We start from the raw sequence: 514,596 nt of genomic DNA on the forward strand, positions 1-514,596 counted from the left end.
CAGGTGGGAACAGCATGTGCTAAATAAGAGAAAAGCACTATACAGATGAAGGTCAGAAGATACAGTGGGAGATTAATAATATAATTCTTTAAAGTAGAGGAATGTTGATGGTATTGTACAAAAGACAAAGGAGGATGAAAATATATATACAATACTTATTACATGATTGAATGAGTCCTTCATATACGAGTCTAATTGGTAAAACACTGATATAGATTAATGTTATTATACATATTCTAACTAAGGTAGATGCAGTACAGTTGAAGTTAACTGGAATTGACAGGAATAGCACAGAGCAAGGATCAATGTAAAGTGAGCAACAAATAAAGTATGATGAAAGATCGTAGATAATATGATCTTTTCACTATTAAAAGACAGTTTGAGGTCAAATGTTGTAAAGAAAAGAAAAAAGTGTGGTTGCATAATCTTAGAAATGTAATGTCTAAGTTGATGCAAAGCTCAGTGTGTGTGATGTCGTTTTTTATAAATCAGTTTAGAAATACAAGTTCAGGCTTCAGGCCTAATCTTTTTCTTAACCAGGCTAAATGGTGCATGTTAAATTTGACATGAATTGTAAACATGCATATCAATTATTCAATATTATAAGCAAAGGTCAGTCAAGCAGATAAGGTCACATTAATAATAAACCGCCACTCATCCTGCCCAGTGAAGTTTTATCAATACACAGCACACAACAGCCCAACATAATTTCCCTGCGTGATTTCAAATGAATGTGTAATGTCATTTCTCAAAGCAAACATGATGTGTGAATGTGAATTACAGATCACTACCAGGATTTGTGCTTTACAGCTGCATTTCCCATCACATGCACGTGCAAGTAGGGTATGTCAATCACCAAGGTCACTTGTGATCTTGGGGATCCCAGGATACTTTGCCACAAGCCCATCTGCAAAAGACCTGAACACCCAGGTAATATTTCTATTGAAATCATGGAATCAGAGGGCAAACCGCACAGCACACAGCTCAAACAGATTTACAGTGTATTCCAATTTTACCATGGCTGTAGAGAAAATGAGACACTAAACCATAACCCTGTCTAGCCTGTAGGCCCTAACTAGTCAACCAAATCTCAAGAGGCAAAAGTGACAGAAGATCCAGCAGAACCACTGAGGATTCAGCCATAAATATGCTCAGTGGAATCAGCAAACTCGTCCTTCTATACCATAATTTAAAGAAATGTAAAAGAAAGTTGTCCTCCTGGGGAGGAGGGGACTGTCATTAGGTGAGAATCAAAAGACAAGCAGACGAACACGCTCCGCTAACTTGACGCTGACACAAAGCAGGGTACTATGGGAGACTGATGCTTTGTGTCCCTGATTGCCTTTGACTGAGAACATAAGAATCAGTCATCTATGTTATACGTGGAAGAATCTGCATTCCTCCTGCCTGCAGCAGGGCCAGTGCAGCTGCCATGCATCTTGTGGATATACTGGGGGGTGGCAAAATCCCAGGAGGGAGCACTCTTAACTGGTATGCCCTTCGACAAAAAGAACTTCCTGTGCAGGGGGGCTATGGTACACAAAAATAGACATTTTTTTTAGAGAAGAGCTAGACCAATCAGTCAAAAAGGCAGATACTGTATGGTAGCTAATAGTAGCTCATCATGGATACATTGCAGAAAATATAAGTCCAGAAATCCCATTGCATAGAGATGTATTTGCATTGGCAAGGATGACAGACCCTCGTAAACGAGGAGCCAGGACACTGCAGGAGCTCTCAAATCATATGAGGAGCTCTTGTGTCTGTGCCAAACACTGAAGCTAAGGTCACTGCAACCAAGGCCTCAGAGAGCAGTGCAGGAAATGGTTGCAAGTTAAAAAGTGTCCACTTTAGCGTTGGGAAGGTTAGTTGTTTGTTAGTTATTCCCAACACGATAAAACAATAATAAAACAATAATCTAATTCAATGGTCGAAGCAGCGCAGTGAGAACATCCCAGGGTGTCTGAATCTTATTACCTCCACCAAGGAGGTTATGTTTTTGGTTGGGTGTGTCTCTCATCATGACTGAGAAAAAACTACTTGCCTGATTTTTGTGAAACTTGGTGGTAGGATGCAGCATGGGCCAAGGAAGAATACATTAAGTTGTGGAGCGGATCCTTGGGGCCATGGGGCAGAAACACAAATTATTTTTCGCTTTCACTAACATTGTGAGATTTGGCCTTGGCTGAATGAATACCATACATCTTCAATGTTCAAACCAAGGTGTGGCTATGGAATCATAAATGCACACATCGCATGCAACTAATTATACTCCCACTCATATCCAAATATAAAATTTTTAATAGATTTGGAAATACATCCAGACCTACATACAGTGGTTCAGATTTGCATATCACAGATGAGTGGACTATTGGCCTTGGCAGAGGTCTGTGCTCTCCAAATGCCCTTCTAGTTAATAATTTCAATCTACAAAATCAGAGGCCATAGGATTTAATTTTCCTTAAACCAATAACACAGTGTGATCCCTCATTACTGTCACATCAGACAATGAATAATCCAATAATACTGCTAATCTGCCTATTGTTTTTAAATCCAATGTAAATACATGTGCAGTGATACATTTATTTCAATGCTGTTTTTATTTCTTATACTTTTTTTCAAATCAGTTGAAAGCACAGCCAAAGAAGAATCACCTCATCTGACCAAGGACCCATGGTGTCAGGGAATCATCTTAGAATAGATGGACACTATTGCTCAGGATTTGTAATACTTCCATATACTGTCCACAACCCCCACAGCCGCCAGTGAACACTGGTTAAAAATTTGGCCTGGCCACTGCTGTTGTGCAAAGCACTACCTCTGGCAGTCAAAATATATGGAACAAACCAATTATAGTAATTACAGTTACTCAAACTATTGTGCCAATTTACAATCAGTATACAATCAGTATTAATGCTTAGTTTCATTGCAAGAGGGAGTGGGATGTGTAGCACTGTGAAAAATACCTGTAGCTTGTTGATATTGATACTCAAAATCTGCATTCTGTCTCTTGTGTAAAGCACCACTTCTGGCAGTCGGAAAGAATGCAGAGAAAACTGACTTGAAAATGGGAAACACATATCACAGAGGCAGTGGGAAGAAAATGCAAGAGCCAGACAAAAAGCTGGATGGCACAGTTGAGACAAGAAATATTTAAGCACTCAGGCATGAACTAAACACTCTTGACAGTGTTAAATATGACTTTTTTACTGTTATGAGTTTCACTGAAGGCAACAATTATGGTCACCTCTGCATAAAGTGTTTTTAAACATTAAATCTCTCTCTGGGACATAATACAGCTTGGTGATACTGTGCTATGTATGTATGATAAACAGGTCATTTCAGAAACCATAATGCTTGGTTAATGTCTTAATTTAGCATGTGCCTTGATGAATATGGAGACAGTCCCCACCCCTGTCTCCACCCACCACTCCTTTGCTTGCCAGCAAGTCAAGCGTACCCGCTCACCTTTGACTCTTCTCATCAAAATTTCCAAACAACAATTACTGGCAAAAAGCCCTGATAGAAACCTCCCACAAGCTAAAGGCACTTAAATTACCTAACCTTGTCTTGCTAACGCTGTACTAGCAACTTATGAGGACAACATCTGTCATGACATACATTCTTCACAAACAACCTCAAAGTCATGTGAAGTTTTCGGTCAGAATTATCGTAATCCATTGTAGCAGAACTGGCTTGTAATTGACCCTCTTTCCCCCTCTCTGCATTCCTCAGGAGAAATGGATTTGTAAAACATCCCAACTTTTAAGAGCTATTGACCATTTGAACTGTTTGCAGGAAGGCATTAATTTGGAGAGAGACAAGATGTCTGGTTGCAGAACATCTTCTCATATTCCTTCAGGGGAGCAAGAGATACAGACACTTGTACTTCAAAGGTTACCTTTCACCCAGGATGTTTCTCATGGAGGTGCTAATTCTTTCTTCATAGCCCCATGGGAGATACGAACATTAAAACCCTCTGAATGACAACTACCAGGTCTCAGAGGAACCTACAAAATCAAATAATGCTGATGGGTTGTAAATTAGACATTCCTGAAGCAAACTGTATTTGTATGTCTGTGTTCCTCTTTTCTATCACACCAGGATAACGAAATCTATATGTTTGAGTTAATTATTGATGTTCTTACAGTACTAAGCCCATAATCTGTATGATATCAATGCTTTTCCGGAGTTTCTAGCTTGTAAAATGACAAAGCTGTGATTTTAAATTTCCCACAAAGTTTGTCTGAGTTTCTACCATGGAAACATACTGCCATCGAGAGGTTCGTAGTGGTTAGGTTGAATATGCTTGACGTGAGACAGTTATTATTAGTAACCATAATAGCAATAATCATTCCGGCAAATATAGTCTGCCTTTCTTTATTTCTTTGTTATGTTGTGTTAGTTATGCCCTGAGTCATCATATATATTAGGATGAGTATTAGAAATTATCATGATTATTGTTGAATGACGTCATCTACTCATAAGAATTGTCTTATGTTGTGAGCGATGTTGAAATGCCATTGAAAATTGATAATTCAAAATGTATCTGATTGACCATAGTGAGAAGTAGATGAGCCCCTCATATGAATCATCAGAATCAGAATCAGAAAAGCTTTATTGCCAAGTACGATTTTACACATACGAGCAATTTGCTTTGGTGAGGTTGGTGCATGACACATCTATTAAAAAGAAGCTATTGAGAAAGTAAAGAATAAGACTAATTAAAATTATAACAATTGTAGTGTGTACTACCTTAATTTGATGTTGCATTCGTTGATAAAATGTCGGGGCACCACCTTCCTCAGCTAAGAAGGACTGCAGAGATTAACTGCTATAACGCTGATAAATACTAACGAATGAACTAACCGTAAACCAGTCTGATAACCTGAAGTGTAAATTCTGGATACAGGGATCGTAAATATTCAGTTCAAAAGGACACCGTCTAACCAGGACTTAAATCAAAATATCATTTATTAAGCAGAATTGTGGATAATGGGTAATGTACCATGAACAATAAGACAGAAGATGGGAGGTGATATGACAGAACACACAAGAGACTTATGGCAACACAAGGGTAAATAAATTGGCGATAGTGAGAGGCAGTCTAAAAGGAATAATGGGGACGCGAACGCAGAGTTAAGGGAAAGAACGATTAATGGAGAGAATTTGGACGAATTGACCTAATCTTAACCTCACGGACCAACTCTTATTCAAACCCACTTAGCGTGCCTACTTGGTTGCTGGCGTCCCGTTGTGCTCTGCTCCGAACTGGCTCGAAGACGTTCCAGATGTTCGTCCGCGGCTCGATCTACTTGGTGGTCTAGTGGAAGGCCCAGACCTCCAAGATGACAAACTGGTGCGGAACGGGGCGTCTCTGGAACTGGTTTGGCGGTCGGTTACAGATGATGGACTGCTCCGGATGGTTGTGAACCGGACCAAGGATCAACAGCTGGCCGCAGGGTTTGGTTCGGTTGAGTCCGTGACGGATTATTTTAGACTGATAGTACAAACTAAGAGTCTCTTCGATGGCCGGTCGAAGAAGGCTACAAAATTAGTATTACTTGCCTAAATTCACTAATGAAAACAAAACAAAACGTTGGGCTAAAGAGAAAGTTAACTTTGAAGCTTACGGCAAATTATAAGAATACGTCTTCTGAAGATTATTTACGCTACTCGGAATGGCTTGGAGTAGCTCGAAGACGAAAACTTAAGGAGCAAAACGACTGTGCAAAACTTAAGACAAAAGCAAAGAAAATAAACTCAGCTGAGAGTAACTAGACGTGAAAAGAAAAACTTAACTAACAAAACTTAGACGGAACAAAAAAACAAAACTAAAACTCTACTAAAAGGCTACTAATCTACTAATCTACTAATCTACTACAAATCTACTAACGAAACGCGCACTACACGCAGTTTTTAAAGATCGCTCCGGGGCGTGTCGAAAGGCAGGCCATCGAATCACGGGAGACTCCTTGTGACGCGCGGTGTAATCTCGCCTCATGGAGCTGACTAATCAAAGAATCATACGAGGGGCTCATCTGCTTCTCACTATGGTCAATCACATATAATTTCAATGACCAATTTTCAATGGCATTTCGACATTGCTCACAGCATGCATTAGACACTTTCTATGGTTGGGTGAAAACATTAAATGATAATCATGGTACAGTTTTATCCCAACAGGTATAATAACTCAATGAATAACTAATACAAAAATAAAGGTAGGAATAAAGAGAGGCAAATTATATTGGTCAAAATGATTATCACGATTATGGTTACTTATTGATAAATGTGCCAAGTCAAGCATATTCAATCTGACGGTTAGGAAACTCTGGATGGCAGTATGGTTTTGTGGTGACAATTCATACAAACTTTTATAAAACCGTTAAAATCAAAACTTGGTCATACTTCAGGTCAGAGATACGGGAAAAACATCAATATTATGCGTACCCCGAGTCCTGCAAGTTGAAAACATGAAAAGTTAAGTTTAACATAAAAGTCTGGTTATCTTGGAGTGTTGAGGAAAATCACACAAGCATACACAAGTTGCCTCAATGGATGTCCGGTTTACGACCCATCAGCATTTGCTGATGTTTGTGGATGTTCCTCTGGAGCCTGGCGTTTGTCTCTCCAGATGGTTTTATTGTCTTGATCACTCTTGGGGCTATCAGGAGAGAATTAGCATTGCCATGAGAAACATAGTGAGGAGAAGGTGAGGAGAAGGCCACCTTTGATGTTGAGGTGTCTGTGTCCCTGGCTTCCCTGAAAAGAAAACATGGAGGAGATGTCTCTTGTCCAGACATCTTTTCTCTCTTCGAAATCAGTTTGCATTATAGGTAAACCAGATGGTCTACAATTCAATCAGTTGGCGGGTTTACACCTCCATTTCCCTTGAGTATCACCAAAAGGAGGGAAAGAAGGGGTCAGTTAAAGGCCGGTTCTGCTACACAATCTAATATATATATATATATTAGAGGTTAATCCTCTGCTGTGGTTTCTTGATGAGGGAGCTGATGTTCGGCTCCCACTTGAGGTCCTGGGAGATGATCGTTTCCAGGAAGCAGAAAGACTCCACAGTGTCAATAGTGGAGCCACAGAGGGTGATGGGGGCAAGTGAGGCTGAGTTCTTCCTGTAGTCCACAACCATCTCCACTGTCTTTAGAGTGTTGAGCTCTAGGTTGTTCTGGTTGCACCAGGTCACCAGATGGTCTGGTCCGGTGCTGATGGTCTTTGCTTCAGAGATGTGTTTCCCAGCTTCACGCACTGTTTCCTGTCAGACAGGAAGTCCGTGATCCACCTGCAGGTGGAGTCAGGCACGTTCAGCTGGGAGAGCTTCTCCTGAAGCAGACTTGGGATGATGGTGTTAAAGGCAAAGCTGAAATCCACAAACAGGATCCTGGCATAGGTTTTTGCGGAGTCCAAGTGCTGGAGGATGAAGTAGAGGGCCAAGTTGAGCGCATCGTCTACAGACCTGTTGGCTCTGTAGGCAAACTGCAGGGGGTCCAGGAGAGGGTCAGTGATGTCTTTGAGGTGTGAGAGCACAAGGCGCTCAAAGGACTTCATGACTACAGAGGTCAGGGCAACGGGTCTGAAGTCATTAAGTCCTGTGGTCCTTGGCTTCTTGGGAACTGGGATGATGTTTGAGGAGTTGAAGCAGACTGGCACGTGACATGTCTCCAGTGAGGTTTAAAAATGTCTGTGAACACTGGAGACAACTGATCAGCGCAGTGCTTCAAGGCAGATGGGGAGACAGAATCTGGTCCAGCTGCTTTCCGGGGTTGACAAGCTATTGATTAGACACGCCCTGGAGCGATTATACTGTCTGCAGCAGGCAGCGGACACTCAGTCTAGTTGCTGTTAGCCTTAGTTCTGTTCTGTTTTTGCGTTTTTTCTTGTCTCGTCTTTTCTTTTAGTAAGTTGAGTCTTATTTTTTCTTTTGCCTCTTGCGGTTGTTTTTCCACTGAGTCTCCATTTTTTCCTTAAAACTACTTCTCACTATCGCCAAACTCATTCTGCCATTGTCTGGCCATAAGTTTCTCTCTGCAATTGTTTGCATTCCCCATATCCTCTGTCGTGCTATCCATTACTCATTAGTCATTATTGTGTTAATAAATAAGACTTTTTTATTCAAGTCATGGTCAGACAGTGTCCTTTTGAGCTGGGTATAAACAATCCCTGTATCGAGAGTTCACGCTTCAGATTATCAGACTGGTCTACTGTTGGTTCATTCGTTAGCATTACATCAGCATTACAAGATTTAATCAATAAAATCCTTCTTAGCTGAGGAAGGTTGGTGCCCTTGGTATTTTATTAACAAATGCAGCATTAAATTAGAGGTTTAATAAGTTGATTCCCCTACAGCATGTAGCCATCATCATATTTAGCAGCTTAGTTATCTGAAAAACTGTTTTGAGCAGTGTCATAACTTTCTTCGTCAACATAATTTTGAAGGCTCACAAAATTATTATCATTATATATAAATGTGAAACAAATCAATGTATGTTTGTAAATGTATTTCTGATGCACACAAACTTTTCTTGTTTTAACTAAACTTAGTAGAAATCCACAAATATATGTAATTGAGTATCTGCAAATTTCCTCAAAAAGATATTGGATGTTGTTACATTTATATAGTGACCAGCAATTACAAATTGCTTCATTCACATGCAATTTCAACAGGGAATTATATGTAGCCAATGAGATGCTCTTTCTGTGTCAGCCAATCACATAAGCCTAGAACTTCTCAGCAGTGACAGCTTATTCCCCATTATATTATGCTGTTGCTTACACTGCATGAAAAGTAACATTCCTGTCAATTTCCGTCACTGTAAATTGCCGTGGAAGTTCTCTCTCAGCCCCTGTGACTGTGAGGTGTTAAAATGCAAATGTAAATGCTGCAAGCTATACAAATGCAAATTGAGAGTTTTCTTTTTTCATGAGGATTTAAAAGTGTGTTTAAATAATTTCATAGGTTACATACAGGATAAGTGTCCGTCTTTTTCCACTTAAATCCACTTAATCAAATTGTGAAAATTAAAGCATCTACAGTTCACATCACAATTTTTCGCTTTTGCCACCACAACACCAGATGAAAAATGGTTGCGTGATTAGCTTGCAAAATTCCAGCAGGGTCTGTCCACTGATGATTCTTTAAGTAGGAATAAAAAAGGGAACACACCAAAATCACTTTTCTTTTTCTAATTTTCGATGATGTCAAACAGTTTAAAGAAGTTTACATGTGCATATACATATTAAATATGCAGGTACAAAAATAGAAATTAAAAATACCTGGCAAAAATCACAGCATGTTTTTCTTTCTACACAACAAAAATTGTCATGTGAACAAATTGTTTTTTCTTTTTAAAATTCTTTTCTAGAAACTAAAAAAAAAATCTGACTTACATGAAGGAAAGCTTAAAGGGATAGCTTAGTAAAAAATTTAATTTCAATCTCGCTGTGCAGTCTTTAGACTATTGTCAACTCTGCATCCTTTAAAAGTAAAAATATATGAAAAAAGAGTTGCTGATTATAGTTTGTTTCCCGGGCCTGGCACAGAAGACCTCAAACTCAGTGTCCTAAGTTTCAGCCAGCGTGCAGAGTGGCATGACTACAGTTACCCTTTCTCTAGTGTGGCTTAACTGCACAGTGGATGTGTTGACCACACATCTTCCAACAATTCGTTCAACAGGGAGAAACGATACTGGATGTGAGGTGTCTGTTCCCTGCAAACTCCAAACTTCTACTGGCTTGCCATAAAAATGGCACTCTGGGTGGGGCTGAAGCCAAGAAACTTGTGCAACGACATGTTTGAATGCAGGACCTTTAGACAGGACATTAACAAGCAAGAACTGCTTAATAATAGCTGGTCTTGGTTCAGACAGAAGGTCAATGGTGGAGGATTGTCTCGGCAGTTCACGCAATTGGCGGTTGACGTAAACAGAGAAATGGCCACGATAAAAGCCAGACTGCTCGCTCTGGAGGAGCGGCCCCAACCGGACTGCAGCTGTGGAGAAGACCTGAAGAGGAAGAGACGGGTGCATAACCCAAAAATTGCAGTAAGTAACGTTAGCATTTAATACTACATTGTGCAGTTTTTGGCCGCCAAACTTTTATTATTCTTATTGCACAACGTTCCAAAAGTTTGGTTTGTTCACGCTGCATTTAACATTACATTATGTTTTTGTATTTTCAAGGAAAAGGTGCGCCGTCTGCACAACAGTGACGCAAACGACAGGCGATATGAACCTGAGCAGGGGTAAGTTAATTAAATACACAGGAAATATTCTGCAGAATATAAGTAAACGCAAACGTTGCATGACCTGTACTTTTTGTGTTTTACAGACTAAACTCGCCCCACAACGAAACGGTGATGTCATATTTGATGGCGACTTTAACTGGGAGTCCAGACATGGATGGTGTGGAGAGAGAAGTCCTTTTATGTAAGTTGTTTTTTTGTTTTTTTTATTTAACCCCTTTCTGTTGTTTCTAGTTGTTGTTGTGGTTGTTTTTACTTTACTGAAACCTGTCTTAATCATTTCAAACCAATATATATTTTCTTCCAGCGGCCTGTAAGAAATATTATGAGATGGTGTGGAGGAGCTTCAGGTATGCCCAGGCAGCTCTTTCAGTTCAGGCAGCAGCTGTGAAGATTTCAGCTGGCAGCAGACAAAGAAGGAAGCGGGTAAGAGTCCCATGAATGCCGCTTTATTTTCACAACAATGTAAAAATGGGCTGAATTTTATTTATTAGCTGCATTGTTTTTGACAAACATGCTCACATATGTTATCATGTGTTATTGTTTCTTAGCAGTACTAATATTATATTAACACCTGTATTTACAGCTTCTGGAAGCAAGAAGGAGTGTCCTAGCCACCCAGCAGGAAATAGATTTTTGGCAGGGGGTCACTGCGGACATGATGTCTGATGAGGAGGATGACACCGTGGAAGGGGAAGCTGGGTGGGTCATAAAGCCTCCATCTTTCCGCAGTCAGAGGCTCTCCCGACTCTGCCAGACACTTTAAGAGCGGCTGGAGAGCGACCCAAAATATGTGGCGACACACCGAAAGAGGCTTTGCATTGAGTCCCCATCAAAGCGACCGGCACCAACTGTGTATGACCCAGAGGCAGCAAAAAGGCATTTTCAGAGGCCTTAGGCATGCTCCATAGAACAGCGCCATGGCCCAACCCAGAGACTGTGTGAACCCCCACATTTCCTTTCTTTTTTTCCTTCCCTTGTTAATGTGTGTGGCACAATTTCATTAAAGACTTTTTTCAAAATGTTTCTGTCAACTGTGTTCTTTGTGTTCTACTGTGTGGTAGTGTAGAAGGTGGATCGCCAAATAAATCAATGAATCATCAATCAAATAAAATATATATATCATCTATATTTTATATATACATAAATATAACAATATAATAATTATTTAAATATATTAATTTCTTATATAGTATTTAATATGTATTTATTATTATTATTATTATTTGTGGCGCACAGATGACCAATAGCAGTAGAGTTGTCATCCAATCACATGATCGCTCACTCATGTGATTGCAGTTGCTATCCAATCACATGATGGTTTCCTTTTAAAATGTCTGTGGAATCATTCAATGGTTGTTTGTGAAGTCAGCAGGCCAGCCTGAGTAGATCAACATCGGTAGCATTCATGTGCTAATTAGAGCTATTTGCACCTTTGCGAAGGCGCGATTAACCCCGCCCCCCGCCGACAGATGGTTCGTTTCCGATGATATTCGGAGCCGGCGAAGTTCCCCGTAAACTTGCCGTAAATCGCCGAAATCAACGAACTTCGCGGGGATTTACGGGTCGAAAATGTGGTTTTGTCATGCAGTGTTAGTTATGGCAGTTACTTCATTGGAACATCCAATAATAGCACAAAAGTCTGACATTTTCTACTATTTGAAAGGGTCAGAACACCTCTGCATGACAGCAGTGACAGAGATGTATCTCACAAGCTTGAATATTAGTTATTTGTTCTAACTCTAGCCTTTGAGCGCCTTTTTGCATTTTTGAGTGCTGATTTAATGGATAACATCTTGAGAGACATTTGGGCCTCAGAGCGTGAAGCACCAGGTGTAATTCTCACCTGCAAGAGTGCTAGAGAGTGCTCGACAGGTTTCTGTCATTTCACTGGCTTTAAAAAGCCCTTTACCAAAGGATGCACACCAGCATCATCAGTGCTGAAAAGCATCTACTCTCGTAACACCCTGTAGGGTAGAAGGGGCTCTTGTACCCTGGATAGCACCCCCTCTAGAGACACACATTTCTATTATAAATGAGTAAGATAAAATTTCTGTTGGATTTGTGCCGTGTTGTTCTCCCGTCACTTCACATTACGTCTGGTTGTCAGTTGGCGGTTTGTTTGTGTGTTGCTCTGCTTGCTTTTTAACTGAACTAGCGTCACTTCTAACAGCTGTTTGTGATCATTTGACTGCTAAATTGATTTTATAGTCTGCCTGTACTATTTTATGGACTATTTATGAGCTACATTTGTCCAATCTTCGATCTGCATTGATTTTATGACAGAGGCCTCCAACTGCTCCTTCTGGGATGCTATAGCCATATCGTGGAGGCACGGACACTTTCAGTTCTATTTTTTATCAATGCCACTGCTCAGCTCTCCTCTGGACTGCTCTGGATACCTTTGGTTAAGTCAAATCCAAGTTTAGGAGCAACTCCTTGACTCGTTTGTTGCAGAATCCTCCCATATTCCCGACAACAACACTATACTTCCCTGGTCCCCCTGTAACCACAGGGCTGCAGCCACTGGCCGTATCACTCCACGAGAAGGGCCCCTGGCCCCACAGTTCAAGAAAGACACTGAATTTTTACATCTATTGGAAGGTCTGAGCTTCACACAACATGTTTGTAAACCAACCCATAGCTGTGGTCATCCCTCAGACCTTGTCATTACATGGGGACTTTCTGTTGACATTTCGTCAGTCCTGGATGTGGTTCTGTCTGATCACTACTTAATTGAATTCATAGTCTCTCTTCATATGCTTCATTGTAATTCTAGACACACTGTGAAACAGCAATATCTTACATCTGAATTGGCAGAAAATATTATCTTGCGTATAAATAATATGCCTGAGTCTTTGCCAACTCTCCAATCATCTGCTGATGATCTGGTGGATAATCTAAATGCATAACTACAATCTGATATTGACCATATTGCATCAGTCAGATGCAAAAAAATGAATCAAAAACAGACACCACCATAGAGAAAACATAACATCAACCAACTCAAAAGAAACTATTGCAAAGCTAAATGGAGATGGACAAAGACAAAATTTCAACAGCAGTCAGAAATGCCAGCCAATGTAATTTTTCTCAATTTATAAATAAAAATTGTAAAAATCCAGGAATTCTTTTTTCAACTGTTGGCAGTCTAATGAACCCTGCCCCAACTACTACTCAGATCCATACAATGAAATTTCTGCATATTTTAGAGGTAAGATTGCAGCAATCAGACCAAACATTACCAGAAAGAGATCCAGAGATCAAATGCATAATGCACTGCTTTTCACCAGTGGAGTTGGAAATGCTCAAGAAAATTGTATGTAAGTTAAAATCATGTGCTTGTGCTCTTAATCCCATTCCCACAACAAAAATAATAATTAATCACTCACTGTTCACAGACACCTTACCTACAGATTTTAATTACAATTACAATTGGTAATTTGGCAGACGCTTTATCCACATCTCTAACTAGAGACCAAGGTCCAACCTGCCAAAAACTGTTTTTAAACAGCTAAATGATTTCTTCTGTGCCAACAGTGTGTTTGAAAAATTCCAGTGTGGTTTTAGGGCCCAGAGCAGTGGAGGATCAGTCCTCTAATAGAATAGACTTGACATGGTATCCCGCAGGGCTCTATCTTAGGCCCAGTTCTTTTCAGTTTTTAATGTTACAATTTGGTAATATTATTAGAAATCATCACATCAATTTCCCTAAAAAGCTGAGAGAGAGAGAAACTGAACATCTAAATCTATGTACACTAAACATCAAGGAACAAATCAAAAACCTTTGTTTTATCATTTAATCTGGCAAAATTTTATGAGGAAACTGTCCTATCATTGAACTAGTATGATGCTCTTCTGTCTGATGAGTCAAAGAAAGGTATTGGTCAGTTACAGCTCGTTCAGAATGCAGCAGCACGTTTTCTGATGAAAACCAGGCGGACATTACTCCTATCTTAATATCTTTACACTGGTTGCTTGTCTGTCATAGAATTAATTTTCAAGTTCTTTTGTTGTTTTTTTTAAATCACTGAAGTTGCCCCGTCTTATCTGTCTGACATGGTTAAGAAATATGTGCCTGCTAGGTCTCTTAGATCCTCTGACTCAAACCTCTTGATTGTTCCTGAGGCCAGAATGAAAAGGCACAGACAGGCAGTCTTTGTTAATTATGCCCCAAACTTTTGTAACAGCCTGCCTGAAGGTCTTAGGGGTTCTAAATCTGTTGACACCTTCAAACGAAATCTTAAGACACATCTTTTTAACACTGCTTTCTCCTGAAGTGGCTTTTCTTTTTACCTGACAGGTGGTTCATTTTGTCTCACCCTGTTGTTTTAATTTTATGTTATTTTCCTTGTTTTCATTATTTTATCACACATAATCATTATTTGCTTTTATGTTAGGTGCTTTGTGTTGCATTTTGTGCATGAATTGTGCCATGTAAATAAGATTAAAAAGCATGGCCACCATCCACCGTAATTATCACAAGGGGCAGTGCAAAGCAGAAAAATGGCCATGACTCATTAGCAATTTGTTCAGTCATCTTAAATCTGGGTATGTCAGGTCATGTTCGGGTGTTAGGTCTACCAAAGCATTTTGAGCCTGGCAAACAAATGTGTAAATACACATCCAGTGGACAGAATTCCACCAATTCTATTTAATTAGTTAGCCTAATGGATGATCAGAGGTTGTCTATCAGCATTATTTGGCTAAATTGTTAGCTAAAGCTAGTGTTAAATGCCACATCACTGATTTGGTAAGCATTCATAACTCAAACATATTTAATCATACAAAACAAGAGAGTTGTGAGTTACCTGTAGAGAGCTGTCTGACCTTCATCCTCTCTTTTTGTTCTAATTCATAATTGCAGACTGTGCAGATGTAAGGCTGTGTGATCATAATAAACACTACCCTTGAATCTATGCCTAAGTGTCTGGCTGACATGAAATGAAAATGCATTTGTAAATCAAACTCCGTCAGGAGAGTCTCCAAAAGCCCACACGCACATACAGTTAAGTTCACACATGATGAGCAGACAATTGTGGATTTCTACTAAATTTATTTAAATCAAGAAATATTTGTATGTGCGTCAGAAATGTATTTGTGAATTTTATTTTTTTGTGGATTTATTTCACATTTATATACAATGATAGCAGTTTTTGGTGCATTGAAAAATATTTATGTGGCAAGAGCCCTTATATATAATTTCCTGCATTCATTAATACAGTGACCGATTTGACTCCATAAACTGCATATTTGTTTTGATATCGTTAATGGATAAAATAGGAGAAAAATAAACTCGTCAGCTGACCAATTGCTGGCTCATACTTGCTGTGTCCCCATAAGGATAAATGGGTGGAACAGCATTGGGCTTCAATATAAGTTCTGTTGGAAAATCCATCTGTTTTTATGTAAAATTTTCAAAACAGTGCTCTGGAAAATGACTACTGCAAACAAAAGTTTTCTCTGTCTCAAATTTTCAGATCCTTTGTTAAACAAGAAGTGCTAACCTGCTAAAATTAGAGATGCATAGCTACACACTGCTTCTCCTCTGATACGCCTTGTTTCACCGCAGCCCCACCCTGCAAATTGAGAATGTTCCTTAGGTATGTTACATATGTAACCCTGGCTGTCTGAATGTGTGTCTCTTACACATTAATCTTCTGCAGTGCTGGGGTGGAAATTGTCAGGCATGCCGTTGACTGCTTATTTCGCTCATGATGTGTTTTTTAGCATGCAAAAAACACCATATGGACATGACACAAGCTTGATGTCAATTAGTGGGGGGGGGGGTCTTTAGGAATATATTCATCAATGACATGTACATTCATAGCAATCATTAACAGATTGCTGAGGTGATTTTTCAGTATTTCTAACCTGTTGAGGATAAAGACTCAAGGACTTCCTTTTCAGCAAATTGATAAAAGGAGAACCTCACGCTTAGTGTACTTTAGTTGGAGCTGAAGATGAAGTTTCAGTTTTTCAATTTGTACCATTTCATACAAGTTAATCTTAATAGAATCTCGTGTGTGTGTGTGTGTGTGTGTGTGTGTGTGTGTGTGTGTGTGTGTGTGTGTGTGTGTGTGTGTGTGTGTGTGTGTGTGTGTGTGTGTGTGTGTGTGTGTGTGTTTGAGTGTGTACATGTGTGTGCGCGCATGTGCATCAGTGCGTGCATGCGCATGTGTGCGTGTTTGAGAGAGCTAGGACAGAGAAACACGGGGAAAGACAAAGAGAAAAGAAGCTGCTTCTCATCAATTTGGGAGACAGTCGTCAATGTTCATTTGTATGGCTCTCCTGTGGCTCTACAGTGTAGTTCAGCTATCACAAACACAGATGAATAAAATCGCTGCTTTCCTTGTTTGTACGAAGGTCAGCTAAATAGGATTTTATTTTGATGTGTATCAAAAAAAAACAAAAAAAAACAAGAAAAAAAAACCTCTCTGCACTTTGTATTGAGAAATGAGCAACTCTGAGCATGTCATTGGACTATTAAAAATAACGTTTGGAAAGTTAACAGGATACATGACAGCATTCACACTGACCGCTCCACATCACAGTACACACATGCAGAAGGATTCCAACGCAGGGCTGGTTCCCATTTAGCTCAGTTCAGTCGGCCTCTAAGTGGGTGTCCTACTCATGATGTAAAGGCATAAGCTGCAGATTTGGTTGCTAGGATGCAGTCATGAACGTGTACACTGCTACACATTGAAGAGTACCAGCAAGGGAGGAGCAGCAGCAGCAAAGACTCATTTAAGCAGTGTTGTTTTCCTCAGTCCACACAATGACACTGTGCACTGCGACGCTGCAGTAGAAAGGCCACATGGCTGCGCTTTATTTTTTTCTTCCTTTTTTTCTACTGTGCACTTTACCTTGAAAGTACAATTCTTAATGTTTGCAAGAGGAACTATGAAAGCGTGGTTAGCGAATGAAGCTAAGCTTTTATCTTAAGAATGTTTTTCAGATTTTGTTTTCACATGACATTTATTAGGTAGCTATACATTGTCAGACACCAGAAGACACATTGAACTTACATACTGTATCGCCTGAGTGGTTTTCACTGCACTAGTAAATTTGCCAAGGCGAGCCACACATTTATGTATATAACCTCTGCAATCAACAATCAGGTCCACAGGGCGTCTGCAGGCAGGAACCACACTGTTCCCCCATGCCAGCACCACACCTCAGCCCCCTACTGCATATCAGTGCCACAGCTTTGTCAGAGTTTGCAGAGCACCAGTTAAGGTCTAACTTTTACACAGTTCAAAGTGTGCCCCTTTTCTGAATAGGGTCTACTGTTGTCACAGGGGATGGGTTTTGGGCCCAAGTGCAGAACCCCCACAACATGGATAAAATTTATGTCAACTTTTAATCTTAAATTGGCAGGACCAGATTAGCAGCAACAAGGACAGTCTCTGGTATCATGCAGCAGTCACAGGCAGGCAAAGATTTGGGATGTGTTGAATACAAAGTCTTAGAGTCTCTTTAAGTGTTTGGTGTGGCAAACATACTCAGGCAAACAAAAATCCAGGAAGTGAAAAGCAAGACTCATGGTCAGGGACAAAAGGCTAAAGTATTGACTGGGGAGCAGGAGATCAGGCGTGGTCAGAAACAGGCAGGTTTGGCAACAGGAGATCAGGCCATGAGATAGCTTGCATGAGAACAATGACAGTCTGGCAAAGAATGAGTGTGGCAGAGCAGCTGATATACTGCACTGATTGCTATGAGTCTCAGGTGTGTGATCAGGTGAGCAGGCAGGTGGGCATGGCTGATAGTGGAAAAGTACTGAGGGCACTAGCAAGCAGATGAGGAAACAATGGCAGCAGGTAAGAACCAAATATACTGCGACAACCATTTAGCAATGGTCGTCATTTTAATGATTTTTAAAAGCGGGTAAAATTATCTAGCTAGAACACCCACAGTTATCTTAAAAGCAGTGCGGCCGGACTAAAAAACTGTCTGGGTACAAAGAAATTCCAACCTTGACAAAGCAGTTTTGTCCTTAAATTCTAGTTTCAAGTGTTAGACCACTCAGAACCAGCAATAAAATCTCTGCCACAAGTTAATTATACGATAATTAAGGACAAAAGAGCCTGTAACATAAAAACTGCATGATAGGAAGATATATCTGTCAGACAACAAATGAGCATGTGTTGCCTTGATTGAAGACATTTATATTTTAGAGTAGATTTTGGTCACTCACACACTTTAAAACAGCAGTCAGTAGCAGTGCAGCAGATGGAAAGGAGCTAGGAATGGGCATTGAAAGGTCATTTTAAAAAAAATAAAATGAAAACTCCCCAGGTGAATGGCCTCATACCCTCCTACTTTTTCTGGGTTTCTGCATGCACGGAACAGTTTGGTACTGAAAGAGGAACATCAGGAGAGATTGGCACCTTGGGTGTGTGAAGCACAGTTAATTATCCTTTAATTTTTTGTACATTTGAAATAGTTTTTTGCCGCCCCAGTGGGTCCAGAAGGAAAAGTTCTGGCTATGCCCCTGCTTATCTGGCCCATGAATACATTTTTATTTCTTAAAATGGGCCGTGCAGTGAATGAGTTTGACAGCCCTGAACTAATGAACTAATTATGATCTATACCTATGGAATAGGCGAGGTGTGGAAATAAATGTTTTCATCCTCCACATGTGTCCATGTGTGGAAGAAAGACATCAAATTTTTGGTTCTTGAGGTCCCATTTGGCAGCTGTAAAAGTCTCACATGAATAACTGCAAACCTGCATAATAACAGTTGTGTTTAAAGGGCAGCATTCAGTGCCAATGCAAGAATAAATACAATGTTTATATACTGTAATTTAGAGGAAATAAAAAAAAAAAAAAAACAGTCCTTGGGATAAAGATCCAGAGTGGGTTACTGTAAGATGACTGGTGAGGGGATATAATCGTCATCATATGTCTCTTCTAAGAATTCTGGGTCAGGGTACACTGACTTTTTTTTTGGTTTTTGATATGTGTTGCACATATCTGAGAAGTAATGGTGCACAAAAATTTTCTGCTGCAGAGCTGAGCAAGTCGCAAGTCTGCACTCATCCTATATGAGGAATTGCTGTGTTTCCACATATTATGTGGAAACATGAAATAGCCTGATGTTGTCAGTGCAACAAAAAGACCAGTGATTGAATGACTGATGGTAAATGAGTGAGGGGGCTTTTTCTTGCTGCTTTCTCTAGATTATTTCTGTGAAGAGATAAAAATAAGTAACGGCCTTCTTGATTATCATTACTGGCTGCTGCCATCACATGGCACTGGACTCAAGCTGCTGGGAACCATGAGAAATCAAGAAAAACAAGCAAGAGGCACCTGCAGGCAGCAGAGAGGTAGTCTTGTAAAAAGAACCCATTGTTTGTCTTTTAGCTTATGTTGTGAGTTGAGGCCTTTAGTGAATTAAAAATGCATCTTTTAATTTGTGTTTCTGTTTTGCTCTGTCTCTCTCACTCGTCCATTTCCATCCACAATTTCACTGAAAATATACAAAAGAAATGCCTTTCCATCCACTACTTTAATGTATTTGGTGCAGTTGGTGGCGCGACTTTCTTCAGGCTGGAGCCATGAAACCACTGCAGAGGGAGAGGGTGTTATTAAAAAGACGATGGTCAGGCCTCAAATGAATGAAAACCATGTGGAAAATGCAATGGAAATATGTTTACCATGTTTCTTTCAAGTATTCATTTGAGGAAGGTCACAGTTCCCTCACTGCTCCACACAAAGATGATGGTCAGGTCTATTTTTCATCCATCAGTAACTTCAGTGGACGTTTAAGTGACATGCTTGCTGCATATGCTGTACTGTGTTAATGCCATCTCTCTCAGTTCTATATCATAAACCCACTTTTGCACTACTGTTATCAATGCTAATATATGCTCTCAACTGTTCTCAACTATTGGCAACAGTATTTTTATAAACTGTATATATTGTGCATATGCAAAGTTGTGGTATTTCTCAAGCGCAATACAACATATGACATTAATAGTTTTCTCATAAGAATATTGGGAATAGCACTTTTTATGGCAGTAGGATTTTTATGGCATTTGCTATTTTTCTAATCTTTACAAACATCCTCATGCATAGTTGTTTTTCTATTCATTATCCTGTGCACTTTTTTTTATCTTGACCTTTTCATGCCACTGTGTTTGCTTTTTATAATACTTGCTGGCTGTAACGGCTGAATCTCCGTGGTGTGGGATCAATTAAGTCTTATCTTATCTTATCTTATCTTATCTTATCTTATCTTATCTTATCTTATCTTATCTTATCTTATCTTATCTTATCTTATAAAGCAGTGGCACTATTCACTGGCACAAAACCTCAGTCCAGCCAAATGCAGTTTGACTGTTTAGTCTTTCAGAGCGTAGACTCGAGATAGTATTCTTTGCTGGTACCACTCAAACCTGTTTTGTATCAACTCTTACAAAATATCTTGTTCTGATCGACTTTATTGTGATCAGACCTTTCTAAACCTTCATATCCCCTTTGCTGCCTTTGTAGTTATCATTGTCGTTACTTGATTTTTTATTTTTTTTTCCTCACCTGTATTTCCACTTTCCCCAGTTTACAGTTTAGTCTGCACATGCTCCACTGCCATGGAGTATTAATAAACAAAAAATAAATAAATAAATGAATGAAACAAAGCTGCAGTGAGTACATGCATATTTGTATGCTGTGCTGTTTCTGGCTGTGTTTCTATTACAGGCAGCTTTGAGTTCATCGCTGTTAGTGCTGTTGAAAGAGGAGATACTGCGGAGACCCCAAAGGATGTCACGATGCCTAAACATAGCATTCTTAGCATATCAACTAGAAACGGAAAGGATATGAGAATATGTTATAGATAGACCTCTTTATTATTCTTTGCAAGCAGGCCAGGAACTAGTGTGTGCAAATCTTTTTAAGAGCACTTTCCAAGCTGTGCTGATGATTGTTTCTCTTAATGCTGCTGGCTAAGTGGCTCTAGGTGAGAAGAAGTGGACACTGTTTGTCATGACCAACTTCGCTCCTTTTCTTCGCCGAATGAATTTGCATTATTTAATGTCGCTGTGGCTGCACTCATGACAGTTTTCTCTCCTGTCATTTTGTGACTTAAAAACACAATGCACTTAACCCCACCCTACGCTGGTGTCCATTAACACACTTTATTATTATGCTGCGAGTAGTGACCTTTGAAAAAGCACTCAGGATTTCCTTCTTTTTTTTTTGTGCTATTTCTGTAGACTCTCCAGACAAACATGGAAATCCACTCTAGAGGTGCAAATATATGACCTGTCCCTGCCTGTCTCTGTCTGTGACGACGGACTCCCTCCCTTCTTGCTTGCCCAACCAGCTATCTCACCTGGATTTACCTGAAACGTTTGCAGGCTCATGCTGGCTTTTTGCTCCAACTCATCATCCTATTAAATGTAAGTCAGTGTGTGAATGAGTAATTGTATAAATGAGCTGGGAAGTGAATGAATAATTAAGTAAATTGGTGAGTCCAAGAACTCGCCGTACAGAAACGCCAAAGATGCGTTCATTTAGAAACAGTGTCTCCATTCATAGTTTCTCCACCAGAGAGCGCTGACAAGTTTTTTTTAGTTACTACTTTTTTTTAATCCTGTTTTCATTTCATTTCGTAATGACTGACAATGATCAGTGGTCTTCTTCAGGTGTCCAGCATTTATGTATTGTCAATTTGTGATTAAATGTCAAATCATCAATCAAACATATACCACGACAACATTCCCAGTCTTCATCTCTGTAGTGTGGTCACAATATACTTTCTAGTGCTTTTTGTTTTGATTTTGCCACGGTTTTCGTTTACTTATTTACTATTTTATGTTGAATGAGTTTCTCCTAGTGTCGTGTTTTTGTTTTTTTTCCACCCTCCCTTCGTCTTTTTCATGCCCTTGTGATTGTGGATTAGTCCCTCGGTAGCCTTCCCTCTCGTCTATATTTAGTCAGTGTGTTTTCCCTCTTCATTGGTCAAGTCGTCTGCATATGTCCTGTGTTTGTTTCCTGCCTGACCCTTAATGGTTTGTTATTACCTTGGTAATTTATATTTCTGCTGGCGGTCTGCAAGCTTTTCCGCAAACGACCTCCCAGTCGGCACTCCAGGAGATTAGGCTCAGGTTTTTGAGCCTGTAGCCTTTCTGTCCTGAGCCAACCTCCCGGACCGCGAACTGCCAGCCAGCCTCTCTCTGGCCGGCTAACCTGCTGCCACCTCCAGCTCCTGAATCAACTAACCACCGGCCTGCTCGCCTGCTGCCAGCTCCAGCTACTGGGCCAGCTAGCTGCTAGCAGCTATTGGCTAGCTTCCTTCTTGATCCTGCGGTCCCCTGAGGGTGGCAAGGCTGACACCTGCTCATGGGCTCCAGCTGTCTCCAGTTTCTGAGCTGCTGCACTCCACTGCCCTGTTCCCGGCCTACAGCCTCGCTGACCGGTTGACGGCCTCCAGCCCGGCTGCCCTGCCTCCAGTCTTTGTTCCAGCGTTCCAGCCCCCAGACTCTGATCCTTCTCTCCAGACACATCTTCAGTCTCCAGAATGGTCCCACTACACTGTTGGACCTGCAGAGGGGTTCCACCTTTGCCACAGGCCTACTACCTCACTTCCAGCTGTCCCTTGAAGGGGTGGGGGTTACTGTCATGGTTTTTGCTTTTAGTTTAATGAATTCCTGTTTTATGTTGACTTTCTTCTCATGTGTTGTGTTTTGTTTTACTTCCTGGCTTTGTCTCTGTTCCGCCGTTGTGATTGTGGATTAGTTTCACCTGTCCTTTGTTACCATTCCCTCTCTGTATTTATTCCATTTAGGCACTGTGTTTTCCCTCTTTCAGTGGTCATGTCTTCTGCATATGTCCCCTTGTCCTGCATTTGTATTCTGCCTGAGCCTTACTGGTTTTCATTAGCTCAGTCATTTGTATGTCTTCCTTTTGTATTTTAAATTTCCCCTGTCTGCTCCTTCGGTTTGTGGCCTGCCTCTGTCTGGATTCAGCTATGAAATCTGGCTTTTTGTTCTTCAACCTGCCCTGGTGCTCAGCATTTGGGTCTTTTAAATTGTTGAAATCTTCCAGATTTGGCTGATAAATCAACCAATAAATAAATCAGGATGGTCCCTCTACTATGATGTCAAAAATTGAAAATATCAGCGTGTTACAATGTCCTTACGCTTTGAGATAATCATAAAACAGGGTCATACCATAAAGCAACAATCATATATGTATTACAGGGGGTTGACAATAGCAGAACTTGTCTTATGTATGTATGTACATAATTAATATTTAATGGCTCCTTTATAATTAAGAGATTATGATGTGAAATATCATCATTAACTGTCTGTTACACATATGTGTGTTCACCTCTTAACTCTGGTTGAAAGGTTGTCAGTGATAATCACATAAAATAATCTCCCTCTCTTTACATGAATGTCTAATGGCTCGTTACAGATGCACGTTGTGAGCCCTATAACTTGAATATTTACATCATGAGAGACAGCAGGAGTGCTTGTTGTTTTGATGCATGATAATGTATATGAAGTTAAACCTGGTGGGCATGAACACAGCATAAACAGAGAGACTTGCTGCCTTATGTCAGCTCAGTGTCACATCAGCACTCACAACTGGAGCCTGGAATGCAGCTTATTAGTATCCAAATGTAATACCTGAAACTACTCCCAAAATACAATTTGCTCAAAGCAGTGACTTAAGTACATGTGGGATAAATTTAATGCTCCATGTTTTAGTTTATTTGCCACAACCCTGTTCTGTCTTGAACAGCTTATGTGCTCATATGTACACTGAGGGTTATTGGTTGATGTAATCATTCCTTGTGTCCACACTGGCTGCAAAATGATCCCTCTCTAAGGTCTTTTCAATGTAAGTGATGGAGGACAAAATCCACAGTCCTGTATCTGTGCAAAAAATGAACTCCAGCATTTAGCCAAAGCTCTGAGGCTTTAACAGTCTGAATTAGGCAAATGAAATGGGTATCTTCCAAAGTCTTTTTAATACAAAATGTCCTCTTTGTGCTTCCCCAGACAGTGTTCCCTTGCTGAGCTGAAGTGGAGGGATAGTAACAAAAAGAGGAAAATCTCTATTAAAAAGACTCAAACTTTGGAAGATTCACACTTGAATTGTTCAACACAGAGTGCTGAAGCCTCATATTATCTTCAGCTGAACTTTGAGCTGAAGATTTGAGCTTATTTTTTAAACAGAATGAGGACTGTGGATTTTGTCCCCCATCTCTTACAGTGCCACTGAAAAAAAAAAAATAAAAAAATCGAAGTTCACAGCAGAGGGTGAACAGAGGGAGTCATCAAACCGACCTACAGGGCTTTTTAATACGCACAAGGCAATGTGAGGAATGTATAAATACACCCTTGAGAAAAGGTAAACATCCATTAATCATAACATAGTTGGCTTGTGCAGATATAAAGAGAAAAATCTTTGTAAATTTTGGCCTTCACTAATGTAATCTGGGGTTTTGCACAGACATCCAATGCTGATGTGATGCTATTAACTTTGTCATTTCAGGAAATGTTACACGTAAACATGTACAATATCATGTTACAAAATTCCACGTACTGCGGTAGAAGATTTTATCCCCATCACCCTCATCTAATTAATGGAAGTCATATAGCAGCACTCCCTGCTTGACCCCATCAACGCCACTGGACATCCACAATGCACTTAAGCCGGCATTGATTGCCTGAGACACGGCGGAGCTCCACCTCAGGGGGGAGCTGGATTCCTGCTGGCTCCATGTGATTGTTGCTCAGTGGAATCCTTCAGTGGTGGAACTGAGCAGGACCCCTGCAGACTCTATCAAGCACACTTCACTCTGCATCAACAGCCCGCTGACCAGGTTTTCATCACTTGTTGAATGGCCAAGACTCAAGCTACTGCACGGAAAAGGTGTGTAAATGAATAAAGAGCATTTTATTGACAGGGCCTACAAATGTGTCTCAAATATAGATGTTACAATTTTGAAAACAGAGAGCAAGCACTTTTGACTTTGCCAATTTACCTGTGGATGTTCTTGTCAAGTGAATCACTGAAAATTAAGCAAACGAGTAGCATGAGGTGAGCAGTGCTGTTAATGACATTTAAAAGGTGTTGCACGCAGACAAGAAGTCGCTCAAATCTTGCTTTTCAAATGTTAATCTCTGCAAAGTCCATGTTGCTGCTGAAATCTAAGAGAGATGAGATAAAATGCAAACAAGATCCTGCATGTCATTGGTCCTAAAGGGATGCTGTATTTTTCTACAGTTCGAATAATCTTTTCACTTTTTTTTAATGGTATGTCTTCACAGCTCGCAAAGAGAGACCTTGAATAAGAAACTTGAGTGTTTCTGCGCCATCCTGAAGCCTTCCATGTTATTCAGAAGCATTTTTTTTTTTTACCACTTTTGTATGAATTTTAATTGGCTGCCACTGTAGATGTCACTTCTTTGAACATGCTTTGGGAAAATACTCTTCATCTTTGTCTGCCTTGAAAACATCTCCTCAAATCATGGAGCAGTATAACCAAAAAACTGCTACTTCATACGGTAAAACACACAAAAAAATGTGATAAACAATGGCGTAAATGTGAGTTCTGCTTCACAGAGGTTGGACAGATGTTTTCCAGACACCATTGATGATAACTGTTTGTCTGGTCTGAAACACTGTGTGACTTGATACCGCGCTGAGATCACACTGTGTGTGGGAGGAAGCACGAGTGGGTTTCTGATTATAACCAGAGGAAAGACAGCTTGCATAGATGATGCTCATTATTCTAAATATCCCTGTTTTTGAGCGAGTGCCTGGTGGATGGCACACCAGCGAAACGGCAGTTAATTGTCAAGTTACGAACCCCCCGTAGGCACACTTCCACTCAACTGTGCCCACAACATTTCTGCTGTCACCCCAACCTGGACTGCCCTCACCACCCTCACCACCCTCACCACCCTCAGTGTGATTCATTCATGTTTGCCCGACAGCGGTGACTCCTCTTTTTCTGATTCTGAGAACAAGCAGGAATGACAGCATTGCCTGTGGCTCAAGAGTATAAACCATTAATAGCCTCATATTCTGCAGGGGTAAGTGAATCCATTGACCAGACACCCGGCAGCATAAAACTCCCAGCCTGCCCATGCATCAGTGTCTGTGTGGAAAAGCAGACTCCTAACTGCTGTTCCACTCATGTGACAGCAGACAAGATAAGCAGGCATTGATTTTTTGCCTCCCTTGACATTGGCTGAAAGGAGAACCCTGCCCTGATATAATTGTGTTGGGTCCTTGCTTTGCAGCTGTTGAATAGGACATGAGCCAGCGGATGGATGTAAGCAGTGAATGACTAAAATGACATACACTACACAGACTGAACCGACCCTTAAAACTGTCTTCATTCTTGCTTGCCAGCACTTCAATGCAAACTCATCTCCACACTGAAATTCCTTTCACAGAGGTGAGTTTCAGCATATAGACATCAGAATGCAGACTGAAGTGTGCAAAATGGGCCAGAGCTGCTATACATATACACAATTATCCTGGTGCTCCTTGTTCATTTTCCTCAAGATAGAGCCCTACTTTTCAGTCTGAAGCACGAATTTGAGGATTTATTCAGTATTGTTCCTCATGCATCATACATGCATGCACATACTGTGCCGAGAACAAGCTCACTGTAACGTGTGTTGTTAATCTGGATAAACATTTTTCTATAAACACCTTTGAGACGTACTTAGAGATAAATGAATTCAATGTTATTTTTGAGAGGATGAAATCCCTGCAGTGAAGCACATCAGACACATGGCAATTTCATGCAACACAATTAATTTATTCATAGATCTGCTATAGTGGTTTATGTTTTGTTTTTATGCGACGGCAAATGGATACAAATGCACATACAGTGTATGCGGTGATTTGTCTCAAAGAGACTGTAATATTTTCAGCACAACTGAAACACAGCCTGTGGCAGCGACTTTATAGCCAAGCTGATGGACCATAACTTAGTCCTTTAAGGACTTCACAGAGGTTCTCTACAGCAGCTTATGGCAAGAAGTATGGTGCAATTTAGACATTTAATTGGTCTTTTTCTTGTTTTGTTAGCAAACTACTGGGGATATTTGCGTAACCTTAGATTTTAGAACTTTTACAAGAGAAAAAATAAAGGGCGCTTATAAAAATGTACCTTTACAGAATGTCACATCAGCACATTAATAAGATTTCGCTATGTTCCCTGTCACGATGAGTGCTTCTTCATGTGTTAGGTAGACTTTGTGTATTGTTCATTGTATAAATTGCTTTGGCAAATCAGAGACCCATGAATAGAATTGAAAGTGCAGTAATTTAGGTTAATTCAGGAACATGCTGTGCTCTTTCCTCTGTATGACAGAATAAAACTCAGATATACAAGTAAAATTCCTTGCAGCCTAAATTATTCATCGTAACCCTTTAAAACCTTCATATTTTTATGTTTTTGCCAAGTTTTGTGTTGCTTGCTTTTGTGGAAATAGGAAAACATTGGCACTGACTCCACTCAGAGCTCACCCCATAATCAGAGAGTGATGTAACCTCTCAGCTCAGTCATGGCGCTGGATGCTGGACGTGATCAGGAGGATGGTGGTCATTTGTTGGCATTCCTTGAGTGCTTGAGGCAGTGAGCCACAGGAGCATCTGATTGGGTTAATAAAGAGCATGCTGATCAGTGGTTGGCCCCCATGTGTGTAAGCGGAAAAAAGTGGGAGTTTGAGGATTCACTGGACGATTTGAACCAAAATGAAGCTGGCAAGAAAATGGCAAGTTTTCATAAATTGAATGGGGACTAGGAGGATTTGCATTAATACGGGTCCTGCTGTGGCTGTTTGTCAGAAAAAGTCACATTGGAAGTTTGTACTTTTGTCTGATTTTGTTGGCCAATTACTTAAAGCATTAAAAATCTTTTGACTTTTTCTTGGATGGGCCTTCTTTTCTGGGCTGAATCCTCCTTCACCTCCATGTTAGCAATGGCAGTTAGAAAAGAGTGGGGCTCAGCTGGAAAAAGGTCATATCATTTGAGCAATGGGTGTCAGCCAGTATCTTTGTGAAGGGTGTGAGGGTGGGACCCACACAGGAAACCATTAGCTTTTGATTGTTTTAAGGAACTTACTGTATTTCAACTCAAACCATAATCTTTTCCTAAACCTAACCAAGTACTTATGGTGCCTGACCCACCAAAGTGCAACCATCACCTGAAATATGTCTTATTTTTGAAATTCTAACTCGACGTTTAGTATTGCAGACATGACGGTGGAGAGAGAATGATTGTGGTCATGGTGCAGGCACGAAAGATACTTCACTTTGAAAGAGGAAAGAGGAAAATCCATGTCCATGTGCACAAATCCAATCAATTAGATTTCGTGACTAATGCATGTGAGACTGTGTTGCAATGGGGCAATGAAATGCAATCCAAGAAGTTCAGCTGGAGAAAAGATCTGTGAGTTTAAAGGGTAAAGTTGGTGATTTTATTTTTTCCTGCGTTTACAATTCATGCACTCTTTTATTGAGGAAACAATGGAGGAATAATTTCTTATACCACATTCTAAGGTCATTTGAATCATTACATTATATATTACAGATGATATGATGCATACTATGAAGAACCAGAAAATGTTTAACGTCAAACTGCTTGTGCTATTGCTTATTATAAAAGCAGCGCTCTTATCAAATAATAGTCTATATAAATACTCAACAAGATAATTTACTTATGCAAGTTTCTTGTGTAAGTTCTTAAAACTGTCATCAGTGATCATGATGATGCCCTGAATATTATTGCTTGTAATGAGTAAACAGTGCATGTCATTTCTGATCCCTTGTGCTCTGAGCAGGTTAAGATGAAGACATGAATGCTGATGGTATTCAGATGATTGCCTTTGGACCTGAACACATCAGAAAATGAGTGCCCTGTCTTCTAATTAAATGTTTTAGTTGAGCAGCTTCCACTGCTGTAGCTCGGGATATATGGCTGACGTTTTTACCAGGCCACTTAGGAATATTTGTGCCCCCGGCAGCTTGGCTTTTCAGCAGTGATGCTGTTTAGACCCCGGCGTCTAACTGGGCGTACTGCTGCTTGGCAGTGTTCAAGTTGCTGCTGGGCTCTGACATGAAGTTTCACACTGGCTTTGTTAGTCTTGTTGTCATGTTTATAATGAAAAGAAAAAATATTACAAGACCCCAGGAGTGCACTAACCTGCCCGCAGCCATCATGGACTTATCTCATCAAGCAATATATTGGACCATAGACTTACACATGAGAAGGGAAAAGGGTTTTGGTCTGATCTCCTCTCATCATGAATTATAAAAACTGCATTTTGAACATGAACTACTTTTTGTACACAATAGAAGAAAAAACAGAGTAACAGAACATCATCACACACCCAGTTCTTGAAAAATCTTATCTCACTGTAAGTGCTGCCTTGCTCAGTGTTGATAAGAACAAGCTTACATGTCCTTTCTGTTTCTCAGTGCAGGACCCATGTGTGTCTGAGATGAGCACACAAATGGATTTTCATAATTTTGATATTTTGGCGATCGTTATCTTCTGTTCAGCATATTACACACTCTGAATAACAGCCTATAGCTGTTTTACAAAATTAGCTATTTAAATCACTTTTTCACATCAGAGATATTCTGTGGGCTTTGGCTGCCTCTAATTATGATTATACATGCTTTGTCGTGCTTCAAGTCCAGTGTTGGACAATTCTTATACATTTCAAAACAACACCGGCAAAACTATAAAAACACAGATTTTATTTATATCCTTAACATGAGTCGACCCTCACTGTTACAAAAAATTTAACTCTTCAGCTCTATTCCTGTGTAAAAGCTATGATATACTGATATCAGACAACATCCTTGCATGACATCCTTAGAAGTTAATAATTTGCTCTTTTCGGTGTTATGCAAATTTTCTTTCAACTGACGTGTGCAATTTAGCCAGAGTTATTGTAAAAGAGAGTAAATGCAGCAGCCTGTTCATGAACCAAGGCGACATACACGTCAGACCGCTTCTTCAGAGAGGAAGTGTGTGAACCCAGCTGTGACAAGGTTCATTAATAACTTTCATACTGCACCGCCATATATTTCCACTCTGGCATCATCTCAAAATCTCAAATTAAACAGAATGTATCAGACTCTGCATGTCAGAAACACCCACAGTCCAGTGCAGTTACTTCTTTGTCTCTCTGTTTTTCTCCTCTAACCGTTACCAGAAAAAGTACCAGTGTTCCTCTTACTGAGATAATGATTTTTTGTTTTTTTCCATACAGGATGACAGTATAAAATTCAGTATATATTATTTCAACCCTTTTAATAACAATTAATGCATTCTGGCCATTTAAAAAGAAAATAGACTGCCTGATCATAGAAATAATCGAGTACACTTCATGACAGTGTATGCGACTGAAACCTTAAAAATATGGCACCTCTGCACCTTTAAAGCAGTCCAACAGTGTCATAAATCTTTGAAAGCTTTAACTCAGATGGAAAATTGTACATGACAACTGAAACATAAGCAAGTAATTCAAGACCAGCATTCACCAACACGTTAGCCATACAATGCAGATAGACAACCAGGATCATCTATTAGCATGCTAACCTAGCAAGCATTGATAACTCAAGTATATTTAATGACGCTCGACAGAAAAGTTATCACTTAGCAGCTTCCAGACTCCATGTTGAGGTTGACCTGCAGGGAGACGTAATGCCACTCTACACCAGATGCCACATTTGGGCTTGTGAGATGTATAAATCCAGAAATACCTCTGTGAATCCTTCTGTGTGCATTCATTAATATTCAGACTGATCTGTCTCCGTAGCCCTAGTCTTCACGAAATCTATAAAAAAACACGCCTTGAACATAATTTAAAGATCCTGTATTGCCATGAAATGTGGGTGCTTCAAGTGAATGGAATGACACACAGTCAGCACTGGTCAGACATTTTTAATTAACCTGGTACAGAGGTCTATTTGCAGGCCAGTAGAGCTAAGCGCTCATTTGTTTTAAATAATGATTAATAGTATCGTCAATGCTTTATCAGAAATGTTTGTCACATTTTCAGGATTCTCAGGTAGCCTGACTACTGCTATCAATCACTGATGACATTTACTGTTGCATATTAATGTGCTGAAGTTTCATCACCGGGTTCCCCACAGTGATTGATGCAGCAGATTGTCCCCGTATCTCCCTCACCACAGCCCTGCAGAATACGAGATGAATAGAGGATCTTCTCCCAGACACGCTGTGAGTTGTATCAATGGATGATCTTCTCACTGTGCCTTAATGACAGGCAGTGATAAGCCTGTTTACACACTTAGTCTAAATGTACTTTTTCTCCTCCAATCCTCTCCAGCCCCTAGCTGCAGTAACAGTTTTTGTGCCTTTTGTGTTGCTCTGCTGCTGAGTCATTACATAGTTTGTTCTTCTTGAGAGCACACATCACACATTTTCTTTCCTTATATCAACACTTTTTTTTTTCCTATATCCATTTTCACAGTCTGCTTAATCTGTTGAAATTGTCTGCAGCATATGGTAACATAATCCCACAGTTATTCAGTAGATTGCTCTGAGTCCACATTCTTCATATTTTAGTTGTATATTTCGTTTATTTGTCATCTTCCCACCTCAGACATACTAACTTTGCCACTGGAAAGAGCAAATTTAACTAATCATTATTTTCATTATTGATTTTCCTTTGAAAATTTCCCATTGATCATGTCAAATACTCCTCTCTGAATCTTTCTTTTCTTCATTAAATTGTTGATTCACCTGTCCAGTGTGACTCCCACGGTTTCCGTCTTTGAGGTTGGTCATGCAGGTTTCCCGTTGTTTGGTTTTGTGAACACTGCCGTAAAGGATGCCCTGATGTTCAACTTGCTTTGTGAGACAGGTCCCTGGGCCTTTGCGCTGCTAAAAAATTCACTTTCAAAATCCAAACAGGAAATCTAAGTGAACAGCTGCGCAGACACAGGGCCGGCTTCCCGACAGTTGGTAGACAGAAGGTGGAGGAGGCTTTTTTTTCTCTCTTTTCCTTCTCTTCTTATAGACGGCAGTATACTAATGCACAGCACACTGATGCTGTAACTAGTAAGCAGATAACACACGCAGCTGCACATTAAATGAAAGTGCACTACTGTTACATGCAGAAAAAAACAAAACAACACTGGCGTTTGTTTACTTATGAAGCCTTCCTCCAAGAATTGCTTTCACACTTCGTGCTGCTATTTGAGTGTAAATAAAGAGCCTCTGATCACCACTGTGGCAGATAGTCTTTTTGCTGTTAGTAATTTTGCATCTCTGTGAACAAAAGACACTGCGTTGAAAGTGCTCCAAACTTTAAATGCTCATAACGGCACCAGCCTCATGTGGCAGTGCGTTCTCCACTGTGGCCTTGCTATCCTTGTGGTTATGTCCACTTTTCAGTCTGTAAACTCCTTAATCTTCCTCAATTATTCTTTGTGACTTGTTTTGTGTAGAACACAATCTGACAGAGCTGCTTTTTATTTACCAAATATTATATGACAGCTTATTGGGTATTAAGTTGGTCATGAGAACACAAACACCTCTGTGACTGAAGAAGCCAATGTGTAGTCCAAATGCCCAAACCCAATTATTGTAACAGTGTTATTATACTTGACAGTACTTTTGCAAAGCAAAACAAGTTATCAAAGTCCATTATTATATATTTTCATCAGATATTCCAGCGAGGAAATCCAATAAATAGTTTTTAGAGTTGTGTTTTCAACTTGTTTGAACTCTTGAAATTCTGAAATGGTGTTAAAACCGCAACACTTAGCAAGGATAGTCTCAAAACAATATTTTGTGTGTGCACATACGGTATTTGTGTTTATGCTTTCTTTGCCTCTCCCTCAGGATCTCCTTTCCTTGCCGAATGAGCGTTTATTCTCTGTCTGTGCCTGTGTGTCCTTTATGCACTTCACATCCTTCTGCAGTTGTGTCTCCAGGTAATAAGAAACGAGAAGAAGCACGGTGTGAGTAGGTTTGACAGTGGTAGAAGCTGTGGAATACATTATTGTGTATTCCTGCGCAGCATAGCTTGCTCACACTTTGTCTCCAGAAATTTTGCTGAAGACACGGAAAAGTTAATACTAAAGAAAAAAAGCTGACAGCGTCTGAGCAGTTGACATTGTTTGATGTGGATAAAAAGGAGGAGGAGGACGAGGAGGAGGAGGGGGAGGAGGAGGAGGACGTGTCACTTCTTGGCCTTGTTTAAGTCCGACTGACACTAAATTGCATTTCATTCTTGACAAACAAATGTATGTGGTGTGTAAACTACAGAGCATTTCTGTCATGAAATATTCCCAACTCAAGGTTATTTTTCTTGATTTTTCCTGGACTCTGTTTGTATCTTAGGACCTTGTCTTCACAAAACACATGACCTGAGCATGGAACTTTGGCCACATGATTCTAAGTGGTTGTATGTTGGGAGATTACAATCCTGTTTCTGCTCAGAGATGGTCTTTGGTGTCAGGTGTGACTTCTGGTCGATCACTTTGACCCCCTCCTAGTCGATGCTGTGACCGGTTTTGGTTTGATGTTCAGAGACAGCTGATCTCGGCTGATTCATTATCTGACCATCTGTTATCATGTGACCGAAGCTGTTGTTTTTCTGTCCGTCGATATAGACAGAGGACGTCTTCGCATATTAACATTTCATTTAAAACTGTATTTGCATAAAGCAGCAACAGTCAGCATCCTACCATCTGCGACACAGTTTGTGATCACAAACTGTGCAACAGATTGTGAACTGCAGCACACATTAGCTTTTTAAATTCTAGCTAATGTCTCAATCAAATCTCAATCAAAATAGAGGCAAAATCCAACACATAACAACAAAGACTTTGGTAAATAATGTGCAAACCAATATTGACTCATTTAGATCAGTCTATCCCAGCCAAGGGTTTGGGTTTGGGGTTGAAAGATAAATGTGATAAAGGTTGCTACATGAGATTTTTTTTTTTTTTTTTTTTTTTTTGGTGGGGGGGGGAGTCAAAATGGTTGGTAATCACTGATGTGGTCCTTTTTATCCATGGCTCTTTGGATGGTTAGTGTCGGTCTGTTGATTGGTTGATCCACCACTTTGTTCCAGACTGAAATATCTTAACAACTATTGGATGGATTGTCATGAAAGTTTGCACAGATTTGTGCTCCCCAGATGGTGAACCCTACTTTGGTAGGATCCACTGACTTTTCATTCAGCGCCTCCAACAAGATGCAGCTTTCACTTGAAAGTGAAATACTGTATATCAACAAACATGAAATGGGTTGGCGTGAAATTTGGTACGGAGCCTTATGTTCATGGATGCTCAGGATGAATTGTAATAATTTTGGTGATCCTCTGACTTTTCATCTAGAGCCATCATCAGGTCAAAGTTTTGTTTTGCCCAATTCTTCCATAAAAATGAAGGACATTCCCATCAGTCTCAGCTGTATTAGCCCTCTTGCTACATGGCTAGCTAACAATTTTTAGCCTGCTAACACACTTGACTAAGATAGTGAACATGGTAATCAATATGGCCTACCTGCTTAGCATTAGCATGTTAGCATTGTCTATGTGAGCATGGCTGTCGACTGTTAGTGCTGTCCATTAACACAACTATCTTTGGCTTGTAAGGCACATACATGCTATTTCAGTCCTCTGCTTTCTGGGAAATAATTGGTCATTGTTGTGTTAAAAGACAAATTTGCATTGTGATTTTATTTTGGGGCTGCACGGTGGTGCAGCAGGTAGTGCGCGTGCCTCACAGCAAGAAGGTTGCCGGTTCGATCCCCGGGTCAGGCGGGGCCTTTCTGTGTGAAGTTTGCATGTTCTTCCCGTGCATGCGTGGGTTCTCTCCGGGCACTCCGGCTTCCTCCCACAGACCAAAAACATGCTCATTAGGTTAATTGATGACTCTAAAATTGCCCGTAGGTGTGAGTGTGAGTGTGAATGTTTGTTTGTCCTTGCATGTGGCCCTGCAATCGGCTGGCGACCGGTTCAGGGTGTACCCCGCCTCCCGCCCATTGTAGCTGGGATTGGCTCCAGCCCCCCGCAACCCCAAAAGGGATAGGCGGTATAGATAATGGATGGATGGATTTTATTTTGTACAGTGACCCTCTGAATATTTTCTTTCCCTAAGATTTATTTCATTATTGACACAAGGTAATGCAGAAGGACTCTTCTCCTTGATAAGAGTTCTCCTTGAATCTTGGTAAATAGTAGAGAATTTTCTCCCTGTGCTAGTGTTTCTCCCTTTGTTTAAATCTTTCTCATCCTCTCTCAGGATCACTCTTATCCATATTTGGTGCTGTTGAATTGTACCTTCTGCCTTTAAAGTGGCTGATACCATATGTTTGATTTAAAACAGCATGGTTCTTACATTCTCTTTGATGTGTTTTTTTTTTTTTTTTACCAGAATGAATTTGGTAGCTTCCTTCATCTTTTTTCATTGCCTCACGTTCTGCAAAGAAATCAGGCCCCAAACGCTTGATAATGCACCAGCTGAAAAGTATAATATGTAACAATTCTGCATTCATATGTCTAAAAATAACTAGAACTATGTTATATTTTTTCTTGAGTTGTACACTCACATGATCCCTAAAGTTTCCAACATCAAACCCGGAGTAACTTTATTCAAGGTAACTGTGCGTGTCATTTAGTTGCTTGTCTCTGACGTCATATCCCCTTCACTCCCTTTAGTCGCTATAACTTCAAGACACAGGAAACACCAGATGATACATCGGAGAGTGAAGGACTGTCATTCTCATTAGAAATGGTGGTTATCGATGATTCCGCACTACCATACTATGTCAAACTCCATCTTTTGTTATTCTTTGGACTGAGACAACCCTTGCGGCATAAGAATTTGTTCTATGTTTTGTCTGTTTCCAGTGTATACTCTCATTAGTCAGTGAAAGAAATGGTCAAAACAGGTGGGAAGAGGTCTCCCAAGGTGGTTGACATGTAATCTCTACTTAAAAAGTTCTGTGCCCACGGACTTGAAAACTTCACAGATGCTTCAGAAGTGCACACATCAAAAGAAACAGGTGATAAAAATAAAAAATAAGATGTTGTGTGTGGATGTTAGATTTCAACCATCCTTAAGTTCATCTCCTGCTCTTCGTGCTCCTGTGAGGTATCAATGAAATTTTCACTGGTTGCTTCCAATCTTTCGGACTTGAAATTGTACACTGAGCAACAAAAACTTACACAGACTGCACAAAAAGAAAGTTCTCCAGTATTCACATCAGCTCCATTGTACAAACCTGATTCCAAGGAACATAAATAAAAAGCAATGTGGCGATTTTCTAATCACTCTTGTCATATATTCAATTGAAAACAATACACTTTCAGTTCTTAATCTGTTTTTTAGAGGTAAAACCAACATGCAGTCACACAGACTACACCCATTTTACCCCACCCTGGCAGTTCAGACCATAGCTTACATGTCATTTCTGATAAGTTCATGTGTTTCCACTCATTACAGTGTGATAATGATATGTCAGTGGTGTCCAACCTTTCATCCGGTGTCTAAAAATAGACTGTGCAGTGGGGCAGAGAGGAAATATGAAGGCTAGAGTGACAGAGATGTTTCTCTGATAGCAAGCTGTTCTCATACCACCTAATGTGACAGGAGATCAACGTGTCATTCTCAATGTAACCCTGCAATACTGATTCAGTCGCACACACCTCAGTCTTGTACATGTTGGCATTCATGCAAAGCAGAGCCGTGTCCATGAGATGTCAGATGTCTGCATTAAAATATATCAGAGTGATTTGATGGGAATTAACCCCAGTCTTCTAAATCCCATATATCTGGCCATTACTTTAACACAGTGTTTCTCAACTCCGGTCCCCGGGCCCCCCTGCCCTGCATGTTTTAGATATTTCCTGCTCCACCACAGCTGATTCAAATGATCAGCTCGTCATCAAGCTCTGCAGTGGCCTGATAACAAGCCACTCATTTGAATCAGGTGTGTTGGAGCAGGAAACATCTAAAACATGCAGGGCAGGGGGCCCGGGGACTGGAGTTGAGAAACACTGCTTTAGCACATACAGTAAAGATTAAGATTTGTTGCCTTTAAATTATTTTAATCATTTGAATGCCTTTTGAACCATTTGATGTTTTGGACTGCTGGTTAGACAAAAAAAGGATTTTGAAAGTGTCACTTTAGGCTCTGGTGGTTAAGTGGTTCATTGGTTAATTTCTCACTTTATTCAGACTTTTTACAAACCAAACAATCAGTTGATTAATGGAGAAAATAATCAGCAAATTAATCCATAATGAAAATAATCACTAGTTGCAGTCCTATACAAAATACCTCATAATGAGCTCCACCTCAACCAGCTACAACAGCAAAATCCTGCTTTCACATGAATGCACAAGTGATAATAATGAAATCCAATGGTACAATAAATAATAGTATGACAATTTTGTCCACTGAGTACTTTTATTTTTAATAATTTAAGTACATTTTCCTGATTATACTTAAATATCTTTTTATTTCAGTAACATTTTTAATGCAGGACTTTTTTGCAAGAGTATTTTTACAGTGGTATTAGCTGCGGTTAACAATCTGAATACTTTGCTCCACCGGTGAAGTCCTCTTGCAAAATCTTCAGTAATAGAAGGTGAAGAGAAATTGGGAACAAAAAAAAAAAAATACAGGTAACACACTAAGCTAATACTGGCATTTAACTCAAATCCTAAATATAACCTCACAGACTATGCTGCACATTTCACTTTTAAACATGATTTAAACTCAGCTTTTTTATTGTTATTGATCGTTTAAATCAGTTTTAGAAAATGGAACCAATTTTGATTTAATACATAAAAATATTGATAAAATTAATAATAAGGCAATAAACCCACAATAATGAACCATAAGGATATATTACAAGTTGAGCTAGTGGTGATCAGAACAACAGGTTAAATTCAGTACAAACACATTTTTAAAAACTAGATGACAATTGAAACAGGTCAGGTCAGTCAGGTCTCAGGGATACACACAGCGCTCCACAAAGTACCTTTAAAGGTCCAGTGTTTGGGACAGGGGCTGCATCCAGACTGAGCAGCAAGTCAATCTGGACCCAACCCACACCTCGTCGTTAACTGGCGATTGGTGAATTCAGAGAGTCAGTCCGTTCTGAGAGTGTTCATAGATTAGTTTGCCAATCCCAGGCAACGACCCAGAAACTCTGGAATTCACAGCTCAGCCACTCTCCAAAAACAGATTATTGTCCAACTCCATCCTCTGTACTTTGTGGACCCTCCATCAAAACACTGAGCTCCCAGGCTGACCATTCCCTGAAGCCAACAGCAGCACACTGGCAAGACTGTGCGGGTGACTTTGGAGCTGTAGGAGAATCACTAAGCTTGTCTATTAGATGCAAAAGGCATCGCTCAGGGTTTTTGCCTCCTGGGATTCTGAAGATGGATGGATGGATGGATGGATGGATGGATGGATGGATGGATGGATGGATGGATTTATGGATTTATTTATTGGTGTTGAGATAAGGAGTCACTCATTGGTAGCTGAACTTGGTGGATTTCTGTATCTGGTTATCATTACGCATGTTCCATGTTTTTTAGGAGTTTGCTCACACTGATATAGGCTCATAAAATAAAATTAATGTAAGATTAGTGTAAGAAAGTGAATATATTAAACTATGTATTATACAGAGTAGCTGGAGATCATTCACAGTGATCCTGTCCCCAGATTTAGGTGGTTTTAATGTGACCTGTTTACCTATCATTGACATCATTGTCATGGCAACATTATGCGCTGGGGAGAGTGTTGTGTGTCATAGCTGCTCACACATAATGATACAAGAGAGAATTTGCATTCAGCTTCTAAATTGCAAGAACAGAACATGTCTCTTTTCTCTAGGACACAATAACTAGAGTAAGTGCAGCTGTAAGAATATGTCTGAGTCAGAAATAAATATGGACTAAGTGTCTGAGCCTTGTCTTTTGTGCTGGCCCAATCAGAAGAGTTGTGATGTTAATTAATTGATTAAATATGATTTTTTTTATTGCCATTCCGGATATCTGACTTTGAATGAAAATCTGATGCGGACCATCGAGTAATAAGTGGTGTACGATTTAGTGGCATCTACCAGTCAGGCTGTAGATTGTAAGCAGCTTCATGCCAGTCGACTCACCCTTCCTTATGGTGGCCACAGAAAACGTGAAAGGCGCTCTGTGAAGCCAGTGTTTCATTTGTCCATTCTGGGATACCGTAGGCAGTGCAACAGGAGGACTCTGTGGAAGAGGAATCGTTCCCTCTATAGATATAAGAGCTCATTCCAAGGTACCAAACACACAATTTTTATCTCCAGATGATTCTAAACTGATGAAAACATAATGTAGCAGCATAGAAATGTTGTTCATTGTTCTATGCATTGCTGCATGCAATGAACGTTGCTGATGGCCAATCAGAGGAATGAGCCGGGTTTAGCCCTTGCCCTGGGCTCTCCGGCTCCACCTGACGTGTCACTTCCAGGTCAGAGGCTGTCTGCCCTCGACAGTGTGGTCACAGGTAGGAGCCTTGGTGACTGTCTGCAGCCCTCTCGCATCTTCCCTTGTGTGTGTGTGTGTGTGTGTGTGTGTGTGTGTGTGTGTGTGTGTGTGTGTGTGTGTGTGTGTGTGTGTGTGTGTGTGTGTGTGTGTGTGTGTGCGTGTGTGTGTGTGTGTCCACCTTTGTTAAAAGGTGAGACTGCGATCTGCGAGGTGTCTTGCCACGGTGGTTTGACTCCACGGATTGCACCGCAGAGTTGAATCAACTTTTACACAGAGATTTAGTCCCTTTCTTTTATGAATGAGTTGAAGTGGGGGCTTATCCCCCTCACCACCCTTGCGTTATTTGTTTAGAATCATTTAGCTATGTTATTTTGTTTATTTAGTTTAGTTTAGTTTAGTTTAGTTTAGTTTGATTTTGACTGTCTCCTTCGCTGACTGAGTTAATTTGAGGGGTCTGTTCTTTTGTATTGTTGTTATAATTTGTTCTAATGTAAAAGACTTATTGTGGTATTTTCGTTTGAGATTCTAACTTTGTTTGAGTTCTTCTTTGATTTTGAATGACTTTGTTCCTTCCTGGCTGGTGGTGGTGGTGGTGGCGGTGCCGGTGACTGGTGGTGGTGTCCTCCTGGTTTCATCACGTGTGTGTGTGTGTGTGGGTGATAAGGTTGGTTTCGTTTCTTTATATTTTGTTTGGCTCACTCCCCCTTCACTAGCACTCGTCCACCCAGAAGCCTCAGCTCCTGAATTAGGTCCCTTTCTCCCCCTCCCTGTGTGAATGGTTTGATGATTTTTAAAATTACAATTTAATAAAGTTGACTTTTTATTGGAACTTGGAACCACATCTCTGCCCATGAGTAAAACGGACCCGTGTGTCAATAATTTCCCTGGGTGAAATTCCCAGGGTGGCGTTATCATGCAACTGTTTAGATTATTAAAGGTGTACAGACATACATACAGTATTGTAATCAAATACCTTCTCCTACCCTACCCACAATAACTATGAATATTATATTACAATAGATCCCTCTAAATCCTCCACACTGAGGCTTTCATTTACTTTACAATGCACCCTGAAGTGTTCTGCTACAGGAAATGCTGAACTCTGTGCTCTATTCGGCTTCATTTTGTGCTGGTTTTGACTTACCTTGTCCATTTCTTTCTTTGATCAGAAACCCTCATTATTCAAGACCTAGAAATTGTTAAAGGACTGCTTTTGAATGCGCGTGTACAGTTTACTGAAGCAACCTTTGCAAGAAAATGGAAAATTTTCCCTTCTGCTTTGGGAACAGCAGCTTGCTTCACCTCTTTTCTTTTTTGTCTCCTGATATCTTCTTCCTTCACTTCTGTGCTCCCACTGACACAGTGAGTGATGGCAGCCCCCCTTTCTCTCACTTTCTCTGCACACGCACATGCACAGTCATAACTGTCATCACTGTCTCTCCCCTCAGCAGGCAGCTGATGACTGTTAGTGAACAGTATACTATATTCACCACAAACTCCACAATGGCACTTTCCATGAGGGGAGGGCACGTAGGAGGGGATGATTGTGTGTGTGTGGGTGTGTGTGTGTGTGCGCTTACATGCATTAATGTGCCTGTATTTGTGAGGATTGAGGACATCTCCTTGAATCCAAATCCATCCAGAAGAAAAAAAAAGAAATCCACATTCAGAAGCATAGCTGGTGAAAGCCACTGACAGACAGCATGTCAGTGCAGCATCTTCTTTGTTTTAGCAATGCTATATTTTGGGCTATTGCTGTGCAGCTGCCAACAGCTGCAGAATGCATCCATGTAAACTCTGTCAGAACCACATTTTCTCTGGCAGCTAAAAGGACATGCAGCCTTGAAGGCAATTTTTTTCTCATTTTGTAGAGTGGTTTGGAGGTTAGACAGAATACCTTGATAATGGCATAAGGAGCAGGCTATTGGCTTAAGTAAGGATCTCTGTGTGGGCATAAAGGAAAGACCTCATGCCTACAATTGGCACAGATGGATAAATGGATGGGTGTATGCATGAAATGGGCCTCGTGACAGGAAAAAAGATACATGTCAGATGCACTTGCAAAGTGCATCTACATCTGTTTAATCCCAGCATTTCTGTGTTGTCCTGTGGTATACAGTGTGTGAATAATTGCGTGTGTGCTAACCCTTTTGGTTAAACTGTTGCTTTGCATACTGTATGCCACTGAGCTGCTCTCAGCCGTCCCTCTGCACCCATGAATATCCTAATGAATACGGCTGTCTGTTCTCTGGAGAAAGCACCCACTGTTTCTCTCCATCTCTGGGGAGGAGGCAAGGTGCTGCTGCTGGCTCTCTAATAACCGCCATTGAATATAGAGCACTATAAAGCTATCTCTGAGGGATTATTGCACTTCAAGAACCAATTAATGGAAGGTACAAGTTTAAACTGAGGCAAGCAAATAGCCGAGAGGTAAACAAGACAAATTCCAGCTCATTCTTTGTACTGTGACTTTTTACTTTAATTAAATCATGTGTTTTAAGGGAAGGATTAATGTAGCACTTCAGGCTAGAACACGGTAAACAGAAGTAGGAAAAAAGTCATCATTTAAAAAACGTGGTTGAGTAAAAAATGTCAAGAGGGGTGCAAGTGATCAGAGCGTGCATAAAGTGAGCGTATAAAGGGAAATGTGTCTTAAGCCCTGCAGTTGGGTAATGTGGTGTTGGACCTTGGTGAAAATAAGATGGAGCATGAGATCGACCGGCAGTTTGGTGCTGCATCTCCAGTCATGCAGATGCAGGACTGTCATGTTGAACGAGAAGCTGAGGCTGAAGCTCTTAATTTACCAGTCCAACTGTGTTCCAACCCTCACTTACAGTGACAAGCTTTGGGTAGTGACCAGCAGAATGAAGCCGTAGATTTAGGTGGCTGACATGAGGTTCCTGTGCAACATGTTTGGGTTCAGATATCTTGAAGGAGCTCAGAATAGATTGGTGAAACCAGCATGCACGACCTTGGATTCCTCTCAGCTGTCAGGTTTTTGTTTGTGTCAATTGAAAAGCCCTCCATTGGAATTGATTTGGAGACCAAATAATCTTTTCTTGCCAAGGTATTTGAGAAAGTGTTTTATACACAGCACACAACTTTTTTGGAATGAAAGGTTCCACTCAGGCTTTTGAACCCATCACAGCAAAGAAATGACACTCTCAAAGGTTGCAAATGGTGTTCGGCTGATACTGAAGATTCTAGTTCTTGAACTGTTTTAATATTAGATCATTTGGCTGCCTTTGATACTGTCAATCAGTACATATTAATCGACAGACTAGGTACTGGTCTCGAGTGCTTTGAGTGTCATCTGAGTGACAGAACTTTCTCTGTGTCCACAGGGCATACTCATATGGTGAATTGAAAGTCAAAATATAGAGATGTCTGGGTTACAAGTGGACACATTTGGTTGGAAAGTGAATGCTTGTGAGACATCTAAGTTGCTTGTAAGTGATATGACATTACTTCTTGTAAAACAGGTCCTCATACACACTGAAATACTGTTGTTGAAATGGTGTTCAAACAATGGCTACAGTATAACCTTGATGTCTGAAAAACTCTTTTCAATTTAACCTAGATGTCTGACCTTCAAATCATCAAATAAAACCTGACACATTTTTCTTTATTATTATTCCGTGAAAAGAAGTCATCCAATGAAATGACATGCAGCCCTCAAGCAGTGACAATTTCCCCCATTTGTAAGAAGGAAAAAGCGTTTCACAAGCTGAGACTGGAGCGAGAGAATGTCTACAGAAGATCTACTGTGATGTCAGGAGCACAGTTTGATGCATCACCCATCATGGTGGAAGTTCACATCAAAAAGAACTGGACCAATTACTGCAATCCAGTTGATCCTGAACAGCAGCTGGCAGCATGATAGACACACACACATGGCTTCAGTGCTCTTTGCCTGAGGGAATTGTCTTCAAAAAAAGGTTCATGTCTCTTCTACAGCTAAATTCATTTGTAATAGATTGTATTCATTTTTTTTTTTTTTAACAGTTTTGGACCAAAATAGCAGAGTAGATTTGTAAGGTCTGTATTCCAGTCATGTCCACCTGGGAAGAGACCCCGAGGTAAACCCAGAAGACGCTGGAGGGGTTATATATCCAATCTGTCCTGGGAATTCCTCCTCCCAAGGAGCGGGAGAATGTGACTTGAAAATATAAAGCAGTGCCGTCATATATGTGTCACTGAGAAAGCGGAAGAATACATATGAAGAGGAAGATAGATGAATGTAGAGGTGAAAAGAGTAGAATGTTTATCAATAGACAGAATATAATTTAACAAGACTTTTGATAATCAATTCAGCAATTCATCAAGCAGAAAGGACAAACAGTTGTCCCTTTTTATTTCAAATGAGGATTTGATGCTTTTCTCTGTTTCACTGTAAATCAAATATCTTTGTATCTCTGCATGTCTTGGATGCCACCTTGGGCTCTCTGAATTTATGATGAGTATTGTTTTGTTTGATAATTTTGTATACTAAAATGATCATTACAGGCATCCTGTGGGGGTTTTGATCACTAGTAGCACTATGGGGCAGCATTTATATCAGTGGGTTCTTGTTTTGTGTCAGTCCTCATAATGGCAATACGAAGGACATTCCTATGCTTTCACACCATTCCACTGATCAACAGTTGGTGGTGGTGATGTGCAAAGAAAGGTAGCAATGAGCAAGCTAATGATGGGCTAGCTGGCAAACACTTGATTTTGCAAATGTTTTATGAGCAACAAAACACATTCAGCAAGTTTGTTAGACTTCAAGCATACACACATTGCTTTCTGATGAAGAACACAATATGCTTTAATCAAACATCTAATAGATAAATTAGAAATACATCAAATAAATTATAAATTTACTAAAAAGCATTCGTTTCATGGATGGATGGATACATTTTAATATTACAATTTGAGAGAAATGATGGGACAGTTTTACCATTGCAACAGCAAACTGGTTGAAGTCATCCTCTGTACAAAATGAATCCATAGATTCAGGGGACATACATATTTTCATAATGTGAGCTAAATTGGGTGCCTGCCAGATGCTTCAGGCAGTCTGAGAAGGAAGTCAGAGCAGGGGGCTAAAGGGTGCCAGTTGAGCAGAGGACACAGTGCAGAAACCCTAAAAGAGCCTCACCGCTCACTCAAGCAAAAGAGGTATCAGTGTTAACATCATCACTTGAACATCACAAGGTCTTAGGCTTGGTTACGAATGTGCATTTATATGAGTAAAAACGTAGTGCAGATTTCTTTAACCACTTTCTGTTAATTTCCACGACATTTTCAGTAGATGCTCTCATTCAAAGAAACTTTTGTAAATAAACACTTGAGCTATCTAACCAAAAGGCTGCTCTGATGCCAAGGGCAAATTGTTTATTGAAGGTTTTTATCTGACACAGAAGCATTAGAGGGATGTTTACTGGGTCGAAACTTACTTGGGGTTGAACTTTTTTTTGGTTGACTGGACCAGTCAGCTACACAATCTGTTTTCACTGGACTAATGTTTTTATGCAATGGCTTGGATATGTGCATGCGTGTGTGTTTTCTCGCTCCAAGCTGCCTGGGTGGGAGGTGTGGGGAAGTCTTATTAATCCTGACAGTCTGCGTCATTTTCTATGGGATTATTTGTGCTTGTTTGTTACATGAATGGGCTGATAGCATTATCTGGGAGCATGTTTTTTGGTGACATTAGGCGGTTATAGAAAATGACACTCTGGTCTAATTGGCTTTTATGGAATGAGCACAATGTAGAAGAGTTTCTTTGTGTAAGGAGTTCATAAAGATGTGCCTGGTCCTAAAACACAGCACGCAGCTGATTTTCGCTGATTTAATTCTCGGTAAAGTCAAAGCACTGAAATTACCAAGAATTGAACTAAATATTGATTGATTGAGGTTTTCTCAGCTCTATTACAAATATATGGTTAATGTGGGCAACCAAAGAGATGTTTATTAGACAGGATGGAAAGCACTTAAAGCACACTCTAAGAGGGTACAGCTGTAACTATTGTAGTCATTGGCCACCAGCAAACAATAGCAGCTGATGTCATTGAAGTGAGCATACATATAAAATATAAAGTACCTTGTGTATTCATTACAAGCTTGGATACATACAGGCACAGCAAAAACAGCTGGCAAGATTTGCATCATGTACTGTACTTGGAGGGGAGGAGACTGATTAAAATACAAGCAACACGTCTGTTTGCAGGAGGAATGCATTTTTAATATTGTTCCATGTTCTTACCCTCATTTAACATGAATAATTATAGCACAGGATGAAGTCACAAACAATTTGTCTATGAGATACTTCATCTTCAAATTCAATTAGCATTACGCAAAGCCTTTGAGCTTGTTTCCACACTTGCCTCGCTGCATTATGCATGACGATTAGCTGTTTGTATAAATTAAATTTGAAAGCATCACATGCTGCACTCTTACGCCAAACTTGCAGGGGAATTGAAATTTGGAATTATTAGAAAGAGTGTGCGATAATGAATCAGATGGAAGAAGGAAATCTCGGCAGATCACGCAGCTTAATTCAGGAACGAAGCGTGATATTGTTTAGCTACGTATGGCTGTCAGGACGAAAGAAAATAAACAAAACCGATATATAAGTGCACTAATAATAATGACAAATGTTGGGACACTGTGTGAAACTTGCCATCACAACTAAAACCGAAAGTATCTAGAACTCGGGCTGGTAGTAACCATCCCTCATTGAAGTATCGAGCACTTGTTTCCAAAAGGCCGGCGGTGCAGAGAGGGTGTGGCAAAAAAACAAAAAGGCTTAGCTGGCTGATGCTGCAAAGTGTGCTCAGATAACCAATTTATTTTTTTTAAAGCAGTCTGCCGGTGATGATTAGGACAGCTGGGAAGAGGCAGGAACATCAAAGCGAAGTGAACAGGGAGCTGGTGCTTTGTCATGCTTACATGCTTTGTGAGCTAACTTAGAACAAAATGTCAGAGTTGGTGCATAAACATTTAGAGAAGTTTATGCTAAACTTCTTGAAAGCATTTTAGAAAATGGTCAATAACTTTGACTGTAAATGACTAAGGCTGCACGGTGGCGCAGCAGGTAGTGCACGTGCCTTTCTGTGTGAAGTTTGCATGTTCTTCCTGTGCATGCGTGGGTTCTCCCCGGGTACTCCGGCTTCCTCCCACAGACCAAAAACATGCTCATTAGGTTAATTGATGACTCTAAATTGCCCCTAGGTGTGAGTGTGAGTGTGAATGGTTGTGTGTATGTGCCCTGCGATTGGCTGACGACCGGTCCAGGGTGTACCCCGCCTCCCGCCCGTTGACAGCCGAGATAGGCTCCGGCCCCCCCGCGACCCCGAAAGGGATAAGCGGCATAGAAAATGGATGGATGGATGGATGTAAATGACTAAAATAAACATGTAAATTGGATCATCCTGAAGATTACTGATCAATGCTTTTCTGCATTATAGCCTATATAATACTTGTTAACCAGCCCAGCTGTTCACTGTTACTCAACTTGTTAAATACTGACCAGGTTGCCATCTGTATTAGTCAGGACTTCCAATATATTGTATACATTATATAAACTGATTGTCCCATACAGGACCTCCATTGACCTCCTACATTGACTTCTTGCACTGACAAGTAGGATGCACTCTTACAGAGCTTTGGTCTGACGCACCAGCAATAGCAACAAAAACAAACACATGTGGGCTGATCAATCACACAAAGTGAGATTACCTGTCATCCAACCTCAGGCCCCCACATGTACTGCACATTAGTTGTACATGCGTGAAGTGGTGCAAAAAACAAAAAAGTTTCAGTAAAGTCTGGTGGGTTTGTCATGTGCAAATATGGCTAAACATGCAAGAAAGAACACTGTGCTTCTACAACAAACAATGGGAAGCAAGAAAGATGTGGGTTAAGCCCATCAGCTGTGACTTCTGACTTCTGTACTTTATGTCGCCAGGAATTCTCAATTGGCCATGACGGTGAGAATGGCCCAACTCAGCATGCTTCCACAGAAATGCACAAGAAGGCCTCACAAGCTGAAGGTGCAAGCAATATTAATGCATTCTTCATGACTTCTACTGTGGAAAATGGCAAAATCGGAGCAAGTGAACCCTCGTGCGTACCAAAAGATTAAACACAGACTCAGCTACAATAACACCAACTGTCTAGTTAAGCTCAACGGTGCTTTGTTTCATGACTTGTAAAGAATACAAACTTGGAAATAATGAAAGCTGACATGATTACAATAAATGTTTTAGGACCAAGACTGTGCGGGGTATTTTCTGCTAGCTGGGAGGAAGTACAGAAAGTTGGACAGGATACCACAAAATCCACCAGTAAGAAAGGGGTGGCAGTTTTTTTGAAACATAAGGAAAGCCAACTTGACCAGCATGTTCAGAATTTTCTCATTTATTCTCAGTGTGCCAGACTCCAATGCTTTTGTAGAAAGGATTTCTCTCTGATGACCATTAAATGGTCAGACTCAAGAAAAAGATGCAGCTCAGAGCTGATCAGAAATGAACTTCAAATATCAGTGAGCTGTGATTCATCATACAAGGACTTTTACTCTCTGGCTGTGCATAAGGACAAAGGACTCCTTGAATCTGTCAAGGGCAGCAAAAAATACCCATGAAAAAAGTAGACTTGGTGAGTCGTGCCCCTCTTTTCTTCTTTTGCGTTGTTTTTTGCTTTAATTGAGATTTCTTTGGTAATTCATTTTGTGGATTATTCACCTAAGCTTAAATAAATTTAGTAAAACTATAGACTAAATGAAATGGACAATTTTTTTGACACCAGTTCACACACACACACACACACACACACACACACACACACACACACACACACACACATACATACATACATACATATATGTATACTGTATATGTCTGATTCCACCTCAAAACTACAACAACAACTATTGTTACTTCAAGTTACTTCTTTTTTTTTTAACACTTTTATTTTTTTGTTTTTACCATAAGACAACACACAAACAAACAAAACAAAGGAGGTCTGGGACAATAGGTAATACAATCTATAGGTAAAATAAAGAGGGAGAACGGTCACAGGTACATATTATCAAATTCAAGAAGTGTCCAGGAAATACAGCAGTTACTCATTATCTATTTGGTAACAACAGTCCCACTTGTTCCATAATATATCTCCCTTCTCTTTTTGTAGTCGGAGGTTAAAAGTCAAAGGATAGAGTTGATTACACTGGTAAGGGCAGTTATAGTGGGGGGGTTCTTTTGAAGCCAGCATTTAGTTATTGTTTTCTTACTGGCCACAGTAAATATCTTCAGGAGATATCTGTCGCTTTTACAGAGGTTTTTGGGGGATGTGCCAAAGGCACAGCACATTGAAAGAGAGACCAATGTCCAGGTCCAGGATTTTTAATATTTTCAAGTTACTTCTACAGGATTAACAAGAAAAAGATTCCTTTTTCTAGTCTGCAGTGCAGAGTCATATGTGTTTTGACAGAGCAGGGGTTGCAAATTAAAAACTATATTAGGCTAATGGTTCCAAATAGGGGACTGAATTTAAGGTGCCTGTTGTAAAGTAACACAAACCACATTAAAACCTGTCTGGTCACAGCCTGACAGTTGAAAATTGATCTTTATTTTGACTGTAAGAGATTAGCTGTCATTATGATAAATGACTCAAAACAATACACTGTACATTCACACAACATCATACCCTACTCACTGTGACACACAGGTGAACATGGCTCTGAACATAAAAGGGAAATGATGGAGGGGGAAGGAGCAGGAACCAGCACAGATTCAATTAGAGGTGTGCTATCGAATGTCATACTGTGACTTTGAAATAAATTAGAGGACAATACATCATTCATATAATCAAATTTAGCCACTTTATTCAAGTTATTTATTGCTGCATTACAAGAAATATGATAAATGGCAATTATGTTTTCATAATACCCTACACATGTATTTGCCTATGTCAGGTTGAATTCTGTGAATCAAATTGGGGTCACTTGACATCACATTGGTGCTTTTGTTGCCAGTCTGCTCCTGTATTTTTAATCTGTAACATTGCTAATAATCAACACAATCTACTAATTTAAACCATGAATAATCAGTGAAGAGTATCTCATCCGTGACCCTGTGGGCTGACTGTTGATGATTCTCACCGCCTGTGGATAAAAAGCACTTCCTAAAGCAGGTGGTGTGAGACTTGATAATGTGCTAATAACCCTGAGATGGTAGCAAAGTAAATAGACGATGCCTTGGATGAGTCTTATTTTTCATATTAACACTGTATGGTATGTACGGCTGAAGGATGTGGTAGTTTGTCTCATACCTGTCACTGTCAAATCCAGGACTACGCTTTGTCATGTGACACTGTGAAGTCCTTGGTTACAGTGCTTTCATTGTGCAGTAATTGAAGCTAACCGCCGTTTTTATTTGCATACCATTTTTACAATTTTCTTCCAAGGAAGAAACGCCTCTGTTATTCATTATTATTGTTATCATGCCAAGTGCAATAATAGGAAATTAAAAAAAATAAATAAATAAAACTGTTGTTAGTCTCAGCAGAAGCCTCATGCACAGTGAAGTGAAAGTGAAATAAAGTCTCCTGAAATCAATGATAGTTTTGTTTTGAGAGACAAGCTATTTTCTTCATACCACAGGTACAGCTCCCACACCTCTATCCTATAGGCCTCCTTGTTGTGCTCATGGATCAAACAAATCACTGTGGGTTGCTAGGATGTTGGCCACACAGTCAGCGTCAGGCATTTTCTCCATGCTGTTTTATCCTACCTTCCTTTCCATGTCTTTCTGTCATGCTTTCCCACCTCCTTGTACCATTGTAGCAGCTTCACCTCATCACCCTGTATAGTGATCATTTTGTCCACCTCCACAACAGGGTGTGTGATGTATTACAGGGAAAAGCAAGAAGACACAACAAATGCTACTTAAACACTTTGCATTCACACTGTTTCAACACTGGTGTTATAGCACTCTCAGAAATCACACCGAGTACCATTATCCTTTTGAACCTCAGGCTGTCTTTCACTTCCTTTAACTGCAGGCTAATTGCATAGTCAATATGTTTCAGCCAGGCATGCTATATATTGCTTTTTCCTTGACAACCTAAGGAAATGGCATTCAGTGTTATTATCCCCGGGCGCCGGTCGGATGGCAGCCCACTGCTCTTGGTCTGCCGTGGAGGAAGGTGACCAGGATGGGTTAAAGGCGGACAAATTTCACCAAATCTGCATGGCGTGTGTGTGATGTAGTTGTTGTGTGAATAATAAAGGGGATTGTCCCTCAGATTCTTCTTCTTCTTATTCATGCTCCTGATCTATGTAGACTTGTGTAAAAAGCACAGGCCTTCATGTGTAAAAGTATACTTGACACACAGTTGCAGTCTGCAAGCACACGATAAAACTGCTACTTTTCCTGAGCATTGACAGGTGTCAAGGCTGGAAGATAGGGCAGTGGTATACCTTGACATGGTGCAATGCATCAACCAGGCCATGCAGCATGACGAGTGTGTGGGTCCCCTTGGTACGATTCATTTGGTCAGATGTAAACACATCAATCATACACATGGTATGGCACAAGACCGAAATACTGTGGTGGAACTGGTCATGGTCCAGTCACAAGTGAACTCTGGAGTGGTTTGATTAAGATGGGAATGTGATTCGACCTCGATCTGACCCAACTACATAGTGTAATCTGCGAGTTTGAGCAAAACAGCTCACGTAGCCAGGTGTGCTTTGCATACTGGGAAGAGGAAGAGTGAAATCAACAGTTGCTAGCAGCTAACCTGAGAATAAATTAAGGTCTGACCTGGAGTAGCAACGAAGTGTGTTGTCTTCTTCATGTTTTTGCAGATGGCTACATCTGCAAGCTTCTTCAAACAACGCAAAAAAACACTGACCTCCAGCAGCTGAACATGAGGGGATTTGACTGGTCCATTGTAAAATTTTTAATAAGAAAGAAAGAAAGAAAGAAAGAAAGAAAGAAAGAAAGAAAGAAAGAAAGAAAGAAAGAAAGATGCTCACAGATTCATGCACCCAGAACCTTCTTCCTGTGTTTACTTTCTCGCTGCTGCCCCAAACACATCTAAACAATAAGCAGAGTGAAGGTTCTCTCGCTTTATTGATGCATTTTATTTGGTTTGAGTTTTCCTCTGCGTAAATGAAACAAAAGGGAAAAACACAACAACTCATCCAGTTTTGGACCACAGAAGACAAACTAAAATGAAAATTTCCTTCATGTTTGAACCCCTGACTTGTTAGCCATGGACTTTACACTCACATAATTTTATGCACATAAAAATGGCTTTTCTGGACTCTAAAGTGCACAAATATTACATTTGCATGGTTTTAAATATTATTGAATAATAAATACCCTTGTTTGTAGTTCAAGGGTGTTTCATCAACAATTTTACAGACGTCTTTTATACTGAGGAAATGCTCTGTGGGTTGCCGTAAAAAGACTGAATCACCCTGACTCCCTTTCTTTGTAAGATTCTTTTTGTTTTGGCATTCTGTCTTTATTAGTTGGTTTACAGCAGAGACACAGACAGGAGCCATGGGGAGAGAAAAGGTGCAACAGAGGTCCATACCCAAAATCAAACCTGGGACATTATGATGGTATATGGTTTGCTTCTTAGATCAAGCCCCCATATTGAGCTCTCATCATACAGCCATGCTTTAGGGGAATACACACATTGAATTTACATGTGAGTCATTAGGACACATAACAGTCACACAAGAGTCACACAGATCAAGGTGTGAAATGGTGTGAACCTGCCTGGGAGGGGGTGTAAGTCTGACCTACTTCCACTGCCGTCCTCATATCTCTTCCCAAGCTTCTTGCTTTTGCAAAGCCTCCCAACTGCTGCCTCACCTGGGTGGCAGTGACAAGGAGGGCACAAGCTGGGGTGCAGATCTGAGAAAGCTGGAGATGGGACAGCGCTGTGGCTTTGACCCCTGGTGCGACGGACATGATGGACTTGTTAATCCGTCTGACTACAGGCACTGATTCTTTTCCTTTTCCTTTCTTTCAGTTTCCTGCTGCAGTGTGCTGTCACTCTCCTCTCACTAGGTGTTGTAACTTTGCTTCAACCTTTTCTTCAGTTATCTCTAGACAGGAGTCATCTTGTCGCTGTCTGCTGTCCTGAAAGCTCACTTTTTCTTTACATGTCCTTTGTGATCTTCACGTTGTGTTGCTTGGAATACGGTGAACTATTTTTGATGGAACACAATAACATATGTCTTAAATTCTACTGAAATTTACAATGACAGAGCTATATTTGCTTGCGAGTGGCATTTATAGATAATAGTGAGTGATACTGAGTGATACATACGAGAGTAAAGCAAATACCGGGACATTGTACTTCCTCAGAAATCATCTGCCATGTTATGTCTGACCAACAGTCCATTTTTTCATTTCATATTTCATTTCTAACAATAAAACAAGGCAGAAAGTCCTCATCTTTTAGGGCTAGAACCAGGAAATGAGTCACTCAGTCTGTTACCAAAATTGTTGGGTACTTTTTTGGTTAATCCATTCATGATTGAATAAGTGTTTTCAGACTAAAAGAACTGCTGTTTGCTGATTGCTAAGTGCTGATATACAGTAGATATATCAATCTAACAAAGCTGCCCCTGACATCATCAGCCTGATTGATGCTACTGAGCAATCAGCTGACACACTTGGTGTATGTCAGCTGTTGATTCCCAGCACCTCTGCCTCCTGATGACGATGGTGTTAAAACTGAAAGCTTGAAACTGCAAACATGCCTTCATCATTGATTGAACTTTCCTCTTGAACTACACTTTCGCAAATGACATATGCCTAATACCTTTTACAGCCTCCTCATCCTTCCACCTTGTGTGTTCAGTCACGTACACCAGTGATGTCCAATCAATATCCATAGAGGGCAAAGAGTGTGTAGGTTTTTCCTCCAACCAATCAGTAGAACACCTGCTGATGTCAGTGACTAAAGAACTTTCACTAATGAAGCTTTATGCACCCTTAACATTTCACCTTGCTCCAGCATTTCACATATCTGATGACTGTAGAGGAGATGGGGTACAATCAACAACTTGCTCTACTGATTGATCCTGTACAACAAGCATTTAAGCAATTCACAGCTCATGAAAGCTTTTACATTTGTGCCAATTTTCAAGTACGTCTTTCTCAGGAAAAGAAAATCTCAGCAGAGAAAGAGATGTGTTTTATAGATTATTACTTAAACAGCAAGAACCCCTCCTTTATTTTCACTGCTCTGATTCCCTGTGTCTGCTTGCATCAAACCCTTGAGTGTGATCATAGAGTCTGATGTATTCCCCTGTAGCAAAGACTCTGTGAAGCACATAACTCTGCATTCACAATATTCCCACTGGGTGCTGACCAAGGCAGGGAGCTCATCAATCTTTTTTGCCAGTGGTCTCACTTTCCCCATCTGGATAGATGGAGGATAGGGTTTAAATCTCCTTTAACCCCCCCTCCCCCCTCACAGCTCTCTTCTTTCTCTCCATCATGCAAGCAGCTCAGTCAGTAGATTCTTCGTCCCTGGGCTGACTGCCAGCATCAGTGTGATCAGGTGCTGCCAAGTGTAAGGCTAAGGACAGGCTGGAAAACTTGTGCTAAAGTGTCCATTGTTCAAGTCAGTCCCCAATTAGTCTGTTTATCAGTTGTTACTGCTGTTGTGTAAAACTGCTTGGGAGCTTACCTTATCTTTAGCTGGGAGATACTTTTGGTTGAATGTTGAAATATGGCTAAAACTAAAGATCCTAAAGATCCACAGCAAGGTTTGATGACACCTCTTCCACTATGTCAATGAATGTATGCATTTGTAGGTAGGTAAAAGTATGTTTCTGCAAATATAAGGCTCATGAAATGATATGAGATAAAGTCAATTTTAAATGAAAGTCTTAATTTCAGTCATAAAATCTAAATTTTGACCTTTCATCTAAACATATTTTCCTTCCCTTAACCAAGCCCCCAACACTAGATGTAACAAAATGCTTGTAGGAGTCATATTTGGAAATTGGTAGTAGTTTTTGGAAGGCACTTACACACCAACTTTTTTTTTTTTTTTAGCTACAGTATGGAGACTTTTGGACACACTCTTTCCATCTGCTCTTTGAAAAACTCCGTCTCTGCCAACGTGGAGGCAATCAGTGTATCTCAGCAGTAAACAGGGACAGTGACTGAATTATGAGGAGAAAAGATTGTGAAGTGTACTCGAAGCTCTTCCCATTTTTGGACAATGAACACCTGGCTAATTGCTGTTCAGAGTGTTACAGTTGTTGGGTTGTCAGTTTCAGAAAGTTGCAAAAACTGGCTCTTCAAAGCTTTCGGGCTGACTGAACAGCCTGTCTGAAAGAGCAGGTAGAGGCCACATGGGCCTGCAAGAGGGCCTGCATGAGGTCTGCAAACAGTCAGGGATTTCAGGAAGAAGATTGTAATCCCTTAGAAGATAGTGATCTCAAATGTTGGTGCAGTGGTCAGAGTCGCAGCACACTGTGTTTGTTATAGTGTTCACAGTGCCACCAGAGGATTCAGTAGAGGAAGCTTATGTTGCCTATGGTTACAGCTTAAAGGCAGGAAAAAAAGGGGCTGCAAAGCTAGGTTGTGTGCTGGGGTTGTAAGTGAGTAAGCAGGTACACTGAAATTCCCAGTTGAGACTTCTTGCGGTGCACAGTGTGGGCGTAATTCCATGTTATATCAGTGAAGGTATGTGCCCAGGTGATAACTGCACTGACATTCAATCAGCCAACCTTAATAAACCTGTAGAAGAAGAATTCTCAACCAGGCAAAGTATATCCCAGGGCGTTACTTTGCATTTGCCATGGGGTCTGTGGAAAGATTGTGGAGTTGCTCAACTTATGATTTTATCAGAGAAATATATCCATATATTCTTGTTTAGGGGCAATAACAATAAAAAAAAGTCAATGCCTCTGGCTACGATAAGCTGACTGCACAGTCATACTGTTCTCATTCACAGTTGTACAGTATACACCTTAAGATACCCTTAAGATAATAATTTATAGATTTTTTTGAAAAGATGCCTCCATAGAAATGTTGTCGACTTAAAGCAAATGAACAGCTGAACAGCCAGCCAGTTAAAAGTCACCTCATAGCAACTTCAGAGTTATGAGTAATAACCACTAGTAAACCAGTTGGTGGTGCAGTAACTCACTGCTCTCTGCCATCTTTTCATGATGTCATCTTTGTCAGGACCTATAAGAATCTGCTTCTCTGCTGCTATCAGAGGGAAAGCTTTAAGGTTCTCTCAAGCGGTTCTTCACAAATGTCATGGTGGAGAAGGTCCTCTCACAGGACACCTGAGTGATGGATAGGGTAAGGAGGAACTTGCAGCCCAAACCAATGATGTGATACACATTGGTGAGCAGCTTTTACTGAGACAGGAGAAGATAGCAGCATATCAGACAGTTTTACATGTGGAACAACTTCTGGTCACCAACTCCACACTTTCATCTGGATCCTCAAAGCCTTTCCCTGATTCATCAATGGCAATGGCAGCCTTGATACTGTACTAATCCAGTGGTGACTGTTTTAGTCTTTCCCACTGTTGTGCAATAACTCAACAGTGGCAAAGTATTTAGGGAGAGGGGACGTCTGCCCAAAAAAACCTGAGAAAAGCTCAGCTGTAAGTATGGTCTCATCCTTTAGACAAGCGTCCTTGTATCCTTGGACCTTGCTTTGGTAGACCTGTCAACCCTCCCGTTTTTCAAAGGATTGGCCCATATTTTACCCCTCTCTCCCGCTGTTCTCCCGTTCAAATATTTTCTTGTAAATCTCCCAGTATTTAAACCTTTCCAAAAATAAATAAATAAAGGTTGGCTGAGACATTGACAGGAAGCATAACAACCTATTTCATGTGTTTTTCCCTGTCAGGCACAGAAGGTGGCAGTATGTAGAACATTAGCCGTAACATCGCACTGATGTCAAGTCATTCATTGGAACTGCACCTGCCAATAGAAGAAGAACAAGGAGAACAAGAACAAGAAGAACAAGTATCTCACCAAATACGCTTGCTTACGCAAGTCATGCTTTTTTTAAAATATGCCAAATGGATTTTAGTGGATCACACAGAGGGAAAAGCAACAAATCTGCCTAACATAAGTGTGCCCAAGAGGCAGAGAAATATGGTCAAACAATGACTGCATTTATATTATCTCTCCCATCCATTTTTATAATCACCTTCTCTTAGCAGTTGTATCACTTGTCAGTTGCCTCTGTCAAAATCATAAGTGAAACATAATGTGTAAGTGATGTCTGCCTATCTGTCAAGTGACACATAAAAAAATATAATACAATACTATATATAATACAGGGATGTTCACAACATTTCACTTTCAGCCAGGTATCTGATTCTGACCACCTGACTGTAGTCAATTAATGTAGGAACTAGTTAACACAATCTCTGTGGTTGCCTTGTGGTGATTTTAGGATCCTCTGTATGTCCCCTTAAGGGGACATAAGGGCTATGTGGACAGTGGTATGGGTGGAGGGATGACCCAGTGCGGGGCACTGGAAAATTTCCCTCATTTTCAAATGAGCTTTGGCTTTGGATGGCAGGTTTTATGGTCACATCCTCTCAATTCTTGCCATAGTGATCTGTGTAAAATGCACGGTCAGGCTTTGCAGTGCTTCCAAACACTTTCCTCAAGGTCTTGTCTTTGACCCACCAGTGGGTTTCACCAATTACACCAAGCCATCGATGTCTCCTGTCCTTACTGCTGTCCTACAATAGCTTCATGCATTTGCAGCAATCTAGAACAGACACTGCAATGTCATTCAGCAGTGAGAGAAGAGATTCATTTGTCACAACAATCCCAGTGGCATCAGTTAGCACAAGGTTGAGGACATCATGTGTGTACTTGGTTAGGTGATTCTCCTGTGAGCAATGCAGAGAGACCCATGTGTTGTCCTTGCATATTAGCTGCTCCGTCTGTTGCATCACCAGTTTGATTTCTATGCCCACAATGAGTCTCTCATGGACAATATCAGTGACATATTATACAGCTACTGCGGCCTTTTGATGTTAGACCCTGTGTGCTGTTCATTTGTATTGAGAGCATCCCTGCCTTTCTCACCAGCAACTGTTTGAATCAACATTCTGATGACTGCTGCTTTATTTGCTGTTATTTCAGTTATTAAGGACCCTTTCTCTTCACTTACCATCTACTTCTCTCTCTTCTCAATGCAATCTCTAACATGCTCTTGTCTGCAGTCGTCATATTTGGCTAAGCTCACATTTACCAACAACTCAACCTACTGTACATCAGTCACATGTTCCATGACCTGCCTCTTATCACCTGTAAGGGTACAGATGTCTGCTTTGCTGGCTCTGAGGAAAAAGGGATTCTGCACTTTTTCTATTGGTCTTGCTTCTCTCATGTTCCTGTCCTGTCTGATGGGCATTTTTCCAGGCCTGCGTGCCTGCTTTGGCATTGGCTAAAGGTTTTGTGAATGCAAGACAAACTGAGCAGAACAAGGAGTGAGTTCCTTCATTGTTTGCCATGTTTACCATCGTTTACCATGTTTGGAGAGGAATATTGTACATCTGGAATTGTTTTGTGTGCTACTGAAAAAATCAGTTAAAATCCTGAAACTGAGGACAAAGTAATCAATGAAATTTCATTACTTGAGTTGTCTCTTTCATTTTCCCCTGTATTCCTCTCTCTCTCTCTCTCTCTCTCTCTCTCTCTCTCTCTCTCTCTGCATATCTGGTTACTCTGTAGAATGACATGAACACTGTAAATAACTAGCATGCCCTCTGATGACAGACCAACTGATAATCTCATAAGTAAAGCATATATTAATCTGTTTATCTTTGTGCACTTGTACAATATGTTATTATAGTATAGTAAAAAATAAGCTAAAACCTAAAACTTGGTGTTAAAAATTTTTGTAGTTTTGAAAAATGAAAACTAATGAAACTTTTAAAACTATGTTAACTCTGCGTGTACCTGAGGGCTGCTGCTCTGAGTCTGACTTTGAACTGTTTACCATCTCCAGGTCTGCAGGAGCACCTGCAGCACCACTGCTGCTGCTGCTTCCTTCTCCACCTTTACAAAGAAAAACCCAAGAGCAACACATATCTTTCAGTTTATTCCACAGTTTACATTTGACCAATGGCTATTTTTTATACATGAGACAATAACAGTGATATTGTAGCTTAGGAGACGCTGAGACCCAATGCACAGAGCTGGGCATCGATCTGAAAATCAGAATTTCTATCAACTTTGGAACTGGAAAAATATTCTGTCTCCTAGAAACAACAATGTTTTATATGTAAATGATGGTGTTAGTTTGCCATATTTTAATACAGTGCAATGCTTTCTTAAAACTTCAGTCATTTGTCAATCAGTAGGCTACAGTGATAAATTATCGTAGTAACTTGCGTATGGTGTGTGGCCCTCAGCTAATCAATTGCTCATTGAAAACCATGAATCCTGATGTAATCCTTCCTGGAATTCCAGCACGGAACGTAAAAGGGAGTTTCATTCACTCAAACAAACGTTGACTCTGAACATAATCCTGGCAGTGATTATGTTTGTCAGCACAATGTAATTATGAGTGCATCATGGTCGTATATTAATGTAATATCTAGGAGGCTGGTTCGCTTGTTGACAGAACTAAGCAAAGCGAATAATCTTCAATCTTTCCACTGCGCCAGCTCAACAATCTCTATTGACTCTCAATTTGAGAGCAGATTCGGTTAGTCTGAGTAATATGACAAGATGGATAAGTCAAAGGCTGTTGTAGTCAGAGGGAATGCTGCAGTCCCCAAACAGGAAGATGAAGATAAAGTGACAGGGTTTTTGGAAGGAGATTCCGATGCTGCTGTCACTGGCAGTTTATCAAACCTGGTTACCACTGTAGTCAAGTGAACTGAGCATGTTGTCTAATTCTGCAAACACAGCAGCTGTATCTGTTTAAAGCTGAAATGTTACAGTTTGTCATTATTAATAGCTGTCGAGATTGAGAACGCTTGACAGTTTTTGTCATAGCACCTGCACATTTTTGTGTTAGAGCTCTCAGATTTTGACACAAAGTACCTTTATTTGTCTTAAGCAAATAGCAATGTTTCAATGACTCCATCTCTATCACAGAATTTGTGAATTAATGTCAAATACAAGGAGTCCCACTGTTACAACCTGCCCCACTACCAGGGTAAGTTGTAACACAACCTGGAGTAGGTTGTAACAAAAAGAGTTAATAATTCAAAACTGAAGCCACATCACAAAATATAGATTTTTAAGGGACCAGTATACCCCTCCCCTCACCCCACCATTTCCAAACGTTTAGGAGAACCTACCGTGACCGTGAAACTCATGAAAGAGGCGAGAGCAGCTTTTGTTCGTCTGCTCTGGGCTACTATAGAAATATGGTGGTACAACATGGCAGATTCTGTGGAAGAGGACCCACTCCATCTGTGGATCATTCTAAGGTTATGGAAACACAACGCTTCTTATTTTCAGGTGATTATGCACTAATGAAAACATACTCATGACCATTATATTCAATTTCTGCCAGTTGATCCACCTAAATCCTACATACTGGTCCTTTAAGAGGTTTATTGCACCTGAGAACCAATCAGGGCCTGCCATGTTATTCTCTTCCCATGACTAGGGGTGTTTGATGTTGTACACCACTGTAAGTTGAAACTGACCAAAAAGATTGTAAAAATAATGCCTCACTACATATACATGAAAAAACGAATACATTACTCACGAATACAGTAACTAATTCATACTGAGGTCTACTTTTGTAGAGTCCAAAATACAAGAGTGCTGCCTCAGTCAAGTAACCAGTCTAGACATCCTCTTGATGCGCGTTGAAGGCTTTTTGACCACTGTGATAGTCCACAGGCAGCTGTCTGGATCCTTATTCTCTGAGGGGTTTGTAATTTCGTGCAGTATCTGCTCAGTGTCACATGGCAGAGTATTCTAGTTTCCCTGCCTCACCTCCTCTGATGCAGATTTTACAAAGTGAGCAGGCACAACCCTATTAGTTTCTGTCACCTACCAGCCTTGCATGCAGAGAGAAAGGACCAATGTCAGCCATTGTTAAGCTAGTCATCACATGGTGGTGTTTGCCTCATAACAGTATCAGCTCCTAAAAATTACTTTTTAACCTGAAAATGAGTGTTTTAAATGCAAAATCTGCATATCTCTTGACACAGCTATGAAATTTCACATGCAAGGCCAGGAAGAAAGTGGTCACAGATAAAATTGATCACACAGCTCACCATTCTTAGTCTGTCTTGTTAGATCAGGGACACACTCCCTTTATACATAGATTGATGCACAATGCAATCACGCTGGACTAATCTCTGCCATACACAATGAATTTCAGTTTCATTCATTAAAGACAGCAGTAATTCCAAAATCTGACAGTTTGTACATGGCCAGTGTAAATTAGGCTTTAATCAGTGGGTTTTCCTCTTCTTTGTCCTATTCCTCTCCAAACTAAAGATACAGTAATAAGTAGTGACACATTTTTTGTAGCTCCAGAAATCTCTGTTATCTCTGCAATTATTCTTGTGACTATGATGTTAACTTAATCATTAGAACTAATGGTCACAGATCCAAAAATAGAACCCAAGTTGTAATGAGCAACTTGTAATAAAAATGTTCATTAAAATAATCATAGGCATAAAAACTGCTGGATTCATTAACTCATAAATGACAGCCATATGCTGATAATAACATTAGCTATACAACTATTGCCCAACCATTTCATCAGTTTGCCATAATATCATGACCCAACACAAACAACTGGCTTTGTACTCTTTGAAAACTGCTTGAAAATTGCAGCTCCCACTTTTTTGCCCTTGTTTGCCGGCTCTGGCTTTAAATTGGGACAGACAGCCACATGGCCCATCTATGCTGTGGCTGTGTCACTGACCTTGACTCCCTCTTGACTGACTTGTACGTAACCTCCTTTTAGATAGTTTCGGCCTGTTCTTGGTCTATTTTCTCCGTGCAGATGTTTTAAAGGATAAGTAACCCTGAGGCTCAAACTTAAGCTTTTATCCACAAAGGATGGCATTTTTGTACGTGCTGAAGTCATAGTGTCAACACAAGAGAACGACTCTTAAGCAGAGACAAGTGCTTATTTTTGCTTTTGACATGACAAACACAGCAATACAGCAACAGCTGTCCGATCTGCTGCCGAGCCCTTTCTGCTCTGTAAATAAATTGATATATTCAAACCCATTTATTTTGTTTGTCTGGGTGAGACAACTGAAGACATTAAGCTGTCCAACCAAAACTTGAGCCCTGCTCCTTCAGGGGAGAGATGAAACAAAGCTGACTGACTGTTGACTTTTAGCTGCTCTGCTGATTGTTTACTCAGTTGTTCTACAGGGTACAGTCAGTCCATGAAGGCATTTAAAAAGGTGAATAAACCCTTTAAAGAACCTTCTTGGCTTCTTGGGGGAACAAAGCTTTGAAGGATGCACTGTGAGCTGTTTGCATAAGTACGGTTTCAGCTATACTGCAGCTTTACACTGCAGTGCTGGTCTGTCTGTCTGTCTGTCTGTCTGTCTGTCTGTCTGTCTGTCTGTCTGTCTGTCTGTCTGTCTGTCAGTCCACCACTTTGGTCCTGACAATTTTAGTTGTTGAAATATCTCAGCAACTATTGGATGATTGACATGAAATTTGGTACAGACATTCATGGTACTCACATATTAAGTTTGTATGACATGATCCCCTGACTAGCACCACCAGCAGGTCTCAAATTTTTATTTATCCTGTCAAGTATTTCAAAAGCTACTGATGGACTGGTACAATTCATGGGCCCAGGATGAGAAATCCGACTGACTTTTTCTCTAGCGCCACCATGAGGTTGCTTTTGTGGTTTTTAATGAGATGTCTCAACAGATGTCATCAAGATGAATTGTAATATGTTTGATGCTCAGTACTATCAGACGGTCAAGATGTATTCGTCCCTTGGTTTATGATCAAATATCTCCAAATATTGCAAACTAATCACATTTACACTCACCTGCTTAACAGCAGCATGTTAGCATTTAGCCGAAAGCACCACAATGCTAAAACACTACTGATGTGTTAAGAAAAAGTACAGTCTCACAGAGATGCTACAAATGGCCATTTTTAAATTAACATGGATATGAAAAGAGGACTTACTGAAAGTAGCCACTTTTTTTCTTTTGTTTTACTTTGCTTTTACTTTAGATTCATCCAAGAGAGGACCCTATTACTGTATACCCATGGTACATACACAAAGACACATAGTGTAATAGATCTGAGAACGCGAAATGAATTTGGAGAATATTGAACAAGCAGTCAAGCATGAAGCACGGCATGAAAATCTTGTCGAGACAAAGCCATAACACTGTGTCAATGATAGTGCAAGTGTCAATGAAATATTTAATACCATTTAATGTTGAATAGTATCCTCTGAGGGTTGGACAATGATGAGGCTTCAAATGTAGCTCTCTCAAGATGCTTGTGTGCGTGGAAAAATTCCCGGTGCAGGGCAGAAGAAGTGGATGAAAGGATGGAAACATAAACACTGCATGTTTCCAAGGATGGCTCAGTATATGAGAAAACAGCTCTAATCTCAGACGTCAGTGTTAGATGCTATCAAGACAGGAAAAAACTGGCACAGGGAGATGAGCCTTCCATCTGATGCTAGATATAGCACTGTCTACTGACTCAAAGTGTTCGGTGTTGTTATGGATGCCATCTAATTTTCAGCAAAATATGGCTAGAGAATTGGATTTTGTTTGCGACACAAATATTAAGTTAGAGCATGATTATCACAGTCATGGGGTTGAGTTGCTGTATGTAGAAAAGGTAAAGCTGATCTTGTGAAATCTATGGTGGCCCTGAGTGTCAAAATGTAATGCCATTTCAGAGACTAGACCATCTTGCAATGTGATCATACCAGCCGCAACACCCTTCAACGTGTTGACGTCCCCAACCTTGAGTACTCATCAGTCATTATGACATTATTAGATAACTTCACCCATCTTCAAACAAATGTTTTTGATCTCGACCACATCCTTCAAGGATCACACACATGCTCACAAGGTGAAAGTAATACCAGCTATGCTATCGCAGGTAAAAGCAACCACAGCACACAGCATATTCTACACTTTAATGCCACTTTAATGAAATTAATGTTTAGTTACTTGACTTTGGCCTCTGTTTTTACATACTTCATTACACTTATTCACAATGCATAAAGATCTCCATGCATTGGTACATATTTGTTGTGCCGCTCAGAGATACTGCTACGAATCTCCCAAAGTTTTTGTTTATTAAATTTGAAATTTCTTCACATCTTTTTTCTTGAATCCAACATGCTGCTTTGGAAGTTTAGTTGAGTTCTTGTGTTTGATAGCAAGTAATCTCATTTTCCAGCTCCTCTACCCCAAATTGCTCTCGATGCTGCGCTGCCCTCGGCATGCAAGTGTGTGTGAATGGTTAATGCTGGTATGCATCATGAGCAGGTGGCTTAGTCTCGAGGTGCAAAAGTGCTCTGAATGGTCGTCAGATTAGCAAAGTGCTATGTAAGTACAGTCCATTAACCATTTACAGGCACGCCCTCATACACAGGCACACACACACTAACTCTGCACAGCTATCCTTGTCAGGACATTGCATTGAGTGGCATATGGTGGACGGGAATGGCTGAAACTGGGATACAGTGATCCTCAATTTAAAAGGAATGGGGATCAGGTGTGTGTGTGTGGGCCTCAAAGTACTTAAAACTGCTTCGGTGGTAGATTCATGCTACAATAGCTGTCTTTAGGAGCACATTTTAGCCATGACACACCCATCCACCCACACACACACACACACACACACACACACACACACACACACACACACACACACATTCACAAGCTGAAAACAATACCAGCCACACTGTTGCCGTGCAACACAAGCTCAATTCAGAAAACATAACAACATGTCAGATTACAAAGAAGGTAAGACAACACTTCAGTGTCATTCATCATCAACTGCCTGACAGCGATACAACCAATCACAGCAGGGCAGAGTTTAGGTCATCCCTGTGGCTGATCCAATCTAGCAATCCACCTTAACACCTTAACACATCCATTGAATAAACTCTGAACTGACAGGACATATTGTTCCACCCTTCCTGTCTGAAATGTCATGTTGTATGAAACACTGTGTTATATGAAATGCTGTGTTTTGATACTCATTGCCAAGTTAACTGTGAATTCAAATTACCACCTAAAAGAAGCTTGCATATTTTAAATAAAAAAAATCCATCAATTAAAGGACATTTACTGTGCAGTTTGCAGCAGCAGGCAGCTGTTTTCACAAATCAAGCTGTGAAAAACTCACTGTACAGTAGCTAGCCCGAAGCTAGATACTATTTGCTGAAGAAAATCGAACGCTCTCAGCAGTTGGTGGCAACCAAAACCGAGCTAGAAAGAGAGGAAATTTCCCACTGACATCCTTCAGCTGACTAGCAACACACTTCAAAATGAATGAGAATGCAGTCTGGCTGCCATATGCAGTCAGGTAGAGCTGACTATTTATAGTACATAGTTTAGAGAGCATTACAGATCCAAGATGAAACTGATAGAAGGGCAAGACTGTGAGAAAAAAGGTACAATTACAAATCTGTCGGCTCCTTCAGCACCATGGACAGTGCCGTGGATTTATCGATACACAGCACAGACCCATGGTCATGACAAATTCTAACTTGCACAAGCCTCAGTCAGATAAAGGATCAATGAGTCAGGCAGACAAAACTAACATATTCAACTAAACAGCCCCTCTGCCCCTGCACCCTCTCTGCTACAAGGGATTGGAGAGGAGGGATGGCTGATTTTATTTATTTATTTATTTTTTTGCCTTAAAATCATCCATCCACACTCACATTTCCACATCATCCACCTCCTGACTCAGTAAGTTTTAAAAATGTTTATTATTATTATTATTATTATTATTATTATTATTATTATTATCCATCCATTATCTATACCGCCTATCCCTTTCGGGGTTGCGGGGGGCTGGAGCCTATCCCAGCTACAATGGGCGAGAGGCGGGGTACACCCTGAACCGGTCGCCAGCCGATTGCAGGGCCACATGCAAGGACAAACAACCATTCACACTCACACTCACACCTACGGACAATTTAGAGTCATCAATTAACCTAATGAGCATGTTTTTGGTCTGTGGGAGGAAGCCGGAGTACCCGGAGAGAACCCACGCATGCACGGGAAGAACATGCAAACTTCACACAGAAAGGCCCCGCCTGACCCGGGGATCGAACCGGCAACCTTCTTGCTGTGAGGCACGCGCACTACCTGCTGCACCACCGTGCAGCCCTATTATTATTATTATTATTATTATTATTATTATTATTATTATTATTATTATTATTATTATTATTGTTATTATTGTTATTATTATTATTATTATTATTATTATTATTGTCTCAGCTCACTACTAGGCCATTGACTCTGCACAGTAAAACATGCTGTTTTTTGCCTCGACCTGTTTAAATTACTGAAGTTTTCCGGCTTATCATTTTAGCCTTAGGGTGGGAAGATCACACCAAATTTTACAATTACATTTTAATGGAACTGCTTCAATCAGTGGATTGGTTTCCTTAGAGAGAGAGAACAGAGGGAGCTAGCTGTGTTGTAGGACCCAAGTCTTCCAGCACCACTTCTTTTTCAAGGATGCATGAATGACACTTTCACTGTGCCACTTTATGGTGTGTCTGGGCAATAAGTCACTTTCAGTCCTGTCCTACTACTAATACTAATACTAATACTTTTCAGTCTAGAGGCAATTTTGAAATTGAAGAATGAATGCAGTAAAACGTGACCAGTTGAACTCAATACTTCAAACAAACCAGACTGGACTCTGATGATCGAATCCAAAAACCAATGTTGTGCTCTTAGGTAGTGCTTTAAGTTGAAACAGAACTTTTGGCGAAGAAGTTACTACGTCTGCGGCACTTTCGCCCTGGATGAGCACAGGATCTCACAGCTGCTCAAAACGTAATGAAGCTTGAGTGCATTGTCTTGTTGTGCCTCTGGTAAATCGATGCTCTAAATCATTCATTTGGAATAAATTCAGTCCCTTGTTTGTTTCTCTCAAGCAGCATCAAAGACAACATTCACATGTTGACAGAATATACGTATCCGGGCTTATTACTTCATTGCATGTAATTTCCTGACACAGAATTATCATTCATCCTCCTCCTTCTCTCCCAATCCCACCAACACACTCGCTGCCTTTCCAATCAAACCCATTACCATAATCAAGCAGAGAATAGTAAATTACAGTTGAAGTTATTGTGTCGTTATAAGTTGGTCTTATATTGTACAGTGATGTCAATACTATAGAGAAAACCTTGACAACAAAATGCACTCAAGCTGTGATTGCCTCTTCATTAACATGCTTCTCAATCTTGATTAGAATTTCCTAAGCGGTGGATGGGCCTTCAGGATTCAGTAATTTAACGTGCACAACTTGAGCACAAACTGGAAAAGTCCGTCTGACGTGCATCCTGTGAGATTGATGTCTCTAATTAGGGAGGAAATGTGTTTCTCTACATAGCTCTTGAAGAAAACTTGAGCATTTCAATGTGTACAGGAACTATTTCTATTCAAGGAGAAATGAAACTAATTACACTTTCCATAATTCAATAACAGTAGTACAGCTTATATACTGTATAATCAACAGTAATTTCTTTTTTGTCATATCAAATTAGTAAAGTTAGCGGAGTTCTTAGGAAAACAAGACTGAATCATGTGTTCATGTTTCTGCAGCAGATATAATCAGCAGTATATGACTGTTGGAACTGCTTCAAACATCAATTAGTATTTCTGTCTTTCTTCTGTCCTTTTTTTTTTTTTTAAACGAGGATGGCCCATTCAATCACATTAATAAATCATTTTTCCTTTTCCTCTGTTGGACGTGGTCACTTCAAGGTTAGGAGACTGCCTGTACTGTCCTTTCAGGTATTTTCTCTTGCTTGCAGTCTTCCAGTTCACACAAGAAAGTAAGATGTCAAAACTCAGTCTTTACTGGCCCTGAAACCGAATGACTTACCCCATAAACTTCATGTGTTTAATGTCATTAACGTGGTTTTCATTTGGTTTTAGTCCATCAGTATGCGCATACACACATACGAACATACACACCCACAATAAAAAGCACAATTCCCCCAGCAAAAAATAGTGCTTTAGTTTGTTGGTAATAATGCATTATGAATTGGCTGCTGGCTGTCACCTCATCTGCCTTCTATTTTGGCCAGAAAGCAGGCAGCGATCCCCAGGGGTCCTTTGTTGGATGTTAGTCTGTACAAACATGGGGCTTGCTAACCTGCACTTCAGAGGGTGCCACCAGCTTTTAAGAGATAAAACAAAGGCAAGAGCTTGGCATGCAGGAATCATATCTATATGTAAATCACAAAATACAACCGCACACAAACAAGAAAGACAGAGGTACGCACGGATATTTGATGATACACAAGCAAATCGTTGCATCTGAATAAAGAGAACGCACATGCGCGTTTTTCTTTCTGACAGAATCGAACAAGGGACAGCAGAGGAACTCCTGGTAGCCTGGAGGGGATGGTGGGCACAGCTTAACACAGCGGATTTCTTGGCGGAGGAAGACTGCCTCCCGCCAAAATAACGATGCATTTCAAGGACCACCACAGGAAGCATTTCATGTTCTGATCTCTCTTTTGTTGTAATCTGCCTGTATGTAAAAAAAAGCTGAAGCTAACTCGTGTCATGATGAAGCTGTCAGTGTTGGCATGAATGTAAACTCCAGCACAATCTGATCTGTTAACTTACTAAGATTGCATGTTTTATGTGCGCATTTGGTTTTTGTCATGTTTCAAATGTCCTTGCGAGTTAGTCTTAGTCGTTTTTCTTTTCTTTTTTTGTTCAGGCTTTACTTGAGTTTAGTCATCACATTGTATTCAATATCTCAGTCAGTCTTGTCTCACCAACACCATTTTCATTTCATGTAAGATTTTATATTATCACCATCTGGTGAAAAACCAGGTTGAATGATAGAGAATGAAGCTTTGCAGAAAGTGTCTGGTCTAGAGATTTGTTGAGGAGATTTTTTATGGTTTATTTCCCACTTTTGTTACTTTTCAGATGAGTGGAGGAAGTTGGGGGAAGGCTGGAGCTACAGTTGCAAACTAGATGCATTTGCATTTATTTGCTATTTATTAAAAATGGTAATTGGGTAGACTTACCTACCAGGTTAGATTAAAGCAATATGCAAAGAGATTGTGTTTGTTTTGATTTTCGAAAAGTTCAAAGGCATTGAGAATCCATGCGAAGCAGCTTTTATGAAACACCCCACAGCAAGAGAGAGAAAATACACATTTTCATCATTTGTTTTGAATTTATTTAATGAACAGAGTCCTGCTCTGAATGGTGACCTGTCCAGAGTGTTTTTTCAGCCTTCTGAATTTTGCATGCTGGAATTAGCCACAGGCTTTTTTTTTTGGCAGATCCTTTACATTTCTAAGTGCAGTATTAGAAATACATTGCCTTGTTCAGCACTGGTGCAGTTAATAGTATTTCGATGGTGAGACTTTGATCTGATGGCGGGCCTCCCAGAACCTTGGTGCAGCATCAGCCTGCCGGCTATTTGGTGATTTTTATCAACAAGAGCAAACTAAATATTTGGAGTAAACCAGCAGCAATAATGGAATAATTGTTGATCTCAACCACACACCTGTAACGTTTCATCATTGTGATGCTATCACACTGGAGACAGACAGACAGACAGACAGACAGACAGACAGACAGACAGACAGACAGACAGACAGACAGACAGACAGACAGACAGACAGATAAACAGCTGGCAAAGGACTGAAAACTGCTTCGATGGTGGTTCCCACTTCAGTATGTGTCTTCAGGACCACGTATTCCCATTTGCATACTTGTTTAGACATTACTTAGACTTATATTCATTTCCTGGAGATTTCTCCTAACATAACAGTAAGCCTAACCACTATTACCCTCACCTAACTTTAAGCCTTCGCCCTAAAATGTAATGATTTTGCATTTTGTCCCCATAAGGAAGGTGAGCCCACATAATGCTACTTTGTAAACACATTTATATCCCCACAACATGAGTAAAACACGTCCACAAACACACACACACACACACACACACACACACAGATTCAGGCACAGACAAGGTGAAACCAATACCAGCCACACTGTCACAGCTAGTAAAAAATGAATATGGATACATCTGTTGCAGAGGGCAGTGCAATTATGCACGGCCATCTACATTGTTAACCTTCATTTAGTCACATGCAAATGATGCCAGGTCACTGCAAATTAACCACACACACATTTCTGGGCACACATCAGACTGGTCAATTATACTGTAGCTGGGTATACTTGCTGTTTATGTGGGACACAGAGATTACAAGTTGCTACAGTTTTGTAGCAAATGTTTAGTGCAAACTCTGTTTTGTCACATCGATTACAAAAAAATGTGAGCGTTTCCAATGTGTCAAGCAGTGTTGGCTTAATGCTACCATGCAGGCCTGAATGCCTTCACCAAACTCTGGGTGCTATGTGTTTATGTTGAACATCCAGACAACAAGAGCATTTTCAGAAGAAATTTCCATCCTTTCCTTGAGCCGTTGAGATAATTTAGAAGAAATGAGGGCAGAGAGAAATCAAGATTGCTTACCTCAAGTTTGTGTTTCACTCAGCTCATCACTCATCAGGTGTTGGGCAACAGCATTGAGAGATGTTGTGCCATTTGTTGTGGACAGCCTTGAATCCATGTTCTCAAGACAGCTCACACAAACCAAACAAACAAACAAAGAGCAATGTGCTTACTGTCACCTGTAACTGCAGCTATGGCAGTAAAGTTAGCATGTCTAAGTTGAAAATTGATCTTAACTTTAGCATTTAACTAATGAGCTATTGGGTCCTGATACAGGGCTGAAACTTTTGTGCATTGCCTCATGCTTTTACAACCTATATTTCATCATTTTATGCTGTGATTTGATGCTTTATCCTTATTTTTATATTCTACTCTAGGTGAATAAAGATTTGTGAACATAGTGGTCTCTGGGGCAACTCTGAGCAGATAAGACCCAGAGTGAGATTCCATCCATGAGAAGACATTCTGAGGCGGCTTTGAAATGGCTGTTTCAGTGTAATCAAGACCTGTGGTGAATCAGTATCTGTAGAGAAGGAAAAGACTCTGTCGAGTTCTTTTTGAGCTTCATCTGATAGACTTCTTCAGATTTTTATTCTTATTCTACACTATTTTTTACCTATTTTTTAATATTTCATTATGTGGTTTTATGCATTGTCTTTTTTAAAAAATCTGTTTTTCATGTGTCATCTGTTTCTATGTCCAGTTGGTGTGTGTGATCTCTGTCTTTTAGCACTTTGAGCTGAAATTATTATTATCATTAAGTCAGGTGCTGAACTTCTCCTGCAAACTCTCTTAAATGCCAAAAAATTCTGAACAAAACTTTTTAGTGCAGCCCTAACTATTGCAAAAGCAGAAACAACAGATTGTGGTTAAATCCAGTCATTTTATTTATTTATTTATTTATTTGTTTATTTATTTATTTATTTATTTATTTATTTATTTATTTATTTATTTATTTATTTTTCATAGTCAGATGTGGAAAAAAAAATCCCACAGTTAAACAGTTTGGCATCTGCCTTTCTCAGTCGACCAGTGTGTGGTAAATGAAACAACAGTAGCTTTTTCCTCTCTATCCTGTTACATGTCCACTGCCAATAGAGGGGGCGGCTAATAGATGTAATCAGTGGTCATTGTTGCGGATTGGAAATACCTGTCATGTTGTGTTTGTGAAAGCAGTGACATAAAAATAGCAGTGGAGGGAAAGCTGCCATGTGGTTGGTTCAGCGCACTGAACAGCTTCTGAGGGAAGGCAGATGCTAAAATGTCGAGCTGTGGATGGTTTTTTTTTTGGTTTTTTTAATGACACATTTATGACCAATATGGAAAAAAATAATGGAATATGCTATATGACAATTGAATTTAAAGTGAAAATCGGAGTTGAACGCACTGTTTTCACCTCAGCTTGACTTGGTCACCTTCAGCTTTGAGTTGTTTAGCAATAGTTCCAGTAGTGGCTATGGATTTTTCACAAACATCGAATTTTCTTGGTCAGTGGCATGACCTTGTCTCCTCTGTGTGAGCACAGACTGTCATATTTGAAAGGTGTTTTAATAGAAGAATTATCTCAACCATTTTCATTTAGTGACCCTTTGCACTTAAGCCATTCTTGGAGATGTCAACACTCTGACTGTCCAGAGCTGTCTGAAATCTTTATATCTTTGTCAAGCTCCTCCAGCAGAGCTATATGTTGAAAGCAGCAAATAAGCTATGAGCTACCAGGCAATGTTATTGAAATAGAAGTGCTGTTTGCTAGTTTTCTAACTAATCTTCATGTTGCCTGCTAGTGACTCATGGCATCGGCATCCCAGGTCATTTTGTAAGAGCTTTGTGTGTGTGCGTGTGCGTGTGTGTGTGTGTGTGTGCGTGTGTGTGTGTGTGTGTGTGTGTGTGTGTGTGTGCGTGCGTGTGTGTATGTGTGTGTGAGTAAGTGAAAGAAATCTTTCAATACTCCAATAAACTAATGTTGACATACATAACAGTTAACTGTTTTTCCAACTCTCATCATTAAATGTGCCATGATAGCAGTTGTAAAGTATTCTGTTTCTACTTAAGAGCTAATTAATACTTATTACTAACTACTAATAATAATTTTAAAATCCATCCATCCATCCATCCATTGTCTTCCACTTATCCGGGGCCGGGTTGCGGGGGGAGCAGTCTGAGCAGGGACGCCCAGACTTCCCTCTCCCCGGACACTTCCTCCAGCTCTTCCGGGGGGATCCCGAGGCGTTCCCAGGCCAGCCGAGTGACATAGTCACCCCAGCGTGTCCTGGGTCTTCCCCGGGGCCTCTTCCCGGTGGGACATGCCTGGAACACCTCCCTAGGGAGGCGTCCAGGGGGCATCCGATAGAGATGCCCGAGCCACCTCAGCTGACTCCTCTCGATGCGGAGGAGCAGCGACTCTACTCTGAGCTCCTCCCGGGTGACAGAGCTCCTCCACTTGAGGCAGGAACTCTCCCCCAACCTGAAGGGAGCAAGCCACCTTTTTCCGGTCGAGAACCATGGCCTCGGACTTGGAGGTGCTGACTCTCATCCCAGCTGCTTCACACTCGGCTGCGAACCGCCCCAGCGCATGCTGAAGGTCCTGGCTCGAGGTAGCCAACAAGACAACATCATCCGCGAAAAGCAGAGACGAAATCTGCCGGCCCCCGAACCGAACCCCCTCCGGCCCCTGGCTGCGCCTAGAAATCCTGTCCATAAAAATGATGAACAGAACTGGTGACAAAGGGCAGCCCTGCCGGAGTCCAACATGCACCGGGAACAGGTCCGACTTACTGCCGGCAATGCGGACCAAGCTCCTGCTCCGGTTGTACAGGGACTGTACAGCCCTAAACAGAGGGCCTCCAACCCCATACTCCTGGAGCACCTCCCACAGAATGACGTGAGGGACACGGTCGAATGCCTTCTCCAAGTCCACAAAGCACATGTGGACTGGTTGGGCAAACTCCCATGAACCCTCAAGCACCCTGTGGAGGGTATAGAGCTGGTCCAGTGTTCCACGGCCAGGACGAAAACCGCATTGTTCCTCTTGAATCCGGGGTTCGACTATCGGCCGGATTCTCCTCTCCAGTACCCTGGAATAGACTTTACCAGGGAGGCTGAGGAGTGTGATCCCCCGATAGTTGGAACACACCCTCTGGTCCCCCTTTTTAAAAAGAGGGACCACCACCCCAGTCTGCCAGTCCAGAGGCACTGTCCCTGTCTGCCACGCAATGCTGCAGAGGCGTGTCAACCAAGACAGTCCTACAACATCCAGAGACTTGAGGTACTCAGGGCGGATCTCATCCACCCCCGGCACTTTGCCACCGAGGAGCTTGCGAACTGCCTCAGTGACTTCAGCCCCGGTGATGAATGAATCAACCTCCAAGTCCCCAGTCTCCGCTTCCTCCACGGAAGACATGACAGAGGGATTGAGGAGATCCTCGAAGTATTCCTTCCACCGCCCCACAATATCCCCAGTCGAGGTCAACAGCTCCCCACCTCCACTGTAAACAGTGTTGACAGAAAGCTGCTTCCCCCTCCTGAGGCGCCGAACGGTTTGCCAGAATTTCCTCGAGGCCGACCGGTAGTCCTCCTCCATGACCTCCCCGAACTCCTCCCAGACCCGAGTTTTTGCTTCTACAACCGACCGAGCTGCCGCACGCTTGGCCTGCCGGTACCCATCAGCTGCCTCAGGAGTCCTATGAGCCAACCAGGCTGATAGGACTCCTTCTTCAGCTTGACGGCATCCCTTACTTCCGGTGTCCACCACCGGGTTCGGAGGTTGCCGCCACGACAGGCACCGCCGACTTTACGGCCACAGCTACGGACGGCCGCATCAACAATGGAAGTGGAGAACATGGTCCATTCGGACTCAATGTCTCCAACCTCCCTCGGGATCTGGTTGAAGCTCTCCCGGAGGTGGGAGCTGAAAACTTCTCTGACAGCGGGTTCCGCCAGACATTCCCAACAGACCCTCACGGTACGTTTGGGTCTGCCAAGTCTGTCCCGCTTCTTCCCCTGCCAGCGAATCCAACTCGCCACCAGGTGGTGATCAGTTGACAGCTCAGCCCCTCTCTTTACCCGAGTCCAAGACATACCGTCGAAGGTCAGATGATACGACTACAAAGTCGATCACTGACCTCCGGCCTAGGGTGTCCTGGTGCCACGTGCACTGATGGACACCCTTATGCTTGAACATGGTGTTCGTTATGGACAAACTGTGACTAGCACAGAAATCCAATAACAGAACACCACTCGGGTTCAGATCGGGGAGGCCGTTCCTCCCAATCACACCTCTCCAGGTGTCACTGTCGCTGCCCACGTGAGCATTGAAGTCTCCCAGCAGAACAATGGAGTCCCCGGTTGGAGCACTTTCCAGTACCCCTCCCAGGGACTCCAAGAAGGCCGGGTACTCTACGCTACTGTTCGGCCCGTAGGCCGAAACAATAGTGAGCGACCTATCCCCAACCCGAAGGCGCAGGGAAGCGACCCTCTCGCTCAGCGGGGAGAACTCCAACACATGGCGGCTGAGCTGGGGGGCTATAAGCAAGCCCACACCAGCTCGCCGCCTCTCACCACGGGCAACTCCAGAGTAGAAGAGAGTCCAGCCTCTCTCAAGGAGTTGGGTTCCAGAGCCCAGACTGTGCGTGGAGGTGAGCCCGACTATCTCTAGCCGGTACCGCTCAACCTCCCGCACTAGCTCAGGCTCTTTCCCCCACAGTGAGGTGACATTCCATGTCCCCATAGCCAGAGTCGTTGTCCAGGGTTTGGGTCGTCGGGGCCCCCGCCCACGACTGCTACCCATTCCACATAGCACCGGCCCCTTCTGATCCTTCCTGCGGGTGGTGGGCCTACGGGAAGGCGGGCCCACGTCGCCTCTTCGGGCTGTGCCCGGCCGGGTCCCGTGGGCAAAGACCCAGCCACCAGGCGCTCGCCTGCGAGCCCCAACCCCAGGCCTGGCTCCAGGGCGGGGCCCCGATGATGCCAATCCGGGCGACATACGCTTCCTTGATTTGATTTCTTTCATAGGGGCTTTTTGAACTGCTCTTAGTCTGACCCGTCACCTAGAACCTGTTTGCCTTGGGAGACCCTACCAGGGGCATTAAGCCCCGGACAACATAGCCTCTAGGATCATTCGGGTACTCAAACTCCTCCACCACGATAAGGTGGCAGTTCAAGGAGGAATTCAGAATTCTGAGGTACACATTACAAGTTTCTGGTGATTCAGCACTTTGAATGTAAATCAGAATGCATTTAAAGAGTGCATTTTGCTTATAAAAAACAAAATTGCTGGGGGTGACCCCCCCACAGAGGTCCAGGCTAAGTCCTGCATGTCCTCAAATCCTACAAATGCCCCTGGCTTACAGTGCCGGCAATTTGTTAACATAAAGCACTGATTCGCTGTAGGCTGCAGAATGAATTGCATTGAATGTCAGCATATACTAAAGCAGCAACATCACGCCACTGAGCCTTTATGGCCAAACCAACAATAAATTCCATTTTTATAGAAGATACTCTGCAGCCGGTGCATACCACTGATTATCAGTTGTAGATATACGACCACCTGGAGGAGAGAGACAAAAATGACCAGCAATACATGAAAAGAGCCTTTAAAGCCATTTCCTATAGAATGAACAGCAGACAGACAGCAGACTGCAGTTTTTACAAACCATGCATCGCACACACACACATACACAAACACACACACAAAAAAACATGTTGCCAGGCAACACAGTAGTTGTTGACATTCTCTTGAGAGAGATACAGTAAGTGAGTTTGTTATTGTTCCAACCTGTCTGAATGTCATCCTGTGATTCTTGTGCACCCCAAAGTCCTCCACAATCTGCTCAAGGTTCAACTTGTTCATTCTCAAAGTGTCCACTCAGCCTCACTGTCCCACAACACCAGTCTACTCAGCCTCTCTGTCCCATTATAACCAGTCCACTCAGCCTCTCTGTCCCATTATAACCAGTCTACTCAGCCTCTCTGTCCCACTGCGCTCCTCAAAGTTGAACACTTAGCGCTGAATGAGGCCCTGCAGGCACATCAGAGATAATTGTTACGAATGGCAGAAAGCCCATCTAACTGAGGGTAAAAGGTGCTAAATGAACTCAGAAGTCACTGTGAAGGGCCCACTGGGAGCATTTAGCATTTAGCATGTTAGTCAGACCCAACATGCAGCATTGTGGGCGTGTTTGATTTGGATCACTTGCTGCATGCTCACCGGGTGGTGCAGTGATTAATTAAAGTAGATGCAACCATTTCTGAGGTACAGTGATGTTAACCTTAACCCATAATAACATCATCCTCAATTATACTGCATTGTTGGGTATTGTACTGTTTGGGTATCGTACTGTTCACTAACTAACTAACTAACTAACTACTACTTACTGCATCCTCTGCTGTCTTCACCTGGTGAATGGAATTTGTGCTTTCCTCCTAACACAACTCCACCATAAACTGATGCCGAAAAAGTACAAATTAGTGCAGAATCATTCACTACAAATAGGGCAATTGTAGTGTTTAATCACCCACCCCAAAACGTATAGCCTTGTCCAAAAATAATACTTTATACTTTATACACTTTATTGATGCTGCTGTATATTGGAATTTCCCCTCGTGGGACTAATAAAGGAAAATTGAATTGAATTGAATTGAATTGAATTGAATTGAATTGAATTGAATTGAATTGAATTGAATTGAATTGAAGAACTTGAACCTGAAGGATGTTTTCGAATGGCAATGCTTCTGAATAAACGTGTAGACACTGGCCATTGGAGGACAAACTAATGCACAAGTCAGTGTGTAGCCTTCAGAGAGAATGAGAAAGCATCCAAGGCTGCAATGATTTCACACGTCTCTGACATATCTCTAAGGTGAAGCTATTCGAGGATATCATTTGTCCAGAAATCATTCTGAAGCATTTGACCTTTTAAGCTAGAAACAAATGTGTTTGTGAGATTATGCTTGACCACTCTGTCTTTGTCCTCTTGGCCCGATGCACTGCAGAAATATAACTGATATGAATGACTGTGACATACTGATAAATTGCCTCGACTGTCAGTTCAGTATCAAGAACGTGTCTTTATTCTCTTTTCCCCCGTTCCATTTTATAGGTGGAGTCCAATCTTGAACTTCATCTGTGGGGGCTTGGGAAACACCCCTGTGTCATCTTCCACATACATGCAGGAAAAAGAATTATCATTGCATTTCACAGGTACTACTGCCCTCTTGAGACTGACAAATAATCAGAAATGACAACTGACAACCTATGACTGTGACATTCTGCAAAAAGGAACTGAGAGACAGGGTCTTCAAGGACACACAGACACAAGTGAACACAGTCATTTGTTACTGCCCTTTAGAGTAACACATATAGTTGAAGCGTTTTCTGATCTAACCTTGCCATCAATGTGATGATCTCATTTCTGCCTCTAAACGTTTTACAACTTACTCTGAAACTGAAAAAATAAGTCTGACAATGCTACAGTTAAGGTCTGGTTAGGCTGAGGCACAAAAACGTTAAGATTAGGGGACTTTTATCATCATAGTTACAATAACAACCACGTGGGTTTGGTGAGGAAACCACTGCATGGCTAGAAGAAACAAACACTGACAGTAAGAAATGTGAGCTAAACTGTGATCTCCTGTGTTAAAGCTGGACATTTTCTTGCTCTATCATTACATCATGATTTGCAAATTCGCTGTCAGTAATCATCATCGCTTCTTGTTATTTGAAGGTCAAGAGGAAACTCAAGTCCCAAAGTAACCGAACCCTAAACCAAAAGAACAATATCCATTTAATATTCTTCATACTGTTGACCTATTGTTGTTGTTATAGTTCAGGGGTGGTGAACCTCCGTCCACAAGAACATTTGATCCGACCTGCCAGGCAATTCATAAATACAAAAAAAGCTGTTGCAGGCAGGTTTTGTGGTCAGTGAGCGAACAGCTAAGAAGCTGAAACCTCATTCAGAGGCAGAATTTGTGAAGGAGAACCGTCTTACTGCTGTGGACCTGCGAGCACCAGACAAAGAACAAAGTAAATTTGTGTGTTTGTTTTTCTTGAATTATTCATAGAGATGAAGGAAAACCTGATGTGGAAACTCACTGTTTGTGTGATCTGATCTTCATGGTGGACATTACCTAGAAGCTCTCAGAGCTGAAACTCAAGCTCCAGCAGCTTCTCAGCTCTCTGCTTTCAAATGTGAAATCATTTCAAGTGAAATTGGAAAGTGCAACTGGAAAGAGGAAACACTGCATTTTCCTACTCTGCTGTGACATCTGAAGGTGCTGCGGAGTTTGAAAACTTCTTCAGGCATTTGGTGAGAAGTTTCAGGACATGAAGAGTAAACAAAAGGAACTGAACATATTTGCTGCTGTTTCATGTAGAAGCAGCTGATGTGCCTGAACAACCTACAACATGACATCACTGAGTTACAAAGCAAGCGTCTGCTACTCTGAGCAGCTCTTTTGGAAACTCATTCTTGCAAAGACTCAATTCTGCTCAAGACTGACCAACCCAAACATGGAAAACCAGCTCGCTAAAGAGACGCACTTCGAGTCAACACTAAGGCGAATGTGATATATGTGTTCAATAATTTAGTATGGCCAAGGGCGCTGCCAAGGGGGGGCCAGGCGGGTCAAGACCACCTCATACAATTGCAGCCTTCTCCAGTGAGCCCCCTCCATGGCCCCATTGCATATGTATAAGCTTCTCATGTGCTGCACAATATTCAAATATTACTAAATGGCCCTTGATAGGAAAAAAGTTCCCTACCCCTTATATATTGTAGTTTTCCTGTTTCTTATGAACAAAAGAAAGCATTTTATATGTGCCAAAACCCTACAATACTTGCTAAAATCATGATTACGGGATGAAACATAATCAAATCAGAAAAGACATACTCTTGCACAATGCAAAAAGCTCAGTGTGGATGTACAGAATATCTTTAATGTATGTTGCAGGCTGCTGTGAAAGAGCAGCAGTTCTGGGCAGAAAAGACAAAAACGACAAAAAGACAGAGCCAGACTCTTATGGGGGAGACCACTGGTCCAGGACAATTATGCAAATACACAAATACATGCACAACATCTCATATCATTGCTTTGCAGAGGACACACAAAGCATCTTTTCCTTGCTTTAAGTATCCCATGTTATTTCAAGGTGTTTGAGGGCTTTGGATGATTAGAATATCTGTTAAACCACTGCCAATTAAAGACATGCAACAGTGATGACAAATGTGTTGCCTCTTAAAGTTAAATCCTGTACATGCAGACAGCGCAAGGTTAACAATGACACGTCTCCCTGAACTGCGTATTGTTAATTTTCTGCCGAGATTGAGAACGACAAACGTCTCTCCAGCCCTTTAGAAAAAAATAACCAAAACACATAAAGCCAAGTCAGCAGATCCTGAAGTGGGTGACAGCGAGATAAGCCCCGGGCTTTGCTTTCACTGTCATTAGCAAAAACATGTACACTCATTCGTGGACTAATGATATGCTGCAAGATCCATCTCTGCTCGTGCTTTCACCAGACCATGCTGAGCAGGAAATACTGAAATACATTCCGCACTTTTACCTAAATGCATGTTTTGACGTCCACGCAGGTGTCGTGACGATCAGTGAAAGCATCTCAAGTCACATGTAGAAACACTGTGATTAAATCTTTCCAGGGTAAAGAAAGGGACTCTAGAGGGCATTTCAAAGACATCAATCTATTTCCACCGTTAAAGGGCCGGGGCGGGATAGGAGTTGAGATCTGAATCCCCCTGAGAGAAGAGTGCAATCATCTCGAACAGTGATTTCACTCCTACCCTGGCAAACTTCACATTGTCGTATGCAAATGAAACAAGGATTACATAAATGTTTTGGAATTTGAGAGCATTTCCCTTAGAAAAACAATTTTACAGTATCACCCCACGACACGGTGCCTGAAAGCTCGCAATAATAAGAGGCAGGAGAAAAGGGGAGCTGTTGTTTTAACTCGTGCCTATCTGAGGCCATGCTAATCAAATTTTAATGCATCAGTCTTTGCATTAATGAAAAATAAGGATGTAAGCAATAAGGTGTGGACAATCGCAGACTTTATGATGGCCTGTTTATGGAAATGTGTTTCTCGAAATGTAAGAAATAGTATAAGTGAGTGCAAAACAAAAATACAATAAGGGGGCTTTGTATATCAAAATGTATAACCTGAGGTAGGAAAGAAACAAAACAAAAACAAAATGTTTTTTTCTTGACTCTAAAGGCAGCAATTAGGAGTCCTTGCTTTTCTATTCTATTTGATCCAGTCTGCAGGAAGTACTGTAGTTTGCCGAGTCCTACGCTGTTTTGACTGTTACAAATACAAAAATGGTTTCCTTTTAGCAGCAGACGTCATTTTAATGATAAACCTGTCAGCCCTGCTGCAATTTAAAAGCACAAACAAACAAGAAAGCACGAGAAAGGCCCAAGCATCGCTCCGGTTAGCTGGTAACTTTCTCAAGCAAAAACCGGGTTAGAAAAAGTACATTCAATCAACTAATCAATTAGTTATTTAAAGGTGTGGTGATGGTGGCACCAGCAGGGGAAGGTAATTTGATGGAATGTGAAAAAAATAAAATAAAATGTTATTCGCATTCAATTGTGTTGAGGTACAAATAGAGAAACTGTGAGCTATTCAGATATAGTGAATGTGAGAAATGTCAGGAAATCATGAAAGCATTAAAGAATAAAGCATGCTAGTCTGCTTTTCATATTTCAAACAAATTCTGTGAAGTGACCTAACCCACCATGGTTATAGTCTAAAACCTCACAATCAAAACCATATAAAAGAGCCATAAAGCCGGTCTGAGAGACAAGTTCCCTGATGGACATGGTCCATTGGCAAAAACACTCTATGTCCCTGAAAGGCTGACGGTTTGCAGAGTCTACATTTTCTTCTCTATTAACCAAGTTTACAATCTTTTCCCAACCTCACACAAGTACGTTTCATTCCTAAAGATAACCATGAAAAGCTTAATTATGCTGCACCTGCCACCACCGGCAAATAAATGAAAACATTTTGCAGGTATGTCTTTTGATGCCTTGATCAAAAATGTCCATGGCAACAGTTCCCCCACAATACACTCAACACATGCAAAATAGTTGTATAGAAATTTAATTTCCTCTGAGTTCCTCTGAGAATAATTGTGAGGATGAGACGGGAGTGTGCAGAGTGGCAGTGAAAGGGATGCCGATTTTCAAAAATGCATTGACAATGTCAAAGCACAGTGATGTGGACCACAGCATGTGGTGATTTGATTGACAGAGAATAATGAGAAACTCTATAGCGTTCCAATTTGACTCCTATCAAAAGACCTAATTTGGCAGGCTTTCACCCCAACAGTAACATTACAGGACAGATTTGATGTGTATTACCATTAATAGACAGGAGTGTTATTGTCAAAGGACCATAAACAAACAGGAGTGCATCTACCCATCATAGCTCAGATTTCCTAAATCAACTTCCTGCTCGCCAAGCAGCACTGTTGCCAACTTTTGCCACCAGATTTAGTGACTTTCAGGCTCCTTTTCGTGACAAAAAATCTCACAAGAGCCAAGAAACAAATCCAGTGACATTTTTGGTCGGCATCAGCTATTTTCTTGCCCTTGCTCACAGATATCCATGCAGCTCACATAACGCTGCTGGCTCACATAACATGTTGGTTATGTGAGTTGCGAAGAGCTGCCAGATTGGGTCAACCAATCAGCAGCGTGACTGAAACATGAATGAGCTGCTCCTGCAAAAGCAACAGGAGAGAAACAATGAGGTTATATATCTTGAGGAGGATGATGCTGAGTTCCCTTTGAGCTTTTTCGTGACTGATTCCAAAGAGAAATGTATAGTGCATTTAATATATGGTTCACTTTTAGCTGTGACACTACACTGCTATTTCCGGATGGCATGGTGCTGATGCTCGCTGACACAAATCCTGCATTTAGAATACACTTTCTTTTTCCCTCTCTGGTTCGTCATGATCTCAAAACCTTAATCTTTTAAATAAATGTATTTAGCATCTTTCTTATTGGTAGACAAATCTTCTAAATGCATAGATTATGATGGCAATAATATTGATAATGGTCATTTTTCATGTAAAAATGCCCTCAAACATTTTCTGGTTACAGTTTCTCAAATGTGAAGATTTCCTGTCACATAGAGGTATATATATATATATGTGTGTGTGTGTGTGTGTGTGTGTGTGTGTGTGTGTGTGTGTGTGTGTGTGTGTGTGTGTGTGTGTGTGAAATGATGTTGAAAGGACAATTATATATATCTTGGATGTATAAGACCTTTCAAGCAAATTTAGCTCAGTTTTGACCTCAGTGTCTCTACATCATGAGACGTGAAGTCTTATACATGACAGACATGAAGTCAGTGCTTGCTGTGAAATTATCTTATAATATGTCCTTAAAATGAAAATGAAAAACAGGTTAAATTCCTTCTGTCTTTCTCTCTGGCTGTCTTTTGCTCAGTTTCATTTCATTTCATTCAGTATATAAATTTCTCCCTTGTAAGATGTCCTTCCTTCCTTCACCGTGCACAGGCTGAAAATGGATTGCAAAACCAAAGTACTGCTTAAACTGTGCCTTAAAACAGCATCATTCTTACATGTTAACAATGAATATCACAGTACTACAGTATGTGCAACTGTACAGTGTACAGAAAGCTTTATGTTGTACACCTTTCTGCCTCAAATATCAATGTATTTGATGGTATTGTATAAGGTTTTGTATTAAAACTGCCCATTTCACACAGAAACCTCAGACCTACCAGAAAAAAAAAACAAAAACAATGCTCTCTCTTCAGTTTTCACCTGGCGAGTAAACCCTGATCCTCACTGTGTTGCATCAGTGCAATGACAGAGCTGCACTTGAGCATGAAACCTTATCAGAACTGTCTTAGGATGATGTGATCCTCTGTTGAGCTCTGGAAATCCTTTTATCGCTTGCCCCTCCACAGATGGGTCAGTGCTGCTGGAACCGGGGGGAATTCAGGGATTTGAAGGACAGTACAGCTTCCTGGTTGCCTGCTAATACAATACATGCATTAAATAATGCAAAACAACAACAAAAACAGATTCTCATTGAGTTTTTTATGAATGAACCTCTCCTTTTAGCTTTGTTTTGGTCTCTACAAGGTCCTGCAGAAAACACAAACCACAGTGTTCACCAGATAGCAGCAAACTACCTTGCTCATTAACCTTTACCATCTCCCCACAACCACATGCACACAGAGAAGTACATGTAATCCCATGCTATCAAAAAGCCAAGCCAATGACAATGTAATGTTGCAGGCACAGAGGTTTCTCTTACAATGAAAATACAGATTTACAAAAACACTACAGCTCGTGTGTGTTTCAAGGATAAGCCGCTGGTGGGTGGTAATGATGTTAACTCATATCTCCTCTCAGTAGAATGAATAACAATTATGCCATGTCAAAGATACGATGAGTGACTGTGCATAATGATTAATGATAATAATGCATAATGAAGGAATACAATTCATTAATATATTTTTAATGTACTATAATTTTGTATCTTTTTCAATAGCACCTCGACCCAAACTATGGTAAACCAGTCCAAATCCTGCCAGCCCATCGAAGTCATTTTACCATGCACCATGCACAGTGAAACCCAATACCACCAAATCTGGCAACACTGAATCCATACAGTTGGTATGGGCACAGAAAGCCTGTAATATCTTAATCAGGCTGTAGTTCATGTCTCTCCTATCGACAGTTACTGTTGGTTTCTTGGTTCAGTGAAGAACTCCTTTCTCTCACCTTAACCGCGTAGTTGTATTAGCTGCCTGAACACCTTAAAAATAGACATGGCAGATACAAAAAATAAATAAATGTATAAATCATTTTTGGATCAGTCACATGGGTTGTTTCTGGAGGATTTAGTGGAAAGACTGAAGCTTCTAATTCATGACCACATACTAAGGTATTGAGCATGTGATATACTCAACAAATATCAGTATGAATGCTGATTTTGCGTGATCATTGAGCATGATGTTGATGTACATACTTGTCCTTCGATACAGAGCACAAAGGAAATTTAGGAGGGACTAGTACCATCAAAATAATAAAACAAATGAAACTGTTTCAGTACAGTCTCAAAAAACAAAAATAACCACTGTCAAGTCATTCTGTTTCCTCTTTCTTAAGCTGAATTGGCAGAAACATTCCAAGGTTGCAGTTTGATTGACCTCCACTGGCACACATCTCACAGCATACCATGTCCTTTGGTACAAAACAGAAAAGAACACTGATTCTTTGTGTCTCAAATGCAAAAAGAGTGCACAGTTTCTCTGAGATGACATACCTGTAGCCAGAGGTAGCAGAGCTCTTATTAACAAATCGGGATTGAGTGTCTTGTTCCAGAACACTTAAACAATGACATACATACAGATTGGTTGTTGTGTGAATAAGACTTGTTACTTACCAGGAAACAACTCTTCTCCACCAACTGTTATGGATGCAAAATAGATTTAAGAACCAGGATTTAGCGGCGCCCAGCAGTGAGGTTGCAGATTGCAACCTCACTGCTGCAACCAGCTGAATACCCCTCGCCTCACCCCTCCCTATCAAAGCATGTTGCAGAATCTACGGCAGCCATGAAACTCACTGAAAATGCCGAAGGCACTATTGCATTTTCACCATATTCTGCCCATAGATCCCCCTAAAGCTTACACACTGTCTTAAAATAACACTCTAATTACTGCTTGTTTCCAACATAATTAACATTGCTGACCCCTAAGTGGAGCTCATTCACATTCATCCTTCACTGATTTGTTTTGATGAACACTTTCCCAAAGCAGCCTCCTGTGTAGACGATGTGAATATTTCACAACTTAGAGATTAGATGCAAATGAAATGCTTCATTGCCGGAACATGTTGGATGTCAGCTGTCAGAAACCAGCTTGCACTTCAAAGTTCGCCTTTTTCTCTGTAGATGGACATACAATACAGCAGCCATTCTCAGCCACAGAGCGCCATCTAGTGGTTGTTTTTTTATTTTGTTGGGTAATTTGCAGAGCTTTTTATGTATAAATTTGTTCAAGAATTCACAGAAAGCGTCAAATTCAAATGCATCATTTCAATGACTTGTTACGCTTCAACATGACCACGTCAATCACGACACATGATCAGGCAGAGTCAAGCGTGTTTCACCACTGTTAGCTAGCTAACGTTCCCTCAGATGCAATGACACAAAATGGATTTTTGAAACCAAACAAAAATACTGTGGGAAGCAACCCTGTGCCAATAAAAGCTCCAAAGCATGTGGTGAGGTAATATGACCCTGAATACATTCAAATATGGATTCATAATGGCAGTGATGCTGAGCTGAAAACACAGTGTGCTGAATATGATGCAATTCTGTCACAATTTTTTTCCCCTTTTGCTAGGTTTCTGTTTTCTCATTTATTTTGGAAGGTGGTCCCTGAATGGGCCTTAAGTCCCTGCGGTACAGTTTTGTCAAGTCAATGTATACAGTACATGTAGTGAAGGAAAATAACGTCAGGGACCAAGCCTGGAGAGCAAAAAATCACTTTCCCCAAAAGGAGACAAAATATCATTTTCTCTTTTTTGTTGTTGTGATCTTCCGTCTCCAGTGTATATACAGTATTAGCAGTATCGAGGAAGAAGAAAGTGGCAGACACAGACCCTAGTTATGTAACACATGAGTGCACTGTAGCAGCAGATTTGTATTGGAAAGTCACTTTGAGCTAAACTTCTCTTACAGTATCAGTTAAACCTAAAGCAAATAACCTATTTAAACTAGTCTGGCATAAAGTAATGTAGAAATGTAATTTTGCAACTGAACAGTATTTAAAATCACGTTTATTAAATAAAGCAGCAGCATTAAAGGATTCTATTCTTCTAATTTTATAGGACTCCCTCTAAAAGCATTTTTAAATTAAGACAAACCAGGATGTTTTATGGGTAATGCAAAGGCAAATATACCTACTGTTATCTTCCGCTGAAAGCTCTTCTCGCTAAGACTTCCTTGGACTGCAATGTGCTTGGTCTGCATTTTTCTTGATTTAGGCCCAGCTTATCTTAAGCTTATAGAGATGTCAGCAAAACCCCCTTTTAATAGCGCAAGGCTCTTAATTCATTACCAAATGTAAACTTTGCTGCAGAGGAGAGCAGGATGGGCTGGGGGTAAATTAGAGGGTGTATTCTACTCAACTAATTACTCTGTAAATTCAAGCCCCCCTTGGGAGGAGAAAAAAAAATCAAAACACTCAGATGTTTCCGCATTTATTAAATCTATCTACCCAAAGGGTGTAATTTCCCTTATTCTAAACGCCATTTAATACATCTTTTTTTCAGCACTGAAAGGCACATCTTTTGTTTTTGCTTGTATCAAAGTTTCTGTGGTTGACAAGAACGAGAAAAGAAAACAAGTTATGATAATAATCAGCTTGCAACACCATTGTCTCTGCCTTAAATCGCCTTGTCATAATCTATCCACATAAGACTGAAAAGGATCTCGGTGTGGTTAGCGTAGATGTGCAGCATTGTGAATATGCATCCAACCAAACTTCAGCTATCAAAAGATGTTGCCTGCTGACAGGTTAACAATGCTTAACAATGCTGCTACGGTCACAAAGGGGGAATATTCAGCTACCTGCCTGAGATAACTGTGATGATTAAACACTTTGATGCAGAGCTGCCACCCAGTCAGCGCCAGGCTGATGTAGGCGAGGACAAAAATCCGGGCAAATTGGTCATTTAACAGCAGACATTACAGAGCAGAGGATAAGCCAGACCAAGTGCTGCTTCCCGTCTGCTGCTCCCATCCACCCTCTTATCTTGTCTGAGGAGACGGATTTCAAGGTCAGCCAGTGACCCCTCAACTGTCCAAACTGTCACACTGCATGCTTTGCGCGCACACATACACACATGCACTTATACAACCACCTAGTACGGATATATTTTGTTCTCAGTGTCACAGTTTGTGTAATGGAAGGCTTTTGGGTGGCCCTTAAAGACCCCATGAAATGGAGACTGACTTCCTAAGACAGTGAATTTTATATTGACTACCTCGCTGAAAATCTAGATTTTTAGTCCTAAACACTCACCCCTTGAGGGTTTAAACAAATGTCTTTGGAAAGCCTGTATCTTACACCTTTATTGGACAGCTTGGATTCACAGTTGTTTCAGTAGATCCCAGCATTCGGTGACCAGGCACCTCAGCTCGTACTTGATTGTACCAGTTTCAAGCTGGGTCTCCCAAGAGCCAACAAATATCTATATGTCTCAATATGCAACATTCACTACCAAATTATCCCAGTTTTCACCACAATTGAAACAATAATTCAAATGTTTTCAGCGGTTTCCTAGAAGTTTAGCACTTTCAGTACGTCCCACTCATAATTACCTAAGCCAATGAACCATAAAAAATGCACCACACATCTGAATTCAGCAATGATTTGTCTGTATGCGTGTCAATCAATATGTCATTATCAAACCTGTTGCAAGTCACAGGCAAGCGTCATGGGCTGTGATGCTTGCAGCTCTTTCTGACAGAACCTGTCAGTATGCTCACAGTTAGCTGTCATGCCAAAAAGAAAGTTTTTTCTAAAGAGCTCCAGGAGGCTTACTCTTTCATTTGTAAAGTGCTGTGCTCATGCTGTGCTCAAGCAGTCCTTGGCGTTGAATGGTGCGCTCGGTAGGTGCTGAAATAATGGTTACCCATCATGATGAAAATGCCTATGGCACGTGCGTAAGTATACTTGTGCGTGTGGATGAACATGCAGTACACTAAAGTGATGGCAATCCAGAAAATATGTGAAAGCCTTCCAGCAGCAAAAGCCATTTCCCCACTGTTGATGCATGTTCAGCATGTTCCAAACACGCCAATTGCGTGTTTCGGGGGAAGTCACATACATCGCAGTTATCTGTGGAAGCAACAATTGTCTCCAATTTTTTTTTTTTTTTTTTCACAGTTTTTTACAGTTTACAGTTGAATATTTGTGGTGATGTCACGCTGCAAGAGAAGCCTTAACATAAATTCAAATTTTTCTAGCCAGGCAAGCTAGCAATACGGTTCTAGGGATGGTGATGTCAGTCGGTCAGTCAGTCAGTCAGATGGTACATTTTGGTCCACACCGAAATATCTCTGAATCTACAGGATGAATTGGGAACAAAATTGTACAGCCAATGATGGTTCATAGAAAATATATCTTGAGGGGTACTTTGGTTAACACTAACAAGTAAACGTTTGCACTAAAGATGATGAACATGGTAAACATCGACATGTTTCTGTTACCATTGTCAGGATGATAGCACACTGACTCTAGCAATTAGCACAAAGACTGACACAGTAGTAAGTATGATGTTCTGAAAAAAAAAGTCTTCGACTGCATAAGTTAGATTTCTAAGTAACCCCAATCCTCATAACTTCTTCAAAGGGTGAAACACAAGACACAGGAAAAGTTCATTTAAACAGGATGACTTTTAATTATCGCCACTGACTCCACAATGACATTTGTAGGAAGAGGAGGGTAAATATGAAAGCATGACTGCATGTTATCACCTCACTCTGCTCATCTTTAGGTTAGGCTCTGAACAGGGACCAAACTGCAGTGTATTTTTGGTCTGCTTGTCGTGGGCGGGATGAAGAGTTCACTGTATTTTGCCGTTAAATTTTTATTGCATTCTGGGAAGGCAGAAAGACAGACTATACTTGCACTCTAGATGGATTGATGGATGGATGCCTACATTAATAGACTGTATTCGGTTTAAGTCTGTTATAATTCTGTTTTTTATACAACCAGCGTCAAAAAATAAATTGATGTATAATAAAAAACAGCATAGTGGAGAGGTCCTGAGGGATTCATTGAAACTGGTGGTGTGTCTCCAACAGTCAGCAGCTACACGTGATGTGCTTATGATTCTACTCCTTCACTATCAGGAAAGATTGTTCTATTCTTTGAGTAAGTATTTCACTTGTTAATGAGGACAATCTGTTACTATGGATTCAGGTAACGGGTAATTATGAATTCCTCGTTCTGTCCAAGAACTGCATACATTATGCATTTTTCTTACTGTGTATCGTCTCACATTTTCCTGTGGAGGTTAATGAAAGTGTTAGCTTGTTAACTGTTTCCCAAACATAGATGCAAAGACACCAAGAACAGGCAGACAGTGTCAGTGCACCCAAAGTTACAAATACGGCTCCTCAGTGAATGAACACATGAGTTAGTCTGTGGCTCTTTTACAAAACAAAAAGAAACTGAAAACATAATTCTTTAGATGAATAACAAGCTCGTCATATGAATTTTGATCTTAATCAAACATCTGTGTTGATTGCAACAAAAACTCTCAATCATTAAAAAAACCTTTCTGATCACACTCCCGAGTTAAAGTAACCCTCTTGTGTTTACTTTACTACTACTAATTAAATTCACTGATTTAGAAATCCACAGCAGAATACGCAGTCAGTTTAAATGACATCCTGCTCTCATATCTCTGCTTGTAAAGACTGTATAGTTAGTTCATTGACTTTAATTTAAATATAAACAGTACAAAATATAGCTATTAAAGTAAACATTAGGTCCAAACAGTTTTCTATATTGTGAACCGGGTCTCTCACAACAGAAATAACTATACATCCTACCACATAATTCAAAGTACCATGATGATCATGTTATGAAATGCACACGTATGAAATGATGTGTTTATATACATAGAATGTATATAAATACCTTCATTTGCACTGTTGTGATGCATGCTCATCAGAGCAATGAGCGGATTACAATGACTGTTTGCATTGACGATCCACATTAAACAACACCAAGTGAGAGCTTAGTAATCCAATATGCAGTGGTACTAAAAGTAACCCATATACAATCAGCATGCACAGCCATTAGTATAGATTGGGTTGCTCCTCTTTGAATAACAAAGACTGCAGTGCTTCATCATAACAACCCAAGGAATCCATTTAATTGTCTTCCTTGAAGCAATATTTCTCAATGCATGCCTGGACTGATTACAAAGACGGATATACATACACATCGCTGAGGAAATACAGTTTACATCCCATGGGGTGGCACAGGAGATGTGAAATGAATCTGTCAATCAGACCTGGGCCCCGTGGGGCCAGGCCCACCCATCCATTTATTATTATTGTTTTTATTGTTGGTATTGGATATGTATGTGTTTTATCCAAATGCTTCTCTTGAGTTCAACTATCTTGCAACATTAATGTGTTGAATGTCATGTTTTCATTGTGGGATGAAATCTGGAAGAATTGGCTCTGTCTGTTAATGTATAATATAATATGTAATATCAGTACACTCCCTGTTAGACTGGTTATGAGAAACAACATAACAACGTGAGTGAGGTCAACCTCTCAAGAGCGTTTGCTTGTTTTGTTTTTGTTTTTTTTTTCTTAATATGATTCTTCACTTCAGCCAGTGTCTGGCTGGCTTGATTGAAGTTTTACCTATCATATTTCTCTGTGGAAATGGACATTAGACAGCTCAGATAATGAGGATGGTCACTCAGCAGGTGCAGCCACCAGACCTGTCAACCCTCTCATTTTTCCTGGGATTCACCCGTATTTGACCCTTCTCTCCCACTGTCCTCCTGTTTAAACATTTTCACATAAATCTCCCATATTTTAAAACCTTTCTAAAAACAAAAAAAGGTTGGCTAACTGCCAGGCCTGTGTCTGATAATTTCCCCTCCAGTAAAGCAGGTGGTAGTATGTAGAACATTAGCTGTAACCTCCAGTGACCGAAATTTATTCACTCAAACAGCACCTGCTAATGCAGAAGAAGAAGAAGGAGATGATGATGATGAGCCTGACAAAAAGTTTGTGTATCTCACCATATGAGGCTTAGCCATACTTAATGAAGAACAGTGTCAGTCAAAGTCATGTCTTTTTGTAAAATATGCCACATGGATTTGAATGTATCACATGGAGAGAAAAGCAATATGAGCCAGCATGACAAATTTGCCAAGCACCAGCACGCCCAAGAGGCACAGAAGCATGCTCCGCCAATGACTGCATTTATACAGTCTCTTCCATCCATTTTCGTAATCACCCTCTCATACCAATTGTCTCTCTTGCCAATAGCCTCTCTCAAAATCACAATTGAAGCATAATGTGTAAGTGATTCCTTCAAGCAATAGATAATTTTATCTTTTTCTGCCTTTTTATGTTTTGATTTATACAATGCAGGGATGTTCACATCATTTCAACCAGGCATCTGATTCTGATCACCTAATCGCAGTCGCTAATATAATGTAGAAACAAGCTAACCCAGAATTAGCACTGACATTACCACCACTCTAGCAACCACAGCAGGAAGAAATGCAGCCACCGCTGTGCCATCTGTCCCTCCGTCACCTCTCCCCTCTTCTCCACCACCACCACCACCACTACAGCGGCTGCCTCAGGTATGGATGGCAGTTGTGCATCTGTTAGCAGGCCATCTCCCAACCTCTTGTCTTGGAGAATTAAGCAGTGTAATTCCAGATTACCTTGGGGTACATACACCCAAACAGGTACTTCTGGATAGTTTTCCAGTTCAGCTTGTCTAAGAGATGAAACTCACTTTTGGCAGTGCATGGTCCCAAAACAGAACCTGCCATACTCTGTGAAAGGCAGCACTATAGTGTTTTCCTTGTAAACAGTTTAGAGTCCATACATCATTGGATTTAATATTTACAGTAAAAGTCTGAGAAGTGTTTTCTTTTTCTCCAAAAAATGTGTTCACTGAGCAGTGAAGAAGCATTTCACACTGCCAGAAAGCTAATTTAACTCAACTTGCTTTTGAGAAGGACATGACCAAGAAACGCTAGACAGTGGAAAGACAATGAGAGGATTCCATTTTCTGGGAAATGCTGGCCAGCCTGAGCCACCAAAGTATGGAGGACTGAAACTGCTGAAATCAAAAATAAAGAAATAAATATGACTCAGTAAATAAATTAATATGCTATTAAATGCACCAAAAATAATATTGAAAATAAATGTAGGTATTTATTATTTTATAAAATATTGCTGCTTTAAATGGCTTATGCATTCGTTTGCTGTTGTGTTAATTCTCCTATTTGTTCAGTATTTATTGAAGTAATTTATTTATTTTTATGTATTTTTATTTGTATTGTTATATGTATTTATTTATGTATTATTTTCCATTTAGAGTTTTTGTATTGTTGATCTACACACTATAAAGTCGGTCATTCAGTTGGTTGTTTGCAGATGACGTCACGTCATTCTTGTTGTGGCAGAATCTGTAGATGGAGGGCTAGCTATGTTTTGCGCTGTTTACTTACGGTTGCACAGAATGATCAAATGAAACTACAAGGGGCTTTTATTGAGTACCAAAAGTTGACCCCATGACGCACTTTTTTGGGAGTCCCCTCATTAGCATAATGAAGTAGAAATGCATAAAAGAAAAGAAAATACAGAAATAATTAAGCTTGGGGGAAAGGGGAAATAAATAATAATAAATAAATATATAAATACATTTACAAATGAATAAACTGTGTGTCCAGTGTGGTAGTTTGCGTCAGACTTCAGACACAGCAACGACACATTCTAGTGCTCCGATTATGCAGCCATCGTTGGACACGTATCACAGGGAAACAAACTGGAATACAGGAAGCTCATAACCAACTTTGTAGACTGGTGTGGACTGAACCACCTGCACACAACGCCAGCAAGATGAAGGAGTTGGTGATCCATTTCCGAAGGAAGGTACCACAGACTACACCGGTGAACATCCAGGGCTTGGACATTGAGATCTTGGGGGATTACAAATGTTTGTTCACCTTAACCATAAACTGGACTGGACAAACAACACAGATACAGGAGGGGACAAAGATGCTAATGCTAAAAAAAAAAAAAAAAAAAAATGCTAAAAAGATTGAGGTCCTTTGGAGTATGTAGAACACTGTTTTTATTCATTTTACAACTCTGTGGTGGTATCTACAGTTGTCTACACAGTGGTCTGCTGGGGTTGTGGAAGCTCAGAGAGGGACAGGAAAAAAGTGAACAAACTGGTCAGGAGAGCTGGCTCTGTCCTGGACTACCCTCTGGACACCATCGAGGAAGTGGGTGAGAGGAGGATGTTAGCCAAGCTGACATCAGTCCTGGACAGCCCATCCCACCCCCTGCATGCGACAGTAGGGGGCTTAAGCAGCTTCCTTCAGTAGCAGATTGCTGCATCCTATGTGTAAGAAAGAACGCTACTGAAGGTCCTTCATCCCAACAGCTGTCAGGCTTTTTAACGCCAGCATCAAGTCATGTAGCACTGAGTTTTTTGCACTACTGTTACAAATGCTAATGTATACTCACCTTGTCCATTTCACTTGGTGCAATCCATACTGTCAACAGTATTTTTCATAAACTGTGCATATTGTGCATCTACATAGACTTGTGAAATTCAATGCCCTTTCTATGCAACAGTATTTCTCAATATACAATACAACATATGACAATGGTAGTTTTTCTCATAAGAATACTGACAATAGTATTTTTATAATCTGTACATATGCGTAGTTGATTTTCTATTCTATAGCCCTGTATACCTTTTTTTATCTCCTGTATACTTTTTTATCTTGACCCTTCTGTGCCACAATTTTTGCTTTTGTGGAATGCTTTTGTTACTTTCCTCTGCCAACAGGACTGCTATGAATCATCTTTATTTAAGAAACAAGACATTCATGCATCTGTTTAAAGTTTAAGTTCAAGTTTAAAGTTGCTTTAATACACCTATTTACAGTCATGAGCATACAGACGTATTGTTTCATCTGCACGTGACTGTAATAATTTTGTGTCTTGGACAGGTGAAAATTCAACTTTCAAGAATTTATGATGGCACTGAAATGCCATTATGTACACATAAACATTTTCAGAGGAGGGAAAGTTATCTTTTTCAAACAAGTGTAAAATTTATGGTTATCAAAAACTGAGTACAGTACAAACCATAAGTGAAACACTGATTTTATTGGTTTGCCTCACATAAGCCGAATTCTTTGGATTTGACTAAATACTTGCAAAACCACATGATGACATGACTATCAGCCTCAGCTGTGGCCTATACTTTGTGTTTTGTGTTAACATTAATGTTAGCAAATTTACATGCTAATACGGTAAAAACTGTGGACAGGTTACTTTTTCCCAGGTTTACAAAGTAGAGCAGCTGTTCGACTGTGGCACAAGCTAATGCATGTGTGGAATCCCTGCTGTTTCCTCACATTAGTGTTACATTAGCATAAAAACTTCTGCTACATGACTGCAGTTTAAACAGACATACTCAATAAGTATTATTCATCAGCTACACAAGGTCAGTAAGAGGTCTCTGCACACCTGTATGACTTTTTTTCTCAAGAAAACCATAAGCGCACATGAAATTGATCAGTATTGATCAAAGAGCCTGATTTACACAATTCATTAAAGAGCTTAAAACATGCTACAACAGCATGAGCTGTCATACCTTAAAATGAACATTGCTAACATCAGCATGTCATTGTTCATACAGCTGTGTGCTGTGTGCTTATTTTTTGTGCTGCTGGTGTTGGACATCATTTAACATGTAAGAACTTCTGTTAAATAAAGAATTTTGAAGAAAAACACTCAAGTAATGTATCGAAAAGGATCATATTGAATCTGCAGTAGTGCTGAAATTTTCCAACTGCAGACTATTTCAACCTGCTTTTTAGAACATGTTGAGTTCTGTTGGAAACCTGCTACAATATTGTGAGTGCACTGCTGCATTTTTACTTGTTTGAAGAAAATGAGATTTTTAAGGAGTCAGTTAAAGAAAGGACTTGATAAGATCAGGATTTTTGCAGTGAAGTTTCAAAAGCAATTTGACACAAGGAAATCATGAAGGCGCGGGGGCTGAAGTGGAGACAGAGAGAGAATAGGAAGAAACTTAAAGTGCAGCAGAGTAAAAAGGGAGGCTATCTGCTGAAGCGTGTCAGCGTGACAGCACGTGTTCGTAGTCAGTGTTTGCCCTGTTGCTGCCAATTTCTAGCTTCCTTAATTCTGCTGCTTGCAACTGTTGCACTGGCATGAAACCAAACAGGGATTTCAGTCCTCATGGCTTTCTCTCTGTAGTGTTTAATATGTGTTCTGTCAGTGCAGCTGTATAGCGTTGTAGGGGGCCACAGTATGTTAACAAGCCAAAGCAAGAAACACACCATGCCTGATGTTGACTTTTAATTACAAGTTGTTCCCAAAGAGTAAAAGATCACATTCTGGAGGAGCAATATGTGGCTTTATTTGCTGCAGTATTATCACTGATAACACCTTGTGTGGTGAGTCACACTGCATGCAGAGCATGTAAAGCTGCTGTAGGGAAGGGAAAAAGAGGGACAGAAGAAGAGAAGGAGTGACCGGAAAGGAACAAAAAAGTGTTATCTCACCGATAGGAGCAGAGATTCCTTGTCTGGAGTAAATTACCAGCTGCTATGAGGGGAAGCAACCTGTGTAGATGGGGCTTGTGATGTGAAATCACTCCAGCGGTTTGTTGCTAGCAGGGAGCCGCGTGGGGACAGGAGCAGAGCAGTGAGCGATGAGTGGCAAACAAACAGTTCACTGAGTGACACACAGCGTACGCTGTATGGACAACCCAGGTTGGAGGTTAAAACAGCAAGAGCAGTGAACTCTCCAGGGTGGCAGGGGAATGAGTGAGACAGAGCAAGAGGGAGTATGTGTCAGACGCGTGTGTGTGTGTGTGTGTGTGTGTGTGTGTGTGTGTGTGTGTGTGTGTGTGTGTGTGTGTGTGTGTGTGTGTGTGTGTGTGTGTGTGTGTGTGTGTGTGTGTGTGTACTCCACAGAGAAAGATAAAGAGAGGTGGAGGCAAGACAAGTAGAAAAAGAAACATTCTATCATTGATTTATTTGCTAATAACGTGATACTTTTTTTGGTTTGGTTACATTATTTCTATTAGACTACTGGTGAATTAGCTGTCAATAATTATTACACATAATTGCACAAAATGACACACAAAAAGTCTATGAAAAATGAATACATCAAATTGAAACTGTATCAGGTACTGAGTGCATATTTAATGTTCAAAATATAACAAGAACTTGCACAGTCTTTTATTTTTCTGCAGTAAAAGTGTACAGGCATGCTAGGAGCTCTGTGAGGCTGGAAGAGGCCCAGTGGTGCTTTGAGCTAAAAGCTAATGTCGGTATGCTCACAATGTGTAACAGATATCATATTTACTATGTTCACCGTTTCAGTTTAGTGTGTTAACATGCCAACATTTGCTAATTAACAGTAAGTGCAAAGTAGACTACAAGTCAAATTACAATATTGACCCGAAGATGACCGAAAAGTGCTGTTACAGTAAATCCAAACACTAAGTGGAGCAATTTGTGAGCATTTTTGTGATACTGCTGCAAATAAGCTGCAAGCCAGATGAAATGATCTCATTCAGTTCAGTGAGCATTTCTGTTTGAAGGGTAGAGTAGATAAACGCAGACATTAAATGTGCATTTTGTGTGCACTTTTTAACAAAATGCCTGCCAAACTGCGCTCTTTATGGCTCTTTTGACATTCTGCTCTGAAACACTAGAGAGTGAAGAGTGAACTGAAGAGCTGAGGAATGGACTATTGGAGTGACTGATATTGAGTCCTGGATCAAAAAAATTAGGTAGTCAAGCTTTATTAGGGATCAAAAATTCATATCCCTTATTTTAATCATGTGTAGCCATTCGTAGCTCATAGGACTTGAAAAAGACTAGTAACAATCTCTCCTTGAGAGTATATCATCATTAAAATCAGATTCAAACCTCCCACCAATGTAATTTCACTTTGCATTTCAATTCACACTTTGCATACTCGTATTGCCACATCTATTATCCATGAACTGCGTTGTAAACATGACATACATGATGCCATATCCCTCTGTTTTGCCAGTGAATTTACTAGCACGTAAAAAAAAGAACAGCACTGAAGGCTTGAAGACGTTTTTGCGCTTCTCCCAAATGGATCTCCCACTCAGTCAAATGGTTTGTTGATCTGATTAGTTGAAGTTAGCCAGTGATGGACTGTGATAGACAGATGGTTCATCCAGTCACCTGCCAAGTTTATTTTGAAAGTGCCTGCCCATTCCTACACAGTTTCCAAGGATGACTTCTCACATAGTTCTGTGCCACAAACCATCTGGTGCATCAACAACAAAGAAAGACTCTCACCAAGTACGACTCAGCTCTCTTTCTTTGTACCGAAGAGATTGAATTTGATTACTCATGGAGGTTAACATCACTACACAGTAATTACAAAGCTGAATCAACATCTATCTGAGACCGCCACAAGAAAAAGTAAACATCATAGCCTTAGAAGAGCATAGCAGTATTTCTTACATGTCTATTCTTTACTGAATAAAATCACATTGTGCAGGGTTAGGGTTAGTCAGTGAATGTACAGCAAGCATGAAGAATTAAATCAGAACATATGCTACCTTTTCAGACAAGCGTGGGAATGAAACGTTTCTCATATATCAGAAAACCCCTGTCTGTGCAAGAGTAAGGACATGAGGACAGGCTGTAGCTTAAAATGGATTCCTCATTCACTGAAGTTCCCCCAGAGTCTAGAAAGTAGTGTTCAAACTAATCCCAACACTCTAACAATGTGTCTGTCCTCTGTCTCACTACAGGGTGGGTGATTCTTATGGTAAGCAGACAGAGAGGAATAAGTATCGTGAGTGTGCAGTGAATGCCATCTTCAGGCTCTAAATCATTTGATTTCTTGCCCCGTGTAGGCCTGTGTTTAGTTCAATGAGGTTTCCAAAGATCTGTATGAAGTAAATTAGTCTGGCCCGCCACAGCTTGTCATGGAGAAGGTCAAATAAATTCCTCTCCTCCCTTGCTGGGAGGGTCCTCATGTCCTCCCTCGGTACCTGCAGTGTGCCCATGACCTTCCTGCTGAATAACCACTTAAGCACACGGCAGAACAACAGGTGCTCATGCTCTACCTCCTATCCTCCTGCATCATTCTCACAGCTCCAAAAAATCCCATGGAAAGGTCCATTTTTATCAGATTCTCTACCGTTATAACTCATTTGCCTTTGGTTGCCAAGTAGTTGATGATCTGCATATCATGAATGACTCACTGCAATTACCATAGCTTATTATTAAGTTCCTCCTAAAAGAAGCAACCTGCTTGGAGCTTTATACTATTTCAAACCTTGCTTTTATTTGACAAATTTAACATCAATGACTCTTAAGTACTGCAGTTGGTCCAAGTTGTATATAGATGCATATATGGGGCCCTATTGTAGAGTAAATTACTGTGTCCCGCAGGATTTAATTTTTGGTATTTATCCTTTATAACATCGCTATGGGAAATACTAATTTGCCTGGCCAATTAGAAAATCATAAAACAGTGTATAATTGTTATATTTATAAGCTATTCATTTAAAATATACATTTTTGTGCAGATTAGCTGTAGTTTGTGTTACTATAATAATTATTTTATCATATTTTGTAGACTTCAAACGCAGCAAATACAATAGTCCAGGAAATTCCATCCAGCACCGGTGATGATGAGGACAGTGATGATGAGTGTAGTGACAACAGTGATGATGAGTGGCTGCCAGAGAAGAACAGAGACATAGGAGCTGAGGATGATGGAGATACAGACAGTCAGGATGCAGAAAGTGAGCATGATGAGGGGCAGGATGCAGAGGAAGGTCAGCATGATCAGGGAGCTGTGGAAGATGGGCACATGGCACCTGACCATACTCAAGCCCTTAAAATATCTGGAAAGTCCAAAAACCCTTTACAATCAACACATGGGTGGGGTTGATCTTGTTGACCAATGTCTGGCAATGTACCCCCACAGACGTCGAAACAAGAGGTGGTACATCCGAGTGTTTGTTTTTTTTTTCATTTTTTGCATGTGACCATTGTAAACATAGACATAATATACGTAGATGCCTCATTACGTGCTGGAGCGTAATCCAGCGTCGCCGCCATATTGGGTGGGTCTCCGCTAGCACCAGAGCCAACTGAAGTCAATGTAAAGAGCGCAACAATGCCCCTATTTTATTTATTTATTTTATTTTATTTCGCTTCCCAGCCCCACTTACAAGCTTAACAGGGTAGTGTAAGACGAATGACCTGGAATTTTAAAGCTAACTTTGCCAGGCCTTAAAAAAAAAGAAAGAAGGAAAAAATGTACTGAGCAGTTATATATAGGAGCTTTGTATGTATGTACAGTATGTGTTAAAATCAGTGTATATCACAAACATCAGCAGTTTCAGTCCAGGCTATTATGGAATCTTTGTCATCCTAAAGCTGTGAACAGTTGTTTAAAGTTAGACACGCCAGACGGTGTGTGTGTGTGTGTGTGTGTGTGTGTGTGTGTGTGTGTGTGTGTGTGTGTGTGTGTGTGTGTGTGTGTGTGTGTGTGTGTGTGTTTGAAAGCAGCAGTGCACTGTGGGCCGACACACATGATGAGTTGGCCAAAAAGAAAAAACCTTCCTCGTTTCAACAGTTTGTTTTGGTGAAGTTTTATTCCAACACAAATGAGTATAAAAACTTAAAGTTTAATACGCATGTCAACAGGTTATGCGAGATGTCTGGTTTTTGTGCGTGTGTTGCATGTGCCTTATTTAGAAAAAACGTTTTCTGAGATGCTGTGAGAAAACTGTAGTGTGTGTGTGTGTGTGTGTGTGTGTGTGTGTGTGTGTGTGTGTGTGTGTGTGTGTGTGAGAGAGAGAGAGAGAGAGAGAGAGAGAGAGAGAAATCAAATGAACAATCAAACTATCTTTATTAAAATCTAAAATTAATTCATTTATACATTTATTAATGTGCCATACCATATGTCTGTATTATGCTCTTTAACAAAGACAAAGTATTTCAGCATGAAAGCATTTGTTTTTAATGTGTGACACCGTCCTGTGTCATAACTACATCTCTGACGTTTGTAACAAACCAAACCGTGTGAAAATTGGGTAAAAATTAGAGGAGTTATGATGATAGTTGTAGCTGGACATACACCTTCCTCCGTAGAAATAAATGCACTGGGGACGCATGGGAGACCCATCCAAGATGGCGGCCACGCTGAACATCAGCTCCAATAGGAAGCGTCAGTCAATGAGGCGTCTACGTATATTATGTCTATGATTGTAAATGACTGGCGCCTCTACCTCATGTGTGGTTTGGAAAAGATGAGACTCCTCCCTTTCAAAGCTTTTGTGGCTTGTGCACTGATAAATAGTGGCACCCTCCAGCAAAGCAAAAGAAGAAGACCCAGTGGGACCCCACAACCCGTGAAGCGGAGAGCAGTCACCAAAGTAGCCTGTGAGGTCAGGTTTGGCACAGGATATCACTGGCCCCAACTCACCGAGGTGAAAAATGCAATCAGATGCCATGATGCTGCCTGCACACGGAAGACCAAATACATCTGCATGCAATGCTGTGTGCCACTGCGCCCTGGATGCTTTGCAAACTTTCATACAGCCTAGGTGTGATGAACATAGAAGTGTTCGGAGATGCAGAGACTAAAATGTCAGTTTTTCTTGTTTTCTTCCAACATGCTAATATAAGGGCTTGGTAATACTGTCCTGCATCCTTATAGAAGTGTGGAGACTCACAATAATGTTTCTCCTGTTGGAGATGGTTTGACACATTCAGGTGTAAGATTCACAGCTATGAGTGTCATTGGTTTTCTTATTCAGGCCTAAACATTGCGTCTATACAGTGTTGAAATTTCCAAAAAATTGTTGAAATGTTTTTCAAAGCATAAAAAGAAACAAGTGTTTGTATATTTACAATAGAACACAAGTTAATTCATTTTTCTCAGTGTTTTATGTTGAGTGCTCAGACGCATGTAGTCCACTGGATCGGACATGTCTGTAACTTTGTGAAAAAATCATATTTTTGGAAGAAAAAAAAGTTGAACATTTTTTTCATGTCCTGAGAAGAATAAAAACACTTCAGAAAAAAAATCTTGACCAAGGCTTTCATAATTCATGCATTCATTCAAATCATGCAAAATAATATGATCGTTAAAACCATCTAATAATCTAAGCCTTGAGACATCATCCTAAGATGTACACTGTTTCACACAAATGACAAAACTCAACATCTAAGCAAACAAAACAAATAATACAGCGTATTTTACATTAGACATTACAAATAAGTGGCTGTAGTGCATCAATTGAATCATTCCCATTTTCACATTGAGGCCTCCTGAGGACCCAAACTCAAACATTTTGACAAAGAAAGAAAATATTTCTGCAGTCTGATGGCAAAAGCTGATCTTTTTTCCTGATAATGTAACATAGCGGCAAATCCTTGTGCAGTGTTTGAAAACCTTTACCATTTGTATCCTCTATCTGGTTAATGACCAGGCTCTTCTGATCTCTGTCTGTTGGAAATTAAGTGGCAAGGAACCATTGGTGTAGTATGAGGTGGAGGGGATTGACAGTATTGACAGGAGGAATGATTACAGCATCCAATAATTCTGTTGATGCACATATTGTAACAGTATGTGTAGTGTATTATATTGTATCTTTTACAACAATGCATAAACTTAATTATTCATTCAGAGAACCCACGCATGCACGCAAAGAACATGCAAGCTTCGCACAGAAAGGCCCCACCCGGGGATCAAACCAACAACCCTCTTGCTGTGAGGCACGCGCACTACCTGCTGCGCCACCGTGCTGCCAGCTACATTCAGTGACTTAAATAACTTTTTGCATGTTTGTACTCTCAGAATATTGTACTATGTTCTATATTTTTGAAATAATCGAGCTAACTTTTTGAATGCATGATGAACACAGAATCTAATTACTGGCAATCCTGTGTTACAATAGCCTGGTGATGTGGTCTACGGTCGATTTCTGAGCTGCTGAAATGCTGCTGAAGTGTGTTAACAATGTGTCATACCTCGCGCTGAGATACGACTTCTGCGTTGGCGGACACACACTTTGCTTCTGTAAAAGCTCGTGCCACAGAATATGGCGGTGGTGGGTGAAATTGATTTCCTTGTGACACGACTAGCCAACTACTGTAAATTTACCACCCTCATTATCGTGGACTGACTGTCTTGTCCATGGCTGAAGCACTGTTGTGTGAACCTCTCTGGCGCTGCCTTGAAATAACTGTCTCACTCAGCACTCACGCTGCAGGTGTTCTGTAACAAGGTGTCTTTTTTAGTTAATTACACAGTGCAACTCTTATTGCTTAAAATATCTCCACAAATCACACAATGTAGCTGTTTTTGTGTTTAGCCCAACAAGAATGAATTTCATGATGTTTGCAAGCTACAATGATGAAATCACTGACGGTGTTGTCTTATAAGACATGGTGTTTAACCACAAACCTCTTTACTGATTGGCTGTGAGGATGAGAGAATCCCTTTCTTTTCCTATTGATTCAAAAGTTTGTTCTCTGGTCTACTCTTGTGTCCTGTTCTCTGATTGGTGTTAGTCGTCCCCTCTCCTTTCCCCACTGAATTTGTATGGGCTTTTATTCAGCTACAACAGTGCATGAAGATTTGTGATTGACTGAATCCAGAAGGCCATTTCCAGTCTCTGATGTCCTGTTATACTCTTATTATATGCTGTACATTAAAATCTAGTAATGCATTTGAGCTCACAGAAATATGCATTGCTTCTAACTCCAAAACCACACTGGCATGACTGATTGAGTCTCTGGGATGATGTAATTCTTGTAGATTGTCCAAGATTGAGTATTTCATTGCTTACTATCAATAATGACGACAACGTTTTGCATAAGTGAAGTTTCTTTAAAAAGCATTTACGCAGCCACAGACTCAGATTCTTCTCCATCACGTCATAATTGTGACTATGATTGCTCAAGGACATTCTTGAAAATAGCCTTGAGGAAGCCTTTTGCTCAATTTCATTAGCGGTTCCTGGTTTAATCCTGTAGCACTACACCATATGAATTATCTGCCAGTGGTGCCAAATGGCTTTTGTCCCGGTTTCAGCCAGCCAGCAGCAGTGCCAGCTATAGTGCAGACGAGGACAACTATGGAAAACTTTGACTAGTAGAGATTTTACAAACTTTTACTTGCACTAGTTGCAGCAACCTCCGTTCAGGATTTCCTCTTTGATGTTGCATTCGTTCCAAAAGAGTGATGATGTAATCTTGTTTAAGATTTTACAGCATATATCAGCAACTGGTCTTTGCATCTGGCTGACAGTCTTATCTGGGACATAATGCGGACAGAAAAGACCACAGATGCCAATCTGTGGTCTTTTCTGTTTGACATACAAGTGCAAATGCCCCAAGTGATGTGCAATCTGAAAGATAAAAGTGATAGATAAACGGAAGGAATGATGGATGAACTCAAATGACACAAGTGATGCGCAAACTCAGACAAACTGGAGGGATGAACAGCAGGAGACAACAAGTTGCAGTGAATCCAAATGACAACAGACGTCAGGCCTCAATAAACAGCATGTCAGACTGATGTGAACACCGGTGAAAGGTAACAGAGTACAGTCAACTGGTGGCAAATGTCAAACAACAAGTCAATGTACCAAAGCTGAGATATGTATAAACGTAGATTAAAATGAACTAATATATGGTATAAAATAAGAAAACAGTATACAACAACAACACTAAGCTGGCACAAATGAAACTTAATAAATCTCAGCAAACCAGACTGATTGCGTTCACTTTTATCTAATGTGTTGTTTGGCCAATGCGGTCGACCCCACTAACCCATTTGTAATCTATTTGCCTAATGGAATAATCTATTAGCCTGAAACAGTGAACATTCATTGTGTAAAATAGCCTATTGAAAGCTGTATTTGGAGGCGAAAACGGACAATTTACATTGTAATCATCGTAGTCTATACCTCATGCCTTGGGCTAGGCATCAAAAAACGGAAAGGAAATCATAGAAAATGTTAGATGGGGATGTATTTTCATCCCCAGACTAGCAATTATAAAGTATGAGGCAACAAGCAAGCTGTGCCTTTGTGCATCCCTACAGGACAATTTGCTTGTTGTTAGTGCCTTTATGACAGCTCCCACTGACAGCACCGTGCTCCTATTTTTCTGTCACATTTGGCATCGCTTAGTTTAAATCTGGCATTATTATCTTTGAAGTGTTTGTGGAAAGTATAGGTGTGCAGTTTTGTATGAAGCTGCAAGCGACCAACAAATTCCATTTCATTACACAGCATTGACATCACAGGCAAGGTCCAGTACGTGTCAAGGACAATCTCCTCACTCAAGGTCCTCATCCGCTGTCTGAGGCATTTTGAGGGATCTGGAAGACAGAGCAAATCAGCAGGTGTAATATGGAGATTGTGTGGACATGTGAGGTTGTGCAGCTGCTCTGAATGAGATGAACAGCTGCTGGCAGCATCCATCTCATCTGATTGAGGCCAAACTGGGAGTGACAAGTCACAAGGGATCGCAGTAAAACCTTAAGCTGGGAACACACCTGAGGATTATTGAAACCCGTAAATACCAAACACGCCCATATGACCACTGTTACAGATATTTGCTTGATATATCTTGGCCAAATATAAGCATACAGAAACAGACATTCATCAAAGCCTGGTTCATTTACACTGATGTTTTTGGATTGCATTAATGCATATGTTGCATTTAACTGCTGTAGTTGTTTCAGGTTGTACTTATTTTAATTACTTTATATACTGTTGGGGAGTTTAATCTGTAGAAATAAATAATATTCTGTAACATGATTATACATGCATGCATGCATAAGCAACTCTGGTCAAAATATCAGCTACTGTTAATAGTTAAGTGGGTAGAAGATGAACTGATCTCCAAAATGTATTAAGTTAATCATGTTTTGAGCATTGCTTTATTTTTGTTTTGCACAAAAGGAGTGTTCTGCAACACTTTGGGCACCACATGAGATCAGAGCTCTCATTTCATTCTTATCAAGGTCTCAGACCTTAATTAGCTGGATAGTGCTATGTCTTGTTCAGAGTCATCATTAGAAAAGGCCAAGTGATGCAGATTTCAAAGCTTTAGAAATACTGTGACTCCTCAAACCTTGTCCCAACAATCAGCAGCCATGGGCTCCTCTAAGCAGCTGCCTAGCACTCTGAAAATCAAAATAACTGATGCCCACAAAGGAGGAGAAGGCTATAGGAAGTTAGCAAAGGGTTTTCAGGTAGTTGTTTCCTCAGTTCATTATGTAATTAATAAATGGTAATTAACAGGAACAGTACAACAAGCTGAGGTCTGAACGAGTAAGAAAACTTTCTAAGAGAACTGCTATTAGGCTTGCAAAAAAGGCAAATCAAACTCCCTGTCTGACAGCAAAAGACTTTCAGAAAGATTCAGTAGACACTGGAGTCTGTCTAGTGGTGCACTGTTCTACTGTGCATCAGAAGTTTGAAAGGGAACATCTAAACAAGCCTAATGCATTTTTGAATTAAGACCTGTGGACTGGTTAAGTTAAAATTAGGAAAAAAGGGTGCAGAATTTCATGAAAAGAACGCCTCTCCAACTGTTAAGCATGGGGGTGGATCAATCATGCTTTGCACTTGTGTTGCAGCAACTGGCCCAGGGAACATTTCACTGGTAGAGGGAAGAATGGACTCAATTAAACGGCAGCAAGTTGTGGAAGTTAACATCCCACTGTCTGTAAAAAACAGGGAAACGGCCCATAACACACCTCAGAATCCACAATGGACAGCCTCTAGAGGCCCAAGATGAAGGTTTGCAAGGGACGAAAAACCAAATATTGTAAATAACCTGTCAGACTAATATAGTGGATGAGGAGGTGAGGTGCTTTACTTGAAATGGAGATACTCAAATAAAGCACAAGTACTGACTTTGTTCTTGATTAGATGTATTAAGTTACATTTCCCCACTGGCAGCCAAAGAGCCACATACCTCCATCAGGAGTTGGTGGAGACACAGAGCTGAAACAGAGTGAATATCAGACTTACATTCATCAGGTGGCCTGAAACATGACTCCAGTGTGGTGAACCTCTGCTGAGTTGAGACTCTGCACTGAAACCAGGATGACCTTTTTTATTTTTTTGAAGAGGTATTATTAATGATCCTATCAACATCTATCAATGACACTTCAATTCCAAACATGTTTCCATCAATCCTAAGATCCTTGAACAACAGACGCTGTGAGATTGCATCTCCTGAAGGCCGATGCCAGCTGGCCCAGACTGGATCGGTCCTGGTCACGACTGGTTCAACTGATCATGATGCCCTAATTATTCAGAATCTGTCCAGCTACTCCAGGCTTTTGTCCCTGTAGTCACATTGGAAATGCAATCCAAATCTTACAAATGTGATTCTGTCACTACCGTAAAGACAACTATTTACACAACATGACTAAATATTTTATGGTCATTATTAGGATTAGTTACCTTGACTTTCTTTTTGTGTAGGAGAAACAGCAGTCAGCTCTCCTTACTGTTCTGTTCCATTATTGTCTGACAGTGCTATAATTAAACAGACACATTTGCCTATTTGCCGGCTGTAATTATTGAGGAAGTGTGAAAAAGCCCACTCAACTCCACTGGGACTGTAGGTATTTATGAGCAATTCAATTTGTTCTTCATGTGTTTTTATTTTATTCACTGCATGTGGTTGTCTATTGGAAGGGGGTCCATGTTAGAAACTTAGAACTTTAAATTCATAACGTGAAAATTACAGGCTAAATAACCCCTTTCATAATTTGCCTTTTCAATTCTTGAATTACTTGATAGACTGTGAGAGCGTCACAGTGATTTTGATACCAACAAAGAGGTTTTGTCAGGCACCACATAAAGCACTGTAAGTGATGAGCGCAGTCTGGAGAGGCTTATTGTGCCTCGATCTAATGAAAAAAAAAATCAGTGATCATGCTTAAAGTACCAATGATAGTTATATTTCACTAATCCACAAAGCCTTTTTCGTTTTCCAAGCTATAGAGTTGTCATACAACATCCACGCTGTTAATATAAATGGTGCTTGTCACTTATTGCTATTTAAATGAAAAGTGGTCAGATGTGTGTTTCTCAATAGGCTCTGTATGTTTCATCCAGTAAGAGCTGAGTATTTTTTTTTAATATGCTGGTTTAAAGCCTTACCAGCTGACATATTTCAACTACTGTGAATTCAGCCCATCTCCAATAGTGATCCATGGTAATCACACCCAGTCATGATCGCAATCCAAATGAGGAGAAAGGCAGATGAAAAGGAGCTATGTCACCTGAAGCTGACAAAAATGAACAGCATCATCGTTAAAGCCATCAATTTCCTTTGCCTTTGGAAATATTTAGCAAACAGAGGGGACCTGCAAACTGAAGGCTCTGGTTTCTCACCCTGTACATCTATTTGTTATATAGTTTGAAAATAAACTTTGTTGATTAATTTCTATGCCAGTGAGCGCCTACGTTCTCCTAAAATAGCCCCATTTTTCAAAGGGTTTGGATTAACAAAGTTCCATTGATTTTGAAAGTATTTGCGTATGCAAAACACCCAAACTGAGCAAAGGGGAATACCAATCAGTCGGAGTACTCACATTACTTCTCTGGTGCAGGAGAGGCCGATTGATGTTTGTGAACCCCTTTTATCTCACTGTCTGATAAACAATGTAATGTACAGAAACTGTAAGTGGAAAAATGTGAGGCAGGGCAAGATAAAAATGGTTCAGGTTTATTTACTAGTACAAAAATTAATTACATACAGTGCTGCCCTGTTAGGCTTTAAACTATGATTTAGGTAGGAAAAATATATGATCAGTTTGAAGAGGCAGTGAAAGACAGAGGACCAATAAAGTTCACAAATACATCCTGCAAAGAAGCTTATTTCACTGTACATGAATTCTTCAAATGTTTGCATGTAAGTAACATTTATTCAACAACTCAAAGTCCCAATTTTATCCTTTTAGATGACATGCAAATAGACAAAATGTAAAAAAAAAACAAAAAAAAAACTTACCATCTACAGTCTAAATGTGACATTAAAAAAATAACAACATGAAAAGTAAGCCAATATTCCAAAACTACAATTTCTCACTCAAACATAAACAAAAGGAGCTCTGAAATTAAAAACTTGACAGATGAACTGAGTGAATCAAAACATATATTGACATATTTTTCTATCTTGATGAGCTCTTCCGTGTCTTTAAGTCGCCATTGTTGTAAACATTATTGCAACCTTGGCTGCAGGTCTGACAAAGCTCACATCGACTCATTAATCATAAATACAGAAGTGAGACCAAAGCAAATTTATAATTCATTTACAAAAGCAAACAGTCCACACGAACATAGTCTTGATTTTAATAATATTAATCTGTATAGTTTCTATTTTTCTTCATAATATATGTGTCTATACCATCATTTCCCTAAAGTAAAATAATTGTCTCAGAAGCTAAAAGGTTTTACCTACAATTACTTCAGTTAATGAAAAGAGCCATTTGAGTCAAATATACTGGTCAAAAAGCAAAGTGCATCACAATGTCGACAGGCGCTGTGATAAATTGGGCACAATTATCTTTTTTTTTTTTTTGAATGAGTGCATTCTCATGGACACACTAAACCCATCCACTATAATAAGGTCATCAATTCTGACTGAACCCGCTCTGTAATCAATGACAGAATAAGAAACACTGCAAGGTTACTGCCCTTGGGATAACAAGAACACAGATGTTTTTCAAAAAGTAGGATCTCTTGGGCAAACGCCTAATTAAAGTGAAATAGGAGTTAAGACAGATTCTGCTGTACTATAAAACCAATACAACAGAAGAAAAGTCATTCTCGCCCTGATGCTATTATTCCACACTCTGCTGGGAGGCATTCGCTGAGGTAATTAACTTCGCTGACATGTTGCGAATTCTCGCCTCTCAGACTGAATGCTGGATGTGCAGATAGACTGATTGAAAAACTCCCATTTAGGTTTCAATCTTTAAATTATCCACGTCCGACCATATTTCCACAGTAATATTGCTGATAATCACACTAATTTTACACTTGGCAGGAGATAATAGTCGCGGCTTTATCCTCAGCAACAAGCACTAATTGCCATCCTCATTCTTTCTGTCATGCAAAATAAAATACCTGCTGTAGTCCACTTGAAGATGGAAAAACACAAAAATAATTATGCCTGCAAGGTTAAATGAAACAAACACCCTGATTGCAGCGGAGCACAATATGAAAATGTCACCGCACCGCAGTTAGAAACAAATTGTGTACATTTCATGTACAATGTTACAGTGACCCGTCAATCTGATAAGCTCCATTTGTTTATTTACTCTATAGACAGTGTGGAAGCATCCCTGCAATACATTAAATTGCTTGTTTAGATCAACTAACAGCCCATAGCCAAACTGACAGTGATAGAAAACTGAAAAAAAAAAAAAAAGTAAACCTAATATCTAAGGCTCTAAGGTCGATGAACTCGTCATTTCATCATTACAGCACTGGTTGATATCATGGTGAAGCGAGCATGGGTTTCATGGTGACGGGCTGCTGTTGGCTGAATGAAAGGGAGTTGTAAACTCATCTAACTTGCAGGTCACACGAAAGTTTCCAATGAAGAGAAAAGCACTTTTAATTGAGCGCATGCTTTTGCCTCCAGGTACAGCGACAGAGGAACACTTTGAGTTTCTGTCAGTAATCGTGCTTTGAGGTGGGCATGAGCGAACGACTTAAGATAATGGAACAAATTTACATTCAAGGAGAGTTTGACTTAGAAATGACGTAAGACTTTTGACTTTCTGAACTTTTCTGAAAGTTGTAATCCTTCAGATTTTCATGAAATCGAACCCTGTTTTTGACACTATTTGTAGCCTTTTTTTTGTTTGTTTTTTTCAGTAACAGCCATTGAATTGAATTAATTGGTTTTCATTGTTAGTGGCAGAGTCGGCCATTCGAATTGCCTTCACACACATGAAGAATTGACAGGAAACAATGCATTTATGTAATCCACTATTAGTGTTTTTAATTGTATCTCATAGATATCAGCCTCACTGCTTGGCGTTTCTCCGACAGCTGTATTAGGTTAGCGCTAATGTAAAGCAAACATCTCCTACTGCTGCTGCTTCACATTAAAAGCTTAGAACTGATGGAACATGCACAAAACATGGGGTGGCTTTGATTATGAAGGAAATGCAGTGTATGTGTCAGTGAGTTTAGCACTGACTGTGATTGCTCATTAAAAATGCATCTATAAAAAAAAAAAGAGAGAGAGAGAGAGTGACAAGTGCCATTTTCAACATTTCTTGACAGCAAATCTTGCAGGGAGTATGGCATCCTGGAAAAAGGCCAGCTATTGACTGATTTCTTTGCAACCCAATGGCCAAAATAAATGCTGATATTGTGCTTTCTGCAAACCACAGATAACATAACCTGTTTTTTTTATTTGTTTTATTGGTTTTGTTTTGTTTTTTCTTTGCTGCACTGTAAACAACAACACCAGTTGCTCTGTTGTGTTCTGTAACAGTAGCTGCTTAAAGAGTGTTTGCTGCCCCCACAATTCTAGGACCTTAGCATCAAACTGCACTTGCCACCACGGGTGTCACTAAATTTCAATCATGACTGGAATCTTATGGATTCTAACTTCATGAAGTCAGACGTCATGGCTCATATTTAGCATTCTGAACTCTTAATGATCCACAACGCTAATTAATTAAGAAATAAAGCAATAATTGTGACTTCAAACCATCAGCCCTTGAAACATTTGAGCTAAGAGTCGCAGCAAACCATGTGTAGCATCAGCCCTCCAGTTTTACGCACCTTCTCTATATAAAGCTCATACCAAGCTGTCACTGTGTCACTTCTTCTACAGTTAGCGCCAAGAAAAGGAATCACAGGATCAAACAAACGCCTTCAATGAAAAATATCACTACACAATCAGTCACTGGTGGGTTGACAGCTAAGGATTGGGCGAAGAAAAAAGCCTAAATACCAGTGGATATACAGCTGATGGATTCACACCACTTAAATGTCTGACAAACAACAGAGAGAAAATGTACCTGTCAGCGTGAATGGCTGTTTCGTCATGTGAGAGCTACAAGTGTTGGTCTTGGAAATAAGCTGTTGAAGTACCCATGCCCAGGCTGCACTCGCACACACTCATTAGTGCCTTCTCTGTTTGCTCTCAGCGTCATGAAAACTCTACTCCACAGTCACAGAAAACAAATATGTGTTTGTCCCACCCCATAATCTCTGATGTCAAAGTGATATAAAAGTCTAAATAAATGGAATTACAGAGCATTAAAAAAGATGACTGTGACATTACCTCCGATCATTTTCTCGGGATGGGGGTTGTCTGGTGCTGCAGTACTAATACCATTACTTTAATTGGACGCTGGTTCAGATGTAAGACAAGTATTTTATCAGTCAATGAAGTCAGCTGCCCACTCAGTGTCAAAAGAGCAGAATCAAGCTGTATCCATCACAGACTGCTCTGGTTTACACTGTGTAAATGGAGCAGAGTGAGTAAAGAGTGGAGTGACTATTCCTGAGGCTCTGACAAGCTGAATCTGTGTTTTCAACTGCAAATATATTTTTAAAAACAGAATAAAGCTGTTAATTTAGATGTCATAAATCCAATAATACAGTTACTTTAATAACTACTATTTCCGATAATGTTTCAAGATCCCCTCCAGTCATGTTTCAAGATGTATACAAATACTCTTTGAATAAAAATTTGTGTCTGACACAGTTTTTCCCCCAAAAAATAGTTCAATTATCTTGTTAAAATCCTTAAAATCTACTTCTTCTCCCTCATTTACAAGAATCCAGAATCTACAAATATGTTTGTAGTTTATTAGAGTTATTAGAGTTCAGCTCTGAATAAATCACTTAAAATATGTAAGTATGGGTTTAAAAAAATTAAAAATAAAAAAAATTCATATCACCGTTTTTGTCCTGAATATTTAAAGTTGTCGAGAAATACTTAAGATTTGAAGTTTTGGGGGCTTTAATCTGGGAGTTTATCCATGTTTTATTTCTTCAAATTCTGGTTTTAAAAAAAGATAAGACAAAAATGTGGGTGAGTTTGGACTATTAAAAGTCCAATTTGCAGCTGAAACTTTCTGATCTTTAACAGCTGAGGGGTTTTTTTTTTATTCTTCTTATTCATGCACTTAGAGGGAATCTGGCTCATAATCAGCATCTTATTTGCATTTCCCTTCATTTTGTCTAACACCCTCTTCTCGCAGCAGAAAAGAGAAGTCAGTAACGTTGGGAGATAGAGTACAATCTGTACAGTCATTGTAAACTGGTCTGCTACAGTTAACATAAAACTGTTTTGTTTTTTTGATAAAAATATCTAAACATGATGAGCCTTAAAGTCACTTCATAAATAATCTCAATTCCCCCACAGTCATTTAAAAAGACCGTCTGTGTTTTTTAAAAAATACTAGAATCACATAATTCATTCAAATTCAAAGAATACAGCCAGGCAGGAGTTTTACAGTATGCTGACATTCACTCAGGAGACTCGACTTACTAATTATGCTGAGTTTAGAACTGTCCTGAGGTAACATGAGCGGCATTTGGTTACACTTCAATTTGTATATGACATTTCATTTCATAAGACCTTGATTGGTTTTGAGTTTCAAGAGTCACTTCCTGGCATTTGCAAATAATTCATTCACTGCTTAATGGACATAATAAAAGAGTGCTTGCTTTAAAGCTAATCCTCCTAAGTACACACAATAACTGAAAAAGGGTAGCAGTATAGCCATCCACTTTATGAGCCTTCGCTGTTGTTCACATTTCTTTGTAAACAGGTTCTCTTTGTGTTGGGTGTCCATTTTCTGCATGAAGCCTTTGTGACTGAATCCTCCATACTCAACATGCAATAAACAGTAGTGACCTGTATGATTCCGCTATTCAGCTTTTAGCCCAAATCTAAAAAACTGGAAGAATTATTTCTTTCAAAATATCATACACACTATACAGATGAATATTTTCACATATTTTTCCTTGTCTGATGTAGTGGAAGCACAACATTTGGATTCAATTTCAAAAACATAGGCAAAAAAGTAGTGCTGACTACAAATCCCCAGAGCAGCACATGGGGTTTGATCATTTATGGACTTGAGGTACATTATGTGTACACCAGAAAATGAAAATGTTCTACAGAAGTGAAACATTGATTTGCAGTAAATGTGGCCTCTATGAGTGAATTTCAATTATGGGATGGATACCCCACAATGCTCTGGTACATTGTGGAGCTCTGAGTTAATTATTTGGTTGACTAATATGAAGGCCTTGAGCAAGTGCAGCGAGCGAGGTCCAATTTTCCTTTTCCCTCCATTGTTCATGTAGAAAAGAAAGCATAAGAGGCATAAGCATGTTTCTCTCAGCAGGTTTGCGGCAGTGCTGGCAGGTTTGTGCCTGGAAAGTTGCTGTTTTAATCCCTGAGAACTAACAGGAACAATCTCCATTGGGAAGTAGTGTTTTGAGTGTTTCCAAGTTTCCAGTCAGTAATAAACACAATACGGGATACTGTATACCTCATCTAAAATAATCTAATTAATGTGAGATGTAATGAACTGTGTTTCGCTGTTAATGTCTCACAACAGCCAAAACTCTTCACACAAATGAGTACCCAGTCACACCAGAAAAAATCATTATGCTTCCTTGCCAAATAGGTCATGCTGCAATCAGTGGCGGAATGTAACTAAGTATATTTATTACACGTAGTGAGACTAGATATTTATTTTCCTTATAAATACTCAGAGTGAGACAGTGTGTGTGCTTTCCCTCTCAGGATCCTCTCTGTCTTTACAGTCCTTATAGTCTGTACAACAGTTTTTGAAAGAGGCACATTTAAGTTCATACTGAAGAGATGCAGCTTGAAAAATTAGAATAGCTGATGATGAAACTTGTTAGATAAGTTTAGCTTTAACTTTCTCAGGGACATTCAGTCGGATATACCGGAGGTTTCAGATCTTTTCCAGAGATACTGTAATTATGTGTTGAAAAAAAGCACTTTTTTAATGTTGGAAAGGCCCGGTGGCACGGTGGTAACACTGTCGCCTCACAGCTAGGAGGTCCCGGGTTTAATTCTGGCTGTGGGCACCGGGGGCGTGTCCTCCACCATGCCTTCGGTGCCTGCTGCTGTGTGGAGTTTGCATGTTCTCCCTGTGTTCACCAGGGGTTTCCTCCTTAAAAGAAACCCACTAAAAACATGCAAGAAGATCACCACCAATAGTGACGAAGAGAACTGGGTCCCCGGGCGCCGCTGTCAGCTGGCAGCCCACCGCTCCTGATCTGCCACGGAGGGAGGACGGACCAAGAATGGGTTAAACGCGGAGAAAATAATTTCACGGGAAGCATGGCGTGTGCATGTAGTGTGCAACTAACTGTGATGTGATAATAAAAGTACATTTCAACTCCCATAACAAGAGGACGTCATTAACTTCCACACACATTCACTTCCCATCTGCGAGTAGATCCTTTGAATATACGGTTAACTCTGAAATGACTGATCTTGGATCTGAAACTTTCTCGTGATAAACACTGAGGTGACTGAGCAAAAAACAAATTCTGACAATTTTCAATTACAATTTGGCTTGAACTTGTGATTTGAATAACAGCATTTTGTGAAACAACAGCATTACTATGCAATTTGATTGTAAGTATATAAACAATAATGAGGAATGACTGTCCAGCCCAATAAGGACGTGTTCAGTACCTGCTGTTGACGTGCCCTCAAACAAGGCATTTACCACTCAACTGGTTCCACTTATCAGCACCACTGCTGGCTGCCATGTGTCAATGTGAATGTGTGAGTGTAAAGCAGGTGTTGCTGGGAAAAAAAGCAGTCATCATTCAGTGAATTGGCCCTTGTTAAATCGAAGTCAAAATAAAAGCTAATGTCTCTTTTATGTCCACAAAAAATAAACAAGGACCAACCCTACAAGTTGACTTGACCCTCTTCAATTACCGAACATAATTACAGGTCTTGCTTCACTGAACATGGAGATGGTCTGGAGAGGAAGCTAAAGCTTTCAGCCAGAGTGAATTTTTGGAATCCAAAAATCTGCTCACAGTATTTTAAGGGCAAAAAAAAAGCAGCTAATGATCTCTGTTGGGAAATTCCACATTTAGAAACAGTGTTAAACTAAGCCGAGCAGCAACATTGTAGCAGAATAGCCTTTTATATTCTACTGATCTTCCTTCTTTAATGGCCTTTCAAAAATATGTGTTTTGTTAAACTCAAAGGTAATTGATGATATCTAAAAACGTATTCGTCCCCTGCCTAAATCAGTCACTTCACGATGACTGAGATTGTCCCTTGCGTGTCCACTGAGTCATCCCTGGATGATGAATGCTGATCAAACTACACAAAGAATGTGGTGCATCCACGAGCACAGTGAAACGCTTTGATATCGACAGAATGGCAGACTGTCTCAAAAGAAAATGTCAAGAGCGTGATGGTCACAAAGCAAAACAAACTTTTAATGCTCTGCATAAGGGTAAAGGTGATTTTGTCTCTGAGTTACTTTAACTGAGACCTGCACTGTTGAAAGCCATTATTTTTCAAGCGAGTTTAACCAAGCAGAACACACCCCCAAAAAAGATATTATGTATTTTGGCCTTTTTTCAGTTTGAAAAAGGGAACTGAATCGGTCAGACAATCGCTCACTCTCTGCCACATGCGCTTTTTGTCACCTTGTGATGCGAGTCAATAAGTGAAAGGACACACTAGGTGAGATGAGCCAAAGGCTGGCACTGTCAGAACAGCACGGTGTCTGGTTCTAGCTCAGCAGAGCAGCTGCTTTGATGCCCCTGGAGCAAAGAGAGCTGAGTGCAATTTTTCAGTGCCTTAGTGGAGCATTGCATGCTGGGAAGGTTACAGCGCTGAGCAGGCTTCAGCAGATTCAATGAAGGAAGCAGGCCTGTGGGTAAAAAGAGACTTGTGAAATTATCTTTGACTTTCCTGATATTTTACCACAGATGTTATTTCATTAAATCTCTGCGCCCTGTTAGTTCTCCAGAACTCTGACTGCAGGAAACACTCAGGGATTAAGGGTTGAATATTAAATATTAGTTTCTGAGCACAAACACAGGTTAGCTTGCGAGTTAATTCAAAGGAGCCAAAGAGTGAAAAGATGTCTGACCTTTCTCTTTATTTGTTTCTGAAAGAATACTAACAAATGTCACCTACATCAGACAAAAAATTGCTCCACTAATGGCCTGTTAAAGGCTGCTTTCCACCACGCACGCCACGGAGCCACTGCAAGCCACTGCATTTAAGTCCACAACTCTTGTCGGAAAAAATAAAGTAAAATAAAATGATGACAAGATGCTCAAGCCCACTGGATTGAATATGTGTTTGAGTCAGATGTGGTGGAAATGCAACCAGGAATGCACAAAATGTAGATTTAGTTCCTGTGGCCCCATAGTTTCTGGAGCTATTTGGTTCTAATTGATGGCAACTGTTAGTAACTTCAATGGCCCTGAAGAATGGAGGTCCTTACTGACTGGCTCCTTGCTAACCAATTATGCCAATTAGCTTCACGCTAATGCTGATATCAGAGTTGATGACTGACATTATTTCCCTCTCGAGTACTAAGGGGCAAATCTACTTCTACCAGCCTATTAGAAGTCTTTCTTATATGGTGATATTTCTCTTTGGAGTAGGCATAGTGAGCTTAAAGCAGGCATGCAGTAATCTGTTAATGACTATTGCTCTTCCATGCCACCCCCTTAAAAGATCTGGTGACCCCCTCCCCCCACCAAATTCCCACCTCTGTCCAGAGACAATGTGTCCATTTTTAGAAAGGACATTATCCTCATCAACTAGGGAGCATGACATCCCCACATCTTAAATAGTGAGGATTTGTCTACTGAACTGAAGATGCCATTAGGCTAAATAGTGATTAACTACATAACAATCGTGCAGCGTATCATTTTGTTTCGCTTCGGCATTGTACTGTATTGATTAATGATTCTAAACAGACAAATGCATCTAGTTTTTCACCGGTGTTTGTGCCAAACCGTGAACTGCATATTAATAAGAAAAGAAAAATCCTCACCGTCATGTTCTCCAGGCTGTGAGCAGAAATCAGCAGCATCCCACTCATAATTCTCATCAACTGAGGCCTTTCTCCTGGAGAGGTCACAAAACACCACTTAGTGTATGAACACAGTTAGGCTGTTTAACGCACACATATATACACTCATCAACGTCTATAAACAGCAAAGCACTCCCATTAAAGTATACATCAAGTCAGAGTTTGAGACTCTTCTCTCAAATAAGTTGCTTTTTTCTTCTAGCAAGGCATCTTCATGTTTGCTTCCTATGTTTGTTCCGATGTTTACTGAGCTATTCACAGTGATGCATTAATTATATTTCATTTTACATTGTGTTGGCATTGTTCACACTCTCTTTCAAATCATATACAAATGAGAATTTGACACCCACGCACTTCAATACGGTTTATACAAAAATATAGTACTTTGTAACAGTACATAGTAAAACATAATTTCCCTCATTCATTATGTGCTTAATACCTTTGGCTTGGTTCCACTTGGTGACTGTACTTGTCCTCTGTGCTCCCCTGGCTCTCCTCGACAGTCTCGGGTGAGCTGGTGAGGGTTGGGGAGAGGTGACACAGGGACAGGCGCCTGTTAGCAGGCTCCATGCTGCCTCGGCCGCTGCTGGCATAGCTGCTGTAGCTGCCCCCGGACTCTGGCACTCCATCGTAGCCTCCTGCCTCCACTTCTAGTGCGTCTTGATCATGGAAGTCGGGCGGTAAAAATCTGGAAGCTTCCTTCATGGCCTCCAAGTTAACTTCCGCCTCTGTCATGGCCTCCTGGTAGGCATTTGGCCATTTGGCAGCATTGGGAAAGATGGATGCCTCTCCTCTTGGATCGTAGTGGCAAGGCACGTCAGGGTTTAGTTTGGGCCTGTCTGGACTGGTCCTTGGAGATAAAGGATCCACTGTAGGAGGTGAAGCAGCTTGAGTAGCAGAAGGAGAATTTGAAGGTGATTTGGAGATCTTCCTCGTAGGTGAAGTCTGGCGTTCCCAAAATAAAGCATCTGGACGACAGGAAGATGCAACAGAGCAATTCTCTTGGCTGAGAGAGTCTATCCACGCATCAGGGGTCATGAAACTGGTTTCTTTCCGTCTCCTTGAGTCAAGGCTCTGACTTCGTTGCTTAGAGTTCCAAATTTTAGAGCTCTGGGTCACAGCTCTCCGGAACTGTGGTTGTCGAGGTTGCAGAGAGGCTGGGACCCTGATAATATCATCCAGAGAAGCAGGACTGAGGCAGTTTAAGCTTGTCCTCCTACTCATGTCTTCATATTGGCCTCTGCAATTCAGCGAGTGCCCTTGTTGCACAAGAGAGGCGATTCTGTGGTGTAGCATGGGCTTTGTAGGCTGCATTACACATACCTCCAACTCTGGCTCATCCACGCTCATCTCCACAAACACATCTTCATTATTGGTCTTGGGGAACACAACCTCCACTTTTGAAGAATCTGGCACTACATCGAGAGCCAAATGAGATCCTTCAGTATATTTATTACTATGGAAAGACAACGTTGAAAGGCTGCCATGACTAAGATTGTTCTGTCTCCATGCCTCAGAGCATGAATCCTTCGTTTGCATTTCTAAGAGTGTGGATTGTGGTATATTATCATAGCCCTCTGGTGCTGCCTCTACCCTTTCATGTCTCTGGTGCTTTGAGGAGAGATGTGGGAGAGTTAATCTGTCTTTGGAAAAACTGCCTGCCTCTTCAGATTGGAGGGGGGTCTGTTTGGTGAATGATGGAGCTGGATGATAGTCCTCAGACTCAAAACAAGAGTGACTGGCAGGTGAAGATGCGTTGACGCAGGGGTAGGCTGGGAACACAGTGGGAGGAGAGACAAGGGAATGGGCTTCCCAGTGCAGGTTAGATGAAGAGAAGGAGCTCGGTGACCGCTCCTTGCTGCCCTTGGGGTATTTGTGTGGCAAGGTGCTGCTCCCATATTTCCACAAATGCTGATGACCGCCGGTCTCTGTCCTCTCCAAGTCTGAGTGCTCCCTCTTCATTTCTCTCACGGAGCTTCTTTCCAGAGTGTACTTCCAGAGCTCCCTCTCCAGCTCCTCCCGCTCCTGAGCCAGTTTCAGGCAGTGACTCAGGTTTCCCCTCTCCCGCTCATGCTCCATTTGGAGAACCAGAGTGCTGGCGGTCGTTGATGGTTGACCCAGGCTGGATCGGATATGTGGGAGCACTGGAAATGTGAGTGTGAATTTTTTGTCTTGATGAGGAACAGTGGCCAAACTACTGTTTGAACACATGCTGCTGAGGTCAGGAAAGCCATCATAGCTTGTCTTCTGATCCAGGATATAAGGGTCATGGGGGGGCAGGCGCTGGGCTGGGCCACAAATTTGGTATGTGGAATTAGCCTCTGCTGGTTTGCAAGGTGGGAGATCAACAGAGAGCACACACGGTGGCTCTTTCCTGCCTCCCCTCTCTGAGTGCAGTGATACAGATCTTCGGACTCTCACTGGTCGGTCAGACTTTGTGCCGTTCTTGTGAACACTCATTGTGTCGCTGTCATACGGTGGGAGTGTGAAGCGCCCATCTGGACCTCTAGAGATCAACTCAATCGAAGGAGAAATCGGAGAAGAAGTTGATCTCGTAAGGCAGCCTCTGCTGTAGTTGGACAATAGATGCTTCCGCTGATGCTGATTCTCAGTGCTAAAGGAGGAACAGTCTGTCTGAGAGGAGGAGGTGGTGGTGGTAGAGGAAGTGGTGGGATAGAGGATGCTGGCTGGAAGAAGGCTTCTCTTCAACACACTGTCTGGACTGCCGGTGCCTGAAGTCTTTCTGTGAGAGAGAAAGAGGGGGAGGGAGGGGCGAAAAAAAGAAAATTGTAAGAAAAACCGGAGGTGTAAGAGGGAGAGAAAATAAGACAGAGAAAATAAGATTGAGTGAGAGTGAAAGAGGGGGCGGGAGAGATGTAGACAGAGAGAGCCCAATACAGCAGCAGCAGCAATAGGAGAAGAGGAGGAGGAGGTATGATATGAAATTGGAAATAACTTAATTGCAGGCGTTTTCAACATATTTTAGTTTGCAAGTGATGCAGAGGGAAAGGTCAATGGGAGGTATTATAACGAAATGATAAAGGGGTACTTACATCGATGGGGAGCATTTATAGATGGCAGGAGGGGGCTCTGAAAGGGAGGGAGAGGGGCAAGATGGTATCTGACTCATTAGGATACAACCACGCTGACCAAGAAGTAAAAACATAATCAACCCTAATAAGAGCCCATTAAAGGGCCCGAGGCACCCAGGCTTGTCCAAAAAGTTAATTACACTTACATTTATCAGCCACTAATGAGAAATTACCCTAATTAGCAAGTAATGTAAATGACATCAATAACTTTTACAACTGAATGGACGAGCTGGGGAAAAGAGGAGCGCCAAATCCATGCAGTGGGGTATGATTTATATAATGGACTGAAAGTGCCTTCAATATTTTATTGAATAAATGATGATATTCATGATGCAGTTCATCAAAGTGAGTGTCTGCTGAGTCTCTGGAGTGAGGGGCGTTTTACCATCCTTCTTTCTGCGACGCTGGTCTCTCTTGCGGCTGATGACACAGGCGGACCCCAGCAGCAAGACCAGTGCCAAGCACATGAAGGCGGCCCCGCCCAGCACGCCGGCCAGTAATGGCTCCGGGACGAACTCCAGGAGCCGAGATGTGGCAGGGTAGATCTCCATCCCTGTGACATCATTTCATCAGTGATATATATATGAGTAAATAAAATTAAAAGCAGGCTAGGTGGGACTATAGTGTCTGCAATAACCATAAAAACTACAAAACTATTCCATTAAAGAACCAGAAAAGACATCCTAACAACAAAAAACAAGATAACACTCAGACTAAGAAAAAAAGATAAGCTAAGTAATGCAGATACGATTCTTCCTCATTTTTCTTTATTACATGTTTCTAGATTTTTATAGTTTATTTTTATAGTTATTTAGTTAGTTAGTTTAGTTAGTTTTATAGTAGTTTTTATGTAGCACATTTTTAGAAATGTATATTTTAATCTATAGTATTAAAATAAATTTTCAATATATCTATTTATGAATTCTGAAATTAAATTCTCTTTTCTTGTTTGAAAGAATCATGTCGCACAATCATCTGATCACACACTATATTTCATGTTACTTGCATCTGTTACATGCTGTCTGTTACAACAGTATCAGTAAATACAGTTCATTTACATCACAAACAAAGAAAAATAACACAAGATTGCTACGAGGTTTAGTATTACCAGCTTTAAGTGGATCTAGTCTCCAATCCATGTCCCTGATGATCATTATCAGCAAATCGTCAACTTGATTGTTTTGCATAATTTACTCAGTCAGACTACAATTATCAGCAGAGCTATGTTAAAGAATATAAAATCCTTGGGTGATCCAAGTGGGTGTTGTAGATCCCTCTGTTTGATAGCTCTATACCATATCTAATGAAAAATTCATGTCACATTCACATAAGAATCAGAAGACCAGTACAACTTCTATTGCTAACTCTTTTGAGAAGTTATTAGTGGAGCTATTTCTATCATTCAGGCTTCTAATGGACAGCGTTCCCCAGGGCCCTGCTCTAATTTTGGTCCAATGCTGGGAACAGAGGAACGGGAGGAAATAAAGAAATACAGAAAAGAGTTAGAAAAGGAGACTGCAAGAGGAGGATGGGTTGAATCAGAGGGTGGGGAGAGAATGTGATGGGGGCAAGGTTGCTCTCGAACACCTACCCATGGTGGAGACATTGACTGATGGACTGGGCTCGCTCAGCAACTCCCCTCGACGAGATAGCAGCCGCAGCTCATACACAAAGTCCTGAGACCAGCATCCGCACACACATGCGCGCACACACACACATGCGCGCACGCACACACACACACACACACACACACAGTGGGGAGGACAGAGGATGAAACCACACTTTGTCAACACGGGACTGTGCCTGCAATGCTAATGAAGTTCATTTGAATTTGTGTAGGCCCGTATAGGAGAGAAAAAGACGAATGAAACGGGCAAAGAGAAGCACAGACAGGGCACACAGATTGAAAGATGACAGAGAAGTGATGGCTGCCATGTAGTGTGCATAAATGAGGGTCTACAACAGTAAAACCACAGAGGTATACCCCAGATAAAAACCTCCAAGGCATTCAACAAGCAGCGTGGACTGATTAGTCTCAGAGGGAGGAGCACAACTGGATTGTTACCTTGTGCAGACCCGGAACGACTATCTCACTGCTGTTGGCACTAATGTCCTCGTCCAAATTAAACCACTCCCCTTGCTCGGTGCGGGATTGGAGAACAAAGCCTGTGATGGGAGGGTGCTGAGCTTCAGGAAGGGACCACTGCAGAACAACACCTGCTGAGCCCTGATTAGCTGACAGCGACGCTGGGGGCAGTAGTTTACTTCTCCTCAGTGGAGGATCTGAAGCAGATGGAATAAGAAAGACCTTCAGTCGATCAGGCGCATACGTTCTGGCAGAAAAATTTAATTACGTGGCAGGAAACTGCTACGGCCACAGATGTTCAACCTTGAGAGTGTGAGGGGAGAAGGGTTGGCGTTGATGTTAGTTCTTTGCAGAGTATCAAATAAGATGCAACATACAGTTTATTGACCAGTTTGTTAGCTTTCATCACACCTAAGGCAAACCTGGTCTGAGGCATGATTACTAAATTTCAGGTATTTAATATTGTGACATTTGTGGCTACTGTAATCATATCATGAACATTTGAACATCCCTTTCGCCGATGATGACTGATTATGCGTAAACGTTTAATGAGGAGATTTTCCCCACTAAATTTGGCACGGTGAGGCAGAGAAGGCCCATCACTCTGTTCCCAACACAAACCCATGAGACCACAATCTAAATGTTATTTTTTACCTCTTATGCAGGAGCAGGATGCATCTTCAAAGGTATTATCGTGATCTCTTAGATGTCCCAAGGATGTCTACTCTCTGCCAGGAAAGATAAAATGTTTCCAGGGGCAATATCAACAGGTAACTCACAACATTTCCACAGACTACATCATCCACTGCCATAGGCTAGGGCAGATAACTAAACAGACCTAAATGTACTGGACGTCCAGCTAAGAGGAGAAGAACACTGTGTGGAGACATTGGATTTGAATGTTGAGTTTGCCCCTGGGCGAACATTTGATCACTCCATGACGACTGTGGACATCCACAAGATCATGAAAACACCTTTGAAGATACAACCCCCTGCTGGGTGACAGGTAACACAAAACTGTCTATGCCACATTCACTCTACAAGGCTGTGTTTAGGCACAGCAGTGCTTTGAAGCAAATGCTGACATTGTTAACATGCTGATCTTTAGCAGGTATAATTCACTGTTAGCCATGTTGCATGTAGCATGTTTGCATGCTAGCATTTATTCATTTAACACAAAGTACAGCTGACAGACATGTTGTTATGTCTGTCAAAGTGCAGACAATTTCATGTCAATCCGTCCAACGCTTGTTCAGAGATTTAAGTCTGAAGATTCTCTTTAGGTTTGTGTTGGGAATGCAGAGTAATGTACAAACTACTGAGGTCACTGATGAGGCGGCCACTGTGACGGCAGAGCGCTGTTGAAGAGTGGTGTTTCGTTCTGGAACAAACGATCTTTGGCTGAGTGCAGACACCGGCTTGTAGCTAGCTTATCAACCACACAATAGCCAAGTTTGATTTTGTCCTTTGGGTGAGTTACTCAGGGAATTCACTTTAATTAACTACACTTGATATAATCTGCTGCTGGCAGCGTTTGTTATTTCAACCGGTGAAAGTGACGGTCAGCGCTGGCTAACAATGAAAAGCCTGCTGGCTGAATCTTTTGTGCGTCGTTCATTTCTAATATCAAGAGTGGGGAGAAATACAAATCCAGCTGTTGGAAAGCAAACTGAGGAGTGGTACTGACCCAAAGTTCGGGCAGTGGCAATCTCACTGAAGGGTCCTGTGCCTATTTTATTGTGAGACAAGATGCTGAACTGATAGACGGTGGCAGGGGACAGGCCTGTCACCTGCAGCGTGGTGCCCGATGAGGGAGGCACAGGCACAGAGAACCAGTCCTGCTTCCCATCATTATCGCTCACTGAAATCTTCTTCACCCTGCAGAGGGAGAGAGACAGAGAGAGAGGAAGTGAGAACAAAAGGGCGATGGGGAATTGTGGGAGTCTGGTTTTATGAAACATGACAGAAAAGTAGGTTTCATTAATCATTCACACTCATCATCAGCTCCAGATTTTGTGTCAGAGACAGCAATGATGTATCCCTGCAATTGCACACAGAGCTCACAACTCCAATTATGATGATTTTCATGTTCCTACCGGAGCTGGGGTTGTGCACGCCCATTTTGTACAGAACAAATTACTTGACCCGGGGCTAAAAAAACCTATTCACCCATTCAAAACGGGACGAACTTAATTATTAATGTCACTCTGAAAATACAGCCTCTTTTTTTGTTTCTGAAGATGATAGCTTTGACTCAAGAGAAGTGTTAGTTTATGGGGAAAAGAGCAGAACATTACTCACTCCAACGTGGTGTGTGCAAGTGTGAAGTCTCTCTTTCACTTGAGTGAAATTCACATTTGTCATGTTATTGTGATATATAAAGCAGGTCATATTTGTAAAGCAAATTGCAAGAGCAGAGATTTGTTTTCTTTCTCAGAGGAAAGAGATTTTGTGGGTGCCTTTTCTGTCCTGTGGTAACCTTTTTGTTCTTTTGTTGTTTTTTTTTTATTGCATACGGTTTGAATATTTGCCCACAGAGCTTCCAGAACTGTAAAACAACTGCATGATCATTATAAGTTCATTTGTTGGCAGTCACAAAGTGCTTGCAAGACCTATCTGCTATTATTTTCTGCCTTCATAAGGGAAAAAAAAGAAGATTGCAGTTGAAATGTCCGGGGGGAAACACTGACATTATGTCCTGAAAAACTTCCTACGGTACAGAAAAAGTGTTGATCTTTTGCTTTTCTAATATTAGAGAATGTATCCATTTTGAGTATACCTCTTAATCTCTGGTCAGAACATGTTAGGCTGTCAGATCAAGGAGTAGCTGAGGTTGCTGATTCTATTTTTACAGTTTTGATGTAATTATATATACTTCTGCGCTGCTCTTTGCTGCAGTGACGACCCAGTTCCCTCTCAGGGATTAAGACAGCTCATCTGATCTTCATCTGATGTACCGTTCCCAGGTTACAATGTGATTAAGATGAGCATTAGGAGAAGTTTTGATTTGATTAGTGAATCGTATTAAAAAAGAAAAAGAAAAAACTTTCACTTTAATAAATAAAAGATCCTCTTTTTAAGACATCCCATACATTATGACTGTAACACAGGGATTTTTGGTGCACCTGTTCTTTGAAAGGAGATAACAAACAGTGTAATTCTGGTTCATTTGTGTCCACTTTAGTGTCGTTTAACATTTCTTTTATCCTATGCATCCCTGTCTTTCAACACATCACAAGCATATCTAAAACACAAAAGACAATCACTTTTGAACTGTAAGCCAATATTAAAGTGCTGATTCACAAGAAACAAATGTATTACGCTGTCTTTGGTCAGTAACCTCCAATTGTAGCTAGCATGGTCACCCCATTATGAAGCTATGCTCTGCAGCACCGTTTCTTATTGTAGCTGCCAAGAAGTCATAACAGATAAATGAATTCCTCATCGGGGAGATCAATAGAGTAATGCCAGCGCTGTCGATGGCTGCCATGGTTACAGCCCAAGAAGAAAGTGGGAGGCTTTACACCCACCAAACTGAAAATGTCTGTGCTGATCCTCCATCAAAGCCTGCCTCCCAGGATATGTTCGCCTGCTTCACCCCTGGAGAGACGGACAGAGAGGTAGCCACATGGGGACTGGTTCCTGTAATGGAGGGAGAGGAGAGGAGTTTCTGGAAATCGTCCAGCACTTCAACTACCTGATTCTGCTAAAGTTTAGAGGCCATCTCTAGATGTACCACATTTATCCGTTGGAGGCGGATTGGAGGCACAGGCATCCGGCCTGTTGCACAGGTATGAAGAAAAATTTGGAAAAAATGCATCTGAATGTGGACAGCTCACGTAACAGGAAAACTGACTTTTGCTATGGCATTCTCAGATAGGACACCTCCTGTTTGCGCTCACCCAGGACAAAGACTTTTGTGCCAGCTTTCGCCGAGGCGACACGGTTAGCAGCGGTGCACTCCCACGCCCCATGGTGGTCCTTAGTGAGAGGCTGCAAGAGCAGAGAGCCGTTGGGTTCTATGGAGTATGATGTGCGACGAGCCAAGTCAACCTACCAAGGACACAGAGATCTTTTACACGTGGAACAAAACTCTCTGCATCTGTCTAAAAATACAGTATGTACCGCTGAGATGGACAGAAGAAAAAAATCTGATTACCAACATAAAAGATCCTCTAGAGCTAAAGGTTTTCATTATATTTCTAAGTATCAAGGTAAAACTGAAAATATACTGTGATGTACATTTTAGCTCATACTGTCAATGACCATACAGCAGGTGTGTACAAGTCTACTCCATACAACAGCTATGGCAGCATGGGTTCATCTGGGCCAATCAAAGTCATTCTACAGGTTGGTATGCACTCAGCATTCTGAAAGTTTTTGGACAGCGATAGTTCAGCAACAGATTGAATTCAAAATAAAATGACTGTTGTGTTAGGTTAAAGAGTACCTTGACTCTTGACTCTTGTCTGTACAACTTAGAGTTATTAAGTCATACAGCACACAATCACTTTGTCATACTACCAGTTTATTCTGATCCCTGTGTCTGTGTGCCTGGATGCTATTGGATGTTTTAAATTTGAAGTGAGTTTAAGTTGCTCTGTAAAGTGCCAACTTCCCGAGCAACTGCTCAATAAATCTCTATGGAGGAAAAGCACAATGCACTGATCTCAGTGGGTTGCACTTCTGACCACATTCATCATCGCATTGTAAAGTAGCTGTACTGTACAGGTTGTGCACAGAGCATGTTGATGGCAGCACTAGCAGAACTTTCAGCACTCAGATTTCAGATGCAGGGAAATGGCAGTTAGAGTGAGTTTTACTTCTGTAAATGAGCTGTAGTTCAGAGTGAACTGGATATATGTGGACAGGGGGATAATTACAATTACAGGGACTGGATCAAATCCTTCCAATCTGATAAGATCACTAAGAAGTGGGCTGCCTTAACGAATACAGAGCAACGTAACGTAGAGCTGTAGAGGACAATCCATGCCTCCCTCACCCGTGGCATTAGATCAGGAGCAGGAATATGAGACAGAAATGAATAAATGAAATGGTCTTTTTGAAATCTAAACGATGTTTTTGCCAGCCGATACACCTACTACATGATACTAGCTATTATGATCCATGAGCTAACGGTCAAGTAGCATTTTAGATGAGTTGCTGTCTTAGTGCATCACCCAAAATCACACTTAATTATCCATCCATCCATTTTCTATACCGCCTATCCCTTTCGGGGTTGCGGGGGGGCTGGAGCCTATCTCAGCTTCAACGGGCGAGAGGCGGGGTACACCCTGGACTGGTCGCCAGCTGATTGCAGGGCAACATGCAAAGACAGACAACCATTCACGCTCACACTCACACCTAGGGGCAATTTAGAGTCACCAATCAACCTAATGAGCATGTTTTTGGTCTGTGGGAGAAAGCCGGAGTACCCGGAGAGAACCCATGCATGCACAGGAAAAACATGCAAACTTCACACAGAAAGACCCCGCCCAGGGATTGAACCAGCAACCTTCTTGCTGTGAGGCACGTGCACTACCTACCAAATGGAGACAGGATAAGAAACTGTGACATTGCATACATATTTTCTCCTTGGTTTGGAATAGTGCACTAAAAACACAAAAGTGTTGTGACATGCAACTGTTATAGCAAGAGCAAAGAAAAACAAGAAGAAAAAGGAATGTCCTTGTAAAAAAACAGAGCCATGAATAAGACTGCTTGTAGTACTAATTGAAAAACCTGTACTGGGTTATTTACCTTGCTCCAGGTCACTTTAATTGTTGGGTCCTCACTTCCTTGACATGGGATGAGCAGAGTTCTACCAGCATCCTGTTTGTACTGCTTCTCTGGAGTGATGCTGAATGATGGGGGGTCCTGTGAATTGCCAAAGCAATATAGCTGAATCAAGGAGATTGCCGCAATGCCAACAATGGATTTTAAGACTGGATTACTGCCGCTTTGGACAAGATTATCTTAATAACAAAAGGATTAGCCACACAATTAACTCCCCACTAGTGGAGCCATTGTAGTGAGTCTGAGTTGACTTCCATTAATGCCAGGGGACTCACACGTCGGAGCGAAAAGGTCAATAAAATGTCATTTCTGTTAAATTTTTAATTCGCTATGACAGATGCAGTTGTGGCTAATTAAAATGCATGCATGGTGGTGTAGATAAACAATTTAGCAGAAGTAGAGGGTCAGATTCAGTGGCAGTTTCTGAGCCTCCTTTGCATTACTGACCAACAATTTCATGTTTGTGGTGCAAGGAATGTAGTCTGACCTACTTAACATATCTTAAATGACTGAAATGAGTACATACTAACCTGTAGAATGACGTTCGTTGTCCCAGATGAACCCATGCTGCCGTAGCTGTTGTATGGAGTACAAGTGTACTCGCCTGCTGTATCGTCATTGACTGTGGCCATAAACAATGAGCCCTCTGGAGTCAAGGTCCATCCTGGATACTGGGAGAAATGCACAATGCACACAGAACTCTTACAGTTGGAAAGAAAAGAAACTACCACATGCAGTCTTGAATTATACGTAACTTGGATGGAAGAAAATATTCAGTTAAAAGAGCACAGAGAGCTTAAAGAGCTAAAAGGCAGGAAATCTGTAACCACTCCAAAGCCACATATGAGCTCCTCAGCTGTGTTTGAAGGATTTACAGAAATAATTTTTTTGATATCTGCCTGCCACAGTCCTGCAGTGGTTAAGTACTTAAGTCCCCACAGAGCAGATTATTTCCAAACTTCTCTAAAATTGTCCATTGTATATTCATCTTGTCAGAGCTTTTGCAAGATGATATCAAAACAACATGAAGCGGAAGTGGAGCGATCTTCTGTTCTTCTAATTAAAAAAAAACCTTTATTGGATATTCTCTTGAGCATTTCTGAGGTAAATCTAAACACAGGAAATAGAAATGGGCTTTCAGAGTCCCTTTTTCAAGCATTTGCATTAAAAGCGGCAACATTTTCAAGCCTTTTTTATTTCTATTAAGCTAAAGCGGAAGGCTCGTTTTTGACTGTGCAAAAGGTTCCCACTCCGTTTAATGAAGTCAAAACTGCTATTATCCTCTCCAGAATGAGTCTGTGAGGAAGTATTACTGTGGGTAGGAGAGCTTGTGATATCCAGAGTGGAATTGCAATAATTGGCAGAATAACAGCCTGACTCCAACGCCGGTGTCCCACACTACAGGAATCCATCACATTTCCTGCAGTGCCTCTCACCCACTGGCATGTCCGTCGCTCACACCAAAGTGTTGAAGGTGGGGTCAACTCAGCATGTGACGGCGGAGGAGGAGGAAGTAGGTGGATCTTTTGCACGCAAGACAAAGAAAATGGTTTTCAAAGCTGCCACCCTGGGCTTTTATTTTGAAAAAGGAAAAAAATGAAACTTCAGTTTTCCAATCAGAAAGGGAAAGTTTAAAAAAATGTTGTGCTAAACTGGGAAGTCACACCCCATGCCCCTCATCAACTGTGTCAGGTTTCCTACACTCATCCCACAGATGAAGCGAGATTGAGCTGGAATTGAAAAAAGAAAAAAAAAAGAGAGAGCTAGTTACTGTCTGTAAGCAGCTCCTCTGGGATTGCTTCAAAAGCTTTTAAGACTGAACACATCATCCCTGTCCATTAACATGTACTGTATGTAGTTGAACTACTTGAAAAAAGCCTATTTCTGTCAGTGGACACAGAAAATGTCCCATTAAAATGCCTCAAATGATATCATAACATCTATCTCACATGGTAAAAGCAAGTAATGATGCTCTTCTATAGGCGAGCTGGATGATTGTTAGAAAAGGGTTTTTTGTGATGGGCTGCAGGGCTTCGTAGATGCCTGCACTCAGCGGCCTCTGACTTTTCTCTGCTCAAAGAAAACGAATGGATTCAGCTGCCAGTTCTCTGTGATGTTTGCAGTATCAGACACCAATAAACAGGGTGCTGTTGACCGACACAAGGGGCAGAAATTTGAGTTCGGGCACACAGTAAAGGCTGGGCTTTATTATGATGACTGCACCTCCATCTGGAAATTATTATTTTTATTACCAAGGAGAGGTCAAGTGGTTCTCCATCTTTTGTCCAATCCACACGGAGCAGTGGAGGCCGAGCTGCCGCCGGGCAGGTGACCGTGCCGTTCATACCTGTGGGGAGGTACGTTTGCTGTGGCATTTGAAGAGCCTGGGCTGGGTCTGAACAGAGGGAGAAAACACTGTTTACATTGGAATAACTACTACAGTTTAGATACACTTTACAGTGAACAGAATGGTTTGTTGTAATCAATTTTCTATGAGCCTATGTTTTACTACAAGTGCTGTTCCGTGTATTTACAGCTGACTGGACGTGTCTGAAGGGTTTTACAGGTCTACAAACAACAACCAAATGTTCAGAGGAAACAAGATTTCTCACGGTTGATGATTTAATCTAGGACCACTTACAAAATGTGCCTTTCTTTAAAAGGAATAGGCCCACCGCCAAGATGCCTAAATGCATGATGGGAACTGCGTGCTGCTGTCACTCCCAAATATTTTGATTACTTGACAAATATAAAAAAATGTTTGTATTTGTGTTCTATGTCAATTAAATATGTGAACATACCTGTAATTCCTACAGTCAAGACAATTGTCGGTCAACAGAAAACAACATACTTATAGTTTTGTTGCCGTAATCTCAGGTCAAAGCCAATGCATCAGGGAAAATAGCGACTTTAGCATTTAAAATGTGATGCCACCCTTCCCATCTCTTCCTTTCATTTCTAAAGTTAAGTTTTATTTTAGCTCTGAAGTTCTGACATTTTACAGTGTCTTTGCTTAACACCCTCTCTGTTTATTTGCTCTGTTGTTGTTGTTGTTGCTGTTGTAAAGGCATTACAGTTAACTCAAGTTAAAGAGGAACTTAACATGAGCTCAACATCTTGTCATTGCTGATCTCCGGAGGTTTCATTTTTCACTTCCTGACAGTGATGCGGGGTGCACTTAACATGTGTGTTACTATGCACACACGACATCTATTACAAGTCTTTCTGTTCAAGGTGAGGGATCCTTTCTCTGTTGCGCTTCCTGAGGTTTCTTCGATTTTTTCTCCAGAGGGAGGGTCTGTATACTGAACACATTGTAAAACCCCTTCAAGCAAATTTATTATTTGTGATATTGGGCCATATAAATAAAATTGATTTAACTTCCAGAGAGGGCGGTGAAACACTGCTTTTAAACCTGTATTAATGGGAGAACCCCATCTTACTTAATCTAACCTCTCAGAAGTGTTTTATGCAATATTCAAGTTAACAGCAGTTAACTTTAACAACTTTTTCAATAATTCCATATGTCATTAGCGTATACAGTACTTAACTGTTTGAGTGCTAATGACCCACAAACATTTTAAAAATCCCTTTGGTTCCACAGTTAATTGTTGAACCATAACCACAAAAAACAAAGGTAGGATCTGATGTCTTATGATGACTCATGACTGCAGACTACACACACAAACGTACGCATCACTGTGAGGTTGGCAGAAGCTGTGGGCGGGGTCAGCAGGCCATTGGTCGGCATGCAGGTGTAGTTCCCAGAGTCCTCTGGGATGAGGCTGGAGATGAGTAGAGTCCCATCCACCATGATCTTCACTCGTGACTTCAGAGACCTTGAGAAACAACACACAGGAAGTGTTCAACGTCTGAAGAACAAACCAGTCCCTTCAGAATAACAGCGCGAGGTAATTCAGCTCTTTCAGTCAAACAGGCTCTCAGAGCATCAACAGTGTAGGAGGGAGGTTTTTTTTGTTTTTTTTCTGGGAGTTCTTCACCACTGTGTGCAGACGGAGGTTAAGGAAATTTCATTTCATTTCAGTTCAAGTAGGAAGAGGAGTGCCCACTCATTTTATACATTCTTCCATTTAACCAGAGAGAAAACCGGAGGACTGTACCAGGCTGCAACACCCTACAGACCGCTTACATATGCACACTGACGATAGCCGTTCGTGGGACGATTCACAGTCACACGTTTATGCTAATGACTCGACAGAGCAGATGACTCATGTACTGTAACCGGCCTGGGCATCTCTCACCACTACTCCGTTTTTCTCTTTTTGCAATGATATCAGCGTCGACCTGTGTCACTGAATGCTGCTTTTATTTGAGCTCCACTTATCAATATTTTTAGATTACCAACAGCTCAAATGACTAATGTGAAGGGGGTTGCTTCCAGTGACAAACCCACAAAGAGTCGTGCAGCTCGACAGAGCTTTTTAGGCTCTTTTAGCACAGTGATTTGGTTTTATGGCACACTGACTGTGTTGTTGTGTCCGAGCATTTCCAGCAGTGGCCGAAGCTGCCACTGTACACTACCTATCAGCACAAAAAAAGTAGAGCATATAGCAGCTAAAGAGTTAAACATTTTTTTTGTCTCAAGAATCAAAGAAGAGTGAATATTTCATCACTTGGACACAAACGTAGCTCTAAATGAATGTTGCTCCTCATGTGCTGACGCATTTAGGCTGCAACTGCCACTTGTTTTACATTATGGTTTAATACTGCAGTTGATTAATCATTTAGTCTATAAAATGAGCCCCAAAAGACATATCCAAATTGAATGGATTTATTAACCAACATATTCAATTTATATTAAATGACAATGATAAAGCAGAAAAGCAGTGATTCTTCACAGTCGCATGGCTCTCTGAATGGTGATCAGCTAGTCCACCACTTTGGCCCAGACTGAAATACACTACTCAACAACTATGACATGGATGGCCATGAAATTTGGTACACATATGAATGGTCCCCAGAGGATGAATCCTATTGTAATCAGATAATTTGGTGAGTTTTTGTCTAGCATCATCCTCAGGTCATGGTTTCTTGGTTTACAGTATTATCAAATACCTGCAAAACTAATGACTTTCACATAAGCCTCAGCTGTAGTATGTGTTTACTGCTAATTGGCAAATGCTAGCATGCTAACTCACTCAAGTAAGATGTCGATCATGATGAATACTACACTTGCATCAGCATGCTGACGTTAGCATTTTAGCCTCACAGTGCTGACTGGCAAGGCCGTAGCCTTGTTTAACCCTTGCCCTCCTCACTTTTTCTGGTTCTATAACCACATTTGCATGTTTCATGTCAAAATAAAAGCCCTGCCACCAGCTTTTCAGAGCAGTTCCTGTTTCACATGACAAACATTCACTCTCTTCCAGCAGCTAGCATGGGTGTAGGCTCTTAGTCTAGATGCTTATCAAATGACTTCAGTGCAAATGGAGAAAAACTAAACAGAAAGTTTTGACATTCTCACAACTATTTTTAACAAAGCGATTATGAAAGAGCTTATTTCCCAGAATTAGTAACAGATAATCAGAGTAATCCTTGTGTGCTCCGCTCAGCTGTTAACAGCATTATATATCAGCTCCAAAAAGCCTCTCTGAAACTTTTTCACTCAGGTTGAGTATTAACCTTAGTGTAACTGCAATGAATAATGATATATGTGATGTGTGATAAATGCTCAGGAGGAGAAGTAATGCAAATTAAACCCTTCACCTGCTCAACTGACCCTATCCCAGCCACCATTTTTTGAGAGTGTTCAATTGTCTGCTGGATGATGTGCTGGCAATCATGAACCATTCCCCGCTCACTCGGATCTTCTCCCTGCCACTGAACATTGCTATTGTGAAACCTCTCCTACAGAAAAGCTCATTAAGTGCTTCACAGTTTCAGGCCAATTTCTTTTTTTTTTTTTTTTCTTTTAAAGTGACATGCCTGAAGCTTCTTTCTGTCTGTATGTTGTCTTTTTGGCAAAGACTAGCCTATTATATATTGTTTTTATTAAGTATGCTTTAATTTATTTTTTGGCTGTTTGGGGGGATACGAAGTCACAAACAAGCTGTCAGACATGCCTGGTATATTATTACCATAAAGATATTCTGCCTAATGTATTGGGAAACAATTGCCTTACACGCCCAGCAGACATGGAGCAACATTAGCATTCATTTGGAGTTGTGCGTTTGTCTACCTGATGAATGTAAGGCCAATAGCTTTTGTTGAGTGCTGAGACTGAATTGTACAGTAAAGCATTAAAAAGCAACATAAAGGCATCCTGTTTTTGACCACAAGCAGTTTTGGAGCAATGTTTTTATGAGTGGGTCACCATTTTGTCAGCACAATGCACGTGCACGAGGTGGCACACAAGATTTAATGCACAATCTTGCCATTGGTTTCACAACATTTCACTGACGTGCAGAGAAATCTAGCAGTGTGGCAGCAAACGCCGTGCTGAAGACCACTAGCTGGCTATCATGAATGTAAGAGTTTTTTTTTTTTGTTCAACCTCAAAATTACCTACAATGCATTTTCCAATTTCATCCATGTAGTGATGTACCTTGACTTCATATTTAATCTGATTAATCAGTCAAAAACTGGTTACTTTTTCCATAAATTATACACTTTACAGTGACTTCGCAGCTACACTATATTAATTACTGTCCATTGATATTATATCTCAATACTGTAATGTAAAATTACATATACCATTTTATTCATATTGTCCGACCGAACATGAGTGGTAACCCAGGCTCTGCTCTGGCATCTGTGACATTAAGCCTGCACGTGTTGCCACTGGGACAACAAAGTACAGCTCTGCTCCTCTACGTGATATAATGTTCAAATCGTATCAGTTCATGGATGTTATATATTTCCTGTAATTGAGCAGCCAAAACACTGAAATGCAAAACATTGCGGCAAAAATTCTAAAGGAGAAGCTGTGAGAAGCTCTGACTTAAAATCCCTGGCACAGAATGTCAAGCCCTGAGCTACTAACCTTGGTGGTTTTTCTTTTTTATGTCTTTTTTTTTGGGGGGGGGGGTGCCAATTTGAATTTCACATCAGAAGTAGCAAAAAAAAAAAAGAAAAATCCACCTTTTATCATCTCAGGAATATTGCCGATGTACAGCCCTCCCTCTCTGCAGATACTGCAGGAATAAAGCATTCTTTCATCACTAGCAGGCTTGATTACTGCAAAGCTCTATTTTTCCTGGGCTGTCAAAGAAACCTGTCAGTTCTGAGTTCTCTAACATGTCCCTTAGATGTGTGCTGGCATGTAAAGACATTTCCTGCAGCCAAAGTTAACTCCAAATGAAAAGAAGAAGTTGGATTATCAGTCACTTATTGTTCATTTTGATTAATGCAGTGCTTCTGTGCCATTACACTTTTTCTGGTACCTACAGACTGGCAACAAAAGCAGGAACCTCCACAGACACTCCCAGGGGACAGACACACCACTCTGTCAATACAAAAAACATATGGAGAGGTGTGTCCTTTTACAACTAGCCATCTTTGGCATCGCTATAGCATTATCAAGATCTTACAGTTGAAAGCCAAGTGTAATTACGGATTCATGAGCTGATACCGGACTGGGTTCTGAGTGTACAATAAATAAATTAGTAATAATATTGTATTAATTTGATGGTTTTTGAGCAAATTTTTGTAAATTTCATCAGCACTTTTTTGTGTTTTAATGTGGTCCTCCGTTTCTATAGCGCAGGCTCTCCAAATTGGTCCTCAGTCACCAAAACTGTGAGAAGCTTTATTCAGAATACAGCAACACATGTGCAAGACCTGACGTAAAGCAGGTGTTACACCGGTTTTTAAAACCGCTCCACTAACTGTATCTCAGGTTTTTGAAGAAAATTCAACATTTGTCATCAAACCATTCAGTGAACCAGCATGTGAGTACATGTCAGACAGGCTTTTAAGAAATGTCACCTCCAGGTTTGTCTGGTCCACTGAGACTGGCTTTCATCTACTGTAGATCCATGGGTCAGAAATACCCCCTGTGAGGAGGCGGATTTTAGAATATATGGACATAGAGACGTCCATTTTAGTCTCTCTGTTTTGATCGTTCTGATTGTCCTGTGTTTATTTCACATTTCCACTTGTTGTGTTCCATCATCTCTTTTTCTGCTGATTGTTCTTGTCTTTTCTTTGTGAAACATTTTGTTTGACAATCTTCCATGAAAAGCGCAGTTCAATTTGAATTTAATGCAATGATCATACCTGTGCTCCATGAACACTGAGAATTAAAAAAAAAACTCCACAAAGGTAAAATTTCACTCCTCCTGCTCGAACACACTGCATAAAACATCAATGGGTGAAAAATGGACTGCTCAGGAACAAGGAGTAATGATTGCACTCACTCTATGTGATAGATGTTTTCTCCGCCTTTCTGCCACACGTAGGTCATGTTGGGGGGGTCAGCCACCGCCTGACACCGGAGATGTGCATTCTGGGACATGTTGAGAGAGATGCTCTTTGGAGGGATGACTATGACAGGTGGACCTAGTGGGAAGCAGGTTACAAAAGACATCATATAGTCACAAAAAGGGCTGCAAGCAGCGATTATTACAGAATTATTGAAATTTGCTTCAAAGTATCCATCACAGTTCCATCATGAGTGCAGTTTTTCTAAACTGCTTAAGGACATTTCCCTGTCACAGTCTTCTAAAGATGATATTTTTCCTGCAAAAGGCAGTTGCTCACTCTGAGCATTTAACTCATTCATTCATTCATTTATTCATTCATTCATTTTCTATAACGACTATCCTTTTCGGGGTTGTGGGGGGGGGCTGGAGCCTATCCCAGCTGTCAACGGGTGAGAGGCGGGGTACACCCTGAACCGGCCGCCAATCAATTGCAGGGCAACATACACAGACAGACAACCATTCACACTCACACTCACACCTAAGGACAATTTAGAGTCACCAATTAACCTAATGAGCACGTTTTTGGTCTGTGGGAGGAAGCCGGAGTACCCGGAGAGAACCCATGCATGCACGGGAAGAAAATGCAGGCTTCACACAGGCAGACCCTTCCCGACCCGGGGATCGAGCCGGTGACATTCTTGCTGTGAGGCACGCACATTTAACTCAGACAAAAGTAAATAATTTCATCTTCGAGTGCATCACTGCCTTCAAAATGACGTGCACCTTTGTCATCGCTTATGTCAAGACAATCAAAAGTTTGAGGAACCGTGTTGGTATGGTAACACAGTAGCCCAACAATAAAGTGAAATATCTTCGGCACCCTGTCTTGCTTACCTTACTTACTTACTTGCTTGATAGTGAATGGTGGATAATATTTATAAAAACGATTTAGGATAGACTTACTTGCTTGATACACATTTAATGATCAGAGTGAATGGTGGATAATATTTCTTGCAATAAAAACGATTTAGGAAATCTGTGGACTTTGATTCTTTGAAACAAAATGTCGCATCATCCTCTGGACGCGCACAAGCGGTAAGAGGTGCACTTGCCCTCTGAAATGATAATTTGTATCACGTAACATAACGTTAAGCAATCATCTCACTTCCCTCCACTGATTAAGCCTAATATAACAGCTGCCGCCAACCGAGCTGCAGGTTCTGTGGCCAGAGCCGGTTACCTTGGCAACGTGTCACAACGAGAGATATTAGTCCATTCAGCCACTTCTTGTGAAAAACAACATTAACGTATTAATAATTGATTTAATATTTATTTCTTTCGTAAGTGACCATGGTGTAAGCGGGATAATGTCCTTCAAGGTGTCCATTATCAGAAAAGAATGGACAGTCGGACAGTTCATGCCTCCGCGTCGTCCATTCATTTCTGATAACGGACACCTCGTCAGGCATTATCCCTTACTTGTACAAACAGTCTATTCAATGCCAGTATTCAAGTTTGCGGCCCTGTTCGCAATGAGCATCTGATATGCTGCTGTTGCACAATAAACAGATTGCATGTTCTTTATTGATGCAAACAAATCTGCTTACAAATCTGCTAACCCTAACCCTGACCCTTTGTCACAGCATTCGATTTATTGATTACTGTCTGGATGTACAGACAATTTCAACGCACACAACAAAAAATGCTTCTAAAATACACTACCTACCCTAGCTTTAAACTAAGTATAAGCAGTGTCAGATGAAGGCGGGAGTGTGAGTGTGGGTTACACAGGTTACAGGAATGGAAATTAATAGAGAAAGGGAGAAAAGGTATCAAATATCAAACAGAGCAAATGCATGCAAATTAGAAACCATATAAATGAAATGGTTTATAATGCCTGTCTGTCCAGTCACTCAAAGAAAAAACCTTTTGGCATGATGTAGTTGTTCCCTACATCCCTACTGGACCACACGCATCACAGACAGTGTATTTATACATATATACAAGATTGAGGCCAGCTGTCCCTCTCTGATGTATATCTGGTCCATATCCAGTGACTGTGGTACCAATAGAAAACTCAGCTCTGCCCTCCACAGCCTAAATGTAATAAGCTGCACTGAAGACAGAATGAACATGTTGCTACCTGACTCACATCATCAGCTCTTATAGCATTCAGATAACGTAAGACTATTGAAAATATGAAACATCTATGTTTGATAGGTTTTGATATGCTGGCTGGGTGCAATATTTTGCATGTGAGGTTGAGCATGTTGATGAATGGGCTTGAGAGTTATACCAACTGAGGAAAATTCAATGCATCACAGTGTTGGATTTGAGTGTTGCACAGTGTGTTGAGAATCATGATTTTCATTTGACGATTAAGCCAAAGCAAATAAGGAAAGCTGTCAATATGCCTGAAACCCTGTGCTGTCAGACATACATAATAATCTCATCCAGCTACTGCAGCATGTTGTTATAATGTCACATTTATCTCTTCCCTCAGCCGTGCCAAGTTTCAACACGTGTGCCATTTGCAAGGAGCTAATAGCGGAGGCTTGATATGAGGCATGTCTCATGTATAAATAACCACATGATCTCTCTGCTGTCATTACTGATCAGGTGTATACATGCATGAATGACAGTTTAGAGGTTACTAAGGGGTTTCAGACTGACTTCATCCAGATCAGCCATTAGTCAACTGTAATCCATCCATGTGGCAGCGCTGCCACAAAAACACAGCCAAAGCTCAGATAATGTGGCTTAGATCGAACAGTATTAGGCTCGTGATGATTATTATTCAATGGTGGCCACTGCGACTGTGAGATTCCAAAATGAAGAGAAACCTCAGTGAGACACCATGCCAAAACAAAATATTTCCCCATGCAGCACGCTTCAGACGAGCCTCGGTTCTCCGGAGAAAATCAGCAGTAGGAGTAGGAGTAGGAGTACAGGAAGAAGTCAGATATAAATTCCACAATGTATTATGCAGTGCTGTGTCGGTGTAATCCAATGATACACAGTGACATATCTGCATATTCTACATGTATTTGTCCTTAAAGTGGACGGTAAAAATCTGCAACCGGAAAGCGTCTGTGAATCAGGGTGTATTATGGCCTGGAAATATTGAAAACATTCAGTCAATCATTCATTTTTAGGGGAAAAAAGATATTAATAATGTGAATTTGATGGCCAAATAGAGGTATTCTTATTTGACTCAGCTAAAGCAGCCTAACAAGTTCAGCAAAGAGTCACATCTCCTTTAAATAGAGCAAAACACATGAGTTTTATCACGATAAAGCAACGCCCCCCAAATCCCAGATGATATCTTGTCTTATATCATGATATCAATGTTATCTTCACAGGGACTGAATAGGAACTGAATTCAGTTTGACTTTCTGCTACCACTCTGTCAAATGACGCAAGAGGGAGAAACAGAAATGTAAATTGCGGTGGCTCCCAGCCAGTCAGGCACGCAGACATCACAGAGGCTGAAGGAACTGGCAGGCAGATAGACCGACAGACAGACAGAAGACGGACAGACGGACAGACCGTCAGGAATCAACTGACCTTTGATCTTCACTTTCGTCACGCGAGTCACGTTTCCCTCAGAGTTGGAGGCGTGGCAGGTGTACTGTCCTGCTGACTGCATGCTCACTGCTTGCACAGATAAGGCTCCTTCCTGGTAAATATGGTATGGCAGATAAACTGAGATATGGACAGATGCAAATAGAATATATGGATACATACAACTGATATACAGACAGACAGACTGTAAGTGGATAAATGGATATAGTAGATGCCGACAGATACATACAAATGATATATGATAGACAGATGATGGATGTGGAATGTAACTAAGTATATTGACGCATGAACTGTATTTAAGTATAGAAGTATACATTTCATTTTGCTCTATTAAATTCATTTCACCTTTGCAGATGAAGGTTTTAAATGTTTAATGTTAAAGATTAAACCAGTGTTTTCCCACATCTTTGGCTTGATTTCTCCAAGCTGTTTTTGTAGCACTTCCAGATATTTCCAGGCTATTTTTTTTTTTAAATGCTGTCATTTAAATAACTGTTCAATTATTACTGAATTATAATCATCTGAAAAATCCAAAAAATAAATACAGAATTTTGTTTCTTCCTTCTTTCCTACCCCATTAATCATCTCAAGACCCCTCAGCGACCCTTTGGAGGTGGTCTGACCTTGAGGTTGGGAATCACTGGACGACACTACTTATGTGCATACAAAACAGTTCAACTTAGCTCCACCTCAACCCGCTGCAGCAGCAGATGCCGTACAGTACATTAGTATTAACCATCTAATAATGTTATGTATGATAATCATGCTTAACAAGCATTGAAACCTTAAGCACAGTTTGCAGTAACTACTTCTGGACTCTTTCAAGATTAATATTGCAGAAATTTTACTTGCAATAGAGCAATTTTAGTATGTTGTACAGGTACTTTTACTGTAAAACTAAATGTACAACACCCTAAAAAGTAGCTAGTTACTTTTTATTTGAGGTTTTAATGAATTTTGATACATTAGAGAGAGAGAGAGAGATGTCCATTATATACTGTGTATATTTTATAAACATACCTGATGATCTATTCCTTGGATCACACTGCCATCTTTTATCCAGGTGATGGTTGGAGGAGGGTTGCCATTGGCAACACATACAAGAGAGAGATGACTTCCTACCAGAGCCTCCACCACAGGAGGCGGGGCTTCTGTGAAGGTGGGTGGGGCTATGGAATAAAAGATTAGGGTGAAGATTTAAGTAAATGTATGTATTTGTCTACAATAAGAAAAGGACCCACTGTTTAAGCTCTTCAAGTAGACTCACCCCGTTTTGTGGGTGAAACTCTGTGGACACTTCACTGTCTGTAGCAAAAGAGGAATCTGAAGCAAATTTTACAGTCGTCTGAGCAGTAGCAACCAGGGAAAAAAAGAGAAAAGCTGGACTAGCAGACAGTAAATCTTCGGTCTCCCATGTCCCTTTTTTATCATTTTATATACAGCATGACAGCAGCTCGGCCTTGTTCCTTAAACAGCGGCAGCCTGCATGCAGTTTACTGACATCAAGTTACATTATTATTTCACATACTGAAGTAAAAATGTCAGTTACGCTGCCTTTTAGATCTGCGACGTGAACGTTTTGCTGCCACTTTAACTCTCAGATCTGATCAGTGAACAGAGGACACTCGCTTTTCTGCAAGCACTCCAAACATAAACAAACCACTTGCAACTTCAAGACCCTATTACAATTTCTCAGCACTCATACCCTTATTGTACCTTTATATAAACATTTTGTTTGTTTGACTTCAGTATTTTTCTTTTTGAAAGAATAGGACTGATTTTACTTTTCTTATCTGAGTTATAGGTTGAGATGTTCGCTACTGTGTATGTACATGTAATAGGCTTTTACATGTAAAGAGATTCAGTCACACACAAAGACCAGGTTCTTTTAGTTGTGCATTTCCTGCCTGTGAAGGCCACTGACAGTCTCCAATGTTGAGGCAGAGTGCAAACAATGAGATGTGATGAATGTATCTGCAGGGCATGTCAGTGAAGTTACATCCAAGGCCTCCAGTACACAGTCATAATCTATTATAATTCTCATCTTTAACCCGACCAACTCGGTGAAACTGCCTCACCTCGCTTTGATCTGCAGTGCGCACTGATGCTTTGTTCTGTAGGCCTGTGCGTAGAGTCATAGCAAAGGTTTTCTCAAATACAGATAAACTTCAAAGCACAAAAATAATGCTGCATATTTCATATTTAGATTTATTATTTAAACCCATCAATAAGTATGACGACAACTCTAGGTAGGGAGCATTCTTTCCCAATCCTGCAAGTCAAAAGTTATCCAGATTACCTGAACTCTCTAGAAAGGTTATAGAAAGGAGTTTTAGAAAAAGTTGTTGAATTGCTTTAAATTTAAATTTAAATTAAATTCAACATTATTATTTGCTACAGCTTTTACTTAAAGTAAATATATTTGCTCAATGATTTTAATCATTCTAAATGCTAAATTATTGTCTTTTACTGGCTTCTGTTTATATTTTTCCTTTCATTGTATTTTATTTTTATTTTTATATTCGCTTCTAATCTCTTTCTTTCTTGAAATGTATGCTTTTAATGTATTTTTTTTTAAGTATTTTTATGCTTCTGTAAAGCACTTTGAATTGCCTAGTGTATGAATTGTGCTATACAAATAAATTTGCCTTGCCTTGCCTTAAATGAAATAATTCATCTGACTGACTTCACACTTGGCAGGTGCGTTGCTGAGGACCCAAGGAAGTGCTTACTGCGAGCTCGTCAGATCACCACGACCTAATTATCAGTAGTGCCGTTCTATATCCAGAATGAGCCTGTTCAGTTAGACTTAACTATTTAATGAGGCTGAGAAACAGAATATTCAAATCTATTGAGATCCATTACATTATTTGGCCAAGATATGGACAGTCTCTGAAATCATGCCATTGTATAGGAAGTGACAAACTGAAATACACAAAATATGCTTCTATAGAGGAGAGAGCGGTTCCTGCAGAGAAACCTGCATTCAAAAAGAAAAAACGGCGCAAACAGCGATCTCTTCTCCACAGTCAGATAAATGATGATGATGCCAACAAAGTGCCAACCTGCAGCTTTAAAATTGAACTGAAATTAAAATTAATTTTGCTAAAAAATCAGAAATCAAAGACTAAATGTAAGTTTTATTTATTTTCCTGCTCTAACAACACCCCCTTACATTCGGGGTTTTTGTTTGTTTTTTTTCACAAATTTCTTGTTCAGACTGACTTCATGTACTGTAAGTGGAATCTTCTTGCATGTAGAGCAGCCTATTGTAGCTCCACATCAAATTCTCTCCACCGGAAGGGCAAGTGTTCAAATAACATGAATGAAATGAACTTTGTAAGTGGGAGTCTACGCTAATGCTAGCAGGCTAGGCTAAGTAGGTTCCACTAATGAAATAGAAACGAGCACGACTGGTCCTCCCAAATGTTGAATGTTGTAAATAAACAGATATTTAAATCATTTTGAAGGCTGCAGCGTTATGAAACAATTCAGTCAGCAGAGCATCATGGGAGCTGACAGTGTGTCTCCTAGCAACACCGGCCCTAAAATGTCATATACTGCCATAGAAAACACCCGCCCACAAGCTTGACGCTTAGACACTGTTTCCACAATATGCATTGAAAAGATTATTGTCCTCTTTTGAAAAATGGAAAATTCTGCACAATAGCTCATAATTTCTATTTGCTTCATTCAAAATGAGAAGAGAATTCAACTTTTTGATTCAAGTTAAATTATTTGCCCTAAAAAAATATGGAGTGCATTGGCATGTGCAACTTCATGAAAACAAACACTAGTTTTCTGCAAGCTGTTTTTTAACAAACAAGGCAAAACTCCCATTAAATGCTGTCTGAGCACAAGCAGCCATACAAGATCTTTGTTTAAATAAAATCCAGCCATCATGACTTCAGTCAAAGTTATCCATTCTTGGATGTGTTTTGACTGGCTCGCCAGGCGAGGACCATCTTATATATCAGGACCAAATGTTACTTGTTTATATTTTCCATTTGGATCACTGATTTTGCCTTGCAAAGCTATATATAACCCATTGTCAGCCATACAAGAATGAAAGCAAAAAAAAGAAAAAGAAAACAAACACACATTTCCATAAACCTCACCGGTTACAGAAAGCAGAGTCCAGGTGCCGTTCTGCTGCTCATCTGTGGGCTCATCCAGTAAGAGGATTCGACACTCATATGAGCCCTGGTCATCCAGCTGCAGGCCATCCAGCCTCAGGGCGGTCATTCGCATCAGAGACACCCGCCCTGCAGAAACAGAGCGCAGTTTAAAAGGTGAGAGGGCAGGCGTGAGGGGCATGAGACAGGCCAACTGCGCATGATGCTAATTTCACCTGTCATTTCTCAGGTCTGAGCTGTGTGCAACTGTTGGAGTGTGAAGCTCTGTTGCGTGAAAAAGAACACTGTCCTCAAACGTAGCCCGAAACAGCCGCACACACATGCACAAACACACACACAAACAGCAGCTACCACATGCGCAAGCAAACTTGGAAATGTGATCTCCTGGTTGCCAGGTGACGTCTCCCTTGGGCTGCAATCTATCTAGTTTTCAAAATTTACCAGACACATAATTGTCCAGCGGCCTAACAGCGAGCAACAGCATGTCTGAGGAGAAACTGTCAATGAAAGCATTATGAGAATGTACTCTCGACCATCTCAGAAAGAAAAACATGTTAACACCAAACACACTGCAGCGTGAAAGCCTCAGTGCCACTGGGACTACTGTGTTGTGATAGTAATTATTAACAGAGGCTCTGATTTCTGGGGACTGTGGCAGGGAGGGACAGCCCTGACAGTCAGAAAGAACCAGGAAGTTGGAGTTAGGTATGTTGGCAGCGATAACACGCCTTATTTACTTTTCCAAGCTGCCAAAGGGGACTAAATCCACAGGGGGAAAGAGGGGAGGGAGGGTTAAATAAGAGCAAAATACACATCAGCATACACTCGGGGGATTAGTGCATTTCAAAATCCTACCCTTTGACCCCTGGCAGTTTTTTTTTCCCCCTCTCTCATGTTTACTGGCTCAGTGTGATATAGGTCACTATAAAACCTTAGAGGAAAAGATGTGCTGAGGCAGGGATGTGTTGGGAACGTGACTGGGAGCCATCAGATAAAAGGGAAGGGGAAGGGTGGAGGTGAAGTAACAGCATGGCCGCACGCCGCACCCGCTGCCATTTGAAAAGGCGTGATTGCAAGAGATTTGAAATCGAAGTAAATTGAGTGTGAGGCCGGATGAGAGGGAGAGAAGGGAAAGAAAGAAACAGAGAAGGGAAGTGCAGAGTCTTAGTCTCTCAACAACACGAGTTTCAGTGGGCGAACAAATGAAGAGTTTTCTTCTTTCAATCCAAACCAAGAAAACTGAAGAAAGATCATCCACTGAAATAAATAGAATTCTTTATCATAGAAGCCACACAGAAATGGTTTTTAACACTTTCAAAATTAAGAAGTATATATCTTCCATGTATTTATCTGTCTTAATGCTACAGCATGCAATATTTTAGACAACTGACCCTGTCTTTAAAGACATGCTGGAAGCAATTTGCTTCAAAATAATGTGAATGAGAAACAACAGGTGCTGACATGGAGACTAAACAGATCATGATGCAGGTAACCAAATAAGAGCTACAGCAGGGACTGAAAATGATCCTCCCAACAGGTAGAGGCCCTTCCCCCACCAACAACACTCACTCCTCCTCATGTTCTCTGGCCTGCTCAGCCCCCTCTCTGCTCGCTGCATCCATTTAATGAGCCAAGGAGCAGCTTTTTGACTGGCCCGAGCTAAACTTGCTCCCCTATCAGTTCATTTCATGCACATACACACCAACATCGATATGCCACACTCACACACACACCACTGCCTAATGCATTTATTTACTAGCTCTTGCCAAACTGTTTCCATCTGAAGTCCCTGAAAAGACTTTGTCCTTCAGTATGCTCTCAGGTGACAGAGAAACACTAAACCATTCAGTGGTGTCATGAAATGCAATTTTTTACAAATGAAAAGGGAGAAGACTCTGCTGGTTTGAATGTAGAACTTCTTTCAAAGGAGAAATAAGAAATGATCTGAATTCAGCTGAAATATAAACTAAAAAGTAGAGTTGGATCAAAAAACATTTTGAAGTGACACTCTTTGCAAAGTCACTGATAAGCACGTCTTTACCCAACACACTGTTAAGTAAATGGCTTTTAAATCATTTCAGCAAAAATGTTATATTTGAGCTGCATCAGGTGCAGCAGGTAGTGCGCGTGCCTCACAGCAAGAAGGTCGCCGGTTCAATCCCCGGGTCGGGCGGGGCCTTTCTGTGCAAAGTTTGCATGTTCTTCCCGTGCATGCGTGGGTTCTCTCCGGGTACTACGGCTTCCTCCCACAGACCAAAAACATGCTCATTAGGTTAACTGGTGACTCTAAATTGCCCTTAGGTGTGACTGTGAGCGTGAATGGTTGTTTGTCTATATGTGTGGCCCTGGAATCGACTGGCAACCGGTCCAGGGTGTACCCCGCCTCTCGCCCGTTGACAGCTGGGATAGGCTCCAGCCCCCCAACAACCCCGAAAGGGATAGTCGGGTATAGACAATGGATGGATGGATGTTATATTTGATCTTTAACTTCGTTCTATAGTCTGTACAGCTTCAATTTTAATGTTGCTACTGTTGTTCAGGTGCTTTTGTTTGTTGTTTTATTATCCATTTTGGTAACGCACTGAGAATCCCGATCATGCTTTGAACTACGACACGAGTGAACTTCACAATGACACATTCCAAACAAAGTCTTTGTGAAACGACTTTAGGTTTGCGGCGTTTTATAAGGCTCATGACAAAGTAGGCCAGTTACTGACAAAAGGAACACTTTAAAGGCCACGGATAGTGTTTTTCTCTCTCTCAGTTTTATTCAGAGTGAAGGATGCCCCAGAGATATTGATTTTCTTTCTTCAAAATGGATATGTAACATTTTAGAAATGAAGTTTTTAAATTATATTAAAAAAAAGCCTTTTGGAGAATCATTGGGAAACTGTCTTGTTTGGTTGGACAGCGCTCTGTATGAAAAATTATTTAAATTCAATACCATTTTGCGCGACATGGACGTTTATGCCTCTGAGAATGTGATGTTCGCGGGCAGGAAGCCCACATCATCTCTGAGAGATGTCGTCAGCTTTTGGCAAAGCTGCACACAGTACAGCCATTCAGGTTTCGGTTGGAGAACGAAGCAGATAAGGTTTCACTCCACGCTACTAGTTGATCTATTAAGCTCCGCTTTGTGACCGTTTTGAAATTTGAATTGAGAGCTTTCTCACTTTCAGGAGCAGAGCTACTCACTGCTGTAACGAACACGAGTAATCCCAGAGCAAACTCTCATGTTTGTCCATGCAGGAAAGGAAGCTTATTAGCCATGTTAGCTGTGTGTAAAGTGTTATGCCTACACACAGTCTGCTCCTGCTGATTATGATGGGATTTACATGGGAAGAGCTTGTGAACAGCGTATTTAGACAGCTGTATTTTTATAGAGTCAGCAGCTGCATGGGTGCTGAGGGACTTTCTGTCCTCTTCACAGAGCAGACACTAATACTTTGATCTTTATTGCTCTATTATAACAAATACATTTAAACCCTTTTAGCTCTTAACACTCTCCAGGGAGCAATCTGAGGGAAATTTAATGTATCTCACACTTTGTGGAGCTACACACACGGTCAAGCACAAAGAATATTGATGAACGAGGTGACCCGCAATCAGAAAAGTTCAAATTTGATCCTTGCAAGGAGGCGAAGGGGGAGGAATGGTGTAAGAAATTGAGCATCTGCATAGTGTATTACTTGGATTAACCATAAGAATCACAACAGCTAAACAGCAGTTGGATTCCAGGTCCTGAAGCCAAACAGTTGAGACACCAGAGAACATTCACGGCCTGAGGAGGTGAAATCCACACCGGTCTTCCACCTCTAAAGTGCTTCTCATGCTGCACCTGTTATTCTCACACCAGCCAGTACCTGTGAGAAAGCCTGAAACTCAGCATCGGACTGGACAAAGCACCTTTTTCAAAGCTTTTGTGTCCGTTAAAAACAGCAGCTTTTTGTTTGTCACTGGAGAGCCATGTGATTAGCATACCTTCCCTTTAAAACAGATGCTTTTCAGTGCAGGATGCTTTATGATAGAGTGGACAAGATTCACGGGCCAAAGGGTTGGAAAACTTTGGGGTTTTAACTAACAGTATATTGCTCTGCTTCTCCTGAAACTAGCATCCAGAGTAATGAAGTGTGACATCACTATACGTTGAAGGATCGTCCTCAGAGTCAGCGACAAAAGGCTACTGTCTTTTATGAGCCCGGGCCCGAATTAAAGTCTACCCCGCTCCCACTTACGATAATTCATCAGCCAAGGTTCACCCTGACTTTATTGCTATGTAAATGTCTGTATCGTATTTCCTGCTAGGGTTGGGTGAGAGAGTGCCATTCAACTCAAATGAGAAAGCCTTTGGCTCAGCTCAATGCAGGTTCTGATCCTTTGACAAACACACACCTAAATCGAATGATTACTCTTTACTGTGTGTCAGTAAAAACAATGACTGTGTAATACCAAAGACTTTTCTTGACTGTACTAACATAGTGGCCTAAAGGATAAGGTTGGCAATATTCTATACTTTTCCTATTGTCAACAAATCCCAAACCAACAGCAAAATGATTCTACTAACAAGTACTTTCTGTTCAGCCAAAGCCTGATATCCTTTAAGAAGAACAATTAAATATAAGCTAATGAGCCACACTGTTGCACAGGATGACATGTTCCTCCATTACAATGAACATGGACACTGTGCTTTATTTTGAGGCAGTCCCACACATCATTCTGGTGTAAATACTCAGTAGAGCACCAAATGTGTATTAATCCACAGCTGAAAATAATCCCCAACAAATGCACAGTTGACATCTGTTTGAGTAACATTTGCTAAAAACTACAGAGCTCAGATGCTTTAGGAAATCAAACTACATATTTGTCAGACCATGTGATTTGAAACTCTTGAGAAAAAGCTGCTAAATGCTAATTGGGATGAGACCATTTTACATGTTTATATAATTTTTCATAGAACTTGCAGTGGAGCAGTGGATGGTCAGGCAGGCAGTCCAGAATAATATGAGATCAGAAAAGTTCCAAACATTCGCAATGGAGAGGCTCAAATCTCAAAATGTGGAGCATTTCTATTTCATAAGTTACCTAAAATTATTATCCAGTTATTTAAGATGTAGATTCTTTTGTGCTTTTAGGTTCCCCCCTCCATTATTTCCCCTTTTATATCTTTAAAAATGGGGAAATCCACTCATTCCACACAGGCTGAGATTACCACATATTATATCAGTTTGTTCCAGCCCTTGATTGTAGCTATATGTGTAAACTAAATATCTGAAACTCCATCCAATAGATGCCATGTCTTGTGCATTATTTCTTCCACATTTCTCCAGACATATTTGCTATCTTTGGAACGATGTTTCGCTGCACAGGCTGTGTTTGTAATAACTGCTTCATTAGTGTATTAGGGTTTAAGAGGTTACATCTGCAATTGTTTCATTGTTATATGAAATGATGACTACTATCTTCAGAAGTCAAGTTGCTGAAAATAAATGACCACTGCTAGTAAGTTGTCTGCTATCTGCACCCACCTGAATGCCAAACAGTAAGAATTAATTTCACTCTTTGAAGTGGTATCATCAGCCTGCTCGGCGAGTTTCTTTCTAAAACGGCATTTTAGTCAAAACTACACATGATGCTCCTACAAAAATGTAAAATCGTCTTTGGAAAGGTCAGTAGGTTGAAATTCTCTTCAGGCAGCTCTGTGGAAAAGAAAATGACTCAAAAGGACAAAAGGAAGATCTGAGCCACCCAGACATGCTTTCCTTTTGTCCACACTAGTCCCATTGTTTGTGACTTTAAAGGATAACAGGAGCTACATACAGGTATTCCTGGTCCATTGAGGATCCTTTTCCCCACAGACTCTCTTTGTTCTCAGAGCTGTGGGCAGAAAGTGAACAATAGATGATGATGCAATGTGAGAGTTTCAGCGCCTTTAAAAGCAGCTCCTACTAAGGCTGGTTTGAAAGGCCATCAAGGTGACTGATACTGAGAGCCAGATACTGGTTACATTCACTCAGATCTCACAGCATCTCATAATGATTGTCATTCCAGGTCATTTCAAGCTGCGCCTTGAGTTCCTCTTTGTTACTTACCAGCCAACATACATGCAGATTCAGATTCATAAAATTTGCTGATAACATTGGCCATGCCAATCACATGAACACTAACAGCAAGCTAAGTAAGAAAGTTATCATCATCATCATCATCATCATCATCATCATCATTTAAAACAAAGCACAGTTTAGAAACAACCAGATCTACTTTACATGCAGAGCAGGCACATATGACACCACAGTTATGGTCATTTCCATAGACGCTCACCCTCATATTGTGGATGGACGCGAGGTGCATGGGATCCAAATTTGATCAGCACGGGGATGTCGAGTCCCTGTCGAACCCATTCAACCACATGCAGGGACACAGCAGCTGGGACTGACGTAGGAAAGCTACACTCCAACTCCACCACACCTCCAACCTTTCCACGCACCTCCGGCCTCAGACCTTCAGTGGTCACTGTTGGGTTTATGAGAAGTAAAATGACAAATTACTGGAGGTTAGTTTCCAATCATATGTGATAAAATGATTAATACCTGTGCATATATCATGGAAAAGATTAGCTGTGTGGACAGAGGGATGCAAAATATCTTTCTTATCAAATGGTGGAGATACTTACAAAACAGGCAAAAAACGGCCACTGCAGTGAAAGTCTGCAAATACGATCTCGCTGACCCCATATCTGTCACTCATACAACCTGCAGCATGTTCAATCTGTTGGCAAAAGACACACAATTGTCACAATCACATTACTTCCTTGGCCACATGCAAGAAGACAGCCATCTGTGACAGATTTCCAAACTAAAAAGGCTACAGCAGAGCTGTCGCTTCTGTCATAATTTTACAGACAGGGAGAGAGAAGCGCTCAGATTTTTATACAGCTTTCCAATAACTGGAATTCATCCCATATCATTACACAAATGGGCAGAGCTGCCTCTGCTGCCAGAAAACTCCCTGGCCCTATATCCTTTTCTGAAAGTAAATGTCATAAATGTCACATAAATCTTTTGGGAGTCACGTGCGGAGCGACATCTAAGTGTTTTATTTAGAACACATCAATGAAGACGTTTGGCTGGAGCAGCCGGGAGACTCAGCACTCAAGGACAGAGATAAGCTGAGCCGATGGGAGCGTAGGTACAGCAAGGCATCAAGGAGCGCGAGTTAATGTCAAGACGCAGGGACCGATTCAATCTGCTCAAAACGACCCCTGCTTCCATTTTATCTCACCAACATGATAGGTCAGATTTAAGATACACACCCTCTATGAGGCATGTATCATTTTTACCGTCAATCACCTCCCATGGTAGAAGTTAGCAGGGACTGTATGAAATGGCTCGCTAAATAAGTTACCGGCACACACACTGATGCGATGTCATCTCCTCGACATATTTGTCCTGGTATCACACGGGCCTCTTACACAGCACCACAGCTGCTGCCGGGTGAGGTCAGATTTGACAGGAAATGGGCTGACATCAGCTCTGCATTCACACACCAGTCCAGCCTCGCTTGCTTTAGCTCACATCTATAACAACATCTCATTAGGCTAAGTTAATACACTGCAGAGCAATGGCTAATTTTTGGTGGCAACGCCACAGACAAATGCTGCACGCTCGAGTGGGCATGTCCACACACTCACAAAGGCAAACATCAAGAAGTGTGTCGGATAAGAGCCGCAAACTGGCTCTCTGTTCCATGCACACACAACACTGCTGCCGTGCTTTGTGTGTGGTACATGCACACCAGTGCAGTGAGGAAACAAGTATCCAGAATCTCTGATTGAGACTGAGTAGCTTGTGCTGAGCAATCATCACTGCAGCTACAAATGACAATTATTGATGATGCATGTCGTTAAAAAGGTGAGCTAATGCAACAGGAGAGTGAAGCTACATGGCTTCAATGTCCCCAACGGGCAAGTCGGCAGACAATAATGAATAGCACATACAACAATGAGAAAAATGGAAGTCCATACAATATATACACACCTGCAAAAACATTAAACAGTAGCACAATTGAAAGTCATGCAAACCGGCTCAGTTAATGTCTGGTACACGCCTTAAGATTACTGACATTAGTCACCATACGCTGCTAGTCAAATACCAGACCAAGTAAGGTTGGAGCAGCAGTGTATTTTATTTCTCATGAAATCATATTTTCCAATGGTGCAACTGCTTCTATCAAAACTTTAAGTCAAAATTGCAATGCACAAATACTCCATTACATTACAATTTTACAGCTGATCATACAGTAGGTTTTGTACACCTTTCTTAAAAGTAACTACTGACTTCAGTTTTAAATTTAACAAAGTAAAAGTAATGGCATTTCCCTCTGAAATGTAATGGACTGCAAGTGTGAAGAAGAGCGCTATTACTGTCAGTGTAGTGGTGGAAAATAACTCAGCGTGCTGACAAAGTAAAATATACTCATTGCCAATTGTTTAATTCTTCATTGTGGTGTCAAAGGACACTTTTGTTCCAGGCACAACACAAGTAAGGAGCAGCTCAGCAGGAGAGTAGTGAGAAATTGTTGGCAGAGGTGCATCAGCTCCGACGACAGCTCATAAAACTGGAAGCAACAAAAGAAAAGGCAGAAATTCCTGTGGTAAAAAAAGGGCTCGCTGTTGAGTTCTCTTATTGAATTTGGAAGTCGCAGTTTGATTGACAGCATGTGGCCTGTATCATTTCTGGCTGTTGCAACAGCTGCTGAAATGATGATTAATTCCTTGAATGCTACCTGCCATAAAGAGCAATGTCAACATTAGCACATAGCATACAACACGACTTTATTGTCCACTGTCATGGAAATCTGTCCTTGATGTCGCAGTAACATTAAAACATGATACATTACAGACAAACATGACATCAAATCTACACATACAGCCCAACAAGTGCTTGTTAACAGTGCCTATACTTCCAGTTCTGTACAGTATTGGTTTGAATTTGGGACACAGTGAGGGCTGTAAAAATTAATTTAGTAAAAAATTATGTGTGCAGCTTTTGGGGCATAGTTTCTGTCTCTCTATGGTTACATGTATGTGTTTTAAACCTTCTATATATACACGATAAAAGGTCCATTATAAATTATACGGTTGACTTGAATAGATTTGTATGGTCAAATGAATGTTGTCATTCTCATCTTCTGTGATCTCTACACTGGCTGTGTATGAACAGTGAACACACCCTCATCCCAGCAGCAGCACAGGCCATATCCATAAGGCTTTTATGGGCTTTTTCATTTCATGGCAGGGGCAAAGTCTGAACCGGTGAAAAACAATTACGCAGGCTGTCAACAGCTGCTGCGCTTGTTCCAACACACTCCCATGCTCCAGCAAACAGCACAGCATACACAGATTTTAGACAAAATCAAAGTGAAAGTCGAAAAGAAATCCTCAGTCTGCGACACGTCTGTTGATCGCTGTCTACTGGAACATCAGCACACTTCTGTCCCCTGCCCCTCACTCATGAGGCTTCATTTAAAGCACACAGTTTCAACTTATTACATTTGAATAGGTGTTGATTGTGTACTGACACTGAGCTGGACCAGCCAAGGTGAGCCTTCGTCATTATGACTATGTTGCTTCTCATCTTCACACAGTGGGCGAGTATGAAAGAGTAGCACACAGACTCACACACATGCACAAATTAAGACTGCCTGTTGCCATGACTAAGCAGCAGCGACTCTTCACTGCTTGCCACATAATGAACAGATGCTCAGCGTCTTCTCTTCATTCTGCAGCGACCGCCTCTTGTTAACACATGAGAATAGAGATGATAAGGATTGAATTCTCTATAATGACGTTCATCATGTCACTGATTAAAGAAATGCAACCAGACACTTCTGCCCCGCATTTGCTGCCCCAATACAGACAGCTACAGATGAATAAAAATGTTGTTTATAGTTTTATTGCTCTAACAAGGTAAGACTTATTTGTGTGTCTGGCAAAATAGCAAGGCAATAAAAGTGGAACAACAGTGATAAAAAAAGAGAAAAATCTGTTATGAGAGAAAGAGCAGGGGAAGTGTGGCAAACACAGCGAGAAGTAAGATGTGAGGCAAAAAAAAAAAAAAAAAAAAAAAAAATCCTGTTAAGCTGCAGGACATTTTCTGTCATTAAATCTGAACCAAAAACTCAGAGCTGCCAAACAAAGCGGCCTGCACAGGTGAAACGCTCAGCCATGGCAACACAGATGGTCTCTAGACATTTGCCTCAGACATATTTTCCCTTCCTCTGACGTTGAGGACATGCATAAACATTAGCACAGTGACAGCACAGCACTCTGGAAAATGTTTAAAGCTATAATAAATGAACCAGTGGCACACAAAAGCAAGTGCCCTGTCTCACACAGATTTATCAGCTGACAGAAATAGAAATGTCAGTGACAAGCATGCTGTTGAAATTCTGTGTTGTTGCCGTTTTAATCTACACATGGAGAGGAATGGGGACCAGCTGATTAATTGTGACCAAGCCATAGTAGCAGATTTATCAGCAGTTCTGCCTCCTCTTAATCCACCACTTGACACCAAAAGATAAAGGGGCTCCTGTGCATTTGTTTTCCAATCAAATTCCATTTCTTTCACATAAGTACCAATGTGGTCCATGATGTTTGTGCTTGTGTTCAAAGCGTGTCCTTTATAATGTCACAGCTACAGCAACAGCTCTTTGGGGAATGTGAAAACAGGATATTTGTTCAGTGGGTTGAGGTGGTTTCAAGGCTGTTTGTATCTGCCAGCCAGCTTAATTGGACATTAACCTCTGACCAGAGTTAAAGGGAAAAAAAAGTCAAATCCTTAATGTGCTGTGACCTAAAGAGGATAGAGAAGATAATGTGAAAGAGAAAAATGGTGCTTTTAACTTGAAACTAACAAAATCAGACTCAGATTAGCAATAACATTGTCACAGTGGACAGTTATAAAAAACAAAAGGGTAATAATCACTGCATCAGAGTCAGATGTGTCATCCCTATCCTCTCACATATTCCTTTTTCCTTCCAAAACCTGCCGCCACATTACCCACAGTGCAACTCCACTGACGACAGGTCTGTCACAGATTTGTGTCATGCTGGTAGCGGTTATTGCAGCCTGGAGCTGCTAGCCTCAGGCAGAAATGAGCAGCAGGCTACAGAGGTCTGGTGAACTCTCTTTTTTCTCCCTCCAAACTCCCAGATGTTTTTCATTTTCAAATCTATAGTCTACAGCTCCAACTAACACTGACTCGAGTGACATCACTTAAGGCAAATAATCAGATTTTACCCAGCTCCCTCTGGAGCCACAAAAGGTTTTATACAACTCTTTTCACATATGCAGTAGCCTAGAACTCACCGACACCTGTAAACATTAGAAAGTGTAAAATCAAGTTCCTCTTTAAGCTCTTAAGTTTCTAAAAATAAATGGTGAAGGTTGATGAGAGTATGATTCACAAGGTGTTCACTGTGTTAGAATGCCACACCTCCATACTGATTTTGCACAGTAGGGCTACGACAAACTATTACTGATTAATGTGCAGATGCTTTCTCATTTTTCTGTTAATCATTGATAGATCAAATGAATCATTTGGTCCATAGAATATCAGAAAATTGTGAAAAATGTCTGTCATGTTTTACTACAGCCCCGGGGGAACTCTTCAGATGGCTGGTTTTGTCCGACCAGCACTCCTGTACCCAAAGATATTCAGTTTACGTAAGGGATAATGCACTTTGAGGAGTCCATAATCAGGCAGCCACCCCGTCGTCCATTAATTCCCAATTGTGGACACCTCCAGGGGTTTTATCCGGCTTATACCATGATCGCCAAGTAAAAAAAAAACATTAACACCCTTAATTTATATTTTCATGCGTTTTGCAATCACCTCCTGCTGTGGTCTGAGGATGAGGCACTGAAGGACTACACACACTGTTGTAAATAAGATTTAATTCTCCTGGTGTTAACTCCTTGTGCTGCTTTTCCCTTTTCTTTTCATTTTCGCTTTCCTCGCCTGCGCCCAGTCATCAAAGCTGACATTTTCCTGACTGCGTCTGCGTTGATGCAGTTACTCGTTTATATACAGGTTGACACTGTGTGGCCACCACATTGGTTTAGAACGGTGAACAGTTTCACTGGAACTACTTAGTAGTTGTTCATTATCAAGAATAAATGGACACCCTGCAGCCAATCAGAATCAAGTATTCACCCAGACCACAAAGAAGCAAATCTTCCCATTTGAGGCCATTTGCCTGATCTATCAATTGACTAATGGTTTCAGCTACTGTAAAGTCTGAAGCAGATTGCAACCAAGAGTTTATCTGACAGCTATCATGTATTTGGGCATTAAGCAACAAAACTTAGGATCTGAGATTTGGATCTGACTGTGAGACAAGATTTACTTTGGACTTAGCTTCTTACAGGTTTGACTTGAGACTTGACCTTATAAGAATAAAAACCTGTAACACACAGTTTCTCTAATGTCTTGCCTCTGAGCCATATGCAGCCCGTGAGACAGCTTGAACCAGCCAGCAAGGCAATTCAAGATAACAAATATGTAAATAACAAATACAAAAACATCAAACAGCAACTATCTTTTTCTGTGACGAAAGGCAATAGCATAAAATTGTAAAGTAACTGAACACAACACGCACATAGTGGTTACAAGTCATCAATGACCTGCATCATCAGAGCTGTTAAGAGAACAGCAGTAGATGTGGAATGTCACACTTTCCAAAATCAATGGACAAACGATTATTTTGTTGTTGAAGTAAAAGGCAAGCCAGTGGGCCTAAGTCTGTGGGGACGAGCTCATGGTGATGAAGACTAACCTCGAGCATCATTACAGCTACAAACATGCTAAACTGGATGAGCTCCAAGAACAAATGCACTTGGGTAAAGTTAACACTGCCCAACAAGCAGCTCTCACAGACCACATCCTGACAGACAGTGCTACACAGGCAGGTTTGTGGTCAGTGAGCGAGCAGCGAAGAAGCTGAAACCTCATTCAGAAGGAGAGTTTGTGAAGGAGAACCTCGTTGCTGCTGTGGAGCTGCGAGCACAAAGTGAAATAGTTCCAGCATGTCTGTTTGTCTGGAATAATTCAGAGAGATGAATGAAAACCTGACATGCTGTCTGTGCGATCTGGTCTTCATGGTGGACATTACCAAGGACCTCTCAGAGCTGAACCTCAAGCTCCAGCAGCTTCTCGGCTCCCTGCTTTCAAATGTGAAATCATTTCAGGTGAGATTAAAGCTGTGACGAGTGCAGCTGAGAAGAGGAAACACTACATTTTCCTACTCTGCAAGAACAAAAGCCTGCTGTGACATCTGAATATGCTGGTGAGTGTGGAAACTCCTTCAGGCATTTGAAAAATAAACAAAAGGAACTGAACATATTTACTATGTCGTTTAATGTGGAACCAGCTGATGTGCCTGAACAACCAACAACATGAAGTCATTGAGCTGCAAAACAATGACAGGCTCAAAACTCGGCAAAACAACCTCCCTCTGCTCAGGTTCTATAGGCTGTTTGCACATCCTGAGGAGCTTCCCATTCTGAGGCAACATGCACTGAAGTTTGCATCTCTTTTTGGGGCAACTTACGGCTGAGAGCAGTTCTTTTCAAAAGTGACTCTCAAAGAGTCAGTTCCACTCAAGACAGAGTGACCCACGCCTGGAAAACTACCTGTGAGCAGCATCATTATCCTGACTGCCATCTGACATCAGTCCCCTCACCAAATAGAGGCAGTTTTGGCCATAACAGAGGTTAGTGTGATATATGTGTTCAATAATTTAGGATGGCCTCCAAAGGATGTTATCAAAATTGAAATGGCCCTTGGTGGGAAAAAGGTTCCCCTCTCCTGCTCTCTCCCAATCTTATTTCATCTGACTGTTCTTCCTGACACAGTAAACATATTTCTGTGGCTTTTTACAGCAGCTCTTTGGAGCTCTGAGAGCTGACGTGCTTTGAAAACTCACATCAGAGCACCGATTGCCAGTCCCCTCTTGCAGCTGAAAAATGCTGCTCATTGGCATTCAACCTGCTCTGCAGCAGTAATTGTTATTGTGATTTAGTTACTTCAGAGCTTAAGCTCTTCTCCACAAGGTGCTTACATTATTTTGTCTGCCCTCTGTAAGTGTACATTTGCTTTTTCGGAGCTTGCACGTGGCTTAGAAAAGCCCATTTTCAAATTCTAACACAAGCTTCCCATCACAATAGGAACCCTCTGTGTGGCTCAGTTTGATGTGCACTTAAGAGAAAATAGGACAGATTGAAAAGGGGGAAGAAAAAAGGGAAAATAAAGAGGTATCCACTGTGTGGGTATTGCATCTCTACGCTCCGAGTACAAACATTAGGCACCTTTTCTATGAATCACAGAGCAGGCAGGCAAAACCAGATGAAAGCCGCAATCTTTTTTCGATTTAATCAATGAAATATACTTCAGTCGCATACAGAGAAGAGAGGACGTCAGGGTTAAAAACATAGATGGGGCAAAGTCACTATGTTTCAAGTTTCAAATGCCACTTCAGTGTTTCGACCAAACCAACATTACATTACACTGCGCTTATTTAGCTTTTATCCAGTGAGCATAATGAAAAAAAAGTCTAGAAAAAAAGGTCATTTTAACATTTTTATTCATTCCTTTCCTTTAAATTATTTCTATGCAACTATCTGCCAGTCCTGAGCTGAATGTTTGCCATGTAGCCATCTGTTTTGTGTTGACAACAGCAGAGTCTTTACATGTCAATCTGATAATCTAAGGTATCATCTGCTGTCTGTCTGCTGGTCTTCGCTGCCAAGACGGACCTTTCCCGAAAGCTCCTGCAATGTGATTGGCCGCTGTCAGATTGATTCAAAGCATATCTGTAGTCAGGGAAATGAAGAGCTTTCACCACGTGCGTTCACCTTTTTGTGTTGTTTTTGGAGATGATGTCAAATCGTTCCGACTCAAAAGTGATTTTCTCGCATTGAGTCTGTGACTTGCATCCACACCTTGAGTTAAAAGTTACATTTCCCAGACAGGAGACAGTCTCGACTGTCCAAAACGGCTGAAACTCGATATTAGGAAGGCAGCAGACAAGCGGAAAAGCAGTCTTTTGGGCTGCTACCTTTAATTCTTTGCCTTAAAGTGAGCTGAAAACCTATTTTCTCAGTCGTCAGCGTCTCGCTGTGAGTGATGGGGTCGTCATGAACGCACTCCTCTCTGGCCAAGCTACAAAACTTCTGCTTATTTCACAAGAGGCATTTCTGTTTTCTGTCCTTTTTTCGCTAGGCTCTTCTCACTCATTTGAAGTGGGTGGAGTTCACTTGGAAAAGACTGATGTCACATAGTTGCACACCAATCAGCATGGAGCAACATTTGAACCCGAACCTGATGACAGTTGCAGACTCACACAGTCCTGATGAAGCAGATTGAGTTTTACTATAAAAGATGTTTTTTTTTACTTCTTTGCTTACTTAGTTTTTTAGGGGCTTGAAAGGACATTACCAGTGTGTTCAGTTGTTCCCATTCATGCCATTATAGTATTGTAGAGACTTTCGGGACATGGATAATTCATGACAGTGATCACAGTGTCTCCTTTAATGTTTGTCAAAGTTACATTATTGTCAAGTGGTGACTCAGTGAATAATTTCCGAATGAATGTCCTCTCCAACTTTATTCTAAATCAACATTACAGCAGTGAGCTGTGCTGAGCTAAAGCATGCAAAAACACTGGCATGGGCTCAGCGGTGTTTTGCATCTACTTCAGCCTGCTTGAAGTATCACATTTGAAGTGTTCACTGCTTCTATATATTCCAGGTGGTGTCAAACAAGTTCTTGTCCTTCACAAAAAAGTAGCTAAAATGAATTTCCATTCACCTCCCTCTGATGATGTAAACTTATGGGAAACTGCGCCCATCTGGCACCTTAACACGCTCAATCAAACCAGAAATAGAATGTGAAATGATTCCACGAGCCTGGTGTGGGGAAGTTATGAGAATATTTCTCCCATAATCGGTGAACTAAAGATAGATACTGGTCTTAGTACAAAATCAACAGCACGAAGAGATGAGATTTCAGATTCTGTCTCTGGCTCGATTCAGATCCTTTACGAAAATAGCAATGAGATATAGTGAAAATACTCCACTATGAGTTATAGCTCTGTGTTCAAAACCTTAATTAAGCAAAAGTATGTTCGGATTATAAGCAAAATGTACTTAAAGTCTCAAAAGTTAAAGTAAAGTTAAAGTGGTGCCTTTCAGTGCTTTATTATTAAATCTGATGTTTTTGGATTAATGTTGCTGCTGCATTCATGTGCATGTTGGGTTTTACTGCTGTAGATGCTTAAGGTTGAGCTCATTTGGACTACTTTACATAGTGCTGGGCAGTTTAATCTACTGCAGTGTTTTCTATAAGATGGTGTCTGTCCTGTGAACCGCTCAACTTTCCATGAGTCCAGAGACACAAGCTGTCACACTGTTTTCTGTTTTGTTACAGTCCTTTTTCCAGCTAATCTAAAAGGGCTTTTAAACAGTTGGCTTAAGAAGTGGGAGAAAGGCTGAAAGATGCTCTTCTTGGAATTCCTTCAAACTATTTATTTATTTATTTTAGGATTTAACCATCGCTATTACCGAGCTGCCATTGTTAGTGGCAGCTTTTTGAAACAAAGTTCCCAGTTTTCCACGCATGCACCATATTTTCCCTGTTTCCCAGAAGAACTCTGTTACAAAGGTTGTCACACCATAATAACACAATTAAAACAATAAATGCCCGAGGAAAAACCAGCGCAGAGAGGTCGCGTGAATGATTAACAGAGCTACTGGTCGTGAGCAGTGGCTGAAGAGTCCAAGCTCCACAAACCCCACGATCACTTTCACATTTCCCATTATAATGAAAAGCCCCCATAGAAACTTCATTACTGGCGTTTAAATGCATGACACAGTTCAGAGGATTGAGAGGAAATTTCGCACTCACCAGCACGAGCTCAGAGTATTAATTTCTCATCCTTTTAAAGCTGCTGGTAGTCAGAAACACTTTCAGAACCATTAAGGCCTGTTTTTTTTTTTTTACTTATCACTTACCTGGAGCTCGGTTAGTGGCAGCCGCTGCGGTGTTTCCTGTTAAAAATACATCCCCTCAGTCCAGTTTGAGCCTCAGTTCGCGCCGTGTGGAGAGCAGGCCACTGTTTGGCCAGCTGAACGCAGGCCTCGTTCCTTTGTGGCGCTGCAAACTACCTGAAATAAGAGCGTTTTCTGTTTAAAACCCGCCGGCAACAGGTGTTCATTTCACGTACAGGTGACAGTGAAGCATCGGCGCACCTTGCTGCGCCCTCGCTGCGCTCCTGAGAGTCCACCCCCACCTCCCAGCCCTCCTCCCCTGGCTGCTGTGCTCTTGTTATTGTCAAACAACTCAAACCACATTAAACAGAAGTTATTACCACAGTCCTTTAAGCCCTTTAATGTTTGAGCTAATGTAGATTTAACGAGTTTGTTTGTGCAGGCAGAGGATGAAAGGGTGATTTTTTTTTTTTTTTTTTTTTTTTTTAGCCCTTAATCCCCTGATGGCATCCAGTTTGGTGATAACCACAAGAGGGTGTCCTTTACCTGATGCTGGTGGCCACACCGGGACAAACTTAGACTAGTTGGACCTATGATTGTGCTTTTCTTTCTTTAATTTCTATTCTGGACAACGTAAATAGGAAAGAAGTTCTTCATCAGTTTATTTCTATGTACTTTTCCATAGAAAAAGTACATAAAAATGTGCGTCTGTGTGTTTTTATTCACCATTTGTCTCCACAGCCTACCTTCACATTCTCATCTCAAAAGGACTCGCAATCAGATCACAATAATGAAACCTCAGTTTCCAGATTTCTACTTTTATTTCTTAAATCAAGCAAATGTATGTAAAAAACAAACAAACAAACAAGCATCTTTCTTTGATATTCAAAACTAAATGAATATGCACAAATAGTAATACTTCATCCAGAAAGTAAGACATTCCATTCAAAAATATACTTCTTTGACAAAGTAATCGATCTTTGGATAGTACTTCGAATATGATCCTTCAGGAGAATTATAGCCCCCTGAGCTTTCCATGATATCATACAGTCACAATTAAATAATTGTTTAAGATACACTATGAAACAGCAGTGCAACTGTGCAAAGGACACTAATATTTCCAGTCATCCAGGTCATGGACCTTCAAGCAGTAGTTAAAGTTAAAGGCGTGTGTAGTCTGTAAAAAATGTTATTATACCACTCATTCAAGATTTGCTACCATGGCTTGAATGAGTGCTGAGTATTGTACATCAGCAACATGTTGCTGTCCTGTTGCAGGCAAGCAGCTGGTCTGGCACCCTCTACTCATTGTTCCTTGTTGTTGAACATATATTGTATAAAGCCTCTAAGTTTTGTCAAGCTTTTGTGTTGAGGATAAAACATCAGAGAGCAGCCAATAAACAGAATTCTAGAAACACATCTGCAGAACAGTTCAAATCCTGCACGGGCGAACAAACGCCAGTGTCCATGGCAGGAAGGTGATAAAAGATTTGCCTTAATTGTTACATACATTCAGAAACTCAAAGTAAACAGCAGGCAACAGTCTCAGGATACACAGCGTGGCCAAACGAGGGGATTCTCCAATCAGCAGCTGTCATTTGGCTCAGTCGCCAAAATCTGGGATATCGTCATAGGAATAGCCCCGGTAACCTTTGGCGGCATAGTAGGCGATTCTCAAATGATAAAATCCAGGAAGGAATACGAGCAGCCCTATGATGATGACAGGAATGGTGCGGTCTGGATGCTGAAAACAACAACAACAACATCATCTGGTGAACAGTTACAAGCAGACATTTCTTCGTATTAACAGGTCTAAAAGCCAAAAAGCTTGGGAACATCAAATTTACCTTTGGTGCGTGTCAGACCTGATATTTAATCACAAACATTATATACAAGAATACTGCAGTTGGCAAAGAGATGCTGGAAGAAGCATCACAGTGTGTTTAATGTGCTCAGCGGGCTCTAACATACTTATCTACACATCGTCTGCCAGCATGATGAATGAAAAGGGGGTGCGGGAGGCTCACAGACATGATGACTTCATCTGTCTGAGGTCTGGTTTCATGCAAATCATCAGTCACTCAATATACAGAGCAGCAAACCACCAGGAGGCTCAGGCCGCCTCTGTCAACACCAAGTGGTGTTTCATTTCACCACCAGATGGCAGTCTTGTGCACTGAGTGCCTGTAGCACACACACTTTTTTTTTTTTTTTTTTAAAGGTGCACTGCTGCACTGGCCAGCAGGTCTCATTTTAGCTGCAAGAGTCTGAAACATGATGCCTGAGTCCTGTACAGTGTGTGTTCAGCAGGTGAGTGACTGAATGAGGTGGTTTTTAAAGAGTCAATTTTACCTAAATGACAAAAAAGTTACAAAACAAACCGTGAAATATATGCTTCAAGAGTTAGACAAAAAGAATCTTAACAGAAGGCTTTTTTTTTACAAGCTTTAAACCACATCTCGTCATGATCTGATGGAGTTTTCTCAGATGTCTTCACTTGAATGCAGTTCCATGTGATGACAACTGAGCCATCTACACTGGAACTGAGCTCTATCCACTAGAGAGGACCAGGAGATGTAGATAAAAGCTTTGGAAAAAGCTAGTGAGCAGACATTGGTTAAGATTTTTTTTTTATAACCAGATTTCAGATTAAAATGTGACTTTTTAATTAGTTAATTGTTATTAGCACTATTAATAATAAGTTAAAATGAAGAGTTCACTTCATTTTCCTTTTACTCGCCACTGCAATGGTTGACTGTGCTCAAAGGGTATTTTCACAGTGTCAAAGGCCTTGACATAAGTCCAGTTCTCCAGAAACGCAGTTGTCTAATACACACATGCACCACACAAACACGCACTACAGCTGAAACCACAAAACTATTGAACCACATCCTCTGACTCCAAAAACTCATTACAACTTCTTGCAACAGAACCTGCCTGCCTGCCTGCCTGCCGGCATCACATTTTCCATTATCTATTGCTTGAACCTTGTGTAATTTGTAGTATTAGACATGCTATTCTAACTCGTGTGGGCTAATTGGCAAGCAGACATCTTAAATACTCTGATGCTGCCTTCATGTCAGATCAAATTTTCTGCAAACACAATCTGTAGCCTGAAAAAAACATCGACATTAACCTCCTACTGACAATTACAAACATAATATGTGCAGACTCTGTCATCTCCCACATGGAGTCATGAATTAAGGAAGCAGAAACCACAGCAGGGGATCGACCAAAATTGGCACTCAAAAAGGTAGAACATATCAAAACCATTAGTGATATTCAAACACACAAAATCCATCACGGCCAGGAAAAGCAAGCAGCAGAAAGAAACACTGGCAGCGAGGCAATAAAATGTCAAGACAACTGTTCAATTACGACTATTTGACGGTAAGATTAACAGCTGCGTGAGTGTTTTAATCACTGCTTGACTTGAGATTTTGGAGGCTGTGTTGGCTCCATCGATGCGTGGCAAATGTAGGGCTGGGTGTCACACCGCCATACTTTTTTTTGCTACTGACTGAAATGTTTACGAAGTGTAGCGTGGAATACTGTCAAGTACCGAAAGCTGTTGGAGGATGTCCTGTCAGATTAGCTGTCTTGTTTACTTATTCTATTTACTTACTTACTCTATTCTTTGATCACATAGTTCTTGATTTAAATCAAAGTGTTGCAGACTTTTGGCATATTTCATTGCTGCAATTTTCTCGTGTGGTTGTTTATGTTTAGACAACATTGAATTTTTCATCATTTAACACTGAAAAAAGAAAAAAAAAACTTCACACTTACTGTCCACAAATTTAGGTATCTAACCAAGTATGAGGACTAGATGAGAATACTGATCCCACTCTTAAGCCTGTTCAGCAGCTAGTTAGCTTAGCTTAGCAAAAAGACTGGAGACAGGGGGAAACAGCTAGTCTGGCCCTGTCCAAAGGGAACTAAGACTGCCCACTTAGTCTTAATTAGTGAGCTTTAGAGGGGCTGCAAAGTGGATTCTGTTACCACCAGCCAGGCTAGCTGTTTCTAGCATTGACATATGCTTAGCTAAGCTAACCAGCTGCTGGCCATAGCTTAAGAAGAAGAAGAGGAAGAAGAAGAAGAATTCCTTTATTTGTCACAATTTCCACACAACATGCAGAGTTGAGAGGAAAACTGCGCACGCCATGCATCTGTGAAATTCTTTCCCGCTTTTTGACCCATCCGTGGTCAGTCCTTCCTCCACGGCAGACCGGGAGCGGTGGGCTGCCAGTTGACTGGCGCCAAGGGGACCCAATTACAGTCCCCCTCCAATCAAAAATGTGTTCTTCTTCCAGATGAATGTTTGATGCATTTGCATTTGAGTTTAAAATGTGAGGCTAGTTTTCACATTCATCTGCTGACAGCGGAAAGTTTGTCTGTGCTCAATGAAAAGTCCGATTTGAAGGGACGGGCTCACAAGCATGATATGTGACATCACAACAAGCGTGGAAGCCAATTATGGTCCAATATTCAATTTACACTAGTGTAATGCCTCCCGCGCACATACACTGTGACTGGGCTTTTCAGTGAAGTAGAAGACATCTGGTGTTCAACAGTTAAGCTTTAGAAATGAAAAACAATTACATATTCATAGATTCTGGAGTTATAAATGAGGCAGAAAGAGTAGAATCATTTTCAGGATTTTAACAAGATAACTGAACTTTTTTGTGGAAAAACCATATCAAGCACAAATTACTATTTAAAGTGGAGTATTTTATATACATTTCAAAACATGTCTGGGGGGGCATGACAGACATGAGAGTGGTATCAATTTTCTCATCTAAGTCTCAGTAAAAAGGAAAGTAGCGTAATTCCCAAAATGTCAAACTATCCTTTGAACATCAACATGCATCCAAGGTGATCTGAAGACTTGATGAATCAAACTGCCTTCAGAGGCGTTTGGAGACACATTTCAGACACGTAAAATCCAAAATGTAAACCCAACTTGTTTTGAACATGTTGCTGCATCAAATTCGAGTAAGCACATTAGCAAATTCTAACATTCTGTTTTATTGAAGTTTTAGACAGCGTCCCAACTTTTTTGAGAGTCAAGGTTGTAGCATGAACAGAGATATACTGTATCTTCCAAACAGGAATTAGACTCAGAACAGACAGGAGGGAGGCAGCTCAGACAGAAACATTTTTGTCACAAATGGATTTTCAGGGGACTTGTATTGTGGGAACAAGCCTGACAGGGTATTTACTGACAGTTTTAAGGAACACAAACATTATGGGAGAATGTGACACGCTCAACAACACGCTTTTTGGCAATATATACTGGGAAAACACTTCAACTACAGTCCAACTATAGTGACACCAGACCCAATCTGGCGCACACAATCAATGTCATTTGTCATATGAACAGATTTTATTACATCAACTGACCAAACTCACCTCGACTTTTATGGTTCCTGACAGAAGAAGAGCCCCGAAGATTATCAGTAAGGAGCCAATCAAAAACAGGAATATTGCCAGTGCAATTGCCTTGTATGGGACCTTTGGCGGGCTTTTCTTGAACTGTGAAGTGTTCAATTGTTGGTCAATAAACACAAGAGAATAAACAGACACAAACAAACACAGGCTTGTTCTGTTGCAGGCTGCTACTAGTATCTCCTCTGGTATAATCACATAAGGCTTTGGCACATTTCCAGGAAGTCATTCAATCTATTATCTGTGGTATTTCAAGGTTTACAGATTACTAGGCTCCTGATCGAGCAGTATGAGGCATCAGAGACAATGTCAAGTCTGTAGATTTACCAAAGAAAAAGAAAATGACTCACCTGTAAGTCTATGTAACCATCGTCATCAGCTGCCAGCCGTGAATACTTGACTTTGTTGTTGGTTATTCCAGCTCCCAGCATATTGCTTCTAGCTGCCTTCATTGTGGCACGAGCTGTTTGGAAAGAAAAACACAGAGGTAATCATCCATAATATCTCTACAGTTATCTTTATGCACTCTAGAACAATATGCTGCTCACTGATTTACAACCAGAAATCTTAGGTTACTTAGGTTATTTATACCATGGTCTGGGTGAATACTCGATTCTGATTGGCTGGAGGGTGTCCGTTAAAAAGTGTTGTAGGACACCTATAAAAAAGTTCCTGTCAAATAGCCTGATTGTTCTAAATTACTGTGCTGGCTCAAACACTAGTTGGTAACCGTGGCAACAGAAACTCAAAACATACGTTAACATACGTTATTTCACAGTTTATTTATCACAACGGCAAGACAGTAGACAACATGAGAGATTTTATAGTTTCCTTTAGCCTATTTGGTGAATTTGATCATTTTGAAGACTGGGATGCAACAGAAGAGAAAGAAAGAAGAGAATATAAGAAGGAGATGCGACACAAGGAGGTGACACCGGAGGAGTTGAACAATTTGGAGGATGACAAGGACACGCACAGGTGGTAAGAGGTGCACTTGCCCTCTGAAATGATAATGTGTATCACGTAACATAACGATAAGCAATCATCTCACTTCCATCCACTGATTAGGCCTAATGTAACAGCTGCAGTCGACCGAGCTGCACTTTCTGTGGCCAGAGCCGGTTACCTTGGCAACGCGTCACAAAGAGAGATATTAAATAGTCCACTCAGCCGCTTCTTGTGAAAAACTTTATTTCTTTTGTAAGTGACCATGGTATAAGCGGGATAATGTCCTTCAAGGTGTCCATTATCAGAAATGAATGGACTTCCACGAAGTCCATATCCCTTACATATACTACAGTATAAACAGTACTCTAATGGTGGCCGAACTTATCTTTTAAGGATATATATTTCCATACAACCTTGCTTTAAGCCAATATCAGTATCTAAAACGTTACAGTACACCTCCTATAAGGCGACTCAAGTGAAAACCTTAGGCAGAGTGTGTGGTTCGTGAAGAGAAGATGCTCATCCTTTCTTTTCATTTCTTCTCCATGAAAACGTCAGACATTTTTAGTCAGCGTCTAACACAACTTGCCAGTTAACATTCACTTTCACTGTTTAAACAAAGGCATGGTCACTGAGTGTCTCTGTTTGCAGCACGCTGTCTGAGTGTTTTTGGGGAAAACCTGCCCAGAAAAGGGACATTTGGTTCTTACAACCTATAAGCACACAGCAGGGAAAGAAATCATTCGTCAGTGATTTTCCTGATGAGAAAACTGAGTATTAATCTCACACTTTTTCAGCCATGAGAGGTCCTGCTGTTCATACTAGTTACTATTTCTTGTATTTCATTCACACAAGCCAGTCAGCATTCATGAAAACAATTAGTTCATATATTGAACAGATTATCACTGGTGTCCACACACAAAGAGTGTGACTACGCATGTGATCTGATCCTCCTCAAGGCCAAACTTTGTTTATGTTGAAGATTTTGGCTCAGGGCGTCCGTGCACTTGAAATTCCCACAGGAGACTAAATCCACAGATAAAAACTGCTGTTCCTGCATGAACAAGAGTACCGAGGAGCTTTCAGAAACATTCTGTTATTGTGCTAGCAGCTGTCACATCAACTCGCCACAGAGCCTCTGTGATGAAGAAAGCTCCAGGTTATACTTGCTGTGAAGTTACTGCAACAAGGGAATACTGTGGATTTAGCAAAAATGGAGAAGAGTGTTTACGAGGCCATTTCTAGATGTCCCTATAAAAAAAACTACAGATACGTGTGAGGATTTATTAATATTAATCTGGATTGGTTTCAGAGGTTTTGCAAATACTTTTCCTCTAGATTGTTTAGATGAGGTTGCTTTTGTCGCATCTTTTCTTATATATTCAGGTTTTAACACATTCAACTAAAGCTACTGCGAGGAGATGTCTGACAAAGAACCATCATCGCGGTAGGGTGACCCTGCAGAGCAGCTTCACGGCGCCTTATCATAGGTCTGTTTCTTGACCTCCACAGTAGGGATGAACAGCATTCTTCCAAAAGATATTCCATTTTTTTTGTTGATGATGGTGGTGAAGAGCACCGTCTAATTGTCATCTGCATTTAATGTGTCTCTCCACTCATTCACGCTGGATTTTCCTTTAATTTTTCACCTCTCTGTACTTCGCAAAACCCTGCTTTGTATGTGAATATGTTAAAACAAAGCTATAAAGTAAACAGATCTACAATCGCATTTTCAACCCAAGGCTCACAGGCAAAATAACGAGGAAGAAAATCAGCTGCTCTACCGTTATCATTAACGTTATCACACGTGTTGGTATGTGTTCGGTGAATTTTCTCTACAAACACAGTGTGCAGGTTGTTAATTTAAAAAGAAATGTGTGCCGCGGACACGTTTTTTCTTTTTGCCATGGTATTGCAGTACTGTAGAGTACATTCTTTATGCTAGTACTGTGACATCAGAACATGTATGAAATATTTTGTTCCACTTGCTTAAGGTTCCCTTCAGCGCTGCAGCTGCCACTGTCATGTGCTCAGTGGAGTTTCAGGGAAATTTTGACAGCCTGAGGAGGAGGACGCTGGTCATTTACACACAAATCATATGGTGTGTTTTAAAAACTGATGCTGACTGACTTGTGTCTTCAAATGGAATATTTTTAAAATAATTCTTATACAGTACAGGGATCTAGTACTTTAATACTAGAGCTACAGTTTAAGGTAGGATTTGGAAGCTGCACAGCCTCTCAGGGTGGTGGGCTTGTACTCGGGGAATTTGTACTTATGACGCATGTATCTAAAATCCTGGCTCCCTTTAATATATGTACTTCTTCTTTATTAACTTTCTTGCCACTGTGCCACGTTTGACTGTGTCGTTCAATAAAGTTATGTATGATAAAACACTCAAAAGCGCCGAAAGTTAATGGAGTCCTGCAGCATCCCCACGAGTGCTCCACATATGTATCTAAATCACTACTACATATGGCTAACTACCGACAACAACAACAAATGCATGTTAGTAGCTTCTGTGCATTGATAACAGTATGTAGCCGAGGCTTTCGTCGACCAAACAAGTAATAATAAAGGTATTAAATGCTGAGTGAACTGCCGAGTTAACCTGCTTTGGTTAACTAACTCTAATTACCTCATTAGCTGCAGCTTTGACGTTAGCTTCTTGAAGCTAGCTAACGTGACATGACAGACACGAATAAGAGTTACAACGATGTAAAACTTGTTTCTTCTCCTCGTTCCTCTCTTACCTTCACTTGAGGTATAAAAAAACACCGTAAAATGTTGTTATCGAGGGCAGACTGCTGCTCTACGGTGCCACATCTACACTGCTCTCATGATGGAAACCACTTCCTTATTTTCTAGTATTGCGCATGCGCACAAAATGTCCAATTTGTTGCGTTTAAGTCCACCTCCTTTATGTCCAACTTGTCCACTGTTCATTGATTAGTTTGATTATTAATTATGCATTCTTCTGTTAGTAGTAATTTGATGTAGGAGGCTGAGATGAGGCTAATTTAAATGAATTTAATACGCTTGGTAGTTTAATTTATAACATAACTTATTCTTTATATAAGCATGTAAATTCTTCATCTGCAAAGTTTATAACAATAACTGAAATAAATATTAATAGTAGCCTAACACTTCCATTGATATAGCGCGTGTGTGTGTGTGTGCGTGTGTGTGTGTGTGTGTGTGTGTGTGTGTGTGTGTGTGTGTGTGTGTGTGTGTGTGTGTGTGTGTGTGTGGTAGAACTCTAATTGCATGGTATAATATGCATTTTGGCAAGTAAAAATATTTATATTTTATATTTTAGCAGTCTCCTTTGCCTGTGAGTCAAAAAGTTAACTGTGGCAACTATTTGTTGATTGGCTCTGCAGCTGTTTGGTTAAGTGGAAGGTAAATGGCACTGTAATTACAGAAAAAGAATCTTCAGTTTGAGCTTTCGATGAAGATGATTGCCTGTCATAACAGTTAGTCACATAATTAGTGTTAAACTGATCTGGATTTTTGATGGCTGATACTATTGCTGCTGCTACGCTGTAATTCTCCAAATAAATAAAAACACTTATTCAGTATTTCCCGCAGATTTATATTCTGGTGACACTTCAATTTGTGCAGTGAAAGGATGACTCGCTCTTCAAACCCACACAAACTCTTCTGTATTTTTAAGCTCTGTCGTGGAAAATAGATGCAGTGCAGCTTTAAAGAAACTGTTTAAACTTTGATACTTGCTACTTTCTGTCCTGATTTGTCAATGCACTGTGCACCAGCATGCAGGCAGTTCATCACTTTATGACTTTTACCACATTATCTGGTGTTCTGTGCTGTGAGGCCCTACTATCAACAACAGATATCCACAAAGCAACAATCTCCACTTGAAACTGCTTTCTTGTTAGTGTGTCAACCACTTGTACTAACTGAGAGTCAATCAGCCTTGTTAGATATTTAGATTTGAAGGTGCTATAAACATCAGTCTGATTTGGAGGAATGCAGTATGTTGCAATCAAATCACATCAACTGAGGAAAAATATTACTAATGACTGCTTCAGTGCTAAACTAATCTTAACAGCCTTGGCAGACTATCAACAGCATTAGTCACCCGCCTCCAGGCAGCATTTCCTCTATCAGTGGGAGTCAGAATCAGATAGAAAGAGGAAGAGAGTTCACACAATTGGGGAAATACTGATACAATTATAAATAATTTATCTTTCGAAGACACGCCATGAAGCTGCACAACTCCCAGCAATAAGAGCTCCAGGTACAGCTCAAGTAGCTTATTGTGTGCTTATATTAATGTTTCATTTTTAGGTATATAATTTACAAAGTTGAAATAAAATAACAAGATGAAAGATCACCTTTAGTCTATGAATGATGCTATGAGCTAAACGCTGACGTCAACATGCTAAAATGCTAACAATGACGATGCTGACATGCTGATGTTTAGCAGATACTGTTTATTGTTTACCATCAGCATCCAAGCACAAAACACAATGTAGTCGATGCTGTTGGCAATGTTGTTTATTTTGTACATATGCAGTCATCAAAGAAAGTGTTGGGCAAACTGAAATTTTGACCTGATGACAGAGTTCATGAAGATGATGGCATGAAAAGCTAATGGGTAAACGAAGTGAAGACAATTCACCATAAGGGGGGCATTGTACTAAATGTCATGGCAATCCATCCAACAGCTTGTGAGATATTAATTATTAATGTTAATATTGCTATTGGTGATATTTATGGACAGGATCTCAAGGTGCAGTCGTGGTGAGGAGAGTGTCTGGTTTGGAAACCTCAGAATTGCTTCTCTGCTTTTTGCAGATAATATGTTTCTGCTGACTTCATCAGACGGTGACCTTCATCATGCACTGGAGCAGTATTCAGCCAAGTGTGAAGCAGCAGAGATGAGAGTCAGCATCTCGAAGTCTGAGGCCATGGTTCACTGCTGACAACCATGGATTGTTCCCTGAGGGTTGGGAGGAACTTGCAGCCCCCAGCAAGGGAGTTTAAGTATCTTGGGACCTTGTTCATGATTGATGGTAAAAATGGACCATTGTAATGAAAGAGCTGAACCAGAAGGCAAAGCTTTACCAGTCAATCTATGTTTCAACCCTCAACCAGCTGTGCGTAGTGAACAAAAGAATGAGATTGCAATCACAAGCGCCGAAAATGAGCTTTTTCCATAGTCTGACGGGACTCAGCCTTAAGCTTCAACTTCTGCCGAGAGGTCAGAGTCAAGCCACTGCTCCTTCATGTCAAAAGGGTTTGGCGCCTTCATGTGGATTTTTTCCAGGATCTCCGGACTGGGATGAGGCCACAGAACTCACTGGAGGGATCATATATCTCACCTGGCCTGGGAATGCCTTGGGATCCGTCAGGAGAAGCTGGATAATGTTGCAAGGAAAAGGGACGTCTGGAATACCCTGCTTAGCCTGCTGCCACCACAGCCCAGCCCTGATAAGCAGAAGACACTGCTTATCATGGCTGGATGGATGGATGGATGGATGGATGGATGGATGGATGGATGGATGGATGGATGGATGGATGGATGGATGGATGGCTGGATGGATGGATGGGTGGATGGACGGACGGACGGACGGACGGACGGACGGACGGACGGACGGACGGACGGACGGACGGACGGACGGACGGATGGATGGATGGATATTCAAGTGCAAATAAATGCAACATAATCATTACTATAATCATTATTGATTTTCCATGATACATTCTCCTGTTTTTCCCCCCCTTTATGTACAGGTATGTGGAGGTGTAGATATTCATGTAGATTTGAATGTGTTCAAATTTTGATTGGTGGACAGGCAAAAATAAATAAATAAATAAAAATAACAAGACAGATGGAATCAGGTTTGTGAAAAATGAATGAGGGGTAACCAGATGGAGTGGGATTCTGCTGCAGTGTGTTTGACTGAGGTGGATACATTTTCCATAGAGATGTAATCCATAAGTAATTTTTTTCAATGTGCAATATGTGTTAAGTTGTTCTTTGATTTCCAGTTTATGCAGACAGTTTTTTAATTCAACAGAGACTGCACTGCTCCAGGCAGAACTGGGAAAGTCATGTAAAAAGTGAAAAGTGCTACTACAATCATTATCCAAGCCATTAATACGAGAATGAAATATCATGTACCCTCCCAGTGTCAGATCAGCAACATTTATTTATTTCCATGATAAATCAAAAGGCATATCATCAGACTGCTCCTCAACTTCATGAACAGTATTAAACTAACATGCGAGTAACTTCAGGAAAACACTTTTCTTAGAACTTGTGATTTCCCTGAATTTTACAGACATCTCTGGTCACCTGTATTGCCAGTATTTAAAAACTCTGACAGTCCAAAACTTTCTTCATTGTTTAATAGGCAGTCAGATGCGTTTAATAAAATATATAGGATCAAATGTATAGAAGTCTTGAGGTACATGGTACACATGCAGTGAACCATCCATCAAACACCTCATGGCACTTTAATAAGGCAAAAAAAACTGGTTCAGTCAGTGGCCATCAGAAAGGGCTGAAAATGAATGCCAGACTTGATGCCAGCGTATCTATCACGGAAAATATTACGACTTTATATTCACAAGATGTTCACTCTACTGCTACTGCTCCAGCACTTGTAAAGAAAAACTCCTGAGATGAACAGGGTGCCTCGCCTGTTGCAGCCGAGCTGGCAGGACATCGTGTTTACCTCGACAGGCCCATAATGTACCTACTGTTGTGTTGTGCAGTTTTGTACAGCACTGCTTTTCATAAACAGAAATGGTGTTTTGTCTTGTTACCAAAAAAATGAAGAAAATTAACCAATAATATGGGATTGACATTTTTTATGACCTTCTCCTTGTTGTACCAAGTCATTACATCAACATTTCCCCCATTTTTTGCCTTTTATGTTATCAATGCTTCACATACTCTTCATGAAGGTAGGATGCATTGCAGGGCTATCTATTAGACATTAGTATGAACTAGGCGTACCTAGCTTAACTGATAACAGTGCATTTGCTGTTGCTGCAGATTTGTGTATCTGTATCTGTGCATCTGTAGTGTGTAGAGTATGTGCACGTCATGTACGCACGGTGTATGTGTGTGCGCAAGTTGAGGGGTTTATTTGTGGCTGCATTTCTGCAGACACATGTAAATGTATGAAAATATGTTCATGCATGTACATTTAGATTGCAGTCGGTACATCCATGCTATCATGTCTGTGCATATTGGTTTATGTCCTGGCATGTACAGTTACTGCATATGGAGGATGCACATGCATTTATATTATCATTTAACTGCTTTCATTTCTTTTCATTTTGAATGGTGTTGGACTAAAATTTGATTGGTGCTTTTAATATGAAGCAGTTCTTTAAAATGCATTAAGTAACCTGCATCTATGTGTGAATCCTGTTAATATAAACATTGAATGATGGGTAAAAAAATAATTGCAAATAAAGAAATAATAAAATAATCCAGTGTTTTCTGTCAAACATTCTAAACTAGTAAGTGTTAAGGAACTTACAGTAGGGTCCTTAGAAAATGTTACTAATGAATCCTTCAATGTGAATATGTGAAAGAGAATAATGTTTAACCAGAGCAAACTGCCCTATTTGATGATTCATAGCAGGCATGTGCAGATTGAAAGAAGCAGTTGCCTATTTGCTTTTTCAAATAACTGTAGCAACCACAGTATTGGCAGCTATTAATGGAATATTCTTCAGCTTGGTTTAGCCAGGTCCAAGCCATTAATTTCACGCCATGAGCCGTCTTTCCATTTCGTTTCCATTTGAGTTTGTTCCTCTTCTCGTCTTGACTTCTGATGTGTCCATCCTGGTTTTCTGTCAACCCCAGAGGTTTTATAAGTTAATGAAAAAAGTGCTCATTTCCAATTCCATCTGCCGATCTCTAAGTGCATTCCATGATTAACTGAACTCACCATATTTTTTCCCTTGGTGTCACAGGCATCCACCAACATCTCTGCAGAGCCCTGCCCAGCACAGGAAATCAAATTAGGATTGACATCACTCCTTTGAAACCTCTACCTTGCTGTGTCTACACAGGGAGTGAAAACAGTGTGTCATACATTTGATGGATGTAAGTGCACCATCCGTCTCATATTAGAAATGAACTGTGCCATCAGAGGGCTGTGCAGACACGTGTGTCGCTTTCCTCACTCAGCTCAAGCTTCGGTGCCTGTGTGAGAGCAAGTTAGGATATAAAGCAGGTTGCTGGGCATGCTGGGAAATGATAATGCGTGCTTGTTAGACCCATAGTAACAGGGGGAGGATATTTCAATGAGAGCATTTTCAAAATTGTAGATCATAATGTGAAGCCTTATTTTCTGCCACTCAATACCCAGTAAAGATACTGAGGCATAATACCTGAGATTCATTAAGTTTTGGCATATAGTAAGCAACATTTTAGCAGTGTTTTTTTGGAGTCATGTTTATGACCACCTGATGAGTGAAAGTCCAATATTGAGTAATGTGATATCAATAATAATAATATTCACTCGGTTGCTGGCATGTCTTTCTGGTAGGCGAACAAGTCTTTTAGCAGGCGTATGGCAATAAGACAGACTATAATTAGCATAACATATTTAGAATTCATCAAACTTTTTGGATCGTTCTTGATCGACAAAAAAGCCTCAGAGCAGCTCATCAAGAGCTCCATATGTGCATGCTATGAATTACAGGCAGGATACCAGTTTTATGTTGAGGAGCTGGACCAAAAGTAATAGTAACTAATGGTTTATTTGAAGACCAAATGAACACAGCTGTGATAGTTCAGTAACATTTTTTTACATTACAGATATTTAAGGACAGCGGCATGCCCAAGGATTGAAGCACCATAATAGACAGCAGTGCATGGAATTTTTGCTCATGTTAAAATACATCAGGAAGGCAACAAATCTGCATATTGTGGGGGAGTATAATAGAACCATCACGTATCTGCTGGAGCTTGAAAACAGTCCAATACACACAGCAGTCAGACAGAACAAAGCAATAAGAGTTGGAACACATGATTGAGACATTAAGGCTTTCGAAAGGTGCATCAGCTACTGATTGAACATGCAGGAGATCATTAGAATAAAAGAGATGCAATGGCTATAAAATCGTTTTAAAAGCCTTTTTGGGCTCTGAGGTTTATTTTACATGCAAAATAAGATAACAGTTGTTTTCTTAAATGTCAATAAAATGTTACGAGGGTGAATATAAGCCTACTCTAGATTCTGGGTTTTATAGTAAAACATCAGCTACCTTCTCCCAACTTGATGTTTAATTTCCCTTTAATTTTCCCAACCAGCAAAGATGGCCATTATTGCTTAGCTAAGTATATTAAAAGTTTAAGGAGTTCTGTAAATAGTTTCTGAATGTCATGTCTCTTTTTCTCATTACAGAAATCATCCAGGATGCTGGTTTTCAGCCAGCCTCGCTCCTGCATTCAAGCGGCAAACTGGATGAACAATTAGGCGCACTAATCTCATGAGGGCAAGTCTTTACCTCCCTATGAATAATTTAGCATTTAACCAAGTGAAGCTGATAACAACAAAATGTATTCCCCGCTGCCAAGCGGAGGCTGAAGTCATGCGTGTTTGCATTTCCCTGGCAGTGAAAGGACAGAGTGGGATTTGCCTAAAATGTAATCAGTTTAATGTCTGAGGTCTGCGAATGTGAGAGAACATCAGTGATGTGAGGATGTCATGACCACTACGGCGCAGTAACAGCACTCTGAGATGCTTAACTCCCTGAGGCAAGGAACATGACCTTTAAAGTGAGAGAGGCTTTTTTTGTCTGTTTGTTTGTTTGACGAAGGTAAAACAGGTTAAACAAACTAAACTATAGAACCGTAAAAACATTCCTGCCCATGGGATAAAATCACTGACCAGAGTCAGATCATTTTACATCAAATTCAGGGCAAAGTCACGTTGTTCTTTTCCTACATGAGCACCAGCGTGAGCTTCCTTTTGCAAGCAGCAAATCACAGGTTAGCAAGCTGTCTCACCATCAATAATGACACAGATCAAGGACAGGCAGAGTAGGAAATAGCGAGAAGAAGAAGAACCCTCTCTCATTGAAGTCTAAAGTGCAGCTCGGATGCTTGAGTCATTCTCTAAACTTTGAACAAAGCTGTCAAGCTGTCATTTCAACACAACTCCTCCTCGTCTACATCTGATAGAACTTGGCATGACCTATGCAAATGGGCTGACAGCTTCAGAAAGAGGATTTAAGACAAACGCTTCCTTTAAAAAAACTGCCTTAGTCCTCTCAACGTTTAAACCTCTCAGATCCTCACACAACTTGACACACACCTTATAAGGTGTGTATCTTGAGACCAGGTTGTTTTCATGTTTAGTGGCACTTGTCATCAGTCAACATTTCTTAAACAGATACAGCAGATATTCAACACTTCATTTTATTTTTTTTGTTAAATCTAAAGCTTTCATATGTGTCTGGGAGATGAGAGCAGGGCCTGTGTGCTTATTGGTTCGTTTGATCTGTCAGTTACTATTTTTGAGATTGTGCAACCAGTCATGTGGAGATCAATGGCATCAAAATTCAACAAGCCACACAACTCTTCTCCAATATACCCTGATTTACTCCTCATACAATTTCAGCTATCCTGCCTTTATCAGGGTGTTATAAGAGATCACTTTCACATTCTTTATAGACATATCATTAAGTGGTCATGCAGGGCAGCTGTGGCTCAGGAGGTGGAGCGGTCATCCATTTTCAGTAGGTCAGTGGCTCGATCCCCGGCCTTGGCAGTCTACATGGCAAAGTATTCTAGGTTACTGAAAGAGCCAGCTAGCCACCATTGTATACTAAGAGAGGTGTTGATTCAAGTGTGTGGTCATTTTGGAGGTAGCTGTTTTGCCTTGTATTATACAGACAGGTCTCTCTAATACTGGGCCCACCTTTTATTAATTAGGGTAGACGAAATATTTACAAAATTCCCAAAATACATTTAAATTATATTTATTGTGGTGGCATTTATTTATAATTTAAAAAAAAACAAAAAAAAACAGTATGCTTAGGTTTGATCACCTGGGAACCATGAATGTCTGTAAAAAGAATCTTTGCCAGTAGATGCTGAAATATTTCACTGGAAAACTGAAAACTCTGACCTGCTTGTTATGCTGGATGAAAAGTCAGAGGATCACCAAAGTCTTTAGAGTTCTTCCGCTAGCGACCATGCACTTCTGAGACACCGCTCCATTTGAAACACTGAAATAATACAATGCACTTTTTAAGCCTCTGCAGAGCCCTGCTTGAGCAAAATAAAGCAACCATGCAGTCAGGTGGAAGTCACAAAAGCATTAGCTAGCTCTGTGCACGTGCAAAGCATCTTAGAATACCAAGTGCATCACCAAATATTCATAACTTATGTTCCTCACGACGCTCTGGGGTGGTGGGACCTGTGCAGCATGAGGTGAATCCAAATAGGCAGTTTCTGTTCAATGTTCTGAAAAACAGGAAAAAACATCAATCTACAGACCGAAGCCAACACTCAGCGTAATGATCAAAGTATTGATGAGCTCAACATTGTGTGCTACACCTGTCAAACCTCTCAGGTGTTCGTTTAATCAGAGGTGAAAGAACAAATCAAAGAGAGCACAATCATTTTTAGACTTACGTTATTTCCTGTTTTTATAATCAATGTAAAATTCCACAGATTCTAAACAAAAAGAGGTCAGCCTCAAATTAGCACTCAAAGTGGTAATATAATCTCATAGACTAGAATGATCCATACCTGAGATCAATACACTCGGCGGCCTGCAGACTTATGAGACAACTCTGCAGTGTGAAGATGAATGCACCAACCTGTTATTCGAGACAGATGTGAGGGAAAAAAATCTTAAAGTGAACACTGCTGCCAGGACCCTCAGCGGCATCTGAGACACCTGTGGTCAGGTCACAGAGCCGTTGCAGAAGCCATAAATAACTCAACCTGAAACAATAAACTGAGCGAAGAAATAGCCTATTTGTCATCCTTGAGGTATTTGTGATGTACTGGACCCCTCCCAGCCCTGTTCAGGCCCTGTCTCAGTATATCTGGTATTCCTTTATAAAGCAAGGCACGATCAAGACCGAGACATTCCCTTTGGCCCCTAGAGCAGCTGATATTGCTCTTCTTCTGACTAAAAGTCCTCCCAACAGTGTGCTTCCAACGTTGTAGTAACAGTTTGTGTTTTGGCCGTTTCCTGTTTCAACGTGACAGTGTCCGAGTGCACAAAGGCAGGTCCAAAAAAAAAGCAGTTTTCCCAGTTTGGTGTGAAGAACTTGATGCGCCTGCACAGAGGCCTGACCTCAAACCCAGCCAACACCTTTGGGATGAACTGGAACGAGCCAGACCTCATCAGCCAACACCAGTGCTGGATCTCACTAATGTTCTAATGGGACCAAATCCCTGCAGCCACGCTTCAAAATCTGTCGGAGAGCCTTAGACAAAGAGTGTAGGCTGTTATAGCAGCAGATTAATACCCATGGTTTTGGAACGACAACAATCACATATGTGTGTAAGGTTGAGGTTTTAGTCAAATCAAAAGGATTTACCCTTTTGGAAGAATGTGTTCAGCAGATTTCATTGCCATCATCCCGTTACATACTGAATACTCTCTGCAGAAAGATTTGGCATGATGTTGGTCCTAGATGAAAGTGTCTAAATTGCATGCAATTTGAAATTGTAACTTCATCAGACAATGATATTTCGTTGGTTTTAAAAGCTGTGGTGTTAAATTACCAAAATCGGGTGATCTACTGGATCACCTCAGGCCCTGAAGTTTCTGTTACTGTATAACCAACACAGGCAAATGCCAAGTGACACCAGTGTCAAACCTGTCTGGGTGCCATCATGGGCAACACAGAGACAGTTAAGATGATCCTGGAACACATGCCAGCAGCCCACCTGGTGGTCAACCTGTGGCTGCTGCGCGTGAGACTGATTCATGGTAGCTTTGCCAGCCTGCGCCTAGAACCAAAACAACACACTTAATGCCAGCTATAACTTTTGCCTGGCTACTTTGAGAGATGTTGGTTGTTGGTGATGAGCCAGCTGCCTCTGAGAGGGATGTGCCAGCGTGGGCAGTGTGGTAGAGGTAGCCACTGAGGCAATTAGAGCAGAGCGGGTAAGATCCTTCACCAGGCAGCCTGCAACTTAAACCTGTTTGTCTGATGTTGTTTCCTTGCCAGCAAGGTAAAGCAGCTATTGATATTTTTACTGCCTTTTGTGTTTGGGTCAAACTTGTTTTAAACATGGCATGCAATGGCCAGCCCACCTACTCTGGGCCACTTGGCTGTTGAGAGACAACTCCGAGACGGCATGCCAACCCATTAAGCTAATTTTCATTCATTCATTTCATTGCCATGATGTATACCTTCAAGGATTTTAGTCAATATTTGTATATATACATACATGCATGACACAATGCCTTTGTGCATTAGGACACAGACCATGTTACAGCATCATTTTTTTTTTTTTTTTTTTTTTTTTTTAACCAAAAATATAATATCACAATACTTTATCCTTTAAAATCAAAACTACTAGAACCAGTAATATAAATATATACTATAAACTTCACTATGAATTCCAAGCATATTTTTGTACTGTAAAATCACTTCCCTCCATATACTTGTAGAGATAATAACTTGATAATAGTGTTTCAGTGAGATAACAGCTTTGTCAGCTCTTTAGGGCTCACACACGGTTCCTAAATGAGCAGGGCGCGTGAGCACCCGTTAATTAAGAGGTTCGAGTGGCTCGGGCAGGGGGCGGGGCCTGGCAGGATCAGGTCGGGTGGTCCACTGTGACTTTGTTTCTCACCGGAGGAGGCAGGAGGATGGCAGGGAGGAGGGAGGCTCTCCGTGCGGTCTGTGCTGGACAGAGGAACGCATGGCTGCCCGCGCAGCAGCGTTACTGCTTTTTCCTTTTCAGAACTCGGTGCAGTGAGATGCGTGCGCTCTGAAGAAGGTAAGACCTCTTTTTTTTTTTCTCATCATCCCACACAGTGATTTCTAATTTTCATAATGGACCATTATGCTTATTTTGGATTATTTTGTGATTTTTTTCTAATGGGCCACTGATGAGCTGCTTTATTTGCACCATCAGTTGGTAATGCTAATGCAAGCAGCCTAATGTTCAGTGTTGTTTAATGCCTGCATATTTTAAAAGTATTCTAACATGATAAAAGTAAAGAGCATATGTTTCATATGTGTAATGAGCAAAACATAGGGTGTAACAGGTGCGCCACCTTAATCTGAAAACTGGGAATGGAAAGATGAATATTTTATGGAGTAAAAGATGAATGATTGTAGCTTGAAGCAAAGGCTGCAAAGGCTCGTGGTTTGAAGCTCAGGAAAATTAACCATTATCATCATCTGCCATACATCTGCCTTTTGGGAATACACACTAACAACACAACCTCTTCAGATGGATCAAAGTCAGTCAGTTATTGCATAACCTCACAAATTTGTCTCAAGGGGCTTTACAATCAGAGCATACTCCTCCTCTATGCATAGACGACTGAAGAAGGTAAGAAAGCTCAAGACAAAACACTTAGCTGTCCTTTCAGTAGAGCAGAGTGTATAGTCTTCAGGGTTGATAGAACGTAATGATTAATGTCATAAGGTTTTGAATTATGAACTTCAGGGAATGACTTCTCCCCTTGGAGAATACTGCTTTTTGGAAAATGGACTTTAAATGTACCATAATTCATCATGATTGTGCACTGCTCCAGAGACCTGACAGAAGCTGTTCAATTACACTGTTTGTAGAAACAAATGATACATGAACTCTTCAGTGGCCTACACTGACAGAAGAATACATTAGCATGCTGAGGAGATTCATATGTGCACTTGAGAAGGATGCTGGATTTCATTTGTTAGATGTCATGACCTCAAGGAAACTTTTCCAGTCATCATTTAAAATCCAGGAATTTGTCTTGGATGTGGTGTTGTGGAGAAATATTTGAATATGAATTGGGATTTGTTATTTTAAATTTGTTTGTTTGTTTGGTGGGGGGTTGAACTGTTGATCAGACAACACAAACGATGTGAAGATGTGTTCTAGGAACTGATGATTTTTCTATAATTATATGTTAACCCATGATAAACTGATTAATTACACATGTACTCAGATATGAAAATAAATGTTACATGCAGCCCTTGTGCACAAGAGCCAGTAAAAAATCAGATGTGTGAGAAGTGAGTGGGGTAGATAAAGTGCTCAAGCTTACTTTTTTCTACAATTGATGAAGATGTATCTCAGAATATAATGAAAGCGAAGGGATTTGTGTAACACAATGCAGAGAGTTTTCCAAACCTGAGTGCACATGCTTTGAAAAGAACACAATCTTCTGATCTGCTGCACAGGCAAAATGTTGTCAGGAGGACTTATGTTAATGTTGCGCACCCTTGTGATAATAATGCTGTCCTATGCCTATAAACGGCTCTTCTGATTGAATATGTTGTCAGGCTACATTAAGCCGTTTAATATGCTCGCTAAATATTCCCTCTCCTAAAACAAAATCCTAATTACGAGTCCAATCATAGATTTAATTGGCTGACTTGTTTCAGTTCTGTAATGGCCACTCAGACTGATAAAGGTTGATGGGGAGGTTTCTTCAAGGGCAAGGCACCATCGTTCCATGAGATCCACTGATGCAATAAGATGAGCAGTGCACCGTTGGATTTCAGATGTAAATTGGAAAGTAATGATGTTCGCTGATAGCTTTTGATCAAATATTATCTTGCAGAGAATAAGAGATGTGTGCACTCTCCCTGTTGGGATGAGTTGCTGGTCAGCTGAAGGAAAATGTACTAAGGGATGCAGCTAGTGATCATTTTCTGTTCATCTTATTTTCTTTTCATAGAGAAAAGCAGCAAACTGACACCTTTTAGAAGCCTGTTTGCATGATAAATTGCTTAAATTATTAATCAAGCATGAATGCTCTGAAAAAGCCAGTCGATCAAACACCTTGACACTTTGATGCCGTCTTTCCCAAAGGACGCAGGTCAGTGCATCAACAGGATCGGAGACATTTTTATTGACATTTGTCAGTCATCTTACACCACACACACATTTTCTCCCTTCAGTTCACATCTGGAGAAATGCACAGGCTTGATAATTCCTCCGTGTGTCTGGTTTTGCATTTCTGTCAGTATCTCAGGTCTTTCCACACCCTTTTTGTCAAAACACAAGCGGCCTAACAACATTTCCATTGTGTCTGATAATCCTCCTTTCCTGGAAGAAGAAAATCATGACTAAAATATGCCACAAACTCATAGGATGGAGGCTGGAAAGGGTGGGACAGCAGTCAATAACGGAGCAGACGGAAAAGGTCATTTAACACATCTTACACCGCTTCATCATGCTGCCACCACACTGCTATCATCCTGCCGCTTCCATACTAATACATGCATGAATGAAACATGAAGCAGAAAACATATAGGGGAGGTTTGCATTAGAGAGTAAGCTATGTTATCCACCTCAGGCAGGCGCCAACACATGCAAATAAAATGTAATGTGTTAGACAAGCAGCTTCAGGACATAAATGTGTCACCTGTCCCAGACTTGGTGCTCTTGTTTTTAACTTCAGGAAAGACTGATTTGTCTTTGAATACAGATTGCACTGCCTTGAGACATACAGCACAGTGCTGCACAACTTAGGAGTGCTGCATGACACCTTGCATTTCCCTGTTTAATGTTGTTTGATCTTTGTTGAATTGTTTCCACTGTTTCGCCCCAGGTCAATGTAAATCTATTTCCTGCCTGACACTTTTCACAGTAACAGCTGTCCTCAAACACAGGTGGGCTGAGGAAATCAACTTTTCAGATGCGGCTAATCTCTTTGCACAGGCACTTCACCACACTGAGAAATCTCATTACAACCGAAAATGTATTCCAAATATCACTGCGCTTAGCTCCTCTGCAGAAACAATCCGAGATATCCATTGACTGCCTATTTCATTTAGATTCCCCTCTGGCTACTGATCCCAGCATCAAGTGTTTATTTGGGTGAATTTCGTTCCACCTCGCGGTGGGATGTGCAGCGAGCGAAAGCCCTTGATCCTGCATGAACATGTGACAAGCGTGACTGCTCTCCGAAGGCTTTATCGCAGCAGCTTTTTCATTCTTTTTTTCCTTGCCGACGTTTATCTCACTCTGTGACATCCCAGATCTCCAACACGTACACCGAGAGTGGTACTGAGTGGGGCTATCAGCAGCCAAAGCCTTCGCCACGGAAATATAGTGCCCTCCTCAAGGTTCAATTCCTGGCCTGTCATCTGGCAGCTGAGTTAGAGTCCAGCCCCAGACACAAGACATTCAAGGAAGTCATCAGAGGCTCCTACTGAATGTCTGCTCTTAAAAAAAATTATCTCTGCCTTCATTTATCTTTGTATTCTCTGCATGGCTGGCTGGTTTTCTCATACCGCCACAGATGATTTTCTTCTTGCCCCAAGGATTATTATTGCCGCTGCGGTGTCCTTGTCTTTACCCCTGTTGTTTTTGATTATATCTCTCTCTCTTTGTCTTCCATTACAATCCCCACCATCCCTCCCTGCTGCTCAAGAGCTCTATTGCCTCCTAACAGTCTCTGTAAATACAGTAGACAGTTTCCTTTAATCGATCTGCCAGGTTAAATACATGTGAAAAAAAACAAAAAAAAAACAGATATTAATAGTGGGATATTTCAAGGTTGCCAGTTTCTTTGTTTGCAGAGGGACAAAGACAAGCAGGCTTTAATGTTTTTTGGATGAAAAGAAAATGTGAATGCCACTTAGTTCACTCAAACCTCTCTTTTCTTGAATACATTTGTAATGAAGGGTAAATAATTTGCAAATAGAGAGAGACTGTGTTCTTTGAAAAGAGGCTATTAAGTGATATTTTTACCCTATAATCATGACTAGGTGCTGTGTGATGATTTTTCTTTTAGCAATTTACCTTTAACGTGTTCTATTTTATGTGTGACGTTTTGATTTGCTCCTACGCTGCCAAAGAAAGAACAGCAAGAGGTAATGAGTCTGTTTTGGGTTTCTATAAAAACCGTGGATTATGAAGGTGTTGTTAAATATACTTTATCTCTTTTCTTGTTTTAACAGGTTTCCAGCAATAAAGCCTTTCAGCATGGCTGAACATGACATCCCAAATCCATCAGTGACTGCCAATTAAAACATGAAAATTTCTCATTTCTATTAAGCTGCTCTGGACAAAATACAACAAACTGTGTGGCAGTGTTTCGCTTCTCTGTTAATGTAACATTCTGCCAAGGAAGCCTGGCCAAGGCCACGTGATCAAGTGAATGTTGGCAAAAGCCTCTGCATCTACAAATTAACTTTACGGGCAGTTTATGCAGCAGGAACGGCTTCTACATCTGTATTAGGAGGAGCAGAGAAAGGATGAGATATAGAAACTGTAGTAATTGAGGAACAGATGTCGCATGTGTCAGTCTGTATAATCTATATAATCAGTATCAATCTGCAAGAACTTAATATACGCAACAGATTACAATGGTTCCTGCTGAAAACATGAGCGTTTCTGCTGCAGTGGATGACTGTCCCAACTGCAGCTCCTCCGCCTACCCAGAGGTGGATGTAGGCAAGGCAGTGGTTCTGGGGATAGTGCTGGTGGTGTTCGTAGTGTTCGGGGTCCTTGGCAACATCCTGGTCATCCTGTCGGTGTTGTTCCACCACCATTGGCGCTCTGTTACACACTACTTCATTGCCAACCTGGCAGCGGCAGACCTGCTGCTCAGCTCCGCCGTCCTGCCCTTCTCAGCCACTGCGGAGGCTCTCGGTAGATGGGTGTTTGGCCGGTCGTTCTGCAGCGTCTGGGCCGCCCTGGATGTCCTCTGCTGCACTGCCTCCATCCTCAGCCTGTGTGTGATCTCTATCGACCGATATTTGGCTGTCAGCTACCCTCTGCGCTACCCTGCCATAGCTACAGGGAGGCGAGGCCTGACTGCAGTGGCTGCTCTCTGGGGGCTCTCGGCAGCTATATCTGTGGGTCCACTGTTTGGCTGGAAGGAGCCCGACCCAGAAGATGAGACAGTGTGCCGAATTACAGAGGAGCCCGGCTATGCTTTGTTCTCAGCACTGGGATCTTTCTATATACCTCTGGCTATCATCCTGGCCATGTACTGCCGTGTGTATACTGTGGCAAAGAGAGAGACGAAAACACTCAGGAAGGGCAGGAAGGGAGATGGGGTTGAGACAGAGGGGGTGATGCTGCGGATACATAGAGGAAATGCTGATCAGACGGGGAAGCAGCAGGATGACGACATTACTGCGGGGCATAAACACACGACTTTTTCCCTGCCGAAGTTGCTGAAGTTGTCAAGAGAAGAGAAGGCAGCCAAAACTCTTGGCATTGTTGTCGGGTGCTTCATTCTGTGTTGGCTCCCTTTTTTCCTGGTTTTACCCATCGGTAGGTACCCGCTAACCTTGATTGTTTTTAACTTGACATAAGGCCAGTTTGTGCCTTTTCATGTTATTTTATCAGTATACTGAAGTTCCAAATCTACAGGTTTGTTTCTCTGAAAGATAAATCGCTGGCAATCTGCCAAAAACCGAGAAGGTTAACAGCCCTTACTTCTGTTTTTTGTTTCCAGAATCCTCAAGGACTCTTATTCTGTCTGCAGGACAGTAAAAAAGATTTTTACCTTGCTTCCTGAATTGAGACTCTTTTCTTCAACCTGTTGTACTACTGCTTAGTGCTCCACCATGTTCACCAGCTAGTTGCTAACTGTATTCAATAATGAGCTGAAATTCCCTATGAAGCTCTGTGAAGCTATTTTGTGTTTTACAGACAGTTTAAGTCGTTCAGTGATGCTGAAGTGTACTCCAGGGTGTGTCAGTACACTATTGCATCACTAGTGGGTGTGGTTACAGGTGCAACAGAGTTGAAACTTTAAACCAGTTCAAAACTGCTTTTCAATTTACATTATAATACAGTAGACATCTTTATTTTGTTGATGTTTCATACAAAAAGATCAAGGAGTTTTGGCGCTACCAGCCACCGTCTTTGTGTGGTTAACAACTAGTTGCAACAGGAGAGTCTGAGTCTTTCAAAATAGTAGTAAGTGGTGTTAAGCAAAGTTCAGGGCTTTTAAAATGTTTCCACTGATTTATCTTTCAGAAAAACAAGTCTGTGCAGTCACTCTGTGACTTGAATACAATGATAATGATGCAATGAATCTTGTGGGAAATCTTCAAAAAGAGAACCTTAGAATGATTGATCCGCTGTAGCATTTGAGGAAATAATGTGTTCTCTGAGTCTAAAAGGGGTTTCAATTATTTAGAAATTAATTTGTGTCATAATGAGAGCATTGATTTTTTTTTCTTTGATACTTATAGAATCCTGCTTTTTTTCTGAAAAATATAGAAAGTGTTGATTGATTTTTTTTTAATGGAAATAGAAAGGAACTAATTAAGGTTTATTCTGCTGCTGTAGTGAAACATCTCAGCAGATATGAGCTCCAGTTAACAATATCAGGAGCTCAGGAAAAGGTCTAGTAAGCCAGATATTTTCAAATTTATCTTCAATAAATTATATGTACTTTTTGTCACACTCTGTCAAAGGAGGTGATAACGGTGATGTTATCACGGATGAAATGGCAGAAGCCAACCATTGTAAAGCTTTATCTAAAATCTTAATTGCCTCTCAAATAACTCTTATGGCTTGACTGTGATAAGCAAATGCAAGTGCGGACTAGTGTGTATTCAAGTGTAGTAGCCTGTCAGCAGTTACCTCCCAGGTCACAGATGGTGAGATTATTGCTGAAACATGTATTCGGTTACATAAAGTGTAATCTTAGTGAAGGAGGGAACAATCTATTATACAGGCTGGAGAAGACATGGATGAAACACATCATGAGGACAGATAATATGCGTTATCTTTGTGTGTACATTCTTTTTCAATTTTATATTGTGACAAGGCTGTGGTTAAGGTCTGGTTAGGTTAGGGTTCGGAAAAGTTCATGTTTTGACTTAAAATATCCGGTTTTGTAGCCAAACACAGCTAGAACAGTAGCCCGATACACGTACCGGTAATCTAAACTACGTCACTTTGACACCTTTTGTGGAGACGCTGGTTTGATATGTATGAAATGTACTCATTTAACGTAAACCTGTGGTTCGCAGAAATGTTCAATGCCAAAATGATTTACTGGTGACTGGGCTGTGTCATGTCAGATGTCATGGGGATGGATCCGTGTCCATGCAAGCTTAGTTGCAGTTTTGATTTCCATATCAACTGTAGGACATTTTCTTTTGTGTCATTAGTGCTGAAATGTTTAGCCAATAGGCCTTTTTCACTGAAGAGAACTTGACATCTCACAGCATGAAAACCACATGTGAAAATAATAAAATGAATGATTGCTGAATTCCGTTCAGCTGCTGTGGTTTCAGGGTCCTGGTATTGTTCATGCTGGCTCATTGTCACGCTGTCACAACTGAACTGGGACACTGGAGTAGAAAAAAGTTATTAACAAGCAACTCATGCTTTTCCTACCATGGCAAGTCACATGTCTGCTGTGGAAAAGATCTATTAATCAATTATTCATTTGGCAGAAAGCCTCTCAAATGTGACAATTTTGTGCTTTGGACTGCTGCACTGTTATGTGTCATTGTAAAGTTGGATGGGGGTGTTAACACTGTAGCTATAACCATTGTGATACAAAAGCTGTTGAGGCCTGGACCATTTGTATAATGTTGCTTGACGATGTGTTTTGCTATATGAACACATCGGAAAGGACCTTCCTCCTCTGTTCCCTCAACTATACTGTTCGAGATTCTCAGAGGGAACATCAAAAAATTCAATTACAAGCAACTAAATAGACCAAATAAAACACCACATTGGAGCAGAATGGGCTTCTACTGTGAGATGAAATGGAATGAAGCAAACTATTGCTCCCTCCTATGAAAGCTATTATAGATAACAAGCGTGAGGCTTAATGGGCTGTAATGCTTGGAGGCATCCTCAGTCACCCTGTAGCCTCCTAAGGCAGCCAGTCATTGGAGAATAGTTCTGCATTTCAATTGAGACAGACCTTCACGGCTCACAGCGCAGTGCTCATTCAGGCTTTGAGGCTATGATAGTCTGAGATCCTCAGACTGAGGTTTTGAAAAACCACAGATTTTTTTTTCCTCATACATATATTTTTTTTATTATTTTGCATTTTTTCTGAGCACATCCAATAGAAAGCCTGTTTTGTGCCCAAACACTTTGAGGCTTCCTTCCTGTGCTCAGAGAATGAAGTGACTGCTGCTCATCAATGGCACCATACAGGATATAAAGCTGCTTTAAGAAACATCGGTTTTTGCACATGGATATCAGACCTGTGACTGGAATTTAACAGCTTTAATTTTCTCCACCAAGGAGGCAGATGCTTTAGTTCTTGTATGCTTGGTTGTTAGTTAGCATCTCAAAAACTGCTCCACAGATGTGAATGAAGTTTAATAAATTAGGTCACGAGCCAAGGAACAGTGGATTAGATTAGATTGTGGAGGAGAGCACCAATGAGTGGCCATTTATAAACCACCCACTCTTATCACTCATGAAGGATAATTGCAGGTCATTGTTGCACATCTTGTCTTGTCTTGAAATACTAGTGTTGTCTTAGTGTCTGTTTCCATTCATATTTTTGATTTGTTCCTGTTTGTGTATGTGTGTTCTCTAGGATCAATCTTCCCATCCTGTAAGCCTTCTGAAACCATCTTTAAGATAACCTTCTGGCTGGGTTACCTCAACAGCTGCATTAATCCCATTATCTACCCATGCTTCAGTCGGGAGTTCAAGAGCGCCTTCCACAATGTGCTCCGTGGTCGCTGCTTGAGAACTGGACACATAACCACCCATTCCTTCAGTCCAGCCCCCACATCTAATGCCTCTGTGCTATCAGCCCAGAGCTGTGGCACTGTTTCCTCGTGGTGTTGCTGCAGGCCGATTTCAACCTCCTCCTCGTCTATGAGTGATCCAGATCAGGCTCAAAGCGCACAAATCCAGAGTAAGAGTCTGCTGAAGGCGTGGTGTTTCTCAGCAAGTCAAACGGCGATACCTCAGAACCCCTCCAGTCATGGATCAGCCAAGGTTTTACACCTTTCTCTTGGTGTTACAGGAGAGCCTGTTTGATTGACATGTTGAGGCAGTGGAGGAATTCTGAGCATCAGATCTTGTACTTTGGTTATGCCTCGGGGGGGAAAGCTCGCAATTTTTACGTGTCCTATATTTATACTCCTCAGAGGCATCAGAGTGCAGGGCCAGCTGATAGCGACTTGCCTCCACAGCAGGCAGAAGATAACTCTGTTGCCTTTAGGCTTTATGCGTGGCAGCAGTGGCAAATAATTTGGAAAAGCGAATGAATAATATTTTGTCCTCAAAAGCCACTACTGACTTGAACAGAGCACTATATGTGCATGTAGAAGACTGTGGAGTATGAGCACACAGCAAGTTTGTTTGGAAAGTTTGGAAAAAACGCAAACCTCTTTGGTTCAGAAATGCCAAGCAAAAACCATGTTCGCATGGACACTAGGTTAGTAGAGATAAACATCACAGCTTGGCAAGGAATAAAAGAGAATCTTATTGATATGACACCATAAAAGAACTCCTGAGGCATAATTTCTTTAAACAGTGGTATTTCTGCAGATTGCACAAAAGCCCTTAAGGGCAAGATACTCATAAATCCCGGCACAATTAGCATTCACTGACAGCTCTGAGAAAGTGGAAGCTGGTGGAGTGCATGAATTATATGTGCAACCTCTGTCTTAAAGGGACTAGACACTTGCAAGCTTTGATTTTGAAATATCTGTCATTGAGAGAAAAAAGTTCGAAATTGTTGTGGAAGGAAAATATCAGTTGATATTTCAGTGTGGGATAGATGGGTAACCTTACAATGCAGTACAGTGTCAAACAAAAAGCCCTTCGTTCTATACCTCTAAAGCTTTTAAAGTTCAGTTTTTGTTTTTGTTGAGGCTGTATCAAAGATGTGTTGAATTTGCTTTTAATGTTTGACATCGTAGCTTCTGGTGCTCTTAAATAAATGAAAGGATGTTTTTCTCTCAGTCTGAGTGAAGGACTGTTTTTGACTACTGGTCCTTCTCCAGTACAGCTCTCCAGAGCTGTGTTTTCCCCATGCAAACACTGGAAAATGACATAATTTTGCTGTTGTTTGGAACTGATGCATGATGAATGTTCATCTGTAACTGGCATCTGTATGCTGAGTTTAAAGCTGCAGTCTTTCATTTTTGGCTTGCAGGAGGTAGAGGAGCTCCAAATCAAGCTGACAGTCACACAGCCGTGACATATTATCACCTTGTTATGCTGCTATGGCTCGTGTTTGTGTCCACCTGTGAGTCCAACATTCATTCCTTTTCGCTCGTGTTGGATCTCCACCAACTTGTGAGGGAACTGTTTAGCACTTTACATGCCAGATTTTCCACTTTCTTCACTTTTGGTCTGCTATTTGGTGCTGGGCAGGTAGTGTACAGTCAGGTTGTCAGTGCTGTAACACCAAAACAATGTGAGATAAAAGAGGCCAAAAACCTCTGTATTGTTGGAGAGTAAGTGGATTCAACACTGAGTAACCCCTTTTACATTATACATACTTATTTAAATCACTGTCGATTTAAAAAGTGTCCATCACTGGAGCTTTAAATCCTATCTTTTGATCACAAGGTTGTCATATGATAGAAGGAAACTACTGCGATGTTGCTGGTATGCAGTTCATAAAGTCCCACTATGACCGCCTTTGTGATGTATAGGATGTGGACAAAATAAAAAACTGTGACATTATGAAAGGGTGATTAACTTTGAATGCATTAAATCGCTGCTCTAATAGAGGCTACAGACTGTAACCTTGAACAAAAGGGTGTAAGATTATCATGACATATGCCAACACACGATTAGACCCTCATTAAGTCAGAGACTCTCAATGAATTAAAATCTCTCCGACCTGTCATAACAAACGCTGAAAACTTTACAAAGGGTGGGTTTTATTGCAGGGCGATTGCAATGGATTGCATTATGCTTTATGAAAGGATGTGCCAACCCACTCTGTCTTTACTGAAATTAAGTCATATCATTAATTAGTAAAACAAAGGCTGCCATATTACACAAATTAATAAACAAACATGACGTGGTCCATTGTCAAGATAAGGATGAATGTTCCATTAAAAAAACATGCCATGAACATTGACTAATAGCTTTAACAAACATGTTATGGCGGTCTTATCTTTTTTAAAGAAGTTTTTCTTCTTAGTTATTAATCCTTCGCTTCCTCCTGTTACAAACAGAGTTGTTTTTCTTTGCTGTTGGATTAAAGGCATTTTTCTACCCTGCAGACATCATAACAGTGATGAATACCTGAGAACGCTTATCTGAGAGACGCAGGATGTTGACAGAGTTTCCGGAAGACAAATGATTTGTCATTTTACAATCACCTAAGGTTAGGCAATAAGAGGAGTTTCCTGTACTCTGCACTGCTGTATGGCTTTTTTATTTAACAGCAGCATTATGTGTCCGTTCAAGAGGATAATGTCTGTGTTTAAATTCTTGTTAACTCTCTAAGCTTCTACACTTTACATTACAGCGGCCACTAAACTGTCTGGGATAACTAATAACATGCAGCTCTCGTTTTCTCAGATTATGCAGCCACGGGCTCAATGTTACACTGCATTAGGCAACAAGGTGCAGAAGGAGATGTGTTGACTTTTCATTCGAGAGGCATGACTAAAGGTGAAAAAATATATACATATCAGAAAATACAATGACATTTTTATAAACTCCTTCAAATCTTCATAATGACATTTTCACGCCGACAGTATAAACATAGAAAACTCATTTTCTACTACTACCACCAACATACACAATCCATCCTTGCATTTTCCTGTTTTGCCAGAAGTCACAGCTTTACACAACAGATGCTGCCTTGTTGTGGCTTCCAAGAAGAAAAGAAAAACAGAATCCTTGAAAACTAATGATTCATAACGCAGTAACGGTGCTAGAGGGACACTTGCAGAGGGATAATCATCAAACCGCTGCGTGCTTTCAGTGTGTGTGCACATCCATGCCCTGGTGAATTCATCTGTGTGTGTACACCTGTATTTGTTTATTTGTTTGAGTGCAGTTTGGGTTGTTTTTTAGCATGTGTGTGTTTGTGTGTTCTTCTTAATATTATTTATGGAAATAAATGCAACAGATTCATATTAAACATGCAGCTCTTATTTTCAAAAAGCAGCACAGGATGAGAACAGTGTCACAGCAGCTGTCATATGAAAGCAAACACTGCTGTGACAAATGAATGTGGAAAGACAAATGTGTGCTGTTTAACCTAATCAGTTGACTTAGCAAAGCGATGTGTCGGTACAGTAATGGCGATCATGATTAATAACAATGTTGAGCAGAAAGCAAAGCAAGTGACGAGGATTGCAACTGCATCAGGAAGACAAAGAGGCCTCAAATTTGCAATAAGAGGAATAGGGTTTTTGTTATGTGTCAGAGTTGTCTCTTGGGTTTCTTCCGTGTGACTGAGCATCAATTTGAACTGATACTGACTCTCTGAGAAGCTGTCCCATTCTATTGATAGCTTGTAAGAGTATGTGGGAAAGCAGTTTTTTAACTACACCATCTGCATGAGTACACGTGCAGAACATTTTCAGGTGTAGCATCATAATGCAGGTGTCTGCGCTAGCTGATGTTTGTGCTAAATGGAGTAGCCTACTTGCAAATGCAGCTCCAGCTGTAGCTGTTAATTTACAAGAATTCCCCACTGTGTTGTATTAATAATCAAATTTCTTCTGTCTCATTGAACATTAAGATGAAATGTTGTAACACATGAAGTGCCTGCCAGCAGGAATTTAATTGGACGAGGTAGTTTTATTTTATGGTTCCTGAATTATCCATTACAAGTGCTTGAAAAGTTTTGGACAACGGCCAATTGGTTTTTCAAATTTTCTTAGTATACAGCAGATTTAAATATTTGTTCAGTTTAATGGACGTCAGCTGCATACATAATTGTTAAATGACAAAAATGAATGAGAATAACTCTAATATTGTTCTATGTTAGGCCACTGCAGGGACTTTGCTAAGGTAAAAAGTGTACAGAATTGAAAAACAGCTATGTATATGTACATTTGCCCACAGAAAAAAGAGTAAATGCCATAAAAATCCTACATATAATTATCAGTAATTGCAGCTTTTAGTTCATTGTTTCAGTTCTACACAAACAGCAACCTCTGGGGCTGTAGCCAACACTGAAGTGCCAAAAAAAACTGCAGTTCTTGGAATGGCCACTTGGGTTTGGCTCCAAACTAAGTCAATTCCCATGGACCCCCATTTTAAAATGTCCAAATTTACAGCAGAAATAAACATGTTTAGAGACTAGTACAAAAAACAGTAGTGGTGTTTAAGCTAATTTCCCCATTCATGACAACTGTACTGTGGTGTTAGGGCAGGATTTAGACCCAATAGCAGACACACAAACAGGGAGCAAGGGGAAAATGGGAATTTATTGAGCTGATAATGAAGGAAAAGGGGAGAAGGGAGATATGGATTGAAGTCCAGAGAGCCTGGGGGTCAAGGCTCCTGGATAGGTCATCAACGGCTGTGGACGGAGGTAGGCTGGAGACTCCAGGCATGCAGGAAACACGTAGCTGGGAAATCCAGGAATAGCAGGTGAGGCACGAGGTACTGAGGTGAAGAGCAGCTCATGTATGAGTACAGTGTTGAAGGCACGTGACGGCTAGAGGCACAGATGAAACTATATGGTGATGGCTGTGGACTAGAGGGTTGAGGCAGGTGGAGGCAAGAGGCTGGAGCTGGAGATCAGTGCAGGAGAACCCACTGAACACAAAGAAAAAGACACAAGATCAAGCACTGGTAATCAACATGAGAGAAACAAAGACTAACTATAAACTTCTACTTGCAGGTAGCACTAGTAAAGCCACGAACTCCACCACGAGGCAGCAGAAACAATCTGGAAACGAGTCCTCTGCAGTCCACAGTCTTAATGCTGTGCTTGATTGTGATGAGTCCCAGCTGTGTTGGAACCAGCTCCCAAGCAACCTGGAGAACCACGCCCAGCCTCTGCCAAAAAAGGACACACAGGAACCAAGCCCCACCCCTCTCCACCGTACACAAGAAAATACCAGAATTTCCCACATCGCCACATATACAGGGGATGAATTTTTATCATGCAAACCACCATGCAAACTCACTTGTTTGCATGGTGGCCCATCTTATTCCTTATGGGTGCAACTTCTGACCCCCTGTGAGATAGAGGTCCCCTCCCTTTTCCCTGTCCCTCAGCCTTAAAGAGGAGGGAGGACAACCGAGAAAAGTGGTGTCACGTTGTAGTAGTAACAGAGCAAGTTAGCTTCATGTTAGCTGAAATGATACATGAATGAATTGTGGGGCAAGTAAAGCTCTTCATGACTGCACAATTTAGCAAGCTAAACTAATGCAATGACAAGAAAAAGAGTCGACTTAAGACAGTTCAGACTGACTTTAATGAGCACTTTACACCAAAGAGATGACAGGAGTGCCCTACAACTCTAAATCTCTCATGATGTTATTTCCACACTGGAAATTTGTCTGAGACGGTGAAATTGCTCGAAAGTCATTTGGTGTGAGGCCAGCATAAACTCTGGGCTTAAAAAACAGCGTGCCAGAAATGAACTTGAAACCAAAAAGGGATAGTTCCAAGAGAGAAGTGACAACTTCTCAAACTCCTTTCATAAACTACATGACTTTATTTTGTTGAAGTAGTTGATATGCACTTCAGCATGTGGCCAAATGTGCTAAATAATTAAATCTAAGTATGAAAGCGGGATTAACATAGATTGGCTGATTGTGATTATTGACATCAGGTTACATCTACACTGGCCCTTTCACTTTTCACACGTCTACAGATATTTTGCTGAACCAACAGTTTTCCTTTGCTTTTGGGCCTCTTGTTCACATGCAGATGGATTTTTAGATGCCTTCTCAAGTGCAGATTTTTCCAAACTGTGGTTTCTGTGTATCCTTATGCGCATGTAAAACAGAGCCTTTGGCAAACAATGATGACATCACCTTAATTCATGCATGCTTATTTCTTTGTGTAATGAGCCTGACAACAACAACAACAATGGTGGACTCCTCTTTAGTTTATGTTTGATTAGCACTACAAGCTGTGTACCAGAAAGGTGTAAATTATCTACAAATAATGAATAATTGGCTATTATTGTTTGTGTTTTTAAGTTACGGCTGCCAAAGGAAGATAAGCTCACCACACATACTCAGAATGTTCTTGTCTGCTATTTGATACTGTTGATGTAGACTTTAAAAATATTCGTATAACTGTGGTCAAATGCATCTTCGTTACTCTGGCTACGTTTACACTTAGGGAAAACGCATATGTTTTCATACGGTTTGGCCTCTCGTTTACACGCAAACAGAGATTTTTTTCACCGAAAACGATCATTTTTAAAAACTCCGGCCAAAGTGGAGATTTCTGAAAACGCCGGTTATGTGTTGGCATGTAAACAGGATTTAACAGCTTTTTAGGTTCCGAAATGTCACAACATCAAACTGCAAATTAAAGCACACAATAAAAATTCTCCAAAAAAACAACAAAAAAGAAGCATTTGAACGACTTTACACACCGACTCGATAAACGATTACAATAATTAACCTCTTGCTTTCAGTGTTGGCATGTGGAGTAATTAAAGCTCATTGTGTGTGTGTGTGTGTGTGTGTGTGTGTGTGTGTGTGTGTGTGTGTGTGTGTGTGTGTGTGTGTGTGTGTGTGTGCATGGACTCGAAATAACTCTAACATTTGAATGTTGACAGCCGTGAATGCAAATTAATTAGAAAAGACTTAAAGCCTCTGCGTGTAGGAAAGAAGTAATACCATGTAAGATGCATTTGATACTCATGCCACTGAACATTTGTTTTAAAAGCAGTCAGCTGCCATCTGGCACACTGAGTTCTCTTCCCTGGTTCATTCAAGTTGCCCTCGATCGTTCGTTAGAATAGCTTCTACATTTTGGATATTCATGTAGTGCCTGGGCACAAAATCCCTTTATTTTGCCTCAAATTCTGTCCCTGTCAAATTTGAAATGACATTTCACAGTAACTGAGCTGTGAGATGGACTCGTAGGTTTGGAGTTTCTTCAGCAGCGAAGCGATGGTCCTCTCATAAAAGCTTGTGGAGGTAAAGAATGATCCTGTGGTCTGTACTGTAGCCATGGTTTGACCTCAAGCACCAAATAAAGCGCAAGTCATTTTGGTGCTCATTTCTAAAAGCTAGCCTGAGCTTGAAAAGGTCAGTACACTTGTCCAAAGGTCTGTGCACTTGTCTGGTGGGTTGTCCTATTCTATTTTATTGTGTGCACAGAATCAGGACAGCTTAAGTGTTGCACTTAAATAAATATTGAAATAACGTAACCGTAGCAGATTTATATATAAAGCTCATGTCAACCTTGACATTGTGTCAAAAAGGTTTACACTTCAAGCAGACCTTTTCAGACCTTGGAAAATCAAAGGGAAAAAGAAGAAAACATTGGCAAACTAGCAAACTTTTACCAACAGTGGAAAATTTTATGTAAACAAAACAATGTTGAGGGCCCACGAAAGCTTAAAATAATGTGGGAGGCTTGGATTAAACTGTAGAAACTTTTCTCAAGAACACCGGTTATCAGGCCGGTAGGTATGTAAAGGCTTAACCTTGATTTTAATACATTAATATATTTAAAATCAGAATATCTCATTAATTTAGTGAACACTGTGGATCAGTTTGTTTTGATCCAATGTGCCCTAAAAAAAAAGTCAAAGACCAGTAACTGTCTTCACAGTTTATTTATCGCCCTCACAAGATTAGTGTTTGCACAGCAAAGGAGGCCATTTAATTTAGGCAAAAATCAGCGTAATCCCTACCGTCATGCCGTCATGACAGTGGAAACAAAACCAGTGTATTCAGCCAGATTTATATTGAACAGATGAAGTGGATTATGCTGCTTGAGTGGTTTAAGAACTTTCTTTTCTTTTAATCTACACTGAAAGCATGAACTGAATCTATTGTAACAACCGCAAATCTGATAGCATTCTCCCAAAATGACCAAACTGCTGACTCTTTATAACCACCCTTCATACTCAAACCAGAGTCAGGGTGACCATACCATAATTTCCACATGCATTAGCAGCTACATTTCCTCATAAATCCCTGCAGTTGCACTTGAATGTAATTCATAGCAGATGTGATCAGCCATGCAAGAGTCCTCTGCTATATCTTTTTTTAGACTGCAGTTCAAACCTGAGCTGGCAGGGGCCTTTCTGTGCAGAGGCTTCAGCCCCCCCATGAGCAGGGTAAGTGTGTATAGAAAATGGGAGGATGGATGGAAGCCTTTCAGATGATAGCCAGATGATAGAAACAGTGTGGAAAAAAGCTTTGACTTGCAACATGTGCACCTTATTATATCATGCAAATCCCTGACTAGACCTGGAGCAGCCACTAGAGGGCTCTATATGGCATTACTGTGAACAAGAAGGACTGAAATATGCTGTAGCTCCTGTGAAGCACAAACACAGGATCCTCTTTGTGAAAATCTACTTGTGGGCAGAGAACACACCTGATAAATGTGATAATAAACATCATATTTAGTAATTTCACGGATGACAAATAAGACTGATCTCTCTGGAGTTTGGCTTTTTTTCACCACTTTCCTTTTTAAAAGCAAGCAAGGATTAAACCCAAAGAGAAAATCCTTGGCAAATGAGAAAAAACAAATTAAACAATTCATTGAAATCTCAAACAGTTCATTCACTCAGTCTATACTTTATCATCTTTTCTCACAATTTTTCATGTGCCTCTGAGGAAGGAACATGAAAGTGCCTCTGAAGTCAAAGAACGCTTTTATGTTGGAAATAGTTTTGATTCATTACAGTGCAGGAAATTGTGGATTTCCACTTTAATGCTGTTGGGAACAGGCCTGGCAGGTAGATAGTTGATTACCACTTACAAATCCGACATTTTAATTCTGGCCAATTTCAGTGTCAGTCTAACATGAATATGACTGTAATTGATTAGTGTATCTTATTATTTAGTCAATTAATGCACTAACACGAGTCATAACAAAAGCAGCAGAAGATATGCCACAGACCATGTAACTAGTTAAATAATAAGGAAATCCCACAAGACAGGGGCAGAGGAAGTGGTGAGTGAACCAGATGACAGCACTGCCACCTAGTGTAGAAACATATAGTGCATCTTCTTAGGAGGGATTTACTGCATGCATTATGCAGTAACCAAGACGTTCATGATGTCTGATGTTACCACACTGCTGAACTATGCTTGTTAAACTAACCAGTCTTTTGTGACCTGGTTATTCTGTCAATCTGGAAACTATCCCAGCATGCATAAGGCAGGCTCTATTACAGACGTGGACACATTCACACCTACATGCAATTCAGCCTTTCCAGGTCAGCTAACCTCGATGTCTTAGGCTGTCAAAGGAAAAAACACTGGAGCACTAAGAGAACATAAAGCCTGCACGCAGAAAGTCTCAGTCATGAGATGGCAGTGTAACCACCCAGCTACCATGCTGCCAACTGCACCAGAGGTGGAACTTACCATTCAACAGTGTTGAAAGATTCATTGTTATTGAACTCTGTAGTTCATTTTTTTTTCTAATCTTAGCAATTGTGTTACCTTGCACAGTCATCCGTTCTCTAGTTAGTTGTTTGCTGCTAGTTCAAAGCACTTCCTTCAGTTCAGAGCAAAAATAAAGGCCTCAGCATGCTCCAAATGATGTGCCCTCTCTGGATGCTTCACACAGCAACTGGCCAGGTGTGTGTGCAGAGTTTCTACTAGCTTCTAGTCTTACTAGAGTTTGCCTTTACGTCCAGTTGGACAACCTAGTTCCTTTGAAGCATACTAAGGCCTTAAACCTTATAAGCAGTGTTCTTCAGGTTAGTTTTGCAACCACCTATTTGCTACAGAGATGCTGTTTCAACCATGAAGAAAAACACTAATATTTGAGCTGATATTTGTGTTGTCACTCACCAGAAAGTGGAAATCCAGCGCAAACACCTACAGATTCAGTCAGTGTAATAAATGATGAGTCAGTACACTCACTTCACATTGAGGACTTGGTGTTAAAACATTCATCTGTACATGTGCTGAACACCTCTAAACACTCCACTACACCACACTTCCTTGAACAAGTACATGGTCCAAACTGGTTGTGATAGAACTGGGACCTCTGGGTGTCCCAGTTATCTTGTCTGATGCATCATTGATACCATCTACAGGCAAAACTAAGGAAGAAGTCATTCTAAAAGGTGGTGGATTTTGTTTGAGGTAGTTTACTACAGATGTCCTCCAAGAGTTTGTCTGTTTTGTGCTTGTTTCATTTTCAGTCTATATTTAATGACTTGCAGACAGCTTCTAACATAAAACATGAAAGTCGGCAAACAAAAGAAACAGATTTCATTCCTTTTTCCCTCATTTTTTAATTCTTTGAAGTCCTTGGTTTTCTTTTTTTTTTCCTCTTTTTTTTTTTTTTTTTTACATTACCTTCCATGGGATTTGACACTTTTTCCATATTGAGTAAGCATCCCAGAAACCCCACAGCCACCAAGACAAATACCATCACACAGTTTCACTTTCACGAAGGGGAAAGGCTTACAGAGAGGGACGGAAGGGTGCAGGGGGCAATAAGGTGTTCAACAGCATCGACAACCTCAGAACAGAAGGAAGCTCCTCTCAGTCTGCAGCACGTTGCGTACATACATATCACTCATATATCATTAGCATAATATGGCATAGAAAAGCATCCAAGCTGACAGAGCATTGAAGGAGTATAAGTGTGTGTTTTAGTGTGTGTAAATCGAGGAGGCATGGGACACGGCGAGGATGCCAGCATTGACAGCTGGTATTTAATATCCAAGTCAATTCTTCAGGCATGGGTGCTGCATCACAGCAACGGCTGTCTGATGTGTGTGTTTCTGGCATGGGCTACTTCTGGGGACACATTTCAGACTAAAGACCAGTTAATTGGGGACGGCTTGTCCAAATGGGGACAAAAGCCGTGTCCCCAAGTGTGAAAAAGCTGATTTTTGGATCAGCACTTAACGTTAGGGTTAGGGTAAGTCTGCAGGACATGAATGTGAGTCTGTGTGTGTGTGTGTGTGTGTGTGTGTGTGTGTGTGTGTGTGTGTGTGTGTGTGTGTGTGTGTGTGTGTGTGTGTGTGTTCTACAGTATTCTGTGGTGTGCTTTGGACTCTAATAGATTCTTTTCAGCAGCAAAGGACTCTGGATTCCACACAACTCAGTACAGGATCATGTAGAAATGGTGCAGCACTGTCACAGAATAATTATAAAAACGTGTGTGTGTGTGTGTGTGTGTGTGTGTGTGTGTGTGCAGGCGCAAAGCTGTACTAAATAGCACCAGGTCAGGACAGGTTGCCAATGGCAACCTCCAATCTGACAAGCGTTGCCATGACAAACAAAAAGCAGAACCCTGTGAGAGCGGAGGGGTCTGTCTCCACGGCAACAGCCAGAAACAACAAATGAGCCATGGAGGGAGGGAGGGGGGAGAAGAATGAAAGACAGATAGAGACGAACTGAGAGGAAGGAGTGACACAGAAAACACAAGAATACAAGAAGCATACTATTCCTCTCACAAGAGCCACACTGTACTGAGGACTACACCTCCCTTCACCCACATGCTCTTTAGTGTGGTGGTGGTGAGTAAGAGTGAAGACTGTGTCAGTGAGAATGGAGGGAAGCTCAAATACGTATAAATACAATGTTTATGTCTCACCTTCGAATGCTTCAGAGACATGTTTTGGATTCTTTTAATGTATCCCATTGGTAATGCTGACAGCCTTTGCCTTCTATAGGCCTGCAGCTAGATCAGAGGGGAGGGGGCCTGAAAAACTGGGGTTGAAAGCACAAACACAGAGGTGGTGTAAGTTTCAATATCTACATTATGTATGTTTGCGAATATATTCATATGTGTGAGCAAGTAAGGGGCCATTTCTAGTTCAAATGACTTCATCAAATGACAAACCCAAGACTTGTGACACAGTTTAATGTGTCCAATTATTCACTAAAGCTAAAGCTATCTCTCAAGTGTTGCAGCAAGTAGGTCTATGAAGGAGTAGGTCTTCATCAGACTAGAAGAATTTAAGACCAGTCTAAAGCACAGGCTAGTCTTCATCTACATGTATGTAGCTGGACCCAAGACCTCGTTGACATAAGAACACAGGAAACAGTTGCTTGGCCTAATGGAAACCAGATCATGCAAAAAAAAAAAGAAGAAGAAGAAAAAAAGAAACATATGAGCGCTCAGCACGGCCCGGAGCGACGTCACGTTCACAACAGTAAGGTGTGCTGTACAGGAGCCTGCTGTGCGTGTCCCATCCCTCACACATCAACACTGCACACTAGTCAGAAGTACATTAGCTCATGTCTACTTTCAAGCGTAAATCAATAGTGCTCAGCCCTTAGGCACCTAGTTACAGAATGACACTAAAAAGCAGTTTGACAACAAGTTAAAAACTCTAAAACATTAGAACATTTCAAGATATCGAGCATTTTTCGTCTTTACAGGGGCTCTACCAACAGAATAGGCCCCGTGAAAGCACAAAATCTGGCACCTTTGAATCGGTTAATCCTGGCTATTTTACATCTTTTTATCTTACATCCTTCACTTACCTCAATAAGAATAACAAAACAAGAAAAATCAAACTATCAGTACAACTTCTGTGGGTTCAGGCACATAAAGAGTAGAACAGAAAGAGGGATTCTGATGAGTATAAAACAGTCACATCTGGAGGAGGAGGAGGAGGAGGAGGAGAAACATTCTGTATGTGAATGCACTGGTTGGTGATGGACGGTTGGACAGCTGTCAATCAAAAATTTGGACCTTTATGATTCACTGGAATGCAAACAAGCTGGGCAAATTGTAGCTGCATAGTGAATGGCACCTTCCGTGCACTACTTAAAGTTCTCTAAAAGGACGGCATTGAGAAACAATAAGGCAAGGAAAGGTTGAGGTTGAAGCGACAGCGAATACAACTTTCTCTCCCCTCTCTAAATCTTTCCTTCAATTCTCACACTCAACGACGCTCTAGTGCTCCGAGATGAGGCATAAAGCTCTACTTACTACCTGCCAAGGTTCCTCCTGCTTCACAAGAATCACAAGCTGTAAGGCAGCTGCCAAATGTGGAATACGTTTTTTCACTCATGCACCTGAGCCACAGGTGGGAAAACATGAGGCGAAAGCCAGTGCAGGAAGAGTTAATAACCCTAATACAAGATCAATTTTTCAAATCTTAAGGCCGTCCTCATTGTGAATAATCAGTTGGATATTGATAGTACTGGACAGTGAAGCAATTGAAATGCAACATAATATAAATCACAGATAATCAACAGCTTGAAGGACGCGTTAGATTCTTGTCTGCTAAATAAAGACTGTTCAATTTCAAGCAACCTACTATTTGGCCTATCTAAGAAAAGCAAGAAAAACAGTAATGGTTTGTACCATTCAAACTACTCCCAGAAATGAAAAGAGAGAATGAAAACACAACGGTCATCCTGCATGAAAATGATCCTCTTTTCTTAACTGCTTCAATTCAGTTTAGCCTCGCTTGATCCCTCTATGAAAACAATAGTAAAACAAATATCAAAAGGATACATGGCAGGGAGAAAGTACGGTATAAAAAAACTAAACAATGTCGTCAAAAGTGCTCAAATAAGGAGTGTTTTCATTTTTTTCATTTTTTTCTCTTTTTTCATCATATGAGGCAGACCTTTTTTTTATGGTTTTTGTTTCTGACTGTGTCCTCTAGGATCAGGGTTTGGGGAGGAGGAGAGTGGGAAACGCAGCGAAGGAGGAGGTGAAAGATCGAGGCTGACGGAGAGCCCAGTCAGGTGCTGTGGAGGGTTCTGCTCCCGATGTCATGACGTGGTTTCTTGACCCCTCAGCCCCTGTCGGCCGTCCCTCCTCGGATCTTCTTGTCCTCCTCGGCGGCCACGGCCGGAGCTCTAACCCAGGCTGGTGATGTTGGCCCTGCCACCTGGTGGCGCCACGATGCGCTGGGTGTTCCGGCGGGGAACGTTGTCGTCAATCTGAGCGCCTGTGAGATCAAGAGGAAAGCTGGCTATTCAAGGTTGTGTTTATTTTCTGCAAAAATACAAAGATAACAGTTTATTGGGGGTCATTTTATTATTTTTTCCGACTGGGGATTTTCCTGTTGTCAACTGTACCAGAAGAGAAAAAATATTTTGTTGTTGCAATCAAAGGCGGTAACAGATGCTCGTTAGCTTGCTTGTGACCCAAATTAGCCAGCTTGATAACTAAAAACAGAACACATATCAGAGCGCACGGTTGCACAACACATCATGATCTCACCACAAAACCAATTCACTGAAAGACAGTGTGTGAAACAGCCTTAGCTAAAACAATAGCTTCCTCCCTTGTGGACCACAGCAACCTGCAAGACAACAGTCATGTGAAACACGAAGGCTAACTTTCAGAATCCTTGTTCGCTTATCTACCGTACTGTAAGAAAATAATCTGCTAGTCTATTTTTTTTACGTCTATTTTCTACCATTCTTCTTTTTTCAATGGACTTTCAACGGACTTACGCAGTGGGCTGCACAAACCAAAAACTTTTTTGGAGTATGCGCCGTGCGAGCAGCTTTCATTGTAATGAACTGATGCCATCTTGGAGTCCAGCACGCACGTTGTCGCCGGCACAGTGGCATAAAAACTGTTTGTGTGGTCAACAATGTGAATTCAGTTGTCAAAGTTGGATGGATCTCACATTACTGTGCCATGAGAGAGTCTGTTTGTTTGCACTGACTCTGCTCAAATGAACTGAATTTGGTCCACACTTTCACTAACTATGCTGCCGTGACCAGGCCCTTTGACCAGTGTCATGAATGCTGCTCTTTATGGTGACCTGAGCATAGCTTAACTCAATTCATGGATGTTTAAGGCATCAAGCAGAAGCACTACTCAAGAGTAGAGAAATACACCTCCTCCAATACAGAAGATTTAATGCTTTGTACATATAAGCCTTATATTAAAGGTTTTTTACTAGCTATGTATCTATAGATGAGTGAAAATGTATTTCTCTACTTTTGAGAGGACCTGCAACTTGATTCCATAACTTATTTTATTAAACAGTGAAAAAAATGCTCACTGTTCAGAAGACATTCATACTGAAATGAACAGGCCTCAATGACTTTGCCTGATTTTGGGTATACGTAATAGAAAATGTGTTGTCAGAATTAAGTCATAAAGGAGTAGCAACAAGGAAACAATGACGTCTGCACTGACCCGATAGGCTGAATCCAGACTGATGCAGGTTACGGACGGGCTGGTTGGGCTGCTTGGCAGGTGAGGTCTTGGCAGAGGATGCAGGAGTCATGGCTTTAGGTGTGACCGACACCTCGCAGACCGGACCGTCGTACAGCCCTCTGGGTACACCCCTCAGCTCAGCCAGCTGCAGTTGAGGGAAACAGACAGAACAGTCACTCCAGTGAAAAGAAACCGGGAAATATTCCATCCTCTAAGAGGGCTGCAGGCACGTCCTGGGTCAGTCTGTAACAAGCTGCGCCACCCCTCCAGTTTCCACAAAACAATCATCAGTCATTATAAAAATTGCTAAAATGTATGTCTGTCTGACTCTGTGCCCGCCCCTCCCTCAAACAACAACCACAGCCTCGAGAAACAAGGTTTGAAAAGCAGCACCGTACCCTGCTGCGAGCTTTTATCCTCTTGTAGACGTAGTCAGGGAAAGGTTTTCGGGCAACATAGCGTCCCGAGCCCTCGGTGGTGTGAAGGTTCCCTTCCTCCAAGACGATCTTGCCCTGGCTGATCACCACCAGAGGCCCGCCACGCACCTCCGTGCCTTCAAAGATATTGTACTCCACAGTCTGTAGAGGAGGAGAGCAATGATGGGAAAGTACATGAAAGAAAGTACAACAGTCTGTAAATAATGTTTCAAGTCAAACATCCACAAATACATACAAAAACAAATGCACATAGCTAACTATAGATCTATAGTCATCATGGGTGGCTGTGCTGCTGGATAAGAGCAATGAGTTGGAAAAGGAGGGCAACACAGCACAGCAGTGTTCTGAATACTCTCACAGACTGCCTAAATTATGGATGTTACACAGGCCAAAATGCTCTCATTCTGCCTTTTCAGTCCCAGAGGGGTACTGCTTCATAGAGGCTTACTCCTGAACTCATTGGCGTACCTCAACATGTGAATAGCTCTGCTTCTTACCAGCTAAGTGAGCTGTCATTCTTGGTTGTAACCCCTCATTATGCGGTGTTATTATGAGGATCTAAAGACTTCCTCTGTTTTGTACTGTTAGGATGTTTTTGTAAACTATTAATATTCTACTATTACGAGTGCTTATCTACAAATAAGCTTGGTTATCCTGAAGCAGATAACGTGGAATACATCCATATTTGAAGCGAATAAGAGACTTTGATAATCAAACCGACAGCAGCACTTTTTGGATTCTTTGCGCATTTTGCAACGTTATCCATGACATGGTGCTACAGATGTGGCATGTGTTAAAGATAGAAGTGATTTTCAGGGTTTTTTTTAGATTTGAGGCAGGCTGGCGCCCTGACAGCCGACAGCTGAGCTGCTGTGGTGGTTTATTACAGCTGCTCGTTTCTCATAACACAAACGCAGATATAATAAATCATCCCAATAATACCTTCGAAGCAGTGTTGCAGTGATTCACCTTCTCCTGCCGTTATAAGGTTTATGTAACCTCCCTGCAGCAAATGTTGTATCTGGGAATGTTGCTGCTTCAGTTCAGCGATTTATGAAAATCCCACTCAGGCTTTATCTGAGTGACGCTGATGGACTTCCAGTTTGTGTTCACACATCATGCCACCATGTGAAATTGCCATAGTGTTTATGGATTAAAGCACACTTGTGAAAGGAGCTTAAGTGATTTAACTTGAGTTAAAGCGTTCGCTCTGGCTTCTAATGCTAATAAAGAAAGCAAAGCTAATCGTTGAGGAGTACCAGCTGATGTGGCACAGAGGCCTCAGTTCTGAGGCCAGAGGAGGAAGCGGGGGTCGTATGGGTGGTGCGGGTGTTTGGGTGTGTGTGTGTGTGTGTGTGTGTGTGTGTGGAGGGTGGAGAGGTTGCTGTGTGACGAATTTGGAAGCTGGATGACTGCTCTCTCCTAAAAGCTACCGGAGCTAAGTCTGAGGTCATGGCAATCTGGTGGACTCTGAGAGCTTGAAATGAGATCACCATTAGGCCGGGCTATACTGTGACACACACACACACACACACACACACACACACACACACACACAAACACACACACACACACACACACACACACACACACACACACACACACACACTCTCACTCTAAATGAGCAGTTTCTCCCATGAGCGCAAGCTGGTCATTTTCTGACTAAGCGGAATAAAAAGAAACCAAAGAACATGACGAACAGATTCCAAGAACATATATGGCAATAGACTGTATTTCTTTCACTTACACACACACACTCACACACACACACATACACAGCAATCTGCCTGCTAACAATCAGAAACGATGTGTTCCAGTTCTCTGGCAGATTTTAAGGATGACATCACTCCCCTGACGCTGTGTGAGGCCCACACCCTGTTCAACAGTCAGAGTCAAACAGCAGAAAGTGGACTAATAAACTAGTTGCTCTGGCTGTTATCAATTACAATAACTGCATTCTTATTATGAATCATTACCACACAATAGATGCTTTTTGTATGAATCTCAGATGTACTTCATTCTGAATAATGTTGCCTTTGTGGCTTCTATGTTTACATTACATGGGAAAAGAATGTGGACGCCCCGTTCACATACGTTTTGTGTCTCATGGTCTGGGGCTGTTATTCATCGGGGTCTCATTTCTATTGTAAATCAACTTGTTTCTAGAATTCTGTAAAATTAAGTTGCATTTTTTTTGCTGATTTTTGCTCAACAATCAACCTGTTTCTTACCTCTTCCAAGACAGTGATTTCTAGGAAGGCCTTGTTAAAGATTAGCAGTTTCTAATTATTAAATTGTTTCACTTGTTACACAAAGAATAACATTTTTAGGACTCAGTTATAGATAGAAAGGATTTGATAGGATGGACATTTCTTCACTGTATTTCCATGACTGTTGACTGATCGAAAACATTTTATGCGTTCTTGTTGTTAATCATTTAGTATTCTGCTGAACCTTCTTTCCTCATTTAAATCCTGTTTTGTGAGGCTCTTTCAGCTCCTTCTCTGCATGAAAGGTGCTGAATGATGTCATTATCATTTTCATTTCAGCTATTCACACATTCTTAGAGCTCAGATCACAAATCACTGTTTGCATTCACAACACTAGTAACCTGAGCAGCCTTTAACAGAACCTTACAGCCACTATGCTTAGAATTTGAAAATGTCTGAGTTTGCAATCACATAGAAAGGATACACCTGGTAACTTTAACACTTGACATTGAGAGGCCTCACTCTTATGGAGTGAAGTTCATACCGAGTTGTGGCTCTTGGCAGAGATAATCTTCGTTAGGTCTGGGTCCCACAGCACCAGGTCAGCGTCTGAACCCACGGCGATACGACCCTTGCGGGGGTACAGGTTGAAGATCTTGGCAGCATTGGTGCTGGTCACTGCCACAAACTGGTTTTCGTCCATCTTTCCCGTCACCTGAAATGAATCAGAGCTGAGAGTGAGAACAGTACAAGGGGAACTGTCCTAGGAGGACTGACATTCATGGAGGGACAAGCCCCTTCACGGCATGTACCACCACCAGATAGAAGTGGCTGATATCAAGAAATCCTACCAGTGGTTTGAAAAGGCCAGACTGAAAGACAGCACAGAAGCACCAATCATGGCTGCACAAGGACAGGCCCTCAGTACAAGATCAATAGAGGCAGGGGTCTACCACACCAGGCAGGACCCCGGGTGCAGGCTGTGCAAAGGTGCTCCTGAAACAGTTCAGCACATAGTAACGGTGTGTAAGATGCTCGCAGGAAAGCCTACATGGAGCACCATAACCAAGAGGCAGCCATAGTGTACAGGAACATCTGTACTGTGTGAACTGGAAGGCCCAAGGTCGAAATGGGAGACAACTCCTAAAGTGGTGGAGAATGACCGAGCCAAGATCCTGGAGGACCTCCAGATCCAGACTGGCAAGATGGTGGTGGCTAACCAACCAGTCATCGTCCTACTACCAGAAGGCAGTAGTGATCAATGCAGCGATCCCAAGCAACAGCAACATCAAGAAGAAGGAACACAATGGGCTGAAAGAGGAGCTAGAGAAGATGTACGGAGTAAAGGCAACAGTGGGACCAGTGGTAATCGGAGCACTGGGGGCAGTGACCCACAAACTGGGAGAGAGGCTTCAACAGATTCCAGGAAAAACATCTGAGGTCGCTGTCCAGAAGAGCACAGTCCTAGGACCAGCTAAGATACTGCGCAGAACCCTCAAACTCCCTAACCATCTGGTAGAGGGCTCGAGAAGGGGGGTGAGAGGGGATTTTTTCTTAATTTATGTACATATAATAGAATATACGCACCACACACTTGTCCCAGATGATAGACATCCTTTCCTCAGTGCCATTGACGCCTTCAGGAATCAAGCTGAAGTCGTCTTTGCCCACAGCACGCTGGGCAGTGTTGAAGGGACAATGTGCACTTCCTGTCACCTGCAGGTCACCACTTGACCACAGATGGTCAAGGTACAGAAAGAGGACAGAAGGGACATTGTGTTCATTGTACAGAAAATTAATTTGTAACAGTCCAACATTTCACTGTATGTCCAGTTTGAATGATTGGCTCATCCTCTTACCAGGACAGCAGGGAGGTGAGATAGTCTGGTGTGGTTGGGTCGGGGCTCAGGGGAGGAGAGGTGACGTAGGCAGCTGCTTTGGCCCAGTTCTTGCTCCAATAGTGGGAGCCGTCTGTTCCCAGGCTCGCAGTGATTGGCTCTCCGTAGACCACAGTGCCTGAAAGTCCAGTCCCATTATAACACCAGACACTACGCTCCTGGAGTTTGTATCATGTGTGTCAATGTTTGGAACGGTGCACTGAAAGTAATTCCAAGTAAGCAGTCTAAAACCCAAATATGATGGTGCAAATTTAGCATTTATGTCAATGTTAGTGAAGTAGACAATGAGTCTCACCCTTCTTCCTGGCTTGAGCGATGACATCGGCAGCGCTCTTGCTCATTACCTTGGTGACATATAGAGGACAGTTGGTCTGATTGGCCACAGTCACAGAGCGGTTTACGGCTTCTGCCTCCACCTGAAGAAGAGAGAGGTTTTCAACATTAGTTTGACCCTCTGTCTTTGTCCACAGTCACTGAGAATCACAGAAGCATATGTGCTTATTTGCTTTCTTGCCAAGAATTAAGTGAGGAGATTAATACCACTCTCATCTGTACGGTTATCTTAGCTTAGCATTAAGACAGGAAACAGTGGGAAACACATTCATTTATGTAGAACAAACTGAAAAAGCATTATATAAGGTGTCAATTACTGAGCTTTAGGGGTGCTGGCAGGTGGATTTTTGTTAACTTTAGACAGAGCCGGACGAGCTCTTCCCCCCGATTCCAGTCTTTGTGTTAAGCTAAGCTAGTGGCTGTAGGTTCATATTTACTGTGCAGACAAGTGAGGGTCAATCTTCTCTCGGTAAGGAAGCCAAGAAGGATATTTCCCAAAATGTTAAATTGGTGCATTTATTTCCTGAGAATCTGTTTTCTACCCATAGCAACAAAGATAAGGTAAAACACTTAAGAGAACCTTGGCAACTCGTTTCTAAAAGAGATGGCAGGATTGTGACAAACACTAACAAAATGTTCCAAGAAGAAAGAGCACTGTGGATTCTTCATTTTCTCTGTGATTCCTTTTGGGTCATACTTCCTTTTTTGTGTTTTTGTTTTGTTTTTTTTTCCCAAATAATCAATCCAATACAATCAAGATTTGATTACTCGACTACTGATTAGCATGCTGCGGGGGACAGGGGATCATTCCCCTCGGTATATGAAAAATTTGCATCCTCTGAATATTTGAAATGAGTCCAGTGATCAAATGCCTCCAAAGGCTAAAAAGAAAGCTAATTTTCTCAGCTCAATATTCAGTTTTGCCACATCTGGATGTTCATGAGTAACAACAATGATTCATGTAAAGTGAAAAGTGCTCTTCTCTGTAACGACTCTGGGATTCTTAACAGGAAAATTCCCATTAGACTTATGAAGGTGAGTTTGCAAAGGATGTTAAAGTATTTTCCAAGGCAGTGAGACACCCACGGCTTGACAGTAAAACTGTCAAACAACATAACACCAACAGCTGTGAAGGCTGGAAAGGTCAAATCCTCTTTGCAGGAAAAGGAATTGCAAAAACAACACTGAGATGAAGTAACTGCTCACTCCCCAAACTTAAGTCTGTCTTACTGTACCTCCTCAGGACGGCTCAACACGTGTCCCTCGGGCCCAGTGATCCCCTGCTCCAGGATCCTGCGCTGCTCCTAAATACACACCATCAAGCACAAACACACACACAAACAAACCAGTGGAAATGTGAGATGTTGAGTCATGTGCACGCATGTTTGCCTTGAAATGCTCGAAGCTTAGGGCTTTATTTTCCTTTTGATGCCAATTTTAAGGCCAACATCCATCAGAAAATCATGTCTACTCGTGTCAGAATCCAGCTCTCGTGGAGTGAACCGTCGTACCTCAGCGACGATGTCTCCGTTCTCAGCGTGCACCTGGGCGATGGCTCCCAGGTCGCGGATCACACTGAACACCTCGTACACCTACAGCAAAGAGGAAGACACAGTGATGATATGTGTGGCACAATGCAATGTTTTCCACTCAGCAGAGATGTTGAATTCTGGCCTTTACTGCATGTCCATGACAGAGTTTTCTTTTGATTTCTGACATGTTTTGTATCAGTGATGTACGATAAGGCTAAATAAAGGCCAATATTTAGTCTAGCTAAGATTGCAGATGACATCAGAGTATGATTCTTGGCTGTTTCAACACTTTTTCTGAAGAAAAAATACAGAATATCTTACATTCGTCTTCCCTTGGCTCTGCACTTGCGGTTTAGTGCTAATTAACAAACGTTAGCATGCTGACAGACAAAACTAAGACAGCGAACAAGGTGAGCATCACTCCTGCTTAACATCAGCATGTTAGCATTTAGCTCATAGCTTCTCTACAGCCTCAGAGAGACAGTGGTTATGATAAAAGTTATTGCAACACTCTCGAGGAGGAAATCATTTGTGGTGCTCATAATTTCCATTAATAACAGATTTTAAAATGTCATTAATCTTGTCATTAAAGTTTTTTCAGGTTGAAGTCAGGGAGGGTTTGGCACAAATTAGCCTAAAGGTAATCACTTATGAATAAAAATATGTTCTTTTTCCACTATCAGTATATAATAATGGACACTAGAGACACATCCAGACCTTCTGTATATAAGCTAATTCTCTAATTACACTGACATGTTGATATACAATCAGCCAGACAATAATCATAACCTCACTGACTGAATATTTTTGTGCAGTGGAACAGGGAGGCTGACTTTCACACAGTATGGGAGTCTCCCACACTCCGATTGTTTATTAAGGAACGCGGCAGCTTCGCGGACTGAAGGAGAACCGGCGTGTTGAATGAGTCATCACCGCCCGGCTGCCAAACATGCAACAATAAAGAGCCATCGAAGTTTGACATGGGAGAGAAAGCGATAAACTCTGGCTGCACCGGGCTGCGAGCATTCCTCACACAGGTGCAAAGACCAGCACTGCTCTGTTTGAAAACAGCTTTCAAGCAGGATTAATTATTCGAACCATGAGTCACACAGACACTTGTGGCTTTCATTACGCGTTCGGTCTCCCAAGAGAAACACACGGCTAATCAGCGCGAAACGACGCGTCGCCAAGACAAACACGCTCCCAGCATGCAATGAGAAAATCAAGGCTGTGATACAGTATGGCTTCCATGATATTGTAGGCTACCAATCTCTAGTTATTGCTTAATGCCACTGGACAGAAATGTTGCCAGAAGTAACAGATTCAAGCATAGTGCTGAACATCTTGGCAGACTGAAATACATAAACTAAGTTATTTTTGTTGCTCCTTTTGCTGAGTTCTGTCTGGATGAAGGCAACAAGTTATGATTCAGTTCTTATTCTGGCTAATCCCACTATGTCCTCTACAGCAAGCCGCATCATCTTCGCCTGTGGATTCATTTGAGCGCTGTCAGGTCTCATATCTCGCGTAACACTGATGACCATTAGGCTGACTGCAATTTGTGCAGATTCCATTTGGATCTATGTGCAGCAGCAAGCTTCGTGTCGAAGGATAATTCCAGCTTAATTAGATTTAGTGTAGGAGAAGCTGCATCTGGCCCGTCAGTCATTGTTAACAGCAGAATGCAGTGCCGCGATACGCCAGACTCCCTCCAGGTCGCAGCCAAATTGCAAAAGGAGAATTTAAGAGATCATATTTCTTTCTTCATTTGATTTGATTTTGACCACATAGCATTTACCTTCTCTAACAATGCCGTCTTCTGTGTCGGCAACGCACGGCTTGACAAAGAATGAAGTGAGAGGAGAAGAGAAGAAGGCCCACCTGAGCGTCAGTAAGCTGGAAAATATCCTTATAAGCCAGGTAGACGAGGAAGGAGTTGACACCTGGAAATGCAAGATGGTACAGTGTGAAAGCCACAAGGGAAAGGGAGAGAAACAGGAAAAAAGGATGGTGAGAGACAACAGACAAACTGTAAAATACATCCAGATTACAAGTAAGATGTGGTAAAACAAAGATCTGGAAACACAGTTTGAAAGCTGTACAGAGATGAAGTGGGGCTGCAACAGTGAAGCATTCAGGCCCCAATAACTAAGATGTAAGGTGCTATTAGTATTGTTGGGTGTCCTGAACATTGCGGCTTCTTGAGGCACGTAGCAGAGCTCATAGTCTTGCTCCTCCGTTGTGCAGTTTACTGTCATCAGGTTACTTGCCTGGGAGTTGCAATCTTTGGAAACTTTACCTACCAAAGTTGCTTTTAGCAGCTTGAAATATTCTTTCACAGCACCTAACCTGGATAAACAGAAAAGACCCTACGCTGCCTCACACTTTGATGTCATTTCTGGTCGTGCTGCTTCTGACCTGACGTCCAAACCAGCTTAAGATAATGTGCTAATTGAGGCTAATAGGTGTTCCCTGTATAATTCCAGCACTCAAAAGCTCGGGTGTGGGAATGAGAGAGGAGAGCACATTCGGGTGAAAAAGCTTTGTGTTAAGGAATGAAAGAGTCTTTATAACTTAGCACTGTGCCAAATGTTTAATCTTTGGTGGTTTTATTTTATTCATATTTTATTCATTTAGGATATTTTTTTATATCCAGTGTTCTTAAGAATCAAAAGTTCTTTGCTCTCTCAAAGGGTGTATTTTCATCATTATGCTATTACATCATCATCATATCAGCGGCATAAAAGGGCAATAATGCTTTTTATCGCAATCATTTCTGGGACGCTGTATCGTGACGGGCCTACGTGCTCGTACCATGATCCTTCACGAGCGTCTCCATCTCCTCCTGGATGCCCTTGTGCCACTCCGTGATGTCGATGTGCAGCGAGTAGTCGCAGCAGGACTTGCTGTCGGCCCACTCACGCCACTGCTCGAAGGACGAGATGAGGCTGAGGCCAGGCTCGGGGACCACGTGGTCAACTGGACACCCACACACACACACACACACACACACACACACACACACACACACACACACACACACACACACACACACACACACACACACACACACACACACACACACACACACACACACACAGACAGTCAGACACAAACACACTGACTGAGAACGACTGGAGCTCACATGCGGCACCAAATAGGTTTGTCTGAAGTGACCACTTCTGGAGCATATTGGTCTTTGAAAGGTACCAGATGCACAAATCCTGCCTCTATACAAACCATTATCTGCTCATGGTCTCCACCACACAGCGGCAAACTGGAGCGTATATGCTGTCAAGATGTTTTCAGAGCAGTATGCGTGAATATAATGGCCCACATGCACTGATGTGGAGGACGCAGCAGATCCAGGGGTCCTTCAGTGCAGTCAGGAGAACATGTGCATCACATCAGGGCTGAAAATCATTTTTCTTTCTGTTCATCTGCAGGAAATTTTTTCAAACAATTGATTTAAAATTATTATTCTGTAAAATGTTAGATGAAAATTCCCCAGAGCTCAACATGACGTCTTCATATTGCTTATTTTGTCTAGTCAGGAGCTCAAAGATTCTCATTAATAAATGAGCATATTTGTGAAGCTGAAACCAGGAAATCCATTTTTGCTTGACTTAAAGTTTTCACAACCATTTCATGTTGTAATATGCGTGGTCAGGGCTCCTGAATACCTCAGTGTGAATCTTCAGTGATCAGTGACCCAGTCTGTGTTCAGACTGCCAGCCCACGTCTGACTTCTGCCATATCTAGACTGGATCCAGATCAGTTTCTGACCACACGGAACATGCACTTTAATCCCAAGCAGATCTGAAACTCATTCATCTGAGGTTCCAAATCTGTTTCAAATTCAAACTCTATTGCTTCATGTCTCTGTCTGGCCTCACAGAATTGCATTTCACGCTGTCTCTGTCACTTTCCATTTTTGGTGCGATCACATCTGTGCACTTGTGATGTGCACTCCCACTGACATTCCACATTCCATTACGCTTAACGTCCCGGTTGCAGACCTGTGTGACCCTGCAGCGGTCAGCGTTTATCCCGGGGTGACGACGACACACGAGTCGTCTGGGAGTGTTAGTTCTGCTGCGAGTGGGAGGAGAGTTCGGCTGCTGAGGGTCAGTGTAAGAGAGGAGCTTTGTTTAGCTGTTTTCTTTTTACATTAAATCACCTCATGTTATCTTTACACCGCTGCATCTCTTCTGAATAACATGCAAATGAAATAAAGCCAGTGCTAGGTCTGAGGACTGAGAAGATACACATAATATCTAGAAACAAATGTTCAGTTTCTCCAAATCTAACTCGTAAATAACTGAATCTGGATATTCTACCAGCTTGAAACTGGATCCAAAACAGATCTGACAATCAGAACCCAACCCTCCCAATTATAGCATGAACCAGCAGCAAGACAGCAAAAACACAGCATGGAAGATGAACTGAAAGTGGCAGAAGAGAGAAACACACCATCAACAGGTCACCGATCAACACGCTAACATGCTAAGTTGTACGCTAATGCTGATATTCCTGTATTTGGGAAATAATTTAAGACCGGCATGACTTTGGACTGTAAGAGGAAGCCTAAACAAACTCAGGGAGAATAAGTTGACCACACACAGCAAAAACCAGGTCTGAAATTTACCTGAAACATGATGCAAACGAAAATAGACCTGCAAGAATGAGAAGCATCCATACGCTTTGTGTAAACTAACAGCGCCAAATCTGCAGCGTCTGCGCGTCCAGAGGGGAGCAAAGGGACTTCTGGCTCGCACTCTTCAGCAGATGGATGGTTTTATATCTTGGCTCGGTCGTGAACAGGCCTGGCACCCTTGCTGCTCTCATCAAGATATTTTCAATTAAAGTCAATCAGTGAATGACGAGTCACAGCAGGGGGAAGACACACAAGCTCTGATTCGCCTGCAGATAGGACACAAAGGACCGAGGAAGGACTTACTGATCATGGTGGTGCCTCCGGCCAGCGCCGCCTTGGTGCCCTGGTAGAAGTCGTCGGCGGACGTCATACCTCGATCGGGCATCTGGAAACGTGTGTGCACGTCGATGCCGCCCGGCATCAACATGCGGCCGTGGGCGTCGATGGTTTTCACCCCACCGGGCACAATGAGATTTTCCCCAATTTGTCTAAAGAGAAGAATTTGATACATTACAAAACAATTGTATTTTTTTGTCTGATGTTGCTCTGGCTGCCAAGTGGATTGTGAAGTATATAAAGGGTTGCTGCAATAAGCTCTTCAGTCTACACCTTTTCAGCCTGTAGACTCTCTGTCTGCTGTGTCATTGGGTTGGTCTGTTTGCGGTGTTTTGTTTGAAGTAATTACCAGCAGTGTTGAGAGGTTTATTCTTCACTCAGTAGAGAACAGTAGGGAACAAACATCTCAAAACATCTCACCTCGAGGTCCATTTATTAAGCCAACATGGACGAGAACGCCCTGAAAGCGCTCCAAAAAATGGAAAGTTAAACATCTCCTCCTCCTCCTGTGACAGCTGGGCAAACTCCAGCTGCTGAGGATGAGCGTGTGACACCATCGAAAGCTCCAGAACGGATACTAAAGAGACCTTGGCGTGAGATTGTTTTCCCAATTCTGAAATAAACTCCAGTTTCAATGTCGTGTGTACAGACAGTCTATTCCAGTTTGACTATTACCCCTTTTTTGTATTTTTTGTGCTGTGTTAAAAAAGAGAGAGGGAATCCATGAGCAGCTTGAAGAGGAACCAACACACTCACTTGATGACTCCATCCTCCATGTAGATGTCAGCACAGAAGGACTGGTCATCGTTCACGATCTTCCCTCCTTTGATCAGGAGACGGTCACTCTGGAAAGCAATGAAGAAGATTAGTCGCTGCGCATTTATCTGCATTTAACCGCATCAAATGTCAGCTAAACTGTGGGAGCCAGACGCCGCACATCTGAACACGTGAAGACCGCTCCGGGTTTTATGGACGCCTATAAAAATACGCTTATGAGGGCGAGTATCCGATTTGGCTCGACTGGATGCAGGATTAAGTGTATTTGATGAAAGACATTTCGGGAAATGTCACATAAAAGCAACAAAAAATAAATACTCTGAAACGGCCGAGCGTACACAGCAGCCTCCGCTTGGCCTTTTTAGGATGCAGCCTGATAAGGAACACATGGCTGTGCAACGTCTTTCAGCCGATACTGGCTTTCTTCATCTCCACACACACACACAGATATGTGTAAACACACTCTTAATACATGGATGGAGGGGAAACAGGTGATGACAGAGAGAGCAGAGCTGTGGTGCTGGGATCAGGACCAGGTCTGGGTGTGGATGTTTTATCAGTGACGCTGATCAGAATGTGAGGCAGGAATAAGAGGAACAGATGGAGAGACTGATAGAAAGAAAGATGATGGAGAGAGAGGACAGGGAGGAAAAAATCTGGGGTTCGGATGTGAGGAGGGGTCTGGCATTTCAACCGTTTGTTCAAAATATCAGTACAAATGACCTGTTTACCATTTTATTTTCTTAAGAAATAAATAAAGAAAATGGTAATAGAATGAAATTAACCTTAACCCCATTAATCCAAAATGAATCAATCAATTTTTATTTGTTTTGGTGTTTGTTCCTCATGATTACTGGTGGTGTGGAGTCCTACACAATTGTTTGTTATATAAGCCTTTAGTAGTTAATAACTGCTGCTATTAAGCTGTACAACTCTTCAGCATAAGAATGTAAATGTGCGTGGTGGCTGGGACGATTATATGGAACTAATGAATGTCTGGATGCAAAACAGTCTCAGACAGAAGAACAGACTGCTCTTGTTCAGAGAGGAGAGCAGCCTTCATCACTGCTCCTCTTTCTGCTGCTTCATTTCAGGCAGCACTGCTGCTGGAACAACAAAATGAGGGGAAGTATTCACTGTAGCAACAATGAGGACAGGAGCCCGCCTCCAGACACACCCCTCTGTCCTCCTCATGTGGCCGAGCTGTCACAGCAACGACATGCGAGGGGACCAATCGGAGCACAGAATGTGTAATCAATCATCCATGCCTGCTGTGCCCCTTCTTTCTGCGCCGGGGGAGGAGGAGCGGGGATGTTCTGCCACCTCCACATCCTCCCACCCAGAGCCCCTCGCCCCCCCGTCCCTCTCTCGAGTCACCCCGGGTCATCTGTCCAAAAAAGGGAGTGGCAGCTCTGGTCACAAGGACTCCGGCGTCCCCGGCTAACAAAGGCGGCTCTGTTCGAGCTGCTGCCCGGCCAGCAGCTCCGGCCCCAACAACTGCTGCTCTGCACAGGCTCCCAGTCGGAGCCCCACCCTGCATACAGGCACCACGCTGCTCTGCACAGCTCAGCTTTTTGAAATATTACTTCATGCTTTTGAAATGTTCTTCATCTTTCAGGGCGCCTGCTAATCAGCTGAGTGGCCACAGATGCAGAATGAAATAAATCTTCGCATGCACAAGCAGGAGCAGGTGGAATTTCTTTATTCGGTACATGCTGCACCCTCTGCTTCATACAGTTTGTACTGCCCAGCAGCCAGGCCGGCACACGACACGTGGTGTGTTCTTCAAGTGTGTTTAGTCACATGCATTTTTTTCAGCGTTGTGATGGATGCAGCAGAAACACAGATACTGTCTTTTTTATTCCACGCCCTCATTTTCAGTGTCCAAACCCGGCGCCTACATTCCCCACAATGCAACATGACCACCAACAGCTCAGTGAAGAGATTTGGGTGTTTTATGCAAGCAGTGATGAATGCAGCCCTGAGCTGAAGAGGAGTGAGCTACAGAGTTTTTTCAAGCTTCAGACAATGAGATTAGCTCAATCTCATTCAATCCATCAATCTCAATTAATCTCCATGCAAAGTAAATATGTACTCTAGATATATTCTGAGAGCCAGTTTTTCTCTAATTTTGCCAACTGAGGTGTTCAGGACAGTCACTTTGTTTTACTCCTTGGTTGAGGCCTGGCTGTCTTATCTAATCTTTTTTGTTCTTACTGCAGCTGCACAGTCGCCCGACCAACACATGGAGGACACACATGTGTCATGAAGTCATATCCTCTTTGCGTAAACATCTTGTGTTGGCAGCCACACACTCACGGCTTTTCAATGAAGGGAGGAAGACACGCACAAACCCATGCATACACGCGCTTGAGGCCTTCAGCTGACCGCATCAGGTCTGGAAAATGCTTTGCAGTTGTCATCTGAAAGGTGCGGCGACGCCCTGACAGCACTGATGGAACTAATGCAAACAGCTTATGTGGTAATCTTCGATCATTGTGCGGCAGACTGCTCCAGCCCGACGCTGGCCTGTTCTCATCCCAACAACTGCTTTTGCACTACATCATGTGCCTCATGATGACTGTCATTATCGCATTACGTCCTGGAGTTCGCCAACAGACTTCGGTTCTCATGTCGACACTTTTCGCACAGACGCAAAGCTGCACGAGCCAAGGCTGAGACGCAAAATGATCTTTTCAGAAACAGCTCAACTTCTCCGCTTTGATCCGTAAAGACGGGCTTGTTGTTGAAAACGTCCCACTGAAAAGGTGTCTCAAAGGGTCCGCTTCAGCTGCACGACACTGAAAAGACGCTAAATTAGCGGAACAATTACTTTCCCAGAATCCAGACTCTATAATTCTCTAATTGTTTTGGAGCTCAGGGGGGGTTGGAGAAAGTGTCTGGTTGTGCTGGATCAGAGCCAAACATGACAGTGACCTCTGCTTCATGGGAACCTCTCAGGGCTACACAAACAGGATGTGGACAGCACTCAGTGGGTTCACTGTTCCTAAACTGCTGTGTTTTCATTCCAGACTCCAACACTTAACCCCACTTATGGAAATAGCACACCAGCAAAACATACCATCATGCCTAGCAAGAAGCCTCTGAAGATATCTAGCATGCTAAATCATTCATTGATTATTTCGTTGAAGGCGAAACTTTTGTGCCGCGTCGGTCTGCTCAGAGAAAACATCCTGGTTCTTCTAAAACGGAGGGAAGGCCCCACATGGGGGACGTAAAAGCTTTGCGAGGGGTGGCCTGCGTGACCACGGGGAAGAATGCAGGCCGGAAATAAAGCTGAACGAATCTCTGGAGGAACAATAAAAAGTAAGTGTGCTAAAGTGCTAGCAAGGCCAGCTAAATCCAAGTTACTCAGACAGGTGAGAAACAGATGGATCGGCAACAATGTGAGCCATTTTCAATATAAAAACTTTGATTATAGCAGCTTTAAACAAACACAGGCTCTAATGCTAAAGGCTTCTGGGTATGAAAGAAACTACAACTGATGATGGAGTCTGACAATATTGATTATTTCTCTATTACAGCCAGTCAGATTGATCCGTTGTATCATATGACTCCTGTAGTTTATTGGAGCAAGTTGCATACAAACAGAGCTGCAGCAGCACACAGGTGAAAACTGAACCACTCAAAGGAGGAAAAGAGGTTTCAAGGAATCAGGACAAAATCGGCTGTGGCGCAACGAAAACCTCTGCCAGCGTTCGACGTAACCCGGCAACGTCATGTGTTGTTGTCCAAATGGAAAAGATCCTGGGAACATTTGTGCGGTCAGGTGCAGAACGCTGCCAGGTCAGACATCCAGCGCTATGATTTATGCGCGTTCTGGATTATTCAAAAAGCAGCCCGCTACCAAAAATCACCTCCATGCATGTTCAGACAACTGCTGTAAAGACGCTCGCCCACTATTTTCTGTTTTATTTGGAACGGAACACTTTCTGTCTGACTGACTGGCAAAACAGGAATGAAACGAAGTCACATTTGTGTTTAACAAACTAGATACAAGAATATACCTGAGTGGGGTGTGTGTGTGTGTGTGTGTGTGTGTGTGTGTGTGTGTGTGTGTGTGTGTGTGTGTGTGTGTGTGTGTGTGTGTGTTAAACAGGTATTGGGAGCTTTGGATTGATAGTGTGACCTCCATGTATATGTGCACACCCACAGTTTGAGGCGTCAGCTTTTCACACAAACTAGACTCATTCATTTCCCGTACCTGCTGTGAACTCTCTGTCTGTCTCTAAAAATCCACTTAAAACCCCCCTCTGAGCATAAACTTTACTTCATAAACTTAATTAAACTTAACTTAGTTCACCTAAATTCTCTCTTCATTGATCACAAATCCACCTCAAAATCTTCCTTTGACTGAAAAATTCACTGAAATTCTCTCTTTAACAAGCTGAAACATTCAGAAAAATTCATCCATTCTGCCTCTGAATATGAAATTCCTCTCCTGCACTTAAGAACGACCTTAAAATCTCTCTTCGACAATGTAAAATTCACATGAATTGGCTCCTCAGCTGAACTGATTCCTTCAGTTGTATGAAAAATCCCCTCACTGACCTCTTTCTGCAGCCTGTTTCAGAGTTTTCTCAACTTTTCTCCATTGTCCAGCTGCTGATTAATGAAAGTTCACCTTCAGTACACACACACACACGGACAAACACACACACACACACACACACAAACACACACACACACACACACACTGCGCATTTTCTCCGACCTCTGGCTTTATGAATGGGGGAATTCGGGAAGATAGCGAGTGTGAAAACAGCCATGCTGAGCGGGCGGGTGGGTGGACTGGAGAGCAGCACGCTGTGTGTGATGGGGGAGCAGACAGAGCCCCGGGCTGCTGTGCACTGTGAGATAACAGCATGGAGGGGCTGACGCCACCTCAGCGGGAACAACACACACACCGAGCTGCCACCGGGGACGACTGCTGTACTACAGGTATACTAACAGACAGCCTAATGATCGCTCATCCGCTGGGGATTGAAGTCACAGAGACTTTAATCCAGGACAGTCTTATTATAGCCTCGCTCTATTTTTACCTTCCCTTAACATGGACATCAGAGGTGCATTATCTTTACTAAAACATCATCTCTGTGGCTCTTTTTCACTTCGATTTCATCTGGATTTGTATCCTTCGCAAGTCAAGGCAGCCTGCTTGTTTGTCTGAAGGGATCAGCCATTTAATCGATTAGCTGATCAAGAGACGAGAATTGTTAGACGATTCCGATAATCTGTTGATGGTATAGGTTATTTATCGAGCAAAAAAGCCAAACACTCTCTGGCTCCAGCTTCACAAATGTTGGGTTTTGCCGGTTTTCTCAGTTTAATATCATTTAAACTGCTGCAACTAATGAGTATTTTTCTGATTAACTGATTAGCAGTTTAGTCTTAGAAATGAGAAAAAAATACTTCCAATGTCCAACGTCCCACCTTCAGGTTACTTGTTTTGTCCAATCAACAGTCTAAAACCCAAAGATATTCCATTTACAGTGATGGAAAACTGAGAAAAACAGCAAATATGAGAATGTCGTCAGAGCTTTAATACTTCATCAGTGATCAAAAATTGTCAAACTGACAGCTGTGAAGTGAGCATCTTTGTATTTTTTTCCCATTTTAAACACCAAATGATGAATCGTTCCACCCAAACAATCATTAGCTGCAGCCCTACTGGACTGGATGCTCACCGCTCGCACACCTTTTAACTCTGCTCTATCAGGAATACGGAGAACAAACATGAGTCGCAGACTCGCCAAACCCAGGTGGTGAACTTGTGGAGGTTCATTCATATTTGATGAGCTCTGCCTTAAGTACGTCCCTGCCTGTGCAGCTGACTTGACTCCATCTGGCCCAAACCAGTCAGCTCTACCAGCACTCCACCCATAATGACTGGAGATGGACGGATGGACGGAATATTCGAATTCAGCCTTATGTGAGATGTGAACTTGAAATGTGATTATCTTGTGCAGAAGGGCAGGGGACACACAGAGTTCCTTTGTCACTGCTGCAGCCTTTCCTGTTTAGTTTTTATTCAATTTACCCTCATTCATTTCCTCGGCAGCCTCTGTTTGGTTTAATAACGTCCACTCTTCACGCCGACGCCTGGTCAGCGGTTACAGACGCAGGTTTGGAGCTCATAAGGTTGAGACCAGCTGGAAAAATTAAATCCCAATGCTTAATGCAAAACTACATTTAAACAAAAATCTATTCTGCCTCTGACCCCCTTTTTCTTTCATGCACTGTTCAAGAATAGGAAGTCTATCCATTTAGGTCTGGCTTAATCACTGCTGGGACTACAACCCCTGCTAATCCTCTGATCTCTCCACCAACCAGCTGCTGCGTCTCAAACACACTCCAGAGAGTCAAGACGAAATGATTCATCACAGAGTTTCCTTTCAAAGCTTAAATGAACGAGCCGCTGAAACAGATATTTTCTTTCACATTTGAAAGGCAGAAAACAGAACGTTTGGACTCCTTGCTCGACCAAACAATTAACCAATAATCCGAAACTGCTGTCAATTAATATTCAATCACCTAACCGTCAGCACAGTAAGTGCTGTTTCTCCAGGTCCACATGCACGCGCACGAGCACAGGTGTCGTTCGGAGGCGTGCACATCATCTCCTCTGAGAGGCTCTTCGACCTACAGTTAGTCAGGACACCCTTCTCTGCGGACGTTCACATTTGTCCAACGTCAAACATCTGCATGAACATGAGCACACGGTGCCAGGAGGTGTCCTGTTCGAGCTGAGGTGAGCTGCTGGTCAGCTCGGTTATGGTTTGCTCTGGTAGCTGCAGGATGGCTGCAGGTTCAGGCCTTTTCTAATAGAGTATAAATAAGAGGGAATGGGGTTTGAGACAATGGACCTAAGAGGACCCTAAAAGCTGTCAGCCCACTCACATCATGCATTTGTCCTGAGTAGAGTTTCTATAGTATGAATTTGGAGAGGGAATTTTATTTTTCAGACTTTATTTTTCAATTTTATTTTGGCTGAAAGGTTCACATCAGTCATGTCACACAGAGGGTTAAGGGCCACCTTAATACCTGGACCCCTACCATCCTTGGTAGGTCTGTCAGATGAGTGTAAGTAGATGTTTTATTTAGTAATGCATCTTTCTGTCCGCTCAAAGCAAGCCCAAAATAAGACACAGCACTCCCTTCACGAGGCCTTTGTTCTGAGCCATTTTTGACATTTCAACCCAATTATTTCACTCCACTAAGACAGTGACCTCCTTCCTGATCAGCTCTGCCTGCATGCATCCTCCCTTCATTACACAGCTGAGAGAGAAACATGGAAGGAAATAGGACCCGCTGTCCCCTCCCTTCCCCTGGCTCCCCTCCCTTCCCCTCCCTATTCTCTACTTTCCATTCAACCACCACCACCACCACCATATCTGCAGCTCCGCTATGAATTCAGGGAAATAATCTGCCCCACAGTGCCACTAGTATTGTGCCCTTAAATGCGCCTTTGAAAACACAATCACAAATCGAAGCCAGCTTTTCCAACGTGAAAGGACAGCCCGGGGGGGGGGGGGGGGGGGGGGGGGGGGGGGCAGCCGGGTGCTGAGTGTTACAGTGGATGCAGGGAAGCATTTGCCCCACCAGTTGGTGTGCAGTGATTCCCGGCCACCAGACACACCGCCTAACAAAGACCACCGGCGTGAAATCTCAACAGCCATGCATACCGTGACAAAGAATGGCAGACCGAGCGTGAATGTGCAGCACGGACGGGTGTCTGAGGTTAACCAGTGGCTCGGTTTGATCCGGAGATGAGCACTTGTCGCAAAGATGCTGCAAAAAAAGGCACATTTTCACGCTCACCACGCTGTCTTTGGCCTCGCTGATTTCTCGACCCGAGCGCGCGTTTGCTCTCCGCGAGGCAGGTTTCACAATCAAACCCAAGACGCGTCTGCAAAAATGCATTGGAGAAAGCAGCTCGTACCCTGCTGCTCCCAGCAGCTCTGATGTGTCGAGGAGCGCAGCGGCGGCGCAGGACCATGCCGCCCCGGTGACATCCCGCACCCACACCCGCAGGCCCAGACACCGGACACCCGGCTGGATCTAATCTCAGCCGCTTCTACATTAAAAACGCCCCAACACTCACTGTGATGCGGGGGATGTTCTTCTTGCCCTGATAGCCAGACATCTTCGCCGGGGGTTCGTCTTGCGCTGCGCCGTGGACCGCAATCAATGCAACGGGATGTACGGATTACCGCCGCTCGCCGGTCTGAAACGAGGATGATAATGATGAGGATGACGAAGAAGAAGGCGGGATGGTCGCAGCTGATCCTTGGGAGGCCACAAAACGTAAAGAATCAAACTATCTCTCAACTCCGGATCGCGTCCTGGCAGCCTCCCGGTCTCCGCCGATGCACCAAACCTTCTCCTTCCCAGACGGAGTCAGACAAGAGGGGAGGGAGGGACCACTGGCGAGCCTCTTCCCCATAAAAGAACCGCACGGAGCATGCGCAGAGCCTCGCCCTGCTCCATTGACAGGAAAGAGCCACTAATGCCATCAATCGCTCTCCTTGGATTAGTGAAGGCAGGGAGAGGGCACCAAGTGAACAAATGAAGAAACACCCAGCAGCCATCTTAACTCCAGCTACTTCATCTGCTGTGGTCCAAAATCTGAGTTTTATTAGAGTATAATCTCTGCAAGAGCACAGGATGAGACCATGCCCAGCTCTGATGCTCTACTTTCAACAACTTACTGGAATCACTGTTTCTGTCTAGTTTATACAGTCAACGTGGTTTTCAGGATGTGAACAGACACATGAAGTGACACTTGTTATGGTCGGGGGGGCAGTGGAGACGATGGGGTTTATCTTTTCCACCGTTTGAGGACAATAGAGAATTTAACAGCATATGAAATAAAACTGATGTGTGATGACAGAATGAAATCAGACTGAGGAGAGATGCAATATCCTAATGCTTCGTGCTCGATCTCTGCCCCAATCATTAGTCATTTAAAGCAAGAATATGTGCTTGGACCGGCTTCAGTATGTCACAGTTGCTAATATTAGCTAATCACCAGACTTCATTGGTCATATCAGACCAGGTAAGGCTGTAACTTCAGACAAAAGAGTGTGTCGCTTCAACAGTGTACCTTTAAAAATGCTGTGCATGTTATTCAAAGTCCAACCTTTATATGAAGTAGTCTGCCAGTGATGGAAGAAGACCTTTTAATTAGGAAAAAGGAGCAAGTTTGTTACAAGTAGAATTTATGCATTCAGTGTTTTACTTAATAAAAATGACTTTAAGTACTAAAAGTAAAAGTACTCAGATTTGGCCATTTCTGGATAAAATTATATCATTGGATTATAATTAGTAAAGCATGAATGTGTTCATTATCTTGCAGAGGGTAATGGTGGGGCTAATTGTAATTTATTTATACACTGCTGGATAGCTTGTGAATTTTCTCCCAGGGATCAATTAAGTTTTAGCTTTATCTTAAATTATTTGATGATTGTATGACGTCTTTTAATCTGGAGCTGCAAAATCACTAAAAACGAATAAATGTAGTGGAGCAGATGTACAATATTTGCTTCTGAAAAGTAATGCAGTGAATGTGAAAAACAGCAGAAAATGGAAATACTCCAAATATTACAATTGTGCTTAAATTCAGGACTGAGTGAATTCACTTCCACTACTGCAGTCTGCTTATTAGTCCTAAAATGCAAGCTGACATTCATACATACCTTCACTATATTATTTCTTTTATTCTTAAGCCATCAAATGTGTATTGTGTTATCAAAGAAGAGGAGGGCAAACTACTATACATGTAAGACCTAAAGAGCTTGAAAAGAGAGTAGGGAAAGAGCAGATTGTGTGGCTAATGCTTCCAATCAATATGCAACATGATGCCATGACACTCCATACCACTACCCAAAGCTTTTAACAGCATCCTGAGTGCTTATATATTAAGTAAAGGAAGCGCTGTGCGTGCCAGGGTGTAGCACGCAGCTGTAAAACCTGGACAGTGAGTTTGAACTAGCAGCAGAAAAGTTGACAGATTTTCCTGCAAGTCATGCTGATCAGAGCAGCTCCACGCCCTCAACTCAGCTGTTAGGCAACCACGAACAACATAATGCTGCAAACACGCATCACATCACCAAAGCACCCAGAACTGTATGTTCATATGTGTGTGTCCCACCTATAACCAGGCTTAATTAATGCTGATTTCTCCTCATTCTGATGTTGGTGTTTACAGTTCATGAGCAGTTCATTAACACCCCCTCCACAGGGCTGTATTATCAGCCGGCCAGCAGCACTTTGCAGCAGAGGGGATCAAATCAAAAGCAATGTAAGCTGGAACTAAACAGGAGCCACTCCCTCTGGCAGCAGCTCTGCATGGTGGGCCCTCCAGCCGCTCTGTTACATCACAGTGCTTTCTGGGAAATGTAGTCAGGGCAAGTTGCACATCGGCTATAGGCTTAAATAAACTCGAATGAGTGTCACAGGCTGTCAGTGAAACACTTTTAGATAAAAAATGGCGCAGGTTTGTGCAAAGATCTGAATGTTGGGTGACAGAAATTAGACAGAAAACGAAATATATAAAAGTAACATAAATTGAGAAAGAGAGGCACGGAAACACACATAATTGGCATGCAAAATAGCAGACAATTACCCTTTTATCATCCAGATTCTGTAGCGCTTCCTTCCCTGTGCTCTCCCTTATCTCCACCTTCCTCGGCTGGGAGATGTCGGTCTGCCGGTCAATGACTCGCCCGTCACTCTTGCCCCTGCACGCCGAGAGCGCATCGAAGTCGAGCGTCTTGCTGTCCGACGAGCCTTCCACCGGGCAGAACATGCCACAGAATTTCTGCCTCGGCCTGGCGGGGCTGTCAGAGCCCATGCTCTTGAAGAAGGCTGGCACTTCCCCGGCGGTCGACATGCCTTGCAGGCGTGGGGTGACTGTGAGGATTCTGGGGGAGTAGCTGCACAAATGCTCCGCGTCTCAGCTCCTTGTGTGTGCCTTTTTTTTTCAGCTTGGACAGCCACCGCCTTTGCCGGGTTTCAAGCGCAGGTGGTCGCACTGTGACAAAAGCGCAAAGGAAAAAAAAAAAAAAAAAATCTGTAAGGCTAATGCTGCATGAAAACACTCCCACTATAGAGAGAGAAATGCACCGTGAATCCACCTGATACCAGCTGATATGAGAGTATGATATGAGAAAACCTTCCGCTGGCTCTCCTGGTCTATGATCCTCCTACAGATCAGCAAACACTTTTGAATTGCTTACTCATGAGTCTAAATTAGCTCCTAGCCTGCAGCCGATTTCACGAGTTACAAGTCAGCATATGAGGGGAGAGAGCTATAATCTAGCTATGTCAAAATAAAGATCCAATAGGCTACAGGAGGAGGGGGATGTGCCCCGATGAGGGATTACCTGTAGCCTGTGTGAACCCGTCCTGAGACTGGCGCTGGCAGGAGCGCATCAGATGTTACTCCGGAAATGATCAGTCCTCTCTTATCCAAAGTAAAGACTTGATTCTGCACAGCTCTAATCCATCAGGGTACGGTGACCTGCCCGTCTTTGAGTCTGAAAGCTGTGAAATCTCGTAAATCACATGTGTGACGCGGTCTCGTCTGCAGCCGGTGCGTCTCTGAGGGGCGTCTCTGGCACAAAGTTGGAGGTCAAGAAGCGATCAGCACCACGGAGAGTTCCTCAAAGTCACACCCAGTCCAACAATGAAGGGCGCTGTCCCTTCAGCACCACACCCTGCGCTCCCTCACACACCTCAACATATGTTTGGTTTTCCTTACACTGTCAGCTGTCTCACTGGCAGCTTAAATACCAACGCAGACGAGGATTTGAGGGCATGACATTCAGTGTGTTACACTGCAGGAAAGGACAGTGATGTGCCTGTAGTATTATTTGAGTGATTGATTAGTCATATATATTTGGTTATTATCTGTTTAAAAAAATCAGGTAACCTGCCATATCAGAAGTGTGTGGGTGTGGTTTGAACAGATGTGACTGACAGTGAAAAAAGTAATGCAATAAAACGGGATGACTCACTATCCAAATAACCAAAACTATTCTAACTTTGGCAGAAAGTCACCAAGAGTGATAATGTGAACATGAACTGAAGATCCAGATGTTCTGCAGCTGTACTGAGGGAGAATAATCAGCCAGAGAGATTTTTCACCATCTGACAACCCTTAAATTGTTCTTATTAAAGCCATTCGGTACAACTTCATCATTTTAGTTATTGTATCTTAAGACATGTCTGATACTCGCAGCTGTCACAGTAAGTTCATATGGACAGCATCAGACCAGTTTACTGAAGGACATGATGATGTTACACTGATCCCCGTTGGGAAGCTCAGATGTCTCTGCAGCCACATTGCACACATGGTGAAGGACAGAGAGAAGGCTGAATCATGAGCAGATTGCATGGAGTAGTACTGGCCTGTGACAGAAAGCAGAGTGAAGAGTCACCACATGTTATTTTCTACAAAATTATGCTATAGGCTGCATTATGGGAAATGTAGTGTTGGGTTTGACACATAGCAATGGAAAAAAGACAGCATTTCAGCTACTGCTGGTTTCATTTAGTCCATTCCTTTTTTCTCTTGTCGGTCTCCCACCTTTATAGCGGCAGCCCTGTAGCAGTCAACACACCTCTGTTGTAGCTACAACGTAAAATATTCTGCCTGGAAACCTCTGTTCCAAAAAGCTTCCATTGGTAGGGAGATATCATGCTTAAAATCTGTCACTTCAACATTATTTTAATTTCTTTCTTAGTTTAATTCCCGTCCTACTTGCAGAGTTTCACCACTGACAGCAGCTCAAATCTCTCACTTTGCAGTAAAACGGGAAACCTCACTGCACTCATAATATTGATTGTTACCCTCCACAATCCTGCAAACTTCTGCTGAGACCAGTGTTTTCAGACTTTGCAAACATGACACTTTTTAGCATCAGATGTTTTGTTGCACAAGATTGTAATTCATTTGATGCATTTCACTCTCTGCAGAGCACTGCACCGCCTGTCTATTACTGTCCATACATCTGCACATCACACTGCAGCCACAGCACAGGAGATCCTGAATGTGTTTAGTATGTGGAGTGAGATATGTATTTCTTGTACTTCTTGTTTCCATAATGTGGATTCCACTGACCTTCTCTAATATAAAAAGACACTCAATCCAATTAGTGTGTCAGAAGCAAGAGCTACTCGAGCTACTGACCACTTACTGTGCTTATGGTTAGTGTAACTCAATTTTCAATCAGTTCTTGCATGCAAGAAGGTAAAAGATGAGATTACTGAAGCACAGATGTGGTTTGTTGGAGAGACACAAGTTCCCCACAGAAAATCAGTACTGTTACAAATAATAATATGATTCATGCTGGAGCGGGTTTGGCATGTCTCCTGTCTTAGTCCATGACGTAAATGCTCAGAAATATGTATTAACTACATACAGTAACCACAATTCTTTGTTAAGGCTTCAAGTTTGTGCACATAATTCTGTCTTTTCAACTAGAAATAAACCCTGAGAGCATTTTTAAGGTTTCTAATTCTCACTGGTCTTTTAAATATCCTCAACACACCAGAATAACATAATAGGGACATCAGAAAATGTTCTAATGAAAGCAATGTATCCTATTTAGATAGCAAATTATTTAATAAAGATAAGCAGCTGGGTGGGTATAATGAATAGCATTATACAAACCACGCAAGAGCATGAATCAGTTGTGATGAGGTTATCAGGATGTTGTAAGTCTTGTATCAACCTCTAACAACTGGACATAACATTATCAGTGTATCTATTATAAGTCATGCATTAAACTATTGAAGCATCACAATTTAAGTAATAAATGAACCATATACATTTAAAAGCACAGAAAAAGAGTCATCTCATATGGAGATTTACCTTCATGAGCTTATCATCTGGCTGAAAGTAAAAGTTAGATTGCCATTGTAAGCATGATGTATATACATGAATTGTGGTTTGTAATGGACATTTTCCACTTTTCCCTGAGCCTCTCAGAGAACAGATAGCTGTGAGGTATAAATAAATCAGTGCTGCATGGTGATCAATAACACACATTGTTAATTCTTGACTCATACTGTAACAGACAAAACATCTCTGCACAAGTGGCCATGGAAAACACTCTGAGTCCATGTCGGTCCAGTTTCCATGACAACATGGTGGGCAGCAAATGGCTTTACTGCTACTATTTCCTCTCCCAGAGGGCTGCGAGGGCCGCTCCGTGAGTGGGTGCGTGGGTGGTCATCTCTGCGGGGGAAGATGACAAAGTCTGATTTCTGAATGTCAGAGGTGGATTCTGAAAAGTGAAAATGTCAAAGGTGCAGCCACGCCCAACGACTGAGACAGCGCGGTGACACCCCCCTTCCCTTCTTGCTGAAGTGCCATTCCATGAAACAAAACAAACGCCCCCCCTCCTGAGAGCAGAGACGGGGGAGTGTTAGATAATTAGAGGGGAAAGTTGGCAGCGTGCCCGCTAAACAGTTGGTGGAGGCGGGGGGGGGGGGAGTCTGGTCTCTGGACAGGAAGGGCACGGTCCTGGCATCCAGGAACAGATGTAGGACAAGTAGTGAGATCAGCAGTATGAGTGGACTCTAATCTGCTGCTGCTTATAACATTAGACAATTGTTCTGTTCAGTTCACACAGCAGTTTGTCAATCTGAATGAAATCAGTTTAATATCTGCAGGAAAACAGATGCAGGCATAAAAGAAACTGAAATCAAGCAGAATGCGTCATGAAGCCAAAGCTAGCGTTCTTAAAGAATAAGATACGTCAGGCTTCTTCCCTGAATAACACACTTAGTCGCCCTGGAACAAAAATGAGCTGTGGGCCCTAAAATATCTCAACGACTATGTCCTGGATTGCCATCAAATTTTGCAAACATTCATTATCCCAAGAAGATGACTCCTACTGGCTCTGGCGATCCTGCAGCTTTTTCTCCAGCGACATCATCAGGTTAAAGTACTAACTTGTCCACAACTTTGGATTATCACCAAATCCCTGCAAAGCTAATGACATTCACATTAGCCTCAGCTGTTCTTTGTGTTAAGGACTAAGTTTCAAACACTGGCAAGCTAACATGCTAAACTAAGCTGGTGAATATACTACTACTATACTGTTACAAGCTGAACAAATAAATATCCCTATGTTCGCAGTGTGTGATTGCAGCGGTTAGCGTTAAGCTAAAGGCTCCGCAGCCTAAGAGGCTACCTCACAGAGCTGCTAGCATGGCTGTTACAATTACCACAGTGCAGTGCAGCACTGGTGCATGCCTGTGGTGTCTCAGAGCTGGATCTGCTGTCACTATAAGAGTTAAAGGAGAACTTATAAATATCCCAAAAGCTTTTTTTTCTTTCCTTCAATACAAAACATAAATATTAAATTCGAAGGCCCAGATCTGTAAGTGCCATAGGGTGACAGAAGTGATTTCAGTTGGACTTTAACCCACGTCTTTGTTGTGGAAGACAAGTGGACGTGAGTGGAGAGAGGAAACAAGCAGGAAGGAAAGAATAGACATTGATGTCAAACGCTGGATGTCACTGACTTTGTTTCATAAATCAATATGAATTACTAGAAATTGATTCGTGTATGTTTTATGGCTTCATGTGCTCGCAGTCTGTGTTAGCTGTTTGATCAGTTGTTTAGACTTAATAAATAAAGCATGAACACAGCTTCACATTGCCAACACTCAGCAGCTGTCTGGATTTACAGACGCAGCATCTGAGGGAGCAAATCTGGCACCATGACCACTCTGAGTCTGCTGAATTATTACGAACTATTGACGGACTGTCAGGACTCTGATTTCCTCCTCACACAGTGTGTCTTAATCTGGCAGTGAAAGCTGCTGCAGCGTGGTACTGCTGAATCTAGAGGAGATGAGGAGGAAAGTCTCCTCAACAGAGGGATGGAGACAGAGCTGGCCACCACCCTGTAACCCATGGTAACACCATCCGCTGCAGTGGGAGGAGCTATGTGTCTCACTGTGTCTGGATTGGCTGGGAACAGGTGTTCTGAGGTTCCATATAGGGAATATGGAGGAGGACCGGAGGAGGCATTGTTGAGGAGGAAGCAGGGCTCAGGAGGAGTTACTTTCAGATGTGTTATTGTTTACCTGGTTAAAACTGAACACGGTGACATAATCCACAACCAGCATCAGTAACTGCTCTTCTGTTCTTTTTCTTTTTTCACAAACTTGGATTTTATCAACTTCTGACATTCATGTCATAAATGAAAAGTGCTATTTTCTTTGTTTTACGCACAGCTGCACATGTTTTCAAATGAGAATAACAAGATCTTAACCTTACATTTAGGATTAGCACTTATCTTAACATGCTCCCAGCCAAGAAACAATTTGTCATTTACACTTCCGTTTTTGTACGGATTAAACAAACAAGATCGTGTTTATAGTGAGCTGTAGAGGTCTCGTAGAGGCTAGCTGTTTTCCCCTGTCTGCAGTCTTTATGCTAAGCTACGCTAACTGTTGTCTGGCTCCAGCTTCATATTCACTTCTCATCAAACTCTCATTATTTTATAGACAAAACAGGCAATTAAAAAAGTGTTTAAACAACATGGACACTGCAAAGAAGTACAGTAAATAACTTAAATAACTATTCTAGGTGAGTCTCAGTGGGCAGCAAGTCCTGGTTACAGCGGTGTAATGTATTGTGCATGGGAACAGAATGCAGATGCTTAATTTCAGTCAATCTACTTTGGACTTTGGGGAGCAAATTCCTCTTAATATTGGTCATTCAGAGAGGGAGAGTTATAGATGGGGTCTTAACTCTGCTGAAAGTGGGATGATGGGGCACAGACAGCAGAGCCATGCTGTGGACAGCTCGAAAGGTGTGAAGAAGACAGTACCATGAAGCATACTGCAGGAATTATGGTGAAATGTGGGGGAACATTTCTAAGGAAATCACAGAGGCACCCAGTGACCATCAGCACTGCAGTGTGTCTGCCACTGGAGTGCAGTGCTTCCCCAGTCTGCTCTGTGCAGCAGGTTTAGTTGTTTTCTGTCATGGAGAAACATGGATGCTGCATTCTTCAGAAGCCTCACAGAGTGACAGTTCAAATCAGTGCTGACATGGTGAAGGTCTCCCTGCTCTGGTTTCAAACAGCTAAAACATCCAGGTCACGAAGGGCCAAAGGTTTGACGGAGAAGGGTTCTGCAAAGAACAACTTGATACTGCTAGAAACATTAGTTATGACAGGAAGGGCTATAAAAAACAACAGGTTTGGTACAGCAACTGAGGACACATGCAGACTGAAAAAAAGAAGACGATAAACAATCTCAAACCAGTGGACAACTATGATGAGCCATTCAAAACTTCTGGGCTGAATCTAGTTGTTTTTAGCTGTCCATAATAAATACCTTTCATACCTGTCTTCTTTCCCTAACTGATCCGAGCGCCTCCACGCTGTAACTGTCAGCTCACAGGAAGTTCCAGCGCTTCAGGAAAACGCTTGTGATTTCCTGAGACGGCAGACGCCTCAGATCTCAGCTCCGTGTGCCAGCACACCAGACAAAAACAAAGAATCAGGTCCATAACAACGGTGACCTGTGACAGCTGCTGAGAGAGACGGGGTGTGGAACCAAGGCGACGGAAAAAGCAAAGCACTTCATTTAAGGCGTGTATTTATGATTCAGTGAAGAATGAACGATGAAGCCACTTGTAAATGACGAGAGAAGACAAAATGTAAACCATGTTTTGTGTCTTTTTTTCCCAAACAGTTTGCAAGTTGTTTTTCATTTTTCTGTCCACTTTCAGGACCAATACTGATTAGATCAGTTTGACACTGAGTTTCATATCATAACAAACTGAATATTTGATATTTTGCAGCCTGCTGGTTACACACAATACTTTGACGCATCATATATAACCTTACCCCATTTTACTAACCCAATGATTGCTCATCATATTGAGGCGTTCAGTAATAGTAATTAAACATCCTGTGGGATACAAGTACTAAAACATAGAACTGTCCACATTTAAAAAGGCACACTCAGTGAAGCTTCATTCAGGTAATCTTTAATGACAAAATGTTTACCATTTTTTCCAATGAGGTGGGGAAAAGAAAATCAAAGCAAATGCATCATTACAATAACTACTGTTAGACCATTGCAGTCTGAGGGAAATCTCTTTTCACACCTTCCATTTCCATTTCACATTAGGCCCTGCCATCAACAATAGGGGGTTTTCATGTTCGCACGCTTCAACGTGATCCGTGTCAAACTCGACTCCCGCTCTGTGCGTTCACAATCTTTCTGCAACATCAGGGAAAAACAAAAAAAACAAAGAAAATAGACAACTAAAAACAAAGAGGCCAACACGCTGCTTGTACAAACACAGGCAGACACATGTATGTCTCATTAAACATGGCAGTACCTCTGTGGCTGAGACGGACACATTACAACAGTCAGTGTTGGCCGTTCATGAGCCTGTCGTAAGAGGTCAAACAAAAAGGTGACGCGTCCTGAGTCGACCTGCTGGATCAAACAGTATTTGAAGCTAAATTAGTTCATGGAGAGGCTTTCTCAAAAATTCAACAGAACAATGTCCATTCTTGATGTCACAGAGCAACAGTCTTACTCTCTTTTTCTATCAAAAATGTCACCCTGCAACTTCCATGTAAAAGTAGTTCAATGTTCCCCTTTAAAACTGAAGCTCATTGTGTCATCCTGCATGTCAAAACCTGCACATCTGTCAACAAAGCAACACAACAGTTAGTGGAAAAAAAACTGCAAACGCTCTGAAAAGAGTTATTTAGTCCTGAATGACTGAAGCACCAGATCACCGGACACCCTTGTATGTCCTGCAGAAACAAGAGAGCTGGCATGCGATGAGATCTGAACTTCTAAATCAATTTTCATTTGACCCAGGTCTGGCTACGGAAGGTCCACATGGGACAGAACTGACCCCAGTCCAGCCTCAGAGATACTGCAGTAAAGCTTTAGACGATACTGAACATGCCAGCCAAGTACCTTTGTTAACGCATAAAGTAGAGCCTTGTTCAGGAAAAACAAGCCTCCCTTCAGTGGATTATTAGTTGCTACATGTTAAAGCAAGGATCACCTGGTACCTTCTGCCCATCGACAATCGACTGACCCTAAATCAGTTCCCTTCATCTGCAGCTTGAATAAGTATTTCAGCGTAATTTGAGAGCATTTTGGCAAAATGTTGTGAGAGTGTGAGAATGCAGAGCACATGAACACTAGACCTTTTCTCTCAAAGACAGAAGCCTTAAAACTATGTTCCTAACTGAAAGCAAAAGTCAGTCATTTCAAGTTTAATCCTTAATGAAATCCTTTAATTTTGTAAATAAAATGACTCAAACATCCTCAAAACACTAAAGCTCATGTTTCATGCCGTTTAAGCTTTTTGTTACAAATTCTTTTTGATGACTTATAAATATATATGAAATAATCACTAACTTCGAGCCCAATGAGGAGTAAAAGTGACTGAGCAGTCAGGACCAAAGCAGCTCTATGATATGTTGCAGACAAACACTGACTGTTTCCGCAGACGGTAGCACTGTTAACCAAGACCCAACCACAAAATACTGTTAGACAACACACTGAGAGGAACGTGCTGCCTGGCTGCACGACACACATCCACACCCTGGTTTCCAGTTATTGTCACTTTGCAAAAATATTCATTCAGATGCAGTACTGAAGAGAATTCCTAGCTTCCATCACAGAAAATGTCACATAAATCTCTCTCGCGAGACTCCCCCCAGTGCAATTCACGAGCGCTTCTGGTTTGGGATGGCCACTATGGCGACTCCTTTCATCATTACAACTTCGCAATAAACCAACACTGTTGCAAAATAAATTAAAAAAAATGGCTAATTTCGAAAAGGCATGATCACTTTTTCAGTTCGCGTAGCCGACTCTGAATTTGGTCGAACCCTTTCGAGATCGAGTGCTGGGCTACTCGTGTAGGTGGCACAATCTGTAGTCAGTTCTAAAACTGGGTTGTCCTCCCCTGTTGTCAGATGATCAAAGGGCAAGAGTTTGGTTTGATGCTGTGACCCGCACTGAAAGCCCACCCGTTATACACACTGAAACCCAAACGCTGAGGAAAGGGAAGTATGACCTTATTCATTCTTTGAAAAGCTTTTACAAATGAGTGAAGGATATTCGGGGGGAATGGAGAGGGGATATCTTACAGACAATCGGAGAACAGCGATCAAAAAAAAAAGAGGGGTGGGGAAGGAGGGGAGGGAGAGGAAAAGGCAGATGCATTTCTCCTGAGAACATGTCATATCTCAGGAATGGGGAGGAGGGGTTGCAGGCGGGACAAGGGGAGGAGAGGCGGGTGTTCTTCTCGCAACAGCAAAACTCTCTCCAACAACTCGTGGCCACTTCTCAGGCACTTCTCTTCAGCTTCAGGTTCAGAAAGAGCTGGCGGGTGGCGTGGTCAACCTCTTCCCGATGTAGACTCTGTTGAGGAGAAGGTGCACAGAGTTACATGTCATCATCCAGCCAACCATCCTGACTGCAGCCTGTCAGTGTGAACGCTACGCTTAGTTTCACTGTGCTTTAAAGTTTCCATCCAAATTTGAAATGAATTCCCCCCCAAAAGATGATGCCGTTTATTGTTTCCATCTATTATGAGGAGTTGAGCACATTCTCCGGTTGGCTGCCTTTACACCATTGCAGAAGAAGAGGGCGTCATTAAAAAAGCACCGTTTGAGGAAGAACAAGAGCGCTCTGATGTTACCAAGATTTATCCAGAAAGCAAAACGACATGTAAAATACAAGATGGACTTTTGACAGAAAAACGTACCAAGCAAACACATCAGTCAAATCCAAAACACGAACAGGTCTAGCATCTTCAGTCAATGAGGCCTTGTGTCTTTGGTGTGCAAAGATTTGAACTGCATTTTGTTGCTTGTTTTGTTGCATGGATACTTTTTTCTGCTGTACTGTTGCTAAAAATGCTGCCAATTTATGTATCATAAGAGTGCAACAACATTCACCTGAAGCTCGGTAGCAGCTGAACTACAATTCTTCACATCTGGATGTTGCTGCACAGAAGAAGTTAAATGTATTCAGATGACAACCAAAATCAAATCAGTTCAACATTGTGTCCAAGTGTGTGTTTGTACTAAATTTGAAGAAATTCCCGACATACGGTGTTAATGACAATGGGATAGACGGACAGACAACCTGTCGCCAGTGTGGAGGGATAAAAAAGAAAATAAAAACTTTGCCCCTTTCCTCATAAACAAGAATAACAGCTCAGTGAGAAGATCACAGTGACGTATCATGTAAGTGTATAAAGTGCAGAATGGCCAGCAGGGATGCTGAGATTATGACAGGTTTGTTAATGACACTCATTGAGTACCACATCACGTGCAAGAGGAGAACGCTGTTTGAGGTATCGCTGCTGAAGCACAAACAGAAAGAGCTCCTGGGAATGTCGGCGCGCTCTCTTTGACGGCAGGTGTGCAGCCTTTCAGTCGGCAGCTGCTCTGCCAGTTTGTCAGACAGACAGGAAGGAGAGACGCAGCTGACTTGTGTCTGTGGCTGTACAGCTCCCCCTACTGGGCTTTATGTACAAGTGGGAAATTATTACAAAAGTCAAACAAATTATGTTGAAAACCTGAATGATCGCCTGGCGGTTATCTGCCTCCACCAATGAGTCGCAGTTGCATTTACATCCATGTTTGTCCAGGCTCATATATGCTGTGAAGACTTTGAAGGAATTTAAAAAAGGGACTAAGTGTATTTTTTGGTGAAATGGAAATCACCTGAAGTTCAATATCAGCAAAAAAGCTTGTGGTGGACTCCAATGCTTCAAATATGGTTGTTGCTGCACAGAAGCTACAAGCTGCAAAAGGTGGATGCTTCACACACATCTTCAACCGGGCAGCAGAGAAGATCTACACAATCAGCAGAGTTTCAAGGTGGACGCCCAAGATTAGTGTCACCAACTCAGTATCTGACCAAATGGGAAATATGCTCACAATCTCCCCTTCTGTCCCTGTTATGTTATGTTGTGGTGTTGAGTAATGGACAGGTGATCTGTAGTGGTTTTCTCTTACCCCAGCCCCAGAGCCAGGATGTGTGATAGCAGCAACGAGGGTATGAAGACTTTGAGGAACTCAGCGGAGAAGATGCCTCCTTTCTTCATGGCCCCAGTCTTCCTCATGCTGAGTGTTACTGAGCGTCGAGGGTGACGGAAATGAAACTCCCTGCACAAATCACAGTCACATGATTGACAACATGACACCTGCCAAATCTGGTAAATATGCCCTCCAGCATCTATGTTTAAATCATTTATACAGCAAACACTCTTTGGCACAACTTCTTCTCTCCGTTTTCAAGCTCCATCTTCACATGACTTCAGCAGACATGGCGGCTGCTGCTTAAGCAGATGGAAGAGGAGGAACCTGTTCTTATTCCAGGCCTCATCCCATATATGGTTGAAGCTTTGACAGCGCAGAGGGCTGCTGATTACGTTGGCATTATTGCTGCACGCTGACACACACACACACACACACACACACACACACACACACACACACACACACACACACACACACACACACACACACACACACACACACACACACACACACACACACACACACACACACACACACACACACACACATCTGGGCCTTGTTATTGCTGCTAGCCTTTGGTAGACTGGCTTTGAAAAAGCTGTAGGTTTTATATGTTGGGAGAGGTTAGCAGGATCATTTCAGCATCTATAAGTAACATTTGTGCATCCAATATTGTGGATTTCTTTCCCATTTTCATATAAAAATGATTCAAACTTATTTTGTTGACATATATTTATCATTCATTCATCATTCATCTTCTATACTGCCTATCCCTTTCGGGGTTGCGGGGGGGCTGGAGCCTATCCCAGCTGTCAACGGGCGGGAGGCGGGGTACACCCTGGGCCGGTACATGCATTTATGATAAGTGAAATAGATCATTTCATTTCAGTGGAGCATTAACATGATGGGAGAGTCAGGGAACAGGTGCACCAGCTAAAACTGTGGCCTGACTGTGTCAAAGGCAAGAAGGAAAGGCAACTTCGTACATCAATTAAGTTCAACTTCAGTCATGTCAGCATCAGATTCGTACGCAATTTGTGGCAGCTGGCTTTATTAAACTTTATTGACATAATGACTGACCGCTTTCTCAGGACAAACAAGCTGCTGTCTGTTTGGTTGCCAGGGAAGCATTGCATCGTTGTTTACTGAGTGGAGACTTACTTGGGGGGAATGTTTTCCGGTCGACTGGACCAGTCAGCAACCCAATCTGCGTCCTTCATCAGGATGTCCATGTCCCTCTCTTTGTCCAAAGCATCCTCTTCTGACTACAGACGCAAACACATAATTTAGCAACCTCAACCTTAATATATGTATATATATTTATGCAGGTGTGTGAAAGTTTGGATTCCAGAGCGCTCTGACAGAAAGCCAGTGAGAGCGAGAGTGAGCGTAACGCTGTGACATGCTGCACAAACCAAACACAAATCCACACAGGGTGTGGCAGCCATATCCATGGAAACTAAAGGCAGGCAGCAGCTGTCATTCTCACGCACACACACCACTTCAGGGCCAGTGGTTGAGTGGTTGCCATGGCAACAGACTGATGGAGAACCCGAGAGGCACACACGCTCTTACTTGGCTGTCTCTTCTGCCGCTCAAATCCACGTCGAATATGATCTGTCCGTCGTCCTGGGGGGTGTGGGGCCGCGGGGGGCTGTGGGCGCAATCAGAAACGACAAATCAGAGGTCTCCTTGTTGACGAAGTCATGAAGTTAGGCCTCCTCCTCCATCATGCTGTGAAACTCTCATGAGTTAAATGGCTTTATAACATGGGAATGGAAAAGATTTGTTTCTGTTTGATACCATCATGTAACAGGACACCACAAATGCAGTTCAGGTCAAATGTTGAACATCCATTAAAAAAAAAATCAATGTTAACGATATTAACAAATAAGTAACCATAGTTACAGCGCTTCAGATATCTGTAGGTTTTGTACAAGATGTGTATGTATGACAACTTCAACACTGCCTCTCTTCTTGTCAGAGGCCATGATATTAGTGCTTGTTTGACATATTCAGAGTCATTTGGTTTATACATTGATATACAAAACACACTGAATCCGAGGGACCAACACGGTCTCACAACCAAAAAATATACCAATATAAAATTTAACAGAAAATGGAGCTACAACTATTTTTATGATCAAATAACTGTCTTGTGCAATTTATCTAATAATTAATATAAATGATCCAATTACAGAGGTTTCAAGGGCAGCATTTCTTCTTCTCCCATCATCAAAAAATGTTTAGGGTTTTAGCTTTAGTGGTTGTTCAGTCCAAAAAAAAAAAAGATGAGGTAAGATGACATATGTTTTGGTTGGGGTTTGTGAATGGACTAAGCAATTCCGCACTTAATATAAAAAAAAAAAAAGAAAAGTCAATCATTTAAAATCAATTCCAAATGAACAAAAATAACCAATAACCAAGGCTTACTCACAGCTGTAGTAGTAGCACTCCTTTTCTTGTATTAATGCTTACACGTCTCAAAGTGAATGCATTCTGCCCTCCAAGCATATGTCTGCTCTGTACACACGATTTGGAGCCCCCTGCTGCATTTTGCTTTCGTGTATCGTTATCATTGTGTGGACAGGAAGTAGATGTTTTATGGATACTCTTAAATGCAGTTTATTCCAGTGCCATTTGCTCTGTGATTGCAGTAATTTAATGTGTCAACTTTACGTCTCGCATCATAACTTTGATTTCAATTAGTGTTGTTACATTTCATTTTGTTGTAAATGGGAAAATAAAAGAAAAAAAAGCTATATCCTGGCCAGCGTGTGGTTGTGAAAGTAGTTACTGTTTACTTGATGTTACAACACAACTACACGAGTACAGATTGTTTACCAGGCGTTCACTGAGCAGTGAAGTCATCCTCAGGTGACTCACTGACAGCTGATTCCGGCTCTCTGATAAGCTCGGCTCTATCACAGGCTCGAGGAGAAAACACAAGCACATGATGTGCAGTCAAAGGGTCAGGATCTTTCTAACGCGCTCAATAAAACAAGACGCAGGAAGATGTCGTTTTATTTTCCGAAGCCTCCTCAGCCCCTGAGTAGCTGTCAATTCAACATGTTGAGGGTGCAATTATGAAGGAGAAGCCACTCCTGGTTTATGGGCTCAGTGTAGCTTTCCACTGGGATATCAATAGACTTTATTTGTTTACAACAAAATGAGAATAACACTAGCTAAAAGTGATAGTTCATTTGAAAAACAAAGAGTAAAATTAAAAGACTAGGAGCCCTGATTGCAAAAGCTTGATCACCTTTGTGTATTAATCTGGACCTTGGAACAACCAAGAAAGGTGCATCTGAGGATCTCAAGGAGTAGCAGGGAATATAGGGCAATAAAAGATCTGTTAAATAACTCTCAAGACCTTGTAAGAGATTAATAATATCTTAATATCGATTCTAAAAGCAACACGGAGTTCATGTAAGGAAACCAGGGTCACTGTAATGTGATCATGTTTCCTCGTCTGAATCAAATCCTGGCAGCAGTGTTTTAAGTGAGCTGGAGCTGGGAGAGGGATTTTTTACTGATGCCAGAGAGCAAAAAATTACAACAGTTCAATCGACTGGATATTGAGGCAGATTTTTGGTGGAAAGAAATGGTCTAATCCTTTGTGTATCTGAGATGATGAAAGTAGGATTGAACCACTGATTTAACATGTTTGTCTACGCTGAGGTTACACCACAATCTCTGCAATGCTGAGTTATTGACTGAGACAGACAACCAAAGGTGTTTGATATTTGGATATTTGTACTACAAAGTGGATGTGAGGGCAGTTTAGCAGGCTGATAGTGTTCTAATAAGAGTTTGCAGGGTCAACCTTAGATAAACATGAGTATCGTCTGCATAAAAACGGAAACTGATATGTCTACAATAAAGAAGGTTTTATGTTTCACTTTTCATAGTAAGCTTTAAGTTGGCGATTAGCAGAGGATTAGCCATCGGGACATCTAGGCTGAAAGTTTTTTTAGTGAGCAAGAGGGGATTGAGATGATTTTCCTATTATTGTGCTTCCTGCAGCAAGGAGAAACAGAAAATTGAAGAAAATAACTGGAAATCAATGCAAATGAGCTGCTGACTGCATACCAGGCTAACCAAAAAATAGCAGCAACAACAACAAAACAAAAAATCTGAATAATCATATCAGGATACAGCATGGAAGTGATTCTGTTTTGGCTTTAAGATCAAAAGGAACTTCTGAAGCAGTCTGCTGAACTGAATGAAAGTCAAGAGAAGCATTGGACGGGAACCAACATCACCTCGTGGCTTCCACATCTATAAACACAGGCTTGTCTGACCCCAAGAACTCATGACTTTCTTTGAACTTTTCAATCCTGGCAGAAATTCCTGTGCCCTCATCTGTATTTAATGTTAAGCAGATTAGGAAATATAACAGCTTTTTGACTTAAACCTGCTGAATTTTGAGAGTTTCATAGTTAAAGGACAATTAGTTTTCTATCGTGTTATTCATGCAGTCTAATTAGTTGCATTTATTTCTTTTTTCCCAATAACACAACTTCAAGGATGAAAGGTTGAAGAAACCCTTCAGCAAAGTAGATCCTGGATTATTGTGAATAACTGCATCAAAATACCTTTAGAGGATTCTTACCTGTCGCAGGAGGAGTTGCTGCGGCTCGACTCATGCTGGGCATCCAGCAGGATCTTCTCCATGTCTCCGTTGTGGATTGAGGATGAGGACGGGACGTGCTCCAGGCCCCCGACCATGGCCTCCTCTTCCTCTATCTGAGGGAGGGGAAGCAGGCCTGGTGCTGGGCCGTCTGTGCAGGCTGGCGGGGCTGATCCGGCTGTGCCCCTGTTCATTTCCAACTCCACCCAGGACCCTGTGGGAAGGAACAGACCATCATACAACTTCATTCACTCACCTCGATCAGTGCTGTGGTTTCATGTTTTGGTTTATAGGATTTTTTACCAAAACAAAAAAAACAGATTCTTTTAAAAAGACTGGTTTAAACCAGATTATATGCCCGCACTCAATGGTTTTATTTCCTGCTACTAGTAGACACTGACAATCATAATGTATCAGACAAGGTCCCTTTGCAACAAGTGGAAAAAAAAGTTTACATTCCCAGTGGCATTATCTTGCAAGAGTAAAGAAACATTGTCACATGGTGTTAAGGTAAAACTTGACACAAGTTTTAAACATCTGGCATCACAGTCAACTAGTCTACATAGTAGTGCTTCAACTGAATTTATGCAAAGGGGCTGGATGTCATAACAGAAATACAGCACATTATCATACAAAGAGATTCTCAGTTTAAACATGCCCAGATATAAATGCCATGATCGCCCGATGAGATGGAGTCGGTGTAAATTCATGTCAGTAAACTAATAAGCCAATACCTTGGTCAGTGTAAGACCTGATGTACCCCAAGGAGGAGGCTTTTTGCTCACATTGGTGTTGTTTTGGTGTAGCTACAGATGTTCATATGTCTGTTTTTGATTATATATCCTCATCAGAAGCTTTGACAAATAATTTTACTGAGAAAATTAAGGAGCTTTCAACAAGCGTTTCTCATATCAGACATCTTGACAGCAGGAAAAGCTCAAACTTATACCATTTATGATGGCTGTCTTACATTTAAGTGTCCCGGTAAGCCTGGCCAGTGAGCAAACATGCACAATAACTGGACCCTGAAACTGACACAAACTGAATGTAACATCATAATATTACTGACTACACCTGTGCTTTTGCTGCTGTGACATGTTTAGATGTCAGCGTAAAAGGCTTGCTATCTTCTCGATTACTCGGAATAAACTCGTGCAGAGACAGTTGTCTTTATTTCCACATAGTGTTAGATTTCTTGCATGTTGTCTCAACTACCAGTCAGAGGAGAAAAAGTTACAGTTGAAAGACCTTTTTCAAAGTGGGTATTAAACTTGTCATAACAGCACACAGAAAGGTGTAACTCATAAGATTAATGGTGACTCCTTTGAATTTTTAGTGTACGGGTGGTCCGTTTTCTTTACGAGTAAGGGAGGTTCAAGAAGTCACAACACTCTCACAAAGTGCAGCAAAAAAGACTTTGCTCCAACTGAAAAAAAGGGTGGTGAGAAAGAGAGGAAAAACGTCAAAATGACTTCTCGATCCTAAGCTGGGATGGGACGAGAAGACAGACAGTCTGAGCCTATCAGTCAAACAAGTTCAAGAGTAAAGCTCCATTTACAGCTGTGTGATGAAAGGGCAGTAAATGCCTGGCCGTGTATGTGCTGTGGTTCCTTGTAGACCTTGACTGTGATATATGACGCTCAACCTGTTTGTACGTGAGCTCTGGCATGGGCTGGCAGCTGTGGAGGCACAGCGTGTCAGAGCTGGGTGACAAATATAGAGGAGGGGCAGGTTAGCCAGGGTATGAGCTGGGAAAATGGGGGGAAAAGTTATCTAATATCCCTTATTGAGCAGCTTTAAAAACACTTTCTCCTTCTGTCCACACCAAAATAAAAAAGAGGAAGGCATTCCGAGCAGGTCACATGACCCCACAACAGTAAGCAAACACCACGTTCACATGAGCTTCTACAGGACAGTTCAGGCATCAGGCCAGTTAAACCCCCTACCCCAAATGATGACCCCTCCCCCACTTAACAGGCCCATACTCAGCACTCGCACTCATCCTGCAGATTACACGGCGGACTGCGAGCCAAGCTGCTGTCGACAGCCCATTGTCTCCGCTCCGTGGACTAAAACCACATCTCCATGGCACTGGCACTCCCGAATATTCTAGCCACAGAGCAGTTATCAGCTGTTTGTGGGTTTAGAGGAAGTAGACATGATGAGACCTCTTAGATCTACTGACGCTGAGGTTCAGACAGGAGGGACGAGGGCCGAGGCTGCCTCTTACCCGAAGATCCGCAGGTATTAGATAAAAATGTTTATGACGCTGGTGAGAGCTCCAGGAAAGGCCAAAAATAACATAGTCTCAGATCACAGAGGACACTGCTGGCCTCTCCATCTGATAAGTGCAAGGTCTTATTGTCCCCAAAGCTGTGTCTCAGAATTGACTATTGCAGTCTAATATGTCCTGGTGTACCAGTGCCACCAATAAAAATCTGCTGTGAACTATATTTCAGAAATTATTCTGGCTCTATCACATGGAATCGTGACCACTGAGTTTATTAGCCAAATGCAGAAGTAAGTGCTGGGTTAATATTGTGGTCATATGGATTAAGGGGCCACAAACAAAACATAACGTCTGATCCCTCTGAAATATTTGCAGCCCTTGTCCAAGTCTTTTTCCTGCTTGTCACATGACAGGCCAGATTTTTCAAGCTATGGTATTCATACAAAAGGTGACACAGACTTGAGCATAATGGCAAAACTGTCTCTAACGAAAGCAACACTTGTTGCTTTCTATCTCATGTAACTGAGGGTAGCTAAAATGCTGCTGAATGGAGAAATACTGTCTGTAAACCAGGGTACAACATTTTTATCATCCAGCAGCAGAGCGCAGGCAACTTGCTTACTCCAAAAGCCCTTTTTAAAGATAACTATCCATAGCTGGCTATCCACCCCTGTTCAAAACAAATCATGTGTCTCTTAAGAAAAGTGGCTGGAAAGTTTGATTCCTGCCCAGACTGTGGCTTTGAATCAACCAGCCACCATGTGCCGACACTGCTGTGTGCTGTAACACTTTCTCCACCTTCCTCACGTCCAAAACGTCTGACTCCTTGTCACTGTAGCCATAAATAGCTTGCCAAGTCATGGCCCCCCATAGTGTGATAAAACTTAAACCACAGCAGCTTTATACACAGTCCCCTGAGTCAGTGTAGCAGCGCAATAAACAAGCCTTTGTTCACAGCTTTAACGGCCTATGGGTCTTCAGTGTAGCTGATCCAGTTTCAGCTGCTGAAGGGTGAGGTGATACATTCCACTCATTTGAAATCATGCTGTGAAAAAATATTATTTGCCAAATAGTGAGTCAGTAATTTATTTGGACTTGATCCCAATTTATTTAAATAGACTGACATCTGAAAATACACTACATAAAATGATGTCGGAAGATATAAACTTAAGATATCTACACTGGCTCCTGTACAATCATTTACAGTAACTGTTTCTCTGGCCCCATTTTTGCCTGTTCTGACTTCTTCATCTCGCCTTGTTGACAATGCATACACCCACCTCCACCTAAATCTCTGATTGGCTTCCTTGTATGTCAGTCAAGCGTATCGAAACGCCATTGGTGCACCTACTGTCAATAAACACACAGAACATAGCGTCCTTACCTCTACCCTTCAATGTAGCTTCTCGGCGAAAAACCCCCCACAAATGGCCAGAATAAACTACATTTAATGATTAGAAACCCTTAATAAACTTATTGTATACATACAACTGCATACCCCGATAGGTCACTTGCACATTACACACAATGACAGGCTGTTCCAGTCCAGCACTTTGCATTTAGCGTACCGTTTAGCCCGGGTTCTCCGTTGTTGTCTGTAGTAGTAGTGTTAGCAGCGTCGGACATCGTTGTGCCTGGTGAGCAGGGCGGGTTGCATAAAAGGCTCAAGTCAGTGCAAAACACGCACTACCTTATCTGCAAACATTCAGACTTGCTATAGTACAACTGACCAGAGAGGCCCTCTGTCCCGTTTCTCAGACAGCGGCTAGCTAACGTTTAGCTACAGCTCCGCTGTGGTTTGTTTTCCGTCTGCTAACTAGTCTGAAAGCACCAGCCGCGAGCTGCTCAGACCCCCCCACCCCGGCTGGGTGATGACGTCAGACGGCCCAGTTGATAAACAAAAGAGGCAGAGGAAGTCAAATTACATAACGAAAAAAAAACACCCTCACTCGCGACGACACGCATCAACTATCAGCATCGATTTTGACTGCGATAGAAATTCAGACTAAGTGGTATCTTCAGATCCGTGCTCGCTCCGCTTGCTCATACGGGAGGAGGCGTGCGTGCACACACGTACACAGCACATGCCAGTCGAGACACGCGGCAGATGTGTGCCCAAGTCGAGCTTAGTGAAAAACACATCATCTGATCTCAGTAAACCGTCAGTGTTGCAACCACCTGGGAGCGGCTGGTTTTCATTATGTCCATGAGTCAGATGAGGGACAGGTGCACAGCTGGATTTACACCTTGAATGTCAGGTGCACAGAAAAACACTGCACCACATGCTTAAAACAGACGCCTCTCCTCCAGCTGGAGATGTCCTCATCGGTGAAATAAGCTGGTCCTGAGTTTGTTTGTAGTGTAAATATGGACCGAGTATATGTTATGATTTAGCTGATGTGCAACCTCGAGGATCACAGCGTTTCAGTTACCTAAGAGACAACACGTTGCATAAAACAGAGCATAATACCAGTGAGATCCCATCAACAATGAGGCAATCACAAGGATGCAAAAAGTAGCTCATTTATTTTCTTCACTGTCAGATTAAAATTGTAGGTACACATTACTGGAGGCATCAATATAGTCTGAACTGACCGCATTTTAAATATGGTGTGGAAACATCAACTGCTGCAATTTCATGTGCAGCTTATTGTACCATCACATACAGTAGCAGTAATAATGTCTGCAGTAGTTTTAACACTTAAGTGACTTAATGCCTCAAATAATGTTTGCTGTCAGACTGCAGTCTTACACATCCAAGTACTTTAATTGGTGCAGCAGGAGGGTCCAGTGTCAAATCAAAGCTTTTCCCTGTTGTGAAGTACAGCTTCAGCGCTGTGGTACAGCATGGGAAGACAACACTTAAGATCACTCAAAAAGATACGTGGAAGGTCCGGCTTCTTCTCACAAAATAGGACGGAACAAATCTGGTGACATTTTTTACTTTTTTAATATAAATATGACAATCATAATTATCTCTGAATAGGCTATCTCTTATACCTGACTATTGTTGAACACAAAGGGAAGAAGAGGAACCAATTCACAAAAGATGCCAAGAGAGAGCCAAAAAAATAAAATAAAAAAATAAAATAATAATTATCACCATCATCATCACAATCTCCTCTGGAGTCTGGACTTATTTGGCCTATGGCCGCCCAGACCCTGAGGCACAACGAAAGTGAGAGGGACAGCTCCTCACTGGGTGGTCTGGGCTTTCAATCTGTGAAACACACTGCGCTGCTCAAACTCCTGGCAGCCACCGCTGAGGTGTTGCTGTCCAGTATGAGCAGTAAGGGTGTAAAGACAACTGTGAGCATAAATTTGTGACTGTTGAATATGAACGGTTCAATGAAAGAGGGGAAACATGAAGAGACTGAAAGAATATGATGAGAATATAACAGATGAATTAATAAAAGGTGTATATACACACAAAAAATGTTTTTTATTAGAAAAATAAACACTACAATGGCACAGGACAATAAGGGGACATACTAAATAAGTGTTTTTCCTTTTCTACCACAGAGCCATTGGGGACAAGTTATAAAAATAATTGTGTTTGTATTCAGAATTTTAAGGAAAGTAAACTGTTTACCCATGTTAAGCCAGGGAAGAAAAGGGCAGGTGGGCTGAGGGGGGGGAGAAAAAAAAATTGGCACAACATCACTTAAACAACAAGGCGGGTGTTACTCTGCCGCAGACAGACAGGCTGATGATGGGCAAGAGTGAGGCTTCCTCTGTCCACATCTAGAACAAAGTGGCAAAGACTAGTCACCCAGTAGCGACGGACAGGGATGCTGGTTGTCGGCGTTACCACAGATCACCCTGGAAGAGGCTGCAGGTGGGACACATGAAGTCACCCACACCAATCTCACATAAGCTCACCCCATAGTTAATTCACTTTATCCTGGAATATGTAGAGGTTGTTGGTAGTCGCAACTGCGATGATGTTGTCCTGGGGATGCCACGCAGTGTGAAGGATCTTCTTGTTGAAGTCCAAACTGTCCACGCTGATTTCATCCTTCTTGCGTTTGCCACCAGCGCACACCTTGCGGGGCTTTAGGACCTGCATGGGCTTGCTGTTTTCTCGGGACGCCTCCAAGGTTACATCCCGCCTGTGGCCACGGTCGAACATCCGGAAAAAGTTGTTGTATGAGCCAGTCATCACCACGCTGTTAGGGGGGGGAATATGAGAAAGGTGTGTGAGCCTTGAATACAAGTCGTTAAGTCAAGTTTAATTCTTCTTCATGAGGTGTTATTGTGTCTGGCCCCTGCATGTCCTCACCTGTCATTGCCATTCCAGCAGCATTCAAACTTATCAAAGATGCAGTCATTCTCGTAGAGCGAGCACAGCTTGCTCCTCAGGTACTCATGAACCTGTAATGACAGACGTAGGCGTGACGAGGCTCCCTTAAGACTCACATGACCTGAACAATCCGTATTACCACTGCAAATTTGGATTTACTGACAAAAGCTTAAACGTACACATAAACCACCTACATGCTTGTCATTATCTTAGTGTACTAAAGCCTGTGCACAGCAAAACCCATATTAATGGCACCTCCTAGTGGCCATAACCTAAAATGGCAAGAAATGAATCAAAAAAGGTGTGGTCATAGTTTTAGAAAAGTCTTTTCTTTGCATTATTACCTTTCATTAGTGTTGTGCTGTTGTGTTGGTATGAAAATTGAACTACAACACAACATCACTACTAAGAATAAATGCACATTATCTGTTAAATTAAATATGAAATGAGAATAAAATGGAATTTAGAGCTACATTTACAGGGTGTAGACACATTATCACATGGACAATAACAGGCCTGAAACAAATCCTACTTAAATGTCATTTTTGTGACTGTGAGAGAACAATAAATGCTCTACGCTTTGTGGGGTCTGTAGCAACTTGCCCTTCGTTAATCTAGTGCTAATTAAAGTGCTAAGTCACTCACAACCGGTTTACACTTGTGCAACAAACCAGACTCCACAGGGTGTTGCTGTGCATCTGTTTGCCAGTCTCACCTGATAGGTCTCCACTGGCCTGTTCTCCATGTTCAAATCCCAAATCTTCACAGACAAGTAGTCTCTGGTCATCATGTAGCGTCCATTGTGGCTAAACTTAACATCTGAGATTGAGGATATGATCTCAGAGAAGAAGGAGCGATTACTGGGATCTTCTGGCTCCTCAAACACTGGACAAGAGAAAGGAAGAGGATGCAAACATAAGTAAAATGATATATAGTCCAACTGGGCTTAGATTGGTTTCTGAGCAACATTAATAAGATGTGTACACACACTGCAGGTAGAAAACAAGGCTGTATGACTGAGAACTTGCAACGAGATAAACCAGAGAAGCTACTTTAATACCATAAACTGCACAAATCACAAAAGTAATGGATGAAAGATGGTTACAAAAAACAAAGAAAGAAAATCCCAAACAGGTGTGCAGAATTTTGTGTTGTGATCTTCTGTCAATATATAATACTTATATCTTATATTGACTGTGTGTCATGAGGGAAGCTTTTTACACTGTGGTCATTTAATGGAGGTTTTGCAGTAACATATCAGATGCATATGTTTGATATGTTTTGAGCAAACTGCAAGATTTTCATACATGCTGACCATACAAATTTAATATCCAGAATGAAGAAAGTTCTGTGCTCTGATGCAGCAGGAACACAGCAGACATTTCCACACACGTTAATGCTGCATTCTTTCTCCAAATTAAAATGAGATGATATTTAAGGTGTACAGGGACAAACAAATACAGGTGGCAGGTACTTAAATGGGACATGTGACATTGCTGGTGCACACAATCTCTGATGTGGAGAGAGCACAGCCTGCAGGTCTGACTCCGATGACAGGCAGATTCTTGTCTTGTTTTCATGCATACAAGGGATAAGAGAGCCAGATCACACATATATAAGGTTGGGAACACGAACACCACAGTGAATGCACTCCGGCTGTCAAAATTGGCCATCTTCAAAAAAAACAAACAAAAAAACATGTGTCTTTTAAAAGACCTAAATACCTACACATTCCAAAATAAACAAAATAGTGTCCTATACTGTGTTGTTGATTTATTCACTTGTTTCATCTTGATCTATGTTTCATTTTCAATCAAAATGATGTTGTGTGCAGTTTCTAGTTGGTGTCTGTCCACATGTCCTGGAAGATTTCCCATGTTTTTATGTCCAAGTGACTAATGGAGACAACAATTTTTGAAAATGGTCCAGTATTGAGTGAGAGCACTGTATCTGGCAGGCGCAACACAGGATGTAATGTAATCCCTCCAGACATTTGTGGACTGTCAATGTACGTCCACTTTAAGTGCTTGTAAGTGTCTGACAACATTATGGAAATGATCCCTACAAAGAGCAAGATCCTTTTGTTTAACCAGAAACAGACGCTGCATCACCCTCACCAAAGCCACCAGGCTCGGAAAGAGTAATCTTATCAATGTGAAACACACTCCACAAAAACAAAATAAAACTCAACAAAACCCTCCTGGTTCCTCTTCACTATTCCAATAAACGTCACCAACTCAGGTTTGGTTGACACAAACTCTTACTTCATTGAACTGGGAAAGGAGCAAGAGAGAGGGTGGACATCGAAGAGGCTGCGAGGAAAAACAGCCTGTCGAGACAGAATATTTTGACATCTAATTCTGGAATTATTCCCACTGTTATGATCTGAGAGATTTAAATATGTTGGACTTCAGCAGAAAAAAAGTTAGTTAATTACTGGACAATGGAAGCTCTGGTTTTGTGACTCCTGTCTGTCATGCAGTGTATTCAGTACAGCTTCCCCTGGCCCCCACCCCGCCACAATCAGATATTAATTTACACAATCAAATGTCTGGATTTTTTTCCCAATTCAATTCTATATTTTCAAATTTAGAATATTCATTGACTGCCCTAGAATGAGCCATCGAAGAATGACGGATATCAGACTGCCACAAGCAGACAAAACCTGTCTGTTAAGCAGTCAGCCTATAGTGGAGTCTCCGAGACTCAGAGAGTGTCAGACTGTGCTCAGTGCTGAGATGTATCAGCATTTTTGAGCTGTTTATCATGTCAAATCTTTCCATCACTGCTCAGTCACTATTTTTCTGACTGCCAAGCTCCTGAAAAACTCCAGAGGCAGAAAGAGTGTTGGGTTACGATTATGTCACGGCGCTGTGACATAAAACAGAGTTTTTAATAAGGTGACTTTGATATGTTCTGCTTTCTTGTATGGATATGTTTGAAAATGTAAAATATACAAAGGTAATTAAAATGTCACCTTTTAATGTGGTGAAATGTCATTAAAGACGCACAGAGGTAGAGGACTGGTGATTAAAAGGGACCGAAGCAGGTACTCACATTTGGAGTGCTTGTCACACAGCGCTGAAATCCTCATGTCACACAGACGGATGGTTCCTTTGCTGCTGCTGTAGACGAAGGTGTTACACTGATGAGGATGGAACTCTGCTGCTGTGATCACCTCTGTTAGCTCCTCCATGTTGGCCGGTTTAATGTCAACAATATCTGAAGAATACAGGGTTAAGAGGAATACAATAACAAACATGTTGTTCACACATCTGCACTCCAGACACTGATGTTGATCAGTCTGCCATTCCATAATTGCATATTCAGATGAGTTTCATGGATTAGGCAGGTGCGCAGACACAAACGCCATCATGTGTTTGAGGATACTGAAGCTGCGGTCAGTGATCTCCAGGTGCCAGAGGTTGATGCGGAGGTCGTCTGCAGACAGATAGGTCTCATTGTCACTGTTGACTGAGATAGAGTTGATATGGTAGGTGTGAGCGTTGGCGAACACCCTGCGTGGACTGGCTTCTACCATGAGGTCCATGGGTATTAAAACTGGTACCTGAGATAAGAACAAACAGGACATCATTTGAAACTCATATAAAAGGCAGCAATTATTTTTGAAGCTCTGAAAGCTCCTTGTGGCGCATTTCTTGTCTGTCACACACCTCATAGAGTTTAATTTCCAGAGCAGCCAGACAGTGTATAACACAGCATTCTGGGTACTAACCTAGCTAGATGGAATAGCAGTTAAGCAGTTAACGCCCTTCTCTATATAGAATGGATTTCAGCTGCTTCCTTCAGTCATTCATCTGACGTTAAGTTTGGCTAACAGATTTGCTTCTTTTAATCCATACAGCAGTCTACACAGGCCATAAGATAAGAGGTGTGATATCAGTCAGTGCTGCACTTGTTGGGCGCAGAGTGAGTGAGAAGGGCTGCTGAATGCATTACGAAGAAGAACCAGGGGAGAAATCTGTTAAAAATTAAAATGCCTTTATCAAAAAATAAATAACCTTTATTTAAAATTTGTGCCAACATGCGAGTGTAAAACGTGAGCCTTTTGGATCAATGCCTTGACAACTACACACCCTGAAGGTGCATGATTCTGACAGGAACCCAAACATTAGCTCCAACATTTGTAGATGCACAAATTGCAAGCTGTCTGCAAGTCATCTTTGCTGTTAGCAACAGAAAAGGAAGCCAAACCGGTGGCCCTCAATGACTCGAAACACATTTCACACTTTTGCATACAAGCGTGTCAGATTTTCCGAGTTAGAGGCACAACCATTTAGACATCATATAGAGCCCACAATAAAGCCCTCACACCCACCAAATGTTTTTTCGGTTATTTTGGCTGATTTGACATCTCAGGACAGTGTTAGCATGTAAGGACAGCACTTGACTCACATTTAGCTAGGCCTGTTAGAAGACTGTTAGTTTTGTTGTCACACCTGTTAGGGCAGGAAAACTTACACCTATGTATAAGATTCTCTTAAATATATAATTTGGTGATCTCAGCAAGCTGCCAGCAGAGTTTCACCGAAGTTCAACCTAAAAAAAAGTACAATCAGCCAGAATAACTGTGGGTATTCAGGGCAATTCATACATTTATATTCATTTTATCGACCTTAAGTGTAATCTGAGCTGTCTGCATTACCCACAGAAGCAAACCTACTAAACTGTACAGCACTGCTCTCTCACTATATCAAGTATCAAATACATGTGAATAGAGCTACAGATTATTTTCAGTTCTGTGTCGAAACCCTTGGCTGGATAATAATCCCACCCCTTTAAATGCCCCTCAGGTTGTGTTTGGCTCAGGGACTGACCCGCAGTGACGTGATAGTGTTGGGGTCTTTGTAGCGTCCATCCTCCTCTTTGAGATTATAGCCCTCTGGTCTCTTGTCTCGTTCACTGATTTTCCACAACTTGATTGTTTTATCTGTCAAAAATAAAAGAAATTACGTTAATAACAGCACTGTCTTTTCAAAGGACAAATGTACAGTATTAGCATAAATATGCGGGGGTCAAACAACCTGGATATGTTGCTCAGAGTCTGGCTACAATTCAGAGATATCAAATAACAGATTGTAGTACAAAAGGGGAATGGTTAAAAGGAATTTTAAGGATCTTTGACCCCTCTACACCCGGTATTAAACTGTGATCTGTATCCCGAAACAATATTGACATAAGGCGAAACACATATTGATGTGAGGTGTAAATACATGGTAACTGATGAGATCTGCATGACCACATCTGGTAGTTTTTAGCAAACCTAGTCACTGTTAAAATTTAGAGGTCGAGCAAATCAGAAGGCTGAAAGGAACGCACCTCCAATTGCTGATTGTATATCTATTCAGCACCATGAAAACACCCAAAGATATGGTATTAAACAGAACTGTGTAAAAAATGAAAGTAATATGGGTGGGAAACGAATGACACACAGTAAGAAGTAACAGTGTGTGTGATGGTGCGTGCTGCACTCCTCTTTGCATCTGATCAGCTATTAACAAGGCATAGAAATGATATGCCAGAGGCTAGATAAATTATTAATTTATCCTGTCACAGAGTAGACGTACACATCAGTACTACAACAAACCGAAACAAACTGACAATATTTTTTATAATGAGAAAGAGCAACTTAACTTTAACCTTTAACTTATGCTAAGTTGCAGATTTTATGATAATTTTAAATCTCCAGTGATACATAAGACTTTTTAGGGAACACCTTCATGCAGGATTACGATGGTCCAAGAAAGATGAGAAGAGCCTGCACAGTTTGTTTGAGGCAGATAATGGAAAGTATTACTAATCACTATTTGAATTACCAGGAACATTACCAGGAATTTTGAGAGGAATTATGCTTTCTGAACTATTAATTTGAGTTCTTGTTTATATTTGACTGTGAGGTGTACAATAGGCTTTAATTTTATGTGTTTAAAAAATATCTGGATATGTGCTAAATGAATATCATAAACTTACCGTTAGTTGACAGGAGGAACTGGGCAGCATTCTTCTGAGGCAGCCAGCGAATCTTGTTGATCTTCTCTTCTATTTCCAAACTCTTCAAGTAGTCAAACTCGGGCTCATGGCTCTGGAAAGTGCTGTAAACATTGTATTCGCTCCGGAACTGAGGCTGATTCTTATTCTGCCGGGAATCGGGTGAAATATCAAACAAAGATGAAAAGAGCAGACGTTAGAAGAACAAGACAGCGATGATCATTTTTGTTCTATATTTGATGAGTTTCATTCTAGAAACACATATCCATCTCTTAGAAAGAAACTACTTCTTTCTTTTACAAAGAAATAAAACTGGCATGGGTGTAAAGCGCAACACTAGTTAAAATTTAATAAATTCAATAAAACTCTTACTCTTTTTTTTTCCCCTTTACATTTGAGTAATTGAGTTCAGGAGGTGAGAATTTCTAAAATGGATAGCTTGTGGGAATAAAAGAGTAGAAAAAACAAACTTGGAGCTGTACCTCTATTTCTTGCTGGAAAATAACTACGCGCCCACCCTTGTCTCCCGTGGCCAGCAGCTCCCCTGTGTGGTTAAACTCAACTGTGGATATGATGTCCGCTGCAAAAAAACACAAACATGACATTTAAGTCTCTGCAGTAATGTTATTTTTAAACTGGTGACCAAAGATAAAACAACGTCTCTCCAATACTAAAGACAATAAGGAACCACTCAGTTCACTCAAATAACCCTGGATTTATCTCTCCAAGAATCAAGAGCACTAGAGAGACGAGCGTGCAGGCCAGAGATGCAGAGGGATTCGAGAGCATGTAGAGCAGATGAAAATGATCAGTAACCTAGTTTTTTCCTTTTCTCTCCCCCCACACTCAGACAGCATTACATGTTTCCCCAGCAGCAGTATGCTGCGTTATAAACAGAAACTCTCTCACAAACACATACATGCTTACTTAACCCTTTGTTGCACACTGGAGCAGAAAGACAATGCTGCAAAAGGTCATATAGGAGGTCTTTGCGTGTGTCATACTCCCTGAGGCCCAAAGTAGTGGGTAATACTTTTGACTGAGACGCAAAGCTATATGAGAGATACTTAAAAGTGCTCATCTATTAGAGCAGTGACTAACTATTTTTCATTATCCATCAGATGAGCATTAGTCTATAATATGTACAAAATAATAACCAGACCAAGCCTCCTTCCTTTGCACAGAGTCATTTCCCATTCTGCACTCTATTGAGTTATTGGCTATGAAGAAACCAGTGTTTTTGAGCTTGAGTATACCTCCTTAAAACCATTTTTTTCATGATTAATATGTCACTGTAGGAAATGTGTGCTTTTACAAATTGATAAGTGTTAGTGAATTGCATTCAATTTTTCAATAAAAATGGACATAACTCATGCTGTATATTACAATGTAAGATTTCCTTATTATTTACAGAAAGTTATGCTCTTATCTAGGACTGTACGCCTTTGTATTTAGAGGTTTAGCCACACTATTACCTGAAGCTCCATGGTGGCTAATGTCAAAATCAAAATTGCAATGTGCAAAATGCAAGGTGCTGCAGTTTTATAGGGACAGATGCATGGCCACTGCTCCTGATATTTTGTGTGGAACTTCTTTAACGTTAACCCAATTCACAATTTCTACTTTCTACATTTACCTCACTCTGTTTGGCGTTGCAAAGGAGTTAAAAGACCAGTCCAATCAGCCAGCCATGAGTGAGGAGGGGGAGTGAGAGGGATAAAGTCCAGTCAGTCTCTTGAAATGACATTCGTCACCCATGATCATCCCCACTTGATATTTGGGTGAAGACAGGGGAATGAATCCAGCACTACGATTGGTTGAACGGTCTTCTTCTTTAACTTTTCGTCAGGCTAGAGACTGCTGCCTCATGCTGTTATACTTGAGTACTGCACGTACACAGTTGAACTCACAAGTGTCATCAGCTTTACACACAGCTTAGAGTGACAAATCATACCAGTGAACTTTAATGTCAAAATGTCAAACTTCTTCACAAAATGTGTACAAGCTGGAAGGTCTGCAATTGCCATTACAGGTGTTAAAACAAATACGGCTACAGCAAACAACTGCCCAAATGCATTAGTTACGAATGGAATTAGTTACCAATGAAAGTCACTGTGTAAGACTAAGAATGCAGGCAAAAATGTACCATTTTTCTCTCTCCGTGGCAGGAATGTGTTAATGGGCTGAAACATGGCATACGGCTGCAGAACATCATGAGCTGAAAAGCATTACAGTAAAGCATGTTGCCATTCTTTAGATTCTAGCTACACAGCCATTAGTGTGTTCGGAACAACAGGCTACACACAAAGAGTGCTGTGATCTAATAGCCTTTTTTTCATTTGTTTAGGGATAGAAAACATAAGACACAAGACAAAAAGCTATAATACCTGATGAATTGCATGAGTGGCTCTATGAAACATCTGATAAAAAAAACAACCCAAGAGAAACTATCTTTTCTAACACAAATATTCTCTCAAAGGTGCATCAAGTCTGAGTAGAATATTTTGCGTGTCCTGGGGAGTAACCATCAGCAATAAATTGACAGAAAGAACGACAAAAGTAGAAAAATTAAATAAAAAATGAATAAACAGACAAACAGAGCTTAGTTGTTCATTTCAATGATGATTTGACTGCTTTGGGACAGCAGGGGTGCCACCGTAAAGTGCTCTAGCAAAAATGCAGAGTTGTCTACTTAAAAAAAAAGTTTATAGAGTTTATAGAGAGGTGTTGATTCAACTGTATGGTCATGGTAGTATGTGGTGCTGTTGAATTGCATTGTGTTATACTGAGGTGTCTCTGTGATTTTATCCACTCTATTTACATCAATGACAGCAAAACACCTCTCTGAAGCAGTTTCTAGAAAAACATAACTTTCTTGATGGTTATGATTGATCGCAGGACTGCATTAGTTTAAGCTTGGTGTACCTAATAAACTGGCGACTGAGTGCAATGAAATGCAACATTATCCATCAACATAATGCACTGGCCAGTCAAATACATGTATAAGCACACATTCAAGACAAAATGACTTACACCAGGAATGGTGTGCCATTGTTTACCTTGCACTGAGATGGGGGGCAAAATCACTGCTGCTGTGGTAACTCTTTAGAAATCCTGTCTAATGGGAGTACAAACTACTGTGTTTTATACGCCTTCATACTTCATATTCTCTGAACTGTCCATTACCAGATATCTGGCCTGCTAAAGGCCCTGTTGTTGAATTTCCCTGTAGTGGGGACATCTGCCCTGCACCAAGAGCAACCAAGATCAGAGTCCAAGATACAGGCATGGCACAAGTGGCATCTGTCTGCAGCTCTCTGCAGGACTTTGTAGTCAGTCATCAACCTCAGTGACAAATAAGGTTACACTTCCTGTAACTTTAAGAGCCTTCCAGTGGCTTGCCAGTGGAAAGCTTTTAATGTGAAGCAGCAAGAGCCGGAAGTAATTGGTTTGCATTAGCTCCAATACAGCCATCGATTCAGAAGACAGGCTGCTGTATGATGAAAGCAGAAACAGAAGGTAGGAGAGGAACCAGAGAGACTTATGTTAAATGGCAATTGTTCATTTTTGAAAGTTAAATATATTGATCCTTTTAAAAGTGTCACTTTCTCTCTAGTCAACTGCATGATGACCACACCTGACAAGCAAGTCAACAGACAGTCACAGCTAAGACTCATACTGTTCTGTTGCAGGGAGAGAGCGGTTGCGGGAAACACATTGTTGAAATGCACAGCATCACGGCTCACCACACAACAGCACGGCTAAACCGTGTGACATCTAGTTAGTGGAAATGGAACAAATGAGGAAGACACTGAGCAGCTATCGGTTTGTATTCCCTAATACCCACTGGTGCTTTACACTTAAAAATGCTCCATTTAAGCAGAGCTCATACCTTCAGCTACGTCATCATCGATGGCTCCTTTCACCTGAGAGAAGCACCACTGCATGTCACCTCCAGGTCCTGCAGAGATAAAAACATTGAAAAAAACATTTCAGTAAAATTTTGGCAGGTTCCAAGTATACTACATATAACTTAATATCAAGCTTCATGATGTTTCCCAGATTTGAACTGTTCTGCGGTAGGCATCTACTATGATGTACAAGTAGTTTAGACAAACTAAGATGGCAAAGCTTAAAATTTTTTTTGGATAATGAAACATGAACAAGAATTAACTACATGATATGGTATATCAAACCAGTGAGAGTGTGTTTGGATTTTCCATGCTCACACAAGTAAGTAGTTCAAAAATAAGACCTCTGTGAAGAGAGTTTTGTTTCAGCATACTGTCAGTCTAGGGAAGCAAGGGGTGGCAGTCCTGCTGCAAAAATGTGTGTGGCATTCTCCACTAATAATGTCTGCAAGTCTAGCCTCAAAAGAAAAATCAAATTGATATCCAATAAGACCTTTTAATCTCTCCTAAAACTAAAATCAAGATACAGATATCCCTGAACTGTTCCACAGATGGTACCTGAAAGACCAGTTACGTTATGGGAAGATTCAGAAGCACAAGTAACTTGGGTGTCAAAGACCTTTAACAATCAATGAGTGTATACATGCATCCACCAAATAAAAAAATCTGATTTAAGCCATAATTGCTACTGTGGTTTTCACACTCAGAGAGAAAGTCCATGAACAAATTGCCTGATGAGACATGTTCTTTATAGAGGTTCTTCTACCTGAATGCTCCCAGCCAACATCAGACAGATTAAAAACAGGCCCTTGTTCAAAAAGTCACCAAAGCAGGAATTGATGAGTTCATGAGTTAGATGTTGCTTTACTGTTGCTGTTTTGGGGACCCTTTTGTTTGTTTTTGTTTATTTTTCGGTGCCATGGGCATATGACAATTTCTTTTTGTTTGTTTCCACTGTAGACTGCTACTGTCTGCAGTTTCATGTGTAAAGTCGGTTTACTTGTTTTCTATCTTTGTATTTGGCTTGTAGTGTGCTTTTTTTGTTAACACTATGTGACTGTTGCTTTTTTTTTATTTTCTTGTTCTGTGCGGACCCCAGGTAAACTAGCAACCACTTTGTGAAAGCTAATTGGGTTCTATATGAAGAATAAATAAAGAATGAAGAATACACTCTTGGAACATCTTTTAGAGTAAGCCTGGGTGACAGTTATATCAGCAAGAGATGCTCTCATGTCAGGTTCCTATGTTAAAAATACATCCACAAGAAATAACATGCTGCTCTGTTTGAAAATGATCAACATTTGCCTCAACAGGTTCCTCCATCAACACAGCTCATTGCACAATACAGGTCGTTGAATTCTGCATATGTTTAACTGTGATGATTGCCGTTAGTACACAATGAAAACTGGTCGGATTTGTGGATAACAATGTCCAAGATGTAGTCGAACAGCTCTGCAGAATAATCAAGGACATTCATGAGTCACTGTAGCTTCATCATACACCCGTATTCTGAAATGAATCATGATTTAAAACAAAAAGCCAGGACAGGGTTGGTCCTGGCCAGGATAAAACGCAACACTCTGGTAGATTTGCCTGTATTTACTGCAGAGAGTAAAGCATAAAGCAAACAGGTGTTTAATGTTCAAATCATATCATCAGTTCAACGAGAGGATGATGTGCAACACCTCTGTCCTAAGACCAGTGCCATTTCCCCGCCCAAATGGACCAAATATAGGTACTAAACATGTTAGTAGTAGACTATTTTTTGCACAATGAGTAAATAACGTTACCCATCAATCTCTTTCGGCTATACGGAACTAAAATCGCATACCATTTTTAATTACTATCATTCGCTGGTTAAGTGTCAGCTAATGAATGAAATGTGAAATGCTACGTAAGGCTAAATAAATCTTTGACTATCTAGATCTTATTGGGGAGGGGGGTTCCGCTTCAATATAGTTATGTTCCCAACACTTGCCATCTTAACATTTCGGTCCTTTTTGTCAAAATTTGCAAAGAATATTGAACAGCTCGTTCAGTCTGCAGCAGGCCTGTAGTACTAGCCTGCATGTGGACAATGTCAAAGTTTGAGCTAACCTTAGCTAGCCTGGCTTGTCAAGCCAGTCATGGCATGTTTCAAGAAATTTGTGCACTGGAGTGGAAACCGCCAGCTTTACTCTTTGGCTATTTGCGTCCTGTTCCGACATTAATCGCAGACTCAGATGACTTCAATGAGGGGTTTTAACGCCCAGTCCCGTGCACAAGGCTAAGGAACAACCGTTAAAGCCAGTTGACGTTGGGTTAGTGTCGCGGATAGCTATGTTTGGCTAACACGGTATGCAGCGTTAGCTTGCAACACAGGTCCCGGGTCGGTGATAATGGTAAACAGCTACCGTTTGCTAGCAGCAATTGGCTAAATAGCTTTAGCCGGCAAAACAGGCCAGACTGGGGATGACACTTGAATGTGCTGGCTAGCTAACGTTAGCACTAGCTTGCTAAGTTGTGTTAGCTAGCTACTGTTAGCTAAACTGACACTCGCCTGGGTTAGCGTAATCTTGCAAACGTCGGACGCTGTTTGTTGGAAAAGACTGGCGTTGTGAAAACGCCGGGCTGTTGTGTCTGTAAGTATAATGGTTAAATGGAATTACCTGCCATGTCGAGACAGACAGTGGAGCTTGCCTCAGTCAGTCACGATCCTGCTTCCCACTCCCACGCGCTGGTTCGTGGGATCTGAACTTTTCTTCCGCCGAATCTCTGCTGTCTGTGTGCGCAAACCTGAATGTCAGGCGCGAAATTAAACACTGGTCACTTTATTCCTCCCCCCTTTTCTTTCCCGCTCCCCTCGCTGTTGTTCCACTCCGTGTGACAGTCACTCTACCCCTCTGTCTCTCTTGCCGCATCCCACAAGTCACTTCTTCCCCACCCCTCTTGAGTCTCTTTCCGCACGTGAACCAAAGGGTTTTTAGAATGCGCGCTCACTCAGCATGGCAGACACACGGGCACGCGCGTGCACATACATGAAGCGACATCTTGCCGGTCGGGATGGAGTATCATTGTCTTCATCGAGCAGTAACACAGTTACTTGTAGCCAAGCACTCTGAAAAAGTACAAGCCATTTTATTACTTGGTAACATTTGGTCACAATGAACCAACTGTCTCCTTGTAACAGATACTGTCAAAAGTTGTGGTTGTATTATTTTCATATTAAAGTTCTCAAATGAATGAAATCAATGAGAATGCATGTGTATGTTAAGTCTAAGCAGACAATACTGCACATACACGTTAACCACCAATACAGTGTGCACATAAATCACCCCTGCATAATACATAACCATACATATCTTACAGTTTGCGTTGCACTGCCATGCACTCTTGCAATGACATGCTCATCACTTGTCCCTCACTTGAAAATTTGTTGTTTGCAAAGAGATCAAGAGCGACTGAAATCACAAATTCTTAGTATGTGTCAACACATTCGACCAATAAAATAAATTCAGATTCAGAATCTGAAATAGACAGCATTCCTGACTAATTGAAGAACAGTGTGGATGTAGTTTTTGACTTTCCAGAAGTAAATGTACCAAAGCACTCCAAAACCAGGTAAAAAAAAATACTCAACAAAATAGCGTTTGCAGTCAGTTATTTTCCACTCTTGACACACAAACAGATCCCGATCAGAATCTTCTCCACACCAAATGACATAGAAAACAAAATACCCATCACTGCTGAGCTATACTGACATTTGTACAAATAAAGCCTTACAAGGGATGTATCCTTTCAAGTTTCTTGGGAAGCCTTAGTAAAACTATTTCAAGAGTTACTGACACAAAGCAACAAGAGATTTACTGCAGTGAAACTGAACATTTTTGTCTGCTAGACAAAAAGTTTGGTTGTGCAATGCTTAGCTGTTTCTATTTGCATTAACTTCATGCTTCACTCCAAAAGTGAGATCCAGCATCAAATTTTGCAACTTAGCTAGAACAATTGTCAGTGTTGCAACATAATCTTCAGGACAATCATAGCAATTATGTACATTTTGGATTCTCTGGGTTTGAGTAGGTGAGCTGACAGAGAAAGCTGGAAAAAGAGGAGAAACTGTATATTGCAAGAGTAGAGCAAAGGATAGACTTCAATCTGCTTATTTCAAAAAGGCTGTTGCTATACACTTGATTATAGAACCACAGTGTAACAGTTATGTGTGCAGATTGCAAGTGAAAAACAAAGTTCTGTTATAAGAGCTGTCATATAATACCAGTAATAGAAATTAAGCCTATAGTCACATCCTTAATATGCACGTCCATGCATGACTATTGCAACCCAAAATGTACCTCTGCCCTGTCTTTTATTGTCAGACCTTCAGAACAAGATATTCCTCTTCTCCTTCCACTATTTTCAGCCAGTCATGTATAGTGTGAAGGAACCACAGTCTTTGGTGGACTCTGTAGGGGGATTGAAGGGCTTGTCAGATGTCTCAGCACCACAAACACAGAGGCCTTCAGATGTCTAAGTGATAGTTTCACCGCCCTCATGGACACAGATCCTTCATCCTTAGAAGAAGTATGCCCACTGAAGAAAAGAGAAATACATCAGTCCAAAGCTGCAGCTGCTAAGAGATGCAGGAACGTGAGGAATATCATCAAATCAAATGGCAAGCCCACGAGACAAGAAACTAAGATGAATATCTCAGCTGGAAGCATATTCAGCTGAAGTCGAGCTATCAAAACTGCCAGTTGCAATACGTTATTAGACTCAATGAAGCTGTCAGTCCACTCCCAGGAGCTGCTTTCTGACCCACTTCACCTGTCAATGATTTCGAGCCCTTTAATTGACGTTTCCAAGGATAAGATCTCCCTCAATGTTCTTCAAACAAGCAGCAGCAGTGCACCCCTCTGCTCTGCTCCCCAGCACCTGCCTCTCATCACAGAGACAGACAGCACAAACAACTTTCAGCAAAGAAACAAAAGGAAAGCAGAGCGGGGTTCTGGGCACCTCTGTTGAAAAGCCTCAGATCTTGCAGTGACCAGCTGGCAGCCTTAGTTTCATGTATCCATCCTTCAAGATATGCCACAAACCTCTCTCAGCTCTTTTCACTGGGACCGATGTATTTCAAATGACAGTTGTTCACAGTGAGGACTGTGGACGATCCAGAGTAAACCAGACAGTTTCCAGGTAGAGACATTGCTGGTCAGGATGTAAATGTAACTTTTTATGCTTTCAGGTCATAAATCAAATTTCATTTAATCCATGCAGTGGTGCTTTAAGCTAAATGCTAACATTAGAATACTAACATCACACAAAGACAGTGCTAACATGATCTTTAGCTGGTCTAATGTTTTTGCTGACTACTATCTCAGATTAGTGTGTTAGCATGGCAACAGTTTTCTAATTAGTGGTCAACAGAAAGTACAGCTGAGACTGAATGTCCGCAGTTTTGCAGGTATTTTCCATGGCAGACTGAAAACACATATGTTCAGACTCCACCTTGTCCCATAATTAAAAAAAAAACAAGAAAAAAAAAATGACAAAACTCTTTCACCAGCCATCCTCTATGGAGTGGTCTGCTGACATGAAGAGACTTCATAGACTGGTCAAGGCCAGCTCTGTCCTGTGATGCCCACTTGACCTGTTTCACTTATTATATTGTTTACTTATGTATCATATCTTGCTTTTCTTTACTGATGGTTTATACTTGCTTATCACTATCACTTGCTGCTGCAACACTTCAATTTTCCCTTCTGTGGGATTGAAAAAGATTATCTTATCTTGTCTTATCTTGTTTTGAAATGTGGCACTTCAAACAGTTAAGCATATTTGATTTGATGCTGATGTGGATGCATGATTCTTGCAAATTCTTGGGTTGTAACCACATCTAAACATATAATAAAATAAATGTTATGCAATGTTAATTCATTTGGTCATAAACCAAAAAAACTGGCCAAGTTCAATGTTGATCTAGTTAAGGAATGAGCAAATGCAGGAATCACAAACACAATTCATCCTGATGGGAATGCATTTCAATAAATGTTGTGTAAACTCAGTTTTCAACCTCATGGTGACACTAGAGGAAAAGTCAAGCAATCACCACATTCAGATTGATTACATGCTGAATCTTCTGAGGACCATGAATGTCTGTACAGAATTTCCTTGTAATCCATCTTGTTGAGATATTGTTGTCCAGAAAGTGGTGCACCTACCAACAGACCTACACCGACAGACATCCAAGAGAGCATCAGTTATTAGAAAACGTAAGAGATTGTTGCGATACTTATAAAGTAATTAAAGCAATGTTTTAGGTGAGTAAATTTGTTGTAATTTTGCAAATAAAATCAAAACTATCTACATGGATACCAGTAGGGGTACATGGGAAAATATATCTTTTGTGATTTGTGTGAACTGACCACTGAAGTCAAACTCATGTCCAAGTTTCAAGTCTCAAGTGTACAGCTGTGTCTGCTGAGGGTTACTCAACTTCCTGTTAGGCTGAAGGCAGCTTGTGTTGTTGTCTCATACAGCAAAGCACAAAAGACAAGACAACAAGACTTCCTTCTTGGAATGTTTTCCTGCATGACTGGAGCCCTTCAGTGTGTGCATGAATTACAGCTCCTAATTTTAGACACTGGTTGACACAGGCAATGTACATCAGTGACAGTCATTTATCAGTCCAGTATCTGTTCAAGGAGACATTCCATTTGCATAAATCTGCTATTGACATTTTGTCCCCCAGGACACTAAAAGTATTTTCCTGCTGTGCTGATGAAACATGTTGTTATCATGTACTGTAATAATATACAGTAAATAAAAATATACAGTAAGAAACCCGTTGACCTTCTTCATTATCACAGAATACATTCGTTTAATTTGACATAAACAACATTAAGGAAGTAAAAGAGGAAAAATCTGAGACATAAGATCTGTAATTTTTCACCTACCTCAAATTTGCTGTTAAATTATGAGTAATAATAATACTAATCAACTTTATTTATATAGCACTTTTCTTAACAATGAGTGTTTTACAAAGAAAAAATAAAAACAGAAAAGCAAGATATAAAAGGCCAAAGACATGAATACAGAGCAAGTAAAGACAAAAAAAAAACAATATAAATAAAACATATATTAAACATTTCTAATAGCTTTTACAAAAAGAAAATTTTGAAGAAGAGATTTCAAAGAAGCTCAAGACTTAGTGTGTCTGAGTTCACACACAAAGGCAAAAGGAAAAAGGAAAGGAAAGCAACCATCTCAAAATGCTACCTTGTCATTACCTTTGTTGACCGGTAAACAGTCTCGTATTTGTCTAGAAAGCATGGCAGCTGTCAGGCAGAGTTTAACTCACCCTCTGTCACTCTCTTTTTGTCCACTAGAGGGTCACAAAGATTTGAAAATGCAGGTTTATGGTAGAACGTTTGGGTCAATTAATCTCTCTCCACATCATTTATTCATGGAAGTAATTAATCAGGATTTACAAATCATACTGGCATCACAAGGCCTCTGAAAAATCCTAAATGCACCTATAAATATTTGAATGTGGCCTTGCTCATCTGGTAAAAGGGTAAAAATAACTATATGTTGCTTATTATAATACCACAACAGACAGGTAAAATATCATTTGGGTTGATGTATCATTGTTAGACAGTAACTGACAAATCACACGTACCTATGATTAGTACATTATTATTTGTAGTAGGAGTAGTAGCAGTAGTAGAGGTGTCATGGTATGCCTATCGACAATAGAAGAGAAGACAAAGTAAATGTACTCACAGAGACAGACAGCACAAACAACTCACAGCAGACAAATGAAATGGAAGCAGAGCAGGATACTGGGCACCCCTGTTGAAAAGCCTCAGATCTGGCAGTGGCCAGCTGGCAGCCTCAGTTTCATGTATCCATCCTTAAGGATAAACCACAAATGTCAGCTGTTTTCACTGGGACCAGTGGATGTCTTTCACAGCGAGGACTGCGAACTGTGCAGAGTAACCAGGACATTGTTCCCAGGAAGAGACAAAATAAATGTTCAACAGTGTAAAATCCCACAGATTTGGTGGCAGTCTGGCAGTTGTGGACAGCTGGTTAGTCTGCTGTCTCTCTTATCCTTCATGTACATCGTACAACAAAAACAATTGAAGCAAAAGACTGTGTTTGCTGCAGGAAGTGCAATATAATGCAATTGGAATAAATCTTTAGTGCATCTGTTAAGAACATAAAGGGACAATAAAATGGATGTAACATTAATAAGGTGAAACCATTACTGGTTCCAGTTTCTGTGATAATGGAGGGCTAGATCCTCTGCTAGACAGTTTTGACCAAGTCAAAACTGTCACCATGGTGAGACTGTCTTTGACAGCCAACCAGATATGTGAGGCAGTCACCACCCATGACAACCACCTGCACCGGAGCCATCGGAGCTGAAAGATTTCATGTTTCCAGGCCTGCCTCTACATCATCCAAGGAGATCCACAGGGACTGTTCACTGACTTCCAAAAAGCATTTTGCTGGTTTACATTGCTACAGATGGCTGCATGTTCTCATTATCCAGCTTTGGACGATACTTTTGTAAAACATAAACATGCTGTCCCTGCCACAACACCCGATGCTGAGTTCCTTAATTCACAGGTGGCCAAAAAGACAAATCCTTTGGTTTTAGAAGACAGAAAGGATATCAAAATGATAATTTAACACATGTTCTTATAAAGTCAGTGTAAGCTGTGTTTCCTTTCCCTCTATAGCTTTGGATATTGTTGCACAGTGTTTCGTGGTCTGAAATGTAGTGTTTAGAGGAAACAAATTATGAACCTGCACAGCCGATGTCTCATGCAGGTGCTTATGTAATGTCTTGACACATTATTATTATGTAATTATGGTGATGTAATTATTATGATGGAATTAATAAATTGAAAAAACAGTGGGCAGTAATCTCCTTTCCTTAAAAACAAGTTTAAACTCACAGGGCTTCACTTTGCCCCATGACAGGGACTGCAAACCTTGACATGAGCAGGTACATTCACACGACGAGAAGCATGCACGAATACATCATATTAAAGATTATTTCATATGTAGCCTCAACTGAATTGATATATAACACACATGCACCACACGCAGTCTGCATTACAGTCGTGTAGAGTAAGGCTGAACAACTAATCAAAATATTATTGAAATTGCAATATGGCCAAGTGCAAGGGCTACAATTATTTGATTAATGAAAAATGCACCACAACATACCATTATAAATAAAGTACTGTGGTGCTACAAATCACATTGTTGCTTGTCTGGTGCAGACCCCAGCAAAAATCACATCATCTTTTTTCCCCATATCGTTCAGCCCAGGTGTTCAGCTCTGCCTTGTTAGCAGTGGTGCAGCAGGACCAGGCAGGGGCAGTGTTGCTCCAGACGCACAGTCTGCGTGGAGGCCGGAAGTGTACACTCAGTCCTGGATGAGTTGTAAAATTACAACCCCTGCAAGAAAAAAAGAGAAAGCCTTTGTGTTCAGTCTTTCATGGGGATGCTAAATCTTTAGCTATTGAAGCAATTTTAATGTATGCATGTTCAATGTACATAACTATTTTATTAAAGCAATGGAAGCAAAACGCTCACCTTTATTACACGGTCTTAATACATTATCTTTACAGTAAAAGCTTCTCAGTAGTTATTGCATAGATAGATAGACAGACAGAAATCTGGTGAGACTGAGATTGATACAGACATCAGAGTGCGTGTGCGCGCCCACGCGTGCCGCAGCAGCAGCCGGGCCATGGGAGTGTCATAACGGGGAGTGTCCCGGACCAGAAGCATAAACAGCCGCTCTGCCCTCCGCCGCTCCGCCGACTCGACGCCTCTCTGCTCGCACTGCAGCTTGAAGCGCTCACCGCGGCTCAGTCAGGTCCACATCAGTCCCTCTCCTCCGTTCCCGACCACAACCTACGCGTTCAGGTACGTTGAATCCCTCTTCCTTCAGTGGCACCGTTACCTCCAGCCCGCAGCACAGATTGCTCGTCAGGAGCGTCGGTAGGCGCTGCAGTGGAGTTCACCGTTATATTCCACGCAGACAGGAACAAAGGTTTGCCATGCTGGGAAGAAAGTGTACAGAGTGACATATTTGGCTTTTTTTCCTGCATGTAAATATGTTTTACTTGATCCAACCCAACTAAAGTTATGTTTTAGAGCCAGTTCAAGGAAGTTTTATGAAGTGCAGCGCGGCTGCTGCCTTATATGGACAGGCGGTGAAAATGAGGAGAGAAAATGCTGTGTGGTTCCACTTAAATTGGCCACAGGCTTGGTCACATTCCTCCTCAGCTGATGTGACACCAAACCCAAAGCAGCAGCTAACACGCTGCGCGCAGTCAAACATTAGAAGAGAAGACAAGTCATTGGTTTGGAACATCTCCCTTCAAAACTGTGAGAATTTCCTCAGCAGCTTCATCTCTATTTGAAGACATCTGTGGTCGCCATAGAAACACTCCACCACACAGTGGGTCTGTTCACTGAGGAAGTTAGTCACAACATCCTGAGTGGTTTGCTACAGCAACCCCGAGGTGAGTGTGTCAGACAGTGTAGTGTATATGCTGCTTGTGTGTGTGTGTGTGTGTGTGTGTGTGTGTGTGTGCATGAGGAAGGGATGAAGACAGACCTTTGTTAGCCAATCAGAAAGCGCTGTGTCAGATCCACACTCAGCTGTTCGATGGAGGAGATTACAGGATGCCTGAACCCACCGACTGCATATACCCCTCTTCAGATTCTTTGTCTGTGTGTGTGTGTGAGGGAGGGGCAGGACAGCTGAACCGCTGCGCATGTTTCTATGCAAACTGGGGGGAAAAAAGAAAGTGGAAAGTCAACATGGTTTAACATATTACTGGTGTGCTTTTAACACAGAGTGATGTCACCAAAAGTTTTCTAAGGGGACATTGTGCTCGCTGTAATGCACGTGAGCCGCTGCGGCCAGGACCGTGACTGCGCTCACACGAAAAATGACAGCATAGGTCTATAAACGACTTCATTTTGAACATAGGTTGTATTTACATCCCCTGACAAGCAGCCTTTTGCGGTTATACGGTCATGTAATGACTGTCCTCCATGTTCTCTCTAAGCAGCAAAAGCGGAGGTGGTGTCACATTGTTATGCTGCCACAAGAAGTGCAAGGGAGGAGGCCGGGATGGTTTGTCATACGGACGCAGTAAACAGTAATTTGGTGATTTGCAGTTCAGAAAATGCCTGGATTAAAACTGGGGCCGTCTGTGTTACCTGAAGTCAGTGTGTTTTAGTGGAAAACAGTTGTGAACTACATACTAGCATATGAAACTAACTTACACAGCTGAGCATCAAATCAGTGCTGACAAAGAAGTGTGCGACAATGTTGGTTTCTTCTAACAATGTAGGCAACCTTCTCCTGACATTATTCAAGACGTTTTAGTTGTCAAAACTTAGCCAGACCTCAGCCAATATGGTGTCAGATCAGAAAACACTGATGAATCATATTTTTGGTCAGTTCGAGGAGTCGTGGTTGGGTGGGGCATTCACAAAACACCTCAAACATGCCCTTTTTTTTAGGCTTACTATCTTTTACATGAGACAGTAAGCAACCAACACTGGAAGTTGTTTGTGAAACTCTTAACTGATGTTGTAATTTGGGAGAGAAGTGGGCTGATTTCCCATTGACTTCAATGTAGTCTGTGTTTTTTCAGTTTAGAGGAAGAAAAAAGGCCACACCTCTCACTCAAAACACACATTGTGCCTTCCAGCTGCTTTGCATTGAAGTCATTATCTGCAGGCGTTGAAGTTATATCACATGTTACATGCATGTGTTGCTGTTTATAAGATTGTTTTGCATTATCAACATTAATCAAGCAAGAGGCCACATTATTAGAAAAATAAGTTCATTGGCTTAATGTGATTAATTCAGCAAACGGAACTGGATCCGGAGTAAACTGCTTTCAGGTAGATTCCTCAAACAACCCTCTCATATCCTTTAATAAGCATACATATTTCAGGGTGGTTATTTACAAAGTCACGAGGAGCCATTTTTATTGTCTTTGTCTTCCGCTGTGTAAACAGATAAAAGGGAAGCAGGGCAGCAATTGAAGGGTCTGTGCAGCGTTATCTGTCCTGAGCAAGCTGGAGGGCAGCTGCACAGCCCCCGAGAGGCAGAGAGCGGCATGCACGGAGAAAATGAGTCATCAAGAATCCCTCTTACTGAAGGAGGAATGTCTTTTTTTGGGAGACACGCAGGACAGAAGTCCAGAAAGACTTCACAGATGAAATTGTTATGGGTTTGTTTTTGAAGCGGGACACCAGCGGACAAATCACGAGGGCTTTCCGAGCATATGAATCCAGTGTTGCTATCTGCACGGTGGATCAAGTTTTGAGTTTCCCCACAGGCCTCGAGTACCGGCAGACACAAAAGAGAGGGTGGTGAAGCATGGGGGAGGGGAGCAAATAACTTGGGAGGTTGGAATGATGGTCTCACTCGGCGTTTATTTGGAGGCGATGGGGGGGGGGGGGGGGGGGGGGGAGACAAAGAGCCTGCAGTGAAGGGGCAGAAACTCGACGGATACCTCCGGGTCTGCAGAGCTGTGTGGTGGCCTGCAGACACCATCTGCTTTTCCCAGCATGCCTGTGAAGGAGCGCTAACCACTGGTCACGTGACGTGTTCTATTTAAGCTTGTAGCTGTGCGTGTGTGTGAGTCAAACAACCCACCCCTCCGTGAGTCACTTCGTCCAACGTGGAGTTAATGGCTAACGTTTCGTCCAACAAAACTTTGCACCAAAATATTCTAAAAACTAAATCTCAGTGTGTCTTAGACTCCATTCTCTAACCTTCTCCCTCATTCCGGTTAGATTTGTTCTTATCCAGCTTTTGTCAGAGTTGTTGTTACATTTTTTTTAATGCTGGCTTTGATTTTTCAAAGCGTGAGGTGATTCAGATGCTGTGTATCCCCTCTGATGTTTGCTTTATTAAGTCACAGACGGTACAAGTATCTGGTTGTGGGATAAAACGGCTTTGATGTGCAGAGAGAGACAGAACATTTCTCTCCATGAGAGGAGAAGATCACAGTCAAAGGCAGTCATATTTATTTAGTGCCACAGAAACAAAGATCTTCGGGATGAGAAGTGGCACAAAAGTGATATTTTCAATGGTTGAAATGTTTCAGAGTGAAGGTGTTCGCCTGCTGTCGGATGAAAAGACTTCTTGAACAACTTTTCAGGATATATATATATATATATATTTTAAAGCAGCTCTATTTTCAGGCAGTCAGAAAGCTACACATGCAGTGTGTTTTTGAACCTTTGTCATGGGGACTGAATGCACTGGCAAACTTTACTTCAAGTGCAGCTACGAAGTGAAAACCGAAGCGACTAGTTTTCCTGTCGCTCCCTACGTGACCGCAGGTTTAGTCGTCAAAATGGCCTTCGCTGCCTTCACAGACTTGGTTTCAAATTAAAGTTCATTTCTCAGTGTTAATGAGGATCCCTGTGCTCAGCTTAGATCTCTGCATGTGAGCGGTTTTCATACTGCTGGGTGTGTCAGTGTAAGCTACTGAACGGCTGTATATCAACTCAAGCAGAAGTTACTGATTTATTAGCTTTGGGACGTACAGTCATTGTTTTCTCTCACCGCAGTGTTTTCAGATGGTTCCCCAGATATTTAGGAAGTAGCAGTCAGGAGGATGTGGTAGTTACCTCATTTAGAAACATTTTAGCCTTTTCGATGTTCATGTTGTGACCAAATGTCAGCGATGTCTCAAGCTCGAGATGAGAAGATGAAAACCACTCTCATGTCTGTGTGTCAAATGCGGAGCTGGCGGCGGGGGGTGATTAGCCTAGCTGAGCGGAAAGACTGGGGGCAGAGGGAAACTGCTAGCCTGGCTCAGTCCAGAGAGGAACAATAAGCCTACCAGCAAGATTGGATTGTGTTTGTTTCTGCAACAGAAATGTGAAAGCAATTCGTGGTTTTAGAGGGCGTTACATGTTGATACTACTTTTGGAGCACTGGCAACTTGACTGCGATGATGACTCCAGGAAGTGTCCATGCCAGGCCGTGAAAGGCCTGCAACTTCCTTTGAAACACAGTAAAATTGTTGTTCTTGCATTACTGTCTCTGTACGGATCAAACAAACACGATACAACGTGCTGATTAGCTTCAGAGTTGCCGGTTGCTAAAACTTGCACATGAGCTGAGCTAGCTGTTTCCCTTGCTTTCCGTCTTTATGCTAAGCTAAGCTAAAATCCTAGCACAGCTCCACACAGACATGACAGTGGTATCAGTCTTCTCATATAACTCTCAAGAAACAAGCATGTTTTGCAAAATCCTGAGCTGTTTGTCCAAGTGTAAAAATGACAAAAGAAAACAGGCTTATTTAGTGTTGCTGACATTTGTGTTGAGACAGTGAATCATTTCCTCAGGAACAGACAATATATGGTACACCACTCTACCTATGTACATTGAGCATCCTATGATGAAGTCCCTAGGTGTAGCATTGCGTACTTTACCATTGAACATGCAGATTATTACTGAGTACTGAGCCATCGAATCTTGTCTATTCAGTCCACAGGAATATCCCACAGGAACTCTTGCTGATTGTTCATTGATAAAGACAGAAGGGCTGAGGTTTACCCAAACAGCGATGCTCTCATCTAAAATCAGTATCAGTGCCAGATCACGTTGTAAGCCAGACAATCCACATCAAAAACTGTTTCTTAGTTACTGCTGCTATTAAATAAAAATCTCCACAGCATATGACACACATGAGTTAAATCTTCCTATATGACCACAGACGCTGCAGATTTGCTGTCTGGCTTTTACGGCCATCAAACATCTCCAGACTGGAAACTCCACCAGGCTGCTTTCAAGCGACTGTAGGAAAATTCAGCTTTCCACATTCTCAAGCTATAATGGCCCCAGTGGATGCGCAGAGGCCTCAGTTTCTCTTTGTCCAGCCAAACATGGAAGCATGCGCCGCAGTGCTGTGGTAGCTCGGATGCTGCAAGACCTTGTATGACTCCAGGATGCCCAGCTGTGCCCGGCTACATTTTCCCTGTTTTGACTATGTCCACTTTCATGTGAAGTCTGGGTTAGCTCTCTGTTCCGTAGCACCTATCCAAATAACTCATCTTGTGCCGACCTGACCGTTTCAGAAGTCAGGAAAGGTGACTGAAAATGGTTATTCCACATGCTTTTCCATGCTGAAACATTCCTAAGCTACATAATACTGCGCAGCGAGTCAGGCTGTTGCATAAGAGGAGAGCAGAGATGGGGAAAAAGGGACCCCACATTTGTTGGCCTGGTTACATGAATTCTGAGCCACTTCCCTCTTCCAGGGTCAGGAGCAGATTCCTGCCATGTTTGTGGGCAGACGGCCGCCTAGCAGAGCGGGCCATTCTTGCTCCAGTTTGGACGGTTAGTCATGCAAATTGACAGGCAGCTGGTCCAAGCAGCATTCCTGTGGAAAACTGGACTCTGTGTCCATTTTGAACTACATGACCTCTGGTTTTTAATTTTCTTTATAATACCTGAACTTTAGCTTCATCAACAGCTCTTTACAGTCAGGAATGTGGACGGTTTGAATATCTGATAAGCACACTGTCATTTAAATAAATGGGTAAAAATAGGAAGAAATACATCGTGAAAGTGTCACAGAGGCCCTTTTCAGAGAGGTCAGGCTCTAATTTGAGAACACAGCTTCACTTCAGATAACTTGTTTTCACTCTCTGGTGTTTTTCGTAGCAATTAATGCGTGTTGTGACGTCAGCGCGGGCCGGCATCTGCTGCAAAGTTTCAGACAACACATCTCATTTTTGCATATTTGAGGAAAATTATTGCTTCACAGTGTAGACTGTGCAATCAGCACAACAATTGACATTGCAAACATTCAGATTTAACCACTTAAATAAAAGCAGCAATTCCACCATGCATAAATTACACATTGCAAGTAAAAGTCCTGCAAGTGCTAGCAACAAAATGTATGACCCACATAAAAAAAACATTGCTACATATTCCGAGGTGTGGATGAAGACAAAACACAGAAATTAAGCTGTGATAAACTGGGATTCAAACCTGTAATAGCTGATTTTGTTGGCCACTTGGCACATAAGCATGACACTGACATACCATCATAAGTAGATGTGCAGTTGCTTATTTACACAAATTGTATGCGGCTATTGTTGAAATAAAGTACTTTATAACATTCTACGTCAGCATTGTACTGAGAGTAAGTAAGACTTGTCAGTTCCTTTATCTTCGATTTTGAACCCAGCACCTTCATGTTTATGCAGGCTAGACGCCAAATAACCAGTTCTTTGAAATTTTCGAAGACATCTGAAACATGCCCAAAACAACACAATCAGTTGATTTCCTTGTTGTTCATTCATAAACTGTTCTACAAGCAGTTTCCAGACACCCACAACAAAGACTTTAACAGGATGCCCAACTCCCATCATTAAAAATCTCAAACATCCACTCATGCTACTGAGAGGCCAGCGGGTTGTAATCCAGTGCAGCACAGACACCTACTTGAAACCCTTGATTGGGCCCCACATTTCTTGTACGCTCTCAGATATGGCTGAAGGGTATGGCATGTGTGCGTGAATGCTGGGGTGTGAGTATTTGTGAACGTGCTTGTGATTGGACCAGTGTGTGACTGCTGGTGTTTCCATTAAGGCTCCATTATAGGACGTCAGGTACTGTGAGACCACAGAGATTTATAAACTGGTAGAGATTTTGTGAATTTCTTTTTGCGAGGTTTCCATCCCTTTAAAGGTGCACTCCAATTTTACCTGTCAATGTAGTTTTGTAGGTTACTGCGTACCTCACACGAGAACTTTATGGAAGTGTAATACTAAATCACTGAAGAACTTTTTAATAGCTCTGGTCGTATTAGGTCAGGCCTGGCAATGATCAGGGCTGTTTTATGGTGTACCTTGTTTGTCAGGTATTTCACAGAGCTGCAACACAGAGTTAAGTTTCAAGTCCTTCAGGCTTTGTAGACGTAATGTAAGTGAAGATGCTTCTTTCTATGAGGACAATACAAAATGTGTCAGTTTTCTCCATGTCTCCCACCCCTAGTGTCTGGATACTTGTGGCTATGTGCATATATTTATGATAGATTATGGAACAAAAATGTCTCATCATGCGGCAGTCTTTTCCTCTGTGTGATTATAGACAGAGCTTCTTTTGCCACCATCACTGACAGTTATGACAATGCCTGAGTCATAACTGCCAGGACTTCCTCTTCCTGCTCACTGGAGGAAATACCCTGCACACAGAGCACCAGTGACTCACCCTGCTGTACATAATGTCTAACTATAACTCTAAACTTTATCTTGCTATCCATGGCAACAGCTCAGCCTCAAAGGGAGTGGCTTTATGTTTTCCACAGCAAACATGCTCTCACTTTTGAAAGGTTATTACAAAGCTCTACGACTGCAGCTGGTCTGGAGCTTGCTGCCACAGGAACACTCCTGTGTCTTTAAGTCTGTAGAGTAGAAAATAACTAAATCTCAGCGGTGTGATTTTTCTGCAGGCAGGATGGCAGCGCACCACCCAGAGTTCGAGCGGGCCGGACAGAAGCCGGGCCTGCAGGTGTGGAGGGTGGAGAACTTTGACCTGGTGCCCGTTCCCGAGTCGCTGTACGGGGGATTTTACACCGGAGACGCCTACCTCATCCTCAACACCATCAAACAACGCTCCGGGAGCCTGCAGTACGACCTCCACTTCTGGTTGGGTGAGTGCAGTGAGATGTTGTGGTGTGTTTTTACAGCTGCAGTAAAGGGAATATCTGCTTTAAAATAAGATAAAAAGTGTGTACACACGATCTCCAAAAGTTAACTTAAAGTTAAATGAGAGGATTTTAAAGTAGGCAGACCTATTAGCTAAAGTTTGCAGGCAGCCTATTCAAAGGATGATGCTTATGAGAGGAAAAAGGATTATACATAAAGTTTTAAAATATTCCTGGCTATTTTTCTATTTGTCTTGTTTCCATGGACATGTAGCCTAACATAGAAGAGCTGATATCAGTTTTCCATTGCAGCCACAAGCGTGTTTGACTTGCAAAGCACACGACAATGTGAATCTGTGCGCCTGGAAAGTAATTTCACTTGACAGTGTTGCAGCATTTATTCCCCTGCTGCTGTTGTGTTTCATGTTTCTGCTGCGTCTCATCCTGCTTACTTAGATCAGCCTCTAAAACAGTGACGCGCCTTATTTCCCTTCAGGAATGTGGGACTGATGTGCTTTGTGATTTCTTATCAGCTTATACAGTGGAATTTCACAGCTGACAATTTTTTAGTGATCTAAAACCTCCCGGTGCAAGCGATTTGGTATGGATCGTTTTGCACCAACATTCAGCAAACACAATGACATAGGTTGTCATTGCTGGATTAAATATTGGATTCTTTGCTTAAGGAAAAGCTGCAACTTAAAGTTCCGGATTCAGAGTTTGACATGGTTAAAACAGGTTGTCTGTGGCTCAGGAAGTAGGGCAAGTTGTCCATTAATCAGAGGGTCAATGCTGGGATCCTTCAGCGTGCATGCTGAAGTGTCCTTGGGTGAGACACTGAGTTGCTTGTGTGAATGCGGCGCGCACTATAAAGAGCTGTGAGTGGTCGGTAGAGTAGAAAAGCACTAGATAATGTTAAGATTTAGTGGTAGTGCAAAAAACAAGGTGAGAACCCGAAGATGCAGACTGACAAAAAAGGCTGAGTGGATGCAGTCCACATGATTTATTCAACGAAATAAGGCAACCAAAATCCCCCAAGTCCAAAAATCCAAAAAACAAAAGCAATGCCAGGAACAACGATCTATAAACCAAACTGGGAAACCAAAGACTAGAGTGGAACAATCACTATAGCCATGGGAAACAAGGAAAACCACACACAAGGTATGATACCACAAAGACAAACACACAGAGTTAAATAGACAGGGAACAAATCAGAAACATAAAGGAAGTAAACTAAGACACATTATGACTACCAAAATAAAACAGGAACTAACCACAAAATAGTCTAGATCCTAACAGATAAATGCAGTCAATTTACATATTTTTTACATCTTTTACATCTTATTTTATATATATAGTAGATTAGATGCACAGACATCTAAACAGCGTTTGGATGTTGTATATTGTTGAGGTAATTGACTTTACAATATACTACAAAGCATGGAAATTCTATAAATAAAGGTGCTGTTTTGACTGTAAAGTCTGAATCTGTACAGTAACCAGGAACTACAGCTGTCAGATAAAACTGGACTCTGCACTGCACCTATAAGATGATATATCTGAGACAGATGTAGTGGTGTGTATACCACGGTCCACTGAAAACATGTGTCTTGGGTTAATTTTCTCAACCCAGTACAGTGTATTTAATCTTTCAATCATGTCGTCAGGACGTCACTGTAACATGTCATGTATGTACCTCAGCCACAGCTTTAAGATTAGACTTGTGGAGTATTGACAGAAAATGGATTTTCTGAATGGATCATTTTTTAGGGTTAAATTTAAAGTAAGCAGAAATGCTGAGTCGTGTCTTTTTATGTTTTTGCATTGATTTCATGTGCTTTTAGTCAGCTTAATTGATCATGGAAACAGCATTAACCAATAAACAGGATCTGATGTAACACATGCTGCTGAACTACTGACCAGAAATAGAATAGTGTGGCATGTATTAATGTGTCTGCTGGGATCTGACCCCCTACAGCTCCGGCTTATCGATCTCCGAGCTCACTGAATCCTCAGCGAGTGAATTCGTCAAACATGAAATGTGGCTCTCCGGGTAGACATACGGTATGACTGCTGAGGTAAAGGACCAGGATTAACATGGAGCGCGTCTGTGGTTTGTCTGGTGCAGGTGATTTCTGCACCCAGGATGAGAGCGGCTCGGCAGCCATCTTTACAGTCCAAATGGACGACTTTCTGGGGGGGAAACCCATCCAGTACCGCGAGGTTCAGGGTCACGAGTCCAAAACCTTTCTGGGCTACTTCAAGTCTGGGATCAAGTACATGGTAAGAGTTCATGTTTATGGCTGCAGAACATCTATCTACAAGGAAAAGTGTGATTCCTGCCTCGTTTTTGCAATTTCCACTGTTATTTCATCATATTTTAAAGAATAAACTGCATTTTTTTCAGTGAGTATCTGTAAAATAGAAGATCCAGCATTTTAGGATGCCATTATTTACCAGTCAAACGTCCAGATTTTCCAATATCCATACTTTTTTCTTTTTAAAATTTCATTTTGTTGAGGTTAGAGCTGCTTTTTTTCTTTAACAAAGCAACAAAGTGAGCTTCAGGGCATTCAATCGTTCGCAACTGGACTTTGTCAGTTTGTCTTGGAAGACGTTTTGCCTCTCATCCGAGCAGGCTTCATCAGTTCATGCGCGTCTTCCAAGACAAACTGTCCAGTTGTGAACGATTGAATGCCCTGAAGCTTACAATGACCTGGATAAATGAGAATATTCACAGGCAAAGCAACAAAGTATTTTATTTTGAAATGCAACTACTACTTTCCAGAAAGGGGGCGTGGCGTCTGGGTTCAAGCACGTCGTCACTAACGAGGTGGTCGTGCAGCGGGTGCTCCAGGTCAAAGGTCGCCGTGTTGTCCGGGCAACAGAGGTGGCAGTCAGCTGGGAAAGCTTCAACCAGGGAGACTGCTTCATCCTGGACCTGGGAGATGTGAGTGAGATGAAGCAGACGAATATCAGACATAACATGATGCGATTGTTAGTTCCACAGTGAGAGCAAAGCTTTATGGGAAAAGCAGTCTTCATTTTGATATAGCACAAAATGTCACTGTGTAATTTTCTTCACTTACTTTGCAATCCGCTCCTCTTCTTGCTCCACAGGAGATTTACCAGTGGTGCGGCTCCCAGAGCAACCGCTTCGAGAAGCTGAAGGCTACTCAGGTTGCTAAGGGTATCCGTGACAACGAGCGCAGTGGGAGGGCCCGAGTGTATGTCTGCGATGAGGGGATGGAGAGAGAGAAGATGCTGGAGGTGAGATCAGCGAATTACGAGAACAAGTGAAGGCTCGGACTGACCTCGACGTTAAAATGGCTGCTTCTGTCCTCAGGTGTTAGGGCCGAAACCAGATCTGCCCGCTGGAGCCTCTGACGACATCAAAGCAGACGCTTCAAACAGGAAGAGAGCCAAACTCTACAAGGTGACAAACACCTCATCTCTGGTGATGAATCTCTTGTTATTAGTTTCTAATTCAGTTTGAAATAAAAATCATTTTATCTGTTTGTCGGGAGAATATCAGGTCAACAATGAAACATAATTTACTAAACATTATGTGCAACCTCATTGTTTTATGAAGCAGGATAATTAAAATGTATGCCGTCGTTTCTACTGTAAATTCAAACAAAGAAATAGTTCAAAAATACAAAAAGCAGAATACAAATCAGTATTTGAAGTCTCCAGTGTTTTTCTCTGGTGTATAATCAGTGACTCCTGTGCACTTCCTCCTTCCTGTGTATCCCTCAAGATTGATGTACTCTGTCCGGTATTTTTGAGGCTGTACGGAAGGTAGAAACAATTTTCCCTGTGAAAGGACAAATGAATGTTAATCTATTCTCCCAGAGCTCTTCTTCACTCTGATGCTTTTCTCTTTGCTGCAAGAAGACCCTTTTTTTTACTGTTAATCAACATAATTAACAGTAAAAATGGAGCAGGTAACACAACTCTGGAGTTAATTAAATGCTCATGAAAGTTGCCTTCCTTCGTCCCCGCCTGCAGGTGTCCAATGCCAGTGGAGGCATGACCATCGCGCTGGTGGCAGCGGAGAACCCGTTCGCCCAGAGCGCCCTGGAGTCCGGCGACTGCTTCATTCTGGACCACGGCTCCGATGGAAGGATCTTTGTCTGGAAAGGTCAGCGCAGGGTGCTGCTTTGAATTCTCCACATGTTCAGTTATCAGAGGTTTCACTGCAATATGTACCTCTCGGTGAATTCAAGGATCATTTTGGGAAACACTCTTATTCCTTCCTGTAGTCTTGTCGCCACCTTGAGGCTGCCAGGTGACTTGGACAGACACAGGCTAGCTGTTTCCCCCTGCTTTCAGTGTTTACGCTAAGCTAAGCTAAACTCAATGTGTATTCTGGCGTGCACTCAGCTGTCTTTCCTCTTTCTTACAGGCAAAGACGCCAACATGGATGAGCGAAAGGCAGCGATGAAAGCGGCAGACGAGTTCATCAAGAAGATGGGCTACCCCAAACACACTCAGGTCCAGATCCTGCCGGAGATGGGCGAGACGCCGCTCTTCAAACAGTTTTTCAAAAACTGGCGGGACAAAGATCAGACAGAGGGCCTGGGCGTGGCCTACATCGCCAACAGCATCGCCAAGATCGAAAAGGTGCCCTTCGACGCCGCCACCCTGCACGACTCCGCCGCCATGGCCGCCCAGCATGGCATGGTGGATGACGGCAGCGGAGAGAAACAGGTGAGAGGACACAAACTTGACGACCAAACAGCTCCCTGCTACATTATACTGCGAATATTATGGAATGTGATAATGTAATATCTGGATAATTCGTAGTAAATGGGATAAAATATTAATTACAATTTATTTCGTGGCAGATCTGGCGTATCGAGGGGTCCGACAAGGTGCCGGTGGATCCGTCCACATACGGACAGTTCTATGGAGGAGACAGTTACATCATCCTTTACAACTACCGTCATGGAGGACGTCAGGGACACATTATCTACATGTGGTGAGAACACAAGAGACTAACATTTTAACCTCAGATCACGCTGAATTAGGCAAGATGTTGTTGTAAAAGCATTCTCGATGTCAAATCTTTAAAGCAATTAGAATCCAAAATCAAATCGTGGAGGCTCGTGGCAGCATCACATGTTCACATTAAACGTGCTTTGAAGTTTGTCCCACGAACAGAGCACAGACATCCATCTCTTCAGTTTCAGGTCTGATTGGAGGGGTATGGAGTTGGTTTGTGTGCCCATTACACGCCCCGGCTTGTGCCTCTTGTTACATTCAGTGGAATGACAATGCATGCGATTGTTTTCCAGGCAGGGCATGGACTCCAGCCAGGATGAAATCGGGGCCTCTGCGATCCTGGGCGCCCAGCTGGATGAAGAGCTCGGCGGCGGTCCTGTGCAGGTAAAGTGCTTTGTTCCCGCAGTGGCTTTTGGTTTACATGAGCTTATATTCATTTCATTACTTAATGAAGCCTTTGCTCTCCTCTGGCTTAGTCAGCGCACTCACCTTTACATCCTTTCACTCTCTCTCCTCTCCCTTTAATGGTTTCCCCGCCGCTGCTTCTCTCCTCTCTGGTTTCCAACCTTTTCTGTGTCTTCAGGTTGTCGGTGCTCCTATAACCACTCAGGTATTTCCCCCTTCCTCCCCCTGTCCTCACCCTTCTAAAATGACTCCCATGGGATGTTATCCAGAGCCAGCGACAAAAGAAGCAATGACAGTTTTCCTCTGTTCTCACATCCCAGATGAATATGAGCATCTTGCTTGTGAAGGGGCTGTTAACTTCACTTTTATGGCTTCTTGAAGACTTCATTTACTTGATAATGAGTCAAATTGAATTCACAGTGAAAGCAAACACAAACAGGACATTCCGATGACGATGTTAATGGGAGGTTCCCTCCTCCTCCGTCGCCAGCTCTGTCTGCTGCACATAAACAGCAGGCCAGTTTCCAAACTCTGCTGCTTTACCATGAGTGAACTAGTCACCGGGTGCTCATGTTGGAGTTTAGAAATGACTGTGGAGATCATAAAACAACACCAGTGTGTTAACCATAAGCTGAGATGTTTAGAGTGAATCCTGGCTCTGCGCTCATGTGAGTCTTCATTCATTCATTTCATGTGTGTCCTCACTTCGCATGCTCCTGTTCATGTCGTGCGCGTGTGCTGCAGCATGACTCTGCACCTGTGTGTGCACTGAAAGGTCACTTGATTTGCCGGCTTCAGTTCGGAAGGTGTTTTCACGCAGGAGGAGGAGGACTGTGGATTTTGTCCTCCATCACTTACATTAGGATGAAGTGTGTGTTTTTTTCCAGATGTTTCCCTGCTCGCTCACTAATGTCACTTCTGTTTTCACAGTTTGTCAAAGTAAAAATGTACCTGGCCTGGCCTGGGCGTCATTTTTGATAGTAGTCCTGACACAATACCTGAGTGGTACAGCTACCAAAACACTAAAATGTATAAATATAGAACTGGCAAAAAAATCAGTAATAATCTAATAAGAATCAATATACAAGACAGTGAATCGTCAGGAGTGCTGGGAATGGTTGCTCTTTGGAAGTGTACGACTGTGGACAACAGTATGTGAACTCATCAGTGATGAATTACCATTTCTCCATTCTCTCATATAAACTGCAGACATGCATAAGTTGTTGTGATGACTGGTTTAGGAGAGACATCCATAAATATTTATGAGACAAGCTGCAGACCCATAATACTGATTTAGACATAACCTGCGTCATCACTCCTAATTCCACAAGCCTTGACACCCAGCACCTGAACACATCTCAGCTCTGTGCTGCCATCTTGTGTCTGTAGTCGGGATGGCAGCAGACATTTTTCACTTATTTACAAGGCACTAAACAGGAGGAGCTGTCTGGTGTGATTTGGTCGAACCACCTTGGGATAGTTCACATCATCAAAGCGCATTAGGAATCTTGCAAAGGTACTTATTGTAACAACCATTTTGCCATTCTGGAGTATTCATTTTGCCCTTTGTGTACCAGGTGAGGGTGGTGCAGGGGAAAGAGCCGGCCCACCTGATGAGTCTGTTTGGAGGACAGCCCATGGTGGTGTACAAGGGAGGAACGTCCAGAGAAGGAGGTCAGTCCGCTCCTGCAGAGACGCGACTCTTCCAGGTGCGCTCCAACTCTGCAGGACACACCAGAGCTGTGGAGGTAAGAGGACATCCGTCATTGACTTCGTACCTGAGGAAGGAGTCTGATGATATCCTATATTCTCCTTACTGTCAACAAATCACATTAAAAACAAGTACCTCACCTCTGCGTCCATGCAGCTTGACGCAGCGTCATCCCAGCTGAACTCCAATGATGCGTTTGTTCTGGTGACCCCCGGAGGCTCCTTCCAGTGGGTGGGAGTGGGTGCCAGTGACACCGAGAAGCAGGGAGCTCAGCAGCTGTGCGACATCCTGGGAGTGTCGGCCTCTGAGCTGGCCGAGGGAGGAGAGACCGGTGAGGAAACACGATGAACGCGGAAGACGTTCCTCAGTTTTTGAGCTTTTGCGTCAAACTGAAAGCCAGCGTAGGTTAACTGCTCTGAGTTGAATCTGTCGGCTACAAACTGTGGTCAAGCTGTTAAAACGGGGCTTTAATGTGAAGCTAAACAGTTGTCTTTTTGTATTTTAGCCACAGTAAGTGCTCGTGTTCATCTATATTTAAACAAAGGAGGCTTGATTGTATCACCCTTTTGGATGTTATCAGAAATCTTGTGATTTGCCTTCAAAGCTGAAGAAGACATCGGATTCTGTGCGAGCAATTTCAAATATAAAACCTCGGGCTAAAAGATTCAATGTTTTATACACAGCCTGCTTTGAAAGGCTGGCCTCAGTCGAAGGCTGCTTAAGACCACAGAACATTCATCGTGGCAGTTCTGCGAGCTGAAGCTGACATTTGACGTCAAAACAGGAAACAGCGCGTGAGAAACATGTTGGATTTGTCACAGGGTGGATCATGTGTAACACAGGATGCCAACAGTAGTTACCTTTGACATTACGATTCGCCACATTGTGATTCAGAATTAATAATAGTAATAATAGTAGAAGCAATAACTCCTCTTCACAGATCAGTTCTGGGAGGCTCTGGGAGGAAAGACAGAATATCGCACTTCGACCAGACTCAAGGACAAGATGGACGCTCATCCACCCAGACTCTTCGCCTGCTCCAATAAGACTGGAAACTTCATCGTGAGTCTTTGGTTTGAGCTCTGCTGAAGCTGCACTCGTTTGAAAAAGCACCGTTTCACAGAAGAAAATCCTTCTGGTTACAGATAATGAACCGTGGAGATAAACACTGCTAATACCTACTCATTGATAACTTGTCTCTCTAGAAATAATGTCCCAGTTACTCTGGATAATCCACCAAAGTCAGTTTATTTTATATATTTTAGGTTTTTTTGGTAATTTAAGTGCAGCAACCTTTGAAATCACACTGAATAAAACGTGCCAGTTTCCGAATGCCGACACAGAACAAAGTACGTCAGTGCAGCTCCACTAAATCCCTCTCCTCCTCTCAGATTGAGGAGGTGCCCGGGGAGATGACCCAAGAGGATCTCGCCACTGATGACGTCATGATCCTCGACACCTGGGAGCAGGTAGAGCTATGGATGTGATGGCCGTACCGTGTGGCTTTAGAGCACAGTCACCACAGAAAGAAAGAAACGTGCTAAAAACTTTCCCATTTTTAGGTGTTCGTCTGGATCGGAAATGAGTCCCAGGAGGAAGAGAAGACTGAAGCGATGGCGTCTGGTAAGAACATCAGGGGCGAAAAAGCTCAACATCACAATATGATATCCCTACAGTGGATCATGCATTGGTCACTCAGCTTTCCTCTATGGCGAGCACTGATTCAAGCTTTTCCCGATCTTCCTCAGCGGTCCGTTACATCGAGACAGATCCGGCCAACAGAGACCGCAGGACGCCCATCGTCAGGATCAAGCAGGGCTTCGAGCCCCCCACCTTCACTGGCTGGTTCTTGGGCTGGGACCACGACTACTGGACCAGCGACCCCCTGGAGCGCGCTATGGCCGAGCTGGCCCTGTGAAATCTCAGCTGACCCTCCTTCCCTCACTATCAGCCCTGACCTTTGACCCCGACCCCGCCGCAAGCACTGAGCTCCAATCATGAGACTTTTTTAGCTGCCAAAACACCCTGAAGACGAGAGGGGTTTCTTTTTTTACTTTTTTGTTGTGGTTTTAAAGGATGCAGGTCATTGACGCTGTGTTTTAATTCACTGTCTCACGTGCCACAGTGATGCCTTCACACCAGTTCTGAACCAATCAATGGAGCTTTAACACAGGCTTCCTGTAAGGTTTTATACTAAATAGTCCACCATTATTACTTTTACTGTAGCCATATTTTCTCATTTATTTTACATGCTGACAATAAAACCCGTTCACTAGTGAAATGTGACGAAAACAAATAGTCATGGTGTGCTACATTGGGAAACTCACTGCCAAGAAAAACACCGTTTCTAGAAAGCAATACAACCAATGCCTTAATATTCTTTCCTTTAGTTTACTGTAAGCCTGCTTTTTAAAAAGGTACTGTTGGAGTTTAACTATGACTTTATAGGTAAATTGTTTGTACCTTCAGTTTAGATGCCTCTTTTAATATTTATTTTGGAGAAAACGCCACAGTTTCATGCCCAGGAAGCTTATAGGATGCCGCAGTGGCCAACTTTACACGGGAAACCGACGCTTTGCTGCTTTACAAACCAGTTATGTCTTGTGTGACTCTCTCTGAGGTTTCCCTAAGCCTTCTTATCATTTCAATAAAACCAAATGAAACACGTTACGTGTTGTGTCTCTGCTTCAACAAACACTTCATTGCAACGCTGACCTGAAAAAAAGGAGGAAATCTATAAACAAAAATGCTTTTTGATAGGATTTTAATTTGAAGTCTCATATATGCATCATGTCAAGATAAAACCATATCAAACATTAGCAAAATGTACCAAAAACTTAGCAAGCTGCAAAAACTGACAAACTCTGAATAACACTTTAAAAAAATAATATTGTTGAGTGTATATTTTATCACAACATAGAAACTTGAGCGCGATGTCAATGTAATGAGACGGCTTTCTCTTTGCCAAGCTGAACGATGAGAGAAGCGAGCTCGAAGAAGCACCTTCACACAGATTCTGCCTGTGAACGTGGTTAACATCCAGCGACCACAAACGAGCTGCCTGACTGAGTCTCTTTGTTCGGTAACAAACCTTCTGTAACAGAGTTCAAACAGCTTAAACTCAACATGGACTGATAGCATCAACACACAGGACTTACTGTTGTAACATCACATATCAGCCTTTGTATTCATGACAAGAAATAAAAAAAAATAGCACTTTAAACACTGACCACCCCCTCCAACAACAGTAAAATTAACTCCACAGGACTGCGATTACATTGAAGTTCATATAGATATATATGGTAAATGTATACATATATAGTAACACTAGAAAGTCACACATAAACTAAATACTGTAACATCTGTTCACCAGCACTCCGGTCCTGTATATGTCAAAAGAAGGACAAATCTAATGAGGACAGTTCTACATGGAACGATGTTGAACTATTTGGCTTATTGGCTGAGAGCACACAGAGCATAGGTGATAAAATAATGTCTAAAATAAATCCTTGTTATTTTCACATGGAAGTGCATAGACATGTGGTATCAGGCAGTGGATTGAACTGATGGCAGTGAGTTAAGGCTTTTGGCAGAAACATTTGTGAAAAGTTTCTTTCTAACAGTCCCCGCTTCTCCTAAGCAGTGAAGCCAGAAGGGGGTGGACAAAGTAACAGGAAGGCCTGGCAGCCCTATAATATACACAGTAGCACCTGTGTAGCTGATAATACTCACCTTTCGTGTCAGGTGGACTCAACTCAGCGGTATCTGAGATGTTCCTATTATTTTGCTCACCCCTGTAAGTAGCATATACATGTGTGTATCAGATAGAAAGCGTACTGTAAATACAAGTAACATCCGGCTGGTCAGCCTGACTGTCGACCTCTCAGTCAAGTCTTCGCTTCTGACCTGAGACAAGCATTGACAACCAGAGATTAGGGGTGTGTGTGTGTGTGTGTGTGTGTTTCTGTATTACTATCACCTGGAGGCCACTCTGGCTGGTCCCTACTCACTGAAGACTATCTTAAGATGGCTGCCCACCTCTCGAGCTGGTTAGTGGTGTGACACTGATGATGCCATTGCAGCTTCTGGAAACATCTCTGTCTGTTTATGCACCATGTTACCACTGGTTCATTCCTTCACTCAAAGTTAGAGTGAGAGTGGAGCAGGTTAAGTACAGCAGAGCTTATACTGTACGCACTGGTACGTGTTTGAACCTTCAAGGTTAAAATGTTTGTTTAGTCATGAAGCTTGAATGAGTTTTACGTTAAATTCAGTGAAAACATGCAATGGCACCGCTAACATTGAAAGGATTTCGTTTTGGGGAGAGGGAATAAAGCCGTTAGAGTTCTTACATGGCAATACTTTTAGGTAGAAAATGATCAGAGCACGATGATGCTGGCAGTGGTCGCAGTAGTACCACAGCATCAGTGACATAGATATTAGATAAGAGTGTGAGTGTGTGTGTGTGTGTGTGTGTGTGTGTGTGTGTGTGTGTGTGTGTGTGTGTGTGTGTGTGTGTGTGTGTGTGTGTGTGTGTGTGTGTGTGTGTGTGTGTGTGTGTGTGTGTGTGTGTGTGTGTGTAAGGCCACATGTCCAGCAGGCACTTCCCTTTAAAACGTCTGTAAAATGGTGATGAGACAGTTTGGGCTTCCTGCTTCTACCTTGACTTTCAGGGAACATTACCTACTTTTGTAACATACAAACAGGAGAAAAAATGTGCAGGATAAAAGCTAAATGTCTGCTGTTTGTAGGGAAATCTCACACACACTACCGAATAAAGGCAGGCAGTGGTCAGTCCCTGGCAGACACACCGGGCTGACTGCTGTGCGCTTTGCAGTGTGTCTGGCACTGTTGGCTCTACGGCTGCTTTGATAGAAAGCTTTTTGATTGGCTGTTCTTCCTAACGGAAACTGATCTGAGCAACTAAACCACATGACACAAGCTAGATTTCATACTTGGATTTTCTGCTCATCAGCTTAAACATTAATCTAAAAGCGAAAATAAAAAAAAGAAAGAAAAGTGTTTGGAGACTTTCCCTCAGTGTTTCATGAACCCTTGCATCATCTCCAGCGGCAGCGGGAAAATGATGGTGGAGTTCTTCTCGGCGGCGATGGTGTTCAGGGTCTGCAGGTAACGCAGCTGCAGGGCTGACGGAGACTCGGCAATCACCAGGGAGGCCTCCTTCAGCGCCCGTGATGCGTTCATCTCTCCCTCTGCTGCAATCACCTTGAGGAAGCAAACAGGAAGAAAGAGACGTGAATGAACGAGACAAGACGATCTCCGCCTTTAAGCAGTGTGGCGTGGAGGCAGAGGGACCTTACCTTGGCTCTGGCCTCGCGGGCAGCCTCAGCCTCGGCAGCCATGGCTCTCTGGAGCTGAAGGGGCAACTTGACATCTTTGATCTCCACCCGCTCCACCTTGATGCCCCAGTCATCGGTAGCGTCATCCAGACTGGACTGTTTGACAGAAACAGGCAGTATGTCAATGAATGATCTATTTGTTTGCAAAGATTTTCTCAGAAAGATTTCAAAATTTTTCCAATTGATGGTAAAGTTAACTCCAAAAAGTTCCTGTCCTCAAAGACCAAGACCAGCCCGCAGCTTCCTCATTTTTAAGAGCCATTTTTCAAAATTGTCCAGCAGATGGAGCTCTACCTTGCTGCATGGTACCCTCCTTGAGGGAAGAAATTACATTTAGAGCACAGTCCTTGATATACTGCAACCAGTACCAGCATCGTAGTACAGCAGGCATTGTTACACCTCCAATTATCACGTTGTGGATGACGAGCACTGACTGACGAGGTAGAAGCAGATTACACGGCTTACTTGAACTTTAATGCATGCAGCCTTGTAGCCATGAAAACAGACTTGACTCTGTGCTCAGTTAAGTGGCAGTGTCGGAGAAAGGAGCTCTGTTCTTGTTTTATTTAATCAAATCCAACAAAGCCTCCTACTGTAAAAACTAACATCCGAGGCTATGCTCTGTGCTGCAATGCACAATTTGGCATTTGCAAAGCTGCAGTACAACACGCAGGCATTTTCCTATTGTCTGTCAGGGACGGTGAAGCTGAAAATGAACCGTTAATGCTGGTGCCATTTGACACATAAACTGTGTCTCCAACTTAATCCAGATCAGTGTGGAAAAAATGTGCATACAGTAACACTGAACAGACGCAGTGCATTTGACATTAATGAACTACCAACTGATCGCTGACAAGCCTTCTCACTGTGTGAGCATAAGGAATAAATACTTAATCAATTACAGAAGCTCCGATAAACTGGAAGTAAAAGTTTAATGAACAAATAAATAATTGAACTCAAAGGCAAACCAACAGCTGTGCTCTACATGGAACACAGGATTACCTAAGGTTTTCTTAGTTTACAGCTGATGCACATATTTAACTGCAGGCTGTTAGTTTAACTCAAGAGTTCAGGCAAACCTGGCTCTCAGCAAGGTGGCACTGTAATCCTCCATTCTGTTTTCTCAACAAGTCAGTCTGTGCCACTGGAGCCTCATATTATTGCCTATATTTTTTTACCGACAACATGATAGGTTTTCCCCAGAATGCCTTGTTGTGCATTAGTTCAGGGGTCCAGTCTTTCAGATTCAGCATATTTTCAACCTTTTCTTTCCTTACAATCACAGAAACCTCACCTCACAGTGAAGGAATGTCAAGATGACTCAGACCTGTACAAGAATGGGCATCACAGCATCATGCAAGTGTCATGTAAGAGACACAGTTTTAGCAAGGCAGATCATTTGTCTCATAAACAGTATAAAATAAACACAAAAATGTAAAAAAAAAATGTAAAAGATGAAGCTATGTTTAAGCTACATCACTGAATTTTGGAAAACAAATCAAGACATATTATCAACATAGGTTTGGATAGCAACATTATCATTCACCTCAGCTATCAAAACACGCAATTCAATGTAATCAATACGAATGCAACTCAAATAGCATAATGAGCTATTGTGAGACACAGTGAGCTGTGGCTGTCACGTTAGCATGGGTCCATCAGTGGTCAGAGAGTGTCTTACACGGCTTTACACAGCTGAAGCTGCTCTACTCCTTTCTGGTGCCTCTGTTGTCTCAATTAGGCGGTGAGCTAATGCAGTATGTGACTCCTCTGGTCTGCTGTTGTTTTAGAGTGGGGCAGCTGTTTTATACAACATCCGGGAACAGCTTTATCTTTGTTCATAATTTTGCCAGCAACAGCGCAAATCTCAAAATACTTCCACACACTCCTTAATCAGCCTGGCTTTGCTCACTAGCAGTGCTGTATAACGGCTACTGTACTCTACCTGCATACTGTGTGCAATTTCTTCACGGTCAGACAGGATCTCCGCCAGGTTCTTGGTACCAAGGACGTTCCTCAGGGTGGTCTGGGCCAACAGCCGAGTAGCAGCATCAGCATTGGTGATGTTAGCGACAGCCAGAGTGGCATTCTGGACCCGGTAGTACACCACACCATCAACACTCACAGTCACAGAGTCTTTGGTCAAAACCTGAGAACAGGACAGTTAGGAAAGAAAAGGTAGAAACTGTTAAGTGATGTCATGTAATACTGTTTTATTTGCCAAGCAGTGCATTGCTGGTGGACTGTACCAAGAATCTAAACAATTGCTGTGAATGTAAATATTTGTTTGATGTAAGTGGAAGTGTGCGTGTCGTACCTCTTGCGGTGGGATGTCGAAGGTGATGGTGCGCATGTCCACGTTAATAAAGCTGTCAGTGCACGGCAAGATGAAGAACAGCCCTGTGTGGAATCACAAGAATGCAAATAGTTTTAACAAAGACTAAAGCTGCTGTAAACACAATAATGAGGAAGCTTCTTCGCAAATGTTTGAAAACACCGGGATGAATGAAATTCGGGCAGGAGGCCAAGTCAAGCTCTCTTTATAAGACTGCAGCTGTGCTGACAGAGAGGCAAAGCTGTGGATATTTGCAGCTTTCATAAGCCTGTCTCAAGTCACAATGACTGAATTAGTGCATTAAACAATACTAGGCATGTGCCTGCGTGAAACAGACATGTGCTAGGTGTGCAATCATTTAGCAAACATTAATGCCACACCAGTTAGAGACTACTGGGCTGCATTTCCTGTCAGGATATTGTGTATTTAAATGGTAAGATCACAACCATCTGTTCAGGAGGGAAAGCGAAGACGACATGCTTTTCCATCATGCCATTCCCAGCATTCTCGACAATTAAAGTCCCTGTCAGGCAAGTAAAGAGGCCTCAGTTACGCTCACACATAGCCTGTAAACCATCTCGTGAAGCAGAGGAAAATTCCACCGATCAGTATCCTGAAAAAAGCTTTGTTCATGAATAAACATCTCTGCTTGTAGCAGAAGCGAATTGTATACAGATGCTGAAAGTTCCACAAACATACCCTTTTCATTTTAGGATAAACTATCCCCATGAGACTGTTGCAAACTAAATATACTGGGGAAAAAGCTCTAATCACTATTGTCTGACAGCTGTTATAGATGGAGAGGGAGCATGATTCTGAGTGTGAGGGTAAGGGGTATTATGGGAAACCAAATGCTCAATTCAACTTTGGCATTGGCTCCTCCAGCTCCTCATGAATGTGAAGTTTGCTGGCAGAGAGCTATTATTACCCCACACTGTCATAAACAGGGTCCCCTGGCACACAGAGGAGTCACATTTCAGCATTTTAAGAGGACACTGCCTGGTTTTCAGATTCCATAAAACAAGAAATCAAAGATAAAGAGACAGTGAGTTATGAGATGTATGCAAATTATTCCTCGCGGGAGTCTGTATTTTTTACTTAAACAAATACGCTGCCTTTCAAAACAGCAGTCACATCACTGAGAGTAGACTGATTAAGGCATTCAGACAGTGAGCAGAGCATTCCCAGACATATGGCTATGTGGACTGGGAGCCCACAAAAAATGGGGCCACAGGACACTTGTGTATGTTCGCGCTTGTCTCCTGTATGTGGTAGAATTCCACTTGGTTGAACTTTGAGGTTAGGCCAACATATTTCATATTTGGACCACTGATTCCCCTTTTGTCATCCTGCCCATTGGCAGGAAAGGGATGGGTGGGAAAGCACAATAAGGCCCCCCTCCCTTGTGTGACCCTCCACTTGGTTGTTTCTATTTTGCTCCTGTTAAGATTTTTTTAAACATTCATATTCTCTGGGGGATGAATCTGAATGACTAGGGTGATTTTTATTTCCCTCCACTAGTGCATCTGGTCAAAGTTTTCAGTCAGTGGATTGGACAAAATTTGGTACAGACATCCACGTCACCCTCAGTCATGTTGCTGCATGTACAGAGTCTATACATCCAACACCAACTCCCACAACCCAGACGCCATACTGGCGTAGGGAAGTGATGCCTCCCAATGCATGTACTGTCTGTCAAGGCAAGAGGTCCATCCGCAATTAAAATCATCATAACTCGATAAATTTTCAAGTGGTTTGGTTTGTTACAAAAGTCAACCATGTATTCATGCTACAGGATACTGTTAAATTTAAAATGCTGGGTTTTCATACCAAAATACTTCATCTTATGTAGATAGCAACATTAACAGTTCTACAATATAATATTTAAGAATGTGATATAATAATAAGACGAACCAAATAAATGACGTCTGAATAAAATTGTTACAACAAAGTTAGGCGATGCAATAAATCAAATTCAATTGAATAAGGAACAGCTGCTCTTTTTCTGTTGCTGGTGCAGAGATGTTCCAGAAAAGATCTGAGGAGACATCCCTGAACTAATGAGTCCTTTTATGAAGTGACGTCTGCTCCCTTGTTGTGTCCAGTGACTTGAATCTGTTGCATTCAGTTGAAGAACAAACTAATCTTTTGGGTTCTACCTTATAGTTGTTACACCACTTGCCATTTTTGTTTGTGTAAATCACTAACAAGAAGAAAAACACCTTATATACCTTACAACGTTAATGCCCCTTGTCAGTCACATGCTCTTTAAGTGGTGAACTGCACTACTTGCGATTGTGGTAACAGACATTTTATACTCGTGCTACATTTTTGTGGCCTGTGCTATGAAACTTTGAACCTCTGTAGCACCAGTGCTATGTGCAAAAAAAGTTAATGTACCGGCCCTGTTTGAAGTACATTTTAATAAAACAACTGAGGATGTGGACGGAGTAAAAAATACATGACAGTGTATGAAAAAACATTCTGACCTGGTCCTCTGGCTCCTCCTCGCACAATGCGCCCCAGGCGAAAGATAATGGCTCGCTCATACTCCTTCACAATCTGTGTACAGAGACAAACCACATAAATGGCCTGTGTGCCAGTCCTTTCTTTCTCTGATTTGACACTCTGCAGATGGAACTGGATACTGAGAGATACTTATGTAAACTAACTTTGAAAAAGCACTGAGCAATTTACCTGCTCACTGAGGTAACCCTTTAATTAAATATATGCAAAACAATGGTTCAGCAGCTTCTGAAGGCTGTTGAATAAATACAAATAATAGTGGGGAGAAGTCTGCAGTAGAAACCCGAGAATTCTTAAAACACAGATTGAACAGAAAAGGCCCTCCTCTGTAATTTAACAAGGAAAACAAACAGTGGATTTCACCAGTTGCTGACCTTAATGCACATCCATATGGAGATGGGCAGAGTAGCCAGCATGAGCAAAAGGGAAAGCCCAACCAACAGCCAGCCACAGAGACCAATGTCAGTATCTGCATTCTCCAAAGCTGAGGAAAAGAAGACCAAAACACACACTGAAATGAATTCAACTGATTCCAAACATATAACAATATATTAATATAAGCAGAATCTGCAGACAGCTGTTCAAAAAGCCAGTTCTTTCAAATACAAGTCTTACTATATAGCTTTAAACCCACATTTGTGATCCAGCTTTCATCCATCTCTGAACACTCACCTTCTGTAAGGGTGTATGAATTGTCTGGTTAATGTCACCTCAGCTCACACAACCACCCACCGCTCCATGGCATGTTAACCTAAACACTGGCCACATCATCTGCTCTGCCAGCAGCACGTACTTCAGCCAAAGTGCCACAATACATGCAGTTATTCAATGAATGAGATCCGTACCTTCGTTATCATGTATATCATGCCTGCTCGAACCTACAGAGTTAGAAGTCAAAACGCCACTGAACGACTTGCCGTCATGTTACAGTAGTTGGGTATAATTGAACGTTCAGAGTGGAAATACTCTGACAATTAACTAACTGTAAGTTAAAAAGTTGGCATCATACCATAACTCGCCTGGATTGTCCCTGACACGCCTTTCGCTTCATCCCTGCTGACAAAATCAATACTGATTCCCGCGGGGCTTCACAAACTGACCCCACCCCGTGATTCAGGGTAAATGCTGTTGAGTTAAGGCAACTAGCTAGATGAGCAAAATATCAGCTAAACAATTAACCAAGTCTACCACCTACATATGATGGCAGCATGAGCCTAAAGTCCTCTCGAAATTAACATCAGATTTATCAACAAACCTCGCCTAACCTCAAAGAAAGCCCACGGCTAACGCTACGCGACCATTACCGTTGAGAGTCAAGCGACAGGTTAATCTTGAACACATGCAGCGTTGCATTGTTAATAGCTGTTTGTTCGCCAATAACAACTTTACTCACTACCCCGCTACTAACTTCTGCTGCGTTATCGAAGGCTTAATGCTAAAATTACTAGCTTCTGAATGGTGCATGCTAATTATCGATAGCTGTAGGTTGGGTCAGTGTTAGCTAACAATCACGAGCTAACGTTCACCGTTAGTCAACGCGACGTTTCGCACCAGGTAACGTTAAACGTACAACTGTAAGACATGTGGCGTTAACGGAGAAGTAAAATAACTTGCCATTAACGCATCAGCGGCGGTCATTTACGCTGTGCGATATTTATGTTGTCCTCTGAGGCCAAGCGGCCCTACATACCACACTTAAAAAGTGAGAAACTATTACCCGCTTGGCGTTCTCGTCTTTTGGCCTCTTTCATTGCAACTTCTTCGTTGTGAATATCCATACTTTGCGCCGAAATATATATTCAACGGTGACTGCAAGCTACTACCGCGCTGTGATTTCCGTGTAGCTATGATAAGGACTGGGTCTGCTTCCCCCAAACCCTTGCCTTGCAGGCGTTGTGACGCAGCAGGGAGTCCAGTTTCCTGGCAAAGGAAGTGGGCAGCCCTCAGAACAGTACACAAAATGGTTTGTCTTTAGTGCAGAAGGAGAAAAGTCATAAAAAACCCCCCAACATTTTGTTTTTCTATTGGAGTTTGAAACTCATCCTGGCCACCTTATTTTTTTTCTTGATTTTGCATTTTTAAAATAACAATTTCAGGCATGTGTTTTTACTGACTGTGTAGTGGCAATCTAGCTACAAAAAAGCCACTTGAGGGAATATGAGGTTATTTCCAACTCATGGTGGTGTGTAAAAATGAGGTCCTCCATGGATATCCTCCTCTTACCTTAGTGTGCCTGATTAACCACCCATGCCCACAGGTGTGCACGTAACCCCTTGCAGCCATAGTGCCTCATCAATGACACACCCACATTCATCCACCCACACAAATCCAAACTGGCTACAACAGACTGCTTACAGTCCATACCGCAGTGATGGGACCTGAGCAAACTCTGCCGGAGACTTCAATGTGTTTGAAAGCTTTGGGGGGAAATAGCACATGTCGTCAGACTTTTTCATATACATAATAATAACCCCGTTCCATTCAGTGCAGAAGATGATGGCACCTTTGCCAGATGCATCAGGCCTGTCATACCTTTTATTTATTTATTCTCCCATATGTGGTTTGTGCAGTTTTGAAGGCATGAACACAATGTTGAGGTCAGGATGTCAGAGATCCAGTTCAAGCAGTGCAGAGGGAATATAGCTGGCCTATAGCTGGCCTCTGTGTGGCAGCTGCCACCTAAACCAGCCTGTGCTTTCAACCAGCCACGTTATTTATAGGCCACAGTGTAGGGTTAGTTGACAGCTGAAAGCAGCTTCCATGAATAACCTCCCAAACTAATTTTCTATTTGGTCCATTCTGTTGTTTCATGTTCAGCTTTTACGGTTGCCCGACACCTATGAGGTTGTTTATTGAGATGATGCGCAGGTATCTGCAATCTAGAGCCATGCCTATTGCTATACAACTGTCCAGCAAGTTTGAGGAGATTTAGAAATGCTGCCAAATATAGCAAAATGGGTGCATTTTGGGGCTGCACAGTGGCGCAGCACGAAGTGCGCGTGCCTCACCTCGATTCCCAGGTCGGGCCTTTCTGTGTGAAGTTTGCATGTTCTTCCCGTGCATGCGTGGGTTCTCTCCGGGCACTCCGGCTTCCTCCCACAGACCAAAAACATGCTCATTAGGTTGAGTGGTGACTCTAAATTGCCCCTAGGTGTGAGTGTGAGTGTGAATGGTGTGTGTATGTGCCCTGCGATCGGCTGGCGACCGGTCCAGGGTGTACCCCGCCTCTCGCCCGTTGACAGCCGAGATAGGCTCCGGCCCCCCCTGCGACCCCGAAAGGGATAAGCGGCATAGAAAATGGATGGATGGGTGCATTTTGGCTAATTACATGAATTGCGGTCAGTGAATAAGGAGCTTTGCAGATTTGAAGTGGCTACATAAGAAATGTCTGAGGATGTGTATGTAACTGTATGTGGCTGCCTAGAAGGTGGGTCCTGGTCAAGCTGCCTCCAAGTCACAATCCTGGGTCAACAGTTGCCCATAAACACCAGTCACGCCTTTATTTTAATGTGCTTAGAGATTCCTGCTGCAGGATTCACTGTTTATTCAGGTAATCTTCAAATTATGTGCTTCTTTGGTTCAGTTTGTATTGTTTTTTTGTTGTTGCTGTCAATGTACCTGAAAGATAGAATCAGATGTATTCACTGTTGCCATGGAACAGAATTTATATATACAGACAAACTGGGGTAAAGTATGATTCAGGCACCCAAAATCAGTTTTGCTCCTATTGCCTTAAATTAAAATTAACTGTTTTTGGACTGTCGCAAATTTTAAGAACTACATTCAAAAATGAAATGAACAGGCCACTGTAATTTAAATTACTTCGGGCACGCCCACAGTGTATACACAACGTATGGGAAAATGATGGAGATAAAGTCATCAGGATGAAATATCATAATCACAGTTTATGAAATACAACATTGAAAGCAAAGCAGCTTTGAAGTGTAAACACCATGCACAGACAACAGTTGGTGAATTGCTACAGTGCCTATTTTTGGACCAATCCAAATGTGCAAGCCCCTTTAGTTTTGGAACCAACTTGGACCGACCCATTTGTTGAGTTCAGGTGGTGGCCTGCACCACAAATCCAAGCGATTCCAGTAAGTGTGATTATTCTGGGAAAGCAAGGGGATGGTGACTATGTTGGAGTGGCCTAGAGCTCCATCCCATCTAATCCTCTTTTAATTAGGGTGAGAGAAAATGTGGGACCCCTCCTGGATTAGTCACAGCACATTGACAAAGCACCAGGCTGGGGCCAGCGTACAGAGCTGGTGGCCAGTGTGGCCAGTTAGGTACAGCGAAGACCCTCTCAAGCGTGAAAAAATGCTCTCTCATCTCCCTGGGGCTACCTGGAGTTTGGCCCTCCTGCCTCTCTAAACCAAAGTGTATTTGGTCTCTGGTGAACTGGGAGGATAAGTTACAGCATATGATTCGCTCATTTCCAATCCTTCCCCCATTTTCCACTCTCACTTGATAGGCTACTGTATCTGTGGTCACACTTGCTCCCCATTATCCACCCTTTTTGCTAATCCTAGAGGGTACTTTGCCCTCCTCGTTATCTCTCCCAACCACTAACTATCTCTCTTCATGCTCTATCTGTCCATTTCTCCATCCCTCCTTCCATTCTTGGCCAATAATGGAGGCTCAGCAGCCTCGCGCTGATGGGGACTGAGCTGAACAAAAGAATCAATTAAGAGCCAAACAGTCTGTCTTGCTCACTCAGATCTTTGAAAATGGACAGATAGGGCTTTACACAAGGCAGTTCAATGTATCACGGTACAAAGTAATGCAATCAATACTAGATTACAAGTCATTACAGTGCTTCAGGTCGACATGCAGAATAATCTGGGTTCAATAATAATACAAATAAATGAATCCATGTTCTATGCAATGTAATTTGTTTGTGTTACTGTAATAGGTTTGTTAGAGAAAAATGTGAAATCTGACGTTGATGTAAGCTTTAGCACACAGTTACCTGAGCAATGTTACAACAAATTGAAAATTAAATTGAACAGGGGCATGAACACCATTCCAAAATTTGCTGAAAAGAGATTTTGTGTGTGATGCGCTGAAAATATGATCTGTCGGATGAATTGTGCGAAAATGCCAGAATAAAGCAGTGACAGGCACATTTAAAGTTTGGCAAAATACACCCAGAGGAATGTCGACTAACAGATGGAAGGCTGCACCTGAGCCAATCAGGCTTCACGGGAAACATTAGGCATCTGTGACACATATGCGCTGAAAGCATCAAGGCTTCATTGTGGTAGGGAGGCTGGATGTCTGTTGAGGGTGCATTTAACTGAGTGATGACGAGGTTTGTGAGCGTGTGATGTTTGTTGCGACTGATTCACACACGGTCAGATGGACTGACTGACAAACACTGCACTGTTTCACCCATATCAGCTGTCTTGGTGTGCTGTATGTCTCACTGACATGAGCCCACAGCTGAACTTCAAAACTTTCTTTCCTCAGATTTTCAAGGAGAAAAATTTGTGAGTTATAGTGTTCTATGAGAGAAAGTTTCCCATGGTTCAATGAAGTAATTTAGTTTTTTAAGAATATTTAATTGCACAACAATCTATGATCTTGAGATGCTTGATTACTGGAGAAGATACTTGTGACCAAGAAGTTGTGCAATAACTTACATAATTTATACAGCATAAAACGGTTTTCAGTGTGTAAAACAGCAGACAGTCTCTGATGACTGTTCATGTCTGTTAATTCTTAAGTTTCTCAAATTTTAGTCAGGAATCTGACACTGAGCTATCTCACTCAAAAGCTGTTCAATAAGTTGAACTTGTGATGAGGGCACACTCTTGGATGAAATGCATATTGGCAGCTTTTCTTCAAACAATGCTGCTGTAGATTTAATGTCTCTATGATTTGGCCACACGTATCTAAAACAGACTTTTTAATCTCTGTTCCTGTTTAAACGAAGTTATATAAGAACTACGACAAAGAGGTGAAAGATAGGAACTATTTCTATCAGGTATGTTTACAACATTATCATCTGCATACATCTGGAAACCTGCTTCATGGCATTGTTCTGGTTAATCATTTATATGTAATCTGAAGAGAAGTGGAGCAAGGACAGAACTGTGGGGAACGCCTGTTCTAGTCTGTAAAGATAACACATTTTCAATTTGGAGAGTTTATGAAATGAATATTATGGTTTAAAGTGTCAAACATCAGTTTTTAATTTAAAAAAACTGCCCCCACCACATCACTGTTGTCAGTTAAGAATTTAAAGAAACACTTTAGCATGTGAGGAAATATACTTATTTGCTTCCTTCCCAATATCGATACCGTTCTAGCAACAACCAGCAGGGAGTTAGCTTAGCTTAGCATAAAGACTGAGGCAGTGTTAAACAGCTTGCCTGGTACTGTCTTAAGGTGAGAAAAATCCACCAATGAGCCACTTACCTCTTGGAATCTCTGCTGGTTGCAACCTCACAATGACAACAGGAAGTCACTGGCCTAACCATTAAATAGTTTCAGTCCTCCAGTGTTCATGCTAAGCTAAGCTAATCACCTGCTGCCTGTAGCTTCATGTTTCACATACAGACATGAGAGAGGTGCTGAACAGTGACGTTAGATTCACAAATGAATCCTTCTTTTGAACAACTCTTAAAGAGGAAGGAGTTAACTTGATTCACTAGTAGAAGTGAATCCAAAAACCTGTTTCTGTACGGAGCATGTGCAGGTGTGCATAACAGCCACGTTAACTCACTTGTTCGTCACACACCGCCTGAGCCAAAGAGCGAGTGAGAGCTGCTGCTCAGAGACATAACATACATGGTGTACATAAATGATTGGAAAGGAAGCGTAACGGATGACTTTACTGTGCCACCTGTAATGTTAATTCCCTAAAATCTTCTTGTAATACAAAATAGATTAATGAATAGACAACACCACAACTGCAACTTAAAGACTGTTAGTGATGGTGAAAATGTGAGACGTGAGGGATGTGACTAAAAACAGCCTGTATTCACCAGAAAAAGTTGTGTAGGTCGACTGTGCATGCAGCTTATTATGACCCATATTTCCCTTGTTATGATGCTATGACCTCTAGTGGGCGTAGTGACTATGAGGGTATGGCAGGAAGTCAAGTGATGTAGTATAAAAACACAAACAGAAGACCTTCACCCTGGAGACTGCTGTTTGTATTCCATGTGACACAAAAAGTCAATGATGACTTCCATTCCACTGGCAACTGACCCATTCAGTCGCTTAGGAATGAGGACGCATTGATTAAGATAACACCAATGGCCATGAAATACAGGCTATGCATGTAGAGGCATATCTTTCTTTCATTCTCTCTCTGTCCCTTCTCACATTTTAATGGTCCATCGGCTCAGCTGAGAAGAAACATGAAATAGAACCGGCTATAAAATATTTCTTTAAAGTCACTATTTGCACAATTTCTAACCTACCGCCCTTCAGTGCTAGGATGGAAAAAGACAACATGTCAAACACTAATCCTGCGCATTAGTGCATCTCAGGGCTATATTGATCCACTCGCTCAGGTCAAGACAGGTTTGGACATGCCTGGTAAGCTCATTATGTGAACTGTAGGCCTGCAGCTCATACACCTCACGAGTTACCTCTCAAGTTCTATTCAGGAGTCTTTTATTTCAGTACACGCGGACACCACTCAGTGGATTTCCCTGGACTACATTAACATCAGACAGGATCGTTAATGCTGAAATGGTGTCAGAAATGGACAAACTTCAGTGAGCTCTTCCTGCCTCTCAGCCTGTAACACTGGGTGGCAGTGTGTCCCTCTAAACAAAATCATTTTCACCCTCAGTCTCCAGCAGAGGAGCTCAGTCTGTGAGAAGTGAGTCTCTGAGGGGACTGTAGAGGATACCTCAACTTGGTTTGACCCATCTGAAGATTAGTACAACTGAAATAGACACAATGAATCACTGGCTATTATTTTTATTCACGTCTATGCACTCAGATAAGAACTACGCATCAGAATTAACTTGCTGGTTTTTGTAGAATTCCCAATGATGCTCTGTACTAAAATAGGTGCAAAAAAAAGTGCCTATGCACTTTCAAATAAATGCCTGAGGCTGAAGTGATTACAACAAAAATGAGCAAACATTAAAAGTCATTCTACGTAAAGTTTAGCTTGTTTAACAAAAAAAAGACAAGGCCCATTTTATAGATATAAGTCTATAAGTCAATAAATTATTTGCTAATAACTGTGAAATGTAAGCAATATATATATATATATATATATATCTTTTATATCTCTTTTATATATCTATATCTTTCTATATCTTTATGAAAGACTTCATGTGCCACACTTTCTACATTCTTAATATTCATCCAGTTTTCTAATATGAATAATGTAAAAGACAAAGAGCTGTTTGACATTTCATCAATCAAATCATTTTTTAATCTCTGACCCTTATTTGGCTTTAGCAGCAGGCAAAGGCGTCAACATTAAATTTTGAATAGATCTCACATAGGCCTACACTAATTCACAATGTGGCCTAATCCCTCAAAGAGCTGTTGTTCTGTTCCCACTATCTTCCATATAAACAGTGTATTCACTCCCAACAGGCTGACAGTCACAGAAGAAACCTGAGGGATTTATCAGCTCTGCATGAAGGAGCAAGTAGGGTCAATTATAATATCACACCATATATTTTTTCCTTTCTTCTTTTGCCGCGCGCTCGGTTCCACAGAAAACAAATGAAAGATGAAAAAAAAATCAATTTCCATTATTATATATAATACCAGATTATCCCGAAAAGTCTGCAGCAACTGCAAATAAGCCTGCAACATGGTTTTACTCCAAAAGTTGACAGTGAAGATTGAGGTCACAGGGGTCACAGCGCAGATAAGCTGAGAACTTGTAAATCCTGTCAATCTGTTTTCAAATTACTGCAGTAACAGCATGCGAGGTGTTGTTTCCGTGTATTATGGTAATGTAATAGCTGAGGCAGGCCTTGGTCTGCAGCTCCTGTTTGTTCGCAGGTACTGCGCTCGCTGCGTTTGGCATTCTGCTCCACTTCTCCCACTGAAATGAGTTCTCTCTCTCCCTCTAAACTTACAGAGGATGCGGCGCCCACACAGCTGTTCTCCCCTGAGCTGGCGTACATAAAACATAAAAGGCGAGCCTATATGAAAAATGCACAGAGCGCTGGAATATAATGTGCTTGATACCCTGCTGCTGTCGGGCAGGCGAGAGATAAAGAGAGAGGCCTGGCCTGGATAGATTCCTTTTCTGCAGAATTCGTTTGACTGCAGGCTTGGCTGGCTGCCTGAGCAAACATTTACTCACCGCGCTCAATCCGTGGATCACATTACAAAGATTGATTGTTCACTTGCCTCTCACCCTGCACCGTTTCATTGGCCAATATGAAATCAAATGAGATTCTCGACAGAGGAGAATCTGAGGGCTAGGCTTGTTATGCACAGAAGAAGTGACTGCGCTTCTGTGCGGCGTGAACGAGCCAAGACGTGCGCGTCTTTCGAGCAAAATTCCTCCCTTTGTTCTTGTGTATTCGATATGAACTGAAATGCTGCGAGCCAGGCGCCGGGAACAAATCAAAATGGTTGTTACAGTTGAAAGGTTGGCACGCTGCGCCCCTGTTCCTCTCCCTCATATCGCCATGTAAATCAGCCGAGCTGCCGTGTGAACTCGCGAGGCAATTAATTCGTGACACACAGGTGCCTTGATACCCACCGCTGCGTAATTGCAAAGTTCACAAAAAGCGAAATTAAACAAGGCAAACACTGGGTTGCGTGCGCTCTCTTTGGAGAATTTGTAGTCCAATTAAAGCTCAGCAGGTTTGAATTGCGGTGGCGCACACGCTGCATCCCGCGGCCGTGCCAAACCTTGGCTCATAATCATCATTTCAGCTCGAGCAATTGGCAAATATTTACTCAGTTGTTTTTAGGGCCTCTGGGTACTGTATCAAGAAGCCTAACTAAGAAAACAATTGTTCAGGAGGCTGAGCGAGGAGAGAAAACTCATAACGAAACTATCTGAAAATGCCTCTGGTCCCTCGGTGCGCCACCGAGAACAAGATCGAAACAGACATTTCTCTCAGTTCAAGGTGACCCTCAGCTTTTACCCCAGTCTTTTCCGACCAACTACACCAGCCACAGAGAATCACATCCATAACGTGCAACTCTCCGCAGCAGGCACACGCGCTCCCCCTCCTGTTTTTAATCAACGGAAAGGAGTGAACGCGGGGGGAAAGTGCGCGCAGACGAGGCCGGAGATGTTGGTGTGTCAAAACTGCTCAAGTGGAAGTAAAGAGCCCAGATCAGGTGCTTTGACCCCCGGGGACGCAGGGGTCAGCGCACAGGACGCCGGGCCTTCTCCTCACCTAACCTGCTTTCAAAATAACCAAACTGCTCCCGGAGACCCCGAGCAGCAACAGATTAGCCCCCCTCTGCCGCGTCTTGTCCTCTCCTGCCAAACACGCTTGCGCTAGCTTTCCCATTTCCCCTCGGTGTCTTCCTCCCCATCATCATCTCTCTCTCTCTCTCTCTCTCGCCCCCTCACATCGTTAGCATTTAGATAGTTGAGAGCAGAGGAGCTTGGGTAATAGGCTTTTCCCCTTGCCTCCATCCCTCTGCCCCGTCTTGCTCAAATCAGCTGAAGTAAGAGGGATTAAATCAAAAGAACAACAGTGATGATGAGAGCGGCTGCGAGGGGGAGAAGGGAGAATCAGTGGGGGGTGGGGGCGGCGGCGCGTAACGCTTGATCGGCTGTGAGCTCATTAACCCGGGCCTTGGCAGAATTGATGTTAGAGGTGATTGGAGATTATCACATTTAGGAGATACTTCATCCCTTATCTCTCACAGCTCTCCCCCCTCCTCCTCCTCCTCCTCCTCCTCCTCCTCCTCGCCTTCACTCCTTCTGTCCTCCATCCTCTCTCTCTTCATTTCATCCAGGTCAGCTGGCCCCGGTTCGATTCCCAGGGTGCAGGGAGGAGGTGGCTCGCGGATGCCATCAACACCAGCTCCTGTGTCTGCTTGATCTCCTAATTCTGCTTCATTTAAACTTCATCAACTGTTCCACTGGACCGGAAGCGGAGAAGAATGAAAACAGCTTATGTGGAAACAGCTTTTTCTCCCTCGCTCCTCTTTTGTTGTTCGATCTGATATGATATTCCCCAAAGATGCTGCAGCAACCCCAACCAACGCCCACACACACACACACACACACACACACACACACACACACACACACACACACACACAGCAGCTCCCCTCCTGACGCACACACTCCATGCATACACACCCTCACTGCAAAGAATGTCCAGGCTCCTTGGGTCATTTTTGGCAATAAAGTCCTAAAAGTTGTGTTTTGTGTCTAGAATTTTCTAGAAGTGTGTCAGTCTCTTGAAACAAGACATGATAAGACATGTGACACTGCTTTTAGTGGTGAAATTCTTAAGTGATTATTCAATTGTCATGACATAATTGGACATTTTTCACCTCAAGATCGCCAGGCAGAGTCCAGGATCCAGAGTTTTGACCCCTACGGAGGATTAAAAGTCATGATATCTTAATTTAACTGATATCTTAACTGAGGGTTTACTGCTGTTTTCTAATATCTGTGTAAACTGAACGTTTTCTGGTTTTGGGCTGTTGGTTGGAGAAGACATCTGAAGAAGTCACCTTGGGGTCGAGGACGAGCGCTGATCTCTATTTCTTTTCCATTTATACATAAAAATGATTAATGAATTAGTCAGATTAATCAGAAAAGAATTGAGATATTAATTCCATAATGGAAATAGTCATTAGTTGTGGTGTGAGTAGATTTTTACTTGGAAAATAATGAATTAACTGACAGAACCAGCAGCTGTTTTCATTTTAAAGGATAATTCCGGTTTATTACAACTTGGGTCTAATTTATTTATTTTTGACAGCTATGATAACACTGCTGAGGGCAGTCTGACAAGGGCAAGAAACCTGAGAGGTCAGCTGTATAAAAAACAAAAAAAAAAACATTTTGGGCTGATTATCTAAAACATCTTACTTGGACGTAAAACTGAAAGCCAGCACACCTGGAGTGTTGATAATAATCCTGATAATAATCCCTTACTGCGCAGGAAAACTGTACACAATTATGGCAACTAAGGCAGGTAAAGTGTGAACCAGGATATTGCTCAGTTAACAGACATTTTGAGAAAAAGTTAGCCTCGTTAGCCTTTATTTTGTCTCCCATATAAATGTGACTAACCTAGAAGTTTGTTTGCAACCCACCTGACTTTGTTTCTTGACCTGTCTCACTTCTTTTTAGCTGTGTCCCTGCATTCCAAGATTTTAGCAATTAGCTGTGTGAGCTAATTGCCCATTTGTGGGCAAAAAGTACTTGGTAAAATGGATTTTTTCTGCAGTGTGCCACTGCTACAACCCCACAGACTCAGACACGCACACAGATTGGGAAAAGTCACTAATCCTGCATGCCCTGAACGCCGTGCACACCCCTCCCTCCTCCCATCACACTGGGAAATTTAGCATGCCCCCTCGGCTGAGGCAGAAAATGAGATTACTGTATTTAAATGACTATGGTAATGGCGAGCATGCTGCCGGGCCCCTGTAGGATAAGGGATTTCTCCTGTGCTCATTGTTAGCAGTTTTGCAAAGTGCCATCGTCCTGCTCCGCCTCACAATGGGGATGTCATTTAAAAGACATTCCTCTTTCTTTCTCCCCCCCCCCCTCGCTTCTTTTTATGCCCCTCTGTTCCCCCGTCAGCCCCGTGTACCAGTCCCCAGGAGGCCGGTCTCTGAGTGCATGTGTATGCGTCAACCTTCCCGACCCACCGGTCCAGACATAAGGTGAATATTCTTCATTCAAAGGCGCAGCAGAGTGATTGGACACGGTCAGTCTGTTTGGGAAGACATAATCCAATCTATGTTTGTAATGAAGTGTACTCTCTGAGGACAAACACCATGTGTTCCTTGTAGAACGCAGAGGCCAGGTGGCCAGTGGGTCAAATGTATGGCTGTACCTGCACGTTTTGCAAGGCCAGGATTTCCTCTGCTGTCCTACGTGTCCACCTTTGGAAGGTGAGGTTTGGTGTAAACATGCAGTCAAGTCATGATTCAGTATGATGAATGCTACAGGGCTGTCAGCTCAATACACCCCCAAGATTTTGGGCGTAAAACAAACTATGACTCTATATAATGCATGATTTGTGTTGTCCCAAAGTGTTTCATTCCCAGTTGACATCATTGCTGTCTTCTGATTGGATAATTTACCCAGCATGTGTGCCTAATGAAGCCCGAAATGCTGCAGATGAGGATGCTTTAACTTGTTGTTAATAGAGTGTCTTGGAGTGTTAGACTGTTGTTCGTACTGGTGATGGCCATTTCTTCACAATTTTACGCCATTCTAACTTTTCTAAATTGTATCTTTAGAGGATTCAGTGCAGTTCAAATAACAGAAACCTTTTAAAAAATGAAACAGTAACTGTAGATCAGTATCTACATAACATGAAACTGAAAATTTAAACATCTTCATACAAACTAATTCAGATTTATGGAAAATGACAAGAGCATAATAGATGGCAATTAAGTCCGCCATGCATTTAATGTATGCAAACTAGACTAGTACTTTTGGGAGTAAGAGTTAGTTCATTTTCATCCACATCCATCAAATCTTTCAGGCGCACAGCCTAGATTTTATGCATATGGTCACATTTCTGCGCTGCAATATATTGTTAATTAACACATTTATAATTGGCTATGAAATACATCCTTCAACAAAGGAACAAAACATCCCAAAAATTCTGTCACCCAACAGTAAAACGAGACACCCACAGTAGCTACCACGAGTGGATGAAAGGATTAGTGGAGGATGAACATATGAACAGATCTGATAGGTGTCTTTCTCGGGCTGCTACCCAGTGAGCTTGTGTGAGGATCAGTGGTCACACACCTCGACTGTGCAGTTTTACATCAAACAGCTGACAACCGTGAATTTGTCCAAATCTCTTGACTCACCGGAGTCGTAGCTGCTACTGTGGACACTGAGGTCGTGTCCTTGGTATTATTAGGGAAATTTAGTGTTTCAGCGATCTTGCGCAGTTAGTTTATAGGCTGATTCCAGTATTTTTAGACTTAACATGCTTCATTTTAATTATCCTAGGCAAACAAAAAATGAATAAAGAACAAGAGCTGAGTATCGTGGGTAATAGACAGAACAGTCAAGTTTCCATCCACTCGTGTTAGGTGAATATTAGGAGATGGACACACTGAGGTGTTGAGCAGCTGGTGGCACTAATTCTCCAGTCAGGTTCCAGTAAACCACTGCAGAAAAAGGCGGCGCAACAACATGATGTAATTAAAAGAGCACCTGTCAAACCTCAAACAGTGGAGTGTAATACATGATGGATATATATGACATTTCTGTCTGCTTCATCTGTTCATTTGGGGAAGATTACTGTCTCCTCATTGGTCCGTTCATGCCTGATGTCTCGTCTGTCGACATTACTCGTCACTACTCATCACACGCTTCACATACGTCACGATTTGTTCAGTGATATGCCAGCTTTTCCACCTCAGTCAAGCGTAAAAACTCTTTTGCGATATTTCCACTTTTTCTCTAATTTCTTGCAGTTTTTTTAATGCACAAATTGAAAATGAGCATAAAAACAGGTGGCTGGAAACGCACTTAATGTTTTGACTCTTTTTCCATCTGATAAAATATATCAAACTGCTCAAGCACTGTTAGTGAAATTAATAGCCTTCGTGTAATATAATCTAAAGTTAGAAAAGTTTCCAGATTGTTTCTGTTGATTGTCCAACAAGTCCTCCAAATGAGGTGAGAATATTTGGAACTGTCCTCCAAAATGACAGCGTCTTCTGATCTGAGGCCCCTATAGACAGGACATTATTTGTCAATGTCTCTTGAAACTGTTGCCTGATCTGACCCGATTATGTGTTAGGATTAGACATAAAGATGACTTGGTAAGGATTAGGAAAAGGTGATTTGAAGACAGTAACAGTGGTCTACAGCAGTCAGCGGCTGACATTTTGTTGACCCATCCGTTCATCCTGACCTCTTCTCTCTGTGGGCTTTTGTGGCTCGATAACAGCGTCCCACTATTTCCTCCTTTTCTCCTGACATACATGAGAAATTGGGAAGATATACTCATGACTTCATTCAAGGCCCTGTTTCATTTCAGCCATCACTGAGCGCAGGCCGCTGATTCAAGCTAATTGAGGAAATTATCCCTGTGCTAATGTTGAAATTGAGTCCATGTAGAGTACGAGGGAAGAGCTTTAACAAGGGAGGAGGCTATTCATAAAGGAAATAGATGAGACTACCAGAGACACAGAGGAGGACACTGGAGAGAGGGCTGCACAGAGACGGAGTAAAGGAAGAAAGAGGAATGTGCTCGGAGGGACGGCAGGCCGCCGACTGCGAGCTGTAATGTTGCTGTTGCTTTTCCTGTGCATCACAGAGTACTTCATCATAGGTGGGTTTTTCTCCAGGTCCCCTCCCCTCCCATCCGGCCCCCCTACCACCATCCCCATCCCCTGTCCCTCTCTGCCTCCCGGGCCCCCCGCCGCAAGCCTGATCTATTGGTTTTCAGCAGCGCGCAGAGCGATAAATCATGGGAATGGGGGCCGGCAATGATTAGGTTGCAGGGTGCAGAGAGAGAGAGAGAGAGAGAGAAGAGAAAAGAGGGGACGGATGGATTGGAGGAGGAAGTAGAAGAGGAGGCGGAGGAGATGGGGTGAAGGTGGGCCCAGCAGCGTTGTGCACAGCAGACAGGTTACGGATGGCGTTTGTTTCTCCCAGGCCTGCTCTGTGCAGGGGGCAGATTCTCCTGGGTGTTACATAAAGGAGCTATGGGTCTGCCGGGGCCCGACGCAGCCTCGAGGACACATAAACTGAGCTGGAATTACCCAGGCGCCGAGATATATACGGGCACGGCAGCATTGCTTATTCTGGCCAAGCCCATTATAGCAGGCCTGCTCCTGAGACGAAGAGGAGGAGGAGGAGGAGGAGGAGGAGGGAGAGGCAGAGTGGGAGCGAGATGAGCCCATGGGAGCAGAAAATGTAGATTAATACTGTTGCATATTTTACCACAATTAAAACTTCATTTGTCTAAATGTGTGGACTTTAGCCTCATTTAAGCCTTGGTGGCTTTAACAGGAGGAAAATGAAGAGATTGACCAGAAAGCATTTACAGCTCACCACCAATAAACACTGCTGGTTTTGTTCAGTGACATTTTAAAAATGGATGGTTACACCTTATTTTGCCCAACACCTAGAAATTGAGCTCCCTGTCAATTATTGATACCCCCAGCACATCTGATTATATAAATACTGGGAGGAATGTTGATGAGATTTGTCTGGAACTTGAGCAAAACTTGAGTTTATTGGCTCATTGACAGAGATCTGCTAGTCAAGCACCCTTTAGCCTGTCACCTTTTCTCAGGTAACAAATCCCCCACAATGCACCCAGCCGCCATGTCTGGGGCTGAGGAGTGGGAAAACACAAACACGAGCAGGGATGATAATGAACAAGCTCGCGTGTGTGACTGAGAGCGGGATGTGCCACAACAAGCCCCCCTCACATTGTACAACTCGGTTTTACCGCTCGCCCATTTAATGGCTGTTCTCTGTTACTGTATGTTTCATCAGCGGCGCAGGGTGGCAGGTGGGAGGGATCCTGCCTTTGGAGGAGCGGAGAGGGGCTTTGTTTGCTTTAGTTTACACGCTCGCTCGTTGTTTGTTGCATGTTGGCGCGCCAGCTCTCTGCCGTCAGCCTCGCTATCATCGAGTCTGACAGCTCCGCGGCCATGTTTTGAAGGGAGATGAGGAATTAAAAGATAGAGATGGGTGGGAGAAAGGAAGAAAGGATCCAGGTGCCGTGCTTTAACCTCACCTGCCAAGATCTTACAAACTGATTCTCTTTTTAGGATCTCTGGTTCGAGGTTCAGGGTGAAGCTACAGAAGGCACCTTTAGAGCTAATGTGGGTGATTCTCTTCTTTTTCTTGGGTACAGGACGTGAGGAGGAAGGGGGGGGGCCTGGGATTACAGAGATGATCCTGCCATTCATCCTAGCTCTAAACAGAGCCCCGTCTTCCCTCCCCAAACCCTGCTAATTCCCTTTTGATGAGGCGTGCTAAATAAATCCTATTTCCACGCCTTTATTCCCCACCGACTCCTGGAGCGTAGATCAGGGACGCAGATTTTAGGGGCTTCTGCTGCCGTTTGGGACCCACAATGGAGCCCGTCTGCATGGCGGCCCACTCTGTCCAGTCGGCCTCATTATGCTTTCACCCCAACACATGCCCAGTGGCCCACAAACACACACACAAACACCAGCAGACTGACACATTTACACATGTACTCTCACACAAACACGCCATGATGGCTTTGTGCAATTGCTGGGACAAATGCCGGACATCATGTCATGTTCTTCAAATTTGTGGTCGGAGTGTAAGAGGATACTCCAGGTGACTGTGTGTGTGTGTTTGTGTGTGTACTGTACATCTCCCTCCTGTCCTGTCGGCCCTTCCACTCTCACATGCTGAGCCCCTGCGCTCGGCTATGACGCTAACAAGCTCCTCCGTCTCTCCTGCTCTGTCTACACCGGGGCCCTGTTATTAATGGGTACCAGCTGGGAGTGGTGAAGGTACATGCACAGCCAGACAAAGCCCCATATATAATCATAAAGTCATAACAAACGACCTGATGTAAATGAGGATGGGGGTGTTTTGAGTCAGGCTGGGTTTGGAGAGAATAGGGCCACGGATGCTGGGGTGCACTAAATGGAGAATTGAGGTGTCACCTGACATCAAAATGGCCAGTGCCCTCTTGACTGGCTGGCAAAGACCGGCCCACCGGACCTCTGACCTCCCCCCAGGACATCGCAGACTGGGGTCAAGCCTTGAGAGACAGCGCTGAGTGCCTCTCCGACGTCTCAGTTCTCCGCTGATGGGGCAGTTAGCCTGAGAAGAATGCTGCCGCCGTACGCGTCCGGGCAAACAAAAGACAGCTTTCCAGACTCTCTGCGCTGATAGCTTGGCCTCTCTGACATATGGCACCACTGCAACATGCGCCTCAGGACCTGGCTGGCTTGCACAGCCTCTGAGAAATTTTTATTTTTGAGATGAAACGATGATTATGATGTTACGTTACAAGCGGTGAGAATCCTGGCCTGCTCATCTGCAGTGTGTCTGTATTGGCGAGGCTTACCCAGACACATGCTTCCAATTAGCTGGGCTTCTTCATGTAAATGCTTCATAAATTATCCCCCCCTGCGCTGGGATTAGGTGCTCATAAAGAGAGTCAGCATCTCAATAAACAGCAAAGGTTGTGTACGGAGAGCAAATTAGAGGGACAGGGTAGAGGAAGATGTGGAAAGAGGGGGGGCGGGTTGTGCTGTGAGCTAGCTGTTAGGGTGGGGGTGAAAAGTCCAAGCTGTTTTTGTAAAGAGATTGTGCTCCATCAGGGCAATTTGAAAGGTGTCATGTTACAGAAAAGTATCTGCTGACATGCAGACTCTTCATGTTGTTGAAAATTTCTGGCAGTTTTTTGGGCAGCGGGGTGACCTGCTGGTCAAACATACTGACTTTGAAAAAGGAATAATATTCCAACTTTAACAATATTTTTATTTAATGTTTTATCTTTAATTAATAATAATGTTTAGAATTTAATGAGACTCAAAGCGCTCAGGCAAAAGCTACTAAATGGTGTTTGTGGAGAGATTGTTTTGTCAATATTCCAATAGTATAATGATAATCATCAATATTTGAAAATAACCCATTAAACCCTAATTAATGACAATCTAAAAATAATTGAATGATAATGAAGATGTATATTATTAATATTACTTCATATACCATAGCAATATATAATGTATAAAAGGAACATATATTGGAGGTGTGTGTGTGTGTGTGTGTGTGTGTGTGTGTGTGTGTGTGTGTGTGTGTGTATATATATATGATGTAATTTAAAATCCAGCTCCATTTGGTGAAACAGACCATAACATACAGCTTAAAGCTCAGATAAACTACTAAGTGGACCTCTGAACTTCTTATTTTGTTATTTGTACACATTGTTCCCATAGGTCAAACATTATTGCATTATGTATATCTAAATTGTTCATATTAAAAAAAATAAATTGCATACTTGTAAATAAATAAGTTAATTCTTTATAGTATTGTTCAACTATAGTAAATGTATGTGATAATGAATGCACTCTGTTAAAACAGGTTAGAAAGTTAAAAAGAAATATCTTGTTTCTAAAGTTTTAAACATACAACCTCGATACTGCCTTGATTATCGAGTTGATCCTTTGTTTAGTCTATAAAATGTCAGGAATCACTGATCAATATTTCACAGGCCAAACTGACATCTTCAAACTGACCGACGGTCTAAAACCAGTCTAAAAATAAAAAAAGATATTCAACAATGATATAAAATGGTGAAAATCCTCACATTTATGGCATTTTTCCTTGATGAAACTGTTGCTATACCTGTGTGATGACCCATTTCAGCCCTGGTCACACATAAATATGACGTCTGTCATTTCCAAGCTGGCAAACAAAGCGCCTAACTGCCCACTTCTGACAACATACTGACGCAGATCAACTCTGTCCTCATGCAGACATGAGTCAATCCATGACCGCCGTGTACAACCACAACTTCTCCTAAATGGCACCGGCTGTGTGTGAAATACGTGACGGGATAATTTGATAAAGCAGCCCGCCTCTGTTCCATCCACCAGATAATAGCCGGGGTATTACGCGAATTAGGTTCGTTTGGTTTGTGCAAAAGGTGTGGGGTGAGCAAGGGGTTTTTGAATTGTGCCGGGAAAGTAAAGCGTCTGTAAACACGAAGCACAAAGGGTCTTAACGCACTAAACCTCGGGCCACACTGGCCATACAATGGACTGTCATATTGAATTGGCCCGGAGCTGTGGGAGAGAGGCTGTTTAAGAAGACGCAGGGTGGGAGTTAAGCTGAGACGGAGCTCAGTGTGACAGACACTTGTCCATGTAACAGCTCTGCAGAAACTCACACCGGGCTCTCAACAACACTCTGCTTTACTGTCGATCACCAAGACACTCAGCTACACCGGCTGTCACCCATACATGTAATATAAATGAAATCTCACTTTTTCTCTGTGATATATAGCGACCATCTCAGAGGGGCAGACACACACGCACACACACTCACTTTTGAATACAGCACCATACAGACAGTCAATAACAGAATGGGGTGTGAGATTAAGCCTAAGCCCACCTTCTTTTCATGTGGCAGAGCAGCCGCTGCCCCGAGATCTGGCACCAGATGGCGCTGTGCCGGTCGGTGCCAGGAGATAATCGGGACAGATCGGGCCGCATTACTACCCATTATCTTCTAATTATTCTTGTGTGGAGCGCTGATCCTGCCGTTTGTGTAAGTGGATGGCACAGAGAGCCTGTCGCCCCCGGCAGCACGAAAATCCTCCCCACTTCCCTCACCCCCTCTGGGGATAGAGGGAGAGATCAGCCGGGGGAGGAAAAGAGGGAGGGGAGGGAGGGAGGAGCTGGTGGGTAAGGCAGCCAACCTGATAGAGGGGAGATAAGCCTTTGTGAGATTTAACACATCGTCCAATTTTCATAAAGTGGCACCGATGATGTGAGGCTGAGGAGAATCTGCTGACCTTTGACCCCTGTGTTGGTGTCACATAAAGCAGCAACAGCTTGATCTCTGACAAACCACCGTGAGTACCTCCTTCTCCTCTGATGACTCTATAAAAGTGTGATAAGGATACAGTTCAAGTCTCCCAGGCTCCATTTGTACAGTGCCTGTGTGGAAGCAGGCCCCAACCCCCCCACCCCACCCCCACCCCAAAGGATAGCGCTAACTGCACAGAGGCATATGGCTTACCATGTGCTGGGTCCCACGTGCACACTCTTAAGCGCGATTCTACCCAGAACATCTTCGCTTAATTATCAGCATTTTGTTCAGCATCCTCCTATTTTGCATATTAATATCTGTCAGCTCAGTATGTAATATGAGGAGATGAAGGCTTAGGCTACGCTAAAATACCACTGTAAACGCAGGCTTCACCGAGCAAGAATATGCATGTTCAGTCACATCAACTCCCGCGGGGTGCAGAGTCCAAGATGATGTGTGTGTTTTCAATACCTTTTAACCAGGTCTCAAGTGTGCACCAATGCATATATGTTTGTAAAGTGTCAAAATCTGGAGGCAGCGTGCGAGCTCTGTGTGTGTTTTGTTTGTGAGGACGTGCCCATCGTGCGTGCGTCACAACCGACACAACACCCACCGGTATGCACGCTTGCGTGTGCTCACACACATGTGCGCCCATGGCGTGTGGTAACCAGCCTTCCGACTGACATGTAATAAAACACGGCATTGTTGATCAATCTCACCAGCCCACAGGCCGCGCAGCGAGGGCATGTACATGCAAATGAGAATAGCTAAATGCCACTGAGGGGGCGAGAGAGGGAGGCAATCACTTCAGCTGACAAACTGCGCAGGAAGGGGGGATGCAGTTGGAAGGAGGGAAGGAGGGAGGGAGGGGGGTGGGCTTGATATCCAGGGGGAAATTTTTAATGCAAGGTGATCCAAGAGAAATAAAGACAGCGGCTTAATTACAGGAGGCGCTGCGAGAGATGAGTTTATCTTCACCGCAGTTTAAAAGTACAGGTTAAAGAGACCCATCATACCTTCTACTGCGCTCATCATACTGCGATGTGAGAAAAAGTTCACTGTGTGTTTCTGTGTGTGTGGCAGTGACAGAACGCCAGAGAGCTGTGATTAAAATGTAAGAGAGGCTGCGGCTAAAACCCGAACCATTCTCTGCCAAGCTGGGGTCAGGTCAACTGATCTGGGGGCCACTTGGGCAAATCCCAAACACAAACACAGCAGAAGAAAAGCACAGAAAGCGCGAAGAGGTTGGTGGTAAAAAGACTGATAGAACGCATCCATGGGAAGATGAACAGCCAGGGAGATCATGAAGGGAGAGCTGATTAACTGGCTTTTAGATCTCTGGGAAATATCCGAAGGATTTCGCCTCTAGCTCCACAAATCCTGACCCTTACTGCTGAATCTATCAACCCTGGGAGCCCCTGTGCAACAATGAGAAGTCTATAAGCTGCTCCAAGCTGCTCTATTGATGGTTCATTAAGCGACAATGAGGACAGATAACCACTGCATTGCTGTATTGGTGGCTTTCGCTATACGCTCAGAGAGGGCTTTTAGCTTACGTCACCTCGGCTTTGAAGCAGAGGGCATTCCCCTTATGCTAAGCCGGGCTGGCACATTCAAGAGGCAACAGCCAAAGACTGATGCAGGTGTTTTCCTTCACACGCATGTGGATGCTGTGTTGCATGTTGTAACTGTCAAGCATGCCATCATCAATCCGTTTTTACCTCTGTGTGAGGATGAAATGGCTGGACGACATCAAGAGGAGAGAGAAGCAGCGAAGTTGGACATTAAAGCTCGAGCGAGGGGCGGGGGGGGGGGCTTCATCTCGCTTCAGAGGGCCTCTCCCTGATCAAAGATGGAGCAGCAGGTCAAGGATCACAGAGCAGCTGGGTGGAATGCTGGTTAGAGAGAGATTGTCCTGGAAATGAGGGCTGCCGGTTTGATCCCTGCAGTAGCCGGCACGCCAGCACCTGCTAACGATTGCTGTTGAAGTGTCCCTGACACGATGAACCGAGAGTCGCCCCTTGAGCGTCGCTGAGTGTCGTGGCTAACAGTCGCCGAAGTTTGGGTGACGCTGGCTTTAGTCGACCCTTGTCAGCACCTCTACAGCACAAGGATTTCATTTGAATTTTAACAACTGCTGCTTTTGTTAAAGGTGAGCCACGATTGGTTGGATGCATTGCTGCAACACAACACACAGGAAAAAGACATAGTTCTATTTTACAGCTGCAAAGCATGAGAGGTTTTTTTTTTTTTAACTATTTTATCTCAATGACAAAAGATGATTTGACTTGCAGTGTGCAGTTCTTTTCACTTGCAAATGTCTGTACATAGGATGACAGAGCTCTCAGACTGGCTGTTCAGATGAGTTAATCAGGGACTTTACCCATGTAGTTCAGTTTCTCCTAAGCTTTTGCTTCTACCTTTTTCCTTTATGCCACAAGCTGAAGACCGCAGGCTGACATCGCCAGAGTAAAGTTAAGTAAAACTTTACAGTGCCAGTTGCAACTTTTCTTTTCTTTTTTTTTTAAAAATTGGATATTTCTCAGTTTGTATTCAGAGCACATGACAAGACCAACCAAAATCAACCAAATTCGCAGTGACGTGGAAATGGTTGTTTTGTTTATCTCTCTGTGATGTTCTTTGGAGAACAGGAAGTGCAGGCGGCTCAGGAATTCCACCCTCTCACGCAGGATCAGAACATACATGCATGTCAGAAGTCAGGTGACATGAGGTGATGTGAGCCAGTGCATCACGTTGTCCTTAAGGTGGGCGACCCTGAGCAAGACACTACATCCTCTACCTGCTCACACACTCCTGAGGTGGGCTGGGTGTCAAACCTCGGAAAAACTTTCTAGTACAGAAAGCATCAAGTGCTCAATCAGATTCATACTCCTGTTGATTTATCCTTTGATCAGATATTTGTGGGTTTAAATCATAGTTTAGCCAACTCCTGACTATTTTAAAATTCTTTTAGACAACATTTCACATTTAATAACTCTGGCTTCTACTGTTGTTCTCAACCTAAGGTATTCCTATCTGTGTGTGCATTCATCCGCTCCCTTCATCTCTGACATTACACACTCCACGCTTTGATTTCAGGGCCCTGACCCCGACTCAACACCACGTAAAGACACACAATCGTTCACCAGGCACCTGTGCGCTCGCCCTCAGCAGAGGAGGTCGACCTTCCCGCGAGGCTTCGTGTTCGCTCTGAGATCGGGGTTCACTGGGAGCGACGGGGTCCACCTCGCAACAAGACGCCACAGCTTTCTCCCTCTCCTCTCCCTGCCTGGGAGTGTCAATCAGTGGCGAGTCATGACCCGTGTGACAGTAATCAAAGTGAATAGAAGAGTGAGCCAGGTGGTAATTGTGTATTATTCAACTTACAGGGAGCACGCCACGCTGCTTTAGCCTGTTGATCGCTTATGTATAATTTAAGACAATCTGTGCATGTATTATGAATGAACAGGGTTTGCGAAGTGGCAAATAGAGTGCAATTAATGTCTCAGAGCTCAGAGCAGGCAGATTGACTGTCTTTAGCCTGTTTTTTTCATTGCTCATTTCTCTCTTTTCGTCCTTTTTATCTCCCCCCTTCTATTTCACTTCCCTCTTTCTCTCCCCTGTTCCCCAACCTCTGCTGTCTCCCTCTTTCTCTGGGAGTCAACTTTATAAAGGAGTATGAGTGAGAGTGAGTGAGTGAGCACTCTGGAGGCAGTCAATACCTTATCAACTCCTGCCGAACACTGACACCTTGACGTCCTTGACAGCAAATTATTACTTTTTCATGACGCAACCAGGTGCAATTACAGCAACATCTTTGCGCTGTATCCTGCTGCTCCTGCAACTGTCAAAAGGCGTTCCTGGTGGGATCCTGGAGGAGCTGAGACATCAGTCTCTCAGTCCCTCCCAGATCTCTGCAAAGACAGACTGACAGACAGGAGCGAGGTGGGGGGACGGAGTGCAAAGAGAAAATAGAGGGAGCCATTCAAACATGCCCAAAGATTCAGTAAATAGTTGCATTCTACTCAAATTCCTTTTTCTGGGAACACTAAGACGTTTGTTTAGAGCGCTGTTGACTGACAGCGAGAATGTGGCAGAGTTTTGTTGTTGTTGTTCGCTAGATGCAGGCAGCGAGCTAGCTGCTGCTAGCAGCCCGGTAAACAACCGTGTTTGTAATGTCATCACACGCTCCCCGCTTTCCTCGCTTCACACTGTAAACCCTGTAGGCTTGATTATAAAGTTTAACCACACTTTAACGCTCAACAACACTGAGGAAAAAACACCAGGTAAACCTCAATTAAGACTTCAGAGTGTCACTTTCTCCCCGTAGCGCAGCAGCAGAAGAAGAGAACACAAAGAGCCCACAAGCCTGTGATGCCACCCCTGTGAATATGGGGATGCTGGGTGGTGGGGGAGAAACTTTGCCATCCTGGAGGTGGATGTTGCCTCATGTCTCTTTGTGTGTTTGGTGTGTCCCCTGGTTGGGAGCAGAGGGGGGAGACGTGAGGGTGGCGGTGGCAATAGTGTGTGTGTGTGTGTGTGTGTGTGTGTGTGTGTGTGTGTGTGTGTGTGTGTGTGTGTGTGTGTGTGTGTGTGTGTGTGTGTGTGTGTGTGCGTGTGTGTGTGTTTGTTGCTGTGTGTGTCATGGAGAAGAAGGACAGGTAAGAGGAACAGAACAAACCGTGAACGTGCTACAGAGACACCTGAGAGTCTCGTCTTTCATCTCAGACTCATCATCCACTGATCCTCACCCCTCTCCCTTCCTCCCCCCCAAGCCAATTTCCACACTTTCCCTTTAACACTCCATGTGCCTCGCAGATATTATTTTTTTTTAAATCACACACACATCTGACTTATGTAGGTAATGACACCTCAGTGAGCTATTGGTTTTTCTCGGCCCTCTGTGTGTTTTTTCTCTCCTCCTGTCGCCCTCCCTCCTCTCTGCCCCCCCCATCTCTCTTCAAGCACTGTCTTCTCTCTCCTTTACTCCCTCAGGCCTCCCTCCTCCTCCCCTCTCTTTTTTCCTGTGGTGTCAGACACAGATTTATTCTGCCTGTGATGCGTGTAGAGCAGAGGAGTGTGAGTGAGCGGGGGGGGGGGGGCAGGGTCAACGGGGGGGAGGTGTGTGTGTACAATAAGAGATAAGATCATGGCTCCCCAGGGGCTTGTTTGGCCCTGTACCCGATCCATCAAACGCCGGCTCCAAGTGCCAAGGTCAACTCTAATGAGCATTTTCTGGGGTCTTATTCTCCACTCTGAACACCCCCACCCCCACCCCCACCATCACCACCAACACACACACACTCTCTAAACACACCTTACCTGCTTACCTGTAGGATGGATGGTTGTCACAGGATATATAACATGCTTGCATGCATCCCAACAGGTATTTTAATCAGAAATCAGACATGGCTGCAGGAGAGCAGGTGCTCAACAATGCCGGCCAAGGTGAGCGATGCATGTCAGGTGTGAGCTGTGGCGGGTGTGGTGACGAGGATCCAACCTCAGTATTTTTTTAGTATCGACCAAAATGCGAGCTGAAACTGTAAACTATCACAAACTGGTATTGGATGACTGTTCACATTACCAGTCTAGTACCATAACATAATTCCTAATCTCAATGCTAACTTTTTAATTATTCAAGCAAAGTTCTTGTACAGTTGCTTGTGTTAAAATGATATTAAATAACGCTGCAACATCCAATTTTCCCATTTTATCTGCCCTTAAAAAGTTTTAAGGTTGGAAAAATCACCTTACTCCACAGTGACTGTCTGACATCATATGCACTCTGTGTCAGCTTGTTCCAGCTCTTCACTGTAGCAATATGATGTTTACACTGCGCAGAATAAAAGAAAAAAAAAAAAACTTCAAATAATACCCAGCCATAGGCAGGCCATCTCATCAGCTGTGAAATTTCAGGTGTGACACCCGGAAAAGCTTTCACATCGGCTCGCCCAGCTGTTTCCCCTGCTTTCTGCATCACCGGGCTGGATGCACACTTGGACAAAAATGGGCCACAGCGCCAGGTAGGTGGGCTTTTAGTAGAAAGAGTCCCTCATCATCCCCTCATCACGCACTGATCTGCCAAAAGTTGTTAGGGTTTGAAGGCTCGCGGAGCGTGGGTGTGCGCCGGAGCATGTGGAGCATACTAATGAAGCAATAAAAGTCACGGCGGGAGGGGTGAGGGCGGGGGGTGAAGGCATGTTGGAGGAGAAGGCAGTGGCGAGTGGAGGATTGGGAGCTGCTGACAGGAGGTGTGATAATTGAGATGTTGCGACCCCACATATTACCTGCATATTGGCCAAATTAGGAAGCAGGTAGTTTAAGGCCAGAATGGAACACTGGAGCCCCCCTGCCATGATCCACGTGTGTGTGTGTGTGTGTGTGTGTGTGTGTGTGTGTGTGTGTGTGTGTGTGTGTGTGTGTGTGTGTGTGTGTGAGTGATTATGTGACAAAACTAAAACAAGGCCTGACATTTTTTTTCCAGTAACAACTGCTCAGTTAGGTGTAGGAGCGGAAAATTGAATAGATGGAAATATCATTTACTCTAAAGTATTCAGTGTGAATTACCTCACAATTCGCAATTACCCCTACAAGATAATTTAAGATTTACAGTTTTGAATGCTGTGCAAAATAGGCAGGGCTGGAAAAAAAAGGCAATATCAGCATCTCAATACTGATTATACATTCATCACATATGTATGCAAATATATGCAAGAATCGCACATAAAGTGATCAAGCTGTTGTTCAAGGCAATGAACTGCTTTGCATCACATCAAACGACCTCTTTGCACACGTAAAAACGAAACTTCAGCAGCACATTTTAAAATTTGTTTTCATCTAGAATTATGGATTTGTATGGCAGAATTTTGGAAAATCGACACGACCACAATATGACTGTTCAACACCATTGGACTCACACGTTTGTTGGGAATTTCTCCCTTTTCTTTTAAGCAAATATCAAATTTATCCATACAATAATCAAAAGATTGATTGATGATGACAGTAATTGTTAGTCGTGGCTCTAATGAAGAGCCAAGGCCGTCCGTCTCCTGGAGAAGGACATTATATCTGTTTTCCACAGCATCTTAATGTTTCATTACTCTTGCATATGTGTGTGTGTGTGTGTGTGTGTGTGTGTGTGTGTGTGTGTGTCCTGAGTGACACTCACAATGTGATTCATGGATGTAAGCACGGCCTCTTCAAAGCCCCCACTTCCCCACATGGAGAGAGAAGGCCAAGGGCCCGGCCCGCCTCCGTCTCCCCTGGCAGGACAGAGGGTAGGGGGTGAACCTGGACCCTGTGCCCCCTCCTGGAGGTACAGGAGCTGGAGGGGAAGTCCCCACACCATCCACCAGCTTGAGTGTGTCTCCCTGTGGCAGCTGGAGGGGAACCCCTGCCCAATGTGAGTCCACCAATACGCCATCACTCAGGGGGGGTCTGCATGACAGGTTAACATTGAACTATGACACCTTGCAACTCTGACTGTTATCTAGCACTGTCTGGCTGCTGCAATGCACCATTCACAAGTTCCAGTTTCTCAAATTTTCTCTGTTTCTGCAATTTAGATTGTATTTTATTTGTGTTGACAACAATGCTGGAAAATTTAAAGTGTGGCTTATTTTGTTACATGGGAAAAAAAGTGTTTATATTCATCAAATCAAAGAGTAAAAAAAGTCTCACTTCGTATCATATTGGCAAACAGCTCCTCTCAGCTAAGATTTGTCAGTACCCTCCACAGGTGTTACAGATGACCAGTGTTGGGATGTGACTTAAAAAATGTAATCAATTACTCATTGAAAAGTAAATACAGTACTTTACGATCAACAAACAGCAGCATAAGTACTTAGAGCATTACTTCTTCCATTACGCTGTTACTCAACTCAGTTCTGACAAAGGGGTTTTCCTAACGTTAGCTTAGCTGTTAGCCATCCTTAACTGAAGGCTTACATACTGAATGTAGCTAAACTACCAGTGGCTAGCTAGCTAGCAGCTAAGAAGACAAAACATGTGGCACATTTTTCCTCTTTCGGTAGATGATAACTGCCCCTGTGTCAAACAAACTCACCGCACACCACTCTGGACACACTCAGACTTGATCAAGCCTCCATCAGACTCCTGGTACGATGGCCAACACACACATACCCAAACAACCAAAGTAACAAAACATTACTGGATTAGTAACTGTTCCAAGAAGATACATATGAGTTTTCTGATCTTACGACACCTATGTTGAGGTTTGGTTAGGTTGAGGCAGCACAAACAACTTAGTTATGGACAGAGAAAAATCATGGATGGGTTAAAACAACTACTGTGTTATGATTAGGGAACCTTTGTTGTCAGTGGTGGAAGAAATTTTGGTCATTGTAATAAGAAACCGGTGATGACCGCTGAAACAAAACAGGAAACAGTGTTTGCCCATACCCAAGTCACAGCTTTTGTCAACGCTTTGACCTCCATACAAAGTTTTGTGGCTGTATAATCACATTCCACTTCTTCGGCCTTTGCTCCTGACAGACAGCAGTCATAATTCACACGGCCTCAAGAGGTCTTTGTCAATTAAACATAAACACATGTTGTTTTAAGGCGCTGAGCAATCTGACAAATCAGTAATTAAAATGATAATGAGTTAAAATTCCTGATAGCCTAATAGTCTTCTGGGTTTAGGCCCCAGGGGTCAAAGGTCAGCGAAAGTAAGGTTGGCCCTAGTCTGAAGGAGCTGGCATTGCTCATGAGGGACGGTTATGATGGATGGTCGCAGGTCCTCGTCCTCCGCCTGCTCACACCCCTCTCCGCTGGCTCCTCACTCACCTCTCTGCCTCTTGGCACCATCTCTCCATCCCCTCTTATCCTCTGACCAGATGTGTTCGTTGAACTCTGTCAAGAATAATAAAACACTGGCTGCACGGGGCGTGCACGCCGGGCCGACAGCGCAGGACGGGAGGGTCGGTGCATATTCAGACGCATGTGTGGACCTGCAATTATGAAACACACACATTAGTCAGGAGAGCCAACTGAGGCTCAAAAGTTATTATAACTAATTCATTCTGGTCGTCGTGATGGTGTTTAGAGGTGATGATAAACACATTTACACAATGACTATACACTGAAAGTGTATCTTGCACCTGAAGGTGGCGCAGTCGAGAACTGGAATTTCAGTGTGGACTTGTGAAATAATAAAAAGAGGTTGATCTAAACACCCTCGTCTCAGTGCTGAGTGACTGATGGTGCACTCTAGAGGACATGAAATAACCGAGATCACTCTTTAAACCATTTAAAGTCCTAAAAATGTATCGTGTTGTTTGCACAATAACAATCCAGGCACACTGTGGCACCATGAATGCACATGTTTCCTCAGGTGTAAGTGGCCCCATGGGAATCCAAATGCAGCCAGCTAATGAGCTACACAAGATCTCCTCTGCTGAAAACTGTCAGGTCAGACTGGGTCCAGTTCAGCTAACCAGCGCTATTTAGGATCCACTTCCAAAGTACATGGACTTGAGTTGAACAAATCTTTCATATTCCCTCTCTCTCTTTTTTTTCCACTGGCAACATGTCATTCGAAAATCATGAGCAGTAACCTGCTGCTATAACAGCCTCATCTCTTCTGTGAAAGCTCTCCACTAGATTTTGGAACAATGCTGCAGGGATTTGCTCGCATTAGAGCATTAGTGAGGTCCATCACTGATGTTCGGGCATGAGGTCAGGCTCACAGTCGGTGTTCTAGTTCATCCTAAAGGTGTTGGATGAGGTCGAGGGGCAGGACTGCGTGCGGGCCGGTCGAGGTCTTCAACCACAAACTCGGAAAACCTTCGCTGGGCGGACCTGGATGTCTGCACGGGGCATTGTTATGATGAAACAAGAATGACAGCAACAAGTTTCCTGTGCAGCTCAAATCACCAAAAAAAAAAAAAAAAGGGGGGGGGGGGTCAGATTCAAAAAACTGCTCCTGAACAAAACCCTGCTTTTTGTTTTTATCTTTGCTTTCTCCTTATTTTCACATTCCCCAGCATTCACCACAAACGTCTTTAACAGGCGCAGCCGCATGAGCACGACCCACCGTGCGGTCGCCTCACTGTGACATTTGCTCTGGTGGAGAGAAAAGTTTATGATTCACCGTTTCCTCTGGTCGTGAGAGTCTCCATCGACAGAAGCGCAGGAGAAATGTCAAATATTGCTCATCCTGTTTTGAAGGACCGGCATCTGCGGCAAGAACCCAGCTCTGTTGATGGAGGATGAAGAAAAGGGGAAAAGATGAAGAAGAGGGAGAAAGTGTTTTTGGCTCTGATGTTGCCGCTCGGGAAGGCCTCCTGGGACGGCATCAAACCCGCCTCTGCTGAAGCCCTCTCACCGCGGGCGACCGGTGACCACTCGCCCCCGAGGACGAGGAGCGATGGCAAAGACGGAGGCAGGGCCGCCACATTGATGGCGAGAGTGATGATTTCCTTCACACACAAAGACACAAGTGCACACACCCCCCCCACACACACACATCCTCCTCCCACCTCCCCATGGCCCTGGCCCTGCAGGCAACACACACACTTTCTACCTCATACACACACACACACACCATGGTTAGGCCTCCAATTAAATCAAAAGTGGTTTGTTTTTATTGGTCTTTTGCGCTGACAAGTGGGCTATCATTCTGACGGCTCTACCTGTCAGTGAGCAGCTGAAAATCCTCCGTTGACAATGCCCAATGCTTCCAATTAGGGGAGAATCAGACTCCTGGCGCGCTAGCCATCTTTCCACCCTCCCCCCCAGGCCCACCTTCCCTCCCTCTCTTCCTCTGCACTCGCTCCACAATCCTCTACCATTCCCCTCTTTTCCTCTCACTCTTGCTCTCCTCCGTAATATCTCCCTCCGCCTCCTTCTTCCTCTACTCCCCTTCTCCTCTTTCTCTGCAGGAGAAGGGGGTCTGTCTCCGCTGCAAATTACCGACACAAAACGAAGGTGGTGGCGGCGCTGGCGCTGGGAGGTGCCGGTCCAGGGCCCTGTCAGCATTAATGAGACGATGAAGGTTTATTTCGCCTGCATGCATGTGCTAAATTCTTTCTTGTGTGACAGCTGACTGGGAAATGTGAGTGTTAACCTTATAAAAGATTCAGCGGGTTCTCATTATTTTCTGTCAACTCCAGTACCTGATGGCGTTAAGGTGCATCATTTGCATCCCTGACTGGTCCAGGGTTGCAGCACCAGCTCCAGAGCAAGTGCCTTTTCTTTTCTTTTTTTTTTCTGGCTTTTTTTTTAACGCTGTTTGTTTGTTGAGAGGAGTCATCTTTTTACATACGCATCCCTCGAAAGACAAGCTTTCCTCCATGTTCCAAAACGACAGAGATGCCAAAGTTTATTCAAAGGCGACACACATTTTTACAACACATATCTAGATATATATTTAACACACCTGCTCAATTGAGCAAGTACACTAAATAAAACGTTTTCTCTTTTTTTCCCCCCTGACAAAAACCCAGGAAGCTGAGGAGGCCCAGCAGGCATTATTAGCTGTAAAGCTTATGGACTGGATTCCAATAATAGCAAGAAAAATAAATAAAAACAAAGTAAAGCATGTCCAGAGATACATTATTAATACAGACAGGGACTATTATGATGAAACTGCACCTGGTGCCAGTTCATCTTGTTTCAGACTTTATATTATTGATATTTAGCTTTATTTAAAGACTAATAGGTTGATCATTATTAATATAAGTATTGGTCTTAAATAAATGGATTTAAATTAAATTGTATAGCTGTCAGCTCAGGCAGAGGAGAAAAAAAAAAAAGAGTCTACACTTCACTGAAATGGCCCAAGGGTGCAACTCTGTTTTGGTAAAAATGTGAGTGGACGGTGTGGGGATGTTTAATGTGGATCAATAATAAAGCGTTCTTTAACTATGTGATTAAAAACAGATGGAGAGAAGTGAAGAGACTGACAGCAGTTCATCTTTCACTGACCATTTCCTGGAAAGATTCCTGTTTCTTCTCTTTTACATGGATCAATAACATCCTCTCACAACATCAGTGTGTGTGTGTGTGTGTGTGTGTGTGTGTGTATTTCATCATTGGGGTAACAGTTGCACTAGCCCTCAAATTCAGACCACTTCCTGGAAAAAAGAAGGGAAAAAAAATTGCGTTTCGCTTGACCAGAGGGACACTTGTCCAAAATCAGCAGCAGCATGAGCTAAATCATTACAGTACACTACACACACACACACACACACACACACACACACACACACACACTGAGTCTAGCTGCACTATCTTCTGCCAAAAAGACATTTCTCAGTTTTTAAAGGATTTATAACTTTACCAGAAGTCAATATTATTAAATTTAATTGCACAAAAATATGTGTATTTGAATAAACCTGTAGACTGTCTGTATGTAAGTGGCAAAACAATTATTTATTTCAATTTCTGACAACTCAGCTAAACATCCAAGTCTTTTAACAGGCAAAAATGTTTCACACTGCTGTCAAACAGTTTCTCTGGTAACAATTTGCTGCTTTTCTCACAATTTTAGACTCAATATTTTTTCAGTATTGGTGTTTTTGGAGGTTTGATCGCACAGAGGACATCACAAAAACTTGTGACGATTTTTCATTTTTTCTTCTGTTTTCTGACATTTTAAAAGTAATTATTGAAAAAAATAATCAACAAAATAATGACCAATGAAAATAATCCTTAGTTGCAGCCATTGTTAATATAATGTAAAAAAAAAAAGACTATTTCCCAGATCTGGTAAGAATGCTTTAGCACACTGTTTCTTTGGAAAGCTGTCAAAATGAGTAATTATTTTATTTTTTCAGCTACCTCCTCTTAGTCTGTCCATTTAATTTAGTTTTTGACATAAAATGTAGGTCGAATAAAGGCATTTTGGGTTATAAAGAGTTAAAATCCAAATAAATGAGGACTTTTTAAAAAATCAAAATAATTAACGCTTCTGTATAAGTTTAACAGGCCATATGATGACCAGGAAGAGGAAGAAGTCCGTTTAATCACCTTATGATTAATTTAGCACAACATTACTGGAGCCAGTGGACACGCAGCCCAGTAAGAATAAAGAGAAGAAGACAAAAAAAAAAGAAAGCATCAAACCACTGCTCCTTTTCATGCACCAGCAGAGGAGAAAGAAACAGCTAAGTCAGAGTGGGTGTGTGTTGCCTTATATCTGTGTTGTCCCCGCCTCGCATGTGACAGCTTGCAGCCGTGATGGGACCCCATGGGAGCGAGGAGCGGATTCACTAACCTGCCGGTGTCTGAGACCGACGCGCGCCTCCAATCTGGTGGTCACATGGGGTGGAGGAGGAGGACTGGGAGTGGGGGGGCCATGATGATGATGAGAAGGGGGTTAGTTAGATTATTAGGGGCTGTCGGGGCCGCCGCGCGGGGCAAACTGTTGTGCAGGATGGAGCTAAAAGTGCACACAATGGTATTTCACGCGTGTTAAGGTGAAAAGTGCGCACAATGGCGCTTCACGCGCCTTGAAGTTTGGCGTCACGCTGCTCGGACTATTGTATACAATTACCAGGGACTGTTAGATAGTTATTATGCTCTTAATGACGACTGGTCAACGACGAATGTCCAGCTCGTGCTCTAAAAGAAAACCTTTGTTATGTTTTATTCTATGTTTTAACCTCAAACGATCTTATTTCAAAAACAACTTAAAATAATGATATCTTGTCCAAGTGGCCATTGTATATCTGCAAAGATTGGTTTGGGATTTTAAAGCTAACATTTTTAACTGAAGGCAAAATGTTGAACACCTAAAAACTCAAATTTTCAATTTTTTTTTAGCTGTAATAGAGGACTACAGCACATTAAAATGATTTTGAACAATAAAATTACTAGGGTATAATAATAATAATAATAATGATAATAATAATAATAATAATAATAATAATAATAATAATAATCTTTCTAGTTTTGGCAGATTCGTCAATGAAATATTAAAACGTGAACATAAACAATATTAAATCTGCTAATCTGATAAAGAGAAAGCCACTAAAAATAAATAAACCGATGACAATAAAAAGTCACATGTTCAAAATCTAGGGGGGAGAAAAGAAAGAAAGAAAAGAGGAGCTGTGGAGGTGGGAAACAAATCCAGTGAAAGACGGGGAGTCGAGAAGAAAAACACCGAGCCGCTCCACATAATAACCCCATTATAAGCCTCATCAATGATGTAATGAAAGCAAACAGTGTGAAAATTGCCTGTAAACAGTTGGATCTGAGTCTCCTGATGAATTCAGTGTCTCTTTTATCAAAGTGAGGATGAGCCAGGGAGGAGAGGAGAGGATGGGAGACGCGGGGATGGAGGGAGGGAGGGAGGCAGAGCGAGTGGGCGTGTAGGGAGGTCCACTTCCAGCTCCCCTCAGCCAATGAAGGCTTGTCACAGGGGACTCACGTGGACGAGGCGCTCTTAAAACCTAGCTCCTGACTTTTCCTCAAGTTCAATTTTTTGGGATTCCCTCCCACCCCCATCACATCTCGTCCTTTTACTTGCCAGTTGTGACTATTTAACCCAGTTTACCTCTCCTTTTTTAGCTTGTGCCGCGCACATCGCATCGTCCCGCGTCTTCCGCTACTTCCCGCTTTCGCTGCTTTCTTTTGCTGCTGCAGCTCTCGGACTCATATCCCTCTCTGTCTCTCTCTCTCTTCGTGTGGTTTTTTTTTTTTTAAGTTTTGATTTTCTATTTAAAGAATGCCAACAGTTTTCATGTGTCGCCTGTGTGGCCACATGACGAGCTGTCCTCGGCGTCCTCCTCCGGTCCTCTCTCAGGTCTGACGCGCTTGGACCTGTCCATGGTGCTGAAACGCATTTTTCCCCGAAGACACCGGTGCGCTGCTGCTGCTGCTGCTGCTGCTGCTGCTGCTGCTGCTGCTGCTGCTGCTGCTCTCACATTTTCCACGAATAGTCATCATTTTTGCGTCTGCAGGTGAGATCATTTCAGCAGTAACTGGTTCGCGTTGAGGCTTCTGAACTCAAAACAGAAGGAGTTGCCCCGAAAGGAAGCGAAGAGGATTGATTGTGAGTCTCTCCACAGAGCGGCTGCATCGATTTCAGGAGGACTCCTCTTTCTAGACTTGACAAAAAGCGAGAAAAACGGATGCATGGACGATTGCTGTAACGCAACTTAGCCAGGAGGTATTTACTCTTTCAAGAAGCAGTTGGAGAGCTGGAACTAGCGGATGAATAATTTTCATTTGTAGCGAACCCAAAAACATTTCTGTCGGTGCGGGGAGGGGGGTTCTTTCTCTTCTACTGGATCATCTGAGACTTTAACATCCCCCCCTCCCTCCCTAAAATAAAACTTGTCCTGAATACCAAATGTTAGTTTGAGGAGGCCTCGATCAAGACAATGGAGGCGTCCGCCAACGGGTCCAGTTTTGGCATCGACTCGCTGCTGTCCCACAGGCCTGGAAGTCCGGTGTCCAAAGGGGACAGCCTGGCGGGGGAGTGCCGCTCGCCTCTGGAGTTCAGCCCGAGATCAGACGTGGAGAGCGGCTGCTCGTCGCCTCCGTCGCCGAGGAGGGAGTGCGTGGAGGAGGTGGCCCAGAGGCAAGGTCACGGCGTCGGCCTGCCGCCGCACCTCCAGCACGCACAGATATCGGCGGGGTCGCAGCAGAGGACCGTGACCTCGTCGTTCCTCATCAGAGACATTCTCGCGGACTGTAAGCCTCTGGCCGCCTGCGCGCCCTACTCCAGCAATGGACAGCCGACTCAGGAGGCGGGGAGGCTGGCCTCGAAGATAGCGGACGACTTTATGGAGAAAATCCACAGCAACTCGTCGTCAGACAGTGAATATAAAGGTAAGGAGAGAGAAGTGCGGGTGTGCAGACGCAGTGAAGGCGCTGCTCTGCTCTGCAGATGAGGGGTGCTCAAAGTGATGTGGCCTTCTCTAGAAAATATCTTTTTTTTTTTCTTTGAAAACGCGATTAGTTGTATCTGAAGTAGCTCGTTGTTCTTTTTCTTTTCCTCTACAGGACCATGTTTTCGTATGTTGTTCTGCTGCAGCTTGTCTGACCTATTTTTCTGTCTTCAAAACTGATTTTTAATATGGACAAACCCCAATAAAATGAAACAATGAAATAAAATGAAAGGGTCACAGAGAGGGCTTGGTACAAAATGCGTGTTGCAATCTGGAAAAGCAGAATAACAGAGTAGGGCATGAAGTAGGAACAAGAACAAATTCAATTTCAATGAAAGCTGCTATTAAAAATATTACTGAAGCGTTTTGCTGTGCTAAAACATTTCGAAATGTTTTAGGCCTTTTCAGACATATAATAATAATAATAATAATAATAATAATAATAATAATAATAATAATAATAATGTAGTTTATATTTCATTTTGTAATATTTTGTAACTGGACATTTTAAAGAATTTAGGGGTGAAATGAGAAGCTGTAGCATGTGGTGATCTTTATCCATAAACTGACTACATGTCATTGGTAGCAGGCCACCGGAAGCCATCAATAAGGACAAATCGACCCGATCCTCCGCTGCATCACGGTGCTGGAAGCATGAGATCCATCCGTGCGCGGTGACGGCCCAATGACTTCATTTTCATTAAGTTTGTGTATTTAAAAATCGACGGCTGGCCGCGTGCATGCGCGGCGCGTTTCAGGCTTCATATTAGCAGAATATCCGGAAAGCATCTGTTGATGTCAGGGAGGCAAGAACGGGAGAGATGACAGGGTCGCCTCCAGATAAATGCCATCAAGGGCCTCTCTGTTTCCAATCATGTCAGCCATAACAGACATGTCACCTCCATTGACAGTTTAATGAAGCAGTGCCTGGAAAGGCGACGGCCGCTGGAGGCGAAGGAAAAAACAGACCCAACATTTAATACATCAGAAAATTATTATTATCATTATTATTATTATTATTATTATTATTATTATTATTATTATTATTATTATTATTAAAGGAGTAGTTTTTATTTTATTCATCTCTGGCCTCGCACTGGCTTTCTCCCAAATTCACTTTTTCTCGTTAAGCTATTGATACTGCGTCACGTCATCAATTTGCTCAAACAGTTCGGCGTGTGTGCGCGCACTCGCGCACGCGCACGTGTCACTGTGGATGGAGATGCTCATCGACGCGCTGATTGATTGAAGGAGCCGCGGGGCCCACAGCGCGCCTGTACGGTAGCTTTGATTTCCACGAATCCGCCTCCTATAATATTTCAGGGATTTGATGCAATTTGTCCCCGGCGCTAATCAGATTTGTAACCGCGCAAGGCCGCCCGGCTCTTGATTTCCACTCATTTCCACGGTCCTGTGAAGTTTCTCCGGTCGCGGTTGAAAGGCTCGTCCTTCCCTTGTGGCTCAATTAGGCGGATTATTGTGCTTCTTGAGACGACTCAACTATTCAACTACCAAGATCTCTCGCCTCGCTCGCTTCTCCCCCCTTTTTTCTTTCCTTTCTTTTTTCAGAGAATTGACTATAAGGAGCGTATATCAATGCTCGCCCTGACATGACACCACGCAGAAAAAGAACAAAGACTGCGGGTCTGCTGACGGGAGAAATATCAGATTGGAAGTGTGAATATTGGAAGAGCTTTTCATAACAATTTAAGACCAAATCAAATAGCTCCATATAGCCTATAGGCACTGTTTCCAGCGCCGTGATTTCACACTCAGCGCTCCACACCGTCAACTCTGAGTGAGAAAAACCCAACATGCTGCAAAATCAGACGCTTTTAAACATTTTGACAATAGATGCTTGAAGCGGTTTCTTTTTTTTGACACTTTAAAAAAATAGAAAATAGCACGACTTTGATTCACTTGGTGATTTAGAAATAATACAAAATTCAATCTGCGGTTTTATTTTCTGTGGTTTCCAACATTTTTTTTCTCACACTGACGCAAAACTTAATAAAGTGACGTTTAGAAACAAATAAAGTGCTGAAGGTTTGACTTCCGAAGTTGGTCTCCATCACGTCTTTTTGCGAGGGGAGCAAGATTTTTATTATTATTATTGTTGTTATTCTAGAAACTCTAGCTAATTGATCAACTAATTATATAATATATATATATTTAGATATATATATAGATGATACACACTCACACACACACAGAATCATACATTGCAGTGTGTGTATGAACGTTAGAATTGCGTTTTGCTTTCATCCACCTACACTGTGTTTTCTCCTGAATCAAATTCTTGATTACAGGAAGCAGCTTCACACCGTTCATAGCTACAGCGCCGCCAACAAATTTAATTTCTTCCTTTTTTTAATTTCACTTGTCTATTTGCCTGCTTTACATGATGCTGCTGCTAACATTTATGTGTATCGAGGTTGCGCGTCCACACAAAGATGGATGCAGGCCTGTGCCATATTTTCACCTTCCTCTGCTCTGTTTTTGCTTCCTCTTCTTCTTCTTGTCGGCGCTGTGTCTGTCCGCCAGTGAAAGAGGAGGGGGACAGGGAGATCTCCAGCAGTAGAGACAGCCCTCAGGTCCGGCTGAAGAAGCCCAGGAAGGCCCGGACGGCCTTCACGGACCACCAGCTGGCCCAGCTGGAGCGCAGCTTCGAGCGGCAGAAGTACCTGAGCGTCCAGGACCGCATGGAGCTGGCGGCCTCCCTCAACCTCACCGACACACAGGTCAAGACCTGGTACCAGAACCGGAGGTAAAGACGCTGCTGGCGCTACTTAAGAGAGAGGAGGGGGGGCACGAGGAGGAGGGGGGATAATCTGCTTTCTCACGGCTGGCTCATGACTAGATGGACACAGGGACGCCATGTTTTCCTTTCAGCGTCACCCTAAAGGTGACATGAGTTCATGAGCCACGGCCACGAGGCCAGCTAAGCATGATTAGAGGGACTGATGAGTTTCTTCTCGATTAATCGATTCGTCAGTTAAAATGTCAGAAAGCAGCGGAGAAAATGTTGTCCGATGACTGTTAACTGTCACATGTTACAGGGCGAGCAGAGACATTTTACGATTTTAACTTTTAACAACAAAATAGTTTCTGATTCATGTTCTGTAAATCGAAACTTTATCTTCTATTTAAGACAGACATCCAGTAAATTTACCAGGACAAATTATTGATTGACAGCTGGTTTATTGATCTGATGTCTCTATTAACAATCATGATGTCATTTGCATTCCTTTTTTTATGATTATTTTTTCAACCTTTACATTCTTTTTCGATTTTTTAATCTCTATTAAGAGAAAAAAAGATTAAATTATGGACATTATTTCTTCAGTTTTCAGCATCTTTCATTTTTGAGGCTCGTTTAAAGTGTCACAATGAGCCTGTGAATAGTCTGAAACCCGACGCGTCAAACTTCCTGTGCACAAATAAAAATCCACGCACCTGTAAGAGAAACCGTCCTCCTCAATGAAAGAACACGTTTTCTGCACGTTTCGGTTGAATTAACTTTAGCATTTATTTGTCTCCAGTTTGGACTCTCAGGCAGCTAAATGACATAAATAAATATAAAAACAACACTTTGGAGTATGAATAATGCATCGTTGCATGTGTGCATATCAATAATTCAAACAAACCACTATATCTACTCAATTATCTTTATTATGAATTATTCACCTGCGCGGAGTGCACGCTGGCAATCGAACAGACATCCTTGGGTGTGAATACAAGTGGCAGGTTGGAGGTTTGGGTGATTTAAAAAGAAAAACAAAACAAAAACGACTTCTAATTGGGCCCCTGGTAAACAGGAGGGACATGTTGTGTGTCAGATTCAGTACATGTGCAAAAGGCTAAAACAGCTTCTTCTTTTTTCATCCAGGACAAAGTGGAAGAGGCAGACGGCGGTGGGACTGGAGCTGCTGGCGGAAGCTGGAAACTACTCCGCCCTGCAGAGGATGTTCCCGTCCCCGTACTTCTACCCGCAGAGCCTGGTGTCCAACCTGGACCCCGGAGCGGCCCTCTATCTCTACAGAGGCCCCTCGGCGCCTCCGCCGGCCCTGCAGAGACCCCTGGTCCCGCGGATCCTCCTGCACGGGCTGCAGGGGGGCAGCGAGCCGCCCCCTCCGCCGCCTCCTCTGCCCCCCATGTCCGGCGTGCTTCCTCGGCCGGCTCAGCAGCGGTGAGCCGGCACCTGCAGAGTTTTGTCCTGTTTGTTTTGTTTTGTTTTGTACGCCCACCTTGGCAGCTTTGGACTCATTAGAAGAAACGAAACAAAGATAAAAATGTGACGAACACGAGAAAAAGAAACAAGAAAGAAAAAACTGTCTAAGGCCTTTAAGGTGTGAAATGACCGACTGAGGCTGAACTGTGGACGGAGCTGACTCAGACTGTCTGTGTGGAAAGATTTATTTTTTTTTGGGTTGTTGTTTTTTTGGGGGGGGGTGGGGGGTGGGAGACCTGAGCTTTATTTATAATTTATTTATTTTTCAATGTGAATATAAGTTATGTATTTATTTGATCCAAGTTTCAGTATTTTTAGTGTTTTTCCTACCAACAAATACAATTGTTGGGGCACTCTGACCTGCAGTTCAATGCCAATTAGACTCCTATTGGCGTTAGTATTGTTATTATTATCATTATTATGTGGACGTTCATGACAGGAACGAACCATAATTTGAATATAATGCAGCCAGAGGATCCAGAGGAAGAATCGGTATTTCTTTTCTTTCTAAATCTGTCTTTGATTTTTCTTTTCACGTGAACAACGAGCTGATCAGCAGTCATAAACCTGTAAATAAGAATATTTTGCATTTTATTCGAAAGAGACTGATTTTAAAGATTTTTTTTTTTTTTTTTTTGGTTTGTTGCTGGTTTGTTTGATCTATTCGTGCGTCTTTTTCAGACCACGGTGATCCAGTTTAACCTAATAGGCTAGATTAGCCATGAGAAACGATACAGGCGAACGAGTCTGAGCGAATTAAAAACAAAAAAAAAAGAAGAAGAAGAAGAAGAAGAAGAAAAAGCTATTTGTCTGAGGAAGGACTGCTTGGACCCACGTGCGGGCGCACGCACGAGAGCTACGGAAAGACAGAAATCTATATAAAGTCTTTTTCTTGTTCTTAGTTGAAGTTTTAGCGGAGAAAAATGTCAAGTAATTTATAAAAAAAGGAGTTTTATCCCTGCAGAGGGGGAAACGGGGGACGCAACCACCTCAGTAATGTTTTGATTTTTCCTTTTCTAAACAGACCGATCGGACTCGGGTCCACGTCCAGGTGTAACTGCCCGTTGATTTGCTATAGATGTATTTGAACAGACGTTGTGCATTACTTATGTTACTTCATATGAAGCCGTGATAACCCTTAATTGTTATAGCCTACTCTCCTTTGGTGAAAATGTATATTGCAGATATCAAACTTGTGGAGTGGTTCTCGTATATTTCCTGGATCGTTTCCTTTTTTAATTTATTATTTTGAGGATTTTTTTTTTTTCGTTCCTCTAGCTTCCCCCAAACTCTCTCCTCATTTCGTGAAGTTCATTTTTTTTGTGTGAAATTCACAGCAAAAACGTTGGACAGAAAAAGGGGGGATTTGATGTAAAAGAGAATTACTTTTATAAATGTGGAAATAAAAGTCTTTCATTTAATCACGTGGCTGCTTGAGTGTGTGTGGGACGGAGACGCCGCGGGGCTGTCGGGTGGAATCAACACGTGGGCTCAGGCTGGTCTTTCCAATGGATTTCTCCACCTAAAACCTCCAGCAGGTGGACAGAACAGCAGCAACACCCCACAGACTAATGCAACCAGTGCCTCTGCAGCAAATATGACGCTTAAAATGCCTCATTTTTATTGAGACTGCACCACTGTTGATGCCCACGGCTGCGTTTCAAGCTGCAATCTGTGTCCGTGTTTGATTGCATTAGGTGTTACTGTTATTTTGTCCATCCATTGTGCACATTATGTTTAGTCTGGAAGCAGCTCATTTCAGGATAATCTTCCCAAGAGGAATTACGCAGATAAAAAAAATAAAAACGTTCATTTTTTAATATAATTTTGACATAAAAAGCAAACACATTTGGTGTGTTAAGTGTAGAAAATATGTTATTTCCACACTGTGGTTTGGTGCCAAAATAAACGTCTATTTGGCCAAATAAAGGGATAACAGCGAGTTTTCACACTAAACAAAGAAAACTACAGTTAAAGTAGGACGTGTAGAGGCCTGAACTGGCCACTGTTAAAAACATATTTTTATTCTAAAGGGATCAGAACAAATGTCAGCGTCAGCGCGCAAAGGTTGAGGAGACGGCTGCTCGAGCTGTAATTAAACGTCTCCACTTTTCTGGAAGCAGCTCGAAAATCAACACAATTTGAAGGACTTTTTCTATTAGAGGAAAACGTGTTTGAGTGAATTTGAGCATGTCTGTCAAACCTCCTCTGTTTGGTTTAGTGTCGTTGATTTAATTTGTTTTAATGTTGAGAAGAGGGCGTGAGGGGAAAAAAGTTAATAAGGGTGTCAGCAGTGGAGCAAGTACTTCCGTTCTCTTCACCTTTTCAAAAGAAGAGCGGAGATTTGCAGAAAGGTTGAACTTTTTAAGTTCAACTTGGACAAATGTTACAAAATATTGGCCTTTACTTAAGCAACGTATAAGGATTTGTACAGGGTGGAAATGCATGAACACAGTTTTGAGTGCAAGGTCCATGATTGGAAATTGATAGCAAACAGCAAGCGCGCACACTTAGCACACGCACGAGCCCCCCCAAACACACACACGTTCAAAAGTGCAATCAAAGATCAATTCCAGCTAATGTCTTTAGAGAAGGGCCAACAAAGCAGAAGGGTGGTCTGTCCAAAATGGAGCCCCTGTCCTCCCCTGTCCTGTCCTGTCCTGTCCTGTCCGGCCCCTCCCCATTTCACCGTCCCCACTTTCCTAAATTAGCAGCAGCAACTCCAACTCGTTTTCCATAAACAATGCAGGAGATGAAATATTAATGTTATGTGCGCAATTGTTTAAGTGCCCTAAATGATCCCATTTGGAAATTGATTGTTTCCATCCTTCTTTTCTTTGAGGGTGCTGGATGTGCGCTCCTCTGCCAAACGGCTCCAACAGCTGGTGACCGGGCTGGAGCTGACTGCAGACCGGGGATCAGCGTGGGGACAGCTGGTCAGCGGCTCCACCAACCACCACCCCTCCCCTCCTCCATACAAATTTCACCCAGCCACCCAAGCACCAACCTCACTCTCCCCCATCCTCCAAGTCTGTGAGGACCCAAGTTATCCGGCCGTGGCGCGTTGGGGGTTAAAGGAGTTCAGGCTGACGGACAAGACTTGGCGTGTAGGATGTTAACGATTAGACAAAAGACTTTAATAGGTTTTAATTGAAAGTCGATAATGGGTTTGATAGCCAGCTCCCCCTGCTGTCATCCACGCATGGCACCTGTTATCTGGGGCCTCCACTTAGTGGCTGACCACGCCGTGAAATATCAGACTGACGGCCTGATAACTGGCGCGTTTATGATGCGTAAAATTGCATTAAAAATACAGTGGGCCGAGGCGAGTTTGGACGACGGGGAAAGTGAAGAGGGGAAAAGGGGAAGGGAACAAATCAAACACCTCCCAGCTTGCCAAAAGATCATTATAGTCCCATCATCGGGATCCGTGACCGATTCAGATAACGACGAGCCTTTTTATGAAAAGGGGGTTATTCTTGCAAAGTGAACAGCTGATTATATAAGGAAAAGCCCCCGTGTGTCTTGTTGGATGACTCGAAGATTTTTTTCCCCCCTTTTCTTTGCATGTGAAAGGCTGGTGGTAAATCCCCCGGCTCTTACCGTGGATTGTCCCCGGCTCAGGGTTAATGAAGTGCGGATGGAGTCTCGTTGAGCTCCCGACAGACAAAAAAAAAAAAAAAAAAAAAAAGGCTTAGACCCAGAGGATCAGTGACTCTGCTTAATCCCATGGACTCCTAATCATAATAATTCAAGAAAAAGAACTAAACAAAAAAAAAAAACAACCTTTTGATGAAATTAAGAGTGAATCAAAGCGTAATTTGCATTGTGCTTTTAGATTTCCTTTCATTCCTTTCAGTGGACCAATGAGGCAAATCTGCAGCTTGCATTAAGATGGTTCCAACACACTGCCAGCGTTTTGTTGGAAAAAAATCCGCGGGGGAAGATGAAAAATAGATCAATTAAAATGTTCAAGAAACGCATGGCCTATTTTACCCAACAATAGCCGTAAACGAAAAGAACTAATTTTACAGTTTCGTGCGCATCAGCGAAACGTGCCTTTATATGAGCGATTATATCTGCTGTTAGAGAAGAAATTACACAAATTTAATCCCACATGCCTAAAATGTCTATATCCTATAGCCTGCTACATGTAGGGCATTTTGGAATAACCTTTGAAGGCATCACAGTACACAGAAGAGTTTCAAAACAGAGTAAAGCCACTTTATTACACACGTACCCTCATGTGTAATACTCCAAACAAAGTGTTTGACTTTGCTTCTCAAAAAACAGAAAGTTAAAGATTTTTTTCCCTTCCACATCCATACACAAAGGCCTGTTTTTGTCTATTCACAGCACAATCCGCTTAATTAATGAAACATGCAAAATGATTAAAATGTTTTTAAGCACAAAGAGACGAAATATGAAGCCCGTGCATTTCTTTTGAAAATCTTTTTTTAAACAGTCTATGTGGTAAAAATGTAAATAAAGGCTGCAGATGGGTGCACTGGTGTTCATTTTATGTTTGCTGTATTTAGAGTCTCTGCAGCAGCCAGGGAAAAGTAGGACAAATTGAAGGTATGACCCTGGCAAAGTCATCACTTTCCCAAATATATTTGACTTCTCTTTCATATTCAAATGGAAAATTATAAGTCATGCAGTCTCATTCACCTAACCAACATTTCTATTACTTAATAGGCCATAGATGGAAATAAGCAAGAGAAAAAGAGAGGAGAGAGCTTGGTGGTAAAATGAGTCTGCCTCAGCAATGCACAGAGACATTTAGAGAGATAAAGTAGGCTACATGATGAAGTATCAGCTGGTGTGAAGAGGGAGAGTGTGGATGAGTGAGAGGAGAGCTGCAGCCTCCCGGTTAGAGATCCGCTCCTTGCCTGGAGGTACGGGGGGCCGCGAGGAGGAATGAAAGCCTCGTGGAGGGGAGATAACCCCACTAATCATTTCCCCAATATGACGGGGGAGAACTACAAACTTGGGTCAGGGGCACGGGGATTGACATCCCAATCTCAGCAAATAATGAAAGCTTTCCTCTCGGATCAGAAGGAGGGTTAGGGAGGAAGACAGGAGAGGAGAGCGGGAGAAGGGGGCCAGACGCCGGGAAGGAAGAGGTGGGGCTGCTGCTTCGCAACCACACACATGGCCTGCACTCCAAACCTCTCATTCTTTCATTTCCACGGGACTGCAGAGGAGGCTGAATATTTCAGCTGACTGAAATCAGCATATGTGACAGCCTCCAGATGTCCCACTAAAGCCGCCCAAAAACGTCTGCACCGCGCTAAAATTAACGGGTGACAGAACTCCCGGCTTTAAAAAAAGTTTTCCAGAAACAATAAAACTGTCTTAAGTTAAATTTGCCAAAGCAAAAATTGCACTTTGTTTCAGAACTGTCCGCCATGTCTGGCCCAATTCTTGTATTCATTCAGCTGGCGTAGCCTAGCTCGCTACTATCAATGCTAACATAAATAGGCTAACGGACTGGCAGGCTAACAAATGCAGCATTCAGGCAAAGTAGGTAGACAAAGTGAACATATTATTATTCCAAGATGGTTACCCAAACTGCTACCCTTGTCGTAGCTAAAAAGTCACTGAATATGATAATTTTTTTAGAGTGTTACTGTATTTTTAGTGCTAGTTAAGAAAAACCAGCAGGAACCCAACAGTGTAGCTCTCAGCTAGCTGCTTTTAAATGGTCTGAATTAAATGCATTAGTGTTAATGCTGGATTTTATTTAGGCCTAGGTGCAACTGCCAGTGATGGCGGCTTACACCCATTTTGTTGACACTTCCACAGTTCTTTTTGCCAACCGAGAAACACTGTAGCTGTCATAAATTCTCAATATCTCAAACTCGGAATTGCAACAAGGAGGCTGACATGCAGTTTTTCCCACTTGGCGGCTCATTAACACAGTTTGAGCTGGGACTTGAATGCAGCGTTTTTTTGGTAGCTACCTGATAAATTTCCAGTAGTGAAATCAATACTGTACTGTAAATTTGATATTGAGTCTTTTTAACAATATAAATCATTTAATTTTGTCTCAACACAAGGAACTTTTTCCCCAACTGGCAAAACGAATCCCAAATCAAGTATCGAGTATCAGTGAAGGGGAGTATTATGTGGTATATGCAGCAGATATAACCCAGTGGGAATTATAGGAAATGTATTTTATAGTGCTATAAAAAAAGACACAACTCCTTCATTAACAAACAAATTGTTGATTTCTTCTCCATAGGACTTGTATCGGTTTGTCCCAGCGAGTGATGAAGGCTGTGTAGCTTGCAGCAGGGGGTCGGTGTAAACCACATTACTATCAGATGACACAGAGATTATTCAATCAATACCTTGTAGTGTTACGACAGGCTTCGCTGCCTGCCACGCTGTGCTCCCAGCAGCCACTTCAGCCAGACAACACGGGAAAAAAAAAGAAGAAAAACACCCCGAGGCCCTGACCCCCACCGGCCAACCAGCCCTGGAAATGCCTCTGGGACCAGACGACAACCTCGAGCAATGAGTAAATCTCACACTGATCTGTACAAGACTTCCAGACAAAGACATTCAAGGAAATGGCGAAGCCGGCCATAAAATCCCACCTCAAACCACTATTTTTTTTTTTTTATCAGCTTGAAAATGCAAAATTATTCATCCACAGTCGACACAACGTGATAGATTCAGCAAGAGTGAATCAAGAGCAGGACTACACACACTGAAAAATAAACCTTCTCTGTCAAGACGCTGACTATTTGATTAGAGATATGAGTCGGCTGCGACGTTGTGATCGACGGGGATGATAAATGCATCCATTAATCAATGGGATGCATTTCATCGTTGGAGTATTAACTGACATTTTTGGGATTTCTGTATTTCTATAAGCTGAAGGTTACCTGGCCCTTAACAGGTAAAAAGAACAAGCGCCTGGGCTATTTAAAAAAACATTTTTATCCCATTATACATCCAAGGTCAACGCTCTCATGATAAAGCTGATTCTCCAAACCCTGAAAAATCTGATATTTTTTAAAACTACACAGTTTACAACATGGCAGCGATTTACTTTTTATAAGTGATCCCTGCATACAGCTTATACATGTGGAGTCTCCATGATCTGGTCTCATTTGAAAGCGGGCTAAATTAAAGGGAACAGGCAGGTTCTCGGACACCCCGGTGGACCCAGGGGGTCACTGACCAGGGCCACAGGGAGGCCTCTCGCCTCATAAACATAAAGGGAGGAGAGACCATCAATAAATGATGAGGAGTGGTATACATGTATTTTTAACGGTGCTTCCGTGTGATGTCTGGCAGCTCTCTCACACTCTGTCTCCTGGTGGAGGGCAGAGAGCAGAGCAGGACCACGCATTTTTGAATTAGACCTTCCTCCCTCGCTCTCTGTGTGTTGGTAGGGGTGAGGACGGGGAGGGGGCTGTGTTCGGGGGCCAGGTGGTCTTTGTAGGAGCAGAAAAAAAAAAGGCTAACAGGTTCCTGCTTTGGCCAGCAGGATCATCGCTGTTTGTCAGTGAGCATGTGAGCGTAACAAAGCGAAGGAGTGATTTGAGTGGAGATTGGAGAGAGGATTAATGCAACAATGAAATGAAACACAGAAAGTGCACTAATTTGCCAGTAATCATCTGGGTCAAGCACTGCACCTGCAGGGTTTCAAACATAAAGCCACTAAACATGCAAATACTGAGATTATGTAACCGAGATGGAGATATCTGCACGCAAGTAAGGCTGGATGATATGATACAGTAATTTATGAAATCAATATAACTGTATCTACATTCCTCTGAATCCATATTTCTAACAGGTTGTGAAATATGTGACAGACACTAAACAAAGCTGCTTACACATGTAAAACAAATACATACAGACATTAACAAATATGTTAATTGTTATGTGAATGGATGGGGAGACAGAGCTCAAGTGACATCCTAATAATAATAATAATAATAATAATGAACCCAAAGATGTTCAAATTCTACTGATATAAACAAAGACAAGCAGCAAAACGTATATTAAAGGAACAAGATATTTCCTTAAGTTCTGTGTTATAGGACTGAACAACATGTGTAGTTTTCACAAGCTGCCAAATCCACTCAAAAACCCCTAAAACACAAACAGTTGATTTTCTTTTTACAGTTTCCTTATATCAAGCGTTCAAGTGTCAGCGCTGGATAAATTATGGGAAAGTTGCAGAAATGCCGAGGGAGCAACACTGTGGTTTCTGACAGGAAGGAAATGATTGATGTTGCTTGTAGCCTCCAGGGGAACAAGCAAGCGCACGACAATCGATTCAATCAGCGATGGCAGGCAGGAATAACAACACAGCCTCGGTTTGATTTACATGCACACGATTTCACAGAATTATTGTCATTATCAAAGTACGGATAGGCATTAGACTACTAATATATCACTCGCAGCACCGTCGTGTGCTGGTGCCAAGCTCTACCCTACTGACACAGGAAACTCATCAGTGTTAGCATAAACAAATTATAACAATGTCTGTCTCTATATCAGTTCACAGCTGTTAGGATTTAAATCAGCACATCAGGTGGATTGGAGCATCTGTCACTGAGCTCTGTGGTCGGACATACAACTCAATAATCGAGTCTGGTCACCTGCAAATAATTGCCAGTGAAAAATCTAAACTTATTGTGGTGTTACTAATTAGCCTGCGCAGCACCAGGCTCTGCATACTGATCAAGACACGACTTTTACCCCAAAGACGCACCGGAGTGAGCTCCAATTAAACAACGGTCCAACCAGGGCTGATTCCTTTCATTACAGGTAATCTGTTAATTATTTCTATGAGTAAATAATTAATCGTTTCATCTATAACATGTCAGAGAATAGTTAAAAATGCTCGTCCGACTAGCTTGTTTTGTCCGTTTCAATTACATAGATATGAAACAGAGAAGCAGAGAATATTCTTATTTGAGGAGCTGAAACGAGTCAATGTTTGGCTTTTCTGCTTAAGAAATCACTTAAATGACAAACCAATTAGCAAAATTGCTAACAAATCAAATGATGAATTAACTGCCGAGATATAACTCGCATGCTTGTCAGGTTAAGATGGTAGTTGACAGAATTATTATGCAAAATGCACATAAATATGAGCTATGTCCATAAACCACTCATTCAAGCTCACAGGCATGCACAGACACTGCTACTGTGTGTGTGTGTGTGTGTGTGTGTGTGTGTGTGTGTGTGTGTGTGTGTGTGTGTGTGTGTGTGTGTGTGTGTGTGAGTGTTTGAGCTTGTTTGCCCTCACACAATATTTATGTGTACCTGTGCTCTTGCAGGGTGTCAGGTGTGTTCGTCTTAGGCCCAGAGATGTTGGAGAATCAGTCAAGAGTGGATGGGTTGGGGACTTAAAGGGGGGCCAAAAAGCCCCTAATTGGACAAGTGAGACTGGTGGCGGTGAGGCTGACTGGGGGAAGACAATCTACCTCAGTGACCACTCCTTGACATGCCATTTGCCTCTGAGGACCCCCAGGGCTGGCCGAGCAGCTGCCCGACAGAGCCATAACTCCAGGCCAAGGCGAGGACCTCGGGCTAACAAGCCGATAACGAAAGACTGGTGAAGTGTGAGAGGGAAAGACAGCAGAGAGCGGTAAAGCAAAAGTAGGAATAGACCGGGAAGTCAAGAGGAAACACAGATGTGCTAAGACACCTTTCTGCTCGCGGAAACTTTATTCTCCAACACACAGAAGCCGGAGATCTCACACTGCCGAGAGGATGGCTTTAATCGCAAAAGAAGCGGTGTGGTTTCCCTGCCTTGCTCCGGATCCTAATGCTCATTTCATCATCAGACAAACTGACACCGATATATTTACATGGAGCTGGAACGGCAGAGGAATTTGGAGGCATGTTGCCTGGGAGATCAGAGGCCTGGTTTATAGAATGGAGGCAACACAAACAAACAACAGCAAAGGCCCCTGGCTCTGCAGACACACACACACACTCTCTCACACACACACACACACACACACACACACACACACACACACACACACACACACACACACACACACACACACACACACACACACACACACACACACACACACACACACACACACACACACACACACACACACACACACACACACACACAAGCACAGACGCCCACAGACACCCACACCTATATACACCTGAGTGGAGGAAAACGCACTCTCCCAGGTTTGAAGTTTGTCTGGAGTGGCAAGCCGAATAAGGCGTGTGAAGCGTGATGCCAGGTAGGAGAGAAAACCAGCTTCAAACGGTTATCAATACAATTGGCTGTGCCAGGCGCAGCAGTTTAACCTCTTAAGCACGCCGGATGTCTGCTAACTGGATGTGACGCTTTCTCTGGAAGGCGCCTTCTGTGGTGTCGTCTTCACAGAGACTCACAGGGGCCTGATGGGTACTGAGAGTCCCAGTTTAACTGTGCGGCGCCGCGTCCCTTTGACAGTCCCCAAACTCAACCATAATAACACCCCGAGAAAACACAACAAATTCTCCCACTTGCCGCAGAATAATAAAAAAAAAGAAAAGAAAAGAAAAACACAGGTTGTGATGTGCAGTGGAAATTTGCAAAACAGTAAATAGTGATTCAAGTGCCTCTCACAACAGATGTCTCAAGTTAGCCTGTTTATGGGAATCAACTTTTCCTGACTGCTCTCATAACACTTTTTCCTAAGAATATCAACATCCTCTTACACACAGTAAAGGACAAACACCATGAGCCATACAAAATAATTCTAACATATTTGTAAACATTGACACAAGTACAAAGATAAACAGGCTCCCTATAAAAATCCACCACATCAAACATTTTCTACACAGCACTGCAGCTTGATTTATGCTCTGCAACTCATCTCGCTTGTTGTCTTTTCTATATATATATATATATATATATATATAAAATGCAATTACTTCCAGTGTAATTACCCATTTAAATCTGGGTTTAGCAGATTTAAAGGTTGAGTGCAAATCATGTCTAATCATGTGCCCGCTGGTCAAACATCATCATCAAATGGCATTAATGTATGTCACATGTCCTGAGGCGCGAAGAGGAGGAAGCAGGAAGAAAACAAATTCATGAGAGGAAGCTTCCAGTTTTGCCAAGACGAAGAGCTGGGAGGAAAAGGGCAGGGGCGCAGCCTGCCAAGGATGTGGCGGAGGCATTAGGGATTGCAGCTGGTGTGCAGTCAGGCTGGCTGGGCGCAGCAGCAGCCCCTGCACCCCTTGATCCCACGCAGAGGCAGGTCTCAGCAGACCTGCGGGTGCCAAGACACCGCCATCCAAACCTGGAACCATCAGCCTCCACATGGACACATGAAAACAGAAAAAAAAAAAAAATATGCAGAGAGCACATGCGTCTACAGTATGTATATGCATGCAGGCACACAAACATGTCCTGCTTCGCTTTGAGCACACTCCCACACACACACACACACACACACACACACACACACACACACACACACGCACCTCTGACAGGCCCTACACAGATGTTTTCCCGTGATAACTATGACAATGTCAACACATACTGCTGCCTAACTCACATCCTCAGTCATAATGAACTAGAGGCACTGAGCCCCCATTTCTTCTTCTGGGCTTCTCTCTGACAATTTGTAGACTGCTTCTGGCTCCAGCTTGGATTCTGACCCTCGGGAGGAGAAAGAGGCAGAAATGGAAAGAGGCTCAGACAATAACAGCAGCTGGGTGTATATATATATATATATGTGTGTGTGTGTGTGTGTGTGTGTGTGTGTGTGTGTGTGTGTGTGTGTGTGTGTATGGCAAGCTGATCAGGACGGAGAGATGCGTCACTCAGAGCCCAGGCTCTCCATTTGAACGGCACATTGGTGAGTGACCCTGCTGAGCTGCCGTCCCCTTCAATTAGGCCTGGGAGAGGATCAGCAGTGAGGGGAGGCAGGGGGAGAGGTAAAGGAGCGGGGAGAGGGGATGGCTCGGAGAGATAAAGTAACTGGCGCAGCTAACGGAGTATTAAAGAAAGGGGAGGTTGAGTCATAAGATGCAGTGGAGGGAAAGGTGAGGAGTCAGCAGGGGGTGGGGAAGATAGACCGGCTGATATGAGGACCCAGGCGGAGCCGGTACAGTGTGGTGAGGAGGCGCGCACACGCAAACAATGCATGAGGAGTAACTATAGCTCAGCTGCATCATGTTCTGCTGAGGCTCCTGGAAAACTGACACAGACACTGACACACTGTCATCACTGTCTGACTGGAAGGGGGCTGGACGTGCAGCACGGGGGGAGACTCTGCGCTTCTGACGCTTAGCTTCCAAAATTAGGTAGTTTGCTATTTTAGAAAAGTGCAAAAATACAACTTGGTGGTGGTGGAAGAGTAACAAGTAGGTGGTCTGTTGATTAAAGACCCCCCAAAACACCCCTGCCATCAAAAAACATCCCAGAAAGAGTCAGTAGGCAAGAGTCCTATAAGTATTTGTTAAGTTATCATCTAAGCAGCTAAGTTATTTTCAGAATGGTGGAAAGGAACCGACCTTTGACCTTCATTTCGCATTCTGAGCAGCATTCGAGAGAAGCTGTGGCAGCTCCACCCTGAAAACCCAACTCGACAACAAAACGCCGCGTTGCTTTCCCGCTGCTCGTCTCCATTACGGCGAGCCTCGACCACGATTACCAACAAGGGAGCACTGCGAGGCCTCGACGCTGAGCAAAAACTGGTCTGACAGCTCCACTAAAGCAGATGGAGAGGATGAGGGAGCCAGAGAAAGCCATGAAGAACCTATCGCACGGCTTCCAGCATCTACGTACACACAGTTAAATCAACTGCTGGTTTTTATTTTGGATGCTTTTATCACTTTGGATTGCTCACCTGAGCTCCCCTCCAAGCTATTAATTTTAAGCCACAAAGTTTACTGCCAGTGCATCGTCTTACATTTCCGCCTCCGCTAAAAGAGGGAAGGGTAGAGGAGAGGGGGAAAAAAAGCAAAGAGTAACTTATTGTTTTTATATGAGATCTATTCCCCTGGTGTTCTGGTCAATAATGACTTGATATATCAGTGACTGCCTTGCTATTTGCACTGTTTTCGGCATGTTGTCTCTGCCTGTGATTGAGCGGAGCTATTTTCACGCATGGAGAGAGGTGGTTGAGGACCAGGGAGGCTAACGTCTGTTTGATCAAAGTTTATGTGAAATTTCCCGGGGCCGCCGGGGGAGTCGCTGTTTATGAACTGTAATAAAAAGAGTCATTTTGACGGCATGACCCCGGTGCACAGGCAGGAGGGGGGAGGATTTGGTTATGTCTCTGTTTGCAAGTAGGAGGTGCTCTCGCAGGCCTTGGAGAAAGAGAGGGAGAAGAGGAAGGGAAGGGACGCAGGAAGTGAGGACAAAAGAGGAAGAGAGCTCACAGGTGAGGGGCTGAACAGCACCTGTAGAGAATGTGAGCAGAGGATGAAAGAGGATAAAAAGAGAAAACAAAAAAAAATTAAAAGTGAGGGAGGGAGGGAGTGTGTGTGTGTGTGTGTGGGGGGGGGGGGGATTACACCCCCCCTGTTGTCTTAGCAGCCAGCCAACAGCTCTTAATGAAACACTTTGGTTCAATTTCTGATTCATCTCGCACAGCGTGATCAGCTTTGTCCCGAACAATCCTCCTCTCATCTGAATTTAATGCATTGTAAATGAGAAATTAGAATGCGTACACTTCTGCAGACTCTCAGACGGGAGGACAAAGACAGAATCTGAATATATGTGCCATTCTCGCGCTTAAGTATGTTAATGAGAAAACGCCAGTCAATAAATACGTATAAATAGCAACCTTTGAGAAAATCAAATAATGTTGACCTTTCTCCGAGTCGATAGTGTAATCCTGCGTGCTCCTGGCTGCCTGCAGAGACACTTGAACAGTATCACACTTTTAATGAAGAGATGATTGGTCTCCAGGTTGAAAAGCTTACAGCTGGACATGGACAGATGCTCTCCAAAAGCATACTAAATGATAGCTTAACATTACATTAGCTATTCCTCTGGCAGGATGGAAACAAACCTTACTATACCCCCCACCCACCCTGCATTTGCCCACTTATACTATATACAGCTTTTTCTTGATTCATGCATATGCACTTATAATTAAAAATCTCAATGCAAGAAATCAGTGATGATTCTAACTGGCTTGATCAATAGCCCCCTCCCATCTTCCAGCCGATGTTCAGAGGGGGCTGCATTGAAAATATTTTGCAGTCGATGTAATTCAAACGCTAACAGGCGACACCTTACAGTGCCACTCCGCACCGCTTCTCTAAATAAACCTCCCCAGGTCAGTGGAACTGCAGGAGAAATCACTGCGTGATCCAGGGAAGCTTTGCTGTGACAACACTCCTGTCTAGTTCCTGTCTGAGATTTATCAGAGGTTTCACAAAATCAATGCAGCTCGCTGTAAGAAAGATCACAGCAAACACTAGAGACCCATCAGCGGTAATAGCCATCTCGACACGGACGGGGAAGAAATGTTTGTCAGAAGTGGCGAATTACAGAGGAACAGACGAGACGATGAGCTGAAATGTATAATGTGTCAGTTTATGACACTTCTCTCAATGCATTAGGACCTTAAATGTGCAAAATAAATAAAAATCAAATCAAATCAAATAAATAAACTGGATTTCAGATCTGTGCATCTATATGTTGCACAAGTGCGATTAAAATGTGCATAATGTGTCCTGGACTTCCTGCCAGCCCAAACACAGGCACACACATCCATCACACAGCACACCTATGGGTCTGTGGCTGCATGCCACACACACCCACACAAACAGACACACACACACAAACACACACACACAGGCAGGCAGAGGATTATTGAGGTAGTATCAAACAGGAATAATAAAGCAGGTTCTTAAGATTTTAATAAGAATAAAATGAAACAGTAACCACCGAGGGGCCAGCAGGGTTAATCCCTTCTATATTACTGAAAATAAAAAAAGGATAAAAACAGACAGGAGGGCAGAGCTGGAGCCGGAGGAGAGAGAGACAGGGAGAGAAGAAGAAGAGGAAGGAGGAGAGGGGGCTACGGAGATGAAATATAAGAATAGTGGTCGGCTGGAATCAAAAGTAGAGCCAGTTAAAAGACACTGAAATTAACAAGCAGGTTTAAAATAGCACAAGCAGGCTTATAATTTCCTGCTCTTCGTTCTATTATATTCTCTCACACACATGCACACCGACACACACACACACAAAGATGACACTGTTTGACTGTGTTTAGACTTGATGAAAGCTTGGTTCATTCCCTATGCGTTGAAACACCCGTGTCGGTTCAGCAGCATATTTCCAATGTCAAAGCACGTGCGCCCGCAGCAGATGGCATGAAACAGTTGGCAAGAGTGAGCGAGCGTGAATATCTGTTTACTAATAACCCTTTAATTACTTCAGATGGGCAATGGGATCAAACATCCAGACCCACACAGGAATTAGCCTTAAATGAGACTGGACTGAAAATCTAGGCTAACCCCTTATGTTGCCATAAAGACCTTTGCTGTGAGAACTGGCGCTCAGAAAAACCCTTACAGACAGAGAGTAGAGACACTTTGAATATTCTCTTTTCCACTAATGGGGCTTTATTTATAACCAAACAACATAGCAGATGCTTTTATAGATGCTTTTAAGTATGGGGGTGGACAGGAGTAGCTTTCATACATGGATGAATTGAATTTCTGTCATTTTAAAAATTCATCGATTAATCATTTCATCTATTAAACATCAGGAATCAGTGCGAAAAGATCAATCACGACTTCCCGGAGCCCAATGTGATTTGGAATCTTTTTTTTTCTTTCCAAAACACAAATGATATAAAACAGAGAAAAGCAGAAATCCTCACATTAGAGACGCTGGATCCAGATACAGTTTGACTTTCTTTTCTTAATAAATGACTTCAGAGCTGCAGCCAACTATAATATGTTATAATATAATGACTTGATTCATCTGCTGATTATTTTCCCAGTTAATCAATAAATCATTTATGAAATGCGGAATAATGCTCATCACAGTGTCCTACAGCAAGGTTACATCTTAAAATGACTTATTTTGTCCAAACAGTCGAGGTTTGGTATTTCTGCGTACGAAAAAAAACAAACAAATAACCAATTACCAGAACGCTGGCGATCAATTTTCTGTCAATCAGCTCAGTGACTAATCAGCTCATTGTTTCAGTTGTGTTTAATTCTGCTTGCAAAGCTACAAACAGAGAGGACACCTTTCTCTTTCGGCACTGATGGCATCCATTTTTAACCGTACTGTGCACATAACAAATAATAAGCATTCTTCAAATCTGTCATTTTGACCAAAATCTGTCCTGCGTGGGACTCTTAACAGTGGAAAAATGAACTCGTCAGTGCTCTCTAGTGGACAAACCACCAATGCGACACTGTTTTTAAATTTAATTTCTGCAATTTGGCTAATTGCTAGGTGTATCTCAAAAAACCAAAAACACGCAAAATCCCTTTTTCTAGTCTTTGTCTACACACACCTCTTCACTGCGACTGGTGCAGATTTAGCCGCATCATTAAAAGTGTGTATGGCTCGCTCAGATGTGCTTCCTGAAACAAAGAGGCGCTTTTAATATTTTGTACACTTAATGCATATGCCACTGCTCATATGCTGGGTAGTCGAGTGTTATGAGGGTGCTCCCTGGGAGAAAATCCCTGCTGTGTGTAAATGTCATGAAAAATTCCTTCATCTGCCAGAATAACGTTAACCTTCTCCATTTTGTTCCACTGAAGCCACCTCTCAGGCAAATGTGTTACAAAAACGTGCACGTCAGCCGCTCCTTCCTTTACGCCTTTCATTACGTGAACGGGGAGTGAATGCAGTTTGCCGGCTGCCCTTTTCCAGCGCGGGTGCATTGAGAAAGCATACATTTTAATGACGGGACCTTTACTTTTGAATAACAGTGAGGAGGGAAGAAAATAAATTGCTGTTCAAAAGGAGATAATGCTCCTGGCATTGTGGGATTGCCAGGGATTGGGCAGCTGTGTGGCGACGACCCCTATGCTGATACCAACCTGTATAAATTAAGATATAAATAGCCTCATCGAGAGCAGTATTACCAGGGGTGTGCTTGAGTGCTCGAGCGCATGCTTAATATATGCATGTAGGTGCGTGTTTATGTGTGTGCACCCTCATGAGGGACGCAGAGACAAAAAGAGCATACATATGTCCATAGTGCAATCTGGTTGCATGACAATTGTGTGTGCGTGTGTGTGTGTGTGTGTGGGCACGTGTGCTCACACATACTTGTGACAGAGTGCTGGGGAAACCTAAATCCCACTCAAGTGTAAGGCAAACAGTGGTGGCAGTGTGTGGTTATTGTATTTTCTTTGCTTGGATCCCAGTAAACACCCCCAGGCCTGCGCTGCCTGCCTGCCTGTCACCGCGGCCATCCTGCCATCAGCGGCCAGCTTCATGCTGCAGCCAGAGCCCTGGCGCAGGCCCCACAAGGAAATTAAAAGGGGATTAAGGCTGGCTGACACTTTGTGGCCGATTACTCATTTATTTTTGTGTGTGTGTGTGTGTGTGTGAGAAGCGTAGGGAGGCAGGGTGGGGTGGCATCTTGTCTTGGCTGGGAAGAGCCGGGTGGGGCCTCGGGGCCGGATACTAGCTGAATGTGTGATTGTTCAGAAATGCATCCCACTCTGATGTCAGCAGACCAGGAATGAGTATTGTCAAAAATGTTTCAGTACCGTTTCCGATGCAATACCCGAGTTTGGTCAGTTTGACAAATCTAAAAAAAGTTTGACAAAAACCTGTGTTCATTTTACAGAAGCTCTGATGTTTTGAATGCTGTCTAAACACAAGCTGCTGTGGAAGAACTTTCCCTGAATAAAACTTGAAAAATGTTGACTTAAATCAGTAACTATCTGTTCAAAGAATGAATAAACAAGATGACAAATCTGGTCAGACATTCAGTGCCAACAGTCAACACTTCACATTTTTAAATGCTTGTGAACAGTTAGGTCAGAGTCAATGGAGTATTTGCATTCGATACCCAGCTCCATTCTTCACCAGTGATGGCAGAAGAATTCAAACCCTTACATTCAGTGAAAGTAGCTGGACCAAAGTGCATTGCACCAAAAAACTGCTGTCCTAAAAAGTTCATATTTTAGAGTCACAAAGCCCCCCGACAACAGCAGTTTTATGGGTTTATCTCAAATCAACTGTAAAAATTAAGTACAAGTTACGTCCCCCAACTGTCTTTTGCTGATGCTACAACAGGTAATTCACCATTTCGTCCTGATGAAATTTGGTTTTGCCCTCTATTTGACCTATCTGGTGCATGATCCTGGCATTAAGTATGCTTAGCAGCAAGTCCCCTTTGATTCCGATGCGCGTCAGACAGCTCAGGTTTACTGCCTCTTTGTGTTAGAACTCAATATCATCGCTGCAGGGAAAACAAACTGTACAGATGCCAGTGTTTGGTCTGCTAATTAGCAGTTTGTATTAGTAATTAATAGGCATTACCAGTCAACCGGGCTCCTGCTCGGCAGCCTCCAACAGCCTGTGAAGGGGATCCAGCCAGCGCGCTCCCCCTGCAGCGCCGCTGCACTGCAGCCCAAGGAGAAACTTCAGCATCGTAGTCACTCTTAAGTCAGGACGAGGGAGAAAATGTGTGTCCCGTCTCACTGCAATCACGATTTTTTAAAGGGGGAATTTGGCTTAAAGCCTGAAAAGCCTGAAAGCTGCAGCTGGGTATCAAACCTCAATACTTTTTGAGGGCTGGTGTCTGTGTCACCAAGTATCAGACGATCAAGAAATACTTCTTTGTGTTGATTTCTTTTTCTTTGACCAACTTTTCCCAGAAATCCTGAATGGAGTCTTTATTTTAACAAATTTAAAATGCATTTTATGCAGGCAAAGATTTTCTATAGGTGCTACTGATACTACTGTGTTATTGTGTTATTTGCTAAATGAAAGGGAGCCCCAAAAGCTTCACAATATCAGTACTGACACTAAAGTATTGTATTGGCACCAGTGTTAAAAAATTCCAAACAACGAGTTTCCCGTAGGAAACAGAAAAAAACGACAGAAACTCGACACACCATCAAGTCTGTACTTCTCTCACTAGGAGTAAAAAGGCATTTCTACAGGGCAAAACAACCTGACAGGCTTTAAAATCTGTACAGTAATGTGTCCACCGCTTATTTGGGCAGATGATGAGCTGAGGCGTGGTGGGCACGAGGTGAAGCGAGGTGTGGTGGAGTGGCAGAGTTATCAATTATCCAGAGCGCAGTGGCACTCTGGCTTCCTCCAGATCTGGTGTTAAATTAAGTTGTCAGCGCTGTCTCTCCGATTTCCCCCATCTCACAAGCAGACGGTGATAGTGCGTGACGGCCGCTCGCCGGAGCTCCTCGCCGGCTGACGCCCCGCATCTCGCCTGCAATTCATCAGCTTCTGAGCACACTGGCCCAGCCTCAGTCCACGCCAGCGCACGCCGCGTTGCACCAGAGCCAGCCAGCCCGCCAAGCGCAGTGGCAGAGGAAAAAGGATCGGATCACCTTCCAAAAACCCGCCGTAGAGGACAGGGTGCAGTGGACTTTTGCCCCCATGTCTGGGGCAGGAGTGGACTTGGTGTGTGTTTGAACTTGAGGGGTGTTTGTGTGGGTGTGTTTGTTATGTTTGTGCAAAAAGAGAAGAAAAAAAAAAAGAGTGTTGAGGGGAAAAGAGTTGAAACCAGTGGAAGGACATCGTCTTGGGAAGTGCACAGTGCACAATAAAGCCTCTGGCCCTGCTGGCCTGCTGGGGCAAGGCCTCAGGTGAGGGCAGAGAATATGGGACACAAAGCAGGGAGGCTTGGCACATGGGCACAAGCCACCAGCTCCCTCCCAGCACACTACTGAGTTGAAGGGCACCGGAACATTCAGTGACAAAAGGGAAAGAGAGGCAGCGAGGGGAGGAGACAGAAAAAGGACAACCAGGTGACAGAAATAATGGATAACTGTAAAGCAGCGGGGTGCTAAGCTCTCAGTGCTTAAGTATTTATTTGTGATGAATAGTAATGACGGCACACTTACAAAGCACTTGTTTAATATGGAGAGGGCTCGAGAGGGACGAGGATCGTTCCCGCACTCCTTTAACAGGGCCGGCGTGCTCGGAGGCGACCGGGGGGAGATGCCAAACCCTGCCCAGCCCTCCACCTCCCATCTGCATTCAAAAACACTTGCCGTCCCTTAACACTGTCCCTGCCTCTGTGCTGAATAAAACATTAAACACCATTCTGAGATATTAACCTACTTATTGAAAAAAAGTCAGTGATTTATGTCGATTTGGTTGGCTTTCAATGCTGCCCAGCTGTCACCGCCGAGCCTGTAACCTAAATTATCCAGCAATGCTCTTTCACTCCAGTTAAGGGAATAAGCACTCCTTTAACACTTCAAAAGGCCTGACTGCACTAAGTCAGAGTTGTTGTTTTATTTTTTTTCTCAGCTTCTTAAGTTCAGTAATTATTCAATCTGGGTGATAATGAGCGCCTAGTTGACCTTGTAGATAAAGAATACTTTCTTTTATGTTTATGCTTCATGTTTTCCAGGCTAATTTAAGAAAACAGTGCTTAATCTTTCACCAAAAGCAGCAAAACACCGGGCCCTCGGATCCTCTGCGGCGCAGTGGGAGGACCCCTCCGGTTAATAAGCAGCATCCAGGCCTCGGTGTATATCTGGCAAAGGGCTCGGCAGCCATGGATCAAACAGTCATAACCTCCTGTTCCAAAGGTGAGCTGCAATCAGATCTGTGGGGGATCTTTAACCGGGGAGGAGAGTGTGTTTGTGTGAAAAAGCGGCAGAACAGACGGTGGAAGTAAGCATGAAATAGAATGAGAGGGTGGGAGGAATGTGTATATATGTGAGTGTGTGTGTGGTTCACAGGGAAGATGGCAGCCCGCTCATCAGTGACGTGCTTGAACGGAACCCAGAGGGGAGCCCGGACTGAGCCCCTGCGCTTAATTGGGCACTCAAATGTTACCAGGTCCCTTCCCAAACGACTTGGAGGTGACACATGGCCAAGTGAGGGAGTGGAGAAGAGCTTGTGGAGAGAGGAAATGGAGCAGAGGGTTTAGCACCTCCTGCAGCCAAGTTTTTTCTCTCCCTCTGGGTTTTTCGGTCGGGACGGTGGACCGCGTGAGTGATAGTGCATTTGGCCTCTCACTGTGCCAAGGATGACAGAGCAAAATTAACCCCTCGGTGGTGGGGACAGACAGAAACAAGGCTAGTTTCACTTTCAGTTTTACTTTCGCTGCAGAGTGAACACATTCATCTGTTGCAGAGGTGTGCAACTGTGGAAAGAACTACATCATCTAAAAAAAAAAAAAAAAAATCAGTCCTAAAAATGACATCTGTGCTTCGAGAACGGCTGTAAAATGAAATTTAACACCCCCACTCGGCTATTTGATCACATGGAAAGGCAGGAAATCAACTGTGGTTTTGGTTTAAGAAGACAAGGACTTCATACGTGCACTTGAGCAAGATGGGAGCAAATTCATAATTTTTTTCCAGTTCATCAAAGCCTCCACCGGCTAATCCCTTTCTTATATAAATAGCTCTTTTGGTGGAGAGGGTAGCTGCCGCATAGAGCTCTAACCCTTCTGTCCCTGAAGCTACAGCCAGGATAAGCTGTGTGTTGGATTGGCACATCGGGCTGCCTGGGGCCTGCTGCTGCGCTGGCCGCCAGTACAGATGGAGGGCAGGGCTGGGCAATGCCAGCTTGTCAGTCGGATTAAAACGACTCATTTATTCACTGAAGTATCGTGCAAAGCGACCGGGCCAAAGCGGGGTGAGGCGAAAGGGGGAGAGGAGGGTCGAGCAGCGGCGAGAAGGGGGCAGCTTGGATATGAGAGAGGGTCCTATGCTCTCTGGCCCTCAGCCCTCCCTCCCTCCTCATCCCGCTCTCCTGCCTTTTTGCCTGTTACTTATCTTTCTAGGGCTGCCAGAAGCCATTACCGCAGTGTACGGAAGGCGGCCGGCAGGGTGGCATCTCCTAGTGCCCGGGTGACAGATTGCCGCTCTGCATTGGCGGCGGAGGAGGTGAGGGGTGGAAAGTGATTGGCTCCAATGGTCAGGAAGTGGGCACCGAGGGCTGGAGAAGGAGGTGGAGGAGGGCAGAGAGTCAGGGAGAGGATGACAAGACCCGGCTGCGTGACCTTTGGTATCGCGCAAGTTACTTAAAGGGGCACAGGCCCTGCTTTTAAGAGCATGCTTGGCAGTGGTGGCCGCCGTGGTGGTTGCAGGCCGAACACGGATGCCAGGGCAAGAAGAGGTGGCCCCGATGCTGACTTCTCTGGTTGTGCCCTGGACCCCGCTGTCCCTGCAAAACCTCACTGAGGATAAGTAGAGGACAACTGGCAAAGTCTGCAGATTCATCCAAGATAGTTCACTGTGGACGGACTCACCTCTGCAACGTCAGAGCCACTGCCAGCATCAATCAGCAAGAGTCCTCAAAGTCATGAAGTGTTTTGACGTCAGACTTTGACCCGAAAGAGAGACGGAATCCTTAAATCAGAGAAGAGTGCTCAATATTTTACAGAGCTCAGTAGTAGAAGTACGGAGGAGCCCGTAATTACATTTTAAAATGTAAAAACCTTGAAGACAAACACGTACAGTTTAAAAACATGAAGTTTGAACAGAGCGGCTGAGGGCCTACAGCCTTCTTTCTCAAAATGGCACACAGTCAGGTCACTGACAGGCCAGAGCAGTGTGTGTGTCTGCGTGTGTGTCAAGGGGGGTGAGGCTTGGAAGGGTTTTATCGGGTCTAATTACTCCCGATAGCTGTAATTTACAGGTTGACAGCAGGGAGAAATCGGCAAGATTCACACTTCTGCGGGTCAGCATCTGTCGCCATTACTGCACGGCACACGCTGCCGGCCAGTCGGCGAGCAGGAGGAAACAGTAAACAACAAACGGCGTGTGACAGATTAGCAGCGCGGGCTAAAGGACCTTCCACTGACACATCATTTCTCTCGCTCCGCGAGTTTGTTTCGCGGCAGCTGTCACCAATAAAATGGAAAAGCAGGAGATGGGGAGGGGAGGTGGTGGCAGCGGAGGTGGCTTTTGTTCCAGATCCAGAGAGGTGGGTGGTGGAAGGAGAAGGAGGAGGAGGAGGAGGAGGATGAAGACAGGGTGTAGGAGGAGGAGGAGGAGAGAGGTGGAAGAAATGGAGACGGGAGGGAGGGTTAGAAAGAGTGACCTGTTTTAAAAGTCGGGCCTCACTTTTTAATGGAGTATTAGGAGGAAAAACAGGGCAGGGCAACGTCAAACTGTATTTTTCCGCTGACTATAATTACCCTTGCCATTTCTCCCTTTTTAGGTCTGCAGTACAAATTGCCAGTGTCACCCTGAAGTGGTAATTTTAGTTCCGTTTGCATCAGCCTGTGTGGTACAGTCAGCACGGCGCACAATTATTCTAGAGGGTAAGCATTATCTCAGTACATACAGTCTGCAAACACATTTGTTAACACTGCAGCACTGCAGACCGCTTCCCTCTCTCCTCCCATCCCATGTGGCTCTCCTTCTCCTGGTCCCACGCAGCTCAGAGAGGAGCCAGGTCGGTCCAGTGCCAGAGAGGGCTGGTGGGCTACACTGCTCTCCCCCTGTCCACCTCATTGCCTACACACAGACTATCTGGCCAGCTCCTGTACGCAGGGCTAACACTGCGTACATCCTGGCAAACTGATTTTTCCTTGACCTCCAAGTAGAGGACGTTCTCCAAGTTGTTGGCTCATTAACCTGGACTGTTTTTGTCGACCAGCTCCATCAGAAACAAAAGTGAGGCCTTCAAAGTAGTAACTGTGAATGAGGCTGGAAGTCTGACTGAAAGTGGTAGTTTTACTAAATAAAGATGAGCATGTAGTTTGCATGTTTTTGCACACATTTCACAATTGCTGTAAAAAGTTTGTCTATATATTGTTTTACATTATTACCAACAATGTTTCTTGGAATTGAGTTGTTAACTTCTATGCAGCATTTCTTTTCGGTTCATAGAGTAAAGAGTGTGGAAAATAATGAAGTAATCACAGGAACATATCATCTTAATTTTCTGTGTAATGCTTCTGCTCCATGATGCACAGCAGTCCTGCTGGAGGTGCCTTTCGTATTTGAAATTATACTTCGGCATTGCATTTCACTTGTTGCACCACCACAACACTAGATGAATGTGTCACACATTATTTGTCTGTTTAATGACCAATTATGATAGAGGTTGCCCCCAAACTTTACATTCTTTCAATCACTTAGTGAGACAACAATAGTGGGATGGTTTGCCTTTCTGTTTAGTAATTACTGGACAAAAATAATCACGGTTAGATTCTTTCTTTGTCTGTATCATAGACAGTGAGGACTAGGGTGAGCACAGGGTTTGAAATTGTCACTAAAAAAGGTGACCAGTGACTAAAATCACATTATTCCACTCTCAGATTGTGTCTTTTTTAAGCATTTGTCTCTCAGTTTTGGTTTCCCCAGAGTACACTTTTGAACACAGTGGTTTCTGGCTAGTTGGCATGCAACACCAAGGGCGAGTTTTAGAGCATCCCTCTCTAACTGCATTACTGCGCGGCCACAATGTGCATTCAAAGTCTCTGCCAGTTGCTTTCCACACTATAGCAAAGCAGTAACCAAATGCCGCCTGGAAGGTAGCAAATGATTTGGTCAGTGGTTGGCAGCTACAACAAATATCTGAAAATGTGCAGTTTATGGAAAATAACATCTAACAACAATGGTATGGTCCGTTAGGGCAGATGGAAGCCACTGGTGCAGGTGTGTCTCCATCCCCATCAGCGAGCACATCCATAACGCTTGGTGGTGGTGGGGCGATCACGTAGGTCTGGCCCTGTCCTGTTTAATTTCTAACGGGAGACTGCCTGGTGACTCTGCGTGCCAACCTCCAGAGCCCTCAGTTCTTCTCACAAGTGCCATATGGGCGGCCCAGCCCCATTCCATTAGCGGGGCCCGAGCAGAGGCAAGAGCAGGCCTGAACCCCAGCCCTCCTGGCCTTCCCCTGGCACTGCCACAGGGCATGTCCTGCCCACTGCCAGCTGCCCACACTAGGTCAGAGGACACAACAGCCACTGCCTACCTGAGTCTGGCAGCAACCAACCGCTGGTTACACCGAGAAAAGATGCATCAATAGGGAGGAAAGACCATCCAAAAAATCTATTACCAAAACACAAAATGGAGTGTGAGACAGAGCCATCTGACACTATCAGCTTTGAACAGCTGTGGTTAAAGATCCTTGTTTTGGATTCACTCATGGCAAAAATAAGCAGTTCCTGTTTCACGGACCAACCTGCAACCACAAATCACACTCACCACATTCTGCTTCTATACAACACTGCAGCTCTTTATCAACAAATAAACAAGTTGTGTGGTCATTTTGTGTTGCACGCTTAATACTATACCAATCTCTGCAAGTCCAAATGACCACATCGTGTATTCTAAAAGCTCTTTTAAAGACATGAAAAGTCAAACAGATGTGCCAAAACTTTTCAGGAGCATCCTGAAGCAGGGAAATTAAACCACTGGCAACTGCGCTGCAACAATAGTCACTGGATTTCTTTTATGATTGCGCTGTGACCCATGTGACATTTTAAATGCTAATAAGACAAACATATTTCCAGTTTTGGACAGATCTACTGGGTTGACAACCTACTGAATACTGACAGCTGAAGAAGTCACACTGCTGATGTGTCTGTTTTAATGCAGCCCACCAAGCCGAGGCTGCTTTTTATTATTCTCTGTAATGCATGATAGAATACTCAGAATAGAACAGAGCTGCCACATATGATGCACTGCAGAGTCCTATATGTGAATCTTACATGCATCTATTATGCCTATATAAATTACAACCAGTTGAAATATTATAGACCTCAGTCGGCTAAAACAAGCCATGAAAACTATTTGAAGTTGACCCCCAGTCTGCTTTTACATCTGATTACCAGGCCCTCGTCTTTCACCTCATGTATTCGTGCATTAGGTTAAAACACTGGGTACGCAGGCGTGTTACGTGTGTGAGGCCGGCTTCCCTAAAGACATACAGAGGAAAGCAGGAGGAGGGCGGGCGGAGGCAGAGACACGCAGCACATCACATGGGAATGTCAGTGTGTGCCTCAGCAGCCTGTACCTGCCACAGGACCTGGGGCCTTTTTTAATTAATCATCACACAGGATGAATAATTAAGCTATTATCGCTGGGAACAAATAGAAAGGCTGGTTTTCCTCCTGATTTCCACCCAATCAATTTCCATGTTTCCTGTAATAACCTACAGATTAGAGCCTGGCCTCAGATAAACATCAAGCTAATCGGCAGTGGCAGGATTCCACAAACTTAACGAACAGTCCCTTGATTCAGCAGGTCTAGAAAATAACCTCTTATACACGATCATGCAAAATTACCACAGGTGATCTACTGCTTGACCAGTGCTCATCATTTTCAATCAGACAACTGTTAAGAGGAAGCTTATTCTGTTTTGAAAGCTGCTTGAATTTAAAGATGAACAATGTATGCAGTGTTACAGCAGTGAGTGGAGAAGCAGCTTCCTCCGTGGAGTCCAATAAAAAAGCCCACAGTTGTAAGGTATGTGAGCAGCACCAACAAAGGAAGCAGCAAGTGTTTGCAGCAGTGTTTGGACACAGTGACAACAATACTCCCTCCAAAACTGCATTTGATGCCAGTTATTATGTGAAATCTACTACGGTGTCGCCTGGCGGCCTTTTTCTAACTGCAAACACTGGATGAAATAACACTTTCTGGTTAACTTTGGTGGATGAATCCAAGCCAGTAATGTGCCTGATGCACAGACCATCTCTTCTTATGAAATGTTATATAGTGTTAAGTTTCAAATCTCGCAAAGAGCGCTCATATTCATATAATTACTCTGAAGTAGAAACCAGGTTTCAGTGAGCTAACAGGAACAAGCAGCAAAATAAATTTAGCTCATAACACAAACAACTCTGGAAATACAGAGTATGCGTATTTCAGTGTAATGTAAATCAACATCTTTGTCTGCCAAACAACAACCAAACGAAATGGCTTAGCTACTACCTGAAATTATTTAATATCAATACAGCAGACAAGCGGTATATAGACATTTTTTTCTCACAGGCATTTGAACGTCTCATAGCGAGAAAAGCACATGCGAGTAGCCTAATACAAATTCGGCCATCATTCATTTAATTATCTACACCTGGGCTTTTCATACGGACACATGTCAACATGTCCTCTGTGAAAAACAGCTTATAGGAGCCAAAACTGGCCGCAGCAAACACTTAAACAGCTTCAATATACTAACAGCAGCTGAGCAAAACCAACATCCACTCCATGGACGTGTTAGCACAATTAGCAGTTTAGCTAGCTGCTTACCTGCTGAAGTGACGCATATCCTGGTGATAATAGATGACCCCCTCTTGACAAGTTCGTTAACACAAAACGGGAAACTCCTGCTGCCGGTTTGAAGTGATGTTTAAAGACTCTTGGAAGAATAGCTCGTTTCTGAAAAGCTACATAAACACCAGCAGTGGTGTTACTATTTAGGTTAAAAAAAGGGTGCGTTGGATTTATGCAGCTAAACAGTCTGTTAGCCTGGCATAGCTCACAGACGGAGTTTACCTGGCAGACTTTTTTTAACATGTTCTCCTGCCGGTAAAGGGTTGATTCACCAAAATTACAACATAAACACATGTTTTCACTTACCAAGCAGATAATTCTGGTCATATTTAGCATGATAATGTGAACATTTACCCCTAATTAAGTCAGCAGAGGTCAGCTAGATTTTCTTTTTGCTAAATACTGTTTGTAAAAGTGAGCATAGACTACTCCTCCCTCATTATTTTAGACGTGTGGCAGGTAGATGTGAAAGGTTTCCCCAGCAATTCAGTATTAAGACAGAACATTGCCAGAAACCTAAATCCATTTTTATTCAGAAATAATGACACTCTTGGCCTTCTAGTGTTATTTTTATCCAGTGATCACTGCTTTCATTGTAGCCTGCAGTCTGTGAAAACAGCATGTACTGTTATTCCTGCACTGAAGCCCTCCCTCCGATCCTGACATCCTATCACCTTGACCTTTAACAGATGACTGAACATCCCTAAGGGGAGCTAAATAAAAGGCCAGTACTGTGTTTCCCACTGATGTCACTGATGTAATATCAGTGGTTTCTCATTGAAAGGGGGATTTGCTGGTGCTTTTCTGAGATGCACCGTAAGCCCGGTGCATGTCAGAAAATCGCCTGGTGGAGGATGTCAGGGTGTATAAAGGGGGATGGGAGGCTTCCTGGTCCCACCCCACTCCAAGGACAGCATGGGGGGCGCAGAGGAGCACTGATTGAGCGCAACACCTGTCAGGTGAGGCTTTCGCAGTTGACGGCGCAGAAGGAGCGGCAAGTCGACTGCTATGACTGCTAATCTGTGCCGTGGCAACCTGCCGGGCTCTGCCAGTCTCTAGAGGGAGAGCGCCAGGAGCCCGAGCGCTGGGGTTTTTCCAGAGCTGCAGTCCCGCTAATGCCTCCCCGAACAGAGTGAACTGTGCTGATATGCTCTAAATACATTTCATTATCATCATCATGATTATATCACTAATTGTGTGTACTCGGTAATGTGCTGCAGCAGCCCCCTCCTGGGAGGTGTCTGAGAGACTGAATGATTAAAACATGTATGATGAACCATGCATCAAAACATCCCTGCGGGCTTCCTCACAAGATACATGTAAGCAGCTCCAGTGACACTCGGAGTGAGCAAGCAGCAGAGGATGTGGTCTACTGAGGGTTGAAAGGCTGAGGAGGAAGAGAGGCAAAAACAATACAGCAGGTGGATATTAGAGATGCAGGGGATTGACCTGAGGTGACCCCATCCATATCCATAAACCCACACAACATAACCTATATACCCTGAGACATGACTGCAACGCAGCCTAAATAATTCCACCACCACCCAGCAAGTAAAGCAAAGGCTGAGGTTCAACTCATGGCTGGGCTACTTTGGCCTGCACAGGGGCCTGTTTCTGCCTTTATGTGTGGTTGACAGGAGAGGATAAAGTTTTTGTGACAGCATTTGATGAATGTTTAATCCAACATTCATACATCCCAGGCTGGGATTGGGTCCCCAGTCAAATCCCACCAAAGACACACAGCAGGTGTGTGAAATATTCATTCACTACACGCTTCATTAAGAATGAAACATACCATGGTCCCCGTTCATTTATTCATTTCGATTATCGAAACAAAAGACAGAAAAATGAGAGATTAAAACATGGTGGGCGCGCTATTCTATATTTGTCTCACAGATTTGTAACAATTTGTTTTGTGACAAATAACTCTGCCTGTTGAAATCCCGCTGTCATCTTGCTGAGAGTCAGGCAGCTACTGCGAGAGAAGAGCTTTCATGTGAGGGCTGTAACAAATCACTGTCTGCCTGGGAATCTCCAGCTCTGCATCCCACTGCAGCAGTCTGACCTTTGACCGTTTCAGGAGCGTCCGGTGACTCTTCGCACAGAGCATGCTGATTTAACATATCTGAGCCATCAACTGTGAATGGGACAGTTTTCATATTTTCATTAATTAACGATGCAATATGACAATTAACGATCTCTCTTTGTGATGAGTGACTGCACTTGGACAGATGAAGTGACTGATGTCGTCCCTGTCAAGGAGTGAGCTTGTTCTATTTTTTTCTCTCAGAGTGGGGAATATGTCATTGTTGAGTGTCAGTGCTGTTTCAACAGAGGCTTAGCCTCTTTGAGTGAATATGTCACATAGATTACCAAATTTCCCCATGGAGATCATTAAAGTTTCATCTAATCTAATCTAATTAAAACAGGGATGTGCAAGTCCTGACACACTGTCCAAGGCTGATGTATTGTTCTCAGACATTATGGCTTTGCCAGAGTTAAAGTCTGTTATTCTACATAAAACAAACGCTCTCTCTCTGTGTGTGTAGTAGTAGTAGTAGTAGTAATTGTAGAGATTAATTCATTAGTCTCCAGCAGTATATGCACTAAAATGTTACAGAAAAATATTGCAATCATTCTGTAAACAAAGACATCTGTGGAGACAAATACTGCATAAACAAGAAACAAATACTTATATAAGTGTTTTCATATTCCATTCACTTTAATTAAGTTAAAATTAATTGTCATAGCACATCATTGGAAATAATTCACTCACCTTTACCAATGAAAATATTCTGGTTGTACACACAGTTTTTTTCCTGCTGCCTGTCTGATGTGCAACCTCGGCCGTCTCTCTCCTCTCCCGATATTTTCACATCTAACTCTGTGAATTAACGGTTTATTTCAACCAAGATGGATTTGGTGAGTTTGTTTTTTTGTCGAGTTTGAATGAAGTGTGTTTTACAATGATCTGAGAGGTAAAATTGCTCTTTTTGTCAGTGGAGTCTGGTGGCTTTGAGCAGAGCACAATAATAGGTGATACTTTTAATGACAATCTGAGTCTGTCAGTGGCAAAATCAAACACTTTCAGTGGATGTATATCGGTGTGCACAGTTGCCCTCAAAGATTACACTGAAGCTGTTGCATCATGTTTCATGGCTGAAACAACCTACTGGACCAGTATATTTGAACTAGGTTACTGATTATGATTAGTCTGCCAGGTAGTAATAGCAGATTGATTGGCACATGAAGTTAAGTTTTATTTCCGATAGCTACAGAGGGTTAAAAGTAAAAAGGTGCAACAATTAATTAACAATTGTACCTCTTGTATACTTTCACATTATCATACCTACACCTGTCTTTACTTATGAGGCAGAAGAAGCAGTCATCCAACACTGATCTGATCATCACAAGGAAGTGAGCTGAATTTCTGCTTTTAGACAGCATGTTGTTTGTTTGATATGAAGGATAGCCTCATTTGAATGTCACAAAATATGTCTGGGAATATACACTCAGTAGTCAGTTCACTGGGTATACCTTGTTAAAAAAGAAAGTTATGCATTCTTTCAGTCCCGTCCTGCCATACAATGTTTTTATTAGAAAAACGACTTATTCTTCTAATATTACACACTTAACTCGCGGAGGAAGTCCCGCCTAACTCTCCTCCCGCGCTCTCTGACGTCACTTCCACCGCACAGAAAACATGGCGGCCGCCAGTCCGTCAGATACGGTGCATTCACTGCCAATAAATGTTGTCATCAAGACCGAGCCAGACGCCGAAGACGGTCTGCTCTTCGGTGCGGAGGATGTGCCGGTTAAGCGGGAGCCCGTCGTCCCGCTCTTGGCCCCGGTGAGCGGGCTGCAGCCGCTCACCTGGTCGCCGGATCACCGCCTGGCTGTATGCACCACCAGCTCCTTGTCGCTGATGGAGCTAGTGTGCGATGTGCACAGCAACAAACAGGACCTGACGCTGCACAGGACCTCAATCCCCGTCCCGTCCGAAGTACACAAACTGCGGGTAAATATCCACAACTCATCGACAAAGGAAAAAGATGCACTCATGCACGTTAGCATAGCAAGCACGGCAGACAGAACTTAAGCTAATAAACACTGAGACTGCGAGCGTCAGCTCAGCCTGGTGCTGGTTGTACACTGAATCTCCCCACCGTCCACACCGCTTTCATAAACCTCTGACAAAGTCTCTGCACATGCTGCGATAAGCTGTATGACAAACAATAACAACCGCTGCAGCTGACGCCTGAGGTAGCGTCACTGAGCGAACAGCCCCCTCCCTCACCAGCCTGCAGAGAAGGAATCAGTGAATGGGGAGTTTCACCAATGTCCAAATTCAACACATATCCGCTGCTCATGTTCATGAACTGACTTCAGTGTCTCATAACAGTGCTACCAAATCACAGCCGACTTGCAGGTAATAAAATGTCAGCCGAGGTTGACGTGAAATGAGTTGTCTCCACAGTTAAAACTATGATGTTACTGGGATGTAAAATCCTTGATTTCTGCAAGGGGCACTGGTTATGTTGAGATGTGAGCTGTCACGTTGACTACAAAGACAACAAACCTCTCATGTTGCTCTCATAATCAGCCATAACTGGCTTCCAAAGTGGTTGTATATTAAACTGTAGTATCACTCCAACCACCCAGACATGTTTGGTTAATATAACTGTCCACAGTATACATATCACATGCTCAGTTTTTAGAAACATGCATGTGTTTTGCAGCCAAAGTGCCATTACATTTTAAAGGTAATACTACTGGTAGTCAGTACCACAAGTGCGTCTCAACAATATACCTTGTAGGTGATTACATAGTGACATCTGTGAGTCTATTGGAGAAGTGTTCTGCTATTTGTCTCTTTTTAAGCAACGCTTGCAGACATGCCTCAGAAACACAGCCAAACTAACATCCACTTGTGTGCTATTAGTTTGGCAGCGGTGGCCGCTTCTGTATTTTCATTATTTACTGAACTGAAAGATAATTGAAGCGACGGAATACAAACGCTGATGAAAAGAGAAACTGAAAAACAGTTTTGCTGTGAATCTGCCTCCGTGCAGCTGCTCTAGTGTGTAAACATGATTGTTTAGAGGTTCGTCTCCACTCCAAAAATCCACTTGGCAGATAAAATACTGGATGGAGCCGAATTTTCTAATCCGCTCGGCGCAGTGGCAGACAGGCGGTGTTGGTTTCCCACCATCATTTATACACATGATTAGCCGCTTGTAAATTGGAGGGCTAGTGAGGTAGCAATAGGCGATGGCACTCAAAGCACAACTTGATTTTTTATGTCTGATAATACTGCTGAATCACTGTCTATATACAGTATATTCTGTGTTTCCATGTCACGTCTTTTTCCTGCTTTTAGGTTTTCCTGCTCCTATACATTGTTTCATTTGTGCTTTTGCTGTATGTGGAAACACCTTGCACACTTTTCTTAAACTGGACCTTTAACCTTTGCTTTCATTTGTGCTTTAAACTTTCAAGGTGGCACCAGCAGCAGAGCTAGCTCAGGCAATGGAGAAGTTCTCGACACATCCGGACCCCACAGTAAGGCAAGTTTTTCTGGCCGACACGGTGCTGAACCCATCGGTGGGAGTGCACAAAGGAATAAAATATGCCAGTTGGTCTCCGTTAGGTTGTGACTCCAGCGGACGCTGTCTGCTCGCTTGCCTGACGCTTGACCACAGACTTACCATTCATAACAGCCACAAGCGTCTCGAGTGGAACATGCTAGCCGATCTCTCCAAAAAGTACAGCCAGAGGCTAAAAGAGCGAGGCTACGCTAAAAAGGACGGCAAGCCTCCGCAGGCAAACCTGCTGGACTTCGACGAGCTGCAGCGGCGTTTCCACATGCAGACCCCTCTGAGGATGGAGTGGTCGAGCGTCTATACGATCAAACAGGTTCAGCAGGACAACACGTGCGTAGACGTGGAGATGGTCCTCCTCGCCGTCTTAATGGAAAACGGTGACCTTGTTTTGTGGAAGTTTGTGTTGCCCTTCATAAACGGGGCGGAGGTTGTATTTTATGACATCATCGAGTCAGGTGTGACCAGACCCAGTGACTTGGCGTGGTGGGAATATGAAAGCGCCGATCGCCGGATGAGCGGACTGATCGTTGGCAGCGCGGTGGGGCCTGTCAAGATCATGCCGGTCAGCCTGTCGGGGGTGAAGGGCTACTTCACCCTCCGACACCCCGTCATCCTCTGGAAGGAGTGCGACGAGATCGCCGTTGAAAACATCAAATGTGTCCCAATGACCCACCCAATCCAGAAAACCAGGTGCAGCCTCATCGTGGCGTCCCGCGGCTGCTACGTCTTCTGGTGTCTGCTCATGATTTCGCCGGCCGGACTGAATGTACACAACTCTCACGTGGCGGGAGTGCACTCTCTGCCCGTGGTCTCGCTAGCGGTCAGCCAGCATGGCGTTGCAGTGTACACGTGTTCCATAGATGGGTGGATAAAAAAGCTGACGCCGACATTTACGGAGAACACTTTGATTTTCAGACAAGAGGACATGCTGCGACCTGAAAATGTGACGGGGAGGAGGATACACGGGATTGCCGTGAGCCGCAATGGAGCGTACATTGCGCTTACCAGCACACAAGGTATAGTTGAGGGCTACCATCCAGCAAACAGGACCTACCAGGTTCACTTTGTGACCCTGAAAACGCCAGAAATGGCTGCATCTCTGCTGCTCAAGCCCCCCACGCAGAACTTGTACAAAATGGCCGACCTGCTCGACCTCGTCAGGTGGCAAATTTTGAAAAACAAGTGCATCCCGGCGTCACTGCTGGAGGAGCTCGATCAAAAGATCCAGGAAGCAGACTCGCCCTACTTGTGGCGTTTCAAGCTCTTTCTGGTGCGTATCCTTTACCAGTCTCTGCAGACGCCTCTGACAGACCACCACTGGAAGCCCACGCACGAGGAGAGCAAGGTGTTCGTCCAGGACGGCGAAGAGGAGGACGGGAATGACCAGGACGATGCCGCGCAGGAGGAGGCTGAGCCCGGTGGAGTAAAACAGGAGGCCAGCAAGGAGGAGCAGATGGCGGAGGTGCAGGCTTGGATCAATGCTGTGGAGACCCACCTGATGAGGGAAAACATAAAGAAGGTGCTGGGGGTGGTGTACCTCAACACCTGGATTGCTCAGAGCACCAGCATACCCACCTGTGGCCTGGTGGAGTACCTCTCCAGAGACACTAACGACAGAGCTTCAGAGGTAAAACAGTGACTCATGAATGTTGTGATCTTTTGCTTTCAGCCCTGATCAGACGGACTTGATGTCAGGAGTGTGTGATGATCCCAAAGCGATATTTAAATAATCCTGCATGTTGCAGCGGCACAGCGTTCACTTAAAGCACATTACAGAGAGGGAAGGCAACCCAGTTCAGCTCAGAGATACATGCATTAAAGTCCGCTTTAAGAAGAAGAAGAAACGTTGAATTCATATCAAGACTCACCCTTACTCAACTTAATACAAGTAGCTCATCGTGGCTAATGTTAGCTGACTTTAGATGGACATTGTCTTGTATCTGACATTAATGATTTAATACTAATTCATTCAGTACTAATTGACTCTTCACTACACTACACAGAGTGCAGACTGGGAGAACCGTGTGTTTGTGGACTGGCTCTGTGCTCGGCGGCATGTTGAAGCAGGATCTTCCCCAAACTGCTGCCACAAAGTCTGAAGCACACTGTTATCTGAAATATCATTAAACACTGTAGCATTTAGGTCCCATGAAAAGGCATCAGTACTTCCTTAATGTGATGTATTTCCTCTTATTTATGGAGAGAAAGGCACTTTGATGAGTGCAGGAATAGCAGAAATGGTTCTCGCACAGAAACATTTTAATCGTTTATTAATGTCTGTTTATGACATGTATAGCGTCGGCCCTCGTATTTGTGTTTTTACCTTTACGTCATCACCACTGAACTCCTCTTCTGTGTGTATGTGTGCGATCTCCTCAGGTCCTGATTGGCCACATCAAGAAGAAGATTAACAAGCAAACGTTCCTGGAGCGCTGCAGCCTGTGTCAGGCGGTGCTGCCCTTCTCGGACCACAAACAAGCCATCTGCAAAAACGGTCACATGTGGCTCAGGTACAGCCATCGTCCTCCTCAGTTCAAATCTAAAGATGTTCTTTCTTAGCTTTAGCCTCGGCGTGCTCTGCGGGTTCAGATGCCGCAGTTGAGCCTGACAGGAGATGAATTGAATCTTAATGCCAAGTGCCTTCTTTGATGGTTTATTTGTCTTCACAGAGCAGTAATCAAGCCTCCCACCTTTTGATATTTACCCATGCACCACTCTCATCATCTCATAAATATCCTCTGTCAAACATTGCTCCCGCTCAAGCGCGGTGCCTCTGGTGGGCACCGAGAGGGAGATCTGTGCCCGTCAGTTGTACCTGTTTCTGCTCTACTTTTGTGTCTGTGTGTGTGTGTCTGTGTATGTGTGTGTTTGCATGTCTCCATCCCTGCCAGCCAGCTCTCTAATGCCTATCTCTCGGTCTCTTGCAGGTGTGTGTTGTCATACCAGGCCTGCCAGACGCTGACGTTCAGACGTTGCCTCCTGCTGGATACCATCGCCAAACTGCCAGAGCCTGAGGGTAAGCGCCACTTTCTCTCCACCTCCGTTTCACAATCCCGCTCTCCATCAGCCATCTCCTCCTGTCACCGTCAGCATCGGCCTCCGTCCCGCTCTGCCTCTCCAAACCATCATGCTTAAAAAAACCCCAAAACGTGACTGATTGGATTTTTTTTGTTTAAAAGGGATCATCTTGTCTGTGTGTGTGTCTGATTTCCAATCTGTGGCTGCCTTCTTCAATTCACGAGTGGAATCACTGGTCAGAAAAGTGTCTTCGCTGCAGCCTGGGAATTCTGAGCACTGGTGCACGAGTCAATAGTCTTTGCATGACTTTGGCTCATTGATGCATGCACGTAGGTTACGTTAAACACCACATACATTAAACAACAAAACGAGGTTTCTTCGCCACGTGGGTTCCTCGTCAGCTGTGAGCTCTACAAAGACTTCAGACTGGGAAAGTATCTGACAGGAAAGATCAATACAGCGACATGTTTTGATCCATCCTTGCATTCTAAATAAATCGATCCAAAGTCTGCACTACAGTAACCAGGGTACAGACGAGGATGTGTATGCATGTACTCTGCATGGATCAGTGCTGGACACACAATGAATGCAGCATCGTACCAGTGCATCATTGCAGTATTGCAACAATCATTATGATTAGATACTGAAAATGAGCAGAACTGCCCCAAACAAACAAACAAACAAACAAACAAACAAACAGGTCTCATGCCAGCAGTGTGTGTCCCGTTTCCTGCAGCGGTTGGAGTTGGGAGAGAAAAACACTGTGCTCTTCCCACTGTTTGAGGATCGGCTTCATCTGACTGCTGCATGCATCCCAGGTCTTTATGGGTCTCGCCTGAGCGCACGGCTCCCTGGTCATTCCAGCCTATCTGAGCTAAACACTGACAGCTCTGTGCCGTTTCTGGCATCTGTCAACATCATCCCAGCTCCTGTCTCCAAACATCTTCCGGATTTTCTTCTGTATTAAGTCTTCAAACCAGCTATTGTTGGATTTAACTGCGTTAAACCCGTTTCACACACGGAATGTGTGACAGCGACGGCTTTATCTGTCAGTTAAAGTTACGGCTTTCGGGCTGTCAAACCCCAGGTGGAGTTTTAAAGTACTGATCAGTATCAGGGAAGAAGAGCGTTCTCTCGCAGGCTGCATCACTGATTGATTTTCAAACTTGTTTTGCAGTTGAAAGCATTATTCATTCACGAGACTCTCATTTAATTCTTCTCTTCTTTTGCCTTCGCCGCAAGGGGAAAAAGTCACTTTTTCTAAAGTGATCTGAAAATGGAAAATGTCTCATTCATTGCGTGTTGGTGGATTTATTAAACTCGTTTATTGTCTTCATGCAAAAGAAATTAGTCAGAAGTTTGGAGATCAGGATCTCTTTTACAGAAATGAAATGAGGAATTTACGGCAGCGGTCTTAAGAAGGTGTTAACAAGATGCCTATTTAACCGAGTGCCTCTGTGGCCTTTACGTCAGAGTGAAAAGTGTTTGGGAAACGTTACGAGGTCTGATCCAGTAAGCCTGCTGCCTTTGACTTTTATGGGAAGGTGACTTGACCTCTGATTCAAACACGAGACCAGCGTGTGAAGTCCCCATCACATTTACGCAGTGAAATGCAGGCCTGAGCGCGTCTTTGTAATCATGTTCATATATAGCAACCTGCAGTACAAACACGACTTGTTGTCTTTCCTCCGCAGATCCAGAGTGGATAAAGAAGATACTGCAGGCGCCGTGCACGCTGTGCGACTCGCCCATGATCTAGAGCGGAACCATGGCGGGAACCTCAGGGCTGTCCTGCGACCTTCAGAGCGTCCTGCTCTGACGCAGGGTCAAATTTTGTCAGACATCACTGCAACAGTTTTTTTATTTCATGTGTTTTTTGTTCGTGTTTTTGTTATCACTTTATATCGGTATCTTTAAAAGTGCAAATAAAAGGCTTTGATTATACCTTCTAACTCTTATTTCTTCACAAGTGTAGCCGACAAAGTGCGCAGAGGAACTGTTTCCCCCCTGCCACGGTTTTAAATTAATATTTCACTGAGGTAAAACATTTTGGACTCAAACTTTACAGATTTCTTTATTTTCCCCCTCCTAAAATTAATTCCCAGTCAGACACAGTGTTTGCACAAGGGGAGCAAAGAAACAAAGTTTCAAATGTGGAGGTTTCTATTATTCAGTAGGACTTCAGGGCACCATAAATAAGCTCCCTCATTTTCCTTATGTTGACTATATTTCCAAACCTTTTGGTGTAGTTTTTATTGCAAGTAAGTGGAACTTACTCTGCTAGTCCTATTTTAGTGAGGGCCTTTTTTTTCTTCTTCTTTTTTTGAGCGCAACAAATAATACACTCTGAATAATACATACTCTGGAAAAAACTCAACATACCTCCTTTAATTGGCACTGTAAAACAATTTCCAAGCTGAGGGAGGAGGGTGGAGGGTTGGTGGTGCTCAGTCATTCTCTCAGATGAGAACTTCCGCTAATGTAAACGCAGAAGAGAAGGAGCGGCGAGGCAGATGAGATGAGCAAGAGGCAGGAAGAAAGCGAAAAGTGTGCTTAAAAACCCGGCACGGTCCCTCCCGTGGGAGCGGCTTGTAATGAGATTCAGCAGTAATGAGGGACAGAACATGGCGCCAGATGTGATTCTAATTCTAATCAAGGAGGGGAGGGTGGTAGTGATGGGGGGGGGGGGTTAGAGAGCACATTGTTAAATACAATTAACCCTTTTTTCATATTTGGAGGGAACAAGGGCTGAAGGGAGGGGATACAGGCTCAGCGGCATGTTCTCGGCCCCCAGCTCCTTGTTTTGGAGACATGGAGGTCGGCGGCCGGTGATCAAAGAGGAAGCCGGACCTGAGAGACTGGGCCAGCAGCAGAGCCTCCTCTATCCACCGCCAGCCTCTCTCATCCCCTCCATCCCCTGGCCCTGCAGAGATGGGGTGGGGGTCTGCCCTCCCTCTGGTGTCACTGGAGATGATAGCCTGCCCTGGGGCGAGGAGAGAGGAGGCAGCTCAACTCCAAGCACTCAGGACTTTCATGAAAGGGGAAGTTTTTTTCAAAAATTTTATTTCTTTTAAACCCCACATTTCTTTACCCAGTGGTGGCACTTATTGGCCCAAGACTCTGAAGATTCAGTCCAGATGGGGAAGAAAGGGATGTCTCCCATTTTACTAGAAAGTGAATCATTTATCGCATTATGCTATGCAGGAGGAGGCCGCAGTGTTTTGGACTCGTGGTAGGATTGGTCTGAAGCACGCAGCTGCATGTTCTTCAAGGCTGAAAACTAGCAGTAAAATATCCCGTGCTTATGAACACATAATGATCACTGACTGAAATGACTGTCAGCTGATGCTGAGCTCACTGTAAATTCATAGCTTTGGTGCAAAGATTTCACCTGAAATGTGCAAAAAAAATGCAGACCATGTGGTATTTTTTTTTTTAAAATTTACAAAAAAAACCACTCGCATATCATGACTTCCTCAGCAGGAAGGAGCTGGATGATAAAAAGCTTGTTGTTGGACCTGGAGTTTAGTTTTTATATGACATTATATCCGGATTAAACATCAGTTTATCAGATTTAGCGTCCCTCTCACTGCCCATCGCTCTCCTGTAAACGAGCAGTGAACTCCACCTGTTGCTGATTGGCTGGAATAGTGTTGTGTGGTCCTCAGTGCACACGCAGGAGATATCTGCTGAAAGTACAATTCAACAAATATCAACAGTCACCCCACCTTTCAAGTTTATGTTACCTCTCCCACAAACTTAACCGAACGGGTGTTATTTCATGAGGAGACATTTGCAATTTTAGTTCAGAAAAGTTGAGGAAGACGCAGTGATTTGCTTCAGTGCTTCTCTCTGAAGTGGCCACAGTCTCTTCGAGAAGAACGCACGCTCACACATTTCCAAACAGCTGAACTGTGAGAGAACCTCGCTTTTTGTGACTGCGTTTAAACCGCTTCAGGTTTTACACCGTGAGTTCACTGAAAAGTTCAAGTAACTAAAAGCCTTGTAATGAGCGCTTCATCGGCCCCGCCAGCCGCAGGTTTCAGGTTCCTTCTTGTTTTTCAGCCTGGGGATTTGGTGCTGCGTGTTAGAGTTTGTCAAATGGAAGTGGCTCCTCAGGTTGTAATGTTCCTGTCACTGATAGGTGGAGACCAGTACTGTTAGAGGTTAGCTGTGTTTGGTTGATCCTCCTCCCCCTTTAGTATGATAATCTGTCAAAGAGCAGCTCCACTCGTAATTACCTGCTTCCCCTCCCTTTCTCTCCCACTGTCTTTGCTCTCAAGACTTCAAACAGGGGATTTTTCTCTTTGCATACAATATTTATATCCTTTATGTCAGTGGCTGGATGGCATTAAATATTCATGGCACCTTTTCACACCTTAATTTCATGTGATATTCCTTTTGTTTTGTTTAGACTAGATTTTGAACATGATGTGTCCCACCGTCTCTCAAGAGCATCGATTCATTTTGTTGCTTCCCAATCTTCTCGTTTACGCTGTAAAAGGTGGCAGGTGCTTCACCGCCTCAGACATGTGACTGCATCACCTGGTGGGATCACCGCACACTTTTAGAGACTGTCTGCTTTTATGAGTCTTCCTGTAGAGTCTTTGTACATTCTGACACATTTCTGCCATGTGATGATATAAGTTTGTCACACATCAGAGATGCCGCGCTGTCAAAGCTGTGGTGGCTTTCTTTCAGTGCAGAGTTGTATCAGGTTGCTGGGGGGCAAATCAATGAGCAGGAGTGCTTTAAGGCAATACTGAGTATCTATATGATTTTTGCATTGCAGTACTTTGATTTGTGAGGCTTTTAATTTGCAGGTTTAGCCAAATAAACATTTCATTTTTTTATTGTTTTATCTAATTTAATGATTCAAAAGACCCAAAACAAAGCCAAAATTACTCTCTCTACTGTATATATAGATATTATTTTGAACTATTCTATCTTATTTATTTTCCATTTTATTTTACTTTCTGTCCTTGTTTTTATTTTCATTCTAGGTCTTTTTGTATGTGAAGCACTTTTTGAGCTGCATTTCTTCTATGAAAGGTGCAATACAAATGAAGTTTATTACTATCGTTCTTATTGTTGTACATTCTTATTGTTTTATAGACTTTTCAGAACAGGATTTTTGTACACTATTGAGTCGTAGCAACACATTTTAAAAGAAAAAAAAAAAGAAAAGACGCTGTGACATCACTTCACCTGCTTCTGAAGCCAGTCTACTTTTAAAGCCTTTTCTAGGTGAAAGTGCTATTTTCGTAACATTCAGAGTGCGGCGTTCTGCCTCGGTACGTCCTGTTTTAAGGTATTGAAGTAGAGGATTACTTCACCTGACGGGTAAAGTTCTTTTGGAGTGGGCTGCAAACCCTTGATTTTAAGGATTATGCAAAAAAAAGAAAACTAGTGGCTGTAACTAACAGTGAAGCCGCAGGGCTGATCAACATGACCTAAAATCTGTATGACGATCAATGGTGGCAATTAATTTGAGAAATATAAACATGATGATCAGTATTTTTGTGCATATACTTTTTTTTTTTAATCTGGCCACCAGGATGCTTCAGAATTTTCCCGTATCTCAGCTGTTGATCTGTCATTTCTGATGCTGCCTCACTTGTTTAGTTTGTCGACAGCGTTCAGGGATTCTGGACTGAACTGTGAGGTGATTGGTTGGAATTCTGGTTAGATGTCATTGATTGTTGAAGCTTCTGTTTCATGAGGCTACACGGGAATCAACAAGTTATTAATTGAAAATTGGTACATGGTTAAACCTGGATGTGTAATAATACCAGCTGGCAAAGCCAAACCACCTCAGAAACCTGACTTTTCTTTGTCGTTACTGCACCTGAGTGAAGCAAAGTCAGGGCTCAGAAATACACTTGCTTGGGCACTTTGGCACAACGACCATCCGGAGTTGCATCATTGCGTTTCTGCAGCTGCTGACTCCCTCCACGCCCCCGTGAGGCCTCCACGGTCTTCTAAACTGAGCCGCATCCCCCCGAACTTGTCAGCGCTAATGAAGTCAGTATGCAAGGTTGTCTTCTGCTCTCTCTGAACTGATGGGGTGAACATGGTTGTCTAACTGGTTGACTCCCCCGCTCTGCCGTCCCTGGGGAGCAGAGAGAGGGGAGGGCGGTGACCCGAGACCAGCCGCGGGGTTGTGTGAGGAGAGCAGAGGGGGGAGGCTGTATGTCCATCATTAGAGTCACTATTTGTTCGTGGCTTTGAGGGCACTGGAGTGGAACTAATACTGAACAGCAGAATGGACATGGAGAGGGAGGGCCACTTTTTACTGCTACATTAATTAAGCTCATTCTCAACATGCTCCCTGTCTCCTCCGCTTCTGCTGCAATTAAGTGGAGGGGCCGCTTTGTGTGTACGCTTGGTTTAACCTTTTCTGACGTTCAGCACAACTTCCCTCACTTTCATAGGTGGGAAGTGACTGAGTACATTTACTCAAATACTTTATACTTTCAACCTACTGCATTTCAGAAGGCAATTGACAGTTTATTAGAGCTGGAACTATGAGGATTTTCATTGTCAATCAGTGATTTTTGTTTCTGACTGATAGTCTGAAACCCAAAGATAACGTGTTTACAGTGATATGAAAGGTAAGAAAGCAGCCGATCATCATACTGGAGAAGCTGGAAGTGAAAATGATTGGTATCTTTCTTGGATGATCAAAAATGTTGATTCATTTGCTGTTGCTCAGCTTTTAGTGGATTTCTTGTTTCAGCTCTACTTTTCACTGTACTACAAAACCCTGTATCTCTCTTTAAGCTGCACTGCAGTGTATGCACATCCCGATACTTATTGTGTGTGAATTAATGCTCCCAAAAATGTACTGAGTGAAGCTGCACCCCGTGTTGGATTACCAACCGTGCTCAGTGGGCAACTGCCCCGGGCCCCAAGACCCTTAAGGGTCCCAAAGGTTCCAGTTTCACCGTGAGGCATTTGTGGTGATCTAATTAATGGCAACTTTGTTAGTTAAAGGTCCTGAAAACATATTTTCCCAACCAGCTGTGTCACGTGTACCACGCAATTCTGTCCACCAATCACAGTTGAGGCAGCGTTTGAATCACAATGTGTTTGCTTGTTTTAGTAAATCTGATCAAAGCCACCAGCATTAAACCTTTAATAGAAAATAATAAAATGTTTTTATAGGAATGACAGGAGCATAAAATATACTTTTAAAGCCTCCGTTATTTCAATATATGGCGCATGTTACAAAATAAGTTAACATAAACTAATTATTAATTATTAACTAACACATGTCCAGTGCACAGAGAGTATGGGGCTCAGAAGGTCATACTGCTCTATGGCCCCCTAGTGGCATTTCAATCATGCATGCTTGTTTTGTGACCACCAATCAATCATCAGTGTCTCATGTTTATATTTTCAGACTCTCCTCTAATCTTTGTTCTTGTGAATTATCAGATATTTTTTGTTTGAACAGAGCACAAGCCAAAAAGGTTGGGAACTATGAGTGCACTTTGCTGCTGTTATGTCCTAATTGATGCTTTAGCATGTACACATAATGTTAAGCTGCAACAGGAATGAGAACTTTTGGTACTTAAATGCATTTTTACAGCTAATAATTGTTTAGTGAAATTCTACCTCAGAACTTCTTCTCAAGTTGAAGATAGAAGTCGGGCTCAGTTTAATGAGATCTGTGTGCTGCAGCTTTGACTGTGACTGATGGACAGTTATTTCTTTATTGCTTCTGAACTATATTTTCCCTCTTTGCTTTAAGATGACAGGGATAAGTGAACAAAAAGCACCGGTGGCTGTGCCGGAGCGTGTTTCCAGCAGATCTTAAGTGAAACGCACTGTTCAGCAGGCCTGCAAGACATCACGCCATGTGTTCGTAAATGCAGCGGATGATGGATGTCTGTCTCCATCAGCGCTGGCACCGTGAAATGACAGCTCGGTGACAAGTTAGGTTCCAGCAGAGACACATTGCCTTCAGGTGGCTCCATTTTCAAAATCTCACCAAGAATCTGGAGCGCTTAACTCTCCTCTTGAAGGCTGAAGGGCTCTGCCTTTTATATTCCAGATTTCAGCAGGAAAGGGGGGGTGGGGGGGCTCATTTGAGAGTTTGCTTTAATATCTGTCTTTCAGAGATCAGAGGGTGTCATATTCTCACACCTCATATTTCACAGCATCTATCACAGGCCATGTAAAATTCCCTTAAAAGTGCATTATGCAATATAATAGCAGGTTTGGGTGACATTTATCTGCCAAGGGGAGGAAGGCTGGTTACAGACCTATTGCCTTTTACAAAAAGGATTTCATCACACAGGGAATCTTTGTGAATTTCCCTGGTTTGTCTTGCGATTGCAGGCCATGACTGAAATTAAAAATGAACTTTATGCCTCTCCCATAGACAAATCTGGTTTCGCCCATGCAAATAATGACACCTTTAAGCTGACACAAAGCAAACACACGGTGTATCCGGAAGGTTTTCATAATAGTTCGGGTGACTTAATGTTGAAATACTGTCTGAGCAGTTGATCCAGAAAATCTTGAGCAGTCCTCTGCCCGTCTGCATGAGAGCGAGGGAAATTATTTCGGGGCCTGGTTATGCAGAATCTGTAATGAGTATTTTCTTTCTTTCTTTTTTTTTTTTTCTAAAGGAAATACCGGTAATAACTATGTGCAAAACCATTAGAATGAATATTTATGCTGCTCGTTATGAAATATTCATCAAGTCGGTTTAAAAAAAGAACAACGAAGGAGGCTGGGGAGAGAGATTGTGTGTTTACGTGTGAGTGTTTGTGTGTAAAATGGGGGCGGTGGGGCCCTCATCACCTATTGCACAGGAGTACTGACAAAACCCCGGGATTGAATATCTGACATCTCTTAACAAAAGCAGCAGCCGTACCGTCTTCCTCTTCCTGTTTTTTGTTATGTAGCTTTTCTCTTCCATCCCTCCCTCTTTCTCTTTCTCTCTGCCCAAGGTGATACGAGTCCCTCCGTTCATCCGATCTCCACATCTCTCCCTCTTTCTCCACCTTTCATTCCCTCACTTCCCCTTCGTTCCATCTACCCAAATTAAGAAATTAATGAGGGATAGGTTCTTTACCAACTGCCCCCGCAATGTTTACCACTGATGAAATTATAATGTAGGCCCTGCTGTATTATTTATAAGCCAATTAGGGGAAGTGTTACTTGATTTGATGGGGAGCCGACACACAGAGTACATTTAACTAATGGAGACCAAGAGAGTAAAGGGAAGGAGGGGAGGGAGGACAGCTGAGGCGGACTATTTCGTACGATGCTCTAGGATTACGTGGCTAATTGCCCTGCTTTATCTGTCTGTCACGGATAGCCATGCATATTTTAGCGTTCCCAAAGACTTTGATTGTTTGCACTCGTGTTGGGGCTGTAACAAGTAGAGCAGAGGCCAGAGTGGAGTGTAGTTAAAAACTGGCAGCAGGGGAGGCAGGGAGGGGGCGGCGGAGAGGAGGTAGAGGAGGGGAGAAGAATGGGGGTGGGTGGTGGGGGGGGCGGCCGTGCACAAAACTCAGACACTGTGACAGGTGGAGGAAGAGTTTTGACAAGGAGCAAAGGGGTGTCGAGGTGGGAAAATGTAACAGGAAAGAAAAAGTCGAAGGCGTTCATTGAGAGGCTGCAATTAGATGGCAGCACAAACAGTAATTAATTTCACTTATTGTAGCCCGTAGTGCAGCACGGCTTGCTGACCTCGTCTGCATATTGTTAAGAAACCATTTCATAATTCTTCCTCTCATTTGCATGGCTCATTTGCACCACGGCACGGCAAAGTGTAGTGACATCCAAGGAGGCAACATGGGACAAAAATCCCATGAAATGCCATGCGACATGCCACGGTGTGAGGCGCACACCAGCAGCTGGAGAGCCGCGGCTCAAAATGGAAAAAGTGATTTACACAACGGGGCAGCTGATTAACGGACCAACGGACTCAAAATGAATCCAGATCTATCGCTTTTAAAAGAAAGGAACGCAGTACAAATGGGAAACACTAACACGTTCCCGCCTCTCAAACGAGAACATTTTCAGCTGTTCTCTGCTCAGTCTCAGTGGAAATTACTGCTGAAATGATTAGTTTATTAATCAGTCACTTGTTCGACAGCAAAAAGGCAAAAAAAGGCTTTCAAACATAAAGATTAGCTATTTTTCTGTCATATCATTGTAAACTGAATCTCTGTGGGCTGTGGAACTCTTTGAATGCTCTGCTCCCAGAACTTGTGAAGAACATTTTCCACTAGTTTTTGGCTACTTCTCTCCATTAAATAATTAATGAAAATAAGAGCTAGTTGTGTAGTGTTAATGTAAATTAAATCCCTTTTGGTTATTCAGACAAAGCAAATGATTTGTGTGACAGCTGTTTGTCAACATTTTCGATTTAATGATTCATGATGAAATAATCAACAGATAAATCAATAATGGAAATATTAATCAGCTGCAGCTGAAGAAGTTACTCAGAAAATAAATTCTGACTTCGACTATGCTTCGAAACAATACTTATTATTGATCACGAAACTGTCTGTTGGCTGTATCTCTTGGAATAATTGATTTTCTGCTCATTTATTTGGGTCCTCCAGGGCGAGCCGTGGGCCAAGACCCCCTGGTGCAGAGCTCGTCTCGGGCAGACAGATCCTGGAGGAACTTGCTTAAACCCCCGGAGTGGAGCAACTCTGACTGATGAGCTTTTTGAAAGTTGATCAGACACTTATGCTAAGAAGGGGAAACTGGAGCAAAGGCATCCTTAATTATCTGATGAGGGGAAGCTTATCTGAACGGTTTCTTTTTCTCTCCTCTTTTATCCTCCCGGATCACATGACAGATCTTTACATAACAAAAGAGCCACCTGGCCAGCCCGCTTCATTCAAAACACCGTCCTGATCCAAAGACACTCTGCATGTGTGAGTGCGAGTTCTGGTCCGAGGGTGATCCACAACAAGTCCCTGCTTCACATCATGTACACGGCAACACATTCTGGAGCTGTAATTCCTCCTGAAATGCTGCGCGATAAAGATTTCAGGCCCGAGCATATTGGAACATTTATGGGTCCTCTCCCTGCAATGAGTGTGTAATTAATTCACGATTAAAAGTATTAGTACAGGCTTTGTGTGGTGATTTATTTAAAGGCTGGTACTAACGCTGGCTCGGTTTCCTCCTTTAGGAAATGGGTAATAAGATCCGATGCCAGGCCTTCTTTAGCATCCCTCCACACACACACACATCCCATATTAGTGTGTCTCCTCCATTAGAAGCCCACACATAAGCGCAGGAGCCCTGTCACCACCACCGTCACAGTCACCATGTTAACTTATTCATCCCTGTTAAAGCCCATGTAACTGGATAGCTGTTAATTAATATAGCTGTCAGGTAAATGGTTGCCGCCGGACCATCGCCACCATCCATCAGTAACATAATCTCAGGCTTGTTTTCATGCCAGGCCTCGGGCTCAATTAAGATAATGCTATGCAAACGAGGTCTCTCGCCATTAGCCTCATCACTGAGGGGCCGTTTATTGGCATAATTGGGGCACTCCAAAGAACAATTAACGTGGCACCTCCTCTCCACCTATGAGATCAGCAATCATCTGTGAGCATGACTGAGGAGTCACGAGTCGTGACCGCCGGGCGACGAGTCGTGGCTGCAGATTGACCCGGGAGGTCCAACAGGAGCAGCTGGAGAGCAGAGACAGACGACTGCAGCCAAGACTGCGGGGCTGTGGCCTGTCTGAAGGACTGTAATTATCATCCAGTGATGCATTTATGTTGAACTATATGATACCGTTTCTACTGGTAACTTAGCACAAAGTCGCTGTGTATTACAGTCCTGTACATGTGGTTTTGGTCATTTGCAGGTCAAAGCATGTGCCGGTAGAGCTGTTTTGATGTCTTTTGGTGCAGGTCCAAATCACGTCTCAAGTCCTCAGGGGTAAATGCCCCAATACACTCTAATCCTACAGGCTCACTGCACGTCAGCCTGTGTCAGATGGTCAAGCACAGACACATCATCAACTCATCCACCGCACACGCCACCCTCACTGTTTGACAATGCAGCACAAATGGCACTAACAACAGACAGGTACATGCCAGCGTTGGATCAATGTGTATAGGTCTGTGGGTCCTCAGAGTCTTGGCTATTGTAGTCTGTGTCATTTCATGCCACATTCTGATTGGCTGGATTGTACCTTTGGGTAGAGTTCACCAGGCTTGTCTCGTGGTGGTCCACTTTCATGTAGGACATCTCAAAATCACTGTATGAAGTATTTAAAGGCACCCTGTACAATTTTTGACCACTAGCAGCGATATGAAGCAATGTTTTTATGTTTTTATGAGTCTTCCCCCAGTTTGTAAGAAGCCTACAGGGTGGTGATAATCTACTGCCAGCCCACGGCTCACCCCCCCTCCAACCCGCTCAGCTGCCAGGCTGACCATTTTCTCAAGCCAACAGCAGCACACTGGCCAGACTGTGGGAGGTGAGGTGAGATGAGGACTCATTCATTCATGGTACAGAGGACTGACTGTCTCCTTGGCGGAGGTCTGAAAGCATTCTCTAGTTCAGTGTCTACAGACCATTATGGATTTTACATTTTTTAGGAGTCTGTTCACACAAATATAGGCTAAAAAAAATAACATTCATTTGTAAGAAAGTGAAAATAGGTAGGCCTGAATCAATGCAATTTTTTTATCTGAAAGTCAGACCCCACAGTGTCTTCTTAGAAAAATTCTGGGAATTGGACAAATGTAGTTTGCACGTGAGTGTCAATCAGTCTTACAATTGGTGGCGGTGATGCACCAAAACACTTACAAAAGCGACAAACAAAAGCAGTGAAGAAGAAGACTGCCTGCAAGTGAACATGTACAGAAGCAACATGGGAGTTAAAATATTCAAAATTTGGCTTTGCAAATGTTTTAGGAAAAAAGAAATGCATTCATCATGTTTGCGAGGCCTCAAGGACACACACAATGTTTTTTTGGTGAGTAACAGAATGTAAACCTGACTTTTATTTGTTTACAAGAAATTTCCACAGGGCGCCTTTAAGTCAGTCACAGTCGAGCCACACGCCTTCGCCAGCAAGTCTCTCAGGTCTGCGAATGCTGACCATTAAAATGAATGCATCAGAGCATTTTACTTTCAAAGATGTGCTACCAGTGTCTTACAAACCGAGACAATGCACTTTCTGTCTTGGATGTTTTGTCATTATTCTGGGATTTCTTGAGTCCAGCACAACAGCATCAGCAAGCAGAGTAAAAGAGGTTAAAAAGAGTTAAACAGAAGTCACGAACATAATGTTTCCACAGAATCTGTACGACTGATTCAAACACTGTTCACTCATCGACCACGTTTTTCCAGCTTTTAACCTTGACTTCTCCTTGTTTTTTGACCTGAACATCAAAGTCCATGCTTGCTGGGACAGGCAGGCTACTGAGGAGCTGCATATCAAATCAGTAAAAGTGTTTTCAAAAAGGTGAGGGGGGGGGGGGGTGGCAGTGGTCCGATGTTGGTCCTGGAGGACGGGAGGGTGGTGTTGGCAGACAGTGTGGCCATGCTGAAGGTCAGTGTGGTAGGAGGGGGGCCGGTTATGGAGAGGTCTGTGATGTGATGAGAGGAGGTCTGAATGGAGTCTGCTGCAGTACGAGGAGCCAGGAAACTTTTTCAGACAGGAGGTGACGCGGTCTCAGGTAGGGATGAGAGCGAGCAATCGAGCAGCAGAGCTCTCCAAAACAAATATATTTAAGGTGGGAACTACAATACAGTTGTGTACTTACATTACACATGATATCTTCTTATCTAGCACGGCAGCCTACAGGGTAAAAAGGGGAAAGCGGTGCATTAACATCATCGATGTAGCTGGGTTAATGCAGTTCTAGAGTTAGCTTCAGACATAAATCTGATTGACTCTTACTTTGACTGTGTGAGGCGTTTAGTGAACTACAACACATTCAAATTCATGATTTCTTCGGCTTTGTTTTGGCCATATTCCTCACATAAAGGATTCAATATAAATGCACAGTTTTTAATGGCTTGTCACAGAGGAAGGCAAAATAAGGATCTATAACTTTAAAACATAATTCTCATGTTGGTCTCAAAGTGTTTTTCTACATATTTGACCACTGTAAGAGGGTCCTACAGCAGAATGTCCCTTTAAAGAACAGATAATTAGACCAGATAATTGGCAATGCGACTCCACTGTTACTTCCCATTTGAACATTTTCTTTTAATTATTTACTTTAATGTGCCTCAACATGGAAACATGATAGTCTCCTGGATAGTGTTCCTAAAACCTTTATTCAATTTTCAATTCAATTTTATTTGTATAGCGCCAAATCACAACAGAAGTTGTCTCAGGACACTTTCCATATAGAGCTGGTACAGACCAAGCTCTTTTATCTACAAAGAAACCAACAATTTTATGTAATCAGGTGGATCACAAGCTGTATATTTTCTAACACAGCTGTTAATCTGTTGTACTAATGGCTGGCCCCAGGGAGTTCCATGTCCACCCAAAGTGTTCCAGCTGTCAGTCACGATGTTTATGGAGAAACTGGAGAAAGATCGGCCGAAACGAAAGCCGCACCTCTTTAAGAGGAACTGATTCACGGCTCCTTTGAACAGGCCGTAACACTGAAAACAAGATCATTATCCTGAAGTGCAATTTATAACTTAGTGTAACATTCCAAATATAGCAACAGGCAAAGTTTCACAGTCCCCGCGCTGTGAAACTGCCATCCAAATTTGTAAATTTCCAGGAGACTTTCTGTGTGCTGAGTCACATTCCCACACACTTTCCTTCACAGTGTGTTTGCTGTTGATTTGCAGGTTTTCTCCCTTCAGCAGGAGAGACAAAAGCCACATCTCTGCAATACTGAGGCCCTTCCCATCTGTTCTCTGCTCACACCTCCACTTTGCTACATGACTCACACATCCGCGCACACACACACAAACACAATAGGCGGGCTTCAGCACTCGCTATAATGATTCCTCTGACACACATTGGGGCACATCATTCCACAGCACAGCACAGCTTTGCAGCTCAAGGCCCCTAAACCTCACTCACACTTCTCACTAGCAAGATGCTTTCGCTGTGTGTGTGTGTGTGTGTGTGTGTGTGTGTGTGTGTGTGTGTGTGTGTGTGTGTGTGTGTGTGTGTGTGTGTGTGCTCACAGCCATGCGGTTGAGAAGTGAGCGGCTCCTTGGGAATTTTAAGAGTCAAGCCCCCCTAAATCTTCTTGTTTCAACTTTAGAAAATCAATAGGATAAATATCCTGTTTGCCCCTCTTGTCCTCAGCCCGCCCGCTTCCTGCTCGCTCAGGTTACCGGAGCGGAGAATCTCGCTCTCACCTCAGGCTATGTTTAAAACAATCCCTGTTTTTTTAAGCTCTGAATGGCCGAGGATCTCAGGTGCAGCTTTTCTTTTTTTTTTTTTTTAACAGCGAGCAAGAGGGAGAATAATCTTAACATATGCCATTGGAGAGCGCCACTGGCTAAGTCCTCCAATCGACCTGCTCCGTGTGTGATTAGGCTAGTGAAGCTGAGCCTGGCCCAGACACAGATCGAAGAGGGTACACTCTCAATATGGATGCGAGCCGCGCCCGCCACGGCCACATCCAGCTGCTTCTATTGATTTTTTTGTCCTCAATTATATAATAGAAGCTCTGTTCTGGATTTGAACTTAAATCACATAGTTTGGCGAGCGAGCATGTCCCATAAATCAAGAAAGCATTTTGACTCATTTCAAATGAGATTCTTATCGACTGTAGTTGGCATCCCCTCTGGAGAGATTTGCGTGACTATTGTGTGAATGTGTGATGCGAAAGTGTATGTCTGGAGGGTTTTTTTTTTCTTCTTATGTGTTCCAGGTGATTGAACTAAAGACAAAGAGGCACTGACACAAAACTTTGAGTGTACAGTTCAGCAAGCCACAACTCAAGCTCTCACAAATCTGTTTTGAAAAGCCCTTGGATTAGTTCTCCCAGTACACAGTTGACTCTTCTAATTGGAAGACACCCACTCTTTTAGCCATCTGATCCATCGGCAACTTTGTTGAAATACATCCCTAAAGTCTTTATCCTTCCAGGCATAACAATATTGATAGGAAGATGCAGGTCAGGTCACTGCGAGTGAAGACACAACTGCACACTTAATGTTACTGTGTTTCTCGGCAAAAAGAATACTCAGCTAAGCCGAACAGCCAATGAAACTTCAGTCCAAGAGCAATCTGAGCTCTTCTAAAACACAAAATAATCTGCCAGGATGAAAAGATCATTTATCTTCTAGTTCATCAAACAATTCTTGCATGTTGAAATGAGTTAAGTCTTCGCTCTTTCTTCTTTCCTTTTGAGTCTTGTTTATAAGGATACTAGGCTCTTTGCATCAGACTAATAAAATAACCAGGTTTTTAAAAGGCAGAGGTCAGTTTCAGTGAAGAGTTAGAGAATATCAGGCTGCCCCCGAGCAAACTGTTTAGCTCGTCTCAGTTCAGCCCAATCAACAGACTCAATGATGGCATTGTACTTTTCTGGAAACCACAGACATGCTGAAACTTTACTTTAATCTCAGTTTCCAATTTTATGTTGTGACAACGTTGTGGTTAAGGTCCGGTGAGGTTTCTGCACAAAAACCACTTGGTTAGGGTTCGGAAAAGATGTTTTTTGGTTAAAATATCTGGTTTTGTCACCACAAACGGAGCTGGAAAATGTCTGCTTGGCACTCGTCTCACCTCCTCCTCCTCCACACTGATGGCTATTTTAGGAACATTGATATGACATGTACAAACAAAAGGACAATGCCAACATTTTATTCTGTCGACTGGGCTCATCAGTTTAAATAGCAGCCGCCTCATCGAAGGAAATAGTTCAACATTTTGGGTGACAAGCTTGCTTGATAAGAGGTTTCATCCGACTTTCATGTGCATGCTAAATATGAAGCTGGACTGAAGTGATGCATTTATCTCATTACATGTTAATTAATAACATTCTTTTCCTTTCCTGAAAACCGTCAAAGTATTTTTCTCATCTTGAAATCTGGGGCGTTGAATGAATAAGGTAGCAGGGCGATGTCATAGTCAGAGGTGTGTGTTTGGATTTCAGGTGACAAGGGTGAGGGAGGTGTGTGTGGAGGCCAACCTTTCTCTGCAGCTCCATATCTCACTGTAATCGATAAGCCACGCCCACATTTAGCGATCCAATCACATGATGAGGACGTGTTTTAAATCTGTCTTGTGACTAAAGCCATCCACATATTGTTTCACTTGGAAATACGTCACATTGCTGATGCTAAAGGCGCTCTTTCGTTTCACTGTGACTTAAATGTTTATTTCATTAAAGTGTATCAACCTGTATCAGTCAGCGGAAGTGGTCTTTGTCTGTCTGTCCACCATTTTGGTCCAAAAAATTTTGTACAGATGTTCAGTCCCCAGAGGATGAATCCTACTGACCCATGATCCTCTGACTCTATCTGTGGCGCCACCAGCAGGGTGACATTTTTGGCTTTTAGTGAAATACCGGAACAACTATTGGATGGATACCTATGCAGGACTGACTTTTCATCCATCACCATCAGGTCAAAATTGACATTTGTCCAGTACTTCCTCACTAAATACCTGCAAAGGTAATTCCATCGGCCTCAGGTGTATTTTGTGTTTAGTGCTAATGTTAGCTTGCTAATATGCTGAACAAAAATGGTTTGGTAAACAATTACACCAGCTTTGCATGAGCATGCTAGCATTGTGTTGCGAGCATGTTAGCTCAAAGCACCACTATCCCCATCTCATAGAACCACTAGCATGGCTGTAGATGCTTTACTGATGAGGATGCTCACCTCCGCCATAATATACCGCAGGAAACCCTGTAGTTTAGAGTAAATGAGGTCTGCAAGTGACAAGCAAAGCTCAGAAAATCTATAAATAATTGAAAGTGAAAAGGAAAATGGGTGAAAAATCTCAAATGAGCATTGAGCATTATGCACCAGAATCCCACTATCTATGTAAAAAAACAACAAGTGGTTAAATTTAAAAGTGTTTGCAATGCAAATGGTATTTTCACCCGGAGCTTTAAATTATTGATTCTTTTCAAACCGATTTTCAGGCACAGTATTTAAATGAAACACCCAGAAACACAAATACATTTCTGTAGTGAGCAGAAACACATTGTAACACCACATCTTCCGTCTCATGAAGCCATCTTTCATCACTGAGCGATATGACTGTCACTTTAAACCAAAGTATTTCATGCCCTATAGACCTGGTAAACTGACCCATCGCGCTCCGCTCATGGAGCTCAAACATCGACCTCATTTTGAGCGGCCCGTCTTTCCTGCAAACGAGAGCACCGTCATTATCACAGAGTGCCATCAGACACCTGGAGGAGGAGGACGGTGGTGAGGCGGTGGCCGAAGATGGCCGGGGGTTCGGTTCGGTGGGAGGGAGGGTAACCTAAGCCTCAGATGCTAATCTTGCTGCGCTCTGGCATTTTGGGGGATAATTGTAGCCCTGGCTGAGCTCAGGTGATGATCCAGGCGATCCACCGGAGTTAAGCCCCGTCGTTTTCACCAGTTTGCTCTTCTTCCCCTCACCTGTCCTTCTGCCTCTGCTTGGTCTTAATCTCTTTTTCCTTCCTATATCCGACCCCTCCTCCCTCCATATGAATATTCCCCAGAATGCCCGACAAACCCGCAGTAAGAGGCAGTGGGGAAGGGTCGTGGGCGTAACTTTAGCTGGAGTAATGAGGCCTAATCCCCTGCTGGCTGGGGCCTGTTTAAACAGCTCCTGGCTGAGCCACCCAGTAATAGAGTAATTAACCCCAGTACCCTCTTTTGCCCAGCAGCTCTGGTCCTCCACGACGAACAACCCCCATATTCCACTCCGCCTTCATTTCTGCTCTGTCATTGTCCTGGATGTGATAGGGAGGAAGATGGGAATTGATGGAAAAACATCAAATCAGCGTTGATGGGAAATACACTCAAGATGGAGTGCGGCGTAATATAAGGCAGCCCTTGACAGCCTACTTCGCTGACATTGTTCTTTGTAGTGACTCGTCTTTATGTGAGGAAGCAATATCATATGTGCTGTGTGAAGAAACAGTAATGGGAACAGTTCAGGGGTCATTATGAATGCCGTGAATCACTCGAGGCAGACAGAGCGTTCAGGTGTGAAACATATCTCCCTCCACTGATCTGATTTCCAGACAATCATACACGGCAGATTCTTTGTATTTGCTTTAGGTGGGCTCACGAAAACAATCAGCACAATCAAACAGCATACACTACACACAGGCATCCCATCAAGCCAATAGGAAAAGCCTTGTGTGTTCATGTCCCGGCTCTTGCCGTCTCCAGCCGGCTTAACGCGGAGAGTCGCTGAAGCGTTTGAAGTAAGCAGCCACCACACATTATGCCAGATGAAATGCTATCATGCGTGGTCGCTGAATGGTTTGTGTCATTAAGAGAATAAGGCAAACAGGGAGCCGAGCGCGCTCAGAACCTGCCTGCTCGCACGCCTTTCTGAGGGGAAGGCAAGATTAAGGGGATGCTCAGAGGCTCTCGTCTGTCAAGACTTCAAAGATGCCATCGACACTCCTTGTTTCTGCCGGCGCAGCGACCAAATCGCACACTCTGCCGCCTCTGTGGCTGTCAAAGCTCCTCTGACATCCCCTTTATCAGGTATACAGGCTTTAATCCAGACACAGATAAATAAATCAACACACGGGGGTCCTGCTCTTTTCAGCGCCTCCTGGTGGCAGGGTATCTGCACAGCCAAGAAAAATATCAAGAAGTCATTAGTTGTCTGCTGGGGACAACAAAGAAAGGCCAATTACACAGTACAGAAAGGATAATTAATGCGCAATTGTCAAATACACACACGCAAAGAAGTGAATTAACCAATAAGTGGGGAATTTTTTTCTCTTGGCAGGCACGTCAGATGATTCAGTGCAGATAACAAGGAAGAAAGGAAATCAGCAGTGGCATCACGGCTTACACTTCCTGAATTGGGCTCATCTCCTCTTCCACACCTGAACTGAATTTCAAAGTGTCTCCATCAGTTTCTACAAACAGAGATATGTGTTGCTTTCCGCCTTTTTTTTTTTTTTTTTTCCAGGAGCAGAGATCCATTTTGACACCCAGTGCAACATCTGGAGCAGACAGATGAGAGGAGAACAGAGGAGTTTGAATTAGAGTTGACACCTCGACATGCAGGCAGACACGGCGCACATCAGAGCCAGCCCTGCGCGCCGGGATGGACACATCAGTCTGTTTGGATATCGAGAGAATCCTGAGTGTGAAAAAACACAGCTGAGCGGGACGGCGGGAAGCAATCTGAGATATCGACAATGAAATAAATACAGAGGAACAAACCAAAGAAACAGCAGTGTGTACCCAATATGACTGCTTTAACTCACAGAGAACTTCCCGGGAAGGAGGAGGGGGAAAAAACACACACACACCAGCTGGAAAGACATAGTGTTGTACCTGTCTGGGTGTATTTCCATTGGTTCTTTTCATTTTATTTTAACAGCAAAAGCGAGGCAGACAGAGATCACCACAGCAGAAATATGATGTCTGAACTGAGGAAGAGAGATCTGTTGTTCCATTGTTCTGTTTGTTTGTTTTGAAGACCAGTCTGGCAGCAGAAAGCACATCCCTTTCAGAATACAAAAGATGCCTTAGAGGCAACATAAGTGAAGTTTTATGCTGATGACTGACTGTTTGACAAACATCGGGGGTGAAACTGCAAGTCTGTTCAGTGAGGAAGAGGAAGAAGGAGCTGGAGGAGAAAAAAAAATAACAGGGGTACCTGGGTAATGTGTAAAAGAAAAAGAGGAAAAAAGGGGTTTAAAAACTGAGGGAGTGAGAGGACAAAAAAAAACCTAATTTATATCCTATAAGAGGAATGTGAGGCACCCAGGGGGGCCCTGTAAGTTGTGAAAAATTAAAGGAGACGGATTCAAACTGTCCAATTTCCACATCAAACAAACCCTGGGCTCCATGCTCCTGGAGAGGCTGCCTCATATCCAACACATAGCCTCAGAAAAAGGTGCCCCCCCCCCTCCTCCTCATCCTCCCCCTGCTTCTTCATCTCCTCCACGAGTCCACCACTGCAGCCGCCACGTTTTTTTTTTATTTTTATTTTATTTTTTTGTACTGGCACTCTCCATTTCCTCAATAACCCCGCTCTCTAATTCCCCTAAGCACTGTACTGGTTACACTAGCCACCATCTCTCCCCTGCCTAATTATACCCTTGTGAGTCTATTAATCAACTTGTGAATTATTTAAGAAGGAGAGCTCCTCTGCCTGTAACTCGCTTTGACACTGTGAAGGAGAGAGGAGTAGACGGGTAGGTGGGGGGAGGCTAAAGAAGGGGGGGGGGGCAAATGTTAGGAAGGAAAGAGGGAAGGCGGTGGATGGACGGAAAGAGAGGAAAGAAAGGAAATGAAAAGAAAAGGGAGATGGAATCACGGTCTTCTTGCATACGTCCCCCGAGGACCGGGCTGCCTGTGCAGCGCTGCACCCAGACGAGACAAAACCCCCATCAACATTCACCCTGTTTGTTTTTGTTTTTTTTGTTTTTGTTTTTTTTTCCCCCTTCCCACCCTCTATTTTCATGCATAAGTTTTCATGATAAACAGGAAATTCATGAATTTATGGAGTGATACAGTGAGAAATGGAGGAGGGGGGCAGACAGTGGGGTGAGGTGAAGGAAGAGAAACAGGAGTGAACAGTCAAAGCCAAAGAGTGAGCTGGGACTGGGAGGGAATTATGTAGACAGCAGGCTGCACACACACACACACACATACACACACACACATACACACACACACACACACACACACACACTCACACACCTGCGTACACATGTACACACACAAGCAGATGCAGTCACGTAGATTTACACACACGCACACGCCACTGCAGGCGAACCGGGGTCCTTCTGCTGTTTGACAGGAGGCAGCGTCTCCCCAGAGCAGCAGGTACGCGTGGCGATGGTGATGATGATGGTTGTGGTTGTTAACGTGGCGGAGTCTTTCCTCCTCCCGCTCTCCTGGTCCCTCCTGATGCAGCCGCTCCTCATCAGTCGAGAGGAGAGCCTGACCCTTCTAATGACTCCCATCGACACTGACGCCCGCCATAAGCAGCCGGGGCAGGAAGAAACAAGCGTGAAAGTGAGATCATTATTATTTTCATAATGTTTTGTGCTCTCAGTCGGACCCCTGGCGCATCGCCGTGCCGCCCGCAGAATCGTAATGAACTCCAGACTGAGGAGTGTTTTGGGGGCAGAAGAGAAGAAGTTTATTTCAAAGATGGCGTGCCGGTTTAAAGCGTCAGTTCACCCACATTACAAAAACAGGATATTTTCTCACTTACCTCCAGTGGTATCTAACCGTACAGGGAGCGGTTTTATTTACCCAAGTTTTGAGACTTCCGCCTGTAAGATTTCTGCCTACAGCCCAATACAATGGAGCTGAATGGAGTCTCAGGCTGGGCATTTGACCTCAGTACTTTGAGTATCCACAGAAAATCAGTATCAGTATTACATGCCGAATGTTATATCTGATGAAATAATGAGCAAACAAGCTTGAGAAGCTCTCCAACTCTTCAATGCCAACCACCGATATTTTTCCATGCATGTTGTCTCTGACATATGGTCAGCACCAAAAAGTACCCCAGAGACTGTGTGCTGGTTACTCTGGATACACACATCCATTCAGTTCACCTCCATTGATCTGGGGTGGAGGTAAAAACTCTCTTCACGCCCAGAGACCACAACAGGTAAATGAGAAAATATATTTTTTCTAATTTAGGTGAACTGACTCTTTAATGCTCTGCCCTTCCCCATGTTTATTGAGCAACCAAGCCTGTGGGCTGCATGCTTGTGTGCTTTCAGAAAGAGTGCGTGCGCAATTCGTGCGTGTGTGAATATGTGTGTGTGTGTGTGTGTGTGTGTGTGTGTGTGTGTGTGAGCAGCACATCTCATTAGGCCTGTGCAGTGCTGTTGTCTGCGAGGGTACGTAAGTTCACACTGCTCCGTCTCTGTGGGATGTTTATTAAATTAATAAAAAGTTGCTCAAGGCGAGCTGTACCGTGGAATGCCCAGGGCTCGGCTGTGATTGGCACTCTCCGCCGCCCCGCGTTCTCTCCAGGGTCCGCCTGCGTTTGCTTTAACTAACTGGCCGTGACTTAGGAGAGCAGGCTGACATGAAGCCCCTCTTCTCTCCCCCTCTGTTCTCCTCCTGCCTTCCTCGCATCCATCTCACCCCTCCTCTGTCTGGTTCGCTTTGAATGGGAGTGCAGACAATCAGTTAAAAAAATACAGTTAAAGCTCCAGCCAATTCTTGTTTTCACAAGGACTTACTGTTCAGCTAATTATCAATAATCAAGTGTCAATTGGCCGACCTTAAAATCTGGTAGTAGAAAGTAGATCATACCAAAGTTTGAGTGCAGAAAGGTGACGATTTTGTGACTGCTGTGATGAAAAATGGGTCAAGCTATTGCTGAATCATCTTTTATTTTACATAAACGCCTAGTTTAAGTAGTTCTTCATTAGGTTTGGGAGGGAAATCATCTGAACCGCTCCCCGAGCTTGATGATTGGCCTGGCTTCCTTACTGGATGTTTTTCAGACTAGAAAACAAAAGCTGAGCTTGTGAGATCTAGGCTGGTTGTGCAAGGGCAACTAATCATTATTCACATTGTTTTCTTTTCTCAACAAATTAGTTTTTTTAGAGCATGGACCAAATTTTAGTCTGTTGCTCTTCTGTTTCCATTTAAGCCCAATGGCGCCTGGTGATCGAACACAACACCTCTCCACAAAGCCTGTCAGGGTGGCTGAGCAGCAGGCCGAGGCCTGGGGAACCATCCAGGACAGAGGTCATGGACAGGAAGCAGTGTTTCTATAGAAAGAGAATAATCAGCCAGGCAGGGGTGGACGAGACTCCTGAGGGGAAGATGAGTCTTGATCGTCGGAGACAAAAACAAAAAAATGAGTCATTATACAACCATTTCTCACTTCACACAAACACTTTATTTAGACTACCGGCATTATGTTCCAATTAAACACAAAAGAAAAGTCTGGCATTTCAAACTCTTCAGAGAATCTGCATATTGCCTTTCAGGAAAGAAAAAAAAAAACAAAGGGAAAAAATTAAAATATATTATCATCTTTTAAAAATCCTTTTAAAAATAAACAAGACAAACACAAACAAAACACAACAAAAAAGCCCCACTCTGTCTCTTTCACTTTATGTTTCTCTGTCTCTTCCTCTCTCTAGCTCGGCTGGCCGACTCTCTGAGGAGGAGGAAGCTGAGAGAACTCATTTGCATATAAACTGTGAGAGGCAGGGATTGTCATCGGCGGCACATTAGACGCAAGGAGCGCGAAGGGAGAGGATTTTCATGTGCAAATTTCAGCCTCACCAACTCTGTGCATTATTATTTCATCAGCGCCTACGAAGGAAACCCCTCCGATCCCCAAATCCCGCCATCATCCCCACGGACACTTCAAGATTCAGACCAAATCCCCCCGCCGCGCCTCTTCCCCAGAAGGCCCCACTACTGAGTAGCTGTTTACACCGGGGCCCGCGATGCAGGAGGAGTCAATCCGCCTCTGAGACGGCCGTGAGATCAGATAAGAGGGAACCGCAGGAAGAGGGAACAGATACACACCAGTTGTGACCAGCAATACTGGTGTTCCTTGCATTAATTGCTTGTAAACTGTGAGGCTGGAGGCTTGCTGGCTTTCAAGTTTAAAAAGGAGATTACAGCCAATTAGCAGGGCCTCTGAAAACCCTTTACTGCCTGGGGAATAGCGGCTGATCCCTAATGTGGGACAGCTGTGAGCAACAAAGGAACAGTCGCAGTCCTGCCTTTGAAAAACACACTTGCAAGCAGAGCGCTTTCAAAACGCACACATACTGCATGCACTCACGTATATAATCTCACATGCAATCAAAAAAAACCCTGATAGCAATAGCTGCAAAGAAGTACTATTATGAGCATTAAAAATGAATGAGTACATAAACGCAACTATGCAAACAGACACAAAGGTGCACAAAGTAGGCACACGTTCCCAAAGTGACAAAACGGGAACAGACGGGGAGGTAAATATGTTTTAAAAGGTGAGGGGGAAACGTTTGTGGGTAGGGGAACGTATTTCATCCTTTTAAATCAATTTGTCAGGTTCCTCTTAGAGCCGCGTTACCAAAAGAGCAGAGTGTTTCCCTGTAAACTGCCATCTTTAATTTCTTTGTCTGACACGCTCCACTGTACCACGACACACCAGAGACCGAGCGTGAGGTGAGCAAAAGGTTCAAAGCCCAGATGGGAGCAGAGCCTGTGTACCCCTGAGCACCGTGGATTACCTCATTCACTCTCATGTCAAACAGAAGGCAAGAAGAGGAGGAACACAAGTCAAAAGATCTCCACAGGCTCCGTAATCTACCACGATTTATGCCGAGCCCCGCGACTCCCACTTACGACTCTCGCTCAATGATTTCCTTCTTCCTCTTTATCTTTTCTCCCCGTGTTTCATTCCACTTTCTGTCTGTTTTCTGTCTGTGTAGCTTTCTGTCACGTTCGCTGTGCACCTGCACATCCTCAGCTACACCCTGCTGCCATCTTCCTCCTCCTCCCTCGTACCCGCACACGCATTAGCAAAACAGCTGTCTGCCATCTATTCCGGCTTCAGGTGATGAGATTCAGATCCTCCGTATGTAAAAATGAGGGGTGAAATGTAAGCATCTATGTTTGCTTCATGGTATCATTTTTGATTTGGATTTTTTTTGTTGTGGTGTCAACAAAGTTTCACAAAAGTACATCAGAACGTTCTATATACAAAAATAAGGGTATGTACACAGCCAATGTGTGCACATGCTTTCATTTTGAAAAACAGGGTTCAGTCATGGAACCTGGCAGGAACACCAATAGGCAAAGGTTTAGAGGCCAATTTAGCTAACTGAATTCTTAAAATGAGACTATGAAACTTCTAATAGCACATTTTTTGTCTTACACTTCAAAAGTAGAATTCATAAGTAATCAAACACACAGATGCTCAATTCAGTACACTTCAGGGTTTTGCAGGTACGGCCTGGCAGCATGTCCAGTAGCTTATGCTAACGTTAGTTAATATGAGCAAACTTTAGATATATATTGCGGCTGTGTAGAATTAATGTCTCTTTTCTTCTTGTGCTACTGTTAAGCTATGTTTTAAAGTAAAGTAAAACACAGGACTGTATGTTACTATGTGGTCAACGGCTTAATAAAGGCTTTGAAAGTTAAAGACACAGTTATGATGACTGATACACACAGGTGTTGCTAAGTTACAACCCTCACAAACAGTGTGTATATATATTTTGTACTGGACGGAACAAAATAATTGAGCCACCAATTGACTGAAACTGCAACTGAACTGAAGACAGTCAGAAGCAGTGTAACATTACAGCATTAATGATTGTGATGGATTAGCTTCAAAGAAAAAGAACGAACATAGTTAATCTCTGACTGGAATGAAATGGTTTGAATCAGTCATTCAGAATTGTCTCTAATGTTTTTGGTTTCCTGACAAGCTACAGGTATCTTGTGAATAAAGCTTGTTCTAATGCTCATTTTGGAGAAAGCTGACAAATGACTGAACTCTTTTTTAGGTAACAAGGTAGTTTTTTATTAGTAGCTTGCAAAGAAAATACAGACTGGAAGCCACCCTGTCTACTCTCGACCTAGTATCAGGTTTGGTCTTATACATTTTGCATGGGTTATAAAATGTTTTAGTCCAGGAAGTGCTATGTTCTTGTACCACAAAGATTTTGTGAGGAAAACACGCAAAAAACATTATCAGTGATCATTTTTCTGATATATTCTGAATGAACTCTTTGTGACTCAAGATAAAAACTGTAGTGTGGTTAGCATTACATATTTGTCTTTACAGTATATAAACTTTATTTTTAGGAGACTGGGTTGGACATCATTTTGTGGGCCTACACATTCTGAGGTCCACTCAACTGTATGTCCACAGTCTGATCACCTGATTTTTTAATTTGGCGCTTTCAATCACTTTGTACCAGTAGGTGTCCCATCATGTGTCTGTGCTCAGGGGAGTATTTGTTTATAGCGTGACCCTCTCAGGAAAGTCAACAGCTGTTTGCAGTCGGGCTTCGTGGCGACACCGCCATCATTCAACATGATGGGTTTCGCCTTTTAATGCATCGCAGTTAACCACATCCTAATTAGAACTAATGACTTGCTCATTAAAGAGCTCTACAGCTAATTGGCATACTGAACTGCAAGCAGGGAAACACCACAAGGAGGTCAGGAATTTAAAAAAAATAAGATGAAATTTGCAAGGCGAGGCTGACCAGAGAACGCTGCTAACCTTCTTATCAAACTGCATTTTTAATTAGAGATAATCAATATTCAAGGCAATGGATTTACCACAGTTTATATATCCATCATGGATCATAAATACTTAATGCTTTAAAAAAAAAAAAAAAATCAAAAACCCCAACACACCCCAAATTTTTATTCCCCAAGTTTATGGCAATCTGGCAAATCAGATATGATTAATTATAAATTGAACCATTACAGCGCGCTTCAGAGGCTCACGTTCACAAATTGCATCCACAACTGGGGTTGAACACGAATTCGCTCTCCTGGTATTTCTGCAGCTCGTATGCAAAGTCGCCGGGTCTGATTCACATGCAGGGTCCGTTCTGCACCCTGTAGTTTCATTTAGATCAAAAAGACTCAGACAGAGAATCATGGGATATCCAGAATATCTGATCATTTCCCCCCCACCTCACCTTGCCTCTGAGAATCTCAGCTGCTCCCGAGACGATCTCATTAAATCAAAGATGTAAGAACCAGACAGAGAAATATACAACAGAAATGCAGCCTTCTATTGTCTCTGCTGTAAGACAGCGAATCCAGGTTAAGTGCTTCGACAGTCCTCCATGTTGGACCGTTCAGGTGAACGGCAGACACAAGTGGAAGCTTTGGCAGTCACACCACATTAGTGCAGTAACTGTAAAAAGGCCTTTCTGGGATTTGTTCCCTAAAAATACTCTCACACCACTGGAAGCCGGAGCCTCTCAGGAGCCTGATTTAAAATCTTGCAGCCTGAGGACAAGGCAAGCAAAGGCAGAAAAATAAATAAAAATAAAAAAACATGCCCCCAAACCGCTCCTATTACAGACACAACACAGCAAACAGTGGAAAACAATAGAGTTATTTCAGCGCAGAGCAGAGCAGGACGGAGAGCGATGGCATCTTGGGGCAGAGGGCTGCAGGGCTGGGTGGGGGCCTCCCGGGCGGAGGTGGAAGGAGGGGTGCTCTAATGGGCTCGGGGAGGCTGGCGAGCCCTGCTGGAGGCCCACAGGAGGCCCTAGCCTGTGGTCTTGCCTTGGGCAGGCCTGCCACAGCAGCAGTCAGGTGGGCTGACAGACTGAGGAAGAGGAGGCCCTCCCCTTGTGGCCTGCCATCAACCCCCCCACCCCACTGTCTCTCTCACACACATCCCCACACACACATACACACACATCCCCTCCCTCTGCACAGATGTTCGGGGTTTGGGGAGCAACAAGCTGTGCAGAAACAAACAAAGACGGAAATTTAACATCTCCAAGTTGGTTCTGAGTGATACCTTTCACTGCATGGCTCAAATTGAGACAATCTGTGGTGGTTTTTAATTCAGACCAAAGCATGTGTCCACATCTCTGCTGCCAGATTAAAAGTTAAACATCCGCTCATGCAACATGGAGAAGAATCAAGTATGACGTTAATTAATTAATGGTCATTTACAGGTTTGAATTAAACATCAACACGAGGCCTCTGCGTCCACACGTTGGTACAAAGTTGTTTTTTTTTGTTTGCTGTGTGTACAGAGGAGGAAAAAAGGGCAGGCATCAATGCGGATCTGCACATCAACACACACAAGCCTTTTTTCTCAGGTGTGTTATGGAGTTGCTCTGTACTTACACAGTCGACCTTTAGCCCCAAAGCTCCCTGAAGCCCCATCCATAGAGCCCACTGTAGGAGATAAAGATCAGGGCGGCCCAGCCTGGACTCTCCCCTCCTGACCGGCGAGGCGTGTGAAGCCTCTGGCATGACTCTCAGCATGGGAAAAGTGCAGCTTTATCACCGCTGCTCAAACATTCATCACACAGCCTCTCCTGCAGCGCGCTCCAAAGGGAGACAATAGCGCCTCCATCAACTCCCATCAGAAGCTGCCGATTTAGGCAGAAGGTGGCAGAGAGGCAACTTCAAAGTTTTTCGTCGGTCCGGGTCGGTGCGCACATCACACCAAAGAAGAAGAAGACGAAGAAGGAGAAGAGAGGAGGGACAGTCGAGGAAGAGCGGCTCTCTCCAGTCAGGAGGGAGGTCATTATCAGGCCATGTTTATGCTGCCAAAGAGCACACTGATGTGTGCTGCTGTTTTGGAATATAGGACTGCAGGCAAGATAGTTTATGTGCCTGCGTTTGTCTATGTATGCATAAATGTGTGTGTGGTTGTTCCAAAAGTCTACCGAGAGGACACCGTATAAGGTATCTGCATTATTTTCTGCATAGAGAGGTGAAGGTCAGTGTTTCCCCAGTGAATATCTACATTTTTGCACAAACAGCAGGAAAACTCTTCATAGAGCCTGGCATCAGGAGAATGTACCACAAAAGCATCACATTTAACAAGTCACTTGATTCGTTATCGGCTCCTAAAACTCTTTTTGGAACCAAAATCTGCACTGAAGAGGCATTCCTAAATTCTAGAAACTCAACTAAATGGGAGCATGTTTGTAATTCTAATCGATTTTTAAATAAGGGGAAATAAGGTAGTGAGTTTGTGCATGCTGTCTGCAGTCAAAGGCCTCCATTAGACATTAAACTAGAAGATAAATGTCTAACTTTATGTATGCAACCACTGACAGGGTAATTGTCAGAGGTGTTTGGGATTCTTTTCTTAATTGGTTGTTGCAGTTAGTGGTTATATGCTGTTTCATATTGTGAGTTTATGCCCCACTGAAGGTTCATTTAGTGCTGACAGTGTGCAGGAGTTCGTTCCTTTGTCCTCCTACACACCTGTCTACCAGGTGTTCATTTGACAATAGCTATGTATGAGACCAGAACATTAAGTGCACTGTATTCACCATAATCATAATCAGAACTGAGTGACATTTGTGAAAAAAATGTGTTGACATTTTAGAGGATGCAGCCATCTCGTTCGCACACTGTGGCTTTAAAGGTGTATATGTTCTGGCAGCGCAGAGAAGCTGATTAAAATGAGTTAACTCACCGCGGAAGATTGTTTAGTGTCTGTCCAGCTTTAGGGTGAGTACACTTCTGTTTGTACTGTATGGGCATGAAAAAAAAAACAGTTGTAATTCTTTAAAGGATGAAGAACAATAAAGAACAATAAGTGTGCAGTATTTCTCTCAGTGGCGGAGATGTTTACAGACCTGCTGTGTCTCTCCTGTATCTGCAGACCAGTTAACCCATATTTCACAAACATACAGAGTGGCTGAAAATAGAAAAACAAAGTCAAACTATGCCATATCACTGGTGTCAAGTGAAGTATGATTGCATATTTGAATTGGAAATCTGGCAAAGTGACGATAACAACCTCGTGCTCTCGCTCGGAAGGCAAGAAGAGGGTTAAATGAACAAAGCCTTGAAAAAGAGTCCAATTCTCCAGCTCCTGCCCCAATCCTCGCAGTTACCCCCACAAAGTACACAAGAAAAAAGAAAATAGTATCATGCATATCATTCATTAGCAGCAAATAAAAGAAATTCTCTCTAATAGTGCCCCCAAATCCCCGAGCTCCCAGCACCATGGAGCGGGGAACTAAAGAAATGGGGGAGAGAGATGCAAAAGGAAGCCGTCTCCCTCAAGTGCTTGTTAGGCCCAAATTATTATGGCGATGAATAATTTTAAAAATAAATAAGAAAATAAATAAATAAAAAAAGAAACATTTATAGATCTAAGTATTATCAGAGGAGCCGCGGGTCTGTTGCCAAGCTCTCTGGGCCCGTTTGAAATCCGCCTTTGTTTTTCACTTTGATCTTTAACTGCTAACCTATCCATCGCTTCACCTGGTCCCCTGTTAGCGCTTCTTCACCCACTTCCTCCCGTTAAACTTTTCTCTATGTGGCACGGCGCTGCCCGCACTAAGTGGTAATCATAATGGCATCATCATCATCATCATCATCCTTCTCTTCGTCGTCATTAACTTTCTGCTCGTTCACTACAGTAATTAACATACTGCGCAGGGAGCAAGATCAGGCGGAGAGATGCAGGAGTAAATGAGGGAATATAGAGGAGCGCAGAGCAAAGAGACGAGGGAAGGCAGCCATGTTGGAGGAAGAAAGACAGGAAGGAGACATGAGAGAAGACTGTGACCAGCTCCTCTGCTCCTGCTTCCTCTGCTCTTATCACAATTTCTCTAATTTCCTTTCCTTCCCTTTTGTTTAGTCTATTTTCATCTCACTTCCTTCTTCTTCTCATCGACTTACTGTACATCTTTTCTACTTGTTTGCTCTTTTTTACTTGCACCGTCTCCTCTCATACTTGTCTCTTCTCATTTCCTTCTTGTTATTTCTCTCATCTATGTTCTTCTCATCCCCCTTTCTTTTCTTTTCTCTCATTTCCTTTCCTTGTTTCCTCCTCTCTTGCCTCCTTTCATTATCTTATTCTCTCATTTTGTTTTGTCTCATCTACTTTGTTTTTTTCTCCTCTTGGTTCCACTTTTGTCATTCTAATTTCCTCCTCTCTCTTCTTGCTTCCTCCTCTCTTATTTTTTCTCTCATCCCATTTTGTTTCTTATCGACTTCCCCTCGTCTCGTTTTTTTCTCTTTTGGTTCCTCTTGTGGTTTCCCTTCTTCTCCATCCACATTCCTTTACCTTTTGTTCACTCTCCTTTCATCTTGGTTTACCTCCTCTATGTTCCTGTTCCCTATCTCTTAAAGTTTCCTCTTCAATTCTTTATTCCTTTATTTTTTCTCATCTAATTTTGTCTCTTATCTGCTTTACTTTCCTCTTCCTCTCCTTGTGTTTTTTTCTCGTATTGTTTCATTTCTCTTTTCATCTCCCCATCTTTTTAAAAAATTTCCTGAGCCTTCATCTCATTTTCTTTCCATTTCACTTCCTCTCATTTCATTTTATCTTCGCTCACTTTTTTCTCTCTCACCTTGTTCCCCTTCCTCTCATTTCATATGCTCATCTCTCATTTTGTCTCATTTAATCCATTTCCCTCCCATCTTCTGTCATTTTTCTCTCCACTTGCTTCTTTTCTCTTCTGTTTTCCTTTTCCCTTACCCTTTCACCTCTAATTGACTATTTCCACTTCCCCTTTTGTTTTCTCTTTCATCTCATTTCCTTTTTTCCTCTTTCCACTTTCATCCTGTCCTCTACTTTCATTACCTCTTTTCTTGCTCTCTTCTTTCCTCAAATTAGTTTCCTCTTACTTTTTACCTTTAACGTAATTTCCTCTCCTTGTTTACTCGACTCTTACATCATTTTCTCTCATCTTGTTTTCTCACCTCTCCTCCCTTCCCTTCTCATTCATTTTCTCTCCCCTAATTTTCCTCTCTCCTCCTTTCCATCCTCCTCCTCCTGAGGTTTCTGACCTCCAGTGCAGGGACATCCCGAATCCTGTGCTCTGTGCCCGGCCTCTCATTGATATTGTAATGAGACGTATCCCAACATCCCTTCCTCCCTGTACTCCCCCTCTTGTATCTTTCCTGATACCCTTCCTCACCCCCCTACCCCTTTTGCTCCCTGAGCCCCCGAGTGGCTCGCTCCATTCCGTTTCATCACACATCAAACAGGCCTGACGCTCTCCACGCAGGCAGGACCCAGGGACCACAACATCTGCACAGGGAGGCATGCAGGGGTGTGGGGGGAACTCCGGCCTCTGCGGAGGGAGGGAGGACACGTCGTGCTACGAGCAGATGTCACTGGGACCTGAACAGCAGGCTGGGGGGACGCCACGGGGAACGAGAGACGTAGTGAGGGACCAACCCCTGCAGCCCAGCCTAGGGAGCAAGGAGAGAGGAGATGAACCGGAGTCTCTCAATACACTCCTCCTCTGCTCCCCTCTCCTGTCCTCACCTCGCAGCCCAGCTCCCCCTCCTGCTCCCCTTTTGACAGTACAATTAGGTAATTAGTCACCTCAGCGCTAATAAGCTAATCATTACTTGTCTGTGTTTTCTCTCCATTTCAAAATCTGTGTCCTCCACAGGCACTCCCCTGAGTCCTGACGTGGAGGTGGTGGGGCAGAAGAGGCGTACAATTACCTTTGTCTGGCTACTCCCTGTGGCACAGAGAGAGCTAAGGCTCTGATTCAGACCAAAGCAAAGGCCCTTTTTAATGGAGACAGAAAGCCTGCTCTTTGCAGAGGGTCAAGATTGCTCTCACATCCATTAACACCAGAGCTATTTCATCATTGCCTCGTTCTGGCAGGCGGGAGCTGTAGAGGGACTGTGATCAGCCTCTGTTGAGCGTAGATGCTGACATTTCCCCGGTTAGTGAAAGTGGCAATCGGGAGCTTCCGCTGTCAATGAGTCATCAAAGGGCTTGTTTGAGAACAGCTGTTGACGTCAGTGCACTGCCACAAGCATTAACCCTAGTTGAGAAGTGAAGTTTTTTTTTTTTGAATTGCTGACGATCCTTTCATCTGCACATGCAGATCTCAAAGTTCACAGGAATGTTATCTGTCATCAAACGGATCATTTTTTGACAGAATTTTTAGAAGATTTGGAAAGGTTGAGCAGAACAATTAACATTAATAATGGAGTTTTTGCATGTTTCATCCATTTATTAAAAATATACTCCATATCGCTGTGCAGCATTTTGCAAAGCATACCTTTAAAAAATATATTTTTCTTTATTTCCAAGAAGCCATTGGACTACATTCATTTCAGTTCAGTACGAAACTCAACTTGGATAACATATCAGTGAGAACACATTTGACATCTATGACTGCTTTTTAAAAGTTATGTTGTCATCCTGGGCCAACGCATTATTTTCAAACCGGTTCATGCTCTCACCCGGAGCTGCACAGTTAAAGTGTAAGACTTAGACTTGAGGCATAAGTTAGAAAAATGAGGACTTAAGTCTTAAGACTGACAGTAAAAAACAAATAAAAAAAGTAAAGACAAGCGGACCGCTATGTAAACAAGAGTCCACAGCCATGCTAGCAGCTCTGTGAGGCTGCACTAGTGCTTTGAGCTCAATGCTGGAGGCAGCATGCTAATATGCTCTCAATGACAATGCTAACATGTAAATGTTCAGCAAATATGTTTATCGTCTTCATCTTAATTTGAATGTTTATTAGCAAACGTTAGCAAAGCCACAGTGCAGGTGAGGGTGATGGGAACGTCCTCAGTTTGCAGGGATGTGGTCATAAACCAAACTTTTGAACCAAGTGAAATCTTGGAACAAAGAAGTGAATCGACTGACAGGTTATTACCGTCCCTTGGCTATTAACACAGCTCTGAACACAAAACGTTCAAAACCAATGTAATTCTAATAGTCAGCATTTAGAGACTTGAAAGACTTTTATCTTGAATTCTAATTTGCTTTTGAAGTCTTCAGACTTGACCTGGAGGTGTCAAAAATAAAAGCAGCCGCGCTTTCAGTTGTGCTAACTTGACGGAATTACGTGAAGAAGAATAAAAGAGGACGTGACGTTCCCTGGGATGGATTATGTATCCATCTCAAGCAAATTTAAAGTCTGCACAGACATTTTATACAAAGCTGAACTGAAAGAAGACCAATATCTGCTTGGAAGGTCAGAAAAACACTCAAACATTAAAAAATATGTAGCTTTGAAAACAGTGAGCGGAAGTTAATGTAAAGTAGCAAGCGGGCTAAAATATGCAGAAACATCAGCACCGTCTTTTAGCTGACCTTTCCTGGATTTTTAAAGTCGAGGCATCAACCACGTACACTTTTCCTTTTGGGATATTTTTCAAATCTCCACTGACTACAAGTTTCCCGGCAGCACAGAAAAGCTGCTCATCTTTGCCATGAAACCACCCTCATCCATTCCTCATAATCTAGTCTCATGTTTTTGGTTTGTGGAGTCTGGATCCCCTGCTGTGCTCGCAGCGACAGCCATCGTGTCGTCCTCTTTATTATTCAGATTTCTTGGAGCCAAACAGCTGTTTTGCATGGCAGATTGAATCAGAGCCGACTCTGACTCCTGACATTCAGGTGACAGATAGAAGGACTGGGTTCTTGAATTATGGCACGGCAAACAACACACAGACAAGTTGCTGTTGAAAACTCGCTGATATCGTAATCCCCAGAACACCAATGAAGAATTGCAATAGACCGTGCTTCTTAAATGTACTGTGGGGGTTGTTTATGTGAACTCTTCACATAGCGTACATCTATACTTGTATATAAATTAAGTTTTACAACAAATAAAGCATCTAGACTTCATGTGCAGGGATTTTTAACTACGAAGACAAGCGTCAAAGCACAGAGAGAGAAAATTAATCGCTGCAGCCAGTAACAATATTTCTCCTCCATAACAAACTGCTGCAAATGGATTTCACAACCAAGTGTGCGGAAGGCAGCAGCCTTTATTAGTCAGACCTGAATGCATTACTTTAGCTTGACGGCGAAGTCAGCGCACTTTATCACGGTCCGGGTAATGAGAGATAACTTCCCCGCGTCTGCGAGAAGCGAGTCCGGCACCACAACCCCCATGCATTTTTTATCAGCCGCAATTACTCAGAGCTTGTTGATATTTCCCATTCGTTTCATTTGGGAACATTTGCATCAGATAACCAGAGGCCTGCTGTAGGGCTAACTGAGCCATGCTGCAGTAAATTATAGGTCTCCGACTGTCCGACAAGTCACCAGAGGATTTGCTAATGGCCAGGCTGCAGCGCAAGAGGTCAGTCAGTTCGTTTTGACGTCTGCTCTACACTTGTCAACCCTTCAGCTCCACGATTCCTCGGTCAAAACTTGTGCACGTTGTCTTTGTATGCTGCAAACTGTTCAGACGATGTGATCGGTATCAACACACAAGAGATTCTGTTTTTGGTCAGATTTTGTGAAATTTAGGGCCAAGTGCAAAAAAAAAAAAATCTAATTTTTATTAAACTTGTCGAGAAAATAAGTGGATGAGCCCCCCAAAAGTTTCTCATTTGCTCTTCTGTGTTTTCCTTGTTGTGAAATTCACTCAGGTGTGGCCGATTTGACACTGAAACTGCCATTTCTCTTAAACGGGTTGATTTACTGCAGTGTAATGTACATGGTACACGCACAGATCTACTCAGTGATTCTGCAAAATTTGCACCACAGTGACACAATAGTGGCCATAAATCAGGGGTCATCAGCCTGAAACTTGCAAGCTTGCACAGTTTACACAACACCTTATTAAGTCCAGATGTTATCAGTTTGTCTATTACTGTGTTTTTCATCCAGAATCAGATTATAAATGTTAACACGTTAGGACTGCACCACTTTATCTGAAGCTTGCACTCCCTTTGTAACTTCATAGTTATACTCGATTTTCAGCTTGCCTCACATATTTAGCTCCCTTAAAAACAGCAGTTTCTCACCTCAATAACACACACACATATACATATATATATATATATATATATATATATACACACACACACGTACCCAGTGACAAGCAGTCACTAGTCAAAAAGGTGGGGATTAACTGCTGCAGAGTGAAGAGGGAGCATTGCATTGCATGGTACTGTGTTGTCTGTTTCTGTGCCTTACTGCGCACTCCCCTCATCAATCATAATTAGCAGCAGCTCTGCTCAATTAATGCTGCAGGCTTGAGGTAGAGATGAAGGGCTGAATATCAATGTCTCCATGACAGGATCGGGTAGATCAGGGCTGATTGACAGGCAGGCGTATAACCCAATCAAGGTACAGAGACCAGGGTGGCTGCTTCCTGGTGTCTCAGATTTGTTGTAATTGACAGGTGCAAAGAGATGTTCGGGGGTCCTGGAGGAGCTCTGCACCGTTTATGCAGATTAACACGTCAAAAGTACAAATGAATAAATAAACTGGTAAGCACAAATCAGGCATTTAGCCTGAGGGGATGCCATCATTACCAGATTAAACAAAGTGACTAATCATAAAAACAATCCGCTTCAAAAGTGGAGGAAGTCAAAAGACGCCAAAGCTTGGGGGTAAAAAGCTAAGTCATCTTAATTATTCAGCTATAGGCAAACAAAGATATGAATTCATAATTAACGGAGCAATGACAAATAATATGTTTATTTTTGAACAGATATTGTAGATTATGAAGCTGTGAGGTGACTGCTTTGATAAGAGAGAAAGCGCTCGCCTTTCTACAATATTTACATGATGACATAGGAGAATCAGATTTTTTTTTGACGATGGAAATGCAAAATTCAAACCAAAAATGAGCCTTGAGGACGGGATCACAGGGATGGCACAAATTCCCAAAGCAGCCAGCCAGCGCAGGTACCTGAGGCAGAGGCCTTGTGGGAATACTTTGGGTCAGGCTAAAGAAAAAGGTGGATAACACACAAAAAAATCCCTCTTCCTTTGAAACCCAAATGAGCTGATGAGAGGTCCTCATTCCAAACACACACACACACACACACACACACACACACACACACACACACACACACACACAGTGAATCAAATCCTTAGATGTTTGAGTCTGAACCAGGACTGATGGGATTTTTTTTTATGGTGTTTTTTATATCACTGAGCTGACCAGAGCAACCGTAACCTCAGCTTGAACTTCCTTCATACCTGGACACAACACAGCTGTAAACACACTGCTTCTCTTAAATTGGCCTAAAAGCGCCCCCGGTTTCCAGACTTCCCTCCACACGCCACAGACACCAGCCTCCTTTGACCTTCACACCAAGCCACGGCCCGAACCACGGCTATTGATTTTTCTAACTATCTGTTTACTCCTCGTCTGCACACTTTCCCAGCTGCTTGGAGAGCATCGCTTGCCCCGAGGCGATCAGCGGGGCTCAGCTTGTTCCAGTCTTTGATCATCGTTCAGCCAGTGGATTAACATATGCACACTCTCTTCCTCTCTTTGTCGCTGAGCTTGATAATAAATCTATGGCCTTCCTCTCTTCCTCTCTCTCTCTCTCTCTCTCTCGCTCCAATATGGGACGAGCCATGAATCAATCACCCCGCTTTACGCTTCGTGTCCGACATGGATGCAAATCACAGAAGGATCTGTGGGTAAAGCTCTGCTTATTAAAACCCGATGCCTGACTCATTACAACCCGCTCATGCACATGCATGTCGCCAAGATGAACAGCAGGTAGCACGCGTGAAATACAGCAACATTGGTGGAGATAAAACACAGACAGACGAGATTAACCGATTTCTGCATCTCTTATCTCAACGGAGGCCAAAACTAAGCCTCACCCACTTTGCCAAAACTAAAAGAGAATCGAAAGCTAATGAAGTTAATTACGGCGCCATTGTGGGAGGTTACAGCCTCGTCTAAAAGAGGCTTAATCTGAGGGAAACTGCAGTGTGGAGGCTCGCCTTCATACCTGCCCTCGCTGTGCAGTAAGTGTACTAATTAAGGTTGGTTTGAGCCTACAACCACCCCAGTTAGCTCACTTAAAGGGCCAGGGCTTCTGGGGTTTAGAACAACACTCATCAGGACTCTGCAAGTAGGACACAGAGTAAACGTGCCTGAGACCGAGCAGGGATAAGAAAAAGTGTGCGTATTTCCAGGTAGACAGGTGACTTTTTTTTTTTTTCTTAAAAAGCAACCTATGTGGTTTCTCTAATGGCCGCTGTTGAGACACGCCCTCACTCCCCGTTGCCTTTCTTATTTATTACGACCTAATTATATCAGTGTGTCAGCTAACGTAACCAGCTCCTTGCCCTAAATGCCGCAATGCTCTCGTGGCTGAGCTCGTACTTGCAGACCTTATGTTTCCGAGCAGTGTACCATTTAACCACGGCTTCTCAAGGCGCACAGGGTTGTTTAGCCTGCGCTTTTTTTCCCCTGCTCAGTCCATCAAGAATGCAACGGATGAGGCAGAGGAGTACATGCGGTTAATAAAAATACAGTAACAACATGAGCTCAGGACTGGCAGGAGGAGGAGGAGGAGGAGTGAATTTGGACGAGTTCCCCTCCTAATCATCAGCGTGTCGGCCTGAGCGGGCCTGTGAGGTGCCGGAGCTGGGGCCCTATTAAAAAACCGAAGCCCAGCTTGCTGGAAAAGATCCGTCCTCTCACCTCAGAAAACAACAACCCCGCTCGCCCCGACAGCGAGACAATCAGCCGTGCACTGCTCAGGGTGAGGCGGCGGTGACCCACCGTGCCGGGATGAAGCCAGTTCTACACACTGATGAGCGTTTCACAGACATCAAACGGGGGTGCTGCAGACCTCCCCACGACCTGCCCGCGCTGCCTTGTCTCCTGCTCTCTGCTTTTATTTGAGGTTGATACTGGCAGACAGATCGGCAAATATCGATCACGGCGCACTCGGTAAAATTCTCCCTCCAGGTTTGAGAGGTGATTACAGGCCCTGGACGCAGCTGATGCAGACCGGGTGTGTGTGTATGTGTGTACATTTAGGTTTTTCCTACCCCACCTGTCAAACAGGCCGAGGAGAGTGGCCCCATATTCTTTGGTTCGAGTGTCTCCAATCATCTGCAGAAGAGAGACGTCTTTAAAAAAAAACACCCCAACAGACAGGCAGGCAGGCAGACACACTGTACAACACAGAAAATAGGTTATAAAGTGCGGAGAATAATGCATGTGAATCCCAATCATCGAAATTCAAATGATTTGGATGCATCCCCAACCAGCCCTCCTCTCCTTGTCTGCCTTCTGTCGAGGCCTCAGAACTCACCAATAGGATCGGAGGGAAACAGGCTGCAGATTCAGAGGGTTTGCATTAGGAATGGCCCGTTATTAATTAAGCTTGTGGGGAAGAGTTTTTTGACAGCGGCTCCCGAGGCGGCGAGCGGTGTGGATCTTGGCGCTGACCTGGCCCAGCAGGGGTAGGAGCTGTGTCTTTGAGGTGGTGGTGGTGGTGGTGGGGGTAGAATGGGTGGTGGGCGGGAGAGAAAGAGGAGGAAGGGGGGGGCTGGCTTCATGCCGACAGCCAGGCCTGCCACGTCTGCGTGCCCGCTTTGAAGTGTCACCTTGAGGGAAGAGCCGATGGCCGGGAAGCCGGGAGGGCGGGAGCCGCGGAGAGGAGTGGCACGGTTGGCATTGCCAGACATGGCGCTTTAATATTGCATGGGCTCCCGTCCATCTCTGTACACACTCAGGACATTCCTTCTGCTTGATTTAGTTTGAAAGTAGATCTTTGTTTTTTTCTCTCCCTCTCCTTTCCCCTCCTCTCTCACCATGCCGTGGCTCAACACCTGTGCTGGTTTTGTGCTCATTCTTGCCTGAACAAATGTCAAGCTCTGCAGTCAGAGGAACTTTAACAACTCCCTGCGTTATCAAAGTTGACAGTGTTGCATTTGGCCTGCTGAGGGATGCAGAGTTGATGCGTATAGCTTTTTATAACAGCATTAAATAATTGCAGTGGAAAAATCATCTCCATCTTCTCGTGTCAGTTCTCCTTAGAACTGATTTTTAGAAAGAATTATTAAGTTTCCCTAAAAGATTTAAATTGTCTTAAAACAAGTGTAAAACTCAGCCAGTGCAGTGAGAATATTTAAAAATATTTCCATTAGAAAGTTCCTGCACACAACACATCTGTTTACTCCTCTGGGCTGAACATAGAAACTGAAAGAAATCTGCAGCATTAAAAGGCCATTCTGACTGAATTGACCGCACAAATGTTTTGGACTTTGAGTTACACCCACCTCGACTCCATTTTCCCCTCTGCCTCCATGCATATTGAAACAAGAAAGAATAAGCCAGTTTGCTCCACGAGCATCAAGAAAAATGAAATCTAGTTTTGGAAAATGCATGAGACAAGTTAATCTGCATTGGGAACTGACATTCTTCACTTGTTTTTTAAGAAATTACACTTTCAGGACTAATTTATTGGCAAAAATGACCTGATGAGAAGCAGTTTATGCTTAGCTTTTGCCTCAGAATAAAAATGCAGAGACTGGTAAATCAATAATGATGCTGCTTATTGGCCGACTTTTCCACAAAATCCAAGAAATATTCACTCTGGTGTTGCTAATTGCTAATGTTGCTTTCATCACTTCCTCAAATGGCATCTTCCTTTACGAAAACGAAGCCATATCGCTGGGGACTGAACTTAAACTTTTACTATTTCTCTGCAGTCTCGCTGTGTTTGCCTGACCTGCTGCCAGCACAGTTACAGAGCGCGGCGGAGAATCAAACATGGCGTTAGTTTGAGGAGATGCATGAGAGGGAGTTTATCAACAGAGGCTGCAGGAAGGAGGTGTTTTGAAGTGAGGAAAAACGTATTTAAAAAAACACTCACACTGCACGCACTTTCTACCCACTTTAACAACCGTCCCAGTTCACAAATAGCAGTTTTAACTCCCCTGATTAGCACTGACATCTGCAGCCTTTCATCTCTCCCTCCATCTTGTTTTTTTAATCAGATTAACCCAAACGGGCATCCTTTAATGGCCTCTTTTTTAGGAAAGCTGAAAGAGGAGAGATAATTAAAATAATTAAACCGCTGGGACCGGTCTGCGCGCGCTCATCTCCCGCTCTTTTCTTTTCTTCTCGCCTTTAAGTTTGGATTCTGCCTTGCTTACTGAATCAAGCAGCACAGAGAGAGAAAGACTCATCATCCTCACTTAATTGCGTTAAGTTGACTCTCGGAGGTCCAATTTTTCCCTCCAAAACCAACAGCCAATGTAGGATCTGATCTTTAGGTGCATGTCAGCTATCTAAATGTGGAAGCAGAGGGGGGAGGGCACATTTCTAAACAGCCTTTATGGAGCATATTTATTTAGTCAGTGAGTGTATTTTGCATAAGGCCAAAGATAAAAAAAAGGGGAAAAAAGTATCCTCTTTAATGATTATTTATTCATGGACTTTTAAGCTTTTAATGAGGACAAATGAAGCCGTTTTCCAGAGTGTCAGTATGTAGTATGCTTACCAAAAATATTCTTGTTTAGCATTTTCTTTTACACTGTGTGTCCGTGAGGAATAAACACTAACATTTAAATATAACTAGGAGTTTGGAGTGAGACTTTTAAGCAATCAGTTTGTCTTGATCTCGCATGAATATAAAATTTCCCCCAAGTTTTGATCAGACTCCGTGATGATGATGATGATGATTTATTCATTTTCAGTAATCCTTGTAATTGAAGCTAAATTGATCAAATGTAATTGATGGCTGCTGTATAGGAAAGCTTTTAAAAACTAGGTGGCTTATCAGAATCTGGGTGCTTTTCAAAATAAAATTTTCCTAACTTTCAAACCACACGGCAACTTTATCAGCCCGTGACCTCCTCAACTTAACATATACTCCATTAAATCAATTATTCACTACTGTGTAATTCATTCTCATTCATATGAACACATGTGTCGTACGTTTGTACCTCCTCACTTCTACACTGACAATTCAAGAAAAAAAAAAGTGGGCTATACCGCACCGCCTGAATTATATTTTGCATTATAGGTGTACATATCTTGAATATTATAACAACACGTCTTCAGATGAATTCAAACTTTACTTCCTGTCAAAAAGAATCTAATGAATTCTTGCATGAGGATTTTACCGAGAGCAAGAGCCCCGACATCCCTCTCGGAGTGCAGCCCCAACTTTACACAAGCTCGGATGTCTTTTTCCCCCCTCATACACTTTCGCTTCATTCAGATCATTTTCACAGGGCTTCATTTCAAGTTGGCACACACAAAAAAAAGAAAGAATCCCTTTGCTGGAAATACTTAAGATTTATGTTTAAATTTTCATGGAATCTTTGAGAACATTGAGGAGCAATTTCACATTTGCACTGACATCTAATTTCTCAAGTAGAGTCTGAAAGCACAAATTGCCAAGGATTCCCTATGTGCCCAATTATCCTGCATCAATTTCCTTGACCCTGCGGAATGCTGGTAAATTAATCATACCACTTTTTTTTTTTTTGGACTCTCTCTCTCGTGAAATACATATGCACGCGTTTGATAAACTAATCATACTTGGTCGGTTATATTCACAAAAAATGATTCCGTCCTTGAAGCAGGATGAGAGTTAACAGCAAGGCCCAGGGAGCTGATAAAACACACACACGGATCGCGCGTCACGTATGTACATACACAAAACACACACACACGTAAAATACAAACACAAAATGACAGGATACTGTTCAGGAAAGAGGGCTAGTGTTTCCTACTGTGCACATATTTGTATTTAAAAATCAAATAATTTCACAAATTTATCAGATTAAATTGTGTAAATCAACCTGGAGGAATTTTTCGGTTTAAAGCATCAGTGATGTTTCTGGTTTTACGTTATTATCCGCTGTCTTTGGAGAAGGTGTTTGCCTTTTCAACAGCCGTGTTAACACTATTTTCCTTGCCAAGTAATCTCAAGTGAGCTCAAATATTAAAGAAAAAAATACTTCGACTGAGAGAAAAAACACACAACAGCACTTCTTGTCAATATCATCAACTCTGCTGTCATGTATTGACCTCAGCAGCACCATTAACAGCCTAAGGACCTGAATCATCTTCAATCATCAGTTGTGTAACACCATATTTACCAGCCTGCCTTACCTGTTGATCCCAACATGGCTGCACAGTCCGCTGTTAGTTTTTGGAGCAACAGTGTCCTCTGGTGGAAACAGGACAACAAACAGCAGAGTCAAAGCAAACATGCATGCAGCATGGAAACAGGGACACCTACAGCATTTGTGAAAAACTGATCGCAGATACGTACTCACCCTCATTTCGGAAAGTCAGCAGGAAATACGGATATTCTAAAAATGTCCAAAAATAAACTTTAGTTAAAAAAAAAAAAAAGTAGAAAAACAAAAAAAAATGTAAGCAAAACTGTCCACTGACACAAGTGCTCTAATATGAAAAACAATGACTATGAAATGTCCTAATCAAGCTAGTAAATGCAATATTTGACTTCTTAAGTGACACCGGCCATCAGCAGCTCTCATTCAGTCTTCAGTGACACTGATAAGAAAAACAATATGTCGTCCAGATTTCATACTTTCTAGTTCACCATTTTGTGTTTCTATCTTGGAATATATTGACTGTCTGAAAAATGTTTCTGGACTGCAGGAAGCGGCTCCTTTACTAACATTTGTTTGGCTAATGGTAAACAAAGTGTTAGATTTGAAAACGTTCACATTTCAGACTCACTCGGGGTTAAAAGAAGACAGTCCTACATTTTATAAAGTAGCTTTCTTGACGACAGTGACATTAGTTCAGAAAAACGACGCCACTCTTTCATATGTCCATTAAATATGAGACTATGAGCCAGGAGACCGTTAGCTTACCTTATCTCAATTAGGTCAGCTGCGCGAATTCAAACAACGCGATGTAATGAGTGAATTCGTGAGATTTAAACAGCCAATTGGTGGACTGGTTTACCTCCGTACACGGCTAGACTAGCCGCTTCAGGTGTCAATGCTAAGCCAAGCTGATGGGGTTCTGGCTGCAGCTTCATATTTAAGTTAGCATTAGCCAACAAACAGGCGACCGATGTCAGTATTCCCATCTGGGTCCTGGAGACAAAGCAAACTAGTGAAGCATCATTTCTCAAAACGTTGAACTATTCATTTAAGAACTGCTTCAAGACATCCATACTTCAGAAACCAGCTAGCTGTACAATTTTACACTGGTTAGCAAGTTGGTGCAGCTAACTAGTTGTACTTGTGTCATAGTTTGTCTACAGTTTTTAAGTCTGTAGTTTTTCATTTTTGTTAAATTACAACTACTAACAGCAGCAGCATATAGTGCCATGTGGACGTCAGTATTTTTGTAATAAATGATAGTTTTATGTTCTAACTAAACAATGGTATCACTTGTATCAGTCGACTATCAAAATACTCGTACTCAGGTATGCCAAATACTACAGGGTTGCCCACCAAAAAAAAAAAAGTCATTAAGTCTCTGTTCATGTGTTTTCTGTCAAGCTGTAAACCAATAACATAGTTTGGGGGGGTGGGCTGACTCTTTTCAATGTGCAAACATCTGAAAGTGTTCAGTCCCAACAACAAACTGGCCATAATGAGAGAACAACCTCGATGCTGCCTCTCTGCAGAGCTTCAAAATGGAGGCAAACAAGCAAAACTCAGAATTGTAGTGCAAAACATTGAAGACGATCTTTATTGTTCACAGTTAAACACAAGCCACTGCTTTAAGAACTTCCTTTTTTGCCATTTTGTCCCAGATTCTCCAGCTCCGGTCAGAGTCCTGGTTTCTTCGATTTGTGCTGATTGTACCTTCTGTCTTGGTTTGCTGTAGTTACTACGGTTGGCATTTAAAGTGGATTGTTGAACATGCTTTAGATAGCGAGGCAAAAGGAAGTGACAGCAGGAGTTCCCAGTGGACAACAGGATTTAGACAACTTTCAAAACCAGAGTTTGCTTCTAATGCTTAGAAGAAACGACCTGCAGAAGGGAACCTGATAAGACGAGATGTTTTTGGTTTTATTCCCCACGCTGCAACCAGCTGAATGTACACAGGACATGAGAAACAGCACTTCTGTTTAGAAATGTTTGGATTCGGCCAGAACACCAATGTTTGCGTGGCACTTCAAAATGATCAGCTGGTCGTGGCCTTGTCTCCTGCCAGGTGTGATTCTTCTTTAGGATATGTGCTTGTGAGCTCCCTTCATGGCTGAATAAATGGTTTTGGTTTTTACAGAACTTTTGTCCCTGATTTTTATTTTATTCCACTGGCTTTTATTTGCTTTTTGACATTGCATCGTTCTTACTGTTGTAATTTTTAGTCTGTTTATTGTTGTTTTTATTTTTAGTCTGTGTTGTTTCAGCTTTGCCATATTAAATCCTTTGGGCTGTATGTTTGTCTGAAAGGTGCGGTATAAATAAAGCTGAGTTTCCTCAGAACAAGCCAAACATCTCCACTTACTAATCACCTCCACCACTCTGATGTAACACTCGCTCAACATGTACTCCATGTACGACAAATGTAACATCTCCTGCTCTTCTGTTTCTTTAAGTATTGGATTTTGATTAGGAGTGATAGCGTTTAAATGATCAGTACACTCAAAAAACAAAACAAAAAAAATTGTCATTTAGCACCAGTGCTATTGATGAGAGAGTTTTTAGATAATCTGTCTCCACAGTCAACACAGTGGGGGTGGAGGGACCTTTACTTGTGCTGCTCTCAGGATTTAAAAATGACATCTAAACATCTTAGCAGCAACTTGTGTTTCCAGAGACACAGTCTTCATCACAGACCTCGCTGAGATCTTTTATTCAAAAGGGACTATTTCTCCAATAGAAAGCAGGTCTCAGAAAGGTCTGCACATAATCCAAAGTATCTGGGACACTGTTTCAGAAGACAAGTTGCTACCAAGGTTTTGTGTTTTTTCAATGCTATCTTTCTATGCTGCGGCATCACAAACAGAATTCTCATTCACTTCCCTTGTGTTGGCTGTGGAGGCAGAAATCTCAGAGACAAATGTCAAAATTTGGACAAATTACAGCTGAACTATCTGCATGGCTGATGCAACTGCAGCTAAATGGGAAAATGCACATTTGTAGTGTGAACTGACCCTTTAAACATCGCGCTCACACGGTCACATATAAATTATGGATAACTGTCAGCATGTCTTTGAGCATCTTTGTCTCATAACCAAATTCGAAAATGGCATCTCCAGTTATAACAACATATTGACTTTGTGTCCCTGTGAAACTTGTCAAAAAATCTTCAGGGGAATGAATCAGTATAAAAAAAGAAAAAAAACACTGGGGGAAATCCTGTTGCCCACTCAGAGGAATGGAACATATAACACTGAATTCCAAAGAGTTGCTGACATGATACTCTTTCGCTGATTTGTAGCTCTTCTTCATCGTTAAACTTCAGTCTCTCCACCTCCACCCCGGCTCAGTTCTGTGTCTCTAACTGTGCTCGTGATGTGTTTCATTATAGTCCATGATCTTTAGCTGCTGCTGCCGGGGACGCCCCGACCCCGCATGACCCCGCCCTCCGCCTGACCCCACCCCTGCCTTCCTGCGGGGGCTTTCCTGGCTGGAGGCCTTCTGCTTGGGCTCAGAAGGGGGCTCCTTGGTGGGCACAGTGAGAGGAGCGGTGAGGGCGGGGGCTGGGACGGGGGGTGGAGTTGGGATGGGGCAAGGTGCAGGGCCCACGGTGGCGATGTAACCCGAGCAGGGCGGCTCCACGCACAGCTCAGTCTTCAGGCCGTGGGCGAGGCCGGCCAGGCGCGGCGGCGGTTGCTCCTCGTCGCACTGGCTCTCGCTCTTGTTGCGGAACAGCTCTCGAGCCCTCATGCCCAGGAAGCTCTTGGCGCTGGGGTAGGAGCCCACGGTGAGCGGCGCGTCGGAGGGTTGCAGGGGTGCGAGCGGATTGGCATGGGAACAGGACAGGGAGGGCTCCACCAGCAGGGGCGGGGCCAGGTCCTGGCTGCCATTGATGGAGTTGGCTGTTGTCTTGGAAGAGTTGCTCGCCTTTGGTTGCCCTGGCGATAAAGTGCTGCCGTTACCCTGGGGGGAGTCGTGTGGCGGTCTACCGTCCGCCTCGTCGTTGGTGTGAGTTTTACTTGGTCCATCTGGCAGCATGACACTGTGGAACACATGCATCAATAACATTTATTCATACAGCAGCTGCCCAAGCTTTGCTTCATCAGGTGTCACTTAAAATTTGTGCATATTAGACATCTGAATCTGGTACACGTTGCACTTTGCATGTCTATTACAGTAAGTTGTGACATCTGAAGCAGACATATTTACGTGCTGACGGCACAGCTATCATTCAATAGTATAATTTAAAATTAAAAAAAGAGAAAAGGGGAGCATTTATAGTGCCTATAAGACAAAAGCTAAATTCTAAACATTTACCAGGCTCCACACGACCAAATTAACCAGACTAGAAGTGACACAATCTAGATATGATTAAATATTATTTAACTATTTCTGTTAGAATTTTAATTTTTTCTGACTCTTCTCAATCTTTTTTTCCTTGTGTACAGTAATAGTGGACAGTTTTACAGCTTGAGGCCTCTAAAAGTAGTAAAAATAAACAATCACAGATTTCTTTGGGTGTTTGCTGGGAGCTTATAGACATACAGTATGTGACCATCACCAGTAGACAGTGGTCACTTTCAAGCCAGAGAAATTGGAAACTGCTGTAAAGCAGCGCAAACGTAAGTACAAGTGTGTAACAATATTTGCAAACTGGACTATCTAAAAAACAGATAACCACATACAAAATCAAAAGAAATCAGCTGCACTAATAATATTCTCCAAGTCTGACCTGGAGTCAGCACAAGTGAGCGGGTCAGCTCTGCCCCCTGCTGGTGAACCGGTGGCGATGCTGGCAGGAGCCTCCATCTCCACTCTGCTGTAGAGCTGCAGGAGTTCAGTCTGCAGCAGCTGAGTGATTCTCCTCTGAGCCTGATACCTGCTGTCTGAGGCCTGCAGCTCCGCCCTGCAAAGAGAGAGATGAGACAGAAAGGGGACGAGGACAAAGACAACACGGGAGAGAGAGGAAAAAAATACAGAGAGAAGACATGAGTGACGCCTGATCTACTTAGACCAATAATTCGTGTCCTACTGATTTAGATGCTCCAACCCGAGCTCATTTCGACAGCTCGGAGGTTCATACTCACTTTGCTTGACATTTTACATCCTCGAGGAACTTCTTCTGCTCAACGATGAGGTGTTCCTTCTTGGAGAGGTGCGTCTCCAGCTCGGAGACTCTCTGCTGCGCCGCCTCCAGCTTCTGACCCTGAACCAGCAGGTTCTGCCTCAACGTCTCCACCTCTTTTCCATAAGACACCTGCAGCATCTGGGCCTCCTGGGTGTCAGGTCATAGTCCAAAGAGCAGGAAGGAATGTGAGAGGTTTTCAGCCATGTGAGATCGGTTTGTTCTTTTCATGATTGTTCTATTTTCAATGTGCATTACTGTTTTCCAATTTACAGGTAATGCTATGTTCAGGGTCAGGTTTGCTTTCCATGTCAGTTAACATCTGTTTGCAGTTTTTATGTGCAGAATTAATTTTATGATCGGCTTAACAAATAATGAAACTTGAGATTCATATGTAATTAAAACAATCTTCTGACTCCACTGAAGTCTATCTTGGTCCTTTGGATAACTGTGATCATGACTTATGGAGACAGATGAAGCTACAGTGAAGCTAAAAACGCTTCAGTGGGACAGTTTGACTCAAGGCCCAACAAACCCAATTAGTGTCCCCTTTGTCACCTCAGTACGTCGTCTCTGGAGTTCTGTGCATCTGTCTCTCACACTCTCACACACACATACACTTCTTTCCACCATACCTTGGTATTATCAGCGCCTGTGTGGTGTAGCTCCTGCATGGACAGCTTATGTGCCTCCCCGAGGAGCAGCAGCTGCTTGTTCAGGAAGCTCATCTGCTGCTGGGTGCTCTCACTGTTGCTCAGCTGAAGGACACACAAGACAAACAATGACAATTGAGGGCAAAACAGCAGCCACACTACAAATCAAACCTGTCCACAAGTACCAGGAAATGCTTAGGACAATAAGCATGACAGAATTACAGATTCGACGAGCTGCAGTCACTGAGGAACTACTTCTGTCTGAAATAAATGTTTCTTCCCATAGAATGACACTTTGCAGTCATGCTATGGGAATTATCTTGAAGAATCAGTTGCCAGACCCTTACGTGTCAAGATACTAAACCATGCAGCCTGAATATCTCAAATCAGGACCTTTCATCAACTCCGTCGATGCCGTCTGATCTGAAACACTCATTTTCCTGAATCAACGGTGCCTTGTTTGTCAGGATTTCAGTTCAGGCTGGGTCAGATGGGGGAAACAGACCTCAGACAAACCCCAGGAGGCAGAAAAACACCCAGACCCCCTGTGTCGCTGACCCAAAAATAGAGAGGGAGAGACAACGTCTCCAAGGCAACTGAGCCCTGGGACAGCGTGCAGTATGCAGAGAGGTGGCAGGACGAGGACAGGGGCTGTTGTTGCTCCCCCAAGTCTGACCCGACTGGTAATCTACCAGTTTGTCCATTTTGAAAAGCAGGAGGAAGCACAAAGATATATACATTTCTATTCATATTTGACAGTGGATGAGCCTGAAGGCCAGAGACCAAACAATCCCGTTGATTTAATATAAAGCAGTTAGCAGCAAAATGCTGTGTGAACACTGCCCGTATGGGTTTGTTAGCAGAGATGTGTTCATCTCCTGATCTGGAACTGAACACCTACCCACACATAAAAGATGAGATGTACAAGACAATAATCCTTTTGGGATGGACTTGGTTTTAAACAGTCACAGGGCACAGAAAATATCCATCGATGGCCGTCCAGGGCAGAAACACCACTTCAATTCAACTTTGAATAAAGGGGAATTATATGCTCCATGCTAGGGGTGGGCAAAAATATCGATATGGCAATATATCGTGATACTTTGTCTTTGTGAATTAAAATTTTGAATATCGATATTTTTCAATTAATAAATCATATTTCAGACAGGTTGTAAGTCCAGTACGACTTCTGCGGGGTGTCGCTGTACCACTACCTTACTGCAAGGCACTCCTCTTCTTCTTTTTCTCTTTCTCTTTTTTTCCCCTGGCGGTTGCAGTGAGGAAGTGGAGCCGGAAAAAAACAAGCAAGCATGGCTGGTAACGTTAAACTAGAGACGCCCTCGAACTTTAAGGCAGATGTTTGGAGGTACTTTGGATTCCAAAGGAAAGAAGAAACACACAGTGAGCTGGACAAAGAGTACGCTCTTTGCAAACACTGTTTCGCTCCCATTAGATATTCAGGTAACACAACAAACTTGCAAACTCATTTACTACGACACCACCCCGACATATTAGCTCAGCTCATGTTGTTCATGCAAATATGTTGTAACTTGAACTTGTATAGTTACAATAAAATGGCATGGATAATTTGAATTACATTGTTTTGACTCAGTTTGTCCCATGAATTATCACTATCATCAGATGTACATACAACTCGGATTTTAAGATGCATAATTCCTTTTACATTTTTCAGCGAACTATGTAGAATATCGCAATATATTGCAAAATTTGGATATCGCAATATCACATCATATCGTGACTCAAGTATCGTGATGCATATCGTATCGCGAGGTCCTTGGCAATACCCACCCGTACTCCATGCTGACCCTGTTCAACCTGTATTTAACCTCCAGCAGTAAAAGGTGATGAATGTTTGATGTATTTTGCATTTTTATTCATAACACAGAGAACATAAACCAAGTGCAAAGGGCTGCTGTTCAGCTGGAGGCACAGCATTGGAAGAGCCTGGCCAGACAGCCTTTCTTCTTCTTTTCCAGCATTTCTGTCACTCTGTACTGGAGGTCATCCACCCTTGAGGCCATGTCGCTCTCCCTCTCAGACCACTCCTGCTGCTTCTTCTTCAGCATCTGCTGGAACCTTTCAATGTCTTTCTAGAGCGAGGACCTCTCGTCCTGCCACGGTTTCAGATGGACCTGCAGCTGCTCCTCTGCTTTTTCTGGCCAGCTGAGACGTCTTTGTTCACTTTTGTCAGGTGCTCCAGCTGATCCACGAAGGAAATCTGTGTTCTTTCTGTCTCCTCCTGAGTTTCTTCTTTGATCCTCAGCAGATCTTTCTCCAGCTCACCTCACTTTAAGCTGTGCCTCTTCTACAGCTGAGCTCTTTTTGGAGAGCCCATCCTTCAGTTCCAGGGCCATTGCCTCATTTTTTCTTTCTGAGGGCCTTTTCAGTACTGAGCTATTGTTTGAGCTGCTGTATTTCAGGCAGAAGTCTGTCTTTGTCCTTCTGCTGTTTGACGCCTTCATCCTCCAGCTCAGTCTGCTGCTCTTGGTCCCTCTGGGTTCTGAACCACTGGTACTTTATTGGTGCTTTTTTCTCTTTCCTAGGAGTTTTCAGACTCAGGATCTGCTGCATCAGCTTCATTTGAAACTTCTGCAGTTGGAGGCTGACCTTCTCCACCTCTTTAGCCCATGCAGACTGGCTCTTCTGGCTGCTGCAATCATCTTCAGTGAGTCTTCCCAGTCTGGGAAGCCTTTGCGTAATGACCGGCTGCATGAACCATCCTCACATTTGCAGCTGCGTTCGTGTTTTGCTTCCTTTGCTTCTTCTTTGCCCTGTCCTGTTTTTTTATTCAGACTTGCAGCATTGTTTTTAGAGGTCATCAGGGTTGCCTTCTCGAGCTGATTCGTCAGTCTAGCGATCCTCTTCCCCGCAGCTTCAGATCTGTGCCAGCGTCTTTCAGCTGCTTTCTCAGAAGAGCGTTTTCTCTCTTCAGCTGTGTCACCTCGTCCTCCTGGACAACAGACTCCACCTGACAACCCAAGTCTTTGGTGTTGCTGTTTATGGCTTTCAGCTCCTTTTTTTCCTGGGCCTCCATATTTCTTCTCTGCTTTGGTTTTTGTGCTTTGTTTTTTAAAGACCTTTATCCATCGAAGCAGTGAAACTACTGACTTAGCAGACAGAGCTGACAGTGCCTCAACATTCCATTTGTGTCAGTGTGAGCTCGTGGTCACATTTGGTGCATTCTAGAATTTTAGATTTTTTTTTCCGACTGCAGATATTTTTATTTGTATTTGAAACATAAACAAAGTCGTACAATAAAAAAAACAATCAAATCATGGCATCTTTAGGTTTTCAGGTGATCACAACACCGAAGCATCTGAAAAGCAGTGTGTGTGTGTGCTGCGCTGTAAATGAACAAAGGAAGGCTGTTTGCAGACTGTAAAAAGCAGCTGCTTCACTTCACAAACAAATACGAGGACTCTGCTGCTAGCTTGCTATACGGACTGTGTTTGAACTAATTCTAGCAAATAATGTGCTTGTTCGAATTTGATATCATGGCCGACAACAAACATATTCTCCTGATGCGAGAGAACATGCTTGTTAAATCAAAAATGAACACACCTAAGATGTTGGTAATAATCCCTCATTGCATGCACACAACGACAATAAGAGCAGCACGTCAAAGCAAAACCAGGAAGTCTGTGACGGATGTTTTGAAAACTACTTTAACATGTTCAACTTCATTTCTCCTCCAAATAAGTTTGGCTAACCTGGGCAGCTTTCTCTGAGCCTTAGATCTTAATTATTTTGACCACTAGATGATGATCTCACACTAAACACTGCTGCCCCCTCACAAACCTACAGGCTCTGATAATGTTTGAGAAAGAAGAGGATGTGAGGAATTCCAAGAAATCGAGACGACTGACGAACAAGCTCTTTGTTTATGACCAAAGATGATGACTGTGGGTTTACCAACGATAAAACCTCATATGAACAATATTACAACCCAGCAAAATGCTCTGCATGCAGAGAAGCTGAAAAAATAGGAATTTAAGAGGAAGCAGAACTCTCGAATAAATGATGAGACTAATGAGTGAACAGGCAGGGCGTGCATCCCCTTCCAGCTGTTCTCCAGCAGTAACACCACCCCCTCTGAGAGCCAGGTGACAAGCATCACAGAGAATTCTGTCTCCTTCCTCAACGCTCTGGTCACGTCTCAGTGAAGACATACGAAATATTTATGTAACTGCCCTCCATTGATTCGCTTCTCTCCTGCACTTTTATTTCCTGCATTTAGCTCGTGGCGAAAGGGCCAAAACAGAGAAAATAACGTGTTCAATCAGATCAGGTATTTCTTTACCTTGATAGTCATCTGGTTGAGGAGGTGACCAGTGTGGCAGACTTTGTTGTTGGCCCTCTGAAGCTCCGCCTCCAGTTCATCCATCCTTTTCTGGCACTCCTGCAGCTTACTCTGGAGACACACGACCCCATTAGAGTTATAATTGTATTGCATTTGTATAAAACATATACAGTGAGGTGTACCTTTGTGTGTAGGTGTCTATGGATCATCAGTCTGCAGTGTGTGTTTGTGTGTGTACCTGGAGCTCCTGGTTCTTGGTGTAGTAGTCATCTCGTCCCTGCTGCAGCTGTCGGATCTGACTGTGCAGCCTGGTCACCACTGTCTCCCGGTCGTCCCACAGCTGCCTGTACCGCTGCTGCTCCACCTGCAGACTCTCCCTCAAAGACAAGATGTCCACACTCTGCAGGTTCAGCTGGTCCTTCTGCACAGACACGCAGATTCAAGTAGAAGCTGAGCACAACGTGTACAGGAGTTTCTAAATGTGCTAAATTATTATGTTTTAAAATTAGATATTTTAAGGCAGTTTGCAGCACCTAGTTCGGAAATTCTACAAACACCTCAGTGATCGGTGGATATCTCCGGACTGGCTGTTGAGGGCTAAAACACCGTTTCTGTCTCTTGCACTTAAACAGAGCTAATCCGTGACAATGAGCACACGCAAACTTGCCATAGCGTTGTTCTGCTCCTCCAGGGCAGTGGCGTTGATGATGCGTCGGAGGAGGCGTCGGTTGCGGACGGCATGCTGCTCCCTCTTGTAGCGCTCGTACAGCAGCTGGTTGTGCAGCAGGAGCAGCTGGCTCCGCAGCGTGTGAAGCTCGTCCAGTGGAGCTGAGCCTGCGGAGGCCATGGCAATAACAATGTAGTTAACACGGTCACAAACTGCTGGAAATGAGCTTAATTATTATTCAAGTGTGGAACACCAGAATAGCACAGGTAATGTAATGAGAATATAATATAAAAATGACTGTGTATAAATAGAAAACTGATTCCACCACACTGCTGAAACATTTGTTCACTGCCAACAACACAAGTTGTGTATTGTCCTCTTCTGGTTCAAATCATACCTCTCAGAACACCCTCACTTCATTCATATCAATTCATCTTCCTCTAACACAGCCTGCGTCTCTTCTGGTGTCCCCCAAGGTTCATTGCTTGGCCTCCTCATCTTCATTGTCTACACACTTTGCCTTAGTACCATCATATGCCACCATGGCCTCCATTTCTACTGTTTGTCCTGTGCCGATGACAAACAGCTCTACATCTTCACTACATTCATTACTGCTGCACCTCCCTCCGCCCTCAAAACCTGCCTCGCAGATATAAAATCCTTGATGCAAGCTAACTTCCTCAAACTCAAAAGAGACAAATCTGAAATATCATCATCACTCCCAAATCTTTCATCAAATCCTGCCACGATTTGTCCCTCTGCATTGATGGCTCCACTAACCAAGGAGTTATCTTTGATCAAACACTCTCCTTCGAATGTCACGTTCATTATATCACAAAAACTACCTTTATCATCTTAAAACCCTGCCTCTCCTCTTCCATCCTTCTTCTTTTCATCTGCTGAATTGCTCAACCACGCCTTCATTAACTCAACTATATCAACAGCCGTCTATATACATTGAAAACTCAGCTTGCCACTGGGTCACCTACTCCCTCACCAGAGATCACACCACCCCAGACATTCAGAGCCTCCACTGGCTTTCCATTCAACAAAGCATTCAATTCAAAATTCTTCTCATCACCTACTTCACTGACCTCATGCACCAACATACTCCAACCTCCAACCTCAGACCTGCAGACGACTACCCACTCACCCTGTCCACCTTGCTTTGTTAACCTACTTTCTTCTTATTGACTGAAATGTGACTGTGACACCAAATCAAAAATGGTCAAGTTCTGAGAGCTGGCAATGAACACTTGAGCAGATTCATAATTTTGTAAATGTACTCTTTGATCAGATCCTTCCTGATATAAATGGAAGATCTGATTTGGAACAGCTGCTTGTCTTTACACATTTAAACGAACATTTGCTTATATTATTAAATAGAAAAAATGTGGTTAAAAAAAAAAACAACACACAGCCCGACCATAACACTGAAGTTACATGAAATAAGAACAAGTTTCCTGCAGTGTGCTGGATTCCTGTTTCCATTTTAGTTGAAAGATTGAAAGATTTTATTGGATCTGCACCAAAACCTAATCACTTGTTCTTTGGCTCATGACCCAAGCTTCCAGCAAATTTCTTGAAATCTGTTACGTGTAAGAGATATGCTGGAAACTAACAAACAAAGACTAAAAACAGCCTCCTCTGTAGAAGCACCAATCACAGCTGTCTGTTGGCTACCAGGCGGCTCCGATGCTTGATATCCTAATAGTAGCTATTTAAGGGTAAACACATTATTGATCCACATTCATCTGGTGAGACGTTATCAGCTTGTCTTTTGATTTGGACAGTGACCTGATGCAAACAACTCTGCTTGGTTGACTCTAAGGTTGCTGTTTGTGTCTGTGGACACATTTCATAGATTGTTGCAGCTAATCACATGATGAAGATATTTCAAATGTGAAAACACAGTGCTCTTCAATCCCTACGACGGCCGACTAACTCTGGAGACAGAGCTTCACTTGTTAACACGTACGAAGGAGGAGAGAGCAGAGATTCACAGAAGAATTCTCTTGAGAATTTGTTCCAAGGCCCTGACAGTCCACCGGAGAGTTTACGTCAGTCAGCAACAAGCGCTGAGTGGACTTTTGTTTTAGGTGCAATCAAAATGACATGACTCCTATCAGTCGACCTCAGGGGGAAGATAAATTTCAACACAGTGTTTCTATGTTGTTGTGAGCTGCAGCTGGACGAAATTAGATTCTTGCTCTGTTTGCCTGAGTGCAGCAGGACTTACAGGCTGAAGAAATCTCTAAATGGCCAACTTTCAAATTTCTGACTATGACTGTGGGAAGTTTGTGTTTTTTTTTTATAAACCTCAGTTGAACAAATTCCCTGTCCGGCTGGGTAACATTTTAACATGCCGTTCGTGTCTCAGAGCTTGTGACCAATCACTCGTCATGCCTAAATAATGTTCCATCCGCAGTCTTCATAATAGCTTCTTTTATCAGTGTTGGACAGTGCTGTGGTGTGAGTGCTTTACCTCCAAAGTGGGTCCAGTCAGCTGACTTACTTGGCAAAGGTAATCTGGAAGGGGAGAAGATGAGAAAACATTTTATAAGAAGGATCTCTCTGGGATTCTCTTAAGCTGCTCTTAAGTTATTCATGTCAGTCAGGATGTTAAGGATTGGATCATTTTTAGTAGAGAAACAGTCCCAACAGCCACGCATAGAAGTGTTTTAGAAAGGCAACAGTTTCTGGTATTGGACGTGGGACAAGGACATGAACGTGTTGTGTATTAACGTGTCTGTAGCCACATTTCATTGTTAGTTGTAGTCCACAACACAAACTATATCTCAAACCAGCTTCTTCCTGTTTGCTGCAAGACATAAAGAAAGCAAACACTGCAGTTACTGAGGTCAGCCAGAGACAGCACAGACTGAACTGTACTACGTATGGAAAAGGTGAGGGAAGCACAGGTTAGCACACAAGATACTACAGTGATACGGTCCCGTTGGGGTATATATAAAGATATATTTACACTGAGCCAGGAGACTGTTAGCTTAGCATAAAGCATAAAGCCTGGCTCTGTCCACAGGTAGCAAATCCACGTCTCAGCACCTCTAAAGCTCACTACTTAACACATTAGAATTTCGTTAAATCCGTGAAAAAAAAACAAACAGCACGTTGTGGTTTTTATGGGGGGGGATGCTGGACTTCCTGGAGTCCCGCTGTCATCGTGAGCAGAGACTCTGCAACCAGCAGACTCCAGCACGTCAGACTTTTTTTCTAACCTTTGAACAGAGCCAGGCTAGCCATTTTCCCCAGCTTCCAGTGTTTCCAGTGAGCTAAGCTAACCATCTGACTCTAGCTTCATATTTAATGGACAGACGTGAGAGGGTTATCGATCTGCTCATCTAACGCCTAACAAAGAAGTGAAAAGGTCAAATACTAATAACCCTGAAACACTGAAAGTGACAAAGAAAATCTTTACTATATTTACTTCAGTCTATGCTGTAATGTGTCAGCAGAGATAATGCTGTTATACTCATCATCACTCTAACGTTCTTCATATTACCTGCTATTTAATGTCCATATTACATATTTATGTGAAAATATCGTACTCATTTGCCCTGTTGGATTCTTGCCTCAGCCAGACTTTTTTCTCCCTCCATCAGGCTGTTTGGCCCTGATGAAGACAGTAAAATGTGGGGGTGATGAGCAACTGAAGTGAGCAAAGCCAGACTGTTCAGTGCCTAACGCTGACTTTGCTGACACCATCTCTGTTGTTGTATTACTGGCTTGGAGGACCAGCTCACTGTGTGTGTCTGTGTGCATGTGCGTGGGTGTGTGTGTGTATGTGTGGAGAAAGAAAGGGGGCGGCGGGTTCTGAACAATGTCATACTTGTTCTCAACTGGGTGTTTCCTTTCGGCTGCAGTAATAGACTGGAAACAGCCCAGGCAGGCTCTGCATAGTGAACAGCACATCAAAACACACTCCTGAGTTTCCTCTGCTCAGTATGATCAACACGCGTTTCACACCGACACAACCAGAGAGTACTCAGACAGCAAATACCTCCTCCGTGGCTGCACAATCCTCTACATGTGTTAATTCATTAACAGAAAGCGTTCAGGTTGTTCATCCTCTCTCCGCTCTAAAACAATCACTGCTTTCCAGGGCTTACAGGTGAGTCAGGTCGTCATGACCCGAGTGCATGTGAGACATGTCATCATGTTCCAGTCGCGCAAACTATGGGTGTAGGAGCTTGCTCAGAGTTGAGAAATACACCTGTCATTAAAAATGGTTGCACACAATGCATTTAAGACAAATGAAAAGGCGATTTGAGGAGGATTTGGTGAATTTTGTCATGAAAGTAATCCCTTAATAAATACTATTTACAATAACAACAATAAAATCCACGAATGAAAGCATAAATACCTCTTGAGCACTTTATCATGGGCGTCGCTCCCCTGCTGCACAAGGCGATCCAGCACCTCTAGTGGTGAAGCAGACACTACCCCTTCCTCTTCCCCGTCCTCCAACCCCTCCTCCCACTGCGACAGCCTCTCCATCGCCGCCTTGTGCACCGCCTCTGATGTCTTCTGGCCCACGAAGAGCGAGGCCGCCCTGGGCAGGGCCAAGTCGAAGAACGACTCGTATGGCACCGGGGCCGGGGTCTTGCTGCACGGGCTCGGGGAGAACATCCCAAACTTGGCCACCTCGTCGTCCGGGGCGGAGGGGCTCCGGTGCAGGTGGTGATCGATGGGGGTGAAACCTGACTGGAAGGACCAGGACTGCTCCAGGCCGAGGGCTGAACTCCTGCTGTCTCCTCCAGCTCCTCCTCCGCCTCCTCGTTCGCTCCCAACACCACTGGTGCTCCCAGTGTTCTCCGCTTTGTCTGGTGTCGACACAACATGGTGGTTGTCCCGGACGGGGCCTCCGGGCTGGGCGTTGGAGAGGGTCTTGTCTTGTGCCTGACAGCCAGTGAGAGTCTCGGTGGTGTGATAGAAAGGGGAGTCAAAGCCCCTCAGGCCCGACAGCTCCTGTTTATCTTCAGTGATCTTCAGCAGCTCCTCTGTGATGGCAGCTGCAGCAGAAACAACATATGGGGGATTGCGGTGGAGTTAAACTGCAAGCACGTTCTGAATGTCAATGTCTGCGCTTCAATACTTCTGCTGTCACAACAAGTGCCAAGTACCTGCTCTCCCACACAGAAAAACTGAGGTTTCGGGGCTTCTGTGGTTCCCCAAAGAGAACAGAAATCTTTAAGTTTAAGCAGCTAGCTTTAGCAGCAGGGCTGGTGCCATTTGGCAGATGCTTTTATCCAAAGTGGTTCTCAGTACTGTCAATGCATTATTTTTAGTACAAGTGGCTCGAGAGGGATTTAAACCGATAACTGTGCAGAGCTAGCTGAACGTGCAGAACAAGGATATGTTAGCATCCTGGATATTTAGTCAAAGTCCATGAGCTCAGGCTCATTTAGCTTAGCAGGAGAATGAATTCACGCATGTGAAGATTTGATCCAATTCAAAACTTTTTAGTTCAATTAAAACATCCAGCTGGGAAACATGTACTGTAGGATTTTGATATGTTGTTAACCACAAGACAATGTGTTTACATCGCCATAAAAAGGGGCCAAGGATATGTGTGTGCCTGTGGCTGTTTCATGTTGTGGCAAATATTAGGACAGTATAGAGACAGATTTTGTCTTTCTGTCTGACTGCCTTATGCACAGCATCATTTGGTTTCTGTGGATCGTTGTTTTTGAGGACCATACCCTCAACCTGACCTGTGCCTTCCATGCTGAATCACATGCAGGGTGAATCTGGTTCTATGATCTATACCAAGAAGCAGACACTCACCCTCTTCCCTCTCTTTCTCTGTTCTCAGCTGAAGCTCGAGCTCCTGTTTCTTCATGAAGACCGACAGCTCTGTCAAAGTCATGGAGACGTTTTCAGCAGCTCCTGCATCTGACGAGGAAACGTGTGTCACAAGTGTCAGAATAACAACATCTCCAAAAGGACAAAGTATCAAAGCCACAAATGTCATTTTATGGGGAAAGCTGGTTAGAAGTTTGCGCGTCATTGAGAGATTAAGACTGAGGATGCAAATTATGCAGCATCTGGCGTAACACATGAAGGTCGGCCAAGTTGAAATTGCCTTCAGTCTATTTGAGGGTGTCTGTCAATATGTTTAACACCTGAGTGGATCAAAGCAGACTCTCTGGCAGCTCTGATCCTGTGATACATCACAGTCATTACAGGAGGAAATAATTTTGAGGCGGACAGAGACCGTCACCATTGATATTCACAGCTTCATTTCAGATCTGATCCAAAACCTGTGAGGACCTTTTACTTTGAGATGAATGATGATAAGTAACAGCATTCATGTGACGAACCTCTGTTCGTGGCTGCCTCTCCACTCTTCTCTGTATCTTTCACTGGTTCCTGTCTCACCAGCGTCGCCTTGCTGCTTTCTCCTTGTCGACGATCCTGGAAAGTCACAAAGTTAATAATGTCATTATATTATGAATTCATGTAAAACATTGCACATTGAACATTTGCATGTTCATTTCAGCCGTTCAGCTGCTGACTGATGGATACAGGTAAAGTCCATTAGATTAGAAGCCACACACGTCAGACTCTAGCCGAGAGCAAATAATACGACTATAATGACTCCGGCTCTTTTCTCCTGTTGCTTCGCTTCTGAGTGCGAAATCACAATCACAGCCACAAACCCTGTATGATGAATCAATTTGCCTCCTGCTGTCAAGCAAATGAGTTTTCAAGATGAAAGGAAAAAGTCAGATCATTTGAACTGGCTGGCGTATTTGTTTGGATTGTCCTAATTAAGCCTCATACGAGGGACTGGATGCTGAGCAGAAAAACAACACAGTGGTGATGAATTATCACAGCGCACACATCGGCCTTTTGCAGCTCTGTCACGCTGAAAAAAGTATGTTAGAGGATTTTTGTCTTTTAAAGTATAAATGAACAGACAACTGCCCAACAAATACTGATGGACTGGGGGAATCTGAATTAAAATGGAGGGGAGAGAGCATACCTTTCTTGGTGGACTGGACTGGACTGTGTTGGCTGGTAAGGAGATTATGGGGAAGTCATCTGATAGGGTGGGAGGTGGGGAAGAGGTGGCTGGAGTGCTGGAGGCCGGCGTTCCTTTCCCTCCTGCTCGCGTCAAAACAATCAGCAGAGAAGAACATTTCAGAGTGTCATTCAGTTAAAAACAAAATGAACAGATGAATCTACTGGAATCGTGCACGTGCTGACCTGATGTGCAGTGGAAGCGGCTGGGAAGGTGTGAGGCACTGTGGGAGAGCTCCAAGTTGGGCGACATGCCCCTGGAGGAGGGGGGTGTGGCCATGCCACACAACGAGGAGGGGCTCCACAGAGGGTCCTTCCCCCCACAGGAAGAGTTGAGTTCACAGGTGGAGTTCTGCAAAGAAACCAAACAGCAACACGATCACAGACAAGAAAGAAAACACAACAACATAGATGAGAGATGAGACAGTTTGCTAAATTTCCACAATACTTAAAGGAACAGTTTGACATTTTCTACCCACTAGAAAAACACAACCTGTGGATTTTCACACTTTGATTTAAATATGGATTAACACAATGAGATATAATGTGAGCTGGGCTGGCTGCTTCCCCGTTTCAAGTCTGAGCCAAGCTGAGCTGCTGCTGGATGTAATTTCATACTGAATGGACTCATTCTCCTGTCTCACTGTCTACTGTCTACCTCGCCTTGCACACGGTCCTCACCTTGTGAAATTCATGTGTATTCATGTCTTCCTCGTCAAAAAACTAAAAGAATGTATTTTATCACTCCTCCTGGTGTCTGCTCATGCAGAAAGTTCTAGATTTATGTGCCGAAATCATGAGATAAGTGCTGCTTCACAACAAGAAACTGGAGGCAAATGGAATTCTTTTCTTCCCTCAGTGCTGATGTTTTGATACGCAAACTTCAACACATTTCAGAGTAAGCTGGAGGGATGGAGAGGAACTTAAAACAGCTGCTGAGAAATCAAGGTGGATGTCTTGAAAGTGTAAAAATCAGAAATTCCACAGAAATGAATCCACCTTGTACTCAGAGGGGCACAACTGGAGTGTAGTTAGCATTCCCCCTATTGTTCTATACTGGAGATGGTCCGATGCGCCATAACATTATAAAAATGTACACTTTTTACAAAATAAAACATTAACCTTCAGAGAGGGAAAAAAAAGCGGGGCAAAATTGTACAGAGCAGATGCCATATAATTAAAACTGGTGGGGCTTCTGTCGAGGCATCTACCAACTAAACCCATCATGAGAGGAGCCAAGGTCTGGGCGCCTCACCACGTCGGCTTGACAGTTTCTGAGGGAGAACTCTCAGTCAGCAGGAGTCTGTCATTGAATCAAACATCCAGCTGACCTCACCCCAGAGAAGGTCAAAAATCTGACTACAAACTCAGATTAAAAACGACTCTCCTGAAGTTTCGAGTGTCCCATGTTTTCCAGATTTTTCATCTGTCTAGGTCGTAGACACAGACCCCAGGGGGCAGAAAAACACCCAGACCCCTCCCTTATGCGGCTGACCCAATAATAGAAAAGGAGAGGCGGCGTCTCCCTGGCAACCAGCCCTGGGGAGGGTCGACAGAGAGGTGGCAGGGCGAGGATGGGGGGGGGGCATGAGTTGCAAATCCTGAAGGCTGACCCGGCTGTCTGCCAGCCTGATGACTTTCATGACTCAAAAGCTGTCTGTCCACTGGCTTCCTCTCTGTCTTTAAAAAAAACATGGAGGGCAGTCGCTGCTCTGATTGAGTCTGTTTTGTTGTTTTTGGAGGAAAGCAGTCAAACTACTACCTCTGACATGTGACATATTGAACGTAAACATGGCCACAACTACAAGAGCCAGCAGCAAACACACGCCTAACAATACACTGCTCTAGTGTTTCCCTCTGATCACCTACTGACTAATCCTGTGTCCTAAACCAAGACTCTGACAGCCTTTGAGTGCACTATGGATGATCTTACCTGCCGTCTGGAGGTCTGTGGGCTGCGGTAGGAGGACTGTGTCCCTGAGAAGGGGGGCAAGGACAGGGGCGGGGGTAGCGGCTGCCGCGGAGTCGAGAAAGGGGTCGAAGAAGAGCTTCCTGTTGTCAAGAAGATAAACAGTCTGATCAATCTTCACATGGATGCGCCTAACAACCGGAGGTCTTTCTCTGCTCTTTCGTACCACAATGTTTGGTGTTTGTCCTTTAAACCAGTTAGAAAAACCAATGTGTATCATTGAGAATACAAAGGTCTCACTGACAAAAGGCCTTATTGTCTGTCGCTAGTCAATAGAAAAACATACCGCAGAGATCCATGTTAAAATGCAGCTTCAGTACGGTGGATAGGTAAGAGCTGTTCATGCTAAAATACACATTGACATTTCAAACTGTCACTCGATGTCAGACACCTGCATACTAATAATGTGAAACATAAAACCTTTAATCATAAAACATTATTCCATCCAAACCTGAACCTTCCTTCTTGCTGAATTTTTCTGATGTCACAGTAAACACGGTGATATCTAAGTTTAGCGATCATGACTGTGAGCAGATGCTTTTACTGATTGCGACTTCCTGTCATAACACAGCATGTGCAGTATTTACTGCTGCCTTCTTGTTGTCTTCTTGTTCATTCGGCTCTCTTAAATTTCATATGCATGCTGTCAATCGATTAAAATATTTAATTGCGATCAATCTCATGAATGTCGTAGTTAACTCGCGATTAATCGCAAATTAATCGCACATTTTTATCTATTCTTTAATTGAAAACAACAACGTGTAGTGTTTTATTTCACACTAACATTCTCACTTTGAGCAGTCATTCACATTTGAATGAATAAAATCTCACATAATTTAACACTGTCAATAAACAGATGACGGAAAAAAAAAAAATACTTGGTTCCAAAAAAGCCCCTTCAACAACCCCCAAAACAAGGTGATGCAAAATAAAGCTACAAAGTGCACATCATTGTAAACTAGGACTCAGCCTATAGTGCAGTTAAACCATGGCTTAAACTTTCCTTTCTTAAGTTTCCTTTGAACATAACAGCATCCATATGCCTCCGTTGAAAGCCATCCATTGTCGCCTGGTTTTGACAAGGAGGCGGCGGAGAATTCGCATTCGCCGTGTGTTTGGCCATCAAATGGTATTTCAGACTGGATGCGCTACATTGATAACTCAGTTCACACCAACAATACACACAGATAACTTTGGTCTTGTCAGTCGACCCATCTGGCAACTTTTTGAAACTAAACTTTCCATTAAGAATCTTGTTCACATCCATTTCAGCGTTTCGCGCTTGACATCCACACAAACCGGTAGCCTACTCTTTCACAGCTAGCGAGCAGGCAAGACCAGACACGTGCGTGGGGCGTGCCTATTGTTTTGCTTCCGGTTTACAATCGGATCCTGTAGCTTTTCTTACCTTACTAGCAGTGGCCACAGCTTATAAAAAACCACAAGTTCACTAGTTCACAAAGAGCGCTAATCTTGCGATAAAAAAATGACGCAGTTAAAATTGATTTGCGTTAACGCCTTAATAACGCAATATTTTTGACAGCACTAGTATGATGTGATTCCTCACCGTAGCTGCTGTGGAGGTCTGTGTAGGGGCTGGAAGTGCAGTCTTGTGGCCGCAGGTGGATTTGGGGGTAAAAGATCTCAGGCATGGTGGCGTAGCCCTCCTCACAAGAGGCCTCCTTGGGGTCTAGAGACACTTTGGCACATTCGATGACGATATCATGGATTTCATACTTTTTCCACCTACAGCAAAGCACAGCAAAATTAGTCAGAGAGATACAGTAGACCTGGAAAAGAAGATCAAGCAACTGCGCCTTTGCCAGGTGGAGCGGTATGAAACTCACCTGGTGGGGTCAAGCTCATGGTCCTTGGTTCCTGTCACCAGTTCTGGGTGAATACGAACGTGTTCAAGCATCGGCTGAACACACAGGTGAACACAACGCTTATATTAGTAATCATTGGACTACAGAAAGTCAAAGGAAGAGCAACACAGCACAGGAGCACCTCACCTTCACTACTTCCTCGAAGGTTTCCATGTTCTCCTTCATACTGTAATGGGAGCGCAGGTAGGACACAAAGTTGCACGGGTACATGCCGTATAGGCGGTGGAAGAGTGAATAGACGCTGGCGTGCAGGTGGATCAGGTAAACCTCTGAAACGTGGCCTGAATGTGTTGAAAATAACAAAGAAAAAAAGTTGAACTCCAGACAGACAAATTCATCCTTAACAGCCAGATAACTGGCAAACTGAGTTACAGCTTGTTGCTTGTTTGTTTTGACCCAGCCAGACTTCCTCCCCAGTGACCAAATTTGGACTTTCGTGCTCCAGTTAACTGCCTTGATGTCTGCAAGGGCAAACATCCTTTCAGAGGCCCATGAGTGGTTGACTCTTTGATAGATGAGATTTAAATAACACAGTAAATCCAATGCTGAAGTTGGCAAAAGTTGCTTTTTTAAAGGGCTGGGATACAGGAATAGTTTTTGATATCAGTACACTGTATGGTGCAACATTACATGGCAAAACACGACAGGAAGCTCCTACCGGGATTCTTAAGGTTCCAAGATGCCAGGCGGCCAAAGATGTCAAAATACTCCCACAGGTGTTGTTTTCCAGCTTGAGGGATCATGGGTAGCAGAGTGATGAGCACCAGCACTCCAGTTATCAGCACCACTACGTCTGTATCCGTCTGCCAGGAGACAAAAGTGCTCATGTTTATGATGAAGTCACAAAAGGGTTGGTTGGACATGCCTCTGCTGGTGTTTCTAAATATGTCTTTCTGATGAGGAGCATTTTATTAAAACAGTTCTCTGTGTTACCCAGTATTTAATCGACTATACAAAATTGAGAAATATTCAAGTGGGAACTTTAATGGGAATGGCCGCAACAGTGAGTCAAGTCGATTTTATTTATATAGCACAGCATCACACATCACAGATTTGCCTCAAGGGGCTTAACACTCTGTCCATTCAGATAAGGAAAGACTTCCCCAGAGAAATCTTTTAACAGGGAAATAAGTGGAAGAAACCTCAGCAACAGAGGGAGGGATGCCTCTTCCAGGGTGGTGGTCATGCGCACAGACTAACAAAGTAAATTTACAGCACGGACAATCAGGATGGCAAAATTATGGATGGATGGATTTAATGTTGCCAATGGCGCACGTTCCTGCATAAAACTGTGCAACTCATCCTGTGGAGAACGTGATGATGGCAATCCATCCAATAGCCGTCAAGACATTTGAGTCTGGACCGACAGACCATCACTGCCATCCCTGGTTCTCTGCAGCTTGCAATGCAACGCTGGCCAGCGTTAAACCACCGGTGTGTAAAAGCTACTTCCACAAAAGGTCCAAAGAGGCCTGAAAGCCATCCTCAAGGATCAGTGTAGATTAAATAAATCCAAACAAATATTCACTTAAGTAGCTGTTAATTGACCTGCCTCCTGCTTTATGTCGCGCCAAACTCTCGCAAGATATTAACACATTCCAAAAAGTGTTAAAATATATATATATATGCTGTACAAGCTGGGTGTGAACTCTCTAATCCACGTGCCTCTCAGAGTGCTGACAAGGAGATTTTTGTGTTCATGTTCATGTTGTACATGTCATTACCTTCAGGCATTTGAGCAGCGAGAGCAGCAGAGGGTATCGAGCAATCTTGTGGATCCAGGACGGCTGCTTGCGGATTACATGGCCGAGCAGGGTGAGGGTGGGCAGCCGGCAGGCCTGTTTGGTCATACACTCGTTCATCTTGTCCAGAAGGTGCTGTGAGGGAGGGAGGGAGGGAGGGCGGAACAACAGGGTTAGCTCTGTGTTTAATGTAATCAGAGGTAAATAAAATCATAGATTTCTGTAATTCTTTCATTTTGAGCTTGCTACGGGCAATATGCAAATACAAAAAAACAACATGAAAGCAACTGATGACATTTTTAAGATTTGAGGAAAGCCCACCAAAACAACAAATTCCCATTTTCTTACAGATTCTTAAAATCACCAAAAATCTGACACACTTTGGACAATAACACACTGCCGACGACAAACGACATACAGCCCTTTGTGTGTATTCGCAGTGCTTTATTTGCTTGTGTTTTTTTTTTCTTGTTGTGTATTTGTGACTTGGCCTTCATTCGGCTTCCTCAAACGTCTCAAAATGCAAAAGGCTATATTCACAATGTAGTGGCTAACAGATTTTAAGTAAGACCTGGATACACCAGGATTAAAAACAATCAATCAGAGGAACTGCGCAAGGAGGTGAAATAACTGTGAATATTCCAGGTACAGTATAATTTAGCCTGTTAGCTAATGAGCTAAAGAGCTAGCTAACTGACTGTTGGCGGGCTGTGACAGCTGCTGTACGGCTCAGTCAGACTGATATTCATATCCCATTCATTTTCATGTGAAACGGGGACAGACACATTGACTTCCTCTGCCACCTGTCTTTATATTCTTGCTTTTATATAGAAAAATAAAACAAGCAGCAGAGAAAGGGGGATTTTTTAACTGTAGTTAGTGTATAGACAGTGGCATGTTCATGACAGTAAAATGTTAAAACACTGCTATCCTGCTGGCCATGCCAGCTCCTGCAGGTTATATTTATGACCTCCCTTATCCACTATTTCCAGTGCCCTCCTCTCCCTATTTTTTTCTCTAATTGCATCAATTCTACTGGGATTAACAGATCTCACCACAAAAAAATTTGCCACTGGAAATCCTGGCACGGCTGAGCGTTACGCCTCTGCGTAGGAGTGCTGCTCACCTTATCGTGTGGCTCTCTGACTGAGGAGAGGATATGCATGGCCTGGGCAGAGTTGGTTTCCAAAAAGTAGTCCACCAGCCCATTCAGCAGCATAGACCCTCGCTCTTCAAGGAAAACAGGAAGGATAATTTGAATTAGTTCAAAAGCTTTTGAAAGAAAGAGGCACAGTGAGACAGGAAATTCCAGCACCGGCTGAGCTATGTGAAAAGAATAAAGTTTAATAGGGTCGTCACATGCTGGCTTCACGAATAAGTGAAGTCACAGTTTCTCAAAGCTCGCTCGAAAGCTGAGCACGGACATATAAACCATGTTGACATTAAACAAGCCAGTCGGCCATACCGGTGCTGAGCTGCTCGTTGATGAGGCCTCTGATCTCTTCTAGCTGGTGGAGGTCGGAGGTCTCCAGGAGTGGGAGGAGGTCCCCCACGTTGGACTGCTCCCTGGCCATGGTGGTGGCAGTGCTGGGGGGGTGGAGGCAGCGTCTCTCTCACGGTGTCCGTCCCTGCCTGCCTGGAGGACTCCTGGGGCCACCCACCAATACAGTCTCCAGGCACCTCTACATGGCACCAAGGCCAATTCAGAAACATTTCCCAGAATTAGAGCTCTGATCTAGGATTAGCAGTCACGTGACAACACCAACTCAGTACCGGGACGCCGGGTTTGTTGCTAAAGGGGTTTCTGGATAATGGAAAAAAAATGGAAATGCTGTTCTTAATGCGGAAACTGGTCCTTCATCAAATTTACTCAGACAGACAAACAAAATGTTGTGGTGATGTGATGGCCTTGAGATGACAACAGTTCACTGTTGTGTGAACTTAATGCTTTCACAACAAGCCACAAATTTCCGTGTCACTGGATTCTGTCCCAAACAGGCGTCAGTCTTAGCCCAAATGAATCATCACCGTTGCCCTTGAGCCAAGCTTTTAACCCCCAGCTGCTCTCGTGGAGCCGCTTCATGGCAACTTCCAGGTGTGAATGTGTGTAAGTGTGTGAGTGTGAACAGGGTGTTAATGAAAAGAGCACTGCCCGGAGTCATTGGATAAATTAATATCAAACAGTAACAGTTTTTTGGGCCATTTGAACAAGTAGTGAGCGTAACACTGACAAGCCTTCAGTTTCTAAGGTGAACTCATGAGTGAATGCTTGCTTATTTACACATCCAGCACTTATGGAGCTTTTGGAGTCATCTGATGAATTTAAGTCCAACACTCACTCACTAACAGCTCCATTTTTGGTGCCCACTGACTCCTGAGGGAAATATTTGACTTTTTAGATGCTCAGTGTTCCATTGCGTTCACCAGCTAGTCAGTAACTGTGAGTCTGCCACTTGGTGCTCAGCAGGTGGGGTCATACAGTACAATAAAGTTGGCAGTCAGACAGCTAAACAATAAGCTAAAACTCACTACAAAGCCCCGTGAAGCCGAGGGGAGTGGCAGATTCAGGCCATAATTCTCCATAGATTCATCGCTTCAAGCAACTCCTTTTACTCTGTCATCTGATAGAAACAGCCACATAACTTTAAAATGCCTCAAAGAGTTAATGTTGGACTTCCATACGCCAGGTGGACACAAACAGGACTCCAGATGAAAGCCAATGCTGCTCCGTGCCTGCTGGCTGTGGAAACGAGCAGCTGTTGGCTCACACATTAGCCTTATTAACTTTATAAGGTGATAATATGTCACTGTTGTTTTTACAGCTTTTTGCGCTCCCACAAAGTGGCCAAATAAAATCACTTTATGCAGATTTAAGGGTGTATTGGTAAAACATCAAGTTAAAGGTTCCCTGTGGAGTATTGTAGGGTTGGGCCCTGGTTTTGTTTGTCTTGTGCGCACTCGCAAAGCACACCTGACACACATTCCTGCCAGTGGTTTCACACTATTACACTGATCTGCAGATATGCAGCAAGGAGAAGACTGCGTGCGGGCGAAGGTGGGCATAAACAATGCAGGGTTAAAGTTATATTGCAAATGTTTTATGAGGAAGGAAATGCATTCAGCAGCGTCCGACGTTGAGGTTTGTCAGCTGGTGAATACAATCAGCAAATTGGTGGAAGACATATTCAGATCTTTTAAGTAAAAGTATAAATACAACGCTGTGAAATTAAACCACTACAAGTAGAAGTCCTGCTTTCCAAATCTTACTTAAGCATTAAGTGGTATTACTGTTGGCGCCACTGCTGCGAGGACAACCAGATCGCTTTCCATTTTCCTGAGAGCCAAGCAACTACCAAAAACACAGGACGCACTGCATTTGTTTCCATCTTTCAGGGATGAAACAGTCAGCACCACTTTAGAAATAAGAGAAGAAAGACGCATGTTCACTGAAGAGGTGAAGGGAAATTGTCGTAATTTCATATGGAGTAATAACATAGTTTAAGCATCGCTTTAGGCAAACAAGTACAGTAACTACAGCAAAGGACTGGTGTCGGGTGGAGGAGGGGGGTAGAAAAAGGCGTGAGGAGAAAAAGCACGAGTTCATTCAGTCATTTAATCTATCGTGGAGACAGGAGAGCAGATAGAAACGGTGCCGTTCTGGCTGGATCACCCAGCCTTCATCAGCCTTCATTTTCCTGGGGGAATGAATTACCTGGCTTCAGACAAAGTGCATAATGAAAGCGAGGCTTACAGGGAACCAATCCAAACGCAGATGGTGTCATTATTCTATAGCCGTGACACTATGCCAGCCGCACTTACTTCATAATGATACGTTAAAGCAAAAGAAATATCTATTGCCAGTTTGAGTGTGAAAAGTGAAAGCAGTCGGCGCGCAGTAAAACGCTCCCGGTCACTGTTCTACTGTCATACCTGAGGTTTTAATATCACTGCTGCATTCATGTGCATGTTGCATGTTATAGCTGTGGATGTTTACGGATGAGCTCATTTTATCTACTTTACATACTGTTGGGTAGTCAATGCATCATATTCTATAAGAACGCCATATGTTTGTAGTGTCGCTGTCCTGTGAGAAACACGCAAAGTCAAGACAGATTAGGCAAATAAATAAGGTGGAAAACATCTACGAGATAATTAAGACAGTGAGAGGGATCCAAATGTATGACCTGCACCTTATCTGAGCCTCTTTCTGCTATCAGTGCCCAGAATGAAGGCTTGAATTCAAGAGCTGTATTTAACATTTATTATACCCTTGCAGAAATTAGCTTTAAAAACACACACACACACAGACACACACAGACACACACACACACACACACACACACACACACACACACACACACACACACACACACACACACACACACACACACACACACACACACACACACACACACACACACACACACACACACACACACACACACAGCCTGCCTTAATGTGTTGCCCATTTCAGGTCACTCGTCTGTTCATTTTGTCTATGATACATTCAGGCTAGATGCTGAGTCAGCCATTCAAAGGAAAGGAGGCCAGGGGAGCCTCGCAAATCTCCATCTGAAAAACAGGCATAAATAATCCTGACAGGCAGGTCATTATCGTCAGGGTGTCTGCACCCAGCAGCTTATTCCCTAACGCGAGTAATGAATCAGCAGCGGAGATCTCATCAGCTCTTAAGATCTGCTCTCAACACTCAGGCCGCAACACTCAACGCGCTCGAAGATGATTAGAATCCTAATATGGCCGAAATTGGCTGCTTCTTACAAGTTTAGATGCTACCACACTATTCCATTAGAGCCGAATACTGAGTCTTTCTGAGTCACATGCTACCAAAACCAAGATAAACAGGAGCTAATAGGGAGAGAAATCAGTAACCAGCGTATTACAACTTATCTCCACTCGAGTCATATGTCAGATAAAAACAGTGGCCTCTGAGAAGAAACACGACAACATTAATCAGACGTGCTCAAATGCTTTCTGACTCGCACCGGAAGTCACAGCCCGACTGCCTCTCCGTTATCAATTAACTGCTCAGTCATGGGGTCGGGGTGTGGAAAGCGGATTCAAACACGGCTGTTTTTCGCCGTCGGAGCGAGCGTCTCGCAGGGACAGGTCAGCGGCGCAAACACGAACCACCCTCAGTGTGATCTCAGGCAGCTTGGGAACGCTCAGGAGGACACAAAGGACCTTTATGCAGCGCGAGCACTTCTATGTAAACACTGGAAATTACATTTGGCTGTGCGCACACTGTTACCAGCAGCCTCTTTTTCCCCCTGCATGATTACGTTAAAGCAGATCCAGAAAAAAAAGACAAAACAGGCAAGTTCTGTCTGTTTTCTCCTGCAGTAAATACAGCGGTTTGTTGCAGGTTGCAAGTGGTTCACTGGACTGAATGGAGTTTTTATGCTGGGGATTGGGTCTGTAAAACGGACAGCCCACAGCCCGGTGTTGTTTAGTCAGCTCGCAAACAAACTCACCACAAACAGAGGAAAGTCCTCACGTCTGAGACCCTGAAACCACAGGGTGTTTTGCTTTTTTGCTAAAGATGTGTCCAATTTATCAGTTATCAAAATCATTGTCGCACAGATTTCAGGAGTAACACGGTTAGGAGTCAGCACATGTATTTAGGCTTGATGATGATTTGAGGATACAAAAAAATGAAGTCATCAATCTGGATGAAAAGCAAAACGTTAACTTACACAGATTATTAGAGAAACTGATTATGACTTTGATATACGCACAAAAATGTGATTAGGAGCACAGAACAAGCAATATTTCTTCGACGAGGCTAATTCCTTATCCATGCAGTTACCAGTTTATTAGGTACACCTCCTGAAAACACATGCAGTGTAATCCAACAGGCCTGGAGGAAATCCTCCCTTCATGAAGGTCATAACGTTCAGTTTTCATTGAAAGTCTTTCAGATTGGTGTTAATTCAACCACACGGCCATTCTGGAGGTTTCTAATAATGAGAGGTGTTTCTCAAACTTAAGCAGCCTTCATTGATATAAACACAGTGGACGACATTTAAAAAACCTCCAGGTGTGACACAATACAGCTCAGCAGGACCACAGTCGTCCAAAATGTCCCCACCGCTGAATCCACGCCTGATCATTTTAAGCTTCATGAAGGGCTGACACGCTGATATTTGTCCAAATATCTATAAAATCAGTTGATATTGATCTCATGGGGCTGACATGAGAGCAGGAAGTAAAACTGTCTTTTTTTTTTTAGGTGGCAGATATCCAGCTTATTTTAGACGGCGTCTTATTTTGACAAACCTCTTGTGAGGCTGCCTCTGTGTTTACACATTAAATGCTGATTTGCTGAGATGCTTTCCATATTTGTGGATGTGGGTTTTGCTGAAAAGCCTCTTCACACTGATCAAACCGAGTTACTGAGAAAACAATAAAAACTGAAAAATTAGACAGTAAAACTGGGGGATGTTTTACTATCCAGTTTAAAACAACAACAACAACAATAACTGCATCATCATCATGGGTATTTTTAGGCTTATTACAGTACTTTTATACCCAGTGTAGTTCCATCTGACTACTTTCAGGCCAACATACATACAGGAAACAGCTGAATGAGTCAAACGTGGCCATTTCAAACCATTAGAGCATTTCAGACACTTTCTTTCATTCGCCTCTGGGGAGCTGAACTCATGACCTCAGTATCTCTAAAATCCTGGCCACAGCACAGCTACTAACACACGAGTTTTGTGCATAAATGAGGTGAAGTTGTGACAAACAGACATCAGTTGTGGTTACGGTCCAGCACAATGTGACACAGGGGTCGAGCAGGTCAAGCTGTGAAACTGGTGATCCATTTTGTCTCCATGGTGGCAGGAGAGTGGTGAGGGGTGACAAGTGAACGAACACATGCTAACAACAGGATATCATCATGACTGATGGGACAGTAGGAGGAAAACTGATGAATTCAAGTTCGACGGCAGCCAGGAGATAAAAGCGAGGAAGTATGCTGCAGAAAGCTGCACGGGATATCCTGAGATGCACAACGAGGCATCAAATAAGCAAATAAAAATGCAAAGGTCATGATGATAATGTGTTATACTGGCATGCACAGTGAGAGCAGGACAGAGCCGGACAGGCTGAAGAGCAGCAGAGCTGCTGCTGTATGTGGACTGACCACTGGCTGCTGCCTGTCGTAAACAACTCGCAGAGAACAATGGGCAGGGTTGGGTTTACTTTATCCGATTATAAAAATATGCAGACATCTTTCCACATGCAGACCGAGAACCTCTTCAGAAGCACCAGGAAACGCAGATAAAACCACGATGACATGTTTAAAGCATCAACGGCAACTAAATCCATCACCGGGTCTTTCCAAAAACAAGTCAGTCCCACCGCCGAGAGCTAACGTTAGCTGGGAGCAGCGACCCACACTCGGTCGGGTATTCATCCTGCCTGTCAGCCGTGTTCAATAGGCGGAGAAGCAAGGCCGACAGCTCGCGTTTAGTCAAACAAGGCACATGCGTTGAGATTCGCTGTAAGAAAACCACATAAGATATAAATAATCAGACCTGTTTACCTGTTAGAGTAGCTGCACTCCACAGGGCGCCGCCATCTTGAACACCTCACAGCCCATCCCACCACGGTCAACCTCCGCTGTCGGGCTGCATGCAAACTAATCCCACAAGTTAGCGCCCCGCAAGTCGCAACCGGAACTTACACCAGCCATTCACCCGAATAACATATAAAAATAGTTAGTTAAATTACATCCAATAATTCAGACGTAATGTTTTCTTCTGTCGCCCTACAAATTCTTCGCTCTATTTCAAAGCAAAGATTGTTTTTCCCATCTCCTCATTGGTGGAAGGATGAAGTGTATGTAATGCGGTTTCGCGTGACCCACATGTGAAGAGCGCACGCGCAATTTTTTTTTTTTTTTTTTTTTTTTTCAGGTAGCGGAGCGAACGATATGGAAGCCCATTTCTGCCAGAAAAAAATACTAATGAAAATTGCTTGAAAAGTTAGGAATGGCAAAGATAAACATGTATGTTTGGGCAAAACAATGAGAGCGCAAAGCTAAATTATCAAATACTTGGATATACTTGAATAATTGAATACTTTAATTTTTCTTATGTTTATTTTCTTAGTCAGACTGTGCTATTAAATATTTTAAGGAGGGGTACTGGTGAAACTTGCAACTATGTTCCCCATTTATTTGTTTTGTTTTTTAAAATCATCAATGCATATCAACACCGGGAGCAGCGTTTCTGCTCGTAACATTTTCCATGGTGGGACACCACAAAAAAAATTCATTTTCAATCTGGTCCACTTCCTCATCAAGAGTTTGTTCCTAAGCACAAGGTCTGATCGATCCCCTCCCCGAAGGAGAGGAAGAGGGAGTGAGACCTGAACGGGGTAGATAGAGGTGACCCATGACCGGATTATCAGAGTTTATAAGAATGCAGCATAGTGATGATAAAACTATTTTATCAAGACAAATATAATGCAGATCTACAGATGTGCATGTAACCAGAGTTTGGCCCATCCATATGAGTCAGCTGTCACTCTGTCATTGTTAGTAGTCTACAGAGTAGTTCATGCACTTAATTGATAAATCAAATCAGTCCTATCTTATCTTATTTTTAACATCTTTAAAAATGTCTCAGCTACAAAATAAACATTAAATAGAAAATCCAAATCCAAGTGAACTGATAATGTAAGTCAACTTGGCTTTGGGGGCCATAACAGTTTGCCTGATCATGTTTTAGCGACTGTTGCGATAATTTGCAGTCAAGTTCATGCTCATCTCTTTGGACTCTTTGTTTTTGAGGTCAGTGAAATCAAATTGCAGCCAAGAAACCTGGAACACATGATATACTGATTTTTTCTTTTTTCTTTTTTTTCTTTTTTTTTTGCACTCTCCATGGCCAACTGGTTGTTTTGCACAACTTTTTCTGCAAATTTTGATATTTTAATTTTAGAATTTAATGGTCTACCTCCAGAGAATGCACAAAAAATGATGTTGGATGACAAACTCTATGTCAGCGGGCTAATTAGCGCTTTAGCATCCATTAACAGCAGATAGAGGCAGCTAGAAGCTTTTTGTTTTTTTGGGGGGGGGGTTAAGTTTTATTTACTTTCGGCCACGTTATGTCTTTTATGATGAGTTAACAAGTTAGTTCAGTGAAAGAAGAAACTGAAGGTGTTGTATTTTTCTGTTTAATAAGGAAAATACATGTAGGAATATTTCTTTTCTTGACATTTTGAGAGTTTATTCATCAGATTTAAAAAAGACAATAGAGCTTGTGCAATCTTGCGAACTAGCCTTGTTGCTATGATTTGTGATTGGATTTAGTGTTTCAATTTTTGTACCATTTTCTGGTCGCATGTGCTGATGATGAGGTTCTTATTTTGTTGTCTGTGTGGCCTTATAATACAAAGCAGGAAGGATATGCTGTTTTTTGCCTTTTTGATGTAAAATGTCATCACTTTCATCACTTTCACTTTCATCTTGTTCTAAGATGAAATAAGATGATGCTTTATTAATCCCACAGCAGGGAAATTTGCAGCGTTACAGCAGCAAAATGGATAGCACAATAGCAAGGAATGATAAATGAGTAAACAATGTAGTATGGCCTTATTTGCTTTTTTGCTGAGAGTTAAATGAGATGATCAATGCTATGCTCATGCATGGAGATCTTTGGAGCTCATGTACAGCTGGGCGTTGATTAGCTTAGCATAAAAACTGGTTGCAGGGGTAAGCAGCTAACCTTGCTCTCTCAAATGTGTTTAGTCCTTCAACAAACCATTATGTAAAAATGGTAAATTGTGATTTTATGTGGAGTTATGTGCTGTAAGTATTGTTACTAGTGTTGTCGTCATCATGTGATCACCTCCAGCTCCATTGTTGATTCACATACAGGAGAGTGGTGTCATTAGTCTCATCCAATGCTCAGTAAGAAAACAAAGGAAAGTATTTCCCACGATATGAGTCTATTAATCTAAAAGATCAAATAATCAATGCAGGGAGATATTTCAAACACCTGCCTGCTGCCATGCTCATCATCCACATCACCCCCTTTTCTTCTTCTTTGTGCCGCTGTTCCCCACTGATGATGGGGGTCTGTAGGAAGGGTTCCTCAGCGCCCAGCAGGACTGCCCACCACATACTGGTAGAACATCTGCAGCATCTTGTTGCAGACAGTGGAGCCTCTGAGCCTCCACAGGAAGCAGAGCCGGCTCTGGTCCTTCTTGTGCAGGGCCCCTGTGTTCCCCTCTCCACTTTATCCTGTCGTCCAGGTGCACTCTGAGGTATCTATAGGAGTGAATGCAATCTAATATAACAGTGCTGTAATAAATCTGACTTTCATGAAGATTATAATGTTCAGTTGTTGTTCAAACTGATTTAGAGAGGTGTTGATTCAACTTTCAGATCATTTTGGAGGATGTGTTTTGTGGTGTTGCATCGAGAAATGTTCCTGTAGACCGTTTTCTGAAACTTAATTTAAACGATGAATCTGATTTCCTTTGTAATGATAAGGGGTTACAGAAACCCAGTAAAACTGATGGATTTCAGCAGGACTGCTGGGTGTTCATGCACATCAAAAAGACTTAAGAAGAGTCATTTGTCTTAGCAGTGCGTCCCTGTATCCAAACAGAAAGCCGGGACCTGTTTAATCCACAAAATACTTGAAGCAACTTTCTCAAAAGTGTAGTAAAACAAATGAACCTGATGACACAAGCCGTTCTCACTCCAAAGCAATCACACACAGACGCTCGCTCTGGATCCAAGGAAAAGTCCACATATGGAGGGGTGGTTGGTCAGCCAGGTGACCACTGTTTGTGTCCCATGTGACACCAAGGGGGAATGTTGATGTCTTTTTAACTTATGTACAATAAATGCAGAAAAGACAAAGCAAGCAAGCAAGACAAATTCTCTTTCTCACCACAAACACTTCTGTACTTACGACACATATAGCTTGTATGCCATAAGAAAGGGGAAAACACTGCAGATTTAATACTATTTAAAAAGTTACATTTTTTTTTTTTCAAATGAATTGATGTTTTTTATAATATCTAGTTTTAGGGGGCGCTGCTAAAACATGATGGAAATGACTTTTTCTGAAAGCACTTTGAGACTTTTCCCTTTAAAATCAAACAGCATATGCCAAAATACCTGCAGTTCTCTTCTATGAAAACTATTCTGATTAAGCAGCTGGCCCGACAATATGCACCAGAGGATTGGTTTTGGCTCCCACGTTTTAAGATTTTAAGTCTGCTAATGATGGACATTCAGCAGAAAGTAAACAGCATGTGAGCAAAATGGGCCTCCGAAAGCCAAAAGTTAATTAGCAAAGTAAGGAAACTGTTCCACTGAGGTTGCTTCAGTGATGTGCCACAGCGTAAAATAAACAGATTGGCCTCAACTTAATTGTTATTGCACAAGTGCCAGTGTACACTTAAATTAGGTTTTCCTTCAAAACAGAAAATGCAAATAGTGGTAGACATAAACTTGAATGAACTGTGACATGTACGCTATGAAGTAAGCAGTAGAATGACTCTAACTATGATATATCTACAGTCTGCAATGGTTTCCTCTCTAAACATGCTGTCAGCTAGTTAAAATGCCAGCATGGTTCTTTTGTTTCTGTATAAATATTATTTTTTGTCATCCTTAATTCAAAAATACAGTATATAGTTGGCTGAGCATGTGTGCTCTTTTATAACAACGCTTCCGTCTGGAAAAAGGACAAAGCAAGAACAAACAGAATCGCAAACAGAGAAGAACAACAAGCACGCAGGCAGAGGCATGTTTATTGGTGAAGTTTCAGAGGTCCTTGTGCCTTGAACAGGCCTTATATAAGACAATATCAAGTCCATTGAAGATCAGTTTGTCCAGTGCTGTGCTATGTGTGTTGGTATTTATACATCCTTGTTTCAGGCTCGCAGACTCTGGTCCTGGAGGAGTTGCAAGCTCGACCTGTGGACAGTGAAAGTCACCGCAGCAGAAGTGTCAGACCTTCACAAACAGTAATATAAGTGATACAAACGCTGTAGTTTATTTTGTAAGGCTCCTTTTAAACTTCAGTATGTAAGTAATTGAGAAGATGAGACTGAATCTTCATGGGTCCATATTACAATTAATTCATAATGAAGCAATTAGGCTCATATCATAGGTTAACATTCCAGGTATTTGCTTCTTGATACAGTCATTTTTTAAATATTATATTATATTATATTATATTATATTATATTATATTATATTATATTATATTAATTAGCAATTATTGTGTTAACATTCAGTGTACAGTAATAGTGAAATACCTTACCTTCCACACACACACACACACACACACACACACACACACACACACACACACACACACACACACACACACACACACACACACACACACTCACACACACACACACACACACACGGACATGGACACTAATTCAAGTCAAGATTTCGGATACACACTCTGTCCACAAGATGTCGCTCTTGTACTTCTTCCCACAAACAAATCCTGCAGTCTTGAGATGTTTCTCGACTCCTTAACTCCATGATTTTTTTTTCAACAGGATTTGACATGCTGTCATTCTTTTACGAAACTGTTTTTTATTATCATTATAAATAGATAAAATTTAAAAATCTAACTGCATAATATTCGTCATTTCACCGGCTCTCCTGCCGCTCTGTAGCCTAACATGTGACACTGAGGAAATCTGTCATGTCTGAATATCAGTATGCTTCAATAAATACAGAGACAACAGTCGTAATCTCCCAGACTGGTTTGGTGTGTGTGTTTTGGTGTGTGTGATATGGAGGTGCCGCAGTCTCATAAGATCTTGCACACGACACGGTCGCACACACATTGTGGGCTACTTCGAGTAAATCCTGTAAATCAAACATTGTGAGGTGGAAATATTTGGTCGGGTGTTTTATCTTTTATTTATTTTTTTTGTGATTTTTTTTCTTTGAACTTTTTTTTATTTTTTTTTTTTAATGAAAACGTTTCAAAGTTTGCATTTAATTGCAGCGTCTTCTGGGATCCGCGCAAATTGCATGCGCGTAAATGATCCTTCGTTGGGGCGCTGAAATCCTCTGCTTTAAAAAATGTATTTCTGAAGTTCAGTTTGAGCCTTCAAGCCTAACATACCTTCTCGGAGCGCTGGTTGTTTTGTGTAACTGTTTCAGGGCCAGCAAAGGCCCTGTGTTTTTCTACGCAAATTTCCACCTGCAGGTTGGCCTTCCATTGGTTGAAACCACAGTCAGATTCCCCTGCACAATTATCTGATTGAAAATCAGGGAGGGGAGAAAAAGAAAGAGCAACAAGTGTGATGCTTTTACACTGCTTTGCTTTCCTGACTTTTGAGAAAGGATTTTGCGACGTGTTTTTCCTCCGATGAGCCGCTTCACATCCAAAGAAGAAGGAAATTATTCTTATTATTGTCAGGCCGAGCGCAAGTTTCACTTCGACGGGAACCTTTTCAGTTAACGGTGAGTGTCTGCTGACAGTAAAATACAGCCTAAACGCTGCTGGAGGGAAACTTTTACCGACTTTTATTCATTTCCCAGCAGTGACAGAATAGTATAAACTGTAGAAATATCTCAAATGTGCCAATTCAGCTTTACATCTGAAGGCCTGTTAACGAAGAAGAAGGAAAAAATATTTTCTGCTCAGTTTGCGCCAGAGATCAATTATGCGTATCAGATTATAAGAAATTAAAATTACAACAGATTCACCCACCTATAATAAAAGACTGAAACGATGTTAATTAAATATAAAAGAAAAGGATCTTAGACTTAGGCGCTTGCGTTGACAAGCAAGAAATGGGGTATTTTACTGACTTCCACGATTTATTTCAATATACTTTAAAGCGATGTGTCACTAACCATTATTTTTGTCGCAGGATCAACATGCCGCGGTCATTTCTGGTGAAAAACAAAAGGTGCGCGTCCTATAATGTTCACCGATCATATGAAGAGGAGCCGAAGGCCCTTGTAACCACAGGTAAGACTGGATAAAAAAATGCAAAAAGAAAGTATTAATTGGGAAAAAAAGATCTGGATTTGTGAGGGAAGCAACAGTTTCAATCAAGCTTCTGTCTTTTTTTTTGTTTTTGCTGCTTCATGTCGTTATTTTAACGCTGCGGCGTCTGAAACATTTGCATGAATTTCGATTGGTCGGCAGATTTTTAAACGGACCTGCATTAATCATCTATATGATGTTAACAAACTCATATATCTGTCCCCAATTCAGCATTTTAACCTTCAAGGTGTGTCCTATCTAGACAAAAAGTCCTCCAAGAGGACCTTCAGCGTTTTGTTGTTTTATATTGACTTGCTGTGTAATCACACAGAGCTCAGAGTCATCTGCTTGAATGAATCACACTTTTATTTGCTGTGGATTTGCAGAGGTCCCAACAGAGGCTGAGAGCACAGACTCCTCAGACGGGCCTCAGTCGGAGGGACAGTGTGACCCTCCGGAGGGCCGCTTGCTTGAAAAGGAGGAGGCAGAGCTTGAGTGTCCCTTACCTGCTCACCCAGAGCCAAGCAGACCCCCTGTGGCCCCCACACAGCCATACTACCTAAACGGTGAGCAGCCAGTGCAATCATCTCCATCTTTTTCTGCTACATCTACAGGATAACCTTTAATACATTATTAATTTGTGTGTGTGTGTGTGTGTGTGTGTGTGTGTGTGTGTGTGTGTGTGTGTGTGTGTGTGTGTGTGTGTGTGTGTCCTCAGAGTCTCACATGGCAGGATTCCCTCCTTACTATAAGCCCACCTACGCCTGGGAGCCGCTGCCGTCCTCCTACGAGCTCCGTCAGATGAGTTTCAGCCACGCGGTGCTGCAGCACGCCAGCAATCTGTATGGCAGCCACACCAGCAGCAGTGCACAGCCTCAGCCTCTGGACTGCAGCACACACTACTCCCCCACCTCCAACACCTACCACTGCATCACCTGTGAAAAGGTGCGCACCACGTTAGCCTCACACCCACACATAAACCATAAAGGTTTCATTTTTGTTGAGAAACTTCTCATAGAGACCAAATGAAAAGGTACATGTGTTATAAAGTGGGTTCACTTCTCTGCTGTCAGCCACAACGTAAAAGGACTAACTCTGCTTTAGGTGTTCTCAACGCCCCACGGACTGGAGGTCCACGTCAGGAGGTCGCACAGTGGAACCAGACCTTTTGGCTGCAACATCTGCAGAAAAACCTTCGGCCACGCCGTCAGCCTGGAGCAACACATGAACGTCCACTCTCAGGTATGTCAGTGACTCCAAATAAGAATAAAAGAATAAGAATAAAAGAAAAGAAAGATAAAAGTTATTCAAATGTTTTGTCCCTTGTATGCCTGCAAAGTTCCTACACTTCCCACAATGCATTAGTACATAATACTGCCTGGGAAATGGCCACATCTGTTGATACTGACATGTGTTTTTTAACATATGCTCTATGTAAAAATGTGTTTTCTCCATGCCCAAGTTGAAATGACATCATGCTGACATCACTATGACATCACAAGGGTTATTTTCTGTCTATAGAGCACATTATAGCACATGTTTGTAATCTGAGCAGCACTCCTCATGATGAGTAAACCAATCTTGAGCTTCCCAAAGTCCAAAATTTTTTCATTAGTTTTTGAGTCAATAATTGATAAAGTTCTGACATCAAATCCAGTCTATAATTATTCAGTCATATTGGCAAAATGGTAATTGGCTTATAAATTGATATTAACTTAATTAAAAGATCAGGTGATTTCACTAAATCCTGGTCTTTAGTTTTACAGTGTATAACTGAATAAAAATAACCAAATAATCTCACCTTAAGGTGCATTTAGTAGCTGTTGTGGAGCTAAAAAAAAAAAAAAAAAAAGCATAAAAATTTAGCTTCATACGTAGGAAAAAAAAGTCTATGATCTTGTGGTGAGATTACATTGTCAACAGCCAAAAATGAAATTTGAAGCTCATGACATGCTGGTCATTTTTTGATGAATGCGTAACACGTTTTATACTTTTGTCTTCGATCAGGAAAAAAGCTTTGAGTGTAAGATGTGTGGCAAGTCATTCAAGCGCTCCTCCACCCTCTCCACGCACCTGCTCATCCACTCAGACACGAGGCCTTACCCCTGCCAGTACTGCGGCAAGAGGTTCCACCAGAAGTCCGACATGAAGAAACACACGTACATTCACACAGGTAAGTCGCAGCATGTAAATTGTTTTGGTGGCCATCTTTTTTTTAGTATCCCAGATCTGTAGTCAGCTGCTTTTCAGGTGCAGCATGCAGGAGTTGTTTCCAGGAGTTCTGTGACTACTGATAAATCAGAAAAAGAAACTTAAACAAATGTGCTGTGGATTTGCATATCTGGTTTTCCTGCTTCACGCAGGGCTCTGTAAAAGGAACTCTATGCTGTCCATATTTGTTGCCAATAAATGTTTGACAAATCTGAACAATGGCACAATTCTTCACCCCTAGATATTAATGCAAACTTTACCCTCTGGTAAAAACACCATTTATGGTACAGATGACACACCTGATTATCTAAAAGCAGAAAAAAGAAAACTGAAAACTTATTGATGAAAATGATTTTGAAAATGATCCAAGATTTCATTGTGTGGATTCCTTACTGTGTTTTCGGTGTGTGTTGTATTTTGCAGGTGAAAAGCCCCACAAATGCCAAGTGTGCGGTAAAGCATTCAGCCAAAGCTCCAACCTGATCACCCACAGCAGGAAACACACAGGCTTCAAACCGTTTGGATGTGACATTTGTTCCAAGGGCTTCCAACGCAAAGTGGACCTCCGGAGGCACCACGAGAGCCAGCACGGCATGAAGTGAAGCCCAAACGAGCAAGAGAGCCTCAGCAGCAAGCGTTTGTACGTGTCCAATACATCTCTATCAAAACAATGCGCTGATATTGATATGATCTAGATGTCTGATACATTTCGGCCATCCTTTACAGAGAAACTATTTCAGTACTATTCAAATGTATCAATTAATATATTGGAAGGTGTCATCTCTCACAGGTGTGTTTGCGTGTGGATGAAGGGGAGACGTGCTGATGTCGCATGTGTAACAATTTTGAGAAAACAACGTGAATGTTATTTTTTGTTTCATATAATTTATTTAACTATGCTTGAGTGACTGTATGTTGGCTGTGTGTGAGTTTAAATGCTGTCAGCTGAAATAAAGGGTTAACTGAGTTGGAGAATCTTTGGTTGTTCTGTTAAAACAAAATTATGCAAAGTGAGATACGATATACAATCCTTAGTAGCTGGAAGGTAAAATACACGCACATGGTTTGTTTAAGATGACACAGCGAGCACTGTAAACACACTTTTTCTCCGTGTTTGGCTCTTTCTGTGTGTCTTTCTGAGTCACTTTCCTGTCGGAGCAGGATGTAGAATTATGGCACTGCAGCCTCAGGTGAAAATCTCTTGCGGGACCAGAGATAGTGTATAATGGAGTAATCATGTATTCAAATAGCACTCCTGGAACACCATGCAAATCTGGGGCCAGAGAGCTGCTCCTTCCTGACAGTCGACTAGAAAGCAGACGATGAAAAGCTCAGTGACATATTTTATAATTCTGCTTGATGCTCTGCAGCTTCGTTGTCGTTACACGGGAGGCGAAACCAGCTCAGTAATCTCAGTGAAAATCAGACTTGCACAAACTGTCAGCTAGACCATAATGTATTTGGGCCACACACCCTTTCATACATGCAGTGTAGCTGCTTGGTCTTTACAGTGAGATGAGGGATTCATAAGAGGCAGTGGAAAAGGGATTGATTACTTAGTCAACTGTCACCACACCCAGCCAGCCTGTTGGATTTACCTCAACAAACAAATGGAGGCTCTAACGAAGTCTCACCACCTTCCTCAAACACCAAACCTGTTAGGACATTAAGATGCTTGGGGCAAATCACATCATCACCTGGGCCTTTTAAATCTGACCGGATGACTAGATGATGTCTGGTCAAGAGTTAAAGATCCACAAGACCCACTGCTGCTAACCCTGACCCTAACCCTAACCCTAACCCTGACCCTGACCCTAACCCTGACCCTAACCCTAACATCAGGATGATGACACATTTTTTCCGCTGCATGGATCTTACACAGGATGTAAAATGACACAGATCATGAAGATCATATGGAAATTAAAAGATGGCATCATGACTTCAACAATAGTGTATTCACCTACAGTATGCTGGTTCAGAGGGACTCAGTGCTAGAGAAATCAGTGTCCATGCAGGGAAGAGGAGAGGTGAAGGCTTACTGTCTGGTAAACAAATCTGAGGTCTTTATGCAAAATGTTGTTTATACTGCCAAGGCAACAGGGTCTGCCATGATCCTCCACAACAGTTAGACCCGCCGCAGCAGCTGCTGCATCCTGGTGTGAGGACACAGAGCAAATCAAAATCCTGCACAGGTAACCAACAGACAAGAGACAAAGAGGATCATCTTGGGTGGGACTAAACAAACAGGATGTGGCTCCTGAAGGGGTGGGGGGGGGGGGGGGGGGGGTGCTGAGCATGCCTGGGGGAAAACAGGAGAAAATGAGGAAAACATGCAGGTCCACATGCACATGAAATATCTCATACAGGTGCATGGATGTGAAAGCTTAATTTTGTTTTTAACACAGATGTCTGACGATGCAGCAGATGAGGGCTGTGCTGTGCTGGAGGTGTTTTGTGGTTGTTCAGCCCTTATTCATTTGCAAATGCGTGTTGCCTGAGGTGTTGTTGTATCCTTGCAAATTTACATGATTTTCTTTCTTAACTTTTCACCTCTCACTGAGCGTCACGTGGGAACGGTCAGAGAACACTTTCTGAAAGTTTTTCAGATCTGCATGAAAGGGTAGATGGAGCCAACAACAGGAATATATCTACACGTTAAAAGTGTTGTTTGCACTCTATCAGGTATCCATAACATGTGCACAAGTTGCTGCCTGAACAGGGGAGTAACAGCACAATCTGATACCAGAAACCAGAAACCAGACTTAGTGCTGTCTCTCAAAACCAGCACACCCCAATCCAAATGTAGCTATGTCAAACACACACACACACACACACACACACGCGCACACACACATACACACACACACACACACACACACACACACACACACACACACACACGCGTACACACACCTGGCAAAGAAATGGAGTGCAGAGGTAAAATTTGTCTTGCAAATTGGTTCTATGCAAATGATCTGATGGCAGGTACTGTGGAAACGCTGCAGGATAGAAGGATGGCTGAACACACCTGAGGCATAAATGACACATTCAAGGAAGACAGAGTGGGAGATCCCCAAGAAGGGTCACTCTCTCCCTCTGGTTAACAGACCTTTTGTGGCAACATGTCTCTCCAACCGACTCTTGTTTTGAAGATAAACACTACCCCTCAAAAAAATCACTTCTACATTTGTAGCACCCAGAGTCACTCTCTGTTCTTCCTGTTTCTACCTTTAATCTGATTCCTGGTCGGCCGTTTTCAGCAATTTCACATTCAAATGACCCGTCTTTCATGTTTCTCAGTGTTTATTGCATTTGAAACGCAGCCCATTCCTCTCCTAAGACTGCATGAGACGGAGCCGCATGTTACATGCTTTTCATAAAATCAGAGCACACATGTAAAAAGAGAGGAGTGGAAAGAAAACAAACAAATATTGCAGACTCATTATGGATACCTTGAATTGTGAATTCGGGGTATGTTTACAAAAGAATAAAAATTGACATGTTTATTCAAGTGTCACAGCAGCAGGAAAGAGGCCAGAAAAGGTGGAGCTTCCAAATCTGTAGGAGGTATATGAGTATAGAAACACTCACAGAACATGTAACATATAAAAGAAAAAAAATCATAAATTTTAGTGTAATAAATTTTATAAGGAATTTAAAAATGGATCTTAGATGTAATGAAATATCATTGAGACAAAATCTGACCTATGAGAGTGATTGGAAATGAAGAAGTAAGCTGAGTGACAAGTATAAGGACTTATTTTAAAGAATTATGTGGTCTGTGTGGAGCTGGTGCTGAATGACATGCCAGTGATCACATCGCTCACATCTGTTTTTAAAACAGACCCAAAAAGGAAAAGAAAACTGTCAGCAGATTTCCTCTGCGTGACTGGACACAGGATGATACTGCATGATCACATCCGCTGTTGTCACACAGTCTGGGGGTGTCATTCTTTTTGATTGCCGGTGACACTGTGCTGTGGTGCAGCGTGGCCTGCCCTCCCATAGATAAGCGCGGTGATGATGCATAAGAAAGACCACGCCCACAGAGTGTCAACAAGAGTGAGGAGGGGGAAAAAGATGCATCAATTAATATTGATGTGGTTGCTTTTTCTGGGATGGTTGCTTTTCTGGTTGCTTTTTCTGGGATTTAATCTGTTTTATAAGTAGGCAACACAACACTGGTGCCTGCTGTAAATGGGAGCCTGGGAAGTAATTTTAGTTTCTAAATTGTGTATGTTTACATTCGTTCCTCACCAAATGCATTTAATTTTGTTGCAAAAGATTAATTTATCAACGCGCCTGTCTGACGTGCCAATAAAACATGTCAGCAGTGGTAAGTGCTGATACCGGCTGCTTCGTCCTCCGTGCCCTGCGATCTTGGATGTGAGCCATGTGGTGAGCAGTATCCTAAGAACCACATGCCATCGCCGTCTCTGTCTGTTTCCCTGCAAAAACTGTCCAATGAAAGCAAATGAAAAATGAAGAAAATACTTTTTTGAAAGTAACTTCAGCTATTGCTGACTATTTATTGTTTTTTAATTCATTAATTGTGTTTGCTTAATAATGGAAAGCTGCAAGAGGATTTGAAGGCAGCATCATTGCAAGCAGACAGTGTAGAGCAGTGGTTTCAACCCAGGGGTACTGACCCTTCCAGTGGGTCATGAGGTAAATCTGAAGGTTCATTAGATCATAAAGAGGAAAGGAAAGCAGAAAAAAAAACCATTTATGCTTCATTTAATGAAATTTATTGCTTCACAAACTTCTCTTGTGTTTTTTTTTATTGCCCTTTTCGATTTGTTGGTTGGCCCACCACTTTGGTTCAGGCTGAAATATCTCAACAAATGTTGGATAGCTTGCCACGTTTATGGTCCCCAGAGGATGAATCCATCTGATTTCATTAAGTGATACTCTGACTTGCACCAGAAGCAGGTTGTCATTCTTGGCTTTTAGTGAAATGTCTTGATAACTATTGGCTGAAAAGCAATGAAATTTGGTCCAAAGAAAGAATCCTAATGACTTTGAGGTCACAAGCCAAAAAGGTTGGGAGTCACTGGACTACTTTACTGTGCATCTTAACTTTTTCAGAGTTGCATGTTAAAACTGCAATGCTTGAGCAGCTGTGTGACAGACAAACATTTTATCAGAGCCACAAATTTCCAGACTGCAGTGAAAGCAATCACTGAGTGATTGCTGAGTTTTGCCTACAGAAAATGACTTAGCTTCATAGGTGTAGCCTAATGTCTACATCACATCACATGTTCAGATATGGCCATACATACTGAGAGCCTCTCTGGCTGACAAGCAGCCAGCTGCTGGTCCAGAAGTTGGAGATGCAGAAGTTGAGGGAGGGAATGACAGGAGAGGGGATATGCTGAGTGAGCTCAGAGTGAGTGGGAGAAGGGGGGGTGAAATCTGAGGCCTGCAGACTCGTTCAGCGTCAGCCGGGAGGTGGACACTCTCTGATAACCTTATCATGGCCTCCCCACACTGTAACGGCTAGAACAGGCCAGCAGAGCTGCAGGGAGGAGTGGACAGGCCCTTGACTGAGATAGCACCAAGAGCTGGATGAATACTCGATGGACGAGGGCCCCCTGGAGAGAGAGAGAGAAAGAGAGAGAGAGAGAGAGAGAGAAAGTAAAGACAGAACGATTGTCAAAATCCTTACTTCACGGTACACAACAGATTGTCAGCCGGAGCCCCTCCTCCTCACGTCCCTCCCACCAAACGCTGCGCTTCGTAGCGCTGTGATAGGCCAGGCTCAACGTTGCCATTTCTGTTTTGACTGAAGCTCTGATGGTGTTCACAAAGTTGGCACAGCTGTATGCTTCAATTTTCCAAAAAATTACTGGAGAAGCCAGTGTAACAGAACATACAGTAACAAGCTGAAAAGAACAAATAGTTAACACAGTGAAGAGTGTAAAAGCAAACAAAACAAACTGACATTTAAAAGAAAAGCAAATAAATTGGCAATCAAAAATGTACTCAAAAATTCAAACAAACATGAACCTACAGAACCAGTTACCCTCTTCACACCGCTCCTCTGAGGACTGTGTGCCAGAGGGCGAGGGTTTTCATTAGGAGTGGTATGGGCTCCCAGTAAAGAAGTGAGGGAGGTCTAAAGCTTCCTGTCGTATCCTCAAGTCTGTTCTTTAGAGGAAGCCTGACTCCTTCAGTGGTGAAGGGTACCTGGCAGTTCATTTAGCCACATTCGGCTCTGATATTTCCAGTACTGAAGCAGTCCCATTGCTGTTATAAGGCCATATGCAATTTGAACTAGCAGTAAAAGCACAGGTGTGACTAACAACATTAACAACGCCTCTGCTCTATTCAGCTATCACACTGAGCCATGTCGGCATACATCATTTAGAGCTCCATCACTGTATTAATTACACCTTTGCAACTATAGACACGTCATGCAGTCTGCTGTGACAAAGAGTCACATGACAAAAATCATAATCAGGTTCATCTCTGTGTATCCAGTGCAGAGACTGATCCAGGAACTGCTTAGCCTAGTAGCCATAAGCAAACACGTAAGGACACAAGAACTCCAAAGTTGTCCAATTTACTCGATATGCCGTATCAAAGATATTAAAAGTAAGATACTGCAATACAATAATAAAATCCAGATGTTTCAATTCAAGTGAAGGTGATTAAAAAAAAGTGAAGATGGCAAAAGGCCCACATTGTTACAAGTCCAGTGTCCTCCCTTAAAGGCTTCAAGAAAGAAGACAAACTAGAATCAAAGTAAACACAGTGTCACATCAGGCCATAATTGCCTATACAACAGAATCTTAAATAACTTGGTAAACACACAGGCACAACTGTTTCTTCAGAGTCTTCTGTCTTCTCTGAGGGGATGACAGTCTGTTGACAGTTTCTGGGAGGGACAGCACACAAATCCTCTTTAATGAGGTCCTTCTGACAACAGTGGATGTCTCTGATGTCCTCTGACAGAGCAAAAACACTTTGAGAGGCTGTTAAAATACTCAAAACTCAATATGAAATAATAGCACGTAGACATATCCTTCGCACAAATTCAGGGCAGTCAAGAAATACTGTTTAACTTTGATGGAAGCAGATTCCATCATTCGCGCTGTCAGAGAATAGCCTTCATCGATGCATTTTGTTTGGTTTTACACCGCCACCACGTGGTCAAATGCGCACATTGACTTTCACGTTGTGACAGCTTCTGTATTTTTCTTTATTTTTTCTCATCTTTTTTTTCAATTGAAACTAAAAGGACATACAGTGGACAGGTTAGGGAACATGAAACACGTAAAAGAATGATATTATCTGTATTTAATTCAAAGTGTAATAGTGAATATACGTATAGAGAAAAGAAAAAAAAATAACAAAAACAATGTACAATAGGATCCCATCTGACTACCTTGTCCGTGGTGTCCCTCAGTTAAAACACTGTATTTAAAAATATTGATTAAGTGGTAAAATAAATTCTTAATTATGTTCAACTGGACAGTTCAACTTCAACGATGTTGCTGCGGAACTATTTGTCTGACTTCCGTTTCCGCCCGGCGTTATTTTGCACTTGGATACACAGACACGCTGCTGAAACGGCAAAGGGGCATTGTTTTGAATTTCTTGTGGTTAGCGTAGAGTTTCAGTTTAGGGACTAACTGCAGTGTCCATTATGCCTGCTTAAGTAACACAGTTAAAACAGTCGACATGGCGGATTCCACAGGGTTAAAGCTGGATTTTACTCTGAAAGAACTAACTCTTTCCGGTCAGTCTGAAGATGTCGAGGTGCCCGGCAGCTCGTCTACCGTGGAGCTGCGAGCCAACAAATTGATGTGTGTGGAGTATCCGGCGGTGGTCACCAATGTGGACAAGATGCTGGAGACTCTCGGGGGGGAACAGGGAGTGTCCAAAGTAAGCAGACTATGACAGGGACAGACTTGTCCCTCTTGTGTGCACTTGGGGTGCCTTGAAACGGTCTTATAATGTCTCGTGCAGATGCTTGACGTATTTTGCAACGTTAGCTTCTTGCTTTAACTTGATATATATCAAAACAGCTGCGTGCCATAAACTACAAGAAAAATAAGTCTATATTTTTATAAACGCCGCATATAATGTTATAATTTTGTTGTAAGTAAATTACGTTCGTAATACGTTGTAATTTTGGCTATTCAAACTTAAAAGGTACCATAGTTTGGTAGTTAGTGGAAATGTAAATTTCCTGGTTTCAGAAATGTCGTTCTCGTATCTTCACAACAGATTAGTTGTCTGTAGAGCCATAGTTTCAAGCAGTGGTTCCCCAAAAGACCCGGTTTAATTGTAACTTTTTAGGGAGGAAATATGGATCTGTAAAGTTAAATATCTATCTGCTGACATAAAGTGGTTCCTGCTTTATAACCTGATCTTGAGGCTGTGAGGAGATTAAAATAGGCCTTGATGGTTTGTAGCACATCACAGTGTGAAACTAACCGCTCTGTCTGTAATGATATTTATGTTTGATTCTTAATTTAAGTGAACTGAAGAAAGTCAAATGTCAAGTGGCTTGTGAACAGTTCTGTGAATGGATAACTGTCATCGTTGCTCTGGCAACATCTTCATCATCACCGCTGCTCTAAACTGCTCTGATCTGACACCTGCCTGCATTTCCTGTTTATCCCTCAGACCTTCGCTCACCCCAACAGGCGTCTGGAGCTGCGTTTCCGACCTCAGGACCCTTTCTGTCATTCACTCTGTGGAAATCGCTTCCCCTCAAGCAACCTCCTCCTCAGAGTGCGCCGGCGGGTGCGAAAAAAGGATCCCAAGGATGCTGAGATTCGCATGGACATACTCGGAGTCATAGGAACAACATACAAGTTCCAGGGTTAGATTAAAAGTCCTTCTGGTGTATGATGTTTTTTAACATTTCAAAACCACAGGGCTTTAAAAGCAAAATCTGTTCTGCACTCTTTATCATATAGACTTGGTTAGAACATGATAATCATAATTGAGAAAAAAGATTTATAGGGTTGGTTGGTTGTTCTGATTGCTTGTTTGTTTCTTGCAGGGCTGGCAGACTTTCAGTGCCTTGCTGTGCATTCAGAGGGTGGAACAGACACATCTTTGTACGACAAAATCATCCTCCGCAAATCAGAAAATCAAGAGTTCTTTGAGAAACCCATGCCGTACTTTCTCCCCCCGGCCATCTTCTCACGCCTTGACAGTCCTGTGGATTATTTTTACCGGCCGGACATCTTTCACAAGTATGAGTGGGCAAAAAAAGAGTAATGGTTCTGTAAAATGTTGTCAAATAGCCATAGTACTTCATCACAGTTGATTTTTATCTTCTTTTATTTTGAGCTTACTCGTACAAACAAAAACAACTGCCACACACAAGACCACGCTTGAGTTTAAAAACAAAAGTCTCAAAACACTAAAACTGACTTTATTTCAAAATGGAAGTTTTAAGGTTCCCTAATCATAAGTCATTCACTCCTGACCTGTCCTATTGTCAAGTGTATTATTTCTCCTGTGTAAGCAGCAGTATTGGAACGTCTCTCCCTTTTAATTTCACTGTGGTTCTGATGCAGCTTACTGGGAATTATTTTTGATATTATTCCTCCTTTTTGTTTACAGTCAGCTGCCCATCATCAAGAAAAGCTTTATTGGCTTGAATCGTGCCCGACGGCCCCACAATGCCATTTTTGTAAGCTTCAACGATCCCACTGTGCCCACCGAGTGCCTCGAGGCGGCCAGGATCAACTGGATACGAGTCTGCGTGAAGGACCATGACAAGCAGGTTGAAGAACAGCTGAAAAAGGTGTGTGTGCTGCTGTAATCATGGTTGACAGTCACCTCTAGGGTCACCAGCATGATGTAAAGAATGATGTAAAGAAAATCAAGGTACTCTGATGTAAGGGAAGTCCTTCATTACAGCATAACTTACACCTGACAGAATGATATTTCAGGGCTCATTAGATAAAAAGAAACACTTTTTAGTGCTGAAACAATCAATTGATAGATCGAAAATTCATTAAAAATGGCAAGTGTTTGGTTCCAGCTCACCAACTGTGAGCATTTGCAGCCTTTCTCTGTTTAATATCATTGTAAATTGAGCATCTTTTGGTTTTGGACTGTTAGACAGACAGAATGAACAATGTGATGACGACCTTGCTGTTCTGGAAGTTGCAACAATTTAATTTTCATTTCTCATTTTCGCTTGGTGTGCACACTAATTAACTTTCGTTCTGGAGAATTTAGCATTTTATGATAAGAAATGTGTGAAGTCTAAACTTAAGTCACGACGTAAGTATTCATTGTCTTATTATTGACCGTGGCTTAAAGGAGCCCTGTGGAGTTTTCTTGTAAACAAACTTCCTATTTACTTTCAGTAATCACTAAAACGCATTGTCTTCTGCTCTGTGTTGAATTCATTCCCTTCCTCATAAACCATTTGCAAAGCTGATATTTAGAATAATTTGAAACCTTGTTGTTTATGTGCTTGTTCACATGTTCTCTTGACCTTTTATTTAACATGCAGCCAGTGTCTGCCAGTAAAAGCCGGTTCTTTTTCCATCAGGCTATTTTTGACAGTCAGTATACTCACCAGTGTACTGTAACAGTTTTCTCTCCAGAATTGGCACCTGGTTGAAGCTGGAAAAGGCTTTTGTAGACTGTTTCACAGGTATGGCTTGGCATCATCTCTGGGCTTTTATCTAATCTCAACCCAAAATTGTGCCTAGATGTTTGAGAGCCGGCCCATCTGGTCACGGAACGCAGTCAAGGCCAACATCAACATCCACCCTGATAAACTGAAACTGTTGCTGCCGGTCTGCGCCTATTACATGGTGAGCTGAGGAGACACATTGTGCCAAGTAAAGAATATGAGGGTGCAGTCAGGGATAAAGTTAATGCTGTTCAGTGCATTTTCTCTGATTTAGATACATGTTGAAACAGTGAAAAGTGAATGTTGAGTGCTAAACCTCGGTGAGATGTTCTCCTTTAAAGTGATTCCAAGCTGAAATCATTAATTAAGTCAGTGTTTCTCAACTCCGGTCCTCAGGCCCCTTTGCCCTGCATGTTTTAGATGTTTCCCTCCTCTACCACACCTGATTCAAATGATCGGTTCATCATCAAGCTCTGCAGTGGCCTGATAACGAGCTGCTCATTTGAATCAGGTGTGTTGGAGCAGGAAACATCTAAAACATGCAGGGCAGGGGGGCCCAAGGACCGGAGTTGAGAAACACTGAATTAAGTCATTCATTTAGTCAAAGTTAAAGGGAGAACCAACATTTCTTTTCTGCCCAAATGTAGCTTAAACAGCAGATTTACTTTTGTAGGTGACAGGACCGTGGAGAAGTCTGTGGGTGAGGCTGGGCTATGACCCACGGAAGCGCACAGACTCCAAGAAATACCAGATGCTGGACTTCAGGATCCGCTGCAGCACCAAGCACGGTAAGAACCTGAGGCAGGACAACAGTCACTGTATGTTTCTCAGGAGGTTTTATTCAAATTCATTTCTATGTATGTGGCCAGAGGCATTATGTTTTTTGTTGTCTCTCCAACTGTCCATCTTGCCTGTCTGTCTGTCTGCGTCCAGATGGACTGATTAAAATTTAGTGGTCAAAGGTGACTGTGACCACACAAAATACATTTTTAGTCATTACGACAACCAAATATCATAACATGATAATATATGTGATAACGTGATAACATTTTATATTCAAAAGGTCAAAGTTCACCTTCACTGTGACATCAGAGTGTTCTCCAAAAACACTTTTCTGGCCGTTATTCAACACCACAACTCAGCAACAGAGGGGGAGATTGTGACCATATTTCTCATTTGGTCAGATACTGAGTTGGTGACACTAATCTTGGGCGTCCACTTTGAAACTGTGCCGATTGTTTAGATCTTCTCTGCTGCCAGGTTGAAGATGTGTGTGAAGCATCCACCTTCTGCAGTTTGTAGCTTCTGTGCAGCAACATCCATATTTGAAGCATTGTAGTTCAGCACAGGTTCTGCTGATATTGAGCTTCAGGTGATTGTCATTGCACTGTGTGATGAAGCTCTCTATCAGTCCTCTGTGCTCCCAAGCATACATGTCAGTATAGTGATCACTTCCATTTCACCAAAAAATACACTTTTCTTAAATTTCTTCAAAGTCTTCACAACATATATGAGTCTAGACAAACATGGATGTAAATGCAACTTGACTGGTTGGTGGAGGCAGATAATCACCAGGCGGTCATTCTAGTTTGTTGACTTCTACTGTGGCAAATCTAGAAAAAGTGAAATCCCTCTATCTATGAGGAACATCAGCATTTTTCGAGAAAACTGTCTTCCCAAGCCAGTTCAGTGATATTATACACTATCAGTCTGCCTGACACTGACTGTTGCTTCCTCCTTCTTCCCATATTTAGGATATTCAGTATCGGACATTCCAGTGAAAGCCAAGAGGAGTGCCCTTAACTACAGTCTGCCTATCACATTCAACAAAGCTGGTGAGTTGGTTAATTTAGATGTATGTACTTGACATTGAGGAGGCAGCAGCTGAGGCAGCTGAATGGAATGCAGACATCGTTCTTTCTATCATTTACACCTGTGCTTTTGCCACTGCAACATGTCCAAATGTCTTCAGAAAAAAAGTACATTGACCTTTAAAATGACTCCTTCTAGAGGAACCTGACTAAGAGAGCAGCAGCTGAGAAAGGCTAGCCATCTAACCTGACTGACACCATCAAGTCATCTGTCTACGACCTGTCTCTCACAAACTCCTTCTGCCTCCCCAGCCTCGTCCTGTATTCACATTCAGTGGTTATGTTCATGTTTGTTAAATGTTGTGTACCTCAGGCCCTGCTAGAGGGGGTTTGTGAGCTCCAGGACAGTCTGTGTCAAGCTAGCCCAGATTTTTTTCCAGAGCATCGGTGCACAGCCATGCCGGCAAACTAAAATGCACATTGCCGTTGCCATCCCACCGCTGTTGCCGCGGTAAAATGACAACATGTTGGAAAAGTGCTGTGCTGTTTGTTTTTTCCAGGTCCCCAGCCTGCTAGTGTGATGGAACTTCCAGCTCAGGAGCGTCCGAGCACCAGTCGAGATCCAGTCCCAGTCACATACCAGCTGAAGGTCACTCAACTACTCACCTAGTTGTGTGAAGACGTTATTGGTGCTAACATGCTAGTTTCAGGCGCTTTTTGCTTAATGACAGAACTTTTATTACACATCACGTGCTTGATACCTGCTCTGATACCAGCTCTCCTCTGTTTCATCTCCACAGGAGTCATCTTACATTTTCAGAGATGGCATGCTGCCTCCCCACAGGCAGATGTTTTACCAACTCTGTGATTTGGATGTGGAAAGGTACTTTAGAGTGCTGTGCATACACTGCTTCTTTCTCACTCATTCATTTCTGAGTTATACGAGTAATAAAGCTGATATTGGGGTTGTCTGTAAGTGTTGAAAAAGTCCTAGAATTTTAGAAAGTATCTTTTGTAAAGGAAGCATTATGTTTTATTGTCCAGAATACAATTAGGTGTAGTGTTTTTATATTTGAGCCATTAAACAGACCAGCAAGGCTCTTTTTCAGGTTTACAGTCACATTCACATTTTCATCAGAACATATCCAGACAATTTGAAGAGGAGTGACAGAGAGATGAAGGAGTGATAGTAAAGAACAAGTTCCTCGAAACTGTACTGTACAGTTACTTCCCACCACTGTTTGGGTGCAATGCAGCTGTTTGTGTGTCTCCAGTATCCAAAAGGTGGTTGAGCAGAACAGTGGTAATGAGCAGGTGTGTGACGAGCGGGACGGCTGGTGTGTTCTTGGCACCACTGACAAGCTGAGGGACGTGATCTCAGCCATGATCAAGAAGGTCACCCGAGTCCAGAAACCAAGTAAGGGAATTATCCTTCATCATCATCCACTTCATAGACACCGTGTCCTCTTTGTTATCACACAGACACAACATGGCCAAAGGTGTGACCTGGGCAAGTTAGCTTCCGTCCTGCTAGCCACCTGTGCCAATGTGTCTAATTTCTCATACAGCCAAGTGGCTCCCTTAAAAATAAGAAATGGCTATTTATGACATTCCCATAAGCCTCAGCTTATGCTAGGCTAACATGCTAAACTAAGATGGTGAGCATGGTTAACGTTATACCTGCTAAACATCAACATGTTGATTGTTGCTGTAAGCGTGCTAGCAAGCTAATGTTAGCCCTGAACACATCATTTCAACAAAGATGAGACTTCTTCTCTGTTCTTTGAACAACTGGGAGACATATGAGGCTTTAACTGTGCTTCTGTGGCTAAGACTCATGGGATATGCAGTTGTTAGATGCTTACTGTATTTCTCTCCCTCAGCACTTCCAGAAATCCCCAAGAAACGCACACGCACAGGACTAAGTTTAAAATCCCCAGCGACAGATATGGATGCAGAGGAGGAGCTGCAGGACAATGAGAACAAGGATGACGAAGAGGAAGATGAGGATGATGAGTTTCAGCCATCCGAGGGGAGTGAAAATGAGATGGAGACAGAAATTCTGGATTACATTTAACAATGACTGTTAATATTTTCTATTATTTGCTTTTGTAAGAGGTGATATGTTTGAATTATTTTTGAGTGAAATGGAAATAAAAATGGAAGTATTTCTAGTTGTAGCATCTTTGTAATAAAGTTTTTGGTTCAATCAAATCAAATGTTTTTAGAGTTTTTTCTGAGTACTTCTTCCTTCCTCCACTTCTGATGAGCAGGCAAGTAAAATAGGTGAAGTGAATGATGGGTAATGTAATGCTGGTTTGGTGGACGTCCAATGAGAGAGTCTTAAATGTTTTTATCCAAAAGGCATTTCCCGTGACATTTTTGGCTGAGTTTAATCACTCCTGATAAGACTTACCACAGTCTCTTATCAGAATGACACACCATATTATTTTGCAAGGTTTAACCTCTTAGATGTTATTTATAGAGGAAAAGTGCTGTGGACACAAGGTGGTTAAACATTGTGTAACAGTGGGAAAAGCTGGCCCACAGACATCACACTGGTCAGATGTTTCGGGGAGGGGGCCCCTCTTTAAAAGTGGCCAACAGTCAACTTGGTTCTCAGTTTGGTCACAATGGCGAAGCTGGAGTTTTTGGTGGCTGTTGCTGTGTTTCTGGAGACGGTCTCTGCGGCCTCCGTAAGTGTCAATAACAAAAATGTTATTGTAATACATAACCAAAGAACCATGTGCACAAGTTCTCTGTTCAGCTGTTCATTATTTGTTCACTTCTGGGCCATCAATTTCGATTGACATGATGTATTAGAGCTAAAGTTTTCATACGCCTGCGATTGATTCAGACATTTTCATTTTTTCCAAAACATGCTAACTTGAGGCTAAGATTTCAAGTCGTACTGTGCCACATTCATTGGTGTAATTCTATGTAAAATGGTGGACGACCACATCATTTCAACTTCTCGCTTTTCTTCGTGCTTCACTTGTGCAGCTCGGGGTGGTGCGCACAGAGGGAGGTATGGTGCAGGGCAGCAAAGTCAAGATTGGGCTGTTCCGTACCATGGACGTCTTCAAGGGGATTCCCTTTGCTGATGTCCCTCGAAGGTTCGAGAAACCAGTGCCTCACCCTGGCTGGGATGGTGGGTAGACTGATAAAACTGAACTTGCATCTGTGCAAATAAGGCCTAAACTGCATGATGTGATTCGTCATGAAAATGTACTTTGCCCATTTTCAAGTCTTACATTGCTCTTTCCCTGCACGTGTCTTTCGTCAGGTGTTATGAAGACCACTGAGTTTAAAAAGAGGTGCCTTCAGACCAACGTGCTCATGACAGACACCAGAGGCGTTGAGGACTGTCTTTACCTTAACATCTGGGTTCCTCAAGGTCGCTCAGGTAAATACTGAGAGAAGCCTGCAGAGTCTCATCCATATTGGATCTGAGCTCCAGCTGGCTCTCATTGTCTTTGTCTTCTAGTGTCCGCTGGTTTGCCAGTCATGGTCTGGATCTTTGGAGGAGCCTTCCTGGCCGGAGGCTCCATGGGCGCTAACTTCCTGGACAACTATCTGTACGACGGTCAGGAGATTGCAGACAGAGGGGATGTTATTGTGGTGACAGTGTCATATCGTGTTGGGCCTTTGGGCTTCCTGAGCACAGGAGACTCCAGCTTGCCCGGTAAGGTGCAGTGGCAGAATTGTACAAAGCCTGCAAGATACTAGCCCCTCCACCAATTTTAGAAATTGCTCCATTTAATTAGTACATCCTGCTGTGATGAATAAAAATTGTTCCTCATTAGGCAACTATGGTCTGTGGGACCAGCATGCCGCCATCTCCTGGGTGCACAGGAACATCCTTGCATTCGGAGGAGACCCCGACAACATCACCCTCTTTGGAGAGTCTGCAGGTGGAGTTAGTGTCAACTTCCAGGTGAGAAACTTTTTTCTGTCGGTGTCTAGCTTGTGTGAGATGACAGATAGATGGCAGATATGAAATTAGCTAAAATTCACAAGCTGCAAATTGAACTTCATCTAAAAATATCGTTTTGTTTTGTTTTCTGTCTGTCTGCCCACAGATTCTCAGTCCCAAAAACAAAGGGATGATCAAGAGAGCCATCTCCCAGAGTGGGGTTGCCCTTTGCTCCTGGGGCATCAACAAGAACCCCCGCAAGGTGGCTGAGGAGGTACATAACAGCTTCTCTGGCATGTTTTTTTTCTTCTATGGAACTTTTAACTCTTTTTTTTAAATAGCTAACCATAATTAGCTGTAATTAATGTACATATAAGTCCATGGCAGAGAAACTATTAAAGATAATTTGAACCCTCTCCCCAGATTGCTCTGAAAGTCAACTGCCCCACTGATCATACTATGGCTGACTGTTTGAAGATGACTGATCCTGTGCTCATTACAAGGGCTGGCACTCTCACTCTGTCGGGCTCAGCTGATAGTAAGGACTGCATTCACCCAGCGTAGTTCACATTTTCATTTTAGACATTGTGTCAGTGCTTTGTGCCAGAGCAAGGCACAGAGAAGTAAGCTTTTACGCTTTGAGGAGTGAAACTGGCTGTGTATTATGTCTGTTAGACACCTGCGAGAAAAGAAGCTATTTTACGACATTTTCTGCACCTTAACTGCTCTCTCTGTATAGCGTGTCCAGTCTGGGCTATGCTATTTTTGTGCACATCATTATTTGCACACACATTTGAGTGGAAATGTTGTAACATTCTACTAAAGCTCCCACTCCAATGAAGACAAGAAAAGGGCATCTTATCGTGCCCCCTACTTCAATGGTTTAATGACACCTGACTGGAGAATTAGCACCACTATACTGTAGTTCTTTATATTGTATGTGTCTGATTGTATTTGTGTCTGTCAGATCCCATTTTATACAACATGGTCCTCTCTCCTGTGGTCGACGGCGACTTCCTCCCGGACAAGCCTGCCAACCTGTTCCACAATGCAGCTGACATCGATTACATCATTGGAGTCAATGACATGGACGCACATATTTTCTCGGCTTTAGATATTCCATCAGTCAATTCAGACCTGGTGGACACCCCTGTGTGAGTTCAAGCCATTAGATCACAGGGTGAAAGCTGACAGTTCTGCTCCGGATCTAAATAGAGCAACATAACTGTAGTTTTCCAGAGCTGTGGTGGGATTAATAATTTTTCTGGCAGAAAGATGTTTTATCAGACTGTATTTTCTAACCTTCTCTTCCTGATTGCAGGGAGGATGTGAGGAGGATCCTGGCTGCGTTCACTAAAGAGATGGGCACAGCTAGTCTGGACAGTGCCTACTCTGCATACACCTCAAACTATGGACCAAATCCCAGTAGGGAGACTATCAAGAAAACCATTGTGGAAATTGAAACAGACATCATCTTCCTGGTTCCTGCTCAGGTTGCCCTCTACCTTCACTCTGGCAATGCTAGGTGCAGAGAAGTTTTCTTCATCATTTAAAACCACAATATAGTAGAATTTAATGAGCATTTTATTATATATATATATATATATATATATTTTTTTTTTTTTTTTTTTTTTTACAGATATTTGCACAATTTTATTACAAAGTAAATGAATTACTTAAAATAATGAATGATGAATTGACTTACCACTGAAAAGGTTAATAATTATTCTGTGCTCATGAGCCCTGCTGTCTTTTATACTCACTGGGCTCATGCAAAGAGCAGTATCAAGCATCTTTAAGGTTAGGTGCCATGTAGTAAATAACTTGCACAAAAAGAGGTCTCTGAGAACCTGCATGGGCCTTAGATTTTGGTTTTCTAAGCATTTCTTAGATTTCAGCTTTATCTGACCCCCTCTTTGGTGTAGTTGTCATCATATCCCTATTCTTTCCTTTTTCTCACCAAAGGACTGGCAGGACCTACTCCTATGTCTTTTCTGAGCCCAACCGCATGGCAGGCCTTCTCAAGCCCTACCCCAGCTGGGTTGGAGCTGACCACGCTGATGACCTGCAGTACGTGTTCGGAAAGCCTTTCACCACACCAGTGGGGTACTGGCCTAAACAAAGGGACCTCTCTGGCTACATGATCGCCTACTGGACCAACTTCGCCAAAACTGGGTATAATTCTGCAGACACAAGAGTAATACTGAAATCAAATAAACCTGGATCAGACAATGAAACTGCAAACTAAAACTGCATCAATTCAGTTGCCCCTTTATCTGCTTGTTGTCTACAGAGACCCCAACAGTGGAGGCTTGAAGGTGCCCACTACCTGGCCTACATTCACCACCATTGGACACCAGTACCTGGACATCAATTCTAAAATGAACCGTAACAATGTGAAAGAGAAGTTGAGGGTGCCTTTCGTGCATCTCTGGGCTAGTGAACTACCTGCCCTTGCTGTAAACATTTCAGAATAAAGAGCTTGTGCAATCACCTATGCATTGTGTGCACCCAAACCTTAAGTATCACATCAGCATTGGTTCATGAAAAACAAATAAAAATAATACTTCCTTCGCTTATTTTTTGGTGTTGTGACTCTTTGAACAAACATTAAAGTGCTTAACAAATTTCCTTTGCATGTATGACACCTGATGATGGGGTTTGTTTGACTGTTTTGGGCTCAGCGATGATAGCAGTGATTATAACAATTCAAAAATTATGATATTGGTTTACTATATTAACACAAAAGACACAAAAGAGTTAGACCAGCTTCAAACAAGGCTTTCAGAGGTGATTATCACTGTTATGACACAGACACTTACCAATGAAACAAAGCAGAGTGTTTTGTTCAAGACAAATAATAGAGAGGAGGTTAAAGGAAATCTGTGCCTGCTCGACCGAGATATCTTAGGTGACATAACTAAGATTGGTGAGCTGACCAGCTAAATTCGCTAACCTATTAGTGACTGTTTGTCCTGCTCCTGCTCTGGGTTGGCTATTTTCCCCTGTTCCTGATATTTTCATATGCAGAATACACTGTTAGAAATTTTCCTGTAAAAAAAAAACAGTAAACAACTGGCATTAGGGTTGCCATTATGTTACTGTAAAATTAACATCTTTTTACTGTCATTGAAATTTACGGTTTTGTACTATTCATGAAAAATACAGCATGAACTGGTTTTTAAAATTACTTTCACAGTATTTTACAATTAAATGACTATTTAGTTTGTATTGTTTGCACATTTTGATAAACTATTTTAAAAAACTAAGTTAATTAAGACATGATCAGTCATACAATTACATACAATTAAAGGCACTTTTGTTAAGAAAAACATGTTAATAGAACTCAGTGATTGTAGGTTTCACAAAATCTCTGTTTGAATCTGGCTACATGCACAGACGGCAAAAATAAAATGTCCTTTGTGAATGGAGAACATAATCATTGATTTTTCAATCTGTGATTACAGTGTAAGAGAAAAAACTTAACAGCTTCTTAATGCACTTTACTTTTTATTTGAATGTAAAGTTGAAAACTTCACATGCAGAACAACTGCATGTTAAACGAGTGCTGACAAAAATCAGAGACAGAGCCTTCTCTCTCAAAATGAAATGAAAATAGTGCAATAAGTTAGTACACGGCACTTAGACTCAGACATATTGATGTGATCAACTTTATCAACTTTTTAAACTAACAATATATTGAAAAATATGATACAGTCTCTAGAAAATTAAACCAGGTGACCAGTACAGAGCAAACAGTTCACTTGAACTTGCCCTACATCATGTAACATCTGAATATACTGTATTGCCCAGGCTTAAGGCATATCAGTGGTAAAAATAAAACAAAGAATAAATAAATAAATTGTCCGTGCAAAACAGTTCAAATAAAAAAAAATAACAGTATAATGAACATCACTATACAGTACATGTTACACAAGCACACAAGAATTTTCATATGTCTCAAACAGGCCACTGAGGTGCTCGACTGATGTCCACAGATCTGACAAGAAAACACCATTGCAAGCCAAACAGACTTGACTGCTGTGGTTCAATAAACAGTAAACTACAGTTGTAAAACTGTGAAGCAAGAAAGAAGAAAACAGCTCCTTTTGCCAGTTCACCTGATAGTTGCTTATTTCAGTGTTTGATGTCTGAAAAATTAACTGATCAATTGTGTCATGTGATGAACATGCAAGTATGCTGCTTACTATGATCAGCAGGGCAGCGGTAAAGTCATCTACTGCATCTGCAATATCAGAGAAAAGTGTCAAAAATCAATCTAAATACACATGAACAGTCAATTGAGATGATGCACAGTGCACGGTGGAGAAATAATCACGGTTACAGCAAAGCAAATCTTCAGTATTTAATTTATGATCCAATAATTATCTTAAAAATAATCTTGCCTTTATTTGAATCTGCACCGTGACACACAATAATTAGCATGCACTGTAGTCTTACATAATATTAGTCTAATTCAGCTGCTGAAGTGACTTACATAGACCGTAAAATGTTTACACAAGACAATCATAAAGCTTCATGAATTCACTGGCAAAATGCAGGTGTCAACACACATTAACTTAGTAGAAATTAAAATGTGCTCCTTGTGTTGTTTGATTAATTGGCAATCATCTTTGAAAATGTAGCTGCTAAATCCTTCTAGCATGATGTGCACACGCTGTAATCATCAATGCAAACAAAAGAAAACATTGCTTACAGTAGCTACATACTTTGCACCAATTTATAAATCAAATAAAATTGCTACTGACCAAATAATTAGCAAGATGGGGATGGATCAGGAAAGGGGAGTATCTAGCTTCACGTGTGCAGCTCAGGTGATGCATTTCCCAGAATGCAAAAAAATACTGCATGATACTGTTAGTTAAGATACTTTAACGGTAAAGTGCTGTAATTTAGGAATACATTACAGTTCTGTTAAAAAACAGTAAATGGGGAGTAATTTAACAGATTTTCTTAATACTTAATACCTTAATACTGTTGAAATCCTGCTGTAAATTTACAGCAATCATTTACAGTGTAGGAATTTAAGTAAAGATGAAGTAAAATAAGTGGGTAAGGGATAGACAGCTAACATGGCAACTTAAATTCTAAAAGCCAGCATGGCCAGGCTGCTATATGCCCACATCATCAAGAGGAGAAGGAGAAAACAAGTAAAGTTATGTAATGCTTTGAATTTATGGCTGCAACTAGTCATTTAATATATCCTGAGCAGTGAGTGTGTAACCACCTTGCTAACATCACCGTTATTAGTGCTGCCACAAAAGTGTCTGATGGGCTTGTTTTTTCTTTTACTCCTGAAACTCCGGGCAAAGTCCTTTTTGCTTAAAAGCGGGGAAAAAATCCTGATTTTGGTGATTTCTAACCTCTCCTCTTGCACCAGCTGTTGAGGTTGAACTATTGCCATTAGGGTGATCCTGAATCCAAGTATAATAATGTGCAAAAGTTAATGAAAGTGAAGGTTTTTCTGACAAACAGCGATGTATTCATCAACCATGATAAATCCAGCAAACACATAGAGATAGCAAACACAAACTTTGGGATAAGAGTAATGTGAATGTAATAGTTACTTGCACATAGGAACTGTGCAGCAAACAATTAAAATACTGCTGTCATGCTTAATTACTCTGACTGATGATTGTAGAACATTACATTGATACCCCAACAATAGCAGTCACACTGAGTTTTATTCACTGCAGCAAACACTCATTATTATTGTTTCTCAACAAATGCTGATGGAATCTATTTTGTATATTGTCCTACAGTGTTTATAATATCCATCAGCTGAGGAATGGCTGTGTGGATCTGGTGTGGAAAGAAGGTTTGCAAAAAGCTGGCCTGTCTTAATCTCTGAATAATAAAATACTGAAGTTCAACTACATGTTTCAACTAACAGCAGCACTTTTGATATGTGGAGTTATTTTGGAGGTTTTATCTTATCTCAAACGGTGTGCTCTTTGCTAATATGAGAAGAAGTCCACCTGTTTCAATGAATCAGCAGTATTTGCCTCATTACCCACTATACAAGGACTGCAGGGGTCTTCCCTCTTCAGTATGTGTGCTTATACACTGTATACTCTGTGTTTGCTAAACCAAACCTTTTACCCCTAATGCTGAATGTGTAGACTAGTTTCTACTGAAAGGTTCTGCCAAAACACTGATGTATTGAGACTCAACATTATGTCCTTTGTCCATATTTGGGATGAAGAAAAAAAAAAGCAAACATACGTATTAACACTTTATACAACATGATACCTCGCTTAGAATACCTCGATTGAGTTGGCAGTTGGCACCTTCTACAGCAGACTTGTGTGAAGATTCTCATTCATCCAGGTCATGGTACTCTAAGTGCTTTCAAAGGTAGCTGGACTTGTTTGTGGTTCTAGAAGACGTTCCACCTCTTATCCAAAAGGCTTCTTCAGTTCAGAACTGACCTAATTCAGAACCAAACTGAACTGTAGAAGCCTTTTGGATAAGAGGTGGAACGTCTTCTAGAACCACAAACAAGTCCAGTTGCCTTTGGAAGCACTTAGATTTACAGCAGGCTGTTTCCCATCACAGGTTTAGAGGTCAAAATCATGGTCAGTGGGACAGTTAAGATTGTATAACATGAGTAAACAGCTATATTTACTAGTTATTCTCTGGCGGGGTCGGGGGTTGGGAGTCTTGCGTATATAAGCGCCTGGAGAGGACTCCGCTGTCTTCTGGACAGCCATGGAGAAGCTGAAGGTTCTGTTTGCTGTTGTCTTGTCTCTGGGAACGGCCTCAGCCGCCTCTGTAAGTTGCACAGAGGGCTCTTTGCCATTTTTGGGCAAAAAACAAGTCTATATCACTGTTGGGATGTAGTAGTCATGGTAAAATGGTGTCTGTCTTCACTTATAATGAGTTTACTTCATCTCTGTTGACTTTTTACAATTGCAAATTATCAGCGGTAAATTTAAAAAACTCCTCCAATACACATTCATGGTTTACCTTCAGCATGAAGACTCAGACATATTGATGTGATCAACTTTATCAACTTTTTAAACTAGCAATATATTGAAAAATATGATACAGTCTCTAGAAAATTAAACCAGGTGACCAGTACAGAGCAAACAGTTCACTTGAACTTGCCCTACATCATGTAACATCTGAATATACTGTATTGCCCAGGCTTAAGGCATATCAGTGGTAAAAATAAAACAAAGAATAAATAAATAAATTGTCCGTGCAAAACAGTTCAAATAAAAAAAAATAACAGTATAATGAACATCACTATACAGTACATGTTACACAAGCACACAAGAATTTTCATATGTCTCAAACAGGCCACTGAGGTGCTCGACTGATGTCCACAGATCTGACAAGAAAACACCATTGCAAGCCAAACAGGCTTGACTGCTGTGGTTCAATAAACAGTAAACTACAGTTGTAAAACTGTGAAGCAAAAAAAGAAGAAAACAGCTCCTTTTGCCAGTTCACCTGATAGTTGCATATTTCAGTGTTTGATGTCTGAAAAATTAACTGATCAATTGTGTCATGTGATGAACATGCAAGTATGCTGCTTACTATGATCAGCAGGGCAGCGGTAAAGTCATCTACTGCATCTGCAATATCAGAGAAAAGTTTCAAAAATCAATCTAAATACACATGAACAGTCAATTGAGATGATGCACAGTGCACGGTGGAGAAATAATCACGGTTACAGCAAAGCAAATCTTCAGTATTTAATTTGTGATCCAATAATTATCTTAAAAATAATCTTGCCTTTATTTGAATCTGCACCGTGACACACAATAATTAGCATGCACTGTAGTCTTACATAATATTAGTCTAATTCAGCTGCTGAAGTGACTTACATAGACCGTAAAATGTTTACACAAGTCTATCATAAAGCTTCATGAATTCACTGGCAAAATGCAGGTGTCAACACACATTAACTTAGTAGAAATTAAAATGTGCTCCTTGTGTTGTTTGATTAATTGGCAATCATCTTTGAAAATGTAGCTGCTAAATCCTTCTAGCATGATGTGCACACGCTGTAATCATCAATGCAAACAAAAGAAAACATTGCTTACAGTAGCTACATACTTTGCACCAATTTATAAATCAAATAAAATTGCTACTGACCAAATAATTAGCAAGATGGGGATGGATCAGGAAAGGGGAGTATCTAGCTTCACGTGTGCAGCTCAGGTGATGCATTTCCCAGAATGCAAAAAAATACTGCATGATACTGTTAGTTAAGATACTTTAACGGTAAAGTGCTGTAATTTAGGAATACATTACAGTTCTGTTAAAAAACAGTAAATGGGGAGTAATTTAACAGATTTTCTTAATACTTAATACCTTAATACTGTTGAAATCCTGCTGTAAATTTACAGCAATCATTTACAGTGTAGGAATTTAAGTAAAGATGAAGTAAAATAAGTGGGTAAGGGATAGACAGCTAACATGGCAACTTAAATTCTAAAAGCCAGCATGGCCAGGCTGCTATATGCCCACATCATCAAGAGGAGAAGGAGAAAACAAGTAAAGTTATGTAATGCTTTGAATTTATGGCTGCAACTAGTCATTTAATATATCCTGAGCAGTGAGTGTGTAACCAGCTTGCTAACATCACCGTTATTAGTGCTGCCACAAAAGTGTCTGATGGGCTTGTTTTTTCTTTTACTCCTGAAACTCCGGGCAAAGTCCTTTTTGCCTAAAAGCGGGGAAAAAATCCTGATTTTGGTGATTTCTAACCTCTCCTCTTGCACCAGCTGTTGAGGTTGAACTATTGCCATTAGGGTGATCCTGAATCCAAGTATAATAATGTGCAAAAGTTAATGAAAGTGAAGGTTTTTCTGACAAACAGCGATGTATTCATCAACCATGATAAATCCAGCAAACACATAGAGATAGCAAACACAAACTTTGGGATAAGAGTAATGTGAATGTAATAGTTACTTGCACATAGGAACTGTGCAGCAAACAATTAAAATACTGCTGTCATGCTTAATTACTCTGACTGATGATTGTAGAACATTACATTGATACCCCAACAATAGCAGTCACACTGAGTTTTATTCACTGCAGCAAACACTCATTATTATTCTTTCTCAACAAATGCTGATGGTATCTATTTTGTATATTGTCCTACAGTGTTTATAATATCCATCAGCTGAGGAATGGCTGTGTGGATCTGGTGTGGAAAGAAGGTTTGCAAAAAGCTGGCCTGTCTTAATCTCTGAATAATAAAATACTGAAGTTCAACTACATGTTTCAACTAACAGCAGCACTTTCGATATGTGGAGTTATTTTGGAGGTTTTATCTTATCTCAAACGGTGTGCTCTTTGCTAATATGAGAAGAAGTCCACCTGTTTCAATGAATCAGCAGTATTTGCCTCATTACCCACTATACAAGGACTGCAGGGGTCTTCCCTCTTCAATATGTATGCTTATACACTGTATACTCTGTGTTTGCTAAACCAAACCTTTTACCCCTAATGCTGAATGTGTAGACTAGTTTCTACTGAAAGGTTCTGCCAAAACACTGATGTATTGAGACTCAACATTATGTCCTTTGTCCATATTTGGGATGAAGAAAAACAAAAAGCAAACATACGTATTAACACTTTATACAACATGATACCTCGCTTAGAATACCTTGATTGAGTTGGCAGTTGGCACTTTCTACAGCAGACTTGAGTGAAGATTCTCATTCATCCAGGTCATGGTACTCTAAGTGCTTTCAAAGGTAGCTGGACTTGTTTGTGGTTCTAGAAGACGTTCCACCTCTTATCCAAAAGGCTTCTTCAGTTCAGAACTGACCTAATTCAGAACCAAACTGAACTGTAGAAGCCTTTTGGATAAGAGGTGGAACGTCTTCTAGAACCACAAACAAGTCCAGTTGCCTTTGGAAGCACTTAGATTTACAGCAGGCTGTTTCCCATCACAGGTTTAGAGGTCAAAATCATGGTCAGTGGGACAGGTAAGATTGTATAACATGAGTAAACAGCTATATTTACCAGTTATTCTCTGGCGGGGTCGGGGGTTGGGAGTCTTGCGTATATAAGCGCCTGGAGAGGACTCCGCTGTCTTCTGGACAGCCATGGAGAAGCTGAAGGTTCTGTTTGCTGTTGTCTTGTCTCTGGGAACGGCCTCAGCCGCCTCTGTAAGTTGCACAGAGGGCTCTTTGCCATTTTTGGGCAAAAAACAAGTCTATATCACTGTTGGGATGTAGTAGTCATGGTAAAATGGTGTCTGTCTTCATTTATAATGAGTTTACTTCATCTCTGTTGACTTTTTACAATTGCAAATTATCAGCGGTAAATTTAAAAAACTCCTCCAATACACATTCATGGTTTACCTTCAGCATGAAGACTCAGACATATTGATGTGATCAACTTTATCAACTTTTTAAACTAACAATATATTGAAAAATATGATACAGTCTCTAGAAAATTAAACCAGGTGACCAGTACAGAGCAAACAGTTCACTTGAACTTGCCCTACATCATGTAACATCTGAATATACTGTATTGCCCAGGCTTAAGGCATTTCAGTGGTAAAAATAAAACAAAGAATAAATAAATATAATGTCCGTGCAAAACAGTTCAAATAAAAAAAAATAACAGTATAATGAACATCACTATACAGTACATGTTACACAAGCACACAAGAATTTTCATATGTCTCAAACAGGCCACTGAGGTGCTTGACTGATGTCCACAGATCTGACAAGAAAACACCATTGCAAGCCAAACAGACTTGACTGCTGTGGTTCAATAAACAGTAAACTACAGTTGTAAAACTGTGAAGCAAAAAAAGAAGAAAACAGCTCCTTTTGCCAGTTCACCTGATAGTTGCATATTTCAGTGTTTGATGTCTGAAAAATTAACTGATCAATTGTGTCATGTGATGAACATGCAAGTATGCTGCTTACTATGATCAGCAGGGCAGCGGTAAAGTCATCTACTGCATCTGCAATATCAGAGAAAAGTTTCAAAAATCAATCTAAATACACATGAACAGTCAATTGAGATGATGCACAGTGCACGGTGGAGAAATAATCACGGTTACAGCAAAGCAAATCTTCAGTATTTAATTTGTGATCCAATAATTATCTTAAAAATAATCTTGCCTTTCTTTGAATCTGCACCGTGACACACAATAATTAGCATGCACTGTAGTCTTACATAATATTAGTCTAATTCAGCTGCTGAAGTGACTTACATAGACCGTAAAATGTTTACACAAGACTATCATAAAGCTTCATGAATTCACTGGCAAAATGCAGGTGTCAACACACATTAACTTAGTAGAAATTAAAATGTGCTCCTTGTGTTGTTTGATTAATTGGCAATCATCTTTGAAAATGTAGCTGCTAAATCCTTCTAGCATGATGTGCACACGCTGTAATCATCAATGCAAACAAAAGAAAACATTGCTTACAGTAGCTACATACTTTGCACCAATTTATAAATCAAATAAAATTGCTACTGACCAAATAATTAGCAAGATGGGGATGGATCAGGAAAGGCGAGTATCTAGCTTCACGTGTGCAGCTCAGGTGATGCATTTCCCAGAATGCAAAAAATACTGCATGATACTGTTAGTTAAGATACTTTAACGGTAAAGTGCTGTAATTTAGGAATACATTACAGTTCTGTTAAAAAACAGTAAATGGGGAGTAATTTAACAGATTTTCTTAATACTTAATACCTTAATACTGTTGAAATCCTGCTGTAAATTTACAGCAATCATTTACAGTGTAGGAATTTAAGTAAAGATGAAGTAAAATAAGTGGGTAAGGGATAGACAGCTAACATGGCAACTTAAATTCTAAAAGCCAGCATGGCCAGGCTGCTATATGCCCACATCATCAAGAGGAGAAGGAGAAAACAAGTAAAGTTATGTAATGCTTTGAATTTATGGCTGCAACTAGTCATTTAATATATCCTGAGCAGTGAGTGTGTAACCAGCTTGCTAACATCACCGTTATTAGTGCTGCCACAAAAGTGTCTGATGGGCTTGTTTTTTCTTTTACTCCTGAAACTCCGGGCAAAGTCCTTTTTGCCTAAAAGCGGGGAAAAAATCCTGATTTTGGTGATTTCTAACCTCTCCTCTTGCACCAGCTGTTGAGGTTGAACTATTGCCATTAGGGTGATCCTGAATCCAAGTATAATAATGTGCAAAAGTTAATGAAAGTGAAGGTTTTTCTGACAAACAGCGATGTATTCATCAACCATGATAAATCCAGCAAACACATAGAGATAGCAAACACAAACTTTGGGATAAGAGTAATGTGAATGTAATAGTTACTTGCACATAGGAACTGTGCAGCAAACAATTAAAATACTGCTGTCATGCTTAATTACTCTGACTGATGATTGTAGAACATTACATTGATACCCCAACAATAGCAGTCACACTGAGTTTTATTCACTGCAGCAAACACTCATTATTATTCTTTCTCAACAAATGCTGATGGTATCTATTTTGTATATTGTCCTACAGTGTTTATAATATCCATCAGCTGAGGAATGGCTGTGTGGATCTGGTGTGGAAAGAAGGTTTGCAAAAAGCTGGCCTGTCTTAATCTCTGAATAATAAAATACTGAAGTTCAACTACATGTTTCAACTAACAGCAGCACTTTCGATATGTGGAGTTATTTTGGAGGTTTTATCTTATCTCAAACGGTGTGCTCTTTGCTAATATGAGAAGAAGTCCACCTGTTTCAATGAATCAGCAGTATTTGCCTCATTACCCACTATACAAGGACTGCAGGGGTCTTCCCTCTTCAATATGTATGCTTATACACTGTATACTCTGTGTTTGCTAAACCAAACCTTTTACCCCTAATGCTGAATGTGTAGACTAGTTTCTACTGAAAGGTTCTGCCAAAACACTGATGTATTGAGACTCAACATTATGTCCTTTGTCCATATTTGGGATGAAGAAAAACAAAAAGCAAACATACGTATTAACACTTTATACAACATGATACCTCGCTTAGAATACCTTGATTGAGTTGGCAGTTGGCACTTTCTACAGCAGACTTGAGTGAAGATTCTCATTCATCCAGGTCATGGTACTCTAAGTGCTTTCAAAGGTAGCTGGACTTGTTTGTGGTTCTAGAAGACGTTCCACCTCTTATCCAAAAGGCTTCTTCAGTTCAGAACTGACCTAATTCAGAACCAAACTGAACTGTAGAAGCCTTTTGGATAAGAGGTGGAACGTCTTCTAGAACCACAAACAAGTCCAGTTGCCTTTGGAAGCACTTAGATTTACAGCAGGCTGTTTCCCATCACAGGTTTAGAGGTCAAAATCATGGTCAGTGGGACAGGTAAGATTGTATAACATGAGTAAACAGCTATATTTACCAGTTATTCTCTGGCGGGGTCGGGGGTTGGGAGTCTTGCGTATATAAGCGCCTGGAGAGGACTCCGCTGTCTTCTGGACAGCCATGGAGAAGCTGAAGGTTCTGTTTGCTGTTGTCTTGTCTCTGGGAACGGCCTCAGCCGCCTCTGTAAGTTGCACAGAGGGCTCTTTGCCATTTTTGGGCAAAAAACAAGTCTATATCACTGTTGGGATGTAGTAGTCATGGTAAAATGGTGTCTGTCTTCATTTATAATGAGTTTACTTCATCTCTGTTGACTTTTTACAATTGCAAATTATCAGCGGTAAATTTAAAAAACTCCTCCAATACACATTCATGGTTTACCTTCAGCATGAAGACTCAGACATATTGATGTGATCAACTTTATCAACTTTTTAAACTAACAATATATTGAAAAATATGATACAGTCTCTAGAAAATTAAACCAGGTGACCAGTACAGAGCAAACAGTTCACTTGAACTTGCCCTACATCATGTAACATCTGAATATACTGTATTGCCCAGGCTTAAGGCATTTCAGTGGTAAAAATAAAACAAAGAATAAATAAATATAATGTCCGTGCAAAACAGTTCAAATAAAAAAAAATAACAGTATAATGAACATCACTATACAGTACATGTTACACAAGCACACAAGAATTTTCATATGTCTCAAACAGGCCACTGAGGTGCTTGACTGATGTCCACAGATCTGACAAGAAAACACCATTGCAAGCCAAACAGACTTGACTGCTGTGGTTCAATAAACAGTAAACTACAGTTGTAAAACTGTGAAGCAAAAAAAGAAGAAAACAGCTCCTTTTGCCAGTTCACCTGATAGTTGCATATTTCAGTGTTTGATGTCTGAAAAATTAACTGATCAATTGTGTCATGTGATGAACATGCAAGTATGCTGCTTACTATGATCAGCAGGGCAGCGGTAAAGTCATCTACTGCATCTGCAATATCAGAGAAAAGTTTCAAAAATCAATCTAAATACACATGAACAGTCAATTGAGATGATGCACAGTGCACGGTGGAGAAATAATCACGGTTACAGCAAAGCAAATCTTCAGTATTTAATTTGTGATCCAATAATTATCTTAAAAATAATCTTGCCTTTCTTTGAATCTGCACCGTGACACACAATAATTAGCATGCACTGTAGTCTTACATAATATTAGTCTAATTCAGCTGCTGAAGTGACTTACATAGACCGTAAAATGTTTACACAAGACTATCATAAAGCTTCATGAATTCACTGGCAAAATGCAGGTGTCAACACACATTAACTTAGTAGAAATTAAAATGTGCTCCTTGTGTTGTTTGATTAATTGGCAATCATCTTTGAAAATGTAGCTGCTAAATCCTTCTAGCATGATGTGCACACGCTGTAATCATCAATGCAAACAAAAGAAAACATTGCTTACAGTAGCTACATACTTTGCACCAATTTATAAATCAAATAAAATTGCTACTGACCAAATAATTAGCAAGATGGGGATGGATCAGGAAAGGCGAGTATCTAGCTTCACGTGTGCAGCTCAGGTGATGCATTTCCCAGAATGCAAAAAATACTGCATGATACTGTTAGTTAAGATACTTTAACGGTAAAGTGCTGTAATTTAGGAATACATTACAGTTCTGTTAAAAAACAGTAAATGGGGAGTAATTTAACAGATTTTCTTAATACTTAATACCTTAATACTGTTGAAATCCTGCTGTAAATTTACAGCAATCATTTACAGTGTAGGAATTTAAGTAAAGATGAAGTAAAATAAGTGGGTAAGGGATAGACAGCTAACATGGCAACTTAAATTCTAAAAGCCAGCATGGCCAGGCTGCTATATGCCCACATCATCAAGAGGAGAAGGAGAAAACAAGTAAAGTTATGTAATGCTTTGAATTTATGGCTGCAACTAGTCATTTAATATATCCTGAGCAGTGAGTGTGTAACCAGCTTGCTAACATCACCGTTATTAGTGCTGCCACAAAAGTGTCTGATGGGCTTGTTTTTTCTTTTACTCCTGAAACTCCGGGCAAAGTCCTTTTTGCCTAAAAGCGGGGAAAAAATCCTGATTTTGGTGATTTCTAACCTCTCCTCTTGCACCAGCTGTTGAGGTTGAACTATTGCCATTAGGGTGATCCTGAATCCAAGTATAATAATGTGCAAAAGTTAATGAAAGTGAAGGTTTTTCTGACAAACAGCGATGTATTCATCAACCATGATAAATCCAGCAAACACATAGAGATAGCAAACACAAACTTTGGGATAAGAGTAATGTGAATGTAATAGTTACTTGCACATAGGAACTGTGCAGCAAACAATTAAAATACTGCTGTCATGCTTAATTACTCTGACTGATGATTGTAGAACATTACATTGATACCCCAACAATAGCAGTCACACTGAGTTTTATTCACTGCAGCAAACACTCATTATTATTCTTTCTCAACAAATGCTGATGGTATCTATTTTGTATATTGTCCTACAGTGTTTATAATATCCATCAGCTGAGGAATGGCTGTGTGGATCTGGTGTGGAAAGAAGGTTTGCAAAAAGCTGGCCTGTCTTAATCTCTGAATAATAAAATACTGAAGTTCAACTACATGTTTCAACTAACAGCAGCACTTTCGATATGTGGAGTTATTTTGGAGGTTTTATCTTATCTCAAACGGTGTGCTCTTTGCTAATATGAGAAGAAGTCCACCTGTTTCAATGAATCAGCAGTATTTGCCTCATTACCCACTATACAAGGACTGCAGGGGTCTTCCCTCTTCAGTATGTGTGCTTATACACTGTATACTCTGTGTTTGTTAAACCAAACCTTTTACCCCTAATGCTGAATGTGTAGACTAGTTTCTACTGAAAGGTTCTGCCAAAACACTGATGTATTGAGACTCAACATTATGTCCTTTGTCCATATTTGGGATGAAGAAAAACAAAAAGCAAACATACGTATTAACACTTTATACAACATGATACCTCGCTTAGAATACCTTGATTGAGTTGGCAGTTGGCACCTTCTACAGCAGACTTGTGTGAAGATTCTCATTCATCCAGGTCATGGTACTCTAAGTGCTTTCAAAGGTAGCTGGACTTGTTTGTGGTTCTAGAAGACGTTCCACCTCTTATCCAAAAGGCTTCTTCAGTTCAGAACTGACCTAATTCAGAACCAAACTGAACTGTAGAAGCCTTTTGGATAAGAGGTGGAACGTCTTCTAGAACCACAAACAAGTCCAGTTGCCTTTGGAAGCACTTAGATTTACAGCAGGCTGTTTCCCATCACAGGTTTAGAGGTCAAAAGCATGGTCAGTGAGACAGTTAAGATTGTATAACATGAGTAAACAGCTATATTTACCAGTTATTCTCTGGCGGGGTCGGGGGTTGGGAGTCTTACGTATATAAGCGCCTGGAGAGGACTCCGCTGTCTTCTGGACAGCCATGGAGAAGCTGAAGGTTCTGTTTGCTGTTGTCTTGTCTCTGGGAACGGCCTCAGCCGCCTCTGTAAGTTGCACAGAGGGCTCTTTGCCATTTTTGGGCAAAAAACAAGTCTATATCACTGTTGGGATGTAGTAGTCATGGTAAAATGGTGTCTGTCTTCACTTATAATGAGTTTACTTCATCTCTGTTGACTTTTTACAATTGCAAATTATCAGCGGTAAATTTAAAAAACTCCTCCAATACACATTCATGGTTTACCTTCAGCATGAAGACAGAAATTCCAACATACATACTGTGGATGTAATTTCTCAAAAGCACGTTCTGTGTACAGTGACCACCTATAGATTACAAAGGGTTTATATCAAGGGAAAAAACAGGTTCAAGGATATGTAATACAACATGCACAATCTGCACTATTACGATATCTTACAATTTTACTGTATGTATTTACTGTTTTATAATGTCATTGAAGGTGACAGCTCATGTTTGACTGTGTCTCTAGCTGGGCGTGGTACAAACAGAAGCTGGTGGTGTTCGGGGACAAAATATCCCCCTTGGCCTTTTCCGCTCTGTTGATGTTTTCAAAGGGATTCCCTTCGCTGCCAGACCTGGAAGCTTTGAGAAACCAAAACCTCACCCTGGCTGGGATGGTGCGTAAAAACAGCACTTACACAGCAAAATCACCCTCTGAGCAGAAATGATTCATATTGTGTTCATCTTCAGGCATACTGAAGGCAACAAAGTTTGCTAAGAGATGTCACCAGAAGAGCATGCTCCAGACTTCAAGTTTTGGTAGTGAAGACTGCCTCCACCTCAACATCTGGGTTCCTCATGGTCGACATGGTAGCTATGTTTCTGCATATTACTGATATAATCACGGATACAGTAGATGTGCTTGCCTGTAAAATCAAAAATGCTTCTCTTTTTCAACCCAAGTGTCATCAGATCTCCCAGTCATGATTTGGTTTTATGGAGGAGGCTTCATGGTCGGCGGTTCTATGGGGCCAAATTTTCTCAACAACTATCTGTACAGCGGTCGGGAAATTGCAGACAAGGGCAATGTCATTGTGGTGTCTGTGGGATACCGTGTGGGAGTACTGGGATTCCTGAGTACAGGGGACTCTCGTTTACCTGGTAAGGGCAGTTACTGAGAATGTGCTGAAATGGTAGAAATCCTGCACATTTGCCGTGCTTCCACCTCTTATTGTGCTCTTTACATTCAGTTAATGGAGAAGTGGGATGACTGTGTGTCAGTAGACTTATTGGCAGTTTTAATGGGCATTTGACTCAAAATTTGCCCCCATGACAGGAAACTACGGTCTGTGGGACCAGCATGCCGCCATCGCCTGGGTGCACAGGAACATCCGCTCATTTGGAGGAGACCCCAACAACATCACCATCTTTGGAGAATCTGCGGGTGGAGCTAGCGTCAGCTTCCAAGTGAGAGGCTTTAGTAAAAACACAGTCACCTTCCAGTAAGGCAGGGGAGTTTGTAAATTGCAGCTAATGGTCTTATGAGATGAGTATTATATAGATAAGCAAAAATGCATTGAGAAGAACCATATAAGGGTTGCCAGTTTGCAGAAAATTAATTTGCCTGATGTATGATCCCCCTGAAAAATATTTCTTAAAGCACATTGTACTATTAACAAATCCAGTAGTTGCAAACAAAGTATTCCTTGCATGTACATATTCCTTTTGCAATACTTTTCAGTCATATGTGGTAAGTTTAAGGCCTGAAAAGTCCCATTTCACACATTTTGCCAATACTGAAGGTGTTCTATGGGTAATCTATGAATGTATTGCTATACAGACTCTCTCCCCCCACAACAAAGGACTGTTCAAGAGAGCCATCTCCCAGAGCGGTGTTGCCTTCTGCCCCTGGGCTATGAACAGGAACCCACTCAAGGTTGCAGAGGAGGTATGTCAGATATCATGAAGATGGAGCCCGCTGTCATGAAAAAATTCCTAATTTTACTTTGACAAGATCATTTCTATTGATGATATGATTTAAATCCTGATTTTTAAACAACTGTCCACTTTCCTTATGAAATGAACACATTAAAGCCATAATCATCCATTTGTTCCCAGATGATTGTAGAGATACAGACTGATGGCTGACAGTAGGTATCACTATGTCACATACAGTATATTATAATGTATTTAAGTTGTATACACTGTACATTATCTATACTATATATACAATGGCATGCAGTGAATGTCTTTACCATCAACTTTGTTTCTGCTATCACTGGAGGGCTGAAACACTTAACTGAGAATTTGGCTGAGCCCAAGCATGCTGTTTTACCTTGTGTTCAGGTTGCTGAGAAGGTCGGCTGCCCCACAGATGACAGGATGGTGGCCTGTCTGAAATCAACTGATGCTGTGACTCTCACCATGGCTGCTCCCTACGTCGCACTTGGCACCCCAGACAGTGAGCGTTATTTTCTGTCGATGGAAGAAAACATCCACAGATCTGACTACTTTATTGAGAATATATAACAGGCAGTCAACATTTCTGAAAGGATATTGTAAAACTGATCGCATTTTTGTGCCTCGCCATTTAGACATAATCCTTCAATTCATTATGAAGCCAAAAATCAATGTGTCACAGCAGTGGTTTTCAAAAGTCAGCTAAAACATGCTTTACATACAGACTAACAATACCACATAAATATGTAGTTGCAAGTAATTCTGTGTCAATTTATCTAGATCCTGTTGTGAAAAACCTGCTTCTGTCTCCTGTCGTGGATGGAGACTTCATCCCCGATCAGCCCGCCAACTTATTCCATAACGCTGCTGAGATTGACTACCTGTTAGGGGCTAATAACATGGACGGACACCTGTTCACCTCAAAGGACATTCCTTCCCTTGGAAAAAAGAATGAAGAGACTCCTGTGTAAGGCTGATTTGTCTTCAGAGAGAAGACGTTGAAAGAAAGAGAAAAAAGAGAAAAAGCGAGAGAGGAAATTTGGAGAACTCTCTTGCAGAATCATTTCACTAACAGAGCTCTATACCTTATTTTCAATGCAGAGAAGATGTAAAGAGGCTCCTTGCTGCTTATACTGAAGAGAAGGGGCAAGCTGCTGTCGAAACCGCCTTCACTGAATACTCGGCCAACTGGGGATCAACACCCAGCCAGAGCACCATTAAGAGATCAGCTGTGGACATCGGGACCGACTACATGTTCCTGGTTCCTACACAGACTGCCATCTACCTGCATGCTGCTCATGCAAGGTGAGGCCAACTGCTTTATTCATTTGCCTTTAAATATCTTTTAGTTGCTGCAGTTGTGTGTCTTTTGCAGTTTTACTCATCAAAAAAATAATTCAGGATGGTCTAGGTGGACACGATTTTTATAGGTATTTACAACTCTGGCACTATTTTGACAAGAATGTTAAAGGATCCTTGCCAAATAATGTATCAGGTATTACCCAGATGTTTACCAGAGCTTATAACTCAAAACTATCCAAGAAAATTATTGGTGAACTATACAGGCACATAGTCGAACTACGAGGCCATACGACAAATTACTTAAAGAGAAAATGGGAAACAGAGCTGGGAATCGTTATCTCCTCAGAGAAATGGACTAATATTATCAACACACAAATTACTACTACAGCCTCACAACAATGGAGGGACTTTTCTTGGAAAAATTGTGTCAGATTTTTTATAACACCAAAACAAAAGTCCAAACAGACTGGACTCCCACCCAAGTGCTGGAGAGAATGTGGCCACTCCATAGCAGACCACGCACACATATTCTGGGGCTGCCCCGCCCTCGGACCTTTTTGGGATGGGGTTCACAAAGTAACCAGAGAAGTCCTGGGCTATGACATTGAATTCTCCTGTTTGTCTTTTTATCTGGGGAACATAGACCTGGAAATATCTAGGGCGGACAGATATCTTTTGAAAGTCTTCATGGCAGCAAGTAAAAAGGCCATAACACGACGTTGGCTTCAAAAGGACCCGCCCACCCTTAAAGAATGGCTAAACATAATTGACACTATCCAAAGTATGGAACGGCTAACTTTTAGTCTGAGACTTAAAAAGGACAAGGGAGAAGCACTTTGGAGAAAGTGGGACAGCTATATTCAAAAGAGAAACAACCTATCTTGTACTTGAAATGCTTTGTCAAGTGATTGTGACACCATTGATACCATTGCCCTCACTAGTTTGTATGTGCCCCCCTGTTCCAGTGTTCTTATATGTTTGAGTGTTTGTTTTCTTGCTATACTTGTAAAGTGTGAATGGTGTATGCATAAGCAAAAATCTGGAAAAAAAATAAAGTAACAAAAAAAAAAAAAAAAAATTCAGGCTAAAGTTTGAGAGTGGCATAATCAGACTGTTGGCAGAAGTAGACTAAACAGAGGACGTGATGGTCTTTAACAGGTCTGGTCGTACCTACTCCTACCTGCTGACTGAGCCCAGTTTATTTGCTGGAACACTTTATAATGACTGGGTGGGAGCCGACCACGCTGACGACCTGCAGTACGTGTTTGGCAAACCCTTCACCACTCCAAAGGCCTATGGGGACAGACACAGAGACCTGTCTGGCTATTTGATCGCCTACTGGACTAACTTTGCCAGAACAGGGTAAAACACTCTTTGCATGCATGTGCAACATTGGGAAGTTTTAACAGCTTGAGGATTATTTTACTACAACACTAAAGGGTACTTTCACAAGTGTTTCTTCCTCTACTTATTTTCACAGAGACCCCAACAAAGGAAACCTGAAAGTGCCTGTAACCTGGCCTGAATTCACCAGCTCTGGACACCAATTCTTGGACATTAATGCTAAAATGAATGAAAGCTCCATTGGGCGGGAAATGAGGCTTCGTTTTGTTCGCCTTTGGACCCACATCCTTCCCAGCCTGCCATCACCTGGTGTCACAGATGCTCAGTGATGACTTTTTATTCAAATATACATTGATTATACAAATAGAAGAGTGTGTGCAATAAACTTTGTGAGTAAAAGAAATCTGTCAAGGCTCGACTACCAACTAAAAAACACCTTTGCGGGTATCATAATGAGTTTTGTTTACTTCACAAAGACGCAAGGACGAATTTTGCAGTGCTGCTTTCTGGTGTTGCCATGAACTGAGTGAAAGAGAGTGAAGGCTCCAAACGCTGAATGATGGACCATTTTAGGGCCAGTAAAGTTTGATGCTGGCATTTCATACTGAAGTTACTGAACTGGGCTCAGTGTGGTTTGCTCCCTGTTTCAAATCAACAAGTACTGTTAGACCAGATCACCACATTTGGAAGTCATCATCATGCCATCGTAAGAAAAAATACACACACATCGTGCTGGTTAATGGATTAATGGTCTTTTTCTTAAAGACTTCTGCAGCTTTGAAACAGATGATAGATTTTAAATACAAAGTCCTGCACACCTCACAGGTGATTTCAGTTGTACCAACACCAAATTATCATCAAGTCGATGAGTCTGAGCAGATGCAACAGGAAACTGAGGGAAATTTCAATCAAACACAGCCTGCACATGCCCAGAAATACACCATACTTTTCTATGTGGTTGTATGGAAATTTTAGCGCTATTTGTGAGAATAATGACCTGGAAGGGAGTACAGGTGCGCAAAATCAGTACTAAACTCTTTCTCACCAGGTTGTCCTAAAGGTCGAGTGCACTACTGATTGTTGATCACAGTATGGCAGTCTGTTTGAAGAGGTCTGATTCAGAGGCCCTAACAATGACCAGCAAATGTCAACGGTCGTCAAGCAATGAGTGCTGCTCCACTCTGAATGTCCTTGTATATTTCTTTGTTTCTACTACAACAATTCACATCTGTCAGATTTAATGTAATGCCTTGAAACCAACATTAGAAGCAACCTTAATGTGATGAACATAAGATGACACGCATTACTAATTTCTTTCACCCTACTATTATCATGTGGGACAGAGGAAAGTAGAAAAGAAGTATAAAAATGAGAGTTAATACACTCAAATTGTTTTATTTAACAATTCATATAGCATTGAAGTTTAGCTTTATGTATATGGAGATGTGTATAAAATGTATGTTTAGTTAGTGTCTGATTGTATCTGCCTCCACCAAACCCCATCATGAGCAACATGGTCCTGTCTCCTCTGATCGATGGCGACTTCCTGAACTTTACTACTCATTGCACAATGTGACTGACATCAGTTTACTGGTTTCCATGTTCCCTCAATCACCTCCCACCTGGTGGACACCCCTGTGTGTGTTTGAGCCAACACAGATTCAGTAGATCTACCTGCAGTGGCATACAGATTTATAGTCTTGTGCCCTCTAGTGGGGGTGCTGTAACTTTGCACAGTTAAAACGAGGGGGAGGGAGAGAGGAAACACACTGACTATTGGCCTGCACAGAGCCCTGACCTCAAACCCATCCAAAACCTTTGTTAGAACTGGGGTGCAGACTGTGAGCCAGACCTTATCACCCATCAGTGTTGGACCTCACTGATGCTTTTGAACGGGGCGGACTGGGACAAGAAATCGGCCCTGGCATTTTGGACCAGACCGGCCCACCACATTTAATAACACACACCTTTTCGGTCCTTTTGTTCTCTTGAATATGTATACCAACTGTGCGACTCTTTAAAACCACGTACCTTAAGCCATGCAATGAGTTAACGGGAATCAGCGAGGGTGGACACATTAAATACTTCCAAAAACTGTAATTTATTAACAGCAGGGATGGACTGACCCTCTGGTGGACCGACGTGCTATTTGGGCGACACTTGGCCACTTTTTTTTTAATTTTAAAGATTGGTCTGACCGGCCCATAGTACCAGACAGTTGATCAGCGGCCCGATTGACATTGGACTGTCCCAATCACATCGTTAAACACCAACCCCTTTCGCTTTGGTTAGGTTTTTAGGTTTGGTTAAGATCTTCGATAATAAGAGAAGTGTTAATAAATTACACTTTTTAGAAGTATTTAATGTGTCCACTCGCACTGATTCCCGTTAACTCATTGCATGGCTTAAGGTACGTGGTTTTAAAGAGTTGCACAGTTGGTATACACATTCAACAGAATGAAAGGACCAAAAAGGTGTGTTATCAAATGTGGTGGGCCGGCCTGGTCCAAAATGCCAGGGCCGATTTCTTGTCCCAGTCCGCCCCTGATTAACACTACAAAAAAAGTATACTCCACCACTCCATCACAGTAACGGATCTTTAAGCAGAATTCATCCTATTGGGTGTACTCATGTGTTTCAGGGAGGAAGAAAGAGAAAGAACAGAGATGAGAAATGATGGATCAGATGCTAACTCTTCCAAGAGTAGTACTCATGAACTGACCCAGTCCAAAAGGATGAATGTACTGTAGCTGAACTCCTGAATGAACTTTGAACTCTGTGTGTGTGTGTATATTTGAGAGAGAAAGAGAGAGAGAGAGATTTAATTATTGGCAAATCTTCAAGATAAAAATAGTGGTGTAGAAACTGAAAACTTAAGAGGGATGATGACACATGAATGAGGGAGAGGGCTACATACACAATGTCTTAAAAATACCTGTCTATACAGGTATTACAAACTAACCTGGCCATAGAACATTAACCAAAAATATGTTAATGACGTTTAATCATTATCAGATTTACCAAGGGGCTGAGTTGCTTTACTCATTACAAGTGTTCTGAAAGCAGCCCAGTTTACCGCAGGTTAACTGCATGTCCGTGTTCAATGTCGCCACCACCACTGTCATCGGCCACGGGAGCTGATGAAGGCCCTGCTGTGGCAAACATATTAGACATTTTTGCGCATTTGGCAGCGCTGGTTTGAATAGGCAGCTTCTTCTTGTCTCGCAGTTTCTCTGCACCTCCTTTTCGTTTTCTCTCATCTTCGAAGATCCTAGCAGATTACGTTACTGACGTGAAAGAGAGGAAGTGTTTCATGATATGATTGGGCGAGATGGAGATGAGCCCCGTCACGTGTCAGTGAAGAGAATAACCTATCGGCCGCAGAACTGTGTGTGTCGAGGGCCGGTCGGCGGTTATGAACAAACTCTTGTGCTGACTTTTTTTTTTTTTTTTTTGCTGGATGCATTACGCCGGCAGGACCAAAGCGAAAGTGGTTGATGCTTAACGATGTGATTGGACCAGCCCAATGTCAATCGAGCCACTGATCAACTGTCTGGCATTATGGGCCGGTCAGACCAATCTTTGAAATAAATTAAAAAAAAAAAATGGCCAAGTGTCGGCCCAAACAGCACGTCGGCCCACCGGGAAAATGGCCGGTGTGCCAGATGGTCAGCTCGTCCCTGCTTTTGAATCTGAATGAGAGTAAATCCCTGCAGCCAGCTTCCTGCCCAGAGGAGTGGAGCCTGTAATAGCAGCAGATGCTAGTGGTTTTAAAATTAGATGTTCAGTTACTACGTGTGTAATGTTCATGTGTCCGTACTGTGTAGCAAGAGACATGTAAGCGGCACCATGCGGTGATATCTGGTTATAGTAATGTTCTTACTTACAAAAAGTGAGTCTGAAGCATATTTTTTAAGTGATTTATCATACAATTAAGAAAGAAATACCTGGAAAAATGGCTACATGATTAATAAATAATTCATCATGTACACATTAAAGTAAAACAATATCATTAGAATGAGAGAGAAAGCATGAGGAAATGACAGAAGCTATGGGAGGAAACAGGAGAAGAAATATTAACACTATGAGATAAGGTTTGTGACTATAATAACAACACCATATACATATACAGTATATCTATGCTTGACAGACTGTACAGAGGCGTTCCTGTTAAATGACTTGTCCGTCTCTTTCTCTGGGCTCCGTTGTGTTCATGTGATTGGATCAGTTTTCCTCATCACACTCATGCAGGCTGATAAGGCTGATGAAGGGTGTGGCTTCAACAAAGTCGTCTCCAAGACACATAAACACCAGACAGCCAAGACAGACAGCCAGACCATGTCCACTGGGAGGACAGCAGCCAGTATTGGGCTGGCGGTAGGCGCGATCCTCGCCTTGCAGGGAGACCTGCTGGACTCCGCCGGCTTTCAGATGCGGGGCGACGCGGCGCTGCTCGGTGCTCCAGCGCGGGCTGTGGTCTGCGTCATCGCCGCAGTTTCCTTCCTCGTCGTGCGCTGGTTGTACCGGCTGCTCTTCTGTCCTCTGGAGCTGCTCAGATCGCCCGATGATGTGGGATACATCGACGTGGACGGTCGCTCCAGAGCCCAGGCGGCAAACGAGGTTCGCCGGCGGAGGAAAACCGGAGAGCTGCCTCCGGTCTATCCAAACGGCTGGTACCGAGTGCTGGACTCACACCTGCTGGAGAGGGGCGACGTCCAAAATGTCTCTATTCTAGGTATGACAAGTAAAAGAGGCTACATTACCACTGATTAAAACTAAAGAAACCACCTGCCATGCTTCTGTAGTATTGTAGCGTGTGACGCATGAAAGTGAGACCTAAAGGCTGGACTTTGACCACCAGTGAGTAACCATCACAAAACACCCAAGGAGCAATATTAAAATAAAACATTTTATTTTGAAAGTCAATAAAGACCAATCTTAAAATGTATTTGCATGTATTTCAAATGTATTTGCCCCCCCCCCCCCCCCCCCCCAAAAAAAAGGCAATTTCCCCAAACATGAAAGTGTGCGAGGTGAGATGAGATGCCTCAGCAGGTACCACCTCGGTACAGGTAGCGAAGATGCTGACACTGCACCCCTGTGCACCTGAGCTGCTGCAGCCATGACTGTGGCAGTGTGATGTCACATTTAAAACCCCTAATCTAGACATGAGATGCGGACAGGTGAGGTTAGTCAACCCACACTTTGTTGTCCTCAATTTCATGGGAGCCTCTTTAATGAGATAGAACTGTGTGTTGCTTCTCCATGTTCTTCTCCATGAGCAACAGTTGGTAGTCCTTTGATTTCTGCTAGGTTTATGAGATGTTACTGATTTGAAGTGACTGCTGCTCCTCAAGAAGATAAAGAGTTTGAGCTGAATTTTTAAGAAGTAGTCACAAAATAGTGTCAGTCTCAGGTGCATGGAACAGGAAAATATACTCTTGATAGATGAAATAAATCCTATTACTGTACTTTTAAGGAGGCATTACATTCAAATGTTACTCAGTTAATGTATTATTTTGTGAGGTGAAGTATGAACAGATTATGATTCAGTTCCTCCATTGTAGGAGGTGGAATTGTTAATCCAGATGATTCACGTCTGATTATTCATTGAAGCTTTATTTAAATTAAACAAAGCACATTTTCAGTTCTTTAGGTTTTATTTACCTCTGCTGGCCTTTCTACAACCCCCATATTTGTCACTTCACCTGGTCTCTGTTGTTGAGTCTCAGGCTGCGTTCCCTGGAATACAAAAGACAAACTCAAATTACCAAGCTTTTTTTTTTTTTTTTTTTTTTTAAGAATACATTTGACACCCATTGGCCTTCTGTCCCTGTTAGGGTGACTTAGGGATGGGGGTGCTTAGTAACGCGCAAACGAAACAAAGGTCACAAACTTTAAACCGCGTGTTTGATTTGAAGGTATCATGGAGATGGATCTAATGGTTACAGATGCAGTAAAACCTGTTTGTGAAGATCAGGTGAAACATTAAATGGCTCCTTTGCTGCAGGAAATGAAGTCTTAGCCAAGTGTTTAATGTCAATATGTCATTAAAACCAAATCAGTCTGCATAAAGCATAAAGTCTGCCATGATCACTTTTGACCTCTTTGATTTTACATTGATCTGACAGCCAGTCTGTCCTGCATCACGCCTCTCTTTGATCAGCGGTGTGACAGCTCATCACTGACAGCTTTAAAGCTTTTGATATGTCATCTTCATGCCTCTGAGCTGATTGACACGCAGCAGCTCTGTGGCGAAGTCTGAATTTATTCCACACACTGATTTGTTTGGGCTTATTTTCGTAGAGGCACGGGATTTAAAACCCACACGTGTTTCACATTTTGGATTCATTCCTCGTGTTGATATCCGGTGGGACTGTTTGATCTCTTCAGAGAGTTCCTTTGACTTTGAATTCAAAAGGGTTTCAAAGAGCGTGTGGTACTTTTATGTTTCTCATCACCTGCCATAAATAAGCAAACAAACTGTATATGAAAGGTTTTACACCTGAAAGGATATCCACCAATAACAAGAGACACCTGCTCTAACACAGTGATTCACGGTGCTGATTATTTCTCAAATAATCTGCCAAATATTTTTCCAACTAAATTGATTGATTCAGCGTTTAATCTGTGAAATATTTTAACAATTGGGACAAATGCCCATCACAACAATTTCCCATTGATAAAGGATGAATAAATAGATTCCATTAATATTTATACATGCATTTATCATAAAGCGCTTTTCCACCTTCACGGACAGAGTGCTTTTCAATTTCACACACTGATGGCCACCCCGACTGAACTGCATTCACTAATGAAAGCCCTGGAAAACGAGTAAGTGGACTTTGATCAGCCGTAAATTGTTCAGTATTTATTGACTGGCCCTGATCACTCTGTGGTTCACATCTTTTTTACAGCGAGCACCAGTGTTGCAGGTCAGTAAGACACCCTGCACATTAAAAGCGTGATGCAGATCAGTGGCAGCCAAAGTGGGAATGAGGCATTGCCAGAAAACCACGGGGGTGTTCTAGATGTGTATGCGTTGGAAATCAATAAATGCACAGACCCAGAGAACTTGAATGCCTTTCTGTCCATGATCCCTGGTATCTAGCAGAGACTGTAGTTTTCTTACATGTTCCTCTGGTCTCCTTTCTCCCCCTCTCATCCATTTCATCACATGCTGTCCCCCCGGCCCTCTGACATTTTAGTGCCCCAAATTCTGGCAATCCAGATCTACACTTGGCTTCCTTCAGGATCTGCATCCTGCTGTGAATGAACGCAGGGTCTCGCTCCCGACTTTTCTCTGCAGTCACCTGTTTTCCATCATATATCAAATTCTGCTCAGTGTATCTTTCCCCCGTGCTCTTCTCACGCGTTGCACCGTGGTTCACTTCTGCCCTACAGCAGGACGGTGCTGTGTCACCCCTCTTTTGGATGAGCCTTATTTTGGATTTCTCTGAATTTTACCGGATACCCTGATAAGGCACTGCTGGCTCTGTGGAGTCAGCGAGCCTGTGCTAATCTGGGAGCACTTTATAGGTCAGTCAAAAGTCAGGCCAAATACAGTAGATACAGTAGGTAGAGATGTCCGCATGTGGTATCTGACTGGACACAGATTGCTCGACTGTGCAACATACGACATGGACCTCCTGTGGTTTGTAATCTATCCCTGGAAACTAATCACAGCAGGTGAAGTGTAACCATCTAACACACTTCTAAAGATTGCTGCTTATCCTTTGTAAAAGACAGACAGTAGGATGAGGGTGCCTGAAGGAAAAATAAGCATTTATAGTCAATATCTGTTTAAAGTCACTATGTGTAAAACATTTCTGCTTTTGGTGCCCTATGTGCAATGCACTCCTTTCTGCCAGAGAGCTTTCTGACACGTGGTTAATGTTGTCAAATGTCTCAGTCTGGATAGGTTTAGACCCCAAACTACATGCTTAGGTTTGGGAAAGATTTTACTTTTGGTTTCACACAGGTCATGAACCTCCTTGTGAAAGGTAATGCAGAGCTACCATGGAGCTGTTGTGTCTAGTAATGCAGCAGAGGGGTTTAAAGTGGAGTTAGTTGAAAGGTACCTTGTATGTTTGTATGAGATGCTGAGGGACATGACAAAGCATTGATATTTGAGGAGTCTGGGCTGCAGTGCACACTGAACACCCGGTACACAGAGACTGTACTACCAACCAACAAAAAGTTGAGCTAAAAGAATAATTTGCATATTAACAAAGCAAAATTTTGTACAGTATGAACCCACTAGTCTGGCAACATTTAACTGAGAATCTGGCTTTTCCTCCATTTATTTCAAAATAAATGTTTTAGGCTGGTTACTTTCAGGCAGTCACCCATGTCAATTAACCATAGTCGTTACTGATTGTTTTTAAAGCTAATTTACCTCAGTACAATAGAAATGCTGGTTGGCAAGTGTACACTATCTCTGTTTATCAATGGTTTCAGGATTCACCAACAAATTATAGCTCAAGGTGCAGGTTGCACCATAAAATTAGAGGAATTTTGTTCCAGGAAATCTGTGTATATTTTGTATCAGTGGCTGCAAGATGCGTATCCCTTTATTTATAATTGCTGTTTTTTTCCTGTGCATTTGTCAATGGAGATATTTGAGTATTTTAGGGAAATGTACAAATCATTGTAGTTTATACTCTAATTCTTATATCTCACCATTGTTTTCCGAATGGGCAGCTCCTTCATGAAATGTTTCTTGTGTGTGTGTCCATACTGTAATTAATCGTCCTAGGTGAGCAGGTGGCAGTGTTTCGTGGCCATGATGGGAAGGCCTACGTGGTGGATGCCTACTGCCCTCACCTGGGTGCCAACCTGGCTGTGGGTGGACGGGTGTTAGGAAGCTGCATTGAGTGCCCATTTCATGGATGGCAATTTCAGGGGAATGATGGCAAGTGTGTGAAGATACCCTATGCAGAAAAAGGTGAAAATTGATTTTTATTCTACAGAGAAAATTGGGACGGAGAACCAAAACAATGCAGTATTACCATGTCTCAGTGTATAATTTAAAGATGGAGCAGGAAAATAAGGTGTAATTAAGAAAACTATTTGAAATTCCTTATCTACACAAATGCACATTGTTGGACCCTTCCACATGCATTATGTTAAAAGACAGTGGTGAAACTGTTTATCTGCTGTTAGGAATGAACAGTGGATTGCTGAAATAGTATGCTACCCATTATATGTATTGACTAATGAGGTTCGGGTTTCGTCTGTCTTTCAGTGCCAGAGTTTGCGAAGGTGCACAGCTGGCCCAGCTGCGAGGTCAATGGCCAGATCCTGGTTTGGTTTCACTGTGATGGAGAAGATCCTCATTGGACCGTCCCTGAGCAGCAGGAAGTTACAAAGGGCGAGTGGGTGTATCGGGGGAGAACCGAACATTATGTCAACGCTCACATACAGGTAGGTGCATATGTGTGTGCGGGTGTATTTTTCCTTACACTGTTTGGAGATGATAACCAGTGTGTTTTAAGGTGTTTTACTTTGAACATTTTCATAAAGGATCAATGAAGGTGTTGAGTACAAAGAAACATCATGAGAGTGTGTCACGGTGACCTCTCCTCCCTACAGGAGATTCCTGAAAATGCAGCAGACATCGCTCACCTCGCTCACCTGCACACGCCGAGCATTGTCAGCGGAGCCGACCTGCGCTACATCAACAGCAAAACCTGGGATTTTTTGCGGCATGACTGGAAGGTAAGGATTCCTCTAAAAATGCTAACTGAGATGGTTCTTTACAGTCCTCAAAGCTTCAGGAATGCTCTATATTTGATGGTATTTTGATTTAAGATGGCACAGAATATACTTATTTTGGAGGATGGAGTATTATTGAGTGTATTTTTGTGTCTGAATGCAGCTGTATGTGCTGTGTCTGTGTTTTTGCATGTGTGTGTGTTTACTCAAGGTTCAGTGGGAAGCAGAGTCAGAGCCCAACCAGCATTGCTCTCAGATGTTGGTGAAACATGCATTTACTGTGCTCGGACTCCACTGGCCTCTGCTGGATGTTCACGTTGTGGCCAGACAGGTACAGTAAAGGGCAAAGTGGGAATGCAGCTTGTACATCACTCGCAGTGATTGATGTTTAAATTGATAGCATAATGAATCATCTAATCAGTAATTCCATTAAAGTGAAAATGGATTTTAACCACATGACTAATGTTTTGCATAGCAATATCTACTGTGCATCAACACTGGAACACAGAGCTGTATTTCTTGATTGATGTAAATGGAAGTGACGAATCGTATAATGGTAATGTTGTGGGTTGTTATGTCAGTTATCATCAGCAATGAGAGATCGGTCCAAAGGTAAATGCTGGAGTGTCTTACATAAGAACAGTCTGGCACTGAGTGAGTGTGACAGAGCAGCTGAAATACTAGACTGATAGGAAATAAATCTCAGGTGTGTGATCAGGTGAGGGGGGAGGTGAGACAGGAGTGAGAGCGGAAAAGTACCGGCTGAGCATGTGAATAGATGACTCTATACACTGTGACATATCATGCATTTGTCTGTGCTTCAGGTGGGACCAGGACTGGTGTTTCTGCTGTTTAACCACAGTTTCTTGGGCCGGGGTCTCATCATGCACTGTGTGACTCCAGTGGAGCCTCTGCTGCAGCTCGTCTCTCACATCATGTTTTATCAGTCTAATGTTCCACCTCTGGTGCCCAAATTCATCCTCAAAGCAGAGTGCATTCAGGTGCAGTACACGCTTTCTGCTGTCACTGTGACGTAGTCCTGCATTGTCTGCATGTGTTATCATCATCTGCATTGTAGTTATTGAGCTTTTTAGCGTCTTTGAGCTCATAATTTTACTTTTACAGCACATTTAGCACTGATCAACCAACAGGCTGCTTTATTGGAAAGTGTTGTGGGGAACACAAGTAACTGAACTGCATGAATAATGCTCATAATACTTGGAAATCACTGTTATATATTAATTCTTAGTTTATTATTCAGAGTCATTGTAATGTGAAGAGATCATTGTGTGCCTTTGCCTCCCACTCTGTCTTGGTTTAATTCTCTCATTGCCAGCAGATGTAACACCACACAGTCACAGAGAAGGTGCAAATAGTCCTCATTAAACCTGATAATTAACTGTGTGGTGAAATGAAAAACAGTCACTGATTTAACAAAAAGGAAAACTAAAAAGCTGCTTCCAAAGAGAAGGAGAAAAGCATTTTTGTGAATGCTAACTGGTAAAAAGTACTCAGGGTTGGTCTCTGCTGAGCCTGGAATTTGGCCAAAGTTTAAAACATATCCGACGCAGATGGTGATTGTGTCACTGTGTGTATGTCATCGGCCTGCAAACGGACTCCCTCATTGTGTCTGTACCAAACAGTCTGTACCAGGAAAAAAAAAACAAAACCCTGAAATTTCATATCCAGCACTAGTTTTGAGATTCATTTTGGCCTTTCATTTTCTCCATTCCCTTATGTGTTGCTTCGTTGTTTAGAGGTTCAGAAGAGGACTGATGTGAGACTGTGGAATGACGTTTAATTAACAGCACTACACACAGAAAGCCCTGCAATCTTTAATAAGCCGCTGCAGCGAGACAGGACAAAATATTCTTCTTCTACCTATTATATAAATCTCAGCACTATTTAAATGGAAGTCTGCTCCTTTTTTAATCTTCTACAGCTGTGCCACCTTTGGTAATTTGGTAATGGTTCACTCAGGGGAAGTAAAGGAGGAAAGAGGCTTAGAATATTTCTAATGGACTTTAAGCTGTAAAGCAAACTTATCATGTTTGTTCAGACAGTTAATATTCATATTTACTCGCTGTTTGTCACAGCTCTTTGACCTTCTCAGTGACCTTCTCCTTTTTTTTTCTTATTGTGTCTAGTTTGAGCGGGATGTCATGATCTGGAATAATAAGAAGTACATCTCCAAGCCTTTTCTGGTGAAGGAGGATTCAGCCATCCAGAAGCACAGGCGCTGGTTCAGTCAGTTCTACAGCGAGAACAGCCCCCGGCTGCAGTACCAGCGCGACACGTTGGATTTCTGACCTCAGATCAGCTGAGAAGATGTCAGGTCAGGGTTGACATTTGTCAGAGGTCTCAGAGGAGGGAGTCCAGGGTTGATTTTCATCTGGCACATAGCTCATAAGTTAAACGAGGAGCGGGGACCGGGCTTGTTTGTGGGATGGGGCTGAATAGGCCTGAACCTACGCTGAAACCTAACTTTCCAGCTTTATGCAAGTGCCTACAGCTGTCGTGTCGACTGGTTGGACTGGGTACAACTGAGTGGATTCAGCCCTTAAATGAGAGATTTTGATGAACTGCTGCCAATATTCAAAGCAAGCAATACTAAGAGCACCACAGTTGCCATGTTGAAACACTCAAATGTTTATCAAAGCTTTTTAAATCTTAATGTGAAGAATTACATGTACTGTGATACATACATGTGTAACCAGTCACAGTCTTGCACTTGAGTGACTGTTTCAGCTGATCTTATGTTGGATAAGGGTTAATAGAAACCTCCCGCCTGCAGCTTGAGTTCACTGAAAAGGCTTCTTCTGCAGTTTGTCTCTCAGTGCTATGACCTGGTGTCACTGACTTTCTCACCTTGGCTTATCTGCCTTCCAAACTGTACGTTTTAGTCTGGAATGTGTAATTGGCAATGCCCCAGCTGATAATAAGAAAATGGCAAGTGTGTTCTTTTCCTGATTGATATCTCGGGTTACTAAACAGCCAGCTGATAGGGATTTTCTAGTCACAGCAGTTTGCAATGACAACTTAAAGGACCACTTCACCAGCTCTGTACTTAAACCTGCAATAACTGATTCTGTGGCCACTTGGGGGCAGCAAAAACAAGTTGTTTGCAAACAGTTGCTTATTCACACATGCAGCAGATACACAGCAACATTAGGAGCATCTTCAGACCCTTTTAGCTCTGCTTTGGTTGCCACCAACATGCCTCGCTCAGATGTCTCTCTGAAAACAGCTCCCTCTGTTGCCGGAAATGACGCCATGAGAGGGAAGAGAGTGGACGGGATATTGCTCGTCTAATCTCACTCTAATAAAGACAAAGTGTATTTCTCATAATGTTGCGCTGCTCCCTGAACAAGCACAATTGTACACACAGTCACTTGTTAGATAGAAAATGGTGCAAATGATGAAGAGGTCCTTTGATTATGACAGATGATAAAATGATGATGATGAAATTGTCGGTTGAGATAGAAAACACATTTTCACTTCACTTTAACTCACTCTGAGAGTTCAATAAAGATGTGCCTTTGCCTTTTTGAAAATAAGAGCATCTTGTAGATCTATAGCAATATTTCTGTTTTTTGACATGCTGAGAGATTCAGAGATTTGTGTCATGTCTCTTTTTCTTTCTTCTTTATTCACGTCTACACATTGAAACCCTTTATTTAAAGTGAGCCTTCACTCAATTTTAGGTCTGATCATTTATTTAAAAAAAAAAAAAAATGGACACGTGTTGCTTGTGATACGGTCATAATGTGTGTTCTAATTACTGCTGTAGCAGATCTGCATGTGAGACAGCAATATGAAGTTTCAGCATTTCATTTTGTTATTTACTCCTGGTGCATGATGGCGACTCATTACTGACTAAATCACTGATGACTGCGATGCTGTGCCGTTTTATTAGATGCTACTGTGCCTGCAGGGAAATGTGACAAAACTATAAAAGCAAGAATTTTCAGTCGCCTGCGGTGACGGGGCTGGGTATGTGGGATCGCTCAGCGTTCCGTTTTAATTTCCGTTAGAGTTATCAGATAGTCATAGAAGATGCATTTCAAAGGAAGTTACCAGTAAAAAGCGTGTTCTTATGAATATCAGATGAACTCCTCTCTCCTCAATATGAAAATGTATTTTTGTAAGTGGCTAATCTACAGATGTGATGTTTATTTAAATGTGCAGAATAAATGTGTATGCTTGCCTCTAATGTGTTTGTTCATGCGTTTCTGAACTGGCAAAAGCTTTCCGTTGCACTGAATACATTAGCGTGTTAAATTGAGCGGAACAGTGAAATGTTCGCTGTACTACTTGGCCAGTGGCACTTCTGTCAGACTCATATTACTGCTTGGCACTCCTTATCTGTGAATGTGCTTATCTTATCTGGGTTTCTGGTGGGACAGGACTGTGTTGCCTTTGTTATACAGTAGCATTACATCAACAGTTGGCTCACTTGAGCTTTGTCCAGGAAGAAAGCAGACTTTTTGTAATGAGGACACATATTGAGCGTTTGTGAGCGTTTGTATGGAATAGACAGAAGGAATCTTTCTGTTATGAAGGATGGCTGAGGCTGAAACCCTTGAGAAGGTGGAGGAAGGTCTTGTTACACTTGAGGAACAGCACCTGCCAGCTGCAGAGGAGACTTACTTCAGAGTTTCATACACAACGAGGGGAGCAGAAAAGCATGAAGACGAGAGTGATTCAGTCACCAAGCCTCTGCTTCAGCACACACATCAGGGCAGCCGTGATGAGAGTCACAAAGCAGACTCGCAAACAGATGGCGCCGACCCAAAGACATCTGTTCCACAAGAGCTGGAATTGGCTGGCAGCGATCGGCCCGGCTGCAGTGGAAGTGTCAGGAGTTTGTGCAGCAACAGCAGCCGGCACGAGTGCCCCATCTGCAGCGAGCTGTTCGACTCACACGGAGATCACCGCCTCACCTTACTCAACTGCGACCACACACTGTGCCACCGCTGTATCACTGGCATCATGAGGCGGGCCAAGGACCCAGGCCGACTGCAGTGCCCTTTCTGCAGACAGACCACTCCGTTCCCGCAGTGGGAGATCAGACGGCTGCAGGAGGAGTCGTACAGTGACGCCGTTTACGAGCCCGGACCGGCCCTCGCCATCGGCCTTGGCCCCGAACTTCAAGCCGTCCCAGCTCCGATGTTTGCCTGCTTTGCTCTGGAGAGACAGCTGGAGGCGCACACACAAACAAACATATGTGGATGCTGCGTCTTCCCTTCCAGCCTTGTCAGAGGACTACACTCCCCCTGCTTCTCCATCACTGTGCTCGTGCTGCTCTTCCTGGTGCTGCTGGGCTGCTTCCTCTACATGGTTGTCCCTCTTATAATGCTGTCCATACTTGTCAATAATGGCTGAGCTTATAGATGATCATTGGAGTGATTTCATTTGTCTGACATTCAGCAGGGAAACCACAGCACAGCATTGAGGCCATTTGTAATGTTGATTTATTAACCTCATTTCTTATCTTTCATTTCAAATAACTGATTATTCCAGACTCACCTTTGGACTCAGTCATGCCTGTGTAGCAGTTTTACTATAGATATTAAATAGGATTATATAAGATAGGATATAGTATTTTTGGGTGTACATGAAGAATGAATTTTGATATTGTGCCTGTATTGAAAGAAGTGATCCAGCACCAAGAAGTTCGTCACACAACAAATCTAAAATATCTCTAAAACCGAAAGGATCCAGTCTCTTATCAGTTTGTCAGGCGCTTTTGTTAGCTGTTTGCTTTTGGTGCCACAGATAAATGGAGGTTGACTTTGGATCAAAAGTCTTCATATCTTTCTGGGTCTCGTGTTGACCTACTTCTTATCAGAACAGCTCAGATGCTCTCTGCCGTAACTGCTGCATATTCTTAGCAACAAAAACCCAGCTTGATCTCCTTTCATAGTGCACATGAGGAGACTTAGCCCTACAATTTAATCCTTTATATTCATGTTATTCATTCAAACGGAGGAAGAGACAGGGCCACGATGAAAGCTGGAAGTAAAGCTCCCATTCCTATCTTACTTTTTGTTTGCTGTTGATGCACTTGCACCTTTCAGTTTTTTCCTATGTATCAGTGTTATTTAATAGATGTATATAAATACTCGCATAGACGAAGTCTCTGTTCCACTAAATTTCTGGTTGTGTGCAGAATATTTCAGCCTTTTTTTCCTCATTAAAGCCTCACTCATCTTTTTTTTTTTCTTCTTTTATTTAAAAATGACTTAATAACTGTGTAATGTGGAAGGGGTCACACATCCTGACAATCCTAAAGAAAATGACCACTGACTCTGCCGATGCTTTTATTCTATTTCAGCTTGCACAGCTCTCATAAGTTTGGTTTCCAGCAGCACCAAACAGCAGACAAAGTTGGAGACTAGCTAAATGCAGTGAATGAATGAATAATACTTTAACTCTGTTGGCTAAATGTGTGTTTTGCTTTGTTTTTTAAATTTACATGTTACAACTTTAAAGCAAATATTATAATATTGTTGTTATTAAATAAGTTGTTTTCAGTTTGCACTGCTGCCCCCAAGTGGCCAATAAATACATTCAACCAGCTTTAACAATGTGTTAGTATGATCTTACTATGATATTGACGATATCTGGCTGTATAGTTTTAATGCCAATGATGAATCAATTTAAGAGCCAAAACACAATTCTCAAAACATAAAAAATATATTACTCATATGACTTATAGAGCGCTGTGTATAAAATGCATAGAAATCTTGGGCAGGCTGATGTAGAGACATAAAAACGCTTATTCTGTATCAAAATGTTGAGCTGTACGACAGCAAGGACATCATGCAATAATGTGAAAAGACGGGTCTAAGGATCACAGACGACACACACACACGCACACGCACACACACACACGCACACACACAATGTGTAGTACATATACCTTACATCAAATATTGTATCACTTCGAGGAATGATGTGTTTAAATTCTCTGAAGCAGCAGGTCTGCCTGTTTTTCTGGGATCAAATCCTAGATCTGTCTCCATGGACTGTCTCAATTACTGAAACCTGAATTTGGAGCTGACAGGCATCTCTAATGTGAAACTAGACATTGATCCATATTGATCAGGCCTGCAGCCCCCCACCAGACTTCGCAGCATGCCAGGAGCAAAGCTGGAATCTAAAATCTGGAAGAGTCTTTGTGTTCTCTGCAGCATGAATACTTCAACTCAGCATGGGGACAAGCGAGCAAACGAGCACTGACGGGCCTCGCATCTATAATTTATGTGAGGATTCACACTACATGAGAAACACATCAGATAGGCAGGCATCCATCTGCGGATGACTCATTGAGGCAATCCATTTCCAAGACTTCGTTAATGTCTAAGCACTGGCAAAGCGTGACCTGTTTTGCTCCCTGCTTCAGTCACATTTTGTGGGCTCCACGGCAGAGGCTTCCAACAACTGTGGACATCAGCTCCATGCAAAATGCTGCTCGATGCATTTAAGCAACGCTCACATATCATGTCACTTCCTCACATTTGGACACGTTCAGGTCGGAGCAAATGTATTCTGAAAAACGCTTCATCTGCCACAAAGAGCAACGTGAGAAGCTGAAGACACGCAGTTTGCAGACAAACACACCGCTGTCATGCTAAGCGCTAAAGCATGTAGTAGCTCGAGTGTGTCATGCTCTGTTCATTCCTCTCCTTCGCTCCCACTTTGTTTCATATATAGCTGATTCTTGTTTTATCTTAAAAATTTTAAGTCCTGATCCTATACCCTGACAGGTTTGATCACCTTAAAGAAAATGTTGATATTTTAAGGCCTTTATACTGTTACCAAAGCAAAACGTGATCATCATCACAACATTAAGAAAAGGAGAGCATTTAATTTTAAAAGGAGATGAAAAGTGTTGAAAAGAGTTGAAAATCAAACAATTCACAAAACATCAGTAACGGTCAGCAACTAAAGTTCTTTTAAATACTTAAGTGCTTTAGCTGCTGTTACAGCAGTTTATGCAGTGATGCTACAGCAGCATACATAATAAACACTGACTGGCTGGTGTGGTTCCATGAACGGTTACCTTCATTTATGAAGCTGGTGCTCCGTGTGTTTAACTACCTTGTTCTCCAGTAGAGCTAGCCGCCTCACAGTCCTCTTTATTGCTCCACGGATGTTTAACACAAGAGGCATGCACTTAAAGATGCAGATAACGTTATGCTAGCTGTGTTAGGCGATACGCCTGAACGACTGTGACAGTTCACACAGAGATGGGTATACGGTGAAGGGCTGCAGCGGTACACAGCCAGTGCACATATGGATCCTAAGCATGCTGAGATGATGTAGCTTTATACAGTTAGCTTCAGTGAGGCAGCTGAAAAGACTGATGCACAGTGTGGTAACAGGTAACAGTATTTCAAATTAAGCACTGGCAAAGCCCCCCCAAAAATGCATCAGTCAAAAAGAGAATGAGCTATCATCAGCTCTGCTCCTCAAAGATAAACTGACAGAGATGGGAGCAGGCTCACACCTGGTGGTCTGGATTACAGACTATCTGACAGGCAGACCTCAGTATGTGAGACTGGGGGACTGCTCTCTCCAGTCCTGTTCACCCTGTACACATTGGACTTCCAATACAACTCAGAGTCCTGCCACGTGCAAAAGTTCGCAGATGACACTGCTATCATTGGCTGCATCAGGAACAGACAGGAGGAGGAGTACAGGACACTGATCCAGGACTTTGTCACATGGTGCAACTCCAACCACCTGCACCTCAACACCATCAAGACTAGGGAGATGGTGGTGGACTTCAGGAGGCCCAGGCCTCATCCGGAGCCTGTGACCATCAAAGGGGACTGTGTGGAGATTGTACGGACCTACAAATACCTGGGAGTGCAGCAGGATGATAAAATGGACTGGACTGCCAACACAGGAGAGGACAGAGCCGACTGTACTTCCTCAGAAGGCTGGCGTCCTTCAACATCTGCAAAAAGATGCTGCAGATGTTCTACCAGACTGTGGTAGCAAGTGCCCTCTTCTACGCAGCAGCGTGCTAGGGAGGCAGCATCAAAAAGAGGGACGCTACACATCTGGACAAACTGGTGAGGAAGGCGGGCTCTGTTGCGGGCACAGAGCTGGACAGCCTGACATCTGTGGCAGAGTGATGGGGGCTGAGCAGGCTCCGGTCAGTCATGGACAATCCACTGCATCCGCTGCACAGCGTCATCTCCAGGCAGAGGAGCAGCTTTAGCGACAGGCTGCTGTCACTGTCCTGCTCCACTGACAGACTGAGGAAGTCGTTCCTCCCCCACGCCATGTGGCTCTTTAACTCCACTCGGGGGGAAACGTTAAACATTAATGTCAACATTCTTCAATGTCCTGAATGGAATCTGTACGATAACTCTGTTCAACATGCACCTTCACTTGCATTCTGTTTGCACTGGACATTTAAACTATGGACATCTCATTTAAACTCACTTAAACACTTGACATTTAAACTTGCTTTCTGTTGCATTGGACATTTTTACTTTTACTTCTGTTTGGACATTTTTACCTTTAATTCTGTTTGCAGTGGACAAACTTTTAGTCATATTGCACTGGACATGTGGACATTTTTACATTTTGTACCTTTAACTTTTAATTCTTTGCTTGCTGTGCTTTTAGATTATTTATTGCATGCCATCCATCCATCCATCCATCCATCCATCCATCCATCCATCCATCCATCCATCCATCCATTTTCGATACCGCGTATCCCTTTCGGGGTTGTGGGGGGTGCTGGAGCCTATCCGAGCCGTCAATGGGCGAGAGGCAGGGTACACCCTGGACCGGTCGCCAGTCGATCGCAGGGCTTATTGCATGCCTTTTACTTAAAATTTGTGGAATATGCTGGAACTTGTGAATTTCCCTATTTCTATCTATGGAAAGGAGAAAAGTTTTGCTTTTTTAAACCAGCTGATTGGAGGTTAATTGACAAGTAAAAAAAATGCATTATTAAAAATCTTTACAGTCTATTTTAATTATTTAATGAAGAATATTATTTTTTGTTGCATTCAGTCATATTTTTTAATTGTTTGGTAAAATCACAAGTGACAGTAATACACTAAAACATTGCAACACAATATTAAAGGACGCATGCTGCTCTGTCCCTCTGTCTGGAGGACAGCTTTTCAGCTAACAACCCTTCATCAGTGTGGAGGAGGCTGCAGGACAACTACAGGAGCCCATCACCCCACACAGCTGAGGACCATCAACTGACCGATGACCTGAATGCATATACACAGTCAACATGGGACTGAACTACATCCTGCAACACCTTGCCTGCTCAGGGCCATATGGAGGGACCCTGCATTTCAGCTCAGCGTTCAACACCATCATCCC

The 514,596-nt window shown here is 42.3% G+C and overlaps 16 protein-coding genes across 24 annotated transcripts; 9 read left to right on the top strand and 7 right to left on the bottom strand.

The window, feature by feature from the left end:
- Positions 1-2,043: 2,043 nt before the first annotated feature.
- barhl1b (BarH-like homeobox 1b) lies at positions 2,044-338,940 on the top strand. 2 transcript variants are annotated; one of them, XM_070988247.1, is made up of 4 exons: positions 2,044-2,053; positions 332,335-333,229; positions 335,833-336,055; positions 337,178-338,940. In XM_070988247.1, the coding sequence occupies exons 2-4, from the start codon at positions 332,779-332,781 to the stop codon at positions 337,479-337,481; spliced, it is 978 nt and encodes a 325-aa protein (XP_070844348.1). In that variant the 5' UTR covers positions 2,044-2,053; positions 332,335-332,778; the 3' UTR covers positions 337,482-338,940. The 2 variants fall into 2 exon arrangements, with proteins under 2 accessions (XP_070844348.1, XP_070844347.1); XM_070988246.1 differs by lacking the exon at positions 2,044-2,053 and having other exon boundaries at positions 331,867-333,229.
- Positions 116,135-151,909, bottom strand: igsf9a (immunoglobulin superfamily, member 9a). The gene is made up of 22 exons (XM_070989454.1): positions 151,903-151,909; positions 150,875-151,066; positions 144,539-144,685; positions 141,441-141,589; positions 141,193-141,204; positions 140,403-140,514; positions 136,830-136,971; positions 132,145-132,290; positions 130,704-130,846; positions 128,982-129,122; positions 128,416-128,532; positions 126,558-126,708; positions 126,186-126,297; positions 124,343-124,533; positions 122,635-122,852; positions 122,161-122,245; positions 120,955-121,122; positions 120,531-120,567; positions 119,217-120,220; positions 117,917-118,364; positions 117,439-117,512; positions 116,135-116,298 (listed from the first exon to the last, which is right to left on the bottom strand). The coding sequence occupies exons 1-22, from the start codon at positions 151,907-151,909 to the stop codon at positions 116,135-116,137; spliced, it is 3,960 nt and encodes a 1,319-aa protein (XP_070845555.1).
- On the bottom strand, positions 162,401-170,863 carry LOC139349184 (transmembrane protein 230-like). Of its 2 annotated transcripts, none has more exons than XM_070989759.1 (4): positions 170,636-170,863; positions 167,400-167,512; positions 167,014-167,136; positions 162,401-163,345 (listed from the first exon to the last, which is right to left on the bottom strand). In XM_070989759.1, exons 2-4 carry the CDS (start codon positions 167,499-167,501, stop codon positions 163,205-163,207), a joined length of 366 nt encoding a protein of 121 aa, XP_070845860.1. In that variant the 5' UTR covers positions 167,502-167,512; positions 170,636-170,863; the 3' UTR covers positions 162,401-163,204. The 2 variants fall into 2 exon arrangements, with proteins under 2 accessions (XP_070845860.1, XP_070845859.1); XM_070989758.1 differs by having other exon boundaries at positions 162,402-163,345; positions 170,751-170,863.
- On the top strand, positions 186,279-191,131 carry adra1ab (adrenoceptor alpha 1Ab). The gene is made up of 2 exons (XM_070989264.1): positions 186,279-187,426; positions 190,680-191,131. Exons 1-2 carry the CDS (start codon positions 186,511-186,513, stop codon positions 191,129-191,131), a joined length of 1,368 nt encoding a protein of 455 aa, XP_070845365.1. The 5' UTR covers positions 186,279-186,510.
- dpysl2b (dihydropyrimidinase like 2b) lies at positions 201,462-230,313 on the bottom strand. Of its 3 annotated transcripts, XM_070988295.1 has the most exons (15): positions 229,937-230,313; positions 229,177-229,584; positions 218,508-218,596; positions 217,719-217,903; positions 215,573-215,737; positions 214,640-214,701; positions 212,738-212,818; positions 212,462-212,530; positions 211,189-211,309; positions 210,855-211,011; positions 210,583-210,724; positions 209,540-209,710; positions 206,747-206,926; positions 206,328-206,493; positions 201,462-205,119 (listed from the first exon to the last, which is right to left on the bottom strand). In XM_070988295.1, the coding sequence occupies exons 2-15, from the start codon at positions 229,441-229,443 to the stop codon at positions 205,028-205,030; spliced, it is 1,947 nt and encodes a 648-aa protein (XP_070844396.1). In that variant the 5' UTR covers positions 229,444-229,584; positions 229,937-230,313; the 3' UTR covers positions 201,462-205,027. The 3 variants fall into 3 exon arrangements, with proteins under 3 accessions (XP_070844396.1, XP_070844395.1, XP_070844397.1); XM_070988294.1 differs by lacking the exon at positions 229,937-230,313 and having other exon boundaries at positions 229,177-229,775; XM_070988296.1 differs by lacking the exons at positions 229,177-229,584; positions 229,937-230,313 and adding an exon at positions 226,654-226,955.
- bnip3lb (BCL2 interacting protein 3 like b) lies at positions 236,556-249,724 on the bottom strand. Its single transcript, XM_070988248.1, has 6 exons — positions 249,051-249,724; positions 245,235-245,466; positions 242,195-242,273; positions 241,781-241,884; positions 240,596-240,745; positions 236,556-238,988 (listed from the first exon to the last, which is right to left on the bottom strand). Exons 1-6 carry the CDS (start codon positions 249,106-249,108, stop codon positions 238,940-238,942), a joined length of 672 nt encoding a protein of 223 aa, XP_070844349.1. The 5' UTR covers positions 249,109-249,724; the 3' UTR covers positions 236,556-238,939.
- On the bottom strand, positions 249,990-264,635 carry ppp2r2ab (protein phosphatase 2, regulatory subunit B, alpha b). The gene is made up of 10 exons (XM_070989504.1): positions 264,354-264,635; positions 261,687-261,755; positions 258,277-258,374; positions 257,777-257,942; positions 256,624-256,736; positions 255,176-255,353; positions 254,843-255,007; positions 252,501-252,670; positions 251,765-251,856; positions 249,990-251,651 (listed from the first exon to the last, which is right to left on the bottom strand). Exons 1-10 carry the CDS (start codon positions 264,358-264,360, stop codon positions 251,372-251,374), a joined length of 1,338 nt encoding a protein of 445 aa, XP_070845605.1. The 5' UTR covers positions 264,361-264,635; the 3' UTR covers positions 249,990-251,371.
- gsna (gelsolin a) lies at positions 271,495-289,199 on the top strand. 4 transcript variants are annotated; one of them, XM_070989500.1, is made up of 17 exons: positions 271,495-271,629; positions 279,213-279,413; positions 281,536-281,690; positions 282,196-282,357; positions 282,528-282,677; positions 282,754-282,864; positions 283,419-283,551; positions 283,816-284,120; positions 284,258-284,391; positions 284,708-284,798; positions 284,998-285,024; positions 286,397-286,567; positions 286,687-286,861; positions 287,471-287,592; positions 287,922-287,999; positions 288,093-288,153; positions 288,279-289,199. In XM_070989500.1, exons 2-17 carry the CDS (start codon positions 279,218-279,220, stop codon positions 288,446-288,448), a joined length of 2,241 nt encoding a protein of 746 aa, XP_070845601.1. In that variant the 5' UTR covers positions 271,495-271,629; positions 279,213-279,217; the 3' UTR covers positions 288,449-289,199. The 4 variants fall into 4 exon arrangements, with proteins under 4 accessions (XP_070845601.1, XP_070845602.1, XP_070845603.1 ...); XM_070989501.1 differs by having other exon boundaries at positions 282,754-282,843; XM_070989502.1 differs by lacking the exon at positions 284,998-285,024.
- stom (stomatin) lies at positions 289,279-298,653 on the bottom strand. 2 transcript variants are annotated; one of them, XM_070989506.1, is made up of 8 exons: positions 298,469-298,597; positions 297,597-297,629; positions 297,126-297,235; positions 296,715-296,787; positions 294,208-294,290; positions 293,836-294,039; positions 291,852-291,986; positions 289,279-291,756 (listed from the first exon to the last, which is right to left on the bottom strand). In XM_070989506.1, exons 1-8 carry the CDS (start codon positions 298,527-298,529, stop codon positions 291,568-291,570), a joined length of 888 nt encoding a protein of 295 aa, XP_070845607.1. In that variant the 5' UTR covers positions 298,530-298,597; the 3' UTR covers positions 289,279-291,567. The 2 variants fall into 2 exon arrangements, with proteins under 2 accessions (XP_070845607.1, XP_070845606.1); XM_070989505.1 differs by lacking the exon at positions 297,597-297,629 and having other exon boundaries at positions 298,469-298,653.
- Positions 338,941-368,592: 29,652 nt separating the features above from the next.
- On the top strand, positions 368,593-375,473 carry gtf3c4 (general transcription factor IIIC, polypeptide 4). The gene is made up of 5 exons (XM_070988238.1): positions 368,593-368,927; positions 370,409-372,139; positions 372,892-373,022; positions 373,440-373,528; positions 375,225-375,473. Exons 1-5 carry the CDS (start codon positions 368,613-368,615, stop codon positions 375,287-375,289), a joined length of 2,331 nt encoding a protein of 776 aa, XP_070844339.1. The 5' UTR covers positions 368,593-368,612; the 3' UTR covers positions 375,290-375,473.
- A 43,242-nt stretch (positions 375,474-418,715) lies between these two features.
- On the bottom strand, positions 418,716-448,241 carry tsc1b (TSC complex subunit 1b). The gene is made up of 22 exons (XM_070988921.1): positions 448,120-448,241; positions 442,015-442,231; positions 441,676-441,779; positions 440,532-440,684; positions 439,466-439,610; positions 438,934-439,088; positions 438,769-438,842; positions 438,489-438,667; positions 436,886-437,004; positions 435,139-435,304; positions 434,915-435,036; positions 434,250-434,343; positions 433,714-433,821; positions 432,290-432,938; positions 430,394-430,437; positions 427,909-428,075; positions 427,480-427,662; positions 427,242-427,352; positions 422,903-423,025; positions 422,230-422,417; positions 421,875-422,048; positions 418,716-421,184 (listed from the first exon to the last, which is right to left on the bottom strand). The coding sequence occupies exons 2-22, from the start codon at positions 442,121-442,123 to the stop codon at positions 420,503-420,505; spliced, it is 3,849 nt and encodes a 1,282-aa protein (XP_070845022.1). The 5' UTR covers positions 442,124-442,231; positions 448,120-448,241; the 3' UTR covers positions 418,716-420,502.
- Positions 448,242-453,326: 5,085 nt separating this feature from the next.
- gfi1b (growth factor independent 1B transcription repressor) lies at positions 453,327-457,751 on the top strand. Its single transcript, XM_070989249.1, has 7 exons — positions 453,327-454,041; positions 454,455-454,555; positions 454,960-455,139; positions 455,292-455,518; positions 455,678-455,815; positions 456,581-456,746; positions 457,208-457,751. Exons 2-7 carry the CDS (start codon positions 454,462-454,464, stop codon positions 457,384-457,386), a joined length of 984 nt encoding a protein of 327 aa, XP_070845350.1. The 5' UTR covers positions 453,327-454,041; positions 454,455-454,461; the 3' UTR covers positions 457,387-457,751.
- A 6,570-nt stretch (positions 457,752-464,321) lies between these two features.
- On the top strand, positions 464,322-471,425 carry gtf3c5 (general transcription factor IIIC, polypeptide 5). Its single transcript, XM_070988886.1, has 11 exons — positions 464,322-464,674; positions 465,422-465,620; positions 465,804-465,999; positions 466,373-466,556; positions 467,479-467,583; positions 468,076-468,190; positions 469,157-469,237; positions 469,774-469,862; positions 470,014-470,096; positions 470,488-470,630; positions 471,097-471,425. The coding sequence occupies exons 1-11, from the start codon at positions 464,471-464,473 to the stop codon at positions 471,288-471,290; spliced, it is 1,593 nt and encodes a 530-aa protein (XP_070844987.1). The 5' UTR covers positions 464,322-464,470; the 3' UTR covers positions 471,291-471,425.
- A 418-nt stretch (positions 471,426-471,843) lies between these two features.
- On the top strand, positions 471,844-475,606 carry LOC139348663 (bile salt-activated lipase-like). The gene is made up of 11 exons (XM_070988932.1): positions 471,844-471,909; positions 472,217-472,364; positions 472,500-472,619; positions 472,701-472,898; positions 473,020-473,150; positions 473,296-473,403; positions 473,553-473,667; positions 474,097-474,283; positions 474,451-474,654; positions 475,095-475,304; positions 475,423-475,606. The coding sequence occupies exons 1-11, from the start codon at positions 471,847-471,849 to the stop codon at positions 475,604-475,606; spliced, it is 1,668 nt and encodes a 555-aa protein (XP_070845033.1). The 5' UTR covers positions 471,844-471,846.
- Positions 475,607-489,909: 14,303 nt separating this feature from the next.
- LOC139348758 (bile salt-activated lipase-like) lies at positions 489,910-494,843 on the top strand. The gene is made up of 11 exons (XM_070989085.1): positions 489,910-489,999; positions 490,439-490,586; positions 490,660-490,779; positions 490,873-491,070; positions 491,246-491,376; positions 491,750-491,857; positions 492,256-492,370; positions 492,649-492,835; positions 492,970-493,173; positions 494,329-494,532; positions 494,651-494,843. Exons 1-11 carry the CDS (start codon positions 489,937-489,939, stop codon positions 494,841-494,843), a joined length of 1,671 nt encoding a protein of 556 aa, XP_070845186.1. The 5' UTR covers positions 489,910-489,936.
- A 3,890-nt stretch (positions 494,844-498,733) lies between these two features.
- On the top strand, positions 498,734-508,442 carry LOC139348757 (cholesterol 7-desaturase nvd). The gene is made up of 7 exons (XM_070989084.1): positions 498,734-499,249; positions 503,273-503,461; positions 503,762-503,940; positions 504,109-504,234; positions 504,443-504,562; positions 505,056-505,232; positions 506,379-508,442. The coding sequence occupies exons 1-7, from the start codon at positions 498,760-498,762 to the stop codon at positions 506,538-506,540; spliced, it is 1,443 nt and encodes a 480-aa protein (XP_070845185.1). The 5' UTR covers positions 498,734-498,759; the 3' UTR covers positions 506,541-508,442.
- The last annotated feature ends 6,154 nt before the right edge of the window (positions 508,443-514,596 follow it).

Source organism: Chaetodon trifascialis, chromosome 20 (assembly GCF_039877785.1).
Source record: "Chaetodon trifascialis isolate fChaTrf1 chromosome 20, fChaTrf1.hap1, whole genome shotgun sequence".
Taxonomy (NCBI): domain Eukaryota; kingdom Metazoa; phylum Chordata; class Actinopteri; order Chaetodontiformes; family Chaetodontidae; genus Chaetodon; species Chaetodon trifascialis.

Excerpts from the sequence above, each read along its gene's own strand:
- igsf9a (XM_070989454.1), bottom strand. Across the intron at positions 144,686-150,874 it reads CGTCCATCCACAATATGAGG|GGCGGGTGTCTCTGATGCGA; the intron begins GTGAGCGTCTAT and ends CTGTTTCTGCAG. Across the intron at positions 121,123-122,160 it reads AGTCAATGTCTCCACCATGG|GGATGGAGATCTACCCTGCC; the intron begins GTAGGTGTTCGA and ends ATGATGTCACAG.
- LOC139349184 (XM_070989759.1), bottom strand. The coding sequence starts at position 167,501 with ATGAAGGCAGCTAGAAGCAATATGCTGGGAGCTGGAATAACCAACAAC. Across the intron at positions 167,137-167,399 it reads ATGGTTACATAGACTTACAG|TTCAAGAAAAGCCCGCCAAA; the intron begins GTGAGTCATTTT and ends AACACTTCACAG. Across the intron at positions 163,346-167,013 it reads CAGGAACCATAAAAGTCGAG|CATCCAGACCGCACCATTCC; the intron begins GTGAGTTTGGTC and ends TGTTGTTTTCAG.
- adra1ab (XM_070989264.1), top strand. The coding sequence starts at position 186,511 with ATGGTTCCTGCTGAAAACATGAGCGTTTCTGCTGCAGTGGATGACTGT. Across the intron at positions 187,427-190,679 it reads TTTCCTGGTTTTACCCATCG|GATCAATCTTCCCATCCTGT; the intron begins GTAGGTACCCGC and ends TGTGTTCTCTAG.
- dpysl2b (XM_070988295.1), bottom strand. The coding sequence starts at position 229,443 with ATGTCGACCGCCGGGGAAGTGCCAGCCTTCTTCAAGAGCATGGGCTCT. Across the intron at positions 212,819-214,639 it reads TCCAGCTTACTGACGCTCAG|GTGTACGAGGTGTTCAGTGT; the intron begins GTGGGCCTTCTT and ends TCTTTGCTGTAG. Across the intron at positions 211,012-211,188 it reads CGCTCAAGCCAGGAAGAAGG|GCACTGTGGTCTACGGAGAG; the intron begins GTGAGACTCATT and ends CTGGACTTTCAG.
- bnip3lb (XM_070988248.1), bottom strand. The coding sequence starts at position 249,108 with ATGTCCGACGCTGCTAACACTACTACTACAGACAACAACGGAGAACCC. Across the intron at positions 242,274-245,234 it reads AGCAACTCCTCCTGCGACAG|CCCCCCGCGGCCCCACACCC; the intron begins GTAAGAATCCTC and ends TTGCGCCCACAG. Across the intron at positions 240,746-241,780 it reads CCGGAAAACATTCCCCCCAA|GGAGTTTCATTTCCGTCACC; the intron begins GTAAGTCTCCAC and ends TGATTTGTGCAG.
- ppp2r2ab (XM_070989504.1), bottom strand. Across the intron at positions 256,737-257,776 it reads GTTCCTCCTGTCAACTAACG|ATAAAACAATCAAGTTGTGG; the intron begins GTAAGTTTATGA and ends TATTTTTGACAG. Across the intron at positions 251,857-252,500 it reads GGCCAGTGGAGACCTATCAG|GTTCATGAGTACCTGAGGAG; the intron begins GTGAGACTGGCA and ends CTGTCATTACAG.
- gsna (XM_070989500.1), top strand. The coding sequence starts at position 279,218 with ATGGCAGCGCACCACCCAGAGTTCGAGCGGGCCGGACAGAAGCCGGGC. Across the intron at positions 282,865-283,418 it reads TGACAAACACCTCATCTCTG|GTGTCCAATGCCAGTGGAGG; the intron begins GTGATGAATCTC and ends CCCCGCCTGCAG. Across the intron at positions 284,121-284,257 it reads ACGGCAGCGGAGAGAAACAG|ATCTGGCGTATCGAGGGGTC; the intron begins GTGAGAGGACAC and ends ATTTCGTGGCAG.
- stom (XM_070989506.1), bottom strand. The coding sequence starts at position 298,529 with ATGGATATTCACAACGAAGAAGTTGCAATGAAAGAGGCCAAAAGACGA. Across the intron at positions 294,291-296,714 it reads AGGAGGAGCCAGAGGACCAG|GGCTGTTCTTCATCTTGCCG; the intron begins GTCAGAATGTTT and ends GATTCCACACAG. Across the intron at positions 291,757-291,851 it reads CCCGCGAGGCCAGAGCCAAG|GTGATTGCAGCAGAGGGAGA; the intron begins GTAAGGTCCCTC and ends TGCTTCCTCAAG.
- barhl1b (XM_070988247.1), top strand. The coding sequence starts at position 332,779 with ATGGAGGCGTCCGCCAACGGGTCCAGTTTTGGCATCGACTCGCTGCTG. Across the intron at positions 333,230-335,832 it reads GTCAGACAGTGAATATAAAG|TGAAAGAGGAGGGGGACAGG; the intron begins GTAAGGAGAGAG and ends TCTGTCCGCCAG. Across the intron at positions 336,056-337,177 it reads ACCTGGTACCAGAACCGGAG|GACAAAGTGGAAGAGGCAGA; the intron begins GTAAAGACGCTG and ends TTTTTCATCCAG.
- gtf3c4 (XM_070988238.1), top strand. The coding sequence starts at position 368,613 with ATGGCGGCCGCCAGTCCGTCAGATACGGTGCATTCACTGCCAATAAAT. Across the intron at positions 368,928-370,408 it reads CCGAAGTACACAAACTGCGG|GTGGCACCAGCAGCAGAGCT; the intron begins GTAAATATCCAC and ends TAAACTTTCAAG. Across the intron at positions 372,140-372,891 it reads CTAACGACAGAGCTTCAGAG|GTCCTGATTGGCCACATCAA; the intron begins GTAAAACAGTGA and ends CGATCTCCTCAG.
- tsc1b (XM_070988921.1), bottom strand. The coding sequence starts at position 442,123 with ATGGCCAGGGAGCAGTCCAACGTGGGGGACCTCCTCCCACTCCTGGAG. Across the intron at positions 432,939-433,713 it reads AGAGAAAGAGAGGGAAGAGG|CTGCCATCACAGAGGAGCTG; the intron begins GTGAGTGTCTGC and ends TTTCTGCTGCAG. Across the intron at positions 428,076-430,393 it reads TGACTGGACCCACTTTGGAG|GCTCAGCTCCACTGGACGAG; the intron begins GTAAAGCACTCA and ends TGGCCTCCGCAG.
- gfi1b (XM_070989249.1), top strand. The coding sequence starts at position 454,462 with ATGCCGCGGTCATTTCTGGTGAAAAACAAAAGGTGCGCGTCCTATAAT. Across the intron at positions 455,140-455,291 it reads ACAGCCATACTACCTAAACG|AGTCTCACATGGCAGGATTC; the intron begins GTGAGCAGCCAG and ends GTGTGTCCTCAG. Across the intron at positions 455,519-455,677 it reads ACTGCATCACCTGTGAAAAG|GTGTTCTCAACGCCCCACGG; the intron begins GTGCGCACCACG and ends ACTCTGCTTTAG.
- gtf3c5 (XM_070988886.1), top strand. The coding sequence starts at position 464,471 with ATGGCGGATTCCACAGGGTTAAAGCTGGATTTTACTCTGAAAGAACTA. Across the intron at positions 466,557-467,478 it reads TTGAAGAACAGCTGAAAAAG|ATGTTTGAGAGCCGGCCCAT; the intron begins GTGTGTGTGCTG and ends AATTGTGCCTAG. Across the intron at positions 468,191-469,156 it reads CCGCTGCAGCACCAAGCACG|GATATTCAGTATCGGACATT; the intron begins GTAAGAACCTGA and ends TCCCATATTTAG.
- LOC139348663 (XM_070988932.1), top strand. The coding sequence starts at position 471,847 with ATGGCGAAGCTGGAGTTTTTGGTGGCTGTTGCTGTGTTTCTGGAGACG. Across the intron at positions 473,151-473,295 it reads GAGTTAGTGTCAACTTCCAG|ATTCTCAGTCCCAAAAACAA; the intron begins GTGAGAAACTTT and ends GTCTGCCCACAG. Across the intron at positions 473,668-474,096 it reads TCTGTCGGGCTCAGCTGATA|ATCCCATTTTATACAACATG; the intron begins GTAAGGACTGCA and ends TGTGTCTGTCAG.
- LOC139348758 (XM_070989085.1), top strand. The coding sequence starts at position 489,937 with ATGGAGAAGCTGAAGGTTCTGTTTGCTGTTGTCTTGTCTCTGGGAACG. Across the intron at positions 490,000-490,438 it reads GAACGGCCTCAGCCGCCTCT|CTGGGCGTGGTACAAACAGA; the intron begins GTAAGTTGCACA and ends CTGTGTCTCTAG. Across the intron at positions 491,071-491,245 it reads AGGGGACTCTCGTTTACCTG|GAAACTACGGTCTGTGGGAC; the intron begins GTAAGGGCAGTT and ends CCCCCATGACAG.
- LOC139348757 (XM_070989084.1), top strand. The coding sequence starts at position 498,760 with ATGCAGGCTGATAAGGCTGATGAAGGGTGTGGCTTCAACAAAGTCGTC. Across the intron at positions 503,462-503,761 it reads GATACCCTATGCAGAAAAAG|TGCCAGAGTTTGCGAAGGTG; the intron begins GTGAAAATTGAT and ends TCTGTCTTTCAG. Across the intron at positions 504,563-505,055 it reads TTCACGTTGTGGCCAGACAG|GTGGGACCAGGACTGGTGTT; the intron begins GTACAGTAAAGG and ends TCTGTGCTTCAG.